The sequence below is a fragment of the Podarcis erhardii genome, assembly GCF_964252035.2.
Source record: "Podarcis erhardii genome assembly, chromosome: 2".
NCBI classification, from domain to species: domain Eukaryota; kingdom Metazoa; phylum Chordata; class Lepidosauria; order Squamata; family Lacertidae; genus Podarcis; species Podarcis erhardii.
The window spans coordinates 17,493,072-18,069,787 of NC_138498.1; the positions used below are offsets into that span (position 1 = coordinate 17,493,072).

Sequence of the window (576,716 nt, forward strand, 5' to 3'; positions counted from 1 at the left end):
GGAAAACTGGGATGGCAAACATGGTATGGGGAGAAAAGGTTAGAAATGCCTCCTTTCCTATTGCCCCAGCTCTGATTAACTCTGAAGCTCCAGCAAATAAAACCAAATAAAACCAAACCAAACCAAACCAAACCAAACCAAACCAAACCAAACCAAACCAAGGGTCTTCTATATTTTGCCCCTTCTGCCCTTCTGTGTGAGCTTTCCAGAAGTGTTGGAGGAGAATGGGTATCCCTTCTGTGACTTCACTTGCTATTTAGGATTCGAATTAGGTTTGGAACTGATCACTGCAATGTAGTACTTGCATCTCCAGAGAAATGTGGACCACACGCTCATAGGTTGAGAATCACTTGTGGTCTTAGTTGCTGTAGAATAACCAGCCTCGTATTACCGCTTAATGCACGAATTAATACCCTAGAGTAAGCTGTCCCACCTGGCTTCTCTTGCCTTGGGAAGAAGTAATCAAGTCTATTGTTCTCCACCAATCTACTTGAGAAGCTCAGCTGTGTCAGGAGGTCTTCATTGATGGTTCCAGTTCAGCTGCATGACTTTCAGAAGCCTCTCTTTTGTGTCCCTAACCTATACCAATAATTTAGGAACTTTCACCACTTTGTAACTGAACTGCCTGTGCAACTTTTCTGAAGAATGTGAGTCTCACCTTTGAAGAGTTTGTAAGTAACCCATTTTTTAAAAAAACTTGCCAAACTTGTGGTCTTTTTCCTAAGCTGGGGGAAAAGGGAAATGTTGGAGGTGGGGACTTTTAAGGGGACATTTTACAACTCACTTGGTGGGGACATACTTTAAAGGTCCAATAGCAAATATTACCATGCTTTGCTGCATATTTTGTGACTTTAAATCTCTGCTGGGGTTCTCACCAAAGAGTACTTGCCCCAAACTTGGATCTTAGCATCCAGAAATTCTCCACATATTGCACCAATAGTTACCAGCAATATTAAAGAGTGAGCACATACAACTCAGTGAACAAAAAGTATTGCAAAACAAATTGAACTCTTTATATATAGGTATACATATTTTTTTAAAGAGCTGAACCGCTCTGTGAACTGCCCTGAGACCTCCAGGTATAGGGCAGTATAAAAATTTACTGCTATCATTTATTGATGCTGAAAGGATCAAGGTGGGAAACCAGAAATCCCCCCTGCGTAGCCAGTATTTAAGCAAATGGCACTAAACCATCAGTTGTGCTATACCAGCTAAACCATTTCTCTGGCTCTGGATTGTTATATGGTATAACCCTGCCCTCATAAGAAACTTTTGTTGCTCTGCTTGGTGATCCTATTAATCCTTGAATCGTCTTTTTGGCGTGGGAGTCAGAGCCCTGAATAGAACAGCAAGAGGGAAATGGGGAAGATGTCTCTGTTCTATGCAACCAGTGTAAATACATTGATATAAATAAAAATAAAAGTGTTGTTTAAAACAGTGTACTCTGTGGGAACATGACTTTAGCAATATTGCTGAGAAATTGGGCTTTATGCAGGTACTCCTTACATCAGACCACACCAGAGCTGGGCTGCCCCCTATTGGCTGGGGGTGATGGGAAATGTAGTCCAAAACATCTTGAGGGACTCAGGCTAGGGTAGGCATAGGCTGTGATGCAGGTGGCACTGTGGTCTAAACCACTGAGCCTCTTGGGCTTGCCGATCAGAAGGTCAGTGGTTCAAATCCCCATGATGGAGTGAGTTCCTGTTGCTCTGTCCAGGCTTCTGCCAACCTAGCAGGTCAAAAGCAGGGCAGTGCAAGTAGATAAATAGGTACCCCTGCGGCAGGAAGGTAAACGGCGTTTCAGTGCGCTCTGGTTTCTGTCACGGTGTCCCGTTGCACCAGAAGCGATTTAGTCCTGCTGGCCACATGACCCGGAAAGCTGTCTGTGGACAAACGCTGGCTCCCTTGGCCTGAAAGCGAGATGAGCGCCGCACCCCATAGTTGCCGTTGACTGGACTTAACCGTCCAGGGGTCCTTTACCTAGGCATAGGCTGCTTTAATATTTCTTCTAGTTAAGGGCAGTGTCTGAGAGGACCTCTCCAGGGTACCTCTGCAATCTTTCCATTTGGCATTGTCATGTGGAGAGCGGCAGCAAGCGACGAGGCACACAATTCAGGGCTGCAAAGAGATAAAATCTCTATAATTAAGCGTGGGAGAACTTTTATTTTTCTCCCCAGGAGCCAAAACACATACTACACCTCAGAGGTACTGCTTCTGGAATGATAAATGGGGGCTAGGATTCTTCACAAATATTGGTTGGCTTAGTAAGTGTATGTCTCTGTGTGTACCAGCGCTCTCTTCCCACCTTGTATCAGCGCTTGAGTGGGAGCTATCATTGGTGTATTGATTTCTACACTCCTGTAAGCTGCTTTCACATTTAGCCTGCACTGAAGCATGTTGTTCGGATTCAAGCACGGCTTCTATCAGCACAAACAGCAGCTGATAGGACTTAGGTCTCTCTATAGATCCCCGTATAAGTGCCACTTAAGCTGTTGGCATAGCCACACCCTCCAAGGGTCTCTATCTTCCAGGGACAGTCCCAGATTTATAGAAGCTGTCCCAGTTTCTGATTTGATCCCAGAGTGTCCTGCTTTTCCTTAAAGGTAAAGGGACCCCTGACCATTAGGTCCAATCGTGCCCGACTCTGGGGTTGGGGCGCTCATCTCACTTTATTGGCCGAGGGAGCCGGCGTACAGCTTCCGGGTCATGTGGCCAGCATGACTAAGCTGCTTCTGGCGAACCAGAACAGCGCACGGAAATGCCGTTTACCTTCCCGCCGGAGCGGTACCTATTTATCTACTTGCACTTTGACATGCTTTCGAACTGCTAGGTTGACAGGAGCAGGGACCAAGCAACGGGAGCTCACCCCGTCACAAGGATTCGAACCGCGGACCCTCTGATGCGGCAAGTCCTAGGCTCTGTGGTTTAACCCACACCTTAGGACATGCCTATTTTCATCAGAAGCTATGGAGTTACGCAACTCCCAAGCCAAGGTCTTTCAGGACCTGTGTCACACGGTCCCAGTGGCCACTCCCAGTCACCAGTCTGGCAGCCGTATTCTGGATTAGTTGTAGTTTAATCAGGCTGACTCACAGGAAAGCCAACATGTTAAATCACAATAAAATGGGAAGAGGGGAAAAGAATGATATCGATAAGAGTTTAAAATGGTGGGAACGTAAACTGCAGCAGCATTAAAATACATTAAAATGCTTTTACCCTCCTTTTCCGCCTCAGCTCAAATGGCTAACGCCTCGTTGTTTTCGGTGACAAAGCTCTTGGGTTTGATCTCGTTGACTCGCTCGTGATGTCTTGCTTGCAGCGTGACCACAGCTTGATTTCAAATGACACCCCAGATGGCCGGGAAGCACTGGTACCTGTGAATCGTGGCTGTAACAGACTGCATTTGTCATGTTCAAGCTGTGAGCCTGGGATGTTTCTCAACACAGGCTGACCTCAGTGAACGGGGGACGGGGGGAGCCGCTCTTGACACATTCCCCATATGTCAGGCATGACTGGTTTTTATTTTAAAATATCTATCTATATCATGGCCAGTAGAGGGGTGTTTGTGATATTTAGGACCAGCTTGAGTAGGAGTTTGTGATATTCTCTTGTGGGTGTCAGTAATCAAATATTGGAATTGGAGTCCTGAAGTGATGGAGCTGGTTTGTTTTCCTTTTGCAAACTCGGGAACCATGCTCAGTCTTAGAGGGCCCTTCAAAGTCAAAGAGGAAGAACACTGCTTGTACATTCTTCTTGAAGTCAGCAGTGGTTTTCAGGTCCTCTACCGTCCAGATTGAGATTGCATTGCTCCTGTCTTGCTGACATCCTTACACAGAAGCCATGGGATCTTTGCACACTGCCAAGGATTTGGGGAAGTCTTTGACAGTGCATTCTTCGTTGGTCCTGGGCAACAACCAGGCTCATGGGTCTCAGAATGTGTATTTCTGAGAGGCCACCCTAAAATGTCCCCCAAATTCTGCTGAACTTTGTAAGGAAAGGCGAGTAATGCAGCCGTTGTTCATTATCAGTCTTAATACTGAGGAAGCTCTGATAAGTTTTCAAAGAACTTCAGGGTTCCTAGGAACATGGTTTGAAAGTGAGCATACCTTTGCCTTGCCTACCTTGCGTTGAGAAGAAAACCTAGTAATGGACCACAGAATGCCTTTGTTGGCTCACTCTTTTTTGAAGCTACCTTACGACTGCTCTGATGCCATGAATAATACGTGCACAGGTTATGTTGACAGTTCCCTCCATTTTCCCTTACGCTGTCATCCATCTGAACTGTTAGCAAAATTATTCCCCCGCCCCAAGGGGGACGTTTAAATATCCCAAAGAGCAACCAAATGTTTCTCTCCTTTAGAGGCTGATAAATATTTATCTTCTTGCCGAAGGCCTGAATTACTTTGCCTTTCATTAAATAGGAAGTGTGTGGAGAGGATGCTTTGTAGATCTACATTCAGGGTGATGAAGGTTGAAAGAGCTGTATCCTGCAAATGCAAAACCGTCTTGCTGAGGGTGTAATATTCCACTGCTTCATTTCTCCCCCTTAGGAAACTGGTGGGGGTGGTTGTTGCTGGGGATAAATGATACATGGCATAGAGAAAGCGAATAAGGAAGAGGTTTTCTTCCTTCTTTCATCATCATGTAGAACCATGAAACTGAACGGTGGGAGATTCAAGATGGACAAAAGGAAGTACAGTGGTACCTCTGGTTGCGGACAGGATCTGTTCCGGAGCTCCGGTTGGATCCCAAGGTTTTCACAACCGGAGGTGCCTGTTCTGCGCATGTGCATGGCGCAGTACAGCACTTCTGCGCATGCGCACGGTGCGGTAGAGCGCGCCTGTGCATGTGTGCACAGCGAAACCCAGAAACATACTTCTGGGTTTGTCGCGTGCTTAACCCGAAGGATACATATCCAGAGGTTTTCAAACATCTCCTTTTATGAACATTTTGGTTTTTGAACACCGTAAACCTGGGAATAAATGCTTTGGTTTTCAAACGCGCCTTGGAAGTCGAACATGCCACACAGCTTCCGTACTGAGTTTTTGGTTTTTGAATGTTTCAGAATACAAACCATCTTCCGGAATGGATTACGTTTGAAAACCGATGTACCACTGTACTTCTTTGCATAGCACATACTTAACCCTCCACCACTCATTTGGGTTTTCCCCCTTTGTGTTCTCTTTTACAACAATGCATACATTATGCAGAGGGTGCCAACACCTTCAGGCCCATGGGCACATGTGGAATTTAGAGAATGCTCTGGGCACCACTTTTGTCTGGTTGCTTTTTCCCTCACCAGGTCTCTCTCTTCTAACAGACTGAAAGAGTCATACTTCCCTCCCCCAATGGGTCTGAGTAAAAGTTGGACTCAAGAGAATTAAAATGGACCATCTTGAATTTGGTTTTTCATGCCCCCCCCCAAACGCCATCAAACGGAAGCTTAAAGTGGTAGACTGCACAGGAAAAAAAATAACATCGCCACAAAGGCATTGATCTGAGGCATAAATTCTCACTGATCTTTGTGAGTTTTATATAAGATGAAAACAAAACCACCAACAAATCAAAGAGTGTACGCAGAGGTGGCTTATGCTTTGATGGTGATTTCTGAGGAGGTCCCTTGGAAAAATTATCAGGATTTGTGCCATAGCCTCTTCCTCTATCACCTTTAGATGCTTTTCAAGACTTGCATCAGCAGCTCAGGACCAGATCTCAACCTTGGAAATCATATAGAGCTGAAATCGAGGATGCTAATAGGATTTCTTGGGTCTGGTACATGGTATGTGGACTGTCCCCTGTCCCCTCCCATTTACTGACAAGAACCACAGCTTATGTACACATATTAACTTAGCTACCTCACAGGGCTTTTGCAGTTATAAAAGGGGGGTGGAGAGTAATATACACAACACTGGGCTCCTGAGAGGAAAAGCAAGATACAGAGATATGTTGCTCATGTAAAGAAAATTGAACATGCACAAAGGCACAAAAGCAGCCCCTTTTCCTTTAACTTTAACGTTTTGGAGTCCCAGTATTTACAGCAAAATACCAAACCCCACAAAAGAGCAGAAGTTTGCCAACCCTAATAAATAAAAGCAAGCAAAAAACACTTCACCACTTGGGTGTTTGTATTACCAGCTCTTAATCGAACTCACCTCGCAGGGCTGGTGTGAAGATTAAAAAAACGGGGAGGGGAAGGAAGCGTCAGTTATGTCAAGGGCATTACTTCTGAGTAAAATATACCAAATCCATCCAATTGTATTTTTTAGTGTAAAGTTAGCAAGCACACTCGGAGAGTGAATGAAATAATGTTGACACAGAGGAAAGTGCTTAAACAGACATACCCCTGTATCCTCCTCCTGTCCAATTTCAGACTAGCAGCAGCAACAAGGAGCTTCTGTTTTTTTCCTGGTACTGTGGGAAGTCCTCCTGTAGGGTCCCAGCCTAATAAAACTCTAGAATGTTTGAATCTAATTAGTGCATGAAGGGGTTAAAACCATAGAGTAAGGTGTCCTGCCAGGCTTAGTCTATGTAATCACTTCCCAACTTGAGGGGAAATGGATCACCAAGCCTTTTTTTCTCCCTTTCCCTGTACGCAAGGAGCTCTGAGCATGGTTTTAACCAGCCTGTTTTGTTTCAGACCATAATGGAGTCTGAAACTAGTCCCCCGCCATACCAATAGTTTAGAAACTTTTGCCTTTCATAGCTAAGCAACGTTTTGCCTGCATTTTTCTGACTGCAGTATGGAAAAGCACAGGAATCTGATCTTTGGAGAGTTTTGTAAGTAAACCATTTTTTGACTTCCAAAACGTGTGGTCTATCTATGCTAGGGAAGTGGGATAGCTTGGAAGGAGCTTTTAGAAAGGGGTATTTTGGGACTCACTAGGAGGGCACATTTTAAAGGTTTCACAGCCTGCATTTCCACATGTTGCTTTGCTGCATGTTTGTGATGTCAAATCTCCACTGGCGTTCTGTCGCCAAATGTTGCTTACCCCAACTTGGGTCTTGACTTCCGGGAATCAACACTCGCTTCTCAGTCCCAAGTGCGGGTGGTCGGTATTCCTTCCTCTGATTGCTTAGCAACCATGACTGACTGAAATTACCAATGTTTCTGCCTTCTGAAGCCCTGGACAGCTGCGTTTGTGTTCGATTTTCTAACTTTATTTGTAGTTGCCTGTTTGACATACTTTTTTTTTTTTAAAAAAATGAAAGCTAAGGGGGTCCTGCTAGTTTAGGGCCCTGTGCATGTGTGACCCCTTGAACCACCTGCCAGTCACACTTGCGAAACAGCAAAGCGAGAAACAGTATCATGCCTGGATAGCTCAGCTGCTTAGAGCGTGGTGCTAATTGTTAGTTTCTGTTTTGCCACTGATCAGCTGCTTTTGGAGTCACAGGACTCTGTTTACATTCCAGGGATTCCAGGCTATTGGAAGTCTCATGGAGACGGGAGATAGGATGTGACGTTAGTGGTTTGCTGTTTCCTTTTTTCCTTTGTTCCTTTGTTTCAGTTGCTCTCTGCTTTCATAGAGAGAGGATGCGTTTTTTGTCTGCGTAGTAAGAAATAAAGCATAGAATGTAGCCCAAACCTCTCGTCTCTTTCCTGTGCTGGAAACTCTGCTGAATGGAATGTGCCTTGGAGCCTTATCAAAGGCTCAGGTCATTAAACACATTATTCCGAAGGACTCTGGGGAAGAAAATGAGCTTTACCAGCTTGGCCGAGCGGAGATTCCGACACTAATAATGCCAAGGTTACAGGTTCAATTCTCATATGGGACAGCTGCATATTCCTGCATTGCAGCAGATTGGACTTGATGATCCTTGAGGTCCCTTTCCAGCTGTACAAGTCTATGATTCTATGTTTGCTTTTATAGCGGGAAATAGGTCTTCTTCTTCTTTGACGATCATTCGTAGCCGAGTAAGATTGACTTCCATAAACACGGTCTTAACAGTGAGTCCATAACTGACTGTGGAGGCCAATTCTGGACCCACACGTCCTTCCACAGTGGGGACATAGGTTTCCAGGTGGGAGTTGATCATGGTGAGGGTTTGCCAAGCGTGCCTTCCTCTTAGCACGTCTCTCCCTTTCATAACCGACTGCCCTCACCACTCTTGACGAAAGGAGAATGCAGGGCTCAGAGACTTTGTGGGACGTCCTCAAGGGCTTTGCTGTGCACATGGGTGCCACTCTGGGGATCCCAGCATTTGGGCCCCGCTTCTCCTAAACCACAAGTATCTTAAATGGCAACTTTTCTTAGCAGTATACTGCTTTATGGGGTTCGCTTTCCGCTTGTACCTTTGCAGTGTGCTTTATTTCCCCAGAGCAGGCAGCAGTTGCAGAGCATATCATTTCAAATGATTTCTTTATGGGGTACATTTTGCCCTCTCACATGCTGAAACAGACGTGTCACTCTGCGGATGTATTTACTGAACCCCTTCAGAAACTGGCAAATGCTTGGCTGCGTTCTGGCGGCGCTACTAATTTGTGTTTATATGTTTTACTGCATTCCAACCCAGTGGTACCTCACACATAATTTTCATGTATCATGCAGCTGAAGAGACTTATTGTACTAATAAAAATATGCCAAAGTTACGGTATGTGTCACATTCTTTTCCCACTAGAACTTCCTCCTTCAGATTGCGAGAATAAATACCCAGCGCTCATACCTTATTTATAACCTGCGTGTAGCTTCGGGTTCTTAATAATTAATTTTCACTAATGTAAACACCTTTTGAATTTATTTTGGAGACATGATGTATCCACTCCCTCTTCTATCAGTGTTGTATGTATTAATAAGGGGGGGGGGGAGATTTAGAATACACAACATGTCCAGGTCTACTGTCCACATTCGTAGTTTGGTAATGAATGGAAGGTGGAACGACTTTCCAGCCTTGCAAGGATCTTCACAATTCCTTCACAATGGCTTTCTAATTAGTCCCCAAAAGATCAGGTTTGGAGGCAGGGTGGTTGTTGCAACAGAATGAGGAGGAGATAGTTCGTATCCCCTACCTGCCCACAGATTGTCCCCTACCTGCCCACAGATTGACCCTAACCTTTGAAGGTGACCCAGAAACTACAACTAATCCAGAATGTGGCAGCTAGACTGGTGACTGGGAGCGGCTGAAGAGACCACATAACACCTACACTGGCTCCCAGTACGTTTCCAAGTACAATTCAAAGTGTTGGCACTGACCTTTAAAGCCTTAAATGGCCTTGGTCCAGTATACCTGAAGGAGCGTCTCCACCCCCATCGTTCTGCCTGGACACTGAGGTCCAGCGCCGAGGGCCTTCTGGTGGTTCCCTCACTGCGAGAAGCCAAGTTACAGGGAACCAGGCAGAGGGCCTTCTCGGTAGTGGCACCCATCCTGTGGAACCAGGGAAAAACAACTACCAGACTTTTAGAAGACATCTGAAGGCAGCCCTGTTTAGGGAAGTTTTTAATGTTTAATAGATTATTGTATTTTAATATACTGTTGGAAGCCGCCCAGAGTGGCTGGGGAAACCCAGCCAGATGAGCGGGGTATAAATAATAAATTATTATAATAAAATAATTATCATCATAGCCAGTCTGGAAGGACAAAACATGTATTTTTTCAAGCAAAACATGAAGCAAAGTTGCTGAAACCCCTTCACTTTAAACCGTAATGTGAAAAGGAAGCTAGTACTTTAGTTGCTAGAAACCTTTATGGAGTGAAGGAGTTAAAATGAATGATGAGTGTTTTCTTTGGCAGGTGCAGGCATGGGTTGAATCCTGTCATTCCTCTGTGCACCAGATGACTTGAAATTTCTGCATGTGAGCAAAATAAATCTCCATACCCAGAAAAGGGGTCCTGGTTCTGACTGTTGCTGACTTAATTAAGCTACCAGTGTCTTTCTCTTCTTTTGGCTAAGTAGGAGGTTGAGTCCCGGTTGAAGAACCAAAGTTGCCACCATTCATTTCCAAATGGAAGCTTTGTTTGGACCGCACTGACTTATCTGTGAAAGCAAATAGTGTGTCCATCCAAATTCATCTGAGCATTATGTTTCCACTTCACTTATTCAGTATTATGTTCTTGGTTGTTGTTGGTTGCTGTGTGTGTGGTTCTCTCCCTCCCCCAAACATCTTGCATTGGGGAGGATGCCATCATCATAAAACATCACCATAGATGGAAAGCCAACACAAAACAAAAGAGAAAGCATTGCTATAAATCAGTTACAACCTAAAGAGAGCATGGTACTAAATGTGAGCTCAGCTGGTGGGTCTCACTCTTAGTTTCCAGCGGGCCTTTCCTTTCACCGGAACTGAAATACTGGTACTTTTTTACTGGCACTGCAAGTAGACGTTAGATTTGTTCTTGGACCAATTTCTTGGGCCGAGGCCCATAAGTGGCAGGCATGGGGTTGCCAACATTCAGATTTACATTCAGGATAATACATCAACTAAGTCCAATCTAGATGCATGGGTGATTCTCAAAAACATGATCTCAGAAACAGCAAACTGCTTGATGTACCCAGAAAAAAATGGGGACAAGTACCTGTGATCTATATAAAGGTTTGTGGGGGCCTGTTATAGGGGCATTTCCATGCTCAAACTCAGACCCTCAAAGTATTCCTGTTTTTCAGGAACTGTCCTGGATTTACAGAAGCCGTCCTGGTTTCTGATTTGATCCCAGAATGTCCCGCTTTTCCTTAGGATGTCCCTATTTTTATTGGAGAAATGTTGGAGGGTATGCATCATCACGGGGCTTGGGTGGTGCTGTGGTTTAAACCACTGTGCCGCTTGGACTTGCCGATCGGAAGGTCAGCTGTTTGAATCCCTGCGACGGGGTGAGCTCCCGTTGCTCGGTCCCTGCTCCTGCCAACCTAGCAGTTCGAAAGCACGCCAAAGTGCAAATAGATAAATAGGTACCACTCCGGCGGCAAGGTAAATGGCATTTCCGTGCGCTGCTCTGGTTTGCCAGAAGCGGCTTAGTCATGCTGGCCACATGACCCGGAAAAACTGTCTGTGGAAGCGGACAAACACCGGCTCCCTCGGCCTGTAAAGAGAGGTGAGTGCCGCAAACCCAGAGTCGTTTGCGACTGGACTCAAATGCAAGGGGTCCTTTTACCTTTACCTTTTATGCATCATCACAATACAATTTGTCTGAGCTCCATACCTTTGTACATGAAAATCTTTTCCTCTAATCCCAAATCATTCTTTCTCAGTTGCTTTGTGGTTACACAGGTATTGTAGTAAACAGTGAAACTTGCTCAAATGGACTCTCTTCTTTCCCGCTTTTTCTTCTTGACTTCATAGAATCATAGAATCATAGAATCATAGAGTTGGAAGAGACCACAAGGGCCATCGAGTCCAACCCCCTGCCAAGCAGGAAACGCCATCAGAGTACTCCTGACATATGGTCGTCAAGCCTCTGCTTAAAGACCTCCAAAGAAGGAGACTCCACCACACTCCTTGGCAGCAAATTCCACTGTCGAACAGCTCTCACTCTCAGGAAGTTCCTCCTAATGTTTAGGTGGAATCTTTTTTCTTGTAGTTTGGAACCATTGCTCCATGTCCGCTTCTCTGGAGCAGCAGAAAACAACCTTTCTCCCTCCTCTATGTGACATCCTTTTATATATTTGAACATGGCTATCATATCACCTCTTAACCTCCTCTTCTCCAGGCTAAACATGAACAGCTCCTTTAGCCGTTCCTCATAAGGCATCGTTTCCAGGCCTTTGACCATTTTGGTTGCCCTCCTCTGGACACGTTCCAGTTTGTCAGTGTCCTTCTTGAACTGTGGTGTCCAGAACTGGACACAGTACTCCAGGTGAGGTCTGACCAGAGCAGAATACAGTGGCACTATTACTTCCCTTGATCTAGATACTATACTCCCTATTGATGCAGCCCAGAATTGCATTGGCTTTTTTAGCTGCCGCGTCACACTGTTGGCTCATGTCAAGTTTGTGGTCAACCAAGACTCCTAGATCCTTTTCACATGTACTGCTCTCAAGCCAGGTGTCACCCATCTTGTATTTGTGCCTCTCATTTTTTTTGCCCAAGTGCAATACTTTACATTTCTCCCTGTTAAAATTCATCTTGTTTGTTTTGGCCCAGTTCTCTAATCTGTCAAGGTCATTTTGAAGTGTGATCCTGTCCTCTGGGGTGTTAGCCACCCCTCCCAGTTTGGTGTCATCTGCAAATTTGATCAGGATGCCCTTGAGTCCATCATCCAAGTCATTGATAAAGATGTTGAATAAGACCGGGCCCAAGACAGAACCCTGGGGCACCCCACTAGTCACTCTTCTCCAGGATGAAGAGGAACCATTGATGAGCACCCTTTGGGTTCGGTCAGTCAGCCAGTTACAAATCCACTGAGTGATAGCATAGTCAAGTCCGCATTTTACCAGCTTCTTTACAAGAATATCATGGGGCACCTTGTCAAATGCCTTACTGAAATCAAGATAGACTACATCCACTGCGTTCCCTTCATCTACCAGGCTTGTAATTCTGTCAAAAAACGAGATCAGGTTAGTCTGACATGACTTATTTTTCAGAAATCCATGCTGACTATTGGTGATCACAGCATTCCTTTCTAGGTGCTCACAGACTGTTTGCTTAATGATCTGCTCCAGAATCTTCCCTGGTATTGATGTCAGACTGACTGGGCGGTAATTATTTGGGTCCTCTCTTTTCCCCTTTTTGAAAATAGGGACAACATTTGCCCTCCTCCAGTCTGCCGGGACTTCGCCTGTTCTCCAGGAATTCTCAAGGATGAGTGCCAGTGGTTCTGAGATCACATCTGCCAGTTCTTTTAATACTCTTGGATGCAGTTCATCTGGCCCTGGAGACTTGAATACATCTAAACTAGCCAAGTATTCTTGTACTATCTCCTTAGTTATTCTGGGCTGTGTTTCCTCTGCTGAATCATTTGCTCCAAATTCTTCAGGTCGGGCATTGTTTTCTTTATTTTCTTTATTTTTCAGTTTCTAAAAATACATATAGAAAACAAGCTCTGCATATCCTCACCACCCAAGAAGCATTCCAAACATATGTAATGTAAATAATGCAATCCAATATTAAGTGAGTTTGTAAATAGTTTAGAATCGATCACTTCAGTTAGGTATCTTCTACTCTCTGTCTTAATAGCCTGTCCCAGAATGAGCTGTGGGTGGTGAGGGACAACCTTGTCCTTTCCAGTTCATCAAATAAACACGTACCATAAAGTTTCAAAATTGTCTTTGTTCTTTGTGTTCCTGAGCACTCAAAGTTGCTATGTTAGTTCTTCATAAGGACTATATTCCATAGGGTATCCTGTCATGACTGTACAGTTAAATTAGTAGCTGTTTTCCAGTGTTTTTATTTCATTTTTAGCTTCAGAAATGAAATAGATTATTAGTGACCTCTATCCACCCAGCTCAGTGTTGTCCATGCTGATTGGCAATGGCCTTCCATATTTTCAGACATGGTCTTTCCAACCAAAACCTGGAGATCTGGGGGTTGACCCTGAGACCTTCTGCATGCAAAGCAGTTGCTCTGTAGATGGGCAGATTCTCCTCATTTTGCCCTACACTGCTGCAGCTTCTAGTCTTGTCAGGATCCAGAATCATACATTTGTACATGCCCTATGCACGCCTAGGTCCCTTCCCAGAAGTTGCAGAACACCTTCTAAAACTTAACCAATTCTCCCATGTTCAAAAAGCAGTTTAGAGATCAGGTGAAACTTACCAAGCACACATTAATTTTGGCCTTGTAGGTCACGATCGGTTTGCAATGCGGCATTTTGAGCTGAGCAACCTGTTCTGTTGGGATGTCAAGGAAGAATGCTCTAGGATTACTTTCATGTGCATGTTTCATGGTTCTTCAGAAATGTGTATAAGGTTCACAGAGTTTGCTGCTTTTAGTGGCTGACCTCTAGTGACCATTTAGAATTACATGGTGATATCCTCTTTTTAACTGTACAGTGGTACCTTGGGTTACAGACGCTTCAGGTTACAGACTCCGCTAACCCAGAAGTAGTACCTTGGGTTAAGAACTTTGCTTCAGGATGAGAATGGAAATTGTGCAGTGGCGACGCGGCGGCAGCAGCAGGAGGGCCCATTAGCTAAAGTGGTGCTTCAGGTTAAGAACAGTTTCAGGTTATTGTTAGATTGGAATTTAGGAGATGAGGAGGTCAAATCAGTGATGATCCGCTGGGCAAAGGATATAGGGCATAGTATACAATTTGAGGACTGGGAAAGATTTTGGAAGGACGGGTTGAATTTCACGGCGTGTACTGTAATAAGGGAGAATGTTATGAAGATGTTCTACAGATGGCACTTGACACCTATGAAACTCTCAAAAATGTATAAGGTGGACAACAAGTGCTGGAGGTGTAAAGACGCAGAGGGCTCCTTTTACCATATGTGGTGGGAGTGTGGAAGGGTTAAACAGTTTTGGGAGAAGGTGTATACGGAACTAAAAAAGATACTAAAATACACGTTCTTAAAGAAATCCGAAATCTTTCTACTAGGAATATTACGACAAGAGATAAAAAAAGAAGATAGCAGATTGGTATACTATGCGGTTGCGGCTGCAAGGGTGGTAATAGCTCAGAGGTGGAAACAGCAAGAAACTCCAACAGTGGAGGAGTGGAGATCTAAATTATCGGAATATGCAGAGCTTGATAAACTAACGGGGAAAATTAGATATAGGAAAGACCAAGTGTTCACCAAAGATTGGGGAAAGTACGTAGATTATCTGGAATATATTAGTGAAGGTCAAATAACGCTAAAGGGATTTAAAGATGCACTGTGAAAGTCTATGGGTTATTGTACAAAGTAAATAGAAAACAAAATCAGATACAATGACAATATAAACGATGGAACGTGTAACTTTATTTATTGCTTCGAATGATTTGCGGCCAAGCTGAAGGAAGTCCTGAAAGAAACAACTATGTTATAGGAGCATTGTAAAAACAGTAATTTTGTGTATTTTTTCTGTTGGTGTTTTGTGTAGGTTTTCTTTATCTATATCTTGTTTGTATTCTTCTCTTTTTCTATGTTGATTTTGGTTTTCTTTATGGAACGAATAATAAAAATTATTCAAAAAAAAAAAAAGAACAGTTTCAGGTTAAGAACGGACCTCCGGAACGAATTAAGTTCTTAACCCGAGGTACCACTGTATAATATGACACACTGCAGTGGAATTTTGTGCCCTGAATGATATAAGCTGGCAGTCCTCCTATTCCTTAACACTGATGCATCCCCAGGTATTATTACTATTGCTGCTGGCTAGTCTCCTCGCTCCTCCTCCCCATTTCTTAGAGGACTTCGGAAAGGTCTTTCCCTCCATAACAAATCACAGGTTCATCTTTCGAATTTGGCAGTGGGGAGGGCAAAACACAGAGAGACAGAGTTAGTTCCTATTGCAGGGAGACAGCTCCTTTGGCTCTGCAAAGGTATAGATAGCAAATTTCCTGGGGAAATTGAGGACATGAACTTTTGCCAAAGCGAATATTTCCAGAATCATGGGGAGAATAGAGATAAAGTGGAGGAAGCAGAGAAAAAGATTGAAGGTCAGACCCATCAAGCTTTCAGAGCATGTTGAGGGAAGAGAGATTAGCAACAGCAATATTGAACTTTTCTGGAGACACAAGATTTAGAAGCTTTAATTGAAACATCGGCCTTTGCCTCGACACTCGGAGCATTGAAATCCTTCTTGTTGAAATGTGTGACAACAATGAGAGGAATGATTCAGGCCACAGCAAGTACGGAGGAGACTCTGATTTTCTTTCTTTCTTAACCTGTCTCTCTTTCAGCTACATTTTCCTTTCCTAGGCTGCAATATACCTATTTAATGGAACTAATTCCATGAGACTTACTTCTAAGTAGGGATGGGCAGATCTGGCCAGTTCAGTTCACTTTCTCATTTTTCCAACCTCTAAAGTTCAGTTCTACACAGTTCAACATCATAAAATGTCCTCATGAAAATTCAGCGGCTTGTTACTGCAGATTTCTCCTAACACACCTAGTTTGTATGCAAGTTTGTCAAATATACATACTTTTGCAAAACAATTTCCCTATCTATAGTATCTACCTTTCAACCCAAGGGGGGGGGGGTCACAACAGTTTAAAGTACAATATTAGAAACAGTTCAACCCCAATTACAATCACAATAATAGTTTGGGCCCTAAAAATAGAAATCTCAAGCAACAACGGTCAGGGCAAAGAGGTGCACCTTCAGCATATGACAAAAGCTGTAGAGTGAGTGTGTCAAACACACTTCTGTGCAGAGCCGGCCCAGCTATGAGACAGATGAGCCTGCTGCTTCAGGTGGTAGAAGTTCCTCATATGGCATGCCTGTGGGTGCCCTGCCTTCTCTGTGAGCAGCAGTGCTGCAACAATTGGTGCCTATTTTGGGCAAGATCATGGTCATTTGGGGCAAGAAATTGCTTAAGATCTTGTGTAGCGTGCAAGATCTAAAACGATTTGGGGTGAGATCTCGCCCAAAATCAGTGCAATCTTGTCCAAAATCGACACCAGTGGCAGTTGAGGCAGGGGTCTCTCCCAGATGCTGGGGATTGAAGGTGGGACCATCTCCATGCAATACAGAGGTTCTACCATTGATCTATGAACCTTCCCCTTGGAGATGAGCATAATCTCTTCCAATCCAAGCTTGGTGGTAGAACATGGGCTTTGTGTGCGTAAATTCTTTGGTCCAATGCTCAGCATTCCCAGGTAGGGTTGGGAGAGATCACTACCCGAAATCCTGCACCACTGATGGAAAGAAAGAATCTCCCACACTAGTTGTGTGGGTTGGACTCTTAAAGCACTCAAGGCTGTAATCCTCTACAGTCATACCTCGGATTGAAGTAGCTTCAGGATAAGTATTTTTGAGTTGCGCACTGCGGCGACCTGGAAGTAATGGAGTGCGTTACTTCCGGGTTTCGCCGCTCGTGCATGCGCAGACGGTCAAAATGACATTACACGCATGTGCAGAACCAGCGAATTGCGACCAGCGCACGCGCAGACGTGGATTGTGTTCGCTTCTGAATGCGAACGGGGCTCCGGAATGGATCCCGTTCGCATCCAGAGGTACTACTGTACCTGTTTACTGATTGTAATCCCTAGTGGACTTTCTGAAGAGCAGGGGCATACGGAGGGGAGTGTGGAGTGTGTGAGCTGCCCTGGGTGTCACCCTGATGGGGGGGGGGTGTCAAAATGGTGGGCAGCATTCGTCACCACAGGGCCTGCAGTGCACACGAGCCATGAGCCACGTGTCTTGGCGCCCGCAGGCTCCGCTCTGCCTGCTGCCTCCCCCCCCCAGCTGTAGGGCGCCTGAGGCCCCGCTGTGCGCCCGTCCCTATGGATGCTGCACACTCCCTGGTGCCCCTAGGAATGGGGCGTGCAGCACCTACAGAGATGGCATGGGATGGCACGGGGCGTGCAGTGTCCATAGGGATGGGGCGTGCTATGGTGCCCATAGGGATGGCCCAGGACATTGTGCGTCACATTCCGTCCCTATGCGCACATTCCATCCCTATGCGCACCGTGCACCTGGGCATGCTGTCCCAGGTGCCCAAGAGCCTTCCTTCGCTGCTGCTGAAGAGGCATGCATGGGAAAGCACTGCACTACTTTGTTACTTTGAGTGGGATGGAGGGAAGAGATACCTTGCCAAGCACATCTTATACAAAGGTGGGGAAAATCCTTCAACTCCAAGAGAGATTTAATTTGTTAGAAATAAAGAGGGCAAAGAGTTAAATATTTCACCAAAGCTTTAGACATCAAATGCTTTTTTTAAAAAATGCTTGGAGCTGTTGAGTATGCAGTGGTGCATAAATCACGAAATATATAAATGCTGTAAAATAGTTTTAGTGGGTGGGTGGCTTTCTTTGGTGCCGGGGTTGGGTGGGGAACCTGCCCAGGGGTTTGGAAGAAAGGTATGATCTGTAAAATGCCAAAGAAAAGCATTGAAGTGAGGAGGAATAATGCCCTGCTCAATACCTAAATTAGCCTTTTTGCATTTTTTTTTTTAAAGCAGAACTACAGCAGTCATTGAGTGGGCAATCTATGTAAGAGGCCTGTGGTCTTCATGTGAGAAAGTTGACTTACTGCCTTTTGGGTGATTGATTAATAGTTCAATTCTCTAGACATCTATTCAGAAGAAACCCCCACTGATTTCAGGTAAGTGGCATAGGATTCCAGCCTCGGAGTCCGAACCAATCCTCCAGTCTCTTTTCTTCCTCAGAAAAGAGGCTTCTGTTTTTGTCTCTCATTTTCAGGGCACTCTAGGATTTATTATTATCAATTTGGGTGTGGAGTTGAGCTTACCTTATAATTGTGAGGTGGCCAAGGGTGGTGGTTGTATTTTTCTCTCTCTTGCTGTTAAGCCTTTCCCCAGGACTTGGCAGCCTCCCTAGCTGCCCACACTTTCTGATCAGAAAAAGACCTTGTAGGTGGGTTGCTGTGACTTACCGGCTGGAAGAGGGTTGAGGCAGCAGGGAGGTTGCCACATTGAAAACCTACTAAAACAAATAGACAAAGGAGAATGTAGATTTCCACAAAATGTCCATATGCTAATTTGCACGTGCAGAGGCAAATGTAGATATATAATAAAATGAAAAATAAAATGAAAATCCACTTAAGACTGGGGGGCGGGGAGGGCTTTCTCAGTGATGGTACCCACCATGTGGAATGATCGCTTCCTGGATACTTGACAGGCGCAGTACTGATGTTTCAATCACTAGTTATACTGATACTTTGCTTGCTAAAACTTTTGTGAGCCTTTCATATGCTATGACAGTTTTTATTGTTTCTTAGATGTGCCTGAAGTTTTTATGTTGTACACTGAATTGCTAACTTCTCCATTTTTTTTTGCCAAATCATATTTATTAGTTTTCAAAGAAATTAATAAATCAGTGCCAAATCATATAAATTTAATACAAGTTTTCCAGAAAAGTGGACTTCCCACTTCGCCCCAGATGTGTCCCTACTCCCCCCCATTGCTGCTTGATATCATATTTATTTCTAATTCACATTTCATTCCTTATATTCAATTTACAATACTTTTTATTCACCTTCCCATTATCCATCAGCTGTTGATTTATCAATTCCTCCTTGTATATTTACATAAATGATGACATATTCCCTTGCTTCTGGGGTGTCATTTATGTGGCTGTGAAGCACCTTTAACAGACCCCCAAATGCAGCAGACTGGCTTATAGCTTACTTCCTGTGAAGCAGGAAGCTGGTCCATTAGGCACTGCCCCACGAAACACAGTCTTGGTTCCCTCAAGCCCGCTTGCCTCCATTACTTCCATTCATTCCAGGACAGTGGTGACTTGGGCTCTCTGTTTCCTCTTCCTTAGCCTCAGTTTTTCCTTTGTCGAACTCAGCAGTGAAAGAGAACGGGGGCAAAATGGGAATTAATTGGCTCTGGCTCCATTGACTTGCCTCCCTTCTGCCTTGTTGTTGTTTAGTGGTTTAGTCGTGTCCAACTCTTCGTGACCCCATGGACCAGAGCAGGCTGAGCCCTCCTGTCTTTCACTGCCTCCCGCAGTTTGGTCAAACTCATGCTTGTATTTTTGACAACACTGTCTCGTCCTCTGTCGTCCCCTTCTCCTTGTGCCCTCCATCTTTCCCAACATCAGAGTCTTTTCCAGGGAGTCTTCTCTTCTCATGAGGTGGCCAAAGTACTGGAGCCTCAGCTTTCAGGATCTGTCCTTCCAGTGAGCACTCAGGGCTGATTTCCTTCAGAATGAATGGGTTTGATCTTCTTGCAGTCCATGGGACTCTCAAGAGTCTTCTCCAGCACCATAATTCAAAAGCATCAATTCTTTGGTGATCAGCCTTCTTTATGATCCAGCTCTCACTTCCATACATCACTACTGGGAAAACCATGGCTTTAACTATACTGACCTTTGGCAAGGTGATGTCTTCTGCCTTACCATTCCCAATGGGCACCAGCCACCACCAAATGGAAATAGTACACAATACCATCTTAAAAATACGCCCCCTCCCTGCTCTGAAGACCATTAAGCCCAGAGTCTAAAATTGCCTAAACTACACCCTTAGGAATATGAAGCAGAGATGAAGATATGTGTCATTATGAGAGTTGTTTGGACCCTTCAGGACCAAGAGATTTGCATACTCTGTAGCTTGATGCTTCAACTCCATTTACAAAGCACAGGGCATCACTTAAACTGCTGCAAGGGAAGCTACTGTGTATGCATTGCCGGGGCGAAAATGGACCCTTAGGACCGGGCTGCCAGAGAATGAGCAGTTATGGCATTCTTGGCGAACTCCAAAGACCATTGACTTTGCTTTGTGATTTCAGGCCGGTCACTTCATCTTCCAAATAGGTCCTTGCTATTTCACCTGCATCGCCTCCATCCTAGAAATAATTGGAGTTAACCAACTGCAGTCCTCCCACTATATTCTCCAGGGGAGAATTTTAGTTATAATAAAGGAAGAGAAAAAAAGGCTTTCATGGCTCAGGAATGCTAATAGGAGGAAGAAATACATGCACATGAAATGTGAGGTCCTCGAGGGAGAGAAGAGTCCACTTCAGTAATTTTCCCTCCTCTCCCTCTGTTCAAGAAATATGCCTGCCTATCTTGCTCTCTTGACCATATACTTATTATGAGTGCATATTCATAGCTGCAGGTACAAGAGTTTTTCATGATACTTTATATTAGGCACAGATTGATAGCCCCAAAAATCTCTCAAGTACTTTGCAAACCTTAAAATTAATGCTAGAATATCTTTAAATATTTATGCCTGTCTTGTACCTGAAAGTACAATATGGCAAAGACGGTGAAGATTTAATGGACTCAGTCTGTACTTTTTTATACATACATATATATATAAAGACAGCCAGGAGTACAAAACGAATTTGAGTCTCTAACAGTTCCTACATTTCTAATTACATGTATATTTGTTCCACCCCAGAATACACGTTTTGCGTGCCTCAAAAGGAGTAAAGGACTGAAACTAACAGAAATCATTTTAAGTTCCATCTAAACCTCTGTTACGCTTTTCCTCTTTCTCTCAAGGTATTTTACTTGATAATGAGCAGCTGCATCATGTTGAATGTTGGAAGAAAATGGCTTTGGCTGATCAAATGATTCATGAAAGGATGGGCACTAAGTCTACTGGGCTTTGGGAAGTGATTAACAGTTTTCTTTGAGAGCTAACCGCTTCACAATACAAACGGATTGTTTGCAGATTCAACTCTGCCAGTGAAGTTGAAAGCTTTCTGCAGCTTCATAGGAAATTTTTTTCCGCAGTGATTAGATTCTGAAGCTGTAGTTTGTTAGGGTAGTGTCCATCAAATATTTCTGGTAGCCCACTGCAAACTGTTCTAGGTCTTGGAAATGTTTGTAGCTAAAACATTACCAATCTGCAGCAAGTTATGAATATGCAAGCAGCTCAAACAAAGGGCACCTGTATCTTCTTTTATATGTAATAAAAAAAACCTTCAGTTTATCAGCAAAACCAGGTAGGCAAGTAGGTCCACTATGACAAATTTACAAGCTTGACAAAGTGTTGCCTCTATTTAAGACTACTGACCAGCGTTTATAAAGCAGTAAGCAAATTTCTGAAGAAGCGGAACTGTCTGAATGAATGTTTGAGTGTATGTTGGGGTTTTTGATCGTCTTCAATCACCTATAAATTTTGCTGGCACTGTGTGCCACACGAGCTTCAGCAAGCTGTTACACTCACCCACAAGAAACAGTTGCCGATTTAAGTGGAGTTGCTTTAGTAGCACACACAATATTTACATTGTATACAGGTCAGGGGTGAGCAAACTTTTTCAGCAGGGAGATGGTCCACTTTCCCTCAGACCTTGTGGGGGGCCAGACTATATTTTGAAGGAAAAAAATGAACAAATTCCTATGCCCCACAAATAACCCAGAGATGCATTTTAAATAAAAGCACACATTCTACTCATGTAAAAACACGCTGATTCCCGAACCGCCCGTGGGCCGGATTTAGAAGGCAATTGGGCAGATCTGGCCCGCGGGCCTTAGTCTGCCTGCCCATGGGTTATTTGAAGGCTTTTCTCCGTCTGGTACCACAGGGGTTTCTGTACTGCAAAGTCCTTGCTGAACAGGGTCCATACACAAGTTCTAAGTCAATTTGCACTGAGTCCTGCGAAAGCTGAGAGTTCTCTGAGACTTGAAGTCTCGCCATTCTCCAATTCCGCAGTGACCCACTTCTTCCGGATATTTACTGGAGGCAAATATCCAGAGTCCCATTGAAAGATGCATTGATTGATTCATTGCATTTTTTTAAATCTTGCCTTTATTTACAGCACATGGGTGGGATTGATGGGAATTGTAGTCCAAAACATCCAAAGGGGGCCAAGTTACCTTTTGCTTCCATTTTCTTTCCATTGAAAGAGAAAAGGGGAAGAATGTTTCTCTCATTTGCTTCGTGTTTTGAATGGCTGGGGTGCATATTTGGCCTATCAGTTGTTGAGGCCATTTAAAGCATTTCAGAATTTGTTTTCTTTCGTTTGTTATTAAAAGAGTGGATTCTTTTGGCAAGAGTAGCAACAGTGAACCAGGCAGAGGGCCTTCTCAGTAGTGGTGCCTGCCCTGTGGAATGCCTTCCCATCAGATGTCAAGGAAATAAACAGCTATCTGACTTTTAGAAGACATCTGAAGGCAGCCTTGCTTAGGGAAGTTTTATCGTGTTTCTAATATTCTGTTATTCTAATATTCTAACAATATTCTAATATTCTGTGGCGCTGTGGGTTAAACCACAGAGCCTAGGGCTTGCCGATCAGAAGGCCGGCGGTTCGAATCCCTGCGATGGGGTGAGCTCCCGTTGCTCAGTCCCTGCTCCTGCCAACCTAGCAGTTCGAAAGCACGTCAAAGTGCAAGTAGATAAATAGGTACTGCTCTGGCGAGAAGGTAAACGGCATTTCTGTGCACTGCTCTGGTTTGCCAGAAGCAGCTTAGTCATCATGGCCACATGACCCAGAAGCTGTATGCCAGCTCCCTCAGTCAATAAAGCGAGATGAGCACTGCAACCCCAGAGTTGGTCACGACTGGACCTAATGGTCAGGGGTCCCTTTACCTTAATATTCTGTTGGAAGCCACCCAGAGTGGCTGGGGGAAACACAGACAGATTGGTGAGGTATAAGTAAACAACAACAACAACAATTTTATTTATTGATAAGGACTGTGCAAAAGATGATCATATATAGAGAAAGAGCTTTACTAGCCCTGTCTCTCTACAGCAGGTAATGAACAGCTTTATAACTTTATATCTCTTCTGTCTAGCCCCTACATTTGAAGAATAAGTGATAGAAAATGGAAGGGTTTTTGTGGGGGTTTTTTGGCAAGTTGCTGCCAAACCCTCACGACTACACAACAAAACTGTTTGCACTGGCAATCCCAAAGCTAAACAATGTGGCTCTTTTACAACTTTTAATTAAGCCTTTTACGACCAACTTGGTTTGAAAATGCATCACCAGCATTCAAAAAAGAGTGATATATGGGAGCCGCCCACATCCGGACCCAAAGGTTGAGTATTAGCCGAGTAACAATGGGCCGTAAAAGCATCTCCTTTGCAGACAACCGCTGCTAATTATGCCATTACATGAATGTAAACGCATTCTCAGCAATGAATCAGTGTGCACCTTAATGGATAAATCATCTTTCTCATTATTTGCAAAGCTGTGGGAGAGAAAATAAATGCATGCAAGGCCACTTCCTGACGTTCTTGTCAATATGCATGTTTGGAAGTGACAGCATGAAAAATTGCAGCCGAGACTTAAAAAATGAAAATCCTCGGGGCTCAGGGAAAACACAAACGAAAAGACTGGTAGCATCTGCATGCAATGGCTGTGATATATGAATTCCTCTGGCTGTTATGGGAAGAGCTGTGGCTGCCACACACATTTTCCCCTTCAACCATCACCAGTCAGAGTAATTAGTGCATAATGAAAAGTATTAGAATAAATTTGGGAGGGGTGGAGAGAGGGAAGTGTTAGCTGTCCGCCTCCCGAACACCAGTTTCTCTGCGAGCAAATCATTGGTTACGTGAGTGTAAGTGATGAGATGGGTTGGAGAGAAATCTGTAGTCAATTTGAGAAGGAAATCTGCATAACGCTGTAAAGTGCAATATAATAATTTAATAAGGCTATTACCAGCGCGCTCCGTTTGTGTGTGTGTGTGTTTTGTTTCAACCACTATATGCAAAGTTATGGAGGAGAATTTTACGAGCCTGCATGTTAATTGGGAAGTGAATTTGAATAAGGAATAAGCCTCTTCTTAGAGATATGTATAAATGCCCAGCTTACAAAATGAACTTTAATTAAATGTGGTTGCTTGGGGTAGCATCTTATATAAATCCCCGATCATAAAGATATTCTGGTGTTTTTATTAATTTTATGCTTTGCTGATTGCTCTCTGTGGCCACATCCCAAGGTACAAGGGAATGATTCTCTGTTACCTTTTCATTGTTAATTGTATATTGATCTTCGGATTAATTTTGTTGTTGTTAGCTGCCTTGGCCATGGTTCAGCCATAACGGCGTGTAAATATTTAGAATTGGAAACATTAAGATGATTTCACTTTCCTCTTTACCTATAGTGGTACTTGTGTCACATGGGGCGGTACCTATAAAAAGATGTTATTAAGATTAGACTCCTTAGTTTTCAATAGTATATAAAGTTGTTGTACATTACCTGCTGACTTAACACTTACTTTGCTCACAGCTATGAGACTATTTTCCAGTCCAGGTATCTCTAAAGAGCAGGCAAAGGCCTTTATCTCCTGATCTTAGCACTAAATTGCTTTGACTTAATTCAGTGATGCAAGTTTGATACTGACACCAAATCACCTTCAGTATCAGCCTTTGTCCACCAGGGAGCAGGATAAGATCCAAGAGAGTTTTCACATTTACAACATACCCTCCAACATTTCTCTGATGAAAATAGGGACGTCCAGGGCTATTTTTCTAGAAAAAGAGGTGCTGGAACTCACCATGGATGCCTCTCTTGTTCTCTTAGAATGGCAATAGCATACCTGAGAGGTGACAGAACAGAGTTCCAGCTGAAAAAAAGCCCTGGGGATGTCCTATTCCATACCCTCCAACATTTCTCTGATGAAAATAGGGACATCCTAAGCAGGGCCGTCTTTACCCGGGGGTGCAAGGAGTGCAGGACGCTGAATTCTGGGGAGTGCCAGGAGCCTGCCGCTGAAGCCAGCTAAGCTCTTAACTATCTACTTTTTATGAAATAATAAATAATTTTGATCAACCTAGAAAAACAAAATACATATATATCTAGGTATTACTGAAATGTATATCAATCAATCAGTTTATTACAGTCATAGACCAGCAGTCAGAGAATAGAATATTAAGTGGATAAAAAACAAAACTGATAATTAAAACAGGTAAAAACTAAAAACAAATAAAAACATTCAGTTAAAACAACTGTAAGAGCGTAAAAACTAAAAGACTCACAGTTAAAACAACTGTAAGAGGCTGCAGAGTAGGAGCCTCTGAAATAGAGGACACACAGTATTAGAAACTGATGTGCAAATATGGTTAAAAGAGACAATTAAAACAATGTACAACAATAAATTTAGACACACTGTGCAACAATAAACTATCCCAGGGAGTTGACTCCGAGTCACCCATGGAACCGGGTTTGGGGATATTCATGCCGGACTATTTTGAGTTGGGCGATGGTCTGCATCTACAGATTTGCACACAGAATCTGGCGACCATCCAGGTCTTCTTCTGGTCTTTGCTTAACAGCAAAAGGTCATTTTTTTTCTTTTGCGGGAGGTCGGCGAGCCTCACCAGTAGGGGATCAATGAACTTACTGCGTGCCTCTTCGTAAAAGGGACATTTAAAGAATAAGTGTTCTGGGCTTCCTATTTCTCCCAATGGACAGGTGCAAAGTCTCAGGGCATAGGGGACTTTTCTAAAGGCTCCATCCAGGACCGGCGAGGGAAGAGCCATGCTTTTGGCAAGTGTAAAGACCCTTCTTGCATTTCTAGATACGAGAAAGGAGAGATATGCTGCCAGTGCGGCTATGTATCTCTTGATTTCTCCAATTTTATAGTCGGGGCACCTTGCGCAGTCCTATTGTCTCTCTAGGTATCTAATATTCTTGGCCTGACCGTGGCTTTTGCCTGGCCCAAGCCCAGACGTAGAAGGGCTTGAGGGGCAAAACCCAGTTTCTGGAGGGTATTCAGAACTGCAGTCTGCCAGCCTGACTGGAATTGGTCGCAGAGGATCAGTGGGGCTATCCCCCGGGGGAGCAGATTCAATGTCAGGCATTTGTAGATTGATGTTAAGCAAATGCTAGCCTCCACTCTCATCATCCCCGTTTCCAATCTCACCCATGTGTTTGAGACACATCTGGGGACTTGGAGGAGAGCTCTAAGAAGTCTAGATTGAACTCTCTCTAGGGGGGAGAAAGCAGAGGAAGGCGGACCCAAAAAGGAACCATACAGGAGTTGTGCCAAAGTTTTGGCCTTTTAGAGCTGCGGGGACAAAGAAGCCCCCTTGTGCTCTGAAGAATTTAAGAATACAATTTGTGTTTTCCCCCGCTGAACTCCCGATAGAGTTTATGTGTAGTTTGTTGGTTCCTGAGGCCTGTCCCACCATTCCTAGATACTTGTAGTTTGTGACTTGTTCTAATTTATGGCCTTGGAGTTCCCAGCTTCTAAGCTTTGGTTTTTCTCCAAAAGCAGGTATCTTGGTCTTTTGATAGTTGATTTTGAGACATTCAGATTTGCAGTATGCTGCGAGCTTTCTTAGTGCTCTTTTGAGTCCAATGGGGGTTCTAGATAGAATTACCGCATCATCAGCATATAGGAGGACCAAAATATGCCGATTTGCAAGCTTCAGCGGGTGGAGTTCTGAGTCATTGAGTGCAGATACTAAGTTATTTAGATAAAAATTAAATAATAGAGGGGCCAATAGGCACCCTTGCCTGACTCCTTTGAAGGTTTTAATTGGGTCCGTTAGGTGTCCTAGGCGGCTGCACCTGACTCTAAGGGCCGTGTTTGCGTGCAGTGCCTGAATTAACAGCAAGAGCCTTCTATTTATATTGGTACCCTGTAGTCTGTCCCAGAGTCTGGTTCTGGAGACTGTATCAAACGCTGCTTTTAGGTCAACGAAGACAGCATATAGTGAGGCCTGCCCTCCTGATTTGTATTTGTCGATGAGATGTTGTAGCGTTAGGCAGTGATCTGTCGTGGACCTTCTGGGTCTGAAGCCTGCTTGTTCTATTGCTAGGATATCTTCATTCTCTAGCCATTCTGTAAACTTATTAAGGAGGTGCTTTGCGTAGAGTTTACTGATCACACTTAATAGGCTAATCGGCCTATAATTCACTGGGTCGCCTCTGTTGCCCTTTTTATAGATTGGAACTATTATGGCTGTTCCCCATTCCCTTGGGATGCGGCCAGTGTCATCTATATAGGTGAAGAGGGTGGCTAAGAAAGGTGCCCACCAATCCACCTGTGCTTTTATCATTACTGAAATGTATACCTACTTCCAGGACCGTCCCTGGAAAATAGGGACACTTGGAGGATCTGTTACAACCTGCACATGTGCAAATAATTTATAGCAGTACCTCGGGTTACAGACGCTTCGGGTTACAGACGTTTCAGGGTACAGACTCCGCTAACCCAGAAATAGTTCCTTGGGTTAGCATTCCTTGGGTTAACTTTGCTTCAGGATGAGAACAGAAATCACGTGGCGGTGGCGTGGCGGCAGTGGGAGGCCCCATTAGCTAAAGTGGTGCCTCAGGTTAAGAAAAGTTTTAAGTTAAGAACAGACCTCCAGAATGAATTAAGTTCTTAACCTGAGGTACCACTGTAATGTAATGCAGCACTGGGGAGGCTCTGGCCTCTGGGGCCAATAAGGCCTAGCAGGGCCCCCAATTTGGCTTGTGAGACCTGCTTTCCAAAACCATATGTGCCTGCCCTATATATGATGACCTGTGTGGGGGAAGGCAAAACTGTGTCTGCCTTAAACTGTGCTCCCAATTGTTCCTTAGAAAACGAGGGTTGCTGTAGGCAAGGCCCACTGGGATTGGTTGCTCTATGACAGGAGTGGGGAACCTTTGGCCCTGCAGTTGCTGCTGAACCTACAACTCCCATCAGCCCTAGCAAGCATGACCAATGGTCAGGAATGATAGGAGTTGTAGTTCAACAACATCTGGAGGACCAAAGGTTCCTAACACCTGCACTATTAAGTTCTTGATCACTCACAAGCCTAACCCACTTCCCCACTCCAGATTACTGTGTTGAGTATATTTTAAAACTCTTCTCGTTTACCTGAACCTCATTTTTCACCTTCCTTTTGGTCCTCATTGGATGTAACACTAAACCATGGTTAAGGGTTACAATAATGAACTTCAGGGAGCCTTGAGTTTGTGTGTCCCTGCACCTCATCCTCTTGCGCAACCATGAGGAGGAGTTCAGAAGTGCCAGCTATCATTTTAGTTTCAGGAGCTTGTTGTGTTGTCCAATTGCAGACCATTGTGTTTTGTTGGAACAAGTCGCCATCAGACTTTGTAGTTCAGATCAACCATAGTTTAGGGTTGAGATGATATGCTAAACTGTGGTTAATGGGCAACAGAAGTTGAAAATTCCCATGTTCTCCTTGTGACCATACTGGAGTAGGAGACGGAAGGAGGAAAAGCAGTAGCAGTTGGGTGGGGTGGCTCAGATGGAGTTGGATTGCTCATGTTCTGAACACTGAGCACCATATCCCGAGAGGGTGAGAGGTAGGGCTGAGGAATGGAGAGCCAGGCAGATTGACTCCACTGTCACATCCACACCATGTCTCACTCCCCATGCCTTGCCCCTCTCCTCCTTAGGAACCGGCAGCAGTGCTCAGTGTTCGGAAGGCAGGTGAGCAACTACATCCTACCTGAGACTTATAAAGGCTTATTCTCATAATGTTAACCATGGTTGCATAGGAATGCAGCACATGTGCTAGAAAGGTAGAAACCAGGAGATGATAAACCAGGATCACTCTTGATTCTACTGTATTTTATATGTCCCTCCACGATTTTAGCCATGGGACTCAATGATTAATAAGGATGAACAGAAAGAACAGAACACAGTCAAGGCTCCTACCTATCTGACTTTGCATATCAGTTGTACCAGAGCCATATATGTCAGTGTATTTTATAATCTCATAGCAAAGTAATGATGATAACTAATAATAATATTTTTTATTATTTGTACCCTGCCCATCTGACAGGGTACTCCAGCCACCCTGGGTGGCTTCCAGCATATAAAAACATAATAAAACATTAAACATTAAGTAATTAGCAAATAATGTACAACCTTGCCATCCATTAGGTTTCCTCTTAAGTTTTGTTTTTTCTTTCTCTATGACTTTGTGTTGCAAATCATTCTTCACGAAACAGAGTTTTCATTGCTGATTTTCATTAAAAGCCTGCATTTCCCCTCAGCGTTAATGGATGTATTCTCTCAGTGATTTAGTTGTGCAGTTGCTATTGTCTTTTAATATTATCTTTTGGCCTTCACCTTTTTGAGCATTTTCCTATACTGTTGCCTGTTTTCTACATTCTATAGTTTTTAATGATAGCTTTTATATCTCTTTGAAACAGATCACCAGCCAACTATTACAACTCTCCCCCCCCCCTTTTTCTTAATTGCCTAAAGAATCCTGGTGGCAAAGACTGAAAGATTAACATTTAAAAAAATGCCCCCTGAATCTCCATTGAGCAGGCCAATGATGACATTGAAGTTTTTGTGTTGATGTAAGTACCAATTTGGGGCACAACCAACAAGGCTCCTATAGATAATCTCAGTGATTGAGCTAGGTTATAAGGGTTCAAGTTGTCCATAAAAGCTACCCAGGACCTAAGTTGTTCAGGGCTTTGTAAAATTAATACAAGAACCTTGAACCTTGTGCACAGGCTCATTTCAAATGAAAAGGATGCTGGTGAGCACTGTCTAGATTAGTAGGTGCACCTGCTAAGATCTTCCTTAATTCCACGTGCATGTTATTTTCCCATGTTATTTCCGTGATAGTCCCCAAGACTGAAAACAGGTTCTGGGGAGCTGATTTAGACACGATCTCTTTCCAAACCAGAGGAGAAGACTCTGCGGTCCTCCAGATTATTGTTGTTATTGGAGTTCCATCAGCTCCAGCCAGTTTGGCCAACAGTTGCACATTGAGGACACAATCAAAGCTACCTTATTGATCTGATGATAGGTGGTTTTGGCATATCCAGGAGCTTCCATATTTCCATATCTCTGCAGGGTGGCATCCCTGTGTCACAAAAAATTAGCTGTAAGGAAAAGGTTATGGAGCAAGTCCTTATGATAAAGGGAGAGAGAGAGCTTTTCCACACAGATTTTACTAAATTGTTGTTGTTGTTTAGTCATGTCCGACTCTTCATGACCCATGGACCAGAGCACGCCAGGCACTCCTGTCTTCCACTGCCTCCCGCAGCTTAGTCAAACTCATGCTGGTAGCTTCGAGAACACTGTTCAACCATCTCATCCTCTGTCGTCCCCTTCTCCTTGTACCCTCCATCTTTCCCAATATCAGGGTCTTTTCCAGGGCGTCTTCTCTTCTCATGAGCTGGCCAAAGCATTGGAGCCTCAGCTTCACGATCTGTCCTTCCAGTGAGCACTCAGGGCTGATTTCCTTCAGAATGAATAGGTTTGATCTTCTTGGAGTCCATGAGACTCTCAAGACTCTCCTCCAGCACCATAATTCAAAAGCATCAATTCTTCGGCGATCAGCCTTCTTTTTGGTCCAGCTCTCACTTCCATACCTCAATCTTACTATAGCTTGTAGTGTTTACTGTGTTTTATAATATTGTGGTGGTGGCGCGGTGGTCTAAACCACTGAGCCTCTCGGGCTTGCCGATCGGAAGGTTGGCGGTTTGAATCCACTCAACGGTGGTGTGCTGCTGTTGCTCTGTGCCAGCTCCTGCCAACCTAGCAGTTCGAAGGCACACCAGTGCAACTAGATAAATAGGTAAGGTAAGGTAAACGGCATTTACATGCGCTCTGGTTTCTGTCACAGTGTCCCGTTGCGCCAGAAGCATTTTAGTCATGCTAGCCCAGAAAGTTGTCTGTGGACAAACGCTGACTCCCTCGTCCTGAAAGCGAGATGAGCGCCACAACCCCATAGTGCTTTTGACTGGACTTAACCGTCCAGGGGTCCCTTACCTTTATAATATTGTGAGTTACCTGGGTGAGCCATGCCACAAAGCATGCTGTATAACAGATAAAATAAGTAAGTAAGTAAGTAAGTAAGTAAGTAAGTAAATAAATAAATAAATAAACAAGAAAGGTTATTATATAGCACTTTTTCTCAGGTGGTGTTTCTAGAAGAGCCAATGTGAGAAACTTCTACTCTATTATAAGAAGTTATTTTTATTTCTTGCTTTGAATTCTTTCTTAAAACCAGTGCTATTTTTCTAGAAACTCACCATGCCAGAACTCACCAGGAACTCACCTCCTTTGTTCTCTTATAATGGCAATGACACCCACATGAGAGGTGCTGGAACTGAGTTCCAGTAAGTTCCAGCTGAAAAAAGCCCTGCTTAAGACTTCTTTTAAATATGCAGTGATGTATATTGATTTCTAAGCCCCCAAGCACACACCATATGTGTGCGTGTGTTAGGTGTGTGCATGGAGGGGTGCAAGAAGAAAGAGAGAATTTTTGTCTTCAGAAGATTGAAAGGGTGAGGCTGAGGGCAACTGAATAAGCCAGTGGAGTCATTGCTTTGCGGTTATATATCAGTGGACAACACAGACAGCTAAAGTATACTTGTAAATAAAGCTAATTGATATTGCTGTTGAGTTCCTTAAAGGAACAGTTTTATGTACTTTGACGCCGTTCATAAAGTCTTGCTGAGCTATCCTGACCTCACTTACTACTAACTTATGTGTTTCCAGAGAAATCCATCTCTGCAAATGCACGGTTTCTGCAGTGGCAGTGCTATATCTGCTTCATTTTCAACCTCTCATTTTGCTCTTTGGCACAGGCTGAATTCCATTTGACAGGGCAGAAGAATTCCTTTCCCCTTCCTGGCAGGTCAACAGTTGTGTGGTGGAGCATTCTGCATCTTCCTGCAACCAATGATAAAAACACATATTTTGAGTGTACTGGATCGGGATTATATTAGATATAATATAATCAAATAATACTATTTTAAAATACCCTATCTTCCGCTTCTAACCGTACAGCCTATATCCACTTCCAAAGCTATTCTAAGGTTTAAATATTAACGTATTTTTTCAAATGTTCCTTAAACTTCTTCCAGTCTTCTTCCACTGTCTCTTCTCTCTGGTCTTGGAGTCTCCCGGTCAGTTCGGCAAGTTTCATATAGTCCATCATCTTCATCTGCCATTCTCCGATAGTTGGTAAATCTTGTTTCTTCCAGTTTGCTAACAATATTCTTGCAGCTGTTTTGGTATACAGAAAAAAAGTAACATCCTTTTTGGGGATTTCACCCCCCACTATACCAAGTAAAAAGGCTTCTGGATTTTAGTAAATGTGTTTTTCAACACTTTTTTCAATTCATTATAAATCCTTTCCCAGAAGTCTTTTACCTTGGGGCATGTCCACCACATGTGGTAAAAGGTTCCTTCTTTTTCTCCACATTTCCAGCATTTATTATATTTTTATATATGTTGGCAGCTGCCCAGAGGGGCTGGGGCAACTCGGTCAGATGGGCGAGATATAAATAATATCATCATCATCGTGGTGTTTGCCCATTCGTTTGAAAATGTCTGTACAGGGGGAGAGAAAGAGTTAATATGTAGACCAATAGAAAAGCCAGAGGTGGAGCCTACCTGTTTATAAAAGGGCTTAGCCCGAGGTTTAGTTGGTCAGTTGGTTGGGAAAAGGCAGTTGGGAAAGCAGTTGGCAGACAGTTGGAATTAGAGAGACAGTTAGTGCAGTTGGTTCTTGTGTGAGGGGAGGTAGAAGACTTAGAGACAGAATAAAATAAGACTAGGAGGGTAAAGGGGAACAGCGTTTCGAATGCATTTAAAGTTTATTTGTGTTTGCAATAAACTACAGTCTTCATTGTTAACTTAAGAACCTGACTGAGACTAAGTGATTTACCGGGGAGGACCTGGTTGGTGGCAGCGGATTAGTGGTGTACGGGTCAATAGTCCGTGAGATGACCGGGAGCTCCGTACGAATGCCACAATCATCATCATCATCATGATTGAATAGGCTGTCCCTGTTTTCATCGTAAAATCGTTGGAGGGTATACATGTGTTCAGGGCCTTGGTGTCCCTGTTGTGGTGGAGACAAGTGACAACGCCACACACTGGAATGCTTCCCTCTTGCAGCAAGAGAGGGGTGTTCTGGTGGCGCCGGAAGCAGTGTAATGGGCGGTGCGCTGCCTCTTGCGCTTCATCGCACCTAACGATGGACTTGTAATACGATGAGCCGTTGTGGCCCCCTCTCCTCAGACAGGATATTGTGGAGCTGTAAAAGCTTCAGGAGGGCAACCAGAACAATCTTAGGGGAGAAAACACCCCTGAGAGCAAATGCTATGGTGTTTGGGTCCTTTTAAGCTTTGAAAAAATGGGGTGAATAAGGCCAGCGGCATGACATTGGTGCGCAAAATTATGAATTAGGTGAGGCAAGTGAAAGAGAAACGCCTCTCAAGAAGCTGGAGGTCATTTCAGTGAAGTTGGATGGCAGGAGATGGAGGTGAGACTAATGGAACATCTCTCCAAAGCATAGTTCAACTATGGAGTAGTAGTAGTAGTAGTAATAATAATAATAATAATAATAATAATAATAATTATTATTATTATTATTATTATTATTTTATTTTGTTTGTTTGCTTGTTCATGCATGCAGGCATGGATACATACATACATACATACATACATACATACATACCCTGGGCAGCTCCCAACAGAATATTAAAACACGATAAAACATCAAACATTGAAAACTTTCCTAAACAGGGCTGCCTTCAAATGTCTTCTAAAAGTCAGATAGTTGTTTATTTCCTTGACATCTGACGGGAGGGCATTCCATAGGGCGGGCGCCTACTGAGAAGGCCCTCTGCCTGGCTCCCTATAACCTCACTACTCACAGGGATGGAACTGCCAGAAGGCCCTCGGAGCTGGACCTCAGCGTCCGGGCTGAAAGATGGGGGTGGAGATGCTCAGGGCTGTCTTAAGCATATGCAGTGCTGGGGTGCAAAGATCCTCCCCCCACCCAGGTTGCCAGTCCCAGGAGTGCAGGAGGACAGAGCCAGCCAGCCGCATCCACGTCTTGCTGACTGGGTCCCCCCCCCCCCGAACTCGTACCACAGAGCTGCCCGCAGCAGAAGACCTGCTGAGGCACTCCAACCAATGGGTGGGCTCTTCCCCAGACTCAACTCTTGGGCTCTGGACTCTTGGCCTGGCGCTCCTGAGAGCCCAGCGCCTGGGTGCCCCACACCCCTAGCACCTATGGGTAAGAGGGCCCTGGAGATGCTCCTTGAGGTATAATTTGTCACCACAAATTGTAGTGACGTTTGTTAAGTTGGTTGGCTTTGGAGGGAAATTATACAAGTTTATGGAGGCTACTAGTCCTGATGGCTGTATTTTACAATCAGTTTCAGAGGCAGCATTTTACAGTGGACAGTGGAGGAAAACACCTTGGATGTGTAGTGGTGACTAGGAAGTGTGCTGTTGAATTCCCAGAATAAATAGCCTGTTCCTGTTCCTGGTTCAAATAGCATTGAGATTTTTAAACTCAAATAACTTTCAGCATTTGAAGCAGAGTTTTTTTAAAAAAATAAAAAATGCAATCTTTTCACGTTTAATAGAACACTAAAAAAAAAAATGTTCCCTTTTATTCAAAGATGTCATAGATAGTCTGCTTCCTATTAGAGCATTATAAAAGTGCTGACACTGTAGCACATTATTTCTGTGGTAAGCTTGCAGACCAAATTCAATTAAAAGGTAAATTGTGAAACTGTAACGCCTTAAAATGTCGATTTTTTTAAGCTTCAGAGGAGGTTCCTTCACTTGCTTTGGGTTTGTTTGTTTTATTGAATATGACCCAAGCTCATTTAATGCATTTTCTTGGTGGAATGCTTGTGTTTCTGCACTACATGAGTTTTATTAAGATGATCTCCACAAGACAGATTCATTCAACACTAAATTTAATCTCTCACGTTCCCTTTTGTTTTTGCAAACAGCTAATGCACAGGCAACTAGCAGTGTCGTAAATACATTTCTAGCTATAGTGAAATTAATGCAGATAAATTAAGAATGGAAGCAAAACAACAATGCTCCATCTCTGGTCTTTGTGAAATTGTGTGCATGAAGGGTGGAATTCGACATTGTAGGCTTCCAGTTGTCCCACCCGCGCAACTACTGCAGCTTGCAGCTCTACCACCTCCGTGTGCTGTTCTGGGGGGGGTTCTCCTGACCCCCTATGGAGCCGATTTTGGGGTGTGTGCAAGGGAGGAGAGGGTGGGAAGTCACATTGCATGACTGGAAATCCTTGCACAGGGCTTCTGCTGATGGGGGTGGTTAGGTGATTCTCGCCCAGTAAAACCAGGACATCTTCTGTAAATCCATGACTGGAAAACAGGGACAATTGGGTGGTCTGGAGTTGCTATTCACAGGAGCTGGCAAATTGTATACCCAAACAGCAATATGCGGGCACCTACTCTTACCTCATTTTGACTTGTATGCTGGTTGTTGTTTTTGTTTTATTTTGTTTATTGGCCTTCTCTGAAGACCATCAGTTTGGTTCTTTTGTAGTTCAGTGCTTGATTTGTTCTCTTGATAGTATGATTCCAGATTGCCCAGACACCTTCTGAGCCTTACTTGGATACAGAATATATGACGGCTGGCAAACATGGTACTCTCCAACGTTGTACTGTACTTCTGTTTCCAGCAGTCCGAGTGAAAATGGCTAATGGCTGGGTATGGGAGTTGTAATGTAACAACACCTGGAGGGCTTTGGTTTCCTCTGGCCTTTTGTTTACCTGTGTTCTTAGCTTTTTATTGTTGTTTTTTACTGATGTTAATGTATGTTGCTTTGAGTTTCTTGGTAAGGAAAGTGACCATCTCTATCTCTGTCTTTGTCTTAACTCTGGATAACACTTAATACATCTTCTGGTAAATTAAATGCACTACAGCCCATGACACACAATGATAATTTTCTAGTCCTTAAGGTGCTACAAGGGATGCAGGTGGCATTGTGGGTTAAACCACAGAGCCTAGGACTTGCCAATCAGAAGGTCGACGGTTCGAATCCCTGCGACGGGGTGAGCTCCCGTTGCTCGGTCCCTGCTCCTGCCAACCTAGCAGTTCAAAAGCACGCCAAAGTGCAAGTAGATAGATAGGTACCGCTCCGAGGAAGGTAAACAGCGTTTCCATGCACTGCTCTGGTTTGACTGAAGCGGCTTAGTCATGCTGGCCACATGACCCAGAAGCTGTACTCCGGCTCCCTCAGCCAATAAAGCGAAATGAGCGCCGCAACCCCATAGTCGGCCACGACTGGACCTTTTTTAAGGTGCTACAAGAACCCTCTGTTGTTTTCCCAGTGTAGCATGGGTTGCTGGCTCCCGGAGTGGGGCAAGTGTTGCGGCTCCTGTTGGACTAGGTAGCTGGAGTGGCGGTGAACCACTTCCAATAGGCTCCTCACCTGCTTCCTCCAGTCACCTACCCAACTGACCAATTGTGGAGGCACCTGATTGTGCCCAGGGCCACCCCCCCCCATGCTACACCTCTGTTACAGACTAGTACGGTGGGCTACTGTTCTGAAATTTCTTTCATTCTGATAATTTTGGCCTTTCAGCCTTTAAACTATCCCCTTCTTTTTCTGTTCAATTACCCACATTTCTGCTCAGCAGTTTTGTTTTAGTGCTGTATACTTCTTCCATTTAAACCATATCCACAATGTTTCAAAGTTGGTTTGCGCCAAACCCAGGTTGGTTGTACATCAACTTTAGAACAATGTGCAAAATCCATTGTGGGATCCATAAAGCAGCCCATGGCAATTACTTGTGCAATCACCCGGCTGCAGTGCACATAGCGTTTGCAATGGCTCTGGCCCCTGGATCTCATGAACTGCACAGTTTCTGGCTAATGAAAAGCTCTGTAAGTTGTCTCTGCTCCAACTGAAAAGGAGGGCAAAGAAGTTCTACCCCGGGCTAAAGAATGCTTTTAACACTTAAAATTCCCCATAGGCAGGAAATCAGTAGAACACATTATGTATTCCAGAGGCACAATTTGTAAATTCATAGTAATTGTTTCAGCAATCTTGTCCATCTGGCATTCTTGGCTAATATCCCAGAATGGACTCTGCCTTCCTTATTCAGCTGGGACCATAGAGTTGATTGTTTGCTCTTCCACAATCAGCAGTAGCATCAGATATGTGACATGAAGTAAATGAAACCGCTCAGATACGTGCCGGCCATTCTGGGTGCAAACGGCCATGGAATGAAATGTAGCAAAACAGAGGCGGGTAAAGGACTTCAAAAATTGTAGCGTCTTTAGTGCCCTCAATAAAACATTTGAGGGGGCTGCACCTCCAAAGTTAATGCACATTGCTATTCAAATGGTACATATGTACCATGTCATGTGATCGATTATGCTGGGTGGGGCTTACCTGGGCCCCCCAATATTTTATTTGAGTTGGCACCCCTGGGTGATTGCATACCCTCCAACATTGCTCTGACGAAAATAAATCTGGGACTGTCCCTGGAAAATAGGGACACGATGGATGGGCATGGACTTGTCTGTGGCTACAACAAGGTCTCCAGGATAGAAGTCCATTACAGTGGTACATCTGGTTACGTACTTAATTCATTCCAGAAGTCTGTTCTTAACCTGAAACTGTTCTTAACCTGAAGCACCACTTTAGCTAATGGGGCCTCCCGCTGCCGCCGTGCTGCCGGAGCACGATTTCTGTTCTCATCCTGAAGCAAAGTTCTTAACCCGAGGTACTATTTCTGGGTTAGCGGAGTCTGTAACCTGAAGCGTATGTAACCTGAAGCGTATGTAACCCGAGGTACCACTGTACTTGCAGATGCCATAGGATTGCACTGTTACATCTGAGTAGACATGTGTATGATTGTGCTGTAAGTCCACCAAGTTCAATAGGATGGCAGCCTCTGATAGAGTAATTTTAGATCTCATCAGAATATGCATATCAGTCTCTTCTTGTTTCTTTATCTGCTCTGTGTTGTTATAGAAAAGTAATGAAACCAATTTAAAACATGATAAGGATCTGAAACCCCACAAAGCTCCTTTATGCTGGCCAAGCTTACTTCTGACTTACCCAGAGGATAAAATAAGATAAACAGCATGCATCTGCAGGGCTTCTGGATTATGCTTGCACAAAACATTGCATTTAGTGTAGCAGCTCCACGATTCCTGAGCAGTAAAATCATTCTAGGTTAGGCCAAGTCAGACACAGTTGGCTAGCCGTGGATGCTGTCCTAGCAATGAGGCTGGATCAACCTCTTGCCTTTGCTGCTGGCTTTGAACTGCAAAAACAAGGGGGTATCAAGTCACCATGCGTAACTGTGCTTCACATATTGGGTCAGATGTGCTGGTCTGTTCCAGATTTGCCCAGTGTACTGAAACTCAGCTTTTGCCAGGTTTCATTCTTGTGACACGCGGGGAATAGGAACAGCAGCGCATCCATCCATCTTAGCTTGATTCGATGTCGTGTTTCTGCAAACGCTGCGGAGACTCTTGTCTGCGAGAGACTTGGCTTTCGTTTAGAGCGGCAGCCTAAGGCAGTAGATAGGAGACTTCTGTGAAATGAAGTGCACACACGGCGATAATACTCTTGTTTCTAGCTCCTGCTGGTAGAGTGCCACTTATTGATAACAACAACAACAACAACAACCCCCAAATCCGTGTGGAATTTGGACTAGACATTGTTAGCCTCAAAGCACACAGAAAAACAGCCTCCTGGATCCCAGTCAGCATTGCCTGATTTCCTTTATACCTCGTTACCCTAACCCAGGCTTTCGGGACAGGTTAAACATAGAGCTGTGGCAAGGGCTCTCTGCTTTCCCTATTTTCCTTGAAATTAGGATACCCAACACAGCCAGACAGTTACAAACATTTGCCTTCTTCCGGAACCCTTTCATTTTCTGACTGTTGCTTCTCTGCACCCGTTTTCTGTTTCGTTGCCTTCTTTTAATCTTCATTCAATATTGCTTAGTTGGCTGGCTCATACAGTTTCATTTTCTGGGAGATGGAAGCCCTCTTTACAACACCCTCCAAGTGCCCTGATTCTCCAGGGACAGTCCCCGATTTACAGAAGCCATCCCGGTTTCTAATTAGATCCCGGAGCATCCTTCTTTTCCTTAAGATGTCCCTATTTTCTTTGGAGAAATGTTGGAGGGTTTGGAGTTATGCGACCTCCGAGCCAAAGATACAATAAAATATGCAACCGTTAGAAGACACTGGAAGGGAGCCCTGTACTTTATGAACTTAATCTGTTCCGGAAGGCTGTTCTTAAACCAAAGCCATTCCTGAACCAAGGCACACTTTCCCTAATGAAGCCTCCCGCCGCCAGTGCCCTTCCACCATTCAGATTCTGTTCTTAGACCGAGGTAAAGTTCACAAACTGGGACACTATTTCTGGTTTTGCAGAGTTTGTAAACTGAATAGTTCTTAAACCGGACTGTTCTTAAACCGAAGTACCACTGTATAGGGCTCTATAATGTTTAATGTTTTTATATATGTTGGAAGCCACCCAGAGTGGCTGGGGCAACCCAGTCAGATTGGTGGTGTAGTAATAATAATAATAATAATAATAATAATAATAATAATAATACATTCCTAATCTCATCAGAAAAATGTTGCAGGGCATATTATGTACTTATAGGTAGGATCTCTCACAAAGGACCTCAAACACTCCTTTTTTTGTGGCCTACTGAAGCCAATCTACATGATTTCATAATCGGGCAGCCATTTGTGGGACAAAATAGAAGAGATGCATTTCGGAAATAATTTGAATATCGTACTTTGCACAAGAATAGCCACTACTTTGTAGCTCTCCTTTGCACATCACATGATGGGAGAATGAAAATAGAAGAAAACAGGCTGTCTCATTTGAACATTTCCTCCAGTGCAGACAGGAAAATGGCATTTGGATGAAATGTTGTCTACCAAATTTCATTTCTGTAGCTTTATCATAGAGCACAGGCACACAGCATAAATGTTTAATGATTGGGGCCCTCAGCCTGGGAAAACTTTGGCATCCAATATCTGAAAATGTCTCTGATTAGTCATTACTGTCACATTTCAAATTATGCCTGAAAGGAGGCAGAAAGCGGAAATCAACCTTGCTTGTTGCTGTATTATTGCCATCATTAAATACGAAATACTCAGGATATTTTTTCGAGTGGTACAGAGAGGAAGGAAAGAGTCTGAGGCTAACACCCTCCCTTCAGTCTTGCAAATATTTTGTAAACATTTGTCTTTACTCATGCCTTGTCTTTTTTTGGATTATGATTTCGGATGGACTATTTCCTAACACACCGTTCCTCTGCTAATGATGGAATATTTTGAGCTAATGATGACAAGGTAATATTAGAAAGCCTTGCTTGCCAACCAGTCTGGGAGCCAGCAGACTTTCAGTTATAATTCAGCTGCCTTGGTGTCTGGATTGTAGACAAATGAGCTGCCTTGTGCAGCTGCAAGACGAGAACTGAAGTCGTAGGGGAGTGAAATCCAAGATCTGGAGACGCCAGAAGACAAGAGTAATGATGGGCTAACCTGCCTAGCTTCCATTAGTGCTGGGACCAGCAATTATAAGAAAAAGTGAAGAATGTTCAGGAAAAACTTATTTATGTTCAGGAAAAAAACCCCCAAATCCTGGAGTTCTAAATTCACTTGTCACTTCTGCTCCCAAACCCCTGCAATTCCCTCCATCGTGAGTTTTCCTTGCTAAGTGATGATGGGAGCGCTCTCTCTCTCTCTCTCTCTCTCTCTCTCTCTCTCTCTCTCTCTCTGCTTAGTTGCTGTGGCCATAGTTGAGCTCTGTGTGTCTTCTCTCTCATTCTCTTTCCTCTTTCTCATTCTGCTTCTGTTCCCACCCACCTGAAAAGGGGCAACAACAGTACTCGGGGTGCCAGAATCCATGGGAAATGTAATTTTCCCTAGCATCGGGGATCTATATGAACATGTCCCAGGGCGCCCTGTGTCTGGGATGCTTCTGTGGCAGTGTTCCAGGAGCGAGGAACTGGAGAAGTTGGGAGGAATAAGAAGAGGAGTGTGGAGAGATACCTCTCTCCCTTTCTGTTAGTACTACAGAAGCTACTGTAGCTGCAGATAGGAAAGTGAAGCGATGAATTGGGGAGGGACAGAATTCTTCTCAGGCTCAGATTAAAATCTGTGCCGGAAAATAACTCAGACGTTGTAAAGTTCACCTTATATTGAAGGCAAACTTTACAGATCACCAACACTAACATCCCAAGTGAATGAATTCATCCGTATGTGACTTCTCCAGGCAAGATTACAGTGCACAGTCAAACATAGCATTGACCAGACATGATCTAAGGCAGCAACCGATTTATGTGCATCCGATTGATGCACAACAGTGCAAGTGTGCCTTGTGGCAACCAGGAAGTGGTTGGAAAGGGGGAAGAATGGAGGGGCATAATGGGGGCAGGCTCATAATGGGGTGTGTGCATGCTCCGATGCAGTGTATGATGACCTGAAACGCAACTGCTGTGTAAATCAGGTGTTGTCTGTGTTAAGAATTAGGAGTCTTTCTACTCCTGCTTTTATTGCTGTTTCTGGAAATCAGTTCTCTAACAAGGGACTAGGAACCTTGCATTTGCAAACCAGGAATAGATGATGCCAAGTACTGATAGAGCTAACGATGGGAATATTAGACTTGTCAGAGTTTCATCTTCTTGCTGAGTAGAATGGGTCTTGCAAACATCTACCAATCTGTAAAGGTTTCTAAACTATGTTAAGTCGTATGATTGGGGTTCAGAAGAAGACTCCACCTGTTGATGCTCCCCCCCCCCGATGACTCTCACAACATCTTGCCTTGCGCTGGGAAAGATGGGATTTTATGAGGATCATATGTGCGGTTTTCTTTGTGGTGCTCTCTCATTCGTATTGGTTTACTGAGAGGTTGAAAGGAAAGAACCCAAGGCTATGGAGTGCATCTGAAAAAGCACTCTTTGCTGCACAAACCAACAATGTTGCTTTAGTAACCTGCTTTTCCTGCATGGCTATTTGCCACGACACACCTTGGCCCCTTTTAAAGTTCTTTGCAGCAAATGGAAACCAGGGCAATCTATTATATCAGCTTGCAAGCAAAGGGGTAAGGTACCCAGCCACCTGATTAGAGATTTATCCCAGGGTCTCCATATGGTATTTAATATGGAATAAGAGCACACTGTGGAGAAAGGGTTCAGACCTTTACTTGTTATGGTTTCCTCTTTGCAAGGAATATCCAGTAATGTGACCCCACATTTGCATTCTGAAGAGGTGCAGTGCATTCTGCAACCCCATAAGTATTCTACCATCTCATTGTACTGCGTGGACTGACCAGGGCATGTGTGGCTTGTAGGGTTTAGATCACTGATCCTATTGCTGGGTGTGGGTAGGGATCTACTCACTGAAACAATGTTGAGCCTTAACAAAAAATATCTTGGGAGAGTGATTTGATGCCTTCCATGTGCAACTTTGATAATGGCAGTAGTTCTTACCACAAGGAAGATCCTCTCCTCTCTCTTGATCTACTGTATTTTCCCCATGTACAAAAGATTGTTTTTCCACGCCAGTTTTTTAGTAAAAAATCAGGGGTCATCTTATACACATTGTCTTGGGTGAGATGGTGGCTCCTGGCAGCTCCCATAGGAATGGCAACAGAAGTCCCTTTCGCTCATTCTCCGTCCCCAGCTGCAATTGCCATCATGGAGAGAGGAAGGTGAATCTCCCACTTCCTGTACATCCCCTCCCTGCAGCCCTCCCTCACATGCTGGAGGCCCAGTGTCTACCAAGGGCAGTGGCGGACAGCGTGCTGGGGCTGTGCCATCCATTCACCTGATCTCACTCCAGCTGAGTCGGGCAAAAGGCTTTGGGTAGTGGTGAGGTTAAGGTAAAGGTAAAGGGACCCCTGACCATTAGGTCAAATCGTGACCGACTCTGGGGTTGCGGCGCTCATCTCGCTTTATTGGCCAAGGGAGCTGGCGTACAACTTCCGGGTCATGTGGCCAGCATGCCTAAGCCGCTTCTGGTGAACCAGAGCAGCGCACGGAAACGCCATTTACCTTCCCGCTGGAGCGCTACCTATTTCTCTACTTGCACTTTGACATGCTTTCGAACTGCTAGGTTGGCAGGAGCAGGGACCGAGCAATGGGAGCTCACCCCGTCGCGCGGATTCGAACCGCCGACCTTCCAATAGGCAAGTCCTAGGCTCTGTGGTTTAACCCACAGCACCACCCGCGTCCCTTCTGGTATCTAAATCTTATTCCTTGTGAATTCTATGGCAGAATTAAAGTCACACCACTGTATTTTAATATATCTCCCAATGCTTTTAGCTTAGACAAACTAGCAATATATTTATAATATGTATGTTTAGGGTTTCTTTAAAATATATATATAGGAGGCATTTCTTTAAAATATATATATAGGAGGACAGAGTAAACCAAAGCAAGTGTAGTAAATTAATTTGTTAAACACATTTATTGAATTGTTAACAGTAACCAAACACAACGTATGACCTTTGTAAAACAAGGAACAGAAAAAAAATGGATTAATCCCAGTCTTGGCAGTTCCTACTACAGATATGTGATGAGGGGAAAATATTTCAATTTCCTTTATATTTCTTCAGTGATCTATTTACAATACTTATCCCGGTATCTGTCCATTATTAAATAAACAGAAGGATCATGACCCAGAAACAAGTTTCCATTAACAATCTTCTAGTTCTGCTTTGCCAGTAACCAGTAATGAGAGTGATATTATGAGAGCTTCCCAAGGATTACTTGGCACACAGAACACAAACCCACTTGGATGCCGTAGTGAACCACCATGTATGGTATTTGTTTTCTTTTTAATGGGGGGGGGGATGATGGGAGGGGGAAGAAGGGAGGAGGGGAACAGAGGAGAAATTTCATATGTACAAAGTCTGAAAAGTCTTTGCTTGGTGAGCTACAGTAGTTTCAGGAAAACAGTATCAAAATTGTAATCATGTTATTGGTAAGATCATTGTCTTTTTGCTTTTGTTAGGACCGATCATCTATGAACAAATTTCATCTAGCTGAATTCCCAACTTGGCATCCGTTTATTTTTTCTCTTTTCGTTGCAGCACGTGTGTGTGCATGCCATCTATGAAGTACAAAGACTGAATGAGGCTGGGGCATTCTGTATTACGACAATTCACAGTAGTAGCATTCAACTGAGGTTAGGAGTTCTTCCTGCTTCTGTCGGAATCACTTGAGGAGCCATTCGTTTACTGGAAAAGGAACACAACAAGAACAACATCATGTAGGTTTTCCACAGTGGTACCTAATTTTTGAGGGCAGGGGAAGCTCCCACATGACTAAAGAAGATCACAGAAAGTGCCCAGGGAATACAGATCTTAGGTGAGTCATTGAGAAAAGAACAAAACTCACCTTTTTCCTGGGAGAAAGAATGCTTGCTCATGGGAAGGCAGCTAAAACAGGCAACTTCTTTAAACGTTGCTGGAGGGGCTTGTGGCTCCTGCACCTCGGTAAAAGCAGTTTAACGAAACCGTCTCCCTACGCCGTACCTCTGTGGTATAAGGGCCAGAGAGCAATGGCGGCTTCACCCAGTGATCAGTCGCAAGTGAAACTGCCACCTGAGTCCCTCTGCCACCAGCGCACCAGTGGCAGAGGGAGTCTGGAGTGGTGGCAGTGGTTTACTTCATGATATACCACTGGGTGGTATATCACACTTCGACCTTCATACGGGTCCTGGCTGATGTATCGATACATCACCCTGGCCTATTGTTGAGGCTGCTCAGCTGAGGCACGGCTTTCGCATGCATCAACTGAGGAGCCCCATTGTGCCTTCGGCTCTAGGGGAGCGGTCTCTCCCCCCCCCCCGCTTCTGAGGACCCAGGTGAGAAGTGTTGGAATGCCATTCTGGTGACTGCTCCCAAGGAAGCATGTACTGGACAGCAGTCTCTTTGTAACGGGTGTCGGAGGGGCCATGGCCTTGTGCATAGAATTTTGAGGGGCACAAAGCATCCCACAGTGAGAGGAGCACCGGGTTGGGGGTGGTGGCAGCAGCCATGCACTCTTAGATCCCAGCCACGTGGAGGCTGGGATCAAGTGGTGCATGGCTACTGGGTCCTCACACTGCCCTTCCCGAGCGGCCTTGCAAGGCTCGGATCCAGGGAAGGCGGCATAAACAGCATGCAACAACTGTGGTACAGTGGTACCTCGGATTAAGAGCTTAATTCTTAACCTGAAACTGTTCTTAACCTGAAGCACCACTTTAGCTAATGGGGCCTCCTGCTGCCGCTGTGCTGCCGGAGCACGATTTATGTTCTCATCCTGAAGCATAGTTCTTAACCCAAGGTAATATTCCTGGGTTAGCGGAGTATGTAACCTGAAGCGTATGTAACCTGAAGCGTCTGTAACCCGAGGTACCACTGTATTTGGTGATGGTATCGCTCCAGCAGTTGCAGTGAGCCCTGTTTGTCCTCTGCCGGGCACCCCCTTGTGGCATGGAGAAACACTCTGCTGATGGTGAGGACCTTTGTCCATTGCAAAGATCAGGTCTCCTACTGCCTCCCCCTCCCCACCATTTGTAGGGCTGCCATATTTCGAAGGGCAAAAAAGAAGACAGGAGAGGGGTAGCTCTGGGGCTGGCTCAGCTGGAGAATCAGGAGCCTTCCCACTCCCCAGCTGCGCAGCACAAAGGGGCCCCCGCTGCTCGCCTGCTACCAAACAAAAAAACCTGGACATTTCCCCAAGTTTAAACCCCCCCACCAAGATTTTAACACCCCCCAACAGAGGATGTATGGTAACCATTTGTGACTTTATTCGTCACTTTGGTGGTGCCAAAGAGTTAAAGCTCCCCCTCCCCACACCTTTGCCCTTCCAGCTCCACTGATGGCAACTGGTGAAAGAAAAAACGAGTCACCAAACTATGTGATGAAAATCACATCAAGTTTGGCCCGTTGTGTCCTCACGTGAGATTGGTGCACAGGAACCAACTCATGACAAGTAAAAAACTGAAAGTAAAACTTTTGTCCTTAGAGTAACACATTGAAGGGAGACAGGGCTTCAGAAAAAGGGAGAACGTGTTGTTCAGTCTGGAAATATGAAGCTGTCTCCCACTGCACTGCTCCATCTAGCTATATTCTTTGACAGTGACCTTCCAGGATCTCATACCCCTTTCTATGTCCTACTTGAAGATGCCAGGGAGTGAATCTCAGGTTCTAATTGTCCTCTCCTGTGAAGCCACTGCTGCTCTGGAAAAAACAACCACCACATGATGCTGGTGAATGTGCTCCCATATACCCCATGTTTGCATGATGTGTATATGGGTATAGCTGCTATTGTTTAGATCAGACATGGGGAACCATATGTTGTTGGACTACAGGTCCCATTATTCTTGACCATCCACTGTAGTCCAATGACATCTAGAAGGCCACAGTACCCCCTGGCCTGGTCTAAATGGATGGGCAGGATCCACATTCACTATTGGTGTGTCAAAACATATACTGCGGTTCAGAAATATCATTTCTGAAGTATCACTATAGTGTGGTATTTACTAGTTGCTCACTGGACTGACACACAGAAGCTCTTCCACGGAAACAACTATTATTTCTCCTACCCATATCAAATCATTTGAAATTAGGGACATAAAGAGAGGGCTGCCTGTGGAAGTGGCTAATTCTGGCCATCTGGAGGCAATGGCATACTTTTCTCTGCTACCTCGCTGTTTCTCCAACCTTTAGGCCTCTGATATTTGCTGTTTACAGCAGAGGCTTGGCATTTCACTCCAATTTGGAGAGAGAATTTCCCACAGTGCGTATTGTGGAGATTCCTCCAGAATAAGTAATTTCCCCTGTGCAGACATTCAGTCGTTCAAGCCCCTTTCGTTTCCAGCTGAAACTCCTTCAGCCCACCACAAGCATCAGACTACAGCCAGTACTGTCTAGAGTCATTTTACTTTCCTAACATATGCTCGATTTTGCTTAATGTTCAGGAGCTTGCTTGAAACGTTGAGGGTGTTTTGGAGAGCGATTGTTGATCAGTGGCAGAGCCACGAACAGCCCATGTGAAGGGGCGTTGGGGACTGGCTGGCTGAAGAAGAGTAGTGGGAGCCTGCCTCTCCAAGAAGGCTCTGAAGATGACACCTTAGGGCCCGGAGCCTGATTGTGGGACAGTGAGGAACAGAAGGGTTGAACTGGGAGCTGATAGAAGCAGGAGACTTGAGTGATCAAGGGGGAGAGGGTCAGGAAAAGGTGAGATCCTGAGTGAGATGCTAGAGAAAGGGGCATGCGTAGAGCTTAGTTTCAGCAACACTTTCATTAAGATGAACCAAGGACATTGCTGTACTGTTGTTTTTCTGCTAATAAAAAGCTGATTGCATTCCATGCCTTCTGTGTGTGTGCTTGCCCTGTGGATGACCTGGCTCCTTGACAAGGGGCCATGCAACTGACCTCCCACCCGCAGAGCCGATGCTGCTTACTGGGAGGAAGAGGGGTGAGGTGGGAAGGGAGGCTGTCTGTGTGCAGATGCAGAGCTAGGAGCACCAGATTGACTCTGCTGGTGCACACGCACAGTGCTGACCTCCCCACCTTTCTCCCTTCCGGTAAACAGCGGCTATTCTGCTGATGGGAGAGCAGTGCTCAGCTATCGCCTTTCTTGCCAGCCGCTACTAGTCTGGCCAGTGTCTTTGCATGTGAAAAGCCCCAGATTCAACCCCAGCATCTCCAAATAAAAGTGGAAAATACCTTTGTCTGAGAGCTGCTGCTGGTTAAGAGTGTTAAACTTCCCTGCGTTACACTGACAAATCATCTCACCTGGTTAAGGCAAGGTCCTGCGCTCCTAAGCCTGGTTGCTGACAAGGGATGCTACAGAATTACGACACTAAGCATTTAAGAAATGAAAATAATATTTGGAGCATACCTCTATACTGTAGTTTCTGTGCTCTATTGTTTGGGCAATCTTTTCCCTGTAAACTAAAGTTGATGTTCGTTCGGATACATCGATTGTTGAGAGGCTGGACTGGTCTGAAGTTGTCGCTCATACTCAGAAAAATCTGTGAAGGCTGATTCTGGCTTAGCAGTCGTAACGAATGCATCTGCACAGACATAAATGGACCCACTTAACACAACAAAATTTACATCTGTTAATATTCAGGAGGAAAAAAATACGAGCAAACTATATAACCCAGGACAGACAATTAGTGATAAGTACCCAGAAAATTTACTGTCTGTGCTCTGTTCCCCTGTCTTCTGTTTTTTTGATTTCTGTTGATTATCTGGTAGTGCAATGCAATTGCAACGAAAGCCTGTATACAGTTGTACCTTGGACCTCAAACGCCTTGGCTCCTGAACAAATGGCTCCCGAATGATCGAAACCTGGAAGCGAGTGTTCCAGTTTCTGAATGATTTTCGGAAGCCAAACATCTGGCGCAGCTTCCGATTGGCTGCAAGACGCTCACATTGGTTTTCAAACAGTTCCAGGAGTTGAATGGACTCCCAGAATGCATTCTGTTCGAGAACCAAGGTACAACTGTATAGGCAAATTCAGTTTATTTTGCCTTTAACGGAAAGCTTCCAATTATGGCTAGGAAATAATTGCTGTAATGCCTCTTAAGGGACCCTCTGTGTAAGCTTTCCCCCTGAGGAGTGTGTTAAATTACTGCGTCTCCCCATATTTCTTTTCTGTCTTTCACTGCGAAAAATTGTTATTGCAAAGAAACAATGGCAAGAAAGCATCAGTTTAATCCCTCACCCCTAGCAGGTGGGGGTGGGGCAGCTGACTTAAGGGGAAAAACATCATTAATCATTATGCAGGAAGAAATAAAATGGTCTGAGCCTACAGTGAGGAAATTGCAATTCAGGAGAGGGGAACCCCTGGCCAAAGGTTGGATCCAGCCTGCAGTCAGATGTAATCTGCCCCCCCTTCCACTCATCAGTGGTTCAGTGGAGAACTGCTCAGCTGGAACAGCTCAGTATCTCTTCTTAACCATTGCAACTGAGAGGAAATGTCACTTGGCAATCTGTTTCTCCAGGTGCGCATTTGTAACTTCTTTTACAAGGAGATCTGCTGTAAGAAAGCAAGGACTCCAGCTGCATGGAGAACTTGCGGTTCAAAGTCATCCATGCATTTTGCAGTTGCATGCATGCAGTTTTTCAGGGTGTGATGGCGTCTGGAAGGTTAAGGCTCTGAATCGCTGTAAGGCTATCGAGAAGCGGACTGAAATTATTCACATTCTTCTGAAATCCTATTGTCTTTTGCGCAGTCAAGGCAGATAAAAGGAGAGCTTTTCCACAGTGTGTTAAAATAAAAAGTCTATGGAGAAAACGGAAGGTGTGAAACTTAAATGGAGTTACTATGAATTCAGTATATGCCCCTGGTTTGCGATGGAAAAGTCACTTGCTGGGAAATGGGGCTCATCGTTCTGCCCCATGTGGCCACTGGAGAATGTCAGTGCCTCCTCCTGTGGCTGCACTGGTTGCTGGAAACCTGCCTGTTTGAATGAGCCTATCACCTGCAAGCTAAGGGGCGGGGCCATGGTGGTGGACTGACTGGGGACTTCAGCCGTTAGTCTTCACTCAAGTCCACCCATTTCCTACCTGAAGGAGTGTCTCCACCCCCATCGTTCAGCCCAGACACTGAGGTCCAGCTCCGAGGGCCTTCTTACAGGGAACCAGGCAGAGGGCCTTCTTGGTAGTGGCACCTGCCCTGTGGAACACCCTCCCATCAGATGTCAAGGAAATAAACAACTATCTGACTTTTATAAGACATCTGAAGGCAGCCCTGCTTAGGGAAGTTTTTAATGTTTGATGTTTTATTGTGTTTTTAATACCCAGCCAGATGGGCAGGGTATAAATAATATATTATTTATTATTATTTATTATTATTTATTATTATTTTATTATTATTATTAAAAAATGGGCCATGACTGAGCCAGCCAGCTCATTCAGAGTTGGAGTCCACACTCTCCCTCTTAGGTCCTGTCTGTAGGTGAGAGTCCAGGTTATATGTGGCTATGAAAATACTTGGTCACCGTATTTGGGGCCAGAGAGGAATTGTTCTGCAGACAAATTGACCCTGTCTGGAGTCAGTTTTGTCTTACTCATGGCAACTGTCACAACTTGATAAAAGAGCATTTATTCTGTCTTTCACATGCACACACACAAAGGAGGCTCCAAAAGCACATCTAAATGACACATGTGAAGCTGATTCAAGTCCTGCTTGCCTGAGGAGACCTTTAGGCAGGAGCCACCGCTAAAAGGTTGCAGTAGGAAGTGACAGCCACATCTTACTAGATTATAGTTTTTAAGACATGGGACTGTCTTGTAAGATTGGTGCCATGAATATCAGAGACTGGCGACTGTGCAGTTCTGTTTCCCAGTACACAAAAGTATGCATTTAAGCAAAACTGCAGAAGCCAGTTCAGATTACTCATGCTCATCTTGGAAAATAGATATGAAGCCTGAGTATTTCTGGGAGTCCCCAAACCAGATAAGACATTTATACAGTGCAAAGAGATCCTGGAGACAGCTGCCCCGGACATCATGGTGATTAAGTCTCTGGCAGTGACTGCTCAGCTCCCTTTTCCTGACACTGAGAATCTGGTTGTTTTCAAGGCCCTCTGGCAGTGCTTGGCTCACCTGCCTGCCTGCCACAGAGAAGCTGAGCAGTGATTGGCTGAGCTGCTCTGATGATAAGGCAGGGCAAGGAGAAAAGCTTAGTGATGTATGGGAGAAGGAAGCAGGGCTCTATCAATGCAAGTCTGGAGGAGAGGGGTGCTTTGGGTGAATGCAGGGAAGAAGGAAAGGGGGCAGAAATCTGAGAGGGAGAGGAAAACTAAGTGAGTGAATGGGCAGAGAGGCGAGATGTATATAGGGCAGGTTGATTCAGCATCCAGGGAAGCTGTCTACCAGCTCCATCTGGTACGCTGGCTGAGACCTTGCCTGCCTGCACACTGTCTCGCCAGAGTGGTATATGCTCTGGTTCTCTCACGTGGACTACTGCAATACGCTCTGTGTGGGGCTACCATAGAAGGTGCCTCAGAAACTTCAACTAATTCACAACGCAGCAGCTAGACTGGTGACTGGGAGCAGCCGCCAGGACCATCTAACCATCTAGCACCGGTTCTAAAGGATCTACACTGGCTCCGAGCACAATTCAAAGTGTTGGTGTTAAACTTTAAAGCCCTAAATGGCCTTGGCCCTGTATACCTGAAGGAGCACCTCCACCTCCATCGTCCAGCCTGGACATCAAGGTCCAGCTCTGAGAGCCTTCTGGCGATTCCCTCACTGCGAGATCTGCAGCTACAGGGAACCAGGCGGAGGGTCTTCTAGGCAGTGAAGCCCTCCATGTGGAACACCCTCCCATCAAATGTCAAACAGATAGACAACTATTTGACTTTTAGAAGACATCTGAAGGCAGCCCTGTTCAGGGAAGTTTTTAATGGCTGATGTTTTATTGCATTACGTTTCATTTGGTAGAGAGGCAAGGAAGTCTGGACTTCACTTTTTTGAACTAACCCACCACATATTTCCCCGCACGCTTCGGTTTATTCTCATATTCCTTTACAAAGACATACCTGAAATTCGTTAGTCTAACCTGGCCTTGTCAATAGCGGTAGCAATGCATACCTGCATCCTTGTAATGTAGACAGGCTTGTTCATTAGTATCCAACTTGCTGTTTCGTAGCAGGGTGGAATTGTCATCGACCCATCATATGTAATGAAACTAGAGGTTTCGGGGTAAAGTTGTTCGATATTAAGTCCCTGCAGTAAGTATGCATCATCTGTGGGATAAATTGGGGCATCGTTATTAACAGGACACAGCTTTCACATTCACGTGACGTCTTGAAAGACCTACATTGGCTCCCAGTACGTTTCCGAGCACAATTCAAAGTGTTGGTGCTGACCTTTAAAGCCTTAAACGGCCTCAGCTCCTCCTGAAGGAGCGTCTCCACCCCCATCATTCTGCCCGGACGCTGAGGTCCAGCGCCGAGGGCCTTCTGGCGGTTCCCTCATTGCAAGAAGCAAAGCTACAGGGAACCAGGCAGAGGGCCTTCTCGGTAGTGGCACCTGCCCTGTGGAACGCCCCCCAGCAGATGTCAAAGCGATAAACAACTACCTGACATTCAGTAATAAATTATTATTATTATTATTATTATTTGCTACGAGTGTTATGGCAAAGGAACCTAACGCAACTGGCGTGGGGAACCTGTGGCCCTCCAGATGTGGTGATAGAAGTTGCATATTACAGCAACATCTGGGTGTGTGTGCGAAAGGGTCCCTACCGCTGTAACACAAGGAACTTGAGGCACTTCTGGTCCAACTGCCCTAAACTTAATATTGATTTCTTAACTGCCCTACATGATCAGGAACAACAACCCAGACAAAACTGCAGTAAACTGTAAGGGAGATTCAGAAGCCTAAATAGGAAAACATTGTCTGCTATGTGGAGTCCCTAATCTACACATGCACCTGCGTTTTATTACCTAGATGGTTCAGGCAGCGGCTCTGCTTTTTAATATATAGTTATAAAGATATTTCTTTTCCTGACAGTGTATAGTTTTGTCATGGGTTTTGGCTAGCACAATACAGTGGTACCTTGGGTTAAGTACTTAATTCGTTCCGGAGGTCCGTACTTAACCTGAAACTGTTCTTAACCTGAAGCACCACTTTAGCTAATGGGGCTTCCTGCTGCTCCCGTGCCGCCAGAGCCCGATTTCTGTTCTCATCCTGATGCAAAGTTCTTAACCTGAAGCACTATTTCTGGGTTAGCAAAGTGTGTAACCTAAAGCATATGTAACCCGAGGACCACTGTAAAGCTTATTTTGATTTGGACTGCCCTACACTGCAAGGTCGGGTTACAACAACACAAAATTAATTATTAGCAATAGTTGAAAAACAAGCTACAGTTACAGAAATAGGATGTGACCTATTGCAAATACAACGTGGGTTTGGGGATAAGCTACACAACCTGGCTCTTCTGAGTGGAAAAGCAAGATGGCAATAAATAATGTCATTCATAGCAGCCCCCTTGCTTCAACCACAACATTTCATTGTCCTGATATTTACAGCAAAATACCTCCCCCCTCAAAAAAAAAGTTTTCCCTGTCAAATAACAAGCAAAGATATTCTAAATGTGTGCCGTTTCACAGCTTTGGTGTCAGAAGTGCAAGTTCTCATTCTTAGCCTGCTTCACAAGGCTGTTGAGAAGCTAATGGGAGGAAGAGGAAGACAATAAACACACCCTGAGTTCCTGGGAGGAAAACCAAGATGCAAATATCCAACAACTAGTGGCAAACATGGGGCAGTTCCACAACTCTCAGCAAAACACCCGCACACCCAAAATAGTTTGCCAACCGTGATAAACAAAAAAAGCATCCTAGCGTCTATAGGAATTTCAGCTCACTGCAGCTGCAGGGTGTTTGCAGATTTATTTTGTGTTTTATGTTTTGTTTTGTGGATGCGCCACATCAGTAAGTACCAGCCTGGTGATGGCAAGCAGTCCAGCAGTAACTGGGTGGGGGCTCTGGGTTTCTGCCCCATTACAGCAGCTGCTACTGATTCCAGTGGCGGATTTTGAGGTCCACTGCCTTCATCTCTACATCATCTCTCTCTTTTTTTAAAAATATATTTTTATTGGTTTTGTAGCAGGAACCCCCCCACCCCAATCATTCTGTTTGTACAAACTTCACACACACTCACACTCACACACTACATACGCCACACTTCTGTTATAAATTCATAAGAAAATCAACCATACATCGGATTTGCACTGTTCCATTTTTATTTTACTCCATGAAGGAAGGACTACAAAATGGGGAAGGTTTGATACAGGGCAGCCATAATCCCTTCACCATCCCAGCACATCTACAGGAGTCCTGCCCAGTTATGGCTATGCCAACCCTGATGATCCCAGACAGAAGACAATCAAGATCACAAAGAACTTGCATATGGGAGTGGATTCAGCATGGACTGAAACAAAGGACACTGATCAGATCTTCCCTCAGGGGGCAGGAAACTGCAAACTCCCCTTTGTCTCCTGGAAGTGACTCATGGGGAGGGGGAGAGAAGGAAACCAGCCAGGTGACAGGACACTCAAGTTACCACTGCAACTCCTCCCTCAACCCCTCCTTTCTGTAATGCATGCATGATGTTTCTGGGGGTGGGCTTGACCTAGAGGAGGGGAATTTCAAAAGTTTTTATAAGGTCTTGCACACCATTTTTCTGGGTCTTTTCTCTCACCTGCAAGTGAGGGGAGCACCCTGTTGCAACAGTTCAATAAAGGCCAAGCCTACAGGCTGCTGATTTGCTCCAATTTACTCTGGTTGGTGTCTTTACTTTTGTCCAAGGGAGGCCTCGGATTTTTCCGGTAACAGTTTTAACATGTAAATTATAAGAACATGCCACACTATTTATTACAAATACAATCTTATTGGACTTCCGACAGCGGCTCTGATGATCTTCCGTCTTAACCACTTCTAATGCATTTCTTTACTTTATATTGTCTTTACCTCCCTTAACATACCATCACCCCTTTTCCATTTTTACAATACTTCAAATTATACTCCTCACAGAACTTCTGGCAAACCTACAAACGTCGTCTGTTCATCATAAATACTTCATCTCTACATCATCTCAGTGCAGCAGCATTAGAAGGTCAGCTGGCGTTATTGCTCTCCCCGCCCCCCTGCAGATGAGGGATGGCGAGGCTGCAAGGCAGTCGCTTGTCTAAGCCCACCTACTGAGGTGCTGGCAGAGGTGAGATTTGAACTGGGAACGTCTTAGCTGAAAGCTCCATCTCTGAGTACTGCAGAACAGCCATGCAACTTCAAGCACAAGCAACTCTTCCTCATTACTGTGGCTTCCATAGCTTTGAGTGCACACAGGGGGGCACCCAGCACTTGAGCCAGAACGCGACTTTAAATTTAGTAAAACTGCATTTTATCGAGCAGCATGCACAATGAAAATGCTGACCCCCTTTTGGTTCGGGAGAGGAGAGAGAGGGAGAGAGAGAGAGAAGGGGTTTGATTAACAATTATTATTTTTTCTGTTCAACATATCCTGGAAAGGCCAAGAGTGTTTAGATTTAATTACCCTTGCACTGCAGAAAAAGATTGTTCTACCTTGTTAAGGTTAACGTATGATAATAAAGCTGCTCAGCGAAGCCTAATGCCCTTTAGTGTGCGCAGTGGGAGTGTGGAGGGCACTGAGAGCTCACTCCAAATGCTCGAGCCAATGAGGAAATATGCTTTTAAGCAAACGGCTGGGCTCCCCACTTTGCTGCTGCTTCATCGCATCCTTCCTTCTTTGCTAATTAATGAGCTGTCCCTTTGTAGAAGATTTCAGGGCGCGCGTGCTATGTGCTCAGCTTATAATTAGAAAGAGTCTGAGCCTTTAAAAGCCTCCTGAGCAGATTGGCACCTGTCATGCTGTCTGTGCTTGTACAGCAAAGTGGTTAATAAACAACCGCAGCATTTTTTTGGGTCTCCCTCACAGCAACCCTGCCAGGTTGGTCTTCTAATTTTGCAGATGGGGAGGGGGGTCTGAGGTTAAGAGAGTTTTGCCCAAGTCCACGGAATTAGTGGCAGAGATCAGACCTGAGTTGGTCTACTGGATAGAAGCAGAGCTGTCTTTCTCATAGGGCTTAGAGGTTCGTTGCACCAGGGCGCCAGCCTCTTAGGGGCGCCCCAGCAAGTGGGGGAGCTGCACGGCTTTGCCAGCGGCCTCCCCTTTCCCTGCATGCCCAGCAGCTGCGCCCTGTCAACCATATGGCTGGCGTGTGTGCAACTTGCCTCCCAAGCCTCCGCGGGAGGAGAGCGATCCCTGCAGAGGTTTGGATGGAACTATATGGCTGGTGGGCATGCAGCTTCCTTCCCAAGCAGTGGTATGGGGGAGAGCTGTGCCCCCCCATGGCTGGCAGTGCGCAGCTTCAACCCCCCATCCATGGTAATTTTGGGGCACTGGGCAGATATTTGCACCCCAGCGCCACATCTGCTAAAGACAGCCCTGGATACAAATGAAGCTCTCCTAGAACGCATTGGCATTTGTGCTGCACCGGCCATAGCCTGACAAAAAGCATATTTCAGGTTTAGCATGATAACCCCCCCCCCAGCTTTTTGTTTCATTGACAGAAGCCAGAGGTCATGGAAAGAGCTGCATTAGGCGTATGTTTCTCTCTGAACAGCACTCCTTCCATTTCAAAAGCATTTGCCCATGTGGCCAAAGGCACTTTGGATGTGAAGTACAGATGGTTCTTTGGATCCCAACCATTGTTGATGGTAGAGGAAGCCCCCCCCCTCTCTGTCTTACTTTTTTTTTTAAAAAATAAAAAAGTCCATTTCCCATTTAGGGGAAGAAAGCACACAGTATTCAGCGAAGTAGAAAGAAAGTACACAGCGGCTATAGAATTAGAAAGAGAATTATGCAAAGGAAGTTCACACAATGACTCAGAGAGTTTATCCCCAATTTGAACCCAAACAAAAAATCCCAACAGTGTATGATACTGGAGTACCACCATTTCGCAGTACAAAACAGGGCACTTCAGACAAATGTGTTGTCCCCGCAGCATAAGTGCGACCTTGAGTTGGGGTATGAAAGCCACAATATGCAATGAACGTGCAATCAACGGATCGCGTTAAAAGCCCAAGGTCTCAAAATCTGCTGCTAGTCCTTTTGTTGAGCATTAATAGCATTCCACTTCCAGAATGACGCTTAAGACTAGTCTAACAAACAAATAGGTGTGTTTTGAACAGGAGTACGTGTGGGTCCTTCCCTGCCCCCTGCTTTTAGAAACTAACAGTGGAAACTTTTTTGGATATTAATGTTCGAGCCAGGGCCAGACCAAGACATTTTAGCCCCTGAGCCAAACCACAAAATGGAGCCCTTATCAGGAACAAGGGGAGGGGGAGGTATAGATCAACATTGGGGGAAAGGGTGAGAGGAGACCTCCTATTTGCCAAGAGGCTACTGCAGAGAGGGCATGGGGGGCGGCTGCTGAGGAGATGGCAGATCCAGCCTCCAAGGAGCAGTGGCAGTAACCAGTGGGCAATGCATTCCCTGCTGCCCCTGCAAATCCTGCCACCTGAGCCAGTTGCCTCACCTTGCCTCATGTGTGGGCTGGCAAATGCAGCAAATGCAGGTTAAAACCACTGGCCAAGACCTCTCCATGCACAGCAGATATAGCCATGTTGGGCAAGCAACACTTAATCAGCACTTCCTGAATTTATCTAACATTCCTATATCCAAGGGCATTGCGACATAGTGAAAGGGCAAGGGCACAGGCCCTTGATACAGATTTGCATATGCTAATACGCAATTAAGATGATGGAGGGCTAGAATCTTGCCAGCAGAGCATCCCGGTGAAAACATAAAGCATGAAGCAGAAAAGAAAAGGGGCATATGATCTGGGGTGCAGCTCAAGAAAGAGACCTGGGGTTTGGGCTCCCCTGGGTCCACCTTTATCAACACTCATGCCTGTATCCTCCTAAAAATGTACAGTACAAAAACATGGCAGTAGGAAAAAACACATATAGATTCCTGTAACTTTCAAAAATGTAAAGCAGAGCAAGGTGAAGACAAGAGAGAAAGTGGTGAAATTTGTAACGAGCGATACAGTTGTCCCCACTCTGAGCTTTTTCCCAGCTCAGGTGGCTTCAACCTTGGCTGTCAAACTCATGTCAGGCGGTTCCTTCATTGGAGCAATGCTTGCACCTTATTGCCCCTCTCGGCCAGCCTGTAATATTCTGCACAGTTTGTGCTCATGCTTCACTTTTATATGCTCCATCATTGTAGCCAATTTCATGGGCTTCTGAGAGGGAGGAGCCAGAAGATACGCTTTGGCTTGGACGCACCAGGCACCATGTGTTGGCTATTGCTCGTGGCGACTTCATGAAGCCCCAAGTACATGCAAAGTGTGACTTGTTCTCGGCTCAGAGGAAACTGCTCACTCTAGGAAAAACTAGATGAGCTTGCCCAGGTTTTGAGATCTTCTGGGAAGGCATTTTCTCGCTCCTGCCACATTTGCAGACATGTTCACCCAGTGCTATACCAGCTGCACTGGCTCCCAGTGGGGTACAGGATCAGGTTTAAGGTGCTGGTTTTAACCTTTAAAGCCCTATACGGCCTAGGACCCTCATACCTACGGGACCGCCTCTCCTGGCATGTCCCACAGAGGAACTTACGGTCTTCAAACAAAAACATCCTGAAGGTCCCAGGCCATAGAGAGGTTAGGCTGGCCTCAACTAGAGCCAGGGCTTTTTCGGCTGTGGCTCCAATCTGGTGGAACGCTCTGTCACAAGAGACTAGGGCCCTGCGGGACTTGACATCTTTCTGCAGGGCCTGCAAGACAGAGCTGTTCCACCAGGCCTTTGGAACAGCTCTGCCTTTGGTCAGGGCACAGCCTGACTCCCTCCTTTGGCAATCTTCACAGAACTTTAGCCTAATGGTTGCCATCAATTTGAGTTGAATTAATTTATAATGAAATGATTTTTAGAATGTTGTACTATTTTATTGTTGTTAGCCGCCCTGAGCCCGGCTGGGGATATAAATAAAATGTTTTTATTATTATTATTATTATTATTATTATTATTATTATTATTATTATTTTCAATGAGGACACGGGAGAGATCAGAACTTCTAAGCGGCTGCTCCCAATTTCTGGAACTCCCTTCCATGACCCACTCTTTCCTTTACTTTCACCAGCAGGCAAAGACTTGTTGTGTTCAGACAGGTCTTTTGGCCACAAGCTGACGTCACACACATGACCCTCTGAACACCGGGGGGTGGGGGGCAAGATTCTTGGCCCCCAGGAGCCGGCACCGATTATTGCCACCGCAACTGCAGCCTACCTCTCAGGTGCAATAATGTCTAAGGTGGTTCCATTCTGCAGATGTCCCCATTGCGTTTTGTACAGGGTGGATAAAAATCAATGATTTAAAAATAAATAAATAAATAAGCAGGATTTTTTTAAAAAATTAAATTGGATTTTTTAAAATTTAAATCACATTTTTAAAATAAAATGCTTTTGGAGGAAAAATCTTTCGAAAGATAGTTTCCTGTTTAAGTTACATTATAGTCCAAAGGCTATTGATCCGGAAATAAGGATTTGTTTTAAGTTTTTCATGTGTGCTAAAACTCAGTCTAAAGTTTTTTTAAAAAATCATTTAATGACATAATAATAATAATAATAATAATAATAATAATAATAATAATAATATATTATTATTATTATTTGTACCCCTCCCATCTGGCTGGGTTTCCCCAACCACTCTGGGTAGCTTCCACAAAGACCAAAAATACACTAATATGCCAGTTAACAAACATGGATACATATGCTATAACATTATTGTTTTAGTTAAATAAATTGTTTAAAGGAAATGATTATTTTTCTCCTTCCAATAAAGTACAACAGAAAAGTTGTCCAAATATAAAGAGTTAACTTAGTAAACATCACGATAATTTCATAATTATCTGTCTATGTATTTCTAATAGTGTAATCAAATCAGTAATTTTTGGATATAAATGTAAAAACTACCCTGAAAATTTATTCTAAAAATGCAACCTTCATCTGGTTGTAAATATTAAGAGTATACCAGCAAGAATGAGTCTTTCTGTAAAAAAAATAAAATGATTTAAATCAAGTCTTACTGACTAGTGATTTAAATCGTGATTTAAATTGATTTGATTTAAATCAAATCCACCCTGGTTTTGTGATCCCAAGGGAAGAGGAAGCCCTGACTCCAAGTCTTGTTTCCTACTTATAGCAGCTGCTATTTCCATGAACCTCATCACTCTGCTTCCGTGACCCACATTATTACCCTGACTCAAGCGAAGGGCTCGGGACGTGAGGCTGCTTTCGTCTCGCAAGTTTAGCTTCCCAAAGATGGAACTCGTGAGGAGGCAGGCATCATGCATGCATGATGCGCCTGAACTGCGGTGGTGGAATGAGTGGGGAAGACAAGGCAAGGCATCCCTGCCAGATGCGAGATATTTGGCAAGGCTTTGGGGGACCCGCAGTTAGTGTGGGTGCCTCCTTTGCTCCCCCACATCTCTTCTCCCACTTCATGGGCTTCATTTTATTTTATTCACATGCTCTGTCTTCATTGCAGAGACCCCCCAGCAGGGCGGTTTCCCCCCCATGCCAGCTGAAAAGCACAAAGTCACTCCAGGAGTGTTACTGGACTGAAAGACGGTCACAATATACCGTATTTTTTGCTCTATAAGACTCACTTTTTCCCTCCCAAAAAGTAAGGGGAAATGTGTGTGCGTCTTATGGAGCGAATGCAGGCTGCGCAGCTATCCCAGAAGCCAGAACAGCAAGAGGGATTGCTGCTTTCACTGCGCAGCGATCCCTCTTGCTGTTCTGGCTTCTGAGATTCAGAATATTTTTTTTCTTGTTTTCCTCCTCCAAAAACTAGGTGCGTCTTGTGGTCTGGTGCGTCTTAAAAGGTAAAAAGGTAAAAGGTACCCCTGCCCGTATGGGCCAGTCGTGACCGACTCTAGGGTTGTGCGCTCATCTCACTTAAGAGGCCGGGGGGCCAGCGCTGTCCAGAGACACTTCCGGGTCACGTGGCCAGCGTGACGAAGCTGCACCTGGCGAGCCAGCACCAGTGCCGCACACGGAAACGCTGTTTACCTTCCCACTATAAAACGGTACCTATTTATCTACTTGCACTTAGGGGTGCTTTCAAACTGCTAGGTGGGCAGGAGGCAGCTGGGACCGAACGACGGGAGCTCAGCCTGCCGCGGGGATTCGAACCTCCGACCATACGATCGGCAAGTCCTAGGCACTGAGGTTTTACCCACAGCACCACCCGCGTCCCCACTGGTGCCTCTTATAGAGCGAAAAATAAGGTAACAGCCAGATATGACCTCAGCCCTATTTGCAATGAAGATTGGAAAGGAAACCATCCTTTTGCAATAGTTACGTGTGGCTCAGGGTGATTTTGGTTTGTTTGTTTTTCAAGCCAGTGACTGGTTTCTGACTCACCCTGGTTTCTTTCTCTCTCTCTCCCTCTCTCTCCCTCTCTCTCTCTTCTCACCTATTCATTATTTATAAAGCACGGAGTGTGATGCACAGCATCAAAGAGTTCAGTCAAAATGAGGCATTTCAAATTCTAAAGGCCAAGTTCTCCTAGTTATCACCCTATTATTTTTTCAGCGAGACTGCTTGGGTGAAAAAAGGAGGTGGTTTCTGCTGGCGGAATGAAAAACCAGGGACACTGAAACACACACACACACACACACACACACACACACACACACACACACACAGAGTTTTATTGTGACAACATTGGTCCATCTGCTCTGCCATATGCCCACTCTTTATTATAAATAAACACCTGTAAACAACGCGGTAGAGTCATTAAATGAAAGGCGCAGCCTCAAAATGAGAGGGAATGAAACCTCTGTTAAATTTTAATACTGGAGATGTCGCCCCTAAAACGCATCAATCTGCCTTGTGCAGAGTCTGTCCATCTAGCCTAGCGTTGTTTGTGCCCAATGGCAGCAGCTGAGCAACATCTTTCACAAGGGGGGCTTAGCCTGAGACCCCTTTAAAGTGAATTAAACCTGCACATAAGACATCTGATGACCTCTTCTCCACTGCAATGAAAACTTATTCTCGATTTTGTTCTTGGTCTCCAGTTTTTGGTCTTAGAAGCCATGAAACACAGAATCACTGAATTGTAGAGTTGGAAGGGGCCTCTATGGCAGTGGCGTAGCGTGGGTTGTCAGCACCCGGGGCAAGACAAGTAATTTGCGCCCCCTAACACGTGGATTTGCGCCCCCTAACCTGTGGATTTGCGCCCCCTAACCCTAACCCCCAGATGTTGCGCCCGGTGCGGCCAGCCCCCCTGCACCCCCCACGCTACGCCACTGCTCTATGGTCAACTATTCCAGCCCCATGCAATGCAGGAATGCAGTGGTACCTTGGGTTACATACGCTTCAGATTACATACGCTTCAGGTTACAGACTCCGCTAACCCAGAAATATTACCTCGGGTTAAGAACTTTGCTTCAGGATGAGAACAGAAATCACGCAGCGGCAGCACAGCGGCAGCAGGAGGCCCCATTAGCTAAAGTGGTGCTTCAGGTTAAGAACAGTTTCAGGTTAAGAACGGACCTCCGGAATGAATTAAGTACTTAACCCAAGGTACCACTGTAGTTTGTCCAATGTGGGGCTCGAACCCATGAACCTGAGATTAATACCCTCATGCTTTACCAACTGAGAGCTATATAAATTTAATACTACTGCTGCCAATAAAAAGTACTAGTGAGAAAAGAGTCTTTACAGTCGAAACATCCTAGCTTGGGAATGTTCTCCCCAGAGAGGTTTGTCCAGTGCTAACTTTCATGTCATTTTGGTGCCTTTATATTTAATCTATTCTTGCTTTAAATTCTTGCTTTAAAATAATTTTACCTGGCCTATGGTTTTAATGCTATATTTTTTGTATATAATTTACATTTTTTGTTAAAAGCTGCATTTAGAAATTTTACGGTTACAGGAGGGCATATAAATATGTAAAGCAAACAGATTTGTTGCATGATGGTGGTCTTGTTCGGTTGTCTACTAAAGACATTTACACTTGGGTCTTGAAAGAACACATTACAGTGGTACCTTGGTCCCCGAACGGCTTGGCTCCTGAACAAACCGGCTCTGAAACACCACAACCCTGGAAGTGAGTGTTCCAGTTTGCAAACATTTTTCAGAAGCCAAACATCCAACACGGCTTCCGATTGAGTGCAGGAAGCTCCTGCACTCAATCGGAAGCCGCGCCTTGTTTTTTGAACAGTTCCGGGTGTCGAACGGACTCCCGGAACGGATTAAGTTCGACAACCAAGTTACAACTGTATTCAAAGCCCAGACTGCAGCAAACTGCACAGGAATTACCATGTTACTTCTGCCTTAGTTTGCTGGCTGAAACTAGTTATCCAAGGTTTGAACATTTGACAGAATGCCCAACATAGATTTGTGCTATGCCACTTGCCACACAGAAAAGAGTGGCTAGCTAACAGATGGCCACATGATAACTGGTCAAAAACCATCGGTATAATCTTCCATCACAATATAATTGTACTGTTAGCTTTGCCATGTCGATAATGAATGGACTTGGCACAAAAATCTTAATTGGTCAAGGAATTGCAGGAGTTCTGCAAGCTCTTATGCTATTCTTGATGTTGCATGCACCCATAAAGACAACAAACATAATCCAAGCCTAAATCATCCACTATTTATTTCCTGGCACTCTCTCGAACCACCGTCAGATCAATTTACTTCCTGTAGCGTAATAGGTAGTCAGTACTTTTTGGTCTGCCAATAACTCCACAGGTATTTAAGTGCAAAATAACCGTGCTTTGTATATTTTAATCCAGAAATCAATGGTGTGGCTTCCAAGGGTTGTTGCAATGTAGGTGTTAAAGTTTTAAAACTGATGGAATTCTGGGTTCTGTCTTTCAAAAACAGGAGCCCCAAAATTAGAATGCCTGCAAAAGGTGCAGAAATGTAGAGTTTCGACACAGATGATGAGCACAAGGGGAGTAAGAAGTTCTTCTGATCTGGAAGAATCCGCAGCCAGAAAGAAAAGGAACATCAAGAAGAGTGGAAGAAATTTAAAGACTACTTGAATAAATATAATATTAAAAATTAGAAATTACTTGAAAGTACTAAATAGGCCTAGGATGAAAGTAAGAATTAGTGAAATAATTGAGATTTAGAACTTTAAGAAAAGTTAAGAAATTTGATTCTAATTGGAATATTGTGTTTTAATAATGATATTAGAAAACTGCTACATTTAAATACAAGGAAATTCAGATGGGAAGGCTCAGAGGAAGTCAAAACCATGTTTATGACGTTAGAAGTTTAAGTAGCCAATTAATTTGTATTGTCTGGGTGTTTGTTGATACGTATTTTTATTTTCTTATTTTCTTTTTTGTTTATATTGGTGATTTTCTTTCTTTCTTTTTTGTTGTAATGTGTGTTATATTTGTAAGAAACTTAATAAAAACTATTTTTAAAAAAAGAAAAGAAGAAAAAAGTTCTTCTGATCTGAGAGAGGACCAGGCTCTCTGAGGCTGCCCTTGGATTGCCTGAGAGTATTCTCCCTGAGCAGGCAGGAGACAGAGCATCTGGGTAAAAATCCAAGCCAATCCATGATCACCACATCCCACCATCCTGTCACCACCACCCAAACAGATCCTCCCCTTTCCCTTAGCGGCAGTAGCAGCAGCAGCGAAGATGCCCTCATTTCTGTTGCTTCATTCATGACGGATAATAGTGTGGCAGGGTGTGGGGGGTTAGGAGAACTATAGTTCTTCCTGGGGCTGGCTGTTCACCTCTCATTTTAAGGTTAGCTTTATGAGACCCCAAGACCTTTTTTGAGTTTGGTAGGACATTTCCGGCCTGCACTTGAAACAGGCAGAGGAGACAAAATGTGATGAAGCTCACGGCGAAGAGGACTCCTCTCAAGGGCACCCAACCTGCTTTGAAACATAAGTTTGATGCAGGAGGGCTATGTAGGCACAAGGAGAAGATGCCCTATCACAAGGACTACATCTGCCAAGGGTGGGAAGCCGAGATGGAAACCAAATGTGCCCATCTTCTTGGGAGATCCATGTGCAAAGGAAAGAGGAAATTGTTCATCACGGTGTGGGTCAGTTTCATAGATCAAGCTGCAGTTGTGCAGTGTGTGTCATGTCGAGTTTAAATTCACTGGCGCTGGCTTTTGAAAGCCCCAAAATGGTGGGATCAGGGCAGTGGCTGGGAACCTTTTTACACCAATGGGCCACATTCCATTGTGAGTCTGAGAACCATGTGTCAGTCTTGGGTGGGGCCCCGAGGGAAAGAATAACGCAGTTAAAAAAAAGGTAAAGGTAAAGGACCCCTGGATGGTTAAGTCTAATCAAAGGTGGCTATGGGGTTGCGGTGCTCATATTGCTTTCAGGCCAAGGGAGCTGGTGTTTGTCCACAGACAGCTTTCCAGGTCATGTGGCCAGTATGACTAAACTGCTTCTGGTGCAATGGAACACCGTGATGGTAACCAGAGTGCACGGAAACGACGTTTACTTTCCCACTGGAGCAGTACCTATTTATCTACTTGCACTGGTATGCTTTCGAACCGCTAGGTTGGCAGGAGCTCGGATAGAGCGACAAGAGCTCATCCCGTCGCGGGGATTTGAACCGTCAACCTGCTGATTGGCAAGCAGCAGTGGTTTAGACCACAGCGCCACCTGCGTTCCGAGTAACTCAGTGGTACATTCCAGCTACACAAAAGTCTGAGAATTTTATACCCACAGCAACAAAACAAAACAAAACAAAACATCACTCCAGCAAAAATCCAGGCAGTTAGAGTTGACCAGCTAATGAAACAACTTGGGGGATCTCCTATGAGCAGGAATCTGAGTGAAAGGAGGGTAGTTCCAGCGTCCAGCAAATAAGGATGCTAGAGAACTGGACCTAGTAGGCTTCTAATGCTAGCAACATATGCTGGATGCACAGCTTCTGTTTGCTTTACTGGACGCAGACTTTTTGATGCGCTATCAGGACATCAAAAATGTGCTTTCACCAGCCCTCTTTACTGCAGGCATACATCATCTGCTCATAATCTTCAAAAGTAATTTGGTACCCTGTCTTCTAGAAGCCTTGTATATCTCCTGACACTGTTGGTCTCTGAGCTTGATACATACTGGAAGTATGTATTCTTTGCCCAACTCTATTCTACTTTAGGACAATTTGTGAACTTCTCACTTAGAGTTGTATCCAATGAAGCCATCCCATTCACAAGGATTTCTGCTTGCTCAATGGAACTTGTCCACTCCCCCCAGCACTTCCCCCAATTCTGTTTCCTTCAATTCTCCAAAGCAGAATTATTATTATTATTATTATTATTATTATTATTATTATTATTATTATTATTTGGATAGCGCATCAGGGAGGAGGAAAGGGAGGGGAAGTTCCATTGTGTAATAATGTATATACTTCTATATGTAGGAATGCACCTAAGACATTAAATATGTGATGGAGAGGCCCTTAAACACTAGTTTTAGATGTTAGTTCCTGTAAGAACAAATGTGTTTCTTCTGGAAGTGCAGCAAAGAGAGTTTAAACCCAGAATCTTGAGTGCCCCAGTTCCTGGCTTTTAAAAAGCTGGAATATTAGAGCAATGATTCTTTAGAACTATCAGTATCGTTCTTATCACACTTACAGTCATTTCCATGAATTCCCATAACTGTATAAAAGAGGGGTGGTTGCTAGTAATCACTAGGAAATTAATGAAGCACTCATCTAAAAATCCCACTTTGAAAATCCAAGGGGCACTTGGCTCTTAGGATGTTCCTGACCCATCTTCTGTAGAGCATCTTTTGTGATGCTTTGAAAACCACAGCTTAAATTATTGCATTAACTTTTCCTCATCTTGAACCTAATTCCGCACTCTTTAGCCTAACCAAAATTAAGTGAATGACACTTCTTATTTTCTTCAAACTGAAACTGAACACTGACTGCACAAAAGAAACTCCTAAGCATGGGTTTTTAAAGAAGCCAGCTGTTTAAAAGCAGCACGGAATTCCTTCTAATATATGAAACAAAATTAGATCTCCCCGCCCCGTGCAATGACACTATAATCCATCATCCAAGACATCTGTGAAATTACGTTCAATAACTTGGGGTTTTTTTTTGCATTTCTTTTTTGTCCTGAAAATGCTTCTAATCAATACTTGTTACTGCAGGAAGTAATTCTTATGTACTGTCTTTGACAACTCTATTCTAACGGCATTCTAATGCTGATGTTCTAATGCTATTAACTGGGCCGCATGCTACCCATCACAGCTCTTGACGCATAATTTTTGCAAATGGGTTTATGGGCTCTCTTCTTGCCTTACTTCCCATGCAGGTCTCCTCCTCACTACCAAGTTTCATCTAAGCATAGCTTATCACAATGTCCAAATTTATTTTATTTTATTTTTATTTTATTGTTTATTTTATTTTATTTATATCTCACCCTTCATCAGTTTTAATGATCCCAGGGTGCTTAGCAATCAGGCATTGTAGCATGATCTTTACCCAACGTGGCATGTGCTCTGATTGGCTGTGTAGTGCTGAGGGAGTTTTCCTCTGTATGTTTGGATGAATGTCTACTTGTTATATACAAGGCCTGACCTAAGAAAGACCACTCTACTTGTTTCTCCGCAAATTATATACTGTTTTTGTTCAATTTGCTCAGTAGAGTGTTATCAAGACTTCTCTCTCTGGACTCAATTTGCATTATTTTATTGACTTTGCTAACAGTTTTTAGGTGGTGTTGAAATATAATTAGGTCCAGATTTAATTAACCCAGTTGATATTTAAGTTCACAGAAACTTTAATATGATAAAGACATGTTTTTGAGAAAGCTTGAAGCAAACACGAATAACTAGAAGTTATATCTCAAGTTAACACCAGCTAAGCAGATTGTTCATATCTTGTGTGGTAACTCCTTTATTTTTTTAAAACACCCCATGGTTACCTTTGACATATTTTTTATTGTGTGCCTTCCGTTTTTGATCCTGGTTTGAATTTTTGGTACCACTTTAAAGGGCTTAGGCTGAAAAGGACGTTTATAAATGTTGAAATAGAAATTCCTTCCTTGCAGGGACCCTCGGGATCCCTTCCAATACTACAATTCGACAATTCTATGAAATATAAATTAAATAAATGTTTCGTTCATCTCTGTTCTCTCCCACACCTGAAAATACCTGTACTTATCTTGAAAATGGTCTCCGACCAAATGCCCCTGAGGAAAACTTGAATAAACTCACAGCCAATTTGGGAAGTACCAAATCTTGGATTAGGTATTCCTCACAATGTGAGGTGCGCCCACTGAATGATTCCCCCAGAACCCTTTATATATTTATTTCAAAAAGAAACTTACTTTTATACGTTATTCTGGTGATGGTGTCTCTGTTAAGCATACGGTTTAGAAATGGATTTGATGATTCAGACACCTGTGAGAGAGATAATCTGTCGTCAAAAACCGGTCACCAAAAACACCTCATTTTGGAAAAGTGCATCTGTTTGGATGGTGGGCATTGGTGGAATAAAGGTGCAACTTGGGAATTGGCAGAAAGTTAACTTCTGAGGAGAAGCGCTCAACTCTGCACCTAACATAATTCTAAAGAAATTCTGTATCACCCTGTGAATGAGGCAGAAGAACAGAAGCCTTTCTTCTGCGGAGGAAGGAGACGTTCAAGAAATTGGCAGGATGGGTTTCGACTAAAAGCAAACATACTCAAACCCTTTAATATATGTGCCTTCCTCATTTCTGGCCTTTGAGGTTGTGTGAGACACTGTGACACGAAACATGCTTTCTTCTTTGCCAGACCTATGAATCTGCTTCTCTTTTGTTTCTTCCACTCCTTTTATTCTCCTCAGGCCTCTGCATCTATTTATTTTGATGCTTGGTTAAATTTTCATGTTGTGGTCATGATTCAAGGCCACACAGTTGTTGAGCAGAGCCTGACTGCAAATTTAATATAGGAGTTAATCAGCACTTGACATTTTGACTTGGGTTTGGATGATACGGGGAAAAGCAATAAGCTTTATCTTTTAGGAATTCTTCAGTACAAAAATCACATTCTCCACTAAGGAAGTCTTCAAAATTCATGAAGCAGCTATTCACACTGCCAACTGCCACCTCCCCCCAGCAGTGCGATTCTCTCTCTTTTCTAGAAACATATTGTTGGTACTGGCAGAAGGGTAGGACTGGAACTGAGCAACCGAGAGACCTATTTTATTGGTCAGTCTTCTGTTGTTATGGAAGAAGCTCCAGTTGTGCCATACAGAGCTTTTCTACATAAATATTATATTTTTATTTTTTTAAAAACAACTTCTCCAAAAGTTAAGAAACAGTTTGCCAAGGACAAACAGATCAAAGCATCACTTGGTCCTGCAGGATGATTTAATGTGATGAGAGAAAAAGGGATTCTACAGAAGAAAAAAATATTTGTGGAAAAAACCTACATGCCTAATCATTGGCAGCATGCAATGTGAGGGCTGAACAATCTGTTTGGCAGCACAATCGGATCTGCCAACCGGAGTGGCTGCGAACCAGCTGAAAAAGCAGTAGGGAGGAGGATTTGCTTAACCCTCCTCCACCCACTGCTTTTCCTGCTAAACCCCTCCCCAAGCCACTGTTTCCCTTGCTATAGCAAACACAAATCTGAGAACCCATATTCGGGAGAGGGGATGGCTGGAGGGAGGGCAATTCAGGGGGAAGCAGTAGGCGAGGAAGGGTTAAACACCTCCCCAACTCACAGCCTCCCCAACCCTCCTCCAGCTGTTTGGACGTGATTCAGAGTCCTACACTTGCTTCTTCTTGCCAAATATCCACGCTCAAATAATGTAAGAGCCAAGTTCATTGGGAGTGGGTAAGTTGGTCCTCAATGGTTAGTGGTCATACACTGCCATACATTCTGGTAAGTTACTTCAGATAAAGTGGCTGAATATGTTTCCAGGACACTGTCCAGCAGGGAATTACAGCGAAGGTGGCAGAGCAGCAAAGAATATTGCATTTAAAGTGGAAAATACTGTTGAATCAATGTATGGGCAGAGATATAAAGATCCTCAGGTTTTATTTTTAAAGGGCAGCCTGCAATTGCCCCTTATGATAATTTCCACAATTTTTTTGCCTGTTACTCATCTGTTTGACACCATTCTCCTCCACCTGTTGGACTTAGTTATATGCAAAGGATTTAAAATCAGAATGTATATTTTCAGACGAATATATACATAACATATTCAAATATATATTCATCCACTTTACTACAGAATATTTTTTAAAGTTGCAAAACTGGGGACTGGGCAGTGGGTTGGTGATGTCATGAGTGCTAACCAATAGGTACCTCGGGCTTCTTCTTTTTTTAAAAAAAAATCAGAATGAAAATGAACAGGACAAGTTTCTCAGAGCTGACCCCAGAACACAAACATGTAGACATACAAATAAATGCTCTTCGAATATTATATCTGCCTTCACCCCAAGTTTATGTACCTTGCCAAGTGAAGCTTTGATTATTTACTGGGGCTTTAAGGACTCAAAGTAGTAATTCTGAATTTAATATGAAATCCCTTTTAGCATATACTGACATCCAGTGTGCATCAAACAAATATGGCCACAGAAACATCCACTCTAATACCATATGTTAAAAAGTGGGAGGGAAAGAGGATCAGATAAGCACAGAGGCAGTAACAGTGCAACCCTATCAATATCTATTTAGAAGTAAGTTCTTTTGAGTTCAATGGGGGTACAGGACTGCAGCCTGAAAGAGGGCCATAGTGGATGTTCTAAAAGCATCTTTGGAATCAAAACATCTCCATATGCTTTTGAAAAAATGGAAATGGGCTGTTGCAATTGAATTTCACACCGAGTAATGAGCCACAGTGATCATTTTTCATCCTAAGGTATGGTGCACAAAGCTACTGAAGCAATCTACCAGCTATTAAAGCAATCTACCAGCAATCTACTTAGGCTGCAACCCTGTAAACACCTGGGCCTTACTTTTGTGTTGATATGTATTGGGAATGCACTGGAAGAAGGTTTAAATACGAGCAGCCACCAATGCTCCTAATTTCTTACAACCGTCTGAAAGGAATGTAACTCAACACAGATGAAATTGTACGATACTTACTTTCATAAATATAGAAACTACCACCAAGCCATTGGGACTTTTTGCAGCTTCTGTAACATTTGTATACAACTCATGGTTATAGTGGATTAGTTGAACCTAAGGATAGAGGGGAAAGCAAATAATAAATACTGGAGAATCAAACCCACTGCTGTCTTTCAAAACGACAAATATCCTTTTTAGAAATTCAGATTTGTTTGCAATGCGATCTCCTACCAAGCTTGTAAATTCATAATAGCACTCCCCCCCCTTCCTCCTTTTATCCTGGAGATTTTGCAGCCCGCATAATTTTAATAATTGCAGTGACCATCTGGCTTGTACTGGCGCTGCACCAGTTGTTCCTCCTCTCTATTGTCAATAAGTGAATTTAACACATTAAGATGCAAAATGCACCACAGAGGTCGGCACTGTTCTGCTGCTTGCCGTAGCGCCGTAGCCCAGGAGTGTGTCTGTTTTTCTGCATCCCAGTCTGCAAAGGATGGAGGGCTGGAGACGGGCCCTTTGCACAAGCATGAGAGGTAGAAGCTGGTGGTTAAGGTTTGCAATAGCAACGCAGGATGAACAACTGAAAACAATGCTCAGAACTTGACCCAGACTTCAAAACTGTGCATAACAACCAGAGCTGTGCCACTTGTCACATGCCATGTGGAATACAACCCGCCAATTGTCTCGCAGGAACTATGCTCTTTACATGGTTGCTGCCTGAGTCCACACACAATCCACATTCCCCCCCCCCCGACCCACCCAAAAACAAATGCTCAGGGGACAGCTACCCTACAGGCCCCAATATACAGTGGTACCTCAGGTTACATACGCTTCAGGTTACATACACTTCAGGCTACAGACTCCGCTAACCCATAAATATTACCTCGGGTTAAGAACTTTGCTTCAGGATGAGAACAGAAATCGTGCTCCGGCGGCACGGCAGCAGTAGGAGGCCCCATTAGCTAAAGTGGTGCTTCAGGTTAAGAACAGTTTCAGGTTAAGTACGGACCTCCAGAATGAATTAAGTACTTAACCTGAGGTACCACTGTATATTGAAACATGCAAAAGACCTCTTTGGTTCTCTGGGACAAAAATTATGCAGCAGTGATGTAAACCATGCAATTATTTTTGAATACAGAGATTCTCCACCATCCTCACCTTGGGGCAGTGACTGCCCATTAAACTAGGCTATGTGAAGATATATTGCATATGATAAACAGTACACTTTGGAGTAGGTTGCCGTATTTCAAAAAGTGAAGATCCAGGCATAAAAGTTACTGAGCTTTTTTTGTTCGTTTTCTGCCAATTTCCAGACCCTGCTTGAGGCTGCAGTATTCTGGATATGTCTGGGAAATTTTGGACATATGGCAACCCAGCTTTAAAATACCTGTAGGTTGCTAAAAGTGTGCAGGATTTTGGCAGAGGGATCTGAATCACTGGAATCCTTTAACTAGAAGTTCCTAGCCATCTACCTTTCAAATTGGTATTCTTCCTGTGCATATCTCCTGCCTTCTGCTTTCCCACCAAGATCTTTCATTTAAAACCACTCTTCATTTTGTAAACCAAATTCTTCATTGCAAAGCCTTTTGGGGGAAAGGGGGTTGCCTTGCTTTCAACACAATAAAATCCATCGTGGTGAGTAACTGCTATCAGCACCACCAAGAAGCAAAGCCAGAACATACGAAGCACACGCTGTCAACCATTTGAGTGGGATTAAATATGTAGATTGTTAAATGGTAATTGCCTGCAACTTGTGGGCACTACAGCAATGGATTCATCACAAAACATTGAGAAAAATGGAAGCTCTGGACGGTACAAAGAGGGAACCATATTTGTTAGGTTTCGAGCAAATGGGGCGAGAAAACAGACCAGGCGTTGTGAGAGGAGGCCTTGTTGACTGGCATTGTTATATCTTCATATATGGAGAAATAGACTGGAGCAGAACCCCCAACATTAAGATTATATACTTAATCTTATAAATCAGGACACAAATGATGCGACTTATCAATGTGGTTGTGGTCAGTGAAGTGGGGAGGCAGGTTGGCGTTGCTCACCAGCCTTCTGGACACAGAGCATTGCTGCCAATTCCTGAGAAAGGCAAAGTGAACGGAGTCGGGTGCAGTCCGGGCATGGCGGCACGAGCATCAGATGGGCTCTGCTGCCAGGTCTGCACCACCCCTTCCACTCCCCCTCTCCAGAAACAGCAGCGGTGAGTGGTGTCCACAAGGCAGGGGAGGAATGCTGCTCTGCCTGTGCCGCCCCCACCAACTGTTGTCATTGGAATCCATCTGGCTTGAGGGACAATGGAGTGCACCTCCAGGGGTGAAGTCAAACTGCTGCATCAGCAGCACCCAAGTGACCTCCCCGGGATGCAAGCCTGGGCAGTGTGTATAATAAATTAAATAATAATAATAATAATAGTAATAATAATAATAATAATAATAATAATAATAATAATAATAATTTATTTGTACCCCACCCATCTGGCTAGGTTTCCCCAGCCACTCTGGGCAGCTTCCAACAAAGATTAAAATACATTAAAATGTCACACATTAAAAACTTCAGATGTCTTCTAAATGTCAGGTAGTTATTTTTGACATCTGATGGGAGAGCATTCCACAGGGCAGGCGCCACTACCGAAAAGGCCTTCTGCCTGGTTCCCTGTAGCTTAGCTTCTCGCAGTGAGGGAACCGCTAGAAGGCCCTCAGAGCTGGACCTCAGCATCCGGGCAGAACGATTGGGGTGGAGACGTTCCTTCAGGTATACTGGGCTGATGCCGTGTGTATGGAAGTCCTGGGTTGCCCAGATGATAAGACCCTCCCCACTTGGCCTCGCTGATGTGGTCCAAAGGAAAACAGAGCAATACGTTTGGCACCAGCTTGGCTGCAGGAGTTGATGGCAGGAGGAGTGCAAGACTCCAACCATCCAACCGTCTTAGCACTTCCACTCTGGAATTGTGTAGGGGCCCTTTATCTTTGGTTGTCTTGGGAAATCTGCAGCCCACCTTGTCATTCAAGGGCTTTCATTTATGCGTTTTTGGGACAGCTGAGATAACACTTTTGGTTCCAACTGGTCCAAGTTCACAAGCAAGAACTCCAAGCTTGAGGAGGCATCATTTGCAGCGTGCAATAAAACCGTGACAACAGCATGCAGTCCTGAAAGGCATCCGTCACTGTCTCTCCCAGTTCTGAGAGTTGATCCCAGCATCTCTGCCACACTGAACTCCTCTTGGACCATGTGTCCTCGTAGCAAAATCACCCCCTGGATCATGTGACTGGGTGGCGAAATGCTTTCTATCTGCTGCTTTTGGCTAGAGAAGTCTGACTGTGGCTTGAGTAGTGAAGAGAGCTATGTAGAACTTCAATTTAATTGCTAGAGAGAGAAAAAGAATGTCTAAAGCAGGCAGATTTTAATAGGAAGGTCAACATGGTTGGTGCACTGTATTAATTTATCTTAGTTTATAACCCATCAGATGAGAAAAAGAATGCTTGACCTTTTTTTTAGCGTTTGACACAGTAGGTTATTTTTTCAAGCAAGCAAACTAAACCGGACAGAAGTAAAAATGTCAAAGGCAATGAAGTCATCTACAGAGTTTTGACAGCCAGCAGAGCTGGAGGAAACATTAGTACAATCCTATTGTGGTCTGTCTTCTAAAGGGCCTTGTAAAGAATTAATGAGATTTCCCACTAAATGGTGACAAGAGGGCACAGGCTCATTAGCCACGGGTTTATGATTTTATTGTACTTTTTTTATTATTAAAACATCTTTAGACTTCGGGATTGTGCCCCTGTTGGCATTTTTTTGGACTTGGTAGCAAAGGGTTTCATCTTTATTTCCTAGCACTCACTCCAGAAGCCAAGGGCAGCCAAGGAGTTCAGGAAGAAAGAGGTGATGACCTTTGGCTTGCTGGATTTTCCTCTCTGCTAACTCTCAGAGATGGAGTTATCCATGTTGCTTCAAGGAAAAGAGCTGCGATTATAAGGCATAATGAGCCCAAAAGGGTTGTGGACAGCGTTCAGGTCCTGATTCTGTAATTGTGAGGCCGTCTGTGTAACAAACAAATGCTGGATGTGCACTCCTGAAAGAAGAGTTTGTGTGATCAACAGAATAAAATAATAATAATAATAATAATAATAATAATAATAATAATAATAATTATACCCTGCCCATCTGGCTGTGTTTCCCCATGGCTACACTGAAGTCTAACAACGCTGATGAGAGAGGTTTTCACTGAGATGCTACTACAGTGGTACCTCGGGTTAAGAACTTAATCCGTTCTGGAGGTCTGTTCTTAACCTGAAACTGTTCTTAACCTGAGGCACCACTTTAGGAAATGGGGCCTCCCGCTGCTGCCGCACAATTTCTGTTCTCATCCTGAAGCAAAGTTCTTAACCCGAGGTACCATTTCTGGGTTAGCAGAGTCTGTAACCTGAAGCGTCTGTAACCCGAGGTACCACTGTACAGCTAATGGGATTGGGGCACACATTATGAGGGAAACACGAGTTCCCAGCCCTGTGGTTTACAGCTCCCAAGAAGAGTATGAAGTAGTGGTCTCGTGGGAGTCATGAGAACTTGACAGAGAGACCTGTAGGACTATATTTGTCCCCTGGGCCTGAGGTTGCCCACCCCTGGTCTAAAGTCTGTACCACCTTTTACTGTTTGATTCAGTGACGATATTGTGCAGCATTTTCTGTGGTTGCTCTGAATCCATTTATTGGGAATCCAGTGTTCTAGGCCCAGCAAATTTGGATATGTGAATAGTTCCCAGGAACTGGGACACTTATATACAATGCAATTTATACAAAATGTTCGACCAATTTTTCAGCCCTTTCAACACCCCTGGGTTTTTCCATGGTCCCCACATTCCCTCCTCTGTAAAGAGTACAACATAAGAATGCATGTTTGGGGCACAACATAACTGCACGTGAATGTCCGAGAAATTTAGTATGACCTACATGTCCTCTAGCCCTTCCTAGCTTGGAAAAGTTAATATAGTGAATGTAGTATTATGCAATCATATTAATGGAGGTATTTATGAGTAGGCAGTAAGTAATTATCCCCACTCCAGAGATGTTCCAAATAATTTATGTGATCAAGGTTTAACTAAATTGTGATCCACTTTGGCTCCCCAGATTGTAGGCTCCCGAATCTCCTACCCTTCTGTGTACTTAACTTCTTGTTGATTTTTGGCTAAATTAATTAAATACATCAGCCATTTTAATAATAAAATTGACTTAAAATCTCATGGCAAGTAGATTTAAACACCATTTATAATGAAAGGCCAACTACTTTAAATCAACTTAGCAGATGGGGATTGTAACAACTCCTATTTCATTACAGCTGGAGTAATTCATGACATTAAAATGGCTGTTTGTAAAATAAATGGGCCACAAGAGATGGGGGCGAAAGGGAGAGAGAGAGGAAAGGAAAAATCAGGATGCTGTGGTAATGGGGAAGTATAGGAACAAAGAGAACCATCTGTCTTTGATCTAATTTCTTCCTACTATCTTGGGTCAGAGAGGAAGACAAAGGATGTTGAAAGAAGAAAGACCAGGAGCAAGAAGAAATGAAGGTTGTGGGAAGAAGAATCACTCAAAACGAAAGGGTGTGCGTTTGAGTACGTGAGAATGAAGGAATAAGGAGGGGCTGGACTATGTGGTAGGTTGCCTACAGCAGAGGAGGAAATTGTCCATAGAACTAGGAGTTTTGGTGCACAGATGATCAATCTGTGTGATGTAATCCATTGGTACAGTCAAATGCAACATTCCTTATTTCCCTAGAGTGGGCACAGGAAGGGGGACATCCAGTCAGTGTAACTTCCTATTCCACTGGTCTGGAGCTTCTCTCCCTGCATGTGACCTGGGAGATGGGCATGGCTCTGGCTGACTCCATAAAAGAACCGAGTCATGCAGCCATTTTTTCACTTGCAGTCTTGTTGTTTTTCCCCTGCAGCCATTTTGTGTTACCTTAATGTAATTTTGCTGTCTGCTGTCTGCTATCTCTCAGCCAGCAGCACATGGGTTCAGTCTCCATATGAGATGAACTCACAGTTTCTTTATAACAATAATATATATTTTTTTTAATTTATACTCCACCCTCCCCAGCCAAGATGGCTAACACCAGGTATAAAAACAATTGACTAAAATACAACTTAAAAACAAGATTAAAATACAACATTAAAATGCAGCCTCATTTCAGTAGAAACTCAAATCAAAAACTTTTTGGGGGATGAAAAGGTCAAATCTTCACCAAGGCCAACTATCCAGACTGGTCCTACGTGGGCCAGAAAAAAGCCAGGGAAGTCCCCAAACAGGAGTTCCATCACAGAAGGAGAAAGGAAAAAGGAGCGTCTCCGCCCCCATCGTTCTGCCCAGACACTGAGGTCCAGCTCCGAGGGCCTTCTGGCGGTTCCCTCACTGCGAGACGCCAAGTTACAGGGAACCAGGCAGAGGGCCTTCTCGGTAGTGGCACCCGCCCTATGGAACGCCCTCCCATCAAATGTCAAAGCGATAAACAACTACCTGACATTCAGAAGACATCTGAAGGCAGCCCTGTTCAGGGAGGTTTTTAATATGTGACATTTTAGTGTATTTTTCATCTTTGTTGGAAGCCGCCCAGAGTGGCTGGGTACAAATAATAAATTATTATTAATTTTTATTTTTATTTTTATTTTTATTTTTATTATTATTATTATATAAAAAGGAAAGAGGGGGAGGGGATCAAGTTGATTCCAAGCCAAAGGCCAGGCGGGACAACTCTGTCTTACAGGCCCTGCGGAAAGAAATCAGATCCTGATTTATGTAACCGCTAAGTAAAGCCTGCCTTTCAGGGATCATATTGTGAACTGAAATGTGAGTAAAATTTTCATTACTTTACTCAGAAAGACTCTTGTGTCTTTATTTTCTTAAGAGGGATCAAAGGGGACACCAGGAAACAATCTTAACTAAGATATTCAAACGAATCTGCAAACTAGCTTCCAGCGATATTAAGGGGAATCTGCTATGCTGCATCACTTACTAGTGTGAGTAAAGGAAGGATAAAACTTATTCAATATATCCTTGCCTACTATCCTTAACATTCCCACACAAGCTACTGGGAAATTATCTAGGACCAGTTGGTATGTGTGGCGAGCCAACCATTGAGAATGGACCCTGAGTTTTTGTTCCATCTCGACGTAAACCCAATATAATTTCACGCAGTGGGCATTTCACCAGATGAAGGTGGAGAAACAAGTCTAAGAGCTCTGAAACGGCAAACCTTTGAGTTCCCAGCCTAAGATGACTTTTAAGAACCCCATAGCAAGGAGGGCCTGCGGTAACTGAAGTGGAATGCATGCTCAGTGCGGGGCAATTCCCTTCTGGAACATCCTGACCAGTCTCGACTACTGGGTCTCAAATGGACTTAATGAGCTGACGAATGGCGATTCACTGAAATTCAAGAATGGCTGCTTCATAAGAAGATTCCTGCTGGATCAAACCAATGACCCATCTCATCCTGTTCTCACAGGGGTCAAGCAGTTGCCTACAGAAAACCCTCAGGCAGCACCTGAGGACAACACCACTCTCCCCATCTGTGCTTTCCAGCAACTGGTATTTAAATGCATTGCTGCCTCTGACCGTGGAGGCAAAGTACAGTGGTACCTCAGGTTAAGTACTTAATTCGTTCCGGAGGTCTGTACTTAACCTGAAACTGTTCTTAACCTGAAGCACCACTTTAGCTAATGGGGCCTCCTGCTGCTGCCGCGCCACCGGAGCACGATTTCTGTTCTCAACCTGAAGCAAAGTTCTTAACCTGAAGCACTATTTCTGGATTAGCAGAGTATGTAACCTGAAGCGTATGTAACCTGAAGCATATGTAACCTGAGGTACCACTGTATAGCCATTGTGTGGCAAGTAGCCAAAGTAGCAAGTCCCACAAACTCCAGCGGGTGCAGAATGCTGCAGCGAGGCTCCTCACGGGGTCTCTGCCATGGGAGCATATTCACCCAGTGCTTTACCAGTTGCACTGGCTCCCGGTGGAGTATATGGTCAGGTTCAAGGTGCTGGTATTGACCTTTAAAGCCCTTTGTGGCTTAGGGCCCTCATATCTACGGGACTGCCTCTCCTTGTATGCCCCGCAGAGACCTTAAAGTCCATGAACAACCATAGTTTAGAGGTCCCGGGCCCCAAGGAAGTCAGACTATCCTCTACCAGGGCCAGGGCCTTTTCAGTGATGGCTCCAACCTGGTGGAATGCTCTGTCCCATGAGACTAGGGCCCTACAGGATTTAACCTCCTTCCATCGGGCCTGTAAGAGAGCTATTCCGCCTGGCCTTTAATTTGAATTCAGCCTGATCTTTTATTTCCCTTCCCTTCCCTCCTCCTCCCCTTTTATGAAGATCACCCACTCTGAGACACTACTGCTAATTCTCCCCTGGCCTCCTTGTTGGCCCAATCCTGGGGATTATCTAATGCTAATTTTCCCTAAATTGATTTTTGAATTTTATTGTTATTCATGTTTTTATACTGTATTTTATGCTGCTTTTATAATTTAAGTGTTTTAAATTTGTTGTTAGCCGCCCTGAGCCCGGTTTTTGAACTGGGAAGGGCGGGGTATAAATAAAAAATTATTATTATTTTATTATTATTGATAACACTTCACTGTAAAGGAAAGATAATAAGAAGATACACAAAAAGAAGGCACCTTTTATCATATGTGGTGGAAATGTAAGGTAGTAAAAGAATTTTGGGAAATGATATATAATGAGTTGAAAAAATATTTAAAACAACTTTTGCTAAAAAAACCTGAAGCCTAGGTGCTGAAAATATTATTTATGTATCCAACCACGGCTGCACAGATGTTATTGGCTCAGAGATGGAAAGAATATACCAGAGAAGAATGGCAGATGAAGTTGATGGATTATGCCAAAATGGCAAAAATGACCGGAAGAATCAGAAATCAGGGAGACCAAAATTTTAATAAGGAATGGGGAAAATTTATAATTTACCTTAAGAAACATTGCAAACACTTAAAATCGTTAGTAGAATTGGAATTTGCACTTGTATTTTAATGGTGAATTTTGGGCACAATGGAGAGGTAAAAGATTCGGATTATCATAAAAGATGCAGGAGGAAATGATTAACAATAGGACCCACAAAGAGAAGGAGGGAAGTACATGGGAATTTATGGAATTCTCTTTTTGTTTTGTTTGACAATTGTTTGTAAATTTGAAAATTAAATTAAAAAATAAATAAAATAAAAGCTGCTCTGCCACCTTCTGGAGAAACAGTAGAGATATTAATGGATTAGTGAAACTTGTGTTAACTACAGATTGGCTTTTAAGTCTTTAATTTTTTTATTCAGTCTGCCGTACATTTTAGCATCGCTCCCTTGCCACTGTGTTTTACTGTCAGGTTCTTGATTTTAAGCACAAAGGCAGAGCGTGTGATGGTGAGTAGTTTCTCCTACCCAGGGGGCACCCTTTCTGTATCTCCTCCTCCTTTTATCTAATTGACATGTAAATTCAGGCCAGGGATGCTGCAGCCAGAGTCCTCTGTGGGCCATGAGGAATCTGACATGTGGCCCTAGGAACCTGTCAGACAAGAGACAGTAAGAAATTACCCTTGTAGCGCCTCAAGTGTTTCGGCCCTTGAGTTGTGGGTACAGGCGAACTAATGCCAGTGTACTTGAAGAAGCAAAGATCACCAGTGTCAAAGCAATGGTTCTTCAACATCAACTTCGTTGGACTGGTCATGTTGTATGGATGCCAGATTATCGTCTTCCAAAGCAACTACTCTATTCCGAACTTAAAAATGGAAAGCGTAATGCTGGTGGTCAACAAAAGAGGTTTAAAGACTCCCAAGGAAAATCTAAAAAAAGGTAGTATAAACACCGACAACTGGGAAACACTGGCCTGCGAGTGCTCCAACTGGAGGACAGCCTCTACCAAAGGTCTCATGGGCTTTGAAGACACTCAAACTCAGGACAAAAGGGAGAAACGTGCTAAGAGGAAGGCACACTTGGCAAATCCACACCGTGATCAACTCCTGCCCAGAATCCTATGTCCCCACTGTGGAAGAATATGTGGATCCAGAATTGGTCACAGTCACTTACGGACTCAATGTTAAGACCGTGTTCATGGAAGACAATCTTACTCGGCTAAGAGTGATCACCAAAGAAGACTGGCTTGAACTCTTCCCACCCCAATTGGGAGAAAATCCATTTATATGTGCCCTTGATGGCTGTTCTGTTTCAAAGCATTTTTATAGTGTGTGTGTGTGTGTGTGTGTGTGTGTGTGAATACAGCTCCATGATTGGTTCCTCAGCTTAGCACAAAAAACCAAACAAACCGGCAATTTGAAAGCTATTTCTGTGTTTTCCTTCTTTTCACAAAACAGGTATTAGCATTTGAAATAAATATCTTTAAAAGATCCTGCGAGGCTGCTTTACTTTGTAGTGTCACCTCAAGAGCTCTGTCTAAATGGCTTGAGACCCAACGCTTGGTTTATCATCAATCTTCCCTGCTGTTCCTAACACAGCTACGATCAGTGGAGACACTCAGCCTGACAAATGCTTGATTTAAAAGAGAAGGCGCTGATGGCAAAGTGTGCTCTGCCTCGAGGTCGCTTGTTTGTCTCAATATAGTTTGTATTAACAGTAAGTGCCTTGACAGGTATGTCTATTATTGGGAGAATGCCTCTGGTTATTAAATTGATGCATGTTAAACTACGTACGGTAGAGTCTGAATCATGCATTTAAACCCGGGTCTCTGCATGTTAACTGCGGGGTGAAGTCTGGGCATTCAAAAATCTTGCACAGGAGTTTGAGGCCTCTGTGCCCCACTCCCTCCCTCTTTTTATTATTATTTATTAAATTTGTATAGCACCCTATACTTGCAGGTCTCAGGGCAGTTACAATATAAAATCACAAAATACATAATAAAAACCAAAACAAAACAACCCCCCTCTCGTTCACCTCTGCGTATTAACTTCTCCTTGTCTCTCTCTGGCTACAAATGGATACACAGTGGTACCTAGGGTTAAGTACTTAATTCGTTCCGGAGGTCCATTTTTAACCTGAAACTGTTCTTAACCTGAAGCACCACTTTAGCTAATGGGGCCTCCTGCTGCCACCGCTGCCACACACGATTTCTGTTCTCATCCTGAAGCAAAGTTCTTAACCTGAAGCACTATTTCTGGGTTAGCAGAGTCTGTAACCTGAGGCGTATGTAACCTGAAGCGTATGTAACCCGAGGTACCACTGTACTTCTATAAATTGGTTGTCAACATAAGTGCAAGAGACTATCCAGGTTGCTTTGTCTGATCACACTGTTCTTCAAGACCTAATGCTGGTTATGGGGTCTCCAGAGCTGGAGGTGGCATTATGTCCCCCGATCCTGCAGATCCCCTGTCTTGGGTGAGGTATCAGGGGCTGAATCTACACATACATATTTAAAAAATGCTGTGAAAATGCTTTTTTAAAACAAGTTTTGAAATATATATGGAATTTGCCATTAGCTCACTAGCACCATCTTGTGTCACATTTATATAATGCACTTAAAACGTTCTATTTGCAGCTGTATAGCTGAGCCCAGGTATTCCATCTGGTTGCCCCTTTATTCCCCATGTCTTGCTCATGTGTGGTCCATGATTTCTCAGGAGGAGTCCTTGTCTACTTCCATCTCTGGAAGCCTTGACAGGTCTTGACAGTTTATTGGGGGTATCCAGACCATAAGGAAGTCTCTGAACCATGATATTGGTTGAGACACAATTCTGACCAGCTGTTTAAATTGCTGAATGAATATTTTATACATTTGTGCCAATGCATTTATGAGTATGAAGTGGAGGTGAGAAAAATCACATGGACACTAGTCTGAAATGTGAACCTCGTCTCCGAACTTGCATCTTATCCCTTACCTAGCTTGGAAGTTTCTGAGATGTACAGAACTGAGAACCTGAAAATATGGATACCTACTGGATAAATAAGTTCCTTCCAGTATGGAATATCTTAGGGAGCGGGAATTAGTCTTTTTTGCTTAGTAAACTCTGAAACACCATATGCATTAATGGTATATTACTATTATAACTAAAAGGGATGCGGATGGCGCTGTGGGTTAAACCACAGAGCCTAGGACTTGCTGATCAGAAGGTCGGTGGTTCGAATCCCCGTGACGGGGTGAGCTCCCATTGCTCGGTCCCTGCTTCTGCTAACCTAGCAGTTCGAAAGCACGTCAAAGTGCAAGTAGATAAATAGGTACCGCTCTGGCTGGAAGGTAAACGGCATTTCTGTGCGCTACTCTGGTTTGCCAGAAGCGGCTTAGTCATGCTGGCCACATGACCCGGAAGCTGTACGCCGGCTCCCTCGGCCAATAAAGCGAGATGAGCGCCACAACCCCAGAGTCGGTCACGACTGGACCTAATGGTCAGGGGTCCCTTTACCTTTACTATTATAACTACAACCATTGTTAGGGCACCAATCATTTTAGCAAGTCATTGCGAATATTAGCTTGAACTTCATTTGTATAACAACTACACATTTTCAGTGGAGAACTAGAAGGAGCAGATTATAGCTACAGAGAGTTTCAACACCCCCCCCCCATAATATAGCACCAAGAGCATTGTTTACAGTGAAGACTGCAGAGAAAAATCCCCTTTCAGTTCTGGTTTTGAGCTTCCAAGCCCTTGTTATAAGCTATTGATTTTCTTCGGAAGATTCCCTTTGTAAGATTAATTTGCCACAGAACTGAGCCTTCTTTGCTTCCCTTGAGGAAAAAAGCCTCTTTTTTGTTCTTTCTTTCAGGGAGAGGGTTAGAATTAAGATTAATTACTCTTATTTTAGCTGACAATTCCCCCCTCCCCCAAATCAGAATGCATCCTGGTTCCATCTCCAAAGACTGCATGTTTGAGACACAGCAGTTTTGAGCAATCCAAATATAGAGGAGTCTTACTAAGAGTAATCTATATTACGGTTTTTCCTATTACTAAAGCAAGAATTCAGCAGGTCAGTAAGGGGAAACTCTCATTCTGTAGCAAAGCAGCATAGTTCTGGCTGGCAACAGAAACAAAATTTGGAAAATGACAGTGGAAAATGGTGCCTAACAGAAGGTGGAAACTGATAGAGGCTTTAAAAGGGGGGGGGATGAAGGTGAATACATGATGTCTCTGATGTCCCTATTCATTTCCTTTGTCTCTGGCCAAACAGCTTTGTAGATGTTTGAACAGCTACAAAAAGCCATGATCGGAGATGATATTATGATGAGTCCAGGGCTCCCCCCCCCCCAGCTGGAACTCACTGGAAGTCAGTTCTGGCACCTCTCAGGTTGATGCCATTGCAAGACAACATGGTGAGTTCCGGCCCCTCTTTTTCTAGAAAAATGCCACTGAATGAATCTAAACACAAAGGGCAATTTTGCTTCCATCTGAAATAACTACATTATCCATCTCTCACTCTACCAGCAAACCAGCTGAACTGAGAATGATTCGCATAATGGACTGGGACCTGGAACACCATGGTTCAAAATCCCACCTGGCAATGAAGCTGATTGGTGACCTCAGAATGGCCATTATCCCTCAGCCTAACCTACCTTACAGGGTGGTTGTGGAAACAAACTACAGAGCGAGAAAGCATGAAGGCCATCTTGTGCTTCTTGAAGAAAAGGTGGGATATAAATGTATACCTGAAGGAGCGTCTCCACCCCCATTGTTCAGCCCGGACACTGAGATCCAGCACTGAGGGCCTTCTGGTGGTTCCCTCATTGCAAGAAGTGGGGTTACAGGGAACTAGGCAAAGGGACTTCTTGGTAGTGGCGCCCGTCCTGTGGAATGCCCTCCCTTCAGATGTGAAGGAAATAAGCAGCTATCTTCTCTTTAAAAGACATCTGAAGGCAGCCCTGTTTAGGGAAATTTTTAATATTTGATGCTGTATTGTTTTTAACACTCGATTGGGAGCCGCCCAGAGTGGCTGGGGAAACTCAGCCAGATGGGTGGGGTATAAATAATAAAATATATTATTATTATTATTATTATTATTATTATTATTAGGCCCTTTCTGTTGTAGTCTTGTCTACTGAGGAACAATGTGCAAAGCTGAGAGGAGTGGGAGGCCGGCCAACCAGAAGAGTCTTTGAGGTGTACTTGCCTCAAGGCAGAATCAGGTCCAGTCCTAGGGTTGGGCAAACAGCAATCCACATGGTCAGTTTGTCCAGGGGTCAGGGAATCCAGTGATCATGGGGTCAAGTGTCACGACGAGCCGGAAACAGCGAGGTAGGATCAGGAACTACAAGCATTCTTACCAGCATCTGACTGCTGCTGGAAGCTCTGCTTAAGAAGGCTGAAGCCAGCTGGTTCTCATCAATGCCTCCTCCTCTGTATCCTTGAAGGCTGATCAGCTGCAGGTGGAGTCACTTTGCCTTCTCCCCCTTCAGGCTGCTGTTCAGCAGGTGAAGCTGACTCCTGGCCCATGACAAAACTCCCCCTTGCAAATTCTCTTCTGTCCCACATCGGTGTTATTAGCAAACCACAGGGTGGGAACTCATGCTTGCCTCATAAGGTGCCTCATAATATATAAACAGAATAAAGTTCCATTGCTGTCAGAGAGCATAGCTGTTGCAAAGCACACAAGGGGTCCTGGCTCAAGTCTTAGTTTCTCCAGCCAGAAGGACCAGGTGGCAGGGATAGGCTACTGCTTCAGACCCCAGAAAGCTGCTGTCCAGAAGGTTATATGTAGGCAGAGTCTCTGTCTGCTTGCTTGCAGCTCGGATGGGGGAGATACATAAGCCTCTCTGTTGTGGCAACTGCCTCACTGGGGACTCTCTCATTGCACACCTAGGGGTAGCTGAGAGATGGACATGCCATCTCCTAACTTGTAAGTGTACTTTTGACAATGAAGAGTAAATTCCTCACTCTGGACATTCTAGCCTGACAGCGATGTGACCAAACAGATGGCCAAATAGTTTGATAAGGCAAAAGGCAGCTTTCACTGCTGTATTTCCCATTGGAAATGAACAGCTAAACAAAAAAAATTCACTGAAAACTGACCATTTCTCTCAGACAGAAAGAAACAAAACCATTGTTTGAAATCTCTCCTTCCCATGCTATTTGGAAAAGTTTCTTTAAAAAGGTTTACCGATCCTTTCAAAAACTGAAAGAAATACTGTCATTTAATGAGAGGGCTCACCACACAACTGTTTCACAAACAGTAAACAGATTATTATTATCATTATTTTAAAAAGAAATGTGTAATAGGTTGCATTAGGACTTCTTCTTTTTTAGTTCTTCAAGGCTGTTTGCTTTCCCCCTTGAGTGCTGGAGCACATATGAACCATGTTTTGTTTTGAAGCAATGACATTCTTGCTGCAGCAAGAATTATAATGCAATTCCCAGGAGATGTAAACAGATGAGCCAAGCCAGTGGGAAAAACACAAAACAGAGAGTTTGATTTAGTTGGAAATCCCTCCCTCCCTTCTAAATACAGCGGTTAGTTAATTCTGGTTCAGATATTAATAATTTCTTTACATGATGCATCCTGACTGTGCCCCTATTTTACACCGCCCCCACTGTCAGTGGGATCCCTCATCAGGACCCAAAGCATTTCATGGATGGAAAGAACCTTTCTGCTGCTAAAAGCCTGGATCCAGCCCAACTTGTTGAAATTGCAAGAGCAAGAATACGATGCTTTTTTAAAAAAAATCATCTTAAAAGTTCAGAGCTGAGATTTGAATCGGGCATTTGTGTGATGCACAAACGTAAGCTATAGGACTTTAGAGGTGTTCAGGTACTAAAGAAACTACCAGCTGGTTATTGTTTCTCAGTGTTTTAATTTAGTAAACCACTCTGCAACCAAGTGTGGTGAAGGCCAGCACACACCTATCACGGCATTCTGCAGAAGGGGGCAACCTGAAGGCACCATCCTATCATGTTTTCTGTGTCAGTTTGCATTTCTTAGCGCAGAAAGCATTGATCTGATGTGTAGAAATCCTTTCTATTCTAATTATTTCAAGAGGGTTCTGGAAGTTTCTGTGCGTGAAAGAAACAAGCAGAAGGTTCATGATGTTTGGGTTATTCCTTCAGAGAAGCTGAGCACAGCTGGCTTAAACTGGTTCTGTTATCTCTTCTGTCAAGGTCATGGTGACTATAAAAGTAAGGCCAGAAGGAGCCTGGGTTTCACTTTTCTCTTTTCCTTCTGGTGTGGTGTTCTGTATATCGTGTTAAGGTTTAGTCTTATTATAAGTTATTGTAAGTTTAATTTAAGTCTGCTGCATCTGGATTTCCTGTGGACAGTGCATAGCTGTCAACTTTTCCCTTTTTTAAAGGGAAATTCCCTTATTCCGAATAGGATTCCTCACAAGAAAAGGGAAAAGTTGACAGCTATGGGACAGTGCCAGTCCTGAATGTATTGGATTTGTGACCATTATGCTCATTTACCTTCAGAAGCAGTAAAACTCTGCTGGATGAAGTATCAATTGCATCTGGTCTATTTTTTTTGGGGGGGGGGGGATCCTGCAACGTGTTTAAGTTTTTACTCTGCTAACTATACATTGGAATCTGCTCTGGATCAATATTGAGTAGAATTCCATGACAGTCTGTTCCACATGATGTTGGAATTGAACCTTTGGTGTGGCAGCCCCTTCCTTTTGGAACTTCCTCCTACTTGCTTTGTTGTTGTTGTTGTTTAGTCATTTAGTCATGTCTGACTCTTCGTGACCCCATGGACCAGAGCACGCCACGCCAGAGCACTTCTGTCTTCCACTGCCTCCCGCAGTTTGGTCAAACTCATGCTGGTAGCTTTGAGAACCCTGTCCAACCATCTCTGTCGTCCCCTTCTCCTTGTGCCCTCGATCTTTCCCAACATCAGGGTCTTTTCCAGGGAGTCTTCTCTTCTTGTGAGGTGGCCAAAGTATTGGAGCCTCAGCTTCAGGATCTGTTCTTCCAGTGAGCACTCAGGGCTGATTTCCTTAAGAATGGAGAGGTTTGATATTCTTGCAGTCCATGGGACTCTCAAGAGTCTCCTCCAGCACCATAATTCAAAAGCATCAATTTTTCGGCGATCAGCCTTCTTTATGGTCCAGCTCTCACTTCCATACATCACTACTGGGAAAACCATAGCTTTTTGTTAAAAATTGTCCACTATGACCTGTCCATCTTGGGTGCCCTGCATGGCATAGTTCATAACTTCTCTGAGTTATTCAAACCCCTTCGCCATGGCAAGGCAGTGATCCATGAAGCGGCCTACTTGCTTTATATACCTTTTTATTATGTTGTAGGTTGCTTTGGGATGCCAAGCTGTAAGCTATTCATAAGTGAAAATAATGCTAACAACAAGAACAATACAGATTGAATAGCAAAAAGTGACACAGATCTCTCTCCACACACTCACATTACAAAGGAGGGTTTAAAAAGTAAATAAAAATTGCGATGGGCAAGGGGGCTTGGCAAGCACTGTGAGAGATGTCTGAAAGTGCTGGGTTCTACTTGTACTTTATTGGCGACAAGTACACTGCACATAATTGGAGCACAGATAGGAAGCCTAAGCAGGTATAAAGCTTATTATCATATTAAAGCCCACTAGGCAGCTTCTGTTTTCTCCATCTGTTCATCACCTACCTCTGCTGAACAGCAGATAAAATGGAGGAGAAGAAACCAGTTGGATCACCATAACCCCTGTTGCGCACATTGGATGCTAAAGCACATTGTTCTGTAGCTTTTCGGAGGTGTGATAGTCACCATTTTGACAGAGATCCTGGCCTTGGTCAGGGTGGGATTAAGTGAATCAGTTCATGGGCTCACAGAAAAAGTTTTTTTTTTTTCCTGAATAAGAGAGGAGTTAAAGCTTGCTACAACTCCCCTCCCCAACTGAAAGACTTCTAATGTATGCTCCCCAGTTATATAACTCTTTGTCTCACTACAACTCATTAGTGAGAAGGAAATAAAAAGGCTTTCCTAAATGCCCAGTGGAGTATACTAGAGAAGCATGAAAGCTCAGCTGGTTTGATGGAAGGATTTGGGAGCGATGCACTTGCTTGGAGGCAGGTTGAAAGTAAACCTTGGTCTCTAAAGCTTCAAATGTTTCTATAGGAATTGGCTTCTGGTTATACCGTTAGACTGTTGAACACCCATGGAAAAAATGGGACCTTGTAGGAGAGGGGTGTACAACCTTCCAAAGCCCAAGAAGCCCAGAACCTTCCAAGGGCCACATGGAAGTGGTGGACAGGCCGAAAGTGGGTGGACCAAAACATGTAAATGTTACTTTTGTACTGTAGCCAAGTTTGCATACACACTTGCACACCCTTCTCCATTCTTCATCCAGGCAAGCAAACAACATTCTCAGAGTTCAAGGACATATTATAGCTAGGGGGGAAATGTCCAAGGAAAGTGTGAAGCAGGACCAGTGAGAGGCATGGCCTGAGGAGAGGGAGATGGGTTGACTTACTTAGAAATCCTAGTAGGCCTCTGTGGGGATGGAGGAGAGCATTTGAGAATGCCCTCTCAGGACTTGACAAGCAAAAGGACATGACCAAGAGAGCGAGGAAGATCCATACTTCAAAATCTGGTGTGCGTGTGCATGCATGTGTGTGTCTGAGGTCACAACATGAGTCAATATCTTAACTGTGTGCTTCTCTAAGATCTTACTTGTGTTTCTCCCACTCTCCCCAACTCAGCAATGCAAAATCTATCTATCATCTATCTATCTATCTATCTATCTATCTATCTATCTATCTATCATCTATCTATCTATCTATCTATCTATCTATCTATCTACCTATCTATCTATCTATCTATCATCTATCATCTATCTATCATCATCTATCATCTATCTATCATCTATCCAAATTCTGTTGGCATAATTTATCTCAGCCAGAAGCCAATGCAAGAGTTAAGTGTATTTAAGCCCCTTAATTGCCAACAATTAAAAGTAAAAGCTATGGTTTCCCCAGTAGTGATGTATGGAAGTGAAAGCTGGACCATAAAGAAGGCTGATCAAATTGATGCTTTTGAATTCTGGTGCTGGAGGAGACTCTTGAGAGTCCCATGGACTGCAAGAATATCAAACCTCTCCATTCTTAAGGAAATCAGCCCTGAGTGCTCACTGGAAGGACAGATTGTGAAGCTGAGACTCCAATACTTTGGCCGCCTCATGAGAAGAGAAGACTCCCTGGAAAAGACCCTGATGTTGGGAAAGATGGAGGGTACAAGGAGAAGGGGACGACAGAGGATGAGATGGTTGGATAGTGTTCTCAAAGCTAGCAGCATGAGTTTGACTAAACTGCGGGAGGCAGTGGAATACAGAAGTGCCTGGCATGCTTTGGTCCATGGGGTCACAAAGAGTCGGACATGACTAAACGACTAAACAAAATTCCACAGGGTGTCAGATTGCAAAACTCTGTCTTGGATGGAGAAAGAAGAGATAAGATAAGGTTTTCAGCAATGTAGAAACGGGAGCTACGTAAAGCCAAGTAGCAAGTGCTTAAGAGTCCAAACTGATTTATTTTCCCACTCGAAGTACCTTCTTACAAAGTTTGTTTGACTTTTGTCATGTAGTTTTGATGGCACGCGCACCATGCAGCCACAGGAGTGAGAGGGTTTCTGCAGGCCACTGAAGGGGATGAAAGCGAGGCCACGAAGTTCTGTGAGGCGTCTAACTTTCACCAAGATGAATAACGATAATGAGGTATTAAAACAATTGGAAATGAAAGTCATGGGGTGATATTAGCATAGAGTCTATGGCTGTGTGCTCGAGCAAAGGCATGTTTGAAGAAGCACAGCATGGTTAAAAATAGCCAACAGCAATCTGGAATAAATGTTTTATTAAAGTGTTGAAATTCCTCAAGGATATTATTATTCAATTTCTGACAACACAAAGGAAGCACATTTCACCTCATGCTTCCTCTCTCCCTTTAAGTAGGAGATTTACAGATTAAGATGACCAATAATAACGGTGAGCTGTTTGTGCCAATGGGGCCGAAAGCAACAGGAAGTTGTGAGCAGTAAATCCAAATGTGAGCAGTAATTATAATAATATTGATAAAAAAGCAGCGGAATTTCCAGGTACAGCTGCCTCTTGTTGTTTTATGTGCATGTCCCAAATATAAAAGAATGATTTTCAGATTGGCAAGATGACAGTAATCTTGGCGAGTTCAATAAATAATGAATGTTGTCGTCAACATTCATTTTGACTTCTGAATTGTTTAAAGCCCAGGGAAATGGAATTGCATACATTATATAAATGTTGACAAAGGCTGGAATGGATATTTGAGCAGTGAAACAAATGGGAAATCAGAGCATAAGAAGAGCATTGCTTTTTGGAGCCAAAGGCCTATCTATCTCAGCATTTTGTTTTCACCATAGCCTACCAGATGCCTGTGGGCAGCCCAGAAGCAGGACCTGAGAACAACAGCACTCTCCTCTCCTGCAGTTCACAGCAACTGGTGTTCAAATGCCTACTGTCTTCCAACAGTGGAGGTAGAACATAACCATGGGGGCTGGGAGCCATTGGAAGCCTCCATGAATCTGTTCAATCCTCCTTCAAAGCCATCCAAGTTGGTGGAAAACGAGCGAGGTCCCAACCAAAGAAGAATGGCAACTTAAATTGATGGAATATGCGCAGCTTGCAGACTTAACAAATAGAATAAGAGAACAAGAAGAATGCACATTTAAAGAAGCCTGGAAAATGTTTACTGAATATATGAAAATTGCATTTACAGTGGTACCTCGGGTTACAGATGCTTCAGGTTACAGACTCCGCTAACCCAGAAATAGTACCTCGGGTTAAGAACCTGGCTTCAGGATGAGAACAGAAATCGCGCAGTGGCGGCATGGCGGCAGCAGTGGAAGGCCCCATTAGCTAAAGTGGTGCTTCAGGTTAAGAACAGTTAAGAATATCGGTAGAATGTGTGCTTTTATTTAAAATGCATCTCTGGGTTATTTGTGGGGCATAGGAATTTGTTCATTTTCCCCCCTCCAAAATATAGTCCGGCCCCCCACAAGGTCTGAGGGACAGTGGACCGGCCCCCTGCTGAAAAAGTTTGCTGACCCCTGGTTTTGGGCACGGTTAGGGAGAAGCTTGTGCACGGACTGATGGCCGCAGGGCTGTGCAAACTGAGGCTACCTGAGGGAGTCCCTTCACCGTTTCTTGAAGGCTTCCAAGTGGCAGGTTGAGGTGCTTGCTTGGTCTGTATATATTGCTTGCTGTTTAGAATAAAATCTTTAATCTTCTCACTCACTTGTGTTTTGTATTATTTCTGAATCTCATTTTAAAAGAACCACCTTGCGTATGGCAAGACACGCTCCCTCTGCAATGACTTGGTCAGGTGGCGCTTAGGTGAGTGGTGAAGCTCCACCAATGCTGCTGCCTAACCAGTGGGTGAAGCCAAAGTCCCTGGCTTATCATCTCTTGCTCTGTTCAAAACATAGCCCCTGCAAAGTCAGGCAACCAGATTTTGTGGCGACAAGGTAACAAGGAAGGCTGGACGTTAGCTGCCCCCGCAATAAACACGTAAAGGTAAAGGGACCCCTGACCATTAGGTCCAGTTGTGACCGACTCTGGGGTTGTGGCACTCATCTCGCTTTACTGGCTGAGGGAGCCGGCGCACAGCATCCGGGTCATGTGGCTAGCATGACTAAGCCGCTTCTGGTGAACCAGAGCAGCGCACGGAAACACTGTTTACTTTCCCTTCGGAGCGGTACCTATTTATCTACTTGCACTTTGATGTGCTTTCGAGCTGCTAGGTTGGCAGGAGCTGGGACTGAGCAATGGGAGCTCACCCCGTCGCGGGGAATCAAACCACCAACCTTCTGATCAGCAAGTCCTAGGCTCTGTGGTTTAACCCACAGCGCCACCCGCGTCCCTTGAATAAACACATATCCAGCACTTAATTAACTAATGGTCAAACCTTGCACCCCACAAGCTCTGAATGCAGAAGAAATTCAGGTGGCTCCACACAGCAGGAATTCGGATGACAATTGCACATCAGTGTTGCAAACTGCTGCTCCGTAAATGCTAGGCTACAGAGAAGGAGAGGTGAGAGTTTTTTTGTGTGTCTCCATTTGTGCAAGGGCAATGGGTGAAAGGGAGACTGTAGCAGGATTAAAGTGACCCAGAGTGAAGCTGTAAGCCTCCTAGACATTAGTGGATGGGTAAAAGGCTTAGCAATCCAATTAAAGAAGCACTGGAGCCAGCAACAGAGAGTCACTTTCCCTTGGAAAATGCAGTCACCAATTGATTCCGAAGCTGTTCTCTCAAAGGAAATGTCGCATCTTTCACAATGGGGGTTATCATAAAGCCTTGGGAGCCATAGATTTTCTCTTAATGGGGCTCAATGCAGGATGCCCCAAGACAGCCAAACTCCCAAGGAATTCACTTAGCGAGTTGGGCACTTAGCCAACACAGCAAGCAAATGTTAACGGCCACCCCATTTCAAGTCCTCCTCCCCTCCGGGTAGCAAAAAGCCCAGTCTCTGTTAAGGTCATTCACACCAATCCTTATCTTTGCTGGCAAGGACCCCAGCCTTCATCATTCATTGATCTTCAAAGTTCACTTAGATGGCATCAGACCCACAAGGTGTTCATTGTACAGTCATACCTTGGTTTTTGAACAGCTTAGTTCTTGAACGTTTTGGCTCCCAGACGCCGCAAACCCGGAAGTGACTGTGAACTATTTTTGGAAGCCGAAGGTCTGATGGGGCTTCCGCGGCTTCCAGTTGGCTGCACGAGCTTCCAGCAGCCAATCAGAAGCCACACTTTGGTTTCCAAATATTATGGAAGTCGAATGGATTTCTGGAATGGATTCCGCTCGACTTCCGAGGTACGACTGTATTCCTCAATAGTACCCTGGACTTTCAAGCACCATAGAGTGGGAGGTTTTGCAGCTAGAAGGGACCACATCCAGCAGAGAACTTAGGTATGCCAAGATCCTGATAGTGATTCTATAGCAAAACAAAATGCATGTTTACTTACAACACCCAGTTCCTCCCCTGCTCCTAAACTCGCTGCAAGCGTATTTGAAAACTTGACATTGTAAGCCTATGTACATATTACAGTGGTACCTCGGGTTAAGTACTTAAATCATTCCGGAGGTCCGTTCTTAACCTGAAACAGTTCTTAACCTGAAGCACCACTTTAGCTAATGGGGCCTCCCGCTGCTGCCGCACCGCCGGAGCACGATTTCTGTTCTCATCCTGAAGCAAAGTTCTTAACCTGAGGTACTATTTCTAGGTTAGCAGAGTCTGTAACCTGAAGCGTATGTAACCTGAAGTGGATGTAACCCGAGGTACCACTGTACTTTGAAGTAAGTAATGAGTTCACTGGGGCTTAGTATACTAAGGCTGTAATACTGCAAATGGGACATGAAGGCCAACAACATTAACCCCAATGTGTGGGAAACCCTAGCAGATGACCGCAGTACTGTTGTGTATCCATAGCAGGGATCAGGGGAGGAATGAGGAGGAGGAACACAAAGAGAAGAAATGTCCATTTTTGCCGTTACAGATGCACAAAGGCATCTTCATTTGCCGCGCCCGCAATAAAACATGTCTGTCCTGTATTGGTCTCTACAGCCACAGCAGGCGCTGTAACTCACCAACTGTTTGACTTTATCCCTGAAGGCACACACTTCCATTGTCTCTTGAGACAGATGGATTATAACAACTACATGCAGCCACACAATGCAAATGCATAGTTTGACCCAACGGATAGAAGCCAATGGGATTTATAAACTTGTAACGGCCACGAATTAAAGGACACTTTGTGATAATGTTATAAAAACAACACGCTTTAGATCCAAAATTAAGGAATATGCTTTATTCCTTGTTCCGTTGGTAATACTCAGAGGGGGCGGGGTATCCTTCAATTACTGCTGCAGGATCCACTGCCTGGAATCAATTGACATCTCCAGAAAGTCAAAACACTGTCAAGTTAATTAAATGGTTCGATACATTTGCAACTGTAGCTGAAACAAAAATTACCAAATATTTAAGGGATGCTTAGAGCCGTTTAAAAGGTAATTACTGTAGCAGCATTCCACGTACCTTAGAGATGTATTGTAAATTATTCTAAATGCTTCAGTGAAGTTAATATTAACACTTAGAGCAGATACATTAAACATTTTATTTATTTATTTATAAATAAGTCATATTTGACTCAGCAAATATACTGAGGCAAATATTCAGAGATTTATTGATGTTTAGATTTGCAGTTTTACTTACTTACTTACTTACTTACTTACTTACTTCTTTTCTGGACTTGGAAATAAAATTCACAGGGGCTCATAATAACGCTTGACTCAAATGCAAGGCAAACATTATGACGGCTGCCACCCTACTTTTTACATAGTTCCCCTTTTCTCCTTTCTGCCAAGCTGACATCCACTGTTGTCCCAGCTGCAGGGCTTTTCTAAAGCAAAATTTAGGACCACTCAGTGTAGGTGTTTATAATTTGAATGTAAAGCAGCAGACCCAATAAGTGTCCCTATTTACCAGGGACACTCCCAGATTTACAGAAGTCATCCCGGTTTCTGATTTGATCCTGGAATGTCCCACTTTTCCTTGGTGTCACCAGATGTCGGGTTCTGAGGTCTCACACGGCCTCGGATAGCATCACAAGGCCTCAGATGTGATTTCCAGTGCTTTCCGAGACACAGGAAGTCGTGTCGGGGGCCCTATGGTGTGGGTGCTGAGCACCCACAACAAACCTTTTGTGGGTTTCAGGAACCCAGAGCCCCCCATAGTTGGCGCCCCTGAACTTTCACATGACTCAAATTTGTGAGCTGCCCATTTACCCCTGTAACTGCCTATTTTGGGATTGACTGCATAATTTGGAAGATTTGCCTGATTTGCTGTTAAGGCATCTCAATGGTGATCCAGAGAAAATGCCACAGAAGACAGAATTGGGATTCATGACCTTAATGGATTGAGGAACTGGGCCAAAGCTAACAAAATGAATTTCAGCAGGGGCAAATGTACGGTTCTACTTCAGTTTAGATTCCTGCATTGCAGGGGGTTGGAACAGATGACCCTTGAATTCCCTTCCAATTCTACAGTTCTGTGATTCTACACCTAGGCAAGAAGCAGCAGCTGTACATATATAAGATGGGGAATGCCCTGATTGCCAGTAGGACATGTGAAATGGATTGAGGGGTCTCAATAGACCACAAGTTTAACATGAGTCAATAGTGCGATATAGCAGCAGAAAAATAGCTAATGCTATTCTAAGCTGCATCAACAGAAGTACAGTGTCCAGATCAAGGGAAGTGACAGTATCACTTTATTCTGCCTTGGTCAGACCACACCTGGAGTCCTGTGTCCAGTTCTGGGTGCCGCAATTTAAGAAGGATATTGGCAAGCTGGAATGTGTGCAGAGGAAGGTGACCAAGATGATCAAGAGTCTGGAAACCAAGCTTTATGAGGAACACTTGAAGGAGCTGGGTATGTTTATCCTGGACAAGAAGAAGAGTTTGGATTTGATATCCCGCTTTATCACTACGCAAAGGAGTCTCAAAGCAGCTAACATTCTCCTTTCCCTTCCTCCCCCACAACAAACACTCTGTGAGGTGAGTGGGGCTGAGAGACTTCAGAGAAGTGGGACTAGCCCAAGGTCACCCAGCAGCTGCATATGGAGGAGCGGTGACGAGAACCCAGTTCACCAGATTACAAGTCCACCGCTCTTAACCACTACACCATGCTGGCTGAGAGGACTGAGAGGAGCTATGATAGCCATCTTCAAATATCACAAGGGCTGTCACATGGAAGATGGAGCAAGTTTGTTTCCTCCTGTTCTGGAGGGTAGGGCTCGAGCCAATGGCCTCCAGTTACAAGAAAGGAAAATCGGACTAAGAACTTTCCGACTCCCTCAGAAAATGGTGGACTTGCCTTGGTAGTTTTGAGGCTGGATGGCCACCTGCCATGGAAGTTTTAGCTGAGATTCCTGTATTGCAGGGGTTTGGACGATAACCCTTTGAAAATGCACGTGGGGATAATCTGTGGAGAATTTGGAAGAGGGAATGCTAGGTGTTTAATTCATTAAGAGACATGCTCTAATCTCCACAAAGTTGAGCCTCTTTTATTAATTCAGGTAATTCCGTGCTGACAAGGAACGAATGCCCACAGGCAGTTTATAAACAATCAAAGTCAGCTCTGAGGGATGATGACACAGCCAAGCCTGGTTGATTTTACGGCCCTTGCGCCAACCTCCCTATTTTCTTCAGAGATTCCGCGAGGAGCCATGTTGAAGCAGCAGCTCTTTATATGGGCCAAGGCAGTAAGCGGCCTTAGCCACCTGCAGTGAAAAGTTTTATTTGTGCATTGTAAACTCATTATAATCTAAGAAGATAGCCCTCGTTTATCTAGCCGCTGAGTGACTTAATAATCTTTCTGACATTGTGCTTGGATGAATTAAGTCATTAAAAGCAGCTTTACTTAGCCAAAGTAAACTCCAATTGCCTTTGGTGCAATCCTTCTGGTATCGCTTGCTTTTTACAGTTGACCTTTATCTATGCTTCCTTAAGGATCAGTTTATTATGAGAGCATCTCAGGGCTCTGTTGTAGTGGCTTTGCTCAGTTCAGCTGAACAGAATGCTTACATACTCTAAATTGCCACTTCTCCCAGATGGAAAGCAAAATGTGCAAAAGCCTCCAACTGAACAGGATGAGGCTCCTAATGGTCATTTGCACCATCTTGTCTCTCTTTTGCTCTTCTGGCAAGCAAAAGAATGGGAAGGAGCCCCAGAGAGCGTCTTTGCTGAGCTCATTAAGGAAAGAGATTGTTGATGGTTTCTTCAAAACTTGTTGCAATCCTAGCACACTTTTGCGTGGTTTAGCACACTCATTTCAGTATCGTCTCTGGCCTAGCTCTCATGGTCTTGATAAATGTGTGTTTCAGCAGTACCATATCAGGCTGTTGTGATGGAATGACCATGAGTATGATGGAGTCTTCAGACATTAAAAAAGAAATCCTACCTATAGAAATCCAGCAAATCATGGGAGAAAGCTATGCTAGACTTCGTCTCTCTCTGCCAACTTGTTTTCTACATGAAAGAGAAGTGTAGGGAAGTTTTTAATGTTTGATGTTTTATCGTGCTTTTAACATTCTGTTGGGAACTTCCCAGTGTGGCTTGAAAAACCCAGCCAGATGGGAAATGTATAAATAAATTATTATTATTATTATTATTATTATTATTATTATTATTAATAATAATAATTTTATTAAGTGGCGTAACTCAGACACAGGTTGATCACCTTAGTGAGAACTAGGCAAAGGTGTTCATTTTTGGGGGGTAACAATGTACTACAAATGAGTAAAATGTAGCAGTGCAATGATAATATTTATGGAAGATAATAATTGCATTTTGTTCAAATAAAAACTATTTTCCCCCAAAAGGAAAACAAGAACTAGGCCTCTCTTCATGGTTTTCTTTAGTGTTTGTCCTGTCATTTTCCATCTAAATAGATGAATGTCAGACTGTGCTAAGGCTGTTTTTCAGTGATTGGAATTTTATCTAAAAGCAGACTGGAGATTTGACATCAACTGTTTTCATATTTGTAGCCCAAATTGTTGAACTTTGCTGTTTGCTGACATTCAGAAAAAATAGAAGTATGTATTAGTATCAAATATATATATTAGTATATTATTATATGTTAGTACAGTATATATTAGTTGAGATAGATTTTCTGCACCCTTTTTTTTACTTTTGGGGAGGGGCTGATTTTGAATGAATTAGCTCAATCCTTTTTTTTGGTTTTTAATGTAGTATTTCATAGCAATTGGTGTGCATTAATGCTCACTGCTTTGCTGAAAGGTAAGAGTACGGGATGATAAAAATTGATGGAACATCTGGTGATAAATAGGGGGAAAGATGAGTTCGGAACAAATTTTGGTTTTCTTACAGAATTGAAACCTATTTCCTTGGTGTTTAAGGTGATCCTAATGCAATTTTTCACAAGGGACAGCTGCTCTGACTGCAATAATTTTGAAAGAAAAACAAATCTCCTTATTAAGTGTTTGCCTACGCTAAATGTTCTTAATTCATAACCCAATTTCATTCTCTCAGAGCTTGCCTGGACAGAAATGAATTGCTTTTTAAAACATTAACTCTCTTTATATCGCAAAAAAGTTATAAAAAATTGGCTATAGAAATAAAAATGTTTTGAAACCAAAGCGCGCGCGCGCTCTCTCTCTCTCTCTGTGTGTGTACTATTCACCAGTGAGCTTAATAGTAGAAATCTGGACATATTTGGGATAGTTACCCCAGTGCTTTCTGCCTGACCCCTTAGGACATTAGCACTGCCTCTGAATGTATTTGCCTGGCTGCAATGTGCTGTTGAGCACTGATAAGGCATATTCCCTGTCTGAATAGAGGGTAGAGAGGGTTATGTGAATGCGGGAAAAGCTAACCTACTGTACAAAGCTGAAATTCACATTTATTGCTCCATTCACCTGTGCAGCTGGATTGGCCTGCCACTGGCATGCAAGCCCCAGAAAGCTGTCCACGTTATTGTGGTTCGAGGATCCGACCCCGCAAAGAGTGAAATGAAGACACAAGGACACGTGATATAAGGTTAATGGGCTAGAAAAGGCCACAACTTTATTGATTACAGCAATGAAAAGGTATTGGCTTAGGCATTGGATCGAAACAAGTGGGTTTATTCACCAGTAGGTGGAGCCTGTTGATGCTGATCCAACTATAGGCTCACCTCCTGCTGTCACCGAGGGTCGTGCCATGGCCTCCCGCCAAGCAGGCATCGGACAGAATACACGACCGCCAGATTCCTTTAACGGAATACCCCTAAACATTGAAGGCATAGGCGATGGCCACACCTAGCACTTCGACACACCACAACACATTATTCCAATGCCTAACCTACCCACCAATACCACAAAAAGTTGTGACGATTGCTACGAGGTAGGCAAAAAAACCAAAAAGCCTAATGCCAAATGGAAAAACTCCTACCAGGCCCCCCGGACAACCAGGGCGACCAACCTAAGGTCCATAGCAAGGCCAATGACCTAGGCCCTAACTAAAAGGGAGTGGAGGGTGGGTGACTCGCAACGGGACGACGAGGAATGAGGCCAGGGAGAGGCTGGCGCTGCAGCAAAAGGCTGCCGGACACGCCCCCTCCATGGCACCTGGTTGGATGGCCACGGGGGGGGGGGCGTGAGCGCCAGCCAGGTGAGCTGGAGGCAGGGGGCAAATGCCCCCTGCTGGGTGGTGCTCGGGCTCCCGCCCACAACCACTCCCCTCTCTTTCAGGGAGGAGAGTCTTTCTCTGAAGGAGAACTACTTGAAAATGATTTACAGGTAGTATTTAACTCTGAGTAGGCTTGCTAAGATGTATAAGAATGAATCATATAAGTGCTGGAGATGCAAAGAGGTGGAGGGAACGTTCTTTCATATGTGGTGGACTTGTAAAAGAGTATTGGGAAATGATCCATAACGAATTGAAAAAAATGCTTAAAAGTACTCCCCCCCACCCCCCCAACCCAGAGTCCTTTCTGTTGGGGATAATTCAGACTGAAATTCTCAAGTGTCAAAAAAGGTTATTTATGTATGCTACTACTGCGGCTTGTGTTTTTTTGCCCCCAAATGGAAAACGAGTGAGGTCCCAACCAAAGAAGAATGACAACTTAAGTTGACAGAATATGCGCAGCTTGAAGACTTAAGATAGAATAAGAGAACAAGAAGAACATACGTTTAGAGAAGACTGGAAAACATTTATTGAATATATGGGAAATAATTGGCAGCATTAAGATAAATTCAACAGTGTAAATAAGCTTTGATGGATGCAATAATGGACAACTGAATGGTATAGTTTTTTTTTGTAAAATATGCAGGGATTTATGATACGTAAGGTGAACCATGGAAAGAGAAGACTGGAAATCATTGATATCTTAAGGATGTAAAAATGGGTATTTTAAATTGTAAAACAGAAAATTTAATAAAAATTACAGTGGTGCCTCGCAAGACGGAAATAATTCATTCCGCGAGTCTCTTCGTCTAGCGGTTTTTTCGTCTTGCGAAGCACGGCCATTAGCGGCTTAGCGCTATTAGCGGCTTAGCAGCTATTAGCAGCTTAGAAAAAGGGGAAAAAAGGGGGAAAAACTCGCAAGACTCGCAAGACGTTTTCGTCTTGCGAAGCAAGCCCATAGGGAAATTCGTCTTGCGAAGCACCTCGAAAAACGGAAAACCCTTTCGTCTAGCGAGTTTTTCGTCTTGCGAGGCATTCGTCTTGCGGGGCACCACTGTATATGCGAAAGAAAAAAAGAAGTTGTCCAAAATGGAATGCTGCCCCCAGGCTGGAGAGGGTTCCCCAGCCATGACATCCATTCATCCTCCGAATAGTAAAGAACACTGCGTTCCGTAGACTGTTTGGACGCAGAGGAATGGTGGGAGGAACCATCTGGGGAACCCCCAAGGGAAGAAGGCTCAAAGCCAGGGGATTGGTGGTGGGATGGTGATGAGTGGTCAGAGGGAGAAGACTGGGAGGAGGTGTCAGAAGCTGAAGAGGTAACAGGACTTAGTGAGCGGGGGAAGTCTATGACAGAAAGAAGTGCTGAATCAGAGGCAGAGGCAGAGGCAGGAGAGGTGGGGGTAGATATGGGCCACAGATTAGCCACCCCAGATTTAATCAGACATACACAATGATGCCTTGATGCATCAGTGACATTGCTTGACTCTCAAACCTGAGTCATAATACGACGACACCTCAGCCCTAAATATCCGCACCCACATTTATTCTGAAATAACGTGCCCCCAAGAGTCATCCCTACCCTCTCTCCTTGCCTGCTAGGTTTGAGTGTTCAAGGTGTTTTGTGTTGGTTTCTTAACACGAGGGGGCATTCTGATCCTTGATTTTCTACCTGCAATCTGAAGCATTAACAGTCGAGCAACAAATTCTTCTTTTCTTCCTCTCTGGCAATCAGTCATAGCCGAGTAAGATTGCCTTCCATGAACACGGTTTTAACAGTGAGTCTGTAAGTGACTGTGGAGGCCAATTCTGGATCCACACGTCCTTCCACAGTGGGGACATAGGTTTCTAGGCGGGAGTTGATCATGGTGAGGGTTTGCCAAACATGCCTTCCTCTTAGCACGTTTCTCCTCTTAGCAACAAATACAGCAGATGAGTTTGCTTTTCATACAGTCTGCAACTCTCTGGGTTTCTGCCCTGTAGTATTTGTTTGTTACACTTGTATCCTGACCTTCTTCCAAGGTGCTGAAGGGAGCTCTCCTCTTGCCTAATGGTTTTATCTTCACAACAACCCTTTGCAGGCAAAGAGAGATGGTGGCTGAGCTTCATGCCTGAATGAGGAAACGAACCTGAACGCCAAAGAATTGATGCTTTTGAATTATGGTGCTGGAGGAGACTCTTGAGAGTCCCATGGACTGCAAGAAGATCAAACCTCTCCATTCTTAAGGAAATCAGCCCTGAGTGCTCACTGGAAGGACAGATCCTGAAGCTGAGGCTCCAATACTCCTCATGAGAAGAGAAGACTCCCTGGAAAAGACCCTGATGTTGGGAAAGATGGAGGGCACAAGGAGAAGGGGATGGCAGAGGATGAGATGGTTGGACAGTGTTCTCGAAGCTACCAACATGAGTTTGACCAAACTGCAGGAGGCAGTGGAAGACAGGAGTGCCTGGCATGCTCTGGTCCATGGGGTCACAAAGAGTCGGACACAACTAAACAACTAAAGAACAACAAAGTCCTCATACGGATTCCCCAGTTATGGCACAGAATTTGGATCTGATTGGCACATAGTTTTGAACACAGACACTCTGATAGTGAGGCCAATCAGATTCAAAGTTCACCATCTTGTCCCTGATCCTGCAACGGTTTCTTGTTATCAAAGCCTGGCTCGATCACCCTGTGGTGCGCTGCCGGCACAGCAAATATAAGAACAGGCCTTGGAGGACCAATGTTAAAATAAAAATTGAAAAGTTGTAATGGTGAATTCATTAAATTACCCCTGAATTATTGTAAAACTGAAAGCTTCTGCCTCTGGGAGTAACATCCTCTTTAATTAAAGACACGTCATCCCTTAAGCAAGTAATAGCAATCCTTTAGCAACTGAAAACAATTCAGGGAAAATGCATATTTTATAAGCGACACTGGAAGTTTAGAGTTTTCAGTATCTTAATGGCCCAAAGGGAGAAAATCCGGGAACTTCTTTTTGAACGGGCGGGTGTGTGGGGGAACAGGGGGAGAGAAATATCCCTTTCTGTTTTGTGCTGGCAAAGTTTAAAATTCTGATCCCTAAAGGGAACTGGAATCTGTTATGTGACAGACTGTTCTTGCATCCCTGGAATAAACAGAACAGTTGGTAGCTGAACAAATAAATAAGGGGAACAAAACAGGAAATTACCCAATTGGACTAATTTAATCAACACTTAAAGCAACAATACATTGGGTAGTTATAGTTCTTTTCTTAGGGGCAAACTCTGGATGATACATGCAAATGCATGTAAGAAAACTGACCGTCACTTTTGTTTTTTAACCCTTTCCACACCAATTGCATTTCTTCTCTAAATCTTTTTACCCGTCCAGCTGTCCGTCCCCCCTGCCACCTCTTGGGGGTTTCACTTGGTGAGGAAATAATTAAGGACCCCATCCCTTCTCTTTTCTCTCTTCAAAAAAGAGGCAATTCATTAAAACAAAACAAAAATGCGCATGTGACCTGCATTTGGCTCTTTTAAATGCCATTCTAATAGCAACTTATAAAATGTTACTGGGCAGAGTTGTAGTTATTTGGTGAAATGCTGGAAATCTGACTACTACCTCTCACTTTAGTTTCTTAATCAAAATAGGCTCCCCCCCCCCCGATTAGTCATTTATTTTTCTACTGGAGATGCTGCCGAAGTCTAGACTTGCAATATGAACTCCCAACAGTTCATAGTGCTGGCCTAATGCCCCTGAGTTCTTTTGTGGTTCAGAGTTTAATCTGAGCTGGAGAAGAACTCCTCCCTTCCAACCCTGCCCTCACTTACCTCACTGTGGTGATGGCTTCAGCAGATGAGGTGAAGTGGGAGGTCTTAGTCCAGGGGTCAACAAACTTTTTCAGGAGGCGGCCGGTCCACTGCCTCTCAGACCTTGTGGGGGGCCAGACCCACCCTCTCCTGAAAGCACCCCCTTCCTGAAAGGATGCCCCATCCGCCACTCATGCCGCTGCTGCCGCTGCCTCGCCTTCGGCAATGTCGGTGTCATCTTCTGGCCTTCAGCAATGTCGGTGTCATCCTCTGGCCAGGACGAAGCGGACGAGCAGGAAGAGCTCAGCAGGAGGAAGCAGCGGCAGTGGTGTGGAGGCCGCATCAGTGTCACCGTCCACCCAGAGGCGTCCACGGCTTCTGCTTGGCTGCAGGAGCTTCCTGCAGCCAATTAGAAGCAGTGTCACATCAGGGAAGTCACTCCCCTTGTGGCAAGGTCTCCACACCGTGCCGGTTTAGCGTGGGGACTGACTGAGTGGGCAGCAGGGTCCGCAAGGTTCGTGGGCCGGATTGGCGAGCCCGGTGGGCCACATCTGGCCCTCGGGCCTTAGTATGCCGATCCCTGTCTTAGTCCTTTCCTCCCAACCTTCCTGGCATATGAAGCATTGCTAGAATGCCTGCATGAAGCCCTGAGAAATGTGGTTTTCCTAAGGCTTTCTGCACATGCTGCTTCACACACTAGGGAAAAGGGGACAAGCAGTGACAGCAAGCGCAAGAGATCAAGGTCTCCTTCACCACTGGAATATCCACAAGCGAGGCATTAGGAGGAAGGAGTGAGAAGACAGTATGAAGCTGCAGCCACCAGGAAATTGCTCCCATGGGGGCTCATTTAAAGTGAATTTGTAACACTCTGAGGAAAGGGGTCCCTCTATCCACTTTTTAAACTAACTGCTGGGCCCAGTCCTAATTGGGCTGATGGAGCTTACTCATCTCTTATTTACCCTGTGTGTTCTACAACCAGGAGATAAAGAAGCATGGTAATAGCAAATGCTTTGGTGGTAGCCCTCAGTGCTGCATAGAATTCTTTCACACAGAAGCCTCATCCCTCTTGGAATCCTTGCCCACATAAGGCAAACTAATCTCATGGCAGCCATCCGTTACTGTAAATTTGCAAAAGGGACATGGATTGCCCCTTGTTCCCTTTATTGCAACTTAAACCAGGAAAGGATTACTAAGATAATGTGTCTGAAACTTTTGGCTAACTTAGGGAAATTCCATCTAAGTATTATGTTCTGCCTTCTTAGAATCTGAGTTTCATGGTGTCATGTGGAACTTCCTAGTTCCCTCAGGTTTGGGCTCGAGGGTGGTTAGGCATTGGGTAAGCCTTTGTTTAAAGGAGGGTAGGTTGTAGCCTCTGCCTGCCCCTCCTCAAAAAGGGTATCCTGTTAAAGGGATCCAGGGGTGTGGATCCTGTCTGATGCCTGGACATGGGCTAGGGCCATGCCATGACCCCAACGGGGACTCCTTGGGTGCCCCTATTTGATGTAAGTCATAGGGCACCCCTATTGGTGGTTTGCGCTTAGTTGGACTCCCCGCAGATGAGCGGGAATTGAGATATAGCCTGGTTTCACCCAGCGCCTAAGCCAAACCAATAAAGTTGTGGCCTATTTTATCCCATAAACCTAAATAGGTTTATAAACCTAAATAGGGAGCCAGTGTGGTGTAGTGGTTAAGAGCAGTGGACTCGTAATCTGGTGAACTGGGCTTGATTCCCTGCTCTTCCACATGCAGCTGCTGGGTCACCTTGGGCCAGTCACACTTCTCTGAAGTCTCTCAGCCTCACTCACCTCACAGAGTGGTTGTTGTGGGGGAGGAGGGGAAAGGAGATTGTTGGCCGCTTTGAGACTCCTTAGGGTAGTTGGATATCAACTCCAAACTCTTCTCTTCCAAATATTTGTGTCTGTGTGTTTATTATCAAAGGGAACTGCAGGCCCAGGGCCTTGGCACACCATGTATATAAAGCTTTTGGCCAACTTAGGGACATCTAAATGCTAAGTATTCTGCCTTCTTAGAATTTTAATTTCATGGCGTCATGTGGCACTTCCTGGTCCCCTCATGACACTTGCAATGTCAAGACAGGGGCTCAGAGAAGTTTACTGCTGGTACATCACAGTGAGAAGTGACAGATAAATGTGCTGAGAATGAAAGGCAACTGACCCCACAGGTCACCTATATACAATTCTGGATCTTCTCCAGTCTGAACAATTTATTGTGAGGACTTGTTCTGGAACCACTCTGCTGAACTATACAATGAGATGCCGCACACTCCCTGATCTGGCTTTCCAACACTGTGTCACTGCCTGTTACTGAATGACAGAGGGGAAAGACAGTGGAGAGTTTGGCGTGGTGCAGGTGCAATGGCGGAACCAATCTGAAACACCTCAAACTGTACCTGTACCCTGCCAATTACAGTGGTACCTTGGGTTACAAACACTTCGGGTTACAGACTCCACTAACCCGGAAGTAGTACCTCGGGTTAAGAACTTTGCTCCAGGATGAGAACAGAAATCGCGTGGTGGTGTGGCGGCAGCAGCGGGAGGCCCCATTAGCTAAAGTGGTACCTCAGGTTAAGAATGGTTTCAGGTTAAGAACGGACCTCCAGAACGAATAAGTTCGCAACCCGAGGTACCACTGTAGTATTATTATTATTATTATTATTATTATTATTATTATTATTATTATTATTATTATTATTTTGCCCAATATACATTCTCTTCACAAAGCAATTTTCCCTAATATAATACATTTTTCTATATATTATTTCTTAATATATGCACACTTTAACCCAACACATGCATTTGTGTACACGTCACTTGGCTGAAGAACTGCATTAAAAAATTAGAGGAAAGTGTGAATTCTGAAGAAGGGCCATGTTTCGGTTTACTTATTATTTCAGAACGTGCAAATTAGGTAGATGCATGTTTAAACATCTTCCTTCATCCCTAGCAGGCTTTGGGATAAATATCTGGCAGGCTAGTGCTCTACTAGATGTTAACAACAGGATGCTCATGCTTGGGAATATTTCCTGAAGCTTGGAAAACCTAATCACGGAAGACATTTGTAGGAAGAATCAAGTGAAACTTGCCTTTTCATTTTGCTACAACTGAAAGTGTGAGCCTTTCCCAGTTTCATCTGCTTTCCCATAAAATGCATGCTTAGCCCCACAATATGAAACATAAATCTTTCCCCGAAAGGCACTCACTTCGAATTTTTTACTTGCTATTTCAAGTGAGTAGAAATAAGGATGTCTGTGTCATGAATCCTGAATGTACAGAATTGATTCGTGTCCACAGGAGCTCGGATATCCTATAACTCGATTTGCATAATGAAATCTACGTCGGGAATCCAATGTTTTTTCTTCTCAACTAGCACTGTGACAAGAGCAATATTACAGGGAAGACCCTGGGCTCTACGATGACACTCATCACATAACTGTAAAACCAGTGCTAATAAAGAAGATGTACAACTGCAGTCTAAAGGAAAAGGGGAAGGCAGATGAGAACTCAGTCAGTGAGGTGGTGGAGAACTACTTTTGTGCCTGAAGGGGTTCAGAAAACCCTCGATGCCACATGATGGACCCAATGACTTGAATGGGGCCAATTTCTGAAAAGGTAACAGTAAAGGGACCCCTGACCATTAGGTCCAGTCGTGACTGACTCTGGGGTTGCAGTGCTCATCTCGCTTTATTGGCCGAGGGAGCTGGCCAATAGTATAGCTTCCGGGTCATGTGGCCAGCATGACTAAGCCGCTTCTGGCGAACCAGAGCAGCACATGGAAACGGCGTTTACCTTCCCACCAGAGCGGTACCTATTTATCTACTTGCACTGTGACATGCTTTTGAACTGCTAAGTTGGCAGGAGCAGGGACTGAGCAATGGGAGCTCACCCTGTTGCGGGGATTCGAACTGCCGACCTTCTGATTGGCAAGTTCTAGGCTCTGTGGTTTAACCCACAGCGCCACCCACGTCCCTTTTAATTTCTGAAAAGGGCACGCCAAAATGTGAGCCCTGCTGCCTCAGATGATCAAAATCCATGTGAAGACCAATCCTCAAAATACCTTGCAAATGCAAGCATACCTCTCTCCATGGGATGCGGGTGGCACTGTGGTCTAAACCACTGAGCCTCTTGGGCTTGCTGATCAGAAGGTCGGAGGTTCGAATCCCCATGACAGAGTGAGCTCCCATTGCTCTGTCCCAGCTCCTGCCAACATAGCAGTTCGAAAGCATGCCAGCGGAAGTAGATAAATAGGTACCCCTGCGGCAGGAAGGTAAATGCTCTGTCCAGGGGTACTTTACCTTTTTTAAAAAAAACTTTTTCTTCTCTCCACTGTTGGTTATCCTGCCCCCACCACCCAACTTTAAAGGGCGAGGGGAAAAAAAAAAGAAAAAGCTTACTACAGTGGTACCTCAGGTTAAGAACTTAATTCGTTCTGGAGGTCTGTTCTTAACCTGAAACTGTTCTTAACCTGAAGCACCACTTTGGCTAATGGGGCCTCCTGCTGCCGCCGTGCCGCTGGAGCACGATTTCTGTTCTCACCCTGAAGCAAAGTTCTTAACCCGAGGTAATATTTCTGGGTCAGCGGAGTCTGTAACCTGAAGCGTCTGTAACCTGAAGCATATGTAACCCGAGGTACCACTGTATTGTGAAAGAAGGGAAAGCAGTGGGAAGGAGTCAAGTGGGCAAATGGGGTGATGACAAGGAACCCTAACCACACTGCGGATTACACAATTCGAAATGAGAGTTCTGAGCGTCCTTCAGACCAAAACAGCCCCCCCCCCCATTTGCCAATCCCTTTGCTGGTGGTAAATTGGGAGGCAGTTGTTTCAGGGGCTCTGATTCAATACCCTCCCCCCCCATGTTGCAGGGGAGGGGCTTGGGTGCAAGTGTCTAAACAAGGATTATATCAGTAGGTCACAGAGATTTGTAAATAGAGGTGCATTTGTCTTTTAAGCTGATATTACGAAACTCAGTACAGTACTACAGCTCGGTCTAAGAAGGAAGTACGAAGAGCAACAGTTACAGTGTCCAACAGTCTGCTCTAACCAGTGATATTTTGGTTGGCATTTTGAAACTGCTATCACTTTCCATTCTCCTAGACTTTGGGCTGGTTCATTAACTGCGGTGTGTTCCACCCATTTTTAACCTTCTAAAACTGACGGGTCATTGTTCTGTCCCTGCACACTTTACATAAATATTCGCACTTGCCATAACTGACAATAACTCTTAATGGAAGATAAAAATCAAGTAAATTGAGTTCAACACAGTAATTAGTTCATATTTGCATCTGCAGCCTTTTTTTAATTACCTGTCAACAGATTAACAATTAAAGTTGTATAATATGGAGATTGGCTTTGTTTTAGACAAAGGAGTTTATAGAGATGTCAAGGCAAAGATTCTGCAGAAACTAATCTGCTGTTGCTTGCACATTTCTTCTTCTTCTTCTTCTTCTTCTTCTTCTTCTTCTTCTTCTTCTTCTTCTTCTTCTTCCTCCTCCTCCTCTTCCTCTTCCTCTTCCTCTTCCTCTTCCTCTTCCTCTTCCTCTTCCTCTTCTTCTAAACCTATGTTGCTCCCTTCACTGGAAACAGTTGCCCCAACCCATTTCCCCCCCTCCTTTCTTTCAAATCCTACCTCCGAACCCATGAGTGGAGTATTTGCAGGAACAAGCTTCCATTCTTTACCTATTCCCACAGGCATCCAGCTTTCCCTAAGCTTATACACATTCTGCATTTGTCCATTGCTGACTCCAGCTTGTTAATTTGGGCAGATTCAGAGCTGAATGCTCTCTAAAGTCAAGTCCTTCTAAGATGAATGTATACAAAATGGATTCAGGTTTTTCATTTATATAAAAGATTCCCGTAATTGAGGACTGCTTTATGAACTGAGATATCCTCTACACAAGTAATTTTCTCAAGCAATCAAATACTTCAGATATCTTTTCCCAAGATCATATTCATTCACCTTTTCTCTCTTTGAATTTTTTCATCTTGTAGATTCAAAAGATGGGTGCACAGGAAGCAGTTTGTTAGCACTGCAACAGAGATGAATGCTCTTATCGCACAGATACATATTCCATTTGGACACCCAACTACTCTGCTTAAGCAAGGATACTTTTAGGGGCAAAAGAAGAGGTTGATCGACAGGTAAACTAGCATGATTTCAAATGTTCAATTAAGGTTAACTCAGTTCACTGTGCTTATAAATTAATTCACTTGCTAATTTATATAAATGTCTTCAAATGTAGCTATCTACTACATTTATTGTGCAACCCCAGGAGTGTCCATTCAGAAGTAAGTCCCACAGAGCACCATGGGGCTTATTCCATGTGCATGTGTACAGCATTGCAGTCTTAAATGCATTGTACATGAACAGATGTATGTTGTTGTTGTTTGTTGTTGTTTAGTTGTTTAGTCGTGTCCGACTCTTCATGACCCCATGGACCAGAGCACGCCACGCACTTCTGTCTTCCACTGCCTCCCGCAGTTTGGTTAAACTCATGCTGGTAGCTTCGAGAACACTGTCCAACCATCTCGTCCTCTGTCGTCCCCTTCTCCTTCTGCCCTCCATCTTTCCCAACATCAGGGTGTCTTCTCATGAGGTGACCAAAGTATTGGAACCTCAGCTTCAGGATCTGTCCTTCCAGTGAGCACTCAGGGCTGGCTGATTTCCTTCAGAATGGAGAGGTTTGATCTTCTTGCAGTCCACGGGACTCTCAAGAGTCTCCTCCAGCACCATAAGTCAAAAGCATCCATTCTTCGGCGATCAGCCTTCTTTATGGTCCAGCTCTCACTTCCATGTATCACTGCTGGGAAAACCATAGCTTTAACTATACGGACCTTTGTTGGCAAGGTGATGTCTCTGCTTTTTAAGATGCTGTCTAGGTTTGTCATTGCTTTTCTCTGAAGAAGCAGGCGTCTTTTAATTTCATGGCTGCTGTCACCATCTGCAGTGATCATGGACCCCAAGAAATCTCTCACTGCCTCCATTTCTTCCCCTTCTATTTGACAGGAGATGATGGGCCCAGTGGCCATGATCACAGATGTATGTAAATAGATGCTAATTTAAGCTCACCTATTGCCTGATGCTGAAGTTACAGTCAACATGAAAGCCATGGATGGGAATCAGCTAGCCAAGAAATGCATTTCCTGCACTTCACAATCAATCTATGCTGATGGAGCACAAGAACTTCCATGGTCCACCTTGGTTAGCATGTTGACTAGGACTCTTAGACTTTGGGTCAGTCCTGATCCTGTGTCATGGAGCTGTCAAGGAGCCAGGTCATCCACAGGCACACACACAGAAGGCATGGAATACAATTAGTTTTGTTTTGTTTTTTAGCAGAAATAAAAAGCACAGCAATGTCCCCTGGTTAGTCTTAACTCAACGGAGGCATTGCTGAAACTAAGCTCTAGGCATACCCTCTGGACCTGTCTGGTGCACTGCTCAGCAACGTGCAGGGCCCTTCTGGAGCAAGGGGTAAGAGGGGAAGGAGAGTCAGCAGGACTGAGGCTGTATGCATGCATGCTGTGACTCACAGCTTCTAATCCTGTCCTGGATGACCCTCCTTCTCCTGATCCCCCTTGATCATTCAAGTCTCCTGCTTCTTTTGGCTCCCAGCTCTTCCCTTCTGCTGATTACTCCTCAGTGTCCCATCACCAGGCTCCGGGCCCTAAGACGTCATCTTCAGAGCCCTCCCTGGGGGCCTCTTGGGCTGGTGGCTCCCAGTTCTCCTCCTTATCCAACCAGGCCCTGATATCCTCTCCAATGGTTGTGTGTGCATCTTAAACACATGGTAAACATCATGCCCTGCTATTGCAGAGTTTGAAGACCAGATGCCAGGATGAATGAGAAGGAAGGATAGGGATGCCGGCAAAATGGTTTGGTTGGCCATTGCTTGTATCTGTTATTTGATGCATTTGAGCCATACATTTAATACATACAGCACCATCTTGGAAGCATCACTGCAACCACCAAAGCAGTAGATATAAGAGACAGATTTAAAGGTTAACACATTTTGGACAGCTTTACTGTCCCATAAAGTCATCTATTTTATTTTTTTTTGGCCATCCTTCATTTGCTTCCTAAAATATCACAGCTACCTCTTGATTTGCATTTTATCGCTCTAGCTATTTAATACATTGCCATGTTGACTTACATTGCTGAATTTGAACATTCATTTGTAGTCCACAGAGGTTTTGCTATACTGCCCTTACATTAGGCATATGTTCCCTCTTCTGGCTCTTTCCTCCAAGGCTCAATTTTCTATGTTAATAAGCTTATCTTTGAGCTCAAATACTTAAGACTGACCTGTGTCATTTCCCATTGAAAAGCTCCAGAATGTAATGCAGATAGCCTGTGGCAAATTGCAGTTCCGAAATTCAGCAGGAAGAATGCTGAAATCCATTCAACGCCCCCCTTCCAAATGCAAGGCATCAATTGTAGGATGGGAAAAACAAACTCCAAGAGTTTATGATATAGTTTCCTTCTTGGTTACGGTACTTAGTGTTAACTACAGTGTTGAATTCTAGGTACCGTATTTTTTGCTCTATAAGACTCACTTTTTCCCTCCTAAAAAGTATGGGGCAATGTGTGTGCGTCTTATGGAGCGAATGCAGGCTGCGCAGCTATCCCAGAAGCCAGAACAGCAAGAGGGATTGCTGCTTTCACTGCGCATAGATCCCTCTTGCTGTTCTGGCTTCTGAGATTCAGAATATTTTTTTTCTTGTTTTCCTCCTCCAAAAACTAGGTGCGTCTTGTGGTCTGGTGCGTCTTATGGAGCAAAAAATACGGTAGCTAGAAGCCTATCTCTTAAGCACTTAAAAACAAGCAGGAATTTACCCACAATTAAGAGAGCATTAATTAGGATTTTTCCCCCAGACCAATGTTGTGGTTGAATTAATTGTGACCCCCCCCTCACCTCCCTGAAAGGATGACTTCTTTTATTCATACTCAGCAATATATTCCTGGCAAAGTACACCAGGCTTTTTACCCAGGAGCGGGTGGTATTTGAATATGCAACACAGACTTAAAGCACATGAGTCCCCATCTCTCCTTTAAAAAGATGAATGCTAAATTCAGCAAATATGTTCACTGAGTTGTATCCATCAAACACATCCTGTCAAACACATCCTCCCTCTCCTCCTCCATTTGTTCTAGCCCTCCCTCCACTGAGCAGATCAGGGCATGGGGGGGTTGTTGGGTGCATGGGGAGAGCAAGCCCGTTGTGCAACCACAAGTCCTTGCACTAATGGTAGGGCTTTTTTTGGGGGGGGGGGGGTTCGACCATAGTGTGTGAAATCAGCGCATGGGTGTCAGAAGTTTGAGTTGTACGTAATTTCATGAAAATACTGTTTCTTGACTTTGTCAGGCAGTCACCTACTTTTGGAAAACAAAGACAATGATTGCCATCCATTTTAATAACACAATTTGACAAGGCTGCAATTAATCTACTGCTCTTTACATATCTGTTGTTCTGCGATGCCAATGAAAACGGCAGGCGTTAATTGACTTATCACTACTTGGTGATAGATGGCATAGGCTGCAGAGCGGCTATTCATCTTCAGCCGAATAAACTCCTGCATTGCTAGAACCTTTTGGTGCGTCAGAAAGAATAACAACAGGATATTGAAAGAGCCTTTTGTACATATTTGTAAGAGGATGTATGTCTCTTATTACCATATTTGTTTGTGCTCTCAGGCACATCCTATTGGGAACGGCTCATGATCATATACTAGGGTCCAGCAGACCTTAAACCAGGAACTGACTGCTTTATATTTTTTCCTGAGGAACTTCCTGCTCACCAAAGCATTCCCTGACCACTGATATTGGCTGAGGTATTTTGCTGGTCACTGTGGGGGTTCAGGAAACTGGAATACTGCATTTTTAAAATATTGTTTTATGCTGTTTATGATCCATTGCATTCCTCTGAACCCTTCTTTGAAATTCTTCTAGATCATGGTATATGAATGAATGAGTGAATGAACAAATACATCCCTGGCTTCTCCTGATGCATGAAACCAACATCCTAAAAGCATTAGAAACAGGCTTTGGTCTCTCATCTAAATGATACATTTGACCTCACCCACTGATTTCTGCTAGCTCCTGATGACTCCTGGCTGGCTGTAAAATCTCATAAAGATCTCCACCTTCCTGCTTATTGGAACCATCTTGATTGTCTCAGCAGACTTCCCCCTCCAAGGTCATCTGACTCACTGCTTCTTCTCTGGACTCAATCCACTAAAGTCCATATTGAGTCTGGGACTTGACCACTGCCCTGAACTGCCCCATGTGGCGATCACACAGAGTCCCCGGACGTTTCACCGTCTATTGATCCCTGTGCCACCACTTTATTTCTCGCTGCCACCACCCAGGCCCTACCTGGTACAAAACTGTGTCCAGTCAGGGTTAAATGGGAACATAAACTTCTGTTTATTTATTGCAGATTAACAAGCATGTCGTTTCATAAATGGCATCGGTCAGTTACAATCATGGGGTGCCTATCCAGACCTATAACTCCCACTACCTGCTCTCACTCACTAAACCACCTCTCAGATATTGACTTGTCTTCCTAGCCCCTAACTGTTCCTGACGCAGCTTATTTCGCTACACTAACTCAACCTACCCACAGACTTTATCCCAATTCACTCCCACTCCAACCAACCACCCAACTCCCAAAGAACTCCCCCTTCGCCCCTCCCAGAGCTGGTTTTATAGTCCCTCTGACTCCACCTCTGGGCAACCTGTTTAACTATTTCACCTCCAGCACTCTCATATGTTAACGTCACACTCCACTAAGCAGCAATGCTACTGTTGTTGGGAGGGCAGCACCACATCCCTCTCTTGACTATGCCTGATGTATGCTCCTCCAATCCCTCTGAGGACAGATCTTCCAGCATTATGATAGGCCTGTTTGACTTAATGGCTGGCTGGACTTCTGTTCTAGCATGGCCCTCCATCTGATGGTTTCCTCGGTCCCTTACTAAATATGGGAAGATGCCAGCCTCCTCTCCTGTTGCTCTTTGGGTGGACCGGATTCCTGACAAGACTGCCCAGAGCTCTGATGCAGACTGAAAGCTTCACTGAAACAAGTAAGATAAGCATACAAATCCCACTCATTTCTCTGAGGCAAGAGATTATCTTGATTGATTTCATTACGGGTCCTTTGCTTGAAGAACAAACAAACAAAAACCACCCTGAGAGTCTATGGATAGACCTATTAAAACGCCTAGAAACTACTGTGTTTCCCGCTGTAAAATGGTAAGACCTCTGAAATTAGAAAGGCACTTGACTCTACAGCAGTGACTCTTTGCCTTCCACCCCAGTGTCCTGTCTTTAGTCTTCCACATCAACATGTCTGCTCAGGAATGCTCTGCTGTGTCCTGCAGAGGAATCTTGGGTATATTCAAGGGCACAGCTGAAGCCTATTGGGTGCATTCTCAACTAACACTGGGTGATGGGGAGAACCAGTAGCTGTGGATTGCAGAGCATTGGGGCAGAGGAAGGGGAATTGGTGGAGGCAGTCCACCCTGGGTGTCATCACTGAGGGGGGTGACATTCAACTCACTGCCTACCCGAGCCATCGGGGGAAGGGGCGGAGCTGCGCCGCTTTGCCGGCGGCCTTCCCCCCTTCCCCCTTTGTTTTGACAGCTCAGGGGAGGCTTGAGAGTCGTGGGCAGGTGGCGTGCCATTGTCCCCCATTCCCAGGCTGCTTCCTGGGGAGGGGGGAAGAAGAAGAAGAAGAATAGTTTGGATTTGATATCCCGCCTTTCACTCCCTTTAAGGAGTCTCAAAGCGGCTAACATTCTCCTTTCCCTTCCTCCCCCACAACAAACACTCTGTGAGGTGAGTGGGGCTGAGAGATTTCAGAGAAGTGTGACTAGTCCAAGGTCACCCAGCAGCTGCATGTGGAAGAGCGGGGAAGTGAACCTGGTTCACCAGATTACGAGTCCACCACTCTTAACCACTATACCACACTGGAAACCTCCCTCGAGCTGTCAAAAGGAAGAGGGAAGGGAGACAGGCTGCTGGCAAAGCAGCATGGCTCCCTCCTCCCCGCCCAGGAAGCAGCCCACCATGGGTGGCTCGCTCCACCCCCAATGGGTGGCTTGCTCTGCCCCCATGGGCAGCTTGCCCCTGAGACGTTCGCCCTGCCCCATGGCCCCTGCCCCCGGGTGCACAGCATATGTGCCGGAGCAGGTAACTCTGCTTCTGTAGAGAGATATTGGTTGTGGTTGGCAAGCTGTCTTGCTGGGGAGTTGGCCCACCACACCCCCATTGCTGATCTTCTCTTTGAGTAACCCCTGATAAGCTTCCAGGGAACACAAAAGGCCCGCCTCTGTACACCCTTTAACTATTTCTTTCCATGGTTTTGAAATGCAACAAGGACATCCTTGTCACCAGGGGCAAAGCGACGGATTCCAGAAAGAAAACCAAGCAAACTGCATTAAAAATAGAACAATAAGCAAGCGTAGCTAAAAGAGCATAGTGTATTCTAGTTGCAGAATTTCTATGTTCTCGTTACATAGCTGATGTTTTTTGTATTTCGCAAAGTGCAGAAATCCTGTGCTGAGGACAGAAACATGAGCAAGTCAGCTCTCCAGGGATCTTAAAAAAAATAAATAAAATAAAACTCTCTGCAGAGCTTAAAGCATATTGACATACCTCTCCAGAGAAAGCTTGTCCATTCAGAAGGTGTTCTGATCCCTGACTGTCTTCGCTTCCAAAGTGTAACCGGATCTCTTCCAATCGGTGGCTGTATGTCATGGGTCCTCCAGAGATGTTGACCAAATGTTCTTTGTCCAGTCGCAGAGAAACATGCCTCCCTGTGTTATACATTGTCCCACTGACCTAAACAAAATGGAAGTGGGGAAGAAAAAGCATGAACTTTGCAAGTCTTGGCTTGCTTCGAGGTTGAAATTTATTTAGTTTTGGTTTTTGTTTGGTTTTACTTTTAACTGTCTCCTGTTGATCTAGATTTTTTAAAAAAAGGCTATGAGGAAATTCACAAACCCATAAGGGCTTCATTTCCCTGCTTTGAGCATTACATTATATATTGAATTATTTTAATAAGTATACATATTTCATGCAAAATATGTAAGATATATACACACACTTTAGCCGGAAATGTGTGAGGAACACAATAAATGCGATTAGTGTGCTTCTAAATAAGTAGGAGTTTGAAAGTATATTTTATACGAGACTTGAATAATGACTTCATTACCAGATTTTGGGCCCGAGAAAGGGGAATATTTCATTGGAAGGATTAATTATTTACATTGCATTTAAACATATCAAAGATTCAACTCATTTATTCTCACTGAAAAATTTATTTTAAAAAATTGGCTAAAAGCAGAGTAGACTAGCTTTGCAAATATACAGATTCAAAAACATGTGGTAACCTTACATCCTCCTTGCCATCGCTGAGGGCAACACTTCTGTCCCTAGAAGTCAGTTGCTAGTGGGCGGGCAAAGTCACTACACTAACTTCCTGGAAGTACACTAGCTTTCCAGGAGTGGGAGGGAGATCACTATGGTGAAAACACATTGTTTTGGCCAGTGCATTTTCTGCCTTGTCCCTTTTTACCCTCCCAGTAAGCAAAAGTGACCCATCTGACCGGAAGCTACTGAAGTAGCTGGGCTCCTTCTGGCAAGCCACACCTATCTGTTCCACAACAGTTGCTACAACATGGATGGTTCACATCTCTTCCTCCGACTCATCTAATTCAGAGACAAATCTCTACTAACTATTACAATCCCCATCTTGGTTGGAAGTTCTGCATTTAAAGGAAATACTCAGCAATGTCTAGGCAACACTATGACCATGTACATATGCAATAGACAATTTTTTTATAGAATTCCTTCAAACCATAACAAGTCCAAAATGAAATCTTTAGTCTCAAAGACTCTGAAAATCTTTAAATGACTACATGAGCACTGTTCCACAGCACTTGATATTTTCATTTACATATATTCATTCGAAATAAGATGGGTTTATGAAGCAATTCTATATCTTCCCACCACACTGACAAAGAATTCTATGAAACAGTAGTCAATATTCGGAATCACTGTTCAGTGTTGGACAGTATTGGTTGAATATACAAAGCTTCACATCTTGTCTTTCATCATGCAAAGTCTGGTACCTCGCTTCATTTAAAGATTTTCAGAGACTTGAGACTAAAGATTTCATTTTGGACTTGTTATTGTTTGAAAGAATTCTATAAAAGATTGTCTATTGCATATGTACATGGTCATCGTGTTGCCTGGGCATTGCTGACGTTCTCTTTGCAACACAGGGGTTTGTTTGTTTACTTATTTAAAGAAAATATGCCAGTTCCTTTCTTCATGTTTCTGTTTGTGGTTCATAGCCACTGGGTTTCACTGTCGGATCACTGACACCTGGGCATTTTGCACTATATTATTTCCATCCATTCACTATTACATTTATATCGCACCATTCCTCCAAAGAACCCCAGCCTCCCAGTTCCATCCTCGCAGTTCCTTCTCTTCCACCTCCCAGTTCCATCCTCGCAACAACCATGTGAGACAGGTGAGGCTGAGAGTGTATTGCTCAGAGAGTTACATAGCAGTGAGGGATTTGAACCCTAGTCTCCCAGGTCCCAATCGGACACTCCAACTGCTCTGACAGACTCAGAATTATGTTCACACCCGGATAATATTAGCAGAGCAGGGAAGAAACACAATTTCCTGGCTTTCACAAGCTTGAGTTACAAAACACACTGGTAGCAGTGGGAGGCTAAAGTAACAAACAGTGTGGAGTGTCGTGATCGAGACCACCAGTGCATAAATAGATTTATTGTTCAACTATGAAGAAAACCAATGCATTTTTAAAAATAAAATAAAAAGTTGCATGTTTTTACTGATGCCACTGTAAAGGCAAAGAAGGACAATCTGCCCTTCCCATCACCTTGCTCAAGCTTCACTGGGATGAATGGGGCCTGCCCAAGAAGACAACAGTACTCCTAAAATTGAAATGACTGCTCCAGCAAGTCATCCTCCCTTGGGCCTCAAATTCAGCTTATTGTGATTTCTTGCTGGCTACCTGAAAAAGTTGATGGTAGGAAGAGCACAAAAACTAAAAACTCACCGATCCACTCTACATCTACGTTATTTTTGGAAGAACTCGCTGTCATTAGTCCCTTCCTTTATGGAAATATAAAATTTTGCAGAAGATCTTTTATGACCCATCCCGTCCCTGCTGATTTCCCAGTCAATAAAACCAGGGTGTTGCCAGTATGTTTGTTTGCTGACAATCAGACCAAAGACTCTGAGTCTGAAAGGAAAAAATGAAATTGCATCTAAGGAGTATAATAAAAACAGTGCTCCTGTATAGCACCCATTCATGCCACTAAGACGCATGGTGGAGACTTTTCTTCCTAGTGCATTGTACAATTCCTTCTTGCTCAAGTTCAAGGTAATAATCATTTTTCTTCTCAGCAGTTGTTAGGAAAATAAAAATAATAAATCACCAAGCTGGATACAAACAGTACATTTAAATTATGCTAATTTGTATTAAATAGCAGGAACTATAGCATGGCATGCTTTGTTGAGCTTTAATTTGAAAGGAGTGTCTTGACAATTACATATGATACCCTATAGTTAGTACATCACGCACCATAATCATTAACCGTGCTGCTGTGTCATTTTACCCGTAATAGCAATTACTGTGCTCAAAGGTCTTGTTGCTCATTCCCTTGTAAGGAAAAAAAAAGTTGATGTCAGGGGTTCAGGGAGAGAGACGCAGAGTGAGGGGGAAGGATTCCAGACTGACGAGGAAGAGGATGACAATGACCCAAGATTGTCCATGAGTCCGTCCAGTGAATCGGAGGACTCCCAAAAGGGAGCCCCTCTGGTCAAGCCAAGGGGAGCTAGAGGGGGAAGCAGTCAGGAGCAGGGAAACGAAGGGGGAACCCCCAGTGGGAGTTGGAGAGCGAGACCGGCTGCTCCGCTGGAACGGAGTGAGGGGGGAGGAGTGACCAGTGTGTCAGAAGGAGCAGAACAGGAAGCAGAGAGGGGAAGGAGATCAGGGCAAAACGTCCTGCCGGAAGGGGAGGAAAGTAGTATCGAGGGCAGTGTAACTGTCGAAGGGAAGGTCAGGAGCAACGTACGCGCGCCAAGTTCAAAATGGGAGGCGCGCGGAAATGAAGAGAGTCCTGGGGAGGAGCCTGGTCCCAAAGCCCGAAGGAGGGGGGAGGAGGCGGCAGAGGATTCAGCCTCTGGAGAGTCCCGAAGGGAGAGAACACAGGGGGGCAGAAAGACCCTGCGGAAAAGGAAAGAGAGAAAGAGGTGGACCAGTACAAGCCTCTTAAACTGGTGTCGGGGCGGGAGTGACTCAGAGGGGACTTTGGCGGTCTAAGGGTAACAGACGTAGAGTCACAGACCTCGGATGTAAAGCTAATAATGTTCTTCAATAAAAGCTTTTGTACATAAGCTGCAGTGGACTTTGGTCTCTTGTGAGCTGGGACCACGGGTGACTCTGACAGTTGCATTATAGAGATGCTGTGATAGAAGTTAAGGTTGGCCATCCAGAGTTCTGCGTCATCATATCAACACAGGTACTTTACATCCTGTTTCTAATTTCAAAGGAAGAGTGTGAAAAGTTTCTATTGTCACATAAAGTCATTTATTAATGCCTGGAGAGGGGGGGGGAACCCACAAGTCGAGGAGCTTTGTGCTTGCCCTCTAGTTTATTACCTTGATATTTGCATGTGTAGTAAACAAATATCAGATTTGCTTTAATATTTCAATGAGGGCTCGCTTCACTGAATCTGAGCTCTAAAACGCTGAGCAACTGAGCACCCCTCATTGGTTGAAAAGGCAGTTTGCTATTCTGAAACGGCACATTGCTAAATGTTTAATTCACTTTTGAACGCTCTTGAAATATATTCAAAAACCCATTACTTACTCTGCTGGGTGCAAAACTTAAATTAGGCTACCCTTGCTTTCTTTTTAAAAAAATGGTTCAATCAGAGTACTAACACAAACCTAATATCTCTCTATGGATTATAAGGGAGAGCTAGCAAAATACACAAAAGAGTACTCTAAGTGTAGCTCTCTTGACCAGCTACACTCTGGGGCAATTTAGGAAGTATTCCTAAGACATCCAGGCAGCAATCTGCATCAGTACTCTTTTCCACTTGCCCCATGGAAACTTGCTTTTGCCTGATCAGTCTGCTTGGCTTGCTAGCCTGTCCTACAGAGCTACAACTCTGTTCGACTGACTGCTGATCTCAGCTTGCTTCGCTAGATTCCCTGGAACATCATACTGCAAGGACTGACAGGTGTGTTTCATAAGTTTCAGTTTACATGGGTTTTCTCTGGACTTTGTTCCTGGGACAAAGTTCTCAGCACCAGCTGTAGGTTCTGGAGGGCCCTTGAGCAAGATGACCTCAGTGGGTTCCACTCCCTGAACTGCCCTTCCTGATGCAGGAGGTATGGAAAGGTAGACCTGGGTGTGTCATCCACATGCTGAAGACACCTCACCCCAAAACTCCTAATCACATCTCCCAGTGGCTTCATACAGATGTTAAGCAGCACTGATGGGAGGCAGGACAGAATGCACTTGTGCAAAATGCAACAGGATAATTCTCATAGTGCCAGGAAATAGCTGTCTCTATCTGCTACTATCTGAAAGTAGGAATGGAACCACCATGAAACAGTGGTGCCACCCTACGTCTTGGAGTCAGCCCAGGAGACTACTGTGTCAATGGCATCAACAACAACAGAAGTCAAGGAGAATGAGCAGAGTTGCCCTCCTGCTATCTCTTTAACAACAAATGTCATCAATCATGGCAACCAAGGCAGTTTTTGTACCATGAAAGCACAGTGAGATCAGTCCAAATGCTCAGTTTCCTCCAAGCATGCTTAAAAATGGACTGCAACTGCAAGGATAGAGCAGCATTCTCCAACTTGGTGCCCCCCAGATGTTTTCGATTATAGCTCCCATCAGCTTCAGCCAACATGGGCAATAGTCAGGGATGGTGGAAACTTTAGCCCACCATCTTCTACTAAGTTGGAAAAAGCTAGTGTACCAGCTTCCATTGTGGTCCAGCCTTGACCAATTTGCTCCCCTTCTTTTGATTGCCAAGGCAGCTGCCACTAACTTGCAGGCTTCAAACAGTACATATGCAGTTGAACTGGAGGGTGAGCCTGGTAACAGCCTCAAAATTATAAGTACCCATTGAGGAAGATGGAAAGTACTGGTACATATATAACGTACCATTATCGCATTTTCATTGGCCATGGTAAGCCTTCACAAGGTTGACTTAGGCTGCAAAATATATGGAGATGTAACACAATGAAGCAAACGCTGATATTACGTTGCGGTCTATTTTAGTGTAGGATGATGATGATGAAGAAGAAGAGTTGGGATTTGATATCCCACTTTATCACTACCCGAAGGAGTCTCAAAGCAGCTAACATTCTCCTTTCCCTTCCTCCCCCACAACAAACACTCTGTGAGGTGAGTGGGGCTGAGAAACCTCAAAGAAGTGTGACTAGCCCAAGGTCACCCAGCAGCTGCATGTGGAGGAACGGAGACGCGAACCCAGTTCCCCAGATTACAAGACTACTGCTCTTAACCACTACATCACACTGGGTACACACTACACCACACTGGATGATTTCTGGGCAAAGGCCTAGAGTAGCCTTTCCCAGCCTTGGATCCCCAGATGTTGTTGGACTACAACTCCCGTTGTCTCTGACCATTGGCCTTGCTGGCTAGGAATGATGGGAGTTGGAGTCCAGTAATATCTGGGAACTCAAGGTTGCAAAAAGCTGGCCAACAGTAAATCATGTGGGGTTTTAAATCATACAGGGAGTGTCCACAAGTAGAGAAGCTTGCTCTTCTACTCATGGAGGACTGTAAAGACAGGAGAAGTGATGTGCTGGACTTGGCCGACCAGTGTCCCCCACCCTGAAATGAACACCTGAATAGAACTTCTAAATATTCTTAAAACATTGACTCCCAAGCTATATTTTTTAGGTCTTGAGCCTCCAATCACCAGCCATACATGGAAATCCACCTGATACAACTGCCTGTTTGGATTCTTGTTGAGTTTTATTCAGCATTCCGTGTTGCTCAAATGAGTCTCTAACACAAATGTCAAGGTCTACCACTGCTGTGCATACAATAGAGTTCTTCATTCACAATAACATCCTTTGTCTACGGATAAAAATTGCGCAGGGAACAAACTAGGGTACAAAATAAATCTGCGTCCTTTAGAAGGCTAAGCTCTTTCTGCATTTCAAGACACAGAACATGGCTCTCAAGGCAGTGGCATGACAAAAGGGAACAAATACAGGACAAATGTAGGTTGTGCAATCTGCATGGCATGGATTATGCTTTTGGCTCAGGATAAAAAGGTACTTGCTTTTTTGTGTGTGCCCAACTTGGTGCATTTCCAGTTTCAGCCAACCAGAGAGCACAGGGAGCTGCCAAATGGATGTACCCCAATTTTCATTATGAAGAACCTTTCTCTTCCCCTCCAATGTACACTTGTGTTCTTTCAGAAGATGACACACATACCATCATTGATGTACTGCCACTATCTCTTATGCAATGGCCAATGCAGTTGGTTGAGTGACTGTTAAGATCATCCTGTGGCATGGGCATGTTGTGTAGCGCTGACTAAAGTTGTGGCCTTTTCATCTGACTGGAGTAAAAAAAGGATCCCTGGATGGTTAAGTCCAGTCAAAGGCGACTATGGGTCGAGGGAGCCAGTGTTTGTCTGCAGACAGGTTTCTGGGTCATGTGATCAGCATGACTAAACTGCTTCTGGTGCAACGGGAAACCATGATGGAAACCAGACCACACAGAAACACTGTTTACCTTCCCACCGAAGTGGTACCTATTTATCTATTTACACTGGTGTGCTTTCGAACTGCTAGGTTGGCAGGAGCTGGGACAGAGCAACGGGAGCTCACCCCATTGTGCGGATTCGAACTGCCAACCTTCTGATCAGCAAGCCCAGTAGGCTCAGTGGTTTAGACCACAGTGCCACCCATGCCCCATCTGGAGTAGTACAGTATCAGCAGAAGTATAGATAATCCAGTATACTTATGTTGCTGCTGAGCCACACAATGCTCCCATTGTGACTCTCTTATGCTCTGTTTCTTATTAAAAGAAAACAAAAGAGTGGCATGGCCAAATTGGAAAGGTGGAAAAACGCTCAACATCTGAAATCACTTGATGTGCAGAACTGCTTATTCAAGTTGGCATCTGTCGTGACCACGTATGCAGTGCTGAGTTTGTTTTTATTGACATGGCACGAAGTAGCCAAGTTAATCATGACCCAAGCTATGAAATGTTGGATTTCAAATGTAAGTTTAGAGAGGATTTGGAGAACCTAGCTCCTCAAATGGCTCTGTCAGCCTTGGTGAAATAATCTGAGGACTAGGCAAAAGTGATAAATATATGTATTACTCTTCATTGGATAATGTCATAAGCGATTATAATTTTGGAGAGAAAATCCTGAGAAGAGGAAGGCAAGGCCTGAAATGACTGGAGAAAAGTGCACAACATTTTATTTTATTTTTTAAAAAAGGATTCCAGGCAAGCAGTCTTCCTGCTAATAAAAACTGCATCCTGAAAGCATCTGGTTGGGAACAGAGCAATAATGTCCACCAGTGCTTTTTTTCTACTCTCAGTTTGACTCAAGAAAATCACCATTTTATAGTTCAAATCGGGAAAAATAAATACAGTAAATGGACAAAAGTACATGCATTACACTGGGAAAGGAAATGAAACCGCTAGCGGAGGTGGTAACAACGAAACTGACCAATCACTGTGCTGGATTCCAACTCCTACTTCACACATTAAACGCTCGCTTCCGCCTGAGACTCAGGAAACACCATGACGGGAAATGAGGCCACCGTTGGGGGTAGCAACGGAACTGACAATTCACCGTGCTAGAGAAGGAACTATTTTTTTAAAAAATTCTAGTTTATTCTCTTGTTAGATTCACAAAATGTTTAGGCATATGCATCTCCCTGCATCCCCCCCCCCAGAAAAAAGCACTGTTATCCACATTGGAGCATGTAGGGCATGCCTGTTCACTCAGAATGATGCAGTGAGTTCATCAGGCATACATCTGATGTATGTGGAATGTGTTGCGGTGAACAGATGCGGACCTGCAACCTCTCAAGTACAGCATTTCCAGTTCTCCAACAGATCAGCAGCAAAGAGGGAGATCCCTGTCTGCAACCTGCTTTAAATAGGGCAGGCCACGCCCCCAGAGCCAGCCGATTGGCTGGGCAGGAGGTGACACAGCCAGGAATCCCCTCAATTGTGTGGGGGCTGGGTTCCAGCCGCCGCGCGCGTGGTGGGGCCGTGAAGCCCACAACACCTCCTCCAAAGGGCGGAAGTGGCTTTATAATTCCTTGGGAAGCTGCTCATTTAAGAACACAACACAGCACAACACAGCACAACACAGCACAACACAACACAACACAACACTTCTTGGGACAAAGAACTATGTTAACCCATCTTCGAAGAGTTTCCCACTTCAAACACTGCAGCCACGTGGAATTTCTCATGCTACCTATATTTACGTAATTGCTCTCTATTTACCACATGCACAGAGTGAGTGCATGTCGTTCATATAACAGTCCTGTCCAGTTAAATGCTATCTGAGAAATGTTCTTATTTTAAAAAAAAGAAAAGAAAAGGGGGGGGGAGGGAAAGCGAGCTACTGAATGCCATTAACTGCTGCTCTTTGGTTCCTATTAAAAGCCAGACTGTAGATTAAAGGAGGAATTACTCAACAGCAACCATTAGCAAAAATGAGGTATCGTTTTTCACTATTTGGATTTCGTACCTGATTTAGTTCAGCACTGCATTGTGTAAATGGATATTGGGATGTTCTTCTGGTGCCAGCCCCAGAGTCTGGGAGCTCTCTTTAGGTTTGCCGGTAATGAACCTCATAGACAGAAGGAAGATGTTCGGAATTCTTGTTATCCTCTTAGACTTGCCCCTCTAATATGGAAGGAGTTTCCCATAAAAGCTGGGACATTTGTTTGTTAACAATATTGCTTCAGTAGTATGAAGCACAAATGACAAAGCCATAGGAAACCACCCTGTGATACTTGGATGAAGGGCAGTATAGAAATGTAATAAATAATGATGATGATGTTAATAATGATAATAATGATAATAATGATAATAATAATAATAATAATAATAATAATAATAATAATAATAATAATATTGTCTACTGATTAAGCAATGTCCAGTACTAAGGGCTGGAACAAATGATCTCCTAAGATCAAGCAAATCTGTTGTTTCCACTGTCAATTTGACCGAGACTCTTACTCAAGACTTGTAAATCCAGCATTTTACTCGTCTCTTGTTCTTTCCTCCTACTGTTTTTAGTGTATAATGGTTCAGTTTATTTTTCATGCCACTTTTGCATTTTTTCCAGAGGCCATTCTGTCGTTTCTATTTTCACATGTGATTGTTTTTTTCCAAATTAGAAAAAAAAGGTCTGCTCATATACAAACTGCCTTGCTGTCCTATGAGACGGACTGAGAGGGCAGAAAACGAGATCTGAGCAATAAAGAACTCCAGCCGCAAGCACAAATGTTCCAAATGGGACCACAAAAGCTCTTGGGAATGATGGGACATGATGACAATTGCTTCACAGGGGAAGCCATCTTTCTCCCCCCTACATTGCAAAGGCAAAAATGAGGGTCATTTTTGGCCTGGGAGTCAGATCTTTCTCTGTCCCCACGCCTGTAGGCCAACTGTGACAGATGAGCATTGCAATCCACCATTATGATGTCGGATGATTTTCCTGGAAAAGATGTTAAGCTAACCCACCCATAAGTCCCGCAATTCCCTTTGCATCACTTCCTTAAAATTGCTTCTTCCAGTCCACAGGGACAAAGATTGATCTTAGGGATAAGTTATGCGGGTGGCGTGAGGGTTAAACCACAGAGCCTAGGACTCGCCAATCAGAAGGTCGGCGGTTCGAATCCCCGCGACGGGGTGAGCTCCCGTTGTTCGGTCCCTGCTCCTGCCAACCTAGCAGTTCGAAAGCACGTCAAAGTGCAAGTAGATAAATACTGGTAGGTACCACTCCAGCAGGAAGGTAAACAGTGTTTCCATGTGCTGCTCTGGTTCGCCAGAAGCGGCTTAGTCCTGCTGGCCACATGACCCGGAAGCTGTACGCCGGCTCCCTCGGCCAATAAAGCGAGATGAGCGCCGCAACCCCAGAGTCGGTCACGACTGGACCTAATGGTCAGGGGTCCCTTTCCCTTTACTATGCATTCTTGTTAGAATATCGGAAAGGTCCCATTTGACTTCTTTAAGAACTCTCAGGTGGATCTGTTTATTTTAGATATGTGAACTCCATCTCTTGTCATCACTGCTTACCCTAGTTCCTCAGACTCCTTTCCTGAGATAGTTAGTTCAGGTGCTGACATTTTCCCAACAAATACATTTAGAATATTGCCAAATTACAGTCTGGTTGCCCAGAATCTGCTTCATGGTTACATATGGGCACAGAGCTCATACACTACAGCGCGTCAAGATTTCTTTAAAAATTACTAATAGGATCTTGCCAACGGCACCTAAATGCCAACCCAACAGCCTGCAAAACTGTTTTTCAGGTATGTTCCCTGCAGTGTTTCATCACACCCAGCAGAGAGCACTGTGAGCCCATTACATACTAGTTATTAAATGCATACTATGTTTACTTCCCTGTGCCGAGAAGGAAAGAAAGAAACATAATCTTTTGGGTAAGTGATACCACTATAATCTGTGACTTACAGTTGCAAAGGCATTGGTATCAGCCATCTGAAACAATTGTGAATATGGTCCCAAGACTCCAGTATACTTCCAGCCTACAGCTTTGAGTTTTCAGGGTGCAGTCTCAGCAGATTGCTTGAAGGTCATGAGATAAATTATATTTCTAGTAGATATGCTTTCCTGGCAAAAATCCAATGATTTGCCCCGAGTTTCACAGAAAAAAAAAAGAGGACTTAAAGCTAAGCAACGGAGTTATCGATAATGTGTCACTTACTGAGTGAGAGACGCCATGTAAGTGCTTAGCTTTGAAGAACAACAGAGAATGGATCCAATGTTTGATTGGGGTGGGGGGGAGTTTGCGTGAAAACGATCAAATATGAAAGATGAATGGAATGATTTAAATAATGTTTTCATCTCATGGAGAATGAAGGATTTGAAAGGGGAACCATGCTAATTAGTCGAAAGAAAGCTCCACCTAAGGTGCCCTAGTTTCATAAGCATCATGGATTTTAAAAGGAGGGGAGGGGAAAATTCAGATTGAAATGGGCGGGGGAGGTTTCAGTTAAAGTCCTATTTGTTGCTGTTCATCATTACCTCTGCAATAAGAGTTTGGGTGTTTACTTTGCTAAATTGCTCATCTCCGAGATACCTGGAGAAAACCACAGAAACGATGAAGTCCAATTTTAGTGGCTAATGAGCACAATATGTCAATTCCCTGTGATCAAGACAATGGGCTTCAATAATGGATGTGCCATTCTGTATGGAAGAGAGAAAGAGAGAAACAGAATTCTAATACAAGCACCACAGGGTGATGCCAGTCATAAGATAATTATGTACCATGAGCAATTAAAGGCATGGAACGTGTCCTGATGCACTGTAACACCCCATGGGGTTTATATGCCACATGCTGTCTTTCAGGGACAATAAAGTTCCTTATTATGGTCACATTACCATATTCATTCAGCAGTCTGGGCATGTTAGTTACTATGAAGACTACTGCAGATCTAGTGGAGCTTGCAGTGTTTAGTGCTAACGGCTGGACGATAGAATGGCCCCTTATTTTCTCCAGCCAGATAACATTAAGATTTTACACTACAAGGGGCTATGGTTCCATGAACAGGTGATTTATAATAGTTTTTCCCCCCTGGATACAGTCTTGAGATTTCACAACTGCAACAAACATGGAGTAACAAAGAAGATGGGGCATTCTGACGATTGTTGAGGCATCACAAAGCTAGTACATGATGCTTTGCAACTGCTGCAAGAATATCCCTCTGGGATTCTTGGCAGATGTGCTGATGCAAATGTTAGAATCTGGGTCCTCTTGTATTTCCAGCTCTTATTCCCATGTTACGTCCTGTTCTTGCAAACCTTTCCTGAATACTAAATACAGATGAATAGCATCGTATTTAGAGATTGTGGGGTTTGCCAGAAAAATACACACAAGTAGCATTCTGGTCCACACCAGCTCTAGAATCCACAACCTCAAGCCAATGCTATTGATTCTCAGGTCTCACGTAAATGCAGAAAACTGTGCCTTTAAAAAATGAACAAATAACAAAAGCATTTTGGTTACAATACAACAATATCTAAAAGCATTTTATTTTCGATAAACACAGGGGCAGCATTCGAGTCCTGGATGGATTTTGCCTATAAAATACGGACAGACTTCTCAAGATGAATCAGGTGTGAGTTCATTTTGAGGAGCACGGACTTTCAGACAAAAAAATATATCAGCCTGGAACCTGCTTGCCAGCTTTGGATTTGGCATGCTATGTAACAACCTGGTCCCTCACTACTTCAGCAGAGCAAAACAAGAGCACAAGGACTTTCTGTGGCTGGGGAATTGGAAGTACTTAGTCACAGTGGGTCAAGAGAAGTGTGACCAAAACTCCATTTGTGCAGTGGGGTTTTTCTTAATGTAACCTCCTGCCCCCACCGCCTAGCTGTCTCTGATGATCAAGGTACAAGGCATGGGGAAATATGGTGGGATGCAAGCATGGGGGCTGCCTCAAAAGAACATGAGAATCGAAGAGAAGAGCTGGTCTGGTCTTGTCCCAGATGAGGGAGAAGTTGGCAGGTGGTGAGGATGCCGGCAAGTTAAGTGCCAACTCCACTAGTGTATTTCTCTCCCCTGCCAGATTGACATAATGGGAGGGCTTTGTATCCAACCTCTTTTCATATCTCATTTCTCCCTCTCTACTATTGGAGGAGGAAGGGAAGCTGTGTAGATTACCGCAGCTGGATTCAGAAGTTGACCTCAATAAAATTCATTTTGCCTTGAGGCAGACCCTTTGTGGAATGCAACGATCGCAAAGGTTGAGAGGCTGCAGTAAAAATGTGCTCATTTCAGGCCCTACCCCTATTAACAGCCAGTGTGGCGTAATGGTTAGAGTGTTGGACTAGGACCTGGGAGAATAGGGTTTGAATCCCCACTCAGCCATGAAGCTCACTGGGTAACCTTGGGCCAGTCACTGTCTCTTAGCCTGACTTACCTCACCTTGTGAGGATGAATGGGGGGGAGGGGGGAGAGAACCATGTAAACAACCTTGAGGTCCTCAGAAGATACAGGTGGCATATAAATAATAATAATAATAATAATAATAATAATAATAATAATAATGGTGTGCTTTTGGGTGTGGGTGTGCAGACTGAGCTTAATAATTCCAGCCCTTACAGAACAGCATCTCTTCCCATATCTGTCTAATCAATGAAAGTCGAGCTCAACTACACTCCCAGTTTTTACAATGAGACTATGAGAGGAATGTCGACATTTCTAACTTTAAAGAATGAAAGTATTTTCTCTCCCCGTTCTGAAAATACCAGAGCCAGCAGAAACAGAACCTTGGAGAGCTCCCTCATGCTTTGCTTGCTGCAAGTCAAGCTTTAAACTGTTGTAAAACAACACTTTGAAAAGATGCAAATCAGTTTTCTAAAAGGGTTTCTTCCCTTCTTAAATAATAAGAAAAAAATCAATTGGAAATAATATAATGTGGTCTGATCTTATGCACAATCCCTCGGAGAGAGGGATGCCTGACAAGAGTACAACACATTTGACCGATACGGAAAATATGTCTGTGTTCTTCCTTTTTCACTTCTTGCTCCCTCTTCTCCTTTACATCTGCACCATGAATTCAGTCCCTTTATGCTGCTGTTGCCCAAAAAAATAATTAAAAGGTGCTGCATTGCCTTGGACACAAATGTCTCACCTGAACATTTTGCCCAGAAGAGAGTAGAAGGCATTTTATAGGCAAGTACAAGGTCTTCTGGGACACGGGTGGCGCTGTGGGTTAAACCACAGAGCCTAGGACTTACCGATCAGAAGGTTGGCAGTTCGAATCCCCGCGACGGGGTGAGCTCCCGTTGCTCAGTCCCTGCTCCTGCCAACCTAGCAGTTCGAAAGCACATCAAAGTGCAAGTAGATAAATAGGTACCGCAACGGCGGGAAGGTAAACGGTGTTTCCGTGTCCTGCTCTGGTTCACCAGAAGCGGCTTAGTCATGCTGGCCACATGACCTGGAAGCCGTACGCCGGCTCCCTCGGCCAATAAAGCGAGATGAGTGCCGCAACCCCAGAGTTGTCCGTGACTGGACATGATGCTCAGGGGTCCCTTTACCTTTACCTTACAAGGTCTTCTGAGCCTAGTCAAAGGCTGGTTAAAACTGATCGCATGCACTGCTCTGCCAAAATGCAGTAAGTTTGCCTCAACCTGGGGCAAGAGGTTTTCTGACAGATTTACTACGTGAAATAGTTGATTTGTTATGCTCAAAGAGGTCTTAAGGCCTCTTTGAAACTCACTGGGACTATTTTCAATACTGGTGGAACGACCGACAAGTTTTATTTTGTTAAACTTGTTTATTGATTTCTCAAAAATTAATAAAAACATTTATCTATCTATCTATATAACCTGGGTGTAAGGGGATGGTTTGCAGAAGCAGCTGACTACCTGTAGCAGCTGGTGCTCATTGGGACTGGTGAGGTGGTAGCCAGGATGACCAACAGTAGATGGCGCTACAGCTAATTATAGTTTTGTCCTCCTCCTCCTCCCTGCTGAGTTGTACAAGCACAAGACTGGGATTAAGGAGGAGGGAGCTGACAGACAGAGCCACCCTGTCGATCACTTGTAGCCACAAACAATACCAGGTCAGCTGCCAAAGAGATATGCCTCTGTTGATTTTATTAAAAGGCTTGCTTCTTTGGCAGTGGGTACTGTGAACAGTAACATCTAGCACCAGTGTGTGCAGAGGTCCCTGCCACATGAACAACTCCTTTCCTTGGATCCTGGCCACAATCTCTAGGACTCTTTACTTCTGCCGAAATGGTGTCATTAGCAAGGACAGAACTCTGTGTAGCAGAAAAAATAATATTTCAGAACATGGCACTGTATTCCCCTGATTCCCCCAGAAACAAATATCAACAGCTAAAAAAAACAATGGATTACACAGTGGTATAAATTAACTGCATGAAGTCAGTTGCTTGCTGCAGCAGTTTGTGCCCTACTTTCCAAGACTTTCATAGCAAGCAATTCTGTATCGTCTCTGCTTATTAAAAACAGAGTGGCAAGATCAATACAGCAATATTTTGTAGAAGAAAATTGAATTTATTAAACTAGTTTGGCATTTTAAAGACGATTAAATCCTTTGTTTATTGGAAATCAGAGGGACTGCAGGAATATTTGGCATGGAAAAGAAAGAACACAGACTATAATAAACTCCTAAGACTTTTAAGTAAAATTATCAAATTGATTTTCCAGCTTCTGAAATCACAAAAATTGCAAACATATAGCAGATCTTTATTATTGAACTATTTTATGAAAGACTTGATATTGAGGCGCAATTCTGCAAACGGCAGTCCAGGGCAAGTTTAGGTTTGAACCACTGGAGAAATCAGTCTGAACATAGGAAGGAATGAGGAGGATGAACTCGGGCCAAGATGAGCAAAGATGAGATGCAAGGAAAAAGCAGGAAAAAAGCAAAGACTCTGTATGTTTTATTATGGGGATGTAGGAATGAGAGTCCCTCTTCACTAGCCCTTAACACAGCCTTGCTGACCTGGTGCCTTCTAGAATCATTGGCCTACAACTTCCATCATTCCTGACCACCAGCTATGTTGGCTGGGACTAATGGATGTTGTAGCCCTAAACACAGAGGGCACACAAAAGCATTTTCCACATCATTCGGGACCTGCTATGGCATGTTAAACTACAAAAAATGTACAAAATTATTTTTGTGATGTAGCCTTGAGAAAACCAATGTCTGTCATCTTCCGTTCCCAGAATAAAAATGTAAATAAGTTCACACGGTTGTTTAGGAACAAACAAATTAAGGGGCTTTTAAAGTACGTTGCACACTGAAAGAGCTATATTCATGATGATGATTTCTCTTTCTCTCTCTCCAAATATAGAAGAGATTTATGTGTTTTTGTTATAAATGCTAAAGCATCTTCATACACCATCTGCTGTAGATGTGACTCAAAAGGAAACAGAGAGCTTGAAAGTCACACTTCAGATCACTGTGTGCCTAATTAAAGAGGGAGGAATTCGTTTTAATTTTTTGCAATGATAAACATGTGTGTGCTTTCCAAACAGTCAACAAAGCTGTGGACAATAACATACATGATCATATACAAATAACAGCATTCACGTAGAGGACTGGTGATTTGCCTGTCTCTCATCATGGCCATTAAAGGGGAAGAAGAGATGTTCTAGGAAATGGGGTTGAAACCTAAAATGAGATTGGAGAGTCATAGCTCAGTAGCAGAGCATGTGCTTTGCATGCAGACGGTCTAAAGGAGGAATGCTTCTGGAACTTAAATCCATCCAAGTTTCTCATCCAATTCTGAAGCTCCCAGTCCCCTAGCCGTGGACAAAGAACAGCACCAGTATGTGAGTTATCCTCCATTCATTCAGCTAGGATTCCTGGACTTTGTAAAGACAGCTGTGCATGGACTTTCCACATCTTTGACTTGACTACGTGATTCTTGAATAGCTGTCAACTTTCCCCTTTTCTTGCGAGGAATCCTATTCGGAATAAGGGAATTTCCCTTAAAAAAAGGGAAACGTTGACAGCTGTGGATTCATGTAAGCCACGAACCACAACAATCATGCACGTTTCTTTTAAATAAAAAAGCAGTCGTCGTCCCAGCCCTCCCCAGCATGTGATTGTGCACACAGTCACATCAATATTCCTCTAAGCTAACGGAAAATGCAAATGTGCATGAGTGCAGAAGTCAAATTTAAAGCTCCTATGCCATCTCGAAATGTCAAACACAGACTTTTGTGAGATTTTCATGCACACCAATAAGAAATGGTAAAGGAGCTTTCAGTAACTGGGGCATTTGATCAGAAACTGTACAAGTTTATGCAAATGACTGAAGGACAAACAGGGACGAGCAACTTGGACTTCACTCATCTATGCAAGACATGGAGTGGAAGAAGGCAAGGCAAGGAGGGCGGTGGATCGAACGGGGCCCCTAGCAAAAATATAGGAATGTCATCATACTGCAGTTGAAAGGATCAGCATAGTGCAGCTTAGACCTTCCCCTTTCCAGGCAACTTGCCCTCTCACTTGCCTTCATCCACCTGCGGTTCCTGCCTCCTTGTCCATCGGCTCCCTCTCCTGCCTCCTCACCAGCCTCAGCCACCCGCCTGCCTGCCTCTGTCCCCATCTCCTTCCTCATCACGACACCTCCTGTTCACAGCTTCCAATGTCTGAGGCTAAAAGGATCGCGGTGGGGCAGGCTTTCCTGAGCTCCCTTTGTGGTCACTGCCCTACAAAGGAGGGTGGGGAGAAAAAGCTTCACCCCCTACTGCTGTCACAGGTGTAAAAGAAAGAGTAGTTTGGGTGAGGGATGAGGGATGGGAAATTTGGGTGAGTTGTAAGGGAAGAGGGGTTGGGAAGGTTCAGGGAATGTGTTGGTTTGGGGAAGGTATAAAAGAGGGGAAGGGGGTTGGTTAGGCAGAGGGGGCAGAGAAGCAGTTTGGGGCAATAGTCAGAAGTTGGGTATGTGCAGTTGGCTAGCAAATCAAGAAGCAGAGGCAGCCCCTATTGTATTTATATTTGTGTTATGATTTTTTTTTTTACATCAGTGTTACAGTACAGTGGTACCTCAGGTTAAGAACTTAATTTGTTCTGGATGTCTGTTCTTAACCTGAAACTGTTCTTAACCTGAAGCACCACTTTATGGGGCCTCCTGCTGCCACTGCGCCACCACAGCATGATTTCTGTTCTCTTCCTGAAGCAAAGTTCTTAACCCGAGGTACTATTTCTGGGTTAGTGGAGTCTGTAACCTGAAGCATATGTAACCTGAAGCATATGTAACCAGAGGTACCACTGTACTGTATTACATTTCATTTTTTTCTGATCCCGAATTCTTTGCTATCACACTTAGAAAGACCCATTTAAATTATTGGGCACAACTAGCCCAAGTCTACTACTTTTTAAATAGGTTTATTGGCTTCAACCCACAGAATTAATACTTTGGTCAATGGGTAGTCCAGAAATGTCATGAACGAATGAATTATGTTGGCTGGCAGAGCTATGAGTCTTCTAAAAAATATTTTTTTAAATGTTCAAGGTAAGTATGCCATAAAACAGCAGACTCTGTTGTAATGAATAGTAAAAATAGTAAAAAATAAAACTCTGCTGATAGGCTTTCTGGATATGTATGGATTGAAATATATATATTTTGAACTCACTAAAATACTGCTGCTGCTACTTTCCTCCAGATTTTTCGTTTAAAAATAAACATAAAGCCAAACAATGTTATCAAATGCTGCAGAATGAATTCTGTCCATCGCAAAGGCTGCAGGCAAATAAAAATATTTCTACATGTGCTTTACCGACACAGTTGATTAAATAAGTAAATAAATAAATAAATAAATAAGCCATATGTATTTATTTTTTTTTTTAAAAAATAAATCACGGATGAAATAAAAACAACCACACACAGAATTGAATGGCCCACATCTAAATTTACATTCCCTCCCCTCTCAAATTTCTTTTTTTGGGGGGCATGTTTGCGATTAACATGTAGGTTTGACATTTCATTTTGCACTCTGCCTAAAATACTTCAGCATGAGCCCGGGATAAACAGCTGACCCACTGACACATTGCTTCAAACAAATCACAAATCTAAGAACGCAGCACACACGCCGCCTACGAAAACATGTGCACAAGGAATATATAAGGCCAGATCTTCCTGTGAGAACAGAGATTAAGGCAGGGGAAGGATTAGAAATTAATTAAGAAGCTCCATCATGTTTCTCAATATCCTCTTTGATCTGCTACAAGACTCTCCCCAGGGGCTTTGCTGCTGCTGTGTCAGGGACCTTTTGAGCTGCAAGTCTAGGCAGGCTTATTCGTCTTTGCGCTTCTCCCCATCGCTAGTCCCAAACTTTGAGCCAGGATGAAAAACAACAACGACAGGCAGCTCCTGGGAAGGAGGAATGAAGTGGGTGACTGGAAGCACAGACTGACCTACTGTCCAGGTCTCTCTAAGATCAGTGGTTTCCAAGCTGTATTCCCCATGGCTTCCCACAGATGCTTATCAGGCATTCCTCAAGGAGAAGATCAGTTGTGGCACACAACTTAAAAGAGAGCCTGCACACAATTGCCAATCTCTCCCAGCAACCCACAACTGGAGTGTTGAGTGTGTTTGGGTTTTCACTGTCAGTCATGCAAGGGAAAGGGCAAAGGCATAATGCTCTAATTCAGGCATGTCCAACTTCCAAGAAACTGTGATCTACTCCCACTATAAAAAAAAACTGGCAGTGATCTACCCATTGGATTGACCAAAGTGGTTGAGTTTTTTTTTTTTGGGGGGGGAGATCGATCAGGGTCACGCGATCGACAAGGATTGACCAGAAATGCTCCATGATCAACTGGTAGATCGCAATCGACCTGCCTGTCGTTGTTTTTTATCCTGGAGAAGAGGAGGTTAAGGAGTGATATGATAGCCATGTTCAAATATATAAAAGGATGTCACATAGAGGAGGGAGAAAGGTTGTTTTCTGCTGCTCCAGAGAAGCGGACATGGAGCAATAGATCCAAACTACAAGAAAGAAGATTCCACCTAAACATTAGGAAGAACTTCCTGACAGTAAGAGCTGTTCGACAGTGGAATTTGCTGCCAAGGAGTGTGGTGGAGTCTCCTTCTTTGGAGGTCTTTAAGCAGAGGCTTGACAACCATATGTCAGGAGTGCTCTTATGGTGTTTCCTGCTTGGCAGGGGGTTGGACTCGATGGCCCTTGTGGTCTCTTCCAACTCTATGATTCTATGATTCTATGACCTGTTGGACATGCCTTCTCTAATGGGTCCAAGAGCCCTCTCACCACCTTCCCAAAGCCCACCTGGTTTTGGGAAGGAGTCAGGAGGATTTCAGCATCCTGTAAGAGCCCTGGCACCCTCTTCCCAAAGCCCAGGAAGTTGCTGCCCAACTTAGAGAGGGAGGTGCGATGCTGAAGAGGACAATGCCATGCATGCAACATCGGCCCCAATCGCCCTTGCAAACTGGTGCCTCTGGCCCTAACTGTTCCCCTGCAAAAAATAAATAAATCACCGTATACCACTGGGCAATGGGTATAATAATAATAATAATTTATTATTTATACCCCGCCCATCTGGCTGGGTTTCTCCAGCCACTCTGGGCGGCTTCCAACTGAATATTAAAAACAGTACAGCATCAGACATTAAAAACTTCCCTAAACAAGGCTGCCTTCAGTTGTCTTTTAAAAGTAAAATAGTTGTTTATTGCTTTGACATCTGCTGGGAGGGCGTTCCACAGGGCAGGCGCCATTACCAAGAAGGCCCTCTGCCTGGTTCCCTGTAACCTTACTTCTCGCAATGAGGGAACCGCCAAAAGACCCTCGGTGCTGGATCTCAGTGTCCGGGCTGAATGATGGGGGTGGAGACGCTCCTTCAGGTATACAGGACCGAGGCCGTTTAGGGCTTTAAAGGTCAGCACCAACACTTTGAATTGTGCTCGGAAATGTACTGGGAGCCAACATGCATGGTGAGGGTCCCCCAGGAACTGAGTATGCACCCCAGAACCCACCCCAGAGTCCTTTGCAATTAAATGGGCATCTATGGCAATTGTTCACAAATTTATTGGCCAGATAAACTGATTGCGGGAAGCAATTTCCTGGAAACGCCCATGCCAACTATTACAACGGCACGAGAGGCACTTCTGTGTGCCAAGAGCTACGCGGGCAATTTTGTAATGACTTAGATGTGCCTTCGCACACTGATGATACTGCCATTGGAGATAGTACTGCCATTCGTTGACTCACTGTGGTTGTTCTTTACAGATACATGAAGAACTGTATCCAGTGCTGCCAATTCCACTCTCGCAACAGATTTCCACTGTTGAAATGGAACTGTTGTACCCTCCAACATTTCCCTGATAACAATAGGGAAGCCTAGTGCTATTTTTTCTAGAAAAAGAGATGCTAGAACTCCCCACGAACACCTCCCTCGTTCTCTTAGCACCCACCTGAGAGGGGCAGAATTGAATTATGGTGAGTTCCAGCTGAATAAAAGCCCTGGGGACCCTCCAACATTTCTCTGATGAAAATAGGGATGTCCTAAGGAAAAGCGGGACATTCCAGGGTCAGTCAGAAACTGGGATGGCTTCTGTAAATTTGGGACTGTCTCTGGGAAATAGAGACACTTTGAGGGTCTGCCCTCTGGAGAAGGTTTTGGTTTTTGGGAGGGGGAAGGGGGCACAACTAGAGGAAGTCCTGTTGCACTTGAGGAATGACAGCATTCCATATAACCCTTCATGTCTTGGTAGGAAAGGGCCAACTCACTTTGCTACCCAACTTTAAGCCCCCCACGAAACCTTGCTTTGCTCACACAAGTCCTCTGAAACTAAATGGGTGGAATCCTGAGTGTACTGCTGCTGCCATTCTGGTATTTTATTTTTAATTGCTTTCCCCAAACTCTTCTTTCGTAAAACGCCAGTTGGCTCTATTCGTAAACCTTCTTCTAATGGGTGACCTAGGGTGGGGGTGGTGAGAAGGGTAGCTGGGTTACGTGTCCTCCTCTATTGCTATTTTGATTGTGCCTGGTTTGAAAAAAGCCGATAAAAATCTTAATAAGAAATAAAACAAAGGTGGCCAATCAATGTTTGCTGAATCAATACACTATTTTCTGAAGCTGATTTCACAGCTATCATTCTACTTTATTATATGTACTAGCAGGGCTAGAGTATTTGACCCAGATCTTTCTTGGGATGGGATGAAAATAACTTCCCTCCCTGAAGTGGGGAGCACAGAAGAATTGTCATGTGTGCATGAGCTGACTAGATCAGATGGCGGAGGGCCTCTCCTTTCTAAACAAAAAAAGTGATGTCACCACTTCAGACAGTAGCTTTACTGCCCCCAACAGGCTGGTGGTGTTCCTTAAACTAGTGATGCTTCATGGGAATAATGCAGGTATTTCCCTGCCCCATTTTCTCAGGGGCAGAATGGTCTCCTGAAAGGGTGGAGGGAGATAATTGGTCCAACCATAATTACCATAATCCTGCTTTGTGCAAGGTGTGTCTGGCATTTGCAGGATAACCTGTGAACAAAGAGAATTCATGCTGCCTCACTGTGAAAGGATATTTACAAACAAGGCCCTCAGGTGCTTTGCAGGGAAAAATAAATGCGGTTTAGCCTCTTCACAGGCTTACAGCTGTGAGAAGACTTTGAGAATGCCAAGGGTACAGCAATGCAGTGGTGGTAAACAGCAAGAAATCAGCAATACACATGCTTTGAGAGGAAGTCAAAGCAAAGAAATACATAAACATAAGACCCATCTCTACTGGCTTCCAATGCGAACAAGGATGGTTTGCGTTCCAGGTGGACATGTAAGAATTTCTGGAAGCCCAATAGCTCTACTGCAGGTGTAGGGAACTACAGTCATACCTCATGTTGCATCTGCTTCAGGTTACATCTTTTCAAGTTGCGTCCTGCAGCAACCTGGAAGTACCGGAATGGTTACTTCCGGGTTTCACCGCTCGCATATGCGTAGAAGCGCTAAATTGCGCCGCACACAGACGTGGTGCTTCTGGATGTGAACGCTTCGAGTTGCAGACTTGCCTCTGGGACAGATTATGTCCGCAACTCGCGGTTCCACTGTACAACTCCCATCAGCCTCAGCAATATAGTCAGTGGTCTGGAATGATGGGAGTGGTAGTTCAGCAACAGGGCCAAAGATTCCCCAAACCTGCTTTATTGGGAAGAACTATAGGACGCGGGTGGCGCTGTGGGTTAAACCACAGAGCCTAGGACTTGCCGATCAGAAGGTTGGCGGTTCGAATCCCCACAACGGGGTGAGCTCCCGTTGCTCGGTCCCTGCTCCTGCCAACCTAGCAGTTCGAAAGCACGTCAAAGTGCAAGTAGATAAATAGGTTCCGCTCTGGCAGGAAGGTAAACAGTGTTTCCGTGCGCTGCTCTGGTTCGTCAGAAGCAGCTTAGTCATGCTGGAAGCTATACGCCAGCTCCCTTGGCCAATAAAGTGAGATGAGTGCCGCAACCCCAGAGTTGGTCACGACTGGACCTAATGGTCAGGGGTCCCTTTACCTTTTTATAGGAACTTAGTAGTGCTGCAATGCTTCGTGAATTTTACAATATGACTTTTCTTGTGGTTGTGCTGCTTATAGCCTTTTTAAAAAGTTGTTTCGTTAACAGTGTTTTGTAGAAGGTGTTTGCTTTCCTGGTGATTTGTTAATTATTTTATATGATTTATGTTGTGGTTGTGATGTTCTGCTATTTATGGTGTATAAGCCGCTTTGTGACTCAAGAGAGTGAAAAGCAGAATAACAACAACAACATCAACAACAACCATTTAGTGTGTTGTAGAGCATAATGAAGGGTTCATACAGTGGCGAAGGAAAGTATGGCACAAGGAAAAGGGGAGAAACTCCCTCGAATGAACAACAACAAAAGGAGAGCAGGCTCCTGTGCTCAGTGATGAAAAACTATTGTAGCTCAATAAAGCTACAATAAAGACTTTCCCAGCAGTAAGCATTGGAATTGCTTTCTTTTTGTTCTGTTCTGATAAAGCATGGATAAGCTACCCTCAGTGGGTAAAATCTAGCAGCATTCCTTATGGTTTGAGACATGATCCACTCCCATTTCCATGCTGGAGAAAAAATGCTTAGCGACATAAAGGGACATGTTATATAATAACGAAGTATCTCAGAAAATAATATGGATTAAGAATGGCATAAGAAGAACGTAGATAAGCGGTTTCACGGTGTTATTTGCTTAAAGGTAAATGCTTGGCATAGACGACCCAACATGGGATCATTCACCAGAGAAGGATGGCTGCTTCTACAAAACATGGTTGAGAATATCCATAGGATTTTACGTTTCTCTGATATTTGCATATTTTGGGATTTAACACATTTAGAAACGTGTGTTTTGATAGAAATTACACTCAGAGTTTAAATTGAAAGCAATCAAATTGAGTTTAAATTGAAAGCAATCTTTTGTGCGAATTAAATAATAATATAATAATAATAATAATAATAATAATAATAATAATAATGCAGAAGTCCCATGGACCATCTGCTTTGGATGCAGAAAGTCCCAAGTTCAATCCCTGGTATCTCCAGTTACAGCGGGGAGAGACTCCACAGCGCAGCAACCCAGCAAAGGGGATGCAGCAAGGAAAACCACCGTCACCTCTCTGCTGGGAAGCACTGAGCAAAGGCGAGTCCCCAGGCAACACAGCCGATTTGATCGGCACAAGGCATGCAAGCTCCATCCCCCAGTCGTTCTTAGACTCCATATTGGGTGAGCAACACAGCCAAGCAACACAGTTGGAGCCTCCCTCCTCCCTGGCCGGCAGGGAGGGAGGGAGGGAGGGAGGGAGGGAGGGAGGGGAGCTGCTTCCTTTGAAACCTGGGAAATTTAAGGGACATCATCAATAAGGGACAGCAGTGGGAAACGGTGCTGGGATAAGGGAGTTTCCCGCCAAATAAGGGGCGGTTGACAGCTATGTGTTCGCTATTCAGTCTGTTGGAGCAAATAGTTCCTTGCTCTAGCTCAAGAACTAGTTAGGTTTGTGAAATTGCTTCCAACAACGGGGGTTGGTGGGGGTTGAGTAGCACACCACTGAGGTACACACAACTAAACTCATGGTATATTTAAGCTCACCTGTGAAAATCTCCAACTGTGCTCCCCACTCCCTGTACAACTCACCTTCTGTTTTATTGACGTCTGCAGTTCATGTTTCTTGAACTAAACCAGTTTCCAGTAATTGCCTCATAAACATAAGGTGAAAAATTACACATCTGGAAAAGGGCTCATTATATAGTCATTTGTCAAGTAACTTCTGCCAAATGGAGCAAACACTGAAGAGATTTGTGCCATTTATTTGTACACAGGCTGGAAGCGAGGGAAATGGGAATCTTAATTCACCAGCTGGGAGTGGCAGAACGCATGCCAACAGAGCACCTCTGGTGCTTGTCTGTTACAACAATACTGGTTGCATAAGAATAATGTAAGACAAGACTGTAAGATATTTAAGACATGTAAGGAAATGACCAAGTAACAACAAAGTCTGGTGTGGTTTAAGCTGAAGTGCACAAGTGCCTTAAGGACACTGGCCTACAGGAAGCTGCACTAGGCTACTAATTGGGTTTCCTGACACATTTCAAAATGGAAGCGTTATCCTAAATAGCTATCTATGGAATTCACTTTCACTCAAATGGGTAGCGACCAACTTGGATGGCTTTAAGAAGCGATGAGACAAACTCACGGAGAGCAAGGCTATCAATGGTCACGAGCCACAATGTCTATGTTCTACCTCCATGGTCTGCCAAGGATTAGATGAGGAAGAGTGGTGGAGACTGCCTGGCCAAGAGGCCTCCTGGGAAAATGCAGGAGAGGACAATTTGGACCTGGGTTCGTGGTGGTGGGAGACAGGATACACCCCAGAGAGCTGGGAATTACTGGAAGCTGGGAATCTGGAGGGTGAGGAACAAGGGCAAAGAAGCAGAAGCCATAGCCCTGGGCAAGGGCAGGAGTCAGACTTAATAGAGGGAACACCAGACCAGCTGATTGAGTGTCTGTTGAAAGTCTGCCAGCTCCACTTTCCACCCCTAAAACAAGATGATTGCTCCATGTAACAGAACAGAAAGCCAGGGAGAAACAGAGAGCGTCCCTTGGGACTTGCCTCAGGCAGAAGGAGGGATCTGAGACATAGAAAATAGACTCGATGGGAGGAACAAGACACTCTGGGAAACAGTTCATGATGAGGGAGTATACTTCATGAATCTTGCTGTCAGCTGTTGACCTCAGATCCTGTATGTGGGCTTCTCCTAAGCATTTGCATGGAGTAATCCATCAGTAAACTTCTTAAGTTCCCATGAGAGTCTTCTCTCATGTGCACCCAGATCCTTAGAAGAAGATCACTACCTGATGTCCAGCAGATGGCAAACCCTTTTGTTGGAAGCCCTCAAAGGCTTTAAAAACTCCTAGGTCTGGCCCAGGAGCTGGGAGGATAAGAGTCCATTGATTTATTACTTTCCAAACAATAGGTTACAGTGGGATAGCTCCGCAGAAGCCTGCAACCGCGACTTCGCAGCCTGGGAGAGTGGTGATATTTATAAGTTTTTACACAAACATTTCAATTTTCTCCAATCATATGCATAGAAACATTTCCCCATTACCTCATCCTGGTTGTAGGGTACATTTCATGTCAGTTGCGCAAGCTTAGCATAAGCACCAGCTGTTTTGCTGTCGTCTATATGGTCTCCATGGGACGCGGGTGGCGCTGTGGGTTAAACCACAGAGCCTAGGACTTGCCGATCGGAAGGTTGGCGGTTCGAATCCCTGTGATGGGGTGAGTTCCCGTTGCTCGGTCCCTGCTCCTGCCTACCTAGCAGTTCGAAAGCACGTCAAAGTGCAAGTAGATAAATAGGTACTGCTCCGGCGGGAAGGTAAACGGTGTTTCCGTGCGCTGCTCTGGTTCGCCAGAAGCAGCTTAGTCATGCTGGCCACATGACCCGGAAGCTGTACGCCGGCTCCCTCGGCCAGTAAAGCGAGATGAGCGCTGCAACCCCAGAGTCAGTCATGACTGGACCTAATGGTCAGGGGTCCCTTTACCTTTACCTGCATAGCCTCCATACAGAAATATTGTGTTACATTTTTATAGCAAAATCTATTGAACTTTGTTGAACCTACATGTATAGTTGCGTATGTTCTGCGATAAAACACATTAGCTTCTTCTCTTCCCTTTGGAAAGGGTGTTTGCATAACAAAAGCTTTCTTGGCAGTTTCAAAGCTTTTATTAAAAGGATAGGTTATCCCACAGTTTTACATACCCCACAACTGTTATCCTGTCCCCGTCTCCCGCCAGAGCACTGTAGCTCCCCACTTCTCAAGGGCATGTAGGTTTGGTGTTGGGCAAGTCTAAATCTCACTCACCTCACATTCCCCATGGTTTTACTCATTACTGGGTTGCTTTAAAAACCTGCAAATCATTGCCTAAATTTGGGCAAATCTTTCCTCTCCTACAAATCAGGTGGATAAAAAAATCAATGATTTAAAAAATAATAATAATTAAAAAATGGATTTTTTATTTAAATCATTTTTTTAAAAAAAAATTAAATTGGATTTTTAAAATAAAATGCTTTTGTAGGGAAAATATTTCTAAAGATAGTTTTCTGTTTAAGTTACATTATAGTCCAAAGGCTATTCATCAGGAAATAAGGATTTGTTTTAAGTTTTCCATGTGTGCTAAAACTCAGTCCAAGTTGTGTTTTTTTTTAAAAAAACTGTTCAACCACATCAGTTAACAAACATGGATAAATATGTCATAATGTTACTGTTTTAGTTAAACAAATTGTTTAAATTGTTATTAAGGAAATGATTATTTTTCTCCTTCCAATAAAGTACAGCAGAAAAGTTGTCCAAATATAAAGAGTTAACTTATTAAACCTCACAATAATTTCATAATTATCTGTCAATGTATTTCTAATAGTATAACCAAATCAGTAATTTTTGATATAACTGTAAAAACTACTCTGAAATTTTATTATTCCAAAAATGAAGCCTTCATCTGGTTGTAAATATTAAGATTATGCCAGGAAGAATGAGTCTTTCTGTAAAAAATGATTTAAGTCTTACTGACTAGTGATTTAAATCATGTTTTAAATCGATTTGATTTAAATCAAATCCACCCTGCTACAAATGAGTAGGCTTTTTAAATTTTTAATAAGCAATCTTTACTGAAATCTTCAGCAGGAAGACGACAGTTGAAGTAGCAAAACGATAATTCAACACTTACTGAAAAGTTTTAATAGCTGGAGTTGTGTGTGTGTGTGTGTGTGTGTGTGTGTGTGTGTGCGCATGGGCGCCACACTCTGTGCCCCAGAGTTCCTCGGAAGTGAAGTGACTGATCCCATCACAAGTCAGAAATCCTAGCAAAATGTGCACACACGGTGTGCGATTAAAGGATTATTCCCAAAAGAGTGAGCTCTGTAGTTCTGTATGGTGTTTGCATACTAGCAGCAAGCTAATTAATGTGTAGTTCATCCTTTGGCAACCATTGCTGGGCTCTGAAACTGAGCGAGATTAGCTGGCATCCAGCCATTTCAATCACTGCTGCTAAAACAGGCTCTAAAAATGTAGAGGGGGAGGGGGAGAGTCAGAACACAACCCTTGGAACTGGTCATTGTCTAGAAATGGCTTTAACAAAGGCCTGGGTCAGATGGTTCAGCAAGCTACATGTATTCAGGCTGTGCAGGGCTTCCAGCAGACTCACGACCTGCCAACTGCATTAACCGGCACATCCACATGAGACCAATTCGCATGGCCGCTGTGGTTTAGATTATTGTGGTAGTCCTTCTGATGTAATGAACATCGCCACACATATTAAACAACAAAGTATGTAGTGATACCAGGAGGTATATTAAACAACAAGACTGTCAGCTTGTCTTCAGGGGGGCTGCAAGAGGCCTTGCTGTTTCTGCTGCAACATATTAATAATGTGGCTGTCATTCGCATCACTGCCAGCACCACGGACAGTTCCTTGCTTCTCTGCCTGCTGAGAGACAACTTTTTCTTCTTGTAGGCATTGGCCATAAGGAATTGACCACAGCTGTACTGCATAGAACACATATATTCAAGCATAAATACAACCACACACCATAAACGTTAGCTATTTGTGATTAAAAAATCCGCCTCACACAAATAGTTGGAAATAAATCTTTTTACTTGTCAGGCTGGCAACACCAAGTATTATTTAGAAACTCCTCCAGACGACGTCAAGATAGAACTAACGGGATAACCAGCCCACTTCGAACTCCCAACTGCCAATTGCCAACGGCCACCTCCTGTCCACAACCCCATCTATTCTTCGTGAAATACATTCCCAATGAAATTACACTGCAAAGGCCAACAATAAAGCTCAAAGGAACAAGGTCACAGGACACCTTGTTAATTCAGAAAGCTGTAAACCACCCAGAGTGGCTGGGGAAACCCAGCCAGATGAGTGGGGTATACAGTGGTGCCCCGCAAGACGAATACCTTGCAAGACGGAAAACTTGCTAGATGAAAGAGTTTTCCGTTTTGGAGGTGCTTCGCAAAACAAATTTCCTATGGGCTTGCTTCGCAAGATGAAAATGTCTTGCGAGTTCCTGCGGGGTTTTTTTCCTTTCCCCCCCTTTTTCTAAGCCGCTAAGCCGCTTATCCGCTAAGCCGCTAAAAGCCGCTAAAAGCCGCTAAACCGCTAATATCGCTAATCCGCTAAGCCGTCAATGGGCTTGCTTTGCAAGACAAAAAAACCGCTAGGTGAAGAGACTCGCAGAACAGATTCTTTTCGTCTTGTGAGGCACAACTGTATTATTATTATTATTATAATCATCATCATAATCATCATTGTCATCATCTCTCTCTCTCTCTCTCTCTCTCTCTCTCTCTCTCTCTCTCTCACACATACACACACACACTTTTAAAAATAATGTATATTATAACTGGGGGGGGAGCAACTCAGAGACCAGCTGCCCAGAGGACTCCCAAGGAGAGAGGAGATGAGAGGAGGCTGAGGGAACACTCCACAAGGGAGGGTGTTTGAAAAAGAGTGAGAGACTGCCAGCTCTGAAAGCAAGGGATGGCATAACTGGACTCCCGAGCCCTACAGGGGTGCCGCAGAAAGAATGTAGTGGACTCAAAAAGGTCGGAAACCTCTGTCATAGACTCATCATGAGGTGGGAGGGGGAAGAGAGGGGGGAGAGATGGGGAGAGGGAATAATGATCTTTCATTCTCAGCATGCTGCAGAGGCTGCACCTCCATAGGCACATAACTCCATATGTGGTGGGGTGGGAATGCCCTGTGTTCAATCCTTTTGGATCTCAGTGCTGCAGGAAATCTCCAAAATAACAAAACAGGTAATAGAAGAAGTCCAGAACTAGCCCTATTAAATATCTGCCAGAGTTGAAGTAAGATTCAGCTGCCAGTACAGCCAACTTCTGCATGTGGAAAAGTAGGGGCATCATCTTGTCATTTGCCTCAGGCGGCAAAGCATAGTGGTCCTGCTCAGTGCTTGGAGGATAGATCACCGGAGAACCTGTATACATGCAGCTTTCAATTTCATGAAAGGATGTTGGGCTACAAATGTAATAAATAAATATACCCGCCCCCCACCACCAACACTAAATGAAATGGTGTGGCTTTGTTTTCGACAGAGTGGATTTCCCCTGACATGTTTAATGGGTGTTATTGTAAGGTAACACAATTCTAGCTATATTCTAGTTACAGAGGTACCTCAGGTTACATACACTTCAGGTTACAGACTCCGCTAACCCAGAAATAGTACCTCGGGTTAAGAACTTTGCTTCAGGATGAGAACAGAAATCATGCTCCAGCAGTGTGGCAGCAGCAAGAGACCCCATTAGCTAAAGCGGTGCTTCAGGTTAAGAACAGTTTCAGGTTAAGAATGGACCTCCAGAATGAACTAAGTACTTAACCCGAGGTACCACTGTATTTTGTTTCTTATCCTCCACAAAATAGTCCATGGCCACTGAAACACCACCGCTTGCTGCCACTTTACCTATATCAATATACTGATTCCTTCTACCTGCTATTTCTGGGCCTTATTTTGGTCTTCTCTTCCCAGCCCTTCTTCTTTAGCAACCTTCTTGCACCTGGTTTCCTCCTACAGCATATGCTTGCTTTGTCTCTTTGCCCCTTTGTTCTGTTTCCCTTTCTGTTAGAAATTCAAGAGTCACTTGCGGTGCTGAACAAATCAAAGGGATCCCTGTGATAAGTGCAAAGGTATCTATCCTTTTGGCTGCCTTTACAGCCCAGGGATATTTTAGACAGCAGCTCAGGGAATACATGACATGACTTGGTCATCGCTGAAATAACCTTGAAACGTCAGAGCAGTCTCTTTCTCTTAAGGCAACCTTCCTTTCTCTTTTCAGGGATCATTCATTTCAGGTCAGATTAACATCGTGGCAATCCCTGCTCAAGATATCCTACTTTTCCTTTTCTCAGATGGGTAGGTTTTTTTTGCGCGAAAATCTTTAAGGCTGGGAGGTGAACCAGTGTACTGATTCTACTGCTCGTTATCAAAAAGTATCAAAAAAGGCTTTGCACCATTCCCCACACTTATCCTCGTGAATACAAACTGCAAGCTTGAGGATTAGAGGAAGTCAGCCAAGGTGGCACTGATAAAGTCATGAGATTCCTGGGGGACTTTGGAGCAAACCCCAGGTTAGTTCTGTAGCTCTTCTGTAAAGGTAAAGGGACTTGTGACCATTAGGTCCAGTCGCGGACAACTCTGGGGTTGCGGCACTCATCTCGCTTTATTGGCTGAGGGAGCCGGCGTACAGCTTCTGGGTCAAATTTTTTTATTATTATTTGGGCACAGCCTGACCCCCTCCTTTGGTAATCCTCACAGAACTCTAGCCCAATGGTTGCCATTAATTTGAGTTGAACTGATTTTATAATGAATTGATTTTGGAATGTAGTATTATTTTACTGTTGTTAGCCGCTGTGAGTCCGGCTTCGGCTGGGGAGGGCGGGATATAAATAAAATTTTATTATTATTTATTATATTATTATGTGGCCAGCATGACTAAGCGACTTCTGGTGAACCAGAGCAGCGCAGGGAAACACAGTTTACCTTCCCACCACAGCGGTACCTATTTATCTACTTACAGTTTGACGTGCTTTCGAACTGCTAGGTTGGCAGGAGCAGGGACCGAGCAACAGGAGCTCACCCCATCGCGGGGATTCGAACCACCGACCTTCTGATCGGCAAGCCCTAGGCTCTGTGGTTCAACCCACAGCACCACCCGTGTCTCTTCTGTTGTTGTTGTTGTTGTTTAGTCGTTTAGTCGTGTCCGACTCTTTGTGACCCCATGGACCAGAGCACGCCAGGCCCTCCTGTCTTCCACTGCCTCCTGCAGCTTGGTCAAACTCATGCTGGTAGCTTCGAGAACACTGTCCAACCATCTCGTCCTCTGTCGTTCCCTTCTCCTTGTGCCCTCAATCTTTCCCAACATCAGGCTCTGTCTCTTCTGTAGAGGGCACCAATTCCTGAAGTTCCAGTTATAGCAATTAGGAGTGGGGGCAGCTGCTATCTGATTGTCCTTTAGGACTTTCATATTTAATATTCTGCTACAGTCTTCACCAACCTGGTGCTCTACTCCTGACAGTGATGGCTCTTATAGCAATAATAATAATAATAATAATAATAATAATAATAATAATAATAATAAAATTATTTATACCCTGCCCATCTGGCTGGGTCCCCCCAGCCACTCTGGGTGGCTTCCAACAAAACACTAAAATACAATAACCTATTAAACATTAAAAGATTCCCTAAACAGGGTTGCCTTTAGATGTCTTCTAAAAGTTTGGTAGTTATTTTTCTTTTTGACATCTGGTGGGAGGGCGTTCCACAGGGTGGGCACCACTACTGAGAAGGCCCTCTGCCTGGTTCCCTGTAACTTGGCTTCTCGCAGCGAGAAGCAATGGGAGTTATAGACCAAAACATCTGGAGAGCAATCAGTCTGGTGATTACTACGCTGCGTGTCCCATGGAGATGTCTTGGGCTGGTTGGAGGGGGAGGAAGACTGAGACAAGAGTGGAGAATTGGGTCCTGGGGAGGGGCCCAGTAGCCTGGCAGTGTTGCTCCAGAGATTGGGGAGGAGATGAGTGGGTTGTCAGGGAAGAGGCCCTCCTCAGTGGCATTGGATGCCCTGACCACAACAGAAGAGAGGCCTGAAGACTCCAGGACTGCCTGCTGTGAATCAAGCACTCCTTGCCCCTGGGAGGTGCCTGAGATTAGACAGGACAGTGAGCTGGTCATGTCAACCCTGCCTCTGTGTTAGGGACTGGACTGAAGAGGAGGGCTGGGAATCAGCCTCTCTTTCTCCTCTGCTTCCCTCAGAGGAGGAGGGGGATTGGGGGGGATCCAGTAGTTTCAAGGGAAGAGGGAGACAGGATTGAATTGCAGCAGAGCTGCCAAATTATGAGCCGATAGGAGAAGGAGGGGGGAGGCAGAGAATTGTCAGGAGAGACATCCTTGGAAAGCATAGAAGCACCACCATCCCCACGTACTCACCACTCACTTAGAATTCAATAAAAAAGGGCTCAAAGACGTTTGACTCCTGAGGCCACAGACTGTTGCTGGAGAAAGAAGGTGAGGAGCTCAGAGTGAGCAACGTCTTGTGTTGGTGCTGACCTTTAAAGCCCTAAATGGCCCCGGTCCTGTATACCTGAAGGAGCGTCTCCACCCCCATCGTTCAGCCCGGACACTGAGGTCCAGCTCTGAGGGCCTTCTGGCGGTTCCCTCCCTGCGAGAAGTGAGGTTACAGGGAACCAGAAAGAGGGCCTTCTTGGTAGTGGCGTCCGCCCTGTGGAATGTCCTCTCATCAGATGTGAAGGAAATAACCAGCTATCTTATCTTTAAAAGACATCTGAAGGCAGCCCTGTTTAGGGAAGTTTTTAATATTTAATGCTGTATTGTTTTTAACACTTGATTGGGAGCCGCCCAGAGTGGCTGGGGAAACTCAGCCAGATGAGTGGGGTATAAATAAATTATTATTATTATTATTGCACCACGAGAACTGAATAAAACCATAAATACAAACTTTCTTGCTTATTTCTTGATGGTACCGGGGGTGGAGAGAATCCCCAAGCCTGATGCTTTGCTGCAAAAGATGTATTAATGGTTGCGTCAGTGTAGCTAGACCTAGCAGATGAAGCCTGCTCAAAGCAGTGCCTGATTATTTACCTAATCCCATTCCTTGGAAAGACAAAAGCACAACTATTATTATTATTTTCTGGATATTATTATTATTATTATTATTATTATTATTATTATTATTATTACAACGAAGTGTAAACTCAAAGTGACTTACAACATAATATTAAACAAATATTAAAATCAATCTAAAGCTAAAACAAAACAAAAGCTAAAAGCCATTATGCACATTTAAAGCAGCCTAACAAATCCTACCTGCTAAGAGAGGCCACAGTGTCCAGAACTCTCCGAGTTAAAGGCTAAAAAGAAATGTTTTTGCCTGGTGCCTAAAAGTCTCCAGTGATGGCGTCACACATCCCTCTCTGGGGACAGCATTCCATAAATGGGGAGCCACCACTAAAATGACCCATTCTTGTGCTGGCACCTTCTGGACCTCCCTTGGTGTCAGACAGCACACAGAGAACCTCAGTTGATTAGCACAGGGTCTGTGTTGGCTCATGTGCCTAGGAATGCTCCACTCTTCAAAAGGGGAGCTTAGGGTGTGTGTCAAGTGTTGGACAATGTCTTAGCTTATGCCTAGTCATGTATACAGTGGTACCTTGGGTTACAGACGCTTCAGGTTACAGACGCTTCAGGTTACAGACTCCACTAACCCAGAAATAGTACCTCGGGTTAAGAACTTTGCTTCAGGATGAGAACAGAAATCATGCTCTGGCGGCGCAGCGGCAGCGGGAGGCCCCATTAGCTAAGGTGGTGCTTCAGGTTAAGAACAGTTTTAGGTTAAGAATGGATCTCCGGAACGAATTAAGTTCTTAACCCGAGGTACCACTGTACTAGGAGCTGCATTGTGACTTCTGTACAACGTAGCCTGAAACCTGATCTATGGTGGGTGCACTGTAGTGAATTATGGAATAAAGCCTTTAATAAGAATCGAGCCAAGAGTCCACGTACTGAGTCTACAGGGCAGAGCTGGGACACCATATTGGTACTGCTCAATTTCTGCAGAGATGTCCCACATGCTGCCTTCCTCTCGCAACAGTTTTGGGACAATTTCCATGTGCCCCGAGCAGACTTTTCAATAGCAGGTTTGGCTGCAGTTCTCACAGGGCTGCGTCAGCCTTCCTGATTTATTTATTATATATCTCCAAAAACACGTCTCTGCTGCCTTTTGGCTCCAGAGAATTATTGATATTCGCTCTGGGGTGTTTCGTGGGAAGTGATTCATAAATGAATTGAATAAATAAATAGAAAAAAGATTCCCCCGAAGCGGTTTGCAACAATAAAACTTCAAAAAAAAAAAAAAAAAGAAAAGAAAAGAAAAGAAAAGAAAAGCATTCAAGCCACAATAAAACAGATAAAAGGAAAGTATAATGAGATCAAATCAAAGCACATGAAAAGCCTGACATAAAAGAAAAATGTCTTAACTACTTGCCTAAAGGACAATAGAGAAGGGACCTGTCTAATCTCCCTTGGGAAGTAGTGCCTCCATTTGGGGTTCTGTGACTGCAAAGATCTTATTCTACATCCCTACCCATTGCTCCTGCCATGGTAGAACTCAGGATCTTATCCAACACTGCTGTTCTCGTCACAAAACAGTCATCTGCTTGTGCAATAGAGCTTCCCTCTCTACTTTCCTACAGCTCCTTGCACACCCTCAAAATCTGCTCAAGAGGGTTGGGGGACCCTCTGGAAGCATATTTGGTGAGGTGCATAAGGAGAGGAGAGGAAGCTGAAGTCCCACTGCATGAATACAATGTTGCTCACCCAGCACTGGATATGAGCCACCCGACACAGCCTCCAGAAATGATCTCAGCCAATGTCAGGGGCTGGACTGAGAAGGAAGGATGGGGGCCGCCTCCCTTCTCCTGAACCTTCCCAAGAACAGGAGGACAGTACAGTATAGATTTAGAACAGTGGTTTGCAGAAGGGCATAGTTCAGAGGCTGCAGAAGGGAGAAGCTGGGAAATATTGGGAGAGGAACAGCAGGAAGAATAAGAAGCACCAGGGGAGAGACAGATGACAGACTCAGTGTCCTTGGAAAGCATTCCTGACCACCCTCCCTCCCAGGACCAGGCAAGCATTGAGGGTATTAGAACAGAGAGCTCAGAAGCAGAAAGCTCAGATTAGCTGATGCAGGAGTGACGTCTAATAGGAGAGACGTAGTGGGGTGGGACTTGACTTGGAGAAACGCCATTACAGTGGCACCTCGGGTTAAGAACTTAATTCATTCGGGAGGTCCGTTCTTAACCTGAAACCATTCTTAACCTGATGTACCACTTTAGCTAATGGGGCATCCCGCTGCTGCCGCATGATTTCTGTTCTCATCCTGAAGCAAAGTTCTTAACCCGAGGTACTATTACTGGGTTAGTGGAGTTTGTAACCTGAAGCGTCTGTAACCCAAGGTACCACTGTAGTTGCTCTCTGTGAATTATTGAATAAATTGCTTGGTAAGAACTTTGATCGTTTCTCTGATTCTTGACTGCCACTGTGAGAGGGATCGGATTCCCCGAAGCCTGACAGCTGATGTGGAGGTTCATGAACCCTTCAAAAAACCCCAAGTTGCAGGAATGTGTTTGTAGGGGAGGTGTAGCCGGCAAAAGTTACTCTATGCCCACAGAAAGGCACCCTGCTTTTGCACAGAGACATTCCTACTCAACCAGCTGGAATGGGTGCAGGAGAACAGTCATTCACGTGAGTGATTATAGTGGGTGTTATCCAACCAACTTGTTCCAACAGTGCAAGGATTTCTGCTTGTGCAGTGAAATTTCTCCACTCTCTTCCCATGCAACCCCCCCATAGCTGTCAACTATCCCTTATTTGGCGGGAAAGTCCCTTATCCCAGCGCCATGTCCCGCTGCTGTCCCTTATTGATGATGCCCCTTAAATTTCCCGGGTTTCAAAGGAAGCAGCTCCCCTCCCTCCCTCCCTCCCTGCCGGGCAGGGAGGAGGGAGGCTCCAACTGTGTTGCTTGGCTGTGTTGCTCACCCAATAAGGAGTCTAAGAACGACTGGGGGGGGTGGAGCTTGCATGCCTTGTGCCGATCAAATCGGCCGCGTTGCCTGGGGACTCGCCTTTGCTCAGCGCTTCCCAGCAGACAGGTGACGGTAGTTTTCCTTGCTGCATCCCCTTTGCTGTGTTGCTGCACTGTGGGAACCACCGCTTGAGGTTTCGTTTGGCTGCTGGCTGGGCTTTCTGCCTTTGGCTCGGAGGGGCTCAGAAGTTGAACATACCTGTGTCCGGAAAATCCCTTATTTTGGCTGCTGATCCCTTATTTTCGAGGCTGCTGGTCCCTTATTTTCAAATCTGTAAGTTGACAGCTATGCCCCCCCCCCCGGTTCTGGGTTTATGAGTTAGCTGGATGCCACCCTACATTTCCCTTTATTGCCAATACAATATTTCAGAAGGACAAAGTTTTGTGCAAGAAAAATATTTAAGCATTGCTATTATTGTTTGCCCCCCCCCAAACTCCAAAGTGTGGGGGTCTGTTGGTGAAATGATGTTATACAAATGATAATTAAAGTGGGAATTGTGCATCCGTTACACACTCCCTAGGCAACAAATTATTGTAGCGTGCAACAAATCCCACTAAGCAGAAATGTTCAGGTGCCAGAAAGGGGGGGGGGGGACAGCAGCAGCATATGTCTGCAGAACTAACTAAATCAGAGGAATATAATTTTCTTAAATAAAGAGGAAACACGGAATTAATGGAAGCAATAGTTTGACAATTTTGGCTGCAGTTATTAGTGATGCGCAAGATTGTTATTATAAAGCAAGCTGCTAATTACGATCAGATTCAGAACAAATCGACTGATAGCTGTTAATTATGCCTGAGTGTATAGGAATAAAAGAAAGGAAACAGAATTATTACTGCCTACATATATGCAAGTGCTCATGAATTTCTGCTGGATACATCAGAGTGAGATGCAATGGGGGAACAAGTACCAGTGCTATTTTTTCTAGAAAAGGAGGTGCTGGAACTCACTGCTCTCTTGTTGTCTTGTAATGGCAATGGCGCCCAGCTGAGAGGTGCCAGAACTGAGTTCCAGTGATTTCCAGCTGAAGAAAAAGCCCTCACTAAGATTCTCAGCAAAGCGTTCTGATTTTGTCTGGGAACTATTTTAATGCTAACATGTTTTCAATTTCAATTCTACTTTGAATTCTAACGTGGCTTTTTGGGGGGGCGGAGGGGGGCAAAGGAAAGTCAACTTTCAGTTTCAAGTAGGACACAGCTAAGTTACAGCTTGTGGTTGGTCTGGAGAGAGCTAAACCATGAGCCCAGATTTTGGACGAGATGCTAAGCCAAACCATGACTTAGCTTGAGCACAGCACAGAGACAGAACCATCAGGAAGAGCAAAGGGACTGCCACCTGGTCCCTGGAAGCCTGCAGTCTTGCACTAAGCCATGGTTTGGCTTAGCATGATGTGTGAAGCAGTAGATGCGGGTGCCTTTCAACATTCCTAGTCTTTGATGATGTGTATCCTTTTCCCATGGAACAACTGATTGGTTCAAAATTGGGAAAGGAGTACGACAAGGCTGTATATTGTCTCCCTGCTTATTTAACTTATATGCAGAATTCATCATGCGAAAGGCTGGGCTGGATGAATCCCAAGCCGGAATTAAGATTGCCAGAAGAAATATCAACAAACTCAGATATGCAGATGACACAACATTGATGGCAGAAAGTGAGGAGGAATTAAAGAACCTTTTAATGAGGGTGAAAGAGGAGAGCGCAAAATATGGTTTGAAGCTCAACATCAAAAACAACAAAGATTATGGCCACTGGTCCCATCACCTCCTGGCAAATAGAAGGGGAAGAAATGGAGGCAGTGAGAGATTTTACTTTCTTGGGCTCCATGATCACTGCAGATGGTGACAGCAGCCATGGAATTAAAAGACGCCTGCTTCTTGGGAGAAAAGCAATGACAAACCTAGACAGCATCTTAAAAAGCAGAGACATCACCTTGCCAACAGAGGTCCATATAGTTAAAGCTATGGTTTTCCCAGTAGTGATGTATGGAAGTGAGAGCTGGACCATAAAGAAGGCTGATCGCCGAAGAATTGATGCTTTTGAATTATGGTGCTGGAGGAGACTCTTGAGAGTCCCATGGACTGCAAGAAGATCAAACCTATCCATTCTGAAGGAAATCAGCCCTGAGTGCTCACTGGAAGGACAGATCTTGAAGCTGGGGCTCCAATACTTTGGCCACCTCATGAGAAGAGAAAACTCCCTGGAAAAGACCCTGATGTTGGGAAAGATGGAGGGCCCAAGGAGAAGGGGACAACAGAGGACGAGATGGTTGGACAGTGTTCTCAAAGCTACCAGCATGAGTTTGACCAAACTGCGGGAGGCAGTGGAAGACAGAAGTGCCTGGCGTGCTCTGGTTCATGGGGTCACGAAGAGTCGGACACGACTAAATGACTAAACAACAACAACATCCTTTCCCCATGCATGGTGCTGATTACTGGGAATGCCTTGTTGTGTGCCAGCTTCTATGTTATCAAGCACACAGCCAGACAGAGTTGGGAGAAAACAGCAGCATAAGGCAGTAGCTCAGAAGGTCACGCAAAAGGCAAGGACCTGGCCTGTCTCAATTGTGCTCAGAAAGAATACATTATAATTCCTTTCTTGATGATGTGTGTGTGTCTCCGCACACATACATTCCCTGTTCTCTATTAGGCCTTCACTGTATTGGGTGAACTGATTAACAGATTGATTTTATTAACGAGGCTGAAATATATGTTGTGAGATGTGCAGACACGGACATTTCCATTCAGCACTTTTGTTAAATGGATGGCAATGCACATGCAAGCTCATTAAGATGCAAGTCCAATGAGCAATTACAGCATCGTCAGCACAATCAGTCAGACATCAGGCGACCCGGATCTGTAATGTAGCATTACTGTGTTTACAGCAGAAAGAATAGGACAGCTTGTACTCTTTTTTAAGTAAGTAAGTAAGCACACACACCAGGTTTACCAAGGTCCTGCCTTTAATGCTAAAATGCTGACAGCCAAAGGTTGCATTCACCCGGCAGTTTATTCCATTTCTTCAGCCTTTCCTAAATTGTTAATTTCCATGTTATATTTGAGCTTTCGCATGACATCAAAGCTAATTCTAGAAAACTAATGGAATATAGCACATGTTTCTGTGTTATTTGATCCCTTATGCCAGGAAATCACCAGAGTAAAGGGACAAAATTTGGGGGCAGTATGTTTTCATGGTAGAGTGATGTTGGAACAGAAGCACACCTGTGTGGAAAGGGTGCGGGGGGAGGCAATGAGATTGTCCAAAGACGTTGGTTGTTGTGTCACACCATGCCCAGTTGGTGGGAATAAAATTTAGTGTGAAATGCTGGTATGTCAGTCAAAAAGCCACGGTTCATAACACAGCAGGTGCTACAGTGTGCTACAGAAAGGTACATCAGAAAATGGGACAGAAATGTTAGCTCTATAATCAGGAAAACTAACCTCTCCATTCTGAAGGAAATCAGCCCTGAGTGCTCACTGGAAGGACAGATCGTGAAGCTGAGGCTCCAATACTTTGGCCACCTCATGAGAAGAGAAGACTCCCTGGAAAAGACCCTGATGCTGGGAAAGATGGAGGGCACAAGGAGAAGGGCACGACAGAGGATGAGATGGTTGGACAGTGTTCTCGAAGTTACTAACATGAATTTGACCAAACTGCGGGAGGCAGTAGAAGACAGGAGTGCCCGGCTTGCTCTGATTCATGGGGTCATGAAGAGTCAGACACGACTCAACGACTAAACAACAACAACAACAAACACAATATTCCATGCATCATCTTCATCATTATTAAATGTCTATATCACCCTTCATCAGAAGATCACAGGGCGGTTTACAATATGAAGGCACCCAAAGCCTGTAATAAAATATAGTTCCAACAAACTGGCAGAGGATTCAGAACATAACACATTGGTCCGAACAATTGTCAAATGCTTGCCTAATCACATTCACACATCTTCCCCAAATTCTGAAAGATGAATGAGGCTGAGGACCACATTAAAAAAAGCTAAAACTCTGGTAAAACCAGACACTGACTTAAATGGCATCTAAATTTTGCAACTTTCAATTTACTTGCTCAGAGTCTGAGACATGCCTCAGTGGCTTGCAGCTTGGAAATGTGACTTATATTTGTGGCACCAACTATGCGGCACGCTAATTTCAGGACTGACAGCTGACCTAGCTTTAGTCAGGCCAATTCAGACATTGCTTTAAATGCAGGAATAACAGAAGTGAAAAATTAGTTGTGCTTCTGAATCTTCATTTGAAGCATTGCATAATAATAATAATAATAATTTTATTTATATCCCGCCCTCCCCAGCCAAAGCTGGGCTCAGAGCGGCTAACAACAGTAGAAATAGCACAGTTTGCATAAAATCACAGTCAATTAATTGAAATACATTCTAAAATCAATTCAGAATCAAATTAATGGCAACCATTGGGCTAGAGTTACATGAGGATTACAGAAGGAGAGAGGGGGTCAGACTGTGCCTTGGCCAAAGGCCTGATGGAACAGCTCTGTCTTGCAGGCCCTGCGGAAAGATGTCAAGTCCCGCAGGGCCCAAGCCTCTTGTGACAGAGCGTTCCACCAGATTGGGGCCACGGCCAAAAAAGCCCTGGCTCTGATTGAGGCCAGCCTAACCTCCCCATGGCCCGAAGTCTCCAATATGTTTTTATTTGAAGACCGTAAGGTCCTCTGTGGGACACACCAGGAGCAGAGACTCTCACTGCGAGATGGATGAAATGGAAGATACAAGAACACACCAGAGCTCAAAAATACCGTGTTGCTCAAGGAAAGCTCAGCTGGGAAAGAAAACCTTTTATACTCTTTGCTCCCTAGATGAATTGAATGGTCAGTCTGGGTGGGTGTTAATCTGTCTGGTAGGCTCTGTACTGAGAGTGGCCACCATTTAGATGGCACTCTAGCCATCCTTTGAGGTTTATAGGGTCTGGCCAACCAGTGACACCATCAGCACGGCAGAAGCTATTCTGAATTAATCTGGATGTCAATCAGAGCTAAAGTGAATTAAGGACTGGAAAGATAATAAATATAGCTTAAATGAATTAACTATGGAGCAAAACCAGAGGTCCCGCCCATCCTTAATATGTGCACACACAGCTCAGTCGAAAGGGTGAGCTGCTCCTTTCAATGAATGTCAAAGCTTAATACTTTTAGATTAAAATACTTCCATGATAAATAGAATGATATTGAAAAGAAAAGAAGTCAGATATATGATGTTGCTATATTATCGTCTAGAAACACATGCTATTTGTGAAATACAACTCCCCCCCCCCTCTCCAAGGCATCGCCCATCATCATAATAAAATCTTGAGATATTTTCAGTTTCCTGAAAGTCCCATCCCTCACCTTCTCTTGTCAAGAGGTGATACAAAGCATTTATCTTCCTGCTGTGCAACCATCTGCTTGAAAAATACACAAATATTCTGCGCTGATAGACTTTTCAGCCATTACAATAGTGGAGGAAACATGGAATGTTGCTTTATATCGACAAGGTGGGTGCAATGTTCACCAGCATGGGCACTATTATGACAATAGGGGACCGCAACAAAATATTATGGTACAGGACACAAGCCTCCTGATACCTCCCCATCTTCTGCACGGGTGGCACAATTTTGGCTACGCATGGATTTAAGCTCAACAAATGAGTTTGACGTTAGTAGGTAGCATTCTTTATTACTGGCCATGTTCAGCACATTAGAAAAGCAACATTCACCATCTAGGCCAGCTTGGGAACTATGGATGTCTTAAAATTTACATTGGTGTGTTGCTATTTTTCCATCTTACTGTTTGTTGTTTGTTTGCTTGCTTTGTATAAGGTATGACGCAAGACCCTGCTACTGTATCTTTGGGGTGCTGGTAATGGTCATTATGCTGTAATTGGGGGAAAAACTGACAAAAGAAAAGCAATAATAATAATAATAATAATAATAATAATAATAATAATTTATTTGTACCCCACCCATCTGGCAACAAATACATGGATTCTTCATACATAACCTTCTGTTAGCGTTAGTAATTTTTATGGTAATAAAGAAGAACTTTATTATTTCAACCATCTTTATAAGGAGGGGTCAACCGCTGTGGGCAGGAATGCCCAAGTGCAGCCGCTGAGTTTATTCTCAGCACCAATGAGCTCATGGGTGCTGAAAGAAAGCCCGTTTGCAGTCATGGTATGGATTCAAGCCACACAGACAAATGAGTATTTTCCCTCTGAATGGCTGCTTCGAAGTGCAGCTTAAGTTCAAACCGTGCATCCGCAGGCCACCGTTTACCCTCTGCAAACTGGGAGAGGAAAAATGTCCGGTTGCAAGCTTAGCTTGGATCTGTACCATGCCTGCAAACAGACTTAAGGGGCTCCCACTCAGTGCTCACCAGCTGATTGCCAGTGAGAGCAAACACCTTTGAAGTAGGTGATTGGCACTGACAGTGCACCTTCAAAGGGACTTGTTCTCCTTTGATCAGTTAATCGGTGCTGCGAGACCCTTTGAGGTCACCACTTGATGTCTTGTGTTTGGCTGGTTGGCAGTGGCACCCACTAATAATAATAATAATAATAATAATAATAATAATAATAATAATTTATTTATACCCCGCCCATCTGGCTGGGTTTCCCCAACTACTCTGGGCGGCTCCCAACAGAATAATGAAAACATGATAAAACATGAAACATTAAAAACTTCCCTAAACAGGGCTGCCTTCAGATGTCTTCTAAAAGTCAGGTAGTGGTTTATTTCCTTGACATCTGATGGGATGGCGCTCCACAGGGTGGGCACCATGACTGAGAAGGCCCTCTGCCTGGTTCCTGTAACCTCACTTTTTGCAGTGAGGGTACCGCCAGAAGACCCTCAGAGATGGACCTCAGTGTCCAGGCTGAACAATGGGGGTGGAGACGCTCCTTCAGGTATAGTGATCCGATACTGTTCAGGGCTTTAAAGGTAAACCAACACTTTGAATTGTGCTCGGAAACATACTGGGAGTCAATGTAGGTCTTTCAAGACCGGTGTTATATGGTCTTGGCGGCCACTCCCAGTCGCCAGTCTAGCTGCCACATTCTGGATTAATTGTAGTTTCTGGGTCACCTTCACAGGTAGTCCCACATATAGCACATTGCAGTAGTCCAGCAGGAGCTAAGTAGAGCATGCACCACTCTGGCGTGACAGTCTGAGGGCAGATAGGTTCTCAGCCTGCATACCAGATGGAGCTGGTAGACAGCTGCCCTGGGCAAAGAATTGATCTGTGCCTCCATGGACAGCTGTGAGTCCAAAATGACTCACCTACCAGAGTTGGTGTTCAGGGTAGGGGATGTAAGGATCTGGCCTTCCAGTTGGGATCCACTTCTGCAACCCTGCACTAAGCCAAACAATAGTTTAGCACAAACATGCAAGCTCCTGGGGAGGAAGGACATCCTAGTCACTTCTTCCCAACAGTTTTGGTGCTGCACCACACGGAACAAAGGTTTAGTGTATTGCCTTACCCAAGATGTGGTTTCACTCTCTTGAACAAACCATGAACCATAAACCATGAACAAACTCATGGTTAGCTTGGAGAGAGCTGAACCGTGAGTCTACTCAGTGCAACACAGCAGCAGAATGACCAGGGAGAATGGAAGAGGTCCTGATGCAGACAACCATAAAAATCAGACAAGATTTCTGTGGAAAACTGGACCCCAATTCTGGATGGACCAAAAACAGACTTGTACAATGGATGCTGTAACCTTCTTGCTCTTGGCTTGGAGAATTGCTTAGGAGTTTTTGTTGGGGGAGGAGTTGTTGCTGTTATTGAAACTATTTTTGTATATTTATTTTATATCTTATGATATATGTGGAAATTGTTCAATTTGGTTGTGTACTTTTTGATATTTTATTTATTGTTCAGGATTGCTTTCATAATTTTTTTTTTAAAAAAAATCATGTTGTAAGCTGCCTTGAACATGGTTTGAACCATGGAAAGGTGGCATTCAAATAAAATTATGTACGTACGTATGTATGTATAAGGTAAAAAGGTAAAGGATCCTTGGATGGTTAAGTCCAGTCAAAGGCGAATATGGGGTTGCGGCACTCATCTTACTTCAGGCCAAGGGAGCCGGCGTTTGTCCACAGACATCTTTCTGGGTCATGTGGCCCGCATGACTAAACCACTTCTGGTGCAATGGAACACTGTCACAGAAACCAGAGTGCACGGAAATGCTGTTAACCTTCCCGTCACAGCGGTACCTATTTATCTGCTTGCACTGGTGTGCTTTCAAACTGCTAGGTTGGCAGGAGCCGGGACAGAGCAGTAGGAGCTCACTCTGTGGCGGGGATTAGAACCGCCGACCTTCTGATCTGCAAGCCCAAGAGGCTCAGTGGTTTAGACCAGAGTGCCACCCGTATGAATATATGTATGTGGGTGTGCTGCCAATGCAGGTGTTCAGTAAGTCAGCAGTCTGGATCGGAGACCACTGATAAGTCCATGTGAAGGTAGAATATGTATTAACAGAGCACTCTTAAAACTTGTCAAAGTCCAGCTGGGAGGCCATTGGAAATGGTGTCAAGTGCCACTGTGTGGGTGACTACCACTGGCAGACTGACAATTAGGCCCTTGGAGGAGTTCCCCATATGCTCCAGCAGTTTCACTGATGGTGGTGGGGCATAGTATTGGTTTTTTTGTGGGCATGTTGGGAGATAGACAGAGGTGACCTTGAATACAAAGCCACTCTTCTTTACTCTCACATCCACAGATCAGGTCTGAAACTACATCAGCTGGTAAAGCTGATTTTCCTTCCACTGTGGACAAAAAGAGGGGATTGTTATTATTTTTTAAGAGAGCAAGTAGCAAAGAAGACAAAGCTTCCCATACCTCCTGTCCTAGCTGCAGTGAACTAGCAGGGCTTGGATGTGGTGAAGCGACTGCTACAGAATGGACCTACCAGCTCCATAGGATTGCAACCTGGGAAAGTCCCAGCGTACAGATAATACTGAACTAAACAGACTAATCGTTTGGCTTGCCACAAAGCAGCTTGCTGTATTTCCTGATACATTTACTGTGGGAGATACGCAGTCAAATCTAACTACATATTCTTGCTAGTTAGCATGTGAAGGGGTTAAGACCATAGACCTGTATTGCTGATAGGTCGACTCAAACCATACAAATGTAATTGGTAGAGAAGGTTTTGTGTGATGTCATTTCCCCTCCTCTCCTGGGAAGGAAGTATTTCCTGATCCTTCTCTTTTCCTCTTCCTCTTCAACCAGTCAAGGAAGCAGATGCCTGCCTGCCTGCTTGCTCCAGCATCAGACACATACCTGAAACTGTTTTCGCTGTAAGTGAAAGTATCTTACCTACATTAGTTTTTGCTGCTGTCGCTGCTAAGCATGAATAAGGACTGTGAGTAAACTATGTTTTAAAATTACTTTTCAGTCTGTAGCTTGTTTCTTTGATAAACAGGGAAACAAAAGAGATCAGCCTAATGGCTAATTCCTACGCTTTCATTTAAATTGCTTAAGATGGGATTTAAACTCTGCTGAGAGGGCTTTCTCTTGTGGGAGAGTCTGCAAAAGCCCTGCACTTTGAAAAAGGCTTGCAACCACATTTTTTTTATTTGCATCAACCTACACACATTGGCCTGTAGAGGGACAGAATCTAGTTAATCTATTCCTCACCTACCTAATAAAACCCATCATTTACTACCCAACGAGACTATATGAACTCTGTGGAATTGAGGGTTTTGCATGGGCATAAGCAGCCTGATATTTATTTTTCTCTGCAACCACGATTGCCCAGTTAATCATGTTCTGAGCCACAGGAGTTAATTCCTACAAGCAATCTTCAAAACTCCAGTTTCAATGTGCTCTTCTCACTCTCTCTCTCTATGTATATGGATGCAGGGGGCGGTTCGGGCAGCTGTAAAATCTGTCAGATCGCTCTGGCTTTGTTCCTCCCACATAGAGGGCCATTGATTTTGTACCTAACTATGCTGCTGATGGCAGGCAACACATGGTGCACAAGGTCATGCATGTAGGACGTGTTTGGGAGCTCACTTCTCTGTTTGTCTCGCAGCTTTGTTTCAGCAAACTGTCACTACTCCGTGAAGAGCGGAGAAAACATCTGCTAGCTTTAGCACCACTGGGGGAGGCCTTTCCGCCCGCAACAGCTGCCTGCGCTGTCTGAGCGGGGATGTTAAGAGAGCTCACACAGCAGCCAGCGCAAGAGGAGATTCCAGGAGCACCAAAACAAGGCTTCCATGGGCTGCTGGTGAGGGTTGATGCACCCTTTCTTGCAGAAAAGAGAGCTGCTGAGGAGGGAACGGGCAGAACTGAATTTTGCATGAGCCTGTCAACAGAGCACGTGGAGCAATATGGTTTCTCAGCACACCTTGGAGGCTAAGGCAGGGCACTCATCACATCTGGATTTATTGCAAAGAAGCCCTTTTTCTCGTATTGGGTTTTTCTTACAGCATTCAAAAGCACTTTGTACGAAACTCAGAGCGGCGTATGACTTGGCAGCTATGTGTGAATTCATAACACTGATTTAAGTGGCATTTGCTTTGTGGATATGACAGCTCCCAAATCTCATATGCACATTGATTTTTTTTTTAAAGGCATCATATCAAGCTCACTAGCTGAAGGAGGCTCTTGTCTATGAAAGTTCATGACACGATGCAGGCTGCCATGAGATATTTCAGTTGTTATAGTTTTGCCAAGAGACAGACCAGACAGAGGGCCTTCTCGGTAGTGGCACCCGCCCTGTGGAACGCCATCCCATCAGATGTGAAGGAAATAAGGAGTTATCTTATCTTTAAAAGACATCTGAAGGCAGCCCTGTTTAAGGAAGTTTTTAATATTTAATGCTGCATTGTTTTTAACACTCGATTGGGAGCCGCCCAGAGTGACTGGGGAAACTCAGCCTGATAGGCAGGGTATAAATAATAAGTTATTGTTATTGTTATTGTTATTGTTATTGTTATTGTTATTGTTATTGTTATTGTTATTGTTATTGTTATTGTTATTGTTATTGTTATTGTTCCCGAGGAGTGGATGGAGGGGGAAGCTTTGAGAATGATAAGCAGTCATGCCTCCCAGTAAGGTGCTCATTTCAGAGATCTTCCTATGTCACTGTTTGCTATCCCATCTTGTCAGCCTCCCAGTTCCCTCTTAGGATTGCCAGCCTCCTCTGGCAGAGTTTGTGTTCCTTTAACAACCGGCCAACACCAGGAAATTCAATAGGTGGTGAATTGTTATTTCTTAAAATGAATATCCTGTTTCTCTTCAAAGAATCCATAGCTGCTTTCAACAAACAAACAAAAAAAAACCTCAGAAACAGTTTAGCAGCAACAAATGCTTTTTTAAAAAATTGACAAAAAAGGGCTGCACCCTCAAACACGGCAGCAGGAAAAAGGAGGGCATGTGGGTTTGGACCAGAGTTCCTGTGAGCAGAAGCCTGTTCAGAGGACATTCCTGCTGGAGGGATTGTGGAGTTGCTTGTGCTTTGGAGGGTGGAGAGACCCTATGGAAAAATATGGCTGGCTGCCATAACTGGGTTGATTACTCTATAGTGTCCTCCAAAACCACCCTGAAGAACCACGTAATAAAAGTACAAGGTAAAGGTAAAGGACCCCTGGATGGTTAAGTCCAGTCAGACTTGGTTGCAGTGCTCATCTTGCCTTCAGGCCTAGGGAGCCAGTGTTTGTCAACAAACAGCTTTCCATGTCATGTGAGCAGCATGACTAAACCGCTTCTGGCGCAATGGGACACCATGACGGAAGCCAGAGCGCGTGGAAACACTGTTTACCTTCCCACTGCAGTTGTACCTATTTATCTACTTGCACTGGCGTGCTTTCGAACTGCTAGGTTGACAGGAGCTGGAACAGAGCAACGGGAGCTCACCCTGTCGTGGGGATTCGAACTGCCAACCTTCTTGGGCAAGCCCAAGAGGCTCAGTGGTTTAGACCACAGCACCACCCACATCCCTTACCACATCATAAGCAGGTGATGAAACAAATAAAAAAATGGCTTGCAGGAAATAGTTTCAATGGAAATTTATAGTGGAATTAATTAGAATTGACAAAAAAGAAAGAAAATCAGGCATGTGTGTGGAGCAGAAGGGGGAAAGCCTTGTTGTGCAAGCGAAGTCCTTGTGCAGGGCTTCTATTGATGGGACTCAGAATGTGAATCCTGCACTATATCTGGATGCCATTACAGGCATAGGAGAAGGGTCAGGGGGAATTGGGGTGGGTGAGCAGCAATCCTCCTTTAAAATGTGTGCATAATTGGTAGCAATATTAAGAATGAGATTGTCTGGTAACCTAATGTTAAGATTTCAACAAACTGATCTAGGAATGAGTTGACTCTCAGATGCTTAAGGTAAAGGGACCCCTGACCGTTAGGTGCAGTCGCGGTCAACTCTGGGGTTGTGGTGCTCATCTTGCTTTATTGGCTGAGGGAGCTGGCATACAGCTTCCAGGTCATGTGGCCAGAATGACTAAGCTGCTTCTGGTGAACCAGAGTAGTGCACGGAAACACCGTTTACCTTCCCGCTGGAGTGGTACCTATTTATCTACTTGCACTTGGACGTGCCTTCGAACTGCTAGGTTGGAAGGAGCTGGGACCAAGTAATGGAAGCTTACCCTGTCGTGGGGATTCAAACTGCCAGATGCTTCCTAGTTCCTAATTTCTTTTTAACAAAGGAATACCAATATGTTTTCACTTCAGATGAGTAACGACGAAAGTCCCAGAGAACCCTATGCAAATCAATATGCCAAAGTACTGCAAATTAGCAAGCAGAGAGCATTTCATTGACAGTGAACGCTATCTGTCAATCTAAAGTGGCCTTTATAACCAGGAGGGATGGCACGGCTCTTTGCTAGTCAACCAAAGTACAGCAATGACAGTGGGAAGCCTGATCTGAAGCAAGCCCCCTCTGCGGTGAGGCCAGATCACTTATTTTCTCTCTCTCCGATGGGTATCATTAGCCCTCTCTCTGGGGAGAAACGCTGCACATTCAAGCTCTGCTTCTTCCCTACCAAACTTCCCTTTCACAGATAATTCCCATAGCCCTTTTGCATGTGTAGAGTGCTTTAACCTTTTTAAAACTAAAAATGAATAGAAATAAATGTGTGTGCAACTTATAGGCCAGCTTCCAACATCATGACACTCTCTAAGTCCAAGCTGCCTTAGAGTTGCTACTCGTGTGAAGAGGGGAAGGGGCTATGAAGCTGTGCTTTCAGGTTTTCCTCTGTCCTCTTGCTGAGGTGTTGGCCGCTCATGAGTTCAGCTGTAAGTTCGGCAGTGGGAAGCAGAGGAGGCTGCTTGCTTAAGGCAAATGGGGCACAGCCCCAGCACCCTCAAGTCTGCTCTTGGACAGCCCCCCAGCTGGCTGCCTTCTTATTACAGCCATTGCTGTCTGTCAGCTTGCTCTTCCATAAGTCTCAGTGTTAGCTAGGAGGAGGGTGGGGAGAAAACCAAAATGTCAGGGATGGGACTGAAGAGGAGGAGGAATGGTGGAGGTCGTACCCCCCCTTCTCCTGTAGCTCTCAAAGAAGAAGAAGAAGGCCGTCTCAAATTACAGCAGGGCTTTGAGGAAGATAACAGCTCAGAGACAGGTGAACAGCAGAGTTATGAGGTGGAGGCAGAGCAGCTAGCTGACACGTCACTGGACAGCACAACTGAACCCCCTTCTCCCAAAACGTGGCGTTTGTTACGTGTGCAAGAAGAAAGGGCACAGAGGCAGTAGACCACAGAGAGACGCCATAGAGGGAGAGGGGAGGAGCTCAGTGCGAACAATGCCATCATTGAGGAATGACTGGATTCTTTCACTGTGATGACTGAAATAAATCATAAGAACTTTCTTGTTTCTTCCCTGCTTCTTGGTGCCATCGGGGGAGGGAGAGCATCCCTCATGCTGGCACAGAATAAGTTGGTTCTGCTGGGAGCACGGGATCTAATGTATTATTTGGCAGCATGTAGAACTGATCTGGGATTGTTCAGCTGGTAGAGCACGCGACTCTTAATCTCAGGGTCGTGGGTTTGAGCCCCATGTTGGGCAAAAGATCCCTGCATTGCAGGGAGTTGGACTAAATGACCTGGTGACCCCTTCGAATTCTACAATTCTATGATTCTAACTAGCCCACCCCACAGATATAATGATCTGGGTCCTAAGGAGCATGGACAAAGTTCCTCTTGTGCAGCAGAGCTTTCCCATTTTCTTCTCCCCATTGTTGCTCCTTGCAACTCCTGAAAATCTGGTGGTTGGAGACTCACTGGAATGGCGTGGAATGGGATGACTGCAGTTGGGTGTGGGTGGGTGGGAGAAATCAGTAACTGCTCCCATGTGAGTAGACATGCCTTCACCTTCAGCAAAAAGCTGCTTGGATCTGAGCCATGGGTATTGCATAGAAATCACTCAATGTGATCACAGCGACACAGTTCCCACCCACCCAGTTCCTAGCCCTATCTAAATGGCATTGCTTCTGAGAAAAAAATGTTAAATGAGAACTGGCTCTCTCTTCTGAGCCCTCGACTCTGCCAATCTGAATCGGCCTTCATCGTGAAGCTGTAGTTAAAACAGCCTCAAAACACAACATTTGTGTAAGGCGGCAGGGGTGGGCGGGAGATAAAACGTTGTAAGGTTTTATATAGTGGGGATGAGCCAGCTCTATTTATAGGGGCTATTCAACAAATTTTAACATACCCTTATATGTTGTGTGTGAAGAGCCATGAAACACAAGCATGCATTATACCCTAAAGCTCTCTGGATAGTGTACTGATGGCTATCTGCCCAGTTCCTACGATTAAAAAATGGCATGGCAGTAAATCACAGAGAGTTTAAATCTCTTGGATTATCATTATTAAATGTGGTTTTAATACTTTCTGTTCAGTACAGCACTGGCCTCCCTCTATGCAGAAATATCTAATCACAAACCATTTAAAACTCTACGAGAGAACCTCGTTGCTAAATTAAATGTTTGTCAGCTGCAGAGAGAACAGCAGTTCCAGGTTTCGCCCCACTAGGCTGGAGCGTGGCCACAACGTAATCATCCGAAACGATTTCTGAGAACCGTGTATCCATCAGATTGTCACTGATGATAACAACGGTCTTACCCTTAATGCGATGACACACCTGGGAGCAAAATTACAGACCTGAGCATTGCTATAGAGGGGTGGTGAACTGTGGTGTTGATGACCCCGTTAGAGGCACACGGGGATGATTTGGGATTAATACGTTGGGAACGCCTGTAGTTCAGCAGTAATTCACATGCTTTGCATGCAGAAAGTTTCATGTTTAATTCTTGGTATCTTCAGGTATTGTTGGGAGAGATTCCTATCTGAAACCCCGGAGAGCTGATGATAGTTTGTGTAGGAACTGAATTAGACCGACCAATGGTGTGACTTGGTCAAATGCAGTTTGACTCTTAATCATCGTACCTAAAATAAAAATACAGTGGTACCTCTAGTTAAGTACTTAATTCGTTCCAGAGGTCCGTTCTTAACCTGAAACTGTTCTTAACCTGAAACACCACTTTAGCTAATGGGGCTTCCTGCTGCTGCCGCACTGCCGGAGCACAATTTCTGTTCTCATCCTGAAGCAAAGTTCTTAACCTGAAGCACTATTTCTGGGTTAGCAGAGTCTGTAACCTGAAGCGTATGTAACTTGAGGTACCACTGTACAAATACTGTATTCCCAGACTGAACCTCTTCATACAGATTTGGCCATCAAATTACCTGCTTCCTATCATAGATGCCAACTCCCTGGGGTCATGGGTGCTCAAGCACCCACAAAATTTCCCGTGAAGGGCCCGGGCACCCACAAATTTCAGTGCCAGGGCCATGCACACTGCATGGCACCCACACCCATGGTTGCAGGGCCAAGCTGGCACTCCTGCTTCCTAAGTTAGCTTCTGCCCATTGGCAATGCCATTCATACCATTTATGGGGGAGGGACGAATTTGCCACACCCCTCCTCCCCTGTAAGAAGCAGAGAAGTGATATCTCCCTACTGTAGGCTGTTCTGAATTATCATTTATAGGGCTACAAAATAGTGTCCCGCCCAACTGTTTAAAAAGCCAAATATAGACGTGGAAGTGGTGGACTGGCTGTCCTCTTGTGACATACAAATGGATATAGAGGATCTGACATTAACCAGTAATGGTTATATCCAAGCAGTATTAGTAAACCACCGCAGAATGAATTAATTTATTTGTCTAAATGTATAAAGGTAAAGATACCCCAGACCGTTAGGTCCAGTTGCGGATGACTCTGGGGTAGCTCATCTCGCTCTATAGGTCGAGGGAGATGCTGTTTGTCCACAGACAGCTTCTGGGTCATGTGGCCAGCATGACTAAGCCACTTCTGGCAAACCAGAGCAGCACACGGAAATGCCATTTAGCTTCCTGCCTATTTATCTACTTGTACTTTTACGTGCTTTCGAACTGCTAGGTGGGCAGGAGTTGGGACCGAGCAACGGGAGCTCACCCCGTCGCGGGGATTCGAACCGCTGACCTTCTAATCAGCAAGCCATAGGCTCAGTGGTTTAGACCACAGTGCCACCCACATCCCTCCTAAACATACAAACCACGATGCAAAACAAGCTCGGTAGTATCTAGAACAAGGGCTGCAATGTACTGAAGAAACATTCCTAATGACAGAGATTCTGCTATGTGGGGGATTTCAATGCGAAAACTCGGGGGGGGGGGATGACAAAATAAGGAAAGCTACTGCCCTGGATGAGGACAACATCAACACTGCAGATAGAGCCTCACAAGATAAGACTATTAATAAATATGGGTTAAAACTATATTCCTTTGTATATAAGCACTGCTTGCAATGTCTAAATGGTAGGCCCCTCAATAAGACAATAAGTCACTACACTCATATATCCCAGCATGGGGTCAGTGTAGTGGATTACATCTTTGTGCCACATGCTATTTATTAAAAAAAATTAATAAAAATGGAAGGCAGAGCAGATAGCGATGATCTTTCAGTGGTGGCCCAGGTAGGCCACCCAAAGAACAACAAAGACCCCATTACCACACAATCAATGCAGGGAGAGCACATTGGGGATAGGCGCATAAGATGGACATATCAGTCAGATATTCTCAAACTTAACACCTTCCTGGGAGGTGTGATGTGCAGAGGGAGTTTCACGTATGCATAGTGAACACTCTTCCCTGTTAATGCAACCATTGGAAGAGGTCCACCAGCCCCTAGGTAGAACATAGCTACTTTGTGCATCTGAAACACAAGCAGGACCAGTCGAAACACCTGGGCGTCTGCCAATCAAGCCTGGCCGTCATCACCGGAATTGAGCTGCATGACATCTAAGTACTCTGGATGAATGGGTTTGCGGAGTTGGCTTCCCGATTCAATACATGGCAACTCTCTCGCAGCATTGGAAAACAAGAGACTGTGGTGCAGATATGTTTATATCTCCCATGTGTGGCATCTATTTTATGGCAGCAGGCCAGATTACACTTTTTAGCTGTTTGGGAATTCACCTGAAGTACAGAGCAGCTTCCGTCCAAAGCACAGCTTTTATCTTTAGATTTTATGTCAGCAATATTTCGTTCCGAGAGGTAGGCTTGCAAAATAAATAAATAATGCTGACAACCTTTCCATTAGAGGAAAGCAGGGCTATTCAGAGTGGAGAGCAGCTGAATTTCTTTCCCTCCCATCTAACCTATAGTTTTCTACGGGCATGAAGTTACAGAAAATATGTGTGCACACTTTCAGGGATATGATGTTCTTTCTATACCGGCTCTAATTCCAATAGAGATTCAACACACATCCACAAGCTGGTTTGAGCACACAGTACAGTCGTACCTTGCTTCTTGAACGACTTCATAGAATCATAGAATCATAGAGTTGGAAGAGACCACAAGGGCCATCGAGTCCAACCCCCTGCCAAGCAGGAAACACCATCAGAGCACTCCTGACATATGGTTGTCAAGCCTCTGCTTAAAGACCTCCAAAGAAGGAGACTCCACCACACTCCTTGGCAGTAAATTCCACTGTCAAACAGCTCTTACTGTCAGGAAGTTCTTCCTAATGTTTAGGTGGAATCTTCTTTCTTGTAGTTTGGATCCATTGCTCCGTGTCCGCTTCTCTGGAGCAGCAGAAAACAACCTTTCTCCCTCCTCTATGTGACATCCTTTTATATATTTGAACATGGCTATCATATCACCCCTTAACTTAGCTAGCCGAACAAATCGGCTCCTGAACACCGCAAACCCGGAAGTGAGTGTTCTGGTTTGCAAATGTTTTTCGGAAGTCGAAAGTCCGACGCGGCTTCCACTTGAGTGATGGAAGCTCCTGCAGCCAATTGGAAGCCATGCCTTGGTTTTCGAACTGTTTTGGGAGTCGAACAGACTCCCAGAATGGATTAAGTTTGAGAACCAAGGTACCACTGTAGTCAAATTATTCACAAAATAAAACACAAAACAAAACCCTGATCTCCTCTGAGCAGTTTTGTGGAATGCCTTCAGTACATTTCCTGCAGCAGTGACTTGCTCAGATTCGATCACACTAGTCTACACACTCATTTCAGATACACGAGCACTCATACAAGTTGTTTCTCTAGTGTGGACTCTCTAGAAATCAACTTGAATGCTCCCCTGAGTAATCATGCCTCCATTGCAAGTCGTGATGCAGGTTGTCATATACGGACAGAAAGTATCAGTATTTGAGCAGTAGCAGCAGCAGCGTCCATGAAATGAGGACATCCTGAGAGCATTCAAGTTTCTCCCTAGAGAGTCCATTTGGTGGGTACTGTCTTCCCGAATGCTCTGTAGTTGTTGGCTTTCATATGCTGACAGAAATAATGCAAGATGGAAGAACTCATGGTGTTAACCTGATTGTTCCCTGGAAACTGTGGTATTCTACCATGGATGAAATAGACAAAAAGGGATGGGGGGCGGGGGAATCAGGCCATTTTTTATTTTTATTTTTTGCAATCCAAGTTAAAATGATACTGGGGGGGAAAGGGTCAAATTTTTTGGATGTGTTTTAAATTCTACACTACAAAGAGAACCTCTCTCTTTCCAAAATTTGGAGTAGGAAAACGTGTTCTCCTTCATGGAGAGCTGTGTTGCAGTGGGGTCTGCTGAGCCACCCCTCTGTTACCAGGCAGGGTCTCTAAAGATGGCCTGGGGCAGTGAATGGTTCACTGGGTTGCTGGGGTAAAAGTTATGTTGCAATTTTGGTGGGAGGGGTAAAATGTTTAAATACTCTGCACGCAGCCTGGAGCTTTCTCTTTGCTGCGTGCAACGGATCACCCGCCCACCCGCCCTTGAGTAAGGGGTTGTTGCATTGACCTTGCTATGCCTGTCATGGGGTCGTCTGCCGTTGGGGCAGGGCCCTGGTAGGAATTTTGTCCATCTGGCTGATTGGCTGGGTCATTTGGTTTTTGCCTACTACGTAGCAAATCGTCACAACTTGTAAGGTTGCAGTTAGGCATTGGTTATAAATTGGTGGAGGAGGGGTTAGGATAGGCTGGGCCTGCCCCTCCATGGTTGCTGCAGAAAGGGAATTCCGTTAAAGGAATCCTGGGGCTTGCCATCTTTTCGTCCAATCCCTGGAATGGGACTAGGGCCGGCAAGCCCTTCGGGGAGCATGCGGATGAGAGTTGAGGGTCTGTGACTCAGCTCCATTTCTCCCCGACTTGCTTTCCCCCGCACTGTCTTTCGGTGGTGCCCGGAAGTCAGTTCTGTCCCCAGGCGGGGGGACAGATAGTCTTAACCAATGCCTAAACAACCACTCACGGTTTTGTATTTAAATAAAGTTGTGGCCAAAATTATGCCAAAAACCTTAAACAAAAATTAAGTGTGCCTTGTGGCTTGGGGACCTCGACACGCAAAACAGATGTTTCTCTCATACCCCATGCCCTGTCAATTTTTGTAACTGCTGTGGAACTTAAATCCTTGAGGAACTAACAGAACAGTCGAAATAAAATAAAACAATTCCTTCCAGTAGCACCTTAGAGACACGAAATGCATGCACACGAAAGCTCATACCAATAGCAAACTTAGTTGGTCTCTAAGGTGCTACTGGAAAGAAGTCTTTTATTTTGTTTCAACTACGGCAGACCAACAAGACCAACACGGCTACCCACCTGTAACAGAACAGTGTCACTCGAATGCATTCAGTAATGTTAATGGAACACTTTTAGTGTTAAGGAAGTCCTTAGTTTGCTGGAAGACCTATGCAGATTTTATTACCAGCTTCGTCTTTCACCTGTATTTTGACAAAATCTGAATACTATTGAATAATGCCACCCCAAAGCAAATTGTACTGCTTTAGAGCACAAATCTGTAGTGCCTTGTGGTATTCCCAATCATTAACAATATATATATATATTTCAACTATTTGCCTGATTTAAGAAAGCTTTGTTGATTAACAGTAAGTTTTAATCATTTCATCAAATCTGCATAAATCTGCATATGAATAAAACAAAGGGTCTGAAAGGGAACATATGTTAATTACTTTTATATAATGCATGGGTATACTTGCAACAAACATAATCTTAGAAAATAGAAAGGGGGAAAAACCCTTTTCTAAAATGGCGCCTGCTGTTTTAGATGTACTTTTACTAAAGAAAGAAACTCTTAAAAATGTGTTGCTCGGTTAATTTGCAGGGTTTTTTTTAGTCAACCACAAGCCTTTTAATGAATTTAGCAATTTAATTCATTAAATACTGCAGCCATTATTTCTTTGCACAACTATCATAGTTACAAGATTTGGGGCTTTTTCAGTTTTGAGTAAGAGAGGATGTGAAATAAATGTATAGAATTAAGTGTGGTGTGAAGGAAGTCGATAAAGGGAAGGTATTCTCCCTCCTTCACGATAATATAACTCGTGGGGCATCCAATGAAATGGAATGTTGACAGATTCAGGAGCTTGTTCACCCAGACCACCGCTAAGCTACTGAATTTGCTCTCACAAAAAGCAGCAAAAGCCACCAATTTGGATGGTTTTAAAAGGGGGCACTGTGGTCTAAACCACTGAGCCTCTTGAGCTTGCCGATCAGAAGGTCGGCGGTTCAAATCCACGCAATGGGGTGAGCTCCCGTTGCTCAGTCCCAGCTCCTGCCAACCAAGCAGTTTGAAAGCACGCCAGTGCAAGCAGATAAATAGGTACCACTGCGGAGGGAAGGTAAACAGCGTTTCTGCGCTGTGCTCTGGTTTCGGTGTTCCGTTGCACCAGAAGTAGCTTAGTCATGCTGGCGACATGACCTGGAAAAACTGTCTGCGGACAAACGTCGGCTCCCTCAGGCAGTAAAGCAAGATGAGCACCGCAACCCCAGAGTCGTTCGCGACTGGACCTAACTGTCAGGGGTCCTTTACCTTTTTTCTTTCTTTTTAAAATGTGGTGTGTACTGTGTTTTACATACAGTGAAGATTAACCTTCTATAAATATATCCATTCATTTAAAAATCAGTAAATTTTATGTCAGTTGGCTAGGGGAGGCAAAAAATCCCACACACAACGAAAGCGAAGTGTACAACCACAGTTCCTGCAAATTTCTGACTGATTCTTTATGATAAATATCTCCTGACTATTATCATTACAGCATTGTCAATGCTACATCTATTTTAACAGTTTATAAAATATTACACTTTCTTGACATTAATTTATCATGATTATTTTGGTAATGATTTTAAATGCTTATTGATGCGCTGGATTGCAGAAAGTGTAGTATAATTTAATTTTTGCCGCCATGCATGTAGAAATCACTGTAGGCATTCTAATGATGAAAGAGGAGCTATGCTAATACAACAGAAAAAATGATGCAAAAAAATGATTTATGCTACTTTCTTCTTCTATTTGCAGTTCATTAAGTCACTGTCTTCTTGTAATGACCAAGTGAAAATTAAAGTACTTCAGAGGAGAACTTTAGGTTCAGCATCATTAGAAGAAGAGAAATGTGTTCTTTGATGAACTTGACTGGAGAAATCTATAGAGCACAATTTAATCAGACGACACATTGATCTCTGATGCTGGAAGGCAGGCTTAAGATTGAACAAATCTTTTAAATGCATATTTCTGCCTTTTAAAAGTAGCATATGATCCATGAGTGATTTATTTTTAATATGCTTCAGTTTCATAAGGTACAAGCAGTACACACGGCTTCACTTTGTACACCACATAAATGGAAGAAAAATATTCCAGCCTGGGGAATCATAATTCATTGGCTTTGTGCAGTTCTGGTTTTTTAAAGACAGGCACTCCAATCCAAAGAATTCAATCTGGGCTGTGCAAATAGGTTTTTCACACATGCCACTAAAAGATTCTTTGAGCCTCTCTGGCACTATTTGGAGGCATGCGTTGATGCTCTGGGTGTTGTACAGAGGGACGAAGGGAGCCATAATGAATGTATGTTTTAGTTCAATGGTTATCCGATAAGGGAACTCTTTCCACGCCGATTGGCCAGTTGAGCCCATCCACTTTGTGGAGAAGTCTGGGACATTCTATTCAGCATTATTACAGTGGTACCTTCGTTCTCAAACACCTCGGTACTCAAACAACTTGGAACCCAAATACTGCAAACCCAGAAGCAAGTTTTTTCGGAAGCCGAATGTGCTCCATTTTGAGTGTTATGCTTCCATTTTGAGTGTACGCTGAGGTCTGTCTGTTTTAGCTGTTTATTTTGCATTTTTGTGGCTGTTTTGTTTTGTTTTTTGTGGCTGTGTGGAACCCAGTTCAGCTACTGCTTGTTTGTTTATGGATCAATCTTCTCGTTAGATAGTAAAATTCATGTTAAATTGCTGTTTTAGGGGTTGTTTTTAAAAGTCTGGAATGGATTAATCCATTTTGCATTACTTTCTATGGGAACGCATGCCTTGGTTTTGGAACGGACTTCCGGAACGGATTAAGTTTGAGAACCAAGGTACCACTGTACTCAGTGCGCACAGGGCACTGAGAGGGAAATGGAAATGGAAAATGGCCTGTCTTTCAGGAAAGTGTGTTTCCCATTGCAGGTTTTCTAATTGATGATCTCCTGGTAACCTTCTGGGGAATCCCAAGGTTGTTAGGATCAGAACACTATTCTGGCCAACACAGAATAATTTCTGCTTGAATTATGTACTAATTTAAGCATCCCTTGCGGTATTAAGTGAGATTGCTACATGGCACTTAATCCCAGCAATCTAGGTTGCTCAGTCAGGAAGGTCTCATAGGGCTTTTTAATTATTGGCCCTTGGTGAGAATCCAGAGAAAAGGTGCTTCCCATGGGGCAGCTACCACAAATGTCTCCCCACCCCACCCTCGGGGGCTGCGAAATTTAATTACTTTCAATGGCAGATGAATCAACTAAAGTGCTCATTGATTAGGCCAACTTCAATCAGTAAGGGCAAATTTTTAATCGCCTAGACAGAGAATTAAGGAGACGCTCATTCATATTTAAAGCTATTATGCAGGAATGAAAGACAATGTTACAGGCAGCCTTTCTGAGCAGTGGCTCATAAATTGCACGTTAAGGCACTGACTCTGAGGTTTTGGTACTTTGCTAATTCATTTCATTTAATTAATTGGTCAATCACTTAAAGAAAGTTGTGAGCAGGGCAAGAGAGGGCACAAAGATGCATTCATTGACAAATGCAATACTTGTGATTGGTTAAAAAAAAAAAAAAAAACTATCTGAACGTTTTTCTCGTCATCAAGCTTATGTTGAAAGTTGTTGGGTCTAATTTTGACTCTGCTTCAGTCTAGGATTGTTTAAAACAGAAAACTGAAGGTTTGGGGTGACAATAGTGCCACACGTCGATAACACAGGTAAAATTTTACATTAACTTCACATGCAAATAAGAATAACATATGTCAAGACGGCAGTGCACAGAACTTTTCCTTCATTTGCACAAAGAATGGGTCAATGGAAAAGAAAATCAAGGTCTTCCATACTACATAGGTATATCTCAGACAAACACACGAAATATATTTGCTATGTAAATTGCTTATAAAGTCAACAAACAGCAGGTACTGACAAAAAGGTTTTGCTAATGACAACACAGGCTTGAGAAAATGGTGACCTACTCATTTCCATTGCACCCAGCTTGCTTTCAGCATCACCTGATTTCATTTGTCACCACACAGCCAAATTTGATTACCTACAGAGTTTGATTAAAACATCATGTCCACTACATGATTTCTTACTGGTTGGGGGTGGTGGTGGTCATGTGATTAACCCAGGAAGGAGTGAGGGGAAACAGCAGCCATTGGGGTGGGGTGGGATGAGAAATAGCGCCAAAGCAGATAGAGGAAATAATTACACCTAACAGGCTAACATATTCACACAATCAAAAAAGCTTTAAGGGACTTCCGGGATAGCGCGAACGGGTAATGGCGGATTCCCTCCGAGCTCCGGAGGGAATCGGCTCCGCTAAGGACGGGTCTTGCCGTGCCGGCGACACGGGGACCCTTAGAAACCGCAGGCGCTGAAGCCTGCGGACATGGTGACTCGGTGGGCACCTTAAGCGCCCTCCCTGACCCGCGAAGAGCCTTTTTAAAGGCTACGGAGTGGACCGGAGAGTGGCGTGGTGCTGAGAGTCGATCGCTGCCTTGGCGGAGCGAAGCCGCGAGCCATGACCGGAGAGCGCTGTCTTTCTTCTTGAAATTTGGATTGAAAATGTAACCCGTGAGTAAAAGGAAATTTCGGCACTAAAAGCTTGTTTTTTATGAATTCGAGTATGATCGGGGGGACGTGTTAAAAAGGAAGTCCGCACTCCCCCCTCCCCACCAAAAGATTTAAAGCAAAGAGAGAGCACCAGGTCGGAAAGACTTTGGTGTTTAAACTGAGAACTTTCATAAACTGAATTAAGAAGTAACCTGTGCAGGAGTGAAAGAGAGAGGAATTCCAGAGGTTTTGCTTTTTAAGTTGACCCCCCCCCCCAGACCCGGGTAGCGCTCTGTGTGGGAGCCCGAGAAACAGAACAAGGAGTTTGACAGCTGTCAAAAGAGCCGTCAAACGGCTAGCCGAAACGCGGAACTGTATTACAACTGTTTTTTTGGATTAAATGCTACATTGAAACTGAATTGATTGAACTGATTGGAAACAAAATAATCTTTAACAACAAAGTAACTGACTGTTAGATGAGATCCATGATGGAAATCCCCCTGGAGGGAACTGATGACATTGCAATGGCTGCTGAAGGAAAATTACTGGCAGAGATACAAAAAATGTTCTGTCTGGTGGGAACCTTGCAAGAACAGAGCTTAATTATGACTGAACAGTTGGTGACCTTCAGTCTCAAACTTAGCGACTCTGTCGATGGAACTAAACAAGTGGAAAAAAAATCTGCAGCTGCAGAAGGAGAGATAACCCTATTGGGGGAAGGAGAAAAAGAAAGAGTTCAACAAGAATGCAAACAGAAACCTGCAACTTTTGGGAATCAAAGAAACAAGGAAGATAACCATGGGATTACAAATCTGCAGGGCCAGAGGAAGAGAGAAGCCCCTGGAATAATTATAACATTGAGTCAACAAAGAATGAACAAGTTTGATGGGGACTTCTTTCTTGGGTTGGATTTTGGGAGATTTGTTGCTTTTGGACAGAAACTGCCTTTGTTTGATTTGGAAGAAAGAAAATACGAGGAGCAGGTGACAGAACTTCATGGAGAAGGGAAGACCAACAAAGAGGACTATAAACAAAATCGGTGGAGAGAGGCTAACTGGGGCCAGAGGGCCTCGGATGTGAGAAATCCGGGCTAAAATTGTTGTTTATTTTCTGAGGACACTTATTTGGGTAGGGGCAAAACGGGGGCAGGGGGGAGGGGAATGCAAGGTGGCAAAAACCTGGGATTTGGAACTGAAACATTATGATTTTTGAATTAATATAAAGAAGGATGAGTTTGTGGGAGAGAAATTAGGCCGACCTTGGAGAATAGATCCAATATGGGAAAGGGAATATGTAAAAGTATGACAAGTTAAAAATGGGAAAAAGACAAATTGGAAGGAAAGAATTGAATAATCTTTAAGAGATCTAATAAATAATTTGCTGAGTTATGTGGTGAAAATGGAAGGTGGACAGGGGAGTGCGGGGAAGTCATTGAAAGAAGGGGATGAAAATTTGATTGTGTTTTGTTTTGTGTTTGTTCTACTTTTGTTTTGATTTCTTTTATGTAAGTTTGTTTTGTTTAAAAATTGAAAATTGAATAAAAATTATTTCTAAAAAAAAAAACAAAACAAAAAAGCTTTAAGGAAGTGTTTCCGTTTCACCAAAACAGTTATTTTTGACCCAGAAATTAAAAGTGGCTATCATTTGGTGTAGGTTCATCTGAAAGGGACTTTCCTCTACTCCTGAGTTGGCTTCTTTTGGAGCCAGTGGACACACTGGGAATTTTGAGAAAGTTCTGGGCTTCCATGGGGGCATGTAAACGGCCTTGGCCCAGTATACCTGAAGGAGCGTCTCCACCCCCATCATTCAGCCCGGACACTAAGGTCCAGTGCTGAGGGCCTTCTGGCAGTTCCCTCACCACAAGAAGTGAGGTTACAGGGAACCAGGCAGAGGGCCTTCTCGGTAGTGGGGCCCGTTCTGTGGAACACCCTCCCATCAGATGTCAAGGAAATAAACAACTATCTGACTTTTAGAAGACATCTGAAGGCAGCCCTGTTCAGGGAAGCTTTTTATGTCTGATGTTTTATTGCATCATCATTATTATTATTATTATTATTATTATTATTATTATTATTATTATTATTATTTCTGTTGGGAGCCGCCAACAGATATAATAATAATAATAATAATAATAATAATAATAATAATAATAATAATAAATTGTTGTTGTTTAGTCGTTTAGTCGTGTCCGACTCTTCGTGACCCCATGGACCAGAGCACGCCAGGCACTCCTGTCTTCCACTGCCTCCCGCAGCTTGGTCAGACTCATGCTGGTAGCTTCGAGAACACTGTCCAACCATCTTGTCCTCTGTTGTCCCCTTCTCCTTGTGCCCTCCATCTTTCCCAGCATCAGGGTCTTTTCCAGGGAGTCTTCTCTTCTCATGAGGTGGCCAAAGTATTGGAGCCTCAACTTCACGATCTGTCCTTCCAGTGAGCACTCAGGTCTGATTTCCTTAAGAATGGATATGTTTGATCTTCTTGCAGTCCATGGGACTCTCAAGAGTCTCCTCCAGCACCATAATTCAAAAGCATCAATTCTTCGGCGAATAAAAAATAGGAAGGGCCAATTTCAGGCATTGTGGATTTTTGAGGGGATGTCTTCAAATATCTTTTGTAGATCATAAGAAATATTGGCAGGCACAGTAATGTCCAGGGGTACCACTCCTGCATTACATGACAGCTTGTGAAGATGACCTTCTGTGTAGGCTTGGATGGTCCCTTGCACCCAATGATACACTAATGCAATGCTTCTCAAACTGGGGTCTCCAGCTGTTATTGGACTGCAACTCCCATCATCCCTAGTGAGCAGGAGCAGTAGTCAGGGATGATGGGAGTTGTAGTCCAAGAGCAGCTGGAGACCCAAGTTTGAGAAACACCGCATTAATGGGATGGTGGCATTGGGGGTTATTCAGGTATGCAACAAGCCAATGCAAAGGTTGTTGTTAAGTGTCCAGGCCAGGTTCATATGAAATATTTCACCTCCTCCAACAGCGGAAATATGAGGGAGAGGGAGTGTTTGCTCTACTCAATGGAAGAAAACAGTACAAATCCAAATGTTAAATACCAGGGACAGAGAATTCATGCAACGAAAGCCAGCTCGAACCATTTTTGCTACACTTTAATGCCAATATGCTCATAATCAGCTGAAAAGGTTTCATATCTAGATAATACCAAATCTTTATTTGTCTGGAGCTAGACTGCTCCAGCTAAAGCAAATGTAAGCCTGGGTTTATGTTTTATGCCTTATTTTGTATTGCAAATAAAAACCACAGATAAAAGGGCCCTAAAACTATATAGAAAGAGAATGTGTCGGCAGTCTTCTACACTAGCTAGCATTTTTTACTGTGTTTTTTAAAAAGGAGGATATTGGAAAAGGGTTAGAAAGTGTAGGATTTACAATCAACCACATGTTTCTTTGAGGTAAGCAGAATACAGTACGTTTCATATTATCCAAACATCTGTTATTCAGCACTCATAATTGTCCAAACCACATGTTGATTCTGGTTCTAATTTTATCTGACTCACAGGGAGCAGAACGAGCTGTTGGGTGGAAAATGCCATATTCCCAACCCCATGTGTTGCTTCTGAAATTAAAAGCAATGGGGATATTTAAAAGAAGCAGTGTCAAGAGTGCATAACTCTTTCTCATCCACTGTTTTTCCATGGCAACCTCTCATCCTGGCCACTCTCCCTGTAGCCTCACTCTGAGAACAGGTACCCTGGCATTAGCAGCCAGTGCAGTGGGGTAATAATAATAATAATAATAATAATAATAATAATAATAATGTATTATTTGTACCCCACCCATTTGGCTGGGTTTCCCCAGCCACTCGGGGCGGCTTCCAACAAAGATTAAGAATATATTAAAATGTCACACATTAAAAACTTCCCTGAACAGGGCTGCCTTCAGATGTCTTCTAAATGTCAGATAGTTGTTTATTTCCTTGACATCTGATGGGAGGGCATTCCACAGGGTGGGCGCCACTACCGAGAAGGCCCTCTGTCTGGTTCCCTGTAGCTTTGCTTCTTGCAGTGAGGGAACCGCCAGAAGGTCCTTGGCACTGGACCTCAGCGTCCGGGCTGAACGATGGGGGTGGAGACGCTCCTTCAGGTATACTGGGCCAAAGCCGTTTAAGGCCATTTAGAGCTTTAAAGGTCAACACCAACACTTTTAATTGTGCTCAGAAATGTACTGGGAGCCAATGTAGGTCTTTTAAGACCGGTGTTATGTGGTCTCGGCGGCTGCCCCCAGTCACCAGCCTAGCTGCTGCATTCTGGATTAGTTGTAGTTTCCAGGTCACCTTCAACGGTAGCTCCACATAGAGCGCATTGCAGTAGTCCAAGCAGGAGATAACTAGAGCATGCACCACTCTGGCGAGACAGTCCACAGGCAGGTAGGGTCTCAGCCTGCATACCAGATGGAGCTGGTAGACAGCTGCCCTGGATACAGAATTGACCTGCGCCTCCATGGACAGCTGTGAGTCCAAAATGACTCACAGGCTGCACACCTGGTCCTTCAGGGGCACAGTTACCCCATTCAGGACCAGGGAGTCCTCCACACCAGCCCACCCCTGTCCCCCAAGAACGGTACTTCTGTCTTGTCAGGATTCAACCTCAATCTGTTAGCCGCCATCCAACCTCCAACCGCCTCCAGGCACTCACAATGCTATGAAGCCATCACCCCACCACTGCTTTTGATGCTGCTTACATGGCCGTAGTGGCCAAGTCTCAGGAGTAGGAAAATATGGCTTTGCAGCACCTTCCACTTGCTTCGTTTTCCTCCTCTCGTCATATTTTGCTCCTCAGAGATTCAGATAAAACAGAGGAGTTGAATGTTGCCTTGCGAGATGGCATTGAAACATCGCAGCTGTGATTACAAAGACCAAATAATGAGCAGGTGTGTTTGTGTGAGAGAGTAATTTATGTGACTATTTAGAATAATAAAACAGGTAGCAACCCCCATCATTCAGCCCGGACACTGAGGTCCAGCTCCAAGGGCCTTCTGGCGGTTCCCTCACTGCGAGGTTACAGGGAACCAGGCAGAGGGCCTTCTCAGTGGTGGTGCCCACCCTGTGGAACATCCTCCTATCAGATATCAAGGAAATAAACAACTATCTGACTTTTAGAAGACACCTGAAGGGAAGTTTTTAATGTTCGACATTTTATTGTGGTTTTAATTCTGCTGGGAGTCGCCCAGAGTGGCTGGGGAAACCCAGCCAGATGGGCGGGGTATAACAAACAAACAAACAAACAAAAACAAGCAAACAATCTGTAGCATGTAGATTGTAGGCACCTCACCTTACCTGATTGCAACGAGAAGCTAAGCCATGGTTTGGCTTAGTGTTATATCCAAACTTGGGATCATGGTTTGTCTCTAATAACAGTAACAAACCTGGGTTACAGCTCGTGGTTTGCTTGGAGTGAGATAAGCCATAAACCCAGGATTACTAATAATCCTAAAACAAATTATTGCTCAGGTTTTGGTAGCACTGCAGCACCAGGAGTGGGGGAAGAATGAAGCAGCCATGACTTTTCCACTGTTCACCAGCATGCTAGCTTCTTCATGCTAAGCCATAGTTTGCCTCAATGTCATATTTAAACGAGAACAATGAGTGACGAGCCTCGATGAGGTAAATTAAGGATGTCCCTCTTTGTACGCAGCCCTGCCTTAAATGTCCTGAAGCTATGATTAATACATTCAACGCAGTACATTGTTGTCAAACAACCGCAGATACTTTTAATTGAATTTTTCAATAGCCGTTTGAAGTTCTACGCAGTTTGGAAATTTCTGCCTTGCATCTTTTATGCCTTACCAGATTGCATCTGCTCCCCTTCCCTAGAGAGGCTGATCTCTACAAGCAAGTACTGAGACGTAACTAAGCTCCACACACTTTGTCATGGACTTCCCTGCTTTGTGAGCTGGAGGAAGAAGGAGGGGGGGAAAGCACCAAACACAACCCATCAATTTTTCATAAGCAAACTCCGTCTTTGATTATAAATCTCTTGTCAAAATGAATTCTTGACATGAATCCCTGCCAGGATATTAAGAGGACATGTGAAATGACAATCTTAAGACTCAATTCAATAACAGCGGTTTATTGGAAGAATGACGGCTTCTCTCCCATCTTCACAATCCCTTTGTTTTTTTATACTCGGGAGGAAGAATGTATAATGTGTAAGTAAACAATACAAAAAGCAAAACTAGAGGCTTGAGATGAAATCCAGCTCAATTAAAATCAACGGGAATTTTGTCACCGACACGATGCAGATCACACCCAGCCAGGTGCATATGAAGACAGTGGCGGAGGGAGGGGTGTGTGGTGGGGGTGGCTCGCCCCGGGTGTCATCCCTGGGGTGGGGGTGATATTCGGCATGCTCCCTCAGGCTCCCTCCTTTGGGAGTCATGGGCAGGCGATGCGCCATTGCCCCACACTCCTGGCTGGAGGAGGTAGGCAGGCAGGCAGGGGAGAGGATGAGGGGAGAGGACGATGGCTCGGGGTACGCTTGGAGTTGCGGGTGGGCGGTGTGCCGAATGTCAGCCATCAGTGGCTCGCTCCTGCCCCATGGGTGGCTTGCTCTACCCCTGGCTGCAGGGCACGCGCCACACCTGGGAGGGCACCCTCCGCCCCCCCTTGGGAACACGCCCGTCCTGGACAGCGCGCGCATATGCTTTGCCGCTGTATGGAGAGCAGTATGCCCTTAAGTTTTAACTTCTGCTACTTCTCCTGCATTCAGGAGCAGAGGGTGAGCTGTTGGCCTGGCCTCCTGGCCCCCACTTCGTTGCTGCTTACCAGGATGGTGTACAATGGGGTGGCGGTGAGGTCAGTGCTGGTGCAATGGCTCAGATCATCAGGCACTCCAGAAGAAACAACATAATACAAATTTAATGGTTCTTCCCAGCTCCTTAATGCAAGCGTTCAGGGAATAACTTGAAAGCTCTCGCTCTACTGTTCACAAACGGTCTGCCTGGAAACTCAAGGGCAACTTTTGCTTAGGATTTCTACAGGTGAGATTTCCTGCAGCAAGTTGTTTTATACTGTGGCTAGCGGGCAACCCTGGAGAATAAGAAGGAGACTCCACCACACTCCTTGGCAGCAAATTCCACTGTCGAACTTCCTGACAGTAAGAGGTGTTCGACAGTGGAATTTGCTGCCAAGGAGTGTGGTGGAGTCTCCTTCTTTGGAGGTCTTTAAGCAGAGGCTTGACAACCATATGTCAGGAGTGCTCTGATGGTGTTTCCTGCTTGGCAGGGGGTTGGACTCGATGGCCCTTGTGGTCTCTTCCAACTCTATGATTCTATGATTCTATGATTCTATGAATACAGGAAATTGAGTGCTTTTAGACCCCCTTCTGTACGGGACCAGGATGCAATATATTTAGAACTTTCAGTACTGGAGGAGGCAAATCCTGAGATATGATCTGCTGCTGACCACTTACCAACACATCCTGAATAGGGCTGGCGACTGATCCCTTAAGAGGTTGTGGACTCTCCTTCCTTGGAGGTTTTTAAGCCGAGATCGGATGACCATCTGTCATGGATGCTTTAGCTGAGATTCCTGCATAGCAGGGGGTTGGACTAGATGACCCTTGGGGTCCCTTCTGACTCTACAATTCTATTATTCTCCTTTCTTCCCCACTAAATATTTTCTGCCATTTCCCTAACCCTCCAAGCAGATTTGAGGACGGTATACAGGGAGGAGAGAGAGGAAGTCCTGTTGTCGAAGCAGCTCTCATTCTGCTTGTGCAATTTGTAGCTGAACAAATTTCAACTGGTTAAATCTGCATAGATTTACATATGGAAAACAACAGTTCTGAAAAAAAGTTTTTAGATGATACGTGCATGAATCACAGCAAGCACTGTTGCAGAAGAGTTCCCTACTATGAATTAAAGCAGAAATACCTCTTCTGCAACGGTGTTCATCACTGGGAGAGCTTTTAAAAAGTGTTTATAGAATTAAAAACAGCTGACAATTCTTTTCAATTATCGGCTTAATGAATCTGTTCGTCACCCAAGTGATATGTACCAAAATGCATGAAATTGGGTAAAGTGCACATTAAAGAAATTGTGTATTAATGAAAATAACATAAGAAAATGCATTATATGTGTTAGGAGAAAATACGTACATACATGTCTGTAACAGATGAAATGTGCACAAAAATGCTGGTGAATTTTCACGACTTTTTAAAAAATGAAGAAAATGAAAATAAATCATATTTTGATGTGGAAACGCAGAGGACTGAAGACAGGGAAAATGAGAAAATGAAACGTGCATTTGCTCAATTTTAGGTGAGACCCATGTTGAAACAGTAATACTGAAATCCTATACAAACTTGCTTAGGGGAGTAAGGCCCACTGAAATAAATGGACCTCACCTCTTGAGTAGATATACTCAGTGGGGCGTATCTGGTACTGCCTTGGAATTCGAAGAAATATATATATATATATTTTAAAAAGTGTATAGTGTAATTAGTGAGTTTGGATCTATTACACCCAAAATCAGGTAAAGTCATGCTGAAGTTACATTTTGATCTGCCATCTTGTTTCAAAACAAGATGGCACCTGAACATCAACAAAGATGGGCTACCCCACCTCAGGAAACCTTTGTGTCACCTTTGGCAACAATATCTGAAGAGGTGGCCAAACCTGTGGCAAAAAAATGGGCAAAGGAACACCAAAGTCATATTTTGGCCAACCATCTTGAATCACAATGAAGTTTGGCATATAAAGGTTGGCATAGACCCCCCCCCCCCACTTCAGGAAACTTCATGCTGAGAGGCAGCTGAACCCAATAGACAGCAAACAAACTGACAGACAGGCAAATCACCTTCCACAATATTTAGTAGATTGTTCCGTTAATCTGGCTGACAAAAAGTTCAGTCATTTCCTTGACACATGTCTGTGGCAGGTATATTTCTTTCATGTCAAAGAATTAATAAAGCCTGCCTTTAACAGTAATACTGCTAAATTGGTTATTTTTCAAAAGGAAGAGGAAAACGCAGCCGACGTGTTTTGTTCCGTGGGGGATATAAAGTTGTTCTGAGTTGCGGAATAGGGTGCATATTTTATGTGCTAGGGAGCAGCGATGTCCTAGAATAATGATACTCCTGCGAAAGAAGAGATAGCAAAAGGCATGCAGTGGACTGTGAAGCAATTCAGAGCTTTTAAAGTGCAGAGTGAAAAATCGCCAGCACATGCTGTGTCAGACATCTTTAAATAGCAAGCCTTTGGGCCAAGATCAAATATTTCATTTGATACATCCTACTTGCAAAGGGAGGGGCCCAGCCATTCTCTCGGTTGCCTTCCATCTTTGACTTCAAGGCACTATTATCCTATTTCATCGCTCAGGAAAGTGATGATGAAACACTGCAGCCAACTCATTGTCCCTCCCTCCCCCTCTCTTCCTTTAGTTCAGGGGTGGACTCTTTTTGGAGATAAGAGAAATCACCTTGCTCTGTCCGCAGATTCAACACACGTCCTGGTGCGATCAATCAGATGTAGCTAACAAAAAAAATTATTCCCTGTTGCATAATAAAAGAGAAGCCCATTTTCATAGGTTTTATATGTTAGGTAATCAGCTTCGCAGATGATCAAAGATTAACTTTTAAATGGATGCTGCTAAGGAAGATTCTCAGTCTTAAATCAGCTTTCCTGCATTAAACCTTCCTCTTTAATCCTCAGCTCCAAGTAATTTTATAAATAGATAAAATTGGAAAATCTCTTAAACCACACAAGTATAATATAATCAGATGGAACCTGCCACAATCCCTGCTTTTACTTGGGGGATACCCTTGGGGAAAAAACAAACAAATGATTGGGAGTCTTCTTTGTGTTTGATTGTTCTTCAAGGAATGACATGACATGAATGTTAAAGAAGAAACGCCAGTTGTTGGCTGAATAAATAATTAATAACTGATAGCAAGACACAGAAGACCACCCCCCCAACTCCCAGTTACATAATGCCACTGTAGTTGTTCTTTTCAGGATTTAAAAATAGATGCATAGTAATGGAAGCAGCTACCTAGCATGTAGACACAGCTCTGAAAAGCACCATGCCCTGTGCAACATTTCAGCTAAATTGACCATATGTTGCGGCAATGTCTGCCCTCCACTGCATTGCACTGCATTACCCCCATGCCTGGCAGATTGGGATTATATATTCAAATGACAGAATAATGTAACACAGATGTTAAATACATGATATGATCGAACGGCAAGAACTGATGCTCGCTTGGGAAAAACTAAAGTTTAAGCTGAACCCACACAAGTGCTCCTTGTTCTCTGCATTTGGTTATATCTATACCTATAGATGAGCGGGGAAGAAATGGAGGCAGTGAGAGATTTTACTTTCTTGGGCTCCATGATCACTGCAGATGGTGACAGCAGCCACGAAATTAAAAGACACCTGCTTCTTGGGAGAAAGGCGATGACAAACCTAGACAGCATCTTAAAAAGCAGAGACATCACCTTGCCAACAAAGGTCCGTATAGTTAAAGCCATGGTTTTCCCAGTAGTAATGTATGGAAGTGAGAGCTGGACCATAAAGAAGGCTGATCGCCGAAGAATTGATGCTTTTGAATTATGGTGCTGGAGGAGACTCTTGAGAGTCCCATGGACTGCAAGAAGATCAAACCTCTCCATTCTGAAGGAAATCAGCCCTGAGTGCTCACTGGAAGGACAGATCGTGAAGCTGAGGCTCCAATACTTTGGCCACCTCATGAGAAGAGAAGTCTCCCTGGAAAAGACCTTGATGTTGGGAAAGATGGAGGGCCCAAGGAGAAGGGGACAACAGAGGACGAGATTGTTGGACAGTGTTCTCGAAGCTATAAACCTGAGTTTGACCAAGCTGCGGGAGGCAGTGGAAGACAGGAGTGCCTGGCGTGCTCTGGTCCATGGGGTCACAAAGAGTCGGACACGACTAAACAACAACAAATAGATAAACAGGAAAAATGACAGGAAATTATTATCTTTGATAAGGCCATATCCCCCATTTTAGAAACCATTTTCTTCTGGATAATGTGATATGTTGCCCATCCTTTCCGTTTTCTTAACAGTGAAACAGCTTCGTCTCAAGTGTTAGAGCTTCTGCTTTTTTCCTTCGGGAACTCTTTCATGGACTTACAGATTTTCATGTTGGAGATTTCCCCCAGATAATCGTTTTCTTCTTCAAATTCCAGGTTTGATTACAGCAAACAGAATGCAATATTTCAGGAAGTGGCCTCTCCGTACCATAATCTTACTCCAGTGCCATGCAATCTGTAGCTTCTTTTCAAGAGCTTATTGCCTTCCCATGACACAATCCTATTTACTGCGCTGGCCCAATCTTCTTTCTCTCACTTATTGTGTGACGATAAATGACAGAGGTTGCAACCCTCTGCCATTGCACCTCTATAGTTCTGCCTTGGGTAACATGCCACTTCCTCTAAACTCGTTAAGTTAGTGCAAGTTTCTCTCTCTCTCTCTTTTTTTAATGAAAAAAATCTTTATTGAAATTCATTAATGTCATTACAGATTTAACTTCACACATACGCATACATATATTCTTAAATTAGTTTAACTTAGAATGTTAATTTGACCTTCTAATTCCACTTAGATATCAGCTAAGCTAAAATCATATAATGGTACATAAAATAAAACAAAACAACAACAACAAACTAAAGTAAAATAAATATAGACTTCCCATCATCTCCCGATATAGTTGACATTTGTGATTTTGAATGTACAATGGTACCTCAGGTTAAGTACTTAATTGGTTCCGGAGGTCCGTTCTTAACCTGAAACTGTTCTTAACCTGAAGCACCACTTTAGCTAATGGGGCCTCCTGCTGCTGCTGCGCCGTTGGAGCACGATTTCTGTTCTCATCCTGAAGCAAAGTTCTTAACCTGAAGCTCTATTTCTGGGTTAGCGGAGTCTGTAACCTGAAGCGTATGTAACCTGAAGCGTATGTAACCCGAAGTACCACTGTACTTATAATTATTACCTTACATTTAATATACTTTCTTATAACCTAGCGTACCAGATTTCTTTTATTTCTTAATATTTAGTTAGTGCAAGTTTCTCAATTAAACTCAAATAATCTTTCTGAAGTTTACAACTACAGTGGTACCTCAGGTTGCATACGCTTCAGGTTACAGACTCCGCTACAGACTCTCTTTCTTTGGCAAGAATCACGTCTCTCTTGTGAGATCTCCTTTCAGCCCAAGGATCAACTATAGCATATAAAAGAATTGTAAACTTTTGTTGTTGTTGCTGCTGTTAAATTCTTGTTTGACTTAGCTTCTCAATTTATAAAACACCAGGGAGAAATATCGCATAATTTATTTGGAAGTAATTCATTTATATTTACCCTCCACTGACAGCACAATTATTGATTTTGTTCTCAAGTGAAAACAAAGCTAAGGGCTGCTGAAAGCCTGTGCTGCAGCTTATATTAAAGATCCTGGAAAGGTATTTAATTTATGTCAACTTACCCTTGTGCATATTGGAGCAAAAAGAGGCAGTTCAGTGAGTGTACAACAGTGCGTCAGGGCCTTGCTGAATACATAGCTGCATTTTCTACACATTCTTTACATGCTCTTCAGGCTCACATCCTGCTTTTTCTACCTACAGACACCAGAAATGATGCAAACCGCTATGGAGAGCATTCTGTTCACTTCAGATTAACTTTGGATCCTATGTTGATTGCAAGCAATTAGCACAGCACTCTCAGGTGACACCAGTATCTTTGCCACAACTTCTTTAACAAAAAAAATTATTTATACTTTTCAGATTTATACATTTCACTGATTTTACAATCATTTTGACATTTCAGAACTTGACTTCCTTCCCCCCCTTTCTGCTTTTCCTTAAATTTATTTTTGATATCTTTGCATATCCAAATTAACTTAATTTCCTCATTTAATCATCTTCTTTGAATATACACTCTTATGAAACTGCAGGTTATTACAATAATCCTGTCAATGTTCTTATCTGTTTGCAATTTATCTGTAAGTATTCAATGAACCTGTTGTCTTTGTCCATGGAGTTTTCTTGGCAGGGATACCGGAGTGGCTTTCCGGTTCCTGCTCCAGGTGGATCAAGTTTAGTCAAAACTCTCCACTATGAGCTGTCCGTCTTGGGTGGACCTGCACGGCATAGCTCATAGCTTCTCTGAGTTCAAGCCCCTTCGCCATGACAAGGCAGTGATCCATGAAATGCAAGAAGATCAAACCTATCCAATCTTAAGGAAATTATCCCTGAGTGCTCACTGGAAGGACAGATCCTGAAGCTGATGCTCCAATACTTTCGCCAGCTCATGAGAAGAGAAGACTCCCTGGAAAAGACCCTGTTGTTGGAAAAGATTGAGGGCACAAGGAGAAGGGGACAACAGAGGATGAGATGGTTGGACAGTGTTCTCGAAGCTACCAGCATGAGTTTGATCAAGCTGCGGGAGGCAGTGGAAGACAGGAGTGCCTGGCGTGCTCTGGTCCATGGGGTCACAAAGAGTCGGACATGACTAAATGCCTAAACAACAACAAAATTGAGTATTTGAAATTGTAAAACAGAAAATGAGTCCCATGGACTGCAAGAAGATCAAACCTATTCATTCTGAAGGAAATAAGCCCTGAGCGTTCATTGGAAGGACAGATCCTGAAGCTGAGGCTCCAATACTTTGTCCACCTCATGAGAAGAGAAGACTCCCCATAAAAGAATGTTGGGAAAGATTGAGGGCACAAGGAGAAGGGGACAACAGAGGATGAGATGGTTGGATAGTGTTCTTGAAGCTACCAACATGAGTTTGAACAAACTGCAGGAAGCAGTGGAAGACAGGAGTGCCTGGTCCACAGGGTCACGAAGAGTTGGACATGACTAAACGACTAAACAAATTGAATAAACCATTTCCATTCTTCTACAAAATTCTCATCATCTTGATTTCTTATTCTTCTGGTAAGTTTTGCCATTTCTGCATATTCCATAAGTTTTTGTATCCATTCTTCCTTTTCTGGGACTCTTTCTTTCCATTTTTGGCAAGCAACATTCTTGTCACATCTTTGCCACAATATCACTTGGCACAGAGCGCAACCCAGGTTAAGATACAGAAGCCATGTAGGTTCCAAAGTGACATGAGTGCACTTCTGACATATTTCCTGCGCGTGCACCATGAACCCCCAAGCCTGCCTAAGAAGATGTAATCGCCAATGGTAAGTATGGCTGAATCTGATCAGAGTTAGATTGCCTCACTGCCAGAGCTTCTTCACCCTGAACGATGAATTCTGTCAGAAATCCCAAGGCATTGAAAAATGAGAATCCTGTGAAAGAAGGTTCTTTCATATGTGGTTGACCTGAAAAGGTGTAAAAAGGTATTGAGAAATAATTTATAATGAATTGAAAAAAATGTTTAAAAGTACCTTTCCAAAAAATAAAAATAAAAAATCACATGGAAATTTCCAGGTACCAATAAAGGTTATTTATGTATGCCACAACTGCGGCCCGTGTTTTGTTAGCCCCCAAATGGAAAACGAGCGAGGTCCCAACCAAAGAAGAATGGCAATTTAAACTGATGGAACATGCACAGCTTGCGAATCTAACTTATACAATAAGACAACAAGAAGAACATACATTGAAAGAATATTGGAAAATGTTTATTGAATACATGGGGGGGGGGAACTCTGTACACTTGAAAACGCTAGCAGCGTTAAGATAAATTCAACAGTGTAAATAAGTTTTGATGGAAGTAATAATGGAATACTGAATGGTTTAGTTTATATAAATTATGCAGCGATTTATGCTATGCAGAATGAATCATGGAAAGAGAAGGGAAGTCATTGATATTTTAAGGTTGTCTGAATGAATATTCTAAATTGTAAAACAGAATGTGTGTGTGTGTGTGTGTGTGTGTGTGTGTATGTGTGTGTGTGTGTGTGTGTGTGTGTGTGTGTGTGTGTGTATATATATATATATGCTTTCGTAGATTTTCACGGGTACAGGAATGCAGGTTTTGGTGTCCTCGGGTGTCTTCCCGTGTAAAAGTTGGGGTGTCTAGGCGACGTTTCGACGAGGTCTCACTCGTCATCTTCAGGCTGGTGCTTTCGGCTTCTTGTTACTGGAACAGAGCAGGATCTCAGTGTTTGAGTTCCTATAAATACTGTAGAGGGGGTGTGGTGTATAGCCTCCAATGTTCTGGGCAGAGAGGAAGTTCCCAGGCTAGTGTGCCTTTTCTTCTTTTGTTCCTTAATTACTTGAGAGATATCTTGAGTGATTTCTTGAGTGATATCCTGAGTACCACTTAGGTGGGTCATTAGGTGTGGATTAGTTGTTAAAGTCTTTGTGTCTTGACCTCTTGAACTTTGTGAAGAGTTTTCCTGAGAAGATGGCTGTACTGTACTTAGTTGTGCTCTGGCTTGGCTTCGTGTATAGGGGCGAGCTGTGGTTTTGTGGCTTGTGTCAGCCAGATCTGTGTAGGGATTGCAGGGGGGTGCAGCATCCGGAGGTGCCACCATGGATTGGCTACTGGATGGTGTCTGTAATTCATCTGTGGAGAGGGTCTGGGTTTGGGTCTGGTGTGGTTGATTGGTGTTGGCGTTCTGTGTGCCTCTGGATCTGGTGTCAGTTTTTGTGGGGAGGGCTAATTTCCAGATGTCTGGCAAGCGGGATGTGTCGTCACGCTTGTTCATGTTGTGAGGGTGTTTCTCTATCTCGATGGCTTCCATGATTATTCTCTTGTGGTGATGTTCCGTGTTAAAGAGCAATTTGGAATCTGCAAAATTAATTTCGTGTCCTGTTTCTTTCATGTGTTGGAAAAGAGAGGAAGTTTTTTCTTCTTTTTTGACGGCATTCTTGTGTTCTGCGATACGTGCATTTATTCGTCTGTTTGTTTGTCCAATGTACGTGGCTGGGCAGACTTTGCAGGGTATTTCATAGATCCCTTGGTTTTCCAACTGGATTTTATCCTTGGGGTTTCTGAGGATATTGGCTATTTTTTGGTTGGTGCAAAAGGCTGTTTTGATATTGTGTTTATGGAGGATTTTGCTAATTTTATCTGTAGTGCCCTTGATATAAGGAAGGAGGGCCATGCCATTGTTTTCTTCTGTGTCTTGGTTTTTGGGGGGTGTTTCCTTTTGGATTAGCTTCGTAATCCTGTTTTGCTGGTATCCATTGGCAATTAACACGTTTGAGAGATTCTGTAACTCAGTTGTCAAGTGGTCTTTGTCAGCCAGGCGTTTGGTTCTGGAGATGAGAGTCTTGGCTACGGAGTTTATTTGTGCAGGGTGGTGGTGTGATTGTGCATGTAAGTAGCGGTTGGTGTGTGTTTTTTTCCGGTAGATAGTGTGTCCTAGGGAGCCATCAGGTTTTTTGTAGATTAGGACGTCAAGGAAGGGAAGTTGGTTGTTGGCTTCTATTTCCATAGTGAATTGTATTTTGGGGTGTAAGTTGTTGAGATGTGTGAGGAAGCTATCCAGTTTTTCCTTCCCGTGTGGCCAAATTACAAAGGTGTCGTCAACATATCTGAGCCAAAGTTTGGGTTTGTGTTCTGACTTGTCTAAAGCATTGGTTTCAAAGTGTTCCATGTACAGGTTTGCGATGACCGGTGAGAGGGGTGATCCCATAGGTGCTCCTTCTATCTGTTTGTATCTTTGTCCATTGTGGATGAAGTACGTGTTGGTTAGGCAGTGGTTGGTCAGGTCCAAGATGTATTCGGGGGGATTGTATTTGTTTTGAATAGCTGTCAAGGCTTCATTAATGGGCACTTGTGTGAAGAGAGATACAACATCGAAGCTCACAAGTAGGTCATTAGGATGTAGGTTTTGCTTCTTTATTGTTTCTATGAACTGGAAGGAGTTTGGTACGTGTGAAGAGATGGATTCTGCATAGGGCTGAAGTTGCTTGGCGAGAAATTTAGCGAGATTTTGTAGAGGTGAGCCTATGGAGCTGACTATTGGTCTGAGTGGTGTTCCTTCTTTGAGAAGAGAAACACCCTCACAACATGAACAAGCGTGACGACACATCCCGCTTGCCAGACATCTGGAAATTAGCCCTCCCCACAAAAACTGACACCAGATCCAGAGGCACACAGAACGCCAACACCAATCAACCACACCAGACCCAAACCCAGACCCTCTCCACAGATGAATTACAGACACCATCCAGTAGCCAATCCATGGTGGCACCTCCGGATGCTGCACCCCCCTGCAATCCCTACACAGATCTGGCTGACACAAGCCACAAAACCACAGCTCGCCCCTATACACGAAGCCAAGCCAGAGCACAACTAAGTACAGTACAGCCATCTTCTCAGGAAAACTCTTCACAAAGTTCAAGAGGTCAAGACACAAAGACTTTAACAACTAATCCACACCTAATGACCCACCTAAGTGGTACTCAGGATATCACTCAAGAAATCACTCAAGATATCTCTCAAGTAATTAAGGAACAAAAGAAGAAAAGGCACACTAGCCTGGGAACTTCCTCTCTGCCCAGAACATTGGAGGCTATACACCACACCCCCTCTACAGTATTTATAGGAACTCAAACACTGAGATCCTGCTCTGTTCCAGTAACAAGAAGCCGAAAGCACCAGCCTGAAGATGACGAGTGAGACCTCGTCGAAACGTCGCCTAGACACCCCAACTTTTACACGGGAAGACACCCGAGGACACCAAAACCTGCATATATATATATATATATATATATATATATATGAAAAGAAAAATGAGAATCCTGTAGAAATCCAGAAGCATGATGCACAACAAGTACTGCTGTCTAGCTAGTTTGAGATGAATAAAATTATACATAAATGTAAAATAAATAGATAGAAGAAGAAGAAGAGTTTGTATTTGATATCCCACCTTTCACTCCCTTTAAGGAGTCTCAAAGCGACTAGCATTCTCCTTTCCCTTCCTCCCCCACAGCAAACACTCTGTGAGGTGAGTGGGGCTGAGAGACTTCAAAGAAGTGTGACTGGCCCAAGGTCACCCAGCAGCTGCATGTGGAGGAGTGGAGACGCGAACCCGGTTCACCAGATTATGAGTCCACCACTCTTAACCACTACACCACACTGGCTCTCAAATAGCAAATACAAAGACAAAACCTTCCTTATGCAGCACGCTACTACTTCAAAGTCACCCTCAGTTTGAACAATGAATTAGTCCGGAATTTGAATGAAAAGAAATAATTTTCTACTGCTCTTCAATGGAACTTTAATTCTTCTGAAAGTGTTTTAATGAGCTTCATAAACAACCTTCTTGGCAGAAAGTTATGTGGATTTTTTTTAAAAAATAAAGCCCAATCTTCATAAAAATAATTAACTCTATGCAAATAATGTACCAAATGCACATACAAACTATACTTCAAAAGTTCTTTTCTGTTACTATGGAAACTTCTGAAGTCATTAGTTTTACAACTGTGCAGCAGTTCCTTTGTCCACTCAAGACTAACAGATAGCTGGGCTTGGAATCTTGTACTGAAGGCTCATAGGAACTCCAGGAAAGCCTCCATTTGCTCAGGCACTTTAAAGTTTTAGCACCTAGTTTAATCTGTTGTTGTCTAACTGCCTTTATTGCTCTCATTTATGATGACGCTGTTTTATTATTAATTATTATATTTTGATTTGGCTGTTTCTTATCTACGCTCTTATGCCACCCTGATATCTTTGATGATGGACGGTTTACTATTAATTTATGAAAGCCATCTTTAATAAACCAAGTATCTTGATGTATTTGTAGCTGGCTTTTGTAGGAAGCCGTAAGGTTTTTCTTTTCTTTTCCTGCATATGTTACCTGTGTAATGTTGCTCTCCCGGAACTGTTTTATAATCCTTGAGAAATGAGGCCTCAACACAACCAATAACCAATCACGACCCTTTAGGAATTTCTGTCCCTTCTAAGAAGTCCTCAAATTCCACTAAAAGGGGGAAAGAAAAATATTTTCTAGACTAGGGAAAGGATAGCGCTGAAGAGAGGCTTTCTGCGGAAATGCCCTATCTAACCTCTCTCTCTTTCCCTTCACAACAAGAGCAATGACATCATCTGACAGAGCAGTATTTGCCTGTGATGCAAACTTGGAGGATAGGTCTGGCCTTGCACATGTCCCCTTTGTTAAGCAAGCTAGGCTCCAACAGTGACTGGTAGGCTTGGGCGATATAGCGATATATAGTCCAAAACCGGTTTGAAGTTCATATTGTGATATCGTTTTCATAATTTCTGACCTGGCAATATGTGTTGAATCATGGTCCGTGTGCGTGTGTGTGTTACGCATAAATCACAATGTGGGAAAAACCGTGAAGCCAACCAATGAATCTCTCTATTCCTGCAGCCTCTGTTAATTCTTTTTTTTTTTTAAAAAAATAATTTTTATTAGTTTTACATAAGGTTGTACACAATGAACATAACCATTCCAAAAATAAAAAAGAGTTTCTTTCGAACCTTCAGACCTCCTTTGCTCCCTCCATGGGTTCCATTTATAAATATTATTCCTGCATCTCTTACTGCAGGGATGTCCAACCGGTAGATCCCAGCTGATCGTGTGATCCTGTGGGACTGCACCCCCCCCAAAAAAGCTCTGTCTTCCCAAAAGAAGCTCAACAACTTTGGTCAATCCAATGGGTGGATCACTGCCAGTGTTTTTATAGTGTGGGAGTAGATAACAGTTTGTTGGAAGTTGGACATTCCTGTACTGTAATCCATTATATAATAACGGTAACCAAACGGTAACCAAAGTTCAAGTGTTGTTGTATGACAACAACTACAACAGCCTCTGCTAATTCAGCCTGCTCAGCTCTCCCTGCCTCATGCAGTGGCCAATGAATCCCTAGAGCAGAGGCCGGCAAAAATATTGATGCAGGGAAAACCGTGAAGCCAGCCAACGCCTCTACATAGCTCCATCCTTATTTCAGACATTGTGATATATCGGTATATCACAATGTTTAGCTGGTGATATATCATTATGTTGGAAACCAGATATCGCCCAGCCCTACTGACTGACTGTGAACTTCCTGGATGAGCAGGGATGTCAAATAAGGCCTCCCTAGCCAAAGTCTAACATGTTAATCACTACACAACGCTCTCAAAGTTCATTATTCAGAAACTGCGAGGGATAGCTATATAACAGGGGGTGTGGGCTCCTGTGCTTCAGATTTCACCACTGGACCAGATTGAGGAGCAATGTGGACTGAGTTTCCTTTTACACTTTGATGGCTATTGAATAATTGGTGTCTATTGAACACAAGGGATTGTAGAACAGGTAAAATAAAAGACATGATGAAGCCATGAAGTCTGTCCTATCCAGTGATGAGGAACAAGATGCTCTGAGAGGAGGGAATATATAACTACAGAATAGAAAAAAGAACATGGAGAAAATATTTGGGACAGTAAGGGCCGAGTTTAAAGTTTGTGAAAGGAAAGAAAAGTGGTTGGTTCAGACACAGCTGAGCAGCAGTGATATGCTTAATTCCTGCTGCCTTCTATTGTTTTGTTGATTAATATCATGCCTATACCTCAAGTCTCCTTCAATAATTATAATAGTTGGTATTATTAGATAAGGTTGTCCCATGTGGTGGCTTGGAGACCACTGTGGTTCTTATTTCTTGTCGTAAGCAACTGAGATGTGAAAAAGCAGCAAGAATATCAAGCCACATAGCGGAAAAAGAACTGACCCTCAAATTAAGATTGATTTTTTTCACCTCCACATTTATAGTTTTGTTTTGAATTCTTTCAAGAAGAACAATTTCTAATTATTAAGGTGAGAGTCGGGGAGGGGGAAGGAACAAAAGAAAAGCTCAGCGGAGAGAAGATCATAACAGCACGAATGTCTGATTTCAGTATATAGATGACTTTCACGTGCTTAAGAAGAAAATAGCTATCTGCAATGAGGTTGCATTGCACAATCTATAATAAGGAGCCTCTCTTTAATTAAATTTAACTTGGGATTACTGGGTCGCGGTCAATATTGTACTGCAGGCTTTTGCTTGAGCAATGGAACTTCCACCTCCTCTCTCCCTAGAGCAGGCATAGGAAAACTCGGCCCTCCAGATGTTTTGGGACTACAACTCCCATCATCCCTAGCTAACAGGACCAGTGGAGGGATGATGGGAATAGTAGTCCCCAAACACCTGGAGGGCTGAGTTTGCCTATGCCTGCCCTAGAGTATCTCTCACCAGGTATAACCTCAGAATCTGTTCCAGTGGGTTGGAGAGATGGCTGCAGCTGATTTTCAGGGTGTGCAGGGAGAGAAAATCAAAATTGCCTGAGTGGAATTCAGCACACGCACTGCTGGATGCAACCCAGCGGCTGTTTTGTTTCCCCCCCAGCCCAAACTCCATTCCGGCACCTCTCAGGTGGGCGCCATTGTCGTTCTAAGAGAATGAAGGAGGTGTTCTAGAAGAACAGCGGTGATGCAACCCATTATTCCGGATACAAGCATATCCTGGAGAGAAAACAGTAAAGACCTGATGAAGAGAGCACAGCAGAGGTTACATTTTCTGAGACTCCTCCAGAAAAATAATCTCTCAAAGGACCTGTTGATGACATTTTACCATTGTACTGTTGAGAGTATATTGACTTATGGTCTCTGTGTGTGGTTTGGGAGCTGCACGGTCAGGGAAAAAACAATGCTGTCCAGGGTTGTAAAGACTGCGGAGAGAATAACTGGGTGCACTCTTCCCACCTTGGATCAAATCTATGTTTCCAGGTGTCATAAGAAAGCTGCAGAGATAGCGCAGGATAGTGCGCACCCTGGAAATGATCTCTTTCAGCTTCTGCCTTCTGGAAGAAGGTACAGGGTTATAAAGACTAGGACTAGCCGCCTGAGAAACAGTTTTTATCCAAATGCAATTTTGGTTCTAAACGCAGTGTAAGGTAGTCTCTGTGGGAGTATATTGTATTTAATTATGGGGTACCAGAGTTTTTAGGGGGTTAACTAGGCTGGGATAGCTGGGATAGCAGGCTTGTTGGTTTTGAATGTCTGATGTAGATTTTTTTCAATTTCATTGTTCTGTATGGGACAATGACAATAAAGATTATTGTATCGTATCGTATATGAATTTATAAAGGTGAACTGGGAAAAGGGCAGACATGGGGAATGGCCCACATTCCACTAACTGCAAAGGGAGTCAGAAACAACCCTCTGATGATTATAGGCTTGTAGCATGGCGGTGGGCTTTTTCAACATTGTGGAGGACATTCCCGGCTGAAATATGAGGGGCCCCATTGGTATTCCAATGGCTTTTGAAGACAAGCCTCTTTAGATGTTCTTCTCATTTCCTGACTTGAAACTCCTGTCTGGTTTTTATCACAGTTTTAATGTTTCAAAATGGCTGAGCTGCTTTAATGGTCCTGTTTTATTATATACTCTGTGGATATTTATTGTGATGTTTACGCGGAATTGCTTATTGTGTATTTTAATGTGTTTGCTTGTCTCTTGTTGCTGGTTTTATACTTGTGAAACACGTGGAAGTCAGCCTGGCACTTAAGCGATATATAAATTAATATAACAACAGCAGTAATAGAAGTAGAAGCAGCAGAATACTGTCTCCGGGTACTTCTTGCTTTTAGGCCTAGCATACAGAATTGCTCCATCTATGTGTGGAAGTAGGATTCTAAACACAGCTCAGTCTGCTGAATGCAAACCTGTGTGAAGTAACAGACCCTCCAAGCACCCCTATTTTGCAGGAATAGACCCCAATTGACAGAAGCTGACCCAGTTTCTGATCTGATCCTGGTATGTCCCATTTGTCCTTATGATGTCCTGTTTTCATCAGATAAATGTACGGTATGTGACCCCTCAGCCAAGGAGATAAATAACTATACAAATGAAAACCACCCAGAAGGTTTTTTAAAAAGGTTTAATGCTTTGTTATGTTTTTATATTTGTTGGAAGCAGCCCAGCGTGGCTGGGGCAACCCAGTCAGATGGGTGGGGTAATAATAATAATAATAATAGAATTGGATGCTCTTATTTCCATTGGAGAAATGTTGGAGGGTATGGAATAAACATCACTATATCCAAAGTGACAGAGTGGCCTTGGTTGCTGACTTTCAGGTACACATAGGTATGCAGACAAGGGAAGTGTTCTGTTAAGTACCAAGGTCACAAACCACATAGGGCTTGATAAATCAAAAATACCAGAAACAAATCAGAAGCCAGTGCCAGTGATAAAGGACTGACATCATGGGTTCATAGTAAAAGGCTTAACAAGAGTTAAGAATAGGATGGAAACAAGAATCTTAGAAGGAGCAGAAATACAGATGAGGCTCAAATGCTGTCTGGGACCAAGTAGTTTGTAAATCGAAGCTATTTACCCTATTTTTCCGTGTATAAGACTAGTCTCCCCCCCCCAAAAAAATTAGGGGCGTCTTATACACAGATACATCTCCCCCCATTTTCTTAAATCAGAGTTCCCCAAATTAGGGGGTGTCTTATACATGGGGTGTCTTATAGACGGAAAAATATGGGTATTTGTTTATTTTTTACTTTCTTTAACATTCCTCTGATGTTTCATCCAAGCAGGAACTTCCAAATTTGCCTTAAAAACACCTTTAGGCAAAATTTGGTGGCAATTCTAGTTTTCTGTGCGTATTTTCTGATAGTCCTCTAAAATAGTGTAAGACTGTGTTGCTCAGCCTTGAGGTGTGTTAAATGCTACTCAAACTGCAGTGTTAATTATTTTTCTTGTAGTTTGCTGCTTCTTTTTGGCTCACTACTATATCACAGTGCAGCAGACAAATAATAATATTAAAGAACATGAGGGCTCATGAGTGGAAATAGTATCAAAACAAGCAAGAAAAACTGGAAGATACCCTCTCATATACTGAATAGGGATGGAGGGAAACTGTTGTGAATTTTTTAATTTTTTTTTTTTGCAATAATCTTTGGAACTGCACATCCATTGCCATGCAAATGGAAGACAAGGGCAAACGTGCACAAACGACTTTTTAAAAATCTAGGATAAAGTGCTGCGGCTTGCTTTTTTCTGTTAGGCCCATGAATTTCAGTATGTCTGCTCTGAGTAAAACTTAAAGTTGACTACCACCCGATCATAAATGGAGTTTACAGGTTTCAGATTCAAGAAGCCATGAATTTAATTTAATTTACTGACCCCCATCAGTCACTTGGTGGGGCCAGTTAGCTAAATCCAGCCCCGTGATATTATAGAGTCCTGTATATACAGATTGGAGCGTCCTGCAGCCAATCAGAAGCTGTGGAAGCCGTGCTGAACATTCGGCTTCTGAAAATTGTTCGGAAACCGGAACACTCATTTCCGGGTTTCGATCGTTCGGGTGCCAATTTGTTCTGGAGCCAAGGCATTTGAGATCCAAGGTACGACTGTATGTTATATAGCCCATGCCTTCAAAAACTTCATTTTAAACTGACAAATTTGTAAGTTGTGCATAGGTAAAGGTAAAGGGACCCTTGACTATTAGGTCCAATCGTGGCCGACTCTGGGGTTGCGGCGCTCATCTCGCTTTATTGGCCGAGGGAGCCGGCGTACAGCTTCTGGGTCATGTGACCAGCATGACTAAGCTGCTTCTGGCAAACCAGAGCAGCGCACGGAAATGCCGTTTATCTTCCCGCTGGAGCGGTACCTATTTATCTACTTGCACTTTGACGTGCTTTCGAACTGCTAGGTTGGCAGGAGGAGGGACTGAGCAACGGGAGCTCACCCCGTTGCGGGGATTCGAACTGCTGACCTTCTGATCGGCAAGTCCTAGGCTCTGTGGTTTAACCCACAGCTCCACAGTTGCGCATACTGCTACACAAAAATGAGAGTCCTGTTTCATTCAATCAATACTTGATGTCTACGCTGATCTTAGTGCAGCAAACTCTTCCATGCAGTTCTAATAAAGCGTAACCCTAGGAAAATCAACACCTTCTATGGAAGAACTAGCTAATAATTTACAGTCGTAAATTGATACATTTTGAAAATAACACAGTTTTTTATTTATAGCTTTAAAAGCACTATCTTGCTTTAATCATTACGACAATCATGTTGTAGGTCAGAATTATTACCCCCACAAATTACAAGAAAGTGCCCTTTCTAAGGCAATATTCAAACCATGGATTTGCTGATTTATACGTCACTCCATGAGCTCTCTACAACACCTTCACTTTGGTGAAAGAGGAACCTGTTGAATTTCTGCCTGTCTAGCTGTCCTTAAAGACACATACACAGTTTCAGAAACGGTATGGCAGCCCTGTGCTAATTATGCTTTACTTGCAAGTACCCTTCAAAGACGGGACGCGGGTGACGCTGTGGGTTAAACCACAGAGCCTAGGACTTGCTGATCAGAAGGTTGGTGGTTCAAATCCCTGCAACGGAGTGAGCTCCCATTGCTCGGTCCCTGCTCCTGCCAACCTAGCAGTTCGAAAGCACGTCAAAGTACAAGTAGATAAATAGGTACTGCTCCAGTGGGAAGGTAAACAGCGTTTCCGCGCGCTGCTCTGGTTCGCCAGAAGCGGCTTAGTCATGCTGGGCACATGACCCAGAAGTTGTACACCGACTCCCTCGGCCAATAAAGCGAGATGAGTGCCGTGACCCCAGAGTCGGCCACGACCGGACCTAATGGTCAGGGGTCCCTTTACCCTTTACCTTTATCCTTAAAAGACAAAGGCTCTTTCCCCTGAGTCCTCCTCTTCTAATTGGGTGGCACTGGCAATGTTTCCAAGGATGCCATGGGAATATCTGCTGTTTTCATGCCATTGTTTTTTCTTTTTGCATTTTCTGACTCACCATCAATCCTGGGCTAAGCGTGCATAGGATTTAGGGGCAGGCCTGCTTGCATAGTGACAGTGTACAGTGGTAGCTTGGCTTACAACCATAATCCGTTCCAGAGGTCTGTTTGTAAACCAAAACAGGTTGCAACCCAAGGCATGCTTTCGCCAATGGGGCCTCCCCCCAAAAATTGTTCATAATCCAAAAAAAGAAGAAGGTTGTAATCCAAAACAAGGCTGCAAACCGGGACACACATTTCAAAGTTTGATGTGTTTGTAATCCAAAACGTATGCAAACCAAGATGTATGCAAACCAAGGTGCCACTGTATCTCCCCACACCCCACAATTGGAGTAAAGGATTGCTCGGCCCAGCCTTCATCTGCACTGAAAAGTGGCACAGAGTCACACCTGTGTGGTCTAGTGATTAAGAGCGGTAGACTCGTAATCTGGTGAACCGGGTTCGTGTCTCCGCTCCTCCACATGCAGCTGCTTGGTGACCTTGGGCTAGTCACACTTCTTTGAAGTCTCTCAGCCCCACTCACCTCACAGTGTTTGTTGTGGGGGAGGAAGGGAAAGGAGAATGTTAGCTGCTTTCAGACTCATTCAGGTAGTGATAAAGCGGGATATCAAGTCCAAATCCAAATCCAAACTGATACTTCACATGTGTTGATGACTGTGTGCATTCTATCTCTGAGACTAAACAGCAGCATAATCCCAAGGCTCAAGGTCACTCTAGACACGACCTTCTTCTTTTTCAGCGGCCCCCCAATAAACAATCAAAATTATGATCACATTTCCCGGCAGGCTTGGAAAAACCCATTAATTCTAGTGCTGAATCCCAGCCCCGGCAGTCACTGCCAACAATTTGCTTCTTTTTTTGGGTGCGTGAGTGTTTTCGTGCCCAGAATGCCACGCTGTATTCCCTTTGTTCCCCACCGCACACGAGCCTAATGTAATTTGATAATTGCGACACGGTAGGACATTGCGGAGACATGGGTTTGATTAAAAAATTAATTTCAATACACAAGGATGCTGCCTCCCTTGGAATGGTTATGAAAGGCTAATCAAGGAGAAGCGAACCAGAAGACTGGCATTTCCTGGTATGTGGTTACACCTGCCACCCACTCTCTCCTCCCAGTATCGCAGATCGACAGCATGATGGAGCGAAGAAACTTTGACAGAAGAGGCACGCACAGCCCATCGGAAACCGAAAGTAAGTTTAGCCGCCTCGCAAACAGAACCCCCGTTGTTAATTCTGTCGCAAGCCACAAAGACTGATGGGCTGGAAAGATCTTTTAAATGTAATAATATGTATCTGGATGAAGCCTGGGCCTTAAACAACAACAACACGCACACTGATGTGATTAAACGGAACAGGTGTAAGATGCAGAAGGCAGGGGAAGATATTTTGTGTTTTGGATGTGTTTCTATCCCGCCCCCCCCCCAAAAAAAATCTCAAAAGCCAGCTCTCATCTGTTGCACTCACTCTCTTTTAGTCAACATTAATCTGCACAGATGGCAAAACATCCTAATCTCTGCTGCCAGCTGCAGAGGGGGAATTTTTTTAATGAAATGGGAATTTGAAGGTTTATATAGAAAGCACTAGAATCTCTATTAATTCCCCCCTCCTCCTGATGCCCAAATTACGTTATTTGGCAGGTACTGTGGTGTGTGGACAATTAGTAGCGTCCACAAAACCCAGCGTCAGTTACCATATGGCTTTGCTGCCATTAAACTTTGGCCTTGGTAACAAGGAGAATTCAGCGGTCCAAGCTGCCCGATAAAAATACATCCCACCGTGATTGTGAACAATTTCAGCCACCCATAAATAATCCCTTACGTCCAAGTAGTCTGATTCTGTGGTTAGGCTTTGTGGCACGTTAGAGCAATGACCACTGGACAGAATGTAAAAATAAATAAATCTTTCTTCAGCATGAACCTGAACTGAAACCAGGTTTCCTCTGGTCTCCATCCAGGGCTTTTTTTTTTCTTACAGCAGGAACTCACTGGAACTCAGTTCCAGCATGTCTCAGGTGGGCACCATTGCCATTACAGTGGTAAGGTAAAGGTGAAGGGACCCCTGACCATTAGGTACAGTTGTGACCAACTCTGGGGTTGCAGCGCTCACCTCACTTTATTGGCCGAGGGAGCCTGCGTTCAGCTTCCGGGTCATGTGGCCAGCATGACCAAGCTGCTTCTGGCGAACCAGAGCAGCGCACGGAAACACCGTTTACCTTCCCGCTGGAGCGGTACCTATTTATCTACTTGCACTTTGATGTGCTTTCGAACTGCTAGGTTGGCAGGAGCAGGGACCGAGCAACGGGAGCTCACCCCGTTACGGGGATTCGAACCGCCAACCTTCTGATCAGCAAGTCCTAGGCTCTGTGGTTTAACCCACAGCACCACCCCCGTCCCTCCACAGTGCCACCCGCATCCCTATTTCAGTGGTACCTCAGGTTAAGTACTTAATTCGTTCCAGAGGTCTGTACTTAACCTGAAACTGTTCTTAACCTGAAGCACCACTTTAGCTAATGGGGCCTCCTGCTGCTGCCGCGCCGCTGGAGCACGATTTCTGTTCTCATCCTAAAGCAAAGTTCTTAATCTTAAGCACTATTTCTGGGTTAGCAGAGTCTGTAACCTGAAGCGTATGTAACCTGAAGCGTAAGTAACCTGAGGTACCACTGTATAAGAGAACAAGGGAGGTTTATGGTGAGTTCTGGCACCTCTTTTCTGGGAAAATAACACTGTCTCTAACCAAAGGTTCTGGATCCCAAATCAGCAATGATAAGCTGAACCTGGCACATTCACCCATTCTTATTTGGAACATATGGAGAATGTTTTCCCCTCACTAATGAAAGCTGGTTAATGCATCAGCTGGACCCAACAGTCTTACCACAACAGAGAATGGAGCCACCAGCAGGCTAGGTTCATACAGATACATTGTTTCTGTGAATTGGGCCCTCCATGTAGGACATCAATATGGAGTCACCCTAATTCCCATAATCCTGATGGAAAAATAAAATAAAATAAATCACCACTATCATGGGGAAGGAGGTAAAAGGTAAAGGTAAAGGACCCCTGACAGTTAAGTCGAGTCGCGAACAAGTCTGGGGTTGTGGTGCTCATCTCGCTTTACTGGCCGAGGGAGCCGACATTTGTCCACAGACAGTTTTTCCAGGTCACGTGGCCAGCATGACTAAGCCGCTTCTGGTGAAACCAGAGAAGCGCACAGAAACACTGTTTACTTTCCCGCCAGAGTGGTACCTATTTATCTACTTGCACTTTGATGTGCTTTCTAACTGCTAGGTTGGCAGGAGCTGGGACAGAGCAACGGGAGCTCAGCCTGTCGCAGAGATTCGAACCTCCAACCTTCCAATTGGCAAGCCCTAGGCTCAGTGGTTTAGATGCATATAAATCTATATAATCTATCTATCTATCTGTCATATCTCTCTCTCTCTCTCTCTCTCTCTCTCTCTCTCTCTCTCTCTCTCTCTCATCCACCTACATACCCACCCACCCTATGAGACAGTTTCACATTACTGGCACCTCCATGTAAAACTTTCTCAAGGCTGCTGGTGGCCCTATAGTTTTTTAAGAGATCCTAAGGGGGGGGGGGTTGTCTTATTCATGAACCATCCTTGAGTAACCACAGACATCTGGGATTAGAACATGAGGCTTTCAGGTCAGTGTGACAACACTCCTTGTTTAGAAATTAACCACTTCTGCTACCTTTTAAAAGCCAAGGAACCCTGCTTTCCAGGAGCCTATGAAAAAGCAACCTGTTTGCCAACTGCACTAAGAAGCTGATGCCTCAACCTCTTTCAGCAAAGTGTTTTTTCAAAACTATTACAGCCACCATGCGGGATAACGCAGAAAAACAGCTCCAAATGGATGCTATTGTCCTCCATCAAGAGAAAAGTGAGGCAGGAGATCCTCAGACATTGGGATGGTTACACCACAAGTACTCTTACTACCAATATTGCAGTTGTAAAGTTAACACACTTTCTTTCCTTTTACTGTGACTGGATCACTCTTGGGATTGCCAATGGATGGATTTGCCTAGAACAGAAGAGAAGGGCTGGCACAGTTTTACATGTTGTATATACTTGCTATGAAATATTTTGAGCTGGATTCCTTGGCTGGTCTGGGAATTTGTTCTCCTGTGTTTATGGCATAACATATGTTCCACGTTCTGTAATGATAGTGAGCCATTATGCAAAAGCTGGCGACTGTTTCCATGACTGAAGAAATGATGGCTGAACTCCAGAAGGTGCTCAGAAAAAGGGGACTTCCTTTACATTTCACACTGCCCCATTAGGCATAATTCATTTTAGCCGTGTTGCCATTATTTCCCTTCTGGCTGATCATCAGTAATAACGGATTTTGGTGCCTAATCGGCTAGTGGCTGGGTGCATAATGGCACGGCTATTCACAACCATCCATTAAGACTGAGCCGCAAGAAGCTCAGCAACAATTTTGCATGAACAGGGATAGGACTGCTTGGCACCATTGCTGTGGCACTTCACAATCACATCACCCTGCTTTTCGGATATATAAAAGCTCCAGCTGTTGATAGGCCAATGAAGTTCTTGCAGACATCTAAGGGCCAACCCAAACCCACTGGAACAGCATGACGGTATGTATACAACACTTCTTGGATTGCACCACTTCAGACAGCAGATGGGGCATCATATATGATTGGTTCCTTGAAGGAAGAAGAAGACTAAGCTAAAAACCTTTTCCTAACCCACCAGCTTTCTGGACTCCCGGGGGTGCAGCAATAAGACTGTTAGCACATTCACAAAACTAAGCAGGGTCTAGTTTCAAATTGGATGGGGGAACCACAGGTTGAGATTTCCTATATTGCTGGGGATTGGACTTGATGACCCCTTCCAACTCTAGTTCTATGATGCTATGATTCCATGTGCAGGGAAAAAAAAGAAATGGACCACCACCAGCAGTCTTAAAGCAGTCCAGTCCGGTTGTTCCATGTACATTTTCTACACATTTTATTTGGCACTAAGGAACTTGTGGTTGGTGGCGTTTGAATTCTTCCCTTGCTTTCCCCCCTTCTATCCTTTGCTATGCTCTTTACTTGACCCACTGGGTGATTGTCCCCATGATGATAATATTAGGATGTAGGTGTAGCTGATTAAAGCTGTTAACTTTCAAATTTATTTATGAATTCATTTATACCTACATTGGCTCTCCTGAATAAGTATTAATGGGAAGCTGTTTATTAGCATAGCTGATTGCTGGAACATTTACCTAATGATTAAAGAGAGTTCTGAAAAATTATGTTTCCACTGTGTTGCCTTGTGACAGCAAGCACAGTTTCCCTACCAAATTGCTCACCAGTACAAAGCGGCGGCGGCGGCGGCGGCGGCGGCGGCGGGGAGAGATAGAATAATACAAGAACCTCATTTTCATTTAAATTCGGGGAAAACGAATCTAAGGTAAGCCAACGGGGATAGCCTACAAGAGTAAAATAAAGCAGTAATTACAGTTTTAATATCACTCCCGCTCATTATAATCAACGGGAACTTTGCCATTTCCTGTTAGGTACAGAATCAGCAAAGACCCACAGGAGTGATTTTCTGTGGCAAGTGAGCCACTGACTCAAGTACTCTAGCCATTAAAAACCCAACATCTGAAGAAGAGAGAACACACACACAATAACTTTTAAAATCTTTTAACATTCCATAAGCGGCAAGAGGCAACTTTAATCAGATAAATTCTACTGCAAAACAAATGTAAAAATATCGTTTCTGTTTAAAAGGTGCTTTGTTATGTGTATGCAAACTACTTTGTATGTAATAGATCAATAAACAATCTTGAAGGGTACGGTTGTCCCCCCTATTGCTACGGATGAAAGACAGTTTTCCAAAGACCAGCTAGTGGCCAAGGTGACATTTGAACTATAGTGCAGCACAATTCTTTGCCTCCCAAATTCAGTGGGGTTTATTCCCAAATAAATGTGCACAGTTTACAATGCACACCCAGGATTACAATACACTCCCTGACCAGTAATAATCATTGCAACAGATTTATAGTACTTTGCCCCTCCTATTAGTTAATATTAAACTTATGAGAGGTTCATTTTATTCAAGCGTTCCTCTCTCTAGTGGATTATGGGAAGCACCCAGTGGTATAACATTTATCCTGCCACAACCATTTAGTTTTAATAATATGGCAGCATCAGGCAGACCTAGATGATTCGCTAGACTCTATAACCTTTCCCAAAAGGAATTATAGATCACATTAATCTTGCTCACGCACACACACACACAAAAAAACCATTGCAAGAAACCCTCCACATATTCAATGAATACTGACTGGCCACACCCCAATATGAAAGGTACAGTGGTACCTCAGGTTAAGTACATAATTCGTTCCGGAGGTCTGTTCTTAACCTGAAACTGTTCTTAACCTGAAGCACCACTTTAGCTAATGGGGCCTCCTGCTGCTGCCGCGCCGCCGGAGCACGATTTCTGTTCTCATCCTGAAGCAAAGTTCTTAACCTGAAGCACTATTTCTGGGTTAGCGGAGTCTGTAACCTGAAGCGTATGTAACCCGAGGTAACACTGTATTGCTAACTGACACAGTTCTGCTTCCTGCCACAAGTCTGATAAAAGTACGAAAGGTTTCTGACAGTTTCCCCTCCCTTGCTCTAGTTACTCAGGAATGAAATCTATCTTCCTATAGCAAAATTCATTGTTGTCCACTCAGCTGAGGAACCCCTCTGTCTGTTTGACCAAAAGTGTCTTGGCACAACTCTGTGCAGGTTCTGTGCAGAGAGTAAGTTCAAGAAACAGAACCACAAGGAGCTAAAGATGGAGAACAAACCGCCCGAAAGGCTACCGGAATAAATGGTGCATCAGCAAATCTGTCAGGAGTGGTAATATCCTTTGAACGGCATCAACAATTAAAGACACCTTCTCGGTGCATGCCGTACTCCCAGAGCAGCCATTAGTGGTGCCAAGAATAACAACAAAGACAAGCACCTCAGCAGTGTCACAGCTATTTAACATCAACTAAAAACAACAACAAAGCCAAGCCAAAATCACTTCACCGTCTTGTTGGGTTCTCTACAAGTGTCAATCAAAGCAGGGGGAAAGAAGGGAGGGAAATGCACACAAAGGCACATAATGCCAGCATTGCGTACTAAAGGGTTGGCAATATATGGCCTACACACTTTTCAAGGCTGCAATTGCTCCCTTCAAATTTCCAACGGGAGGGGTAACAAAAGGTGGGATGAGCACGGGGGCCTCACTGACACTGGGGGAGGTCAGTGTAGGTGCCATTACTCTGGGATAGCTCGGTTGGTGGAGCATGACATCACCACAAAGCCGTGGGCTCGAGCCCCACATGGGGCAAAACATTCCTGCATTGCAAGTGGTTGGACTCATTTACCCCTCTGGTCCCTTCCAACGCTACAGTTCTATGATTCTAACCTGCAGGCACCATTTTTTGTGATACTAGCCCTACATACAGGAGACGACAACACTCCTACAACTATGAAACACTGCTGCTTTAGTGCTGTGACCAGTGCTATTTTTCAAGAAAAAGAGGGGCCGGAATTCCCTATGAATGCCTCCCTTGTTCTCTTAATAACGACAATGGCGCCCACCTGAGAGGTGCCAGAACTGAGCTCTGGCGAGTTCCAGCTGGAAAAAAGCTCTGGCTGTGACCAACTTTATTCTGTTGTGCATGCAGAACATCACAAGCTGTGTATACCTGGCAAAGTTTCTATACAGGAAACAGAGAGATGAACTATGACCTCCAGTGATCATGGAACCTCTGTATACTCTATCCCTTCCCTGCATGCAACTATTAGGAGAAACTTTATGTTTAGAAGGAATTATATTTTTTACCCATTTTTGGGGGGGAATATTCAGTCATACCTCATGTTACGTTTGCTTCAGGTTGTGCGTTTTCAGGTTGCGTCCCACGGCGACCCGGAAGTACCAGAAAGGCATGCTCACGCATGCGTGGACGCGCAAAAGGACATCACGCACATGCGCAGAAGTGGTGAATTGTGACCCGTGCGTGCGCAGACACCAGTTGCGTTCCTTTCAGGTTGTGAATGGGGCTCTGGAACGGATCCCATTTGCAACCAGAGGTACCACTGAGTGTCACTGCTTGTAGTTTAGAAATGCAATAAGCTATGATTGGGGGGAAATGCCTGACACCTATATCCTGGCAACATTCAGCATGTATCCTGCCAACTATTTTCATGGGCTGAGCCAGATAACAGGATTCACAACTGCATTTTTTTTTGGGGGGGGGGGGTTAGAGGTGCATAAGGACCTAACAGTAGAAAATAGCCAAAATAAAAGCACTTTTAAGTTCTGTTGATTCCAGGTGTTTGCATGTGTCGTGAATTTAGGACGGTTGTATAAATGATGACAGCCCCTGCATAAGAGGTTTGGATGCATATGCCTAAGTGTAAGTTCTGTGTTATTGTGTACGCTGTTGCATTTATGGAGCATACATATGAACATCCAGATTAGCAAATTCATCTCTATTTCAATTTTCGTAGACGGCCAATTAAAAATGGAAGCATCAGAAAAGTAACATCTGAAGCAGCTCTTATCCTCTCCAAAAGCAGATGGCCATACAAGATGGATAGTTCTTCTCTTACGGTAACAGCTACCCATACTGATAGCTATCAATCTGTGGGGAGGAATCAAATAAGAAACACCATGGCAAGTCAAAGCTTCTCTTTGGCACTCACAACAACTTCAGACCCTCCAAGTGTCCCTCTTTTCCATGGACAGACCTGGATTTACAGAAGCCGTCCTGGTTTCTGAACCGATCCTGGAATGTCCTGCTTTTCTTCGGACATTCCCTATTTAGGGAAGTTTTTAATGTTTGATGCATTACTGTATTTTAATATTTTGTTGGAGGCCGCCCAGAGTGGCTGGGGAAGCCCAGCTAGATGGGTGGGGTATATTATTATTATTATTATTATTATTATTATTATTATTATTATTATTTTCATCAGAGAAATGTTGGAGGCTATGCAGCTCCAACACTTCCAGATTATTCATCTTACACTCTGATTCTCCTTCAAGCCCCAGTATCCTCCTTTAGACAGACCCTTTGAAGTGGAATAGAAAAGGAGATGCTATAAGGAATAGCACAAGGCATGGAAATAACTCTTCATAGGAGAAGAACTGCAGGCGTGAGACAAAGGAAAAAACCCCTGAAACAACAGCTGCAAGGACCCTCTGCATCAATTTGAACAAGGGATTCCTATCCCTTTCATCCCGAGCAATTACACTGGAAAGTTTCTTTGATAAGTGAGACACCCGCTCCATTAAAAACAACAAAAAACAACAACACTTGATTCCATGAAGTCTGTGGGCCGGACTACACATTATATCAAATGTGTAGTATGAAGCACTGGCCTTCAAAACTGAGAGTGAGTAGGGGTTATCATTAGGACTGCAGCAAGTGAGGAAGCATGGCAAAATTTCTTTTTTCTCTAAGGTTAATTTTAAGGCTTCAGGGAATCGGCTTCCTCCCCTCTTTGGCAGTAGATAAGCAGAACAAAGGAAAAGGAGTCTTCTTGCCAGTTAGAAACTTTAATGATCACCGCGAGAGAACAAAGAATCCATTTCTAGGAATGAAGGTGCTCCCAATTAAGGGTTCCACCCACTTCATCCCTAGTCACCTATGTCACAAGGTAACCTGATCTCACAACCACTGTGCTTTGTCTGCTGCCACCATATCTGCTCTTCTTGACCTTAGGCTGAGCAGATGAACACTTTCAAGCGACAGTGAGTCTGTTAACACACTCTCTCCTAGTTCTCCTCCTCCTAGCTGTTCTCCATCCAGGACTTTCCAGCTTCTGCCTTCTGAACTATGTTCCTCTGCAAACCACTGTTCCAAATCTATACTGTCCTCTTGCTCCTGGGAAGATTCAGGGGGAGGCTCCCACCATTCCTCCTCAGTGCAGCTCTCCTCAGCACGGTCCCTGACAGGCATTGCCACATTGGGGAATGGTTTTTTTTGGGGGGGGGGAGGGTCACAGCTGGAGACAGAAAGGTTAAACCTCCCAACCCTGTGTATTGTGGTCCTGATGAAAACCTCTCTTCCCCTGTCCTCAGCATTGACGTTAAAAGATCAGGGGCCAGTGTCTTGCTCCATGTTCTCCACACCAACAGTACTGATCTAAGTAAACGGATTATCTATTTTCCTTACCTCCTTCAAGGACAAAGGTAGGAAAGGGCAGCCTCTCATTGAAGGTGTGGGATGGAGCATGGCCATTGTATCTGTATTTATTTAAAAAGCAATAAAGATTTGTTGAAAAGAAAAAGATCAGCAGGTGCTCACGGCAAATTTGACATTACCTGTTGTCTTGGCCAAACAACTGCATCCCTTTCTGGGCAACCTTCTGTGGGTCATGCGCCAGTGGTGAGCAGCATCAGAGGAAAAAGTTTGTGAGGCAATGAATGTTATCTTAAATGCTAGGTTAATTTCTACGTACGCTTGCACACCCCTATTTTTGTTCTGTGAACAGCTCTGAGACCTTTGGGTATAGGGTGGTATGTAAATTCAAATAATAATAATAATAATAATAATAATAATAATAATAATAATATCCTCTATGCAGGCAAGCAAGAGGCACTATCAGAGTTCAAGGACACATTCCAGCTAGGCCAGAAGTCTCAAGAAGGGTATGAAAAACATGACCTGAGGAGAATTCTGAGGGCCTGATAGAGGCCTGCATTTGGCCCTCAGGCCTGAGGTTCTTCCCACTTCTGTTGAGAATATCATAAAGCTTTTTGAAAGTCCAACTGCACAATGTCAACTGGATCATCCCATTGAATCTGATAGGAATGGATTATATAGGTGGAGAAGGTAGGGATAGCAGGATGAGTGGGACCTGAATAGGAATGGGGGGAGAAATTACAATTCAGTTCACATTTATTTTGCACTTTCCAGAACAATATGCAAACCGAAATACAGACATTTTCACAATTTACACTTCTCTGAATTTCGCAGCGGCCATGCAATGTGTGCAAAAATGTATATTCTAAGGTAAAGTGCACATACAAATGCATATATTTGGGGAAAATGACATACGGAAAATGCAGTACATTGTGGAAAATCTGCTTTGAAAAAGTGTGCCTGTCACGGCCATAGCTGTCAACCTTCCCTTTTTTTGCGGGAAATTCCCTTATTCCAGCGCTGTTTCCCACTGCTATCCCGGATTGTTAGATATCCCGTAGACTGTCCCCGGGACAGGTGAGGTTGCTGATCTCTTATTTTTGAGGCTGCTGATCCCTTATTTTCAAATCTGAAAGTTGACAGCTATGGTCAAGGCACCCCAGGGCACATACCATGATGAGGAAGCGAGCCAAAGCAGTCTCTCTCTCTGCCACCTGGTAAAAGTATTATTTACTCCTGGCTGTTTTCCATCAGCCTAAAACTTCTTCTGTGTGTCCTTGAGAGCCCTCAAGGTAGTATAGAACTTGGCACTTTAGACCTGGAGTGGTACGTTAAAGGAGACCACAAAAGTTTTATAAAACAAGATTAAAAGTTTACTGAAAGGATGAAGAAAAAGCTCTTAGGGGAAAACAACAGCAGCGTCGGAATGGTTACATGCACATAAAGCATTCTTCCCAACTGGAGCAAAAACACAGCCAAATAAATGTAGGTTAAATGCAATCCAGTTTTCCCTAGCTAGACACAGTCCTGAGAGCTAAGACATATGCCTGATTTGCCATATCTTGCACCCTTTAGCGGGCATGTGTTCCTTTATCTGTATCCTGAGACACGCCTTGATCCGTTCATCCATTTACCTGGTTCCCCAATTTACCCTCCGGCTGCATGACTCCCAAACACAGGGAAGCTAAATAGTCTCCCCCACCCCCATCTCTCAACAGCAAACACAGCCTAAGTGCAATCTGGATCTTTCTCAACGATTAACCAGATTTCAAGTTGATCTCCAGACCCAGCAAGTTTTAGTAAGTTAAGTCCATAGCATCCAAACTAGACCTAAATACAACCCATTTTTTCACAGCACATATTCGGCAAAACTCTACACACAAATGTGTGTGCTCGGATAAATTCACACTGACGCGCTGATGGATCATGGCAGCTTTTAAAAAAAGATATTTGCAAACTGATGTGGAAATGCAGAGAATTGACCTTCAGACGGAAAAGAGGAGGAACGGAAATGGACAGATTTGCCCATCGCTAGACTTGAAGCACCTTCACGTTTTTGGAGACACCAGCCACTCTGCCTCCTTTATTTAAGCTTAATCTTGTGATTTGGCAAGCAAGGCTTCTTGGGTAATGCTGAGATGTATTTAACAGTAAACAGCTTTTGTGTTTCTCAGCTTTGCTTCGCTGGCTTTAATCACTGGCAAAAGCTCTTTATTGCCATGTATACTCCCCCACTATGAACAATCTCCCTTAAGCACACCAGCCTTATGCCACATACAGGAAAGCAGAACACTCCAAACAGCACACAAGACACAGTTATATTGCCAGCACCCGTGCAACAAAGGCCATTCTTCCAGTGCAGACCACAAGATTCAATACCCATTTCTCATGGAACTAGAAGCACAAGCAATCCTAATGCAACGGGGTGTCATTCCAGAGACAGAGCTTTTGCATTCTCCAGGCCATCAAAACAAACAACATCGACTCACAAACGTGTACTGCCAAGCTCTATCGAATCAAGAGAGGAACGGCATCTTTGAATAATAAGGGAATCTGAAAGAAGCGGGGGACATTATCAGACAAACAGAATCTTTTTGCAAATGTTAGCTATGCATGTAGTTGAAAACAGCCAGAGAGAAATTGTGACAGCCTGTCTTCTGATGCTGGTGGGTTGCCAGGAACACGTCAGCAAGAGCGTTCCTGGATTTGCAAATGATTCCTTTTTGGTTTCGGGCAATCACTCCAGATGTTGCGTTTTAACCTCCAGTACCTAAGACCGGAATCCCATGTAAACTTCCATGGGAACAAGTGCCACTGAACTTGGTGGGATTTGTGTCCCAGAAGTAGCAAATGCAACAGCTGGGATGGCCTACGGAGCATGTGGACCATTTGTTCCACTTTGGCCCCATTCTGCACTTGCTGCCATGCTGTTCCCTTTGCTGTGCCCAGGACTTTGCTGTTGACATCACTAGCCAGAGGCTGCCTCCAAGCTGGCTGAGAACATGAGCCAACCGAGCCCTAATTCTGGGAGTAGGCTTTTATCTGCCAGTCTCAACACAAGTGGCAGTGCCCTCAGCAGCAGTGACACCAAAGAAAGGGGGGGGGGTGATGTAAGGCCATGGGTCCCCCTTCTAACATTGTTGCTGGGGTTGAATATTTATGGTGTAGTGTTCTGGTGACAATTACTGGAGGTGAGCTTCAGTGGTCTCTTCTTCTGCTGGTTTTGAAGGGGCTTTGTCTTATGCCTGGAAGGAGGATATGGGACTCCATTGTGGGGGGGGGGGAGTTGCGTGGCGAGCTCCCGCCCCCCACCAGGGAGAAATAAAGACACAGGACACCAAGTATTAAGGTTAATGGGCGAATTAGGCCACAACTTTCTTGATTTCAGGAATGAGAGGTATTGGCTTAGGCATTGGTCCTATCGACTAGCCGGCTCCAGCCCGATTGCATGAAGACTGGCATGGGTTAACACCACAAGGGGGAGTCCTGCTGAGGCACGTCAACTAGGAGCTCCCCCGGGTCACCGCTTGGGGGCGTGCCTTAGGCCCACACCTCCATGCCCCCCAGAATCCTTTATCGGACTACCCTTAGCTTTTGGGGGGAGGTGATGGCATTTCCTCCCCCCCACATCCTCTTAACCCTTCCTTACCAATGCCTAACCACCAATACCGAGGAGTTGTGATGAGTTGCTATGAGGTAGGTGAAAAACTGATTGGCTGAAATTGCCAATAGGGAAAAATTCCTACCAGGCCCCTTGCGGCGACCGACCGAAGTCTATAGCAAAGTCAGGAGCCTACCTAAAGGGAGGGAGGGTGGAACAAAACGTGATGGCTGGCGTGGCGAAAAGAGGTCAAGCTCTGGCCACGCCGGCCCTAAATAGGGCAGGCCACGCCCCCCAGCCACCTGATTGGCTGGCTGGGAAGGCGACGCAGCCGGGTTTCCCTTGGTGGAAGCAGCCCCCGTGCAGGTTCGGAAGTGGCTTTGTGGGGGCCCCAAACCATGTAGTCACTGGTAGTGAGAGGATGATAGGCCAGGTAAGGGGATCAAGGAACAAACAGTGGTCTGATCTTCATCTCACCAAGTCTGGTGGCTGTCCTATTAGTCAGTCTTCAAGTCTCTTGGTTGTTACTTATGAATGCTTCATTGGTATACAATGAGATCCACTTTAACCAAAATTAAATAGTGGATGTGGGCTGACCGATACCTAAGTAGAGTAAGGCTGAGCTAGTCTCTTCCTGCTAAATGCACCTGGATATTTGGTTCAGAACCAATAGACTTGAGAGCCAGGCTTTTTGAGGGTTTTGCTGAGATCTATGGGAAAACCATCTCTCTCCCTTTTCAGGCTCCCTGTCTGTTGATAATCCAGAATGTCTACATCTAGTTCAGGGCCAACAGGAAAGATGGGGAATTCTGCTGGTGTACCAACCCCACTCTCCCGCTGCTCAGCTTTCTCCCTATGTGAGCTGACGGAGGGGTTCTCAAACATAGTGTTGAAGAGCTCCCAGCTACTAGCTGTTTTCCTTTGGGGGTGTCAACATTCACATCAAGGCTGCCTTACCTGGAGTAACCCCCATGACTTCATGGGTACCATGAAAACCATGAGCTTGTCCCCAAATGCCTTCAAACCAGAGTACAGCAGGGCATGTGATTTTCTCAGCAAACAAATCATGGATGTGATTTTCTCAGCAAACAGACAACAACCTGAAACACTTTGCATTGCTTCCTTTGTTGTGGTGAGATCACTTCCTGGATGAGCGGTGTCCAACCTGCTCTTAATGGGTTCAGTCTGAAGGAGGAGGTTTGGAGCTTGTATGTTTTAAATGCCTTTAAATTGCCTTGAGACTGATTATTATTTGAATGGTAATGATAATGATGGTGCTAATAGGCAAAAATATATGGGACCAGGCTGTAAATGCTTCTAGATACCTTACAGATTTTTTGCTCCTTTGCTATCTCTAAGCCCGACAGGAATAATCCCTTTTGTCGATACTATCCATGTAACATACAGAGAAACCTTCTTGGTGGCAACTCTTCAACTGTGGGAATCAGACTATACATTACTCTTACAGCATGAGAAACAGTCTGGCTCTACCTTTGAAGGTTCCCTCTCGAGACACAGAAAACTAAAGGAGGTTGACACAAAGGGGAACTGCCAGCTAAAGCTCTATCCTTCAGTTGTTTATCTCCTGTTATCACTATTTCCCCACTGACACCACTTAAAAGTTCTGAACTGGCAGAGCTGGAGTGCTTTTCACGTGGCAAACATAAAGTTTAACCTGGTGAGTGAAGGTGTGCTGATCAGGTGGGAAATAATAATAATAATGATAATAATAATAATGATGATAATAATAATAATAATAATAATAATAATAATTTATTATTTATACCCCGCCCATCTGACTGGGTTTCCCCAGCCACTCTGGGTGGCTTCCAACAAAAGATTAAAAATACATTAAAAACTGCAAACGTAATGGCAACCCATGGAGTGGGTTCACACATAATCCACACTGACGCAGAAAAGCAGCTCCCGCAAAGCCATGTCTGCACGAAGTGAGCCTATGAAGTTGTTTAAGACTGCCTGCTCCTCTAAGTATAAAGCATTGTAGCAAAATGCACCGGAGCAAAGTGTTTTCAATATGAGGGGTAATAATAATAATAATAATAATAATAATAATAATAATACTACATTGGCTCCTAGATGGGGAGGGCTGTCACTAAATATTAGACCCAAAACTGACATATGGCAGTCCTGATAAGGGTCCAATTGCAAATGAATGGAACAGATACTTGAGAGCTGTTTTTTCAGAAAGAGGGAAACAAAACTTTGGGAGGAAATAATTTGGAGGAGTGGCATGGAAAGGGGTGTGTCAAATCTTTTCTTACATCATCAATCATCATCATCATCATCATTATCATCATCATTTATTATTTATACCCCATCCATCTGGCTGGGTTTCCCCAGCCACATGCCATTTAACCACTCCAGATCATTCATCCCCAAGTAACTTCCCTCTGCAACTTTCCAAATGCTTGCTGTGTTTTTAGGGGGATATGGGTGGCGCTGTGGTCTAAGCCACTGAGCCTCTTGGGCTTGCCAATCAGAAGGTAAGCAGTTCGAATCCCCGTGATGGGGTGAGCTGTTCTGTCCCAGCTCCTGCCAACCTAGCAGTTCAAAAGCACGCCAGTGCAAGTAGATATATAGATACCACTGTGGTGGGAAGATAAAGGGCGTTTCTGTGCACTCTGACTTCCATCATGGTGTCCCATTGTGCCAGAAGCGGTTTAGCTGTGCTGGCCCCATGACTCGGAAAGCTGTCTGTGGACAAATGCCAGCTTCCTTGGCCTGAAAGCGATATGAGCGCCACAACCCCATAGTTGCCTTTCACTGGACTTAACCATCCAGGGGTCTTTTACCTTTGAGTTTTTAGGTCATGTATTTCTGTGTAATGGGGCTTAGAAAGCTGAGATTTCCATAGTATATTATTGTGCTATTATTGTGCACTAGTTCTTCACCCCCACCCACACCCCTTAATTGAGCTCTGAGATGTTCCAGCAGCAGCATTACCTAGGCTTGATTTACTTTGGGTGAGAAAGCATTGGAAGCTTAAAGTATCTGTAGCATTTCAGGAAGCTCCACAGCTCAATGGCATAAGGTCTCAAGTTCAATCCCAAGCATCTCCAGCTAGGAGAGACTCTGTGTCTGAAACTCTGGGGACCTGCTGTGAATCAGTATAGACAATACTGAGCTGGATGGACCAGAGTTCTGATTTGGTATAAGGCAGCTTTCTAGGCATAGCTGTCAACTTACAAATTTGAAAATAAGGGACCAGCAGCCTCAAAAATAAGGGATCAGCAGCCAAAATAAGGGATTTTAGTCAACCAGCAGCCAAATGAAGCCTCAAGCGGTGGTTCCCACAGCGCAGCAACCCGGCAAAGGGGATGCAGCAAGGAAAACCACCGTCACATCTCCACTGGGAAGCGCTGAGCAAAGGTGAGTCCCCAGGAAATGCGGCCAATTTGATCAGCACAAAGCATGCAAGCTCCACCCCCCAGTCGTTCTTAGACTCCTTATTGGGTGAGCAACACAGCCAAGCAACACAGTTGTAGCCTCCCTCCTCCCTGGCCAGCAGGGAGGGAGGTAGAGGAGCTGCTTCCTTTGAAACCCAGGAAATTTAAGGGACATCATCAATAAGGGACTTGGCGCTGGGATAAGGGACTTTCCTGCCAAATAAGGGACGGTTGACAGCTATGTTTCTAGGTTCCTATGTTTTTGCTTCATTTGCAAATATAGTAGTAAGAGGCGAAGAGAATATGCCCTAAGAGGACAGTTGGTTTGCTAGCCCACATCAGATCCCAAGAGAAATGCCATAGAGGCCCATAAACTTTAGCCAACTCTCAGCATCCTGCCTCTGTCCATTTGCTGTTCCTGCACAACCATACGGACTACATTTACCCAGTTTCCTCATCAAGCGCTGATGGGTATCTTATTCAAAAACTCAAGGTTTCCAGCAATCGGCCTACAACTCTGGGCTCTTAACCAGCAACATGTCTAGCAAAGAAATGATCAGATATTAGCTGGAACAGTGTGCACTTAAAATTCAATCCAGCAGCTTTTTGAAGAAAAAAATATGTCTAGACTTATTTATTGGATTATTCAAAAGGTAAGCAGGGAAGCAGAATGGAATCCCCTGATGTAATGTATTGTGCATCATTGTTAGCATCTTCGATTTGATCTCTTAATGGCATAATCTCGAGCCAGAGGATATAGGCATCCTGCTGCAAATCGGAAATAGAAGCCTATAGCCTTCCAGAAATAAGGGGGTGGGGATTCCAAAAGCTTTTTCATTAACAGCTGCAAAGATCTGGGACAAGTACAGATGTAAATTGACCGCAAGCATTTCACTATTTGCGTGTTGAGGTCCCGAAGACACCCCCAAATAAAACACAATTGACACATAATTTTTGTTTAAGGTTTTTGGCCACAACTTTATTAAAATACAAGCAATGGGAGTGGTTGCTTAGGCATTGGTTGCGACTATCTGACACCGCACGGGGACAGACTGACATTTGCACGCCCGCAAAGTCAGAAGGGGAAAACATTTCGGGGAGAGATGGAGCTGGGTACCATGCCCTCGCCTCTCCCCAAATGCTCCCAGGGGCTCTTGTGCAGCCCTAGCCCCTTGACAGGGGTTGGGACAAAAGCATGGCGAGCACCTGGATTCCTTTAATGGAATACCCTTGCAGCAGCAGCATTTGGAGGGGCAGGCACAGCCAATCCATACCCCTCCACCAACCAAATCATAAAACCAATGCCTAACTGCAACCTTACAAGTTGTGATGATTTGCTACGCAGTAGGCAAAAACCAAATGGCACTAGACCATCAGCCAAATGGGCAAAATTCCTACCGGGCCCCTGCCCCAAAAGCAGACGACCCCATGACAGGCATAGCAAGGTCAAGCGAACAACCCTGAATATAGGGAGGGAGGGCGGGTGATCCGAATGTGCACGCAGTGAAAAGAGGAAGCTTAACGCTGTGCGCAGGACATATATAGGCTACGGATGTCAATCACAAAATGACAACATATAAATCTCCCCAGCAACAGGTAGAACCCAATTGTAATGGTGGCCAACATTCTTTCCCGCCCAGCAACAGTGGGGCGTCTTGTTAGCCCCCACCACAACACGTGCTCTCCAAGAAGGAGAACACACTTTACCTGAGTTTAGACAACAGACCAGGGCTAGGCTGGGCTGTTTTGCTGTTTGAGGAAAAACACAAAATGGCACCCCCTGCCTCCAGCTCCTCCTCTGCCACTGAAGTCCTCTCCCTTTGTCCCCAATTGTCCCCCAGCCTGCTGCCTGAGCTGGCTGCTCCACCAAGCCCTGTAACAGACATTTTAACTGCAACGGGGAAGGGGAACTTGGCAATTTCCAAATAAGACTTGTCAATAGGACTAAGGTAGTTCCTCAAAAACATGCCACTTTATCAGCCAAAATAATCTTTTATGAGGCTGCGGTTCAGGTGCAAAGTATGTTTCTATTTTTTCTTTCATTTTTAAAAGTCAGGGCATTTATTATTATTATTACTACAGGCAGGGATAAATTGTGACTTTTTTTAAAACATTAAGCTAAAGACTGAGAAAGGATCCTGGCCTTTTTAAAAAAGCTTATAAAATAATCTATAACCTTCCTCTGATACCTTGTAAGGGGAATAATTTAAAAGAGCCAGGGAATAAGATTTGAGGAATCTCCACTGCAGGAGGAGTGTATATCTTCCAACTTTAAGAGTAATCATTAAAATATTATGTGTAAGTGGTATCTGACACCTACGAAACCTTATTATGTTTCACACTGTTGCATGAAGCGTGGTCAGCAGAGGAAATTTTCATTTATTTTTTTTTAAAAAAATAATTTTTATTAATTTTCATAAAACAAATAACACACAAATAAACAATACATGACTTCCCCATGCCTCCCCTTCACTGCACCCCTGTTTCAGAAGTTTTTAGCAATCCTTCATTCCTTTTCAATAATTAATTTCCCTCAAAATTTTCTTAACTTAAATATTTACAGCTATAGTTCTCTATTTCTTAACCCTTAACATTTTATCAGTCTGAAATTTTGCAACAGTTCTTAAGATATAGTTTAAATTTTTTCCAGTCCTCTTCCACTGTCTCTCTCCTCTGATCACGGATTCTGCCGGTCATCTCTGCCAGTCCCATAAATTCAGTCACCTTCGTCTGCCATTCTTCCAGAGTAGGTAATTCTTGCATCTTCCAATACTTTGCCATTGAGTATGACGTGCACATGTTCTGGAATTAAGTTATACAAATGAGACCAAAGAGCTGTGTGCTTTCAATTGCCTGTGGGTCCATTGTTAATACTTCTTGGATATTATAAATAAGATGTTAGAAAATGAAAGGCGGAAATGGTTTCTAATCTAATTATCGCTGCAAAGACTAAAATAACTAAGATACAGAAAACCCAGAATATGGTGTCTTTAGAGGACTGGACTTTAAGAGTTGGGAATCAGTTAATTAAACTACAAACCCAGGATGAAGCTGGGAAGATTTACAATATGTTTCAATACAGATGGAACAACTTTATACAGTTTCTACACCCCCCCCCCCGGCTGCCTTGAATACTATGTGATTTCTATGAAATGAACTTTAGTTGTACACAATGTCACTTTACTAGTACTGTATGTTTCACCGTTTCAGCAATAAAGGTCATGATCCAGCAAATGGAAATCACTTCTAAGATCTGTTGTTTTAGTGGGAGAAATAAGAATACCCTTAACTGTCTCCCATGGGATTCAAGGGTTATGCAACCTACTCAGGTTTGGCTGGATCATTACCAAAGTGTATAATTAAACAAATAACAATTGCAGCATTATCTCAAACATGACAAGTGAAAGGTCAGATTTGTAGCAAAATAAAAACATACTAATTTACCTTTGATTGTTAGCTGTTCTTGCTTTTTTTTGTTGCCTTACAATTAACACTGTTAAAGTCAGATTTGTTACTTTGTCTCACTAGCAAATGAATTAGATTTACCACTTAACCAAGCATGAAATGATCTTTTCAATACTAATTCAATAAGCGCTGAATAAGCTGGAAGCAATTACGCCACACATAGGAAGGACGGGCTTTCAAACGATTTTATGTTTTCAGTCACTAAATACGGCATAATTGCCCAAGCGTAGCGTGCAGAGACAAGAGAGTTGATGGCTAAGTCATCTGCAGCCGACCACCAGAGAACTGGGGGTCATAAAACTTATTGATTAAGGGTAAAATTAATACTCTCAGAAGTTAATGAAATGGATATGCATCTCAGAATGCTCAACTACTAAATACAATAACTTATGCCACTCCCTTCATACCCTTGTTAGAATGACAAATCATGATGGAAAGGTCATTAAAACCCCATGAGTCTCTTGTATGGAGAAGTATGTTTGTTCAAGGAGAAACGATGTCTTTCAGAGAATTTTGCACAATTGCATGATTGGAGCGGGACACAATGGCTTAATTGGCTTGAAGTGGTGTAGCATGTGGTTGCCACAGGGGCAGTTGCCCCGGGCGCAAAATTGTTAGGAGGAGCAAACTTTCAGTACCCAGGGCTGCTCCATGCAAACCAGGAAGACAACAGAATGACTCCTCTTATCTCTGTGGCTGTGGTCTCCTGGGTGACACAAACACTGTTAGGCAGTTGAATGTGCATGTGTACTCTGTCCATTTCCATTCCTCCCACTCACCCATCTGCACAGCCCTGGACACTGGCAACCCATGCTACACCACTGCTGGCTTGCCTCTCTGCACTTGCACTAGCAGAGAGGAGCATGGAAGCAACCACTCTATTCTGAACTTTAAAATGGAAAGCGTAATGCTGGTGGTCAACAAAAGAGGTCTAAAGACTCTCTCAAGGCAAATCTAAAAAAAAATGTAGTATAAAGTCCAACAACTGGGAAACACTGGTCTGCGAGCGCTCCAGTTGCAGAACAGCCTTTACCAAAGTGTCATGGAATTTGAAGATGCTCGAACTCAGGATGAAAGGGAGAAACATGCTGAAAGAAAGGCACACTTGGCAAACCCTCACCGTGATCAACTCCCATCTGGCAACCTATGTTCCCACTGTGGAAGGACGTGTGGATCCAGAATTGGCTTCCACTATCACTTACGAACTCACAGTTAAGACCGTGTTCATGGAAGGCAATCTTACTAGGCTATGAGTGATCGCCAGAGGAGGAGGAGGAGGAGGAGGAAGAGGAGGAGGAGGAGGAGAAGAAGGAGGAGGAGGAGGAGGAGGAGGTTCAGATCTTGGTATCTTTCAATGATGGTTGGCCACAATGCTGAATGCTATTGACATATTATTTGCATGCACAAGCATTTCTCTCTTAAGATCATCACCTACCTCCCCACCTTCTCTTTGAAGAACATAAAAGAGCCTGCTGGATCAGGCCAGGGGCCCATTTAGTCCACCATCCTGTTCTAAAAGTGGGAATCTCTCAGGTAGAACCATAGCCCAAGAGTGGTCTCCCTTCCTGTGGTACCCAGCAACTTGTTTTTCAAAAGCATTGCTACCTCCAACCTGCCCCACCACTGGCAGTTCACACTGCTTCTGCGCTGGGAGGGTAGAAAGAGAAGCATGGAAGCCCAGTGATCTGGCAGTGAGCTTCAGCTCCAGCAGGAAAAGGAAGAGGGTGGGATAAGGAAGGAGAGGAAGGGGACAAAAGGAGAGGGCCCAGGCTGGCATTTCCCTAGTTTAGCACCACATGCAAACTCAGCCACAATACACAAACATATTAACAGATTCCTTCTTTCTATAGCACCTACATGTGATGCCAAATATTCTCTGACAAGTGGCAGGAAGGACATCAATTATACCTCATGAAGCTAAGTGGCTCTTTTTGTCTAATGAAGGACCCATGTACTGTAAACATTTTCACCATTATCAAGCCCTTGAGCGTAATTGAAAAAGAATCAGACAGAACAAGCAACTGATTTTTGCTGATGCCAAAAAGACAAAGGCATGGACTTCTAATGAGATCCCCCCCACCTGCCACATCCCCCTGGGGCAGGACAGAATTGCAATGGGCGAGATTTGCAGAAGAATGGGCTGTTTCATTTCTCTCATTTAAATAATGTGATAGTATACCACCATGCAACCTTTTTTTATTGTGTTTTTCTATTGCATCTTTAGCATGCCTTAGATCAATGCCGCTAACGTCAATGCAGTTAACAAGTAAAATCAAATATAAGAGTCCACCTAAATGAATAATAAAATGTATTAAAAATTAAAATATCATTGCCAGTCCCATAAGAGCCAGTGCACTGCAATGGATATATGGCTGTGTTTAGAACAGAGAGAAGTGGTTTCAAAACAATGAAGGTCATTTGGTCACCTTGGGCCAGTCACTATCTCCCAGACGAATCTACCTTTGACAATGCTCTAGGATGCTATGTTGAACTCTGTCCCTCAGCTAGTCACAGACGCCATGAAAAAAATCCCAAACAAGGTAATGTGAAATTCAGTGAGAAAACTATCTCAACACCACAAAATGGTACACTGAGAGATAAGAGCTTCAAGTAGTAAACCGTTGGTTAACCAGACATCTGACTAGTAACTCTTAAGACAAACGACAGAATTGACCCAGGGGCTTTACAACAGGTATTGATTTTCCGACAATGTTATCTGTGATCCTGGATAAAGTTTCGTCTTAGCTTCTGGACAGACCGCTTTACTTTTGTCATCTTAGGAGTCGGAAAGCATTATGCCTACAGATTTTGCAGTGTGAAATATTGTTTGTTTCTCTCCCCACCCCCCTCTGCCCCGGTATGTAAACTGATATTAAAGACTAGTCTATTTGTCATTCTGACAGCTCCTGGCTGCTAGAAGAGATTTCGTTATGAAATTTCTGGTCTCCTCCGAGGCTGTTAAACTTCAGAGGTCTTTATCCTTGATTTGTATTTCAGGCATTTTTCAATATTCTCCACTACATGGAACTGGCTCCTACTCACCCAACTGCTCTATTCCTATTCCGTATTTATAGCTCAAATATGCACAGGGAAGGCAAAGAATGTGGCATGCCACAGGAACTCATGAGGAGAAAGAATTAGAACTGGGAAAGGTTCAAAAATGAGCAGAACAACAAGTATTAGACATCACCCCAGAATTGGCCCTACTAAACATCTTCCAAGACAACAATGCCAATTTACACCACAAAGAACTCATAACCCACCTACTTTCAGCAGCCAGAAACACCATAACCAGACACTGGAGAGACCTGTCAGGAGTAAGCATGGACCAATGGTACCAAATAGTATGGGAAACAGACCTGCTAGAAAAATTAACCAATAAACTGAAACTAACACGGGGACAAACAGAAGAAGACGCCTTTACCCTGGTATGGTTCCCCTTTATCACATACACAACCCAGCAAGACAACGACAATAATCCACCAATAGCATACAAATCAATATGGCTAACCTGATCCAAAACACCCACCCACCCCACTCACATACGAAAACAAAGATCACCACAGCCAATCACAAACAAACAACCACACCCTAGGCCAACCCCAACCTCTCTCACCACCAAAGGAACACAAGTGAACAGTACAAGCAATGCTGACACCAAACCCTACAACACCAAACCCTACATACATTAAGCATAACAGAAACATCGCCACCCAACCCCAACCCCACCCATCTTCCCTCCCTCCACCCCCTTTTTTTCCCCTTCTCCCCCTAATGTCTCAACAAATGAAAAGGATTTGTGAAAATGTTACATGGAAAAAATATGAGAGACATTTCACTTCTGTAAAACAAAAAAATCTTTAATTAAAAAAAATAGAAGCAAAAAAAAAAAAAGCAGAACATCTGTGGTTGCATGCTGCAGTCCCACAAGAAGAGGACTTTCTGACCATCTCTGGACATTCTGTTTGTTGTTGTTGTTGTTGTTGTTGTTGTTGTTGTTGTTGTTGTTGTTGTTGTTGTTATCTGTGAAGGCTTCTCTGTTAGGGCAAATGGGGCACTTTCCCACCAACCTCATCCAGCCCCCACCTTCCTGCCTTCTTACAATCAGCCTGTTCCTCTTCCTTAAATCCCAGTGTTGCCCCTTGTAGAGCTCAGCAAGAAGCAGTAAGATGGGTAATGGGTGGGTGGAATAGAATGAGTTGGCCCTGCCTTACATTGGCTTGGGTTTCACATACTGGTGGTCTACTTAACCTTCTGCCCAGCCGGTTGTTAAGTGCCAATTTTGCTGCAGAAAGAAATATTGCCATGGTAACTTGAGATATGGATGAAGGCCTCCTGACTGACTGGAAGCAAGCTTTGAGGGTCTTGCTTCAAATCAGAGACCATCAAGTTAAAACTGCAATGACAGATTATTGTTCAAGACCCTGGTTAATAAGCCAACATTAAGCCATAGAGACTTTCTGGCCAACTGAATTCTTTATGGACAAAGATATGTAGGGAAGATTGTTATAACGAAGCCACGTGATAGGCAGGAGGACTGACATATTTCTTTTTAACCCTATCTTTATCAGAAGCTTCTTTTTCCCAAAAGTAACAGAGGAGCTGTGAAGTCTCCCACACAAAAATTCAGCACTGTGTATAGTATTAAGTATTAATTAGACACTGGAAGGAATCAAATGTTAATTTCACAGAACCACAGCTTTCCAGCGGAATAGAACATTTTAAATTGGATACTATTCCACAGCTTCCCAAAAGCACACACACATCTTGGCGTCCCTTCCAAAGTTTATGTTCTGTGACAGCTTTGGCTTCGTTTCATGCAGCGTTGCTGGCGGAACATGATGCTTTTACATATCCAACACCACACAATACAGACATCAATATGCACTATGGGTAAGCAGTCGCGGTGTTAACATTCAGCTAGGTTATCTTGTGGGTACACATAAGATGTAGCTATGCGCAAGCTATGTCAAATCTTGGATTGCTAGCTCCCTCGACACGGGGCTATGTCTGAAGATGATCTACAAGCTTCAGCTAATGTAGAGTCCCACAGCTCAACTCTAGCTCATTTGCCCTGGTTTCCTGTGAGCTTCAGTAATCATATTATTGTCATTATTATGAGGAGAGGTTGAAGGAGCTAGGTATGTTGAGCTTGGAAAAGGGGAGATTGAAAGGAAGTATGACAACCGTCTTCAAAAATCTCAAGGGCTGTCACATGGGAGCAAGCTTGTTTTCTCCTGCTCTGGAGGACCGAAACCAATGGCTTCAAATTTCAAGAAAGGGGATTCTGATTAAACATCAGGGAGGACTTTCTGACAGTAAGAGCTGTTCAACAGTGCAATGGTTTCCCTCAGGAGGTTGTGGACTCTCCATCAGAGGTTTTAAGCAGAGGTTGGATGGCTGTCTATCATGGGTGCTTTAGTTGAGATTCCTGCATTGCAAGGGGGAGACCTAGATGACTCCATCATTTTATGACTCTATGTCTGTCCTAGAGTCTGTGCTGATGTGCTCTCCTGAAGCTATGCTTTGATATAACCTGGTGAAGTAACCAAGATGAATTAAAGTGATTTAAAAAGACTTCCGGGTTGGCGCCATCACCGAATGGCGGACTCCCTCCGAGCTCCGGAGGGAGCCTGCTCGGCAGGGGTTGGGTCCCACCGCGCCGGCGACGCGGGGACCCTCAAAAACCATGGGCGCAGAAGCCCATGGACCTGGTGACTCGGCGGGCACCGTTTGCGCCCCCTGACCTGCGAAGGAGCCTTTTTAAAGGCTGCGGAGCGGGGGATGGGGGGTGGTGTGGTGCTATGAGTCCTCCGCTTCCCCTGCCGAGCGAAGCTGCATGCCATTTGACGGAGAGCGCTGACTTCTTCTATTGAAAATTTGGACTAAAAACAACAACCCGTGAGTAATTGGAAAATCGGATTTAAAAGGAAAAAAATAAATAAATTTGGAACGAGTGGGGGAGGTGCAAAAAGGAAGTCTGCCTCCCCCCTGTTGTAGAGGATTTAAAGCAAGGATCTGACAATTAAAGATCGAGAGAAGAGTTCGTTTTTTATCGATAAAAGCTATTAATTTCACGATGGAAAATTATAAGATTGTGCCGGAGGAGAAAAGTGGATTGTGTGGACTAAATTGTAACCCCCCCGGGAACCGGGAGTGATCCGTGAGAGCGCCTGGTGGGGAGACATAGAGATTTTGACAGCTGTCAAAGTAGCTGTCAAAGTTGGAGAATAAAAAGAGAACTTTGTTACGATGACTTTGCCGGTTAGATTCGTTACAATTTGGATATAAATTGTTGAAAACAAGGGACAACAAGTTACTTTGACTTTTGGGTGTGATCTGGAAGGAAACTGAGTTACTATAATCCCTCTAGAGGGGGCTTTGGGACACTACAAGAACCGATGTAAGTGGAAAAATACTCATGGAATTGAATAGGATTTTTTATCTCCTGGGAAAGCTGGAAAAATGAAACATTGTTTTGTCTACAGAGGTCTCTACACTAAAGGAGGCAATAGATATATCTATTGAAGAACGGAAGGGACTTGACGCAAGTTTTGTTCCTGAACAAATAAAGCCTCTGTAGAGGAACTAGAAGCTTTGGAATTAGAACGTTTTTGCAGTGGAACAGGAAAAGAAACCAGAGGAAAGTGAGGAAAGAGAACAACAAGAATTGGACAAAGCTGGAAGTGGGAACATTTGGGACATTCAGACTTAAAAGGACTAAGAAACAAAATTTGAGTTTTATTCTTAAACATAGAGATTTGGATGGAAAAAATGGACCTTCTTGAGATAGAGTTTTCCCAAGATTGGGTGTTTGAAACTAATGACTATCAAAAAGATGGCAAAGACTATCAAAAAGACGGCAAAGTGGAGTTGAGAGAGATTTGGACATGGACGTGGGGTCTCCAGGCTGACAGCAGATTTGATGGACATTGGGGATCGAATCCGGGAAAGGGGGGAGGGAAATTCGGAATCCAAAGGGTGTAAAATTATATTTTGTTCTTTATTCTTTATTCTGTTCTGTGTATTAAAGAGGGGAACTCGTGGAAGGGAACAGGGGTCGATCTTAGGGGGAAAAATTGTTTTTAAGTTGAAGGACGGTATGAACATTGGATCAATGATAATAAGCTTAAAATTTGGGTAAGAACTTGTTGAATTAATTTAACGGAAATGGAATACAAGAGGGGGCGGGGTGGGGAAGTCCTGGAAGGATGTTAATGAAAGTAAGGCCTAAATGCAAATGTCTCTCTTTTTCTTTTCTTTTTTTTCTTTTTCTTTTTCTTTTTTCTTTTGGATTTTTCTGGAAACTTCAATAAATATTATTTTTTAAAAAAAATAAAGTGATTTAAAAAGAAAACTCGATTTAGAATTATTGAAACTCGATTTAGAATTATTAGAAAGATTTAGATTATTGGAATGGCATAATGAAGATGAAAAGGTAAAATCGGTAATGATACACTGGGCTAAAGACGTTGGTTATAATATACAGTTAGAAGAATGGGAGAAGTTATGGAAGGAAGGTATCAATTTTACTGCACGCAGTCTGCTTAAAGAAAATGTCATGAAAATGATGTATAGGCGGTATTTAAAACCATTTAAGCTGGCCAAAATGTATAGAACAAAAAATGACTGTTGGAAATGTAAGGAAAAGGAGGGTACTTTTTGCCACATATGGTGAACATGTAAAGAGGTAAAAGCTTTCTGGGAGATGATATATAACGAGTTAAAGAAAATGTTTAAAACACTTTTGTTAAAAAAACCAGAAGCTTTTCTTACTGGATATACTGTAGCGGGGAAAGAGATACTGAGACAAGATAAAAAATTGTTCTTATATGCAACGTCTGCAGCAAGAATGTTATTAGCTTAGAAATGGAAACAGCATGAAGTACCAACAAAAGAAGACTGGCAGATGAAAATGATGGACTTTGCAGAACTGGCGAAACTGACGGGGAGAATCCAGAACCAGCAAGATCAAGTACTGTCTTCCAAAAAGACTGGAACAAATTTATACAGTGGTGCCTCACAAGACGAAATTAATCCGTTCCGTGAGGCTCTTCGTATAGCGGTTTTTTCGTCTTGTGAAGCAAGCCCATTGACAGCTTAGCGGATTAGCACTATTAGCGGTTTAGCGGCTTTTAGCGGATCAGCTGATAAGCGTCTTAGCGGCTTAGGAAAAGGGGGGAAAAGGGGGGGGAACCCGCAGGAACTCGCAAGACATTTCGTCTTGCGAAGCAAGCCCATAGGGAAATTCGTTTTGGGAAGCGCCTCCAAAACGGAAAACCCTTTCGTCTAGCGGGTTTTCCGTCTTGCGAGGCGTTCGTCTTGCGGGGCACCACTGTATTATATTTGAAAGACAACTGTAAGCAATTAACACCATTAGCAGGGTTATCTGAAGATTTGTAAGATGAATTAGTTACCTATTCTGTTTGAGTAATTTAATATTTTAAGTAATGATACAACAAGAATAGGAAAGGAAGTGAAATGCAAAAATGGAAAATTTAATTTTGTAAACCATTAGGCGGGAAGGAGGGAAGTCGTTTAGACTTGGTTGAGCCAAGAGATTTAATAGGAGGATACAATGTTAGATATCGTGATTATATGTAAAATTAATAAAAATCATTAAAAAAGAAGATTTAGACTGCACAATGAAAGAGATCTGTCTATTGTTTATATCTGTCCTCATTGCAAACCATTACAAACAAGAGGGATTTTACAAAATCTACAGTATTGCTGTTTGTTAAACAAAGTGACAAAGAAAACAAAGCAGCAAAGCAGACAGTGGTACACATACAGGGATGAATAAATGATAGGCACTCATGCACTTGACAAACCACTGGCAAATTTCAGATTGCAAAGGATGCCATCTAGATTACGCACCCATCCCACTGGAAGAAAAAGGGGCTTGAGTGCTTTTCTGTACGCTCCTCCCATTGATCTCAATAGAATTTAAGCAGGCGTGACTTTCTCTGGATTATGTCAAAGATGGGAGGAAGCCTTATTAGGGAACATCTGTTCTCTCCCTGCAGTTATTCACATCTTGTTAGGCCTACCAAGAAGCTACCATGGTTTGGCAAGAAAATCTTCTAACATCACAGTGCTATGCAGGACCTGCTCAGAATGTTTACTCCGAAATTAGACCCATTGCACTAAGTGATTCTTATGTCCAAATAGGATTGCAGCTCAAGATTATTTCAGCGTCAATTGAAAGTCACTTGAGTGATAAGCAATCATTATTGCACATACCACTTTGGTGTTCCCCAAAGACTAGATTAGGAGTATAAGACTTAAGTTTTAAAAAGTACTGTATTTTTCCGTGTATAAGACTATATTCCCCCCCCCCCAAAAAAATTAAAGTTTAAAATTGGGGGTTGTCTTATACATGGAACGTTGCCATTATTTATTTCTTAATTTTGGGCTCAAAAAAGAGGGGCCATCTTATACATGGGGGCGTCTTATACAAAGAAAAATGTGGTAATTATTAAAACATGTTCACTTCCTGTGTCTGTAGATGGAATATTTGGAGAAAGAGAAGTCACAGTACTGTATAAAATTATACTGACCTGTTGGGTGCTGAGTTATAGTTATTAGTGATGTTCTAGTTCAGGGTTTCCCAAACTTGGATCTCCAGCTGTTTTTGCACTACAACTCCCATCATCCCTAGTTAGCAGGACCAATGGTCAAGGATGATAAGAATTGTAGTCCAAAACCAGCTATAGATCAAAGTTTGGTTTGGGAAACGCTGTTTTAGCTGAAGAAGAAGAAGAAGAAGAAGAAGAAGAAGAAGAAGAAGAAGAAGAAGGGCGGCAGCAGGAGGAGGAGTTTGGATTTGATATCCCACTTTATCACTACCCAAAAGAGTCTCAAAGCGGCTAACAATCTCCTTTCCCTTCCTCCCCCACAACAAACACTCTGTGAGGTGAGTGGGGCTGAGAGACTTCAAAGAAGTGTGACTAGCCCAAGGTCACCCAGCAGCTGCATGTGGAGGAGCTGGGAATCGAACCCGATTCACCAGATTACGAGACTACCGCTGTTAACCACTACACCACACTGGCTCTCAACCAGCTTTCCCCAAGCTCTAACCAACTGAGCTGGTACCTTCCAGATGTTTTGGATTACAACTCCCATCATTCCTAGCTGGGGTTGATGGGAACTGTAGTCCAAAATATCTGGAAGGCATCAGGTTGGGGAAGACCAACTTAAAAATAATAAATTAAACAAAACTTTATTTTCCAATAGACATGCTATTAGCAAAAGGTTGATTGCCTAGAGCCCCTATGAATAATAGTTAAGTTGCAGCATGAATTTATTATTTGCATCTTTATTTGTTAAACTTTCAGACGTTTGTATCAAACTTAATAACTTTCCAAACACTATACATCAAAGCTTCAGATTATTAAGCCCTCTGAAAATCAATCACAAATCAGTTTTCAGATGACACTGATGTCTTATTGCTATTCATTCCTCCTGGACCATTTCTAGCAGTTCATTTTATATTCCCGCAGTGTTGAAATATGGCTCGTGCCAGTATCTGTCCTTTTAGTAATCACCAAAGCATAGCTTGGCAGTTGTCATAAATTACACTCTTGAAGGAAAAAAAAAAAATGCCAGTAATACTCTGAATTGATTGAACAGCATGGAATCAAAACTAGCTGTCAGAGAATCCATTTGACCGATCTCTCCCTCTATCCTTATCCCTTCTTTTAAGTCAGAAGACTTCTAGTATTGCAATTATTTTGTGCCAACATATGCTGGATGAACCAATTATTTATAAAAGCATTATTTTAAATGACTCTGCAATTGCAATTTTTTGAATGTGCTCTTTCAAAAGAAAGCTATAAAGGATACAATTGAATAATTTTCATTTACCCACACAGCATTAGAGAGTTTAAATAATAGCCTGTGGCCAGTGCAAACTGATTTATTCAGCCTCAAAACATCCACATCAGGTGGAATGGCTCTTTGTGATGGCAGAAAAAGAAGACACCATTTCAATCAAACTGCAGGTGCCGTCCAAACATACGTGAAGCCAAAGGCTGGGTTATTCATTATGCTAAGAAAGGCTCACAGCAATGGCTGGGAGCTTAGGCCCATTTGGCTCCTTGGGTCTCATTAAAATAGTCTCTACTCAAGACTGTTCTCTTGTCCCACGAATGGGAAGCAGTGGTCATTTTCCCAGCTGGAGGGGGAAATAATGGTATGGTTAGTAGAATGGGCAGCAGAACTAGTAAAGACTGTTCTGTAGAGCAGAAGGTTTTGGAAACAGGGCAGACTGTGGCAAGAAGAGTGAGAATAAAAGCAACATGCAGGTGCAGCCAAGCCCACTCTCATATAAGGATACTAGCGAATGAGACAGCAATCCTTGAGGGACAGAAACATGGGGTCCAAAGGTGAAGATGGGGACCTAAAGCCCTAGTGGGTGATGTTGGCATGGGCATCCTAGAATAAGCTCATACTCCTCTGCTGTAAACTCAGGTCCATGAAATGCCCAAGTTCCACGACAGACAGGCTGATGTATAAATAATTCCCTGAGCAGGGATGAGGAAATGTGACTGCACTGCGCCATCATTGCTTATTGGCTCTGATAACTGGGGCTATTAAGAGAAAGTACTCCTTATAGTAAGTACTCCTTATAATAGGGATGCGGGTGGCGCTGTGGGTTAAACCACAGAGCCTAGGACTTGCTGATCAGAAGGTCAGCGGTTCAAATCTCTGCAACGGGGTAAGCTCCCGTTGCTTCGTCCCTGCTCCTGCCAACCTAGCAGTTCGAAAGCACGTCAATGTGCAAGTAGATAAATAGGTACCGCTCCGGCGGGAAGGTAAACGGCGTTTCCGTGCACTGCTCTGGTTTGCCAAAAGCGGCTTAGTCATGCTGGCCACATGACCCGGAAGCTGTACGCCGGCTCCCTTGGCCAGTAAAGCGAGATGAGTGCCGCAACCCCAGAATCGGCCATGACTGGACCTGATGGTCAGGGGTCCCTTTACCTTTACCCTTTACTCCTTATAATGAGGGACGTGGGTGGCGCTGTGGGTTAAACCACAGAGGCTAGGACTTGACGATCAGAAGGTCGGCAGTTCGAATCCCCGCAATGGGGTGAGCTCCCGTTGCTCAGTCCCTGCTCCTGCCAACCTAGCAGTTCGAAAGCACCTCAAAGTGCAAGTAGATAAATAGGTACCACTCCAGTGGGAAGGTAAACGGCATTTCCGTGCACTGCTCTGGTTCGCCAGAAGCGGCTTAGTCATGCTGGTCACATGACCTGCAAGCTGTATGCTGGGTACCTTGGCCAATAAAGCGAGATGAGCACCGCAACCCTAGAGTTGGCCATGACTGGACCTAATGGTCAGGGGCCCCTTTACCTTTACATTTTACCTTATAATTAAATGGGGGAAAAATGTTTAAGATAACTTTTGTAAAAGAACCAGAAGCCTTTTCTATTAGGAATTATAGGTATTGACATTCCAAAGGAACGGAAAAGACTTTTTATATGTGTGACAACAGCAGCAAGGATGCTACTAGCCCAGAGATGGAAAGAAGAAAGAGTCCTGACCAGAGAAGAATGGCAAACTAAGCTGTTAAACTACACTGAAACAGCAAAAGTGACTTTTATTCCCATTGCCACATTGTGCTATCCCTTCCACTGGAAGTGTATTGGTGCAGTTCCAACTCCAGGAAAACTTATAGGTTAAATATTATGTGATAGAAGGCATTTTGAAAAAGTGGATAATGCTAAATTACCCAGAAATATGACTTCGGGAATCAGTTAGGAACATTGATCCATCTAGTTCGATATTATCTGTGCTGACTAGCCAAGGCTCTCCAGGGTTTCAGGAAGTCTTTCTCAGTTATACCTGGAGTTGTCGGGGTATGAATTGGAGATATTTTGCATGCAATGTGCTCAGACCAATGATCTGACTTGCTATACAGCATGTTTCTAAGTCTAATGCACAATTAAAGCATATAATAAACACACCTAATGCTATAGTAAAGTAGAGACACCACCTTGCCAACAAAGGTCTGTATAGTAAAAGCTATGGTTTTCCCAGTAGTGATGTATGGAAGTGAGAGCTGGACCATAAAGAAGGCTGATCGCTGAAGAATTGATGCCTTTGAATTATGGTGCTGGAGGAGATTCTTGCGAATCCCATGGACTGCAAGAAGATCAAACCTATCCATTCTGAAGGAAATCAGCCCTGAGTGATCATTGGAAGGACAGATTCTGAAGCTGAGGGTTCAATACTTGGCCACCTCATGAGAAGAGAAGACTCCCTGGAAAAGACCCTGATGTTGGGAAAGATGGAGGGCACAAGGAGAAGGGGACGACAGAGGACGAGATGGTTGGATTGTGTTCTCAAAGCTACCAGCATGAGTTTGACCAAACTGTGGGAGGCAGTGGAAGACAGGAGTGCCTGGCGTGCTCTGGTCCAGGGGGTCACAGAGAGTCGGACACAACTAAACAACTAAACAACAACAAACAACAATACTATAGGTACTATCCCTGAGCAAGGGCCCAGCAATATGAGCAATAGGATTCAAATTGCAAAGGGCATATCTAGTAATCCAGGTGTAGGCTTTGTGTCTTCTATAGGACACCAGGCTGACAACTTTTCCTTAATGCAATTTTCACTCCCGATGAGCAAATTGGCAGCAATTTTAGTGTTTTTAAAAGAAAGTGCTATCTCAGGCACTTAAGTCATTTTGGGCATAAGGAGCTGTGGTGTTCGTTGTCTGATTGACATGGGCCTGTACTCGCCTCTTAATAAATTCTTTTGTTTTGCTCCAGTGGTGCTTGTGTGTTGTGAGCATCAAGGGAAAAATGCAAAAAGCAGGATTATTTTTCTTTTGCTTGTTTGTGAAGAACAAGAGGATGCACTGCGTAAATTAATGAGAGCCTGAATTTTCGATTAGAAGGGAGAGTTTATCTGCAAATGGGCTTCTTGTTGATTTCTTTTTAAATACATATAATCAAAAGACAAAGGCAGCCTTATTATGAGAAAATTGCAGCATGTGGGGTTTCTTCCGATACTTGCATTCCTTCTGGGGCAATTCATCTGCATGTAAACTCATTAAGTATCTCAAGCTGATATTTCAGGTCTTGGAATCCAATTAGGTGTTCTAGTGACACACTGTCTCGAGGAGCTGGAGAGGCTCTTTGTAATAAAAAGGAAGCTATAGAGTAAATAATGGAGGAATGATTCCATGACATCATCTGAAATGCTTGCAGGCTAATGGCACAAGGGGGAAAATCCCAAACGCTGCACCTGTTTTCTCATTCCCCACTCCCTATTGTTGTGTATTAAAGCATTTCACCAGCTCAGAGACTGGGGACCTTGCCCATGGACATTGTGGTGCCTGTGGGCACTGGGTGGTAACTCCTACTATAAGTTAGATCAGTGGTTTTCAACTAGTGCACCACGGCAGCCTGTGGCATCTTGAATGACAATCAGGTAAGCTTCAGGAAGCACCAGCTTCCTTCCTTCCTTCCTTCCTTCCTTCCTTCCTTCCTTCCTTCCTTCCTTCCTTCCTTCCCTCCTCTCTTGCCCTCTTGCATCTCTGCCTATTGGAGGCTTGCAAGCCTATTTGTTGCAGCGGCCCTGGCTACAAGCTCCCCAGGTGAATGGTGCCTCTGCGGTTGGCCAGGGGCATAAGAGCCAACTCCTAGGTGCCAAGGGGTTTTTGCCCCCCAATAATGTATTTGAGGGGGCGCCCCCAAGTTGATGGGCATTGCCATTCCAATGGTGTGTGTGCACCTCATCACGCGATCAATTATGTGGGTGGGACTTACCTGCTCCCCCTATTTTATTCAGGTAGGCACCCCTGGCCAAGGGGCTCTGATTGCCAGGAGCTAAGGTGGCCTCAGAGAAAGCAAGCAAGCAAGCAAGCGGCTGAGGGAGCCCAGCCCTTGCTGTTGGGAACAGGCAGACAAGTGGGAGGCCGGGCAGTGAGCTGTCTTGTGCTCACTGCATACAAGGCCTGCCTGGGAGCTGAGCGCCTGACACCAAAGGGGAGTCTCTCTGCCATGCAGGCCCAGCAGCGCCCTCTGCTGCTGCCTCCAGAGGCGAGTAAGCTGACGGCCTCATGTTCAGCCCCCTTTGTCTGTTTCTGTTGGGCCACTAAGACCAGAGGCATCATCTTCCTAGGCCCCTGTGGGACAGCATGAGGAGGCAACTCTCTTTGGGGCAGAGGGTGGCGGCTCAGAGACTACCAGATTCTGCAGTGTCCACCTCGATGAGAGGGGAGAAGAGGCTGGGGGAACCCTCCACAAGGGAGGTTATCCAAAAAGGGGTGAGGAGATGATGGCTTGGGCAGGCAAGGAGAGACATAACTGGGCTCCTGAGACACTGTAGCCTTTCAGACCTTTCCCATTGGTTGGGCGCGTGTTGCTCCCGGGAGGGAGGAAGGAGTCAATAGACACTGAGGGTTGGTTCAGAGAAAGAGTTTATTTATGCTTTCCGGATAGCAGAAAGGCACTGTGTGATCAGTCACAGCAAGCACACTTAAAGAGCAGTTACATACAGCTTATATCCCCTTCAGGTCCCCTTTCCCCCTCCCCAGGAATCCAGCCTCATGAGTTTGTACACGTAAGTTTACATCCTTGAGCATGAACAGAAATTCCTGTTTCTGTACTATTACCTTGGGGTAAAAAGGTCACCCAACTATAGGAGTACTCCTGGCGCCATCCCCGGGCGCGGGGGCTGACAGGCCTGTCTTGCAAGGTCTGTGTGTCAGCGTGGTCAGGATAGTTACAACTGATAAGATAAAACCCAGATCCGCCATCCCATCTTCACTTGGAATTGACAAGGCCATCCATTAAGCCTTCATGGACTGATAAAGGAGAAGGCTTTGTTTATACAGCTGGGTTTGTGTTATACAGCTCAAGCTAATGGATTTTAGCCAATGGATTCTTGAAGAAAGAATTTGGGAATTTTGGGGCCTGGTTCGGGTGACTGCACAGTCAGGTTTGGGTAACCTGTTCCTTCAACACAAAGCACATTTCCCATAGGGGAGCTGCAGAAACAATGAAGTTGGTCAAGAGAGCCATGGACTCAAAAATGTTGAAAACCTCCAGGCTATAGCTTTTGCTAAGACACTGCATTAAGCCTCTCTTGATGTTAAACAGAAAAGCCATTTCTTCTAATCAGCAAGTTGTAAATGGGCACATGATCCATTCACCTGGAGGTATGAAATGGGGTAGTTGATGATGCAGAATAAAGCAGAGGTGTGTCCTACCCATAGAGTTCGGACAACGCTTAAAGAGGCACATCAGCTTGGCCATTAACTTTCCTACAATATGCGAAAGACGTGCTCGACTTGCTTCTAAGAGTGGAAGAAGTGACCTTCCACGTGACCTTAGCTACCTCATCTTAAGCACGCAGCAGCAGCAAAGTGAAAACCCCTTCCACAACATGAGGAATTCAAGTCTCCTTTGGGTGCCCCATTATAGGACGCAACAAAGCCAATGCTTAAAAACTGATCCACGCAGAGACATTCATTGCTCTGGGTCTAACCACTCAATGACTTGCCACCAAACGGAATACATGAAGTGCTTTAATTGAAAAGCATGGGGCAAAAGGTGTTGTCAGGCGATGTGAGAGTGACTCATGGTGCTGTTTGTTGGATCTGTGGTGATCGTTGCACACGTAGAAGTTATTACCGGTACTTGATGATACAGCAATGATGTGTTGAACATGCATGTAAAAGCTTCCCTTAAGTCAGTGATGGCCAAACTTGGCCCTCCAGCTGATTTGGGACTACAATTCCCACCATCCCTGACCACTGGTCCTGTTAGCTAGGGATGGTGGGAGTTGTAGTCCCAAAACAGCTGGAGGGCCAAGTTTGGCCATCACTGACTTAAGTTGTTCTTAAATGGGATGAACTGAATTTTCAAAGCAGAAATGGGGAACTTCCCTCAGTCCTCCCCAACATACTGGTGTGTTTTTGCTTTTTTATGGCTATCCATAGGCACAATGAGATACTAGCTAATCAGGGATCATATAACGAACAAAAGCAGGCCACACCACTATAAAGGCAGTCAGACTGGCTGCACACTTGTGGGGGAGAGGGAATGTTGCCTGTTGTCAAGTGAATGCAGGGGTTCCTACCCCTCTGAGAGTAAGCAATGAAACCAACATAGTATGATTCAGAGAGGGAGAGGATGCACCCCCAAGGTAACTGAACACATACCAGCTATCTTTCTGCAATTGCTGCAAAGCCCACCCTTTTAGCTCAGCAAATGAAAAGAGAGATCACCTGGTGGCCTAGGCAATACGGGAAGTGCTTCCTCTCACGCCACACACACACACACACACACACACACACACACACACACAAATACAATGTCTATTGCACTTTGCTCTTCTTTGCTGTCCCTGTGTGCAACCATCACTGGTAGTGGAGCTCCTTTGGCCACAAAGAGGCAACAAACTCCGTGAGGGGACTTCACTTCAGAGATATCCCCAATTCATTAAAGATTTTAGAGCGTGGAGAAAAATGCAAGGGACAGAATTCTCTGCTAGTAGCCTACACTGTTAAAACTTTATGAAGCATACCAACAAGACCAGGCATCTCTGAGTACAACACTTAAACAACATTAATAAGACTAAAGTTAGAACTCATCTTATGCAGAAGTCTCCAAATATTAAGAACAATTTTCCTGTATTAAGAATAGTACACAAGGCACATTAAAGCACGTAATCAGAAAGATATATGCAGCACAACATAAGTGTGCGTGGTTTTGAAAATGGGAAGGATAAAATATACAGTAGCTACAAGAGTGTTCTTCCAGGCTTGCCATTGCTCTGCTGCTTCCCTCTGGGAAAACTCAATACAGTGGTGCCCCGCAAGACGAATGCCTCGCAAGACGAAAAACCTGCTAGACGAAAGGGTTTTCCGTTTTTCGAGGCACTTCGCAAGATGAATTTCTCTATGGGCTTGCTTCGCAAGACGAAAACGTCTTGCGATTTTTTTCGCTCCCCCCCTTTTTCTAAGCCGCTAAGCCGCTAAGCCGCTAACAGCGCTAATCCGCTAAGCCACTAATAGGGTTGCTTCGCAAGACGAAAAAACCGCAAGACGAAGAGACTCGCGGAACGGATTCTTTTCATCTTGCGAGGCACCACTGTATTAACCACTGAATCAGCGCAAATGTCAACCGGGTTTTCTCTGGAATGACGTTTGCTCCAATTTATCACTAAAGAGCAGGATTTCTTGGGGAAAGCAGCGGGGCAAAGGCAAACTGCTTGGTCCCATGCTTTCTAGGTATGGGACAAGCGCAGGTCTGGCTGAGCCCTGAGTTCGAGATCCCATCTGATGCTGAAAGCATTGTCATACATATGGAAAGATGCCAATGTGAAACAGCTGTTGCAATATTTTTCAAGCGCGGAAGCCATGGCTAGAATCTTACCTTTCTGCCCCCTGTGTTTATGCGAAGAGGGGTGAGGAAGGGGTCGAATATCATATGGCTGGTTTCTATGTTGACCGGTGATTGCCTTTTCCCAACAGAACAAAGATTCCAGGCGGAATTCACCAGGCCCCAAAATGAAGGAACTGTAACGAAAGAAAAGGGAAGGAAGTTTAAAGAAATGGTTCTGGGAACAGGGCAGAGGAAGTCAATGCAAGCACTACTGATATTGTGCATCCCATATGAACAATCACTGTGAAAAGTTAAAATAAGGAAGGATCAAAAATTAATACAGTGGTACCTCGGGTTACAGACGCTTCAGGTTACAGACGCTTCAGGTTTCAGACTCTGCTAACCCAGAAATAGTACCTCAGGTTAAGAACTTTGCTTCAGGATGAGAACAGAAAGGGGTTGGACTAGATGATCCTAAGGATCCCTTCCAACCCTACAATTCTATGATTCTGTGTTCAGAAAGAGGTCTCCTAATGACTGTGGCTGTAGCAATCAGCCCTGACAGGTAACATGCGCACGTATTCATCATTGTCAATGTTGCCATGATGTCACTGAGGGGGCTGGAAGGGTGCTGGTCGCTATTATTTATTTCATAGATTTCTCTCTCTTTTCCAACTATAGTCCTCATAGGGCAGGCTTCCTCAGCCTCGGCCCTCCCAATGTGTTGAGACTACAACTCCCAGCTTCCCTGACCACTGGTCCTGCTAGCTAGGGATCATGGGAGTTGTAGGCCAAAAAAATATCTGGAGGGCCGAGGCTGAGGAAGCCTGTCATAGGGGCTCACATTGATAAGCATTCAATGATACACCTTTAAAAACACAAAAATGGGGGAAAGCTGGGGCAGGGAGATCAGTAGGACTTGTGTAAGAACTTGCAGTTGATGCTTATTTCTACTGGACAATTGGTCTTACAAAGGTCCTGGTGGAAGAAGAGACTGTCTGGCTGAAATTTTCATTTATTAGATTTGACAGCTGCCCTGACAGTCACCCTGAAGCTGTGTATAAGGTGGTTCCTGGTTTACCGGACCTATTATGCCCAGTCTCTGCAATAACCTCTTGAAGCTGCCATGCTGATTATTTGTATCTCCTCCTCAACTGTCATCTATGTGATCAGTGCCTGTGGTTGTAGAAGGGGCCTGAAGCTAACATTTCAGCTACGGAAGGCTACTTTCAAGCAAGAGCTTTGGCATAGTAGGCACAAACAACTTAGGACACGTTATGTCAAGCTAACCTTTGACATAGTCAAACGATAAATCCAACAGGGGGATTTTCAAAGGACAAGGGGCGGGAGGAAGGGTATTCTGCTGAGCCTTCAGTTTGCTGTGTGCATCTCCCCCACAGATAAATTCATCTGCTCCGTTCTTCCACTTGCACTCATAATGCCTGAAAATTTAATTTCCAGCTTCACTTCCTTTCCCTTGTGTTGCTGCGCTGAGCCTTCTGTCTCTCTCTCTTCCCTCCCGATGACAGAAGCAGCAGGTGAGCAGAGGGATTGTTGCGGTGTTTGCTGAAGCAGCAGAGATCCAACAAAGGTGGCTGTGTCACTAGCGCTGAACATCAGTCTGTGGCTTAAAGGATATCATTGATCTCACGGAAAAAGCTGGAGGTGTTAAAAATGACCGCGCAGATTTGCCACTCCCATGTCCTCAGACAGGCTTCAAAGTGTTCATAAACTAATCTGAAAACATGTCTGATTATCATAGCTCAGGTCCAGTCCCTATCATCTTCAGTTAGAACGATTTCAAGCTGGCTTCTTAGATTTATGGGTTATCATAGTTTTCTAATTATGTGTTGGAAGCTGCACTAATTTTACAAATGGAGGCAGAATATGCATTTTTAGACAAAGAGATGGCTTGCTCTACCAGGTGCTTTATTTATATTCACACAGTTAAACTTTTGCAATCCTAAGCAGGTAAGCAAAACAGGAAGTTGAATGGTGGCTGGGGATAGAGAAATCTGTCAGTTTCTATTTTTTTCCAAGCTCAAGTTGAGTTCTCCACATTTCCACATCAGTTTGCAACTTTTTTTTTAAGAAGTCTGCATAAAAAAATGCATTTTAGTGTGAAGTATTCCTAATATAGGCATTTTTGCATAGCAATTTCCCCTAATATAATGCATTCTCAGTAACATGCACATTTCCCCCCTCACACTTTAGGCAGCATATGCATTTTTTGGTACACTTTGCTTGGTTGGAAAACGGCCCTGCAATATTTGGGGAGTTTGGCAGGTGTGGTGGCAGCGCCAATCTGAGCTTTGCCCCTCCCACACTACCCATTACTGGTTAGATTCTCTCCCCCCCCCCTTCCTCCCTGAGCAGGAAGTAGAATGGGCAAGAAACTGGAAGATTGTTTATTTAGTTTATCATGCTAATGTTCAACACAGGAAATGGTAGCCCAGCAAATAATGTGACTGGATGGCAGTTCATACATTATTACAATGATACCTTGGTTCTCAAATGCCATGGTACTCAAACAACTTGGAACCCAAACACTGCAAACCCGGAAGTAAGTGTTCCGGTTTGCGAACCTTTTTCAGAAGCCGAACGTGCTCCGTTTTGAGTGGTACACTTAGGATTTGAGTGCCACACTTCTGTTTTGAGTGTTATGCTGAGGTCTGTTTTTGCTATTTATGTTATGTTTTTGTTTTTGCGGCTCTTTTGTTTTTGTTTTTGTGACTGTGTGGAACCCAGTTCAGCTACTGCTTGCTTGATTGTGTGACTGCAGTACATTGTTTATTGCTTTCATTTTATGGCTCAATGGTCTTGTCAGATAGTAAAATTCATGTTAGATTGCAGTTCTGGGGGTTGTTTTTAAAAGTCTGAAACGGATCAATCCATTTTGTATTACTTTCTATGGGAAAGCATGCCTTGGTTTTGGAATGCTTTGGTTTTGGAACGGACTTCCAGAACGGATTAAGTTTGAGAACCAAGGTGCCACTGTAAAGGTAAAAGGTAAAGGACCACTGGATGGTTAAGTCCAGTGAAAGGTGATTATGGGCTGCAACGCTCATCTCGCTTTCAGGCCAAGGGAGCTGGCGTTTGTCCACAGACAGTTTTTGGGTCACGTGGTCAGCATGACTGAACTGCTTCTGGCACAACAGAACACCGTGATGTAAGACAGAGCACACGGAAACACCGTTTATCTTCCTGTCGCATTGGTACCTATTTATCTACTTGTACTGGCGTGCTTTCAAACTGCTAGGTTGGCAGGAGCTGGGACAGAACAACAGGAGCTCACCCCAGCGCTGGGATTCGAACCGCCAACCTTCTGATTCGCAAGCCCAAGAGGCTCAGTGGTTTAGACCACAGCGCCACATATAAAGACAAATTTTCTTCCACATGAATGTGAATCTTCCACACAAAATACCAGCTGCATGCCATCAGGCTAGATATTACTTATTCTACATGGCTTCAATCCCAGGCCCTCTCAATGCTTCTCATGCACTAACAAGCATATTCAGTCTAGACAGAGGCCCTCTGTAGACTATGAGTGGTTGGGATGCATTATGGATGCTTAGTATGATCTAGGCAGTCCGATTAAAAGCAATGTGACTCACGTTAGGTGCAATGAACTTCTTTCATCAGCTCCAATGGGCTGTGAAGTTCTTGTTTACTCATAAATAACTCTTACTGATTTCGTTGGGTTTTCCTCCCAAGTAGCTGTTCAGAGGCTTGCAGCTGAGGCCACAACTAGCCTTCAGCTGCATTTCAGTCAGCAAATTCCACCCAATGCTTTCAACACGCAGGTGACAGAGACAGGACCTTTCCCACTATATAGCACTAATGCAAAACACATTAGCGTCAATAGCTGGCAAATGGGATGTGTAACATCAAAGAGGTGAGTGAAGCATTCACATTTGAAAGGCCTTCACTGTTTCCATCTCTCTACAAACACCGGAGAAATGCGTATAGTAGTAAGATTAAAGAACAGGAAATTTGACATTTTGTACAGTCCACTCGCCAACAGAAGATATTCAGTTCTGATCACTATTAATACAAGAAAGAGGTGAAGGAGGAAAAGAAAACCTTTCAAGAATACTCGGATTGGCACAGAATAACCAAACCACACACCTCAGCTCATTACAAACTTGCACCAATCATGTGGTGGTTGCTTCTTCACTGGGCATTCAAACTGTAATCCTCCAGACCTCCTGGATAAAATTCAGAATGGGTCTTGATAACATCAGAGGGAGTATGGCAAAGATCAAGTCATCTCCAACCCTGCACTTAGCAGAGGACAGTACAGTGTAGAAAGTTCACTCATGCCCTAAAGAGCCAGGCCTCAGAAGAAACTGTTGTGCAAGTCTCATTATGCCTTAGTATCTTGGGTGCATCATGAACTTTGAGCAGCGTATATGGCCTCCAAACAAGAGACACTCACCACTCTCCTACTCCTGCCCCCATCAGCTGGAGGTAGTGGGAATGGCTGGGAGCATCCTTTTTCCATGTCTAAGGTCTCCTTTCTGGTCATTGACCGTATTAAAGATATTTGATTTGTCTAAGGTCTCAGGCGCTACAGTTGCTAAGCCAAATTGTATGGTGCATCCGAGGGACCTGGACATTATAGCCGCTATATTCTGTATGTTCTTGAAGAAGCTGCTAGAATCTCTGTGTATATGTGTGCACATTCTCATACGTATATATGTATGTAGGTATATATATATATATATATATATATATATATGCAGGTTTTGGTGTCCTCGGGTGTCAAGACACCCGAGGACACCAAAACCTGCATTCCTGTACCCGTGAAAATCTACGAAAGCATATATATATATATATATATATATATATATATATATATATGTGTGTGTGTGTGTGTGTGTGTGTGTGCACACGCAGTGGGTTTTTTCTAAAAAATGTTTAGGGCTACTTTCATTTTGACTCAAGAAAATGACCATTTTATACTTCAAATTGGGAAAAATAAATACAGTAAATGGACAAAAATACAAAGATTCACAAAATGTTTAGGGGTATGCGTACCCCTATGTACCCCCAGAAAAAAGCACTGTATATATGTATATATGTGTGTGTATGAGAATGTGCACTCTCTCTCTCTCTCTTACTGATAAAAACCATTTTATTAGATGACAACTACTGAAAAATTGTGAGTTTAGCCACCTCAGGTAATCCATTTGCTCTTTGTCAATTTATAAAGGCAAATTATTGCTTTAAGACTTTATATTCCCCCCCCCCCTCTGCTCTTAAATACAATGAGGGGGTGTTTTGTTTGAAGTGCCATCTTCTGCAGTTATTCCTATGTTTTTAAAACATATTTATTTTCTTTCTATATTTCCCTCCTGTTCCAAATGGCAAGCAGAGTTCCAAATGGCAAGCAGAGTACAAAACAAACTTTTACCAGAACCCATTTTGTTGTCCTTCCTCATTATTGCATTCTGAGGAATTAATGATTTCTTAGAGAGATCGGAACAGCATTTATCCAATTTGGATTTAGCGCGCGCGCGCGCGCGCACACACACACACACACACACACACTTACCAATAACAAACAGGAGTGGGGGCATTACAAGCCAATTAAACAATGAGTGCCGTTAATGAAAAAAATTGTTCACAGTGCATAACAACGCAAAAGAAAAGAAGAAAACTTTAGTGAAACCAAGAAGGTTTCTCCTCTAAGAAATTAAAAGCTGAAATCTTATACACATACGAGCTTGGGTGTGACTGAATGCAGTGGGGCTTACTTCTGAGTAGGAAGGCATAGGATTGTGCTATAATAGTACTTTAAGAATATTTTAAGCCTATTCATCATTTTACTTACAAGGGCATAGTACAAGAAGCATTTAACTACTCTGTAGAGAATAGTATGCATATAACTTTCAGATATGTATTTGAATCTTAAAAGAAATAATAATAAAAAATAGGCAGGGATGTCAGCAGTATTTCCTGGAACCATATGCAAATTGTATCCTTTTTGTGGGTGGGGTGGAGGGCTCAGCAATAAATCGGGTACCACACGCAAGTAATAAAACTGCCTGGCAGACAGAATGTCAACTGGTGAAGCTTTCCCATATCTGTATTTCCATAGTAGGGAAGGCTTGGCCTATTGACTTCTCCTGCACATTCCCTCCCTGGCAGGCCTGATGCTAGGCAGTGCCATCATTGGGCACATTCTGGGGTCCACAACTCTGCAGAGGGGGAGGCACACTGGTGATTCAAAGAACCTCCTGGTCCTGCTGTCTTCTTGGAAAGGCAAAGGTAAAGGGACCCCTGACCGTTACGTCCAGTTGCGGATGACTCTGGGGTTGTGGCGCTCATCTCGCTTTACTGGCCGAGGGAGCCGGCGTACAGCTTCCGGGTCGTGTGGCCAGCATGACTAAGCCACTTCTGGCGAATGAGAGCAGCGTACGGAAACGCCGTTTACCTTCCCGCTGGAGTGGTACCTATTTATCTACTTGCATTTGATGTGCTTTCGAACTGCTAGGTTGGCAGGAGCAGGGACCGAGCAACGGGAGCTCACCCCATCGCGGGGATTCCAACTGCTGACCTTCTGATCAGCAAGCCCTAGGCTCAGTGGTTTAGATCACAGCGCCACCTGTGTCCCTAGTTGCTGCTTATTCATGGCCCCTCTCCAAGTGTGCAAACATGACTATGGCAAGAGATAGTTGACTGATCTCAGAGGAAGAGAAGGAGTACATGTGCAGAGATGAGTCCATTTATGCAAGGAAGAGCTTCCTGAGACAATAATGACTCAGAGCCCCCTCAAAATGTAGAGTTGGCATCGCTTCCCATCCCTGTCATTCATCTTCCCCTCTGGCTTGCTGCCTGGCATATCTGGGCCCTGATCGGTTGCCCACAGTTGCTGGCTAGAGCAGAACTGGCACAGGAACAGCCGTGCAGCCGGAAGGAAATCTGAATGCTACAGGGAGACCACAAAACCTGCTGGCTGCTGCTGATGGCTGGCGAGCCTTCTTTTAAAACGTTCAAAAACAAAATGAGGGGGGCAGGCAACCTGACCCCGACCACCTCACCTGCAAGTAAGGTAAGCCCAACCTCACCACCTTGAAACCCTCGAGAAATTTCTACTGGCCTATCTTCAGCATGTTTTCTTTTAACGAAAAGAAACGATTGGTAAAATTGAGCATCCAGTGAAATTTTGGCCCGGTATATTGTCCCCCTGCTTATCTAACTTATATGCAGAATTCATCATGAGAAAGGCTGGGCTGGATGAATCCCTAGCTAGAATTAAGATTGCTGGAAGAAATATCAACAACCTCAGATATGCAGATGACACAACCTTGATGGCAGAAAGTGAGGAGGAATTAAAGAACCTTTAAATGAGGGTGAAAGAGGAGAGTGCAAAATATGGTCTGAAGCTCAACATCAAAAAAACGAAGATCATGGCCACTGGTCCCATCACCTCCTGGCAAATAGAAGGGGAAGAAGTGGAGGCAGTGAGAGATTTTACTTTTTGGGCTCCATGATCACTGCAGATGGTGACAGCAGCCACGAAATTAAAAGACACCTGCTTCTTGGGAGAAAAGCAATGACAAACATAGACAGCATCTTAAAAAGCAGAGACATCACCTTACCAACAAAGGTCCGTATAGTTAAAGCTATGGTTTTCCCAGTAGTGATGTATGGAAGTGAGAGCTGGACCATAAAGAAGGCTGATCGCCAAAGAATTGATGCCTTTGAATTATGGTGCTAGAGGAGACTATTGAGAGTCCCATGGACTGCAAGAAGATCAAACCTATCCATTCTGAAGAAAATCAGCCCTGAGTGCTCACTGGAAGGACAGATCGTGAAGCTGAGGCTCCAATACTTTGGCCACCTCATGAGAAGAAAAGACTCCCTGGAAAAGACCCTGATGTTGGGAAAGACGGAGGGCACAAGGAGAAGGGGACGACAGAGGACGAGATGGTTGGACAGTGTTCTCGAAGCTACCAGCATGAGTTTGACCAAACTGCGGGAGGCAGTGGAAGACCGGAGTGCGTCGCGTGCTCTGGTCCATGGGGTCATGAAGAGTCGGACACGACTAAACGACTAAACAACAACAACATTGCTTCAGAATAGCCCACAGAAAGATACATGGGCAAATGCATCCAATCTCTTGTTTAAAGAGATGGTTTAATATATTTGTTTGCTTATTATTAGCTACCACAATAGACTGCTGGTATGATATTGAGGGGGGTGGGATCAGGGTGCCATCTCGTTCTCAGCATTGTGGGTGCCCACCGCCACAACACAGATGTGCAACGTCACACCCACACACCTGCACATATGTGTGTTGATATCACATGCACTAGGTGCAGGTGTGTATGTGATGGCCTGGGACTCGGGCTCAGACTCGGAATCAGAGGTGTCTCAGTCTGCACCGGATCCTTTGCCTCAGGCATCATCTGAACCAAGTCTGGGGCCTGATCCTGAAGAGTCCCAGTCTGCACAGGTTTCCCTGCAACAAACACCAGCTGGGCCGAGTCAGGGGCATGAGCCTGCCCTGGCTCCAGAAGCGAGGATTACCTCACTGCCTTCAGCTGGGCCATCACTCACAGCTGCTCCACTACCGGTTGGGTCAGGGGAGGCTGAGGCGGCCCTTGGGTCTAGTAACCCACTGATGTCTCCTGAGATGCAGAGACTAAGGTCTGAGAGAAGGAGAGGCCTGAATACTCACAGGAGGAGTGCTCGCCTTCCGGCAATACAGGGAGGTGAGTCGCTGGGAGATCAGGACCGGCCGTTACCCCGACAAAGATAAACGGCTGTTGGACGCCGCCCCAGGTTGCGGGAGCAACATTGCTGTATGCCAGATCCTGCCTGAGATCCTCTACCTGTCCTTGCCTGGTTTCCTGCCTTGACCCTGTCGGACTGACTCCTAGCTGAACCTTTAGATTTTGGACTGGTCTTGTACTGTGTTTCATGGGTTACCTCCGGGCCCAGCACAGTGTGCTTATAATGTCACACATCTGTGTTGTGGTGGGTGGCGGTGGCGACTCCTCTTCCTCCTCCTATCCAGAGCCAGAGAAGCACCCTTTTCGGTGGGGATGGTCTTGCACCAGGAGGCAGAGAGACTGCCTCTGCATCAAAGCCACAATCCCGGAAAAGAATGGCTCGCTGGCTCGCTATGGAGGATGAAGCTTTTTTCATTGACTTTGTGGGTGCCTGGCTCCCACAATTTTATTATTGATGGTGCCCAAGCACCTACGGCCTCCTGGAATTGGCTCCTAAAGGTAAAGGGACTCCTGACCATTAGGTCCAGTCATGGCTGACTCTGGGGTTGCAGCACTCATCTCGCTTTATTGGTCAAGGGAGCCGGAGTACAGCTTCTGGGTCATGTGGCCAGCATGACCAAGCTGCTTCTGGCAAAAACCAGAGCAGCGCACGGAAACACTGTTTACCTTCCTGCCAGAGCGGTACCTATTGATCTACTTGCACTTTGACGTGCTTTCAAACTGCTAGGTGGGCAGGAGCAGGGACCGAGCAACGGAAGCTCACCCTGTTGTGGGGATTCGAACCGCCGACCTTCTGATCGGCAAGTCCTAGGCTCTGTGGTTTAACCCACAGCACCACCCGCATCCCACCTATGGGGGGAGGGGGATATAAATAATATTGATAAGGAATATAGAACTAAAAGGGACTGGGCTAATAGAAATCCTCCTCCTCCTCCTCCTTTTAAAAGAAGCCTTTATGAAGAGTTTCACCATGAGTAAACAAACCTCTCTATCTCACTTCAAAATCTCTCTGGTGGTCAGATGAGATCTGCAATACATTCTCCTTCATTCCACACGATGTTATTATGATATTTATCCTCTCTCTTTTTTTTTTAAGAAGAAGACAGCTTTTCGCCGTGTCTACTGATAATAGCAGAAGCAGCAATATTGCAGGATGGCAGATGTAGATTTAAGTACTTAGAAGGGAGGGGGACTTCTTAAATATGAGAGCTGCTCAACAATGGAATTGCCAGGGGAAGCTGCTGAATATTTTCTTGGAGATTTTGAAGAAAAGGTTAAGATCGCGATAACCCCGCCTTATGATAGGGATTTAAGTCTGTGCGGTCTGCTGGGCTTGATTTGATTTTATGATTCATGGGAAGACACAAGGATGCAAAGGAAACTAGTAACTTTTTGCTGTGATAAGCCCATGGGTCTCAGCTGTAAAGGCAACACAATATTCAAATTGATGGAAAGAAACTTTAGCATGCTACCCTAATACTCAAGCTACGCCAGTTGAGGGGCTATCAGTGTTTCCCAAACACGGGTCTGCCACATAACCATAGTTGGTTGCACAGTCCTGACTGGTGAGTTTTGGTGGTGCGTCCATGGATGCTGGAAACATGCATGCCATTTCTCCTTCAGTTTGAGTTTTCCGGATCACTCTGCTTTCCCCTTCCCTTCTGAGTTGAGAAGGTATAGGATACAATGGCCATTTTGCCAGTCTACTAGCAGTGTATCAAACTTCTCATTTTTTAATTCCTGTGATGCTGGCTCATATCCACCCCAGATCAGGAGTGTTCCTTGCCCTGTGGCCAGTTGCACAGCTGAACGCCATTCTGTCATGTCTTTTGGTGTCCAAGATTTATGCCTCTCAAGCATTTATGGCATTACATTTAGCTTTTATGTAGAAGTCGAGAAGGTCATGTGGTTATCTGGAGGCATTAGCATCATGGTTTCCTTCAAGCAGAGTAGGTGGAAGTAATGAATGGACTGCTTTTAATGATGTACATTGAGCTCTTTTCTCTCTCTGTGGTTTCAATTCCCAATTTCAATAAACTAGCTTGAGATTTTATCTTTGGCACCAGTAATTATATAAGCCAAGAATAATTGCTGGGTAAATACAACCTGATTGGCTTTTATTTTACGACTGGGCTTCATTTCAAGCTTAAATTATGAAAATAATGAACTCAATGAATAAACTGAAGTAGAGATCTTATCAACTCTTACCTCCAACTTTAGAACTTGGACTGATTTTTAGAACTAATTTACATAATCCTTTTAGCCTGGAAAAAAAGGTGGGGCATTTTGAACTACCATGCATTTTGTGGCAGAGTACAGGCTACTTGGTCCCTGTGCCACCATGACAGTTTGAAAGCCATGGGATCCTAGGACTGGATTATGCAGTGCTTTTTTTCTAAAAAAATGTTTAGGGGTACTCTCATTTTTCTACTCATATTGATACACAGTCATACCTCATGTTATGTCCGCTTCAGGTTGCGTGTTTTCGTCTTGCGTCCCGTGGCAACCCGGAAGTACTGGGTTACTTCTGGGTTTTGCCGCTTGCGCCTGCGCGGATGCAGCACTTTGAGTTGCGAGCTTTTCACGTTATGGGCGGGCCTCCAGAACAGATCCCGTCCGTAACACGAGATACCACTGTACTGCCCCTCAATGAGGCCAAACTTATACTCACAAAATGTTTAGGGGTATGCGTACCACTGCGTCCCCCCTGAAAAAAAGCACTGGGATTATTGCAGGTGGCCAAAGGGTATACTGCACCCAATCCATTTGTGACCATGTGACACAAGCAGCCCCTGGCCCAATAAACTGATCTAGTTCCTCAAAAGCAGTTTTGCTCAGGCGCTGCCTATGCTGTTCACAGGCTACCTTTCTATGCTAGAGTATGTCTCTCCCCCACATAGCACCTGCCCTTCAACTAGGTGAATCGCATGCTGCTGGGGAGTCTGTGAATCCATAAATCTTAGAGGCAGGGCCAATTGTGCAAGGATTTCCAGGAAGAAGGGTAGCAAATAGATAGATATGGCTCACTCCATTGGCCACACCCACACTATGCATGGGGTCATACCACATGTGTGTGTGTGCGCGCGTGTGGGCACATACATATGAGGGAAGGAGGGGAATGAAAGAAGGGGAGTAGTAAAATATTGTGTATCCACAGTAAGTGCCTTGTTGGATAAGAACAGATGCCCATCTATTGAAGCATTCTGTTCTTATAAAGGCCAATCAGTTGCCAATGGGAAATCTGCCAACAGGACCTGAGTACAAGAGCACTCTCCTCATTTGTGATACCCAGCAATGGATATCTATAGGCATAATTCCTCCGGGAGTGGAAATAGAACATACCCATCTAAAGTAGCACTCAGTGATAGCCTTATCTTCTTCCATAAGTTATGAATTTCTCTAATTCTTTAGAGCCAAGTTAGTGGCCATCGCTACATCTTGTGTGTGTAGATTCCATAATTCAACTATGCACTGTGTGAAGTCATAACTTCTTTTGCCTGCCCAGAATCTTCCATTACTCAGCTTCAATGGATGGCCCCAGGTACCAGCATTATGAGACACAAAGAAAACAAAAACTCTACATCTCCTGTCACCACACCATGCATAGACATCCTACCCTAAACAAACCTTGCCATCAAACACCAGTGCTCCCACATGCTGAGCAATGAGTAGCTTAGTGAGATGGATGCTAGAGTAGGGTTACCAGACGTCCCCGTTTCCCGGAGACAGTTCCCAAATTTGCAAATCTGTCCCCAGACAAATTCCATCCCCAGAATGTCCTTATCCTGCTCTCCTGCAGCTAGAGGGGTAGGAAGATAGTTTTTGCACAGACAGAGGCAGAGGTGGGTGGGGGAATCAAAGAGTGTGAAAGAATGGCTTTGCACCTTGCCTGGCAGAGAAACCGTGCACCTTGCACCCCTCCTGGGCAACGGCAGCTGCCCGCTCATGACTGCCGAGCCTCCCTCAATCTCCTGCCCCCTTCCCCCTACATTTTGAGAGATCACAGGTTATCCAGGAGGGGTGCAAGGTTCACGGTTTCTCTGCTGGGCAAGGCACGGAGGGGTGAGATGACTTTGATCCCCTCAGCCAACTGGAGCAGTGGCAGAGCTGGAGCAGAGCTGGGCAGCTGAGCTTGAGAGAAAGGGTGAACAAGAGCGTGTCCCCGATGGCTCGGAACTGCAGAAGTCAAACTGGAGCAGGGAAGACTTATGTTCTGTGAAGTTGAGGCTGCTTGAGTTGAGGTACCTCCATTGCAGGGGGTTGGCCTAGGTTCCTTTCCAAATCTGTGATTCTGTGATCATCCCACAGTTGTATTCTCAAACTCTGCTTCCAACTCCACCCCCCAGGTTTCTCTTTTCCTCCTCGAGACAGCAAAACAGTTGATGTATAGATGTAATTAGGGATAATAAAGCATGTAATTTTTTTTTAAAAAAAGTGTTCCCAGATTCATTGAAAAAAATCAGGTAACCATATGCTAGAGCCCTCAAAAGTTGACCCAACCATTCAGCCTGATGACTCCATCCACTTCTACCCAACCACTAGACAGAGAACAGGCTGAGAGATGCCAAGGGCAGTGAACTTTCAGGGGCTTCTAAAATACCTCCAAAGAGATGCATTTACACCTTTCACCTGTACTATATACAGTGTTTTAATTCCTGAAATAGTATTTATTATATTTGGAATTTCAGGTTGCTTGTAGGCAACCTGAAAAGATGTAGTGATATGTAGACTAGAATACACAAAAGGGTATGTTATTAATGAAGGAATACAATGGAAAAATACAAGATAGCCTCATAGCTGGTCTGGAACACTAAACCCAGTTGAGACATTTGACAAGAAACATTTTTTTAAAAAACCAACCACAAATACTAACCAACTGCTGCAACGACAGGAAAAAAATGCAATAAATACAAATGAAAGAAAAATAATGTTCAAAGGAGAAATCTACTTATAATCTCTGCTAAAATCCTGAGTGGGTAAGGATCTTGGTTTTTTTGTTGTACACTCTTTGGTTTTTAAACAGCTGCAGACATAAAATACAGACAAAAGTCTATCTAGTCTAGCATCCCTGGTGAGATTCCCCTAGCCATTTTCCAGTAGGCTATTGTCATACTCTCTTCTTCATCGCCGGCATCTGATATCAGAGGTATGGAACCTTTGCACCCGAGGGATTCCATTTAGACAGTTTTTAAAAATGCTTTTATAGCCCCACACACATTAACGCATCAATCACTTACCTCTCATATACCATACTGGGGTTAGGATGTTTCAGTCATGTATATAATATGCTATGACAACCCACTTGCCTGAAGTCCATATACAACTCTTACATACTGATTCAGCAAGGAAGCATGTGTGCACAGGAGATTCCCACATAGACATCCCTAGCTGGATGGGGACTTGGATATGTGAACCCCCAGCCTGTGCTGTGTGTTTGTAGTCCTTTTGTTGTTTAGTTGTTTAGTCATGTCCGACTCTTCGTGACCCCATGGACCAGAGCACGCCAGGCTCTCCTGTCTTCCACTGCCTCCCGCAGTTTGATCAAACTCATGTTCATAGCTTCGAGAACACTGTCCAACCATCTCATCCTCTGTCATGCCCTTCTCCTTGTGCCCTCCATCTTTCCCAACATCAGGGTCTTTTCCAGGGAGTCTTCTCTTCTCATGAGGTGGCCAAAGTATTGGAGCCTCAGCTTCACGATCTGTCCTTCCAGTGAGCACTCAGGGCTGATTTTCTTCAGAATGGATTGGCTTGATCTTCTTGCAGTCCATGGGACTCTCAAGAGTCTCCTCCAGCACCATAATTCAAAGGCATCAATTCTTCGGCAATCAGCCTTCTTTATGGTCCAGCTCTCACTTCCATACATCACTACTGGGAAAACCATAGCTTTAACTATATGGACCTTTGTCGGCAAGGTGAAGTCTCTGCTTTTTAAGATGCTGTCTAGGTTTGTCATCGCTTTTCTCCCAAGAAGCAGGCGTCTTTTAATTTCGTGACTGCTGTCACCACCTGCAGTGATCACAGAGCCCAAGAAAGTAAATTCTTTCACTGCCTCCATTTCTTCTCCTTCTATTTGTCCTAGTTAGCTACTTTGAATATGACCCAAAAGCATCTCAGGATGAGGAGGACAGAGGATGGAGGTATGTGGCTTCTCCCTGTTTTTCTCTTCTCAGCAAACTGCTACCAAAACATTCAAACAGGTCACACATGCATTGGATTTGGGCCCTACCCTATTATTTGTCTATGCCATCTGCTTCTGGTAACCTTTCTGATCTCTGTCTTTTGTAGTTCTGAACTAGGTAATAGTTAATGTAACAACTGTCACATCAACAGCTGCAGATCGGCCTCCATCATGTTCCTGCACTAAAATTATTTTGCATGCCGCTGAGCTTGAACTGTAATTAATTGCAGCCAAATGGAGACTATTTGCACCTCCTCCATAGTGATTTTTTTTTGGGGGGGGGTGTTATTTATTACTTTTCTATTTACTTGCAAGTGTTAGGAAGAAAGCAGGTAAGAAAGTAATATTAGCAAACCAAATCAGTCAGATGATGGTAGCCTCAGGACAAGACATTCTTCAGTTATAAGCCGGGTAATTACGGCTATCCATTTAATTACAAGTATCCAAATACTGGGGCAGTGATATGCAAGAGGAAATAAATTTTCTGTTCATGGATCTCCTTGGTTGCCAGTTCCTGCACTTAATGTACTCCTCAGCCTGATCTCTGACACGTCAGTTCATGACAGCAGGATGGTTCCCTGCACACAAACAGCTGTGGTTGTTTAGTGGTTAGAGTACTGGACTAGCACTCAGCTATACAACTGCAAATATAACATTTTAAATGTGTTTTAAGTGCAACATACAATGTGACACTAGATGGCCATGGTGAGCTCTATGGAAAATTTAAAAAGAAAGCATTTTCAGAGCAGTTTTTATGTGTGTCTAGATTCCATCAAAGTGTGTCTAGATATACCAACAAAGGTCCGTATAGTTAAAGCCATGGTTTTCCCAGTAGTGATGTATGGAAGTGAGAGCTGGACCATAAAGAAGGCTGATCGCCGAATAATTGATGCTTTTGAATTATGGTGCTGGAGGAGACTCTTGAGAGTCCCATGGACTGCAAGAAGATCAAACCAATCCATTCTGAAGAAAATCAGCCCTGAGTGCTCACTGGAAGGACAGATCGTGAAGCTGAGGCTCCAATACTTTGGCCACCTCATGAGAAGAGAAGACTCCCTGGAAAAGACCCTGATGCTGGGAAAGATGGAGGGCACAAGGAGAAGGGGACGACAGCAGATGAGATGGTTGAACAGTGTTCTTGAAGCTACAAACATGAGTTTGACCAAGCTGCAGGAGGCAGTGGAAGACAGGAGTGCCTGGCGTGCTCTGGTCCATGGGGTCACGAAGAGTCGGACACGACTAAACGACTAAACAACAACAACAACAGATTCCATCTAGGACTGGTAAGATCCCAGATCCCACTTCACATCCCTGCTTAGTCCTGAAGCTTACTGAGTGACCTTGGGTGATTTACACTCTTTCAGCCTTTACTACCTCACTGGGCTGTTGTGAAGAAAAAGGGGATAGAGAAAACCATTTATCTCATATTTGGTAGGATATGAATTCAATAATATTAATACTCTGCCACTGCTGCTGAGGCAGATGATGTTTATGAGATGACAAGAATGAGTTTGTGATGCAGAAGGAGCATATTCAATTTTAAGTGGCACCTCAGTCAACCTAGAGATTGATGGAGAATGTGAACAGGTATTTTTTTAACCTTGCCATTTCTTAAGTTGGCTGCTACGAATTCTCAAGTTGTGTGAAAGTGGAGTTTATGCAGATGTGTAGATAACTCCAGGCAAAGGGAGGATTTCTGAGTCAGCCCCTCACGCTGGCATCAAGCAAGGCAGAAAACGAGTGAAGAAGCAGATGGCTCTGCAATTAATTTTCTCCTCAGTTGTACTTTAAATTTTTCAAAGTGAAAACCAGCCATTTTTGTACATTCTCGACTGAGTGGAGAATAAGCTTCCTGGGACATTGTTGGCCACTGTGTCAAGCATATGGATTTTCCTACAACCTTATGGTTTCAGCAACTTCATTCCCTTCATTTTTCTCACTGGAAGGTTTCCACAGCGAATGCTTTGTTTGTGAACGGATGAAAAAAGGCCCCTTCCTACCTTCTAAGACGCTGTAACCCAACTGCATGGATGTTTTCTCAGAAGCCAAGAGAGTGAGCTCAGTGGTGTTTACTCTCAAGTAAGCTGCCTTTAATATCCTAGATTTTATGGACATGGCAACAGATGGGAATATTTCACCAGGAGCTCATAGGTTATTAGGAAAACAGCAGAGAGCAAAAGCATACTTTATCATAATAGAATTGCCCCTCAATATTTGTGGTGACGCTCTTACTGCAGTATGGCCTAGTGTTATTTCCCATCACAAAAGATCAACAGGAAAGAGGTTACAACAGCCAATATTGATTTTTGGCTTGTATATTTGCTTGGTTTTGGCGTTTTTTTAAAAACAGGCTGTATCTCGGTCTTTGTGTAGAGAGTGCAACATTGATATAGCAGCCTAGCATGTTTTAGATTTCTGTTCCCAACTTTGTCCAATATTAGATTTATTAAAACACACACGCAACAACAGACAATCTCTCATCATGCCACACACTTCTGTATCTTTTAAGCTCCCTTTTACCATCTCTTAGAATACAGGTAACTCGCCTCTTATAAGAGGGTTTGATACTTGTATCTATTTTAGAGATTATTCCAATTGGTTGGTTTTACTGATTTTACATCATATACCCAGAGTGGAGCAGGTGGTTCTGTGGTCTAAACCACTGAGCCTCTTGGGCTTGCCGATCAGAAGGTCGGCGGTTCAAATCCCCGTGACGGGGTGAACTCCCATTGCTCTGTCCCAGCTCCTGTCAACCTAGCAGTTCGAAATCACACCAGCATAAGTAGATAAATAGGCATTGTTGCGGCAGGAAGGTAAACGGTGTTTCCATGCGCTCTGGTTTCCGTCACAGTGTCCCGTTGTGCCAGTTTAATCATGCTGGCCACATGACCCAGAAAGCTGTCTGTGGACAAACACCGGCTCCCTTGGCCTGAAGCAAGATGAGCACCACAACCCCATAGGCACCTTTGACTGGACTTAACCATACCTTTACCTTTTTTTACTCTATACCCAGGGCTGGTGCAAGTCATTTTGGCACCTGAAGCAAACCACAAAATGATGCTCTCCCCCACCAACGGAGAAGGTATGAGTGAAGATCTATGTCAAGAATAACCTGGGAAATAAAGAAGTACTCTGGGAACAAGGTGGGGTGAAACAAATCAACCTTACCCAACATAGTTGCACAAGATGGTTCTGCATTGTGCATCCTCTGTAGGTCTGCACTATATATTGTGCTTCACATCAATATCTTTACTGCAAGGCTACCTGCTGCTGCTGCTTCTTTAGCTACTATTATTCTTCCCCTCTATGGCTATTTCCCTCATACATTCTTTCTTTCTTTTTTCCTTCCAGAAAATGAGGAAGCAGCCCTGTGTGGCAAACACGATTTTTATAGAAAATACAATTGCCAATTTTCTAGAAGCAATTTTAGCTGCAGCTGCATAATTGTGTTGTGTTTGGTAATAACAGCCGCAGTAATTATAACCTTCATTACTATGCATTGCTGCATCACTTTTTTGCCGACCAAAGTGGTAAAGATGGCTGTCGGCTTAGTATCTGCAATGTCTAGATGTTTCATTACATTTGAGATATGCTGATAAAATGGACAGCCTCATAAATCGTAACTGCACTTAAGTACAGTTGTTTCAAAGTGGCGTACAAGTAACTCAACACAATAAAGAGGGAAAAAATAAGATGAAACGATAAAATCTGAATTAACCTTGTTTTATTCACACAACAATCCTGTAACTTAGGTCAGTGTTCCCGTTTTACAGGTAAGAAAACAGAGGTTCCGATAAAAAAAAATCAAATCTATTCCCTCTCTGCAATGCATTTGCATTTCTAAGAGCAGTTTACATCAACAATTAAAACAGAAGCTATAAGAAAACAGTGTAAAAATTAGCATCATGTCTCCTACAATATGAGGTTTCCTTAGCTAGGGCTGGTGGAGGTCTTACACATCTGTACTGTGTGACGCGGCAGCTAAAAAAGCCAATGCAATTCTGGGCTGCATCAATAGGAGTATAGCATCTAGATCAAGGGAAGTAATAGTGCCACTGTATTCTGCTCTGGTCAGACCTCACCTGGAGTACTGTGTCCAGTTCTGGGCACCACAGTTCAAGAAGGACACTGACAAACTGGAACGTGTCCAGAGGAGGGCAACCAAAATGGTCAAAGGCCTGGAAACGATGCCTTATGAGGAACGGCTAAGGGAGCTGGGCATGTTTAGCCTGGAGAAGAGGAGGTTAAGGGGTGATATGATAGCCATGTTCAAATATATAAAAGGATGTCACATAGAGGAGGGAGAAAGGTTGTTTTCTGCTGCTCCAGAGAAGCGGACACGGAGCAATGGTTCCAAACTACAAGAAAGAAGATTCCACCTAAACATTAGGAAGAACTTCCTGACAGTAAGAGCTGTTCGACAGTGGAATTTGCTGCCAAGGAGTGTGGTGGAGTCTCCTTCTTTGGAGGTCTTTAAGCAGAGGCTTGACAACCATATGTCAGGAGTGCTCTGATGGTGTTTCCTGCTTGGCAGGGGGTTGGACTCGATGGCCCTTGTGGTCTCTTCCAACTCTATAATTCTATGATTCTATGATTCTATGAAATGTCCCCCTCTAGAGGCAATATTCCATGCTGGAACATGGTTATTAAAAGGAGGAATGCACAAGTGTTTTTCAACCTTAAAGCTATTAAGATTTCAGTGATGAAATTAAGCAGCCTTCTCTAAACAATGGAGCTGTAGATCAGCAGCTGAAAAGGGTACACAAAGATAGATGGGATTTTTATTTTGAATAAATATGGTTTATGGCTCCATACATTAAGAGCCTAGAGCAAGGATTACGTTGCTAGCATCTTGCAAGAAAAAGCACACTCCTGACTTTTTGGTTTCTCAGTTTGCCAGCCTCAGGGAACCCTTTGCACACTGACTTGTTCGCCAACAAACAAGGATTCTGGACCTGCAACAGCCTAATGTTGCCCACTGCCAGGTTTATTGGGTCTTTCTCTTGCCCAAGCAAACAGTCTCTGTCTGTCCTATACATTCAAAGCAACATTATATAATTTTAAACTGTTGAAGCTTTCTTCAAAGAATCCTGGGAACTGTAGTTAGTTAAGGGTGCTGAGAGTTGTTAGGTAAAGGGACCCCTGACCGTTAGGTCCAGTTGAGGACGACTGGGGTTGCGGCGCTCATCTCACTTTATTGGCTGAGGGAGCGGGCGTACAGCTTCTGGGTCATGTGGCCAGCATGACTAAGCCGATTCTGGTGAACCAGAGCAGTGCACAGAAATGCCATTTACTTTCCCACCAGTGTGGTACCTATTTATCTACTTGCACTTTGACGTGTATTCGAACTTCTAGGTTGGCAAGAGCTGGGGCAGAGCAACCGGAGCTCACCCCGTCGCAGGGATTTGAACCGCCGACCTTCCGATCTGCAAGCACTAGGCTCTGTGGTTTAGACCACAGCGCCACCTGTGTCCTTGCTGAGAGTTGTTAGGAGACTCCTATTCCCCTCAAACTGCCACAATTCCCAAAGTTCCCAGAGAAGAGAAGCTGTTTGTTTGTTGAAAGAAAAACATGCTCCTTTTCCTTTATGGGGTATCCAAGAGCCCATATAGAGTCCTTAAGTGGGTTCCCTATCGGTAGGAGAAAATAACAGAGACTAACCAGAGTATATTGAGAAGCAAAGAGGATAGTAAGCCTGATCTTTATTAACTGTTGCAGCAGGGTCCCACACTCACCACACGCAGGAGGGAGGAGAACCCTGAACAATGGTGCACAAGCCCTTATATAGACTTTTGAAATTGCCCACCCTGTAGCCCAAGACCACCCCCCAAAAAACATCATACAGAAGGACATACATCAAGCATCACAGAAGGAGGGATTCTACAGCAGAGGAGGCAGTCTACAGCAGAAATCCTGTTTGCCAGGATACCTGAAATGACTATGCTACAAGATCTGGACTCCCTCCATGCAGACTGAAGGTGTAAATAGGTGAATAAACCATATTTCTTAAAGCTACAGCAGTCTCTGCCATGTCTCAATTCTCCAAAGGAACACGGAGCCTGGTGAGTGTCCGAAACACCCTAGAATCTTGCAGAGAGTGGGGGTGGGACCCAACATTTCTAACAGTATTTTCAAGCCAATTTCTAACAGTTCTGCAGCATGTGGTGTCCTGGCTCTTTTTATCCAAACACCCAGAGATACTTGTTCCACAAGTGCCTTTACACTGGTAGCATAATGTGGTCTGGATTAAGTTATGGAGCAATGGAGGAGAAATCCAATTCAGTTCACATTAATAATAATAATAATAATAATAATAATAATAATAATTTATTTATACCCCACCCGTCTGGCTGGGTTTCCCCACATCTGGTGGGAGAGTGTTCCACAGGGCGGGTGCCACTACCGAGAAGGCCCTCTGCCTAGTTCCCTGTAACTTGGCTTCTCGCAGCGAGGGAACTGACAGAAGGCCCTCAGCACTGGACCTCAGTGTCCAGGCAGAACGATGGGGCTGGAGACGCTCCTTCAGGTGTTACTTAATATGGTATTACTTAATTTGCACTTTCCAAGATAATACACAAACTGAAATATAAGTCATCCTTCAAAATGTGAACATCTCCAGATTTTGCAAAGCATCTGCAAGCCTGGTGATGTTTGCGAAAATTAATGTATTAGAGTGAAGTGTGTATAAGAATGTATACAATACTGAAAATAACATGCAAGAATGCATGTTGGGGAAAACTGCTTTGCAGAAATATTAACCAAAATTGCATACAAAAATGTGCATAATAAGATAAATTTGCACTAAAAGGCTAATAAACTTTCTTGAGTACTTGAGAAAAGATTGCAGTCTGATGCGGAAAGGTGGAAAACTGAACTAAAGACTGGAAAAATGAGAACTGAACGAAACTGAAATTGCATATTCTACCATCTCTCAGCATATGTTAACCTGGTGGAAGAGGAGTAGCAGATGGTCCAATATTTCATGAGATGGTTATACTGTGTGGCTTTTCAGTACCTTCCAATTATGATCTTGTGCATGGAAAACAAAACGCTGCAAAACGAGACTATTCAGCATGTACAAAGTCTCTCCACCCCCTACCTCACCAATTCTGCTGTGTTTGGCAAACAAGAATCCCTTCAGAATGCCATTTCAACATTAACATTTAATTATGCAAAAACTGGTAGCTATAATTTTAAAGCATTTTTTTTCCAATTAAGATTATTACCTGGGGAAAATGTGAGGAGCAATCACAATTAGCAACCTTTGGCCCTTTGCTGATCATTTGGTTATTTTCATCTAGACTACAGATATGGCGGTAGGAAACAAAAGGAAGCATATTCTTCCATTACGCTGATTGGAGCCCTCTTAATTCCACTTTGTAAATTGTGCTACCCATAGGGAGGGGGTAAGGATTTTGAGGAAGAAGCATTTGTATAGTTTTATGTAATTAGATTGTCCTTGTCTCGGTGCAATTAGAATTAGTGTGAAACTAAACGAAGCACTAAGAATGATTTACAACAACTTTGTGAGACTGACTACAAACTACTTCTGTTTAACTTTCATGATGATAACTTGGACCACACATATATCACATCTGTCTTCTATGCATTGTAGAATTTCTTCAGCTGATTATGGTGTTTACAGTTAGAAGAGATTTCTTGTACAGTTACATGCAGCAGAGGGACAAGGAACAGCACAACACAAGTGTTTATGCATTTTATCTTTTCTGTAGATCCAACCGGACAAAGTCAAAACAATTTTATTGCAAACTGCAGTCCTTTTGGGGGATTCTGTCAAAAGAACTCAGGCCTGCCTAAGATACAGAGTGGCTTTGTGTTTTAAAAAAAGTTTTTTTTTAAAAAAAAATAGTAATACTGAATTGTTTGGTTTTTTCTTAGCTCTTTCTGCTCTTATTGTTCATTCTTTTATTAACTGTCACAAAGCATTGTGATACAATCAAGAAATTTGAGGTGTTGTGATTTTGGGTTTCATTTATAAAACTTTATCTTCTTGATTATATTCTTTAGGGTGTGTATATGTAATTTTATGTGCATATGTGTGTATGTGTATATATATGTGTGTATTTGATTTCAATCTGTTTTAGTATTTTAACTTTATGTTTTAAAGTACGGTTGCAAATTTTATCGTTTTATCTTCTGGTAAATCACTTTCAAGATTATTGTTCCAGTAAACCACTTTGAGGTGTTTTTTTTAATCAATGAGTATATAAAATTTATGAAACAAATAAAGATCTATAAGCTTACTTTCAATTTTAAAAAGCTATAAGGATATGGAGATACACACAGCACTGACAATAATTACAGCACTGGCAGTAAAAAATCTTCAGTAAGTTTTGCTTCCCACATTACAAATTTGGTTGAGAGAACTAAGTTTATATGCACAACATCCTCTTGTGGTTTGTCTGTAAAGTTCACTTAAGTTCATTTTTACAGCAGACCGAAGTTCAACATTTGGAGCTATTGTTTGCAGTAGAAAGAGAAACTGATCAATTTGAAATACTTCCAATATGTGGTTTAGTGGCCAAAATGTGAGGTGCAATGTGTGAGATGGTTCATACTAGGAGTAAAGCATTTCTGTCTTGATGGTAATAATAATAATAATAATAATAATAATAATAATAATAATAATAATTTATTTTTTATACCGTAATTTATTTCTTATACCACTCTGGGTGGCTCCCAACAGAATATTAAAAACCCAATAAAACATCAAACTTTAAAAACTACCCTAAACAGGGTTGCCTTCAGTTGTCTTCAAAAAGTCAGATAGTTGTTTATTTCCTTGACATCTGAAGGGAGGATGTTCCACAGGGCAGGCGCCACTACTGAGAAGGCCCTCTGCCTGGTTCCCTGCAACCTCACATCTTGCAGTGAGGGAACCACCAGAGGACCCTCAGAGCTGGACCTCAATGCCCGGGCTGAACGATGGGGGTGGAGACACTCCTTCAGGTTTACTGGACCAAGGTCATGGGCTTTGAAGATCAGCACCAATACTTTGAATTATGTTCAGAAACGTACTGGGAGCCAATGAAGGTCTGTCAGGACATGTGTTATATGGTCTCAGCTGCCACTCCCAGTCACCAGTTTAGCTGCTGCATTCTGGATTAATTGTAGTTTCCGGGTCACCTTCAAAGGTAGCCCCATGTAGAGTGCATTGCAGTAGTCCAAGCGGGAGATAACCAGAGCATGCAGCACTCTGGCGAGACAGTCTGCATGCAGGGAGGGTCTTAGCCTGCGTACCAGATGGAGCTGGTAGACAGCTGCCCTGGACACATTGACCTGTGCCTCCATGGACAGCTGTGAGTTCAAAATGACTCCCAGGCTGCGCACCTGGTCCTTCAGGGACACAGTTACCCCATTCAGGACCAGGGAGTCCTCCACACCTGCCAGCCCCTGGTCCCCACAAAACAGTACCATCAAATGCCAACATTGTGTATGCCATCAAATGCCAACAGTGTCCTTCAGCTCTCTATATTGGACAAACAGGCCAAACCTTACGCCAAAGAATAAATGGACATAAATCTGACATCAGGAATCACAAGACAGAGAAACCAGTAGGAGAACACTTCAATCTCCCAGGACATTCTATACAAGATCTCAAAGTAGCTGTTCTATTACAAAGGAATTTCAGAAATAGACTGGAAAGAGAAGCTGCTGAATTGCAACTTATTACCAAACTTAAAACCATGGAGAGACCTGGTCTGAACAAAGACATTGGATTCTTATCTCATTATACATGACAAAGCCATTTTTCACCTTCTCACCCCTTGCTTTTTCCTGTAAGACCTATTGCAGTCGTTAAGAGTCGTCAACAGGCTCATCACAGCTATCTGCCAATCACCCAATCCCACCACTCTTCTGAGTAATACCTCTCCCCACCTTCTCACTATATAGAAGGGTCTGGTGACTTCTGTTTCAGTGTATCTGAAGAAGTGTGCATGCACACGAAAGCTCATACCAAGAACTAACTTAGTTGGTCTTTAAGGTGCTACTGGAAGGAATTTTTTAATTTTGTTTTGACTATGGCAGACCAACACGGCTACCTATCTGTAACTGGTTTGTTCTGAAGTAAGATTTCCAAGTTAAACAGACAGGATTCCACTGTGCAGCTGGGGTTTTATGTTGCCATGGTAGTGCGGTAGCCACCGCAACACTGGTGAGATAATGTGAGAAGTTCAGACTGCATGGGTTCCCCATGTCAATCCCATGTCACCTTGTCAGTGTGGGCAGGAGTAACACTGCTGTAACTCCCATACAATTGAGGTAATAATAACCTGTGCCACATGTCTCCACTGAAATCTTCAACTGAGGTTCTTCTTTGGGTGCCATATGAAGTGTGATGGGCTGGGACTCGGGCTCGGACTCGGAACCAGAGCAGTCTCAGTCTGCACTGGATCCTTTGCCTCAGGCATCATCTGAACCAAGTCTGGGACCTGATCCTGAAGAGTCCCAGTCTGCACAGATTCCCCTGCAACATACACCAGCTGGGCTGAGTCAGGTGCCTAAGCCTGCCCTGGCTCCAGAAGCGAGGATTACCTCGTTGCCTTCAGCTGGGCCATCACTTACAGCTGCTCCACTACCAGTTGGGTCAGGGGAAGCTGAGGCGGCCCCTGGGTCTAGTAACCCACAGACTTCTCCCGAGATGCAGAGACTCAGGTCTGAGAGAAGGAGAGAACTGAGTACTCACAGGAGGAGTGCTTGCCTTCGGGCGAAACAGGGAGGTGAGTCGCTGGGAGATCAGGACCGGCCGTTACCCCGACAAAGATAAAAGGCTGTTGAACCCCGCCCCAGGTTGCGGGAGCAACATTGCTGTATGCCAGATCCTGCCTGAGATCCTGTACCTGTCCTTGCCTGGTTTCCTGCCTTGACCCTGTCGGACTGACTCCTAGCGGAACCTTCGGATTCTGGACCAGACCTGGACCGTGGTTCTCAGGTTACCCCCGGGCCCAGCACAGCTATGAATAAAGAAGTGTATATATTTAAGAGCTAGAAAAGGGTATCATATTGGCAGCTCCCATCCCTTTGCTGTTATTTTTGGTCAAATAACATTTTGCTGATGCACTGTTTAGAGTTTCTTGGCCTGATGTGTAGTTTCATCATAATTTTAATGCATTTAACATACTGCTGGCCTTTAGCTGACAGATGTTAATGAAAGAGTGAACATATAATCAATGAAAGAATGAGCATATAAAACCAAAAACAATGCTAGGCTTAATTCAGGTAAAATGTTGATAAATGAAATAGGCTTTCTGGGAATTTCTCAGCAGTAGGATGCTTGAGAGGCAGATATGATTCCACTCCATTGGTTTTTGGAACATATTGGGCTTTTAAAAGTATGTTGAATTAGGCTCCATAAAGCAAGGCCACCTAGCAAGTTTCTAGAAGAGGCAAGATTAAAACACCGGAGTCTCCCGATTCATAGCTCTCTCTCCTCAGCGCAATGCTATTTGCTGCCTACATATGCAGTTGGTGAGATTATTAGGATGAGTACAAACCTGGACCAGGTAAATTTAAGATGTGAATTAGTGTGACCAATTTATGCAACAGGTATTTGGGCGCCAAATGTTAGTGAAGATGCTAACTGACCATTCAAAGTGGTCTTTTGTTGGAATTATTCAGTTGTGCCGTATGTGTGGGGACACAGCCCTGTGACACAACAGAGACAACAATGGCCTATTTGCCATGAAACATTAATGCATACTATGTTGAAGCAAGAATTGTGAAATTGCAGCTAAGAAGCTCAAATCACATATATGCCTGACACCCTTCTTTGGAAATTAAACCAATGTCTAGACTTGAACATTCAAAAGTTTTACTTGCAGAAACTTATAGTTGTAGATGAATTAAAACATAATATTTACAGTCACATGCTTATCCAAGCATGGGTTTACAGTCTCTTCTAACTTCCAAACAACTGTATTTTACTCTCTTTCCAGAGCTCAGCACTTTCACCCTTTAGTATCTCACTGAGGCCATGCCTTGCAGCTCTGATGAAAGATTTCCACTTTCACCTTCTTCTACAGCTTTGCTCTTTCTTTCATCTGCTGCAACTGGCAATGGCTCTGAAGCTTTCGGACAGGAATCTTTCCCAAGCCCTACCTGGAGATGCCAGGGATTCAACTGGGAGCCTTTGCATGCATAGTTCATGTTCTACCACTAAGCCATGTTCATTTTCTATTATAAAGGGACTATATCATTTTCTGTGACGTGTTAACATTAACAGTGCTGATGAAGGCTTAGGAATCACAAAGAGGAGGAAGCTGTTGGGAGGAGTCACGGTATGCTGGCTGTTACTGGATTATGGAAGAGGGAACAACTTGGTTTGAACCTCTGTGCTCAAGCCGGGAGGAAGCTGATTAAAAACCTGGCTTTTCACATGCAGTATCAGAGAAAGATGGCCCAGTGGAACTCCACTGAGCATTCAGTAATATTGTTATCTTCTGAATCACTTCTCCAGGTGACCTTCCCAAGTGAGGTGGATGAGCAAAGGAACATTTTCAGTGGTGGTACCCTAGTTATGGAATGTCCTCCCCACAGAGGCTCAACTGGTCCTTTCTTGGTGCTCATTTCAGTTCCACATGAAGGCCTTTTTATTTCACCAGACTTCTTAAAAAAGTTTTGTTGTAATGGGTCAAGAGAACATTGTATGCCAAGTGGAATACAAGTACTATAATTAAATAAATACCTAACTATTCTATTGGCATGTTATCATGCCTAAGCCAATTAAACTGAACTGAACAACTCCACTAGATGCAACCAAGAAATTGTGGCTGGAACTCCATGGCTTTACTGTTTTAAAAAGGAGACGGGTAAGATTAATTAAATGAACAGATGTAAGGAGTTGTAAGACATTGTATTTGAAAGAGATTGGCCTGGGAGATAAAAGATGTCACTCACAACAACCTCAATTGGTCTGTCTGCATAACATGCGGTCAGAATGACACTATAAGAGTTAACACAACCTGAATAAAACTCTCCTCCCAGCAAAATTTATAAGCAGGCAAAAGAAAAATGAATTTGTCTATTCCACCATATGTCAAGAGATTTTTGCATTACACATCCATCCATCAAACAAACTATTTATGTAGGCTTTGACTTTGTACAATAACAAAAATTAATGTGCACTCTCTAATGAACGTAACACTCTTACACACCATGGATAGAATGACAATATGATGTGATAGGTTCAAAGACTAAATCTTGATGAACTCAATTACATTTTGATTAAAATGTAAAAGGTATCAATGATTATGAAAACAGCATCTCACACTTAAGTGACAACTGTCATGACAGTGATGCTATACTGTAGTGCAAAAGGTAAACAACCTAGTGTGTGCACACTCAGAGGATGACCTCCAAACCATCCTAAATATCTTTGCAGAAGCTTACAAAAACCTTGGCCTATCGCTCAACATCCAAAAACAAAATTGCTGCACAACAAGCACAAAACAATAGCTCTGCAGCGCTACTAATCCAACTCAATGGTGTAATGTTGGAAAGTGTTGATTACTTCTCCTACCTGGGCAGTTATTTTCACAAGGGCCAACATTGATGCCAAAATCCAGTATTGCCTGATCTCGGCAAGTGCAGCTTTCTCTCGCTTGAAGTGCAAAGTGTTTAAGGACCAGGACATTCACGGGGAAACCAAAATTCTTGTTTACAAAGCTATTGTACTACCACTCTTACTGCATGCTTTTGAAATATGGACAGCTTATAAATGCCATCTCCAACTCCTTGAAAGATTCCATCAACTGTGTCTCCGAAAAATTCTACATATCACTTGGGAAGACAGATGAACTAATGCCAGTGTACTGGAAGAATCAAAGATCATCACTGTCAAACCAATGATTCTTCAACATCAACTTCGTTGGACTGGTCATGTTTGGATGCCAGATTATTGTCTTCCAAAACAACTACTCTATTCCAAACTTAAAAATGGAAAGCGTAATGCTGGTGGTCAACAAAAGAGGTTTGAAGACTCTCTCAAGGCAAATCAGTGGCCTGCGAGTGCTCCAACTGGAGAACAGTCTTTACCAAAGGTTTCATGAACCTTGAAGACATTCAAACTCAGGACAAAAGGGAGAAACATGCTAAGAGGAAGGCACACTTGGCAAACCCTCACCGTGAAACCTATGTCCCCACTGTGGAAGGATGTGTGGATCCAGATTGGACTGTTTGGAAGACAATCTCACTCAGCTACAAGTGATCGCCAAAGAAAGAAGAAGACTGCAGTGCAATTATAGTGAAGTAATCATGGTAAAGCACATAGCTCATCACGGAAAGGTGGTTGACAGGATAGAGTAGAACCTAATAGCACTTGATGCCATCATAAGTATTGAATGCTGCATGCATTCTTAACATGCTTAACTTGCTGGAAGGGATCTCCAGGGTCATGTGGTCCAACACCCTGCAATGCAGGAATCTTGCCCACAACCATTCTTGGGTGGGCTCGAACCACCAATCTTCTGATTATGTCTGTCCATCTAACTTAGTACTATGTCCACTCCAGGGTTTCAAGCAGAATTCTCTCCTAGCCCTATATTTGGGGATACTGGGGATTAAACCTTCTGCAGGCAAGGCATATATTTTCCCACCGAGCTATGGATCTTCCCATACAGGAAGAAGTGATCTCTACAATACCACCTGTCAGCAACAAAAGACATTCATGGGTGAGCAATTAAAACTGAAATGATTCAGCACCCTCACATCTACCACAGCATCTGAGAACCTCCAGCCCACAGGTGTAAATAGGCCCATCAGGGGTCCTAATTTGGTCCACAAGGCCCGTTTCCCCAAGTGATGCCCAAGTACACTGCATGTCTGATATCAGGTGTGATGCAGGAAAAAAGATGTGCCTCCCTGCTGAAAGCAGGGCTTGCAGGGGCCACCAATCAACAGGCTGGTGGTGCTTGCAATACCCTGTGCCTTGGCCCACATCAGAATACTGTTGAGAATTCCGTTCCACCTTAAGGAACAGGCATGTGGAATTGTTTCATGTCACGTGTCAGTTTACATTCCAGCACAACTTGCTGGGAACTTCCCTTTTGTGTATAGCTTTTGCTTTTGCTGTTTTGCTTTGGACACAAAGGAGATCAGACATGTTTCCTTTTGTCCTGATCTACACTGAATAAAACCTGCTTGGAAATATGCTCACACAACCTCTCGTGCCACTTCTGTTTGCGCAGCGTTTTCTCTGCTGAATAGCGAGCACAGTCTTCTAAAGCCAGTGTCGCAGATTTATGCTGCACCAAGGACCAGAGTTCGCCCCGCACAACGGCCAGTGGCCTGCAAATTGCCCCCGTTTCCTTGGGAGCATGCCAACAAATACATGGGGGAAAGGAAAATGCTTCACCTGATATCATCAGGTGATTGGCAAGTAGGTGGCCCTGCCGAACTGTCAAAATGGTCCATGGGGATTGGGGGAGGTTATCATTATCATCATCACCATCACCATCATATCATCATTTTATTGGTATGACGCCTTTCCATAGATAAAACAATGCTCAAGGCGGGTTACAACATGGCAAGATTTACATAATTAATTTACATAATTATCAACATAACAAAAGTCATAAACAATAAACAAAACACATCCAAAGGTGCATAAACAAATGGAAAACAATTTCCACATAAATCATAAAATCTAAAACTAAAAAAATACAACATTAATATCAGTAACAATTTAAAATGACATAGGTAAAAAATAAAAACAGTATCAAAAAAGAGCCCTCTCTGTCAAACAGCAGCAGCAGTCCTTTATGGCAGTGTTTCCTAACCTTGGGCCTCCAGCTGTTTTTGGACTACAACTCCCATCATCCCTAGCTAGCAAGACCAGTGGTCAGGGATGATGGGAATTGTAGTTCAAAAACAGCTGGAGGCCCAAGGTTGGGAAACACTGCTTTATGGAGCCTGTCAGGCCCTGCCCCAAGCCAGGTGGAGAGAGGCAGGGCAAGGCCCTTCAGGCTCCCAGCAGGTCAGCCAGGTTAGGATCTGCCCTGTCACCTGGATCCAGTTTCACACTCCTGATCTAATGGGTCTCACAGTTCTCATCCAGGATGACACCTTTCTAAGAATTCTCCCTAACTTACAAAAGCTATAGAAAACTTCATAACAAAGAGAAGATGAGCATTATTTTTTTTAAGGCTGGATATAGGAACACTGCATATGGTGTCTTTCCAAAAATGCGGAGGAGAACTACATACCCTCGAGTTTTGTTCTCAATGATAATTTGTAGGCAAAGTTAGTGGAGATCTCCTGAGAGTGCATGCTGTTTCAATTTCCCCATCAGAGCTCTAAAAAACCTGACAGCAAGCCATGCATCAATTGCCTGACTCTGCAGACCTGCCATTTGCCTCTCAGGGGGAATTGACGGCAATAATATAGAAATGTTAGTTCATCACTTCATCCTGTATGAAGTTAACTTTTCAACTGTCGGAAGAGAAAAGTTCAGGCAAATAGGATAAAAGGTTCCGCACGAAGATTCAGATTTCCTTGGCTCTTTTCTGCTCAGTTTTAGACTTGGGTAAAAACAAACAAAACAAATACGGCTATGGCATTGCCTGCTCTCGTTTGTCCACATATCAAACTTGCAACATTAGAAGGGAAAACAGAGGACCCTAATGTCTTGATCCCACTTGCTATGTTACAAGCAACACTGTTATTTATTACACAAGTGCCTCCCCCTACTCTCAAGCCTCTAGATGACAAAATGAGTAATAAATTCAAAATCCATAAATCCAGTTACAGGAGGCAACCCTTTATCAGCAACCCTTTATACAAAGCTATATTCATTAGATGTCTTACCCATCCTTCGCTATAAGGTCACGGGGTGGGCTACCTCGTGTAAAATAACAAAAAGCACAATCTCAATAGACAAAATGAAAAGCAGGAGGAGGATTTTAACTGTAAACCCCCTAAAAACTGGGCCATGGTTAAAACAACACGGTTAATTGCCTCCCCCTTCTTCTATTAGCAAGGGCATTCATGAGATCAAAAGCCATTTCCATAAGCGCAAGGGCAGCAATTAGATTCTATGGTATGCTTTCAATAAGATTACAGATGTGGTTCTTGCTGAGAATTGGCTGCTATACTCAACAAGATGGAAAGATACAATCCTACCCACTATAGAAGAATGGCTGATAAAATTATCGGATCTGGCTGAGATGGCCATAGTCAAGCAATAAATCAATCTTTATTGTGGTCAAAGACCAGAGAGATGAGATGGCAAAGTTAACATGTTTAATTAGAGAAAAATCATTACTGACATTTGTTAAGGGTTGGAAATTTCTTATGGGCAGTCGGCATGAAAGAGAAATATATTGGGATATGAAGATTGATATAATACTGCTTTATAGAAAATAGAATGGTTGGATTTTAAGGAATGAATATTTTATGTAGCTGCAGAAAAGAGAGCTGGAAGTCCTTTTACACTTCAAATTTTCTTTAGCTTTTCCTTTCTTTTCTCTCCCTTTCTCTCTTTTCATTTGGCCTCTCTTCTTCTTGCCTTTTATTCTAACTTTTTTTTTTTAGATTAAATAGTTATGTTATCTTAGTATATTATAAAAATATATACACTTTGTAATGGGTTTGTGTTTTTGTATAGCTATGAATAAGGTGGTTTTTTTTTTCAAAAAAAGAGAATTGTCAATACTGGAGTGAGGGCTCAGTAAAGTACTGCAGAATAAGGAAGATTCCCAAGAAAATAATTTTGTTCAACCGTAACATCTCAGGTAGAGTAAGACTTGGTTTACAGTGCTGGCCCACTGATGCCTGGAGCAAACACACATCCTGGTGTTCTCTTATGCAAGAAATATGGGCCCATGTTGAGAATGGTGCTGTTGAAGGCAGGAGAAACTCCACCATACGCACTTTTCTGTACACGACCCTCAGGCAGAACACTAAATTAACCCAGAAGCACAACATGTGCCCTAATCTGCTGGCTTGCTCTGCTGTTGCAATGCTGCTATGCAGCTCCCAAACTCTTAAGCTGTCTCTTTTTCTTTTCTCCAAGACTGCTGTAGCTCATACAGAATAAGCACCAACACTTTGCGGGGGGAGGGGGGGACTTGTAAAATATAATGCATATTTTCTTTTTGGCAGCCAAGATTCGCCAGGAGATAGCACCTCTGAGGCTTTATTACTCGTGACCTTCAAACAAAACAGAATGCGTCTTATTTTTGGAATTATTCTACCCCATTGCTACACCGTTTGATGGCCTCCCTCTTGTTACCCAAAATAAAATTGTTCCCTCTTGGGTTTAAAAGGATTAGGAAGAGAGAGGGGGGGGGGAGGGAATGGAATGATCTGGTTCAAATTGAGCAGGAAATGTATTGCAGCACATAGGGAAATAAAGTTCCACAATGTACCTATTGTGAGACGAGTCAATAAAGCTCTATCAACAATCTGCATACATGTCATCAAAATGACAAGAATCTGGGCTTAGCCAATGCAAAGATCTATCAGTGATTGTAATATTCACGAGCTTTTTCTCATGAAACCTGCTTTAAGAGCATCCATACTGAATGGCCCATAGTAAACCTGAAGGAGCATGTCCACCTCCATCATTCAGCCTGGACACTGAAGTCCAGCTCCAAAGGCCTTTTGGCAGTTCCCACACTGTGAGAAGTGAGGCTACAGGGAACCAGGCTAAGGGCCTTCTCGGTAGTGGCGCCCGCCCTGTGGAACGCCCTCCCGTCAGATGTCAGGGAAATAAACAACTATCTGACTTTTAGAAGACATCTGAAGGCAGACCTGTTTAGGGAAATTTGGAATGTTTGATGTTTTATTGTGTTTCTAATATTCTGTTGGGAGCCGCCAAGAGTGTCTGGGGAAACCAGGCCAGATAGGCAGGGTATAAATAATAAATAATAATAATTAATTATTGTAGTTGCCATAAACTGATACCGTTATTAAGCAAACTAAGATATAACCCATGGACTGCAAGAAGATCAAACCTATCAGCCCTGAGTGCTCACTGGAAGGACAGATCGTGAAGCTGAGGCTCCAATACTTTGGCCACCTCGTGAGAAGAGAAGACTCCCTGGAAAAGACCCTGATGCTGGGAAAGATTGAGGGCACAAGGAGAAGGGGACGACAGAGGGCGAGATGGTTGGGCAGTGTTCTCGAAGCTACCAGCATGAGTTTGACCAAACTGCGGGAGGCAGTGGAAGACAGGAGTGCTTGGCATGCTCTGGTCCATGGGGTCCACTATGGTAGTGCTGAAGAAAAAAGGAGACTGGTCCTTCACATGTGAATTCACTGGCATCAGAACCCACATCTCGTTCCTGAACCCCAAGGTGACACCTCTGTCACCTGACTGTGATGACTAGATCACAGACTCCTCAGCGGCTCATGAAAGACCCCCAAGAAGCTTTCCTCAAAGAAGTCCACTCACCCCTCTTGGTGTGGCGTGGCAGTCCCTGTGGGGGTCACCCTATTTGATGTAAGTCTTAGGAAACCCCGCCTGGATTAACCGCACATCACTTCCGGCGGGCGGGCCGGAAGTATTTTGATTGCCCCATGCCCAAGCCAAACCTCTTACATCTGTTTTCAATAAAGTTGTGGCCTGTTTTGACCCCAAACTAGTCTTGTTGGTCTCTTATTTATATGGGTTGGGGTATGGGGAGCCCGACGCCTGGTCCTGCAAGTCTCTGCAAATTGAGAAGAAGCCAATGACTGAGGAGAAGAAGACAGAAACTGGCAAGATGAAGAACTTAGGGATAGGGCTTTCATCCTGACTACCTAAGCCCATTGTATCAGGTTCTGCCAGTTAATCCAAAGTGGAATGTTAAAGTGAAAAAGCAAGCGGCAGTCCAAGAAAAACTGCAAAATGTGATTCTAAGCAACCCGCTGTACAGACATGTACCTTGAACAATTACAGACTATTAGGTTTACTACAACCTACAGGTCTCCCAGAAAAGCCTCCAATTGATCTCAATTACAAAATTGATCTCTATTATATAAAAGAAACACACACTATCAACAGAGCATTTTATAGAAATGCTGATAGCTGTGTGGTGCCAGAATCAAGCTGGAGTCTAATAAACAATAATGCTCTGGTGCTTTTACAGCATTATTTCATGTGCAAAGCTCTTTGCAAACATTAGAGTAATTAGTTTAATTGAACTTAATCCTGGCCTATTCAGAGCTGAACAAGTTTTGTTCCCGTTTGATAAGGATTCTGCAGAGGTGGCTAGTAAACACCGGATGTTATCAAGTATAGTGTTACAAAACTGTGGCTTGAGTGCTGTTGTTTCTCATTGTCCCAGCATCCCCTACAAGCCACAGACCTGCAGAGACTATCAACCTTCCTTTAATTAAGTGAACAAAATTGATTGGAGCAAACAAAGGATTTGAATGAGAGTTGAATTATTGTGGATTTGGAGCTGGTTTTTCTCCAGGCTCAGGGCCACATTAAAAAGGTAAAGGGACCCCTGACCATTAGGTCCAGTCGTGGCCGACTCTGGGGTTGCGGCGCTCATCTCGCTTTAATGGCCGGGGGAGCCGGCGTACAGGTTCCGAGTAATGTGGCCAGCATGACTAAGCCGCTTCTGGCGAACCAGAGCAGCACACAGAAACGCCATTTACCTTCCCGTCGGAGTGGTACCTTTCGAACTGCTAGGTTGGCAGGAGCAGGGACCGAGCAACGGGAGCTCACACATTACCCCCATATAAAAGTGCACCCCCTCCAAGTGTCCCTATTTTCCAGAAACAGTCCTGGATTTACAGAAACCATCCCTGTTTCTGATTTGATCTCCGAATGTCCCACTTTTCCTTAGGACGTCCCTATTTTCATTGGAAAAATGTTGGCTCAGGAATCACATAACTCCATACCCTCCAACATTTCTCCGATGAAAATAGGGACGTCCTAAGGAACAGTGTTCCTTTATTGTAACCATACAACCTTTAGAAGACATCTGAAGGAAGCCTTGTATATGGAAGTTTTTTTTTTAATTTTTAAAATGTTTTTTAATGGGGCCACCCAGTCAGATGGGTGGGGTATAAAGAATAAAATGATTATGGAATAGGACACCCCTATTTTCATCAGAGAAATGTTGGGGGGTATGAAAGTGTTGGTGGGCACATTCCAAGAGTGGGCAGGGCCAGAGCCACACACAACCGCAGAGCCATTTCCTATGGAAACAGAGACATATATCTGATAGAATGGTAGGGTTCCTGGAAGAGACCCCAAGAGCCATCTAATTAAGTCTACTCAAGTTTCATCTTGCAGTTTCTTTATTAGACGTTTCAAAAGTTTTTTTTTATTATTACAAAGCTCTCCTTTATCTTTCCTGACTGTGCAAAAGGCAACTAGACCCAAGTTATACCCACAGTAGAGGCAAAATGAGGCCAATTCTCTGCTGCAATACAAGCTCAATTTCCCCCCAATATTTAAACTTCAAAATGGCATTGCATTCCCAAAATGGCATGCAAGAAATTTAAAAATCTATTGACACCCCCACCCCACTTATACACACATACAGTGGTACCTCGGGTTACAGACGCTTCAGGTTACAGACGCTTCAGGTTACAGACTCCGCTAACCCAGAAATATTACCTCGGGTTAAGAACTTTGCTTCAGGATAAGAACAGAAATTCTGCTGCGGCGGCAGCAGGAGGCCCCATTAGCTAAAATGGTACCTCAGGTTAAGAACAGTTTCAGGTTAAGAACGGACCTCCAGAACGAATTAAGTTCTTAACCTGAGGTACCACTGTACTTTTGAATTAAATGGTAGGGGAAGAGAGAAAGATATGATAGTGTAACTCAAGTTGTGCATATTGAACCTGGGTTTTGTCATGGATAAGAAAAGCTGGAAACCAGTGCGGTCCCTATGTTTGTGGAGTGGTAATGTCACAATGTTGAACAACTCTAAGATAGGTGGGGGCCCAGAGCTTGAATGGTCACAGGCCAATGCTAACCACCCCAGTAATTGAATGGTTAAATGTGCTCCCTCAAACAGCAAGAAGCACCATTCCTGCCCTGTCAGAAGCCCTGAGTGAGTGAGGATTCCATACCACAGGTCTGCCCCACACAAGCATTGCCTCCATGGGGCAGAACTGATGTGGGGATCCTCTCATATCCCTCAGGGCTTCTAACATGACATTTGCTTCAATTTTCTGCAGTAGCCACTCGCATACCTCCAAACTAGTGTTATAAGCTCATATCCTTCAACATTTCTCCAGTGAAAATAGGGACACCTTATTCCATGGGCAGGCAAACTAAGGCCCAGGGGCCGGATCCGGCCCAAAAGCCTTCTCAATCTGGCCCACAGACGGTCCAGGAATCAGCGTGTTTTTACATGAGTAGAATGTGTCCTTTTATTTAAAATGCATCTCTGGGTTATTTGTGGGGCATAGGAATTTGTTCATTCCCCCCCTCCATATAGTCCGGCCCCCCACAAGGTCTGAGGGACAGTGGACTGGCCCCCTGCTGAAAAAGTCTGCTGACCCCTGCTATTCCATCACCATCACCATCATTTTATTACATTATTTATAGCCCACCCATCTGACTGGATTGCCCCAGCCACTTTGGGCAGCTTCCAACATATATAAAAACTTAATAAAACAAACATTAAACAACTTCCCTACACAGGTCTGACTTCAGATGTCTTCTATAGCTTGCTTAGTTACTTAGCTTCTCAGCTTGTGGGGGGGGGGGGTCACAGAACTCCATACCCTCCAACATTTCTCTGATGAAAATAAGGATGTCCTAAGGAAAAGTGGTACATTCAGGGATGAAATCAGAAACCGGGACGGCTTCTGTAAATCTGGAACTGTTGCTGGAAAACAGGGACACTTGAAGGGTCTGTAAGCTGCCTCAAATCCTTCTGATTAAATGTGGGGGGGCTGGGGGAAGAATTTTAAAAACCCAAAGGTGTCTGAGCATGTATGCTTAGTATCCTGAGACACAGCCAAACAAACAAAACAAAACACCAGATGTGTACATCACCTGCATATATGAATATCTTTATTCAATATGAGTGTGAAATGCCTTTTATCTGGTACCCAATAGCTTATACTCTTACTTTCGAATTCTCATTCTATATTCAGTATGCCTTTAAGCTTGATTAAAAAGAATGGTGTAATTATCATTGGCTTTAATGGTGCAATTTTATTGTCCTTTGAGTTTGTGGACTCTGTTCTACAGACCTATCTGTGACACCCAGAATTAGCCCATCAATGCACATTTGATTCTTCCACTTACAGACACATATACCCATTACCCATTTTCACTCAGCGGTGAAAACACACTTAAAAATAATGGTCACGTCAATGCCAAGAGCAACGGTCTAGATTTTATTTCTTTTCCCACCATCGTTTAGATCAGGACTGGGTGTGTTATAAACTGTGTGCAGCAGCAGTTGAAAGAACATATTCCAAATACATAGTGATTTGCCTCAATTATGGAGTGTTTTGTAAGGGTAGTTTGAAGAAGATTTATTCAGTAAAGATTAACTATCTTTAGTGCTCTTTTCTCTGTTTAAACATCCTCTAATGCAAAGCTACCAAAAGCCAAGTCAGCAATCATATTAAGGCCACAAATTCCTCTTCAACATATCTAGAGTGTTTCCCCACCCCCAACCCCAATTGGATTTGACAGTATTCGAGAGGACTAAATATGGAAAAGGCAATGCCAGTTTTACAATCACTTTTATTCCTCCCTACTTTTCTCTACAGAAAGAGGATTGACCCCCCCCCCCCGCACTCCAATACACACCGAACGGAATGAACTTTTATGACTCAGCAGGGAAAATACAAAGCTTTTTAGGTGGGGTGGGGTGGAGAGAATAAAAAGTTTTCTCTTGAGTTATCACAATACACCCAATGACTTTGTATCTGGCTTTAAGAAAGGCAATTCAGCAATCAAAACAATTCAGTCTTTTAGCCTGGCCTGTGAAAGCACCGTGGAAAATTGTTTGTACTTAAGCTGTGTGCTGTGAATGGAAAACCCCACTAGTTTCTTAAAATCACTTTTTCATTTAACTTCAGAGAAAGTGCCAGGAACAGCTTAGTAATATAAGCCGTGGGCAAAAGGCTACATTCACCTTAAGTATGTATGGCTTTAAAAAGAAAAAAAGAAAAAGAATAAAGTATTAAAAAGGAAAGCAATATCTCATTTTTAAACCACTTAAATGTAAAAAAATAATAATAATTCATTGGCACAGGGTAGCATGGGCATCCTTTGGCTACTTCCACAAGCTATGGGTATCACCCTCATTTTAAATTATACTCTCTAGGGTCATAAGACCCAATACTCTTAAGTCCAACAGCTCTTGATTAGACCGCTGGATTGTGTTCCGAAAGAGAAAGCCCTGTCTCTGCATTCCCAAGGCATTTTGACAAGTAATGGCATTGAAATTTGTAATTATGTGGTTCAATATACCAATCTCTCCAGCTCACAGTGCTTAGCTATATTATGATTTGAGCAACAATACTCCCCAGAAGTTATTTCCCGGCTCTCAGCTACGGAGGTGGGCCGACAATGTCTCCTGAGGAGATTCCTCTATTTGAAGAGGACAGTTTCCTATATGAAGGAGTCTTCTATTCCAAGAGTCATCTGATCTATGTCTGACCCCTGCAAGATTCAGAACCATAAGAAAGTAGGAAGGGGCCTTGAAGTGGGGCTACCTTTGAAGGTGACCCAGAAACTACAACTAATCCAGAATGCTGCAGCTAGACTGGTGACTGTGAGTGGCCACCCAGACCATATACGTTTCTGAGCACAATTCAAAGTGTTAGTGCTGACATTTAAAGCCCTAAATGGCCTCGGCCCAGTATACCTGAAGGAGCGTCTCCACCCCCATCGTCCAGCCCGGACACTGAGGTCCAGCACCGAGGGCCTTCTGGCGGTTCCCTCCCTGTGAGAAGTGAGGTTACACGGAACCAGGCAGAGGGCCTTCTCGGTAGTGGCGCCCTCCCTGTGGAATGCCCTCTCATCAGATGTCAAGGAAATAAACCACTATCTGACTTTTAGAAGACATCTGAAGGCAGCCCTGTTTAGGGAAGTTTTTAATGTTGGATGTTTTATTGTGTTTTAATATTCTGTTGGGAGCTGCCCAGAGTGGCTGGGGAGGCCTGGCCAGATGGGCGGGGTATACGTTATTTATTATTATTATTATTATTATTATTATTATTATTACCCGGCCACAATCAGCATTATCCCAGAGCAGGTCACCTGGTCACACTCATGCCCACTGTGGTGAAATGTATTCCATTTACATTTAAACTGCAGCAAGTATTTCTAATTTTGCATCTATACATATAAATTAGCAAATGCTAATTTGGTGAGGGGGGAAATAATGTGAAAATGGCCACCCAAAACAAGGGAGGATGCTTGTGCAATCGTTGCACATCAGCCTCACTTTTCCAAGTCTTCATGAGATTGGTGGTAAAGTTGGTGAGTCAATGTCCAGGAAAAACCCAACCCAACAACCCAAAAAGTGCCTTAGGTTTTCCGAGCTGGGATGAGAGGCAGGCGGCCTTGAGGGGGGGATTTTTTTCATGTCACTGGCCCCTATAAGCTGCTAGTTTGTGGGGAAAAGAGAAAGGGAGAAAGAAGACCTTGTAAGGAGTGATGGTCATTCAATGTCAAAGGAGCTTCTCCCTCAAAATCTTCTTTTGGTACATGCTCCCAACCTGAAGGCCTTTCCCAGGCTACAGTGAATGAAAATATAGCAAGTAAAACAAAAAAAGATCTACTGAAAATAAGAGTTCGGAAGAAACTTATTTTCTGCCCAAATGAGAGGGAGGAAAGCTCAAAAGATTGATCCTGCCTTCCAATCCAGGGATATCAATCCCTGATATGAAGGTTAAGGCCCTTTTGTGCAGCTGAGCTATGTTCAGTGAAAACACTATTATTGCTTTTTATGCATTGTTAAGTTGTGGGTGAACCTATCAGATGAAACAGTGATTCTTCAAACAGCTCTTGTTTATTCACAGGCCAAAACAGAACTGAACTGAAGGGTTCAGCCAGCCTGCTTATATAGAGCTCTACTACAACGCAACTGTAACACTTTCTGTAACTATCCAATCACTGAATGTCATTTTCAATCCCTTATTTGCATATGTGGACCTGAGTGAAAACTATCTACAGTATCCCCCTGCTGGCCCAGGGTGAGAACTTCAGTACATAACATGCATCAACAACCAAAGCACCCCAGAATATTCTCTGGGGACAAAGTGCAGGAAGAGCCCTAAAGTTTTCTAAAGTACAGTGGGAGCTCGGGTTGCAAACGTGAGCCAAGCAGGATGCACGTTCACAACCCGCAGCGTTCACAACCTGTGTCTGTGCACGCACGGGTTGCAATGCAGCGCTTCTGAATATGTGTGACTGCCAAAACCTGGAAGTAACACATTCCGGTATATAATTTGACTGTATAATTTCCCCCTTATAAGAGAAGGACTCCTGGAAGCTCTTCAGTGAGTGAAAATGAAAATGGCAATGCAGAATGTAACACTAGTGCATGTTCAAGATTCACCAACAACACTGCATTCTGCTTTCTAAAAAAATTAAAGGGGGGGGGGTGTTTCAGCTCATTTGCCGCCATATTAGAACATAATTGTGACAGCGCATCAGTTCAGCCATTTTGTGGTGTTAGGTTCCAGGAAACTAACGCCAATAAACAGCTTATAAACTTCATGACTATTCTTGGTGGTTCGATGCCCATCTCTGACCTTTCCCAGAGCAGTTTTGTATAAGGCGTCTCAGAATAAATAAACCAAACCGTTATGTTTCCACTGAAAGATAGAGGAACAGCGGAAAATGTGCAGCTTTTCTTCTGGTACGGTTTAATTCATGAAACACACACACACACACACACACTATATATATATATATATATATATATATATATATATATATATATATGCAGGTTTTGGTGTCCTCGGGTGTCTTCCCGTGTAAAAGTTGGGGTGTCTAGGCGACGTTTCGACGAGGTCTCACTCGTCATCTTCAGGCTGGTGCTTTCGGCTTCTTGTTACTGGAACAGAGCAGGATCTCAGTGTTTGAGTTCCTATAAATACTGTAGAGGGGGTGTGGTGTATAGCCTCCAATGTTCTGGGCAGAGAGGAAGTTCCCAGGTTAGTGTGCCTTTTCTTCTTTTGTTCCTTAATTACTTGAGAGATATCTTGAGTGATTTCTTGAGTGATATCCTGAGTACCACTTAGGTGGGTCATTAGGTGTGGATTAGTTGTTAAAGTCTTTGTGTCTTGACCTCTTGAACTTTGTGAAGAGTTTTCCTGAGAAGATGGCTGTACTGTACTTAGTTGTGCTCTGGCTTGGCTTCGTGTATAGGGGCGAGCTGTGGTTTTGTGGCTTGTGTCAGCCAGATCTGTGTAGGGATTGCAGGGGGGTGCAGCATCCGGAGGTGCCACCATGGATTGGCTACTGGATGGTGTCTGTAATTCATCTGTGGAGAGGGTCTGGGTTTGGGTCTGGTGTGGTTGATTGGTGTTGGCGTTCTGTGTGCCTCTGGATCTGGTGTCAGTTTTTGTGGGGAGGGCTAATTTCCAGATGTCTGGCAAGCGGGATGTGTCGTCACGCTTGTTCATGTTGTGAGGGTGTTTCTCTATCTCGATGGCTTCCATGATTATTCTCTTGTGGTGATGTTCCGTGTTAAAGAGCAATTTGGAATCTGCAAAATTAATTTCGTGTCCTGTTTCTTTCATGTGTTGGAAAAGAGAGGAAGTTTTTTCTTCTTTTTTGACGGCATTCTTGTGTTCTGCGATACGTGCATTTATTCGTCTGTTTGTTTGTCCAATGTACGTGGCTGGGCAGACTTTGCAGGGTATTTCATAGATCCCTTGGTTTTCCAACTGGATTTTATCCTTGGGGTTTCTGAGGATATTGGCTATTTTTTGGTTGGTGCAAAAGGCTGTTTTGATATTGTGTTTATGGAGGATTTTGCTAATTTTATCTGTGACACAAGCCACAAAACCACAGCTCGCCCCTATACACGAAGCCAAGCCAGAGCACAACTAAGTACAGTACAGCCATCTTCTCAGGAAAACTCTTCACAAAGTTCAAGAGGTCAAGACACAAAGACTTTAACAACTAATCCACACCTAATGACCCACCTAAGTGGTACTCAGGATATCACTCAAGAAATCACTCAAGATATCTCTCAAGTAATTAAGGAACAAAAGAAGAAAAGGCACACTAACCTGGGAACTTCCTCTCTGCCCAGAACATTGGAGGCTATACACCACACCCCCTCTACAGTATTTATAGGAACTCAAACACTGAGATCCTGCTCTGTTCCAGTAACAAGAAGCCGAAAGCACCAGCCTGAAGATGACGAGTGAGACCTCGTCGAAACGTCGCCTAGACACCCCAACTTTTACACGGGAAGACACCCGAGGACACCAAAACCTGCATTCCTGTACCCGTGAAAATCTACGAAAGCATATATATATATATATATACACACACACACACACAAACCCGAGAGGGAAGTCATCATTTGTTAATGCATTTTTTTTTGCCTTTTTCTCAGTCCTTGTTCTATTTCACTGAACAGTCCCAGCCAGGCACAGAACTGATGGGAGCAGGTGGCAATGGGTATAATAACTGGGACCAGAATTTTGCAGTCTCCATTTAATGTGTGTGTTATATGAGAATATTAACACTTCTGTTTTAGACTGGAAATTTTACTCCACAGAATGCAAGATACCTTCTGTTTGACTGCTGAACTGCATTATTTCAATTGTAGCAAAATATTTTGTTGGCTAAAAGGGGCTACCTAGAATTTGTTTTCGTTTCAGATATTAACATATTTTGACATCCCTAGTTCAGAAGGAAAGTTCTCTGAGGTCTTATCATAAAATATGTATTTGTATATTTATTCTACCTCAATGCACACGTTTCTAAATGTATTTTACCTTAAGATATACAGCTGTATCTATTTTGGATTTTTTTTGAGGTGGGAATTAAAAGCCCCCACACAAAAGTAGGAAAACTGTGAAATCCAAAGGAAATATAAATTCCAATCCATGTATGAATCCAGGTGGTGTGAGTTAGATCAGCTCACTTCCAAATGCACCAGGCAAGATTATGGTTTAATGTTATGTCTTTACCAGGTCACCAAGCCACTGATTGCTTTCTTATGTAAAATACAAACATACCAGATGCAAAATATATCTGGCGTTTGAGGTCTGAAGTTGTAAATATGACACATCAGATGCACTTTGTTAATAATCATGCAAATTATGAATATTTAGACGATTGTATTGCTTTTTTCTAGTAACTACAGTCCTTGCAAGTTGAAAATCCTGGCCAATTAAACTTTACGTAAGTGAATTTGCTCTGTGTCCTTGCATGTGTTCAGAGACAGTCAACAGAAATAATTAATTTCACAAAAGCCCTTTCTGGCTAAGCAGATATGACTTTTGCAGTAGAAAAGCCCATGAACTTCATGTCCAGACATTTTGGGTTATGTTCCCAGATAGCTGCGAGTCAAATTTAGTTGCAGGCCTAATTGCAACTGCAACTAAACATGCATGCTTCCTTATATATTGGGAATTTGATTCAAATCCACTTGGTTTAAATCAATCCAACAAGCTGTGAGTGTACTAACAATCTGATTTGCAAAATCAAAGAACAGCGAGTTTTGGCCTCTCCAAGGAGCAATGGATCGACCATAGTTCCCAAGCAAATCCCAATATGGGCTTCCTACCTTCCAATCTGATTGCTTCAGATGGTGACAGCAGTCACAAAATTAAAAGACGCCTGCTTCTTGGGAGAAAAGCAAAGATAAACCTAGACAGCAACTTAAAAAGCAGAGACATCACCTTGCCAACAAAGGTCCGTATAGTTAAAGCAATGGTTTTCCCAGTAGTGATGTATGGAAGTGAGAGCTGGACCGTAAAGAAGGCTGATCGCCGAATATTTGATGCACTTGAATTATGGTGCTGGAGGAGACTCTTGAGAGTCCCATGAACTGCAAGAAGATCAAACCTATCCATTCTTAAGGAAATCAGCCCTGAGTGCTCACTGGAAGAACAGATCCTGAAGCTGAGGCTCCAGTACTTTGGCCACCTCATGAGAAGAGAAGACTCCTTGGAAAAGACCCTGATGTTGGGAAAGACTGAGGGCCCAAGGAGAAGGGGACAACAGAGGACGAGATGGTTGGACAGTGTCCTCGAAGCTACCAGCATGAGTTTGACCACTCTGGTCCATGGGGTCACGAAGAGTCGGCTAAATGACTAAACAAGAACACCACCACCTTCCAACTGAAAGAGCGGCCATTAATAGGATGCTGTACGTTTCACATGAAGATGTGCACCCCAACATACCCCATTCCATTTTTAGGCAAGATGTGATCCTTGCACATCATTTGCTTCTTCAACCTTTACCTTATTGGTTAGAAAGCATCCAATCTGAAGTATAAATATTATGTGCCTTATCAGAACGCATTGCACAAAATTAAAAAAGCAACTGACTCTTTGGCATGCTTGCTCCATTTCCCAGATTCCCAAGTGTCCCTGTATTCCAGGGACAGTCTTGAATTTACAGAAGCCGTTTGAGTTTCCGATTTGATCCCAGAATGTCCCGCTTTTCCTTACAATGCCTCTATTTTCACCAGAGAAATGTTGGAGGATATGGAGTTATGCATCCCCTGAGCCAAGGAGATGAGTAACCACACAACCTTTAGAAGACATCTGAAGACAACCCTGTGTAGGGAAGTTCTTTGAATGTTTAATTACCGTATTTTTCCATGTATAAGACTAGGTTTTTCCCCTAAAAAATAATGTCAAAAATTAGGGGGCGTCTTATACACAGATACATCTCCCCCCATTTTCTTAAATCTGAGTCCCCAAAAATAGGGGGCGTCTTATAGACGGAAAAATACGATATGTTTTTATATATGTCGGAAGCCGCCCAGAGTGGGTGGGGCAACCCAGTCAGATGGGCAGGCTATAAATAAACAAATTATTATTATTATGGAATAGGAGGCCCCTATTTTCATTTGAGAAAATGTTGGAGGGTATGCATTTCCTACCAACCAGACCTTTAAAGCCCTAAATGGCCTTGGTCCTGTATACCTGAAAGAGTGTCTCCACCCCCATCGTTCAGCCCAGACACTGCGAGAAGTGAGGTTACAAGGAACCAGACAGAGGGCCTTCTCGGTAGTGGCGCCCGCCCTGTGGAACGCCCTCCCATCAGATGTGAAGTAAATAAGCAGCTGTCTTCTCTTTAAAAGACATCTGAAGGCAGCCCTGTTTAGGGAAGTTTTTAATATTTGATGCTGTATTGTTTTTAACACTCGATTGGGAGCCACCCAGAGTGTCTGGGGAAGCTCAGCCAGATGGGCGGGGTATAAATAATAAATTATTATTATTATAACTACAATTAAAGCTCTTCCTGAGTAACATGGATGGGCAACCCATGCGGTTCTTCAAACTTCAGAGGTGCTTCCAAGCAAAAACAGTTGACATCGATTCCACCATTGTATACATTTCCTCCCTTTTGCTATTTCTCGAAACCACTATCTTTTTGGGGGGAAAGGGGGGCATAGCTGAGTGGTAGACCTTGCATGCAGAAGGTCCCCAGCTTCAGTCCCTGGCATTTCCTGGTAGAGCTGGGAGAATATCCTACCACAAATCCTGGGGGAGCTGCTGCCAGTCTGTGTAAATATCATTGATCTAGATCAGGCATAGGCAAACTCCAGCCCTCCAGATGTTTGGGACTACAATTCCCATCATCCCTGACCACTGTTCCTGTTAGCTAGGGATGATGGGAATTGTAGTCCCAAACATCTGGAGGGCCGGAGTTTGCCTATGCCTGAGCTGGAGGGATTAATGGGGTGACTCAGTAGAAGGCAGCTTCCAGTATTCTTATGTTTGCTCCTGCTCTCATCCATTCCTAGATTGACAGAATCCTACTACATATGTTCTCCAATATTTTTGGTGCTCAATTTCTTTGCAAGCACCACTTTCCATTCTGTTACTCAGTTGGAAGATCCTTTTTATCAACTGCCCATAACTAAATATATCTCGATTGTTTGTAACTTGAGCTAAATTGCTCTTGAGCTTCCTGTGTTGCCAGCACATTTTAAAAATGTGCCAGTGAGCAGTGTAGTCAAAAAAAAAATTCTTCTTGTTCTACTCCTTCCTCACTCTCATCTTACACCACATTGCAGTGACAGCTTCACTTTTGCCTTTTACAGAAATTTTGAATTAAACATGCCATGCTCATATTTCCGGACTATACTTTTAGATAATGGTGATTGATCTTTTACAGCATTGCATCGTTACATCATTTCCGAAGCTCAACCAACTTAGAATGACTGGGAAGCATTGCTGCGTATTGAATTTGTAAATGCATGCACACCTTAAATAACTCAAAAATGAATTTGAAAGGTGCTTTTGCACAGAACGGCAGCCCTGCAGATTAGTATACCATACATTTTCTTCCATCTATTTACATTCAATCTATTTTAAACCTCAAGGCAAAATATTCAAAGATAGGATTAATCATCCAGTTATAAATCACAACGGAGAAATGAGGGTCTGGGTTTCTGAGCAAGAGTGCCGAACAGCAAAACTTTGCCTATGTATGTTGACTAATTCAAAGGCAGTTATCACCCAAGTGCAACAGAAAGAATATAAGTGACTTATTCCCCAACATATTCATCATGATCCAAAGCTTCATGGATGAACTAACACACATAAATAGCTCCTGAAAAGTCTATTCACTACAGTAGGGATGGGGAGACACGAGCTTTATTCATTTACGCAAGGGACAGGAAACTTTGCCTCTCAATTCGGTGGGACTACAATTCCCATCATTCCTGACCATTGGCCATGTTGGCTGGGGCCGCTAGAAGACAGAGTCCAACAACATCTGCAAGGTCAAAGGTTATGCCAGATTTATGTAGTATCATTTAGGGTCGCTGGTAGTGGTGAGGAGTCATTTTGTCGCTGCTACTGTGAAACGTTTAAACCAGCTCCAAGTGCTCTTGGAGGAAACTGATTTTCTAGACCCATTTCAATCAGGGCTTAGGCCTGGTTTTGGCACAGAAACTGCTTTGGTTGCCCTGGATGAAGACGTCTGTTGGGAGAGAAACAGGGGGAAATGTGTCTGTGTTAATTCTCCTTGACTATTCAGTGGCTTTCGATACCATCAACCATGATATCCTTCTGGAGCGCCTGTCGAAGTTGTGGGTGGTACTGCTTTGTAGTGGTTCTGATCCTACCCGGATAGTCATTTCCAGAGGGTGATGTTTGGCCCCTGGCTGCTGTTCTAGGGAAGGAGCATGGGGCAGCTTTGGACTTGTTGGAAACATGGCTCCTTCAGAGGCTCCAGAATGGTTGCAGCCTGACACTGCAATAACCGACCCCAACTAGTGTAGAATTCAGCGGCCAGGTTGCTCACCGGAGCAAGGCGGTTTGAGCATATTACACCGATCCTGGTCTGACTGCACTGGCTACCAGTGAGTTTCCAGGCCCAATTCAAAGTGCTGGTTTTGACCTATAAAGCCTTAAATGGCTCAGGACCGCAATACCTCAAGGACTGCCTCTTTCCATATGAACCTACCCAGACCCTGAGATCACCTTCTGAGGCCCTCCTTCATGTGCCGCCTCCTCCTCCTCGAGAGGTCCAGAGGGTGGTAACACGAGAACAGGGTCTTCTCTGCAGTGGCTCCCCGTCTGTGGAATGCTCTCCCCAGGGAAGTTTGCCTGGTGCCTTCATTATACACCTTTAGGCGCAGGCAAAAATGTTCCTTTTTAACCAGGCCTTTGGTTGACCTGACGGACATCCTATACCCTTTTAAAATGTGACTCCTTTTGGAGGCGGGTGTTACTGGGTTATTGTTCTTATTTTGATTTTATATATTGTGATTTTTTTTCTATACCTGAGACCTCCATGAATGAATGAATAAAAAAAAATCCATGCATTAAAAAATAAGGAGATAAATTTGACCACACAGGCACACACACACCTCTCACCCTAGCAGACATCACCCTGCAAGGGCTTTAGGAGTTCTTGTGAATCCACAACTTTGCATCTCCCCCATGCACTGCTTAGAATTGTACTCTAAATACTGCCCTGAGTAAAGTGCTGGAAGATAGCTAAGATATAAAGCAATAAAATAAAAATAAAAAGCTCTTATTTTGCCACAGAACTCCTATTCAACATTAAAACAGTTTCAGCATTAAGTTTCATCAAGCTTCTCTGTCCTCTTTAATGGGGGCGGGGAGTAACACTCATGTTTTTATTGGTTTTCATTATTACAACAATAAACAACAGAAAGTGGGAGGGAAAGGAACAAACTCTTTTTTCGCAGAAACAAATTAAACAATAATCCCAGCCAAGTCCCCCTGCCTCTGTGCTACAGCACTCTGCAGCAACAGATTAATAAACAAATGACAAAGCGGAAAGCCTCCGGAAATAGTTAAAAAAACAGAGAGGGAGGCAGAAGAAAGAGTGAGCAGCAAGGGACAGAATTGGCGGCAGAGAAGATCCATCATGCAGAATTATAGATTAGTGTGTGCCTTTTCTTCGAGTAAATGCCAAATGCCTTGCCAAGTGGATGCAAAGGTCTCTGGAGTGCCATGTCTGTTAACAGGCACAGTTCTGGGTCGTTTTTACACCCTTTGGTTTCCCATTTGTTCTGAAGTTCAGCATATCCACTGTTCTGCTGAGCGATGGCACGGTCTTCCAGTGCTTCAGAACAACCCCTTTAACCAAGGGAGCAGCTGCTCTATATATCCAAAGGGATTGCCCAAAGATCAGGCTCCATTTATTTGATTATTTGTGTGATATTTTTAGGCTGCCCTACAATGAACATCCCCTGAAATGCAAAAGCAAATGGAATGCATAGTACAAATAATAACAGATTACAACCAACCCAAAATCAATCAGAAGTGAAAAGGATACCAGCTCCTAAAAAGGAACATGGAAGCAATAAGCAGGATGAATTTTTTTTTGGACTAGAAGCCTAGAAACAGGCACACACAGAGAGGGAGCGTGGACCTAAGCCTCAGGAACCAAGACTTAAGGCAGGAAGTAGTCTGTGCTGGATGGCAAACTTCTGGGAAAATCCTAGAGAGAACCGTACGCCATGTTCTCCTCGATGAATATTCTCTAATAGGGGCAGAAGGATCTATCAATTTTGATTCTCTCCGTCTTTCTATTTTCTAGCCTTAAGTTCAGTTCTCCATGTTTCTGCTGCAATTTGCGAATTTTCATTTAGAAAATCCTCCTGAGAATTCTTCAGCATTTTAGTATGCCTTTTTTTTCTGGTAACAAGCACATTTTTGTATGCAGCTTTGATGAACATACACTTTCCCACAAGCATTTCCTACATTTTGCATGTCACTTTCAATAAGGTGTTCATTTGGGGGCACACTTTCACGTAATATATGCATTTTTTGTAACCATTCCTTGGTTGGGGGAACTGCATGGGGAATTTCAGATAAGTGTGAATTTCAAGGGATGGTTGTTTGTCACTTCTCATATTGTTTCAGAAAGTGCAAACACAATCAGGTTTATCCCCGTTTCCTATTCATCAATGCCCTTGGCTCTCGTTTCACTTCATGCTTGCTCACAGTTATTACATTCCCACCCTCTTATCACTTTAAGATAAGATAAGGTTCTCAACCTGTGGGTCCCCAGATGTCATTGGACTACAACTCCCATCATCCCTGAGCTCTGGCCTTGCTAGCTAGGGGTGATGGCAGTTGTAGTTCAATAACATCCGGGGACCCACAGGTTGAGAAAGGCTGCTTTAAGAGATCATCCTTACCAAGTAAATGGGAGATGCCCACTCACGAATTCCCAGCCCCAGAGACACACTAAGTGCAACGAGAGAAAAGGAGTTTTGCCCCTTGAGCTGAATAGATAAGTGGATAAGCCAGTGAGTACCATTTAACTTGACATGATGATTCTAGTCTGGGGTAGGCAACCTAAGGCCCAGGGGCCGGATGCAGCCCAATCGCCTTCTCAATCCGGCCCGTGTACGGTCTGGGAACCAGCGTGATTTTACATGAGTAGAATGTGTGCTTTTATTTAAAATGCATCTCTGGGTTATTTGTGGGGCCTGCCTGGTGTTTTTACATGAGTAGATAGAATGTGTGCTTTTATTTAAAATCATCCCTGGGTTATTTGTGGGCATAGGAATTCGTTCATCCCTCCCCCCCCCAAAAAAAAATATATAGTCTGGCCCACCATATGGTCTGAGGGACAGTGGACCGGTCCATGGCTGAAAAAGGTTGCTGACCCCTGTTCTAGTCCCTGATGAGTAAGGTCTACAACCAGCTGTGTGTACTGATTTGAAGAGTGGCTGCCATGCGCAATCAACGTGTGCCAGAGAACCAGTAGCATTATCTCTGGCAGAAGCCTAGCAGTGGATGATTTTTGCTCGTCTCCTCTTTGAAAGTCAAGCCAGTACTCCTTTGGACAAGCAAAAACAAAACAAAACAAAACAAAAACCAAAGGAGGTGTTTGTCTGTTGCCCTATCCCTGGTTCTCTTGCTTGAAGCAGCTGGAGTCTTCTGCTCTGGAGAAAGTTGACCACTATGCACTAATTAGTTTTTACTGCAGAGAGTGGCATAATTAGAGAATTAGCAAACAATGATGAGAGCATAGGATGATTTGTGGTATCGGGGTGTAAAAGCACTGGATGCAGACTGGAATTTGATTGGCACTACTTTATTAAGTTTTGGCAGAATTTAGGGAGGCTGGGAGCCCTTTTATGAAGCTCTTGCACATTAATCCAAGCTCCAGATCTCGTTAATACTGATGAGTGAAAGCAGTTAATTGAATTATGTATGAAGTACTGCTGATTAAATAATATTTCACTCCCTGCTGTAGAATTAGCTCTGGTATATTAATGGCTACTGTTGTCTCTAACTCTGAATGTCAGAGGGACCTTTTTCTTCAACCATGTCCTTTAATTTTTTAACCATCTGTTCTACCTTGCTGGTTGCACTCAAACCACTGGCAGTGCTTTTATAGCATACTGGTCCTCTCAGGTCCTCATTAGCTGTCTCATGTTAGGCAATTAAAAACACTCTCCACAAAATACACTGCGACACACGTTCTCAAACTTTGAACCTCCAGGGCCCACTTGAGATGTCTGAAAGTTGTTGACAAAATGCAATTTCAGGGGCACAGACAGTGGCAAAATGGTGGTATATAGAGACATAATCTGCTGGAAGCAGATTTTTTTAACCCAGATGGAAGTTCACTCAGATTCAAGACGAGTGATTCATACTACCCATATAGGCCATGATCTCATAATTGTCCCAATGATTGTTGTCAGTTTTCGTATTTCAATTTCATTCTTCAATATTTTGCAGTTATTATTTTTGTAGCACTATTCTGAAGTAGAAGGTAATAGGTTGAAAGGAGGTAAACTAGACTTGGATGTGTATGATTTTCCCCATGATCACTGCAGATGGTGACAGCAGTCACGAAATTAAAAGATGACTGCTTCTTGGGAGAAAAGCCAACAAAGGTCCGTATAGCTAAAGCTATGGTTTTCCCAGTAGTGATGTATGGAAGTGAGAGCTGGACCATAAAGAAGGCTGATCACCGAAGAACTGATGCTTTTGAATTATGGTGCTGGAGGAGACTCTTGAGAGTCCCATGGACTGCAAGAAGATCAAACCTATCCATTCTTAAGGAAATCAGCCCTGAGTGCTCACTGGAAGGACAGATCCTGAAGCTGAGGCTCCAATAATTTGGCCACCTCATGAGAAGAGAAGACTCCCTGGAAAAGATCCTGATGTTGGGAAGGATTGAGGGCACAAGGAGAAGGGGACGACAGAGGACGAGATGGTTGGACAGTGGTCTCGAAGCTACTAACGTGAGTTTGACCAAACTGCAGGAGGCAGTGGAAGACAGGAGTGCCTGGCATGCTCTGGTCCATGGGGTCACGAAGAGTCGGACATGACTAAATGACTAAACAACAACAAAAAGACTTAAAGTAAACACCTAGGGTGGAAGAACACATTTGGGATTCAGCCTGCAACCTCCATAGGGCTGTGATCCCATCTGGAAGAAAGTCCAACTGAATAAAGAAGAGCTTACTTCTGAGTATACCTGAACAGGATTGCACTGTAGGTCATGTAGTGACTTGTCGGTGGTTTCCATCAAATGTATCATGTCCATAAAAAGATCATTCATTCCAACTGATCAATAGGTGCAGGGTATAAGAGGGAATTTAATTCTGTGACATACTGAATGCCCTCAAGAATTACCGAATTCGACTAAACATCAAGATGGTCAGCATTACGTGGAACCGGGCTGCAATTAACACATACTCTAAAAATATACCATACTTTGTTTCCACTGGCAGGTTGTCTAGTTGACCTCATGATCCTATTTCCCACAGATTTATCTAGAATCCATGTAGCATCCTTATAATTAGTTTTAAAGTCTTTTATTGGCATGCTTAATGAAGAAAAGGGCACAGGTTCCTCTCCTCCAAAGCAGCTCATAAAAAAAAAATCATAACATTTGGGCAAATGATTCCAATGTTCCTCACTAATGAGAAAAGTCAGAATATGGATAGCAAATGTACAGCAAAATGAAAACAAGCAGAAAATGTCTCGCCATCCCCACATTTTGTTGAGGAAAAGGAATCGCCCTGGAATTAAAAGGGGGGCAGTGAATATGGGGTGCTTCATCTAGTGCAAAACCATACCCTCCAACATTTCTGCAATGAAAATATACCCAATTATGCCCATACAGTGTGTGGGGGTGGGATGGGTGGAGGGAGGGAGGCAGGGAGGAAGTGAGAAAAGAAGCAATACACACATAAAGGTAAAGGTAAAGGACCCCTGACAGTTAAGTCCAGTCACAAACAGCACTGGGGTTGCAGCGCTCATCTCACTTTACTGGCCGAGAAAGCCAACGTTTGTCTGCAAACTGCTTTTCTGGGTCATGTGGCCAGCATGATTAAGCCGCTTCTGGCAAAACCAGAGCAGCACACGAAAACACTGTTTACCTTCTCACCAAAGTGGTACCTATTTATCTACTTGTGCTTAGACATGCTTTCAAACTGATAGGTAGGCAGGAACTGAGACCAAGCAACGGGAGCTCACTCCATTGCAGGGATTCGAACCACCGACCTTCCGATCAGCAAGCCCTAGGCTCTGTGTTTTACACCACAGCGCCACATATATACCTGTAAAAAGGTGGGTGGGTGGAGGGGAAGTAATGCCAAAATCTGTGCAAAAATGAAAACAATTGGAAGATCCTGCAGTTGCAAAAAAATAAATAAAAAATGTGCACCTGGTTTTGTGGACAAACAACCTGACCACCGAGAGCCATTTTTTCAACAAAGTGGAAGCATTTGCACTGTCAATACAGAATCAATTGGACATCTCGGCTTAAAATACTGGCACAGCTTTTATCTGCAGCAAACACTTTACCGTAAAAAGTGATCCATGTCGTGTAATAACTTCACAGTTCTGCCATGACTTTATATAGAAAATAGAAATCAATTTCCACAACCACATACATTCATAACAATGCAACAAAGCAAATGTCTATTATTGTTGGCATGCTACTTTAGAAACCTTGCAACTCTAGCTAAACTAATGCTAGCGATTCCCCCCCCCCCCATGCTGTATGCGTCCAGGAAGAAGATGCACCAATGGCATGCGCTTTTTCCAGCCTCCTTTGACTTAATGAAGTGCATTTTCAGAAGCTCTGACAAAGGATATCGATGCAAATGCCAAATTATGCTAACAACACAGAAGGAACAGGAGGTGTGCATTCTCTGGTTTCTGCCCCAAGGACTACAAAATGTCTCTTATGGCATCTAGAACAGATTGCAAACGAAATGCAGGCACCCTCTGAATGTTCTGATAGATTGGCTGTGGTTTCAATCAGGCAGAACATGCAGAGGTCCTACAGTAAAGCAATAGACTGGGGTGATGGGGTCCAAATTCCTGGCTGCACAGCTCGGCTGGCTTTCTGTGATCTGAACACTACGCTTCCAGGCCATCCAAGAGTCCCTATTTTCCATGGATATTTCCTGACTTAGATAAGCCATCCCGGTTTCTGATTTGATCCTGGAATGTCAAGCTTTTCCTTAGGACGTGCCTATTTGATTTCCATTCTGAAGGAAATCAGCCCTGAGTGCTCACTGGATGGACAGATCCTGAAGCTGAGGCACCAATATTTTGGCCACCTCATGAGAAGACTCCCTGGAAAAGACTCTGATGTTGGGAAAGATGGAGGGCACAAGGAGAAGCGGGCGACAGAGGACGAGAGGGTTGGACAGTGTTCTCGAAGCTACCAGCATGAGTTTGACCAAACTGCGGGAGGCAGTGGAAGACAGGAGGGCCTGGAGTGCCCATGGGTCCATGGGGTCACGAAGAGTCAGACACAATTAAATGACTAAACAACAACAACAAAATTTGCATCAGAGAAATATTGGAGGGTATTGAGTTATGCGACCCCTGAACCAATGAGATAAGTAACTTTCCAGCCTTTAGAAGACATCTGAAGGCAGCCCTGTATACATGGAAGCCATTGGGAAGAAGAATTGAGTAGTAGTTCTGTAAAGAGAGACCTGGAGTGCTGGGAAGACTTTATTTTTCAAATTAGCTATGGCTAAGAAGATGTCCTCTTGGGGATAATTGGGGATCCATGGCCAAAAAGAAATGTATTTATGGCAAGAATAGGCTTTGCTTTGGGTGAAATAAATGGATAATTCATTCATTTCATCATCATCATCATTTTTTAAAAAAACACACATCAAGAAGCAGAAGATATTTTGAACGGCGAGGAATCCTGGCAGAGGAATCTGCAAGCCATATGCCAGATATGCGTGGGCACGACATTTCCACACACTTCTAATAATATCTCTGCTTTGTGTATGTTTGCAGAAGGTGGATGCAGCCTTCTGGAGAGGTCCAAACAGTTGGAGAGAGCACCCTGAAACAGGAAGCCAGATGGTTCCAGGGTCCTATAAGGAGTCTGCCAGTAAAATTTGGCCTATATGAACTTGTTTTGCTAGGAAGATTGGATTCCTTTCCTTAGTTTTACAAAGGACCCTGCAATGAAGCTTCAGAAGAGAAAGCAGTTTTTGTAGAGAAATTCTTGGGGCAGGGCGTGGGCAGGTGTGGGGGACTCCCTGGTCCTGAATGGAGTAACTTTGCTCTTGGAGGACCAGGTGCGCAGCCTGGGAGTCATTTTGGGCTCACAGCTGTCCATGGAGGCACAGGGAAGAGGATGGAGACAAACTCTGAATACAAAAAGCCCATTTTACAGATGGGGAGCTAAAGCATGAAGAGTATAACCTCCAACATTTTTCTGATGAAAATAGGGACCTACTATATGATGATGATGATGACCCACCCACCTTCTAGGCAGCTTCCAACATATATAAAAACATAATAAAACATTAAACATTTAAAATCTTCCCTATACAGGGCTGCCTTCAGATGTCTTCTAAAGGTTGAAAAGTTACTAAACACCTTGGTTTGGGGATCACATAACTCTGTGCTCTCCAATATTTCTCTGATATTTCTCTGATATCCTACCATAGCCTCCAAGATTTATCTAATAGAAATAGGGACATCCTAAGGAAAAGCGGGTCATTCTGGGATCAAGTCAGAAACCGGGATGGCTTCTGTAAATCTGGGACTGTCATTGGAAAATAAGAACACTTGGAGGGTCTGCAAAATGCAAATGAAGGGGACATTTTGCCTCACTTTCTTCCCTGAAATATGGGTCAAAGGTTCAGCTCACACTTAATGACAACACCCTAGCAAGATCTGTGCAGTTGAAGGGTTATCACTGATGGAAGAGGTGCACCATTCTATAGAATGACCCAAGCTTTTGGGTGAAACATGCCCTCTATCGTAGATGAAGGATTAAGTTTGCACATAGCTTCAGGGTGCTCCTGAATCTGGCATTGTCCCTGGATGTTCAAATGACCCCAATAGCTGGAAGCATCTTTTAGCATCTTTTGCAGGTTTGCCACTTATGGTCTTTCTGGTCTGGAGAAATGCTCTCTATGTGAAAGATGCCATTAAAGACAGTTTGTAAATTGTTGTTGTTTAGTCGTTTAGTCGTGTCCGACTCTTCGTGACCCCATGGACCAGAGCACGCCAGGCACTTCTGTCTTCCACTGCCTCCCGCAGTTTAGTCAAACTCATGCTGGTAGCTTTGAGAACACAATCCAACCATCTCGTCCTCTGTCGTCCCCTTCTCCTTGTGCTCTCCATCTTTCCCAACATCAGGGTCTTTTCCAGGGAGTCTTCTCTTCTCATGAGGTAGCCAAAGTATTGGAGTCTCAGCTTCAGGATCTGTCCTTCCAGTGAGCACTCAGGGCTGATTTCCTTCAGAATGGATAGGTTTGATCTTCTTGCAGTCCATGGGACTCTCAAGAGTCTCCTCCAGCACCATAATTCAAAAGCATCAATTCTTCGGCGATCAGCCTTCTTTATGGTCCAGCTCTCACTTCCATACATCACTACTGGGAAAACCATAGCTTTAACTATACGGACCTTTGTTGGCAAGGTGATGTCTCTGCTTTTTAAGATGCTGTCTAGTTTTGTAAATTACAATCTGTATAAAATATGGCTGCCAAAAAGCTAGTAGGACCACAGTGATCAGAGAGCATGCCATCACAGGGACATGAGTCAACTTCTCATGTTATAAACATGACTATTCACGCATGAAAAGGTTGGCTTCTGCATTCTGAAACCCAGGCCAGATGTTACATATTGCCTCTGTTCTTTCCAAGTCTTTTCTTCTCTGCTGTGATGCTGTGGAGTGCCAGCTTGGTTAAAAGTGAAATATGTGAACAGCTTTTGATCCTAAGATTCTTCCTCCCCACCCCCACCACCACCCCTGAATTATCCTCTGTAAAGTGAACACCAAGTTGATTATTTGAACAGCTCCTCTGAGAATTCCTCCCACCACAAAGCCCCAAATAAACTAACTTTCAAAATTTAAAGGATCCCCCCAGTTCTTCCCTTCCTACCGCCCAATCTTCCTCCTCAACATTTATTTCTAGAAATTGTAAAGGCAAGGCAAGACATCTTTTCTCTGGCATTTTCCTCTCTCCTTGGAAACCCAGTCAGATGGGAAGGGTACACATAAAATATTATTATTATTATTATTATTATTATTATTATTATTATTATTCCTTCGATAGCATCTCTCCCATCCTTTTCACAACAAATGCTATGAAATTGTGCCCTTTGGTTTTGACACAATCTTGTAAAGGTTAGTCCCACTAAAATCCTCTTCAATATTCTCAAAGGGCCTTCGCTGCAGCTAACATTTACTGATTTCTGTCCTCTATATTTACTTACAAAAATAATTCCTAGCTGTTTCTTATTTAAAGCATTCCCCCCTCCCATGATCAGAAACATGGCACTTTCATTTCAGAATGATATTTTGAGCAACTTTCTTCAATTAGTGAAAGGAATTATTAAGTTTTATTATTCATGACTTGTGAGCCAGTCTAGCAATAGATAGCAACAGTGAATCGTGCTCTTTGATCTCTCCCCTCTTGGCAGAAACTTATAAAATATTTCTTCAGACTACAGACATCAAGACTTGCAAGCGTCAGATTCCTAAGGGAGCTTGCATGAACATTTCCTTTGGTTCTGATCCAAAGGGATTCAAGCTTTGCTTTGGATTTCTATTTCAAATGTGCCCCAAACTTCCTTTTTTTATTTTTTTGCTTTACTCCAAAGGTCTTACTTATACAGTTTCAGATTATGCTCCGAGCAAGAACATTTAGGTGCACAGCTCTACTTTGCACTAAGGTTGCCTCCCTGAACTGTGGTTTTGGTTTATTAGATTATACCTGCAAATTGTTTCTGCATCTAAAAACAACATAAAGGAGCAGTTTTGAAAACTGCCTGCATGGCTTGTCAAACTGTTATGAGTGGATATGCCAAGAAGTGAAGAACATGCATTTCTTCAGCTTACTGGAGTTTAACAACAATCTCAAATTGACATATAAACAGATCCCTACTGTGATATTAAGTTATAAAACCATTATCTCCAAATACCATTAAATGCTCCAGTTACCACAGTTGTATTCAGAGTTGTACTCTGAAGCCCAAACTCTTTGTTTTCCTGACAGCTCTTCCAAATTCAGAAAAGACATTCCTGACATGACGCAGTTGTGTGTGTTCATCCTGTTGCTTCCCTCACTCCAATTCACCCTACCCATGAAATGCACTTGAAAACCCGGGTAAGGGTGATCACTTGTACAGTGGTACCTCGGGTTACAAACACTTCGGGTTACAGATTCCGCTAACCCGGAAGCAGTACCTCGGGTTAAGAACTTAACCTCAGGATGAGAACAGAAATTGTGCGCTGGTGGTGCGGCGGTAGCAGGAGGCCCCATTAGCTAAAGTGGTACCTCAGGTTAAGAATGGTTTCGGGTTAAGAACAGACCTCCGGAACGAATTCAGTTTGTAACCAGAGGTACCACTGTATATGAATTAGAATGAGAGAATGGCAGTTAGAGAACAGGTTAAACACCACCTATGCTGTCACCCTACTGCTCCTGTTAAGAGCACGTGAGCACAGCTTTCCTATTTTAAAATGGCTATTGGGCTACTATCATTACATGTTCCTGCATAAAGAATGTAGTTTGAACCCTATATAGACCCTCCAAGTGTCCCCATTTCTCAGGGACAGTCCCAGATTTACAGAAGCCACCCCGGTTTCTGATTTAATTCTGGAATGTCCCACTTTTCCTTAGGGAGAAATGTTAGAGGGTATGGCAGGACATCCCAGTTTTCGTGGGAGAAATGTTGGAGGGTATGGAGTTCTTGTGTGTGTGTGTGTGTGTGTGTGTGAAAGATAGAGAGAGAGAGAGAGAGAGAGAGAGAGAAGGAAGGAAGGAGGAGGAGAGAGAGAACCTTAAAAAGATTGATTTTAAATTCAGTACATATCAATTACAGGGAAGGCAACTAATTCATTTAAATTAATGTTCAAATGTGGGGTAATAATAACTAAAGATCATTATAACTAAGCACTAGTAAATCATTTAAATTCATTGTTTGTCTTGTAGAAATCATTAATCTATTAATGTTTTAAAAATTAATTTGAGTTATTCGCATGCATTCAAAAGATTCTCTATGTGAGTCTGGCTTCAGCCATGCTCACATTGGCACCTCCCCAAGGGTTTGCAAAAGTCCAATCCTTTGGTCCCCAAAATTAGCCACCTTTAAAGTAGAGGAACCGAGTGCGGCTCTGCAAGAGAGTCCCTGTGACTTTTCAAAAGCCCCATTTAGACAACTAGTTTTGTATGGCTCCTGCTGTGTACTAAATGCCTAAGTCTCAGGACAGGATTAGGTAGCACATGCAAGAAAATGACCCATTCTGCCAAGGACCTGGCATCTCCCAACTGCAAGCTATGAGATGACCTGAAGTGTGTTTTGAAAAATTAAGTCCCCATGCGCCCACTTCTTTATGCCCATTTGAGTGGGAAGAACTGGCATACACCCATCCCAATTAAAAATGTGCGGTCACCTCGTCCCAAGGGAGTAAGGTAGGCTGCACCTTCAGGAAGTATGGTTCCGTCTCAGAATGACTGAGAAAAATGGAACAGAACATCCGCTGCCCTGCAATTTTCAAGGAAAATAACCTCTGCAAGTTAGTATAAGACTGAAGAGTCAGAGGCACATGTTGTGCACCCGGGGGTGGGGTTGGCCACCTGTGGGGGTGGGGCTAGCCAGTGTCCCAGGCGGCAGGACAAGCATCCCAGGGGGGTGCTGCCTGCGGCGAGCCATGAGCGTTCCAGGGGGCGGGGCGGCGATGTCACCCCCCCTCAGGGATCACACCTGGGGTGGACCGCACTCACCGCACACCCCCTTCCTCTGCCAGTGTGAAGAGTGCCTCCAATAATCCCCAAAGGTGTGGCGGCGAAGAGAGAGGATGTGGTTGGGCACCATGTAGCATTTATCACAAAGCTTGGGAGATGCTTCTATACGGACAGCATGAAGAGTGTTCTGTGGGAACAGAAAAGCACTTCTGAACATGTGACTTCCCAGGATTACCCTTCCCACTGTGGTCCCCTGGTATACATCTCATGGGTAGACTGGTGATTGGGAAAGGCCACTGGGACCATATAACACGGGTCATGAAAGACCTACATTGGCTCCCAGTGCATTGGCTCCGAGGTTGTTTATGTGGGAATGTTCAGGGAGGCAGGAGAGGATATATTGTTTAATAATGTCCTTCCTAACTTGAGCTAGCAAGTTCTATAACTTAGCAGAGTTTTAACATTCCCCGTTTAAATTCACAGCGGTTAGCTTGTTGCAGGCTAGTTTTAGCCTCTCGATATAAGATTCCTGGTAATCCCCTTTACTCCCCCTTAAAAAGAATAGACACGACACTGTCTTGTGCAAAAAGCATAAAAGAAGTTTACTCACATTCAGTTAGTTCACAAATAGATCCCTGAAGGCAGACTTAGGTTACAAAAGTATATACACGTGGAATATATCCCATAAGGAGATAGTTCTTTTGTCCTCTGTTGGCTGAAAGCCAACAGGGCATCTCTAACTAAAAATATATTGCTTCTTCAAGGAATGGAGTCTGGGGTGTGTGTGTGTTGCTGGTCCTTTTGTCAACTGTACAGGTAAGGTCACACCCATTTCTAATCACATGCAGAGGAAGTTTGTCCCAGCCCTGGAGGAAAGAGGAAGTTTTCTACTGGCTGCATCAAGCATGAAGAATGAAGAATTTGGAGCAAATGATTCAGCAGAGGAAACACAGCCCAGAATAACTAAGGAGATAGTACAAGAATACTTGGCTAGTCTAGATGTATTCAAGTCTCCAGGGCCAGATGAACTGCATCCAAGAGTATTAAAAGAACTGGCAGATGTGATCTCAGAACCACTGGCAGTCAACTTTGAGAATTCCTGGAGAACAGGCGAAGTCCCGGCAGACTGGAGGAGGGCAAATGTTGTCCCTATTTTCAAAAAGGGGAAAAGAGAGGACCCAAATAATTACCGCCCAGTCAGTCTGACATCAATACCAGGGAAGATTCTGGAGCAGATCATTAAGCAAACACTCTGTGAGCACCTAGAAAGGAATGCTGTGATCACCAATAGTCAGCATGGATTTCTGAAAAATAAGTCATGTCAGACTAACCTGATCTCGTTTTTTGACAGAATTACAAGCCTGGTAGATGAAGGGAACACAGTGGATGTAGCCTACCTTGATTTCAGCAAGGCATTTGACAAGGTGCCCCATGATATTCTTGTAAAGAAGCTGGTAAAATGCGGTCTTGACTATGCTACCACTCAGTGGATTTGTAACTGGCTGACTGACCGAACCCAAAGGGTGCTCATCAATGGTTCCTCTTCATCCTGGAGAAGAGTGACTAGTGGGGTGCCACAGGGTTCTGTCTTGGGGCCGGTCTTATTCAACATCTTTATCAACGACTTGGATGATGGACTCAAGGGCATCCTGATCAAATTTGCAGATGACACCAAACTGGGAGGGGTGGCTAACACCCCAGAGGACAGGATGACACTTCAAAACGACCTTGACAGATTAGAGAACTGGGCCAAAACAAACAAGATGAATTTTAATAGGGAGAAATGTAAAGTATTGCACTTGGGCAAAAAAAATGAGAGGCACAAATACAAGATGGGTGACACCTGGCTTGAGAGCAGTACATGTGAAAAGGATCTAGGAGTCTTGGTTGACCACAAACTTGACATGAGCCAACAGTGTGACGCGGCAGCTAAAAAAGCCAATGCAATTCTGGGCTGCATCAATAGGAGTATTGCATCTAGATCAAGGGAAGTAATAGTGCCACTGTATTCTGCTCTGGTCAGACCTCACCTGGAGTACTGTGTCCAGTTCTGGACACCACAGTTCAAGAAGGACACTGACAAACTGGAACGTGTCCAGAGGAGGGCAACCAAAATGGTCAAAGGCCTGGAAACGATGCCTTATGAAGAACGGCTAAAGGAGCTGGGCATGTTTAGCCTGGAGAAGAGGAGGTTAAGGGGTGATATGATAGCCATGTTCAAATATATAAAAGGATGTCACATAGAGGAGGGAGAAAGGTTGTTTTCTGGTGCTCCAGAGAAGCGGACACGGAGCAATGGTTCCAAACTACAAGAAAAAAGATTCCACCTAAACATTAGGAAGAACTTCCTGACAGTAAGAGCTGTTCGACAGTGGAATTTGCTGCCAAGGAGTGTGGTGGAGTCTCCTTCTTTGGAGGTCTTTAAGCAGAGGCTTGACAACCATATGTCAGGAGTGCTCTGATGGTGTTTCCTGCTTGGCAGGGGGTTGGACTCAGTGGCCCTTGTGGTCTCTTCCAACTCTATGATTCTATGATTCTATGATTCTATGATTCTAAGCATCCCCTTGCATGTCCACTCTAGGAATGTTGAACTTGACTGCTATGTGTTTCACATCCCACAGTTTAGGTCTTTAAAGGTTAACACCAACACTTTGAATTGTGCCGGGAAATGTACTGGGAGCCAATATAGGTCTTTTCATTTGGATAGTCACAAGTTTCCTTTCTTTCTTCTCCTAGGTTAATCCCATTATTTTAAAATACATTTCACCAGACAGGACACTTCAAAAGAGTTCTGGAAGAGGAATGAAAGTACACATGCTAAACTCCACCCTCAAAATAGCACAGGATTCTGGCCATTTTGCAGCTAATCTTTTGTTTTTCAGTATATGCCATGCCGCTTAAATTCTTTGACTTCGATCCACAAGACTCCAATGCACAGATGGAGCTCAGTGTCAGCCCGTCTTGCTCCATTCCCTTCAGGGCTAGGGAATATTCCTCACATGCATTCTAAGTTTCATGACACTTTTTCCTACATGAAAGAGGACCTGGCCTACAAAGACCTCCCCACGTGCGTTAGTTCTACCCAAGAGTGTGTCGTTTTCCTGTGTCTTTCTTCTATAGTAACTGCACTGCTATAAATCTACATCCTTTCAAGGGTACAAAAAGAAAAAAGGAAAAAACAACATTCACAATAGTTGCTCATGGAAAAAAAAAACGTTAAAAAAATATTCCAAACATAAATAAGGAAGCTGCCTCCTGCCAGAACAACAAGATGCATATCTTGAGGGTTCTTCTTCTGTCACATAAATAAATCATAACTCCTCGTGTTGATTTATTTCCACATCTTCACGGAGAAACCACCTTTATCATTCACAATGCAGGTTCCCGATCTTCTTGCATCATAAAAAGTAACTGAGTTATGCTTTCACATAAAGTGTAATTTATCTGTCTTACTTCCTCCTCCGAAAACAACAACAGAACAACTACGGTACCATGGGTACCTGATGTCCCTTGCATTTTCATTGCACCGCACGGCTGAGATAATTAACATTACTGATGAATACATTTTTTATGTATTTAGGAAGCCTGAGCGACTAAGCTGCAGAATAGCACTGGTAACATCCTTTAAGGAGAAAGTGTAGTGTATTGGATGAAAGTTGTGGACTAGCACCAGGGAGATCTGGGTTAAAATCCTTACTCAGTCAAGTCCCACTCACTGAGTAACCCTCTCTAACCTAAGGGTTGGGGTGAAGGATAAAAGGGGCAGGACTCATTGTGTTACTCTAAGTCAGGCATGGCCAAACTTGGCCCTCCAGCTGTTTTGGGACTACAACTCCCATCATCCTTAGCTAACAGGACCAGTGGTTAGGGATGATGGGAATTGTAGTCCCAAAACAAGTTTGGCCATGCCTGCTCTAAGTTCTTTGAAGAAAATGCAGGTTGGAAATATATGTTGTTATCATAATTGCTGTGGTCAACTTTCAACAAAAGTCGTCAGGGCAGTGAACAATTGACAATCAAATACAAAAAAATAAGCAATAAAACAACAACAACAAAGGCTTAAAGGCATTTTGTCTTAATATTACAAACCTCCCAGCCTTTTCATTTTAAAAAAAATCAACAAAAGAAGGTGGACTATTTGCTCCAGTGCGTAAGACTTAATAGCTGTATCTGAACTTTCATACACAAAGCACGATTGTATTGTATACAACTATTGGCCTGGTCTTAGAAATAATAATCTAGATACAGTGTTCTTAGTAGATACAACTAAGTAGATCTAGGTATCACTGTTTCCCACAAGCACAGAGGTTTTTTTTAAAAAAGAAAGAAATGCAAGATGTTAGGGGTTTTGAGACGTGTGTATGTGTATGTGTATAAATAAAAGTTGTTGTTGTTGTTGTTGTTGTTGTTGTTGTTGTTGTTATCTATACAAGTATAAAAAGGTAAGGGACCCCTGGATGGTTAAGTCCAGTCAAAGGCGACCATGGGGTTGCGGCGCTCATCTTGCTTTCAGGCCGAGGGAGCCGTCGTTTGTCCACAGACAGCTTTCTGGGTCATATGGTCACCATGACTAAACCGCTTCTGGCACAACGGAACACCGTGACGGAAGCCAGAGTGCATGGAAACGCCATTTACCTTCCCACCACAGTGGTACCTATTTATCTACTTGCACTGGTATGCTTTCAAACTGCTAAGTTGGCAGGAGCTGGTACAGAGCAACGAGAGCTCACCCCGCCGCAGGGATTCGAACCGCCAAACTTCCAATCAGCAAGCCCAAGAGGCTCAGTGGTTTAGACCACAGTGCCACCCACATATAGATACATGTGTACACACACACAGAGTAATGCTCAGCAAATTGCCCAGCGATGTGCTAATGACACACACATATAGAGAGGGTTTCTATCTCCCTGGAAACGAAAAGCTCAGCAGGCTAGATTTTTAAAATTTCTTTAATGTGCACTATGCATTAAGGTCTGTGAAAATTCACAAATGTGGTTATTTTTATTTGCAACCCCTTCTCTACACCAATTCCTTATCAGTCTCACACAGCCATCCATGCTCTTCACACATCCCATTCATGTACACTCTTACACTGACACACATATTCACACTAAAACTAAACCAAAAACATCAACCCACCCTACATGTACAGGGTCTTTGTCCCCTCCCCCCATAAATGTGGAGGGCGAATTTCTGTAGTGGGGGGGGGGGAGTGTGATTTAGAGCAATTTCAGTTGTGAGGGATTGTTTTTCAGAAGGCAGCAACACATTTTAATTTTTTATTTCTCACTTAAATGAAAGCCCAATCACCACTGCATATGACAGCTTGGCACGGAGACCTCTGTAGCTGGAGTTCCATCCTTCTAAAAGTGAGCCAGAATGTTTCATGGGACTGGAAAGAACGCTAAGCACCCTTTTATGTTACTGGTTTTCCAAACTCTGTAGCAGAACTCTTTCCATATGTCAGGGACTGAAACCATGCAAAACACCACCATCCAACAAATTTGCTGCCTCCGCCATCTTCATTTAGAAATAGCCTCTGTATTTTCCATATTGTGCAACATCTCAGTGCCGTAAGAGAAAACCAGGTGGGGATATGTCTGGCCTGGGGTTAAGCCTTGCAAATGATACAATAGGTCATAGGAGCCAACTCCTAGGGGCCAAGGTCCCTTCGCTCCCCCAAAAAATATTTGAGGGGGCCATCCCCCCCCAAAAAAGTTCATGGGCATTGCCATTCAAATGGTGTATGTGCATCACATCATGTGATAGATTACCTGCCCCACCCACCCAATATTTTATTTAAGTAGGCACCCCTGCAATAAGTCAAGTATTACAATTAATCCAGGAACTGGCAAGTGATCGGTCATGAGAAATAAGGATAGGCCATTCTGCATCAGACCAGGATCATCCACTGAGCCTACATACCTGAACTTTCACAATCACTTTATGTCCTCTGACGACTTGCGTCCTAAAATGCACTGGTCTTTTAGGGATGTGGGTGGCGCTGTGGGTAAAACCTCAGTGCCTAGGACTTGCCGATCGCATGGTCGGCGGTTCGAATCCCCGCGGCGGGGTGAGCTCCCGTCGTTCGGTCCCAGCTCCTGCCCACCTAGCAGTTTGAAAGCACCGCTAAGTGCAAGTAGATAAATAGGTACCGCTTTATAGTGGGAAGGTAAACAGCGTTTCCGTGTGCTGCGCTGGTGCAGGCTCGCCAGAGCAGCTTCGTCACGCCCTTTGGTTAGTAATTAAAATGGTTTTAATCAAAGATTTAAATCATATTGATCATATTCATCCTGATTTAAGATATCTGCCAAATCCACTTGGTATCTGTGGATAAAAGTCCATTTGATTGCAGCCATCCTTTGATTAAGCCCTTTATCCCAACCAAACTTTCCAGATTTACTGGTTTCAGCTTCCTCTGCCCACCAAAGCCATCATAAAACAGGAAAGTTAGAAGCAAAAATTCTCTTCAAAAACTCTCTCCAGGGAGTCCATTTCCTCTATTACTTTATTTTAATGTATCTCCCAGTTAACCAACTTGAAGAGCAAATTAAAACACCTGGAAGCTTGACTTTCCCCTGAATTCTTAACCCTAGATGCTTCTATTGTCCAGTAGCCTGCCTGAGAGCAGACACGCTGCAGTGTTACGGGGTTCAGCCCAACTGAATTAAAAATTAAAGAGCAAAATGACAAGTGCAATGCTAAAATTTAAAAAAAGGCTCAGAGTGGTATCTGAGTCTTCTATTTCTCACAGCCGATATTTGCAAATCAGACTTCTTTCTCCCCCTCCTCAAGAGCTGATGGAGAGGAGGAGAAGGAAGGCTTCACTCATCCTATGTTGCAAATTTTGGGAACCAATGGGGATAGGGCTGGCAACACTCCCTGTGCTGTGTTTCATAAGCACCTAACAGCCAGATGGCTGTCAAGCACTTGGGAAACCTGCACAAGGGATTTTGACAGGTGGGAACTCACCTGTCATCCATGTGATGGCATAGTCCTATCATGTGATTGACAGGTGGGTTTGCCCTGCCTACCTGTCAAAGTTGATTCGTGGGTTCCCCACCCCTGACCTAGAGTGTGAGGTACATGATGGATCACTTTGGAAATTTCCAGTAATTTGTGCTGATCAGCACTTGGGCTCTCTAAAGGCATGGCTCTGTGAATCTATAATGAACTCCTATAGGGAAGCATTGTATCAGGAAGAGATTTTTTTTTTTTTTAAGGGATTGCAGTTGAATTCTGCCTTGTCTTCATCCCATAAAATGAGCAACAGCATGCAATAACAATTCACTAAATCTTACATCTGATAAAACATAATTAAGGAAACACAGAGCTTTGGGCAAACAATAAACACTATATGCCATAAAAATCCTATTATTCTGTATTTAAGTAATGAAACCATAACAGCTTCTCAAAAGTGCCTTAGCATATAGTGACTAACATTTATTTGGAGTGCACAGTGATGTGTGGGTCTCTTCATGTTATTGTCAACACACTATTCATTCCTCCACCCAAGAGAGGTACTATGCAACAACCAGTTAAGTGGGGTGCTTATAATTAGTTCCCTTTGCTAGGTTGGCATTTGTGAAAACATCCCTAAAAATAAATAAATCACACAGTGCAAAAGAAAAATTTGTGTGGCTGTGCTGAAAAATAAGAAGAAAATGTATCAATGAATTAACTCCCCCTCCCCCACTATACCTGGGTGAAAGAATTGGAAACTGGAAGAATTTCAATGCATGGTAGTTACACCCAGGGGTCTTTAAGAGCAGCCTTGTGACTACCTCCTTTAAGGATGCCCACACACAAAAATACATTAAAATGCAACCTCAACAGAGCTGGCCGATCCCCTTGTCATGATGGACAAGGGTCAAGTTAGCAAGTGGAAGGCTACACCATTCAATCAACATTCAGTTATTCTAATTTATTACCTGTCCTTCACCCTAATGTCCCAGGGAGAGTTACAATATTAGAACTCAATATTAAAAACAGTTCAAAACAATTTACAAGCACAGAAACAAGGTGAGTCCTAAAAATATACACCTTAATCTGTCTTGCATATGAAGAAATAAGCTGTTGCCCAAGATAGCCAGTCCATTGTGGAATCTGCTAAGCTCCTGAACAGGGTTTTGTCTTTCTTAGAAGTGGGGATGGAGGGAAGGAAAGCAAAATGAACCAGTTACTGACCTATCCTAGGCACTGATATCATATGTATGAGCCTTGCAGGAGGCTGTTAGAACGTCAATTAACATTCTAACTAAAAATACTGGTTTGCATTTTCTCAGAGTCCCTTTCGTTGGGTGGTGTTCATGCCCTGTGGCTCTGACTTTTGCAAGTAATGCAAAATTCACTATGCAAAACGGTAGATCACAGCACTGAAGGAGCAATTACTGCTACCACTGTCCATCTTGTGCGAGCCTCCAAATTGTAAGGCAAGATGTCACAGCAGCCAAGCACTGATCTGAGATAATTAATTCCAATAAAATTCCCATCCCACATGCTGAATGATGGCAGATGCCCTGATTGAAGTTCATTTTGGGGATATTAGCATAGAAAAGCTTGCTGGGGCCTCTGAGACAAGACAGCTGAATCAAAGCAAGGAGTGCTGATCCATATAGCAACCCCCTGTGAGCAGCCTGTCTACGCAAGAATGCAGGCAACAGAAGGCAAAGCCGCATGTCTCACTCAACAGCCTCCAAATTCCAGTGAAGAATGACTTCAGACAAGTTTTAAAACCGCACTCTCCATTTGCGTTTTTGGAAGAAAACACTTTATGCACAGTGGTGCTATAAATTATGCTTATCAGTTCATAGTATGGGACTGTTATAATGATACTAATATATATGTGGCTTGCACTTGATTTATGCACCCTTTGTAATTGAGATCAGGGTGCAAGAAGTGGCCTTAATGTTGTGTAATGTTTTGGCTGCATTTCTAAAACCACTTTATAGCAAATCTATCTAATTGGGGTGAAGTGCTACAAGTAATGACTTCTGGGCAGCAACCTTTGTTTTCAAGCAAATATATCTTTAAAGTACTCAATTCCTCTTGAATATTCCTCCCTTTTTATATGTAGGATGACCATTTGAAACACAAAGCTGCTAGCAGTCTTTTCTACTGCAACCCTTGCAGAACCATATGCTTTCAGCACCTTGGACAGCTCTAAAGCAGCAAAGAATGGGTTTAACATACCGTATTTTTCGCCCCATAGGACGCACCTAGTTGTTGTTTTTTTGGGGGGGGAATAAAGAAATTTATTTTATTCCCCCCCCCAGGTGCGGGGCTGGCACGGGGGAAGCCCGAGCTTCCCCCAACTCCAGCCCCGAGAACAGTCTGCTATCCGCAAGCCTAGGGAGCCCGGCGGGAAGTCGCGCCGGTCTCCCCAGGCTTGCAGAGAGCTGCGCGAAGCCCGGGCATGCTCTTTAGTGTGCCCCAGACTTCGGAATGCAGGCAGCTCTGCACAACCCTCGGGAGACCAACGCAACTTCGCGCCGGTCTCCCTAGAGCTGCGCAGAGCTGCGCGAAGCCCGGAACTGCAGGCAGCTCTGCGCAACTCTTGGGAGACCGGCGCGAAGTTGCGCCAGTCTCCTGAGGGTTGCGCAGAGCTTCCTGAAGCCTGGAGAGCGAGAGGGGTCGGTGCGCACCGACCCCTCTCGCTCTCCAGACTTCCATGAAAGCCTGCATTCGCCCCATAGGATGCACACACATTTCCCCTTCATTTTTGGAGGGGGAAAAGTGTGTCCTATAGGGCAAAAATACGATAGATTATTGCAGCCTTCCCCCACCGGATGAAGGCCGGGTCTTAGGGGTGGCAACTCCCTTAATCTCTTAACACCACCTATGTCAGCTGTAGATGTAGCTGATGGGAAATGCAATCCAACAACATTTGGTTTGGGAAGGGTCAATTATTGTAATATAATATTTATTTGTTTTGGTCAATAACCAGTTAAGAAGCGAATAAAGCAAAATACATAAAACACAGTATGATACATTAAGTACAGTATTAAATATAGAATTTAAATACAATGTAAAATATAAAAATATGAGGAAACGGAACTGAAGGAGAAGCACAAGTGATACAGGAATCATAGGTATCCTCTCAGAAAGTTAGAAGAGGCGAATACCCACACTACCTTTTCTCCATATGCAAAGCTGCTACCCTAATAACTTGGTTATAACCCATTCACCCAGCACAGCCTTGTAGAATTCTGCAAAACACCTGATTCCTGAATGTCCACATGACTAACAGTGATTAGCATGAGCTGCCCATGAGCTACACACACACACACACACACACACACAACCTCTCCATTCTCTAGCCAGGCAACCATGTTCAATGACACATTCCATCCATGCAACTGAAGAATGCGTGGGTCAAGGGTTGTGCGATGTGTAACTGGGGAGAGGGGTACGATATATGGAGGATCCCAAAAGCCAGGTAGAGATGCCAAGAGGACCACATCCAGCCTGCTTGCCAGAGTTTTACCATCCCTGCCTCAGCTTTTAATATTTAGGTTCCTTAAAAATATGTGCATTTCAAAAATGCTCTCAAACTATTATTCACCTTACTAATTAACAATAAACATAAATACAACAATCATGACTAAAATAAAAGTACAGCCAGCAAGGCTCCAAATACTTTGGTCATTAACATGCTTACGTATATTTTCCCTGGGCATGGTCTAAGGCAGCGGTTCTCAACCTGTGGGTCCCCAGATGTTGTTGGACTACAACTCCCATCATCCCTGAGCTCTGGCCTTGCTAGCTAGGGGTGATGGCAGTTGTAGTTCAACAACATCTGGGGACCCACAGGTTGAGAAAGGCTGGTCTAAGGCATGGTAGGCAAACTAAGGCCCAGGGCCAGATCCAGCCCAATCGCCTTCTAAATCTGGCCTGCGGACGTTCCGGGAATCAGTTTGTTTTTACATGAGTAGAATGTGTCCTTTTATTTAAAATGCCTCTCTGGGTTATTTGTGGGGCATAGGAATTCGTTCATTTCCCCCCCTTCAAAATATATTCCGGCCCCCCACAAGGTCTGAGGGACAGTGGACTGGCCCCCTGCTGAAAAAGTTTGCTGACCCCTGGAAGGGACCACATTGCTGAAGCTAAGCAGTTCTGGCTCCCTGGGTCTGGGCAGTGCCTGGATGGGCGACTGCTTGGGAACCTAAAATATGCCACCTTGGGTACCATGAGGGAGGAAAATGTTTCAAAGCATCCTTGGGATGTCCCCTTTTGCTTCTTGCAATCCCCTCAACAGCAATATTGGCTAGAGCCAACGGAACTGGCATGAAGAATTGTCATAGACTCCAGACATGTGGCTTGCACATGTCAAATGCTACCAGACTGGTGTGGGACCTGATCATGTAAAAACCATGCCACTTGTGAAATGTACAAATTGGCTGTATATCAATGGCCCAGAGACAGTGGTGAACTCAGATCAGGTAAACCTGGATTTGAACCCCTGCGCGGGCATGAAGCTCACTAAGTGGTTTTAGGGCCAATGGCTATCACTCACAGGGTGGCTGTTGGGATATCCCCTATAAGCTACCCTGAGATCCTATGGAAAAAGAGAGGAAGCAAATGTGATAAATAAGAAAACTCAGTGATTTGCAAATTATCTTTCTCTCTATTCCAGCAGTTATCAGAGAAGGCAGAACTGATTACAAGGATTTCAAAAATACGGTGAGACTGGTTCATGATCTCCAAAGAATTATCATGCAGGGGGTCACATTCTGGTATGTTTGTTTTCTGCTCAAGACTGCCAAAAATTCACTCTGCTACCTGGGTTCCATTGCAAATGCAGAATCTTTTCTCCCAAATTGTCAATGAGTGGCATTTACTTCTAGAAGGCATTTTGATACACTTCACAAAAGCGCTTTTCAGGTCAGCTACAAGCTTTTCACAAAGAAAAGGCCAGAAGGCCAGACTTTGTGAGGCAGTGTCTTGAACAATCTCAAAACTGACTATCAGGCAAGTTACAAATAATGGGCCTCCTACGACTTCTTTTGGCCCGGGGTTATATAAACAACCTGTGTGAGGAGATGCAGTACAGGGAAAAGAAAGCAATACAACACTGTACTTGCACAGAGTTCAGTATCTGCATTTCCCCCACACACTTGGAAGAAAAAAGCAATTCTTGCTTCCATATTGGAGTCTCTCGGGTGAATGCTATTCCTAAAAACAACCATGCTATGCCAACACGTATTATCGTGAGAGAAATAAAAACGCAACTGTGGAGGTACCGGTATATGTCTGAACCAACGATATGGAAGGTATAACAAAACAATAAACAGGGACTGAAATCCATCCAATGTACAAAATGGCTGTGGCCCTTCATTTTTAATAATAACTGCACTGCGTATAACAAGTATGGAGAATCTGTGGCCTTCCAAATGCTGTTTGATTACAGTTTTCATCCCCTAGACATTGGCCATCTTTGCTGGGGCTGAGGCTGTAAAGTCCCAACCCCATGGACTGGCCTCAATTGAAAACTGGGACTGGCAGAAACTCCTGACCGCCTTAGTGGCCAACACAGGGATTTCCCAACTGTCAGTCGCCCAGCCCAGTATTGCTCCTGGGGGGTCAGGACCAGTTGTGATGGGCCACAACCGCCACACACCCCAGGACTGGGTAAGCGGCCATTCTCATCATCCCAGACATTGGCCATGCTGATTGGCGCTGATGTGAGTTAGGGGTCAAACAACATCTGGAAGGTCCTAGGTTCCGCACCCCTAGCACTGATGCTTTTTAGATGCCTTTTTAATTGAATCAAATACAAATGTTGTTGTTGTTTAGTTGTTTAGTCGTGTCCGACTCTTCGTGACCCCATGGACCAGAGCACGCCAGGCACTCCTGTCTTCCACTGCCTCCCGCAGCTTGGTCAGACTCATGCTGGTAGCTTCGAGAACACTGTCCAACCATCTCATCCTCTGTCGTCCCCTTCTCCTTGTGCCCTCCATCTTTCCCAACATCAGGGTCTTTTCCAGGGAGTCTTCTCTTCTCATGAGGTGGCCAAAGTACTGGAGCCTCAGCTTCAGGATCTGTCCTTCCAGTGAGCACTCAGGGCTGATTTCCTTAAGAATGGAGAGGTTTGATCTTCTTGCAGTCCATGGGACTCTCAAGAGTCTCCTCCAGCACCATAATTCAAAAACATCAATTCTTCGGCGATCAGCCTTCTTTATGGTCTAGCTCTCACTTCCAAATACAAATACCTAAATATATATCAACTGATTATTAATTCCTTAATGGAAGCATGCTCACTCTCAATTGTTTCAAAGCTGCCCAAATCAAGTGATATTAGACCAAGAGAAACATCTCCTTTGGATACATTACTGCAAATCTCTACATGTTCTTGGGATTTAGGAAAAGGATAAACAAAAACTAAAAGGCAGTCACTGAACACATCGCTAACATGGCCTGTCAGCCTCTGGAGCAAATAACGAAAACAGAATGGAACATATGATTGCATTTTATGAAGTGCTCACCAAAGACAAATCTCTGCAGGACCTGGAGAATGAATCTGGAACTGCTTAGCATGTTCTACTTAATATTCTAGTTATACACTTGGACATTTAGGGAGTAGCTTTGAGTTTACTGGGCATTCCAGGCAGAGGCTGACAAAATGGATTTGCAGTTGCTTTGCACTCCTGAGAAACAGTTGCGGTTCTTTTTTATTGTTTGTTAATTCGAGTGTTTCTAAGATGCATTCAGAAAGCCAATATTATGCACTGACATTTGAAAATGTGAACTAGTTAATACCATACACACATTCTGTATAATACAGGGAAGAAGCCATAGCTCAGTGATAGAACATATGCTTTGTTTGCATGAGGTCCCTCATTTAATCCCTGTAACTCTGTAGTTGAAAGAAGAATAAGATAGCAGGAAGGAATATACATTTTTCCAGGATGTTCAAACATATGCCCTCAGTGAGAATAGTAGGCTACTTCAACTACTAATGAGTATCGAAGGCCATTCACAAATCACTTTGTTTTTCTACAAAATTCATATACCAGAGATATACAGTCTGCTACTATTTACATGATCACCAATTCCAGGATGAAAGAGCCTTTAATCTTGCTAGTCATAGTGGGCTCTCTTGCAACCCACTTCTATCTTGTTTAGATGTTCAGGGGCTGAAGCAAAATCAGAGGATTATATCAAGTTGTGAGTTGTTATCCTAGAATAGTTGGATACACAAGCCCTTAGTCACTGTGGGAAGAAGACATTTTTGTTTGGCATTTTTAATAATATGTGGCAAAGGTATGTGCTGTGTAATAAGCTCTCTGATCTAATGGTCAGCATGCAATCGACGTAAATGTGTCATATGTAAACTGGTGTGGCAGCGCTAAGGACTGAGTATGTCCAAATCAGTTGGGGACTCATAATGGACATGCATAAAGAAATACTGGGCTTATCACAACTCTCTGACATGTGCCCACATATCCCAGACAGAAGGGAAAACTGCATCTTCCCTCTAGGTTTTATAGTACTTAGCATATACCAGTATCCATATTTCCAATTATCTCATTCCAAAATATCTAAATGTCCTGAGAAATTCCTCTTGCCTGCAGAATCCTTACTAAATATATTCACCTTTCTGGGAATTTTTATTCATTTGGGTCTGAATAGAGACAATGGTTTCCTATCCCATTCAACACTGCCGAGATGATTGTGTTATCACTGTGCACTGCTTCAGTGAAAGTTCATTTTGCACGCTTTCAAATACTAATAGAATTGTCAGACTGTACTTTTGTGTTCCATTTTCACTTAATGCCAACCTTTACATCTTTCCCCCTTTGCACCCATGTATATATGTGTACACACACACACACAACCTGGCAACTGGTTGTCACATTCCACGCATCCAACAAGGAGTTCTAGTTCACAAAAGCATATGCCCAAAGAAAATCTCCTAGTCTTGGAAGGTGCCTGTTGTTTGAGCGAAAGAAAACACTCCTAGACTTTGAATCATCAACATAGCCAAGTGGAAGATAGACCAGCATTCTATTCTTTGCAGAATCACTCTCTCCCTACAATTACAATGCAGTCTCCCCTATTGTTTCATTATTTAGGATCATTTCTTTCTACACTTGCGGCTGTCGTTCTCTGGAAAATGCTCAGAAAAAAATTAAAAGAGTCTGCCTTTCTAAGATCTCTTGAAACGAAGGGCCCCACAGATTTCAGTGAGGACTGAATGCACACAACTGCAGCCGAAGGCAGCGGCAAGCTTTGTTGTTCCTCCCCTGACTTCACATAAAAGAAGCTTAAGATGTACGGTTTGGGGGGAGGGAATCAAGGAAGTTAGAAAGCCACAAGGCCTTCCAAATATGTAACAATGCATCTTTGGCTGAAGTGAAAAATATAGTGCTGATCTGATGTGTTCTTCAGATTTTTGTTACAATACACAGGTGCACAGGTATCAGTACTTCTCAATCTGTTAAATATGATATCAAATAGTACATGCTGGTAAATATGCCAGAAAAGAGCAGCAACCCACACAACCACTGGATTGGAAACTTAGCACCTACCTGGAACAAAACTTCCCTGGACCACCTCTTTATAAGCCCACCAGCCTTCATGGATTTTTGGTGAATTTTGCTGAGCTGTAGGGGGGAAAAATGAAAACAATAAAAATAGGGCAAAAGGTTTTCAAAATTTTGATAACTACAGTCTTCCATATTGCTTTCACAACATCCTGAAAATACAGAAACGATTACGACTGCCTTGTGCAGAACCAACAAGAATTGGTAGTGGAGACCGTGCTTCAATTCTAAAATTGGATAGCAGCTCCTATTTGTGTCAATGAGGCTTACATGCAAGCATAAGCTGAGAATTGGTCTAAAAGGATGTCTTGCACAGTTTGCTTGCATGTGAAAGGCCCTCCAAGTACCTTGCAATGCATTTGTGAAAGCACAGCAGACCTTGAACCCCCAAGACAAACACTGAGTTGCCAAACATAGAAAAATGTGTAGCTTATCTAGGAACAAGTACTGAGGAAGCCAATCAAATATTGAGATTAAGTGTGTTATGTGTAGATGGCAAGCATGGCGAAAGGGTCTGTAGGGGGATGAGTTCTGAGCTGCCACCACCAAAGGTGCACTGCTGCCCATGCCTTTGCCATCACCATTGTCACTTTAAGCATAATAAAGTATAATGGGACGCTGGTGGCACTGTGGTCTAAACCACTGAGCCTCTTGAGATTGCTGATCAGAAGGTTGGCTGTTCGAATCCCCACAGAGCTCCCGTTGCTCTGTCCCAGCTCCTGCCAACCTAGCAGTTCAAAAGCACACCAGTGCAAGTAGATAAATAGGTACCGGCAGTGCTGTTTTTCTAAAGCATTGGGTACCGCTGCAGTGGGAAGGTAAATGGCATTTTCCATGCATTCTGGTTTCCATCACGGTGTTCCGTTGTGCCAGTTGCGGTTTAGTCATGCTGGCCACATGACCCAGAAAGCTATCTGTGGACAAACACCAGCTCCTTCAGCCTGAAAAGTGAGATGAGTGCTGCACCCCATAGTCGTCTTTGACTGGACTTAACTGTCCAGCGGTCCTTTACCTTTACCTACCTGCAGCAGGAAATGAAGAGGTTTCTGAACTGCATAGAGAACCTCCATGTACAGAGAAGGCTGGGCACTGCATAAGCCATGCTTACTGTGCAGGGAAAGTTGAGGGGAAAGTTGAAAATACTTTCTCCCCCCCCCCCCCCGCTCCAGATGAACAAGAAAGCCAGATTATCATGGTTTTGTGCTAAATTTCTGGTTGACAGTGCAACTGTATAGAAGGGAGCCAACAACCTAGCAAACACTGTGCCAGTACTCTATATTTATAAAATCCTTATCAGGTCAAGAAGCATCAAGTTAAACATACTAAACAGAAAGTCCCAGAGAAAAACACTAACATCCCAATCCTAAATCATGCTGTACCAGCAACTACATGTTACAGAAAGGCTTACGATGACTGCTAATATTCTGTTGGGCTGCAAAGAGGTGAGATGTGTTAGAGAACATGCCCAAGATTAGGGAGCCAGTGATACCATCTGAAGGTCACTTAAAATAATGGAGGGGTGATAGAAAGCACTGTCAGAACCAATCCTGAATTACAGGGACTGACAGGAAAACTAAGGCAACATCTATGCTATCAAGCAGGCAAATTGGGGAGTTCATTTCCAAAGGGATGTTCTTCTTTGAACCGCGACATCTCTACATTTGACACCAGTCCAGGGAAAACACACTGGAGAAAATTGTGCATGAAGCAAATGGCTGACATGAATTTGCACTCTGCCATGCCATGCACTGAAGCAGATTATGATGCCACCAAAGCAGGACTCGACATTCTCCATGGAATGAAAGAAGGCTCAATTTTGCAGGCACGCATTGAAAGGAAGGAGGGGGGTGGGAGAGGCATGTGGTTTCCCTCATTCCTCCAATCAGTCTGATGCAAAAGGCCATGAGGCCTTGAAAGATGAGTAAGGAAGGCGGGTATTTGCTTCAAACCTTAATCCACACCAAAGCTGGATTAGTAACAAAAGTCGCCAAAACACAGGGCTGAGAAATCAAAATGAGATAGCCACATGAATACCCCTTGCTGAGCATCCTGCCTGGTGTACACATTTCACAGTGGGCCTCAGCTATTTAATCTCATGCCCATCTGACAGGATGGCAGGATGTCTGCCTCTCTCCAAAGCAAGGCTGACCTTGCAATTGGGCTACTGGTGCCAACTACAAAGTAGAGCTTTAAAAATAGAAAACCAAAACAACACTGCCCATATCTTAATTCCCTTACGTGCCTGTCTTACGGATTTTTTTGGCTCTGACAAAGCCACAAAGAATCATCTGTTTCGACGGAGAGAGCAAGCCCATCCTATGTTGTGCTATAATAGCTACAATCCCATTATAACTCCTTGGAGAAATGTATCAATCAAGTGGAGTTACACCAAGCTGATGACTCCATGACTCTAGACAAATTAATGTCAGTTGCGCTACCTGTTACAGTATGGCTTTGCCTACAGGTAGTGCTATGAATCTGACTATTGCCAAAGCAGTAGCATTGATGCCTGCTAACCCAACCAACATCTTGAGTTTTCTTGCATTACAATTGTAATGTTACAGGTTGTGATAACTGACAACACAGTAGTTTTATAGCTCTTGTGCCTGATCATACACAGTTGTTTACTGGCACATCATCTCAGCAGACTTGAGTCATTCCTAGTATTCTCATTTAAATGTTATCACTGTGGAAATTGGAACAAAACAATGTCTGGCCCTAGCTCCAGTAACTGTGTCCAACTACCTTCCTGTCATTACATTTAAATCAATGTTATGTTGATGGTCTTAAGCACTGCTTTTTTCTGGAAAAAACTGGGGGAACTCACCAAAAAGTTTATTTGTTTGTTTGTTGCAAGGTCCAGTTGCAGTGCTGCCACTCCCTCCCCCCGGGGAGTAGCTAAATGTAAGATTTGATGAATAAACTCAATAAGACAATGATGATGATGATGATGATGATGATGATGATGATAATAATAATAATTTATTTATACCCCGCTCTCCCCAGCCAAGGCCAGGCTCAGGGCAGCTAACAAGCAAATAAAAACAAGTTGAATGATTACAACTTAAAAACAAAATTAAAATACAACATTAAAATATTGAGACATTAAAATTGGCTCCAAGCCAAAAGCCAGGCGGAACAACTCTGTCTTACAGGACCTGCGGAAAGAAATGCAGGGCCCTGGTCTCATGAGGTAGAGCATTCCACCAGGCTGGAACCAGAGTTGAAAAGGCCCTGGGCTCTGGTTGAAGCTAATCTAACTTCCTTAGGGCCCGGGACCACTAGGGTGTTGTTATTTATGGACCTTGAGGCTCTCTGTGGGGCATACCGGGAGAGGCGGTCCCGTAGGTACAAGGGTCCTAGACCGTGAAGGGCTTTAAAGGTCAAAAGCAGCACCTTAAATCTGACCCTGTACTCCACAGGGAGCCAGTGCAGCTGGAAAAGCACTGGGTGAATATGCTCCCATGGCAGAGACCCCGTGAGGAGTCTCGCTGCAGCATTCTGCACCCGCTGGAGTTTCTGGGACAGCTTCAAGGGCAGCCCCATGTAGAGCGAATTACAATAGTCAAGGCTGGAGGTGACTGTCACATGGATCACTGTGGCCAGGTCGGGGCAGGAAAGGTAATGATCTGGATTAGAAATGGCCACAACTTTGTTGATTACCGATATAGGTGGATTTTTGGCTCAAGTATTGGGTGTATATCCGTTCCAGCCCCCGCCCCCCGCCCCCCAAAACCCAATTATTTAATTTTTAAAAGGTAAGGGAACTCAGTGTTTCCAAGTTCCTGCTAAAAAAACAACCCCTGGTCTTAAGAAGAGAACAAACAGCACATCAAATTCTTAAAAATAATTGTTAAACTGGTGATTTACAACACAAAATCTTCCACATAAATAGTCATGAACTTGTTGTGTCTAGACTGCAGAAACCCTGTGGCATTTCATTACCCACTGAAGATGAAGTCGTACAGTTAACTATAGTCAGCTCAGACTACTTAGGTGCCCCAGATGAAATATCATTTTCATCAACCCATTTGTTGTATGGCTAGGATCTCCAATGTGGCACCTGTGAGAGCAATTGCCCCCCTGGCACTCTCAAAGGCTCTGAGTCCCAGGGGAAGGCGGTTACCTTTTTTTCACTCCTGAGAGTACAGTGGTGCCTCGCAAGATGAAATTAATCCATTCCGTGAGGCTCTTCGTATAGCGGTTTTTTCGTCTTGCGAAGCAAGCCCATTGACAGCTTAGCGGATTAGCGCTATTAGCGGTTTAGCGGCTTTTAGCGGATCAGCTGATAAGCGGCTTAGCGGCTTAGGAAAAGGGGGGAAAAACCCGCAGGAACTCGCAAGACATTTCGTCTTGCGAAGCAAGCCCATAGGGAAATTCGTTTTGCGAAGCGCCTCCAAAACGGAAAACCCTTTCGTCTAGCGGGTTTTCCGTCTTGCGAGGCGTTCGTCTTGCGGGGCACCACTGTACATAGAGATTAAGAGGAAATGGGAAGAGTGACACATTGACACTCTTTCCCACTTCCTCCTTTTAAGGCTTAGGTCTATGCTCAAGCAGTGGAGCAGAAATTGTGAGTGAGAGAGGGTAGGAGGAACAGGGGAGAAATCTGGGAGACTGGGGGCAGGTGCCACAGGAGTAGGGAGAAAGGGGGGGTAACAGAGACAAGAAATGCTTGCTTGTCATAAGACAAAAAAGTAAGCTTCTCTTTTCAAACTCTGAATCTTCCAAGTTCATGGTAGTGCATTCTTCACAGTTTCTATGACCATTCAAATGTGTTTCAATAAGTAATCAGAGTGGAGTGAGGCAAAATATATGACATAAAAATAGTCCTGCAAAACAAGAAGCCCTTTCTCTGACTTTTGCAAACTTTGAATCAGACCTATTTCATGAAGTTCGATAAAATAATTACTTCTGCTTAAGAAGCTGTTCCAACTCTATGGCATTTTCTACATCTGCAAGGTTATTTATTTGCTATGTCGGGCTTTCCTCTCTCCTCCTGCTCTTTGGCTGTCAGTGGAAGATGGAGTATGTTATTGATCGGAGGGACCATCAGTCAAGCAGCTCTTTTATATATGCAAATCAGCAAATAAAAGTGAAACAGCTCCTCCTGTGATGAATTTTGCAATTGTCCTATATTACTTTCTTAAAGTGAAGACAGTTCATGGCAATGTAGCCTTTGACGGGCGCCACCAGATGAGAAGTTTATTCTTTAGTATACAGAAATGTGATATGAGGCAATCTGCCTAATAATAATAATAATAATAATAATAATAATTTAATATTTATATCCCGCCCATCTGGCTGGGCTTCCCCAGCCACTCTGGGCAGCTTCCAAAAAAATATTAAAATACTGTAATACACCAAACATTAAAAGCTTCCCTAAACAGGGCTGCCTTCAGATGTCTTCTGAAAGTCTGGTAGTTGTTCTCTTTGACATCTGGTAGGAAGGCGTTCCACAGGGTGGGTGCCACTACCGAGAAGGCCCTCTGCCCGGTTCCCTGTAACTTGGCTTCTCACAGTGAGGGAACCACCGGAAGGCCCTCGGTGCTGGACCTCAGTGTCCGTGTAGAATGATGGGGGTGGAGATGCTCCTTCAGATATACTGGACCGAGGCCATTTAGGGCTTTAAAGGTCAGCACCAACACTTTGAATTGTGCTCGGAAACATACTGGGAGCCAATGTAGGTCTTTCAAGACTGGTGCTATGTGGTCTTGGGGGCCGCTCCCAGTCACCAATCTAGCTGCCGCATTCTGGATTAGTTGTAGTTTCCGGGTCACCTTCAAAGGTAGCCCCACGGAGAGCGCATTGCAGTAGTCCAAGCAGGAGATAACCAGAGCATGCACCACTCTGGCGAGACAGTCCGCAGGCAGATAGGGTCTCAGCCTACATACCAGATGGAGCTGGTAAACAGCTGCCCTGGACACAGATGCCCAAATTATGGAATCTGATTAATGTGATGATGACGATTTATATACCACCCTTTATCCAAAGATCCTGGATAGTGTGCAACATGAAGAACATAATTTACACATCATCATAAAAAACATAATACAAAGCCGAATAATAAAATAATCATAATAACAGTCCCCTCTCCCATTTAACAGGCCATAGATTATATAATGGCCAAAGGCCTGGGTAAAGAGGAATATTTTCACCTGGTGCCTAAAGATATGTAATGGTAGCACCAGGCAAGCATCTCTGGGGAAAGTATTCCATAGATGGGAAGCCACCACAGAAAAGGCCCATGCTCATGTTGAACTGGATGTTCCTTTTGGATATCCGGTCTAAGAAAAGTTATTTACTACTTCTGCAGCAGAGCACTACTTATACAGTGGTACCTCCAGTTGCGGACGGGATCCGTTCCGGAGCTGCACTCAGATTCTGAGGCTTCCGCAACTGGAGGTGCCTGTTCTGCACATGCGTGCAGCACGATAGAGCGCTTCTGCACATGCGCAAGTGGCGAAAGCCAGAAAAATACTTCCGGGTTTGCCGCTTTCGCAACCCGAACTTTACATTACCCGAGGTTCTACTGTACTGAGATATAGAGAGTTTAAACTTATTTAACCTGCCACTCTTCATTTAAAATCACAGAGTGGTTTGCAGAATAAAAGAATAATAAAAATAAAAACAACTAAACAATATACTAAAACCCAATAAACCTGCCAATAATCTCCAAAACAGCAGCGAGCATCGTAACTGCCACAATCACTTTAGAACAAGTGGATTGGGCGTGATATAAGTAATAAATCATCATCATCATCATCATCATCATTATTATTACTTAGAGGGAAAATTGCCACGGTTTAAACAGGGGGATGAACTGTTCCTCTAAATAAAATAAAATAAAATAAAATGTATATTGTTCCATGCTTATCTATAGTCACTGGTGGGGAAACAGGAATTGATAATTAGCTTGGTATTTAGATAAAAGGTTGTGACTTGGAAAGGGTTGAATAAATATGTAGATGGTTGTATCCTATAAGGAAAACAAAACAAAAGAATTATTTTTTTTATTGCTATTATTTTTTACCTATGGCATTTTAAACTGTGATATTAATGCTGCATTCTTAGTTTTAGATTTTGATTTATGTGGAAATTGTTTTCCATTTGGTTGTGTATTTTTTTGATGTGGTTTATTGTTTATGACTTTTGTAATTATGTAAATCTTGTCATGTTGTAAGCTGCCTTGAGCAATGTTTTTAACTGTGGAAAGGCGCATACAAATAAAATGATGATGAAGAAGAAGGTTGCAGCAGGGATAGTAGCTTTCTTTATCGGCCTAACCAACCCATGCTGAGAAGGACTGATTTTCAAGTTCTCACATTACCTGAAGAAAAATGTGTCTTCGCAGCTCAATGAAGCACAAGAGAACAGAGGCTGGATCAGAGGTAAAGTAAGGTAAAGGGACCCCTGACCATTAGGTCCAGTCATGGCTGACTCTGGGGTTGCAGCGCTCATCTCGCTTTATTGGCCGAGGGAGCCGGCGTACAGCTTCCGGGTCATGTGGCTGGCATGACTAAGCCACTTCTGGCGAACGAGAGCAGCGTACAGAAGCGCCGTTTACCTTCCCGCCGGAGTGGTACCTATTTATCTACTTGCATTTTGATGTGCTTTCGAACTGCTAGGTTGGCAGGAGCAGGGACCAAGCAACGGGAGCTCACCCCGTCGCGGGGATTCGAACCGCCGACCTTCTGATCGGCAAGCCCTAGGCTCTGTGGTTTAACCCACGTGCCTGCTGCCAATCCAGGCTTCTGGGCTCAAATGCAACAATTGAAACACTTTACATTATTTAGCATCTTAAATCAGAAAACAACTTGATGAACATGATCTCTTATTCACTTGCCTTCCCCTTGAACATTCAAATGTGAATGATAGATCAACAGTTTTACAACAAATGTAATCATGTACACCCTATTTGGCATGTTGAAAGAAATAAGATGTTCTACTCCAGAAATTAAAAACATATTGCCACTCTGCCAGGCAGAAACTCTTGCTCTCACAAGAGAAGGAAAATATTCTGACCACTTTGACCTACAAGGAGCTAGAACGTTTGCACACCAGCGCAGCCAAACAGTGCCAGAGACTTCATAGATGCTAGTACAAGACAATGCAAGCTAGCACTGACTCCAACTGAACACAAGGCCATCTAAATACAGTGGTACCTCGGGTTACATATGTTTCAGGTTACAGATGCTTCAAGTTACAGACTCTGCTAACCCAGAAATAGTACCTCGGGTTAAGACCTTTGCTTCAGGATGAGAACAGAAATCGTGCTCCTGTGGCTTGGCGGTAGCAGGAGGCCCCATTAGCTAAAGTGGTGTTTCCGGTTAAGAATGGACCTCCGGAATGAATTAAGTACTTAACCCGAGGTACCACTATAGTCATCTGTCCCACAAAAAAAGCAGGGGCACATCATGTCCCCTCAGCTATGGACCTTTCAGATGGGAACCAGAAGTGTTAACTGTGTTTCTTTCATGTGTTTGTTTAGCCCCACAGATCACACAGTGAGAATGAGCTACAAATCACCCCACCCTGTACTGCCTACTCCCAGAACTGCACTTCGAAGTCTCACTGCATGATTCCATTGAATATGGACCTAGCCACAGGCACACAACCATAACTATGATGCTGTGAAAAAGCTAGCTTCTTCAGATTCCTCTGTTGTGCCTCCAAACCTTCCACCACCAACCATTAGGCTTTCAGCCATTTGCACTTCAGGAAACCAAGTTACTGTTTTGAAAATATAAAACCAGTTGTGCAGCATCCTAAATAAGACTGTCAAGTGCTGTGTGCTCATAATGCCAAGGTTTGCATCCAATATTAGCTCTACTGAAGAGTAGACCATTGAAATTAATGGAAAATACTGTCTTGGATCCAATTATTTAAATGCCTCTACTTTCAGTAAAAGGAACGCGGGTGGCGCTGTGGGTAAAACCTCAGTGCCTAGGACTTGCTGATCGCAAGGTTGGTGGTTCGAATCCCCGCGGTGGGGTGAGCTCCCGTCATTCAGTCCCAGCTCCTGCCCACCTAGCAGTTCGAAAGCACCCCTAAGTGCAAGTAGATTAATAGGTACCGCTTTATAGCGGGAAGGTAAACGGCGTTTCCGTGTGCGGCGCTGGTGCTGGCTCGCCAGATGCCGCTTAGTCACACTGGCCACGTGACCCGGAAGTGTCTCCGGACAGCGCTGGCTCCCGGCCTCTTAAGCGAGATGAGCGCGCAACCCTAGAGTCGGACACGACTGGCCCGTACAGGCAGGGGTACCTTTACCTTTACCTTACTTTGAGTAAAACTTAGCTGGAGACAACCCCAAGCCTCTGCCAGATTGAGATTCCCTAGGCAAAGTCAGATAATGCTTTTTCCTGACACAGAATTTATATCTTGTCTTTGTAAACAAAACACCCAGTCTTTATCTCTTTAATAAAAACCCAATGTATTATTTAGAATAAAGCCGAATCTGATACACGGAAAGAAGCAGGGGATAGGAAAAGATAAGAATCATCTGCCTTCAGTAAGTGTGATTCATCTGGTTATTTTCTTTGAGATTCTAAAGTGGTGCCATACATCAAAACTATATAATTAGTTTTGCTCCTTTAAAATGTCTTCAAACAAAAATGTATTATTTTGTTAAGCAATATATTTCAGGCTTTCCTGATAGTAAAAACAAAGGGCCCACCTAGAGCCCAGCAAATAAAGGCCTGGTTCTCAGTGAAGAGCTACATTTAATAAATAAGAGGCAACAATTCAGGCTTCGGGTGAGAGTTGGAACATCTTATGACTTGGGGTGCAGAGAAGCATCTGCTAATCCCTTTGGTCCCACAGGGTTTCCTGAATCTCTCACCAGAAACAGAAGCTGTCAGCAGCAGCAGCAGCCTAGTGAGGAAGCCTGAGGCTTTGAGCAACTACTATCTGGTTGCTTTAAAAGCCAGTTACAGGTCAGCAGAGTCAACTGGGCCATGGGAGGGAAGACTTACGCATATTAGTGCTGCCCTAGTAACCGTTATCTATTTTATTGTATTTTAAAGCTGCCTAAAGAACTCTGGTTAGTAAGCAGAGTAACACTCACAAATTTAAACCAAGCAAGCATCTGAAAAATCGGAAAGCAAGATAAACAGAACAGTGTTGTTAAGTGAAGGCAGAGCCATAACTCAGAAGGCCTACTGCATGTTGGTGCAGACACATCTACCACAGAATAATAGAATTGTAGAGATGGAAGGAACCATGAGGGTCATCTAGTCCAACCCCCTGCAATGCAGGAATCTTTTGCCTAACATGAGGCTTGAACCCACAATCCCGAGATTAAGAGTCTCATGCTCTACCAACTGACAGTTTCATTTGTGGATCTGTCCCTCATATGTTTCAAAAGCTACCACAATCAACAATGGACTTGTCCATAAGCTATCTTGAGTTACTGTGGAACTGTTTTCCATTGCTATGGCACAATATAAATGTATATTGCATCCAAGGTTATGCTGCCATGAAACCTTATTAAATTTTGCATTAGAGGAGGGAAGAGACGAGAAGAGAAGAATAAAAAAAACAGCAAGGCATTATCAAGGGTTCACTAAATAAAATGCTTCCATAGACAGACCAGGTTTCTTCTTGTTGTTTTGCTCAAAATACATTCAACCACCATTTCATCATCATGCCCAATTTCATAAATCCAATACTTTCTCCATCTCAGAATGCAAATGACTAAATTCCTGTAGGCTTACTAATTTTTAAAGTGCTGTGTTGAACCCCACCCCCTATTTTGCAAAAGTCTTTGCTCCCCATGAAAGAGGCATCATTTTTTTGTCTGTCTGGCAAAGTGACAGAAAAATATATGGAGGTTTTCCATTGTGGGGTCAGGGTGTTGTGCTTACTTAAATATATATATATAAAACCCGGAAGTGTTTCATTTTTCGAACGTTTTCTGAAAGTCGAACATCTGATGCGGTTGTCGGCTATTGTTTCCAGGGCGCCTGCACTAATCAGAAGCTGCGCCTTGGTTTTCAAACATTTTGGAGGTCAAAAGGACTTCTGGAATGGATTAAGTTTGGCGTTTTTGTTTTTGCTATTATTTTGCGCTTTTGTTTTTGAGGCTCTTTTTAGTTAATTTGTTTTTGTGACTGTGTGGAATTCAGTTCAGCTACTGATTTATTGACTGTGTGACTGCGGAAATGGATAAAAGCCCCCCCCCCTCCAAACAATGACTATCATCAGTGCAGGTAAGAATAAAAAAAAAATAAAAAAAATTATCATCTACAATACTGTCTTATTTATTTTATAGTACAGTACATTGATTATTGCTTTCATTTTATGGATCAATAGTCTTGTTAGATAGTAAAATTCATGTTTTAGTGGCTGTTTTTAAAAGTCTGGAATGGATTAATCCATTTTGCATTACTTTCTATGGGAAAGTGTGCCTTGGTTTTGAAACGCTTTGGTTTTGGTACGGACTTCCGGAACGGATTAAGTTTGAGAACCAAGATACCACTGTACTTCTAAAAAGTGAGAGTGTCTGCAATCCTAACTCCACTAACTTGGGAGTGAGCCCCACTAAACTGAGGGGAACTTACTTTCAAGAAGTCATTGTTAGGGCTGCAATGCAAGTTACTTAAATGGGCACCGGAGGAACAAAAACTGGACCAGGAGAAATCTTTCCAATATTTGGAAACTGGGAGTTCTCTCCACTAGTTCTCCTTTAGCCAAGCGTAGGCAGCACAAGGAGTAAAAGGCAGCGGGCAACACAAGTTAGATCAAGGGAAGTAATAGTGCCACTGTATTCTGCTCTGGTCAGACCTCACCTGGAGTACTGTGTCCAGTTCTGGGCACCACAGTTCAAGAAGGACACTGACAAACTGGAACGTGTCCAGAGGAGGGCAACCAAAATGGTCAAAGGCCTGGAAACGATGCCTTATGAGGAACGGCTAAGGGAGCTGGGCATGATTAGCCTGGAGAAGAGGAGGTTAAGGGGTGATATGATAGCCATGTTCAAATATATAAAAGGATGTCACATAGAGGAGGGAGAAAGGTTGTTTTCTGTGGCTCCAGAGAAGCGGACACGGAGCAATGGCTCCAAACTACAAGAAAGAAGATTCCACCTAAACATTAGGAAGAACTTCCTGACAGTAAGAGCTGTTCGACAGTGGAATTTGCTGCCAAGGAGTGTGGTGGAGTCTCTTTCTTTGGAGGTCTTTAAGCAGAGGCTTGACAACCATATGTCAGGAGTGCTCTGATGGTGTTTCCTGCTTGGCAGGGGGTTGGACTCGATGGCCCTTGTGGTCTCTTCCAACTCTATGATTCTATGATTCTAAGTTACACTGCAATTTCTCTACAAAGTTTTCCAGCTCTGCCTGTCTTTGAGAATTAAAAGTTCTTTCCCATAGTCTACGAAGCCAAATGCTGGGTATGGAATATGGCACAGAAGCTTGAGGCTATACAAAAGAAACTCAAGAACTCTGTATCTCTTGCCTTTCATCTACTCCTGCAAACAGAAGTTAGGAAAGCTCCTCTGTGCCTTTGAAGGTACAGAAACAGGCCACTGTATAATGGCTTTAAAAAGGAGTACAGGTATCAAGACAGACTGCTATCCTTCTGTTGCGGTGATCAATATAAGTAACCCTGACTTCCCAAGAAAATCCAGGGTCTCAAAGGCTGATACTCTAATCTCGCTGTGTGGCTTTTCACAAGTTGAAATGAAAACCAAAAGACCTATCACAGGCAAGAACACTAATTAACCTAAACTCAATGATATTGTTGCACAGCAAGCATGCAGTTCTGAATCTTTGTTAGGTCCCCCTCCCATGGACATGTTAAAAAGGAACAGTTACATTATAAAGTTACTTTTGTGGTCTATTCTGTGCCTTTCTTTGAAGTCTCCAAAACAATTGTATCTAAGATGATAGAAAGATGCTATTCAAACTGACTGTGGGTTGCATCAATGTAGATGAGGAAAAACTTGAAAAACCTACCCACTGATGTTTGTTCCACTGCATTCTAAGGGTTCCATCCAACTATTTCCCACTCAGAGTAGACCCACTGAAATTAATGGGCCTAAGTTAGACATGTCCATTAATTTAAATGAGACTTCTCCTAATATGACTGTTAGAGACAACCCTAAATATTCGGAAATCAGGCCCAAGCTGTTAAAAGTCTACTCTGGAAAAGCTAGCCTTCATATTATCAATAATTCTTTTTTGTTATTCTTCAACAGATAAGGGTAAAAAAGGTAAAGGACGCCTGGACGGTTAAGTCCAGTCAAAGGCGACTCTGGGGTTGCGGTGCTCATCTTGCTTTCAGGACGAGGGAGTTGGTGTTTGTCCACAGACAGGTTTCCGGGTCATGTGGCCAGCAGGACTAAACTTCTTCTGACACAACGGAACACCAGAGCACACAGAAACATTCTATCTACATAGAAAATCAGTATGTAGACCATACATTTTAACAAACCAAATACAAGCCCTCTATCACGATATGTATGCATAGTTGGAAGCTGTAACTCACTGTGTACATGCTGCAAAATGCCCAGCTAAAATGGCAACCAGGGAAACCAGATGGAAAAGGGGGAAGTATCCTGCACACTTAAACATTTCTATAATATACAGTGGTACCTTGGGTTACAGACGCTTCAGGTTACAGACGCTTCAGGTTACAGACTCTGCTAACCCAGAAATAGTACCTTGGGTTAAGAACTTTACTTCAGGATGAAAACAGAAATCGCGTGCCGGCAGCACAGCGGCAGCAGGAGGCCCCATTAGCTAAAGTGGTGCTTCAGGTTAAGAACAGTTTCAGGTTAAGAACGGACCTCCAGAATGAATTAAGTTCTTAACCTGAGGCACCACTGTAGTATCAATAGTTATGGCTCCCTGAAGCAAAACCGATTCACCAAAATAGATATTGTAGAGAAAAGCAAAGAACCACACATCAGGCGTCATGATAAAAACCACAATGATATTGTCCCAGGAATAATCCACAATACTTGGGCCTTTTCTTCTTCCAGCAAAGCCACAAGGAGAAAAGAAGCTTCCTGCTTCCAATTTTGATTAAACACAACAAATCACTTTGAAAACCCCCAGAAAATGTGGTAGAGTTCAGACCATGGACGATGAAGCTGGTTTGTTTCAAGCAAACCATAGTTGATATTAACTACTATTAAGAGTTTGGACATTACTGAGATTAATCAAAAGAAGAACCAGAAGGCTCACAGCTACTTGTTCTGATTGCAATAAACCATGGAGGGCTAGTTAACTATTGTGGACTTTTTGCAAGGCTGGAGAGAGAATGAGAGCAATGAATACCCTCCCCGCCACCCTGCACCTCCTTATTCCATTCAGACTCGACGGGCCTTTACCTAGGATTAAAATCACAACCACCATCTAGTGCACAGCTACACATTATCAAATACTGCAGAAATAGAGACTCCTGATTTCATTGATACTAACCAAAAACATTTTAAGTTCCTCATAAAATGATATAGCATCTTAGTGGAAGCTTTGTTAAAGATCCTATTTCAGAACATCCTATTTTCAGTGTATAGTCTAAGCTAGGGGTGGAGTTCAGACACAAATATAAAAGCAGAAAAGTAGGCCATAAAAAAGTGGCAAAGCTGATAGAGCTATTTCTCCTTCCAGCTGTACAGTTTCTTAACGCCAGTCAGTTTCTTACGGCAAAGCCTCACAGACATACCTTTAATGGAGCAGAAAAGATAGCTTGCTGCTAAGATCTCTTTTCTTAAGACCAGACTGCAATATCCACAATTGTACTGAGTAGCAGATTATACCATGAGCAGTTTTCCTGAAATCACAGAAATTCTTTGCAGAGTAAGGAGGTGGTCCACACCAGGTCATTTTAACTCCCCTTCAAGAGCACCCATCTAGCATTTCCCTCAACTAACGTAGTTTTTTAAAAAAACAAAAAGGGAAAAAATGAATTACTAGCTCTGTTGACCCTGTTTCCATAAAAAGATTAGATTCAGGTCTTTAAGAACGTATTGGTAGACGTAGGATGTATTCTGGTGGTATACACCAACCGCAAGATTTGGTTCAGATACCAGTTTGGTGTTTGGAAAACAGTCCATTTCGGTCCAAAGCATTTCATAACTTTGTAGACTGGGGGTCAATTTAGCTCGGGGTCCAAAAGAGTCTGTTTTGTCTGTCCAAAGCAGTTTGGGCCCATAAGTGTCCCCTTAGTTTCCAACCATTACCCTGTCACTGTTGGGAAATCATAAAATGGTTGTAACCTTTCTCTCCTTTTGACAGAAGTGAATGAAATTTCTAGGCACTTTAGATCTACTGGAGCTGATAAAGCCTGACAAATTACAGGCAAGGGGTTTTTGTGTACACATCTCATATTTTCAGATCAGACACCCACAAAACCCTAGGGAAGATAAAGTCATTTCTTTCTAACTGTTGTTAACTGACCGGGGGGGGGGGGAGGGACCAGGGACCAGGAACCACTACAACTATCCTGAAATTTGGCAAGATGAATTCCCTCTGAAATTATGAACTTGCCTGTAAATCTACTGCAGTTCTGGCCAAAAATGGGGGTGAGGGAATCACCTTTAAAGGTGTCCAGCTGCCATTTAGCATGCACACGCACGCACACACACACACACACACACACACACACACGGCCCTGGGGAATGATCCATGAGTAATAATAATAATAATATATTATTTATAGCCCACCCATCTGGCTAGGTTTCCCCAGCCATTCTGGGCGGCTTCCAACAAAATATTAAAATACAGTGGTACCTTGGGCTAAGTACTTAATTCGTTCCGGAGGTCCGTTCTTAACCTGAAACTGAGGAAATATAAGGAATTAAAAGCGGAGGTGCCTGAAACGGGAGTTGCAGAGGGGGACCCACCAGGTGAATCAGGATCAGGGGAGGAAGGGGGGGAGGAGGGAAGCAGACCGGATGAGGAGGTAGAGGAGGAGGTGGAGGACCCAGGGAACTCATAAAGGGGGAAGGAAAGAGGAAAAGGAAAAAAAAAAGGGAAAAAAGAGTATAAGGATAATTTAAATAGAAGTTAAACACTATGGGATTAAAAATTTGGAACTGGAATATCAATGGGATGAATGGGGCCTCCTGCTGCCGCCGCACCGCCGGAGCATGATTTCTGTTCTCATCCTGAAGCAAAGTTCTTAATCCGAGGTAATATTTCTGGGTTAGCGGAGTCTGTAACCTGAAGCGTATGTAACCTGAAGCGTATGTAACCCAAGGTACCACTGTACAATAATTCATCAAATATTAAAAGCTTCCCTAGACAGGGCTTCCTTCAGATATCTTCTAGAAGTCAGATAGTTTATTTCCTTAACATCTGATGGGAGGGATTCCACAGGGTGGGTGCCACTACTGACAAGGCTCTCTGCCTGGTTTCCTGGCTTCACTTCTTGCAGTGAGGGAACTGCCAGAAGGCCCTCGGTGCTGGACCTCAGTGTCCGGGTGGAGCCTCTCCTTCAGTATACAGGGCTGAGGCCGTTTAAGGCTTTAAAGGCCAGCACCAACACTCTGAATTGCGCTCGGAAACGTACTGGGAACCAATGTAGGTCTTTCAGGAGCGGTGTTATATGATCTCGGCGGCCACTCCCAGTCACCAGTCTGGCTGCCGCATTCTGGATTAGGCATCAGGCAGAACACAAAATGGTGGCCAGGCTGTATGTACATATGTTGCTGCAGCCTCTTGCAGCAAGTGGCAGGGGAGGGGGGCTGTGCTAACGAGGAAGTGTCAAATAATTTCTTCTCCCCCAGGAAAAAATGAGTGAAAGGGTCCTCCTAATTTCTCAGCAAACAAAAAAACCGTGGAGAATTTTGAAAGGCCATTTGCACACAGCTCTTGGTGATGTCCCAAAGCAGGGAGGTAGGATGACTTGGAGTGGAGTAACTCCCCACTTAAATCAAAATTTAACACACCAAGGGTTGGAGGGCCAATTTAAATCACTGATTTAAAGGAAACTTCTCCCTGGTAATTTGTAATTCCTAGACAGTGAAGCATAAAAATTTGCTACAGTAAAAACATGCACATTTACAAACAAATAGATTTTTTTACCCTACCTACAAGGAGATACTTTGGATAATTTTACGCATTATGTAACTTGATATGTTTACTAAGTCCAGGAAATGTTACATGGCACACAGCTTGCTTAGTAGATAACTTTGCTCATTATGTTTTTCCTGAGTTACTTAACTTTGCTCATTATGCGTGCAAAGCATTAGAAATGTTGGCTAAAAGGAAATTGCACACAAAATGGCAAATGTGTTTATTAAACTAAACAAACCAAACAGTTAAATAATCTTTTTACTCACCCCCAAGTCCCCATGTCTGTTCTTAAAATGTCCAAAAGGCGACGGTCATAATCTCTTGAGCAAATTGCAAATAACAGCACCCATCAACAGTCACCCATGTGAACAGTTAAATCTCCTCCAGTTGCTATGCACTGGGGTGGACGGAAGGTAGATCTCAATCTACTGATAGATTTCTGGTGATATGCAATAAATCAGCAAGGATTTCTGACCCACAGTTGTCTCTAGCAACAGCAGCAGAAAGGAGGTTTTCTTCCTCTTCCTACTTCCCAAACCTAAATTCTACGATTGAAATTAAAAATGCTTGGAGGAACAAGAAGTGGATTTTGTGTGGAAGGACCCTGGGCTCCATTCAGTTTGGGGACCAAAAGCAAATTCCTGGGCCCAGAATTATATGTTGTAAAGCTCTACTCTACTTATTTTTTACTTGTGTGTAAGTAAAGTTACTTGTGTGTAAGTAAAGGATGTGGGTGGCGCTGTGGGTTAAACCACTGAGCCTAGGACTTGCCGATCAGAAGATCGGTGGTTTGAATCCCCACGACGGGGTGAGTTCCTCTTGCTCGGTCCCTGCTCCTGCCAACCTAGCAGTTCGAAAGCACATCAAGGTGCAAGTAGATAAATAGGTACTGCTCCGGTGGGAAGGTAAATGGTGTTTCCGTTTGCTGCTCTGGTTCGCCAGAAGCGGCTTAGTCATGCTGGCCACATGACCCGGAAGCTGTACGCCAGCTCCCTCGGCCAATAAAGCGAGATGAGCGCCACAACCCCAGAGTCAGTCACGAATGGACCTAATGGTCAGGGGTCCCTTTACCTTTACCCAAGTAAAGTTATCATGTGAGAGTGAGCTGTCCAAGCCTGCCAACCCCAGCATGGTCAGCTTCATCCCAGTTTGCCATCCCTTCCACAAGTTTTGGGGCAAAAAACCTAAAACAGGGAGCCTACTCTACTCAGTGGCGCACACCCTTCTGACTTTCACTCTTTATGAAGACTTGAGGAATGAGATTATCACTCCTCTTTTATTGCCCATTCCAGGTCATCCAACCACTGCCACAGTGTCCTTTCTCTTGGCAGATCAAGATGAGCAAGTGACAGCAAAGGTTGCAAGGTTTTTAGCTGGGGCAATCAGAACAAGATCCACTATTTGACTATTGATTCAAACCCCTAAAATGTATTTTATATAATTGACTTTTTATTTCTATTCTTTGTATATCACACTGTTGTTTTATTGCTATGGCCAATGGCTGATGCAAATATTCTTTCATTCATTCATGAAGGCTCTCTCCGTGGCTTCAAATTCATGGAGGACTCTAAACTAAAACCCTCCAACATTTCTCCCATGAAAATGGAGACGCCCTATTTAATAACTAATAATAATAATAAATTCATTAATTATACCTTGACCATCTGGCTGGGTGTCCCCAGCCACTCTGGGCAGCTTACAGCATATATAAAAACACAACAAACATCAAACATAAAGAAACAGAATATAACTTATACAAGCAACAAACAAACCAATAAATCAATAGAAACCAATAATAACAATAAACAGTTTACCATTATACCCAAATTAAAATAACCTCCAACCCCAACTAAACATTTAACCAACACCAACCTGACAAAAACAACACAGAGGAACCAAAATTAGCATAGTTTAAAACATTTTAGCCGGTTGCCCCAACCCATGAGTTGTTCCAGCTTAATAAAACATTAAGAAACTTCCCAATACAGGGCTGCCTTCAGATGTCTTCTAAAGGCTGTATAGGTACTTATCTCCTTGACTTGGAAATCGCCTAACTCCATACTCTCCAACAATTCTCGATGAAAATAGGGATGTCCTAAGGAAAAGCGGGACATTCTAGGATCAAATCAGAAACTGGAGTGGCTTCAGTAAATCCAGGACTGTCCCTGGAAAATAGGGACACTTGGAGGGTCGGAACAAAGTAGAGCTGGAAAGCTGGAGGAAGCAGGGCTTGGCAGAGTGTCCCTGCTCACCATCATGGGACACAAGAAGCTGATGGGCAGCAACTTTCCAGGGTTTTGGACCAAATCCTACCTAGAGATGCCAGGAATCAAACCTGGGACTTTCTGCATGCATAGTAGTCTATCACTGAGCCCTTCCTCCAAAGAAGGGTGTTTACTTAACCACGGAGTAAAGAATTACAGTGGTACCTCAGGTTACAGACGCTTCAGGTTACATACGCTTCAGGTTACAGACTCCGCTAACCCAGAAATAGTGCTTCAAGTTAAGAACTTTGCTTCAGGATGAGAACAGAAATCGTGCTCCGGCGGCATGGCGGCAGCAGGAGGCCCCATTAGCTAAAGTGGTGCTTCAGGTTAAGAACAGACGTCTGGAACGAATTAAGTACTTAACCCGAGGTACCCTAACAGGGCTTAAGTGCATGTCTTTTTGTAGCTGATGCTGACTGACAGGTGTTAGGGTTCAAGAATTAAAGCAGATTCTACACAGCCTGAAGTCTGCTCATCTCACCTGCCAGTTCATGTCTCTCTATATCAATCCCATGACAGCAAATGTAATATATGACCTTGTGATATATGTCTGTCTGTCTCTCTCCCTCCCTCCCTCCCTCTCCCTCTCTGTGTGTGTTTGTCCAACCCCATAGATTTTATTTACATATCACAGAGGCCTTTAATTTAATGTGTTTGAAAGAGGGCCACTGATCCAGTTTTAAATGATCTTTAAGTGTAGGTTTAACATGCTTGCATTCAGATTCATTCAAAACAAATAAACAAACGAACACCATGATGTTCGAAATGCATTTTTTTAAAAAAATAAAAAATTGTCCATCTTTATCCACCCTGGATAGAGGTCACAGAGAGAGAAGCCAAGAGATCATTCTGTTGCCTCATATTCTCCCTCAATTTCTCCCCAGTAATTTTGTTAACTCTTCCTTAGAGATTATTTCTCGCACCCATCTGTCCATAGTGGTGTTTATCCACTGAGCTTGGAAAATACTCATTCCTCCTCACCCACCCCCCCACCGCCCCCTGTGTATTTGCTGCCTGAAACAGTAATGTTCCTCTGTCACTGTGATGCTATACTGTTATTTGAGGAGAATGCATTTTCCATGACAAAACAATCCCATTTCTGACTGACGATGTCCCTGGCTAAGAGACTCCCTTTGTCTGCTTTGAAAAGAGAGCGCAGTGAGGAAGGAAATTCATTCAAAGTTGGCTTGTTTTCCAAGCAGTTTCCCACACATGTGAAGAAGTGCTCTGAATTCTGAGACCATTACAAAAATAAGTGTGATAAGCAGGGCCGGATTTAGGTTTGATGAGGCCCTAAGCTACTGGAGGTAATGGGGCCCTTTATATGTCCAGCTGTCCTTTGTCAACAATAAATTGTCACTGTTTTTTGTGTTGAATATATGCTATATGGTAATTTATGGACCTAATAGGTATCTAAAGCCATTTGCACATGTTGCCAGGCAACTAGTCCATGCAGAATGTAGGAACCCTATATATAGAAATAAGCAGACTTGACATATTTTAGGGAGCAGGCTAGCAGACGGGGTCCATTATTTACATCATAGGAGCCTACACAACACAAAACACTGTTGCTGTATGTAGGTTTTATTTTATTTGTTTTTTATCTTATATTTTGGAAATGTACATCCAGGGTTTTTTCCTTTAATTTTTTTGTGGGCCCCCAAGAGAGTGGGGCCCTAAGCTATAGCTTGTTTAGCTTATACATAAATCCGGCACTGGTGATGTCCAACTCAAACATGGCTGGTTTGGACTGTACTAGGAAGCACTTGGGACGTGGGTGGTGCTGTGGTCTAAACCACTGAGCCTAGGGCTTGCTAATTGGAAGGTCAGTGGTTCGAATCCCCCCGACGGGGTGAGCTCCTGTTGCCCGGTCCCTGCTCCTTCCAACCTAGCAGTTCGAAAGCATGTCCAAGTGCAAGTAGATAAATAGGTACCGCTCTGGTGGGAAGGTAAACAGCGTTTCTGTGCACTGCTCTGGTTTTGCCAGAAGTGGCTTAGTTATGCTGGCCACATGACCTGGAAAAACTGTCTGCGGAAAAATGTCGGCTCCCTTGGCCAGTAAAGTGAGATGAGCGCCACAACCCCAGAGTTGTTCGCGACTGGACTTAACTCTCAGGGGTCCTTTACCATTACTTTTTTAGGAAGCACTTATCAAATTGTACCTCAGTTTCTTGATAATCCATTCAAAGACATGGAAGAAACTTATCCTGTACCAAAGAAGATAATTTGAAGGCATCTTCTTTGGTACAGGATAAGTTTCTTCCAAGTCTTTGAATGGATTATCAAGAAAAGGAAGGTCCAGCTGACTCAGTACTTTGTACAATGTCTAGTAGCAGCTCCCCAGATTTTCTATCAACTCCACCTAGAGATACAGGGGGTTGAACCTGGAAGCCTTTGCAGGCAAAGCATATGAACTGCTAGGGAGCCAAGTGTTTCCGCTCTCCAGTAAAGAGACATGCTTACAGTAGCTTTTCAGTTTAAGCATTGTGGCAGTAGCAGTTGATGAGGTGGGGCATCACTGCTGCATATTGTGATCATTGTTTGAAATTAGCCAGGCACCGGATGCATTTTGCACCTGGATTTCAACCCCTTGGGATCAAGTGAAGATGCCCAGGTGCCTGACATCTCCACCATCTGGAGGTGTGTGCTTGGGGATCATTGGATCTAGACTGTTTTCACATGCTAATACCCCATCCTGTAGAATTCTATCAATTACAGTGGTACCTTGGGTTAAGTACTTAATTTGTTCTGGAGGTCCATTTTTTACCCAAAACTGTTCTTAACCTGAAGCACCACTTTAACTAATGGGGCCTCCTGCTGCCACTGCGCGATTTCTGTTCTCATCCTGAAGCAAAGTTCTTAACCTGAGGTACTATTTCTGGGTTTGCGGAGTCTGTAACCTGAAGCATATGTAACCTGAAGCGTATGTAACCCGAGGTACCACTGTATATCTTATCTGCACAATTGGAATGAATTTCTGAGGCCAAAATGCTTTTTTCTGTGAAGCCTGAGCAAAGAGCAGTCACCGTTAAGAAAGAGAGGTCGGAATAGACCAATATATGTGGATCAAGCAACTTTTCTTGTTTAGGTTCTCTGAGCTCTTAACCTATAGCTCAAGGTTGCCATCTGAACTAGCGAGATGTTTAACTGAGAATCAATCAGGGTCAGTCCATCCTTTGAAAAATAAGACTTTGTAGAGCCATCTTGTCCCACAAAGGCAACTGGACATTCCATTTTGGTGACTGTTGTTGTTGTTGTTGTTTAGTCATTTAGTCATGTCCGACTCTTCGTGACCCCATGGACCAGAGCACGCCAGGCACTTCTGTCTTCCACTGCCTCCCGCAGTTTGGTCCAACTCACCAGATCTGATTATCAGGGTTGCATCCAGACTGCCGCTAAATTATATATATATATATACACACACACGCACACACACACACACACACACACAGTGGTACCTCGGGTTACAGATGCATCAGGTTACAGATGCTTCAGGTTACAGATGCTTCAGGTTATAGACTCCGCTAACCCAGAAATAGTACCTCGGGTTAAGAACTTTGCTTCAGGATGAGAACAGAAATCACATGGCGGCGGCGCGGCAGCAGCGGGAGGCCCCTTTAGCTAAAGTGGTACCTCAGGTTAAGAACAGTTTCAGGTTAAGAATGGACCTCCAGAACGAATGAAGTTCTTAACCTGAGGTACCACTGTAACTGTGTCATGAAAACTTGAGTTTCATGTTCAAGAAAAAAAATTTAGAAGCTCAATTGACTTCAATGGAACATATTTCTGAGTAGACATGGTTAGGAATGGGCTGTTAAGTCCTTTGGAAAAACCCTCCATCAATCATTTCTGCGTAAAATTACATCAATACAAAATATTCAAATGAATATAAAATATTCAAATCAAAACAAAGTTTTGAGGACGGACACAATTAGTTCTATACTTCCAATTCTAGAATTCCACAGATCATTGCAATTTCCCTCAGAAACATTTCAATGGCCTTTTTTCCCTCCCCAAATGCACATTGTATAATAGCAGTAATTTTTGACAAAGCACTACAATACCAAGATTTCTAGAGCCAATCCTCTATTGATGACTCATTCATTCTTTTCCAGCTATAATCATTTCTGCAGCTGTTAACAAATTGCCAACTATATCTCCATTATTTCCTTCCACACAGAATTTAGTGTCATTAAAGAGGACCACTTTGGGTGTTAAATTAAATTTGTCGCTTAGTTAAAATTACCAGAAAGGGGATTTCGACTAAGAGGAAGAACTTCTTGACAGTATGAGCTATTTCAGTTGAACAGACATCCTTGGAAGGTGGTAGAAGTTTTTAAGCAGTGGCTAGATGTCTACCTGTCAAAGATACAGATTGCCTGAATTGCAGGAGGTTGGAATGAATAACCCTCGAGGTCCCCCCTCCAACACTAGGATTCTGTGATTCTATCTTTATCTAATAAGACTCTGAAATGCTGTCACATGTATAAGAAATATGTGTACGAAGTTGGTCTGCTTTGCCACTTAGCTCCAACATTTACCTGAACCTGACTCTGCTCCTTTGTTTAGTCGTTTGGTCGTGTCCGACTCTTCGTGACCCCATGGACCAGAGCACGCCAGGCACTCCTGTCTTCCACTGCCTCCCACAGTTTGGTCAAACTCATGCTGGTAGCTTCGAGAACACTATCCAACCATCTTGTCCTCTGTCGTCCCCTTCTCCTTGTGCCCTCCATCTTTCTCAACATCAGGGTCTTTTCCAGGGAGTCTTCTCTTCTCATGAGGTGGCCAAAGTATTGGAGACTCAGCTTCAGGATCTGTCCTAGTGAGTACTCAGGGCTGATTTCCTTCAGAATGGATAAGTTTGATCTTCTTGCAGTCCATGGGACTCTCAAGAGTCTCCTCCAGCATCATAATTCAAAAGCATCAATTCTTCGGCGATCAGCCTTCTTTATGGTCCAGCTCTCACTTCCATACATCAGTACTGGGAAAACCATAACTTTAACTGTACAGACCTTACTATACTGCTTACTGTACTGCTCCTTTATTAAACACTAACTATGCGGGACTGACCCTCAGAAAAAAATAGATGTCTTGGAAGAGCATTCATTTGCGTGTTCAGACCCAGAAACCTCCCCCCTAAATAAATTCACACATGACTCAAATTTTGGTTTGGTTTTTGGCAGAATTTAGACCACAACTTTGACTACAGTAAGTGACTGGTTGCATAGGCTCTGATTCAACATAGGTAGCGCTGACCCAGGGTTCCAGCATAGGTCAGCCAAGGGTGAACACCTGAATAAGTGGAAAGCTGGGAACAGGCTTTCTCCGCCACCCTAGTCCCCACCCCTGGACTCAGGCACGGGCCAACCCCCTCTCAGGGGTTGAGCAAACCATTGAGTCCCTGGATTCCTTTAATGGAATACCCTTCACATAGGGATGGCGAGAGCGTTCTCCCATCCCAATCACCTGAACCAGAGCCTATCTGCAACCTTGCAAGTTGTGACGATTTGCTACAGGCGAAACCCAAATGGCAACAGCCAATCAGCCAAGTGGGGAAAATTCCTGCCATGCCCCTGTCCCAACGACAGACAACACACGATGGCATAGCAAGGTCAAGCGCAAGCCCTAAAAGTATAGAGAAGTGGGTAGGTGTTCTGAATGCACGCGCCGAAAGAGGAAGCTCTGGGTCACGTACATGGGCATAAATAGGTTCCTCAAACCGTTTGGACTGCATCCCATTGGTCAGATTGCACCCAGCTTCAAGGGACCTACCAATCGGGTGTTGTGGCTGACCAATCGTACCCACCCACAACACAGGGTGTCGGTTTTCCAGGCCTCGCCGCAATACTCTTTAAGGGAGGACCCAATTTTTGTAACAGGGTTTCAAAATTTTGTACTTTCCTTTTTGACTTCCAGTTCAGCTCCTGCCCTAATTTGAATAGCAATGCTTCTAGAGCTAACTAATAAGTTCTTTACATAATTAACTAATTTCACACCAGGATACTAATGCCCTTATCTTTCCATTTAGCCTTGCAAACCTTTGAAAATTACATCCTTATCCACAATATCAATATTAATTCCAAGTAATTTGGATTTAGACTGATTTAAAAGTCCTAGCGATTTCAACGGGAGAGCTAAGTATTTGCTTAAACGCTCTTATTGCAGTCAATGGGACATTTGAAGTGCTTACTTTGCCATTCCAGATTACTCTGGTTAAACAATTCATTATCTGAAAACTTGTAGAATTCAGCAGAGCCTGATCCCATGAAGAAAAATATCCCCGTGTTCAATGGGACTTATTCCCATGTAAAACAAGTGCTGGCTTGCTGTTGCGGCGAGAAAATTCCCCCAACAAATTAGAGCTAACTTCTTGAATATAAAAGAAAAAAACACTTTAGAAGAAATACGCAGGCTTCTTGAAGTAATCAAGATGATAAGTCTTGGAACCACAGCACATTAAAAACCGAAGGGGAGAAAACAAACTAAGAAACATCTCTTTTTGAAGTCAAGATGGCAAACACTAGAAACTGATTAAATACTGCTCTCTTTTTTGTGCCTCCCCCAGCTTGCTTTCATGAAGATCCATCTGTTTCCCTCTCGAGAACTTCTACGCCACGATATGAGTGAAGCACGGAAAATGTTCCTGAATAACAAATAAGAATCTAAGTTCATTATCTCTGCCTGGGTGCCATTACAATTATACCATCAGCAATGGCCACTCGCTCCATAAACTTAATTTTGATCACTGATCCTATTACAGTGTTCAGGGTCAAAACGGAACACAGAGAAAGCCTGTGAAAGTGGCCAGGGGAAGGGTAGCCTTCAGATTCTAATTTCAAATGAGAACATGGACACACACACACACACACACACTGGTTGAATGCCATCTTGATACAGAAAAAGACACTGTTAGAGGGGAAATTTAAGGCAGATTAATAATAATAATAATTTATTATTTATACCCAGGGCTGCCTTCAGATGTCTTTTAAAGATAGGACAGCTACTTATTTCCTTCACATCTGAAGGGAGGGTGTTCCACAGGGCGGGTACCACTACCGAGAAGGCCCTCTGTCTGGTTCCCTGAGGGAACTGCCAGAAGGCCCTCAGCGCTGGATCTCAGTGTCCGGACTGAACGATGGAGGTGGAGACGCTCCTTCAGGTATACAGGACCAAGGCCGTTTAGGGCTTTAAAGGTCAGCACCAACACTTTGAATTGTACTTGGAAACGTACTGGGAGCCAATGCAGATCTCTCAGAACTGGTGTTATGTGGTCCCGGCGGCCACACCACTCTGTTATCTGAAGGGGACTGCTAGCTACGGATGATGGGAGTTGTAGTCCAACAACAGCTCAGAGACCCAAGTTTGGGAAACTCTGATTTAGATAACATGGAGCTTTTGATAACATGGAGGTGGGCTTTTATCACGGGTGGCCCTAGTGTTTTGAACATCTGAAGAAGACATCTGATGTCTGTTTAGGGAAGTTTTTAATGTTTAGTGTTTTATTGCTTTGTTATTAATGATAATATTCTGTTGGGAGCTGCCCAGAGTGGCTGGGGTATAAATAAATTATTATTATTATTATTATTATTATTATTATTATTATTATTATTATGGGATGCCCTTCCTGCTGAAATAATAGAGGTCCCCCTCGATACCGACAGTCCCTCGGCCTTTGAAGACACACTTGTTTAGTTTTAATTGTTGTTTTGACTGTGTTCATTGTGGCGCTGTTTATTTCACATTTCAATGGCTTGTTTTAATGTTTTGATTGAATTCTTTTTGTCATCTGAGAAGAAAACAGCAATTTCCATTGTCTTCCGACATTTTCGCTTTCAGCGAAAGTGAAATTTTACAGTCATCCTTGCTTGTATATTTATTGCAATAAACAGTTAGAATAAAAAAACGAAGCTCAGCAAAGAACATAGCAAAATCACACTTGAGAACATTATTCTTTTAAAATGTGGAGAAAGTCTTTCCCCCAGCCCCACATAACGGCCAAATAGTATCCATCCAAATTTAGGAACAAATTATGAAAATGAATGATGAAAGACGGGGGGGGGGGGTGTATGCGCAATCCAGCTTGGACTCTGGAAAAGTTTGTCTTGCACCATTTCCAAATTCATCATGTCCTTGATATATAATGGATTTTACTTCTCAGCCATAAGACCTTCAGAACGGACAGAACTGTGAAAGGGAAAGCCAGATTGACTTTTTGGCAGGCAAGCACAGTGTAAACACTAATGGAATAATCTTGGAAAACAGCAAGAATTTCCCCAGAGGCCAACCACTGTGTGTGTGGTTAGATACTTCTGAGCAATTTAGACCTTAAAATATTTGTCTCATAAGCTTCGCAAGAAAGCTATTTCAATCAGAATCTTCTTGCGAAGGATGAGAGACTTGGTGCTGGTAGCCATACCGTTATTAAGGGAAATTCACGGCGGCAAAACTGATTCAAAGGCAATTGGTTATCGCTCAAGAGATTGCCATCCCTATATGCTTAATCCAAAAATCTGAATGCCCGGATCTGCCTGCATGTGAGTAAGGGGTTGCTCTGAGCTCCTGCAAAGGCACTTGTAGAAAGGGACCAACTAACAATGGGAGAAGAATTACGATGACAAGTATACTTCTGTTATTTGATTTAAAGACTGAAGCCCACATATATGATGGAACTGGTTTCTGATACACAGCTGAACTACCAAAGCCCAATTGCCAATTTAGGTCTCATGCAGCATTTAAAAACTTAAATTGTACAGTTGGAAGGGACCTCAAGGTCCCTCAATGCAGGAATCTAAACTAAAGCATACATGACAGATGCCCACCTAACTTCTGCTTAAAAACCTCCAAGGAAGGAGAGTCCACCACCTTCCAAGGAAGACTGTTCCACTGTCAAACAGCTCTTACTGTCAGAAAGTCCTTCCTGATGTTTAGTCGGAATATCCTTTCTTTTAACTTGAAGCCACTGCCCTCTGGAGCACGAGACAACAATCTTGCTCCATCTTTCATCATCATCATCATCATCATTTATTATTTGTACCCCACCCATCCAGCTGGGTTTCCCCAGCCACTCTGGGCGGCTTCCAACAAATATTAAAAATACATTAAAATGTTACACATTGAAAACTTCCCTGAACAGGGCTGCCTTCAGATGTTTTTCTAAATGTCAGGTAGTTGTTTATCTCTTTGACATCTGATGGGAGGACATTCCACAGGGCGGGCGCCACTCCGAGAAGACCCTCTTCATTGCTTCTCACAATGAGGGAACCGCCAGAAGGTCCTCGGCGCTGGACCTCAGCGTCCGGGCAGAATGATGGGGGTGGAGACGCTTCTTCAGGTATACTAGGCCAAGGCAGTGACAGCTTTTTCAATATGTGATGATGGCTATCATATCTCTCTTCTGTCTCCTCTTCACAAGGCTAAACAAACTCAACACCTTCAAATGTTCCTCATAAGGCCTGGTTTCCAAGCCCTTGATATTCTTGGTCACCCAGCTCTGCACACACTCCAGCTTGTCAATAGCCTTCTTAGACTGTGGCACCCAAAACTGGACTTCTGGTGTGGTTTGACCAAGGCAGAATAGAGTGGATCTATTACTTCCCTTGATTTGGACACTATACTTCTGTTGATTAGGGCTGGATGATATATGGCTTTCAACATGGCGACATATCACCAGATAAACATCTTGATATACTTCTATATCACGATGTCTGAAACAAGGATTGAACTGTGTAAAGGCAAACAATAGGGCTGGGTGATATCTGGTTTTTAACTTCGTGATGTATCGCCAGCTAAACTTTGTAATATGTAGAGGCATTGGCTGACTTCATAGTTTTTCCAACATTGTGATTTTTGCATAACACACATCCACACACACACCATGATTCACAATATATTACCAGGTCAAAAACTATGAAACTGATACTATGATATGGACTTGAAACTGGTTTTGGACAATATATTGCCCAGTCCTAACACACATCATGATTTGTGATATATTGCCAGGTCAAAAACTATGAAACCAATATTTTGCTGCTGCTGTTAACTTCTGTTAAGCCTGTTGTCTACTAAGACCCCTAGATCCCTTTCACATGTACTATTAGCAAGCCAGGTGACTCCAATCTTATTTTTGTGCAGCTGGTTCTTCTTGCCTAAGCGAAGAACCTTACATTTATCCCAACTGAAATTCATTTTGTTAGTTCTGAACTGGTTCTCCAATCTGTTGAAGTCATCTAGAATCCTGATTCTGTCCTCTAAGGCGTTAGCTACCCCTCCCAGTTTGGTGCCATCTGCAAATTTGAAGAGCATCCCCTCAATTCCTTCATCCAAGTCGTTTAGAAAGACGTTGAACAACAATGGGCTCAGGACAGAATCCTGCGGCACCACACTTGTCACTTTTCCCAGAATGATGAGGAACCATTCACTTGTGTCAATTTTCTGCATACAAAGCTTCTCTAAGCAGCTACTAACTCTTTCCATTCATTATTTCTATTAGTCAGGGGTCAGCAAACTTTGTCAGCAGGGGGTGAGTCCACTGTCCCTCAGACCTTGTGGGGGGCCGCACTATATTTTTGGGGAAAAAAATAATGAATGAATTCCTATGCCCCACAAATAACCCAGAGAGGCATTTTAAATAAAAGCACACATTCTACTCATGTAAAAACACACCGATTCCTGGACCATCCGTGGGCCGGATTGAGAAGGCGATTGGGCCGGATCTGGCCACTGGGCCTTGGTTTGCCTATCCATGCCATTAGTTCGTCACAAGGGTGGTCAAATCAGAACCCAAGAGTCGCATGCAATTTTCAAGCCACGTGAACTGAAACGAATGAGGAAATCTGCGAAAGTGTCCTCATCATCCTGATCTCAGGACAGGTAACATTTCATAAAAAGAAAAGTGCAATTTATAAAACCATAATTACTCTGCAATCAACAAATTCCAGTTGACCTGGGGCCTGAGGAAAGTCTCAGCTTGGCACGAGAATGAAGTCACCATTGGTACCACCTCTGTCTGTGAGAGGATGGCATTTCATATATGGCACACTACAGCAAGGAAAAACATCTGCCATATCCCAATATAATCACTAGCTCCCAGAAAGGGAATGCAAAGGAGACTCTCCCTAGCAAATCTTAATACTCAGGTCAGGAAATATATGAAGAAACACTCCACTCAAGTAATTAGGTTACAGGCCATTTAGAGCTTTGTTAAGTCATTGCTTTTTAAATATGGAAGCCAATATCAGCATTTCTAAATTGGTAGTAATTTAGCACAGTAACCACTATGGTGCTCTATTGTCTCAAGATTAAAGACCCCCAAAGTGACATAGTGGTACCTGAGTTCTCAAACTTAATCCGTTCTGGAAGTCAGTTCAATAACCAAGGTGCGCTTTCCCATAGAAAGTAATGCAAAATGGATTAATCCCTTCCAGACTTTAAAAAAACAACCCCTAAAACAGCAATTTAACATGAATTTTACTATCTAACAAGAGCATTGATCCATAAAATGAAAGCAATAAACAATGTACTGCAGTCATGCAATTGATCAATCAGTAGGCGAACTGGGTTCCACACAGTCACAAAAATGAAACAAAAAAGCCACAAAAATGCAAAATAAATAAAAAACAGACAGACCTCAGTGCAACACTCAAAACGGAAGTGTGGCACTCAAAACGGAAGCGTAACACTCAAAACGGAGCATGTTTGGCTTCCGAAAAAAGTTCGCAAACAGGAAAACTTACTCCCAGGTTTGCAGTGTTTGGGTTCCAAGTTGTTTGAGTACCAAGGCGTTTGAGAACCAAGGTACCACTGTACATTCATGAACACACGTGTAAGATTTTGCTTTTCATATATAGGTGTGCTGTTAACACTCCCTGAAATAACTTAATCTTATGAAACTTTACAATGCAGGAAATGTTAAAACAGCTCCATGATTCATCTTTAAATGTGAGATCTCGACTTTGGCCAAAACTACTTGTTACTCACTCTTAAGTGCAAATAGACAATAGCTACTCCCAGAGTCATTGGAGAGGATGTATTTTCCGGAATAGTTATTGCTGCCTTTCTGTATGTGAACTCTCTGAAACACGCTGGTGACTTAAACAGCTCTTCAAACCCTAATCTGAAATATTTAGATATGAAACATAATGGGACCTGCTTACGGCTCCATTTGTTTCAAAAGAGCATTTTAGCAAATGCTATATGTGATTGCTGCTCTGGCTGTCCTAGTCTAAAGAAAGAAGTTACTTACTGTATATTCAACATGGGAGATGTAATTTCCTTAGCAAGTGCTAGTACATAATATCACTAATCTGTGCTTGATTCAGCTCTTAAATATCCTTGAACTCTGGGCAATGCGATAAATTCCTCAAAATACCCCGTAATTCACAGGAAAATACATTATTTCACTTATCTGCCACTTAAACCTAAGCACATGCAGAAACAGGAACAGTGACAGAGTCCACACAGTTGACAAACTCATGCAACTCGACCGGGTTGCGAGGAGTCCTCTTTTGCCAGCCTTAACTCAAACGTTCAGCCTCCTATGAGCCCCTTGTTACAAGGCAAGTTACCCCTCTACTCTGAGGAGCTGCAGCTAATTCAATGCAGAAAGTCACAGGTTCAGTCACTGGCATCCGAAGTTTGTGGTGCTTGCCTTGAAAGTGAAGCATGTTTTCCTTTCTTATCTTTTGTGTGTCGAGACCCCACAGCCACCCCCTCATTGGGAAATAACTCACACCAGGACACAGATATTAGGTTTATGTTATCGGGCAAATTTTGGCCACAACTTTATTGAATTACAGAATGTGAGCGGTATTGGCTTAGGCATTGATTGGACCTGGCTATATCTGACTCCTGCCAGAAGTCCAGAAAAAGGTAAGCCACCAGTAGGGGGAGCCCTGTCAATGCGAAGCAACTCAAGCTCCCCCTGGTGTTCCTGTCGGGGTCGTGTCAAGGCCTTAGCCCCCCAGCCGGGCTTCGGACAAGATCAACACCCCCGGATTCCTTTAACGGAATACCCTTAAGCATGGAGGGGCAGGTGATGGCCACACCTCCCCTCCCCCCCACAAGGTCAAACAATGCCTAACCGCAACCCTAACAAAGTTGTGATGATTGCTACGAGGTAGGCGGAAACCAAGTGGCCATTGCCAATTTGCCAAATGGAAAAAATTCCTACCAGGCCCCTCGGACAACCAAGGCGACCAACCAAAGTCCATAGCAAGGCCAGTGCCTAACCTGCAAATAGAAAGGGAGGGCGGGTGATTGAGGAAGCGAGCCAAAGAGGAAGTCCTCTGGTTCGCTCCTCGGTTTAAACTGCTCTGGCCACACCCCTCCGGCCAGCAGATTGGCTGGCCGGGTTCTGACATGGCCAGGATCCCCCAGGCAAAGGGGAACAAAGTCCCCCGCCCCTGGTGGGGAGTGGGTGGCCATGCAGTCCACCGCAACTCCTCCCCACTGGGAAGTGGAGCGGATTTGTGCTTGCAATGAATGGCAACTGTGTTTGCTGATCTACTAACTAAGGCACCCTTATACCCAAGCCCGTATGTGGGCAATAGGGCTTGGCAATGTATCAATATATCATTGAAAACTGGTTCGAAGTCCATATTGTGATATCAGTTTCATAATTTTTGACCTGGCAATATATTGCAAATATGATGTGTGTGTGTGCGTGCGCATGTGCTGTGAAAAAAATCACAATGTGGGAAAAACCATGAAGCCAGCCAAAGCCTCTACATAGCTCCATCCTTATTTCAGACATTGTGATTTATCAGTATATCATGAAGTTTAGCTAGTGATATATCGTAATGTCAAAAACCAGGTGTCGCCCAGCCCTAGCAGATAACGGGATGACTTGCATGTTTTTTTCTTGTTTGCTTACTTCATTGAAAACTCTCATCTTTAAATCCTGAGCTTTTCTTTTGTGCCTTTTCAATGTCTGAATTATGCTAGCAATTCACTGTGATGATCACATAGCAAATGCAGCCTAAAATCCTGTTGTACAGTGGTACCTCGGGTTACAGACACTTCAGGTTACAGACACTTCAGGTTACAGACTCCACTAACCCGGAAATAGTACCTCAGGTTAAGAACTTTGATTCAGGATGAGAACAGAAATTGCGCAGCAGCGGGAGGCCCCATTAGCTAAACAGGTAGCTCAGGTTAAGAACAGTTTCAGGTTAAGAACGGACCTCCAGAACGAATTAAGTTCTTAACCTGAGGTACCACTGTACCTAAGAACATTATCAAATCGACCAATTTACTAACCTTGCTTTCATCTCTACACGTTTCACTCCTTTCACTCCCAAGCAGGTGATGTGATGGTGCAAGAGAACCATATTGGAAATATATTCCAGCTCAGCTCCCACATCTGCAACCACCATACCTTCAAGTTTATTGTCAGGCACATGGACCCCACCCCCAAGAAGGATAACAGGATTCTCCCCGCCCCCAATTCCTCTGCTTCTGTGACCTTGCAGAAATTTAAGATGACATTTTCCCCCCAGCAAAAAGTGGAAATTGTCAGGTGAGCAAACACTTTTGCCATGGGTAGAAATGTCAACGGAGTGATCTGCAAGGCAACGTTATTCTAAAACACTGAAGTTCCAGGATGAACAAATGCAGACATGTTATTAACCACAAGTCAGCAAAGCTACGTAGAACCTGCGTACACACTGATCAGACCCACTTTGGATTATAGAACATTAAAGTTCCTTAAGGTCTGCAGTGGGCGATTTGCCATTTCACAGAGTAGCAACAAGGACATTGTACAGTATATCCCTTTTAACATCATGTTCAGATTAGTCATGCTGCTAAATAAATTAATACTCCCGGCACCTGATGTCAGCATAAATTCAGCTGACATATTTATGTCTAGTGCAATCCCCTTAAACTGAACCCAGGTGACAGAAGGAAAAAAGAAGGGAAAAAATCATAAAATTGCGGCCCTCTTCACACTTACCCAAGTGTAAGCCCCTGTGAAAATATTCAGACTTTCTTCTCCACAGACACTTAGGAATTCATTGTAAAACTATTCAATGTGCTCCTTATATTATTATTGTTACTATTATTAGTAGTAGTAGTAGTACCCCGCCCATCTGACTGGGTTGCCCAAGCAACTCTGGGCAGCTTCTAAAATATATAAAAAATATAATGAAGCATTAAACATTAAAAAACTTCCCTACCTTCAGCTGTCTTCTAAAGGTTGTATAGTTACTTATCTCCAGAAACTTTACAACAACCAATTCAGGAAACGGACTTAAGGCAAATCCAAGGGCAATGGAAGATGGAGGAGATTGTTATTATACCTCAAAAGTTACAAAATGAGAGATCTAACATCAGTGAACTTAAAGGGTGTCTGCAAACTTTTGGAGTTAAGGAAATCCTTAGCTCTAGTGGGACTGTGAAACAAGAGGACAAGTGCTTTTGGAGCAACTATTGTTTGGATTACAAAATTAGCAATGGGGAGTGGAGCTGGGGGGAACGGAGCAACCTGACAAATGAAAATGGAGATTATGACTGTATGGAACTCCCCAGAGATCCACTCCCCAAGGAGAAAGGGAAGAGACCACGAAAGACTTCAACAAGGGACAAGGAAGTGTCGTATTATAACCAGGATCAAGAAAGTCAGCAGAGGGGGCATGGAAGTGACTTGAGAGCCTCAGACATCAGAACACCGGATTGAAGGTCAAGATTTAAAGGGAAGAAAGGACGGACACAACCCGAAACCAGGAAGAAAGGGACGATGGATAAAACTAGAAGAGAACTTTCTTTTATGTATCTTGTTATTTCTGAGTAATATTAACGAAATAACAGATTGTGCCGGAAAAGAAATAATTGGCTTTAGCAGAAAGACTTGATTAAGTATAAAGTATAAATATAAATTTGAATTCTAAATTTTAAAGTTTATGGTTTGGAAGGTAAAGATAAAGTTAAAGATAATATTCTTAAATTGAGATAGATTGTTAAGATAAATTATCATTGACAAATATGGGAAGAATTTGCTGAAATAATGATTAAACTGGAATACAAAAAGGGAGGTATGAGGAGGTCTAAGACACAAGATAATGAAATGAAGTAATTTTGAATTTATATACTTTTTTCTCTTTTTCTTTTTGCCTTTTTTCTTTTTCTTTTTGTTTATTCTGTTGATGTTTTTAAATGTTTTTGTATTTTTGAAAATTTGAATAAATATCATTTTTAAAAAAATATAGTTACTTATCTCCTTGACATCTGATGGGAGAGCATTCCACAGGTTGGGTGCCACTACCGAGAAGGCCCTGAGCACTGGCTGCAAGGACGATGCAGAAGTTAGAGAAATTGCCTGGTCTCTTCTACATACACCTGACTCTGAAGTCTTTGATTCTACAGACACACTTTTAATCCTAGCCTAGGTAATGCAGTATTTTCCATTTGTGTTCTTTTAAATCACCCCTTCATCAAAACACCCCATAATGCATGGACCAAAAAACCTAAACACTTCCTTAGGGAGGAAACAGAAAAATGTCACCGATTTTTTTAGAGAAAGAGAGAGAAAGAAAAACAAAACAAAACAGCAGCACATCACTGAATAATCTTGAAATCAATATATAGGCAGAGAAGACAAGTGGCAGCAAAAGAAGAAAGATTTTACTCTTTAAAAAACAAACAAACCCTGAAGATGGAAAAGCAGGATACAAGAGTCAGGTAAGAGAAGATTTGAGATATAACTTGTTTGATTTGAGTCATCTGGTTGTACTAAATTACTATCTCTCTGAAAATGCAAGGGCTTTAAACGTGAGGGCACCTTGTTCCCTTGCATTCTCCGCCTGCAGGAAACTTTAGAGTGATGCTATCACTTTCAGCTATTTTATTTTCCTGCTTTGAGTGGAGGTTTATTACAACTGGGGGAGGCAGGGGGACATTGTGAGAGAAGTCTTAAATGAAGCGGCCCTTGATTTGGAAATGCAATCTGCAGGCTGTAGCCAGCAGTGCCAGAGGTCGAGTTAGCTGCTCTGGTACCTGGAGTGGCACACATGCTGTGCACCCAGGGACGGATCCATGGGGGCAGAGCTAACCACCCCCATGGGGGGGGGGTGGAGCGAGCAGCCCATGGCAGGCTGCTTCCTGGGCGGGGGGGGGGGGGGAGGGAGTCGCGCCGCTTTGCCAGCAGCGTTCCTCCCTTCCCTCTTCCTTTTGACAGCTCGGGGGAGGCTCCCCCCCCCAGGAAGCAGCCCAGGAGTGGGCATGCTGCTCACCCACGACTTTCAAGCCTCCCCCGAGCTATCAAAATGAAGGGGGAAGGCCGCTGGCAAAGTGGTGCAGCTCTGCCCCATCCCCCAACAGCTCGGGGTAGGCTTGGGAGTCGTGGGCGGGTGGCACGCCGAATGTCACCCCCCTCAGTGATGACACCCGGGGCAGACCGCCCCCCTGCCCCCCTTCATCCACCCCTGAGCGGTGCTGTTCCAGTCATGCTGCAGCATAGCTGTCAACTTACAGATTTGAAAATAAGGGACCAGCAGCCTTGGAAATAAGGGACCAGCAGCCAAAATAAGGGATTTTCAGAGCACAGGTATGTTCGACTTCTGAGCGCTTCCGAGCCAAAGGCAGAAAGCCCAGCCAGCAGCGAAACGAAGCCTCAAGCAGTGGTTCCCACAGCGCAGCAACCCGGCAAAGGGGATGCAGCAAGGAAAACCACCGTCACCTCTCCACTGGGAAGCACTGAGCAAAGGCAAGTCCCCAGGCAACGCGGCCAATTTGATCGGCACAAGGCATGCAAGCTCCACCTCCCCAGTCGTTCTTAGACTCCTTATTGGGTGAGCAATGCAGCCAAGCAACACAGTTGGAGCCTCCCTCCTCCCTGGCCGGCAGGGAGGGAGGGAGAGGAGCTGCTTCCTTTGAAACCCGGGAAATTTAAGGGACATCATCAATAAGGGACAGCAGCAGGACACGGCGCTGGGATAAGGGACTTTCCCTCCAAAAATGAAGGATAAGGTGCGAGACTGGTTACATTATGCTCAGATTAAAGAAGTTTTTAAAAATGATAAAAAGTTAGGGTTCCAGGTGGAGAAATCGAAGTTAGAAACAGAATTGTTAGAACCAAAGACCAAGGTACTATCTAGAATGTATAACTTGCTGCTAAAATGGAATACACAAGACGAAATGGTTAAATCGGCTATGATAAAATGGGCACAGGACATTGGGCATAACATTATGTTTGAGGACTGGGAAAGGTTGTGGACCACTGGGCTGAACTTCACCGCATGTAATGCTCTGAAGGAAAATGTAATGAAAATGATATATAGATGGTACATGACCCCAGTTAAACTTGCCAAAATATACCATTCGTCTGATAATAAATGTTGGAAATGCAGAGAAAATGAAGGAACATTCTTTCACCTCTGGTGGACATGCCCTAAGGTGAAGGCCTTCTGGGAAATGATATATAATGAGCTGAAAAAGGTATTTAAGTATACCTTCACAAAGAAACCAGAGGCCTTCCTTCTGGGTATTGTCGGCCAGAAGGTGTTAAAGAAGGATCGAACATTTTTTATGTATGCAACAACGGCAGCAAGGATTCTCATTGCAAAAAACTGGAAAACTCAAGATCTACCCACACTGGAAGAGTGGCAGATGCAGCTGATGGACTATATGCAACTGGCCGAGATGACCGGCAGAATCCGTGATCTGGGAGAAGAGAAGATGGAGGAAGACTGGGAGAAATTTAAGATGTATCTACAAAAACATTGTAATTTGGTTGAATGTTAAGAAGGATGCTAGATTATAAAAAATTGGCCACCACTAAACTAGATTTAAATTTGATGATAAGTGAGACTAAAGAAAATATAAAAATTTTTTGGAAGAAGTGCTAGATTATATTTGAATGAGTGGACATGAGATTGTAAACAAGTTGATAATTTGTTTGGAAAAAATTTTTAACGATGTAAATGGGAGCGGGAGACGTGAGGGAGTCCAAAGAAGTGTTGAAATTGTTGTAAAAGAAGTAAGATTGTTTATTATGTATGCATTTATATTTAAAAATCTTAATAAATATTTATATATATAAAAAAAGGGACTTTCCCTCCAAATAAGGGACGGTTGACAGCTATGTGCTGCAGACTTGCCCTTGTGGAAGAAAACTTCTTTCTCCTCTCCCCTTCAACTCCCTAGGCACTCTGGTTCAGATTTTGGGGGTACACAGGGAGAAGAGACAAAGGGAAAGCCACGTTGTACAAGCAGAACAACTCTCACACGGAACAAGATACAGCAGGGAAACTGGGGAAAGCATTCACCTGACCTCCCTGCTGCATAATAGGATGAGGAGGGGACAAGGCAACGGGATGGCTGTTGCGGTGCAAATGCACTGGCGAGAGCAGTGAATTGGTTCTGCTGGTGCATTTGCACCACACTGACTTTGCCGTTGCGTCACCCCTCCCCATCCCAATCAATGGTAGAAGCTGATTAAGGTGCCAAATGGCTACTTAAACAAAAGTTGAAGTCACCAAAATGGAATGCCGAGTTGCCATTTGGGGGGCAAGACGGCTCTCAAAGTCTTATTTTTCAAACGAAGGACTGCGATTGATTCTCAGTTAGACATCTGGCTAGTTCAGATGACAACCCTGAGCTAGGTTACGAGCTTTGAGAACTTAAAGGAGAAAAGTCACTTGGTCCAGGGAAAGTTGACATACATAATTGGCCTATTCTGACCTCTTTTTCTTAATGGTGACTGCTCCTGCAGAGGCTGCACAGAAAAAGCATTTTGGTCTCGGAAATTCATTCCAATTGTGAAGATAAAGTATAACTGATAGAATTCTACAGGGTGGGATATTAGTGTGTGAAAACAGTCCAGAACTAATGACATGAAGATGGCAGAGATGCTGTGTTTCCAGGCGAAGGTTGCAACAGGCCTAGCAGCTGCCGAAAACAATCAAAACCCGGACCTTTTGCAAAGCATTGGAAATCTGCCTGGATGGGGATTTCTCCTTTGGAAAAGAGGACAAGTCTATGAAAACCCAAATGTACAACAACCCTGCTCAAACCTGCAACTTTGTCAGCACCACACTTTTTTTACTTTTTTTTTTTTTACTTTTCACGGTTATTCATTTCACTAATTTTACAATTAATTTTACACTGCGGGAGGCAGTGGAAGACAGAAGTGCCTGGCGTGCTCTGGTCCATGGGGTCACGAAGAGTCGGACACGACTAAACGACCAAACAACAACAACAATTTTACAATCATTCTGACATTTCAAAACTTGACTTCCTTGCCCCTCTTTCTGGGGTTCCTTAAATTTATTTTTCGTATCTTCTGCATATATCAGCACCACACTGTAACCCACTGAGCTCCGTACCATCTATTCAATTTTTGCAACTTTTCCAGCAGCCCGCCTTCAGAACCACACGTTTCAAAAACAGTTATAGCAAAAACATTAGCTGACTGTTAGCAAGCCATCTAGGAGCAACTTAGCAGTGGGCTGTCTGCTCCAGAAATAGCTATGTTTTATATTTGAAACTTACCTGAGAGAAAAAAAGACAAGTGCATGAGTGTAACGCTAGGAGCTGAAGACACTTGTTACAGGTTGTAGTTTACCAAGTCTTGTTCCCCTAACATTTCTGCAGTCTTCCAAGAGCACAGGTATAATGAGCAAAGCACACCATCTGTTATTAATGCACTTAAGAATAGCTGAACACAACACACCTGATCTGCATGAGCCTTTTAAAAACAACCCCTCTGGAGGAAGTGTTTGCAGACAGCAGAATGTGCAATGCAGATTGAGGTGAAAAGGAACCTAAGGGATTGCACAGTCTTAAAATTTTCAGAGATATCAAAGCTTTCTCAACTCTAAGGCCAGAAGTCAAACTGCTGCACCTATTTAACAGTGATTTGTAGACAAGCAGAGGCACAGCTGAAAGCATTTACTAATCTGTTGCCTAGCCTTGCAAGGTAGCACCTCACATTTCTACAGAAAGTAAATTAACTGAACTCTCCAGAAAAATTAGTGAATCTAATTAGTATTATGGGCAGTCTCTGAGTCAATTCACATGTGTAAATCACTCAATAAGCACCACAGCAAAATATAACACGCATGTATGAATTAGACCCCCGTCAGGAGGTATCCTGACCCCAAAGGAACCTTTTTGAAGGACAAAGATTTATTATGGTTAACAAAATGTTTTTGCTAAACTACTTGAGAAAGTTTATGTTGAAAGACAGTATACAAATATCAGGGAGGGGGTTGTGTGTGTGTGTGTGTTCATAAATTTAATAAATTTAAATTATGAGGTAATGATGATAAATAAAGTCAGGCTCCCATCACCAACAGCTCATTGGAGGCAATCCTGCAATCACTAACCCAGAATAAAAACTCAGGCACTTCCATCATGGTACCTAGGAGTTCCAAATGCCTGCCTCAAAAGGTTTCTGTTCCCATAATGCAATGGGAATCACATCTGACAAATAAGGGCTAAAGCTGTTCACAGAAGGAACAGCTTTAACTGGGTGCTGTGGTGTCTCACAATGCAGTGTTCCAGCAGAACTGACACTGACACACCCACACACACCTGCTGGATTCAAGAGTTGCAGACAGTGTTTGAAATTAGCCAGGCGCCAGGCGCATTTTTACACCTGACTATAGGTCACTTTTGACCAAGTGAAGATGCCTGGATACCAGCATGACGCCTGATGTATCCACCATCTGAAGCTGCATGCCTGGGGATCCTTGGATCGGGACTGTTTTCACACACTAATACCACATCCTGTAGAATTCTATCAGTTATATTTTATCTGCACAAGCAAAATGCTTTTTCTGTGCAGCCTGAGCAGTGAACAATGTTATAGTTAATTGTTGTAGCTTGTCTTCATTTACCCCACCCCACTGCCCTGCTCCCAGGTGTGAAGAATATTCGTAGGTTATGAGTGGTCTGTGTCATCATTTGAAAAATAAGACTTTAGAGCTGTCTTGACATTCTGTTTTGGAGACTGTAATAATAATAATAATAAATAATAATAATAATAATAATAATAATAATAATAATAATAATAATTTTATTATTTATACCCCGCCCATCTGGCTGGGTTTCCCCAGCCACTCTGGGCGGCTCCCAATTGAATATTAAAAACACAATACAGCATTAAACATTAAAAACTTCCCTAAACAGGGCTGCCTTCAGATGTCTTTTAAAAGTAGGATAGCTGCTTATTTCCTTGACATCTGATGGGAGGGTGTTCCACAGGGCAGGTGCCACTACCGAGAAGGCCCTCTGCCTGGTTCCCTGTAACCCCACTTCTTGCAATGAGGGAACTGCAATGAGGGTAACCTTGTTTTAAGGAGCTACTGGGTGCCTAGTTTATATATCTGAGTTTCTAACACTGGACTGGCAGAGTTTCTAAATGCAGAGTGCAGGTGGCAGCTGCTGGTGAAACTGACTCAGCATCCTAGGAACCCAGAAAGCTGATAAACGTAGGCCATCATTCCAGCTTGTTCAGAGTTTTGCATGCTCTACCATCAACCTACGGCCCTTTCTCATTTTAACTCTTACTGGGTTTCTTTTCAGATCTCTTGATCCAGGCGACTTCCACTGAAAACGCCTCAGAAGGGACTCTTCACACACGGCCTCCCATTATTCAACAAAGGTTTCTTTGTCAGTTGATTAAACCAATGAAAGTTCACAGCCATAGCAAGTAGCAATGCATGGACACTGAAGAACGAGAACACCTACTGGTGAATTGTCGAAGAGGAATGGTATTAGAATAAAATGCCTTCTGGCTGTTCCATGGTACAGTGCTCCCCACTTGGTCAATTACAGTTATAATCACATTTCTGGTTTCCTCGACCAGCTGAAGTTTCCTTTATCCTTCTTCAAAAATGACTCCAGGACCATACAGCAACATTAATTTCACCCCAGCCCAAATGTAGTATTTCTGAAAAACTGGCAGGAGAAACTGACAGGAAAACCTCTTGCATATTTATGCCACAGTGGTCAATGGACTGAGTGCTCTTAATAACTCTCCTTTCCCTTGCCCTCGCTTGGAAAAGCTGCCAAAGCTTTGCTCTTAATTCTGACTTTACCTCAAAGGGATATTGCTGGAAACCCACGTATTGCTAGAATGCACCATTAAATCCCTTGATGAGTCTGTAATTGGACGCCACAGCATGTGCAGGAGATCCAAGTTTAAATTTATTAGGCAACAGTCAATCCCAGATGTCTCACAAGGAGAGCTCTCCTTGGGCTATTTGGATTGTTTCTCAGAGGCACGCTTGTTGAAAGAATGAGTGGAAAATGTAGCCGCCCAGTTTACTCTTCCAAAACGCAGAAAGCTACATGAAAGGCATGCGAGCTCTGGTAGTGTATGTCACTGGAACAGATTGAAACATTACCGTATGTCACCATGTTCTAGTCTAGGCAGAAGCACAAACGTTCATGAAAGCCGGTTTGCAGAAATCACACTTAAATTCCAAGCCAGATTTGGGCATACTTTCAAATCTTCCATTCGCCATTTAGAAATATATATACAGTGGTACCTCGGGTTATATACGCTTCAGGTTACAGTCTCCGCTAACCCAGAAATAGTGCTTCAGGTTAAGAACTTTGTTTCAGGATGAGAACAGAAATCGTGCTCTGGCGGCATGGCAGCAGTAGGAGGCCCCATTAGCTAAAGTGGTGCTTCAGGTTAAGAACAGTTTCAGGTTAAGAACGGACCTCCAGACCAAAGGTAATTAACCCAAGGTACCACTGTATATATTTCACACAGGCAATGACTTCCAGATTGCCAAACAGCTGAAAGCAAAAAAAAAGGACTTCTAAGACTCAAGTCCACCAGCTTTGTTTACACAGAGGACCTGTTGATCAATGTATCAGTGGGTGATTTGGAAAGAAACAGTTACCTGGGTCAGGGACCTGGTTTTGGGGGTGTTTATGCTGTTATTTTGTAAAAAAAAAAAATGGCTTCTTTGTTTACACAAATTGGATTTTTTGCTGTGCTGCATTTTCTCTCTGTCTGGTTCTAAGTCCTTCTGATTTTCCAGGTACCACCACATTTGGTACTCCTGCTCTTTGGTAAAGATAAGTGCTTGATGCACACCTCTCTTGATATTCTTATTTCTATTCAGGCATTACAGAGAGCCATTGGCATAGAGAGAAAAAAATAGTTTTTACTCTGATCTGCAAGGGGGCAACTTGCCACACTCAGTAAGTCCTCCATCATCCTTTACCAAGAGCAAAAAGATGTTGGTGGTCACCAAAGCATGCAAGATGGAGCTTCATTCCATTAAGACCTGCTACTAATAATATCAACAAGTTGTTCTGCAGCTTTTCCTCATGTGCTGTTACCGCCTTGCCATAAAAGTGCCCTGCTGTCCACTTCGTTGCAAACTTTTCCTCCAGGAAGGACAAATCAAATTAGCTCTGCATGCCACGAAGAGATGTGCCTGCTCTCAGGTGTGCCAGCTTTGCAAATGCAAGGGGGCTTGATGCTACTGGAGAAAAATGTGGAGGCTCATCTTGCCTCTCCAAATGTACCTCCACGCCCTCTCCAACATGTACAATGAAGTGACAGAACAAGCCCTCTTCCTGGATGTTAGGTTTGTTCCTTAACCAACAGCCAATAGTTTGGCCACATCCAGAGAATCTCAGTTCTAAAACAGATTACTCTGCTTCCTTCTTTGCCACTATCTTCCCTCCTCTCCCCGCCGATTCTCATCATCCTATATCGTATTTTTTTTAATTATTATTGTAAGTTGCTTTTGCATTGCTGTGACGCACTACTGGAAATTAATAAAACTCTCAGCTCTCAACTCTCCCACTCTCCCCTCCAGTATGGATCAATCTAGTTAAGTTTGCCAAAAACTAATCTGTGATTTTGGTGGTTACCATTCTTCAGGTCTATCAGTAAAGTATTATATAAAAGCAGTGCTTTTTTTCTGGAGGGACTCAGGGGTATGCATACCCCTAAACATTTTGTGAATCTATGTACTTTTGTCCATTTACTGTATTTATTTCCCCCGATTTGAACTATAAAATGGTAATTTTCCTTGATTCAAAATGAGAGTACCCCTAAATTTTTTTTTTTTAGGAAAAAGCACTGTATAAAAGTATGCCATAGTTCAACAAAATTGTGTACATCAGGGCTGTCCAACAGGTTCATGGTGATCTACCAGTCGATGGTGGGGTGCCCCTGGTCAATCCTGATCGATCACATGATCCTGATCGATTGCCCCTCCCCCCAAAAAAACCCAACTTCGGTCAATCCATGGGTAGATCACTTCCAGTTTTTTTATATAGTGGGAGTAGATCACAGTTTCTTGAAAGTTGGACATCCCTGGTCTACATCATTTGTATTATTCAATGCATGTAACCTCTGTTATTTTTTCTGATACAGCAACAGACCATACATTCTGTTTCCAACAAGAGACACACAGATGTTGCAATCCTTTCCAATTCTGTGCCATTCCTCTGCTCCACTTGCAACAAAACATGTCTCTCCCGCATGAGTCTCTACACCTACAGTGAGCGCTGCAACCTTCCAAAAGCTGGACTTCACCCCCTTGGACATGCCCAAAGATTAAGACCTTCTGGGAGATGATCTATAATGAAATGAAAAAGGTATTTAAATATACCTTCCAGAAGAAACCAGAGGCCTTTCTCTTGGGCATGGTCGGCCAATTGGTGCGAAAGGAGGATAGAACTTTTTTTATGTACGCCACAACAGCAGCAAGAATACTCATTGCAAAGTATTGGAAAACACAAGATCTACCCACCCGGGAAGAATGGCATATGAAGGTGATGAAATACATGGAACTGGCTGAGATGACTGGCAGAATCCGGGACCAAGGAGAAGAGTCGGTGGAAGAAGATTGGAAAAAAAATAAAGTTTATCTTCAAAAATATTGTAAAATTAAGGATTGCTAGAAAGATGTTGTGAAAAGAAAATTATGTGGTTTTAGTAGAAATGACATAAAGGATTAAGTAAAAATGAATTGGTGAAAGAGAATGTAAAATTATAGTATATTATGACAAATTATTAAGATAAAAACAAGGTTGGAAGGATTTGCTGAAATAACAAATTGAATTAGAATACAAAAATGGGAGGTATGAGGAGGTCAAGGAAATAAGCAAAGGAAAGAAAGCTATGTAAAGGTTCGATTTGTTCTTTTTTAATTGATTGTATTTTTTCTGTCTTTTTTATTTTTCTTTTTTCTCTTTTTTCTTTTTTTGTAACCTTTAAAATTTGAATAAACATTATTTAAAAAAACAAAAAACAAAAGCTGGACTTCACCCCCAAAGGCGTACTCTTCCATTGTCTCCTGAGAAGAGATGGTTGCCAGCAATGAATAAGAAATGCTGCTGTTATGAGAACTGCTCTGTTGCAGAACCAAGCCTCCCTCCCATAGGCTGGAACTACAGAAAAGCCCTGTGTCCGTGTTTTAGCCTTCCCACAATCCATGTTTACTTTCTACATTGCAGCTGCCATTTCTAACACCAGACTATTATATACCATGCTGTAAGAAGCTACAAAGCGCTTAAGCGAGCGGAATCAGCAAATCTGTTGAATTATGGAATTGTGACATCAACTTGCCTGGTGCTTCTTAGCCATCTCAAGGCTCTGTCAATCTAAAGGAGGACTGGGAAAGAAGACTTAGTGGATTAGTCACAACAGGCCATTAATCTCTGCATCCCCTATTTTAATCCTGCCATGACCAATGCGATTGAAAAAAAGAAATTCATTGTGAGCACATGACCACAAAAGCTCCTGCGCTGGGGTTCAAAGATACCTCGAAACCAGCTGAGGTCACAGTTTCTTTATTCAGTAATACTATTTCATAAAAATCCAGTAATTCCCCCAACTCTTCCTGCCTGTTATTTTAGAAGGGAGCCCCATTTCTGTGCTGCAGCAAATTTTCCATTACAGCCAAAGCACTTTATGCTAGTTTCATTTGATACTTCCATTGTAATTGACACATCACAGAAGTTTCATTTGGGGAAAGTGAATCCAATTATTCTTCTTTTTAGGTACCATGTTGTGAGTACAGCAACATATAAATAGTTTTTTACACTAGACAAAAAACAAAGGTGGGTAATTGTTTTCTGTACAAGCCAGTGACTAAGTTGTGATTCACACACCTTCTGTTTATCACAAGACTGCTGTTAAGTATTGATTGTTGGGTGGGTGAAAATTTTCTTTCTCCCAAATGAATATGTTAAAAAGAATATAAGTTGTAGAACTTATTGTGAATATATTTTCTGGGAGTACTTGAGACTGGTTTTTAAAAGGGGATGTTAGCAAATGATTACCAACTTTTGTCACACAGGTATTATTATTATTTTAAAATGTCTATACTGCCCTTCATGCAAAGATCACAGGGTGGCTTACAATATAAAAACACAAAAATGTGTAAAATAGTAACAAACCTGAGAGGTGCCAAAACTGAGTTCCAGTGAGTTCGGGCTGAAAAATTGCCCTGACTGAAGCCATCACAAAGCAATGCCACCCACCCTTAACTCAGACAGTCTCTCCAGAAGGATACAATGTTTGATGGTATTGAAAGTGGCTGAGAGGTTGAGGAGAATTAACAAGGACACACTCCCCTGGTCATCTTTCCAGGTGACCAAAGCAGTTTCTGTTCCACAACTGGGTCTAAACGCCCAGTGGAAAAGGATCTAGAAGATCCATTTCTTGCCACAACAGCAGCAAGAATACTCATCGCAAAGTATTGGAAGACACAAGATCTACCCACCCGGGAAGAATGGCAGATGAAGGTGATGGAGTACATGGAATTGGCGGAAATGACTGGCAGAATCCGAGACCTGGGAGAAGAGTCGGTAGAGGAAGATTGGAAAAAAATTTAAAGACTATCTACAGAAACATTGTAAAATTAAGGAATGTTAGAAGGATGCTGGAATGAAGGTATGTGGCTTTAGCAGTAATGTTACAAAGGGGTATGTAAAAATGGATTGTTAATAGGTGAGAATGTAAAGTTATAATATATTAAGATAAATTATTAAGATAAAAGTAAAATTGGAAAGGATTTGCTGAAATAACTAATTGAACTAGAATACAAAAAAGGGAGGTGTGAGGAGGTCAGGGAAACAAGTAAATGAAAGACAAGATATGGAAAGGGTGATTTGTTTTTAATTGTTTTTACTTTTCTGTATTTTGTATTTTTTGTATTATTTTTTTCTTATTCTTGTAACTTTTTTGAAACTTTAATAAATATTATTTTTTAAAAAAATAGAAGATCCATTTCTTCCAACAGTGCCTGGATCTGGTCTGCAACCACCTGCTCAAGAACCTTGCCCAAGAAGGGGAGATTGGCAACTGGCTGGTAATTACTTAGATTTTCTGAACCCAGGGAAGGTTTCTTGAGGAGTGGTTTTACCACCGCTTCCTCAAAGTTTGCAGGGATCACTCCTACTCACAGGGAAGCATTCATCACCTCCCTGGACCAGCCAGCTGTCCCCTGCCTACTAGTTTTTATTAGCCAAGAACAGAGGGGCCCTAGCTGATCCAAGCACATTGTCCACATAAGTAAAACACACACACACACACACAACTTAAAAAATTAAAATACCCCCATCTCTAACCTTTATAGGATCCAATTTTGTTCAGCTGAATGTAAGGATTAACTAGCAGAAAAAATGCTTTTCATTTCTCTTACAAACTTCGTATCACAGTGTCTTACATTTGGCTCCATTGCTTCATGGACTGCAAGAAATTGTGGCCATATTATGAATGCTCTCTCTCACAATACAGTGGTACCTTGGGTTACAAACGCTTCGGGTTACAAACTCCGCTAACCCGGAAGTAGTAGCTTGGGTTGAGAACTTTGCTCAGGATGAGATTGGAAATTGCACATTGGCAGCATAGCGGCGGCGGCAGGAGGCCCCATTAGCGAAAGCGTGCCTCAGGTTAAGAACAGCTTCGGGTTAAGAATGGACATCTTAAGTTCATAACCTGAGGTACCACTGTACCACTAACAATAATAAATACATTTCTATCTGAGAGTTTTCTACTAGTTCTTACTCATGTTGTCTCACTTTCATTGTCACACCTTAATGTGGGTGGGGTTTTTTTTGCAGGGTTTGTGTGTGTTTTCAACAAAAGCTGCAACCGGCAATTTATGACTACTGTGCTTTTGACATTGAGAAGGTTCTGCAAGGAGGCACAGTGGCGCAGAAACAAAAGAAGGAGTTCCATTCAGAGGAATGTACAGCTGAATACACCTGAAAATGCAGCCTGTGAATAAGATACAGAGTGAAGCATTTTAGCAGACACAATGGACTAGGTTCTAATCCATGAACCAGACCTCTCAATACTTTTCAGTCATAGTTTTATGTTCCATCTCAGCCTCCCAACCCTCCATCACAGTCTAGCTCAATTATTCTTAACTAGAGCCATGGGCTGCCATACACCCCCCAGGGAAAAATCAGGAGGGGATTCAGAACTTTGGGGGGGGGCAATCTGAATTTCAGGAAGCCCTTTCTCCTCTTTTGCGGTGGATTGTGATAGCTTGAAGGGAAGAGTTGTCGTTCATTTCTACCCCAGCAATTAAATTACTAGAACAAACAGGGATGCCTCCTTCTCCTCCTCACTTGGGGGGTGGTGATGGGGGGAAGCATCGCAAACTAATACTCTACCTATTTACAATGAGACTAAGTATGCTGTGATGAGCTTGGCTTGAGCAGCTTGAGTTTCGTGGCCCAAGCTGTCTGCAAATATCAAACCTAACATTAGGGAGTTGGCAAATGGCCATCAGCTGCAAAGGTTTCCTTGAATGCGTGCCTGAGATTTGTGTGTTCTACGATTATATCATGGGATGCAAGTGGCACTGTGGGTTAAACCACAGAGCCTAGGGCTTGCCGATCAGAAGGTCGGCGGTTCGAATCCCTGCAATGGGATCCCGTTGCTCGGTCCCTGCTCCTGCCAACCTAGCAGTTCAAAAGCATGTCAAAGTGCAAGCAGATAAATAGGTATCGCTCCGGTGGGAAGGTAAACGGTGTTTCCGTGTGCTGCTCTGGTTCGCCAGAAGCGGCTTAGTCATGCTGGCCACATGACTGTACGCCGGCTCCCTTGGCCAGTAAAGTGAGATGAGCGAGGCAACCCCCGAGTCATCCATGACTGGACCTAACAGTCAGGGGTCCCTTTACCTTTATGCATATATTATAAATATAGCCACATATCACAGACCATCCAAGTGTCCCTATTTTCCAGGCACGGTCCCAGATTTAAAGAAGCCATTCTGGTTTCTGATTCGATCCTGGGATGTCCCACTTTACCTTAGGACATCCCGATTTTCATCAGAGAAATGTTGGAGGGTATGCATATCAGAATAAAGTTTCCTTGCCCAAAATGCTATTTTTATGTTCTGTTTGTTTGTTTGTTGTTGTTGTTGTTTGTTTACTAAACAAATGAGGCTGGCTTGGCTCTAGAGTGGTTTTCATAGGGCTTCATGGGATGAAGTGTGGGACAAATTAAAGGGGAGGCTATTGAAGACGGCGCAGAGTGCTGTTGGGAAAAGAACTGGCATTCTCCACCCCCATCAAATCTGACCGGCCTTTACCCAATAGCAGCATCAATTACCATTGTCCAAAATGTAAAATAACTGGCTCGAACATTGCAGTAGCTGTTAAGGTCATTTCTAATAAAACTATTAGCATGTGATCCCCTGGGCCTAGCAGAGTACAGCTCTGATTACTGAGCAAAAGTACCAAGGCGACTTAGTGTGCAATAGCCAGAGCAGAGAATTTAGCCTCTAATGATCCTGCTGATCCCTATCAACAGAAGGATACACAGCAGATTTATTTTTTCCTCTCTGAGAAGCACTTAAAACTCTCGGGCCCACTATCTCCTTCTGAGCCATGCAAAAGACAGATCAAGGCCAAAGTCAGAGGCTGTCAAGAACTGCTCCCCACCCAAAGGTATGAAAAGGTAACCATCAGTATGATACGTTTTCAGACCCGCCAAGTGTCCCTGTTTTCCATAGACAGTCCTGGATTTACAGAAGCTGCCCCAGTTTCTGATTTGATCACAAAATGTCCCACTTTTTCTTAGGGTGTCCCTATTTTCACCAGAGAAATGTTGGAGGGTATGGAGTTATGTGACCCCCTGAGCCAAGGAGGTAAGTAACTTTCCAAGCTTTGGAAGACATCTGAAGGCAGCCCTGTATAAGGAAGTTTTTACAATGTTTAATATTTTATTATATTTTGATATACTGTATGTTGGAAGCCTCTAATGTGGCTGGGGCAACCCAGTCAGATGGGTGGGGTAATAATAATAATAATAATAATAATAATAATAATAATAATAGTCCCTATTTCCATTGGAGAAATGTTGGAGGGTATGGGTTTTGAAGTTCTGACTTAGAAATAAGTCATACCATCTAGCTTTGGTAGCAACCGGGCACCCAGCATATTCTACAGGACGAGCACAAGCTCATCTGCTGCTAACCTTCCAAACATGGACAAGGAAGAATAAAGATGGACTTTTCCCAGTAGTGATGTACGGAAGTGAGAGCTGGACCATAAAGAAGGCTGATCGCCAAAGAATTGATGCTTTTGAATTATGGTGCTGGAGGAGACTCTTGAGAGTCCCATGGACTGCAAGAAGATCAAACCTATCCATTCTGAAGGAAATCAGCTCTGAGTGCTCACTGGAAGGACAGATCCTGAAGCTGAGGCTCCAATACTTTGGCCACCTCATGAGAAGAGAAGACTCCCTGGAAAAGACCCTGATGTTGAGAAAGATTGAGGGCCCAAGGAGAAGGAGACGACAGAGGACGAGATGGTTGGACAGTGTTCTCGAAGCTACCAGCGTGAGTTTGACCAAACTGCAGGAGGCAGTGGAAGACAGGAGTGCCTGGCGTGCTCTGGTCCATGGGGTCACGAAGAGTTGGACATGACTAAACGACAACAACAAAGGGACTAGCAGTAAGCACAGAGGAAATACATTAGGACAGCAATAAAAAGCCTTACATGTAAGAATCAGGAGCAAGACACTGATGCAAAAAGCAAGGGTGTTTTGTTTTTCTTTGCACATACGGTCATGGTATTTCTTTTATGCATCTGTTACATTTGTCCCTGGCATCCCATCCACACAGTTCACACATGCAAAAGGTTTCTGCTTGCACTGGTCTCTCAGATGTTCACAGTGCTGGTGGAAATGGATAGGGGCCCAGCAGCCTGCATGAATATCAGAATCCCCACTACTGATATGGGGAATGTCTAAGGAACTGTCAGGCAGCGGAGGAACCAATCCCCTCAGCAGGTTGCCAGGAACGGACGAGACAAGGAAAAGTCCCATCTGCTTTTATTCAATATTCACAGAGAGAGGCTCGGGAATGCAGCCTGTCGGAATAATGGTGTTGTCCTGAGTGACTCTCCATCCCCCTTTTCTCCCACTTCCTCATTCATCATCTCTTTTATGGGTTTTGCTGAGGGCCCTTTGCTTCTCAGCCCTTTGCTCTCCTACTTTCAAGGTCCGCCATGTTCAGGGAGAGAAGGGGGGATGGTCTGGAATGCTTTCTAAAGACATTGTGTCCATCAGCTGTTGCCCTCCTGGTGGTTCCTGTTCTTCCTCCTCCTCTCCCATTATTTCCCAGCTTTCCCCCTCATCTGCCTCTGAGCTGTGACCTCCCTCAAACCCCTGTTGTAATTCTGAACTGTCATCTTCTTCTCTGGAAGGGTCAGGCCGGAGAGGCGGTCTCCACCATTCTTCCTCTGCCCAGTCCCTGACAGGAACACATGAACTTGCCAGTTTCAGGAAAGCCACTACCCTTCCAAATAACAACTGCCAAATTCACTGTGGACATGCCCTGTGGGAGGGCAGAAAAGCTTTTAGCAATTTTTTTTAAAAAAAAAATGTTGAAGGATGGAAATCCTGCAAGCCGAAATCCTGTGCAAGAAAAAAACGTCCACTTGCCGAATGGGGCTTGATCCCCTCTCCTCCCTCCACCCCACAAGCACCCCCCAAATTCGCTTGTGGGGGGCAAGAGAATCCCCAGAACAGTGCACAGAGGGAGGGGAGGGGAGTGGGGATAATTCCATCTGGCAAGCTGATATGTTTGTGCAGGCAAAACAATAGTTGCAATAGTGTGACATTGAATTCCACTCTAAGAGTTATTTATTATCAGCAGCTTGCAGAAAGCCACATCTGACCATGTGTGGTAAGCATTGCATTCAGACAGCTAGGCAAAGATGTGTTCAAAATTCTTCTTTGGGTTCATGGTTGACACAGGCAGACAGGCAAGCTCAGACAGACAGACAGACAGACAGACAGAACTAGCTAGTAATTCCTGAAGACCCTAATGGCTCTGAGCTGTACTGTAGAATATTGAGAACCTGCTGCCCTCCCCAAGGTTGCTGGACTCCAACCCCCATAAGTCCCAGCCAACATAAACACTATCCAGGGATGATGGGAGTTACAGTCCAACAATATCCAGAGGACCATGGGTTAGCCATCCCTAATCTGGGGCAAAACTAGGAATAAATCATTTTCATTTTATTTTACTGAAAATACAAGTATTCTTCTCATTAGCTGACTAAGAGAACTCTGCCACCAAGTAGTCGTCAAACCCGACTAAGGCTCTTGTAAGATAGTGTTCTTAAAATAAATTTGTCTTTAAGGTCTGAAGTGGTAATTTAATTAAGAGTATGATTATAAGACGAAACTCAAAAATAGTTAACAAGAGAAAGATCTTGTCATCTTGCGAGACACCAGCTGAGATAGCCTTTAGCCTCTGGTTTAGCCATCTGATAAAAATAATTCCAATAGAGAATGCACACCATAATTAAACTATCCTTCTGTGACATATCCCCAACAGCTAAAAATATGGAGATTTCGGCGATTAAAGGACTCGTTCCGCAGATGCTATCCAGACAATGTGATACATGGATACCCAGGTGACATGGGCGGTGCAGCTCTGAGAAACTCCCAAGCATACTTATAAGAAGCAGGATTTTGTCCGGTTACAACCCACTTTTAATACTTAGAACCCTAAAGTGCAGCAGTCTTCTTCAGCCCCACTTCCCCCTAGCCTTGCTGTGTTGAGCAGCAAGGTCTGAAGGGGGCTTGTAAGTATGTTTGCCTAAATGTACCTTCATGCTTCCCCACAATGCAGAATCTTAACCACACAGGTTCCCAGTCATGGGAAGAACTGCCAGAAAAAAGAAGGTAAAGGCAGTGTTTTTTCCTAAATAATAATAAAAAATGCTTAGGGGTACTCCATTTCCCTACTCATATTGAAATACCTCAATGAGGCCAAACGTAGATTCATAATATGTTTATGGGTATGCGTACCCCTGCATCCCCCCTGAAAAAAGCACTGGGTAAAGGACCCCTGGACAGTTAAGTCCAGTCAAAGGCGACTATGGGGTTGTGACGCTCATCTCGCTTTCAGGTAGTGGGAGCCAGTGTTTTCCCACAGACAGTTTTCCGGGTCATGTGGCCAGCATGACTAAACCGCTTCTGGCACAACGGGACACCGTGACGGAAACCAGAGCGCATGGAAACACCGTTTACTTTCCCGCTGCAGCAGTACCTAATTATCTACTTGCACTAGTGTGCTTTCGATCTGCTAGGTTGGCAGGAGCTGGGACAGAGCAACGGGAGCTCACCCCATCATAGGGATTCATACCACCGACCTTCTGATCGGCAAGCCTAAGAGGTTCAGTGGTTTAGACCACAGCGCCACCCATGTCCCAGTTCCTGTCATGGGAAGAACTGCAAGTATGTTGAGGCAAACACACCCACAATACCCTTTTTGATTTTACGACTCAATGTGGTGAGGTCAAAGGAGCAACGTGGCAAACAGGGCCCTGCACCTCCTACTTGCTTATAACTTTAACACCCTTAGACAACTGGTGAGACGGAGCCCTTCAGCACAGGCAACAAGCATTTTAAGCACATCCAATTGACCTGCAAGCAGGCGCATTATGTTGCCCCCAGAATTGGCTGGGAAAGGGGGCGAGGCAGGGGGCCGGGCCGGGATGAAGCAGGCTTAAACATGCTCGGGCCAGGAATGCAAGCCCCATACAAAATGGTTGTTGCTTGTTATCTGGTTTTGGTAGAATGCCCCTCTCTATCTGCTCTACTGAAAGCAATGGAAGATGCAATAATTAAAGGGATCCCCCCCCCAAGGAATGGGTTTAGAGCAGGCATCCCCAACCTGCGGCCCTCCAGATGTTTTGGCCTACAACTCCCATGATCCCTAGCTAACAGTACCAGTGGTCAGGGGTGATGGGAATTGTAGTCCAAAACATCTGGAGGGTCGAAGGTTGGGGGTACCTGGTTTAGAGCTAGAGTACTAGGCACATCAAGTTGATGGATTATGCCAAAATGGCCATAATGACCAGAAGAATCAGAAATCAGGAAGACCAAAATTTTAATATGGAATGGCGAAATTTTATAACTTGTCTTAAAAACCATTGTAAAATTGTTAGTAGGATTGGAATAACACTTGCAGTTTAATGGTGGATTTTGGACACAATGGAGAGGTAAAAGATTTGGATTCTCATAAAAGATGCAGGAGGAAGTGATTAACAATAGGACCCACAAAGGAGAGGAGGGAAGTCTAAGAGATTCCTTGGAATCTTGTTTTTATGTTGTAAATTGGATATGTGATTGTAAAATTTTAATGTGAAAAACCAAATAATATTTTTTAAGTGTTGGTGTACTATGCACTTTCTGAGATGTTATTGTTATGAAGAACACTTGATTTGCTGCTTTTTATTATTCTTATTGCACAAAGAGGAAGTGAAAATTATTATAATTTTAAAATGAAGTGAATGAATAGAGGTAGTCAAACGAAACCTATTCATTTTGTTGTTGTCTTTTTGCTATCGTCATCGCAATTATCAATCTCATTTTTATCCTGCCCTTCCTCTAACCAGTGATCCCAGGGTAGGTTATGTAACACAGAGAAACAAAACAATATGGCCCATCAATAAAACATTAAAAATGTAAGATTCATAAATATTTCATCCATCCCATCTCTGTAAATCCCAGTGACCTAGATATATTGAACTCCTACACCATTAAAAAGCTTGGAAGAAGAGATTCTGCAATCATAGATGCTTTCTTGATTGCCACTATAAATGCCTTATTCCCCATCCAAGGCGAATCCAAGGATTGCTGGAATGTGTAACATGAAAACTTTGCCAAGTGTGTGAAGAGGAAAGTTTCGTATGTTTGGCTTGTAGTGTGTGCATGGAAGAAATAAACATGGGTTGGCCACACACTGCACATATCGAAAAGCAGAATGTGGTATATACTATACCTGTCAACAGTCCCAATTTGACCAGGACACCCGGGAATTACAGAAGCCATCCCGGAATCTGAATGGATCCTGGAATGCCCCGTTTTTGGTAACACAGGAGTTTTGTGCTGTATTTTCCTAGCTGTTTTCATGGATTGTGCCACCACTGCTCAGGGGACATAATCTGGGGCGGTGTTCTAGCCTCATGTAGGAACAGAAGCCTGAATGTGCATAAAAGGTGTGTCCTGTCCTGCTGTGTCACATGACACCCACTGGCGTGAAGGAAATTTAGTGTGACATGGAAGTACAGTGGTGCCTCGCAAGACGAAATTAATCCATTCCGTGAGGCTCTTCGTCTAGCGCTTTTTTCGTCTTGCGAAGCAAGCCCATTGACAGCTTAGCGGATTAGCGCTATTAGCGGTTTAGCGGCTTTTAGCGTTCAGCTGTTAAGCGGCTTAGCGGCTTAGGAAAAGGGGGGGAAAGGGGAAAAAACCCGCAGGAACTCGCAAGATTTTTTCGTCTTGCGAAGCAAGCCCATAGGGAAATTCGTTTTGCGAAGCGCCTCCAAAACGGAAAACCCTTTCGTCTAGCGGGTTTTCCGTCTTGCGAGGCGTTCGTCTTGCGGGGCACCACTGTATATCGATCAAAAAGTCACAATTCTATGACACAAGAGGTAATAGAGCAAAAGGAATATTTAAGTCTTCAACAGGAAAGCCAATACAATAGACCCCATGTCTGAATACACCCTAGGCCTCTACCGCAACCACACCATATTTCCAACACCTCTCATCACTTATGATATGACCAGTGCTTTTTTTCCCCTCGGGGTACGCAGGGGTACACATACCCATAAACATTTTGTGAATTTACGGGAGAAAAAACTATTATTATTTTTTTAAAAAAATAGTTTCTTCTCTAGCACGGTGAATCATCAGTTCCGTTGCTACTCCCGATGGCGGCCTCATTTCCTGTCACACTGTTTCCTGAGTCTCAGACAGAAGTGAGCGTTTAATGTGTGAAGCAGTGTGGAATGTGGACGTGTGGTGTTTTACTGATGAAACTTTGGCCTCACTGAGAGGCAGCATTTCAATATGAGTAATGCATGTTCTTTGTACCTTTTTCTATTTACTGTATTTATTTTTCTCAATTTGAACTATAAAATGGTGGTTTTATTGAGTCAAAATGAGAGTACCCCTAAACATTTTTTAAGGGGAAAAAAGCACTGGATATGACAACAATTAAAAATCTGCTTTGGTCGTCCACAAAGACCTTCCAGTGACTAGTTTTGTTTTGTTTGTTTTTCTTTGGTATGTCTAGTGTTGTTGTATTATGATATACTAGTGTTGCTGTTCTTTCTACATTTTAACAATAAAAAGTATTAATCAAAACAAACAAACAAACAAACAAACAAACAAACAGAACATACGAGTTCTAATTAGAAAGGAAAGAATCCCTACCTCCACCTTTCTCTATTGTAGTACGAAACCAAGTACAGTATAACATGAGTTTGAGTAGGTTGCGCATAATTTTGCTCCAAGAATGATCTTGCCGTTGTGTAAACAAACTCTGCATTTTGGTACTACAATCCACAAAGCCATTTTACTATATGACCACCATTTTGACTCAGTACATAAAAATGTATCATTTTGCTTCTAATCCAGGAATCCAGCAATTTTTAATAACTACCCTGTACAAGTGAGTAGTAGAGATCCAGCATTATTTCCCCTATGGAGTGCAATGATCTGCAAAACAAAGATCCCAAATACCACACATCTGTGGATACAGGTGTAACATGAACATTTATATAAAGCATGATTAGGGACACATCCAGGCTTAATAACAGAGCACTACCCATGTGTCAGCAATTTCTGATTTTACTTTAATAGTCAAAAATAAATTTACCACTAGGAGGGTGACCAGGCTTCAGATAGTGCCACAGTGTTTCTCAAACTTGGGCTTGCAGCTGTTGTTGGACTACAACTCCCATCATCCCTGAACACTCATCCTGTTAGCTGGGGATGATGGGAGTTGTTGTAGTCCAACAACAGCTAGAGACCCAACACTAAATCACCATTTAGTGCAGCATGAATGAGCCAGGATGGGCTTCAGGCATGCATTCCATTCCCTTCCCTAATATAATTAGGAGGAGGAGACTTGAAGCATCTGCTTCTGGATTTAAACTAACCAACAAGGATAAATTGAAATTAATAATTATGGAAGCAAGCCATGGTGATAAGTTCATGGTTTCCAGTCCTGTATTCAACTGCACATCACTTTGAATTCCACTTTGGTAGACTTAATTGGTAGAATTAATGAATGTGATTAATGAATGTGGTAAGTCAATCGTGAAGCATATAGTCTTCTGACCTGGAAGCTTCCATTTCTGAATCTCAGATATGAGTAACATCACTGTGGTTATTCAGTGGTGATAAAATACTCTGCACATGGCCAGAGCCACTCTCTCCTATATTCACAACAAGCACTCTAGCAAGGCATGGCTTTGCAAATGAGGGCCCCAAAGAATGGCTTGTGGTCAGACAGAAGTTTTTTTAGATGTGCAGAGACACAAACATGACCGCAATGAAGTAACACCTTAATGTTCTGGAGCATTACTGAGATGTATTTCATTCTTGTATGCTTCCATCTCATGAATTTATCAACACCTCATCAACAAATTTAGTGCACTGCTAATGATCCTTAAGACCAACTGGTTTTCACACTTAATGGTGTTAGGTACATAACAGTGTACCTAATTGTAGCAGTAAGCTATGTGGCAAATATTAGGTACTCTAGCCAGGAACTGCTTTTTACTGAGACACCATTGTCCAAAACAAAACATCTCACCAGAATGTCTGCCGCTCTGGTATGTTCGTAGTGCCTATCGCCAATGTTTAAAGCAGAGACTCTGTTGTTTTCCATCGCACCTGGCTGACTCCTTCCTAACGTTATGCAAACATTACCCAAGGCTTGTGCAAAATAAATGACAGCGCAGAGAAATGTGTCAGCCATTATGTGATCGGGAGCATCCCACCTACAGCTGCAAATGTTGCTGCTAATTAATCTGTCGTGGCATTACACGGAAAAAGGGATTTGGGCCAAAGGAGCACAGAACACGTAATCCATATGCCTTTTACTCAGTGTCACGATTATCTGAAGGTCCCTGGGAGCTGCAGCCGGGTGGGAACTCATTTTAGCATCCTTGTTTTGACATCGTTTCCTTGGCACAACACTCAATTAATAATGCTTTACTGTAGCATCATTAGGGGGGCTGGAGACCGTGACAGCATCCGACTTCCTGGGAGGATTGGGTTTTCCACAGCACTCAGATGCCACATTTCAGATTATGGTGGTTTTTTTAAAAATTGCCTATTCTGATAATCACTCAGGTCTTAGAAAATGACAGCTATGAGATGCAAAAAACCAGCCACCACCCCTCCTGCCTTTTACCAGAAATAGAAAACATCCAGTTTCCACATAGATGAAAAGTACACATTATTTCATGAGCAAAAAATAAACACTGCCAAGCTTCTAATATAATGCAGAGATGAAGAACACCACAATTTATCCACTTCTCTCTATCAAAACCACTTCTGTCTAATGTAAACCGTGCCAACACTTCAGTAACTAAAACCCTGGCGTTAACTGAATTACCTGTGTGACTCGATGAGGAATGTTAAGCAGCTAGGGATTGGCAAAATGATAATGAACACATTTTGTTCCCCCATATGGAGCACCCTTAACACACCTTCTGAATTTAAGTGGTCTGCCACAACGCTTCAGGTATCACTAATTTCCATTGCAGAGCCCTGCCCGCCCCCCCTTTGCCAGGTAGGCTGTTAGCAGAAAACTGCTACAATGCTAATTTCAATTATGTAAAGGAAAAAAGAATGTTTACCCAGATTACTTGCAGTGTAATGGTCATGATTAAATGGCTATTACATTGTAGCCAAAGGTTCTCCAAGCCTATTCCTAGGTTCTTAAAACATTTTTTACAACAAACATGGTCAAAAAGCCCAGACTGCTATGTTTAGCTGATTTGCCACAATATCATTCCAACGGGACCTTCCCCTTGCATGGAAACATGCCTACATGCCTATGAAGGTAAAAGCACAAATCCTGTCACTAATGCTGAATCCTATCCACCAACAGAACAAGCAAGCAGCCAAAAACAAGCAACAGACTCTACCTTTCTAACCTACCAAAGGAGGGGGGGGGGGTTGATTTCAATGTTTCAGCTGGCAAATGTACATTTCCCCTCATTTTAGACATTGCTACAGATATTTAAACCTTTAGAAATATATTCATTTCCTTCCAGTTACCTATACTGAACACCTGATATATAGAGAGGGGGGGGGGGAGAGAGAGGATTTCGTTCGTTAAGTTGTCATTGGTGAAAAAATTCATAGCAGGATTCATTCTATGCTCTAACACTTCTCCTGTTACCCAGCCGTGTCAATAAAGCTACCAACACACACACAATTTGAGTCAAGTAGAAAAGACGGCTATCAAGGATGCTCTCATACCCTGGACCATATGACAAAACAGGTAAAAGCATCCCATGCACAAAATATCAGTTTGATATTTGGACTTCCAAAGAAAGCTTTTAGTATGGTGTTGTTTTTACTTTTTCTTTCCTTCTTTGCCACACTGGCATTTGGGGGTATTTCATTTCCACCAGGCCTATCCAGACTTCTTCTTCTTAATTTATTTTTTAATGCAAGCCCCTATTTGAAAAAGAAGCATAGGATGAACGAGTTGTTCACCCCTCCCACCCTAGTCACCACCACCAAATCCCTGGGGTCGAAACCTTCAGGATAAGATTTATGTTGGCTTTGATGCAACTTAATAAAGCCCTCCAGATGGAAGACTTGGGCACAGGTGGCATGAGCCACAAGCGGGAGACAGCAGCATTGGCAGACCTAGGAGAATGCTCTTGAATAGACAGGGCTCCCAGTGGGTATGCAACTCCTTGCCCTCTCACGTGTGGGAAAGAAAGAGAAAAATCAAGCTTGCTCACTGCAGCATTCGTTTTTGCACCAACTATTACATCAGGTAGCTTTTGAAAAATAGTGAGAGTGTGGATGGTTGCAGAGCTTTTTCTCCCTATAGCAGTTCTTGGCCCAGCCAGTAGGGGGTGGTATTGCAGTGTGCCCCCCCCCACCTCCCCTTGCAACAGCACCTTGACTTATAGCAACAACAGCAGAAGATGGTGGAGAGGGTTTCCGACCTGATGTCGCACAAAATGGAAAGGGCTGGGGGTCTTCGACAGAAAAGAAACTGAGAAGCAAAAGCCCTGCACCTCTCCAAACGAGGCCGGGGGGGGGGGGAGGGGACAGCACTGGTGCATGAGGTGAGAAATTGCCAAGGAGCACAGAGCAGCTGCTGTTGCGAGGCGATTTCCTGAGGGGGCTTTGGACGCTTCTGCAGAATAAAGAGGAGGGGAAAGCAAGAGCAAGCGAGGGCTGGGAATTTATCTTCCTACCTCCTCCACCATGCAAAAGTTATTAGAACTGAGAATTCCGAGAGGCTCTGAACACAAGCGTTCCAAACTGAGAACATGGCAACTCTGCAACGTTGGCCAGCGAGGCAATGGATCAGTGTGTGAGATCAGCCTTAGATGACACCACTCTGGAGGAGGGCTGCCAGGGCAAGGCAAGAGCCAAGCGTAGCTGATCAGATTATAAGGGGGGGGGGGAGTGGAGGAAAACCAAATAAGATGGAAGTTGAAAGGCTCGCAGTTTCCAGAGCACAGCGGGTGGCTAACTTCAAAAAAAATGGGGGCTGCCAAATCCTAGCCCTGCCAAACAGCAATGAGAAGCAGATATCTGGTTCAAGCCAACAAGCATGAGACAGTGGGGAGTGGTATGTTTTCACTGGCTTGGCAGAAGAGGGCCTCCCCCAGGGGCTTTCATGCCTGCTCCAGTGGCTGCTCCACCTCTGCTTACAAGCCCGAGGGCAAAGGCATCTGCCTTCAGAGAAGGGAATCAGAAGCCAAGATGCCCCGCAGGGGAGCAGGGGGGTGTTTGAAGTGCCCCAAACACCAAATCCGAGGGTCCCATCCTCCTCCCCTATTGCTCTCTCTGGCTGGGGCGTTAATTATTCCAGTGCGAGTGACGTGACAAATTAAACGAGGCGGCCAAGGCTTCTGAAGTAGAAAGAGCATGTCTTCTACCAATAATAAATTGCTGTAATCCTAAACGCCAGGCGCCAGGCCGTGGCTGGTCATTAATTGGGCAGGATCTTTTTGACAACTGGAATTACCTGGAAAAACAGAACAAAACAAAACAAAAAACAGAGGAGGGGAGAATGACGGAAGGCCATGGAGCACAGCGTTAGATGCCCAGCCAAAAGGAGGCGAGGTGTCAAGAACAGATACCCCCACCCCTGGAGGAATAATTTGGGCTGTAGAGGGGTGGGGGTGGGGGGAGAGAGAGAGGTGTACAGCATCTCCAATCAGAAACCAATGCTATGGAAACCCTGAAATGTCCCAGAAAACAGAGCTGCCCTCCCACAGCAAGAAGTTGAGCAACTTTCAAAAGCCACAACGCATTCAAGATTAATGAAGCAGAGCAGTGCATTTATTTCAGCCAACACACAAGCCTAGTAGATAAGAGGGATTGGGGGTGGGAGCTCAAACACCGCTGCGTTTCTTTATTACAACCCATGCACAGAGACCCAAATAAAACAACAGGGACAGACGCTCTTGGGAGGGCGGGGGTGCGCGATTCCGCACACTTTTAAAATCAAGGCAACGCTGTTAATTTCAAAATGTATACTGCTTTGCACGTAATTGGGAGGGGAGGGGAAAGGGAACCCGCTCGTTCTGTTTTGCTGCGTACCTGAAATGCAGATGATGAAATTGGCTTGCAGAAGAAAGAGCACCTCCCAAACAATTTCCATCCTCCGATTCTCATGCCAAGTGCATCCCTCGGCGAAGAAAAACAAGGATCAATATCGCAGTTTGGACGGACCCAGAAAACCCCCTTTCGGACTCGCAGCCTGTATTCCCCAGATGTGCTGACACATGTCCGAGCTCTCCCTCCACACAGCTCAAGCGAGATCCCTTCTCTTCCTTCGCCCTCCAGCAAAGACCAAGGAGCCAACCGCCGGCACCAGCTTCTTCTTCTCCTCCTTCCTCCAGGAGAGCGAGAAAAATCCACCAGATCTCCCAACAAGACATAGACGGGGGGGAAAGCCCGACCGCTGCTCCCCGCTCCGGAAAGTCTCTCTCAATTCCAGGGGACCCGAACTGCCAAGTTGTCCCCGAACTCTGCACGCCTCACTGCACGCCTCACCACGGCAATCACACCATCCCGGCGCCTTCCTCTCCAGCTCTCTGCTCACTACAAAATGATCACATGGAGATTAATATACACATTGCAACGGATTTTAAGCTTTTCGCATGGTTATTTCACCTACATCTAAACCAAGGAGAGAGGGCGAGGGAGAGAGGGAGGGAGGGAGGGAGGACAAAATACCAAGCGCAGGTTTCCTTGCCAAAAGAAAAAAAAAACCCAAAAACCCCCACAGCTCAAGCTCCCGTTAATTCTCCAGCAAAGCAACGGAGATTTTCCGCAATGCAACTGCAGGGGTCGTTCTTCCCTCGCCTACAGATATTTCTCCCTCCCTTCTCTCCATTTCTCCCCCTTCCTTTCTTGCAAAGCTATTGGGGAGAATTCATAGTGGAAGCAAGCAAATAAATAAATAAATAAATAAATAACTGCGGAGCCAAGCCTCTCTTCTCTTCCTCTCCCCCCCCCCCCCGCAAACGCAAACGCACGCGCGCACACACACATTCATTCCCAGTCTTTACTTGGCACTTTTAACCACTTGATTAGTTTATTGGGGTTAATGAAATCAGCAAAGCGTCCAAAAATTAAGGAGGGGGAGAGGGGGCGCGCGCGCGGAGGAATGGCTGTTTTTCTTGTATTTAATTTAAACATCAACTGTACACACAAGAGAGGCTCCCTGCTTCTTTAACTGGCTTAAGTGCACACTGGTTTCCCTCCTCCCGGACCCAAGCCCCCTGTTTACAAGAGCGAACCTCGATAACCCAGAAAATATACAACGCCCTTTTTCTCTCTTTCTCCCCTTCCGAAATCTGCATGCAGATAAATAAATAAATAAAACGATTACCCATTGCGCGAAAACCGAAGAGAAACTGCTAAGAGAGTTCGCAAAAGTAGCAGTTGCCTGAGCGGACCCCCGCGGTAACACAGTGCAATCCCAATGCGTGTCTTACTCGGGAGTAAGCCCCATCGAGTTCAGTGTGGGACTCAACACTCCAAGGTAAGGGAGTACAAGCTTGCAGCCCTTTAAGGCTTAAACGCACTTACCTCGGAGTAAATCCCACTGAACTCAACGGGGCTTGCTCCTGAGTAGACCTGTGTCGCGTTACGCCGCCATTCATTTAATATCTCCGCGGCGCGCGGTTGCATACTTACCCCTCCCCAAAACTCCCGTTTCCCCTTCACCTCATATGGGACGCGGGCATCATTCCTCTTTCAGTTTTCCTGCAGTGCCCTCACCACGCATACGAAAAATAGCGAGGACCCAGCGGCTGCCAGACAGCCCCTTCGCTTTGGGTACAAAAATAAAATGAAACCACACTTTCACGGCGATTTTCTCATGGGGATTCTCGCTGCCTTTCCCCTCCGAGTCCAGGGAACCGCGCGCTCCGGGCTCCAAAGCGCCCGAGCCAGCCTCCGACACTCCGCCAGCTCAATGCGCAGCCAAGGCAGGGACCGGGGCGCAAGGCAGAGGCGCGCGGGGACGCGAGCGCTCCGCTACGGGAGGCGGCGCGTGTGGCTCAAAAACCAAGCGGCAGCAGCGGCGGCGGCGGCTGCAGCGGCCATCCCAGGTAGCCTTGGCTCTTGACTGCAGCCCAAGCTGCAATCCCGGCTCCTTCTGGGGACCTGGGATTGAGGGCGAGCCGGGGAAAGCGCAGCGGAGGAGCAAGCAATCCCTAGCTGCAAAGGAAGGAGGCGGCTAGTTCCGTGCGCAAAGCATCCAGGCGTTGTTCTCGGGGCACGCTTTCTTTCTCAGTTCTTTGGGCCATTGCAGGTTTGTTTTTTTGTTTTGTTTTTACACACTACATTAAAGCGGAGGCAGGTTAATGGCGGAGGGGTGTCAGAGCCCCAGGAAGAAGCTGGAGGGGACCAGAAAAGCAGGGTAACTTTCAAAGCGCACAGACGGCCCCAGGCGGTTTAAGGGCGCATCCAGGCGATGCTCTCCCTCTCTTGGGTAGGTAACCGGAAGTAGCGGAAGTGCTGCTGGCTACCTCGAAAAGTAGGGTTGGGTGTGTGGAAGACCACCAGCGCTCAAAGGCTGCCTGCGTTTAATTCAAATGCTTAAGGGGGGGGGGGGACGGAACGCCCAGTTCCAGGTAACAGTTATGCGCACGGATGCTTGGCACGTAGCCGCTCAGGAGCGAGCTTCACTAGGTTGCAGAAAGCTGTTCTAGAGCATGCATGACTTGTCTGTGGTGTGGGTAGTATTATTTAGTTCCTGGAACTCCCTGGACAAGAAGAGAAGAGTCTACAGACTTGGCATTGATTTTCCTATGTATTGAGTATTTGTTTTATTGGGTCGGTGAACATTCTTTGCTTGGTTGAAGCATTGTGTAGATGGCCTCCATTGGAGACAAAATATTCTCATTCTCTAGGCCGGTGGTTTTTCAACCAGTGTGCCATGGCACCCTGAGGTGCCTTGAATGATGGTCAAGGGTGCCATGGGCAACACCAGCCTCTGTCCCTCTTTCCTTCTCTCCCTCCTCCAATGCCCTCTGGTATCTCTCCTCCCAAAGGCTTGCACATCTTTTTGTTGCAGCAGCCCTGGCTACAACCTCCGCAGGCGAATGGTGCCTCTGGGGCTGGCCAGGGGGTGCTTCCCAGGGCCCTGTGGGGCAGTGTGAAGAGACACCTCTCTTTAAGGCAGCTCAGAGACCAGGGACAGCAGCAGCAGCCACCCGGAGGACTCCCAAGGAGAGTGGAGAAGAGAGGAAGCTGAAGGAACACTCCACAAGGGAGGGTGTTTGAAAAGGGGTGAGGGGCTGCCAGCTGTGTGGGCGAGGGGCCATGGGGTGCCACAGAAAGAATGTAGTTGGTCAAGGGAGCCGTGGACCCCAAAGGGTGAAACCCTCTGCTCTAGGCTGTTCATGCTTTGTCCATCTGCTACTAGCAATATGCTTCTTGGAGACCAGATTTCACATATTGTGGTAACGGCTTCCTCACTCCAAATGTCAGCTGGGGAGAAGGCACTAATGGTTCTGATAGGGGAGAAGTGAAGTCCCTTCCCCTACTTCTTCCCCACCTGGCGTGACCTCCAGTTACTTTAAGGAACGGAAACACTTTCTTCCCCTGGCTCCACACTGGATCTCAGCGGCCCAGAGAACAAAAGAACCTGTGACTCGCGCACGTAATTCCCTACAATTTAGCCCTTTCAACGAGACATATTACGATGGGCCTAGGGAAAGATGGTTTCACTTCTTAGAAAAGTACACAAAATTGTCCGCAGAAAGCATTTGTCGTCATTCCACTTAATCAAAACGTAAGGATTAAATTCCACTCTGGCTTAGACCAGCAGAATCCCACTGACTTCAACAAGTATCCAAGATTGCCCTTGAGCTAATCTGAGTCAAATTCAGTGTTGGTATAAGCAATTCTGCTCCACCGGCCTAAGATTAATTTTACCTTTGCATTGGCATAGCCTTTCACATAATGCGAGCAGTGGAAGGCATCTGATACAATTAACGTTAATCAAACTTAAACTCAAAATGAAGTCACTTTTCTTCACACATTTCCAAATTGATCATTAAAACTTGCCGTCTCAAGATCCGGTAATGAGCAACTGCGTAGCTCACTTTGGTTCCCTTTTTAAACAGAGAGATTCCCAATCATTCAAAGTTGAGATGCTTGGGGCATGCATAATCTTCCGCAGTTTGTCCCAAGATAAAACAACTTGGAAGTGATTTACTATGTGGGAGGTAGAATTCTTTATTATTTTGCTCTTACAGCTGCATCAAATGTTTGCTGTCCAAAATTGCTTTTAAATCATGGTCCTGCCAAAAAAAAAGCTTACAAGGTGATGTGTAACACAATATAACAACAAGAGAATAAAAGGGAAATAGAAAACAAATTGGGAAAGAGACAGACTGACAGCAGAAAAAATCTAGAAGTATACATTTGCTAACTAATCCATCCTGATTTGTAGGGGCGATGGATATTCCAGCTCACCAGGATTGTAGACGAGTCTAAACAGATAAAAACATTGGCAGGATTATTGTAATAACCTGCAGTGTCATTTGTTGTTGTTGTTGTTTAGTCGTTTAGTCATGTCTGACTCTTCGTAACCCCATGGACCAGAGCACGCCAGGCACTCCTGTCCTCCACTGCCCCCCGCAGTCCGGTCAAACTCATGCTGGTAACCTCGAGAACACTATATTCTTGCTATCTCATTTTTTACCACATCCAAGGTTCATGGTTCTTATATTCCAGGTTCCTATGCAATATTTTTCTTTACAGCATTGGACTTTCCTTTCACTTCCAGGCATATCCACAACTGAGCGACTTTTCGGCTTTGGCCCAGCCGCTTCATCAGCTCTGAATCAACTTGTACTTGTCCTCCGCTCTTCCTCAGTCGCATGTTGGACGCCTTCCGACCTGCGGGTCTCATCTTCCAGCGTCATAACTTTTATATGCCTGTTGTCTTTGTCCATGGAGTTTCATAAGAGTATATATTTAAAGAAGAGGAATAAATGAACAAATTAAGTTAATTTGGATATGCAGAAGATATTAAAAATAAATTTTAGGAATTGCAGCAAGCGGGGGAAGGAAGTCAAGTTTTGAAATGTCAAAATGATTGTAAAATCAGTGAAATGTATAAATTTGAAAAGTAGAAATAATTTCAAAAAATAAAAATAAATAAAAATAAAAATCCCTACAAACCAGGTATTCTTTCTAAACTGGAAATGCTGGCTATTAGACTTAAGGCCTGTTACATATTAAGTATCCATGGTTCCAGTTTCTCCTAAGCATAGGAAATTCTCAGAGAAGATGCAGTTTCTCCCCATGTCCAGTACAGTGGTACCTCTGGTTAAGTACTTAATTCATTCTGGAGGTCCGTTCTTAACCTGAAACTGTTCTTAACCTGAAGCACCACTTTAGCTAATGGGGCCTCCCGCTGTCGCCACACCGCCGGAGCACGATTTCTGTTCTCATCCTCAAGCAAAGTTCTTAACCTGAAGCACTATTTCTGGGTTAGCGGAGTCTTTAACCTGAATCGTATGTAACCTGAAGCATATGTAACCTGAGGTACCACTGTATTGCTATTTCTTTGCCAGCCTCTTCACATTGCATGGTGTTCAACTAAATAAATGTACAAGTGGAATGACTTCTGCTTTTGCAGCTATATTCCTCCTTCCACTCCCCCCTAAACACACCTCACCAGTCCCAAATCTACTCTGGAAGTTTGTGTTGGAGGGAACCCAGAACAGATTTAGGGGGCATGCAATGGGAGCAGAGGGATTGAAAGTCCTGATGTGCTAACAGAAGTCATTCTGCTCCTGCAAAGTGATGTTTAGCGCTATGTTGAGTGCAACTCATTGTCTTAAAGAGCTGACGTGATGATGTTCAAGGCCGGGCACAGGTAGAAAAGAAGGCAGATGTAACTTCTGTTGGATCTCTGGGTGAGAGTAAGGGACCTCAGGTACAGAAGCTAAATACAGTTTTGCAAGCCTTTCTGCCTAGCCCTCAAGACTATCCCCATATCACACCCCTTTTTCACAGGCTACAGCCTTCACAGGTCTGCTTCTCCCTTGAGTGTTTTTGCCTGGAAAGAGTGTGCCTTTGAACTCTGGTAATGCCTCTTCTTTGACTGGGAGGAGGGTCAAGTGAGTGTGCACTATACAGTGGTACCTCGGGTTAAGTACTTAATTCGTTCCGGAGGTCTGTTCTTAACCTGAAACTGTTCTTAACCTGAAGCACCACTTTAGCTAATGGGGCCTCCTGCTGCCGCCACACCGCCGGAGCACGGTTTCTGTTCTTAACCTGAAGCACTATTTCCGGGTTAGTGGAGTCTGTAATCTGAAGCGTATGTAACCCGAGGTACCACTGTACAAAGATAAAAGTTGTATGATAACTCCCTCTTCCATTTTTGCCTTGCCCTCACCTCTTTGTGACTCCCCTGCCCCAGAAGTTTCCACCAAAAGGGAAAACATCCCTTGGGCTGAAAAAAGTCCCACCATCACAAGCAGTAGTTCATCAGCAAGTTTTTCCAACTCCCAATTGTTTACCAGTAGCAATTTTTGGTCTCGACCGGTGTTTCTCAAACCTGGGTCTCCAGCTGTTTTTAGACTACCATTCCCATCATCCATGACCATTGATCCTGCTAGCTAGGGATGATGGGAGCTGTAGTCCGAAAGCAGCTGGAGACCCAAGTTTGGGAACCCCTGGTAAACAGTTGGAATCTCTGATCTATAGTCAAGACGTGGATTAGTATTTGTTTATGCAGCTCATCCCAGTGTATGGCTCCTAGAGAGCAGGAGATCCTTGGCACCATTTTGAATCTGACCTTAGTTGGTGGACCTCAGGATTCTAGTGGAAACAAGAGAAATCCTGTGAGTCTTCCCTCACCTGTACAAGGCTGACAATTTGGGCATTCATTTATCTTAGCAAAGTTATCTGTGACTATTTTATAATTGCAACAAGTGGGATCCTTCAACTATGGCAGCCTTCTCTAACATGGAGCCCTCCAGATTTTTTGGAATACAACTCCCATTAGCCATGCTGCTGGGAGTTTTCTGGAGCATACCAAATAGAGGAAAGTGATCCGATAGCTAACACCTGGGGCCAATGGTATGCCTGTTGTTAGATTCCAAGCAAGGTACTTGACCAGTGGAATGGAGCTCATATCAGATGTGGTATCGTATGTGCTAAGTACTGCTGTCTGAAGATAAGAAGCACTCTGTAAGTACTAGTAATTACAACCATTGCTGCTTCATCTCTGGCACTGTAATTTTATATACCATTACAGGCATAAATTGTTAAGTTTTCTGAGAATAAAGTCAATGTTTGTATAAATAGTTCTATCCTTCCACAAAGGGAATTGATAAAAAATTAACATAATCACCGTAGAGAGCTTCTAAGGATCCGTCAATACAATGGATGTTAAGGTAATTATTTTTCTTTATTGATTGCGACATCAAAATCTTGCTAGTATTTGCATTTTTTTCTTCCTGGTAAATATATTAGAAACGTATACTGATACCTTTTTGGTTAGTGTTTTTTTCTTTTTTCTTTTTTAAAAGCAACAACAACACCCAGAAATATGAGAACAAATATGATGATTAATTTTCTTAGTAGTTGGTTGTCTGTCAGTGTTTGTTTGTGCAAGCTAATATCACAAAGCCTTATTGTCACTCTAGTTTGTTCCTGTATGTCTAAAGACTAAAAAACAGTGTGAATATATCAAGTGTGTGTTGCTTATGAAGTAGGATTAAGTAATAATATTTGAATATTTTACCATTTCATTTCTCACCTAGAGGGAGTCTAAGGCTCTGTCCTAATTTCTTAACAGAATTTGAAAGAAATTAGGACAGAGCCTTAGATTCTCTCTAGGTGAGAAATCAAATAGTAAAATATTCAAATATTATTACTTAATCCTACTTCATAAGCAACACTGGCACTTGGGTTCAACTGAGGTCAGAATTCAAGTCATCACTCATCCATAAAACTCACTGAGGTGACCTTGGGGCTGCCACTTACAAGCCTATCCTACATCATGGGGCCACTGTGAGGATAAAATGGGGTAACACTCCTCATGCTACAGTGATATCTTTGGAAGAGCAGTTGTGCTCATTCCTTTACTTTTATCCTGTCCCTTCAGTTGCTTCTTTCAATGGCTTCTTGGTCCATCTAGCACAGTATTATCTATGCTGACTGACAGGGGCTCTCCTGGGTTTCAGGTAGGAGACATTCCCAGCCCAATCTCAATATACCAAGGATTGAGCCTGGGGCATTTTTCATGCAGCGTATGTTCCCTCCTAATGAGCGACACCCCTGTGCTGTATTCAATGACAAGGTAACAGGAAAAGGTTAAACAAAACTACAAAAAAACAGAAGTACTGTTCTTGGGAGACAGGGGGCGGGCTGGTGTGGAGGACTCCCTGGTTCTGAATGGGGCAACTGTGCCCCTGAAGGAGCAGGTGCGCAGCCTGGGAGTGATTTTGGACTCACAGTTGTCCATGGAGTCACAGGTTAATTCTGTGCCCAGGGCAGCTGTCTACCAGCTCCATCTGGTATGCAGGGTGAGACCCTATCTGCCCGCGGACTTTCTCGCCAGAGTGGTGCTTGCTCTAGTTATCTCCTGCTTGGACTACTGCAACACACTCTACATGGGGCTACCTTTGAAGGTGACCCAGAAACTACAAGTAATCCAGAATGCGGCAGCCAGACTGGTGACTGGGAGTGGCCGCCGAGACCACATTACACTGGTCTTGAAAGACCTACATTGGCTCCCAGCACATTTTGGAGTGCACTTCAAAGTGTTGGTGTTGACCTTTAAAGCCCTAAATGGCCTCGGCCCAGTATACCTGAAGGAGTGTCTCCACCCCCCATCGTTCAGCCCGGACACTGAGGTCCAGCTCCGAGGGCCTTCTGGCGGTTCCCTCACTGTGAGAAGTGAGGTTACAGGGAACCAGGCAGACGGCCTTCTCAGTAGTGGCACCCGCCCTGTGGAACGCCCTCCCATGAGATGTCAAGGAAATAAACCACTATCTGACTTTTAGAAGACATCTGAAGGCAGTCCTGTTTAGGGAAGTTTTTATTGTTTGATGTTTTATTATGTTTTTTATATATGCTGGGAGCCACCCAAAGTGGCTGGGGAAACCCAGATGGGAGGGGTACTAATAATGATAATTATAATAAATTTATTTGAGAGAAACATGTATGCTTATAAATCTCAGCGCTCTTAATGAACTGCATGAATGTTTGGTGTGGATGTGACGTCTCTGTTTTTTACTGGGGTAGTGTTGCAGCATCCCCAAGTCATCATATTCCAGTGCCACCCGTGCTCCTCTGACCCTGGTAAGCAGGAAATTTGGGTCCCTACAGATGGTGTATAGATGTGAGAAATAAACACAATGGCAGCAGCAGCAGCAACAACCAAACAATTTACAGACTGTAGAAAACTTGCAAAAGGTTTGTGTATCTTATGGCAAACGCCTAGAATTTGACAAATATGGACATTCCAGTGTCAAAGTTGACAGCAACAAATATCAGCATTCACTGGTATAAGCCTTTCATGTCAGACGTATGCATTGAATGTCAACAATTTCACTTCAGTTCCCGCCATTGTTCACTGGATGGAACTCTTTGAGTTTCTGGCTATTCACATTTGCTTGCATACACAAATTGTGTATTAAAAAAACTTGCATGTGATGCACTGGGCATTTAATTTTTTCTACTCAGAATAAACTTCTCCAGTTGCCAATCCTGATGTTGTCAGAGCAGCAAAATCCACAACAGGATTGGTGGGTGGGCATGCTAATCCATTGGGATGTCTTCATTGCCTCCATGTAGTTCTGAATTCCTTGCCCTGATCTTGGACTCTGTGAACTTGAAGCACTGCTTCCAGCCTGAGTAGCCTCACCTTTCCTGTCACCTACCCTGAGTATAAAGGCTGCTGTGACTCCACCTGTTGCTAAGCCTGTACCTCTACTAGAGTAGAGTTCAGTAAATATATCTACCTTACTTATGAGTAAGAGCCTGAGTTGTTGTGGTCTGAGTGGGAGTCAGGACAGCTTCCTAAATTTACCATGGTTTTCCAGTGTATTTCATATTCACATGTCTTTTGTATTTGTATTTATACTTGTCCCCTGACATCTTTGTCTACTATAATTGTAACTGTTGTTTTTCCCCTGATTGTTACTGTTTTTATTGTTGTGTTTTGTTGTATGTTGTGTTTTTATTGTCCTGCAAACCTCACGGTATTTCTCTGAAACGAAAGGCAGTGCACAAGGAATTTAAATAAACAAGTCTACAGTAAGAGCTATAGCATAAGACTTGCAGACTTTGTATGTTTAGTTTTGAGTTCATTGCAATATTGGCGTGCCCCGTTATCGATAGACCCTTAAATCAAATTTATGTTTTAAAAGAAGTAGCAAGTTGGGTCACACAAAGTAAGGCACAGTGAATTAATAAACAGACTAACATCTTCCAAATGTCAGTGGTAAGGAAACCACAACTGTGAATTTTTTGGAACAGCAATGACCATTTCTTCAATACTGGAATAGGGCAATGCCATAGGAAAATAAATAAATAAACAAGGACATTTGTGATGCTGTTTGTTTCTTATTTCATGTATTGTTCAAATACATTATTTTATACTCATTACATAAAAAGAAAAAGAAAAACCAGCCCTCTTGTTCTTGATGATTGGTGGACATATTGCTTCTTCAGAGGAAACAGGTTAAGTCTCGTGCTTTTTTCTTACATTCTTTTTCACTAAAGTGAGGAAATAAAATAGATGGGAGAAATTTCTCAAACGGATGCAAGGCTACGTCCCTTGGTGTTTGCAAACTGTTCTGAAAGTACAAAGAGCTGTTTTGTTGCTGAAAATTGCTGCTATTTAAATTTTTTCCCATGTATCAAAGTGTCAGTAGCACCTGCGGAAACATAGATGTGCTGTGTTCGATCCCCCACCTGTGCTGAAAAAAAGAAAATGAGAGAGTTAGTGTGACTTGAAAAGTAAGGAGAAAGCCCTCAGACTGAAAGCAAGGCTCTATTATTACTTTTTGAAATCTTTTCTATACGTCATTTAGTGGGTATAGTTTTGAAATGCCTAGAAGGGAACATAAAACCTTACTCTTCTCTCATCATTGTACCACTTAGAAAGTGGAAGGTACGAATGGCCGTAACCCTGGAACATTGTTAACACAGCTTGGGACCAAAGGGGCTTGTAAGATGGAAGCTTTGATAACCGAAACATAAAGATGTCACTGTCAACTTTCTCCAAATATACACGTTTGTTGTAAATGTCACATAAACCTGCAGCTAAGTGATGGATCACAATTGTCTGCATTTTCCAAGGATGGCTCTGGATAGAACTTTTAACTCCTTCGTGAATGGTGCCTCTCTTACAGTGACCATGAAGCCATTACAAAAGGAATTTTGTTCCAGTTTGACAGGCATGATTCTGGTTTTGTTCTGGTTCAGAAAAAGTTCAGAGTTTTGCACAGATTTGTATAGCCATTGGTAGAGTCCTGGCAGGGGGAGATATGGTGGTGGAAGTCGAGTGGGCCAAGTGAGGAGAAGACATCTTTGTGCTATCTCACCTGAGCCTTTGCCCAGTTGAATGTCAGGACAAGTGAATAGCAAAATCAGTGTCATCCCGGATTTAATCATGGATGAGGATGTTGACCTGGAAGAGAGAGGGATAAGCCTTTCCCAAATTTGTTTACCAGGTTTCCTGGTGAAGCATCAGCATCAGCTTGGTGGATGGATAGAGGATATTGCTTTGATTCATAGATATTGCAGCTCACCGAGCTCACTGAGCAAAAGCCCTTTCAAGTAGTTCTTTAGAAATGAGTCCCTGAAATATTGTTGGGTTATTGAGACAGGGTGCTGCCTGACTGCCTTCATTCTTCAGAAGATGGAAGTGGGTGTTGGAGATGCTGTTGAAAAGCCCACATGTAATACTGAGCAGCCTTAATATCAAAGCTAAGGCCTCCTTGTTGGAAGGACTCAGAAGTTCACAACTCCTATGGCAACCACAATAATGTTTTACATCATATATCTGTCTGGTATATAGCTGAGCTTATACTTGATTTGGTGTTCTGTTCAGAATGATGATGATCTGTGATGTCCTGGGCATATCATTACCTGCTCAGGTTTGGGCTGCTGTTGACGTCTGATACCTTCTACAGGGGTAGGAAGCCAGTTACAGGTGAGCACCCCTGAAGGTTTATGGATTCAAATAAATTCCTCTTGGGGATCTTCCTACTGGCAATTCTATTATAGCCCCGGTTGATCTTTGGAGGAGAGAAACTACGCAGACTATTAGCACAATTGCTTCAAAATGCCCTCTCCCACCACACAAAGTTCAGCTGCCTCCTTGGTTTTGTGAGGAACGATCAAATGGCAAGGAAGGTGACTACAGGGGAAAGCACATGGAAAATGGGTTCAGTTTGCATCTACAGATGAAACTACCCAATTCACACTTCCTAAAACAAGATGAGAACTGAAACACTCTTTCAAAATTCACATTTCTTCAAATTTTGCAACGCAGTTGCAAAACCTTTGATCCCCTGCAGAAAATCACAGAAATGGCAGACACTCCTTTTCCAGAAGAGTCGCCATTTCATCTCAGCACTAATACTGTACCAATGTGCTCAGTAAGCCGACAGTGTGCATGCCTTCTATTTATATGCTAACTTCATTTTATAAAATACTGCAAGCTGCTCTGCTTGTAAATCTCTCAATAATTATCTGTTTCAGTTCCTTCTTCTTGGAAGCGAGTCCTTTGATCAACAAAATAAGCTTGGGGGCATGATAAATATACAGCATTCTCCCTCCGGTCTTCATGGCCTAGAGGGCCTGAAGAACAAACATTTGTGAGTTTGTGTGTGTGTGAAGAAAGAGAAGGTAACATTCTGACCTAAGGTGAACCAAATTCACATCCAGGAAAGTCCGTTCCCGCAATGTGTTGCCATATCATGTAAATATGAATATTTTTTCTTATTTTGCATCATTGTGTTTCCATGTCAGGTTTAGCACTTCTCTCACATAAGACACAACACACTGCCAGTTTAACTAGTTGAGGTTTATTAGCAATAACAGGCTTCCAGCAATCCAAGCTTCCCACAACTCATTTATCACTATCGGAGTCAGTTGACTTGACTGGCTTCCTGCCCATCCCAAGGCTAGATATACCAAAGCCCGCCCCCACTTCCTGCTGCCCCTCCTTTGTTCTAATCGCTTGCTCCGCCTCCTACTTCTTGGAGACTCAGGTGCAGCCAATTCCTCCTCCTCGGGAGTTGAATCCAACTCCCTCCTACCACCTGCATCCTGCTCTTCATCTCTGTGCTGCTGCGAAAACTTACAGGCAGCGTTCTAGAGCGAAGGGCTTCTCTCACTTTTGTTGTGTGAAAGAATCAAGTTTCTATTTTCCTCTGCCCACTGGTGGAGGAAGAGGAGTGAGGGGTAGGGTGCCATTGCGGCTGCCCCCTCTCCCGCGCTGGGCGCCACGCCCCTGCGGGCAGTGCGCCATGCCCCCTGGATGCGCATCAGCCCCACCCCCGCCTGCTCTCTGCCCCCTGGTGTCGGAGCATGAAGCTCCGCCATTGCCTCTGCCTCTTCCTCTGCAGATTCCTCTCTGCTGGCCATGTCTCTGACATTCCACAAGTCAAGAAGGAGTGTGCAGCCATAGATGGCACAGAGCCCCTACCGAACACGTAGGGAACTTTTAGCCTTCCAGATATTGCTGGACTACAACTCCCATCATCTCTGAACATTGGTCATCCTCATGGGGGATGTAGTCCACATCTGTAGGAACACAGCTTCCCCATCCCTGTCCTGTCTACTAACCACTGACCTCCTCTATCGCACTCTCCAACTTTTGGGATTCTACTAGTTATTGCATTCAATTTCAAGTGACCTATAGCAACAGAAAGTGGAAAGAACAGAGATAGCGATGAGGAAGAGGATGAGGAAGATCCCCCCCCCCAAAAAAAGTTGCTCTTACAGGATCTACACACACATTCCTAAAGATAACACATTTCTTTCATTAAGGCTCCAGAGTCCTCATCTTTTCTTCCTCATTCAGCAGCCCTGTCTTCATTCTTCACTCTTTGCATGAAGTGCTGGGCAGATGCATTTGCCACGAAATCCTATGAGTTATCCTTATAGATTATCCTCAGGTTTGATGAAAGGAGATAGCCAGAGGCACATTTCCACTGATAAATTGTTTTTAAAGCACTGGCTCACTTAGAAGGACTCTTACACACTATGATTTATGCACACTGTTAAAATGACATTCTTCCCTTCTCTCTCTCTCTCTCCCCCCCCTAAAAATAAAGAAAATATCTGGGAAGCACAGTTCATGATTTCATGAATCATAGGAAATATAACTAGAAGGGAATCCAAATTGGAGGGGTTAATTTTCTGTACGCTTCCTCGCTATGCACCCTCTTTTGTCATTCCACCCCAAGGTGGTGAGAAGGAGCAATGATATTCCTGCAGGGGGAGATAGAAGGCTGACATCATGGCTCCACATAGCCAATCTGATTTGTCTGTGTTGCCAACGGCAAGCAAAGCCCTCCCATTGCCCTCACTCTCAACAGAGGTAGGAGGTGCTGGAGACAGAGAACATACCAACCTACAAATGAAATTTACCCCATAGTTCCTGATTAGCGGGACATGGATGGCGCTGTGGGTTAAACCACAGAGCCCATGACTTGCCAATCAGAAGGTCGGCAGTTCGAATCCCCATGACGGGGTGAGCTCCTGTTGCTCAGTCCCTGCTCCTGCCAACCTAGCAGTTTGAAAGCACGTCAAAGTGCAAGTAGATAAATAGGTACCACTCTGGCGGGAAGGTAAATGGCGTTTCTGTGTGCTGCTCTGGTTCGCCAGAAGCGGCTTAGTCATGCTGGCCACATGACCTGGAAGCTGTACGCTGGCTCCCTCGGCCAGTAAAGCGAGATGAGCGCCACAACCCCAGAGTCGGTCACGACTGGACCTAATGGTCAGGGGTCCCTTTACCTTTACCTCCTGATTGGCAGGGATGGGTGTAGTGGCAAACTCAGAAGTGCAGGGGCCATTCATGATATCCACACCCCACTCCCTCACAACCACACACCCTTCTGAGATTACACAACCTTCTAAGATTATACAATGAAGTTATATAACAATGCTTAGGGATCCATATGTTGCCTTACAGGGAGATCTACTGTCTACATGGGCGAATGCTTTGGCGTGCTCCACTATGCTCTTTCACAATGACTTAAATACTGTTTTCCTTGATGTTAACATGGTAATAATAATAATAATAATAATAATAATAATAATAATAATAATAATATATTATTTATACCCCACCCATCTGGCTGGGTTTTCCCAGCCACTCTGGGCAGCTTCTAACTGAATATTAAAAACAATACAGTGTCAGACATTAAAAACTTCTGTTGTCTTTTAAAAGTAAAATAGTTGTTTGTTCTGAAAATGTTTCAGAACAGAATGCGCACACCACTCTCTTGAAACTAAAGCTGGGTGCATCTTCGGCATTCCAAAATGCTTAGCTCTAAAGCGTACAGAAAACTCATCTTTGGTGCTCTTCCTGTGAGCCTTCTGCAGAGGGACTCTAGGAGTCAATCCTTAGTGGCTGGCTTACCCCCTTTCCTTCTGATTGACTCCAATAGGCACAAAGGCTGAAAAACTTCTCAATGGCAAAAAAGGGCTCCCCTTTCATGCTGGTTGGGTGGCTGTAGGACACTGGAGACAATGATCCTGCTGCAGAAATAGTCATGACCCTCCAATGACCCTGGACCACTACATTTCCGTCTGAGATCATATAATAGTGATTCAGGGAGCAATCCTAGCCTCACCTGTAAAACAGCAGAGTAGCCTTAGGATGTTTCCCAAGTGCTGCTCTACCAGCAGAGATGGAGGTATGCTGGCAGGTGTATCTCTGTTACACACTTTCCCAGTCTTCCAACCCATTCATGGAAATATCTGCAAAGGTGTCCCACCAGCAAAGTTCTGCCAGTGTTCTGGGACTTCTTCTTCTTCTTCTTCTTCTTCTTCTTCTTCTTCTTCTTCTTCTTCCTGATTTGTCTGTGTTGCCAACGGCAAGCAAAGCCCTCCCATTGCCCTCACTCTCAACAGAGGTAGGAGGTGCTGGAGACAGAGAACATACCAACCTACAAATGAAATTTACCCCATAGTTCCTGATTAGCGGGAGGTTTCTGGATGAAACATCAGCTCTGGATCCATTCCAGTCCGGCTTCCGCGCTGGTCATGGGACCGAGACGGCTCTGGTCGCCCTAACAGATGATCTCCGCAGGCAGCTGGATCGAGGCGGGTCGGGGCTGCTGATTCTTCTAGACCTGTCAGCAGCCTTCGACATGGTCGATCACGAACTCCTAGACCACCGCCTTGCCGACGTGGGGATCCAGGGCACAGTCCTTCAATGGCTGCGCTCGTTTCTCTCTGGTCGGGGACAGAGGGTGGCGCTTGGGGGGGAATTGTCATCCCGCCACTCCTTGGTGTGTGGTGTGCCCCAGGGTGCAATACTCTCCCCGATGCTTTTTAACATCTTTATGCGCCCCCTCGCCCAGCTTGTCCGGAGTTTTGGGCTGGGCTGCCATCAGTATGCTGATGACACCCAACTCTATCTGTTGATGGACGGCCACCCGGACTCGGCCCCAGACACACTGATCAGATGCTTGGAGGCTGTGGCTGGATGGTTTCGTGGGAGCCGGTTGAAGTTAAATCCTTCGAAGACAGAGGTCCTCTGGCTGGGACGGGACGACTTGGGACTGAGGGGGCAACTCCCATCTCTTGCGGGGGTGCAATTAGTGCCAGCACCATCCGTTAAGAGTTTGGGTGTAATCTTCGATACCTCCCTCTCTATGGAGGCGCAGATTGCAGCTATAACAAAGGCAGCATTTTTTCATCTCCGCCAAGCTAAGCAGTTGGCTCCTTACCTCTCTCGCCCTGACCTAGCCACTGTGATCCACGCGACGGTCACCTCCAGACTGGATTATTGTAACTCGCTCTACGTGGGGCTGCCCTTGAGACTGACCCAGAAACTCCAACGGGTGCAGAATGCCGCAGCGAGACTCCTTACGGGGTCTTCGCTTAGAGATCACATTCATCCGGTGCTATACAAGCTGCACTGGCTCCCGGTGGAGTACAGGATCAGGTTTAAGGTGCTGGTTTTAACCTTCAAAGCCCTATACGGCCTAGGGCCCTCGTACCTACGGGACCGCCTCTCCTGGTATGCCCCACAGAGGAACTTACGGTCTTCAAATAAAAACACCTTGAAGGTCCCAAGCCACAGAGAGGTTAGGCTGGCCTCAACCAGAGCCAGGGCTTTTTCGGCTGCGGCTCCAACCTGGTGGAACGCTCTGTCACAAGAGACAAGGGCCCTGCAGGACTTGACATCTTTCCGCAGGGCCTGCAAGACAGAGCTGTTCCACCTGGCCTTTTGTTAGGGCGCAGCCTGACTCCCTCCTTTGGCAATCTTTTCAAGACTTTAGCTTATGGTTGCCATTAATTTTGTTTTTAACTCATTTTTATAATGTTTTATAATGTTGTATTGTTTTAGTGTTGTTAGCCGCCCTGAGCCCGGCTTCGGCTGGGGAGGGCGGGATATAAATAAAATTTATTATTATTATTATTATTATTTCCTCTTCCTCTTCCTCTTCCTCTTCCTCTTCCTCTTCCTCTTCTTCTTAAGTTGTGTGCCTTTGTTTACCATTTGGACCCTTTTACATAGCTTTGTATGTGTTGCGGTATTTTATGCAATGTGATTTGCTGGGTTTTTTTATTGCTAATAGTTCAGTAATTAGTTATTGTAATTGTGAATTTCTGTTTAACTGTTGTTCACTGATATTTAATTTCATTGTATAACATTATATTCTAATGGATTATTGAACGTTACTTTATTTGAAATAAGCCGTTTGTGTCAAAGTTATTTTTTTATCATTGTACATATTGGATCAGACTGTTACAAGGTGTGCTCTTTGGCAGGCTTTAAATAACTCTTGCAATGATACAGAGACTTTGGATATAATGGAGGATGGTAAATTAGATGGACTTACAATATGCAGTTTAAAAAGTTATTTAAAGAACCCACAGAGGGGAGGAGGGAAGTTTGGAGATTCAGAAGAATCTTGTGCAAATTTTAATATTTGTAATAATATTATTAGTGTGGATCAATTTGTAAAATCAAATAAATATAAGGTGTGTTATAAGGTGTGTGTGATCTTTGTTGTTTATTGAAGTTGTAAAGCTAATGGCATATAGTAATATAGAAAGGGGGTATACAAATTAAAAGTGAAGTGAAATAATTTAAGTGGGGGAAATGGGGCATGATGGGGTGGGGTGCAAGACCTCCCACATCCTAAGCCCCTTTGTTTCTCTGACATGTCTAAGGAAATGATCAAGCCCTGAGACTGGCATAGTTAATCCCCTCTTATTATGGTCTGGGGAAGGATGCAAAAACAAAAACAAAAACCACACACAAAGAAAACAGCAGGTCCCTGGTTGTGCTGGTTTCTCTACCCTTTCCTTCTGCTGTCAGTGCAAGCAAGGATAACTCTGTCCAGGGGAAACCTGAACCCAAAGGAGTGCGTTTTGCCTTGCAAGGATATGTCTTTGAACTCTGATGATGCGTCTTCCTTGCCTGGATGGAGAATAGAGAGGGATGTGTGAGTGTGAAGAAATAGCCTAATGTGCAAAAGCAAAGTCCATGTTAGTTGTTTTCCCTGCGGTTTAACCCACAGCGCCATCCGTGTCCCGCCAATCAGGAACTATGGGGTAAATTTCATTTGTAGGTTGGTATGTTCTCTGTCTCCAGCACCTCCTACCTCTGTTGAGAGTGAGGGCAATGGGAGGGCTTTGCTTGCCGTTTGCAACACAGACAAATCAGATTGGCTATGTGGAGCCATGATGTCAGCCTTCTATCTCCCCCTGCAGGAATATCATTGCTCCTTCTCACATGCTTGGCTCTGCCAAGGGTCTCAATCTGATAAACGAGGGTATTGCTCACAAACCACACCCACTTGCCCAACACTGACGCCATATGTGAAGCAGGCACAAATGTAGTTACAAAGGAACCGTCAGAAGCTTAAAGCCGATTGGTTCTGACAGCGAGCCCCAAAGGGATTGGCTGTACTAGGGAGTTTCCAACAGGGAATTCCTTTGGTGCAGTGTTTCCCAAACTTGGGTTTCCAGATGTTTTTGGACTACAAATCCCATCATCCCTAGCTAGCAAGATCAGTAGTCAGGGACGATGGGAACTGTAGCCCGAGAACAGCTGGGGACACAAGTTTGGGAAACACTGTCCTCATGCATCCGGGAGGGCTCTGTTTTGAAGTGCTTTGCACTGAAACAGTTACATCAATACCCTTTTCTAATTTTATACTGAATATGTGTACATTTCCTAAAAGGTAAAGGTAAAGGACCCCTGACAGTTAAATCCAGTTGTGAACAACTTTGGGGTTGCGACACTCACCTCGCTTTGCAGGCTGAGGGAGCCAACGTTTGTCTGCAGACAGTTTTTTCCGGGTCATGTGGTCAGCATGACTAAGCCACATCTGGCAAAACCAGAGCTGCACATGGAAACGCCATTTGCCTTCCCGCCAGAGTGGTACCTATTTATCTACTTGCACTTTGACGTGCTTTCGAACTGCTAGGTTGGTAGGAGCTGGGACAGAGCAAAGGGAGCTCACCCTGTCACGGGGATTCAAACCGCCGACCTTCTGATCTGCAAGCTCTAGGCTCAATGGTTTAGACCACAGTGCCACCCACGTCCCTAATCCCCAATACTACCTTTTCTCTTTGCAAAGGAGTGTCCAGGAATCCTTGCTGGAAGCATGCCTGCTCAAGCGAGGGTGCAGCAGGATGAAGAAGTCCACCTTCTGCTTGCCCTCAGCTAACCTCTAATTTCTTGGCCTTCATCATACCCTTGCTTCTTTGCATGTGTGCAGCAGTGCTTGGAGATCCTCAGCCACATGCATCCTCACCCCGAGATGAGTGATAAAAGCCTCCTTTTCTCTCTGTGAAACAACCCCTAATTCGCACCTTTAGGCTAGGGCAAATGGAATCCAATCAGGAAAAGGTTAATTCTGCCCAGAATTTGACATCACTGCCTCATTTATTTTCCCTCTCACTGCTTTGCAAGCAGAACATGCTTCTCGGAGGGTGTAATGGAGTCACACAGGCATCGTTGAAAATGCACAGCGTGTCACAAGACCGATTAGGAGAGACACCATAGACACCTGAGAAATGGAGATAGATCTATAATCCTGCATACCCAGAGGCCTGGGTGTTGTTTTTCTCCTAGGCATGAAATGGCATGAATAGTTCATCATCATCATCTCTCTATCTTATTAGTTTCTGGGTAATCTCCTTGCTAAGAGCACTGTCTTTTTACTTACAGTTATTTCACAGATTGAAATAAATAAAAAAAAGGTAATAAAAATCTGAAGAGTTGAGACCTTTCCTAGCTATTGAAAATGTATGCATTGGGGGGAAAGCACACACACACTTCAGTATGCTCCTCTACGGCAAGGGAATTTGCTTTCTGTCTGTCTTTAGGAGCAAGACTACATATTCCCAAAGTAAATTACTTATTTCAAGGTTTTAATACATGAATGCAAAGTGTGCCTAATTATTTCTCCAGCTGGGAGTTTCAACAGGAACAGATCTATTATGCAACAACACTTGGCAGATTTTTGTGGGCATTGGATAATGTTGGGCGCCGTGAAAAGAAATATAAGCCATAAACTTTCCCTTGAAAGTTCATCTTCTCTTGAAGACTTGTGGAATCCCGAATGCTGGTGAGATGGAGGAACCATTTCACTGTTCCCACTCTTTTAATTTAAACATTCAAACATCATTGTTATCGGAGAAAGATATTTCATAATGCTAAATCCCACCTAAAGGCAGCTCCTTGATTTGAAAAAGGGAAGAACCATTTGGATTTCTTAAAAATTCCCAGAATGAAAAAGAAGCTTATATCATCCTTCTTCAGAATGGTCAGATATTAGCCCTTGAGTGCCATACAGAAGGTTAGTTTCATTGCTCCAAGTTACAGAGGTCTTGTTAATGTGGCTCTCTTTTCCTCCTTTTAATTCAGGCATCTCATTATCTATATACATTTTCCTCACCTTGCTCTGGACACCCTCTACTAGGGACATATTTCATGCTTCCTTAAGGTATCTGTATATGCTGCATGTGGTGCTGAATGTAAATGGGCACAGCCAGGGACAGAGTACCAGAATAAGGTTTAGTGATGCTACAATAGTACTGCCACAGGCTATAAGCTTGAAAAGACTTCTAATATTTTTTTGCCTGTATAATTTATTATAGGAATCACCATTTCCCCCATTTAGCTGACACCATCTTGGAATCCCTCCCTTCTTACTTCTCAATGTTTCGGCACAGCCTGCAGTTGCTATGGGATGAAGTGAAGGCATTCTGCACATGCTCAGAGGCACTGATATTATGCATATTAAAAACACATTCCAGGCCTGAACCTTGGTAGTGATGTCCTGTAGGATACCGCAGGACAACTCCCATGGTGCACAACACTAGCCTCCAATGACTACCGTATATACTCGAGTATAAGCCGACTTTTTCAGCTCACCTTTTTACGCTGAAAATCCCCCTTGGCTTATACTTGAGTGAGGGTCTTTTTGGGCTGCTCCTTTCTCCTCATCCACCTTTGCTGCTGTCAGCGGAGGAGAAACGAGCAGCCCGAAAGCAGCCCTTTTGGGCTGCTTGTTCTTCCTCCGCTGCTGCCGCCACCAGCCTGTGCCTCTTGGCAGCACCCTAGGTAGGCAGGGAGAAGGGAGGGGTGAGAGAAGTCCCATCTGCTGTGTGTGCACGCACGTGCACACACACGCATTCCGGCCCACCAGGAGGTTTGTGATGTGGTGAAACCACAGCACAATGAGTTTCCCCAGTTTTTTGTGGTAAAATTAGGTGCCTCAGCTTATATTCGGGTCAGCTTATACTCGAGTATATACGGTACTTTCTGGAAATGGCCCTGGAAGTAGGAGCAGAAACACTAAAGTACAGTGCCCCCCAACCCCTACCTTCCTGTGATTCTGTCAACTGGCAGAGGAACCAACACCCCCGGCAGGTTGCTAGGAATGGATAAGACATCTGCTTCTATTCAATATTTACAGAGAGAGGCTTGGGAATGCAGCCTCTTGGAATAATGGTATCCTGAGTAAATCTCCACCCCCCCTTCTCTCCCACTTCCTCATTCATCAACAGCAGCATCACCCATACTGTGGCTGCTTAGGGCCATCTGCCTCCAAGCTCTTTGCTCTCCTACTTTTAGGGCTCGCCGGGTTCTGGGAGATGGAGGCTCTGCCTCCTCCTCCTCCTCCTCTCCCACTGTTTCCCAACTTTCCCCCTCATCTTCCTCTGAGCTGTGACCTCCCTCAAACCCCTGTTGTAATTCTGAACTGTCCTCTTCTTCTCTGGAAGCGTCAGGCTGGGGAGATGGTCTCCACCATTCCTCTTCTGCCCAGTCCCTGACAGGTGCCTCTGAAGGATACTGTGGTCAACTGTATCGAAAGCCACTGAGAGACTGAGGAGAACGAGCAGGGTTGTACTTGCCAACATCTCTCTCCTGATAACTGGGTGGCCAATGCATTTTCAGTGCCATGACCATGGGCATAGCCAGGATTTATATTGGGGGTGGGTGCAGGGCACCCACCTGTCATCATCCTCTGTTTGGCTCTGCCTAGCAGAGTTGGAATGAAATAACTCTTTTAACCTAAAGTGCTCAGAAAAATCTCCAGTCATTTGAAAACGAGGCAGTCAAATAAAAAATTAACATCGGGGAGTACCTTTCACATGGTTAATGAGTATATTTTGGAAAATTACAAACTGAAAGAATGGGTTTCTGTGCAGTCAGTTTAAAGCTGACTCGACCCCCCCCCCCCCGCTTTTCTTCTTAGCATTTCTAAAATGCATAAACTTGAGCTCTTGAGCCAAAAGGCTCAGCTGTATAAACAAATGCTCAGAGCCCTCTCCTTTATCTGTTTGTGATGGCAAGCAAAGCCTTGACTGTACCAGTAGAACAGAGAAGACACATCTGTGCTTTATCTTATGTCCTGACCACAAAAAACACACAAACCCAGTCTGGGAACAGTGCCAGAGTGTGTTCTCAGAGATATGCTCCAAGATAAAAGTAGGAACAGGAAGATCCTTTTATGGTCAGAAGTACAGGAAGGAATACCCTTTTATGGTTAAGAATACCAGAGCAGGAACATATGTGATGTCAAACTGCATACATAGGCTGACGTGGTTGAATTCCAAGGGAAGGAGGGAGAGGGTGTCTGGAGGATATATATACTGCATGAAATTTCTTAGTTCTTTGGACTTGCTGTGGACTGACCACACAAGTGCCTTTTGCTATCCAGAGAGCAGAATAAACTCTTTCTTTGAACCAACCTCGGTGTCATTTGACTTCCTTCCTCCTGTCCAGGAGCAACGCAGACCCAATCAATGAACTCCAATAAGGCTACAAAACAACACGCCTTCTTTCATCTTATTTCTTAAAAAACTAAAACAGGTTTTCTTGGATTTGCTGGAAACCTTTTCAGAACTTCCTTCTCCATTTCCTCCCCCCCTCATGCAGTTTTTCTGTGCACACTCAATAAGGGTGTGCTATGGCCCATCGAGATGCCCTCCTGTCATCAACCTGAGCCAGGTCTGTTCTCCGCAAGGTGCTGAATGACCGCTCTATGATACAAGTGGTGCATAGCTGAGCAAAACAGATGAGCCGAGCTTTTGTTGTGGTTGAGCATTTCAATTTCAAATATTCTGATTATTTCTGCTTTAAATTAAGTATTTTTATTTACTTGAATTTATTTTTTTTACTTGACTGGGGAGGTAGCTGTCTCCCTGTCCCCTGCTTGGCTACACCCATGGCCATGAACAGGCCTACATCTCCCCATCATCCTTGAACACTGGGCGTGCTGACTGGGGTTGACGACAGCTGGCATCTAATAGCATTTGGTCCCCCATCTCTGGTGTAAGCAAACACTTCTGTGTTTCATAATCAGTTCCAACAAAAGATGTTTCCCACTTTGCTTATGTATTTCAAGGCTGAGCATGACTCAAGGCCACTCCTGCTGCTTTGTGTAGATGAATTCCAGCACCATCACATTTGAAACACCTTTGCTGTTCCTAAGAAGAACTTCCAATAGATTTATAAACCCTTAAAACAAAACAAAACAAAACGCCAGCATCAGGTTGGCTAGTGCACAGCTGTGAATAGAGCGTGCTTAGTTTGGTGATCTAGGGGAAAATTCAATGTTTTCCTTGCATTTTCAAACACCTAAAGAGCTGCACTCTCCCAACAGCTCTTAGCCATTTCTACCCGCAGCCTTCTCCTGCCTCTTCTCCTTTTGCTACCTTCTCAACCAGTAGTTGTTTCCTTCACAAATTCCATGGGCAAGTTGAGGATCCCTTTCAGATTCAAAGGATTCCTTGGCCTGGTTCAGACATCATGATCTCAGTCTACTAAATCATTACTAAGAACAAGCCTTGAGCCTGTTGTCCCCAAGATTGGGGGGCAGGGCAGCAAGCATTGCACACATGTGACGTTATGTGCACATCGTGCAACGTCACACACATCTCTTGGTGCTGTGTGTCAGGAGTGCGTGCAGGAGCCAGGCCCTGTGACTGGTAGGGCCCCGCAGGACTGGGGCCTTCCTGAGTTTGGCCTGGAAGGGCAAGGCGTGGCCGCACAGGTGAGGCTTGACAGAAGACTCGTAGCACCTGGTGGCAAGGGCCGGGAGGGGTATATAAGACCAGCATTTCCCTCTGGCTCTTTGCCACAGCAACACACTACCCACCTAGCTGTGCTTCAGCTTCCTGACTTGTGGACTCTTGGCTTGCTGACCCTGGACTGCTGATTCCTGCTTCCCAACCTCTACTCCGGTCCTGACGTACCAAGCTGGGACTCTGACTGCCTGTAACCTGGACTGTGACACTGTGCAGACCGGAGCAACCTTAATTATTTTATTTTTTTAAATGATTTTCAGGTTTATAAAGGTAAAGGTACCCCTGACCTTAAGGTCCAGTTGCAGATGACTCTGGGATTGTGCACTCATCTCGCTTTACTGGCCAAGGGAGCTGACGTTTGTCTGCAGACAGTTCTTCCGGGTCATGTGGCCAGCATGACTAAGCCGCTTCTGGCGAACCAGAGCAGCGCTCGGAAATGCCGTTTACCTTCCCGCCGCAGCGGTACCTATTTATCTACTTGCACTTTGATGTGCTTTCAAACTGCTAGGTTGGCAGAAGCAGGGACCAAACAACGGGAGCTCACCCCGTTGCAGGATTCGAACCGCCGACCTTCTGATCAGCAAGCCCTAGGCTCAGTGGTTTAGACCACAGCGCCACCTGCGTCCCATTTTCAGGTTTATACATTTCAATAATTTTTCTGACTAGTCATTGGGACAGGCTGCTGGAACTGTATCTGCAGCCATCACCAAGAGAGTTCATTAAGTGTACCAGCCTTTACCAGCACTGCTCCTGGTTTACTTTACTTTCTCCTACTTTCCATCCCTCCTTTCTTCTTTATGCCTGCTGTACAGAAGTATTAGCCCTACTGATCCTAGGCTGCTTCCCCATTCCACACCCCCACTGCCTATTCATCACAAGCTGTATGGCTTTCAACACGACGGTTTCAGCACCATCATTCTTTTCTCTGACTTTGCCTTTTGGCTTTTGGCTTCTGCTGCACACACGGTCTTTCTCCCTTGGAAGCCACCAGTGATTGCTTGCCCTTATGAAAAATGTGTTGGTGCCTAAAAGGGGAGCAGCGAGTTCCTTGGGGTCCCCCTTATCTGTTCTCTACATCCTTTGAAACACCAGTCCTGATATTGCATCGTAGGGTCCTGAAAGAACAGACCAAACTCTGCATTGCTAGTTTGCTAGCAAAATGCTTCTCATTATTATGGTGAGAATGCATGCAAGGATTGAACACTGCAAAGTTGCAAGGACCATTGGGAGTGAGTGTGTGCACTTTTTGCACACACAAACCCTCCCAACTCAATGTCAAATCCTGGACGGGGGGTGGGGGGTGGCAAAGCCAGCCATTGTCAATCTCAGAAGGAAGGAGACAGGTTTCACTTCCTCTGCAATAGTGCCCGCAAGAATATATTGTTTTCTGCATAGGAACTAATTACTGCTGCTCATTTGTTTAGGAGACAATAAAGACTTATACTATCAGAGATATTGTTAGAATGAGGGCTAAAATGGCACCTGGACCGAGAGAAGCCAGTTTTATCCTTTCTCAACTGTGTGTTAAATTGCAGCCTGTATATTTTGTTTCAAAGAAGGTACGAAAAACCAAAATAGCCTCCATCTGCAGAGGTTTGCCCTGGATTCTTTGGTCATGCCAGAGCAGACTTTGCCAACAGATATTCTGAACTATAACTCCCATCAGCTGGTTGGGGAAATGGGATAGGATGATGGGAACTGCGTTCTCTCTCTTTCTCTCTCTCATTGCCCAATTTACCAAAATACAGCTTTCTTCCTCTTAGAGTAAGCTATTCTGCAGTTTTCTTGTTAGGCACTCCACTTCTAACAGCATTTCCCACTTGTTCCTTGGTGAATTCTTCTTACTTCTACTCTTAAGGGACTATGCTCCTTCATTCCCCCACAACCAAGCACATCTTTTTCAACTGCACTCTGGTCTCTAGCTCCTGATACTTTTAAATAACTGAAATGAAATTGGGCTGAGCCCAAACTTCAGAGTTCTCCAAAATATATGCCTTTCTCCAGATCCTGGCTTTGTATTTCGAGTACAAAAGAAAACCTGGATTTGAACTTCAGGATTCAGATTGAATGTTAAGACAGGCTTTATATCCAGTACTCTTCAGAAATGTCCCAGCCTGTCAAATTCCTTGTCCCTACTGTACAGCTGACTGAAAGATTCAGAAAGCGATTGTCACCAAGCATCAGAGTTGTTGCTCTGCTGTGAAATCATCACAATTCACAGATCATGTGACTCCCACACTGCGTTTAAGGAAGTTTTAAATATCTAAGCCATGACTGTCTGAAGGCATTTGCATTCTGGGTGAATCAGAGAGATTTTGCAGCACCTGGTACCATATCCCATGGATATGGGTTACTTACAATGGGGCTCAGAGAGAGTAATTGCAGGTGATATCCTGGGGCCAAGTCCTAATGTGATCTTTCTATTCACAGTAGTCACTGTGAATTGGGAGCCATGAACTCTCACAACTTCTCACCATCCTTTCTGCAAATAGAAAAATGGCAAGTTCAGTTGCTGCTTTTTTGTGGAAAGCAGAAATCAGCCAGAAGAGTGGTCTGCAATACGTATACACTTTGGAACTGATTACAGTAGTAGTACCTTGGGTTACATATGCTTCAGGTTACAGACTCCACTAACCCAGAAATAGTACCTCAGGTTAAGAACTTTGCTTCAGGATGAGAACAGAAATCGTGCTCCGGCGGCGCGGCGGCAGGAGGAGGCACCATTAGTTAAAGTGGTGCTTCAGGTTAAGAACAGTTTCAGGTTAAGAATGGATCTCCGGAACGAATTAAGTACTTAACCTGAGGTACCACTGTATCTTAGAAAGGAAATTGCTATCAAAGTCCTCATTTCTGTAGTTAGAGCAAAGCGAGAAGAAAGGATTTCTCTGTCTTGCTGTTGCTTTGACCACAGTCTCCATTCTAAAGGCCACAGGGGTGCAAAACATTTGCCATATTTCTTGTTGATTTCTTTAACATATATATTTGCAGCAGGATGGACGTCAGCCGTGTTTTAGATGGAAGACAAAACAAAACAAAAAACCGAACAATTTCAATTTTCCAATATTTCCAGGAACTCCTCTGATCCTTCATTTATCTTGCCTTTGCCTGTGAATGTGTGCTGCAGCTGGTAGGAAGATCGATGAGAGCAATACAGGAAAAATAAATGCACAACTTGGAGATTAAACTGTGGCTAAGAGTATAGATCCCTGAGCAAATGGCTATATTGAAAGATATACATCGCTTTTAGAAGTCTATAGATGCAGTAGGAAATGTAATAGTGCCTAGTATTAGGTAATGTTCTTCTCCATCAACCTAAACTGAATCTGAATGGCCTAAGTGATTGCCTTCTCTTTAAAATGAAAGGTTTTGAACAACAACAACAACAAAAATAGTATCTCCATAGCAGTGTGGGTGCATGTGTGAGAATTAGATTAGAAGTCCTTATTGTATACCCCTTCTTATCTCCTCCATAAGCAACACTTACTTTTATGGTGGCATCAGAAACCCCTTATTTGTCTCTCCAGGCAGCTGTCCTGACCCACAACCCGAGGACCTTGCAGTGTGTGGCAAAGGACCCCACACTCCATATCTTGTCAGCTGACGTTAAGGCTTCAATTAGCTCCAGCTTCCTGCAGATGCAATATCTCCCTGTTGTTGACTTCGGAGGGGAATGCTTCAGCCAGCAGGACTCCCACTTGAAGTTCTCTGAGATCCTGTTTTTGTCTGATCTGACTTTGCTTTGGCCTACCTACATTAGACACTACCTGTGGGCCATAGACCCGCACATTAGTTGATGCTTCTACAGTATAGACAAAATGATTCTAGGCTTCTAGGCTTCTAATAGAAGCTGCTTTCTATCTGGAGGTGTAGTGTTTACTTCTCTCACTCTGTTTAGTCATTGTATGCTGTGGAGTCACCACGGCCCTTGGAACACAATGTACTTTCAGAGTAGGCACTCAGTTCTGATGCGGAGAGAACAACAGCTAATAGATAGTTAGCTGTCCCTGTTGAGAGTACATTTCAGGAACAACAACCAGTCCACCACTCTGTATAATGGCCTCACCCTGCATAGATATGCACTTTTTAAGGTGTGTCTATGCACACTAAAAGGAATGCAGGTGGCGCTGTGGTCTAAACCACTGAGCCTCTTGGGCTTGTCGATCAGAAGGTCGGCGGTTCAAATCCCCATGATGGGATGAGCTCCCGTTGCTTCGTCCCAGCTCCTGCCAACGTAGCAGTTCAAAAACATGCCCCCCCAATTTTAAAAAGTGCAAGTAGATAAATAGGTACCGCTCTGGAGGGAAGGTAAACGGTGTTTCCATGCACTGCTCTGGTTTGGGTGTTCCATTGCGCCAGAAGCGGCTTAGTCATGACCTGGAAAAACTGTCTGCGGACAAATGCCAGCTCCCTTAGCCTATAAAGTGAGATGAGCACCGCAACTCCAGAGTCGTCTGCGACTGGTCTTAACTGTCAGGGGTCCTTTACCTTTACCTTTTTTTATGCACCATGGATATAGGCAACAGTGCAAGGCTGGATAGATCTGCAAGTTCTGGATAGAGCGTTCTTTCTGTTCACTTATTATCCTATTAGTAATTTGAGCCATGCAAATTCTTCACACAGGGTCTGGCTTCCCCTTTGTCGATTTAATAGCTAAGTGCTCTGTCCTGGGGAACACTATGCCCAGGGCTTCTTCTGCCTTCCTTCTGCCTTCGCAAACGGGGAGGGTGCAGAAATCAATGGGAAGCAAAGAGGCCAAACCTTAAGGCAAATTCATCACCCGAGGGAAGGCTATCCATGCCCCTCTTGCTTCCATGCTGATGTTATCGATCCTTTCAAATGGCTTTTAAAACCCTTAATATGATTCTCATAATTTTAAACGTTGCTTTCAAGATCTCCTTCCACTAGCCAAAGGAGGTCTTGGCAGGGAAGTACGGTATGATGAAGAGAATAGCCAGTCGAGCCTAAAAGATAAACTAATAATATAAAGAAAATGTATGCGGTAAGGAGAAAGAAGGCTCAGAAATTGATTCAGCGGTGGGTTGGAATGCTTCTGGGGTCAATGTGAAATGTACAGTGCAGTGGTGGGTAGGGACAGGGGTGGGGAACCTGTGGACTTCTAGATATTGCTTGACTCCAACTCTCCCCACCCCAAAGAACCTTGTTGGCTCAAAGGGACTGGCCCAAGGTCACTCAGTGAGTTTTATGACTGAGCAGTGATTTGAAATTGGGCCTGTCCTAGTCTGATGTATAACCACTTTGACACACTGTTGCACCCATCTTCCTGCACACTGATACCACTGTAACACTGTAAAGTTAAAAACTAAAAAAAATTACAATGTATGAACAAAAGTGGGGGTTGTCAGATGTATTCAGACCACCTATCCAGTGCTGCACGTTCGCTGCAGACCTGATAGAGAAGCTCATTGTCATCTGAAGGCTACATCTGAGAAAGGAATGCCTCCAATGAAACTGGCAGCAGTCTTCTTCAAGCTTTTGGGAAGTGGTATTTGTCACTTCTTAGTGCACTGGCACAACACACAATGCGGCGCCTTGACGATGTGGTCAATGGACTGCCACGTTCTAGACACTGCTTTAAATCACTAGCTTCCGTTGATGGATCTACCAGTTAAACTGATTGACAGTGCAATTCTCTGCAAGTTTACTTGGAAGCACATGCCACTGTATTCAGTGAGGCTGTAGAGAGGATTGCATCCGTGCAACAAACCCTTTATACAGCACAAGGGATGCATGATGTCCCCCTGGAAGAAGGAGAGAAATGCATATCACTGCCAGCAGCTCTGGTGAGTTGAGGGTAGTTAGCATAATTCCTTTCTTCCTTCTCTTCCACCTCTGTGCGTCTACATTGGTCTTCAACTGATAGGTAGCTCAAGACCCCCTCTTGGGTCATGGCTTCATCTCACATGGGTCACAGTAACAGCACTATTGGCATTCAAACATACGGGGTGGGGGGTGGGATTACTTGGCCACCTGGACAACATAACACCAGTCCTAAAGGCAGCTGCAGAGGACGCCGCTTGGGCATCTGGGGTGGCATGCCCAGGGGCAGGGCAAGCAGCCCATAGGGGTGGGGCAAGCTGCCCATAGGGGTGCGGCGCACCACAATGCCTCTGGAGTCTGCTTGCCTCCTCCCAAGCAGCCTCCCTACAGCTGGGGGGGGGAGGCAGCAGGCAGACCACTTGGGCAGCGCAGAGCCTGCGCATGCCCAAGCCACCGCGTCACTCCCAGGAGAGAAGTGTGGCTTGGGCGCACTGCAGGCCCCGCAGTGAGCGCTGCCCGGCATTTTGTCACCCCCCCCCTCAGTGGTGACACCCAGGGCGACCCTCACCCACTGCACCCCCTTCCTCCGCCCCTGCCTAAAGGATCTGCACTGACTCCCACTACATTTCCAAGTACAATTCAAAGTGTTGGTGCTGACATTTAAAGCCCTAAATGGCCTTGGTCCTGGATATCTGAAGGAGCATCACCACCTTCACTGTCCAGCTCAGACACTGAGGTCCAGCTCCGAGAACTTTCTGGTGGTTCCCTCACTGCAAGAAGGGAAGCTACAGGGAACCAGGCAGAGGGCCTTCTTGGTAGTGGCACCTGCCCTGCAGAATGCCCTCCCATCAGATGTCAAACAGATAAACAACTATCTGACTTTTAGAAGACATCTGAAGGCAGCCCTGTTTGGGGAAGTCTTTAATGGTTCATGTTTTGTTGTGTTTTTAATATTTTGTTTGGAGCCACCCAGAGTGGTTGGGGCAACCCAGTCAGGAGGGCAGCATATAAATAATAAAAATATTATTAATAATATTAATATAAGAAAGAAAAGGAAATGGGTTGTCAATTGCATGTTTGGTTTAGCAGGTTGGAAAGACTGCTGCTCCACAGAATCCTCTGCAGGAAACATGCATAAGGCATAGACCCATCTCTCCAATCCTTTAGCTCATATTTTATTGAAAAGGCAATCTTATTAGGAGGCAAGATCTGCTCCAGCATCGTCAAGCAGCAGAAATAATACACAGCTGCACCAGGGATGATCTGAGACACGTCAACTTTGAATGGGAGATGAAATAAAAACCAGAGCAAAGTTGCTGTCACAGAAATGAAATCAGTGTGTCTGATGTCCTCGTTTACACAAAAGCTTTCTTGGGGATTTAAGGGGCTGCCTGAGTCAGGCCAATGATCCATGCAACCCGGTACTGTCTGCTTTTGATTGGCAGGAGTTCTCTTGGGTCTTGTCCAGAGAGGTATTTCGAAATCCTACTACCTGAGAGCTTTTAATTGGACATGGTTGGGATGGAAGCTTGGACTTTGTGCTTTCAAAGTATCTGTTTCAGCAGAGGCTCTAGGATCAGGGGTGAGCTTTTTGTTTTGTTTTAGGTGGTGGTGGGGACCGTGAATGAGAACCACAAGCTTTCCTGTTTGATGCATATATCTTCAATCCCTTGGGTGGGGGAAGGAAGTTACCACCTTACAATTGTCATGGCTCAAGTGTCTTAACAGCAACCCTCCCACCCTCAATGTTCTGATTTAATGCTTCCAGGCCCTGGCTGTAATCTACCAGGCTCTAGTTCAAGAAGACTTCTCAAATGTTATCATAGTGAGCTTCTTTAACTGAAAGTTAAAACTCTCTGAAGCTTCCCAAGTATATAAAAAGAGGGCTTATCTGCACGTACACTGTAAAAGGGAAAGTTGAATGTGATTTTTTTCCCCTCTGCAAAGAAAAAGAGGCCCAGAAACTAAGCTATGTTTGGAGTGGATGTGAAACTGTCTGTGCTAGTCAGAGAGCAGCAGGGCTGCCCCAGTTCTGAGCCTCCTTCCCTTCATAGAAGCATAGAATTGTAGAGTTGGAAAAGACCCCAAAGGTCCTCTAGTCCAACCCCCTGCAATGCAGGAATCTCAGCTAAATCATCAATGATAACAACAACAACAACAACAACAATAATAATATTTTTTATTTATACCCCACCCTCCCCGGCCAAAGCTGGGCTCAGGGCAGCTAACACCAATAAAATCGCAGTAAAAACATAATGGGGGGGGGGACCAATTTAAAATACAGGTTAAAATGCAATTTAAAATACAGCCTCAATTTTAAAAGTAGCTGATAGATCAAGACCATAAGGGGAGGGAAACATAAGGGTCAGACTGAGTCCAAACCAAAGGCCAGGCAGAACAGCTCTGTCTTGCAGGCCCTGTGGAAAGATGTCAAGTCCCGCAGGGCCCTAGTCACTTGTGATGGTCATCCAACCTCTGCTTAAAAACCACAAGGGAAGAAGAGTCTACAGCCTCCCTAGTTTGCTTCCTGGCTGCATGGAATGGCAAGTTGTTGCATGGAATGGCAAGTTGCTGCTCTCTCCTTTGAGTGGATCTGTTCAAGAGGATTGACTCTGTTTAAGGCCTTCTATGTTATGGGACAAGCTGGAGATCTGCCCATCAGTGGATGTTTGACATGGAAGGCATGGGTATTTACTCACAAGGAGTTCAACTCTATGGCTGCTTTGTTATTGACTTGCTTTGGTTATTGCTTCTAACCCCATTAGACTCCGGAGGAGTTTTAGCTGATTGAGTCTGAAGCATAGTTAACACTTCATTGTGTCAAGAAGTGGTCCCTGTTGCCTTGAAAGAGGTGGTGATATGACCACTCTTAAAGAAGCTGGCATTGGACCTGTTGGTCTGGACTAACCACCAAGTGGTTGCAAATAGCCCCTTTTTAGGGAAGGTGGCAGAAAGGGTTGTGTGACAAGACAACTGCAGGCCTTTGTGAATGCTAACAATAATCTAGATGTATTCCATTCTAGGTTCAGGGCTGGCCATGGGGCTGAATTGGTCTTGATCACCCTGACGGATGACCTTAATAATAATAATAATAATAATAATAATAATAATAATAATAATTTATCATTTATACCCTGCCCATCTGGCTGGGTTTCCCCAGCCACTCTGGGTGGCTTCCAACTGAATATTAAAAACAACAGAGCATCAAACATTAAAAACCTCCCTAAACAGGGCTGCCTTCATATGTCTTCAAAAAGTCAGATAGTTGTTTATTTCCTTGATATCTGAAGGGAGGGTGTTCCACAGGGTGGGTGCCACTACCGAGAAGGCCCTCTGTCTAGTTCCCTGCAACCTCACTTCTCGCAGTGAGGGAACCGCCAGAAGGCCCTCGGCGCTGGACCTCAGTGTCCAGGCTGGATGATGGGGTGGAGACACTCCTTCAGGTATACAGGGCTGAGGTCATTTAGGGCTTGAAAGGTCAGCACCAACACTTTGAATTGTGCTCAGAAACTTATTTATTAATAACAGGACAAAGTGTGATCTTGCTCTTTCTTCTCAATCTCCCTCCAGCTTTTGAAACCATAGACCAAGTATGGGGAAACTTTGATCCTCCAGATGTTGTTGAATTGCAACTCCCATTGGGTACAGCAAACAGGGACAACGGCCAGGGGTGATGTATGCAAAAGGTTATTAGAGAAATAGGACTCTTACATTTTTTTGCAAATCATGGGGTCCTGTAGTTCTTGTATGCCTGATGTGACCCCAGCCTGAAGGTATTTTGCCACCCGTCTCAAGTTTTATCCAGGAAGTTGTGGGGTGAATAGGGGAGACATGGAGAACAAAGGCTAATTCAGTGGTGACCTCTAAGTAAGATACGGCAGAGAAACAAAAGAGAAGAGGAGACTCTTCGGAGTTCAAGTCTTGCACCAGGAACAAGGGAAGAAGACAGAATCAGATGTGGTTTCTATCTCTATTGGAGAAACAGTGTGATAGTCTGACCTCTGACTTCTTTTTAAACAACTTAGTCATATCCTAAGGACAGTGATTCATTGCAGGCAACGTTATCAGCATTTGAACAGACTCTCCCACAAGGCATGCCTGCATTGCACACTGTTAAGTACAGATGCAATACATCTGTTCCTCCCTATACTTTTCAGAAATAGGTTTACAAAATTGAAGTGCTATTTTCTCCAGTGGAAAATATTATAAAGCATGCAACCGATAATGAGATTTAGACAACTGGAGCCAAGTTGGCATTGGCTATTGCAATTGAGATCACGTACTCTTCCAGCTGGCTAATTCCTGTCGTTGAAAGGAATGTCTCAAATAGATTAAGTCTGCACTCCTGTATAAACACATCTAGGAGCAAACTGCATTGAACACAGAAAACCTGTGGCTTTCCAGATATTATTGGACTATTATCCTTGACTACTGGCCAGGCTGGCTAGGACTGACAGAAGTTGACAAGTTCCTCATGCCAGTAGTAGGACTTGGGGGAGACATGCATTGTAGTGAAGATGGGTGTAAGAATGCAGTCTTAATCCTGCCAAATTATATGGGAAGTCTTAAGGTGCAGAGCTTGTTTTGTTCTCTAAGTTGGTTATTGTCCTACTGATTTAATTATGGTTACGATGGCCATGGGACCAGCTCTCTAGGAAATGCATCTATTATTGTTTCCTTAGACATTAACACTTTTATGTTAGAAGATTTTTTTTTAAAAAAAATCCTGTTCATAGCAACACTGTTTGGGGAAGAATACATTTTTTCTTCATCTGTTCACTATAAATTGCTGGTTCTGTGAAATGACCTTTTTTGCATTAACAATTTGATATGATGATCAGTGGTTATGAATTTTGAGGTTTCCTTTTTATTATAAAGCATTTCATTGTTAGTTGTTGATACTGTGGTTTTGATTTTTAAAACAAATATGTAAGCCCCCTTGTAGGTGTATCACCAGAAGGCAGCACAGAACTATTTTAAAATAAATAGATATCACTGAAAACAGTCTATTTATTTATTAATAAATTTAATAAAATATACATACCACTTGGTGATTAAAAAAACAAACAACACCAAACCTCAAAGTGGTTTACAAAAAAAGAAACCAGTTAAATTATCAGCAAAAAGAATGAACGAAAAGCAGCTGTTTAAAAATCTGAGAATATAATTAGAATTAGTGATAAGCTAAAAAGATATGAAAAGACATGTCAACATGGGGTTTACAAGGAACACTATCTTGAGCTCCTCATAGGAAAGGTGGGAAAAAATGTAATCTGTATGGGCTGCCTGATTTTGGTTGCAGACCCTCCTAATTTGCAGTAGTGTTTAAAGTTCTGGAAATGTCTAACTTTGGGGTTCAAGTTTTATGTGATGCATACAGGATACAGAGGGACACGGGTGGCGCTGTGAGTTAAACCACAGAGCCTAGGACTTGCTGATCAGAAGGTCGACGGTTTGAATCCCCGCAACGGGGTGAGCTCCCATTGCTCAGTCCCTGCTCCTGCCAACCTAGCAGTTCGAAAGCACGTCAAAGTGCAAGTAGATAAATAGGTACCACTCTGGCGGGAAGGTAAACGGCGTTTCCATGCACTGCTCTGGTTTGCCAGAAGTGGCTTAGTCATGCTGGCCACATGTCCCAGAAGCTGTATGCCGGCTCCCTCGGCCAATAAAGTGAGATGAGCACCGCAACCCCAGAGTCGGTCACGACTGGACCTAATGGTCAGGGGTCCCTTTACCTTTACAGGATACAGAAGTATGGAGTCTCCATTGAAAACAACACTTTCCGGTTAATAATGAAATGCTTATTGCAAAGTCCACTATTTCAAAACATTTCTGGACTGCTGAAGGTGATGGAAACAATGAATTTACTTTGCTTACTGACTACTTTCATCTGAGGCCTTGACTTAGCATAAGCCATTGCCTTCGTTTTTGTGTGTCAAATGGTGGAAGCCACACTGTTGTGGGCATAGCACCAGTAAAGAACAAGACTCAAAGACCCTGAGTTATGTGAACATTGTCTTTACTATCCTTAACTCTGGTGTCTATGGCAACTTGAAGTGACATGATAAATGCAGGAACTGTTACTGTTAGCAGCCTATGGCTTTTCACTTACATGGGAAAAAACAGAGGAACTGATTCTCAGTTCTTGATGATGAGAGCCTGGACACTTCTTCTCTACAGTTAATACAGAGATGGGGAATCTCAGGTGCTGGGAGCCAAATGTCTTATTCTCATATATATATGAGAATATGAAGCTTTGCTTCTGCTGCCAGGATGACCAGCTGCCTGCAGCTTCCATGTGCTGTTCACATGTTATAGTCAACAAGTGTAAAAACTTTTTATTCAAGCCCATAAACGCTTGAGTTGTACACTGAGTTATTCACATGTAACAATCTGTGAGTGCAGTTACCTGTATGTGCAGACAGTTGAGATGTATGGCTCAACAAGTGTACATTCTTTCACACAAACACTTGTATGTATGTGAAGAGTGAGACAGCTCATACCTGGGTTCAGTGTAATGTGTGAACGAGCCTATAGAGTCAGCCTGTGTTGGTTAGCTTATAACCATGGACTGAAGGACAAACCTTGAGGCTGGATGGAGGAGCATGAGATATTTCAGGACTGAAGGACAACCAAAGGCATTATGAAAACTGTAGAGCTCAGGAGAGCTTTGTTGATCAAGCAAAGCATGGACAGGAAACCTGATTTTAGTGCTTCCTGTCTAGAAGGATCCAATAACCAGCTTGAGTAGGTGGGGTCAGTGCCGGGACGTGAGATACTAAGCTGCCCATGCAGATACAATGGAAGATACTTTTGGATGGTTCACCACCCAACTCTGTGAGACTCCCAAATTGAGCCCCAGCAGCTCCTGAAACTTAGCTTGCTCCTTCCCTAAGGGCAGTTGAAAAAACCACAAACCAAGTTGTGTCTAGACGGATACCAAAAGCAGAATATGCAGAAAGATGATGATGTATGGACCAAAGGTTGTCATTCTTGTTTCTGGATTTGCTGCTGCTGCTCCTTTTAATTTGCAAGATAGCACCCTTCTCTGAAATGGGCTGCCACCGAAAAGCTTGTTGGTGTTTCTTTGCTTTCTGTGTGTGTTTTGTTCCTGGATTATTGTCTTTGCCATGGTGCTCTCTCATTTTGGACTATGCTCCAGGTAAGCGGAAGTGATAAATAGTTGTGTGTGTGTGTGTGTGTGTGTGTGTGTGTGTGTGAATAGAAGCACCAAAGTTGTTAAGGGAGATACTTCTTCTGTATCTGCCATGGCTGGAACTGAGGCATGGGCTCTTCTTGCAGTATGTTTTTAACTTCTGAGAATTCCCTTCTCCACTTTTTTAAAAGAACAAAACACCAAAGGGTGGCACTGGTAATGATGTAGAAGTTGGTGCCTTACGCTGTTTGTAATGCTCAGAACAGATAATGATCCATTGCTAAAAGTAAAATAATTTGATTGAACATATCTACAATAACATATACAAATGAGAAGTTATTCTCTCCTCCTTCTCCTTCTCCAATGCCATTCGTAATCCTTAGGGTTGCAAAAAGGTACAGAATCCATAAGCATCTGGGTATTCAAGTTTTTTGATTAAAAAGCCCTCATTATCGTTTATATTCAGGGGAGCCAAATGATCTAAAACAGGGATTGGTGAACCTGTGGCCCTCATAATGTCATTGGACTTCAACTCCCATCATCCAGTAGCAAGCAGATTGAGATGCTTGCCTGAGCTCCTAACAGGTGAGCCACTGCTGTTTACTGGAAGTGGCAAAGTCAGTATGGTGTGAACGCATCAGCAGACTCATTCCTGGTGGCGCATTCACACTATGCTTCTCTCTCTTCCCACACCTCCATTCTCTCCCGCCCAGTAAGCAGTAGGGACTGACCTACCAGGCGATCAGGTAAGTGTCTGAGGACCACCGCATTGTCCGATGCTGTCATCGTTCCTAAATACAGTATTGGCCATGTTGGAGTCCAACAGCCCTTGGAGAGCTACAGGTTCCTCATGTCTGGTCTGAAGGCATGTGGTGCAGCAAAACCTAAAGCAGGTTTGTGTGCATTCAGTGCATGGATGGGCAGTTGACTAGAATAGAAGCCTCATGTCTGCTGTCTTGTACCCTACCATGAATAAAAGTGGATATAAACAGAGTAGCTGCAGGGAGGGAATGTCATGTTTCAGTGCTCACTGGCAAGGAAAAATAAACACTGTATGTAAAAATCTATCATCTCAGGGATAAGGGTTCAGCCTCACTTTTTCTATGGCATGCTATTTTTCTTTATTTAGATTTGAAGTATTCAAAATTAATGATGATGATGATGATGATGATGATGATGATGATACTGCCCTTCATCAAAAGATCTCAGGGCAGTTTGTACGTAGAATCAAATACAAGATAAAATGAAAGTAAATAATTAAACCAAAACAAAACAATATATACCACCCAATTGTGCCTGAGATGATACAGTTCAGCACTCATTTCTGTTGAAAGTGTAAACTAGGCCTCCGGGTGAGGGAATAGAACTAATCAATTAATTCATAGAATAGAATCATAGAGTTGGAAGAGACCACAAGGGCCATCGAGTCCAACCCAGTGGCGTAGCGTGGGTTGTCAGCACCCGGGGCAAGGCAAGTAATTTGCGCCCCCTAACCCGTGGATTTGAGCCCCCTAACCCTAACCCCCAGATGTTGCGCCCGGTGCGGCCGGCCCCCACCTGCACCCCCCACGCTACGCCACTGGTCCAACCCCCTGCCAAGCACTTCAGCTTATATGTTCTTTCCTTCTCTGACCAATGATGGGAGTTAGAGTTGCATGATGGGAGTTAGAGTCCTGCACCCCAGCATAAGACATCTCTTTATATATCCCACCAGCTTAATTTGACAGACATATATAAATATACCACTGCCTTGCACAGAAATCAACTGTGCCTGTTAAGGCATAGCAGTTCTTTTGCAGGTGAGCGGTGCGATTCTCCTGCCGCATCGCGTTTCCTGGAGCTAGAGGTGCAGCCTCTAAATGCGCAGGGAATTCTAGTTGCAAAATGTAATTATCCGAGCTGGAGCTTGGCCAGGACACCAGGGTTAGCAGCACCTCCGTAATATTAATAACACAAGGCACACCATTAGTTTATTTACTCTGTGCCGCGCATAATAATGGACACCTGCAGCAGTTTTCCTCTGATTATTTTTCATTCTTTTCCTTAAAATAATTAGCAGCAGGCTTGGTATTAGCTGAAGTGGGTCAGATAGTAAGGAGGGGAAAACATACCTCCTGTTTCTCAGTCTAAAGCAAGCATCCCTTAATTATTATGAAAAATGTGTGATCTGCAGGGATTTTTTAAAAAATAAATTAATTGCTAACAGTATATTAATCGGGGTGGATGTACTCAATGGGCTGGAGTCAACAAAACAGTTGCACTAGTGAGAGCTGGTGCAAGGATTTCTACTAGTGTGATAGGGAATATTCTCCTCTCCTCCACCTGGCATGCCTGTGAACCCCTCAAATGGCTCAGGGTGTGTGTCAAGAAAACCCCTAGAATAGCTCTCAGGGAGAGGAGAGGGGAGATGGTTCTATTGAGCAAGCATAAGTGCTTGTGCTGGTGAACGGTGAGACTAGTGTGGTGTTGAATGCCACACAATATGTTTAGCTGGTGCCAAGTTATATGCAGCTTGTGTAACAGGACTGAGTCACAGTTTTTGCTGTATTATATTGGAGTATCTTACTGTGCCAGGAACCGGTGCCCTAATTTAATAATGCTAATGGCAGTAATGGCTCTGTGTTACTAAAAAGTCATGAAGAGTGGACCTGCGAACTGGCGCTCGGGTTTCTATAATAAATGGCAAACGTGCACCTTTCACAGTCTGATGTACTTTGCTGGTAATATGGCTAGCAAGATGGTTCAAGCTGTTATAGTGCAGCCCAGGCTCCAGGCTTCTAGGATTTTCTTTGTCTTTTACTTGAACCTTGAGGTCCACCAGTGGGTAGAGCCAGTTGCCTAGCGTATCAGGGTTTCCCCAAACTTGGGTCTCCAGCTGTTTTTGGACTGCAGTTCCCATCCCTTTGAAGGTGACCTGGAAACTGCAATAATCCAGAATGCGGCAGCTAGACTGGTGACTGGGACTGGCCGCCAGGACCACATAACACTGGTCCTGAGAGATCTGCATTCACATAACACTGGTCCTGAGAGATCTGCATTCACATAACACTGGTCCTGAGAGATCTGGCTCCCAGTACATTTCCGAGCACAATTCAAAGTGTTGGTGCTGACCTTTAAAGCCCTAAACGGCCTCGGTCCTGTATACCCGAAGGAGCGTCTCCACCCCTATTGTTCAGCCTGGACACTGAGATCCAGCGCCGAGGGCCTTCTGGCAGTTCCCTCATTGCGAGAAGTGAGGTTACAGGGAACCTGACAGAGGGCCTTCTCGGTAGTGGCGCCCACCCTGTGGAACACCCTCCCTTCGGATGTGAAGGAAATAAGCAGCTATCCTATCTTTAAAAGACATCTGAAGGCTTTTCAGGGAAGTGTTTAATATTTAATGCTGTACTGTTTTTAACATTTGATTGGGAGCTGCCCAGAGTGGCTGGGGAAACTCAGCCAGATGGGCGGGGTATAAATAATAAATTATTATTATTATTATTATTATTATTATTATTATTATTATTATCATCATCCCTGACCACTGGTCCTGCTAGCTAGGGATGATGGGAGTTGCAGTCCAAAAACAGCTAGAGATCCAAGTTTGTGAAACCCTGGTGACCTGCATCATAAAGTACAAAATCTACATCCAAAACCAGGACCCTTCAATGTTTTTTTTTATGCAACAAGTATGCAGTTGCAACTCATGTCATGTGCAGTTGAGATACCTTTCTCAGAAGCTGTGCTTCTGTTCCAAGCTGTTTCATTGCTGTTCTTGTAAAATAATTGGACTGCAAAACAATTGGGCTACAAAACACCCCCTGGGTAATCTGCTAAGAATCACCAAGATATCTACCACATATTGGAAATGCAGGGAGGGGAAAGCCAAAGTTTAAAAAGTCACCGGACAAAATGACCTCTCTCTATATAAATATATTTAAATCTTGTAACATAAATAATCCGCTATACCCACATCTTCAAGGTGGTCTGGACTTTTCTCCCTCACCCATCTTCAAAACAAGAGTAACCCTTTAAGGAAGATAAAGCTGGGAGAGAGGGCTTGGTGCAAGCTCATCAAAAGAGCTTTATGGCTGAGTCGGGAATCTGAGGACCTAAAATTATGGCGGCTTAAAGCTAGTTTTTTATATGCCTGTTGTCTTTGTCCATGGAGTTTTCTTGGCAGGGATACTGGAGTGGCTTGCCGGTTTTGAATTATGGTGCTGGAGGAGACTCTTGAGAGTCCCATGGACTGCAAGAAGATCAAACCTATCCATTCTGAAGGAGATCAGCCTTGAGTGCTCACTGGAAGGAGAGATCCTGAAGCTGAGGTTCCAGTACTTTGGCCACCTCATGAGAAGAGAAGACTCCTTGGAAAAGACCCTGATGTTGGGAAAGATTGAGGGCCCAAGGAGAAGGGGACGACAGAGGATGAGATGGTTGGATAGTGTTCTCGAAGCTGGGAAAGATGGAGGGCACAAGGAGAAGGGGACGACAGAGGACGAGATGGTTGGACAGTGTTCTCAAAGCTACCAGCATGAGATTGACCAAACTGCGGGAGGCAGTGGAAGACGAGTGCCTGGCGTGCTCTGGTCCATGGGGTCACAAAGAGTCGGACATGACTAAATGACTAAACAACAACAACAAGGCTAGTTTTATTAGCCCAATAGTTAATCCATCCCTGCTTGACTATAGGCAACTGCTGTGTGATGGCTGCAACATATAATTTAATCCAACCCTTGTTATCTCCCTCCTGCATCTAACCAAGGGGGAAGGCAAATTGAGTGTTATAGTTCCTTGTAGCTATGTTTCCTGATTCACTGTCTCTCCAGAGTGCCAAAATAGCCGAGCTGAGACCTCCAGAAGCAGGGAGCAGAGATACGATTTATTTACAAAATGTTTAGACCACAGGGTGGTTCAAGCAACATATTAAACACAACAACAAGAAGGATGCAATGGCAATTAAAGCAAGTTATAAGTCATCACTACGGAGCATGTCCTTTCTCACTTTGACACATAGCAAGCTATGCTCTTGCTGGTGGGACAGCAAGAAGAAACCTCCACCAATCTCATGGTCCTGGCTGGCTGGTCTGGAGAGAGGCGCTCCAACAGATAACTGTGTCTGAGGTCATTCAGGGCTTGGTATGTAAACATACGAAACTACAATTAATCCAGAATGCGGCAGCTAGACTGGTGACTGGGAGTGGCCGCCGAGACCATATAACACTGGTACTGAAAGACCTACTTTTGCTCCCAGTATGTTTCCGAGCACAGTTCAAAGTGTTGGTGCTGACTTTTAAAGCCCTAAACAACCTCAGCCCAATATACCTAAAAGAGCATCTTCACCCCCCATCGTTCAGCCTGGACACTGAGGTCCAGTGCCGAGGGCCTTCTGGCAGTTCCCTCACTGTGAGAAGTGAGGTTACAGGGAACTACTGTAGGCAGAGGGCCTTCTTGGCAGTGGCGTCCGCCCTGTGGAACACCCTCCCATCAGATGTCAAGGAAATAAACCACTATCTGACTTTTAGAAGACATCTGAAGGCAGTCCTGTTTAGGGAAGTTTTTAATGTTTGATGTTTTATCATGTTTTTTATATTCTGTTGGGAGCTGGCCAGAGTGGCTGGGGAAATCCAGCCAGATGGGTGAGGTATGAATAAAGTATTATTATTATTAACTCCAAAACCATAAATTAGGTCTGGTGACATGTAGGCATCTAGTGTGGATTCCACAAGATGGGCGTTATGTGACTTAATGCACCTGTCAACACTCTAATAGGTACATTTTGCACTAGCTGAAGTTTCTGCACCATCTTCAAGGGAAGCACAATGTAAAGCACATCACAGTAATCTAGACACAAGCATACTATTGCATGTACAATTGTGTCAAGATGTCCTGGTCCAGCAATGACTGTAGTTGGTGACTGTAGTGGGCCTCCAGTCATCCAACATTATTCCCAGTTTATGAATTCCCAGGTGGAGTATGATTCCATGAAAACAGGGTGTCCACCCAGTTTCTGGACATGAGAATGCCCACCAACAGTACCACCATCTTGTTGGGATTCAGCTTCAGTTTATTGACCTGCATCCAACCCATTACTACTGTTCAACAGCAACTCAGCTTCATCTGGACCAGCGGCTATGGAGAAACAGAGCTGGGTATCATCTACATATTGGTGATGGTGATGAGGTAGGATGGGGGAAAGAGAGCTATTCTGGTTTACAGGATTTCTGGGTCAGCCTCATTCATTTTTGACAGTGTGTGGTTTTGCTACAGCTTTTTTTTTTTTTAAATGTTCACTGCTACTGTCCCCCTGTGATTACTGACCCTGATAGGTTGGGGGCATGCATGCATGCATACATAAAGAGATGTGGGTCACATTTCTGCACACGGCCTGTAATTCTTAAGTCCCTGTGAGAGCCCTCCTTCTGCTGAGTCACCAGCTGCATTTTTCAAGATGAATTCTTAGCAGTATTGTTTGACCCAGAATGAGACTGCATTCCCTTCACACATATACCATGGATCAAACTATTGCACTGAGCAGGGAAACCTAGGAGTGGAGCAGAGACTTCTGCCCAACTAGAATCCAGACTGGAATCATGGCATTGCCAGAGTGGAATCAACACCCATGTCTTTCTGGTAGGTTCAGAGCTATTTCTGGGAATACATGAAACATGGAATAACATGGCCGGGGATATTCTATGGGTGTCCTACACCTATATCTTATATCTGAAGGTCTCCAGTTTGCCAAGGGGTAGCACTGTTCTTGCTCTATCAGCATAGTAGGGTCCTTAGAGCAGATGATGTGAGTCCTTGTGGAAATTAGGGGACATCTGTGTGTCTATCGGGGCTGGATTGCAGAATCCTTTCTGAATTTGAAATTCAAATTTTGGTCTCCACCAAAATGTTTTGGAGCAGGATATAACAGAGTTCTGAGGAATCTGTTGTCTTTTGGATATTTTTGGACAACAGTTGCCATCACCCTGGACCACTGACCTTGCTGACCGGAAAAGATGGGAGTTGGAGACCAACAGCATCTTGAAGACCTCAGCTTTCTTGTTCTGCTGATTAATCACACCAGCCAAGGGTGCCTTGGGGACCTACATAAGCAAAAGGAACCAATGTAGAATATGCTGGATATTTTTCCAAAGCCAACTTCTACCAGGACAAATATGTAAGACTTTATGTCATGGAAAATATATTTCCCCTCACATGTATTGGACTGCTTTTTTGCATTAGTACCTGTGTAACCGCATTTGGATTTTTTAAGGCATATATTTGTGCTGCCAAGCACTCCATCTGTCCCCAGGAGGGAAGCAGCACTTTCTTGCTGCTGTCAGCAGTACCATTTGTGTGAGCTGCCGGGATGCTGGTAATTCACCAAATTTGCCTGCTAGAGATGGTTTTAGAAACCTGTTTCACCGGAGACAATTGGAGATGGTACACCTCTCTCTCCCGCCCCCGGTTAATTGTTGGCAGGCTTGTGACATCCTTTCCGTATCCATTGTGAATGAGATTAGAAAGAATACGGGAGTTAAGCATTTAATCAGTCACAACTGTCAGGAACAGTTAGGCTGACCTTGGCTATTCAGCTTGCGGGCTCTGCCACTACACATTTTGCCATTGCAGGTCTTGTTGATGCACATACAACTTGCTCTTCTGACTGGTGCTTTTCTTATTGATGGAAGGATTCTTTAGCTGTGGAAGCCATCATGATCTCTCTCTATAACAAGCCAGTTCATGGGACTGCATCACACGTTAGTGGAATGTCAAAAAAACAGAACCCAGGGTGGGTATAATCCAATTGTATTTAAAAATGGGGTTTCAGAGTTTTTAGGGGTTTTTGAATAGTTTATGTAGATTTTCACTTTCATTGTTCTATATGGGACAATGACAATAAAGATATTGTATATATGAAGGAGTTAGCCTATGCAGATAGCAACCTCAGTCTCAACTCCCATTAAACTCTATGGGACAAAGGAAACAAGCGGCAGTCTGAGAAACAGCTGAGGACAAAAACCTGATCCTCAGCATTGTTGTTGTTTATTCGTTTAGTCATGTCCAACTCTTCGTGACCCCATGGACCAGAGCACGCCAGGCACTCCTGTCTTCCACAGCCTCCTGCAGTTTGGTCAAACTCATGCTGGTAGCTTTGAGAACACTGTCCAACCATCTCATCCTCTGTCGTTCCCTTCTCCTTGTGCCCTCCATCTTTCCCAACATCAGGGTCTTTTCCAGGGAGTCTTCTCTTCTCATGAGGTGGCCAAAGTATTGGAGTCTCAGCTTCAGGATCTGTCCTTCCAGTGAGCACTCAGGGCTGATTTCCTTCAGAATGGATAGGTTTGATCTTCTTGCAGTCCATGGGACTCTCAAGAGTCTCCTCCAGCACCAGAATTCAAAAGCATCAATTCTTCAGCGATCAGCCTTCTTTATGGTCCAGCTCTCACTTCCATGCATCACTACTGGGAAAACCATAGCTTTAAATATACGGACCTTTGTTGGCAAGATGATGTCTCTGCTTTTTAAGATGCTGTCTAGGTTTGACCCTCAACATAGACACCAGGAAAAGGAGACAGGTTGAGGCCCCCATCTGGATGGGATTTCAAAAGGCAGCCTTTATTTTCCTCCCACTTCAGTGAATCGTTGCCACTAACTGTCAATATACTGTGGCTTTTGCTGGTGTAGTACATAACCACATGGCTGGAGGCTGCAGTAAAGTGGAAATAGAGACTTTGTGATGCTTCAAGTATTGTTGGACTCCACGTCCCATCATCATTGACAATTGGCCACGCAGGCTGGGGCTGATGGGAGCAGGAGTCCAATAACTATGTTGATGGCTGCCGCTTCCCCAACCCTGCGGTAAAGTGAATACATTTTGCAAGTAAAGTGAGCGGAATGAGTAGGCAAATAAACAAGTCCATGAGCTACTGAATAAGCCAGCAAAGTGAGTCACTAAGATGCCTCTTTATTTACTTGCTCACTTTTTTTTATTCCCTTGCTCATTACTCAGTTATATTCCACACATCATAAAGACAGGCATTTTGTTACACCAGTAATAATTGCAAAATCCCTTGGGAAGAAATAATGGGAACCAGCAACTGTGTTTTCCATGTGTGCTCGCTGCAAAGAGGGGAGACCATGTATTACAGTGTGTGCATTGCACCTGAAAAATAAAGCCTTATTTGATCTCAAGGATAGCAGCAGAAAAGTCTATGCAATCCCTGTTCTTCTGCACTGACCTTTGGGGATTTGCTGGTAGATTGCAAAGGGCAAACATAAGACAATGTTCATCTTATAGCGTTTAGCCTTATTTGTCCAGGCTGATGATGTACAAACAGTGTTTGCACCACTGGGAATATGCTGTGAGTGCTCCCCGCCCCCATTTTCATATTTATATATTTGGAATCAGGGAGTGAGCAGGTCTCGCATGATAAGACAGGGAATTAAACAAGTTGACATGGAATTAAACAGGCACCTGGTGCGCCACTGTGAGATCAAGATGCTGGCCAGGATAGACTGCTGGTCTGATCCATCAGAGCTCCTTTTATGTTCTTAAGTAGTACCATGTTGGGCTGGATGAGGGGGGGGGACCACACCAATATCCAAAACTCAAGTAAGGTAAGGGCAGTTAGGAGAAGAAGAGCCATAAAAAGCCATCAATGTTGACTTAAGCAAGTGTGTCCTAGAATTCAATGGCCATTCACTTTTCTTCTTCTTCTTCTTTGGCAATCACTTGTAGCTGAGGAAGATTGTCATCCATAAACACTGTTTTGACAGTGAGTCCTTAAGTGACTGTGGAGGGCAGTTCTGGATCCACACGTCCTTCCACAGTAGGGACATAGGTTTCCGGGTGGGAGCTGATCACGGTGAGGGTTTGCCAAGTGTGCCTTCCTCTTAGTATGATTCTCCCTTGCGTCCTGAGTTTGAGCGTCTTCAAAGCCCATGACATCTTTAGTAAAGGCTGTTCTCCAATTGGAGTGCTCGCAGGCCAGTGTTTCCCAGTTCTTGGTGCTTATACTACTTTTTTTTTTAAGATTTGCCTTGAGACAATATTTAAACCTCTTTTGTTGTCCATCAGCATTATGCTTTCCATTTTTAAGTTTGGACTGAGTTGTTGCTTTGGAAGACAATAATCAGGCATCCACACAACATGACCAGTCCAACGAAGTTGATGTTGAAGAATCATCGCTTCGACCCTGGTGATCTTTGCTTCTTCCAGCACACTGGCATTAGTTCACCTGTCTTCTCAAGTGATGTGTAATTTTTTTCGGAGACATCTTTCGAGAAGTTGGAGATGGCGTTTATAAGTGGTCCACATTTTGCAAGCATACAGTAAAGCTAGTAGTACAATAGCTTTGTAAACAAGCATGTTGGTTTCCCTGTGAATGTCCTAAGGAGATCAGGGAAGGTGTGAAAGGTTTCTCAGAACTGCCCCTCCAGATATAGATATAGCTATATAGAGATAGATAGCTTTTTTTTGCTACCACTGCCATTTATTTCCAGATCCTGGCAGCAAACAACATTTCCTAAAATTGTGGTAGTGAATTTTTCTAGAGTGAATCATAGAAGAATAGAATTGTAGAGATGGATGGGACCCCAAAGATGGGGGAGCTTTACTCTTATTTTGGATAGGCTTGATATCAGCACTATCTGATGACAAAGCATCATGTTGCAGCAATACTATTTGCTATTGTAAAACCAAACATAATTAGGGGAATGTTTCCTGCCAATGGGATCATGGGAAGGAAAGAGATGGCAATTGCCAGCCCATGAGACTTTGGGAAGCACCATAATCCCAAAGTTGCTCAAAGTTGCCTACTTTGCGGTCAGGATATATGCAAGGATTTAATTATTAATTTTTAAATGTTAATTTTAAACCGCACAAATCATCAAAGTCCCAGTAAAATCTTCCCTTAATTTTACCTCTCAGAAGACAGAGAAACAGATTAACATTTAATAAAGAGACATTAACTTAAACTGCACTGGAAGCAAAATTAACTTCAAGAGGCTGTATAATAGCAAATCACTTAACATGTCTAAACATACTTCTTATTTTCAGAAAATTTATTTGTAGTTCATTAGGTGGTAAATGCCCTCTCATTCCTCGAAGGCACTAATAGGACAAAATCTCATAAAACTAATATTAGAAACTTAATCCTTTTGCTTGTTCTAAACAGATTCCTGACTACTGAGCTAAATGAACACGGTCTGAATACTTAACACAGATCTTCTTTTAAAGAAGGGGGCTATATTTCCCTTCTAACAACAGGATGTTGTTGAATAAATTTGCATACTATTATGCTTTAAATTATGTATTTGCAGATTTTGTGTGCAATCAACTAGTTGGGGCGAAGATATTTATTTTAGTAACATTCCAAAACTAGGGATGGAAGAGAATTTTGTCCAGCCTGCATTTTTAAGCGAACCAACCTAATTCTCACTTTTTGGAATAATACAAGGATTGGATTAAAGTTATGCATTTCCCCTGAATTTTGGGATACAGTTCTTGGCTCAAAAACCACACCGACATGTGCAAAAATGCACATTTTAGAATAAAAGGAATTTATAAATGTGCACATTGAGATAATATATCTATTTAAATCCACATTGTCACACTTATTAAAACCACACACAGATTCATGCAGAAACAGGATTGAACAGATTTATGAATGAACACATGTGAATGTGATATGGATTGGGAAATGTCTGATTCATCCATCCATATGCAAAGTATTTTTTTCTTATGGCAAGAATGTAGACATGTGACTAGGGATGCTGGAGGAATCCATTGAAAATTGACTATCAAGTAGTTTTTCTTCTGTCCATCTGTTCATTCTCTGTTGCAGCACAGACTCTTGCTATGAATACTTTTTGCCTTAATTCTCTACAATGAAAGTTTGTTTTCTTTTAAAAATACACACATCTCCCAGAAATGAATTCATAAATTGCTTTGCAGTGAAAGTTATTTACATATTTACTGTCCAATAATTGCCACTACCACTGCCCAATAATTGTCACTACCACTGTTGTTTGCTTCCAGGGGAAGCCTAAATGCACTAAGATTGCTCTCCTCACCTAGGGTTGCCATATTCCAAACAGTGAAAACCCAGACAGAAAAAAATGTTGACCCATATGATTGGGACATTCCGGATATATGGCAATCCTAACCATGCCTTCTCAGAAGGAAATTCCCACTTAATTCAATGAGACTGACTCTCAGCTAACTTGTTTCCTTTTATGAAACTTAAAACCAAATGGGATGCATTGCTCATTATTGTTCTTTTCACATAGAAATAAGTTACCTCTTTTATCTCTACTCCTGAATTAAAATTCGAGCCTCTTTGTCAAAGTGGGGAGAACCATTGGGATTTGACTGTTCATTTTTTAACCCATATAACAATACTGTAGCAAACTTATTCTCCAAGTGCTGATCTTTGGGAAGGTTTGAGCAGGCTTAGGAGTTCACAGTTCGTGAGCTATTTATGTATTAGGCAATGCTGTGCTGACATATGAGTGAAGTCATGCTTTTAGTCCCACTCCGTATGTAACCTCTGCTTCCTAGAACAACCACATGTTCTGCACTACTGCTGGTAAGGAAAGTTCAGAAAGTGCAAACTCTTGATAGCACAGGGGTTCAATTTGATTGGGATTCCTAGCTGTGCTGATCAGAGCTTGACTTCATCAACATCAGGAAATCTAAAAAATAAACAGAAAAAAATGTAATACAATATTGTTTATATTCGCATATTTTTTCCTTTCTACACATTTTTGTGCCTTTTTCTTTTCTTTTTCTCTTTTTCTTTGCATCACTTTCTTTATAATTAAAACCTTTTCAATAAAAATATTAATACCAGATGAAAAGAAAAGCCAGAAAAGGCCAAAACAAAGCCACCAGGAAATCTCCAAGCTCCCCAAGAAGTGATAATGTCACAATAATTTGATAGAAGGATAATTTCAGAGGGTCATTTTCAACATTGTCAACTGTGTGTCGTGAACTGGCAGGACAATGGGAAGGAGGAAGAGGATCCTGGCAAGGGGTGTGGTCGGGACTGGGACACACTGGAGTGAGCTGGGCATGGAGAAGGAGAGGTTGGTGTAGGAATTACTCACGGAGTGACGGAGGATGGCAAGAGGGTGGGGGTCAGCACACAGGAACCAGAGCAGCAAGACCCATCACCGCAGCCAAAGGGGCCCCTGTCTCCACCAACACGGCGGACTCTGAGGTGTAGGAAGCAGTGTGTGGGTTGCTCCAGGAGGCTGATGCAGGCAAGGGACCACAGCCCACAGCTCAGCTCACTAGCTAGCCACCTGGAAGTGTGCCAGGTGGAAGTTGCTAGCTCTGGGAGGAAGTGTGAAATGGAACAGTTGAGGGTCACCTGCCTCATCAAGTCCAGATGCTGCAATCCGCAGGCACAGTATAAAAGGACAGCAAGCTGAGGCGCTGGGTCTGCTCAACTGCCCATGTTGAAGGACCTCAGCTTGGATGTTCCAGGATCTCAACGGGACTGTGCTTCACTTTGGACTTGTGCATTGACCCTGGACTGGGGACTTGACATACTTACTTGCCACCAGGTAGTACAGGGATTTAGGACATTGAGAAAAATGGCATCCGTTACAGATATTGGAGAACATTCTGCCATCCCATTTCCCCCCAGAAGCTTTCTTTCTTTTTCTTTTTTTAAAAGGCTTCTAAAATAAATGAACTTGGGCTTGGCTCCAGTCTCAGGAGAGCTGACCTGACTATGAGCTTTTTGGCCATTGGCAACCTGGTTGTAATACAGCCTTACAGTCTTCTGTTGATTCCATTTGAGGCTTGAAAGACAAGATCTGCTTTCCACTACATAATTTTGACTCCCTCCAGCTCTCCCTCAGGGCATTTTCTATACATTAAAATATATTACATGCTTTCTGTAAACAGTATGTGAGCACTATCCTTTCCCCCTTGTATTCCCCCCTCCCCATTCATACATAATGCACAGATCCTTTGATTTGGGCACAATCCCAAATGTGCAATATTTCACTTGTCAGGAGCCTCTTTACACTGCCTCTCTATGGCAGGTAATTCTTTCCTCGCGGCACATGTCCTCCATCTCTTTGGCCGTGATGTGCAGAGTGGCGTTAAAACAGTGTTCATAACTCATTCATCATTGCTTCAAGGAAGCAGATACCATCAGAGCGGAATCAAAAATGAACATTAAAATGGAGGCGAGGAGGGAAAATATATATAACTCTGGTGACATGTACAGCATCGCAGCGGAGGTACAGAGAAGCGCAAAAATGAGGTCTTGCCTTTTTCCTTAGGATTTTAGTAAGCCATTCTTCTTCACTTTGGTGCCTGCAATGAACATTGATCAGCTTGATTTTAAAAGGTGGTAGAATGCTAAAATTATACAGTATTGCTGGCAATGTCAGTGTTATTCATGCTCTCAATGGCCCATTACCTATATATTGTTCTTCAGAGGGAAAGTAATACATTAATGGCTTTCTTCCTTGCCTAAAGCTTGTCAACAATTGGTCTTTAAAGACTAGAGCAATTACCATTTGCATAGGAAACACCCCCCCTCCTCCCAATTTAAACCTAGCAGGAGTGGGAATATTTTTTTGCCAGAGGCCTGCCTGACTTTTGAGCAATGAGCAAAATGCTTGTTTCTGACATGTTGCCTGCTGTTGCCCGATTATAAGAATTGTAGGGAAACGTACATAAGAAATTATCAACATTTAGCGAAGGGGTGTGTGTTTATCCGGCAGTTAATCCCATTAGGTGCTAGTGCTTTGGGGCTTATTCCTAAATCTGTGTGCGTAGAGCAGAAATCAAAATAGGCTGTCTCTGCTTCAGGAAAGCATGAATAAGCGGTATATTAAGTGGGATAGGTAGGGCCTGATGGCTTCCAGGCTGGCATGGACTGGTGATCAATGCAGGGGCAGAGAAAGAGGGAGAGCTGCTCGGGTGTCACCACTGAGGTTGTGTGTGTGTGACAAAATAGTGGGTGGCACTCACACTGGGGCCTGCAGTGTGCCCGAGCCATGTGTCTCTCCTGGGAGTGATGTGGTGGCTTGGGCACCTGCAGGCTCTGTTCTGCTCCAAACGGTCCACCCGCAACCTCCCCCTCAGCTGTAGGGCGGCTGAGTGGGAGCAGGCAGGCAGACTCCTCGGAGGCCCCGTGGAGCGTCCTGCCCCATGGGCGGCTGGCCCCACCCCCGGGCACAGGGGATGTGCGCTGCTCCAGGCACCTGATCGGCTTGCTGTTGGAGCATTGCACCACGTTTCTTGTGGGGAACATCACCCAAATTTGCTTAGCTGGCTTTTAGAGGGATGGACAGTGGCTCCGCCACCCAGCAGCACCCGTGCAGCCCAGTAACCCCTGTGCCACCCTGCAGCTCCTCTGCCACCCTGCAGTCACCCAGGACACCAAGCAATCCATGGGCTGAACTGCAGACCCCACTGATGCCCAGCAGTCCCTGTGCTGCCCTACAGACCCCCCTGCCACTCTGTGGTCCCACACAATGCCCAGTGAACCCAGTCCCCCCACTCCTTCCTTCCTTCCTACGCTACTGGGAAATGTTACAATTTTTGGGGGGGGAAACCTGTTGTCCTCCAGATATTGCTCAGCTTCCACCATCCCTGGTAAGCATTGCAGGGGATGATGGGAGTTGTAGTTCAGCAACAACTGGAGGGCCAAAAGTTCTCCACATCTGTGTTACATAGTTCATTGCAATGATCTGTTTCATCATGTCAAGAGCCATATTGTAGAAAAGAAGGGGCAAATTTAATGGATTCTTCTTAATTCCTGTAATTCACTAGTAATCATAAGACTAAGGGTTGAATCCAATGAAGTCTTCCCATTAGTGCTTGTGTATCAGAACTTCTTCCTCTGCTCGCACCATGTGCCCCCCCAAATCTCTTCTGGGTTTTCCCCCAAACCTCCCCAGTATATTGGGTGTGGGGTGGAGAAGGAGTGGAAGTTCTGTTGTTCCAGTGGGACTTTTTGTGTTAATGGGACAATTCCATTTGTTATCACGTTGAGGGTCAAAGTCAGTGTTCATTTAAATGCATGAAAGCGATCAATGTGCTTATTTAATTATGGATGTTTATTTTAATGTTTTGATGAATTCGTTTTCTTGGGTATTTCTGAATGGCCATATTTTTCAAATGGGCTTTATACCTGTAAGTGGCTTAGAAACCGTTTTGTCAACGTATATAAATTACAAAATTCTAATCAAATTTCCCTTAGCAAATGACACAGTTTGTGCAAATCAACTTCCCAATGACTGTTGGGCTCATGAGGCAGGTAGGGTGACACGCCACGACTTGACGATTCACAAAACTAAGAACTGGGAGACTGCATGGTTTATCTCCTGACATCCCAGTCAAGGGCTTTGTGTGGGGGTGGGAGGTGGGGTGGGCTGCGAGACATTTGTAAGTCATGCTCACTTCCCATGTGTTTCCTACAGGCTCGTGGTTCTAATCATGCTTAGGACATTACCTGCTCCCTGGAAATTGTTTTTCTCCCGGTCTTTTCAGCATTTTCATCTCACCAACAGTGCCATTGGTTTCCCCCTCCTGCTTCGTGTCAGATAAGGTTTCAATTCCACACATCTCAGGTGGCCTAATAGCTGTTTCGTAGGTGGCAGTTTTTTGATTTAGGAGACAACAAAGTTCACCTGGGTACCCTGGTCTGCACTTCAATTTGAGTTTCTGCGGTTTACGCAAGTTGTTTTCCCCCCTCCCCTTATTGACTATTATTTTTATACAGATCACTCTATTCTTACAGTTACATTGCAGTTTCAACTGGGCTTCAGTTGGTTGGAGGGGAAAAAACAGATTACTCTTCTGAACCAAACTGAATTCAGCAACACAAAGTGGAATTCTTTAATGTCATCAGCCTAATATAAGGGGGGTTGCAATGGAGAGGAAAGCAGGGGGTTGGGTCAGTAATAATAATAATAATAATAATAATAATAATAATAATAATAATATATTACTTATACCCCACCCATCTGGCAGGGCCTCCCCAGCCACTCAGGGCAGCTTCCAACTGAATAAATATCCCTTCTCTCCAGATATTTTGGGGTGACATAATACATAACCATTGGCTATGCTGGGAGTTAAATAGCTCAATGTTCCCCAGCCCTGCATTTGTGCAACCCTGAGAGTGTAGGGAATGGTTTAGCAAGAAACTGACCCTGTAGAATTATTTAACCGAAAGTGAGTGTGTGGACCTGCTCGTTCCCCTGGAGAGGAAACCACTGGGATATTCCCTTTATTATTATTATTTATTAAATTTGTTTACCGTCCTATACCCACAGGTTACAACATAAAAATCACAATATAAAAACACAAAATACATGATAAAAATAAAACAACCCAATAGCCCACACACTCCCAACACATTTTAAAAGGGCATTGGATGTCAATCAGCCAAAGGCCTGGTTGAAGAGGAATGTTTTTGCCTGGCACCTCAAGGTGTATAATGAAGGCGCCAGGCGGACTTCCCTGGGGAGACTATTCCACAAATGGGGAGCCTTAACCTGATATGTGAAGGAAGATCAGGGCATAAGTGTCATATGGTCCAACACCCACCATTTCAAAACTTTGAGCACAATCCAGAGAAAGGAACAGGATTCATGAGATCTAATTGCTTAACTATGCAATGTATGGCTAACTGGATTGCATCCCATGTCTTCGGTGCAGCAGGGGCTAAATATTGATGGCATCTCTTATGTCCTCTCCCCAAGTGCCCACATGGCTGAACACACATTAACCCAGAGTGAAATGAGCAGGGACTAGCGCTGTTAACTGCTCTGCAGTAAATAACATTTTGGACCTGCTTCTAGAGAACCAGAGATTAGGAAGGGATTAGGAGGCCACCTCATCAAGGTAGATCATTCATCCAATAGCCCTTCCGTTGACCTGCCAAGACAATCTGGACCACAACAAGAGACAAGCTAAAACAAAACCTGTAAAAGAAATTGTATTGCTTCTCCTGAAGAGTGCTTCAGCCATCCTGAAGAGTGTTACAGTTACAGCCATTTTGTTCCTCCTGAACATGAGTAATGACAATCACTCGTCTTCATCTCTGCTTAGAGACCATCTCAGCTGTGAGTTCTGGAAGATCTGCTCCCTGCCAGGCAAAGACACTCAAGGAACCTGCAAAGTGGGGCTTTTAAGGGCTGTGGGTCAGGAGTGTTTGTGGCTTGTGGTGAGTTGCATAGGAAGGCCTGTGCTCAAGGTTTCCCATTCATGCTCTATATTAAGTAGCAATCATTTTATGCAAATTTTATTCAAATCTCTGTCTAAGCAGTATGTGGACTGAGAGTTCCCAGAAGTGCAAACTGGATTTCGAAGGGGCAGAGGAACCAGAGACCAAATTGCAAACATACACTGGATTATGGAGAAATCTAGAGAGTTCCAGAAAAACATCTACTTCTGCTTCATTGACTATGCAAAAGCCTTTGACTGTGTCGACCACAGCAAACTATGGCAAGTTCTTAAAGAAAAGGGAGTGCATGATCACCTCATTTGTCTTCGGAGAAATCTCTATGTGGGATAAGAAGCTACAGTTAGAACTGGATATGGAACAACAGATTGGTTCAAAATTGGGAAAGGAGTATGACAAGGCAGTTTATTGTCTCCCTGCTTATTTAACATATGCAGAATTCATCATGCAAAAGGCTGGACTGGATGAATCCCAAACTGGAATTAAGATTGCCGGAAGAAATATCAACAACCTCAGATATGCAGATGACACAACTTTGATGGCAGAAAGTGAGGAGGAATTAAAGAACCTCTTAATGAGGATGAAAGAGGAGAGCGCAAAATATGGTCTGAAGCTCAGCATCTAAAAAAACTAAGATCATGGCCACTGGTCCCATCACCTCCTGGAAAATAGAAGGGGAAGAAATGGACCGCCGAAGAATTGATGCTTTTGGATTATGGTGCTGGAGGCGACTCTTGAGAGTCCCATGGGCTGCAAGAAGATCAAACCTATCCATTCTGAAGGAATCAGCCCTGAGTGCTCACTGGAAGGACAGATCGTGAAGCTGAGTCTCCAATACTTTGGCCACCTCGTGAGAAGAGAAGACTCCCTGGAAAAGACCCTGATGTTGGGAAAGATTGAGGGCACAAGGAGAAGGGGATGACAGAGGACAAGATGGTTGGACAGTGTTCTCGAAGCTACCAGCATGAGTTTGACCAAGGTGCGGGAGGCAATGGAAGACAGGAGTGCCTGGTGTGCTCTGGTCCATGGGGTCATGACGAGTCAGACACGACTAAATGACTAAACAACAACAACGTGGCTGACCATAGTGGCAACTCAGGCTGCCGTGGCCTTAAGAGCTGTCTATGTCATTATATGTTCATTCTGAGGCTGCGAAAATGTAGCTTATAGCTGTTTCTTCCCATAATTTTAAAAAGAAAAAGTAGCATTAATTCCAACATCATTTAGGTATACTGAACTTACTCCTAACTTTTCAACTAACATTTTATGTGCTTTTTTTGACCTTGGAAACTCTTTCATTATGAGATAATGATTTCTAAAGAAATGTACCAAACTGACAAAGAAATAAGATTTATACTGAGCGGTTAATTATTGCGGGTAAAGGATCCCAGCGCTCTCATATCACAAAGCCGACTAGTGAGCCATCTTTATTTTTAACAGTAAATGTCCTAATGCAGCAGTAGATTGATAGCTTTACAGTTGTAAATTCGTCATTCTAACTTGCCCCAGTTGGATAGGACCAACTTATGATAGGGGCCAGGCAGTCTTCTTGAACCTAATGCACATTAAGTATCGTTTATAGTCTCTTGGTGCTTAGAAGAGGATAAACAGGGTGGACTTTTCCTGCTCTTTTGAGGCATATGCACAAATGTTTGGGGGAAAAGATTCTGATTGTGGACAGCATTCACAGACATTTAAAAAATAACCAAATGACAGCATGAAATCCTTTGTTTAACAATAAAGGTCCTTAGAACAAGTTTACAAGGTGGTCTGCCTTTTAATTTCTTTTAAACAGTTTTTTTTTTTTTTTTTTAGCACCATGAAGCAATAGGGGAGTGGCCATTGCTGTGATTATCATATATTACGCCTCAGAGGGATTTCCAATCCCATTTGTTCTTGTTTTTTATTATGTATTTTGTGTTTTTATCTTGTATTTTTATGTTGTGATCTGTTGTTGTTGTTGTTGTTGTTGTTGTTGTTGTTGTTGTTGTTGTTGTTGTTGTTGTATTTCAGCCTGTGTAGGCAAAAGCTGTGGTTTCCAGGAGCCCAAAGCTGACAGAAATTGCTGAAGAAAGAACAAAAGAACAAAATAAAGCAAGAGTAATACAGTGGTACCTCAGGTTACATACGCTTCAGGTTACAGATTCCGCTAACCCAGAAATAGTGCTTCAGGTTAAGAACTTTGCTTCAGGATGAGAAGAGAAATCGTGCTCTGGCGGCATGGCAGCAGCAGGAAGCCCCATTGGCTAAAGTGGTGCTTCAGGTTAAGAACAGTTTCAGGTTAAGAACGGACCTCCGGAATGAATTAAGTACTTAACCCGAGGTACCACTGTAATTACAAAACTTAAAAGGCAACTGTGGGAACACCTTATAGAATTTGGCATAGGTGTGGACCACATTCCAATTCCCAAATTAGTTCAGTGGCTGTGGATCAGACGAGTTGTTCTACAATACGAACTCTACATTTCACCAACACCCCTAGTTCTCTAATATTATCTGTTTGCCACTCACCCTATGGCTCCAAATCATAGTTTATGGGATCAGGAATCAGCATAATGTCTGCTCACCACCTTTTCCTCTTTTCCTTGCCTTGTGGTCTTGTCTTCATGGGAGACTCCCTGGTTTGTCAAACCACAGTTTGCTGTGACATCCAACTCATCTAACTGTGAAACTGAGCATATGGCTTGTTCTTGGTTTTCTCGAGTGCTATGATCCACTGAATTCTTATTCGCTGAACTTCCAAACCAATGGGGAATATGACATCTGAATGCAACATGTGAATTCAAATCTATGACATAACTTCTGTTTTCTTAATACAGTTGCAACTCCTTAGAGGCCCACTAGGTGGTGCATGAGATGTAAGGAAGTTAAGTTGGGTAAATATTTGTTAGAAACCATTTACTGGTGGCATTTCTGAATATAGATAGATGCTGAAGTTTATGCTCCCATTGAACGAGGTTGTCTTGTAGTTTCTGTGGTCGTTCATTCTTTAGTGGCCATTCTATTAAATAGTGTTTTTGAAATCCCCCCCCCCCCAAACATCAGAAGTCAATTTCTGAAATAATCTGTTTGCTCTAATGACCCAAGTCACATTAATGTTATAGTTACATTAATCAATGTGCCTAGTTTCTATGCTAAGAAATTGAATCATTTGCAAGTAAAGGAATTTGGCTCTCTATCTGACCTTCAAATGCTATAGTGCGAGTAGCAAACAGATAATATGGAAAGAAGGAACTAAGGGTGGGGGATATATTCATTTTGCATTTTGATGTGAACCTACCTAATTCACAATTCTGGAAACAAAATGTTGCTGCCCTTCAAAATCCACAGTTCTCCAAATTCTGCATTGCAGACCTCAAAAGAAAGGGCTACAAAATGTGTGGGAAAATGTGTATATTAGGAAAAAGTGCCCCTAAAAAGGTATATATTAGTGAAAATTTCAAATAAGTATGTATTTTGTTCTGGGGAAGTGCTTGCAATAAATGTGTATATGGGGGGGAGACTGCATGCGGATGTACCTATTGGAAGAAATGCACATTAAAACTGTGACTTTTTAATTTAAAAAAACACAGAATGATATGGAAATGTGGCAAATGGAGAAATGAGAAACTAGGTTTTTCAAGAAACATGGTGGTTTTGGGGGGGGAGGGGAGGGGGAGCCTGAAAGGCTTTCGGAAATGGGAACTTGGGAACCGGTCAGATCACTGGTCCTTCTCCCTACAGTACCTTGTTTTCCATGAATTTGGACGAAGATCGTTCCCAGCTCTGTCTGCAGATGCCTGCATAGAATGTTTTTTTGCATTCAAATATAGGATCATGTATTACTTCTAGGCTTTAACCTGCGATCCTCCATGCATGCATTTATATGCATATCCTATTAAAGTTCATAGACTTTGTCTACAAATTGCTGGTGGCAAGATTGAACCCAGTAGTGATGGCATGGTGGGGCAGAGCCACCCTAGAAAAATCAGCCCTGCTGTGGTTTAGCTGGGATGGAGTCCAGGGTGCACAGCCCCAGTCTTGCTGCCCCCCTGCCCCCCTGCCCCATTGCCGCAACATCCAAGCAAGCTGCAACTATGCTGGTCTTAGGGATGGAGGAATCTCTCCATTCTGGTTTCTCATTTTCCTAATATTAAATTCAGGTTTTCCACACTTTATCAGCAATTTTCTCTCTTTTTTCCCTCTTAAGAAAAAAAAAAATCCTCATGAAAATTCATCAGCACTGTAGTGTGAATTTCTCTGAATAAACAGATTTTTGTATTCAGTTTAGGCTAATATTCACCTTTTTTTTTTTTTGCAAAGCCATTTCCCCTAATGCAACGTGTTCTTGTATCTTGTTTCCACTAAGACGTGCATTTTCATTTACACATCCCACTGATATATATGTCTTTGTTTGGCTGGAGATCTGCATCGCAAAATTCGGAAAAGGGCAGACTTCAAAGGAGAGCTGTGTTTCGGTTTGCAGGCTGGTTTGAGAATGCAAATCAGGTAGTTTCCTCTTAAAAGGCAAACGAAACCGAATTCCTCCACCCATACACTGCTGTCTGGAAGGCTGCTCTGTGGCTCTGTCCTAATACATTGTTCTATGGAATGCGCCATCAGCATTTTTGCCAGTAAACCAAAAGTGCTAAGAATTATAGTGCTAAATAAACAAGCCTTACAAGGTGTGAGGGACATACTTTGAATCTAAATTCAAGATATGTTTCAGTCCTGTGCCCCATGATATAGTTTTACATTTTAGGAAGGTTACCTTGGGTATGAAGATGAGTGAGGGAAAACACACACAAAAAGCTTAGGTGAGTACTTTTCATAATCCAGTTGTTCATCATGCAATTCCCCCTCCTAGCTGCTTAGAAAGGATTTGAGAGCGTAATTGTGCCATGGGACTCCTTTCTGGTTGACTCTGCTAAGTGGAATGATTTTATAGGGAAATTCTACTTTCCTTTTTTTTTTGCTCAATTTCCACAAAACAAATTATCAAACCATATAATCACCAACATAATTCCCCCCATATTCCCCCCCCCCAAGACTTCCCTCAGCTCCTCTCCCTAATTTCGCTACACATATTTTCTCTGGATATTATAAAATTGTATATATCCTCTGTCCATCATGTTATCAACAATAAATTAGTGTATGTTTATTCAAAACCTGCCAAGGAGTCCAGTTCATTTTGTTGCATTTTTAAATCATTTGTGAAAAGTTCCCATTCTGCCTTAAAGTCACAGTTGTCCTTGTCTCGCAATTTTTATGTCAATTTAGCCATTTCTGCATAGTTCATCAATTTCTCTTGCCACTTTTCTTTTGTTGGGGTTTCCTCATTCTTCCATCCTTGGGCTATCAAAACTCTTGCTGCTGTTGTAGCATACATAAATAGGTTCTTTATTTTCCTTGGCAGGTCTTGTCCTACAATCCCTAACAAAAATGCTTCTGTGTTTTTTTTTTTTTTGCAAATGTCATTTTAAACATTTTCTTCAATTCATTATATATCATTTCCCAAAATTTTTTAACTTCTCTACATTCCCACCACACACTGTATGATAAAAAGTCCCTTCTTTTTCTTTACATTTCCAACAAATGTTAGAGCCAGTTTTATACATTTTTGCTATCTTTACTGGTGTTATATACCATCTATACATAATTTTCATATAATTTTCTTTCAGAAGGGAACAATCTGTGAATTTTAAATCTGTTTTCCACAATTTTCCCCAGTCTTCAAATTGTATAGGGAAATTCTATTTTCCTAGGAGAGACTTGTGAGGCAACTTTCTCCCAGTGGAATGGAAGGATCTGGAAGGAAACCTTGCATAAAATTCTGAGAGAGGTGTGGTGGTCTGTGGTGAAACTAAACCACTCCAGAAAGATGGGTCGTCATTTCACACCAGTGGTAGTTTTGTTACTGACTTACGTTGCTTCCAGATGACTTCTTTCTGGAGTGTATTCAAGCTGTTCCATTTGCAGGGAGGTTAAACAATGCTGGCCATTCAATAAGCTTTCATTCTGATTTGTTTGTGGAGAGGTCAGATGACGTTGATAGGGTTGCCATATTTATAGAAGAAAAATTCAGGACACAAAAGTTGTTGAACTTTTTGGGGAAATGAAACTCAAAGCTGTTTTTAGGCCATCAACCTATAAATCCCAGAAATCCCCCCTGGACTCTATTATGGTCAGTTAAATCCTGGACATGTCTGGGAAATTCCAGACCTATGGCAACCCTAGTTGTTTCATTGAAACAACATTTATACCACACTTCCCGGTGCATTTTCCTGTCACTTTCCTCATTTCAAAAAAAAGTCCAGTCTTTTGGAGAATTGGGTTTTTGCACAACGCCTTTCCATCAATAGCAATTGCACAACCTGAATTTGCCAGTATGTGATAAAATCCCGCCTGAAAATAGCAACAGTCTATGGCACAAGCAGTAGTATATTTTGCTTTTTAGAAAGGTAGTTGTGTTTACATTTCATCTATATATGCAATCAAGGAGAACAATAATTCTGTTAATCCATGCAGTGTTTATCAAAGGAGAATGAATTATATAATCAATTCAACTCGGTGTTAAAAAAACTTGGCATGCCTATTAGTTACCATTCCTTCTTCATAGTTCCTTAGATTAATCCTAAATTAGTACATATTGAAAATAACAACAACAACAATTTATTATTTCTAACCCACCCATCTGGCTGGGTTTCCCCAGCCACTCTGGGCGGCTTCCAACAAAATATTTAAAATACATTAAAACATCTGTCATTAAAAACTTCCCAAAACAGGGTTGCCTTGAGATGTCTTCAAAATGTCAAACACAGTGGTACCTCAGGTTATGAACTTAATTTGTTCCAGAGGTCTGTTCTTAACCTGAAACTGTTCTAAACCTGAGGTACCACTTTAGCTAATGGAGCCTCCCGCTGCGCCGCCAACATTCAATTTCCGTTCTCATCCTAGGGCAAAGTTCGCAGCCGGGAGCAACTACTTCCAGGTTAGTGGAGTTTGTAACCCGAAGTGTTTGTAACCAGAAGTACCACTGTAGTTGTTTATTTCTTTGACATCTGATGGGAGGACATCTGATGGGAAGTACATTTGCAGAACAAGCCTAATTGTCTACTCAGAAGTAAGGAGAGACTGAATTCTCCCAGGTAAGTAGGGTTAGGATTACAGAAAAAAATGGCAGTATAATAAAGTACAACACCCTATAAGATTATAAAATACAAGCAATTAACCATAATAAAAAAATCATTCAAGAATGTTATTTTAAATTGGTTTGAATGACTTAGAGCAGTTAATGTCTAACTCATATTGATTTCTCATAAAGTTTATAAATACAACCCCTGGTTGTTATAAAATCTTTCTTTCCTTTCATCATACCATAGGTACCTTTGACATTTTCATGGTATTCCAGAGTTTAACAAGCCACACTGTCAATGGACTGACCCTCCATTTTGTGTCAATTGCTTATTTTCCAGCTCACAATAGGTTCCATGCTTGCTTATAATGTTCTTACTCTATTGAGTCTTTCAAATAACTCAGTAATGTTGTGGGCAATGGTGGTTTAATATATATAACTTAATATGAGATATAATGATTGATAGATTCTTTCCCAAAATATATTCATTTTGGGTTTCCCCCTCTGATGTGATACAAATTAGCCATATTTTGAGTGCAACTCTAACACTGACCTGTTCTTTTTTTACGTATTATAAACAGACTGTCTGGAGTCAAAGTCCACTAATACAGAAGCTTATAATTATTCTCTTTTATGTTTTGACAGATTGTTTGAGCTGGGCCTTTTATAAATATAAAATGCTGCATCTGATGTGACATGTTTGAACTAGTCATTTTCCCCACATGCTTCTTAAAAACAAACAAACAGTGGCCTGTTCTCCCCCTCCCCTCCAGGAGCAGGGGAAATCCCTGCACAACCCTGTAGGAGAGGCTGATTTTTTTATTATTATGCCCATCCTGTGTGGGGCAGGTGGAGGCAGAGACTGAGCTTGCTAAAGGCTGTAAAACCTTTAAAATGTACCCTTCCAGTGAGTCCCCAAAATGGCCGCCTTTAAAAGATCTTTCTAAGCTATCCCACTTCCCTAGAATAGAGACAGACAACACATTTGGTAAGTCATAAAATTGGTTTACTTACAACGTTTTCCAAAGGTCAGATTCATGTGATTTTCCATACAGAAGTCAGAAAAATGCAAAGGCAATTTAAAATGTTGCCTATTTTTTCTTAGTATTATTATTATTAAAGATTTTCTTGTTTTACAGAAGTATGTGTAATGTCTCTTGTATTTTTTCTGTGTAACATTTTTACAAATCAGTTTCATTTGTTGAGACATTGGGGGGGGAAGGTGGTGGAGGGGGGAAGATGGGGGTGGCGATGTTTCTATTTTGCTTAATGTATGTAGGGTTTGGTGTCAATGTTGCTTGTGCTGTTCATTTGTGTTTCTTTGGTGATGAGAGAGGTTGGGGTTGGCCTAGGGTGTGATTGTTTGTTTGTGATTGGCTGTGGTGATCTTCCAAGACAACAATGCCCATTTACACCACAAAGCACTCATAACCCACCTACTTTCAGCAGCCAGAAACACCATAACCAGACACTGGAGAGACCTGTCAGGAGTAAACATGGACCAATGGTACCAAATAGTATGGGAAACAGCCCTGCTAGAAAAATTAACCAATAAACTGAAACTGACACGGGGGCAAACAGAAGAAGATGCCTTTACCCCAGTATGGCTCCCCTTTATCACATATACAGCCCAACAAAATGTTGCCTAGTTATAAAAGAACTTCCGATCAGCCCTGTGGGCTTGGCAGCCCTAGCCCTATGTTCTCCTTAGAAGCAATGTCATTCATTTATTCTGGGCAGACAGGGAAGTGGATGCCCCCGCCTATGGCTTCTTTGTTAATGACCCCAGCTATCTGGCTGCCGGTTGTCCATTGAGAAATTTCTTCCTTTTGGTGCTATTCTTTTATTTAATTAGACTGCATTACTGCATTGAAGATAGAGGATGGCCATTTCCATGTTTCTTTTTATCTCCCTTCACCTGTGAGTGATGCATGTGTTTCAGCTGAGCAGATAGCTGTAAAGCTTATGTTCTCTTTGTTGCAAGGATTTTTAAGCAGTGGTATGGCTATCAGACTCCAAATAGTGGACAGAAAGAGAGTCAAGATGATGCTGGGATCTACTATGGGCCAGGGCCAAATTTGACCCTACTATGGGAAGCGTTTTACACTCTCCACTTGCCCATTTGGTGGTGGTGAGAGTTGGGCAGAGTAGTAGTAGTAGTAATAATAATAATAATAATAATAATAATAATAATAATAATAATATATTATTTGTACCCCGCCCATCTGACTGGGTCCCCCCAGCCACTCTGGGCGGCTTCCAACAAAACACTAAAATACAATAACCTATTAAACATTAAAAGCTTCCCTAAACAGGGCTGCCTTTAGATGTCTTCTAAAAGTTTGGTAGTTATTTTTCTCTTTGACATCTGGTGGGAGGGTGTTCCACAGGGCGGGCGCCACTACTGAGAAAGTCATCTGTCTGGTTCCCTGTAACCTCATTTCTCGCAGTGAGGGACCCGCCAGAAGGCCCTCGGTGCTGGACCTCAGTGTCTGGGCTGAATGATGGGGGTGGAGATGCTCCTTCAGGTATACTGGGCCGAGGCCGTTTAGGGCTTTACAGGTCAGCACCAACACTTTAATTGTGCTCAGAAACGTACTGGGAGCCAGTGTAGGTCTTTCAAGACCGGTGTTATAGCATTGGCGGCAATAATTCTGGGCATTTGGGGAAGAGGATTTTTTTTACATGTGACCCAACACATTCTGAAAGTGGCTGTCTGACAACTATAGCTGCTGACCCTGGTAGCAGAGATATCAGGCCAGAATGGTAACCACTTTGGTCCTCAGGATTTCTCCCTCTCCATTTCATTCTCTCTCCTACCAGTCTTAGGACTAATTCTCACTGAAATGGCAAAGAAGAAGAAGAGGAGAAGTTTGGATTTGATATCCCACTTTAAACCTCTCCATGGGCTGTACCACTTCACTGCAGATGGGTGTCTGTATGTATGACCTGGTTAAATGTCTCCAAATTTGGTTGGGGTGGGGTGGGATGAACGCACATGGAGAGGTAGCATGTCAGGAAAAAAACTAAGCTAGAGCCCTCCCCCCATCTAGTTTTCCTTGTGAATGTGTTGTTGTTTTTTGGATGGGGGCATGTTAAGTCTGTAAATTAGGCAGAAAGTGATGGTGGGGGGCTGGATGGGGAGGCACAAAGCCTCTCAAAGAGAATTCATATAAGCAGCCCCCAAGCTGTTTGTGTATTCTGGATTACTCCTAGTGGGAGAATAACAGAACAAGCCTAAGCAAGAACCATAAGTGTCTTTCCTCACAAGTAAGATGTGATAATGAAGCTCTCTAGGAGAACACAGCTTCAGGCTGGAATGGAGAATGGAATGGGGGGAGAGACAGAGTTTTTACTTCAATCCTGTTTAAAGTTATTTCCAAGAAGTTCAGCCCCTGCTGGACAGGCACATGATATTGTATGGAATTATCTGGATCTCTCTTTGATCATTTTTGTTCTGTTTTGAAGAAAGTTCTGCAACTAAAGTTTTGAAACATGATTATGGGTCTGGACAATGGTTAATTCCAGAAGGAGCCAGTTTTTATGCATCCAGCTGCCTCAAGCTGCGCAATATTAATATCTGAAATAAGAACAATCCAAGTCATTAGCCAAGTAAATCACACTACGTTCAACAGAACTGACTCTAGAGAAGTGCTCCTCAACTTTGGGTCTCCAGATGTTGGACTACAACACCTTGACCATTGGCTAAGCTGGCCAGGGAGGATGTTAATTGCAGCCCAACAACATCTGGGGAACCAAGGTTGACAGCACATTGCTCTACAGACCTGGCACAGGCAAGCCACATCCTCAGGCATGAGGAACCACTGCTGCTGGCCAGGGTTCTATTTTCTGGTGTTCCCCTGAAGAACGTCAGGCAGCCACCAATGTCATTGCTCACAAGGTCCTATATCACTTTAGGGAAGAGTGATAAGTTTTAATGTCAGCTTCTGGGCATGCACTGAAGCACCACTGCCTCTGCTGCTCTCTCTTCCTCCTCTGCTAAACCTGTCCTTCCTCCCCACATGCATGGAGGAAATAATAGCAGCAGAAGGAGAAGGGCTGAACTATCATGCCACGAGCCTCCTCAAACCTTAAGTAGGCCCTATATTTTTAGGACGGTAATTTAGAAGAGCATATGGATCAACAAAACAATATAATGCTTGGTTAGTTTCACATTTATCACCCAATATTCCAATTAAGACTAAATTTAGGGTTATCGTAGTGCTCCTAGTTGTCATTTTTTAAAAAATAATAATTGATGGTGTGACTGTGATATAATTAAGTCCTGTTAGCTGGAATGAATGTGTCACACTGCTATTTACGGGCTCTGATCACATGGCAATACGATGTGTTGACTAATAGACTGATGCCGGAGTCTGAAACCGATGCGTGATTTTATTAAAATGAGTTGTTTTTGCCTGTTAACAAAATGTAGATGATAGCAAAACAATCTCCCGCTAATCACTATTAATGCCTCTGGCATTCATGGTACAGTATTAATCATGAATGGGCTCATTTGGAATACACTTAATATGATCTAAAATTGTCTAGCAATTTGCAAGTCGTCAATGAAATCCTTCTACAAAAATGATCTGGGCATTGATGGGCGGGGGGGGGGGGGCATTTCATGCATAAAGCTTATATCAAGCTAGTCTTTTAAAGAGAACAACCAGAGCAAACAGCTTGGTGTGTTGATGGAGCGATGGCCCTTGTGCTTCCTGTTTCAGACTCTATTACTACGAATTGTCAATAGTGCCGCACCAACAGTTTCACAGGCACTGTGTAGAAATTGGCAGTATGCTGACTTTACCCACCTGTGATTTGCATCCACGGAAGTCATTGGCAGGGGAGGAGAAACTTGTGATGCAGTGATTCCAACTCACACAGTGCATGGTCCCAAACTACTTGAATGGTGAGTAGGAAACTCACCATAGAGATATCACTTTCTATGCTGATTGTAAAGTCTTATCCCATAACAGTCACCGTTTAGATCAGATGGGTATGGCAAGGCTTTGGCGGGGAATGTCAGGCTGTGGGCAGCACTCTGGGAAGAGCCAGGAGCTGGGGAACAGTTGTCAGGACCAGAAGGCAAGTCACAACCAAAGACATCCCAGAAGCAAGGCAGCAGTCAGGACTGAAGGCTATACCAGGAGGCAAATATGTCAGGACCAAAGACTAGTCAATGATGCAGGAACATGCCAGAATGCAGGAAAACCTTGAACTAGAACAAGAAGTCCTCTTCTTTGTTTCCTGTCCAGGAGAATCCAATAGCCATCTGGAGTCAATTTGTTGTTGTTGTTGTTGTTTAGTCGTTTAGTCGTGTCCAACTCTTCGTGACCCCATGGACCAGAGCACGCCAGGCACGCCTGTCTTCCACTGCCTCGCACAGTTTGGTCAAACTCATGCTGGTAGCTTCGAGAACACTATCCAACCATCTCGTCTTGCCATCTCATTTTTGACCACATCCAACTTACCCAGGTTCATGGTTCTTACATTCCAGGTTCCTATGCAATATTTTTCTTTACAGCATTGGACTTTCCTTTCGCTTCCAGGCATATCCTCAACTGAGCGACCTTTCGGCTTTGGCCCAGCCGCTTCATCAGCTCTGAATCTACTTGCACTTGTCCTCCACTCTTCCTCAGTAGCATGTTGGATGCCTTCCAACCTGAGGTGTTCATCTTCCAGCGTCATAACTTTTATATGCCTGTTGTCTTTGTCCATAGAGCTTTCTTGGCAGGGATACTGGAGTGGCTTGCTGGTTCCTGCTCCAGGTAGATCACGTTTGGTCAAAACTCTCCACTATGACCTGTCCATCTTGGGTGCTCCAGGTAGATCACGTTTGGTCAAAACTCTCCACTATGACCTGTCCATCTTGGGTGCCCTGCTCGGCATAGTTCATAGCTTCTCTGAGTTATTCAAGCCGCTTCCCCACGGAAAGGCAGTGATCCATGAAGGGGTCTGGAGTCAATAGAGTTGCAAATGGAACAGGAAGTCCTTTTATATGCCTTCCTGCCCAGGAGGAACCAATGGACAGCCTGGGTTGGTGGATTCATTCTCCAAGCCACCTGGTTCCCTCTTTGCCTTTTATGTGGCAGAGGGGAGATGGTCCTCCATCAGAAATGCAAAATCAAGGTAGCCAAATTTCCCATGTCTCCTGCACCCTGTTTCCTGTCTTGACTCCCATGAGTCACATCCTAAAGAAACAGACAAACAAACAAACAAACAAACAAACAAACAAACAAACAAACAAGTAAGTGTCAGTTTAATCACAACTGGGTTTGGGGGATTTTCTGAAAGGCAGTTTTGACATTTTCCGCACTGTAATGTTTAATTAAAACATTCTTCAAAACAAATAAAGAATCAGGGCTGACATTTCCCATGCAAGCCTACCTGAGAACAAATTGGGAAGGTAGACTTTATGAAGCAGTCGTGTTAGGCGTGGATGAAGTGTTAGACTGTTTTATGACTGAAGGACACCTGTGGGAATAAGTCACAGCCAGTCTTGACTAAATAAATCAATATTTGAAGTGGGGGCGGAGGGAGGGGGAGGGAACGTGGACGGCCTGATATAAATTTTTAGAAATGACAGGTATTGCTAAAACATTTTGAAAAGGATTTCATTTAATCTTCCATAGCCTGACAGTCTGCCCAATTGACACTATTAAATTAATATGCAAAAGTCATGCCAGGAGCGAAGAGAAGTAATTCTAAAAGCTGACCACTCAAAGGAAAAGAGAGGGGACACTCTAAGGCAGGGGAATAAAGGCCACTTTTTGCAAGTCCCAGGCAAGGTCTTGGGGACCAGGAGATACCAGTTCCATAATAAACTCTTATTACATCACTTAGCAATAATAAGCTCACAGCTTTGCAGCACATAGGCTCAGGTATTGCACCACACACAAATACTGCATACACAATCCTTAAAAAAAACACCTTTGCATTTATTTAAGCAAGAACACACACTTTAATAACATACAATAAAAAACAAAATTGAAACATACACATGCACATGAAGTATAAATTTAGGCCACTTCATTCACTTTTCCTGGGAAAAGTAATATCTGGCATTTTGGGGTAGTAATATTTTTAAAAAATATTTATTTTACTTATATGTCTTCCTTCTTTTTTGGCAATGGCTCATAGCCGGGTAAGATTGTCTTCCATAAACACATTTTTAAAAGTGAGTCCGTAAGTGACTGTGGAGGCCAATTCTGGATCCACACGTCCTTCCACAGTGGGGACATTAGTTTCTTGGTTGGAGTTGATCACGCTGAGGGTTTGCCAAGCGTGCCTTCCTCTGAGCACATTTCTCCCTTTTGTCCTGAGTTTGAGCATCTTCAAAGCCCATGACACCTTTGGTAAAGGCTGTCCTCCAACTGGACCACTCCCAGACCAGTGTTTCCTAGTTGTCATTGTTTATACTACATTTTTTAAGATTTGCCTTGAAAAAGTCTATTGGCCTCAAGGTCTTATGATATTCTCACTTAAAGCTGAAAAGTTACTAAGAATCCACTTGGTAGCATATTTCATAGGAGGCTTTGGAACACTGTTATCTTGGGTATAAAAATGTATATATTTGCCACAAAGTTGAAAATGAATCTTTTTGTTTGTTTGTGAAATCATGCTTGGCAGGACCAAGAGAAGCAATATGAATTTGTGTGTGTGTGTGTGTGTGTGTGTGTGTGTGAGAGAGAGAGAGAGAGAGAGAGAGAGAGAGAGAGAGAGAGGGAGCACATTCTCATCTAGTTGGCCATCCCTAATCTAGAGAATAGACCATAAAGAGCTGGACCATAAAGAAGGCTGATCACCGAAGAATTGATGCTTTTGAATTATGGTGCTGGAGGAGACTCTTGAGAGTCCCATGGACTGTAAGAAGATCAAACCTATCCATTTTGAAGGAAATCAGCCCTGAGTGCTCACTGGAAGGACAGATCCTGAAGCTGAGGCTCCAATACTTTGGCCACCTCATGAGAAGAGAAGACTCCCTGGGAAAGACCCTGAGGTTGGTAAAGACTGAGAAGGAGAAGGGGATGACAGAGAATGAGATGGTTGGACAGTGTTCTCAAAGCTACTAGCATGAGTTTGACCAGACTGCGGGAGGCAGTGGAAGACAGGAGTGCCTGCCATGCTCTGGTCCATGGGGTCATGAAGAGTCGGAGACGACTAAATGACTAAACAACAAATCTAGAGAAAATAGTTCTTCCAAAAAGGAAGGACCCAGTTTTACTGCCACAGAAATCTGGGTTTTGTAACTCAGGAGAAATGCTGTTGCACTCAGGTCTTGCAGGATTCTGGTTGGTCACTGTGAGACTGGGATGCTGGACTAGATGGACCACTGACTGGATCCAGCAAGCTTTACTTATGGGGATGCGGGTGGTGCTGTACTCTATACCACTGAGCCTCTTGGGCTTGCCGATCAAAAGGTCAGCAGTTCGAATCTCTGCGACGGGGTGAGCTCCCATTCCTCTGTCCCAGATCCTCCCAACCTAGCAGTTCAAAAGCACACCAGTGCAAGTAGATAAATAGGTACCACTGCAGCGAGAAGGTAAACGGCATTTCCGTGTGCTCTGGTTTCCGTCACGGTGTCCTGTTGCGCCAGAAGCAGTTTAGTCATGCTGGCCACATGACCAGGAAAGTTGTCTGCGGACAAACGCCGGCTCCCTCAGCCTGAATGCGAGATGAGCGTCGCACCCTGTAGTCGCCTTTGACTGGACTTAACTGTCCAGGGGTCCTGTGATGGCCTGGGATTCCGATTCAGAGGCTGAACCAGAGGAATCCCAGCCTGCACAGAAGTCCCCGCCTCCAGGGCCAGCTGATCTGGGGCAGGGCCTTGATTCTGAAGCACCTGCACCTGTGCCGGATCCTCAGGAGCAGGCACCAGGTGATTCCACTCTGGCTCCAGAGGTGGTTGAGGACTCAGTGACTGCAGGTGAGTCTCCCCCTGGGCCCAGTAACCCTTCAGCCTCCCCTGTACTGCAGAGGCTCATTGCAGAGACGTGAAGGGAACTGGTTTCTCCCAGGAGGAGTGCTCGCCTTAAGGCCAAGAGAGGCGGATCTCCTGGGGGCCGGGACCGCCCCTAGCCTCAGAGCAGATAAAGGCCAGTCGGCCCGGTCCCGGGTTGTGGGAGCAACGTTGTTGTTGAGTGCCTGTTCCTGCCCGGACCCAGACCTGACTCTCCAGTGTTCCTGTTCCCGCCCGGCTTCCTGCTTCGGACCTCGCCCCGCTCCTTGTGGACTGTTTCCAGGCTATTGACCCAGGACCGGACTTTGACTACGCCAACGGTAACCCTTCCCCTGGGACCAGCACAAGTCCTTTAGCTTTTTAGCTTTTAGTGTTGAAAAGTGGGAAATGGCAAATTGGGAAGGGGTAATGGAATAGACCAGTGGTTCCCAAACTTGCGTCTTTAGCTGTTTTTGAGCTACAACACCCATCTTCCGTAGCTAGCAGGACCAGTGACCCAAGTTTGGGAAACCTTGGAATGGACTATCCTGGAAGAATGGACTGTTCCAAAGTGGAGCATGCAGTTGTGTAGTATTTTGTTTCAATTCCCACTTTTAGTCACATTGCTGCTGCTGGTGATGACAACGATCAGTAAAGTCCCATTGACCAATACTGTGATATGAGAAGCTATAACAGCTCTGAAGCAGGCATCACTTACAGTCCCCCCCCCTCATTCCTCCTTCTCTTGTCCCTATTTACTCTTTCCTTTCATAAAGAGCCTGTCACTTTCAGTCGTTTGTCAACAGCTATGGCGTCTGACAATGGCACTATATAGGTAACAATGTTATGAGCTGCCACCAGTTATCTTCTGTTACCATAGGGAGTTTTCTGCCTCATTCAGCTTGTTCTAAAATAGCATGCTGGGCTGGATCACCCTTTTGAGCATCATCTGTTTTAGATTTATTACTGCAAGGAACTTCTCATTTTCCGTAGCTCCTTTGTAGCTCACAGAAGGGGATGCTAGAAATTCCGTGCATTTTTTTTAATATTATGAAAAAAACCCACACTTTCAAACTGTCCTTCTGTCTACTTCACAAGGATTAAAAATTGCCACACTGCAGTCAATCACATTGAAAGGCAGCCTGGCTCTGTGGTGGATCAGTTGTCATAGAAACAGGTAAGGAAACCATATATGGTTAGGAAAGTCTCCTTTCCATTCTTGTTAAAAGCAAAAACTTCTCCTTTCTGAGAGCACCTTCAGAACCAGGGGGGGGGGGGTATTTCTGGACCCACAGCTCTCAGGATAACACATTTTAAAGATGTGGTTGTGTAAAGGTAAAGGGACCCCTGTCTGTTAGGTCCAGTCGTGGATGACTCTGGGGTTGCTGCGCTCATCTCGCTTTATTGGCCAAGGGAGCCGGCGTACAGCTTCCGGGTCATGTGGCCAGCATGACTAAGCTGCTTCTGGCAAACCAGAGCAGCGCACGTAAACTCTGTCTACCCTCCCGCCAGAGCAGTACCTATTTGTCTACTTGCAACCTGCTAGGTTGGCAGGAGCAGGGACTGAGCAACGGGAGCTCACTCCGTCGCAGGGATTCAAACCACCAACCTTCTGATCGGCATCACCCCCAAACAGGGAGGAAAGAGACAGATTTGCATAAAATGTGCATACATGCTAATATGCATATATATGATGTTCAGGTTTATGCATTCCAATAATTTTACAGTCATTGTAACATTTCAAATCTTGACTTCCTTCCCCCTCTTTCTGCGGTTCCTTAAATTTATTGTTAATATTTTCTGCATATCCAAATTAACATAATTTGTTCATTTATCATCTACTTTAGATATATACTCTTATGAAGCTTCAGGTTATTACAATAGTCCTGCCAATGTTCTTATCTGTTTATTCAATAAACCATTTCCATTCTTTTATAAAAAGTTTGTCATCTTGATTTCTTATTTTTCTGAGAAGTTTTGCCATTTCTGCATATCCCATATGTTTTCCTATCCATTCTTCTTTTGCTGGGACTTTTGCTTCTTTCCATTTTGGGGCAAGTAACATTCTTGCCGCTATAGTCACATACATGAATAAATTTCTGTACAGTTTGGGTAGTTCTGTCCCTATAATTCCCAAAAGTAAAGCTTTTGGTTTCTTTCTTTTTACAAACATTATTTTAAACATATTTTTCCATTCATTATATATCATTCCCTAGCAAGCTTTAACCTTACTAGAGGACAACATGATTCCTATAATTTCGACAGAAGTACAATATAGCTCATCATAGTGGGGAAGAGGATGACAAGGGTGTCTTCTCCACTTGCAGTCCAGGCGCTACTAAGTGTTGATGGCAACTTCAAACTTGTCCCCTTCTTGGAGCCAGCGTGGTGTAGTGGTTAAGAGTGGTGGACTCGTAATCTGGCAAACCGGGTTCGCTTCCCCGCTTCTCCACGTGCAGCTGCTGGGTGACCTTGGGCTAGTCATGCTTCTCTGAAGTCTCTCAGCCTCACTCACCTCACAGCATGTTTGTTGTGGAAGAGGAAGGGAAAGGAGATTGTTAGCTGCTTTGAGACTCCTTTGGGTAGTGATAAAGCGAGATATCAAATCCAAACTCCTCTTCTTCTTTGGGATCACCATCTTTGAACTGAACGTGGACTGGCCAGCCTGTCAAATAGAGGACTGTCAAGTAGGAGGGCTTGGGCAGCCTAGTGGTAGCTGTTCTCTCACATCTGTTTCAAGTTTTCCAAGAAACATTGATGTGGCATATGGAGCTGGTTGGTAATAGCAAGTGACGTTGGTGGCATTCGGGATGAGGTGTGGCTCTACCAGCATTCTGAGTGCCAGAAGGGAGATGAAGTTCCATATCTGCCTTTGCTCATGTCCCATGAGGCGCAAAGTGCTCTCCTTCACTACTTCATGCAAGATCCTTAGGTAGTCGTATTTGCTTCTGTCCTCTTCAGGAAAGTGGTTCAGGAGGTATGACTCCAACTCTATGAAGAACCTAGAACACATGTTCTAGGTTTTTAAAAAAAATATCTCCTCTTTGTCCATGGGCTTGAAGTCCCTCCCAAGCAGATCGCTGTACTTCAGGAGGCCTGTGACCATAATAAATCATTCATTCATTCATTCATTGATGTGGAAGCATGCACTTTTAAAATGAAGATTGTTAAGCAAGTGCAAGATGTGTGACAATGTGTCCCCCCTACCCTTGAGACCTCCCTTCACTGTGGTGAGTTAGGCTACCAAAGTCACAGGTGGGAGCCATTTGTCTCTCCAGATCAGGGGTCAGCAACCTTTTTCATCCGTGGGCCAGTCCACCGTCCCTCAGACCATGTGGTGGGCCAGACTATATTTTGAAGAAAAAAATTGAACCAATTCTTATGCCCCACAAACAACCCAGAGATGCATTTTAAATAAAAGGACACATTCTACTCATGTAAAAACATGCTGATTCCTGGACTGTCTGTGGGCCGGATTGAGAAGGTGATTGGGCCCCATCTGGCCCATGGGCCTTAGGTTGCCTACCCACTCTAGATGTTCTTGGACTCCAACTCCCATCAGCCTCAATCAACATGTGCAGCTGTCAGAGACAATGGGAAATGTAGTTCGACAACATCTGGAAGGCCACAAGTTCCCCACCCTTATTCTTCAGTGTTTGTGTCCAATTCCTGTAGAATGTCATTTGAACAGCCCAAAGGCTGAATTTCTGTTGGAACTTCTGTGTCTTGCACCAGTTGAGCAGAGAATCTTTAGATGGGCTTCACTGTATGTGATAGGAATACGGATGTCTAATTACAGCTGTAATTAAGCTGTCATTAGCTGCTATTTGGTAGACCCTCTGGCAAACTTCATTTAAAGCTTGAATTACTAGGACAGCTCAAACTAGACATCAAGTGTAATTTTTATCATAAAAATTAAATGAAACAACAAGCCAAAGGCATGACAGATGTTGCCCATGCATAATAGTGCGTGAGGTGTTGATAATGGCTGAACAAAGCTATATTTGTAGCCCTTTGTCCTTGAAAGTTACATTATTGTTATTATTGCTCATTTTGTTTACTCGTTTCTCCTCCGCTTTTGCCCTGGCTGCTCTTTTCGCTATTGCCCGAAAGGCTGACTGAAAGACTCAAAGGAAATCTCAAGAAACAAACTCATCAAAAATAAAGAAAGAATAAAGATTTGGCGGTGTTTAATCATTAACATGTTACTAATGTAAGTGATCTTTAGCCCTATTCAGGAATTTTTCGTTCCTTATGAGCAACGTTACCTTGGAAAGGTGCTAGTTCCCCTTTGCTAAGACACCCCCTGCCAACTCTGCCTCCATATTGTCCACTTGTTGAGAGAAGGTGTGAAGAGGAGAAGCCTGCTGAATGCTTGTAGGCCAGGGGTTGCCCAGGTTCCTTGGTCCAGAGGGCACATTTAGAATTTTGAGGAAGTGTCATGGGCACCAGTCACAAAATGGATGCTATGGGCACTTGACAAAACACAAAATGGACCATAGGCAGTTCTGGCACATGGGTGCCATACTTGGGTCCATTGTGTAGGCTGCACCCATGAGCTTGTACAAGGTGGAAGCTCATGGGGGCTGCCTATGCATATTCAGGAGGCTTCCTCACTTCAGACTTTGCCACACCCCAGTAATGCCTGAATAGGCTGTCAGTTCCTTTAATGGGCTCCACCCTTTCGCTCTTGTTGGCACTTATGCCTCAGACACATTTGCACAACACATACATTTGTTGCTGCTGCTGTTTAGTCGTTTAGTTGTGTTCAACTCTCCGTGACCCCATGGACCAGAGCACACCAGGTACTCCTGTCTTCCACTGCCTCTCACAGTTTGGTCAAACTCATGCTGGTAGCTTTGAGAACACTATCCAACCATCTTGTCCTCTGTCGTCCCCTTCTCCTTGTGCCCTCCATCGTTCCCAACATCAGGGTCTTTTCCAGGGAGTCTTCTCTTCTCATGAGGTGGCCAATGTATTGGAGCCTTGCTTCACGATTTGTCCTTCCCGTGAGCACTCAGGGCTGATTTCCTTAAGAATGGATAGGTTTGATCTTCTTGAAGTCCATGGGACTCTCAAGAGTCTCCTCCAGCACCAGAATTCAAAAGCATCAATTCTTTGGCGATCAGCCTTTTTTATGGTCCAACTCTCACTTCCATACATCACTACTGGGAAAACCATAGCTTTAACTATATGGACCTTTGTTGGCAAGGTGATGTCTCTGCTTTTTAAAATGCTGTCTAGGTTTGTCATTGCTTTTCTCCCAAGAAGCAGGTGTCTTTTAATTTTGTTACTGCTGTCATCATCTGCAGTGATCATGGAGCCCAAGAAAGTAAAATCTCTCACTGCCTCAATTTCTCCCCCTTCTATTTGCCAGGAGGTGATGGGACCAGTAGCCATGATCTTCGTTTTTTTGATGTTGAGCTTCAGACCATATTTTGCGCTCTCCTTCTCACATCGCTTCACAAGACCACGACTCCTTTCACACAACTCCCGAGTCTTTACCCTGAACTAAAACCAAACATTTGTGCATATTATTTTCCTCTAACAATGCCTCACCTTTTCTATTTTCTGTTGGTTGCCTCCTCTTCAGTTGAAATTTAGGGCGTAAGCTGCTTCCAGGCAGGATTTTATATTACACTATTGTCATTCTACCTTTTTATAGCAGCCTGATCAAATTGTGCTATACATAAATAGCGATAATTTTGTGAAAGGATAGGGGGTTGGCTTGGATGATGCCCATGCATACCAGCTAAGCCTGTGATTTCACATCTGCAAGATTGTAGTCTGTGGTAGACAGTGTCTCATGAACGGGTCAAACCAGTTTCTTTAGTTATGCACCCTTCATTTATATGTCAGAAGAAGGTGATGGAGAACAGATGTGTTGCCATAGAGACAACTGACTAGTGATGCTCTTTCAGGAGGGGTAGGCCTTCCCCACTCCCTTTCCTGGCTAGAGGCCATGTCAATCTGCAGGTAGGAGAACAATAGGAAGAGCTAGTTTTTGTTATGAGTCTGAGCTGCAGTTGGAAGCTGGAAGACACAGAGGCCTGACTTCCTCTGTGTTCTGAATCCAAAATGATGGCTTTGAGTTCTCTGCCTTCAACAAACAAAACCTAGTGTTGAAACAAGATCTATTGGAATGATAATGGTATGAGCCATTCCATTCTGTGCTCAGGTTGTTTATACTGTATGTGTTAATAAAACCATATAACCTACAGACACCACAGTTTCATTCCAAGGAAACCAAACTCTGGGCAAGTCCTGGAATCCCTGGATTCTCCTGCTGCTCGGAAATCAGAACGAATGCAACACTATGCTTATTTATTTCTTAAAACACACCCACACTAATTTTCAGAGAAGCTTGAGTCATCTTACAACACAAAACACAAAACAAGGATGAAACGATACATAGAATTGCATTCTTAGTCACACTGAGCAACTCTTTTGCACAGAACACATCAATTGATTCAGCCCATGGGACAATCAGCACAAGGACTGAAGCTTGTGAGGATTTAAGATTGTACAATAGAATTGCCCCCCTTTTTCTCCTCCTGTGCACCCCCTAAATCTGTGCTTTCTCCTGACCCTCTGCAGCAGATTTTGTGAGGGTGTGGTGGTTGTTGTTTTTTGCACACTCATGGCAGGCACAGAATGCAACCAGCTCTTTATTAACAGAAAACAACATCACAGCAGAGTCCTCTGGTTCACCTTAATCCAGCTAAGACATTGCTGAAACTGACCACTAGCTCCACCGTTCCCCCTCTAACCATTCACTCTGGATCCCTCCCAAGCAGATGAAGGTTGCATCAAGGGGGTGGGCTCCTCTGGGCCTGTCTGGCCCATTGCTCAGCAATGTGCAGGGACTCTCCTCAATCAGGGTGTCAAAGGGGAAGGCGAGCCAGCAGGACTGGGACTGTCCTGCTGTTGTGTAGCAGAGCCAACCTCTAAATATCTGAGTCTGCACTCATACTGTGACTCTCAGCCTCTAACCCCGTCTTGGAAGGCCCTCCTCCTTCAGTCCCTCCTTGATTCCTCAACAGCCCCTGCTTCTGGCACCTCCCAGATCATCCCTTCTGCAGACTGCACTTAGATCCCACCACCAGGATCCGGGATCTAAGTTGTCATCTTCTGTGCCCTTCCTGGGTGTGAAGCTCTTGGGCAGGTGGTTTCCACCACTCTTCCTCATCCAGCCAGTCCCTGACATGGAATGTGTTAGGTGGATACCACCCATAACAATAAGCATGTCCTACACAGTGCTTGGTTTTGCATGGCAAGGCCCTGAGCCCTCCATCATTTCTTGGATAATAAAACACAGAGACACCAATATTTTGGGTGAATGGGATAATTATGTCAGGATACGCTGTGGGGCCCACACAGCCCCTGGGATGAGACAAACCTCTCTGGGAGTCTTCCTGGTGTTGCGCAGCTCTGGGACATTCAGAAATTACCAGTCCCAGCATGCTCCAGTGACATGGAGCAGATACCTACATGCACACTCACTTAGCAGAGATTTAGCAGAAACGAAGTGGAAAATTGTGGGCTCACTCTAAGCTTTTGTTCAGCAATATTTACAGGACAAACGATCATGGCATTCTCTCACTTCCGCTCCGAGAGAGAACCGAAAGTAAAAAGTACAAAAACACAGAAAGCGGAAGAGGTAAGGCTAACTTCTATTCTCAGGCTTTTCCAAGCCTAGAAAATAAACACAGGTATGTGATGTAACAATCACACACCCAGCAACGGAGGACTGGTATACTAACAAATCCAGGCCACAACTTTATTGGTTACAGATGTGAGTGGTATTGGCACAGGCATTGGAACTGAGCCAACTATATCTGACTCCTGCCCACCATGCAGGTAGTCTCATAAGGGTCAACCACCAGTAAGGGGAGCCCTGTTGATGTACATCAACTGCGAGCTCTCCCAGGGTTCCCAGTGGGGTCGTGGCATGGCCCTAGTCCATACCCGGGCTTCGGACAGGATCCTCACCGCCGGATCCCTTTAATGGAATATGCTTAAAGAGGAGGAGCAGGTGAAGGTGAAGGTGAAGGCCACACCTCCCCTCCAATCAACCAGGTTTTACCAATGCCTAACCGAAATCAGCTCTGAGTGCTCACTGGAAGGACAGATCGTGAAGCTGAGGCTCCAATACTTTGGCCACCTCATGAGAAGAGAAGACTCCCTGGAAAAGACCCTGATGTTGGGAAAGATGGAGGGCACAAGGAGAAGGGGACAACAGAGGATGAGATGGTTGGGCAGTGTTCTCGAAGCTACCAGCATGAGTTTGACCAAACTGCAGGAGGCAGTGGAAGACAGGAGTGCCTGGCGTGCTCTGGTCCATGGGGTCACGAAGAGTCGGACATGACTAAACAACAACCACCACTCAAGCCAAACAGCTCACCACCAACACCCTCAAACCTGTAACCAACACCTAATGCCATCAATGACATTGGCTAAGCTCCCTGGCCGCATGGTGGTTTAAATAGGGTAAGCCATGCCCACAGTCGACCGGATTGGTTGGCTTGGGGGCATGATGCAGTCAGGACTCCCAGTGACGCGGGCGGCTTTGCTATGCCCCCTGCTGTTTGCGGGGAGTGCACGAAGGCTGCCTGCAACCCTGCCCCCTTGGGAAGGGGAGCGGCCTTAGCAGACCACTTGTTTACGGACATGGTATTGTACAGAGTGTGATCAACAAGCCACCTGGGTTGGAATCTGCTTTTGACTGATGGCAAAAGGGAATAAGGGAGGGGAAGAAATGTGAGACGAGAATTTGGGAAGATATTAGCTATTAAATTTCATGTGCAGTTTAACACAGCACACAGCACTGCTTGCAGGGGAAGTCTTTTTGACCCCTTTTGTCCTTTGACCATTCCACATTGCCGAAAAAGCCCACAACTCCTCAGAGGGATGAGTGACAATAGTAGCAAAGGCCTGCATTCATTCATAATATAATCCCATAACCCTAAATAGAACTCTCCTAAAGCTGTCATGAAGAAGAAAGAGGGAGGCGAGAAGACAACATGGAAGGGAACAGCAGACTTTAGGGCTAGCATAATTTATCATATCAGATAGCTCGCAACTATCATTTCAAAGAGGCCTCTTGCATTCCTGCACATCTTTTTTCATCTTTACGTACTTGGAGATTCTCGCTAAGAGAACTTGCATATTTATGAGCCACTTGGATTTAAAATATTGCATTGCTTTCAAAGATAACTGCACTGTGGTATTTTCTTTCAAGAGAGTTCTGTCAGAAGCCTGCAATTGCACGTTGCGTGTGTATGTGTGTGTAAACTAAAATGATTCTGCTCTAAATTTAATACACGGCCTATCATTTGCTACTGCTGCCTGCATTCAAAAGATGAACAATATTTAAGGGACACTTTCACGCATGTCCTTAAATTGCACCCATAAACCGATTCACAGGAAATATAGGGTGGGATTTTGTTTGTGCGTGGAACTAGGTCTGTTCATTCAACAGCACTCCCCCCCTCTGCCCCCAGGGCTTTTAAATCCACTATGAATGGTTGGGGGAACCCCTAAAGCAGGTTTATAGAGGGGGGAGGAGGGGGGACCTTGTTGTGTGAGTGAAACAACAGCAGCAGCAGCAGCAGCAGCAGCAGCAGCAGCAACAACAACAACAACAACTACTTTATTATTTTTACCCTGCCCATCTGACTGGGTTGCCCCAGCCACTCTGGGCAGCTTCCAACATACAGTGGTACCTCGGGTTAAGAACTTAATTCGTTCTGGAGGTCCGTTCTTAACCTGAAACTGTTCTTAATCTGAGGTACCACTTTAGCTAATAGGGCTTCCCGCTGCCGCTGCGCCGCCGCAGCATGATTTCTGTTCTCGTCCTGAAGCAAAGTTCTTAACCCGAGGTACTACTTCCAAGTTAGCGGAGTCTGTAACCTGAAGTGTCTGTAACCTGAAACGTCTGTAACCTGAGGTACCACTTCTATTTGAAAACATAATAAAACGTTATACATTAAAAATTCTCCCTATATAGGATTGGCTTCAGATGTCTGCTAAAGGTTATATAGTTACTCATCTCCTTGACATCTGATGGGAGGGTATTCCACAGGGTGGGCACCACTACTGAGAAGACCCTTTGTTTGGTTCTCCATAGCTTCACTTCTCACAATGAGGGAACTTCCAGAAGGCCCTCAGAGCTGGGTCTCACTGTCCATGCACTCATTGCATGCACACATATGTACATACCAAACACATGTTCACCAACATATGTATTATTTATATACACTAGCCAGCAAATTGGGATTGTTTGCACTTCCCTTACTTTTGTACATTTGGGTGCAAAAAAAATGGGTTTGTCACAACTTAAACATCTCTAAAATGCACACCGAGGGGCAGAAATAAGGGGAAAGCAAATGTATCTCTCTATCCACATGGAAAGATGGCATATGATAGGTGTACATAGCCCACCAGTCCCATGTTGTAGACAGCTAAATCTTTGAGAAGCTCTTGTTTTTACAGATGGGAATGGGGGGAAAAAACCCAGGAGCTTTATGGAACCCCTGGTGGGCTGCCATACATGTCTAGTGGGTCCCTGTAACAGGTAAGAAACCTATGGACAGAATGAATAAAATGGTAAATTATTTTAATGATTGATTGGATAGATTTAGATCCCACCCTCCAAAACGGAGCACAGAGTAGCCTACAACAACAATAAAAAAATGCCACAATCATAATAAAACCATATTTAAAGCCAGGAAATGGGATGAAATACAATGAACAGACGTTATAGAACTGTCTGTAGAGGAACTCTGCTTAATATGCGACTTCATTCTACACCATGCATCTGCTGTCCACTTGCTTGAAAAATCAAAAGTTTCATTCTAGAGTAATTAATTATGGTTGCTATATGTCCAGAATTTCCCTGACATGTTCAGGATTTAAGCGGTGGAAATAGCGCCTGGGGGAATATTTCGGAAAATCTGCAAAATGTCTGTGATTCTGCCAACAGAACCAGGAAGTGCCTTTTGCAGGGCAATTTCCAAAAAAAGTTCAACAACTTTTGTTTGTGTTTGGAATTTTACTCCTAGAAATATGGCAACCCTAAATTAATGTAAGAAGAAGAAGAGTTTGGATTTGATATCCCGCCTTTCACTCCCTTTAAGGAGTCTCAAAGCGGCTAACATTCTCCTTTCCCTTCCTCCCCCACAACAAACACTCTGTGAGGTGAGTGGGGCTGAGACACTTCAGAGAAGTGTGACTAGCCCAAGGTCACCCAGCAGCCACATGTGGAGGAACGGGGACGTGAACCCGGTTCCCCAGATTACAAGACTACCCCTCTTAACCACTATACCACACTGGCTCTGGTGTTAATGTAAGTAATTAACACCTCTTAATGGGGCACAGCACAGCCTGAATTTCATAGGTCAATCTAGGAGAAGCTGATAGGTGGGTGACTTTTTTGGGAGGTAAGCTGCTTTCTTAAATGGCTTCCAGTTATAAACCTATAAAGTGTCTCTTTCATTGCCACAAACACCCTAGAGTCCTCTTCATCTGTGGCTGTTCCTCAGCCATTTCATCAACTCCCCTTTAATCACCAATGGTGGCTTGATGACTGCATTTTGGTCTGCTTGCTTAGCCAACACAGAATGGCTTCTTTGATTCTTGTAAGACCCTGATCAGTCTGTTTTTGTTTGGCCGATCAGGAAGTCAGGCATGTTTCTAACACAGCTTGTAATTATTCTCTCCAAACTCTCAGAGCATCTCCTGGTGTTGTGGGTTTCCTTGAGGTATCTGGCCTCCTGCTACTGCAGACAGAATGCTGACTCAACAAGACATTCCTTATATCCCGTTTTCCAGACACTGGGCAGCTTTGAACTCCTTCCTTATTTGGTTGGTTTCTTGTCTCAACCATGGGGAACCTTCCGACTCCCAAATTTCATCACCCCCAGTCAGCATGGCCAGTGGTTGTCAATGATGGAAGTCCAACAAAATCTGAAGAGTCGCAGATTTCCTATCCTTTCTTTGTAGTCTGATCCTAATCAGGTTGAGAAATAAATCCCAGTGAAATCATGGGATTAATTTATAGATAGGTAAGCTTTCTTTGGACCAAAGTCTAGTGTAATACCCTTGCCTTACTATAGTTGGGGAGATAAATGGGGAGATGTTCCTTTGGGTGGAATCATTCTTTCTTGTGGATGTTAGTTTCACTGCAGACCCTTGTTGTGTCCTTGTCTTATCAGCTGTTCCTACTGCACAGGAATGCTCTTACAGCAGGTTTTCTTGCCATGTAGATATGCATGCCCTCCATTTGTCCTTTCCTGTATCTATTCTAATACAAAAAAACCAACCCTAAACTAAAGTAAAAAGAGGGCCAGATGGGCCTTGGAGGAAGAGATCTGGAGCTACCCCAGATATACAGGTGCTTGCTAAGCGATTTCCCTCTAAGCTCTCCTGAAGGGGTTGTGTTAATTCAATAAGTGCAAATTATAAAATACCTGGAAGGGGGAGGGGGTCCATTGGAGGATAAAGGGATCTGAAGCAACCCAAAGACAAACAGTCACTCTTGATAAATACCAGGTGGAATGTAATTGATTGCAATGCTGAAGCATTACATAGCCATTAGCCACGAGGGTCTCTCACTAATTCGGCCTCGCGTCTAGCCAAAAATAAAACCAGATCTTTCTTAATAAGATCAATCAAGGCTGTTTAAAGATAATGAAGTCATTTTTCAACTATTGCTTTGTGAAATGGCTTATTCCATACATGACCTGGATAGTAAAAGCAGTGGCTGGAGACAGATGCTCCCACTTCACTGCACCCCCCCCCCCCCATGTAGAAAAACAGAAAAACAAAGAGCAGCCTGGCTCTTTTGCTGGTCCAGTAAGGGATCTGCCTACCAGTTCTGAGTTGGTTGGGTATGAAGGCTGCCCGAACTGTGACTCTCTGGATACCTTTGGGAGAATTGCTATCTCAGTGATTCAATTTAAAATAAGAAGTGTCCATTTTCCTAGTACCGTATTTTTCCGTGTATAAGACTAGGGTTTTTTCTTTAAAAAATGAGCTTTAAAATTTGCCCTCGTCTTATACATTGGTAGTACAGAGGAGGATTGGGCAATTGGTTGCAGCTGCAAGCAGGAGATTTTCTGCTGCGACAGGGCAGATGATCCGTGGCTTTGTGAAGGGCTGTTTGTGATTGGCTACCTCTGTGGCAGTAGCGTGGTTGATTGGTGGCAATAGTTAGTGGCTGGTGAGTGATTTCCAGCAATTCCACCCCCAAAGAAGCTCAGCCACTGTTGGCATTCCACTACCCCCCTCAAAAACTGTGGGCAATTCACTCGAAAGAAAGCTCAACAACTCTGCCGACAGTGGGACAGATGGGAGGCAGATCTAGCGACGCATGTGGGCGAGCAATTATCAGCCATCCCCCCCTAAGAAGAGCTTAGCAACCCTGGCCAATCCTCCACAAAAAAAGCTCAACAACTCTGTGCCATCTGCCCCCATTTTCTGAAATTGGAGTCCCCCAAAATAGGGGTCGTCCTATAGACCGAAAACTACTGTAGTTACAGCATCATAAACAGATAGAGATTGGCGACATTTATGCACTGATAGCTAAAAATACCTTTGTGCACGAACAGAACACATTATCTATTATTATTACACCACATGTTTCAGGTAGGGTTGTAAGAAGAAAAACATTAAAATGACCTGGCTCATTCTGGTACATATCATCATCATCATCATTAATCAACTTTCACATTATGTGTCAAGGAAAGGCAATTTACATGTTAGCAGCAACTTGCATCACCCCTGACTATTGACCATGCTGCATGGGGAAGATGGGAGTTTGAGTCTGACAACATCTGGAGGGTTACAGGTTCCCAATCTCTAATTTGCAACAAACAGCATCATGCGTTAATAGATTAATTGTGTCACCTAGGCTGCAACACAATGTGCCACATACCTGTGTTTACATAAGGCTTGATGGCATCTGCATCTGGTTGATGCAAAATGGACTTTGGTCAACTGCTGTCACTGGGCTACACTGCATATCACTTTCTCCTTCCCTTTTTCATTTGATTTTTCGGCACATGCTGATTGTCAGCTCAGTGTGCGAAATGAGCATTATCGGAAAGAACTAGGTTTGAGATTGGATATGAGCCTATAATTTTACAGAAGAAATATTCAGGAAAATAAACTTTATGGGAGGCAGGAAACCCTCTTCCCCAGACAACACAGTGAGGATTGAACTTCTTCTTCTTCTTCTTCTTCTTCTTCTTCTTCTTCTTCTTCTTCTTCTTCTCCTCCTCCTCCTCCTCCTCCTCCTCCTCCTCCTCCTCCTCCTCCTCCTCCTCCTCCTTCTTCCTCCCTGCTTCCAGCACATATAAAAACACCATAAGAAGTCAAACATTAAAAACTTCCCTAAACAGGGCTGCCTTCAGAATTCTTCTAAATGTTTTGTAGTTCTTTATCTTTTATCTGATGCGAGGGCATTCCACAGGGAGGACACAACTGCTGAGAAGTCCCTCCACTTGGTTCCTGTAATTTCACTTCTTGCAGTGAGGGAACCGCCAGAAGGCCCTCGGAGCTGGACCTCAGGGTCCTGGCTGAACAATGGAGGTGGAGATGTTCCTTCAGGTATACTGGGCTGAGTGGGTATGGGATGCTCACTGATGATTGAGGGGACAGGGCACTGGGGTGGCATAATGGAAGAGAATACAGTGGTACCTTGGTTTAAGAACAGCCCTGTTTATGAACTATTTGGTTTAAGAACTCCGCAAAACCGGAAGTAGTATTCTGGTTAGTGAACTTTTCCTCAGTCTACAAATGGAAGCCGAACGGTGGAAGGGCATCGGCGGTGGGAGACCTCATTAGGGAAAGCGCACCTTGGTTTAAGGATGGCTTTGGTTAAAGAACGGACTTCTGGAATGGATTAATTTCATAAACCAATGTACCACTGTATCCTGAAAGCAAGCATGCCTGTAGGCTTGCTATCATTTGTTGCTGTACCTCCTAGGGATCTTTCTTCCCCCTTACATAAAAGGTACAGACATTTGAGGCCTTCATCCTAGAGAAAGTGCCCCAAGCCCTTTGATCCTTGAACCCGCTGGTAGAACAGGGGGTTAAGGAAGGAGAACAGCTAGTTCTGCCACTTGGGTTGCAGATCAGCTGGTCAAGAAAAAAAATATCACTCCTCAGGCATCACAATGTCTGTTTCTGATGTCCACATTCTGGGGTGTCAAAGCAATTACAGTTAATGTGGAATTTGACACCCAGTGGATGATCTTCTAACTGCTTTCCCCTGGGTGAGATGTGTGTTTTTCCTGTTTGCACCGTTTCCACAGTCCCGTTGCCATTTCCAGTGGGTGCAGCTCTCTGAAATCCTTCTTACCATTTATTGCTATTATCCATCAATACGGCAGAGCACAGTTCTACTGATTTTAATATAATTGAAGCAGATTAATTTTAATAACTAAAATGCGAACATAACCATTAGATGAAATAGGAATAAAATTGCTGCCATTGCAAGATAGATTACGGCTTCTTCTTTTTTTAATAAATTTTAAAACAGCTGATTCTGAATTCCTACCTTTGTTAAAAAATAAAAAGTAAAAAGGGTAAGAGGAGGCAGACTTGCTGTTTCAATTACCCTAAAAGTGGGTTTTATGCAGAACTCAACGAAGTAGTATAAAGATAAAAAATGCAGCACAAAGGCAGGGAGAAACATCCAACACATTCATTTTCTGATCACATCCCCTCCCTCCACCCTGGTTTTGTATGGAGGGAAACAATCTGAGCTTTAAATTCCCAAATCAAAAGGTGGAAATGTGGTAGTGCTGCTCCACAAACTCTTGTGGAAGTGTTAGTGGAAGTCTTCTAACAGCACCACACTCTGTTACGAGGTGCATTAAAGCAGAGATTGGGGACCTGTGACTCCCAGATGTTATTAGACTCCAACTCCAACCATCACTCATCACTGACCATGGTTGCTGGGCTGATGGGAGTTCAACAACACCTGGAGGGTTATGGGTTCCCCATCTCTGCCTTATAGTATGAGGAACACAATGAATTATAAAGTAGTGGCAGTACAGTGGTACCTCGGGTTACAGATGCTTCAGGTTACATACGCTTCAGGTTACAGACTCCACCAACCCAGAAATAGTACCTCGGGTTAAGAACTTTGCTTCAGGATGAGAACAGAAATCGTGCAGCGGCGGCGTGGCAGCAGCAGGAGGCCCCATTAGCTAAAGTGGTGCTTCAGGTTAAGAACAGTTTGAGGTTAAGAACAGACATCCAGAACGAATTAAATTCTTAACCCGAGGTACCACTGTAGTAGGGAAGAATTGTGGACTGCCACTTTAGATTTCACACACTGACCTGTAGAGGTATCGAAGGAAACTGATTGATTGTGTGTGACATATTTATTGGTAAAACCTATTTGGTGTTTCACAACTTTCTGACTAGTTGCAGGACCTTAGCCAGACCTAGCAGAGTACACGCAGAATCCACGGAAGCAATTGGCAACTTGGCTGCAGACAGGAAAGACGAAGCAGGTCCAGGAGCTTGTAGTTAGGTGTTTATTATATACAGTGGACTATTTACAGGAAAAGAACACGGATCCTTTGCTAGCTCTCTCTGACACGACTCACAACTCCTACACTGACACAGAACTCTGAACCTCTGAACTCTGAACTAACACATTCCAGTTAGTAGGCCATTAATTATCACTCCCTTGAGAGAGCTTGACCAATCAGGGAGCTGTCTCCATGTCTCTGTTATCACCAGGCAGACTTACTCCTTCAGATTGCCTTCTGGCTGTCTGCCAAACCTTAATTGACTCTGTGTGAGTAGCTGCACGTACACAGTTTCCCAACAATATTCACATACCTTTTAGTCCTTTCCTCCTTCTTCTTCCTTGGTACGGGCCATACGGGAAATGAAGGTTGGCAACAGCAACGCTGCCATGTGGGAATCCCTTGCAGACGGCCGCAGTGCCTGAAGACAACCAGCCAGTTCGTGTATCCACACCAGTGACTAGAGTGGGAATGACCACTGGGAGGAGTGCAGAAAGAAAAACATCAACAACCATGGTGCACCTGCAGCAGTACGACTAGACACCGTCATCTGCCCCAGCTGCAACAAAACATGTCTCCTGTATCAGTCTCTACAGCCACAGCAGGCACCGCAACTCTCCAATGGTTGAACTCCATCTCCAAAGGTGCACTCTTCCATTGTCTCATGAGACAGACCAGTGCCAGCAGTATGCAGAAGGTCCCAGGCTCAATCCCACAGGATCTCCTGGTAGGGCTGAAGCTGGGGGTGGGAACCCAGGCTAAGAGAACCCTAGAGAACTGATGCCAGTCAATGCAAGCTACAGTGTGCTGGTTGGATCAATGTACTCAGGCTATGCTCCTGTCTTTGCTAACCAGCCCGTATCCTTGTATATTTCATTTAGAGGGGGAAGGGATTGCCTTCAAGGTACCCAGTTTACATTGTGTCAGTCCACGAGTTCCTGGAAGGGTTTCATACCTGTTGCTCCCACTGTTAGCAGGAGTTTAATAAGAACACACACACACACACACACACACACACACACACACACACACACCCTACAGATTCACACTTTCCATTAGCCATGAAATCTTTAAGGACAACATCTGAGCCAACTGGTAAAACAGCCAAAGCTTGTCATCTCGTCTCCGGATAGTTGGACAGCTTCTGCAAATTGCCCAGATGCTGCCTAATTCTGCCGCTAAATCAGATTCTTCCTTTAGGCATGGAGATTTGTGACAAAGCTACTGCAGGTGCTACAGGAAACGTCTCTGTCTTAGAGATGCTGACCCTCCATTTGATGGCATCATGAGGTCCAGGCTATTCACATATTCTATTGCTTTCATAAATTGAGGACTAAGCACTTTTATTATTCCTGTCACTGTTGCTATTTCCTTGGACCTTTTGGGTAATTGATTTCTCTTTCCATTTACTGTGCACAGCCCAAATATATTTCTCTTTAGGCTCAAGCTGCATCTCTCTTTTTAAAGTCTGAGTATATTGGCATGCCTATAGTGTGTGTGTATCTATATATCTATAACTATATCGATATCTATCTATATCTATCAGCTAATAGAAGAAAATATGCTTTGGCATGTATGTGTTTCTTAAATGAGCATCCAGCAAAATGCATTATATTTTTCTTTCTTTCTAATTTTTAAAGAAATTATAATACCCATCATAACATCTTAGAGCTTTCTTCATACAAAGGGAGCTACAGTGGTACCTCGGGTTACATATGCTTCAGGTTACAGACTCTGCTAACCCAGAAATATTACCTCGGGTTAAGAACTTTGCTTCAGGATGAGAATAGAAATCGTGCAGTGGTGGTGCAGCGGCAGCAGGAGGCCCCATTAGCTAAAGTGGTGCTTCAGGTTAAGAACAGTTGCAGGTTAAGAACAGACCTCCAGAACGAATTAAGTTCTTAACATGAGGTACCACTGTATTATATTATAAAGATATCACCCCTCTTCCTTCATACAATATACACCAAAGAGCATTATTTCAAACAGTTCACCTAGACCCTGTCTTCACATGATTACTTATCCATTATCTCAGGGGAGTACATTTTTATCTCAAAAACTTGAAAACTCAGCTTCTGATTGAGGAAACAGTAGGTTCTTTATACAATAGATAATGCAATGGAGATTTATCACATGTTACGAGATTTGTCACATGTCACATGTCTCAGATTTTTTATAACCTGTGTACCCATGTTTTGCTCAAGCTCCAAGATGAGAATCGAATAGAGTGAGTGAGACATCTCTGATCCTGATGTTCCATGTTCCATTTTACAATGTTTTGAGAACTCTGGATGAACTTGAGTTTGAATTCACTAGGGCTGCAGTCTTATGCTAACCCTGAATCTATGCCATCACCTCAAGGACAAAGAAAGGCTACTAGCCATAATGACTATGTCCTACCTTAGGCAAAATGGTATAGGACCCCTGTGTGCTGGTCCCGGGGGGAAGGTTACCATTGGCATAGTCAAAGTCCGGTCCTGGGTCAATAGCCTGGAAACAGTTCGGAAGGGGCGGGGCAAGGTCCGAAGCAGGAAGCCGGGCGGGGACAGGAACATTGGAGGAACAGGACTGGATGCTGCCCGAAACAGCTCTTCATCGACGTTGCTCCCGCAACCTGGGACCGGGCTGACTGGCCTTTATCTTCTCTGAGGCCAGGGGTGGTCCCGGCTCCCAGGAGACCCGCCTCTCCTGGCCTTAAGGCGAGCACTCCTCCTGGGAGAAACCAGTTCCCTTCGCCTCTCTGCCCTGAGCCTCTGCAGCTCAGGAGAGGCTGAAGGGTTACTGGGCCCAGGGGGAGACTCACCTGCAGGCACTGAGTCCTCAACCACCTCTGGAGCCAGAGTGGAATCACCTGGTGCCTGCTCCTGAGGATCCGGCACAGGTGCAGGTACTTCAGAATCAAGGCCCTGCCCCAGTTCAGCTGGCCCTGGAGGCAGGGACTCCTGTGCAGGCTGGGATTCCTCTGGTTCAGCCTCTGAATCGGAATCCCAGGTCATCACACCCTGGATGGTTAAGTCCCGTCAAAGGTGACTATGGTATTGCGATGCTCATCTCGCTTTCAGGCCAAGGGAGCCAACGTTTGTCCACAGACAGCTTTCCGGGTCATGTGGCCAGAATGACTAAACCACTTCTGGTGCAATGGAACACTGTGACGGAAACCAGAGCGCACAGAAATGCTGTTTACCTTCCCGCCACATTGGTACCTATTTATCTACTTGCACTGGTGTGCTTTTGAACTGCTAGGTTGGCAGGAGCTAGGACACAGCAATGGGAGCTCACTCCGTTGTGGGGATTCAAACCACTGACCTTCTGATCTGCAAGCCCAAGAGGCTCAGTGGTTTAGACCACAGTGCCACCTACATCCCTATGTCCTACCACCATTGACAGAGGCATTATGCCTCTGAATACCAGTTGTTGGGAATCACTGGTGGACAGAGCACTGTTGCATGTAAGTCCAGCTTGCTGGCATCCCACAGGCACCCGATCATCTACTGTGAGAACAATCTGTTTTGACAGATTGACATAAGAATGTAAGATGAGCCTGCTGGAACAAGCCAGTGCCCCATCTAGTTCAACACCCTGTTGCATGGTGAGTTCCCCCCCCCCAGTGGAAATAAAGACACATGACACAATTATTAAGGTTAATGGGTTAAATAAGGCCACAACATTATTGGTTACAGGTAATGAGCGGTATTGGATAAGGCATTGGTCCTAACCGAAAAAATCCAACTTCAGCCCGTCTGCTTGAAGTCCGGGAAGGGTTAACTACAAGTAGGGGGAGTCCTGCTGATGCACATCAACTAGGAACTCCCCCGGGGTCACCGCTCGAGGGCGTGCCTTAGGCCCTCACCTCCCCAGGCTTTGGACAGGGCCACCCCCCCCCCAGAATCCTTTATCGGACTACCCTTCAATATGCGGGGCAGGTGATGGCGCTTCCTCCCTTCTTCCATCTACAGAACGATACCAATTCCTAACAGCCAATACCAAGAAAGTTGTGACGATTTGCTATGAGGTAGGCGAAAACCAAGTGGCTGGTGCCAATTTGCCAAGTGGAAAAGTTCCTACCAGGCCCCTCAACAGCGACCAACCAAGGTCCATAGCAAGGTCAAGGAACAAAAACCTTAAAGGGTGGGAGGGTGGGAAACAGGAGCAGCTGGAGGTGGCAAAAGAGGGAGATTCCCGGCCACGCCTGCCTTAAATAGGGCAGGCAACGCCCCCAGAGCCAGCTGATTGGCTGGCCAGGAGGTGATGCGGCTGGGGATTCCCCCAATCACGCAGGGGCTGGGCTCCAGCCGTCGCACACGTTGTGGGGCCGTGAAGCCTGTGACCACACCTCCTCTGTAGGGCGGAAGTGGCTTTATCCCAGTGACTGACCAGATGCCTGTGGGAAGCTTGCAAACTCACCCTGAGCACAACAGCACTCTCCCCACTTTCGATTCCTAGCAACTTATTGTCTCTAATCGTGGAGGCAGAACATAGCCATCTTGTCTAGTAGACATAGGTAGGCTTGTCCTCCATGATTTTATCGAATCCTCTTTTAAAGCAATCCAAGTTGGTGGCCATCAATGCTTCCTGGGCGAGCGAGTCCCATAGTTTAACTCTGTGCTCTGTGAATATTTTCCAAACCTTTGTCCAGTGCCCAAAGCTTGGGTAGTGCCACCCAAGTGGGGAGTAGGCATGAGGTTCTCCCAGCTTCCTGCTTGAGTTAGATGCTCTTAGCTAGTAATTAATTTACCATGCAGTTGTTTGTTATCAATAATACAGCTGAGATCTCTTTAACCCCAAGATTTCTCTCACTTCTCCATTGGGGAAACTGAGATTGTGTATAGTTCCACCCTAATTGCCCCTTCCAGAAGAAACAGCCCTTCCAATATGTACCAATCCATACTGATGGCTCAAGTAAATGATTGAGTTTTGCCAGAATCCAGAAGATAACAAGGATCCCTAAAGGCATCCTATTACGTATGACCTTTTATGTTTCAAAAAATGTAAACAATAATGTGCGGTATGTGTACAGTCCTACCTCAGGTTGAATATGCTTCATGTTGAGCGTGTTCGAGTTGCGCTTTGGGGCAACCTGGAAGTAACGGAGTGCGTTACTTCTGGGTTTCGCCGCTTGCGCATGCACAGATGCTCAAAATGATGTCACGTGCATGCGCAGAAGCAGTGGAAAGCAACATGCACATGCGCAGACGTGCCGTCGCTAGTTATGTTTGCTTCTGGATGCGAACTGGGCTCCGGAACGGGATCCCGTTCGCATCCCGAGGTACCACTGTATAAGAATCCAGCTGCAAGTGACCGTGGTTGATGCTTGCCAATACATCTAAAGGCCACGTTTTTCTCTAATTGCTGGAGAATTCTTCCTTTTCTTCACATTCCCTGCATGCTATATAGGAAAAAGTCGCAGATCCAGTTCAATATAATCCCCATTATTAGCAATGCTATCAGGCTACTTTATCTAAAATCCAATTAATTATTCTATCCTCTCTTTTACTCAACCTTGTGGGAACATCTACTACTTGATAAAGATTAATAACCCTAAGAAAAGTACCGTAATTCAGCTTTTCCAGTTAATATGTGAAGCTCCCAGAATTACTAATGACATTCCGGCACCTGATATCCTACCAGGAAGCTTAATAATAATTTTAAAAAGTCTTTTGACCTGCTCAAGCACTTTTTATACTATTTCTATTATTTATGATAATTTTTTTAAGATGCCGGCTGCAAATAAATGTTGGTATTGATTCCCTTTGTTTTTTAAAAGACGGCAAATGGCAATAATTGAAATAGTCATTTGCATCTAAGTCCGGTGAGCTCTTCTCGAAAGTATGTGCCTGAAATTTCTGAACACTGATGTCACTATTAATTATTTAGGCTATGTCGCCATCAACTCCTCTTGTAGGATTCCTTTGGCTCATTACAGACATAGCATTCCACCAAACCAGAGTCAGGAAGTCAAGAGAATGCTTAAGACTTGCACAATGCTTCCACTTCCCCCTTCCTTTCCCTTTCAGAACTACCCATAGTATGACATTGTGCCTGGACTGATTTGCAAGCCAGTTTCTAACCCTGATTTTATACTCTCATCTCGCCATGGTCAGGGCTTGGGATGAACGAGTTTGGTGTAAAAAGACTACTGAATTAGTTCAGAAATCTCTGAAGCACCCCAGAAAACAGTTCCCCTAATGGCCAGGTGAACGGAACGGTAATTAAATTGCTTTGGGGTAGAACTTTGAATCCAACAAAGTCACTGTGTGAGCGCAACAACTTCTACTTGTGCAACAACTTCCACTATTTGTACTTGTGGGATGGGGGAGGTTACTGTTTTTTTGTTTGGGCTTAATTATTTACTTGTGTTTTATCTTGTATTTTATTCTGTGAAACACCCTGGGGTATCTTTATGAAGGGCGGTATAATCATCATCATCATCGCAGGGGGCCCAATGCAATACCCTGACATGTCACACGCAATGTCACAAGGAGGCAGGGGAGAGAACTGAGTGCCCTCTGAACATTGGGAAGGGGGCTGGCCCCCACAGTGCTTTGGTCCCCAGGAGGTGGGGCCTATGATGTTTAATAAGCATATTTGGCAGTAAATCTCATTTAGATTGCTTTCCTATGCACATTAACTTCAGAGTAAGTTTGGATAGAATTACACTGTTACTGTTAGTTACAGATAGGTAGCCGTGTTGGTCTGCCATGGTCAAAACAAAATAAAAAAATTCCTTCCAGTAGCACCTTAAAGACCAACTGAGTTAGTTCTAGGTATGAGCTTTCGTGTGCATGCACACTTCTTCAGATACACTGAAACAGAAGTCACCGGACCTTTCTATATAGTGAGAAGGTGGGGAGGGGTATTACTCAGAAGGGTGGTGGGAATGGGTGATTGGCAGATAGCTGCGATGAGCCTGTTGACGACTCTTAACGACTGCAATAGGTCTAACAGGAAAAAGCAAGGGGTGAGAAGGTGAAAAATGTTACTGTTAATTACATAGGATGGGCTAGTAAGTACATTAACCACACTTTAAGGAGCACAAGTACAAAGTAACAATCCTATACACATCTACTCAGAAGTAAGTTCCACTGAGTTAAAAGGGACTAACTGAGGTAGGTTTATATAAGGATTATAGGATCTCCACTCAAACCTACTTTTAAAGCTCTACATGAATGTACGCGAGCAGGAGAGAATCCTAGATAATATTTGTACATGTCTCCTTTTCACTCCTCTTGCTAAATTAGTATTATTAGTCCTGTCACATTTGTCCTTTTGAGATATGCGGAGGAGACTTGCCTCCCCATTCTGCTGGAATTACAACATAATCAACCACAGAAAGTCTGAGGTCTTGGAACAAGCCTGCCTTTCCTGACAACACTTTATATCTCAGCACAACGAGGCGCACAGATGGCAAAGCGTTTTAGAGGGCAAAAGACTATAGATCTTTTGGGGTGTCAGTGACATAATGAAGGCAACACCTGTGGTTAAATAAGATAGATAACAGATCAGAAGATCTCTCCCCTTGGCATTGAGTTAGTGCTTAACAATCCTGCAAAGCCAGAGTTGTTTATTAATATGAACTTCCTGGCTGGAAACCTTGTGAAGCTGGTGAGAGTCAGCAAAACTTTGCAGGACTGAGATGCTGAGAATTACCCCAGGCGGTAACAAGGAAGTTTTGTATAGCAGCAATGATGCCCCAAAGCAATTTGTTGCTCAAAGCAGAACATCCAAATGGTGCCCCACCAAAGTGATAAAAATCTAAAAATAAATGAAAGAATAGGCAGTATACTGTCTTTTAATGGCACCCTGAAATCCTTCACCTACACCTAATGTTAGGCACAAGACAGGAGGAAGTTAAGAAGCTGTGCTGGCTGGGACTCATGGAAGGTGAAGTCCAAAACATTTGGAGGGCATCACATTATACCTGCCAACATTTCTCTGATGAAAATAAAAAGTAAAGGTACCCCTGACTGTTAGGTCCAGTCGTGACCAACTCTGGAGTTGCGGCGCTCATCTCGCTCTATAGGCCAAGGGAGCCGGTGTTTGTCTACAGACAGCTTCCTGGTCATGTGGCCAGCATGACTAAGCTGCTTCTGGTGAACCAGAGCAGTGCATGGTAGCGCCATTTACCTTCCCACCGGAGCAGTACCTATTTATCTACTTTCATTTTGACGTGCTTTTCGAACTGCTAGGTTGGCAGGAGCAGGGACTGAACAATGGGAGCTCATCCCGTCGTGGGGATTCGAACCACCAACCTTCTGATCAGCAAGCCCTAGGCTCTGTGGTTTAGACCACAGCGCCGCCCGCGTGAAAATAGGGATGTCATCATCATCATCATTTTATTATTTATACCCCACTCATCTGACTAGGTTGCCCCAGTCACTCTGGGCAGCTTCCAACATCTATAAAAACATAATAAAACATTGTAAACCTTCTCTATGCAGGGCTGCCTCCAGATGTCTTCTAAAGGTTGCCTAGTTACGTATCTCCTTATGGGTCATATAACTCTATACCCTCCAACATTTCTCCAATGAAAATAGGGACATTCTAAGGAAAAGCGGGACATTCTGGGATCAAATCAGAAACCAGGACAGCTTCTGTAAGTCCGGCACTGTCCCTGGAAAATAGGGACACTGGGACGGTCTGCCAGACTGGTGAAGGCTGATCTAATGTAATAGGCTGTTTTTTCTTTGTTTATACAGCTGGGATTTGGGGCTGTGCACAGATGATAATGAACAATGTGTTTGTGTGCAGTCTCACCCAACTACTGGGTGCCACAGTAGGTTCAATCAGAGTTCCTGTTCCCTTTATTGGAAACCCTATATAGTTTGCCTCCTTTAGAGTAACACCAATCATGCATTGGTCAAAGAGTGTGCCTAGCATGCACAGTGTTAATGAAGAAGCGATGCTTCCCTTGCATGTTCTCACTTGCCCATTTGTGCATTGAAACTGAATACCAGAAGAAGGCTATTGTTTATATTTTCATGGTACAGATTCCCACTCTTCCATTGTACATTTATTAGGGGTGCACACTGCCCAAAAGTTTCAGTTCAGAAGTATATTTGGGGCTGGGGAAAATGGATGAATTCAGTCTCAAGCACACTGTAGGCTATCTAATTCAGTTTGGATCCAAATCCTGATTTGGAAAAATGAAGCTTTGTCTGCACCCTCTCCCCTGATTCATTATTAGAGGAAAAAACAACAACAGCCATAGCTCCCTACTTAACAGAATTGGATGAAATTTGCAGGCACAGTACCCTCTTCTGGGTGGACACAGCACACCAGATTACAGGCAGATAACTCTAAGGGGGTTTATTCTGGACACCTTTAATTTTATTTTTTAAAGGAATCATATAAATTTTAAACTGTCAACTTTCAGAAGACTATCTACAGAGATTTTCCTACAAGGGCAATCCTTACAGATTTATGGCAGTTGGAAAGGATTCATTTAACCACCCCTATAGTTTTGTGGGAAATTTGTTAAGAAACAGCATGTATTTTGAAATTGTGAAAGCAAGCCTGCCCTTAACATTCGTCAACTTTTTTGCCTGGGGTGGAGCCCCCTCCCCCCAAAAAACTGCCTGAAGCACATTGGCTGTTCTGGTGCTTTCCATCACAACCCCTGACAAGAAAACTTTGCTGAGGGTTTTGCGGGTGTAAATGTAGCTAGCGGGTTTTTTGTTTTACAGCATACAACTCTCAGTCCCTTTATGAGTTTACTGATCCCCCCCCCCTTCTTTGGAGGAGAAAAATACCATATTGGCCTTGTCAAACCTAGAGTGCAGATGGATGACTAAACATCTCAAGAGCTATGGCAGTAACATCGCGAAGGCTGTCTTCTCCACAGTGGCAGCTCCACAGATTCCTTATTTATTTAGTAGCCAGAAGCTTTTGAGTTTGATCAGAGAGCACACGATGCACAATATTGTCTGTTCTATATACTTGCTTGGTCTCCTGTCAAAGATGTGCTCCTCTTATTGAGCTAGTCAGTAGCTGAATCATACTTCTTGTTGCTGGAACTTTGCCTCTAGGTATGTTTTGTTACCTGTGAGACCAGAGGAAACTTTGTTAAGCCCATAACTTTTGAATTGCTCAAGCTGCCAGCTGCCCAGTTGTCATACTATTTATTGTAACCTACTTTCCTGTTTTCTGGTACATGATGGCACTCCTGGTACTTCATACAGTATCTGCTGCTTGAAAACAAGTCCCCTTGATGTGTGAAACTTGCAGGACTCTGTTGATTCTGGTGGGTTTAAGCATACTTAATTCTGAATTGGATTGTGACCATTGATAGTGACTTCAGCAGCTACCATTTTCCATTACAGTATCTGGAATTCTTGGACAATAATAAGCTTGATAGATGAAAACTGCTTATGGAATTTCATCTAGATCAGGGATGGGTGACCTCCAGATGTTACTCACTACAAGTCTCATCATCCCCAACCACTGATCTAGATGGAACTAGCTAGCTACTACCCTAGTCTCTACTAAAATGAGTGAAAATTGGAATTGATAACTCCTTTGATACTTGGTCTTCTCTGATAGGAGTGGAGGCTCTCAGCAGTAGAACATATGTTTTGGAGGCAGGTTCATTGGCTAGTGCAGACATGGGGAACTTGTGACCTTCCAGATGTTGGAGTATAATTTCCATCATCCAGGACCATTGTCCCCTCTGTCTGCAGCTGATGGGAGTTCAACAATACATGTAGAGCTTCTAATTGGTTGGGAGTGTGAACCTCTTCGGATTGGTGTAAATACTAGGAGCCTGGCTTTCTGCCCTTGCCTGTCTGATCAGTAGGGCAATACCTTTTACATGCTTCACTTCTGACTTTGATATCCATCTAAGGGACCCTGGCATAAAGAACACATACCCCAAGTTTAGATTTGGATATGGTCACATTGGTGCAAGCTGCTTGATGTGACTTCCCACACCTGCAGCAACTTAAACATGCAGCTTTTATTTTAGTTCATCAAATCAGATATTTTCTGGGCTCTGACACTCATAATGAATGCCAATGCAGCCTATTTTTTTATATTTAATGAAACATTAGCACACCACAGTGGTTCCTTATTGTTCACTGGTGAGAAAAAAGTGTCTTCCCTTTACGCCGGTACAAGAGAGGAGTCATTTAAAGCATCATTGTGTCATTCCTAAGACAATTAATTATCAATGAGGGGAATTCAATAATTTGATGGAACCCAGCAAACAGTACTTGGAACTACTAATACAATAATTAATGATGATCAATTGGATCATTATTTGAATTCTTCTTGAAAAATGGATCAAGTCTATAGTAATCGTTGGCGTGGTAAATTGCATGTTTTATTTTAATGGATGGTACATGAATGGAAATCTGGAAAAAACAGACTAGATGGCAAAGTGAGTTGAAATTTCAGTGTGTGCTAGAGGACTTCTCTTAAGTGGCTGATGGTTCCATTACAGCAAGTGGGGAGGGGGAGGGAGAGAACAAAAAACACCCAGCCTGAATGGTAATAAGAAGATAATATTGCTAAGTGGTACCTAAAATGTAGCAAGCAACCCTAATGAAATTTTTTTAAGGCAGCGCTAAATTAAGGGTTTGAATTGATTTTCCAAATAAGTCCACAAAAATGATTAGTCCTTAAAAAGTGTTGACTTCCTCACCTGGCCACACATATACAGTATGTTTGTGGTCTACACAACAGGGGTGGGGAACTAACTAGATTTCCTAAAATCTAGACTATATGGAGTTGGCAGAAATGACTGGCAGAATTCGAGACCTGGGAGAAGAGTCGGTGGAAGAGGACTGGAAGAAGTTCAAAGAATATCTCCAAAAACATTGTAAAATGTTTGAATGTTAAAGTGATGTTGGATAGAAAGATAATATGGCATCAGTGACATAGTAAAAAGAAATATGTAAAAAATGTTTTAAGGGAAAAAAAGGGTAAGACCAGAGTAAAATTATGTCGAAACCAAATAAAGGATATAAGGGATTAAGCTATAAAGAATTTGCAAGATTGTACTAAAGAGAAAGGGGAAATAGAAGACATAATAGGTTGGACTGTATAATATTGATTAAGATTTGAAAAAGGGTAAGGAGCTGCTAAATCTGATTGAATAAAGGGGAACGCAGGAAAGGGAGATGTGAGGAAGTCAGGAAAGAGAGTTATGAAGACAAGAATTAAAAAACTAATTTTTCTTTAACTTTTGTTCTTTTTTATTTTTATTGTTATACATTGTGTTTGTTACGTTGATGTTTTTTATTGTGTTCTTTTTCTTTTTCTGTTGTTTCTTTTTTGATTGTAATACTTGTTTTATTATACAAAACTATAATAAATATTTATTAAAAAAATAAATAACTAGATTTCCTAAAATCTCTCTGTCTTTTTGCCCCAAGCTGGTTCCTATTTCACACAAGTGCCCCAGGAGAGTAGCTACTTACTATGTTGGTTATATGTTAGAAAACGGCACACTACCTTTGTCATCATTAAAAAATTCAAAGAGGCATTTGAACAATACAATTTGTGAACATCTTCATCTGCTATAATTAAGGGATGGGGAACCTTCCAGGTCCAACAATGATGACCATTCAGAATAAGTGCCCACAACATTTGGGGAGACTATGGCTTCATACACACTGTACATTTAAAGCACATTCCGTACCACTACCAAATAATGATGGGAACTGTAGCTTACCCCTTACAAAGTTACAATTCCAAACAAACTACAGTTCCCATGATTCTTTGCAAGGGGAGTTGCAATGTGCTTTAAATGTGTTTAAAACATATTAGTGTGTACAGTGGTACCTCTGGTTAAGTACTTAATTCATTCCGGAGGTCTGTTCTTAACCTGAAACTGTTCTTAACCTGAAGCACCACTTTAGCTAATGGGGCCTCCTGCTGCCGCCGCGCCGTGGGAGCCCGATTTCTGTTCTTATCCTGAAGCAAAGTTCTTAACCTGAAGCACTATTTCTGGGTTAGTGGAGTGTATAACCTGAAGCGTATGTAACCTGAAACGTATGTAACCCGAGGTACCACTGTGCACAGCCACAGGTCAGCCACTTCGTGTAGTGATTCAATATCTTTAGAACCTCATGGCATTAGAACACACATTATTATTCTAATTTTTATGTCACCTGCTCTGGGATCACTATTTGTGATGAATAAGTGAGTGATACAAATTTTAAATAAATTTTAAAATGTATGTGCCCAATACTCCACCTGTATTCATTCACCAGGAAAATGGGCTATAAGGAGTATCTGCTTGGCACACATGCACTGCCTAATCAACACTGGCCCTCCAGATGCTTTTGGCCTACAACTCCCACGATCCCTAGCTAGCAGGACCAGTGGTCAGGGATGATGGGAATTGTAGTCTCAAAACTTCTGGAGGGCTGAGGTTGAGGAAGCCTGGTCTAATCTTTTCTTCCTTGGCTCAGATGGGATACTTCCTCCTTGGCTTTTGTTCTGCCATTCCTCCCTTGTCAAAGATATGGCTCTTCTGTTCTCCATCCCCTTGGTTCATCTGTTGAAGTGGTCACTGCTGAAATAACAAAGGCTGACATAGTCATACTGATGCCACTCTGGTGGGTTCCAGTGGGATGACACCTTTGAATCTTCAGATGAAGCTGCCTGCTTCTTTGGCTTGCTTGTGTTTAAAAGGGAGCGGAGTTTGCTTGCTCTTGGGAGAAGACCTTCATGCTTCATCAGGCAGAGGGTTCAGCTTGAGTTTGTGACCCAGGGATGCCCATTTTCTTCTGCACTCCAGCTCAAGCGTAGCATCAGGTACCTGCATTTTTAAATCCCCCGTGCTCCATTTTCTCAGGTTCACTTACAATGTTGGGTAATGCAAGGCACACTCTGGAATGTTCTTTCCACGTTGGAAGCCATTTAAGTAAAAGTAAAGTTTGATTTTGGTGTGTTGTGGTATGAACTGAACTGGCCCAACTCTGCATTGTCCAAACGAACATTTGGATTGGAATTTTAGTTATCTGCTGTTTCTTGCATTTCCTGCATGTTCAGATGCAGTCCTTGGCTCAGATAATGTGTCTTTTGAGAGAAAATGCTTTCAGGGCTAGTATCAAGGGTTGGCTTGGTGATGCATTTGTTTGGGCTGTCGAGAGAGAGGTGGGTGGGTGAACAAGCAAGCAGATTGTCAGAGTTGTTGCTCATTTAGGCACATGAACTGTACCTTGTGCAACCTGGTCACTTTAAATCTAATGTACCTCACAGGGTTGTCGTGAAGGCAAAAGTTAGGTGCATTAATTTCAGTGGGTTTACGCTTAGGAAATTTCAGCTGAACACCACACCTCATGGTGCATGCATGTAGAACCACACACATCACCTTAAAGTCCTCGAAAGAAAAGTGGGATATAAAAAGAATAAATAACTAAACAATGGCTTCTGCATCATCTGAATTTAAGACCCTTATTTTGGCCATCTCACCTGGCTAGATGCCACAATATCCTAGGATGGAGAACAATAGGCCAACGAGGGCTGTGTATGTTTGAGAGAGTTTTGGCTGGTGCTGGCAGCTGGAGACACAGAGGTTTGGCTTGCTCAGTACCAGACTCAAAGCTATGTATTGGGGTTCTCCCTTGGAACCTAATGCGGAGGCAAGATCTGTGGGGTGTTAATGCTCCATCATATGCTCAGGTTGCATATATTTGTAAACAAAACCATACGAGAGGTGACAGTCTCCACGGGCCTTCTTTCCAAGGAAACTGGACCCTAAGTGAGCACTGGACCTCCTAAAGTCTCTTGGTCCCTGGAGGTTGGGTTGCACACAATACAGTGGTACCTCAGGTTACAGACGCTTCAGGTTACAGGCTCCGCTAACCCAGAAATAGTACCTCAGGTTAAGAACTTTGCTTCAGGATGAGGACAGAAATTGCGCAGCAGCAGGAGGCCCTGTTAGCTAAAGTGGTACCTCAGGTTAAGAACAGTTTCAGGTTAAGAACGGACCTCCAGAAGGAATTAAGTTCTTAACCTGAGGTACCACTGTAGTACGTAAAATGTACAAGGTTGGTATTCACACCCTAGGGTGGCCCCTGAGGCATGCAAGAGAACATGCTTTTTTTTTAAAGCAACATTTTAAGAGGTGGCAGTTGAGCAACCAGAGGCTTGCACTGAATTTTTTTTAATAGGAAAGCAGTGCCAGAGACTTTAGCTTGTGAGGGCTGGGGAGGGCTGGGGATGTTGTGTGTGTGATGTTGTGACTTCCTGACATCATGTGCGTGAGCATCGCACCTCCCTCCCTAAGCTGGGCAGAAGCATCCCAGGCTTTGGGAGGGAGGCACCAGGACTATGACAGGATGTGGGAGCCCTCCTGCCTCCTTCCCAAAGCTGGGCAGGCTATGTGTCAGGGATCGGACTCAAGAGGGTGAGATGAAGGAGGAGGAATGGTGGAGAAGAGGGAGACAGCCTTGACAGGGCTTTGAGAGGTTTGAGGAAAGTCACAGCTCAGAGAGAGACGAACAGAAAAGTTGGGAAGTGTTAGAAGAAGGGGACTGTGGCAGGGCAGCCAGATGACACATTGTCACTGGAGAGTATTTCTGATTCCCCTTCTCCCAGAACGTGGCATTCGTTAAGAGTACAGGAACAAAGGACTCCAAGACATTTGACCATGAGTGGCCACTGTAAGGGAAGATGCTGTTGCTAGGGAGGAGGGAGGAGGAGCTCAGTGTGGAGCAACACCATTGTTAAGGCTTGTTGCATTCTTCTCTCTCTCACTATTAGGATTGAATAAAACTCATTAAAGAAGATTCTACCTTGTTTTCCCTGTTCTTGCTGCAACCAGGGGAGGAATAGGTTTCCTGAAGTCTTGTCAAAAGAAGGGCTCTTGGACCCATTGAAGCATCACACCTCCCTCTCTAAGCCAGGTAGAAGTTTCCCAAAGAATAACAAGAATAACAAGCAGTTCTTCTTGTATGGTACTTTTTATTCAGTTATTTAGTTGCAAGACAAGAATCCATGTCTCCACACAAAGAGAGATGTTGGCTACTCTGAGTCGTGACTCTCTCACCCCAACGAGTCCTACGATTTGGTGCCTTTTTTGAGCGAATTGGACAGCGTCAGGGCCCCGAGGGCTGATTTTTTGGGGGTTACATGGAAACACGGCATTTGCACTGCCCAACACTGCATAGGGCGTTTTGCAGGTATTTGGTGCCCTTTTCAAGTGAATGTAATGACATCAGCTTTTTGGCAAAAACTGTGACCCGTGGGTCAGGGCGTCGAGGGCTCATTTTTTTGCCTATCTGGAAACAGAGCGTTTGCACCGCCAAACTCTTCAGGGGACAATTTGCATGTGTTTGGCACTGTTTTTGGTTGCATCGGACGACGTCGAAATTTTGGCGAAAACCATGACCCTAACCCACGGGGTCACGGTTTTTGCCAAAAACCTGACGTCCAATTCACTCAAAGAAAATGGCACTAAACACCTGCAAAATGTCCCCTGCAATGTTTGGCGGTGAAAGTACCGCGTTTCCAGGTAAGGCAAAAATGAGCCCTCAGTGCCCTGACTAGTCCCCCTTGTCCACTGACCGCACACCACTGTCAGCAACCCTTGAATGGTGCTGCCTTTTCCCTTTGACGACGTTGTCTTCCCTGCACAGTTCTATTCTATCCTGTTCTCTTTTTTTAACTTTCATTCTCACCTAGCTAATCCAATGCCTCCCCTGTCCTGTGCCAATGCTGCTACTGCTGCTGCTAATATTTACTCTAATCCTAACAAGCCTGTTCTTGGAGCTGGCGCTGAGGAGAACCTGGACTCCTTGGGACTGATTGTTGATGCAGCTCATAAGTCAGCAGTCAATATTATCGATTTTGCTGGGTGAATTGTGCACTCCTTGCAAAGCAGTGGCACAGGCTGCAAACTAATAGGCCAATGAAGTTGCTTGACAGCCGGCGGTGTTCCTGCGAAATACTCCAGCAAAACGTGTCTACTGCTTGGAAAGAAGGGAGGTGATTAGCTCCTGCCACAGTTGGGAGATACTTACGAGAAAACAAAGGGAAGTGCAGAGATGTTCCTCCCCTTCACCCTCACATGCAGGGAGAGTGCTGTGGGCTGTGGTGTGCCACTAGGGGAGTGCAAAAACATCCCAGGGAATGGAAGGTGCTTTCAGCCAATGATATCCTCATGGCTTCACTATGTTGGGATTTGGACAATCTAGGAAAATTTCAGCTTACTTACCTCATTTCACCTACCTTCGTTCTCAAGTTTAATATTTTGTTGTAGGTTTGGGGTATGTTAAGTATAGATGACATCTTTGGGCCCCTTCAAGGCCTGTGGTCCTGTATCTGTGAGCTTAGAATCTATGAGAGGAAACACGCTGAACCAGTCAAACCAGTTCCTTTGTTGGTGTATTGGCTTTAGTTGCTCAGCCACCGGCATCTAAAAGAATGAGCCCTGTTGCCACACCAGCAAACGGGTGGGCCTTTTCCCATTCCACCTGGCTAGATGCCACACCATCCTAGGATGGAGAACAATAGGCCGACAATGGTTATGCATGTTTGAGAGAGTTTTGGCTGGAAACTATGCATGTAACCTGCACAATTTGTGACCTGTCAAACCAAAGGCAGTCATTGGCTATGCAAGGCAGCCCCTCAGGGGCTCAGGAAGACTACGGGTGCTTCCTACTGCAGAAAGATGGATTGGCAACAAAGCCCCAATAGACAGCTTATGTAGGCCCACAAGCTGGGTGCCATTTAAATTGCAGTCTGCCCTGAAAGCATTCATGAGCTAAAGGGCAGGAGCAGGCAGAAATTTGATTTAAATGGCCTGATTTCATGCAGCGTTTGGGTCATGCAGGTGGCAAGGAGGGTGAGGGACGTGGAGAAAGAGAAAGAGAGGAAAGGGAGGGCGCTCACACACCTTTTACTCCAGCCCCACCCACTATTGGCATGGAAGATTATCCTCCAGAGCCATCCAGGGCTGCCAGGGGGTGGGGCATCAGACTGAAAGGCGGGGCAAGTTTGAGTAGGAAGGAGGAGAAATGACAAAAATGATGGACCTACTAGGTAAGGCTGTGTGTGGGTGGATGTCTTTGCTATATTTCAGTTGGCGGTATCATTCCACACAAATGTCTGGTGTGTGCTGTAATCTTGTCATTCATCACCTGTGTTTTAACCCATCAGGATAATCGGTTTGGTCTCATCAGTGAAACTCTTCCACACTGAAAACGGAAACAGAATGGCACCTCCCCTCCTTGTGACAGCATCATTCTGACCATCCCCTCACTGCTAAATGCAGAGGGATGTCGACATCACATAGCATTTACTTTTCCCATTGAGATTCATATAATTTATTTCACTTTGTCCTAAATCACTTGTGACAGTTGGTGGTAGTGCATAGAAAAATTACAGGGTCCAGCAACACTTGCCATGGCTTTCCCTCAGCAACTGATTTTTTGACAGATTTATCTTAATTAGGGGCATCAGGAGGAAGAGCACAGGGGAAATGGAGACAGAGAAATTTAACTGAGTTTGAGCGAGATCTTAGTTAAGAGCTTTCGGTTCACAATTCATATTTGACAGGAAAAAGAGTGATGCAGTTCCAGTTCATAAGTTCAGCAGATTCCAATGGCATTTCCCTCCTAGACTCTAATGCAGTCTTCTCCAATTCGGCACTACCAGATGTTGCCCAAGCACATCATCCCTGACCATTGGCAGTGTTGGCTGTGGCTTATGTGTATTGCAGTCTAAAATATCTGGAGGCAGGCCCCCACAACAGAGGGTGCCCAGGGCTTGCTGACATCACTCATGCATGTCGTGGGGGTGTGCATGTCCCACAATGTATATGTGGAACCGCATAGCCTGGGGAGCCAGCCTCCTCATTGAAAATTTGTGGGTTCCTGGGCCCCTGTGGCCCTGCATAAATGGCACCTATGTCTGTCTGGAGGCCACCAAGTGGGGAAAGCAGCAGTAATAATTGAGGTTACAGGAGTGGGGTTCCATGAAATTCCTCCAAAAACAAACAAGCCCACACATGGAAAGTCAGACCATTGAACTTCTGAACTGGTGTCTAGTGATAGTACTGGAGTAGATGAGGGTGAAACAGTTTTACATGCATTTTCCCTAAAATACATGTTTTCACTTGTTTGCTTGTTTTGAGATAAGACTGCACTGAAAAATTCAGAGAAGTGTACCATCCTAACTGTAGTCTGATCCCTGTATTAGCCCAGAAAACACAAGTTAGGCTGACTCCCTTAGAAACTTGGACTGAACAAAATTCTCAGTTCTTCCATTTCTCTCATACACTGAGCTTTGCTACGCTCCATAATGAATAGCCTTCTCCCTTTCTGCAAGACATTCTTGTCTTTGAAATTCCAATTAAAAAGAGAAAAGGGAAGATGCTTTCTCCACATGAACTGCACCAAGTGGCCGTAAGCATCAGATATCTCAAGTGGGGTGGGAGTGTAGCCAACGGCATTAATACCTTTCTTTTTTATGATGCCTCATGCAGTTATACAACTTCTTTTTGAATTTATTCGCCTTCATTAAACATCTCATAATCTCAAACCTTTTCTTGTAGTGCCACCAAAATCAAAAAGGGCAAGTCATAACAGGGCCAGCTGGTTAGATCAGGGGTGACGTCAAGCCAAGCCAAGAGCCAAGAGGCTCAAAATGGACAGTATTGAGCCAACAATTAAATATCTTGACACTCTGAAGATGAGTTGTAAACTTTTTGTTAGTTATGCAACGTCTTGGGATCAAAAACGTTTGTGTTCCTCTTTGGACAGCCCTTAAATCAAATTATATTGTGGCCTGAGTACTGGAGTGTTTTTAGATTTCTGCAAACATCTGCAAATGTTCCAACGAGGCCTGAGAACATCACTTTGCTGCTGTTTACCACAATACACCTTCTACTTTTGGTTTAGGAACGTGGGATTTGAATTGTGCTCTTTCTTGTTTTGGCTAAAGGCCACCAGCTGCTTTTCAGGAGGTAGAATGATTAATGCTACAGTTTGCAGTGAGGTTCCTAGACTCCATCATCTCGACCGTAGAGAAGTGTTGAAAATCAGTTGAAACTGCTGGGTCCACCTAGTTGCTAAACTCCATCTTAAATCACTCTGTAGGTTTTTATACCCTTGGGGTTGACCAAGTGGAGCAAACAGCAACTTTGATATGTTATGGGGTGATTTGGACTAGGATAATAGCATGGAGATAATGGTTAAGGGACGTCCTGCCTCTCCTACCCCATATGCCCTCAATATCTGTTCTAGGGGTTCATATAACCCTCCAGGGCAGATTTAAGGATGGCATGGATGACCACTGAAACAGGTGACAGCAGTCACGAAATTAAAAGACACCTGCTTCTTGGGAGAAAAGTGATGGCAAACCTAGACATCATCTTAAAAAGCAGAGACATCACCTTGCCGACAAAGGTCCATATAGTTAAAGCTATGGTTTTCCCAGTAGTGATGTATGGAAGTGAGAGCTGGACCATAAAAAGGCTGATTACTGAAGAATTGATGCTTTTGAATTCTGGTGCTGGAGGAGACTCTTGAGAGTCCCATGGACTGCAAGAAGATCAAACCTATCCATTCTGAAGGAGATCAGCCTTGAGTGCTCACTGGAAGGAGAGATCCTGAAGCTGAGGTTCCAGTACTTTGGCCACCTCATGAGAAGAGAAGACTCCCTGGAATAGACCCTGATGTTGGGAAAGATTGAGGGCACAAGGAGAATGGGACAGCAGAGGACGAGATGGTTGGACAGTGTTCTGGAAGCTACCAACATGAGTTTGACCAAACTGTGGGAGGCAGTGGAAGGCAGGAGTGCCGGGCGTGCTCTGGTCCATGGGGTCACGAAGAATCAGACATGACTAAATGGCTAAACAACAACAACAACAACAACAACAACAACATGGATGACACAAGGAGAAGGGGTACAAGTGTTTATCCTTCTGTTGACAGGGCAAGTGAATAGAATACCACCCTTTGTTTCTCAGACTCTCTAGAATTTACCCCAGAACCACTCAGAGCCCATGAGGGATCTCCCCCACCCCACTCAACTGGGAGTTTTTCAGTCTACATAATACAGACATTAAATTCCCCACTCATATTTCCTCTGTGGAGGCAGAGCTTCGTGGCAGGTCTATATAAACCATCAGTTGGCTCCAAATCATTGCTGGAGCAACATTTCAGGTACTCTGTTGGTCAGTGGTGAAATAGATTGCTCACCCCTTCTTCCCTTTGGCAAATAGTTTCATAGAATCGTGGAGTTGGAAGGGACCCTGAGGATCATCTAGTCCAACCCAAATATGCAGCTGTCCCATATGGGGATCGAACCTGCAGCCTTGGCGTTATCAGCACCATGCCCTCACTGTACTGTTGAAATGGTGACGAGACTGCATTGGCCTATTTATTCTGAATGTTTGTAAGTGATGCCAATTAAAGTTTGATGATGATTTACATGTTCAGCTGAAAACATGAGAGATGAATTATGTAGCGGGTTCAGGACCATAAATATAAATGTCTCCCTGCCCCTTCCCACTCAACTTTTGAGCGTTCAGCATGGAAGGGAGCTGTCTGTGGTGCTGATCTGCATCTTGCCACAGCTGGCCAAAATATCGCCCTGGGGTCCAGCCTAGAAGAGTAGAAATATTTTACTCACAAGGCATAAAATAGATTCTCAAGAATATAGTTTCAAGAGCAACAATCAAATCCCTCTAAAGAGCCCACTTAGCCACAGAAAACCATCCCACCGAAAAGAATAATAATACTGTTTCTCCCACAATTTTTTTTTTAAAGAGGTTAGAAAATATCTGTTGCTAAATTGGAATTTAAAACCAGGTTGAAAGAGATCTTTGTTCAGAATGATTTAGCCTTAATGGCTAATCATAAAACAGCACCCTCCCATTCAATGATAAGATTTCATCATAGCCTGGAACATTATTTAACTGATTTATCCAGGTTTGAAACTCTCACGCTGCTGATACAGTGGTGCCCAGCAAGACGAATGCCTCGCAAGACGAAAAACCCGCTAGACGAAAGGGTTTTCCGTTTTTCGAGGTGTTTCGCAAGACGAATTTCCCTATGGGCTTGCTTCGCAAGACGAAAACGTCTTGCGAGTCTTGCGATTTTTTCAGGGTAGGTGCCCCTTCAGCTAAGCCGGAGTGCCCCTTCAGCTAAGTGGGAGAAGAAATGGAAGGGGCTCCGTTTCTCCTGCCGCTTCACTGAAGGGGTGCTGCGCAGAGAGGGGAATATTTTTTTTTTCTTGTTCTCCCCCTCTAAAACAAGGTGTGTCCTATAGGGTGAAAAATATGGTAGATCTTTAATAAAATTATTAAAATAAAATTGCTGTCAGAGAAGCTTGAAAAGATTCACAATACCTACATTCCTCTCTTCTCCCTCTACTCTTTGCCACTGGTCTATGGCCCAACCTTTGCTTTGAAGACTGGAAGATTCCAGGAAAAAAGGGTGCTGTAAATGTAGTTCATGACAAGTTGGATATTTGATTAGGGTGAAGCCTTTGCATTTCTGTAGGGTGGGATTTTTTCTTTTCCTGGATATTCTGCTTCTAAGTGGGTTTGGATATTGTTGCGGCTTTCCCCCTGTAATTATACCAATGATTCCTGTGGCCCATGGCTGAAACCCAAGAAGCCTAAATAAATAAGAAAAGCACGACATTCTGCAAAACATATGGTGGAACACCATAGAGATATGCCGAGTCAAAAGAGAATGAGAAAACTATTGAAATGGAACACAGAGCGAAGGAATTAATATGTGTGTAGCTGCCTGCAAAGAAGCTATGCATGAAATAGAGGGGCAAGCTATATGTCTGTCACTCCTGAAATGCAAATGAAGGGAGTTAATCCAAGCTGAGAAGGAATCCCCAGAGATGCACCATTGCTGCTAAAATGCAGTGTGTAGTTAATGTGAAATCTGGCGCACTTCCTAGCACACACCTGCCTAGATCACAGGAAGCTCGCCTTATTAACCTCTAAATAAATTTAAGGTATTTTCAGATGATGTATTTAAACCTGCATCAAAAAGATAGGGTGGGCAAAGCCATCATGCTGACAGGATATTTTGTTGTTTAGTCGTGTCTGACTCTTCGTGACCCCATGGACCAGAGCACGCCAGGCATTCCTGTCTTCCACTGCCTCCCAGTTTGGTCAAACTCATGTTAGTTGCTTCAAGAACACTATCCAACCATCTTGTCGTCTGTCGTTCCTTTCTCGTTGTGCCCTCAACCTTTCCCAGCATCAGGGTCTTTTCCAGGGAGTCTTCTCTTCTCATGAGGTGGCCAAAATATTGGAGCCTCAGCTTCACAATCTATCCTTCCAGTGAGTACTCAGGGCTGATTTCCTCAGGGCTGATCAATCTATTTCATCACTGACCAACAGAATACCTGAAATGTTGCTCCAGCAATGATTTGGAGCCAACTGATGTTTTATATAGACCTGCCACGAAGCTCTGCCTCCACAGAGGAAATATGAGTGGGGAATTTAATGTCTGTATTATGTAGACTGAAAAACTCCCAGTTGAGTGGGGTGGGGGAGATCCCTCATGGGCTCTGAGTGGTTCTGGGGTAAATTCTAGAGAGTCTGAGAAACAAAGGGTGGTATTCTATTCACTTGCCCTGTCAACAGAAGGATAAACACTTGTACCCCTTCTCCTTGTGTCATCCATGTTGTTGTTGTTGTTGTTATTGTTGTTGTTTAATCATTTAGTCATGTCTGATTCTTCGTGACCCCATGGACCAGAGCACGCCAGGCACTCCTGCCTTCCACTGCCTCCCACAGTTTGGTCAAACTCATGTTGGTAGCTTCCAGAACACTGTCCAACCATCTCGTCCTCTGCTGTCCCCTTCTCCTTGTGCCCTCCATCTTTCCCAGCATCAGGGTCTTTTCCAGGGAGTCTTCTCTTCTCATGAGGTGGCCAAAGTATTGGAGCCTCAGCTTCACGATCTATCCTTCCAGTGAGCACTCAAGGCTGATTTCCTTAAGAATGGATAGGTTTGATCTTCTTGCAGTCCATGGGACTCTCAAGAGTCTCCTCCAGCACCATAATTCAAAAGCATCAATTCTTCGGCGATCAGCCTTCTTTATGGTCCAGCTCTCACTTCCATGCATCACTACTGGGGAAACCATAGCTTTAACTATATGGACCTTTGTCGGCAAGGTGATGTCTCTACTTTTTAAGCTGCTGTCTAGGTTTGTCATTGTTTTTCTCCCAAGAAGCAGGTATCTTTTAATTTCGTGACTGCTGTCACCATCTGCAGTGATCATGGAGCCCAAGAAAGTAAAATCTCTCACTGCCTCCATTTCTTCCCCTTCTATTTGCCAGGAGGTCATGGGACCAGTGGCCATGATCCAGTGCAGTGAATAATGTTTTTGGAGCTGATATCTCAAAGTCTCATGAAGAGCTTTTGATGCACCCACCCACAGGAACATAGGAACCTGCCTTATACCGAGCCAGACCAACTGGTCCATCTGTCTCAGTACTGCTCAAATGGACAGCAACAGCTCTCTGGGGTTTCAGGCTCAGTCTTGTATACCTGAAGGAGCGTCTCCACCACCACTGTTCAGCTCAGACACTGAAATTCAGCTCTGAGGGCCTTCTGGTGCTTCTTCCTTGAGAGAAGTCAGGTTACAGGGAACCAGGCAGAGGAACTTCTTGATAGTTGTGCCCATTCTGTGGAATGCCCTCCTGTCATACATCAACTATGCAACTTTTAGAAGACATCTGAAGGCAGGCCAGTATTGGGATGTTTTTTATGCTTGATGCTTTACTGTGTTCAGTGTTTTAATTTGCTGGAAGCCACCCAAAGTGGTTGAGGCAACCCAGTCAGATGGGCGGAATAATAATAATAATAATAATAATAATAATAATAATAATAATAATGCATTCCCAGTTCCACCTGGAGAGTCTGTGAAGCCTTGGCCCGTCCTCTTTCCATCCATGCTTTCAAGAGACCCTGAAATACCATGATGAAATCCATTTGAACCATCCAGTTGAAGACTAAACCCACTCTTGATGCATCAATGACATGTTGCTGCACACACCCACATTAAAACAGCAGTCCTGATGGACTTTGTGTGTCCATCCTACCATGTTCTCTCTGCCATGCCAGTAGGAATGATACAGCTGCTGTGGCTGGTACCATTCAAAGCTCAGTGCATGGTGACTATAACCCAGGCTTCCTCAAACTCAGCCCTCCAGATGTTTTGAGACTACAGTTCCCATCATCCCTGACCACTGGTCCTGCTAGCTAAGGATCATGGGAGTTGTAGGCCAAAAACATTTGGAGGGCCGAGTTTGAGGAAGCCTGCTATAACCCCTCTGGGGGTGCCATTTTGCGACCCCAATTGTTTTATTTTTAATCCCCATACTTACTTGATGCTGACTTATTAGTCACTCACTACAAAAGAGCATCTGATAATTGGCTTACGAATAATTAAAAGGCCAAAGCACTTAAATCAAGCCTTTAATTGTTGGTCTCAGAAAAGACAGAGGAAAGCAAATAAACACAGGATGGAAATGACTGAATGGCCACGTTGTGTTGGTGCTGATATAAAGTGAGTGAGCAAAGCATGACAATTCCACATTTGATGCCTAATGCGAAAGCGTCCTCTGTGTCCACCAGGTCTATTTCTGTTCCTTCTGTTTTCTCACTGCAGATCTTGGCGTGCTGTGTCAGACATTTCACCAAAGTCTCCACGTTTTGCTGTGTTGTGTGGAGAGCAGCAGATGGAAAGTGGGGAGCTCTGGATGCCACCCACAGACTGTGGTCCTGTGTTCAATTAGCTGGCTCAGATAACTAGCTAGAGCCCATGCAACCATATTTTTCACTGAACCACTCCCATCCATCAGCTTTTGCTGAAACTGCTTAATTCTTAGATTGGAACAAAGCATGCAAGCTATTGCATTGAAATTCCCTGCAAAACAGGCGAGGGCCATTAACTATCTTGCAATGTAAAGTTAAAAGATAGTCAAAGAGAATCCAGTGCAGTGAATAATGTGATTGTTCACTCTGATACTTCTGTTCCCTGGCTAACTGGATTGTTTTCAGGAAGCGAGCAATATTAAAGCCATCTTTTCCCCCTCCTGTCAGCTGCATCAGGTGCATCCCTCCCTTATTGACATGCACTTAATAAGCTCAGATCTTCTCACTTTCATCTTCCTGAGGTACTGCAGTTAAACTGAAGGCCTTTTGGTTTTGCAGGGAGATTTCCCTCTGCTGTCACCTACCCAGGAAAGATAATGCTCAGACCGTTCCCCGCACCTTCTGGGGCTGAGTCGGGGTGGGTAGGAGGGAGAGAGATTCATTATTACCACTCATCTGACATAAAGGCAGATGCTCACAGCAGAAACCTGTCTCCAACTGATATGTGTGCAATAATAAGCCTTATGACAAGCAGGCTTCCCACAGGAGGAAATGAGCACATGTGAGAATTAAACACATAACAATGTAAATTAACAGTGATGGAAAGAGAATGGAAGGAAGCCTTTGGATAAATAACCTCATATTGATAATGATTAAGTTTGTGTGCATGGACTAGTTCAGGATACCGTGACTATCAACACAACACAAGTTATATACCAATACTCCAGCTACTGAACCATATCATTATATTGCCACCACGGCTAATTAGCAACTTATCTGGATATCATTCTTATTTTGACCTAATGGATGTCATAAAAGGTAAAGGTAAAGGGACCCCTGACCTTTAGGTCCAGTCGTGACTGACTCTGGGGTTGCGGCGCTCATCTCATTTTATTGGCCAAGGGAGCCAGCGTACAGCTTCCGGGTCATGTGGCCAGCATGACTAAGCTGCTTCTGGTGAACCAAAGCAGCACATGGAAACGCCTATTTATCTACTTGCACTTCGTGCTTTCGAATTGCTAGGCACCCTCCAACATTTCTCTGATGAAAATAGGGACGTGTCAGGGACTGCGCAGAGGAGGAATGGTGGCGACCACCTCCCCAGGCTGACCCTTCCAGTTAAGAAGAAGACAGTTTGGAATTACAACTGGGGTTTGAGGGAGGTCACAGCTCAGAGGAAGATGAGGGGGAAAGTTGGGAAATAATGGGAGAGGAGGAGGAGGCAGAGCCGGAGCAGATGGCTGATACAATATCACTAGAAAGCATTCCAGACCCACCCAGGGGCGTAGGAAGGGGGTGGGGGGTGGTTCGCCCTGGGTGTCACCCTGAGGGGGGGGTGACAAAATGGCAGCCAGCTGAGGGCTATACTCATAGACAGCACTCGAGTGGCACCTTCGGTATCGGCGGCGTATGTAGTGGGGCTGCACATGCACCGCTGGGCACTTTGCCCCACTCCTCAACACCCCGTACCGGGTGTTGGAGAGCCTTCCTTCACCCCTGGACCCACCATCTCCCAGAACCCAGAGAGCCTTAAAAGCAGGAGACCAATGGGCTCAGAAGTGAAGGGCCCTCAGTTAAGTGCTTGACAGAATACCTGAGATGATGCATTTGATTTGTTGGCCTGTAACTAAAGCCAGTGCTGCTGGTAACAAAAATGCCCTGTGTGCATGCACAAAATTATTTCTGCAAAACTGACCTTCTCTCTGCTTTAGTAATCCAATCTCACCATTGTAAATAAGGAGCCTTGGACTTATGCTAACTGACAATTCTATTCTTTGTATATTGTGCAGTGGTACCTAGGTTTAAGGAACTTAATCCACTCCAGAAGTCCGTTCTTAAACTGCAATTTCACTAATGGTGCCACACGTCTGGTGTGAGCTGTCAGACCACATGCTGCTTGCTCCCTGGACCACTGCAGGAGCTAGACGTTTGGGAGGGAAGCAGAAAGAGTCAGGACTATTCTCCTTTGAGTTGTAGGCTGAGATCATCCTGCTAGTGATCTCTTTGCAAAACAGATTGGTTTGATTTCCCACCATATGCAATGTTCAGAAAGAGATATGAAAAGTTTGTGTCTCCAAACATTTTAATGCTGGTGATGGAGCACAGATTTTCACAGAACCGAAAGGGGCTTGGGAGAGTCTTTGGTTCCCAAGGGGCAAATACTCCCATATCATCATCATCATCATCATCATCATCAAATATTATTTACACCCCGCCCATCTGGATGGGTTTCCCCAGCCACTCTAAACAGGGCTTCCCTAAACAGGGCTGCCTTACGATGTCTTCTAGAAGTCAGATACAGTGGTTCCTAGTTTTACAAACGTAATCCATTCCAGAAGTCTGTTATTAAACCGAAACCGCTCTTAAACCGAGGCACACTTTCCCTAATGAGACCTCCCACCACCGGTGCCCTTCCACCGTTTGGATTCCGTTCTTAGACCAAGGTAAAGATCTCAAACCGGGACACTATTTCCGGTTTTGTGGAGTTCGTAAACCGAATCATTCTTAAAAAGGACTCTTCTTAAACTGTGTAATGGTTCTAGGGGTTGCTCGTGCATAAAATCGGCGCCACACCTGGCTGGGTTGCCTGAGTGAACCCTTTCTGTCCGGACAGCCACTCACCCGTGGGTGTCTCAATCGCTGGCAGAATCTGTCAGTGGGCGTTTCTTGAACTTCTTCCAGCAAAGAAGCTCTTTGACGCCTAGTCTTTGCCTACTCTCCCTGCGTGGAAGCCTTCTGCGCAGGGAGCGTGTGTGCAACGGAGGACCCGTGCTCTCCCCGCTGGTCTCCGGCAAGGAGTCATGGAGCCACCTCGCCGATACCCCCATCTGCCCCCCTTCTCCACTAGTGTTACGCTGATTTCCTTCCCCAGAAGATGGGCTGCTTCTCTCCCTCCCAGTACACTCTCCAGAATCCCTCTGGAGCCCTCCCTCCTCCTCTGGCTCCAATGGCAGTTCCCTGACAGACTGAGATACCACTGTATATGGTATGTGTGAGAGAGGGAGGGGGAGAGAGAACCACCACTCTGGGCAGCTTCCAACATATATATATAAACATAATAAAATGTTTAAAAACTTCCCTATACAGGGTTGCCTTCAGATGGCTCTAGGTTCGCATAGCTCCATACTCTCCAACATTTCTCTGATGAAGTTAGGGACATGCTAAGAAAAAGTGGGACATTCCGGGAGCAAATCAGGAACTGGGATGGCTTCAGTAAATTCGGGACTGTCCCTGGAAAATAGGGACACTTGGAGGGACTGTCTTTGTGTTGTTTGGGGGCAAGGTACAGTACATCATCCTTCTGTTGGGATACTGCCAGGGAGACATAGGCCATCACTGCCTCCACGCCGACTCCGGACTCCGGACGTCCATCGACCTCCCGTAGATACAGTATCAGCAATTAGCGACACGAGCTCCAGAAATAGGTTGCCACATTCCTGGGCTGATGCACACTCTATCAGCAGAGTTCACATAGCGAAAGTTGCACAGCAGGAGAGCATATTTACAAGTTTATTCAGCGTTGGTCAGAACAAAGAAAAACATGTCTGCCTGCTAGCGTGTTCAGCGCAGAGAGAGAGAGACACACAACAGCTCTATCAAAACATAAACATCCTGTGAACAGGAAATACGCAGACTCTGTGACGCACAAAAGCCTGCTCCCTTTTAAGGTGGAACGGAAATATCCTAACACCTTCCACGAGCATCCATGAAGCTATCAGTATTCTTGGAGGGTGCCTTTGCTCACTCCCCCCCCCCGTGTTAATCACTGTTGTTTACATGGCATCTTTCATCCAATGATGTGGCAGCAGTTCACAAACAATCGCTTATTAATGGGGCTGGCATCTCACCACCACTTTGCAGCACACATCTCATTAATCAAGGGCCGACAGGTAAATGGAAGAGCTGAGACAAGACAGAGTGGGAAATGGTTTTCAGATGCAGGACTTTGACCAGCTTGCCTTTTTGCTTTGCTAGCGTGTCGGTGGCATCCCCTCTGCTCATCTGGTATTCCGGCGTGCCCTTCCCCCTCCCTTTCTCCTGCTAAATAGGAAGGTGGTATTCATAAAAGATTAAGGTAATGATAGAGGACCAGTTTAAATGGAACGCAGAATGAAAAGTAGGTGGAACAAGATGCAGAACTGGGTGAGAGCCAGAAATATACCTAAAAATCTGTTAAAATAACAATGGTACAGATCTTATCTGCATCAAGTGGATGTCAACATAGCTGACATCTAAGAAAAATATAACATATGGAGGATACTCTAAAATTTATATTATATTTATAGATGATAGATAGATAGAAATAGACATTATATATATAATTACACAGTAACCATATGATGTGATTGGTCAGCTCACCTCATCTATATGGATCAGCAATGTGGCTAATGTTTGGTGACAAAATGTCTGTTACAAATTCCTTGGGTCATTCCTCTATGGGTCAAAATTAGGGCTGATTTGCCCTGGTGCTACCCTGGTAGCACCTGCCCCAGATCCAATCCTGCATGGTGCTTTGTCTATTAAAAATGAGCCCTTATGACCAATAACTTGTCATAACAGGAAGTAGTAAGATATTGGTTTATTACACGGAAATGAAAGGGAGAATAGATCAAGTGGTCTAACAGCAGGCTGTTTGTTTTCAACACTGGAACTGGAAGCTGATATAGAACAACAGATTTATTTATTTTAAGGTAACTGTTTTCGTACAATCCTCTTGCTCAGCAATATCTGCAATTTTCTGCTTGGTTTTCATAATTACATTTAGAAGCAGATAAAACTGCTTCTATAAAACCCAATAGAAAGATAGACCTATTACACTAAGTCAGGCCTATTCCATCTGCTCTGTATTGCCTACACTGAGGGCTCATTCACACTTCCACTTGTCCACTAGAAAGCACAGGTCCAAGCAGTTTTCTGTTTGACCCATGCTAGGCAAGGATCTGAGTGGTTTTGCCTTTTGCCCTGCTTCTTTCCCAGGGAAAGCCTGCTCTTTAGTGCTAAATCGGAACAAACGTCAATCTGGAGATAACCTAATTGCTGTTTGCTCCGATTGAGCACTAAAGAGTGGTTTTCCCCAGGGGAAAGTAGGGGGAAAACAGAAAGTGTGGATAAGCCCTGATTGGCATCAACTCTGCAGGCTTTCAGATAAGGAAGCTCTCCCAGCCCTACCGGGAGATTCTGGGGATTAAATTTGCAAAGCAGATACTCAATCACTGAGCCGCAACACTTCAAAATTATGTAATTGAATAATACGCAGATAAAGTCTAAGTTGAAGCAAAAGTAAGAATAGAGATAGGGCTTATCCCTTGGCGACAATAGAAAGAGCCTTGTTCTGTAAACATTGCCACCGTGAGAAAAAGGACAGGCAGAAAACATCCCTGGAGGAAACTTTTTTTAATACTTTACTCAACACGAAGAGGCAGAACTGCATTCTGTTGTGTATCAACAATATGTTTGCCAGCAGACTTTATTAACCTATTAAATCAGCAAGATCGAATAACCACTTTGCTCTATTTAATTTAAAACAATAAAACTAAATAATAAAAATTGTAGCTTCATAATAAAGCCTTATGCTGGATGAGAAAAGTGTTTCATTACAATCTTATGATTCCTCCTGGTATTAATATAAGATTGTTTACACCCCTGTGTTTAAGTCGATGCTCTACTTTGGGGTTGTTTGCGCACACGATATAATTACACATGTGGAAGTCTGTGCCATTCACGTTGCTGAAATCGAGGATGGAAGAATGTGCAGAAGCTAGAACACATGGGGGAATAAGGCACTGCAAGGAAATTGCATTGTATTGCTTAACCTTTGAAACTCATTGCCACAAGTCAGATCCATTTGTCTATCAAGCTCATTATCGTCTACACTGCCTGGCAGGGACAATCCAGGGCTTTAGATAGCAGACCCTCCAAGTGTCCCTATTTTTCCAGCAACAGTCCCAAATTTACAGAAGCCTTTCCAGTTTCTTGTTTGATCCTGGAATGTCCTGCTTTCCCTTAGGATTTCCCTATTGTCATCAGAGAATTGTTGGTTATATGACCCTCTCCCCCCCCCCCCAAGCCAAGGAGATAAGTAACTATACAACCATTAGAAGACGTCTGAAGGCAGCCTTGCATAGGGAAGGTTTTTTTAAAAAAATGTTTAATGTTTTATTGTGTTTTTATACATGTTGAAAGCCTCCCAGAGTAGCTGGAGCAACCCAGTCCGATGGGTGAGGTATTATTATTATTATTATTATTATTATTATTATTATTATTATTATTATATAAAGGTAAAGGTAAAAGTACCCCTGCCCATACGGGCCAGTCGTGACCGACTCTGGGGTTGCATGCTCATCTCGCTTAAGAGGCCGAGAGCCAGCACTGTCCGGAGACACTTCCGGGTCACGTGGCCAGCGTGACGAAGCTGCTCTGGCGAGCCAGCACCAGCGCAGCGCACGGAAACGCTGTTTACCTTCCTGCTATAAAGTGGTACCTATTTATCTATTTGCACTTAGGGGTGCTTTCGAACTGCTAGGTGGGCAGGAGCTGGGACCGAACGACGGGAGCTCACCCCGCTGCGGGGATTCGAACCGCCGACCATACGATCAGCAAGTCCTAGGCACTGAGGTTTTACCCACAGCGCCACCCGCGTCCCTAGATTATTATATAGGACATCCCTATTTTCATCAAGGGATGTGGGTGGCATTGTGGACTAAACCACAGAGCCTGGGGCTTGCTGATCAGAAGGTCAGCGGTTCAAATCCCTGCGACGGGGTGAGCTCCCGTTGCTTGGTCCCTGCTCCTGCCAACCTAGCAGTTTGAAAGCACGCTAGTGCAAGTAGATAAATAGGTACTGCTCCAGTGGGAAGGTAAACAGCATTTCTGTGCGCTGCTCTTGTTCGCCAGAAGCATCTTAGTCATGCTGGCCACATGACCCAGAATCTGTCTGTGGACAAATGCCAGCTCCCTCGACCAGTAAAGTGAGATGAGCGCAGTAACCCCAGAGTCATTCGCGACTGGACCTAACGGTCAGGGGTCCCTTTACCCTTTACCTATTTTCATCAGAGAAATGTTGGAGGGTATAAAATAGGCAACATTCCAAGCGCTATCTGAACATGCTGAGAATGGAGCCTGGGACATGCTTTATGTAAAACAAATACTTTACCCTTCTTGTTTCTTCTTCTTTTTTTTTAACCGCTTCCAAAATTACTGCATCTCATAAAGTCCCATATGTTGAATTCCTGCCTGCTGTTCATCTGTTAGATTTATAGAGCCTTGCCAGAAAGGAGGCAAGCCTAGTCACCACTGATCTGGCTTATTCTCTGCAGATGCAATCCTATGCACACATATTTAAGCATAAGCCTCACTGAACGCAGAGAGGGACTTCCGATTAAACAGTCTGGCTGTGCATACTTTCTACACAGCACTGCAGTGAATAAGCCCATTGTTTCAATGCAACGGGACTAAGTAAACATGCTTAGGCTTGAACTGTACTTACTCCTCTCAAAGTGAAGCTTGTAGCCACCTTGGTACTGAGCAATATATAATGACAACAGGCACATATTTAAAAGGGCATTTTAGAAATGGCCAATAAAGAATTTGCTTTGAGTCCCAGTGGTCATTTTCACAGGGGAATCAACTTATACAGGTATTCAGGGTCAGATTGGGGTAGCAGTTTCTTGGGCTTGGAAAACCCCCACATTTTCTCTTCAAGCCTAAGAGGGAACTGCTTTGCAAATGGCGTAGGAGTTCTATTTACAATTAAGAGGTAGGCAGATGTTGTTAAATAAGCAATAAAATTGATACAATCGCAAAAGGTCTTCAGCTGGTAGTACTACGAGTGGCTGTTGGGGAGGGGAAGGGGGGAGGTCAGCATCATGTGAGTGCACTGGTAGAGCCAATCTGGGGCTCCCACTAGTCTCCCCCCAACAGTAAAAAAAAGGGTAAAGGACCCCTGGATGGTTAAGTCCAGTCAAAGGCGATTATGGGGTTGTGGTGCTCATCTCGCTTTCAGGCCAAGGGAGCCAGCGTTTGTCCACAGACAGCTTTCTGTGTCATGTGGCCAGCATGACTAAACCACTTCTGGTGCAACGAGACACTATGACAATAGCCAGAGAGCATGGAAATGCTGTTTACCTTCCCACCACAGTGGTGCCTATTTATCTACTTGCACTGGTGTGCTTTCGAACTGCTGATTGGCAGGAGCTGGGACAGAGCAATGGGCGCTCACTCTGTCGCAGGGATTCGAACCACTGACCTTCTGACTGGCAAGCCCAAGTGGCTCAGTTTTGGATCACAGTGCCATCTGTGCCCTTTTTACCCCAACAGTGACCTCTCCACTGCCTCACCCCTCCCTCTTTATAAGTGGCAGTAATGTTGTAGTGGGACGTGGGTGGCGCTGTGGTCTAATCCACGGAGCCTTGGGTTTGCTGATCAGAAGGTTGGCAGTTCGAATCCCCGTGACGGGGTGAGCTCCTGTTGTTCAATCCCAGCTCCTGCCCACCTAGCAGTTCGAAAGCACATCAAGTGCAAGTAGATAAATAGGTACTGCTCCGGCGGGAAAGTGAATGGCATTTCCTTGCACTGCTCTGGTTTGCCAGAAGTGGTTTAGTCATTCTGGTCACATGACCCAGAAGCTGTCTGCGGACAAACGCCGGCTCCGTTGGCCTATAGAGCGAGATGAGCGCTGCAACCCCAGAGTAGTCCGTGACTGGACCTAACGGTCTGGGGTACCTTTACCTTTTTAATGTTGTAGCTGGTAAGCCCAGATGCACAATGCTGCCCCTTGTTACCGCTCATTTCTGGGTAGTACAGTGGTACCTCGGGTTACATACGCTTCAGGTTACATACGCTTCAGGTTACACACTCTGCTAACCCAGAAATAGTGCTTCAGGTTAAGAACTTTGCTTCAGGATGAGAACAGAAATCGGACTCCGGTGGCGCGGCAGCAGCAGGAGGCCCCATTAGCTAAAGTGGTGCTTCAGGTTAAGAACAGTTTCAGGTTAAGAACAGACCTCCAGAACGAATTAAGTACTTAACCAGAGGTACCACTGTACTGTATTCACAAGATGGCTTCTAATAAAATTTAATTGAAACGAGCCTAATAAATGCAAGTTTTCTTCCTTGCAGAATATATAGGTACTTCATTCCCCCCCCCCTTTACTGGTTGCAACTGGTGCTGAAAGGGCAGGGAAGGACTTTTGCTAAGAGTGCACTGCTAATCAAAACACAAATTCAGAATACTGAAAAGGTCACAATGCATGTAGCACTATGCCATATCTCATGGAATGCATTAAGCATTTCATTTCTGATAACTCATTTGAAGATTTAATGAAGCTGGCAAAGAGCTAAACACTTCCCTTAAAAAAACACACACAGCTGGGTGGGGAGAGAATGCAGATTGCAGCAATAAAACAAACCCCCACTTGATTATTGTTTCGTATTAGGATTTCTGTTGGTGCATCCTGGCTTGCAAAAGTTCACTCTTCTTCACGATGGATGGATTATAGAGATGTCTGTACTCAGTTACAACTGGGTCGTCCTAATTGTCAGGGCTGGTTCTTGGTATAAAGTTTTATGGTGATCTTCATGATACAATGAAAGAAAAACAATCTTGTTAAGTTGTGGATGAACATATCAGAGGACACAGGGATTCTTCAAACAGCTCTTGTTTATTCACAGGTCAGAACTGAACTGAACTGAAGGGTTCAGCCAGCCTGCTTATACAGAGCTCCAGTACAACGTAACTGTAACAACTTTCTGTAACTATCCAATCACTGAATGTCACTTTCGATCCCTTATTTGCATATGTGAACCTGAACTATCTACAGTATCCCCCTGCTGGCCCAGGGTGAGAACTACAGTACATAACAAATCTGACCTACAAGAAATAATAAAAAAGGAGCTAAAAAGGAAGAGAAGAGAACTATGTTGTCCTCTCTCACTGCCATATCTTAACTTTTATCCCATACAGAAAGAGCTCTCAGCTGAGATTGTTCCTCTCTTCTCAAAGCCTCTTATCCTGTGAGGCCTCTCCTTCCCTCCCTCTCACACAGGGTCCTTCAACCTATTCTTCACCGTCATCTGCTTGCAATTCTTACTGTTTTTGGGTAAGAGAGAATAATGAAAAGATGATAATAATAAACTTCCAAATGGAAAAGAAGTTGGAAAAAAGATAAAAGATAAAAGGGACCTCCAGCTATCCCTTGGTTACCTATAAAATTATTCAGGGTAGACAAATGCAATAATAATAATAATAATAATAATAATAATAATAATAATAATAATAAATTATTTATACCCTGCCCATCTGTCTGGGTTTCCCCAGCCTCTCTAGATGGCTCCCAACAGAATATTAATAATTATAATAAAAAGTAATAAAATATCAAACGTCAAAAACTTCCCTAAACAGGGCTGCCTTCAGATGTCTTCTAAATGCCAAGTAGTTGTTTATTTCCTTCACATCTGATGGGAGGGCATTCCACAGGGCGGGCGGCACCACCGAGAAGGCCCTCAGCCTGGTTCCCTGTAACTTCACTTCTCACAGTGATGGAACCGCCAGAAGGCCCCCGGTGCTGAACGATGGGGGTGGAGACACTCCTTCAGGTATACTGGGCCGAGGCTGTTTAGGGCTTTAAAGGTCAGCACCAGCACTTTGAATTGTGCTCGGAAACGTACTGGGAGCCAATGTAGGTCTTTCAGGACTGGTCTTATATGGTCTTGGCAGCCACTCCCAGCTGTCCCTATGCTGGTTGCTGCCCTTCCAGAGCTCTCCTGTACATTCTGGGCTGGTTCTGATCATTACAAAGCACAGAATACGGAGGAGGCTGAGCACCCGTGTCAAAGGCACAGCCATGCATAGACTATGACACAGGGACACTGGGAACCGTCTTATATGTTGTTCCACTTAGATCAGAACTGTGTACATGGAAGGGCAGCAGCTCTGTTACAGGCCACACAGAAGTTGGTCCAAGCCAAAGTACAGTGGTACCTCAGGTTACATACGCTTCAGGTTACAGATTCCACTAACCCAGAAATAGTGCTTCAGGTTAAGAACTTTGCTTCAGGATGAGAACAGAAATCGTGCTCCGGTGGCGCGGCAGCAGCAGGAGGCCCCATTAGCTAAAGTGGTGCTTCAGGTTAAGAACAGTTTCAGGTTAAGTACGGACCTCCGGAACGAATTAAGTACTTAACCCGAGGTGCCACTGTACTGGTGATGGGCTGACTGATTCTTGGTATAACAGAGTACAGCCAATATTATTGCCTGAGAAACCAACATGCCAGGTGAGAGCAGCAAAGGGCAAGTACAATCCATATTCCTTTTATAACATATGGCGAATGTTTATTGAATACATAAATTGTTCAGACTGTGGCAGGAATCCACCCAGCACTCACAGGAAAATGTGGCGTGATCTCTTAGAGTAATCAAATGAAACTTTTAACACGTGGCATGATAAAAGTCTGTAATTTTATCAGGACAAGTTATTTGTTGTTTCCTTCTGTAACAACTGCCTTCTCGAAGTGTATCTTCTGTACATGAAAATAAATAAAAAGATTACAAGGGGGGGGGGCAGAAAAAGTTGTCCTTTTCTCTCCCCCCCATGTTTCAATTTATGCCCAACAAGTTATAAGCTTCTGCTGCAGCTTCTTATCTGTAAATACTGAAAAGAGGAAAACACAAACCTTCATTTTTCTGTATTATTTGATCACATGACATGGCCTTCCATGAATCAAAAAATATTTAAAAATCATCATTTGCTTTAAATGTCATCATATTTCTCCTGGCAACAGGGAGAGTTCTTGCTCCTCTGAATGTATTACTATTAACTCCCGGAGGCAAAGCTGAGGCTCCCAGGGATAATGTTTCTTCAGTGTTTGTACCATATTTTATTTTAATATTTCCATTCTGATTCTCATTGTTTTCAGATTTCTCTTTCTTGTTTGCTTAACCACATGCAAACTATAATCCTGTAGTCAATTCCCCATGACTCACACATCTATGTAGACACAGCCAGGCTGAAGCATTTAACATTATTGCCTGATAACTGCAATGTTTGCTATGGAATGTTTTTCTTTCAAATTAGGAATATGCATTATTATACATTTCACTCTTGATGCCTTCTAGATCCACATGCACTTATTTATTTATTTATTTATTTATTTAGCATTGCATTGCATTGCATTCAAAATTACTCATGGAATGTCAAAGAGAAGTGTTTGAAATATCTATATCTATCATCTATCTATCTATCTATCTATCTATCTATCTATCTACAGTCATACAGACGCTTCGGGCATCACGATTTCGGGTTGCGCACCGCGCCGAACCTGGAAGTACCGGAATGGGTTACTTCTGGGTTGCGGTGCTGTGTACATACACAGAAGCACCAAATCGCAACCCGCACATGCTCAGATGCGGCGCTGCAGGTTGCGAACGTGCTTCCCGCACGAATCACGTTTGCAACCCGAGCGTCCACTGTATCATCTATCTATCTAGGCAATAATTCTTTCTTCACCACATCTGCTCTCATCATCTATGAAATTGACAGTTTAGCTCACGTTCTCATATGTGATCTTACTTTACCATATAAACAGGAGCGTCTTACCCATAGAGGCTAGTGGCGTGGGACGCCAGGGCGCCAAGTTCTGGAGGGTGCCAGGGAAGAGGCAGAGGCTGGACACAACACCTCTCAGCATCAGCTTGCCACCCTCGCCCACCTCTGCCATGCCACACCGAAGCAGTGCCGCGCCTGGAGCCTCTGTCTGCCATGGCCACCGTGGCATGAAGTGTCCAGCTGAGCTGGGAGGCGCCATGTCCAGTCTCCGCCTCTTCCCTGCTGGAGGAGCAGCCCTCCAGCTGCTGCCCGCCTCCTCCAGCCCTGCAGGGACAGGGGCGGAGGGAGCTTTGCACCACGGCGCCGGGTATGCTTAAGATGGCCCTGCATATAAAAAAAGAATATTCTCTGTTACAGTGGTACCTTGGGTTACATACGCTTCAGGTTACAGACGCTTCAGGTTACAGACTCCGCTAACCCAGAAATAGTGCTTCAGGTTAAGAACTTTGCTTCAGGATGAGAACAGAAATCGTGTTCCAGCAGTGCAGCGGCAGCAGGAGGCCCCATTAGCTAAAGTGGTGCTTCAGGTTAAATACGGACCTTCGGAGAGAATTAAGTACTTAACCTGAGGTACCACTGTATTTATATAATCTATTACCTTTCAGTTCACACCTAGAACATGTCACCCATTTAATAGTCTTTCTATATTTCATAAAGCGTGTTCTCCTTCATGGAGAGCTGTGTTGCAGTGGGGTCTGCTGAGCCATCCCTCTGTTACCAGGCAGGGTCTCTAAAGATGGCCTGGGGCAGTGATTGGTTCACTGGGTTGCTGGGGTAAAAGTTATGTTGCAATTTTGGTGGGAGGGGTAAAATGTTTAAATACTCTGCACGCAGCCTGGAGCTTTCTCTTTGCTGCGTGCAACGGATCACCCGCCCACCCGCCCTTGAGTAAGGGGTTGTTGCATTGACCTTGCTATGCCTGTCATGGGGTCGTCTGCCGTTGGGGCAGGGGCCTGGTAGGAATTTTGTCCATCTGGCTGATTGGCTGGGCCATTTGGTTTTTGCCTACTGCATAGCAAATCGTCACAACTTGTAAGGTTGCGGTTAGGCATTGGTTATAAATTGGTGGAGGAGGGGTTAGGATAGGCTGGGCCTGCCCCTCCATGGTTGCTGCGGAAAGGGAATTCCATTAAAGGAATCCTGGGGCTTGCCATCTTTTCGTCCAATCCCTGGAATGGGACTAGGGCTGGCAAGCCTTCGGGGAGCATGCGGATGAGAGTTGAGGGTCTGTGACCCAGCTCCATTTCTCCCCGACTTGCTTTCCCCCGCACTGTCTTTCGGTGGTGCCCGGAAGTCAGTTCTGACCCCAGGCGGGGGGACAGATAGTCTTAACCAATGCCTAAACTAACGGTTTTGTATTTAAATAAAGTTGTGGCCAAAATTATGCCAAAAACCTTAAACAAAAATTAAGTGCGCGTTGTGAGTTATTTGGGGGGTGGCTTGGGGACCTCGACATGCAACCCCTATTCCCAGGCCACACCCCCTCAAGCTCCTTTGCTTGCCTAGAGTTTGTTCTTGAATGTGACAATACTTGTTTGGCTGGCTGGAGTGTGTGTGTAGAATTCTCTGACTTCTGTGTGGCTAGAATGTAGCCCACAGTCCAAGGGAAAGAGTCACATCCACTTTTCTGCCGACTTTTGCCACTGGCCCTGCCACACCCACCCTTGCCCACCTTCTGTTGTTCTGATATATCTGTGCTTGCGTGTCAAGGCCCCCAAGCCAGCCCCCCAGAAGAAATAAATTCACACAGTCACAGATTTTGGTTTAAGGTTAATGGGCAAAATTTAGGCCACAACTTTATTGGTTACAACAAATGTGAACTGTATTGGCTTAGGCATTGGCAATAAACTCTGACTCCTGCCCACCTTGCAGGAAGTCAGGAAGGGTAAACCACCAATGAGGGACTCACATTGGGGGAACCCGCCTGCAGCTCTCCTCAGTGTTCCCTGAGGCCTGGCATGGCCCTAGCCCCTCAAGCGAACTTCGGACAGCATCCAGGCCCCATGTGCTGATCCCGAGGGTTAACCGTGCAGCGAGGTCCGAGTCCAGTACGAGGTCGAGGGTGCGGTATGGAGGCTATCTGTCAAAGCTGAAGCTGGGTTCAAGGCAGGGAGTCGGGTGAGGCCAGGAACTCTGGCAGAAGAGCAGGACAGGGTGCAGGCAGGAACAGGCTACCAACACTGTTGCTCCCGCAACCTGGGACTGGGGCTGGCTGGCTTTTATCTGCCCCGAGGCATAGGGCGGCCCCGGTCCACAGGTGACTCGCCTCTCCTGGCCTGGAGGCGAGCACTCCTTCTGCAGGAACTTAGTTCCCTCCGCCTCTCTGCCCTGAGCCTCTGCAGCTCAGGAGAGGCTGGAGGGTTACCGGACCCAGAGGCAACCTCAGCTTCCCCTGACGGGGCTGAGAGTGGAGCACCTGCAGGCAATGGGTCCTCCATCACCTCAGGAGCCAGAGCAGACTCAGCAGGTGCCTGCATCTGTGGATCCAGCACAGGTGAGGACCCTTCAGGTTCAAATCCCAGCCCCAGCTCAGCGGGTTCTGGAGGCGGGGACTCCTGTGCAGGCTGGGATTCCTCAGGTTCAGCCTCCGAGTCTGAATCCCAGGCCATCACACCCCGGATTCCTTTAATGGAATACCCTTGTGTTGTGATGTGTCTAACCATTTGGAATATGCATCGACGATAACCAAAAAGACCTTCCCCTGGAATGGCCCAGCAAAATCTAAGTGCAGCCGGCTCCAGGGAGATCTGGACTGCTCCCACCAGTGAACTGGTGCTCTGGCCACTTCTGGCCGCACCTCTTGGCATGCCTTGCATGTTCGTACCCATTGCTCTATGTTCTGGTCCATTCCAGGCCACCACACATAACATCGGGCTAGCGACTTCATCCTGACTATTCCCGGGTGTCCCATGTGAAGCATCTCAAGAACCCTGTTTCTCAGTGGTGCTGGGATGATCACCCTATCTCCCCACAGGAGACAACCCTTATGCATGGATAACTCGTGCTGCCTTGTCGCATAAGGCCTGAATTTGTCTTCATGCGGACCACCTGGCCACCCCCTCCCTACCCAAGTGAGCACACGGGAGAGAACAGCATCTTTCCTCGTTTTCTCAGCAATATCAGTAGCCGTTACAGGAGCCCCCAGAAGTGTTTCCAGCATCATTATGTGCTCCGCTGGAGCAGGATCCTCATTGCTCCCGCCAGGAAGGGGCAATCGACTCAGCGCATCAGCGTGGCACAACCGTTTCCCCGGCACATGGGTCAAGGTGTACTGGAACCCGTTCAGGAATATAGACCAACGCAACATTCTGGGGGAGAGAATTTGTGGCATTTGTTTGTTCGGGTTGAACAACCCCAACAGTGGTTTGTGGTCCGTTTCAATGGAGAAATGACGACCGTACACATAATCATGGAACTTTTTGATTCCTGCCACAATTGCAAGCGCCTCTTTGTCAATTTGAGCATAGTTGCGCTCCGTGGGCGACAATGTACGGGAATAGAAAGAGATGGGCTTTTCCGACCCATCCAGTTCCCTATGACTCAGCACCGCCCCCAGGCCGTATTGAGAGGCATCACATGCCAAGACCAGCGGCTTCGATTCATCATAATGAGCAAGGACGCTCTTGCTACTCAGCATTCCTCGCAAGGAGTCAAAAGCCTTCTGCTGCTCCTGCCCCCATCGCCACACATTCTTTTTCTGCAACAGTCTATGTAATGGTTCAGTTACTGAAGCTTTCTGGGATAAGAACGAATGATAAAAGTTAATAAGTCCCAGGAATGACTGCAACTCCGTCTTGTTCTGTGGTCGTGGTGCCTCGATGATGGCCTTAACCTTAGCATCTGTGGGGTGGATGCCTGATGCATCAATTTTAAACCCCAAGAATTCCACAGTTGGCACCCCCAAACTGCATTTTTCCTTTTTTAGTTGCAACCCCACCTCCTTGAACTTGAGCAACACTGCACGGACACGCGCAACCAGTTCCTGTGGGTCTTTTCCAGCAATCAAAACGTCATCAAAAAATGGCAAGACCCCCGGCAGACCTCTTAACAGGCGTTCCATGAGCCCTTGAAAAATCCCTGGGGCCACACAAACTCCAAATTGTAATCTGTTAACTCTGAACGCCCCTTTATGTGTGACAATAGTCTGTGCTTCCGCTGATTGTGGGGTTACTGGCAGCTGTTGGTAAGCTTGTGCCAGGTCAAGTTTGGCGAACACCTTGCCCCCAGCCAGTTTAGTCAACAGATGTGATACGACTGGAATGGGGTATGAATTTCCCCTGAGTGCCTTATTGATAGTACATTTGTAATCAGCACAGATCCTAACTTCCCCATTTGCTTTAAGGGGCGTGACGATTGGAGTCTCCCACTTAGCGGAGTCCACGGGTGAGAGAACTCCCTGCTTGACCAATTTATCCAGCTCTGCTTCGATCTTGGGTTGCAGTGCAAATGGCACTCGCCTTGGTTTGAGTCGGATTGGGGCCACCCCAGGGTCCAATTCGAAGTCAACTGGGGGCCCTTTATAACAACCCAGTTTTCCATTAAAGAGACCAGCAAATTCTTGGTATAATGCCTCGCTCATCTCGGGGCAGGTTTGGATTGAATTAAGCCCTGATATACTCAGTCCCAGGGCGGGAAACCAGTCAGTGCCCAAGAGACTGGGGCGACTGCCCTTCGCAATCACCAGTTTGAGTACTGCCTGTTTGTCCCGGAACTGTACTCTCACGGCACACATTCCCATGACATGGATGCGGCCCGCTGAGTATGACTGCAAAGTTGCCGGGAAGGGCTCCAGAGGGGGCAACTTACCCCTGGGGAAGAATGTCCTCGCGGTCTGGTCCGACACGATAGTGAATCCAGATCCGGAGTCCACCTCCATGTCGCACAGCTGACCCTCAATCTTCACCTTGACGTGTGCCTTGCCTTGCGCTGGAAACTGCACGACCCTCCCGTTGATCTCTGTTACATAGTTGCAGTCCTTTAGAACATGGTTTGCTGTGGCCGATCTGCGATGCTCCAGTCTAGGTGCTCCTGTTGCTTCCAACGCCGCCGATCTACAGACCCTGGCGATGTGACCTGTCTTTCCGCACGTCCGGCACATAGCATCCCGGAAACGACAACTCTTCCGCTCATGGTTTCCGCCACAACCAGGGCACGTGCCTCGGTGATCTTTGTGCACTGTGCAGGCCTGACGCACTGACTCGACCCCACGAACTGGGCTCTGGCTCGGAGTAGCCTCTAGCTCGTCCATGGCATGCGCAACTTCTATCAGTGGCGTAGCGTGGGGGGTGCAGGGGGGGCCGGCCGCACCGGGCGCAACATCTGGGGTTAGGGCAAATCCACAGGTTAGGGGGCGCAAATCCATGGGTTAGGGGGCGCAAATCCACAGGTTAGGGGGCGCAAATTACTTGCCTTGCCCCGGGTGCTGACAACCCATGCTACGCCACTGACTTCTATCTGTGGCTTAGGGGCCCTGCAACTGGCATCAAGCTCCTCTCTTTCATAATTCTCCGTGGCGGTGGCCTCCTTCAAGGCTGAAGCAAGGGTAACCTCTTCTTTAGCCACAATGCGTCTTCTGGCTTTCTTGCTGCTCAGACCACTGACAAACAGATCCAGGAGAGTCTCTTCCAGATCTTGGAAGTCGCAGTGCTGAGCGAGCTTCCGCAGTTCAGCTAGAAATGCAGATACAGACTCCCCAGCACGCTGCTGCCTCTTATGAAACTCCATCCGTCGGGCCATCTTGGTCTCAGTAGGCGCTAAATGGCTTGTTAGGCAGGCAAGAATATCTTTGAGAGATGTCTCACTTAGCTTCGCTGGGGCAAGCAATGCCTTGGCCAGCTTGAAGGTCTCAGGCCCACAGTAGCTCAGGAATGTGGCCCTTCTTTTGCTGGCATCGGTGATCCCTTGAGCCACTGCAAAGAACTCGAAGCGTTCGACGTAGTCTTCCCACGTGTGGGGCTCTGATGGCTGGAAGGGCTCCAATACCCTTGGACTCTCCATTGTCCTGTGGGAAGGGTCGTCTTCTCAGCCGGCCAGTGAGTCTTGTTCTTAGCTACAATCCGGACTCTGAGGCAGGGCTGCGTTTAACAGCTTCTCAGCATTCCGGATCCCATCCTCGTCGCCAGTTGTTGTGATGTGGGGTTTGTGATTTCAGCTCTCTTGACATAATATGCTGGAGACAGTTCTCTAGTAACACTTCTTTATTAACGCAACAAGACTGAAACTTGAGGAGGGGAGAGCTACATTTATAGGGACAGGGAACAAGCTAGAAAGGATACATTTTGGAGGGAACAATATCAGGCAATCACAGTCCTGCCTTTTGGAGGCAACCAATAAGACAGAGGATCCAAATACAGCAGCTTAAAAGAACCAATAGTAGCTGTACCCTCTGGAACCAAAAGGCAGTTACTTTACCCTAATGCAAATACAGACAATAATAATACAGATATAAAATCCTTTGACTCAATACACAACACCTTGAACATGGAGGGGCAGGCGATGGCCGACCTCCCCTCCCCCCTCACATCAATAAGCCAATGCCTAACCGCCAAACCTTACAAAGTTGTGACGATTGCTAAGAGGTAGGCAAAAACCAAGTGGCCAGTGCCAATCTGCCAAATGGAAAAATTCCTACCCGTCCCCCAGCCCAAGGCAGGTGGCCAACCAAAGTCCAAAGCAAGGCCAGAGGCACCTAAAACCAAAGGGAGGGTGGGTGGGTGTTCGGCAGCGCGAAGTAGGTGCTCAGCAAACATTGCGCTGCTGCTTTTATATCCCCCATGATCACCCCACTCAATCGCAGTTCGCCAAAAGAGGTCTGGGTTGATGGTGGTGCCACCCTGGCGTAAAGGGCATCACTCCCCCCACACTGGGGGGGGGGCGACTGAGTTGTGTGCCCACCCACAACCAGGACCATCCTTTAAGATGATCCAACTTGCCACCAAATGGAAGTATGCGAGGCAGCAGTGCAGCTCCTCTAGAACATGTTGACAACAGTGCTCGTTTGGGATTGCTATGCATCCGAAATTTCCTGCAGATACCCGGATTACTGTGCCCGCAAGCGTCACGTGGGCGGGAATCCATGTAAAGGCTGTCAGAAATAGTTTTAAAATGTCTAAATTCTTTTCGATCTTGCTAAAAAAAAAGCTCAACAACTTTGGCAAAAATCTGTCCGGATTTTCACTTTTTGAAACACGGCAACCCTAGCTCGTGAGAAGTATGTTCTGAGGGTATTTGGGATGTCCTGATGAAAATAGGAATGTTTATTTCCTTTTTGTACATCATGTGCCTTCTTTTCTGATACAAACATATACCAGAACTTTGGGAGAGGACCAAATTTGGACTGATTATTCATGCAGAAAAAGAAGAGGCAGACACTTGATGTGACAATGGAATTATCTTGTGAGTTTTGTAGTGGGGCGCATATATATATATATATATATATATATATATATATATCTCCTTTCCATCTCTACTTTTGTCAGATTCTTAATTGGATAATTTGCTGCTGTGCAGGGAATTTTGATGAGTGCTCTTGCGTGCCGGTACATTAAGTCCCTGGAAGAACCCACCTTTAATTATGTAAGACACTTGGATTTGTTTTGATTAAGAGTTGAGTCTGTGGTGGCTATGGATTATTCATGGCACACCTTCTCTTTTGATACTTTGAGGGGGAATTATACTGCCATCTCAGCTCTTACAGAGAACATTTCACTCTTTCAAACCTCTGGCGACTGCAGAAGGAAGCAAACATTTGTTTTCCAATGCAACATTTGGAACGCAAGGGCAAACGTGGAGGACAGGAGCTAATGAAACAAATCCCCTGCTCTCTGTCCTTTCCAACACGGCAGAGAGCCGGCTTCTGTGTTTGCTAGGCCAAAAAATGAATCCTGCTTGGGATTCACCTGTGACTATCAACAAGACCAAAACGTGAAGTCATGTCATGCTTTCTTGGCTGCAGTCCCAACAACTAGAAACAGACAGAAGATGGGTTTGGAATAATTGTCTGCCCCAGCAGAACGATAATGTTCGTGCCAGAAAGAGAACCTGCCAAACTGCCGTGGTATCCCTCATTTGGATTCTTTCAGCGTATGGACCACAGTTATCTAAAATATAAAAAAATCCAGGGCACACTAGCATACCTTGCACTTTCAGAAAGACAAATCGAGAATAATATTTCATTTCATTTCACTTTTAATTCATATACCAACTTTCTATATTGCAATACACCAGGCAGTTTTACAGCAACAAAATATACAGCAAAGGACGCACACCTTATAATAATCCGCTCCAGTACAGAAGGTCATAATAAAACATGAATTTAAAATGGAATGACTTTATTTGATATAAGTAATATTCCATAATCAATTAGAATACAAGAGTCCACAATAAAATCAACTCTGAAAATATCAGCAAATAATAAGTAGAAATTCACTCTTAACAATAAATAATTACTAAACCATGATCGATAAAATAATGGCAAGCCACAAGGCAGAAAATACCGCAATACACACAAACCCATGTAAAAGGATCAAATTGGGAAACAAAACACACAACTTATAAAATCATTATTTTTAAAACCCCCGAATTCCTCTTCTCCCTTCCCAGCTGCTTCTGCTGTTCTTACAGCCATGGCCCCGGAGAGGCTCATTGCTCAGCTAGGCTTGATTAAAGGTGGGTGGCTGCAGCAGGTCTATAGGAGCTAATGTGTTTATTTTATTTGTAGCCGCTCTTTCTTTCTGAATAGAGTGGAATTAAAAGCCATGCACACAGGGATTCCCAGGTGGTTTCGCATCCAGGCACTGATCAGACCTAGACCTGTTTGGTTTAAACCAGGGGCCAGCAAACTAAGGTCTGTGGGCCAGATATGGCCCAAGGGGGTCATTAAATCGGCCCCTGGCCCTTGCCACCCGCTCGGTCAGTCCCCGCATGGAGCTAAACCGTCGTGGCGCAGTGACTGGCTTCCGGGACGCAGCCATGGCTTCCCAGGCATCCAGCTAAACTATCACAATTAACCAGGTGGCAAACTTTTATTATACTAGCTTTAATAAACAAGAGGACCTAGCTTCCCCGGGTTGGAAATGTCGGTAAATATAGCAATATATTTTTTTAAAAGCAGCCATTTTGGATAAAGTATCGATAGAAAGTCTCCCCCCTCCCCCAGATTGCATTCAAATGAAAAGCGAATTGCAAATATGCTTACACTCTTTCCCAACATAACATTTGTGGCACAATAGTAGCATAGCTGGTCAACCTCTGTCTCCCACCTTGCCAAAAGTTGAAATGAAGTATCTCCTGAGCCAGAGCTAAGTGTCCTTTAAAAATCACATTGCGGTGAAGCCTAGCTATGAATGGTTTGCAAAAATGGAAGGAAGTCTCAAAATGACTTATAAGTAAAATACAAAAATACAATACAGAGTAAACATGACTATTGCAACAATGCTACACACTAAAATGTTCACCATCAATTGTTATACAACTAGTACCTTTCGCAAACAAGTACCTTTAGGATGAACATCTAAAATAGACCCACAAAACCAGAAGTGTAATAGTGCCCAAATAACGTATAGAACTAAGTCAAGTATGTATTGGAAGTGCAAAATGACAGAAGGAATGTTTTTGGTTTTTTTTCATATGTGGTGGACTTGTTAAAAAGCTAGAGGTTCACATATTGTTATAAGAAGTTGATTTAGGTAGATTTGCATGAAAACATGACCTGAACTGGCAGCAGCAACAAAAAGACAGAAAGACAGAAAGACAGAAAGAAAGAAAGAAAGAAAGAAAGAAAGAAAGAAAGAAAGAAAGAAAGAAAGAAAGAAAGCTTCTGCTGAGAACCACAAAAGATTATTCTCCCGCCTTCCCAAATTAAAAAAAATTCTCCAGCCCACTGAAGATTATGTTTCTTGCCAAATTCTTCTTCTTCTTTTTTCTTTTTGGGCCCAAGCTAGTTCTCATGAATGTGCAAGAAAAGTTTCAGGGGGAAGTTTTTCTGTAGCACTAGCTGTTTCAGCACAGGACAGACTCCGAACAGTTTAGCACAAACTGGAATCTCAGGAAGCAGCGCATGAAAAATGTCGCCACACCGAACATAATTTGGAGAGTCCTTTCTCCATGCGGCTCTCTCTGCTTCCATTACTTCGATGCTTCCTTTGCCCCAATCTTGCACAGGTTGTGTTTCAGTAATGCATTATTTTGTAAAGGTCACACATACTGACTGAAAACATCCACCACCCAATCCAAACCCCCAAAGACTTGCTTTGGGTTGCTGGAGGTGACGTTTCCAGTGTCATAGATGGAGGAGAAAGAGAGAGCACTTGCTTTTATGAAGGACGAATTGGCGAATTAGATCTGAAATGTAATGCATCATATCCTGACATATTTTTTAATTTTTTTTTAAAAAACAGCATTAGATGCTTAACTTTGGTGCACTGGCCAAAGGCTTAACAGGCAAATTAGATACAGACTTTATACATAGGGAAACTGAGGCAAGATCAGTGTTCTGAACTGCTGGGTGCAATGGATTGTGAAGTGTACTTACCAACTGAAAACCAGTGATTCTTTTAGGAACTAGAACTCATTTAGCTTTGGCAAAACAGTGTCTTGGGAGTGACTAGGGAAACCCAGCCAGATGGGCGGGTTATAAATAATAAAATTATTATTATTATTGGGATGAAATTGGGGCTTAAGAAGGTTTGGGGTGTTGGTAGTAGGAACTGGCATCTAAAAAAACAACTAATAAAGTTTAGCTTCAATATTTTTTTGGGGGGGGGTGAGGACTGAGAGAAACAGTGATTGACATGTCCGTCCCTGCCTAGCCTTGCTACAATCTGGGGGCATTTTGTATAATCCTATGCTCGCCTTCATCTAGATAAGGGCTTGTTGTGTTCCACTTAACTCTCACAATCATATTAAGACCATGTGACCTTTGCAGAAGTCCATAGATGCAAGTAACATACTGTTATGTCTGGAGCTTTAATAATAGGCGGGTAGGCTTTTAAAATGTAGTAATCTGATTGGCTGTTGGAGCCGTCCAATCTGGCTCCAGAAGGGAAGTTTGAACCAGCCTATCAGGTGTCACCTGGGGTCTGGGAGGCACAACAAGCCAGAAAGCACTGAAAAAGTGCGTCCTATAGAGCGAAAAATATGGTATTTGGATGGCAAAGATAATTCAACTGCTCCATCCTGTCTTGTGGCTTACAAGGAGAATTTCACCCAAAGGCTGCTGAGGGTGCTACATTTGTTTGTGTGTGTGCACATGCCTAGTCTTCAGAACCTGAACCTCAAATGAATGACAGCGCAAATGAAGCGTTTGGGACTATGTAAATGCTGAGTAATTGTAACAGGCAGGGAAATGCTGGTGACTGTGTAATCAATAACTGAGTTTCTGTCAAGCTGTTTGGGCCCCTGCAGTTTCATCCACGCTGTTAATTAGGCAGATCAGAGATGTTGCAGAGTGCAACAAGAAAACAGAGCAAAAAGCAGTTCTTTGTTCTGTGGGAGCACGAATAAGATGGCGAACCAAAAGGAAGCGATGAAAACTGAGAAGCTTTTTTATTTTCCTTTTACAGAGGCATGATCCCTGTTTCCTCTGATCCAAGGGTTCTTATAATAATAATTGAAGAAGTGCCTAGATGACTAAGCTTCTACTTAGATCAGCCTGTGTGGAACTTGGCTCTTTTGGTGTCAAAAGACTGGAGATACTCATTTGCTTGACTGTCAGTTGTGAATTAATAAGGCTAGATCTTTGTACAAGAGTTGGTAGTGCAGCATGCTGAATCCTGGATAAAACTTTGCTCTCAGTGCTGAAATAGAATTTTGCCCTCAGGAAAAAACGCATATGATTTGAAAAATGAGTCAATATGGGCACCCATTCAACCTTGTGCAATGATTTTGCCAGATCTCCTAAGATAAACAGCTCCACGATGGCCTGAAAGATTGCCAAGGGGGAACCAGAGTGTGGCAAAGCATGAGCCACAATGGTGGCATGAAGAGCACAGAGATGGGGAAACCTGTGGCTCTCTCAATGTTGTAGGACTCCAACATAAATAATCTCCATTTAGGAATCATGGGAGATATGCCTCAGCCCTTATATACCCAATCAATCAATGCGTTCTGTAGGAGAGGGCCTCCTGCAGATACTATCTTACAAGTAGGTCCATTTCATATGATGTGGGAATCAGGTCTTTAGTATGGTGGCACTGACCCTTTGGAAACAAGGACCACTTATAAACGCCATCTTCAGCTCCTCGAAAGATTCCATCAATGGCGTCTCTGGAAATTTTTACACATCACTTGAGAAGACAGGCAAAATAATGCCAGTGTACTGGAAGAAGCAAAGATCACCAGTGTCAAAGCGATGATTCTTCAACATCAACTTTGTTCGACTGGTCATGTTGTGCGGATGCCTGATTATTGTCTTCCAAAGCAATGACTCTATTCTGAACTTAAAATTGGAAAGCATAATGCTGGTGGTCAACAAAAGAGGTGTAAAGACCCTCTCTAGGCAAATCTTTAAAAATGTAGTATAAACTATGACAACTGGGAAACACTGGCCTGTGAGTGCTCCAACTGGAGAACAGCCTTTACCAAAGGTGTCATGGACTTCAAAGACGCTCAAACTCAGGACGAAAGGGAGAAATGTGCTAAGAGGAAGGCACACTTGGCAAACCCTGACCGTGATCAACTCCCACCAGAAACCTATGTCCCCACTGTGGATGGATGTGTGGATCCAGAATTGGCCTCCACAGTCACTTACGGACTCACTGTTCAAACCGTGTTTATGGAAGACAAGAATCTTCAGGTCACTCCCATAGAATATATAATACAGGTGATCCACAGAGATTATAGTAGATCAATCCTGCTGGGTTCTGCAGCACACTGCCATTGTGACATTAGATGATAGACTGGTGGGTCACTCCACCCACCTGTCAAAGTTGGGCCAGAGGGCGGGGGAAGTTAAAGATCTAGCCCACTGGGCCAAAATGGTGCTCTACCTCAGGCTTCTCAAAATCACTCTGAAAAGCATATAACTCCTTTTGCAAATGCTGAAAAGAATATAATTGTGAATGGATTGCAGTAACTCCTGGCTAAAGTCACATTTGAAACTGCAATCTAGAGGTGAAAATCTCAATATCCCCTTACCATTCTCCCGGGCCACCTGGTCAAGTTGATGGATTTACTTCCATGCTTCTCAGAAATTAACTATATTCACAAGAGAGGAGGGAACAAAACAAACCTGCTTTTTTTATTCTCTTTCTTTCCCCACAAGCAATAGCATTTCTAGCCTTTTTCCTGCTTTGACAAAAGAGAAAAGAGCATTAGCTGTCGTTAACATTTCTTAATAATCATGGTAACCTCACAATCATAACTGGCAACAGAGACACAAATATTTTCTCCAAATAATCTGCAAAATATTATCAGAGAAGAGATTCTACAGGAAGGAAATGTCCTTTGGGGAAAGCGACTGAAAAATAATAATCAGTGGCTATTTCAGTTTGTCATTTTCTGTATGAGGATATCAGATCAAAGAGAATTTAAAGATAGATGCAGCTTGCCTTGTTGCAAGATCACTCATGCTTTGCTAATTTGTCCCATGACATAGAGTGCAGTACCTTTAGAAACATCTTAAACAGATTAAAATTGTATTTTGGAATGAGTTCATCTTGAGCTTTATGAGCTGCAAAAGTGGAAGTTAATTGGAAGTGTAGTATTAACTGGAGACATAAAGAAATAAGCATTCTGAAAGCCCAAAAAGAGATAACCTTAAGCACCAATTCATATACAATGTAATCACTTTTCTCTTTGATTCATTACATATGCTGCCTTTGGATCTCAGACATCAATAATAGTTGGGCATCATCCCCCCCCCTTGCATAAACTTTCCTCTAAAAATATCAAAGCACCTTGATGTTAGCTGAGTATCTGGGTGAAATTTTAAAGCATCTTGTTGATGCTAGAAAGCAAAGTTTGTTTTGAAATTGGGACAAGGAGAATCTCAATTAGAATCAGAACAAGTGCCATTATGCTCCATGGGGGTCAGGCATAACCGAGCGCTAAGATAGCAATGCTATTCACCATTGCTTTAGAGTAAAACCCATTAAACTGAGAGTGACTAGCTATATGGGTAAATAAGCATCAGGCTGCCAGAGGATTAGGGTTCAACTCACCTACAGAAGGTTGTGATTTTGGGAAAGAGTCACTAGTTTACTGCAGGCAGGGGTTAGACAGGAACAACAATTAAGAAAAGCATGGCAAAAATGGGGAATTGCCATAGAACGGGGAGATCTGTGAGCCAACACCTGCTGCCAGCAAAACAACAACAACAACAACAACAACAACAACAACAACAACAACAACAACAACAAGTTATTACTTATACCCCACCCATCTGGCTGGGCCTCCCCAGCATCTCTGGGCAGCTCCCAACAGAATATTTAAAACATCAAACATTAAAACAGGGCTGCCTTCTGATTTTTTCTACAAGTCAAATAGTTGTTTATTTCCTTGACATCTGATGGGAGGGTGTTCCACTACCGAGAAGGCCCTCTGTGAGGGAACCGCCAGAAGGCCTTCGGATCTGGACCTCAGGGTCTGGGCTGGACGATGGGGGTGGAGACGGTCCTTCAGGTATACTGGATCAAGGCCATTTAGGGCTTTAAAGGTCAGTACCATGACTTTGAATTGTGTTCGGAAACGTATTGGGATCCAATGTAGGTCTTTCAGGACCAGTGTTATATGGTCTCAGCAGCCACTCCCAGTCACCAGTCTAGCTGCTGCATTCTGGATTAATTGTAGTTTCCGGGTCACCTTCAAAGGTAGCCCCATGTAGAACGCATTGCAGTAGTCCAAGCAGGGGATAACTAGAGCATGTACCACTCTGGCGAGACAGTCCATGGGCAGGTAGGGTCTCAGCCTCCGTACCAGATGGAGCTGGTAGATAGCTGCCCTGGACACAGAATTGACCTGCGCCTCCATGGACAGCTGTGAGTCTAAAAAGACTCCCAGGCTGCACACCTGGTCCTTCAGGGGCACACTTACCCCATTCAGGACCAGGGTTATACAATGTAAAATTGACCTGAGTGTGTATTGAGCAACTCATTAGAAATGTTAGCAGACTAATCGCCTCCTTGTTTGCATTCTCTCCAGCACTTCACTGTGATACCTAACTCCCCAAAGTTTTCAAAATTTGTGCTTATGGAAAGCACAAATGTCAGATTCAGTGCACAGCCCCGCGGGGTGCTTGATCTAATGTAGGCATGCCTCATTCATTGGTCACGAGCAGTTAGCAAAGCAGCAATTTTAGGAAATGAATTTACCCTACTGCAGTTGCAAGAGGTTGGGGAAACTTTTAAACTCAATCTCCCCATTTATAGAAACCATATTTCTAGGCTCCAGGGGAAATGTTTTCTCCCCTCCCCATCCTTGCCAAGGCCTTTTCTGAAAGAAGATGAAACAATAAATTGTTAAAGTTATTGTGGGCATAGTTATAAATATTTTATGGTAACGACACAAGATTCGTCTGCTCTGAATGCTTCACCTTTCCGCAGCACAAAAGGCTTATGAATCATCTTTATTTCCAGCTGTAAACTGGGGTGATTCTTATGGACTTCCCATATGGCTGAGCAGAACTCTGCTGAGCTGTGTCAAATTGCCCCAGATTGTATGTTCCAGAAAACACCTTTTTCTTCTTTGAAGTTATTAGGCAGCTACAAAATGCTATAAACTCCCTTCCATTTACAAATGATACAGTTTTCTTCATAGACAACCCGGAAATAAATGGTAGACTTCAACAATCAGGAAGTAGCAGGTGAAGTTTGACTAATCTTTGAGTGCAGAAACTTCTAAATAGGGATGGGGGTGGGAAATTTGGTTCGGTTCTAATTTTAAGGTAAGTCTACCCCATTCAAAATTTCCAGAATAATACACAAACCACCCTGCAAAATTCATACTTCTCCGGATTTTGTAATGTGATTCTCCAGTCAAGTAATCTGTGCAAAAAAAATCCATATGCTTGGGTAAAGTGTACATAAAAATGCATGTATCAGTGAAAAATAGCATTTTTTAAAATGCAATATATTCTGGGAAATTGCTTTACAAATGTGTATGCATGTCTCTAGTAGGAAAAATTCACTGATGAACTCTCATGAAAACTTAATAATAATAATAATAATTACAAACAGATGTGGAAAGCTGGAAAAATTTATTTAAGAGTATCCTAGCCCAACATTCTAACCACTACACCACACTGTTTTTCTTCTCAACCTTTATACACTAAAGGATTTGTATATTGCACTGTATATTTCACTGAAGCATGTTTTTTATTTTCTTTCTTTCTTTCTTTCTTTCTTTCGTTGTGATTCCTGGGGTGTGTTTTGTGTATCCTTGTATCCTTCCTTCCTTCCTTCCTTCCTTCCTTCCTTCCTTCCTTCCTTCCTTCCATCCTTGATGTTTTCATGTTCAAGTATCTATTTTAAACTGCTCCAAAGATTTCCTCTAGTTAGATTTAATCCATGACATCGTCCTTGTCCTACTTTTGTGGCGTGTGACTCAGCAATTCAGTCTTTTCAGGGAGAATTATAACACAGTGGGACAAGAAGAGGTGGCAAATAAAGGACTGATGTAGTTTTTCTGGCTGCAGAAATTGACTTCCCTCAGTAATGGAAAGAGCTGTCAGCTTGTAACTCCTCCTGTTTATGTGTGTGGGCTTCAGTTTTTCTCTACCAGGATACAATTTTCTTCTCCTTTTTGCTAGACTTGGGAAGAAGCATTTTGGCACACCTCAAACTAATCAACTGAGGAGGACCTCATCAGATTGCACAGAGAAATTAAAATTATGCATACCACAGGGTTATTTACAACATCAGAAATATTATTATTATTGTTCAACTATGCCTAGGCTGAAATCCTGTCAACTCAGGATTCTTGACAGTGCAATTCTTGTTCAGATCAAGGGAAGTAATAGTACCGCTCTATTCTGCTTTGGTTAGACCCCACCTGGAGTATTGTGTCCAGTTCTGGGCCCCACAGTTTAAGAAGCATATTGACAAGATGGAACGTGTCAGAGGGTGACCAAATTGATAAAAAGTCTGAAAATCAAGCCGCGTGAGGAATGGTTGAGGGAATTAGGTATGCTTAACATTGCAATAACCATTATTTCTGTTGCACCCTTCCTCCCTCAAGAAAGGGTGCACAAATGTGGGCTTTTCTAGGTCCCCATTGCAGGAGCTGAGTGGTAATTTTTTGGGTGTGGATACTTTGAATGGTCCTTAGGTTTCCTCTTTTCCACCTACTCTACACTGCTGGGGAAAATTCTAATTGGCTCTCTGGAAATTGTGTTGTTGGTGTTTTTCATTTGACATTTAGTGTTGCAGATATTAATATTGCACAGTTTTAAGTGACTAGTTGTGTGTCGACGTCCCCAAGCCACCCCCCAAATAACTCACAACGCACACTTAATTTTTGTTTAAGGTTTTTGGCATAATTTTGGCCACAACTTTATTTAAATACAAAACCGTGAGTGGTTGTTTAGGCATTGGTTAAGACTATCTGTCCCCCCGCCTGGGGACAGAACTGACTTCTGGGCACCACCGAAAGACAGTGCGGGGGAAAGCAAGTCGGGGAGAAATGGAGCTGGGTCACAGACCCTCAATTCTCATCTGCATGCTCCCCGAAGGCTTGCCGGCCCTAGTCCCATTCCAGGGATTGGACGAAAAGATGGCAAGCCCCAGGATTCCTTTAACGGAATTCCCTTTCCGCAGCAACCATGGAGGGGCAGGCCCAGCCTATCCTAACCCCTCCTCCACCAATTTATAATCAATGCCTAACCGCAACCTTACAAGTTGTGACGATTTGCTACGCAGTAGGCAAAAACCAAATGGCCCAGCCAATCAGCCAGATGGACAAAATTCCTACCAGGCCCCTGCCCCAACGGCAGACAACCCCATGACAGGCATAGCAAGGTCAATGCAACAACCCCTTACTCAAGGGCAGGTGGGCGGGTGATCCGTTGCACACAGCAAAGAGAAAGCTCCAGGCTGCGTGCAGAGTATTTAAACATTTTGCTCCTCTCACCAAAATTGCAACATAACTTTTACCCCAGCAACCCAGTGAACCAATCACTGCCCCAGGCCATCTTTAGAGACCCTGCCTGGTAACAGAGGGGTGGCTCAGCAGACCCCACCGCAACACGTGCTCTCCATGAAGGAGAACACGCTATGCATGAAAACTGACTCCGTTTGGATTTGAAGCATTGCCCAGCCCCATTCAAAATATTATTCAAATTTTACTAGCAGAACTCTTCGAAATGAACAGAAAATGATTAATTTTTGCAAACCACAATATGGATTATTGGTATACTATGTGGAAAATAGTAGAAATGGATAAAACGAGTAGTTTAACAAATAGAAACAATAGAGACGCTTAGAGGAAAATGGAAGTCTAATTAAGAAGAAAAGGAATTAGGATTAGCGGATATGGTGACATAAGTCTGTATGCAATAATTTATGGATTTATGGTTGTATGTATGTTTTTGGTATATTTTTTCTTACCCCCCCTTTGTTTTCTTAATTAATTAATTTATCTTCTTTTGTTTGTCATTGTCATTTTATTATTTGGGTGACTTTACTGCGTATGTTGGTCTATTAAGAAAATTAATAAAAGAAAATTAATAAAAAGTAATTTTTTAAAAAAAGTTACCAGACCCAAGACTCAATTAGGAAGGATGGAGTAATTTGCTCCTAATCCTTGGCTGGTGAGTCACAGACCATGACTATTAACACACCCAGGGGACTGGAGGGAGCCACCTCTAGTAGATTTATACACAACCTCACCTGCCTGTACTTTTCTGAATTCAGTTAATTTGGCTCGCAGATCTTCCACTTGTTATTTTGATAAATATAACATGTTAGCCATCAGGTTGCCTCAGGCACCTTCATCATGGGCATGGGGGCAGTATGGATTTTATGATGATATCACAGCCACTGCTGGGCAAGGCTTGGCAGACACACTGGTAGCGATTGTGTTTTGAAGAGTGTGGCTGAGATAAATATGAATAGTAAGGTAGCGCTGGGACCTTGGCTTGCAGTAGGATTATAATAATGTTGGCTCCAACGTATTCTCTGTTTTTCCTATATGGGCTTAGCATGACATGTAACCTATCTTGAAACTCCCCACCCAAATGCAGCCATGATTTATTTAGCTCAGATCAAAGACATGCAGCTGCAAAGAACCTAATTAAAATTGGATGGTGCAGCAGGCAGACTACATCTATTATTTAATTTCTGAGGTTGTGATCTTATTCAGAATTAGGTTTTTTTTTCAGAATTCACTTACATGGCTGGCTCCCTTTTCCCCTCTGCACCAGGCTTGTATTTCGATCATGTTTCATATGGAATTGGAATGCCAGCTCTTTACAACAGATCTTCTGCTTGAATGAATGGCAATATGCAGAACTTTCCTTCCTTCCTTCCTTCCTTCCTTCCTTCCTTCCTTCCTTCCTTCCTTTTCATGCATATTTCTGGCAGCATGCATATTTATCAGAAACATCTTACATCATAAACACCCTTGTGGATCAGACTAAGTGTCCATGTAGTTCAGATTTGAAATCTGTGGCCTTTCCAGATGTTACGGAACTACAACTCCCATCAGTTCTGACTGTTGGCCATGCAGGTTGGGACTGATGTTGTTGGACTCCGGTTCCCAAGAGGAGGGACACAGGTTCCCCAACTCTGATCTAGTCCACCTTCCTGTTTCCCTCACTGCCAGGTAATTTTGGGAAGCCCACTAAGGAGAATAAGACAGTCCTCTCCCCTCTTCAACAACAGGCTTTCCTCTGCTCATAGATGCTCTATTTAGCGTACATCTTGGTTTTTGAGTGAACAAATGATAGTCAAATCATACTATTATACAGAATTATAATAACCAGTGCTTTTTTTCTAAAAACATGTTTAGGGGTAGTCTCATTTTGACTCAAGAAAATCACAGGGAAAGGAAATGAAGCTGCCATCAGAGGTGGTGTCAGGGGTTCAGGGAGAGAGGCGCAGAGGAGGGAGGAGACCGAGAGTGAGGGAGAAGGATTCCAGGCTGACGAGGAAGAGGACGACAATGACCCGAGATGGTCCATGAGTCCGTCCAGTGAATCGGAGGATTCCCAAAAGGGAGCCCCCCTGGTCAAGCCAAGGGGAGCCCAAGGGGGAAACAGTCAGGAGCAGGGGAACGTAGGGGGAACCGCCAGTGGGAGTTGGAGATCGGGACCGACTTCTCCACCGGAACGGAGTGAAGAGGGTGGAGTTACCAGTGTGTCGGGAGGAACAGAACAAGGAGCAGAGGGGGGAAGGAGATCGGGGCAAGACGTCCTGCCGGAAGGGGCGGAAAGCAGTACCGGGAGCAGTGTGGCTGTTGAAAGGAAGGTCAGGAGCAACGTACGCGCGCCAAGTTCAAATGTGGAGGCGCGCGGAAGTGGGGAGAGCTCTGGGGAGGAGCCTGGTGCCAAAGCACGAAGGAGGGGGGAGCAGGCAGGAGAAGACTCAGCCTCTGGGGAGTCCCGGAAGGAGGGAACACAGGGGGGCAGGAAGACCCTGCGGAAAAGGAAAGAGAGGAAAAGGTGGAGCAGCACAAGCCTCTTAAATTGGTGCAGGGGAGGGACGGACTCAGAGGGGACTTCTAACATCTAAGGGTAACAGGTGCGGAGCCACGGAGTTTGGATGTAATGACGACAATGATCTTCAATAAAACCTTTTGTATATAGCTTGGACTGGACTTTGGTCTCTTGTGAGCTGGGACCCAGGGTGGCTCTGACAGAAAGTCCCCTCCAAAGAACGCAAAATTTTTTTTTTTTTGCAAAGCTCACGAACGGTGACAGCCATGAGTGCGGAGGAGCAGTTGACAGCGCTGCGAACTACAGTTTCCGAACTCACTGCTGCAGTCCTTGCGTCTCAGAAGAAGCATGACGAAATGGAGAAGCGCTGCCAGGACCTGCAAACAAGGTGGGAACATGCAAGCAGGGAAGGGTTCCCAGGGTCCAGATCAGAGGGGATTGGACTTGGACGGAGGGGGGGCAGCCTAGTCACCCACTTCGATGGGAACCTGAAGCACTACCCCAGTTTCAGAGCAGACGCTTTGTATGCATTGCACTTGCTTCGTCATGACTTTAAAGATGAGGAGGAGAAAGTGGGGTTTATTGTTTCTCACTTGCATGGGCCGGCCAGAGACTGGTTGCGCAATTTGTGGCGTGAAGATGGCCCTGCCCGCCGCGATGCAGATGAATTCATTAAAGCGATGGATGCCTGCTTCCAGTCAACTGTAGATGTGGATCTTGCACGCAGGGAAATTTTTGGATTGCGGCAAGGCAAAGCCACTGTGCGTCAGTACCATTCTAGATTTTTTGCTTTACTGACTGCGCTAAGCTGGGAGAAGGATTGTGCACCTGTGAGGGATTTGTTCTGGGAGGGGCTCAGCGGTCCCATTAAGGATGAACTTGCCAGGGGAGACAGACCCCAGACCCTGGAGGAGCTTGTGCAGAGGGCTTTGGCGATTGGGATACGGCACGAGGGACGTCCTTGGCACACTGAGGAAGAACGTCAGGTGCGTCCACCAGCGAGGACGTCTTCTTTCATCCCCAGGGAGTTCAGTCAGTCACATCCTTCGCCACTGGGAAGGCAGGGGGAGGAGCCCATGGAACTTGGTGGTGCTAAGGCTCAAGCAACAGCCAGAGCCCCAGCTTCCGGTGCAGTAAAGGCAAAGCCTCCTAGAGGGACCAGGAAGTGTTACATTTGCGACAGTGCACAGCACATGGCGAAAGAGTGTCCCCAGAGGCTGCAGAAACACACTGCAGCTTTAGCAACTGTTGCAGCAGAAATGATGCAAGCAGAGCAACCTCAGGGAAACGACAGTGCCTGGCTGGAAGCAGAGCTGCTGGGGCTCAGCCAGGCGAATCTGTAGAGCAGTCCCCAGCGCTTTTGCAACGCACAGACCCTTTACCACCCATGCCAGCCGAGTACTTCGATGACTGGCTCTTTACCCCCACATGTTCAGGCAGCACTTTCCACGGCTTTTCTTCAGCCGAGGAAAGAACGCCGGACTCAAACTCGCCCAGGGGATCGTGTTCGGGGGTGGACACAGAGCCCTCTTATTGGTGGGATGAGCAACCAGAGGAAGCCTGGCGCAAGAAATGGCTGAAGGGGCCTTGGCCGGCAGCACCAGACGAAGTAGCAATGGAAGAGGGAACTGCGAACATTTTGGGTGAAGAACCCGAATTCGAACACACGTACACCGAGCTGCCAGCAGAGGACATGGACGTAGCCGAACTGTATCCTGCATCTACCTCCGAGGAGCTGCAGTTCCCACAACCCGCACCCGATGGGGGGGAGGGGGGAAGGGGGGGCTTCGAGGGGGGGATGGATGTCAGGGGTTCAGGGAGAGAGGCGCAGAGGAGGGAGGAGACCGAGAGTGAGGGAGAAGGATTCCAGGCTGACGAGGAAGAGGACGACAATGACCCGAGATGGTCCATGAGTCCGTCCAGTGAATCGGAGGATTCCCAAAAGGGAGCCCCCCTGGTCAAGCCAAGGGGAGCCCAAGGGGGAAACAGTCAGGAGCAGGGGAACGTAGGGGGAACCGCCAGTGGGAGTTGGAGATCGGGACCGACTTCTCCACCGGAACGGAGTGAAGAGGGTGGAGTTACCAGTGTGTCGGGAGGAACAGAACAAGGAGCAGAGGGGGGAAGGAGATCGGGGCAAGACGTCCTGCCGGAAGGGGCGGAAAGCAGTACCGGGAGCAGTGTGGCTGTTGAAAGGAAGGTCAGGAGCAACGTACGCGCGCCAAGTTCAAATGTGGAGGCGCGCGGAAGTGGGGAGAGCTCTGGGGAGGAGCCTGGTGCCAAAGCACGAAGGAGGGGGGAGCAGGCAGGAGAAGACTCAGCCTCTGGGGAGTCCCGGAAGGAGGGAACACAGGGGGGCAGGAAGACCCTGCGGAAAAGGAAAGAGAGGAAAAGGTGGAGCAGCACAAGCCTCTTAAATTGGTGCAGGGGAGGGACGGACTCAGAGGGGACTTCTAACATCTAAGGGTAACAGATGCGGAGCCACGGAGTTTGGATGTAATGACGACAATGATCTTCAATAAAACCTTTTGTATATAGCTTGGACTGGACTTTGGTCTCTTGTGAGCTGGGACCCAGGGTGGCTCTGACAGGTGGTAACAACGAAACTGACCAATCACTGTGTTAGATTCCAACTCCTACTTCACACATTAAACGCTCGCTTCCATCTGTGACTCAGGAAACACCATGACAGGAAATGAGGCCATGATTGGGGGGTAGCAACAGAACTGACAATTCAACATGCTAAAGAAGAAACTAATTGTTGTTGTTTTTTTACTTTCTTCTCCCATTAGATTCACAAAATGTTTAGGGGTATGCATACCCCTGAGTACCCCAGAAAAAACACTGATACTAGCATACAGCAGGGGTTGCAAGACTTTTTCAGATAGAGAAAGGAACATGGACGCTAGGCACGAAATGGCTGCTGTGTGTGGGTGAAACATGACATAAAATGGCTACCACAGGGGCATGGTATAAAACAAAACAGGTGCTATATCCAAAATAGCAGAAAAGGGAGAGAAAATGGTGCCCCCTTAACTCCACCCCACCTCCATTAGGAGTCCCATAAATGTGGAAACGGGGCCTATATCTGTCTCTGTGGAACTCACTCAAAGAGAGAAGCTGTTTTCACCTCTTCTCTGTTCAGAATGAATGGGAGGGTGGATGCTCAATAATGGCATTCATGTGGACATATTTAGGGGTGCTCAATGTAGGAGAGGCTGAATGCAAATAGGAGCTGAGCAGGAGATTAGACATGGACACACAAAGCATTTTGTTTTTCAAAAAAACGAAGACTCGTTGCATTCCACTCTGCTCTCTATTTCTTTCTGCCTAGGGTGGTTCTGTCCTATGCTTGCCCCCCTCAGAGCTTGTTTGTCATGTGCGGCTGGGCCTCAGTGGTGGATAATAATAATAATAATAATAATAATAATAATAATAATAATAATAATTTATTTATACCTCCCCCCATCTGGCTGGGTTTCCCCAGCAACTCTGGGTGGCTTCCAACCGAATATTTAAAACAATACAGTGTCAAACATTAAAAACTTCCCTAAACAGGGCTGCCTTTAGTTGTCTTTTAAAAGTAAAATAGTTGTTTATTGCCTTGACATTTGCTGGGAGGGCGTTCCACAGGGCAGGCGCCACTACCAAGAAGGCCCTCTGCCTGGTTCCCTGTATCCTCACTTCTCGCAGCAAGGGAACCGCCAGAAGGCCCTCGGCGCTGGACCTCAGTGTCCGGGCTGGATGATAGGGGTGGAGGCACTCTGGGCCGAGGCCGTTTAGGGCTTTAAAGGTCAGCGCCAACACTTTGAATTGTTCTCGGAAATGTACTGGGAGCCAATGAAGATCTTTCAGGACCAGTGTTATATGGTCTCGGCGGCCACTCCCAGTCAACAGTCTAACTGCCACATTCTGGATTAATTGCAGTTTCCGAGTCACCTTCAAAGGTAGCCCCACGTAGAGTGCATTGCAGTAGTCCAAGTCTTTGCTCCTCTTCCCTCACTCCCCAGAAGCTGCTATGAGCTGTCCAGCAGAATGCTCACTCACTGCCGCTCAGGGCAAGTGCCGGCTCATCCTGCTCCCTGAGCTCAGCAGCAGTGGCACTGGCGGTGGTGGCACTGGTGAAGGAAATAGGGACATTTCAGGATCAATGTGCAAAAGGGATGGTTTTCGTAATTCCAGGACTGTCCCTGGAAAATGGGGGCACTTGGAGGGTATGGAGCAGTCTCTTATGCATTGTGGATTTGTGAGGAATTATTTACTGAGACCTTTCACAGGTGCCATAGGGGTTACTGGACGGCACTAAATCACTGAGCCTCTTGGCTCTAAGGACCTAAGATGGGAAGATATAAAACTGGAGAAATTAGAAACTGAGAAAAATGAAAACTGACAGGTTCGTCTAACTCTAAATACTAATGCTATGGAAGGGAACAATATCTGTTCCAATCTTTTTGGCAGCACCTGGAAAGAATTGATCCAGCCTCTGCAAGTCCTCACCTATTTGTAAGACAAACATCTTTAATTTTCCCTCTTGTTAGAGATTAAGGGCCATTGACTTCAAGATAACATAGCATAGAATTTGCTTGAATGCTGAGAGCAATGAGGTGAAAGGAAATCCTAACTACAAACACTCCACTCTTCTCTTTGCAGTGCCTGTCATCCCTCCCTATGCCGTATGGGCTTTGTTAGAATGTGGGAGGAAAAAGATGAACCCCTATAACCCACGTATGTGGGGTAAAAAAACACAAAACTAAACTCACTCCCCAGTAGCTGAGTTTAAACTCACAAAATTCAAGTGGTAGTATAGTATGGGAATGTAGGCTATTTTAAACCCTTTCCATATCCTGTTTAGTTGCATACAGCACTCCCCATTTTCTACCCTTCTTAGCATTGAACGGACCATGCCAGTTTAGTAAGTTTAAAATGCTTTACTTACAAAATGTTCCAAAGGTCAGATTAATGCATCTATCCAAGCAGCAAGGACTACTCCTGCCTACAAAGACAGGCTCTGGCAGATTGAGAGGATGAGACCAATAGTGGGTCCAATGGTCAAGAAGACAGTTTCTGCATGTGTTCTATATGTTTGGTCATTTAAAATGCTGGCCGTAGCTCTAGTTCTTTTGATTTTAGACAAGGTGACACTGTGGCATGATTGTGTGGGCAAATGGAGGGAATTGCTGATTTTTGGTTCAAGGGGCATTTGGCAGGTGAAATAATTTAATAAACTATTAATTAAACACCTGAGAGGTTATTGGATTATGGGGACGCCTTTGTCACCTCCCATTAGCTTTTCCTTACCCGGGGGATGCTTTTGTTGATGGCCTTTAGACTTGGCATGCTCACCAAGATGAATGCTAGCCAGAGAGGCCATGATGTGCATGCCAGTTTCACATACCTAAAGCTTTGATGAATGACCATGGAATGTGGCTGTAAACATGCCCAGGGAAAGGAGAATTTCCCCCCTACTCATTGGTTAGGTCACTTGGCCAGAGTACACTCTTTTGACTAATCTGGTTTCTGCAGATCCTCTAATATGATATATTTTAACTTGTTTATACCATCCTTGATGACCACTGAGTATTGTTTGTTGTGTGTGATGGCAAAGTTTTGATCTTACAGTCTGTTGGAACCTTGCCTATCACAATGGGCCTAGGCAACCAAACATCCCAGACATGATCCAGCCAAATATAAACACCCTTTGGGCCCATAGTTTCCAGTAGGATAAAATTCAGCAAGCCCTTAGCTTTCCCACTGAAACCAAAGGGAATGAAATGTATTTAATTTTTGACTAGATTGTATCCTGCTTCCCACATTTAGCCACTGCAATTGCAAAGAGATTTCAGTAACTTGAAATTAGTTCCAAAACGTATTGTTTTGATTACCAGGTTTCTTTCAATACACATAAAAAAGAGATGTAAAACTTAATCAAAGAAATTATATATATATATATATATATATATATATATATATATATATATATATGAGAGAGTATATAAAGGAAAAAGAAATTCAAAATCATTTGGGAGGCATAACAGTTAATTGAATTTCAAATGCTGCAAATATGTTCTCCATAATGGTTCAATTTTCTTTTTTTCTGGATTACTGTTGCTCATTCCATTAGCCTAAACATACATGGTTAGCTTTTAGATTACAGTGCATTAGTCTAGCTGTTTCTTTTGCTGCTTACCCGGCTTCTATCTACCCTTTTCCATCCCTCCCACTCTCACTTCCCCACCCACCCCCATAAAGCCACTAAGTTGCCCTAGCAAGCTTGCTTAAAACAGCTACAGGAGAGGCCTGCAGCCACAGCTGGACAATCCAGTGCTTAATTATTTCTGTTTTCCATCATTGCCTCCAGAGGGTCATTAAGAAGGACGATCCCTTCCTTCCGACTCCATCTACAGTGTTGAGTCCCGACTTGAGCAAAGCATCGAAGACATCACTTTGCTTGTTAAAAACCACTGCTTTATATTTCCAGCAGCAACAGTGAAACAGTCTCTGTGGATTTTGCTCTGCTTTGTATATGAGATAATGTTCTCTTTTGGGGGGCCCAAAGGGGGAAATAGTTCTCATTCCACAGTGTTACAAGTATTGTAATATACCCAGGAAATGAGTTTTTAAAGCCACTAAACCTATTATGAATGCAACTCCCCCGCTCCTTTGAAGGCATTTGGATATTGATTGGTGTTGGCCTCATGATGAGCTACAAAGAAGGAGGGTACGGTACTAAAATGAGAGAGAAAATGTGCTATTGAAAAATGCCAAATGCTTCTTCCATCAAGGGTGAATGGAAAGCCTATGCTTCTTGGCTCTTAGGTTTGAATCAGGAAATCTAGTGCATGTATGGAGAAACCTGTGGCCTTTCATCATCTCCCATCATCTCTGACCATGTTGGATGGAGTTGGATGGACCACCTCTCTCTCCACTGCCATCTTGTGTGGCCAGTGTAGTGTAGTGGTTAAGAGAGGTGGACTCATCATCTGGTGAACCGGGTTCGTGTCTCCGCTCCTCCACATGCAGCTGCTGGGTGACCTTGGGCTAGTCACACTTCTCTGAGGTCTCTCAGCCCCACTCACCTCACAGAGTATTTGTTGTGGGGGAAGAAGGGAAAGGAGATTGTTAGCTGCTTTGAGACTCCTTAGGGTAGTGATAAAGTGGGATATCAAATCCAAACTCCTCCCCTCCTCCTCCTCCTCCTCCTTCTTGTGACATTACCAGATAAGGAAATAACTCCCTCTCTACATTAAATTGCATTGTGGTGGATCCATTTTTTTTAAAAAAGTAAGCATCTTTACTGAAAGTTCAAAAAGAACATAATTATATGTGCACTAAACATAGTGAGACATAAATAAAAGAGAGAAAAAGAAAGAGAGACAGAAACTGTGTAAAAGGGAAAAAGGGAAAATAAGGGGGGGGGACACACCCAAAACTATATACTTTACAAGGTAGGTATTGCACTTCACCAGATCTTAGCCTATTTGTAAGAATGGATTCCAAATATCATTGCATTTGTCAATGGCAAGTCTGTGTTTATATGCAAGTTGTTCACACAGTGCGAGTTTGTGTAAATTTTCAATCCAATTGTAGAAGGGAGCGGCATTTTTTTTTTTCCAATTCATCAGTACCAGTCTTTTTGCTGTGGTAAGGGCATGGAGAGTCCAGAGTGGACCCATTTGTTCCACCAGCTTGGAAGCTCCCTTATTGGTCCACCTCACTCAGTATTATCTACACTGATTGACAGAAGCTATTGAGGGTTTCATACTGGCGCCCGCGCCAGCCCTATCTGGAGATAACAGGGGTTGAATCTGAGCTGTGTCCTGATTGTTCTGCAGCATAAACTGTTGGTTCAACCTTGTGAACCATTTCATTGACTGCCATATTGTTAAGCAGGCCTCATTGAGATTAGGGTCTCATTCAAGTGCAAGCCATGTTTCATTGCAAATATGAAATATATTGCAACCACAATCTGATATATATATTAAACAACATGCATAGAAAGTATGCTTCAGTTAAGGACTGCATGTCACAAAAAAGTGTGTGGAGCATTTATGCAAGCATCAAATGTATGCCTCTAAGCTTAAGGGACACGGGTGGCGCTGTGGGTTAAACCACAGAGCCTAGGACTTGCCGATCAGAAGGTCGGCGGTTTGAATCCCCGCAACGGGGTGAGCTCCTGTTGCTCGGTCCCTGTTCCTGCCAACCTAGCAGTTCGAAAGCACATCAAAGTGCAAGTAGATAAATAGGTACCGCTCCAGCGGGAAGGTAAACAGCGTTTCCGTGCGCTGCTCTGGTTCGCCAGAGGTGGCTTAGTCATGCTGGCCACATGACCCTGAAGCTGTATGCCAGCTCCCTCGGCCAATAAAGCGAGATGAGCGCCGCAACCCCAGAGTCGGCCACGACTGGACCTAATGGCCAGGGGTCCCTTTACCTTTATCTTTAAGCTGTCCATGTCTTTGCCTTTGTACCGCATTCTTTTGCCCATTTTATCTGCCTTACCCTACCACCTGGATTAGTCAATATGGCCTTACATTTGCCCTGGCAAAGTAGGCAAAGTCGCAGTTACTTTATCTCCCACCTTATCACCTTTTAAAGACAACTAAACTCTTCCGACCTGACAATTCCAACACTTTTGGACTGATTTCAGCCCCATAAATGTATGGTTCGCTTTGAATGATGGGCATATTTCAAATCTAAGATAATATTATAGAACAGTTTTCAGAAATCTGAAGCACTTCCCACTTATTATCTCAGTAATCCTTAACAACAACTATGAAAGAATGGTTAGTAATATTATCTCAAAATTTTCAGATTGGGCATGGTAGTGGTTCTGAGGCTGAAAGAGAATGGTTTCCTTAAAAACATCTAGTGCATGGCTGAAGTGAATTTTATTGGGGAACTGCCAGACTATAATCTTATTCAGCAGTTCCATGAGAATAGGACTCAGCTTCAAGGAAATGTTATAGGAGTTATGGGCTTTATATCAATGTAGCGCACCAGCATTCATATCTTGTGACATCTCAAATCATTGAAACATCTCAAAAATGTAAGAACTTGGATATTAGGCTACCGGTTTCAATTGCTGTGTATTTTTTGCTAACAACTTTTTAAATGTTGGGTTTGCATGTTTTCTAAGTCAGTTTGTGCTAAAGAAACCTGTGGATGAGCATCGACCACATATTCAGTTTGGACTCTGATTTGGCACTGTGAAATAGCCTAATTAGGCTTAGGGGTCTGAGTCTGCATCATTCTCCCTCACCTCCATTCACCTCCCTCACTGGGAAATAAAAAGGGCTTTTTGACAGATGTGGAAGAAATTTGCAAGCAAGCTCATGCCTTCTGACGACACAAATCCCACCAAATTTCAGAGGGATAGCTGCAATGCTTCTACCACAAGGGCAGCTATAGCAGTTTGGGGATCTGATACATCTCCCCACTCAATCATTATTGGGAAATCAAAAAGAACAACTGATTTTCCCCTTTCGATAGAAATGGATGAAATATAGGGCAGAGTAGCCCTCCAATAAGGCTCAAGCATTTCTAATTACATACAAATATGTCCAGGGGCATTTGTGCTAGAAGCCTCCTAAATTCATGGGGCAGAATTGGATGAAATTTGCAGGCAACATGGCTTCTTCTGAAGGCATTAATCGTGCCAAATTTAAGAAATTTAGCTGCAATGGTAGCCATTGCAGTTTGAAGGTGCTGGAAATGACTTAATTTTCCCAAGGGTTTTGTGAGCAATCGGTGTGAAACTTGTAGATATGTGGACCATGCCCCAAAGTATAGACAAATAGGTCCAGGGACTTCTATGTTAGACAGTTGATTTGGGGTGGGAAGGATTGAAGGGCTTTTGCCATTCTCTCTGCTTACAGGTGAGATGTTAGTCCTGAAGAAACTCCCCCTTCCTGATCCTGGTATTTTCCTTAAGTTAACGTATGTGTTGAATTTGCAAAGCTGCTCTGTCTCCGGCTCCCACTGCATCACTGGAGCACTATGAAAGAAGGAGGAGGAGGAGGAGGAAGAGTCTCAAAGCAGCTAACATTCTCCTTTCCCTTCCTTCCCCACAACAAACACTCTGTGAGGTGAGTGAGGCTGAGAGACTTCAAAGAAGTCTGAGTAGCCCAAAGTCACCCAGCAGGTGCATGTGGAGGAGTGGGGACGCGAACCAGATTACGAGACTACCACTCTTAACCACTACACCACACTGGCTCTCAGGAGGTCTGTTTAGATGTATGCAACTTGTACACATCCCAATTTGCCTCTGGATTCATGTGAATCCAACACATCCCCCTAGTATTAGCATTTTTTTATTTTTTTACTACTACTAAGTGGAAGCAAATATATTATAAAATGATGCAATTAAAAATTAGAACCTTTTTAATAAAAAAAAACTATACCCCCACCTCAAATAATGTTTATAGGAAATGCCACATTTACTTTATGTTCTTTTTCTTCATCCTGACATAATGCTGCTGTGTGATTATGCGCGTGAACAAGTTGAGTTCTGAAATGGTTATAAAGATGCCATGAAATCTCTAGTTTTCTTCGGGGGAAATGTTCTGCATACCTTCAGGTTGTTGTTGTTTTTAAAAAATATTGTTTTGTTTTGTTATTTTTGCATGTTTGTTGTGGGAAGGATGAAATGGTTCAATGAAGCTGACATCTACCGGCGCTGACCTTAATCAACTATTTTTTTAATGCTTCCTATAGACTGTACATCCTATAGGGATTTGTTGAAGATCAAGCATATCAGCATCAAGGGTATTGAGTTTTCCTGAAAACTTATTTATGCAAGGCATCATGCACATGCATAGCAATGCTGAGTGTATCAGACAGACAGACTATATCTAAGGCTAAGAATGAGTGCTGTATCCCGGGGAGGATTACGGTTAGAGGATTAATAAAACATGTTGTAAATGTCAAACCTGTTCATTACAAAATTGCAGGAAGTATGCTGTACGTAGTAACCAGTTCTGAGATATGCAAATAGTATATTTATGGTTAACAGACTGGTCCTAAGAGAAAAAGCAGATTCATAAGAACATATGAGACCCCACCTACCCGCAGACTGTCTTGCTAGAGTTGTGCATGCTCTGGTTATCTCCCACTTGGAATACTGCAATGTGCTCTATGTGGGGCTACCTTTGAAGGTGACCCAGAAACTACAACTAATCCAGAATACGGCAGCTAGACTGGTGACTGGAAGTGGCCACCAAGACCATATAACACCAGTCCTGAAAGTCCTTCATTGGCTCCCAGTACGTTTCTGAGCACAATTTAAAGTCTTGGTACTGACCTTTAAAGCCCTAAACGGCCTTGGCCCAATATACTTGAAGAAGTGTCTCCACCCCCATCCTTTAGCCCAGACACTGAGGTCCAGCTCTGAGGGCCTTCTGGTCCTTCCTTCCTTCCTTCCTTCCTTCCTTCCTTCCTTCCTTCCTTCCTTCCTTCCTTCCTTCTTAAATTTATATCATGCTCTTTCCTCCCAAATAACTTTTGGGCAGCAAACACTCAAGCAATAAGAGAACTGAAACATAAAAATATTATCTAAAAGCACCTGAAAACAATTCCAATACAGATGCAGACTGTATTCCTGTAGGGAACTGTATTGTTCAATTCAGAGAGGGATGTTTGTTTGCTTTTTACACATATTGTTCCAGGAGATTTACGTTAAAAAGTGAACAAATTTCTTTCCCATCTCTAATTACAAGACACACCAGAATTCTTTAACTGTAGGATCAGCTGTTTATTAGGGCCACCAAAACATCAATTTTGTGCTGGTTGCAACCGTGCATGTCAGCTTTTAAAGATTTCACCCTCCATTTCCTAATAAAAAATGGTGGATCCCAACATGCTGTGCACATTCAAGGAGAAGCTGCAACCAGCAGTGTCATTGAATTAGCTGAACTGTAACTCTTACAACTAATTATGTGTTGCTCTTTAGCCACCTCATTGCCGAAGAGAAAAGATGACAGTTCAAATGCGCTAGAAGAGAAGTTATGCAAAGCTGGGCTCCTTTCAGAGCCTCAGTGAATTAACTGGAGTAAAGCTAAGTAAAGATTAATCCCTCTGTTGTATGCATGTGTACATTTTAATGAGACCTGCAGGGTAGCAGGGCATTGTATTAGGTGATTGAGCTAATGCTGCCAAAACTGTTGCCTTTTTTTTCATTTTCTTTTTAAAGTGAAGATAAACTGTACAGAGCTGGAAGAATGACAAAATTTGCATGTTCTCCACGTGCATTTGAACATGGTTTTCTTTTTGTGATGGCCCCATCTAGTGCTACAGTTTCCAGAAATATTTAATGGAAATATAGGACCGATTCACAGGTCAGTGTGTGTGTGTGTGTGTGTGTGTGTGTGTGTGTGCAGCCCCCTGCAACATTCTGTTGCAAGCCTCACTTATATCTATCCTATAGCACAATCCTATAGCAGTAGGGGACAGAGAATCCGCCCTGAAATAACTACCAGATCCAGAGTTCTGCTGGTCTCTTCTTTATCTCTCTGATAGGAACAGAGTTACAGCCATAATCTTGTTGTAATGTGTGCTCTGCAAACTTTCTAAAATGAGGTTGTGGGAGATGGCAGCAACAAATATTCTATGGGCTGTGATTTTCATGTTTCAGTATTGAAGCTGAAATTAAACCCAGTTTTGAAGGCAAACCCCATACTCAAATATTCATTGTGGAATCAAATCACATCTATTATTATTTTTTAAATAGTGTAAATAGAGACAAGGTAGTTCTCAACCATACTAAATGCTGCATTCATTGGGTTTCCCCAGAACCTGTGATTCTTAATCCACCTTCTGCACTGTTCTCCTCAGTATCAGGAAGAGTAGATTGAAGATTATGGGGATCTGGCTTGATGGACCCTACAGCAATCCGTTGGTCTCATGAGAGAGCTGTCCAACCTCACCAGGTGCTGATTTGCTAGTCATGAGTAGGTGAGTTTTTTTTTAATCAGGAGAAAATCTGTTTCAGCTTTGCTCTTTTAAAAAAACACAATTCTTTCTCTTCTACTCTACATTATTGAGTTAGCATTTAGATGCAAAGTAATGTTAATGCTCTCCAACAATAGGTAACTGGAAATAAATGCAGTGCTGGAGGGTTCCTTATGAAGAGTTTTAATGCATTTACTCCATTTATTGCAAGCAAAGTTAAGGGACTGGAGTCCCCCCCTAATATTCTGTGAATTGTACAACTGTTACTATGATTCATATGCAGCCTTTAGAGTGTGTATTTATTCCCCCTGGGCTGGGGGTTGGGGAGAGTGGTATTATTATTCCTATGAATATGTATGGTTCAAACACCATGGCATCTGCAAAGAGTAGCTAAGTTGAAGTGTCTCAAATTAGTTTTGACTTCTATTTTTTCCCCTCGCTCCCTCTCTCTCTCACCTTCTGTTAACCAAGCGCATGAATACATGATAGGGGGGGAAAGATCCTGTCTATGGGGGAAAGCCATGGGAATGAACTAATTCTCCCGTCACTCAAGTAGTTACAAAACAAGACAGGCATAGATTGAAGGTGAATGTTAATGATGAAGGAAGCAGCCAGATGGCTCAACGTTTCTTGAGGTAGTTCATCACACTTTATTATTCAGAGAAAATTGTCTTTGATAAATGGATATGGCGTTAAACACTTATTCAAGCAACATGTGGTCACCTTTAATTATGGTCAGAGAGGATATCTTTGTCTGATTTCTGTCACGTTGTTGAACATGGTGAGGGCAACGGTGACAGAAAATGAGACTATTAATGTGTGTGAGAGAGGGAGAGGGAGAGGGAGAGAGAGAGAAGAAAAATCAATGGTATGTAGCATTGATTTTCTCCTAAATGTCAAAGAAAGAGTGACAAGGTACTTGATTACTGTTGAACTAATCTCCATTTGAAATATGTTAGCTCAAGACAATAGGATAATTAATGTATTTTTATTATTGCCCTGCAGTGTTCTTAAGACTCTTCTTATCTGTGAAAGCTGTTGTGGTACAGTGGCTAAAAAACTGAGTGATGAAGCAGAAAGTCCCACGTTGAACTCTTGTCTTTTTTCCATGGATTCATCAAGGATCCTTTAGGTGGTCCACCGTGAATTAGCTTCAGCCATTCATTGGCAAGACACATATTCCTATTCCATGGGCTGTACTCAACTCAGAGTAGACCTATTCATCAGTAATAAATGAGGTTTTATGCAGAGAAGACTTACTGAGTGGAATCCAGTGTTGGGCTGGTAACATAGTTCCATCAATGCAGGCATTCCTGCTTGCCAGATAGAAAAATCTCCCCTCTCTTCCCCCTGAACACTCTTCTGGGGATTCTCCCCACCCTCCCAAGCAGATTTGGAGAGGTGGTGGGGGAAAGGGAGGAGTAGGAAGCCCTGCTGCACTAGCAGAATCCTTGTGCTGGCTTCTACTAGTGCTAGTTGAATCCGGCCCTTTGAAATTAAAAAGGTAAAGCGACCCCTGACTGTTAAGTCCAGTTGCGGACGACTCTGGGGTTGCGGCGCTCATCTTGCTTTACTGGCCGAGGGAGCTGGCGTTTGTCCACAAACAGCTTCCAGGTCATGTGGCCACTCAGTTTTAAAATTATCAACAGAGCATGGAATTTTCAACGAAAATTTCATGTGTGAGATGTGACAGTTTTGTTGCACTTATTTTGCTTTTGAGGCGGCTGAGAAAGATATTTGTGAATGGTCTTTCTTTCCTTTCACAAATAAGCTCTCAGGGGGTGGGGTGTCTTCTCAGCCACCTACACTTTCTGAAAACTCAACATCATCCTTGTCTGGGCTTTGCCTTTAGCACTGAAAGATGGGGAGGTTGCCTGCTATGTGTCTGACAGCTGTTGATCATTATTTTTAAAAAGTGTTCTTACTTTTAAAAAATCATTGTGAAAAGATTTTTTTTATTTTGAAGGTAAATAAACTTTCATTTAAAACAAAATTGGTAAACTTGCCAATCTCACACCCTCAGTAGCCAGCCTCCTTGGCTTCCTAAAAAGTAAAGGGTAAAGGGACCCCTGACCATTAGGTCCAGTCGTGACCGACTCTGGGGTTGCGCGCTCATCTCGCTCTATAGGCCGAGGGAGCCAGCGTTTGTCCCGGAAGCTGTCTGTGGACAAATGCTGGCTCCCTCAGCCTTGGCTTCCTACACCTCAGTTAAAGTTACCTAAAAGATTGTCTCACTCACTTCATACCCAACTAATGTGGACATGGGTGGTGCTGTGGTCTAAACCACTGAGCCTCTTCGGCTTGCCTATCAGAAAGTCAGTGGTTCAATTCACTGTGGGGGGGTGAGCTCCTGTTGCTCTGACCCAGCTCCTGCCAACCTAGACGTTCAAAAGCTAGATAGATAGGTGCCACTGTGGCAGGAAGGTAAACGGCATTTCCGTGCACTCTGGTTTCTGTCACGGTCTTCCGTTGCACCAGAAGCAGTATAGTCATGCTGGCCACATGACCTGGAAAGCTGTCTGTGGTCAAATGTCAGCTCCCTCAGCCTGAAAGCAAGATGAGCGCCACAACCCCATAGTTGCCTTTGACTGGACTTAACCATCCAGGGGTCCTTTTTCTGTACTTGTACCTGTATCTTTACACAACCAATAACTGTGCTCTATCACTGCAGATTCCAGCCTATCAGGAGGTCCAATCCACACAATGTCAGAAATGAGCCTTTAGTGTGATAATGCATACTTTTTCAAATTTCCTCCCATTAGATATCAGACAGTCAGTTTTTCAATGCCTACTAAGGACATTCCTCTTTCCAGGAGTCCCCTAAATGGAGAACTTTAATCCAATTGGTAACTGTCATGGGCTTAATTAATTTTATGTATGTTACATTGTTTTAAACTATATGTATGGTTTAAGCACCAGGATGAATAGAACATATTACATCAGACACCTGTGGCTCCTGCAATACAATTCATATCACTGAATGCAAAAACACGCAACAACTATGGGATGTCATATTCAGCATATAGGTGAAAGCTACAAGCAGCCTATGTTGTAGGCAGTCTTGACCAAAAGAAAAAGTGGAGCAATGTGCAGCTGGACACTTTAATCCTGAGAACCACAGCCGGTCAGTCTTACCAATAATTGCTACAGAGATGCCAACAATGTGAGCAAAAGGAAAAACATTTGGCTGTACCCACTGGATACATTAATACCTCATGGCCTCAACCTATAGTACCAGCATCACTTAGCTCCAGCAAATGAAAGCATCCCCTCCTCAAAGCTCTATAACTGCCACCATGGAAACAGCATCATTTTTATCAGAGCAACTGATGAAGCCAGCAGCCCAAACATTTTGCTGGAATAATTTAAAATTATTTATAATTTTAAATTATTCCACACACACATATTTATGTAGATGTTCTGCATTTGTTTGAACTGTATAGCTGTTTTACATAGATGCATTTATTACATTGTAGATCGCTTTGGGATGCCTCACAGGAAATGAAATATAAAACAGTAATACTGACGATGATGATGCTTTGACTGACGTTTTGGCAGATCAGGGAGCATGGGGAGCCATAGAGGGTGCAGGATGCTGTAGAGATGATTAATGGAAAGAAAGAAAAAACGTGCACCATGCTCAGCTACCTCACAGCAATAAGCTAAACCCCACAGCCACCAGAATTAAAAAGACATTTTAACAGTGCCTTGTGAATGGTACTTCCAGCAATGCCAAAGGACCAATGTATGGAAGATATTGCTGACCTACCTTACTGTGTTATTGCTGGGACTACAGTGGTACCTCAGGTTACATACGCTTCAGGTTACAGACTCCGCTAACCCAGAAATAGTGCTTCAGGTTAAGAACTTTGCTTCAGGATGTGAACAGAAATCATGCTCCAGCGGTGCAGCAGGAGCAGGAGGCCCCATTAGCTAAAGTGGTGCTTCAGGTTAAGAACAGTTTCAGGTTAAGTACGTACCTCCGGCAATAATTAAGTACTTAACCTGAGGTACCACTGTACTGAGAAATGTGATATGCTTGTGCAAGCTAAAGCACAGAGTAAATACGGTTTCTATTGTTTATTGATTCAGAATAAATATGGTTTCTATTGTTCATTGATTCAAATAGCACTTGACTGCAAGAAATGCTTCCACATGGCAACTGTTCTGTTTGTGTTGTGTTAATCCGCAGGCGGAAAATCTCTGCACCAATCCTGTGCCTCTTTTACATCTTCTGGCAGCGGTTTGGAGTTAATGTTTAGTCATCAAATAAAGTTGGGGTTATTACTCGCAATTTGGTGGGCTTATGTTTAACCCGCCCCATGCCTATAACGTCCTTTTGACATGTTTCCATTGGCATCCTGATCAAGCTCTTAATCTGCAGCTCTCAAAATGAACACTCATCCCTATACATATATAAAAAAGATGCTGTCATCAAGTTCTCTGGGGCCCGATGAGTGTCATGAAACACACTGAGATGCACCTTCTTTGTTCTGTGCACAGTTACCCATACAGATGGGAATCCCTTAATATTACTCATTCTTAATATTACAAACTAAATTTGAAGAACTGGATGGGAACTGATGGGTGTTACAGTTCATTCCCTTGCTGAGAGCCAGTGTGGTGTAGTGGTTAAGAGCGGTGGACTCATAATCTGGGGAACCGGGTTCACGTCTCCGCTGCTCCACATGCAGCTGCTGGGTGACCTTGGCTGAAGTCTCTCAGCCCCACTCACCTCACAAAGTGTTTGTTGTGGGGGAGGAAGGGAAAAGAGAATGTTAGCCGCTTTGAGACTCCTTAAAGGGAGTGAAAAGCGGGATATCAAATCCAAACTCTTCTTCTTCTTCTTCTTCTTTGGATGCAGAAGTTGATCTGGCTGATGGGACCTTTGGCTGAGAGGCAGGCGTTTCCTGTTTGTTGAGACCTAGTAAAACATCACCAAGCTTTCTCCATATGTCTCTCAGTTATTGCCAATTATAGAGACCTGACATGAAAGATCAGGGTGTTTCTCCTCAATAATGCCATAAGATAAAAGCTGAGGCCTCTTGGATCAGTGTCCTATACTTCCTTGCTCTCTTGTGTAACCATGCCCTTCCTGGGAGAAGAATAAACACTTAGAATAAACGCTGCCATGTTACCCCACCACCCACAGCACCAAACTCCTCTTTGTGCTACCTGTCAGTGTTCCATTGCTGATGGCTTCTTGCCATGAGAAGTCAGGAAGCTCACAAAAAGTCCAGACCAACAGAGCAGCTCAGCCAAACACAGGGAGCAGGGAGAAAGCAAGCAATAGCCCCAAATAATACCGTCAAACACACATCTCATCCAGCTTTTGGGTCTGAGCCAGCGCTGACTGAGCTGCATGGTGTTCATACGCTGAGGTTTGCCTGAAGACTTGTCATACATAACCAGGTAATGTGCGTACATTATTGCACTGGGTGGAAATGAGACTTCGGCTCTACTGAAGCAAGAAAATAATGCGCTTCCCTATCTTCCCGAAACAATTTCATTATTTCCAGAGCAGCTTTCCTTCAGCCTTTGCTCTCTCCACCCGCATCACAACCCCTCCTGACAGTCACAATTAGAATTTAGCTCATGCTTCCTGGGCTGCTCTAAATCAATGAGACATTCTGACTTATGATTTCTCATTTCTCTTGGACCCTGTTTGTGTCAGCCTGGAGTACATTCTGTGTTTGTGCTACCTCTTGTCTCTCCTTTCTCTTTTCTTCCTAACTGCCCATTAAAATAAAAACTAGCTTTAACTTGTTGCATTCCTGTGGCAGAAAGGGCACCGTGCAGTAGTAATAGTGACCCGAGTGAGATGTGGGGTTTACTTTTACTTTTTAATTTTTTCCCCTCGTTTTTCACTCTTTCTCCCCACCTCCCTGCTTTAACCAACTGCGTCAGCTGGCACTCGGCTTCAAAGAGCGATATGTCTGAAGGCAATTTTCACAACTCTTCCAACACCTCTTATTCAAGGTACTCAATTCTGGCTCCATCAGGCAATTCCATGTCCAGAGTTGCCGTGAAATGTAATGAGAAACCTATACTGGCTGTAAGAACCCATCAGCGTAATGGGAAATGCCGAGCCATTTTCAAGGAGAGGAGTCTCTGTTTGAGGGAGTGCGTTATATACCCTCACACACAAACTGAGGAAATGTGCTTGAATACAACAGAATCACCTTTATCTAGGCAACCCACAGTCCTTTTAAAAAAGATAAATAGCAATAATTTAAATGAACTGCTACCTTATTCTACACTGGTAAAAAGTCAAAGTGAAATGATATATAAGGAAATGAAAAGGATGTTTAAAATAGGTAAAGGTAAAGGAACCCGTGACTCTGGGGTTGCGGCGCTCATCTCGCTCTATAGGCCAAGGGAATCGGTGTTTGTCTGCAGACAGCTTCCGGGTCATGTGGCCAGCATGACTAAGTCGCTTCTGAGCAGTGCACGGAAACGCCGTTTACCTTCCCGCCGGAGCGGTACCTATTTATCTACTTGCACTTTGACGCGCTTTCGAACCGCTAGGTTGGCAGGAGCAGAGACCGAGCAACGGGAGCTCACCCCGTCGCGGGGATTCGAACCACCAACCTTCTGATCGGCAAGCCCTAGGCTTAGTGGTTTAGACCACAGCGCCACCCTTTGTAAAACAACAACAACAACAACAACAACAACAAAAACAAACACACAGAGAAGCTTTTCTTTTGCGAATTTTAGGGACAGAACTACCTAAACTGTATGACAACTTATTCATTTTTGCTACTGCAGCAGCAAGAATGTTACTTGTCCCAAAATGGAAAGAAGCAGAAGTCCCAGCAAGAGAAGAATGGATACAAAAACTTAGGGAATATGCAGATATGGTGAAACTTACCGGAAGAATAAGAAATCGAGATAACATTTTTAAAAAAATAAAATAATGGAAATGGTTTCTCGTATTTTTATAGATAAATTGTAAACAGATAAAAACATTGGCAGGATTATTGCAATGACCTGCAGTTTCATAAGAGTATATATTTAAATGAGAGGAATAAATGAGCAAATTAAGTCAATTCAGATATGCGGCAGATATTAAAAATAAATTTAAGGAACCGCAGAAAGAAGGGGGGAAGAAGTCAAGTTTTGAAATGTTAAAATGTTATACTTGAAAAGTATAAAAAATAAAATAAAATAAAAAGTCAAAGCGACCCAACCTAGACCAGCCTATGAATTATTGCATGAAAACTCACCCTTGTGAGGAAGGGCTGTGGCTGAGTGGTTCAGCATCTGCTTTGTATGTGGAAGTTACTAGATTCTATCATCTTCAGATAGGACTAGACATATCCTCTGCCACAGAACACAGGAGACCAGGTGCCAACCAGGGTGGGCAACATGGAACTAGCATGCTCCATACTGAGAGTTTGATGTTTGCACATGAGCTGCAGTTTCAAAAACAATCTAGAAAGCTTAGTGTAGATCTCTCTCCTCCCCCCCCTCCATATTTATATCAATTTAGCAGGGGTTGGGAACGTATGTAGGACTCCCCATTTAGCCTGTAAGCCATGCCCACTTGTCCTGACATCATATAGGCAGGTAAAGATGTAGCTCAGGCTTCCTCAACCTCAGCCCTCCAGATGTTATTGGCCTACAACTCCCATGATCCCTAGCTAGCAGGACCAGTGGTCAGGGATGATGGGAATTGTAGTCAGAAACATCTGGAGGGCCGGAGTTTGCCTGTGCCTGGTTTACTCCTTAGCCTTTTCTTCTCCTGAAGATGTAGAACCCTCTGAATATTGTGGACTACAACTCCCCTATCACAGTCAATAGCTATGGATGATAGGAGCTGTAGTTCAAAAAGATCGGGAAGGCGCTACATTGGTCACCCTTGGTGTAGGGTTTCCAATATGAGGATGGGAGCCCTGATCAATCAGAAATCCCAGTGCCTATACAAACAACCCACTTTAGTCTAACAGCTGGGGACAGAACTAGTCTCAGACATTCCTGCAAGCCCCTTTATGTGTTCAGTATACCCTCAGGGATCAAACATTCAAACAGAGCTATTACATCAAAAAAAGTGTTCATGCCATGAAATGTGATGTGATGTTATGAGTTTCAAGCCCCTACCCAGAATTCTCTTACAAGCTCTGACCTGCACCAGTAATTATAGCTAATGGGAATTGTAGTCTCAAAACTTCTGGAGGGCCAAGATTGAGGAAGCCTGATGTAGCTGAATCAGAGGGGTTTGTTAGGCACCATCAATCATACGATTGCGTGGACTCAAGTAGCTCTGTATGTGGTGCTTTGCACACCCCACCAATCAGCTGATGGTCCGCCTGAGCAAAAACAGCTCACCTGATGTCACAATGACACCAGGTGATTGATGGGTGAGGACATGTTTGTTCTGGATCTCAGCTGATGCACTCAATCACTACAACCATGTGCTTATTACAGTGACAATGCAAACAGAGATATTAAGGCTGCAGTCTTAAAGTGGTAGTCAAAAACTGAAAGTGGTTCAGCCATCACACTGGGCTGACTCTAGCATGGAAGAAGTTTTGCATTCCTCCATCGGTTTTGCAGTTTTGCAAAACAACAAGAAGAAAATCAGAGGTTGAGATTTTGACCAGCCCCTCAGCTGGTTTATATCTTTGCCTGGTTTAGGAGCATGTCAGGCAGCCAAGGTTCCAAAGATCCATACAATCTGTTTTCTTCCCCTCCTCCGAACACAGTAGCACCCTTTGAAGCGCCCTGCCACACCTACCTTTTGAACCTATCAATTTCAGAAAGCTGGAGCTTTCTGTGGTGGTTGAGAGGAGAAATTCAACACTGGATCTCTCTATCTGATGCCAGAGCACTCTCTCTCTCTGATGTTGGAGAGGGAGATCTAATATATCTTAGGAACCCTTCCAGGGGCCATAGGATTGCAGCCTAAATTCTTAAAGCAAAAGGTTTTTTGGCTTCCATCCTTTCAGCTGCTTTGATGCGCTTCAAAACATTGCTGTAACAATGGAAGATTTAGAAGGGTAGCATTTGTTGCAGCTGAGTGATGTCAGGTATTATGTTCCAGTTTGAGCCTATGTGATATAAAGGTGTCTTATACCTCTATATCCATAAATGGTTTTATATATATATATATATATATATATATATATATATATATATATATAATCTCATTTCCAAAGTTTGAGGATCATATCTCATCTCTATTGCAATTATTAATTCTTCAGAATATGTCTTTTGGATATTTGCAGCTTGATTTCAAAATAAATCTCGATGGATTATATCCAATGAAGCTGTTCCCTTGGAGCAAGGACTTTTGCCTGTGCAGTAGCACTTCCACTCCCTGTGTGCCCTTCAAATCTGTTCTGGGGCTTTCCCTGACTCTCCAGACCAGATGGGGGGACATGGGGAGAGGAGTTGGAGAGCACGTCCCATTGCACAGGTGGAAGTCCTTGTGCTAATGGAACAACCTTGTTGGATACTACCCAGTTCTTATACAAAGCGTATTCTCATTACAAGAGAGCACGTGTTGCGGATGGGTCCAGGCAAGACATCCCGCAGTTGCCAGGCAGTGTGGGATGGTGGGGCCTGGCAAGGATTGGTTGATTGAGTTGCTGGGGCAAAATTGATGTTACCAATTTGGGGGTGGGATCAGAGTTTACTTAAGCAGTGTTCACAGCGATCTGCTTTCTCTTTCACTGTGGGCACCGGATCACCCGCCTTCCCTCCCTTGTTTGGGCTTGTGCTTTGACCTTGCTATGCCTGTCATGGGGTCGTCTGCCTTGGGGCAGGGGCCTGGTAGGAATTTTGTCCATCTGGCTGATTGGCTGGTGCCAGTTGGTAGCAAATTGTCACAACTTGTAAGGTTGGCAGTTAGGCATTGGTTAAAAATTGGTTGGAGGAGGGGTAAGGATTGGCTGGGCCTGCCCCTCCAATGCTGCTGCTGCACGGGAATTCCATTAAAGGAATTCAGGGGCTTACCATCCTTTCGTGCAAACCCCTGGAATCGGGTTTGGGCCGCATAAGGCCCTGGGAGCATGTGGGGAGAAGCTGAGGGCCTGTGTCGCAGCTCCAGTTATCCCCAATATTGTTTCCCCTCACTGATTTTCGCTGGAATACAGGAGTCAGTTCTGTCCTCAAGGCGGGGGGACAGATAGTCATAACCAATGCCTAAGCAACCACTCACATTTATGTATGTTTAATAAAGTTGTGGCCAAAAAATTATGCCAAAAACCTTAAACAAAAATTCCGTGTGATGTGTGAGTTATTGGGGTAGGGGTGTTTTGGGGGACCTCAGCAGCAATCCATCTTCTAGAGCAAATATTGCAACGTCTGTTATTTTACAATTATGTGGTGTTTATGGCACAGTTACCTACCTGTTGCACTTCTCCAATTAATGCATAATCTTGATTTTTACATATTGCCATTTGTCGTTCTAGCTATTTACCTAAATAATTGAGTATTCTCCCTGGGTTTAGGTATTTGGAGTTCAGACAAGCTGAACTGCTGCACAGCAGACAGGTAGATAGTTCTGGTCAATTGAATTATGTAAATAGCAATTCAGGTTCTTGGGAATTCATTTGCCAAAGCAGTTCCAAGTACTGTTCAAAGTTTATATCATCTTTCAGTGTGTGTATGTGTATGTGTTTGCCCCCCTTCTGTTATGCAAATGAAAATGTAGCATTGATCAAAAATGGTAAGAAAACCAAGTAACCATGAAACTTTTTCTATTTTCTTATTTTTATCCAGGTCAGGCAATCTGAGTTTCAGTTCTCTGCTCTTACAGAAAGCATTACTATTTAAAATCCTGATTAAGCATGTTTTTGGGCAGGGGGAGATGGACTGATAGAGTCAGAATTGTGACCCACCAAGCTCACTTCAGCCCCACAAGCCTTGCATACCATATTGACTTGTATTGCATTATTGACATCCTGTGGTGGGATAGTGTGCTGCTTGTGCGTAAAAGCTTGATCCCTCTGGGGTTTGGCTGGTCATCCAAACCGATGCACTAACGGAGCCCCCAAAGCATGACTCCGTCAGTCGCTGGTAGAATCTGACAGTGGGCGTCTACGGAATTTACGCCAACATAAAAGCTCTTTGACAGACATGCGCTTTCGAGACTCTCTGCGTGACAGTTTCCGGCGAAGGGTGGGCGTTCCCAACGGGGGTCCCGTTACCTCTCCACTACTCTCACTGGAAGCATCCCAGAGCCTCCCCTCCGCTGTGACTCCTGCACTCCCCCTGCTGGTTCCCTCTTCTACTGCAGATTCTCTCCTATTCTCCTGTAGCCTGTCCACTACCTGTCTCTCCGATGGCAGTTCCCTGACATCCACCTCCCCCCCAGGGCCCCCTTCACCCCCTCCCGCCTCCTCTCCCACTGGCGGTGAGGGCGGAAAGCCCCTGAAGGAACTCTCCTCGTCGTCCGAGGATTCTAACACTTCCAGCCACGGCGTACCGTCTCTCTCCCCGTCTTCCTCTTCTTCGTCGGAGTCGGCTTCTTCACCCACCCCTGACTCTGGGAACCCTTCAAACTCTCCTTCCTCATCGGTGGTCCCAAAGTGTTCCCTTCTAAATCGAGCCACGGGTTGCGGTTTTCTTGGGAAACGCTGATGAAATGTTTCTATTAAAACCTCGTCATTGACTACCTCTGCTGGTACCCAAGTGTTTTCCGACTCTGCTTCCCCCTCCCATTCTACCAGATATTCCACCTGATTCCCCTTCCACCTGGAATCAATGATTCCTGCCACGTTCATGTCGCGCTCTCTCTCTTCTATCACGGGCGTTTGGGTGGCCTCTCTCTCACGCTCCCCCCACTCGCGTCCCTCTCGGTACGGCGACAGTAATGACCTGTGAAATACTGGGTGTAATTTCATGTGACTGGGCAGCCTGAGTTTGAATGCCACTGGGTTGACCTGCTGTATGACCTCAAAGGGTCCCAATCTTTTGGGCCTCAATTTCTTACTCCCGCCCTTGAACGGTAGCCCTTGGGTGGACAACCACACCCGGTCCCCCACCCTTATAGTTTCACCTTCCCTCCTATTTCTGTCTGCTTGCTTCTTATATTCTTCCTTGGCTTTCTCTAAGTTAAGTTGAAGCTGACGGTGGATCGCCTCCATCTCTTCAAAAAAATATTCCGCCGCCGGCACGCTCCACCTCTCCCCTCCCTCTCCTGGGAATGCCCGGGGGTGACACCCATAATTTGCCAGGAAGGGACTCATCCCTGTGGACACGTTCTCCGCGTTGTTGTAGGCAAATTCTGCTAGAGGTAACTTATCCACCCAATCATTTTCTCTGTCTTTTACATAACACCTCAGGTATTGTTGTAAAACCCCATTTGCCCTTTCCGCTTGCCCATTGGTTTCTGGGTGCCGGGCAGTTGAGAAATTGAGTTCTACGTGCAGTAAGCTCATAAGTTTCCTCCAGAACCTGGAAGTAAATTGTTTCCCTCTGTCGCTGACCACCCTCAAGGGGGCGCCATGCAACTTGAAAATATGTTCTACAAACAACTTGGCGGTTTCCTCCGCTGTGACTGCATGTGAACAAGCTATAAAATGACACATCTTGGTTAATTGATCTACCACCACCATGACAGCTGTTTTGCCTTTGGATTTTGGCAGGTCCGTCATAAAATCTATGGATACTGCCTCCCATGGCCTTTCGGGCGTGGGTAAGGGTTGTAATAGCCCCGCTGGCGCCACCCTCTCTCCTTTCGCTCGCTGGCACCTGTCGCAACCCCTGACATATTCCCGTACGTCCTCCCTCACCTTGGGCCACCAAAACTCCCTGGTAACCAACCACATGGTTTTGTGCTGTCCAAAATGTCCCGCTGTGGGGCTGTCATGCAACTGCTTGAGTACTCTGCCCCTCAGTTCCCCGTCGGGTATGTACAGTGCCCCTTTGTAATACAACGCCCCGTTCTTTTCTTCGAACCCCCCTGTGTTCTCCTCTGTCCTCCGGAGCTCTCTGAGTTTCTCTTGGGCGTATTCATCGTTCTCCGTACCCTCTATCAGTTCCCTCTGCCCCACCAATGCCGCCCCACACACCCAGCGGTCTTCAGGGATTACATGCCTTGCCTCAGGCGCTCCCTCCCCCTCTAAGTACTCAGGTTTCCTGGAAAGAGCGTCCGCCCTCACGTTCTCGGAGCCGGGCACGTAACGAATCTCAAAGTGGAATTTGGAGAACTCCTGGGCCCATCTCACTTGTCTCTGGTTCAGCACTCGGGCTGTTCTCCAGTATTCCAGATTTTTGTGGTCAGTTCGGACTTGAACCTTGTGCTGCGCCCCAATCAGCAAGTGCCGCCATTTCCGGAATGCTTCATGAATGGCGAGCAGTTCTCGGTCGTACACTGTGTAGTTCCTCTCTGATTTGTTCAACTTCCGCGAGAAGAATGCACACGGTCTCCATTCAGACGTATCTTTTCCCGGCTGGAGAAGAACGGCCCCCACCGCTCGGTCTGACGCGTCAGTCTCCACTCTCATTGGTTGTTGTAGATCCACGTGCAAGAGTTGCTCTTCCGACGCAAACGCCTGCTTTAAGCGTTCGAACGCTTGTTGCGCTTCTCCCGTCCAAACAAATTTCTTTTTGCTACTAAGACAATCCGTGATGGGCGCTGTTAAATGGGCAAAGTTTTTGATGAACTTCCTATAGAAGTTTCCGAAGCCCAGGAACCTTTGCACGTCCTTCTTGGTCTTTGGTGTTTTCCATTCCAGTACCGCTTGAACCTTGCTGGGATCCATGGCCAATCCCTTGTCAGACAACCGGTACCCCAGGAATTCCACCTCCTTGGTATGAAACTGACACTTCTCCAGTTTCACCCACAGCCGGTTTTCTCGCAGCTTGCTCAGTACCTCTCTTACATCTCGCACATGCTGCTCCTCATTGTCTGAGTACACCAGAACGTCATCTAAGAACGCTACGCAGTTCTTGTAGAGCAGTGGCCCCAGGACGTGATTCATGAATGATTGAAAACAGGCGGAGCCCCCTTGTAATCCGAAAGGCATAACGGTGTACTCAAAGGCCCCCAAGGGGGTGAACATAGTGGTCTTCCACTCATCCCCCTTTCTCACACGTATCAAGTTATATGCCCCCCTAAGGTCCAGCTTGGTAAAAATTTTCCCTTTTCTCACCCGTGTTAGAATGTCATCAATTCTGGGCATAGGGAAAGTCACTGGTTCTGACACTGCATTTAGGGCCCTGAAATCACATACAAGCCTGGGCTTGCCTGTGTTTTTTTTGTCCACAAAGAACACTGGGCTGCCCCCCACCGCTCGTGACTCTCTGATGAAACCTCGCTTGAGATTCTTGTCAATGAACTCCCTTAACTCCTGCATCTCACTGTCTGACATTGCATACAGCTTGCCCACTGGCAATTGTGCTCCTGGGAGTAAGGTAATTTGACAATCAAAGGGTCTGTGCGGGGGCAGTTTATCTGCTTCTTTTTCGCTGAATACGTCAATCAAGTCAGCGTATTGTGGTGGCACCCTCCCTTTGTCCATCACTTCCATCCCTGCTAGAGTGCCCCTGGCGCCTGCCTGAGCCTCTCCCTCCTTGCAGTGTTCTAGGCAATGTGCTGATCCAAAGGAAACCACTCTCTGATGCCAGCCTACTAGCGGATCGTGTAGCGCCAGCCAGCTCATACCCAAGATAATAGGAGCTCCTCCCAAGGTGGCTACGTTAAACGCTATCAGTTCGGTGTGTCGTGCCACCCTCATTATCATTGGTACAGTCTGTTGGCTCACTTCTCCTCCCAACAGCTCCCTCCCATCAATCGTGGTAACCTGCAAAGGCTTACTCAATGGGATAGTCTGTATTTGGTGTGCAGCTGCAAACTCTTTGCTCATGAAATTACATGAGCTACCTGAATCCAATAGCGCCTTTATCTTCAGTGGGTGTCCGTTTGCCAGTTCCAGCAACACCTCTATCACAAGCGCTGGTCTTGGAGGTTCCGGCGTGGGCACATTCATTACTCCCTGGCCTGGCTGCTGTGCCCTGATGTTGGCAACCAGGCGTTGGCTTTTACTGGCTCCGTGATTTCTTCTTCCTCCTTCCCCCCAACAGTTCCCGCCATCCCTTGCCATTCCTTCCTTTGCGGACAGACTCTGGCAAAGTGACCTGGCTGTTGGCAGAGATAGCATCTCTTGCCACTCTTTCCCTCCTTCTTCCGCCCTTCACTGGTGTTTGAAACTGCGCGCGCGCGCGCTGTTCCAAGTTCCATCGGCTCTGCTGGCGGGAAAGGCTGCTCCGGAATCTCTGGAATGCGGAAGTCCTTCCAACGTTCCCCCTTTCCTTCCCGCTTTTCCATAGCTCTAGCTTCCTGGCGTGCCCCAATGGACAGCGCTGATTTAGTCAGCTGATCCATAGACTCCGCCCTAGGCGCCCGGGAAAGTTCATCTTTCACTGCCGGAGAGAGACCTTCTTCAAACAGCATTTGAATAGGTTCACTAGCAAGGTCCCACCCAAGTCTATGAATCAGCATGGTGAACTCAGTCCAGTACTCACGTACAGATCGGCTCCCCTGTTTACACGCCATTAACTGCCTGCGCACCACTCCCTGCTCGATCTCGCTGGAAAACATCAAGTCCATGGCGCGGAAAAACTTCATTGTGTCCTTTAAGATTTCATTATTGGCTGCCATCAGGGGCCGAACCCAGTCCCTCGCCCCTCCCTCTAGATGGCCAATCACGTACGCCACTCTAGAGTTCTCGTCGGGGAAGTCATCAAACAGTAGATTGAGTGCATATTGCATCTCTGTCCTAAAGGCTTGATAGTTCCGGGGATCCCCCCCAAATTTCTGCACCAGTCCAGGCACCCGTCTGGCAAGTGGGGTGGTCTTCCCCTTATCTGCATCTTGAGCCCTCCTCTCCTCGAGCCTCGCCGTTTGCAGTGCCAGCTGGACCTCCAACGCCCTGTACCTTTGTTCCAGGCTTGGATCTGCGCCAGCTCCCGCTCCTGCTCCTCCGGTTCCGGATGGTTCGCTCATGATGCCTTCTGCTTGCACAAGCTGCTTTCAAAGACTGTCAGATTGCTGTGGTGGGATAGTGTGCTGCTTGTGCGTAAAAGCTTGATCCCTCTGGGGTTTGGCTGGTCATCCAAACCGATGCACTAACGGAGCCCCCAAAGCATGACTCCGTCAGTCGCTGGTAGAATCTGACAGTGGGCGTCTACGGAATTTACGCCAACATAAAAGCTCTTTGACAGACATGCGCTTTCGAGACTCTCTGCGTGACAGTTTCCGGCGAAGGGTGGGCGTTCCCAACGGGGGTCCCGTTACCTCTCCACTACTCTCACTGGAAGCATCCCAGAGCCTCCCCTCCGCTGTGACTCCTGCACTCCCCCTGCTGGTTCCCTCTTCTACTGCAGATTCTCTCCTATTCTCCTGTAGCCTGTCCACTACCTGTCTCTCCGATGGCAGTTCCCTGACACATCCCATCTGTTTTTAAATATATTTATGATTTACAGTTTTATACATTTCAATAATTTAATCATCACTGTAACATTTCAAAACTTGACTTCCTGCCCCCTCTTTCATGCTGTTCCTTATTTTTTAAAAAATATTTTCTGCATATTCCAAATTAACTTAATTTACTCATTTATTTATCTACTTTAAATATATACTCTTATAAAACTGCAGGTTATTACAATAATCCTGCCAATGTTCCTATCTGTTTACAGTTTATTTGTAAATATTCAATAAACTATTTCCATTCTTTTATAAAAACTTTGTTGTATCGATTTCTTATTTTTCCAGTAAGTTTCGCCTTTTCTGCATATTCCGTAAGTTTTTGTATCCATTCTTTTTTTATTATTATTATTTTATTATTTTTTAAAATTTATTTATTTATTTATACAAAAAAAAACACAAATACCAAATTACGCACAAATTACAAAAATAACCACAGCCACATAATTTTCTTGGCAAACAATAAAACATCTATTGGTCTTAACACTAAAGACCCAACTTCCCGTCTATTCCATATTTCAAATTCATGTTACTTACTGCCAATACACATTTTTTTTCATAAGTAAACTTATTCTCAATAAATCTAATTTCTTCTATCTACCTAGCAGCTATTACTGAAGTTCCTCGAATGCTGCAACAGAATTTAAACTACTATATTTGTTTTTCAGATATTCTTTGAAAACCTCCCATTTAGAAACAAATTCCTGTTTTGATTTATTCTTTATCTTTTCTGATAAACCATCTAATTCGGCATATTCTGTCAGCTTTTGGATCCAATCTTGTATAGAGGGGATTTCATTACTCTTCCATTTTGCTGCGATCAAAACTCTTGCTGCCGCCGTCGCATATAAAAAGATACCCTTCCTCTTTTGTGGAATATCCAAATCTGTTATTCCCAGGAGGTAGGCCTCTGGTTTTTTACTGAAAGAGATTTTTAGCATTTTTTGCAGTTCTGCATGTATACTGTCCCAGAATACCTGTATTTTCCTACATGTCCACCACATATGGTAGAATGTTCCTGAGTCTTCACATCTCCAACAATTACCTGACACATTTTTATACATTTTTGAAAGTTTCCATGGTGTTAGATACCATCGATGTTGCATTTTTTGAAAGTTCTCTCTAATCGTGTAACAGTTTGTGAATTTCCAATTGATCTTCCATAAATTTTCCCATTGGGCCATGGTTATTGAATGGCCAAAATCCTGGGACCATCTCACCATTGCCACTGTTACCTCCTCCTCCTTGACTGTCCAGTCAAGGAGAAGTCGGTAAGTTTTGGAAAGAGTTTTTCTTTTAGAATTTACAAGATCTGATTCGAATCGGGAAATATCTACTGAGAACCCCTTTTGTTTGTCAGATTTAAATTTTTCAAATAACTGATGGTATTGGAACCAGTCTGAAATGTGTTCTCTTATTTCCTCAAATTTTTTTAATTTTATTTGGTTATCTTCATTTTTTAGAAGTATTTTATATGTTGGCCAGCTTTCCCGAGTATTTTTCCGTTTTACTGCTATGGCTTCTACTGGAGAAGTCCACCACGGGACTTTAGGCACCATCAGGTCTTTATATTTTTCCCATACAGCAAAGAGTGACTTTCTTATTATATGGTTGGTAAAATTTTTATGAATTTTCGCTTTTCCATATATTAGGTAGGCGTGCCATCCCCAACGGTTGTCAAAACCTTCCAGGTCCAGGAGGTCCGGATCCTGCATCGTGCACCAATCTTTTAGCCAGGTGAAACAGGCTGCCTCGTAATAAAGTTTTAAATCGGGTAGGGAAAAGCCTCCTCTCTCTTTTATGTCTATTAAGATCAGGTGTTTAATCCTAGGTTTCTTCCCTTCCCACAGAAATTTGGAAATTTCTCTTTGCCATATCTTGAGACAACCTGCTTCACCCAGTATCGGAATCATTTGAAATAAAAAAATTAATTTTGGAAGCACATTCATCTGTATAATGGAAATCCTACCCAGAAATGTTAATTTTAGTTTACTCCAGGTTACCAAGTTTTTTCTAATCTCTAGCCAAGTTTTGGTGTAATTATCCTGAAATAAGTTTATGTTCTTGGGGGTGATCCAAATACCCAAGTATTTTGCTTTTGAAGAGATTTTCAGGCCCAATATTTTTTCTAAGTCGTCCTGTCCTTTTCTTCTGTGGTTACATTTTTTACAAGCATTTTTGTTTTTGTTATATTCAGCTTAAAGCCTGCCACTTCTCCAAATTCTTTAATCAGTTCCAGCACTCTTTTCAGACTTTCTTTAGGGTTTTCAGTCATAACAAGTAGATCGTCCGCGAAAGCTTTAATTTTATATGTTTTGTGTCCCAGAGTGATGCCTTTAACAAGCTGATCCCTTCTTATCTGATTGTTCAAGACTTCCATCACCAAGATAAATATCAGTGGAGACAGTGGGCAGCCCTGTCTGGTTCCCTTGTTTATTTTGCACTCCTCAGTAATTCTTCCGTTGATGATCAATTTTGCATATTGTTCAGAATAGATGGCGTTTATTCCTTTACAAATATTTTCTCCCAGTCCGATTTCTTCCATTAATTTTTTCATGAACTTCCAGGACACGTTATCAAAAGCTTTTTCAGCGTCTACCAACATAATGGCTGCTGGTTTCTCAATTTTAATATCCAAATATTCTAATACATTAATCACACATCTAATATTGGTTGTATCCATTCTTCTTTGTCTGAGACTTTTTGGGCAAATAACATTCTTGCCGCTGTAGTCGCATACATGAATAAATTTCTATACAATTTAGGTAGTTCTTGTTGGGACTTTCCATTCCACCTTTAGCTGCAGACATGGGATTGTTATGTGTCACAAGTCTGTTTACATTCCAGCACAGTTTGCTGGCGTAAGCGGAACTTCCACTGTATTGCTTTTGTTTTGACTCTCTCTCCGAGAAGACGGCAAGGAGAGACGACATGTTTCTTTGTCCTGATTTATGCATAATAAATCCGTAGTTCTTAGTATGTATTCACAAGCCTCAGGCTCTTCTGTTGTGCAGTTTACACTGCTACATATAGTATGCTCAAGTCTGGGAGGCCTGAGTCACTGATTTATGTCAGAACCAGAGGTCGATGGATCTTCACAGCAGCACGGCTGAGGAGACAATCCAGCTGGAGGCTAGCCAGGATGCCTACAGTTCTGTCCCTATAATTCCCAAAAGGAAAGCTTCTTTACAAATGTTATTTTAAACCTCTTTATCAATTTATTATTTATCATTTCCCAGTAAGTTTTAACCTTACTATAAGACCACAACATATGATAAAAAGAACTTTCTTTCTCTTGTTTTTGAAGTGCCAAGTAGGTCGGGTGGGGGGCAGTTTTCAACACTCTACCGAAGAACCCTACATATATGGATGGTGGAACATATTTAGACTTGGTGGGTTGTCTAGTTGCTCAAACGTAAGCTGTCAGGGCAGAATCAGTATGCTCAGAATCCCCTGACATGAAAGAGAGTGTTCGGTTAGGAATGGCACTGTGGATTAAACCACAGAGCCTAGGGCTTGCCAATCAGAAGGTCGGCGGTTTGAATCCCTGTGACAGGGTGAGCTCCCGTTGCTCGGTCCCTGCTCCTGCCAACCTAGCAGTTCGAAAGCATGGCAAAGTGCAAGTAGATAAATAGGTACCCCTCTGGCGGGAAGGTAAACAGCATTTCCATGCGCTGCTCTGGTTTACCAGAAGTGGCTTAGTCATGCTGGCCACATGACCCGGAAGCTGTACGCCGGCTCCCTCAGCCAATAAAGCGAGATAAGCGCCGCAACCCCAGAGTCATCTGTGACTGGACCTAATGGTCAGGGGTCCCTTTAACTTTACCTTTAACCTGTCAGGGCAGAATCAGTATGCTCAGAATCCCCTGACATGAAAGAGAGTGTTCGGTTAGGAATGGAGGAAGCAGAAGAATGCATGTCTGCAGAGGAGGGGGTAGGAGAGCCCAGTGGGGAAACATGAGCTCCTGTAGATGCAGGGAATCAGGAAGAGGTGGAAAGGGAGCAGGCAGCCTCACAGGCACTGCAAGGGTTGAGCTCTGAATCGGAAGGAGGAGGTAGATTTAACACAGCGCGCGCCAGACACGAGGACAAAAGACAGGGTCAAATGAGAGTCAAAGTTCCCACACTTTAGATGCTGGAAAGAGAGGAAGAGGTCATTGGTGGTATCTGATTCAACAGAGTCGGACTAATGGTGATTATCTAATAATAAGAATACCATTAGTGTCAATGTGTACAATGAAATTAATTGATGACTTGTAAATAAAGACCATAAAAACATCAACGGTGTGAAGTGGCAATTACTGTGAAGAGAGAAACATAGCTCCCTGACGTAACCTGAGAATACAATCCAGTATCCCTGTAATTCTCATTGATTTGAATGAGGGAATTGGGCACATGTTGAAATGTCTCCCACGGAAGCCAAACCAACAAGACCTGGAGGACTTCATTTAGTGCAGGATCATGTCTATCCCATGCTGCTGCTTTGGGATGAGAGAGAACATGTTCCAGTGGCATTGGCAGATTTGCAGAGCACCGATTTTATGTGCTTGGAGCTTTTGTGAGCACAGAGACCTCACCGTATGCAGAATGTGGAATCCATACAACTTTGGTTTGGAATTTGCCACTGTTGCCAACAAGGGTGCCAACTGGAATAAAATATTGAGGGGGGGGGGCAGGTAAACGCTGCCTTGCATAATCCATCACATTGTGATGGCCTGGGATTCGGACTCGGAGGCTGAACCTGAGGAATCCCAGCCTGCACAGGATTCCCCGCCTCCAGAACCAGCTGAGGCTTGAGCCTGAAGGGTCCTCACCTGTGCTGGATCCTCAGGTGCAGGCACCTGCTGAGTCTGCTCTGGCTCCTGTGGTGATGGAGGACCCATTGCCTGCAGGTGCTCCACTCTCAGCCCCGTCAGGGGAAGCTGAGGTTGCCTCTGGGTCCAGTAACCTTCTAGCCTCTCCTGAGCTGCAGAGGCTCAGGGCAGAGAGGCGGAGGGAACAAAGTTCCTGCAGGAGGAGTGCTCGCCTCCAGGCCAGGAGAGGCGAGTCACCTGTGGACCGGGGCCGCCCTATGCCTCAGGGCAGATAAAAGCCAGCCAGCCCCAGTCCCAAGTTGCGGGAGCAATGTTGTTGGTAGCCTGTTCCTGCCTGAACCCTGTCCTGCTTCTCTGCCGGAGCTCCTGACCTCACCTGACTCCCTGCCTTGGACCCAGCTTCAGCTTCGATGAACTGTCTCCCTACTGCACCCTTGACCTCGGACTGGACTCGGACCTCACCTCACGGTTAACCCTCGGGACCAGCACACACATTGTGCGATGCACACAATTTGAATGGCAATGTCCATCAACTTGGGGAGGGCTGACTCCCTCAAATATTTCATTGGGGGGCAAAGGCACCTCATCCCCTAGGAGTTGGCTCCTTTGATTGTTGAAAGCGCTGCTTCCACTTGGTAATAAAAGCTCTGGGTTTCCCCCCTTCTATATATTAAACTTAAACAATGTCAATAATTCCACATATTAATAATATATTTGCTATTCAATGCAGCGAGTCCTTTCCGCGAGAAGAGCCTCCGGCAAGATGCTGTCTCCAAAGCTCTGTGAAGAAGATAATTATATTTTCCCCCACCCCAATTCCTCTGGTTCATAATGTTCTGAGATTTATGAATGAAAAATTATATGGGACAAATGCAAATGACAGGTTGCATCCTTTTCAGAACTGGCATCATGTTCTTCATGTCTGGGAATATTAGCTTAATGAGGAGACAAAAACGACACGGAGACAATTATCTCCCTTTCTTTTTAAAAAATAGGAAAGAGAAAGAGCTACTGAAAGCCTGTAATTGTGCGGGATAATCCAGAGTTGATACCAAACCTTATTCTTGAGCTTTTATAAACCTATAACAGTCCAATTGATTTGACTGAAGCAACAAGGATTGTCATTTTAGAGGCTGGAACTTAATTTTTGTTAATTTCTTCAGTGGAGGGGTCTTAAATATAAGTTTTTGGGTGTGAAGAATTCAAATCTGCTATTATTATTGTGATTGGACAACATTTAGCTTGGTAGGTCTACATTTGATGAAGAAGCACATAAACTGCTTTCCGAAAACCAAATACCGTATTTTTTGCTCTATAAGACTCACCTTTTCCCTCCCAAAAAGTAAGGGGAAATGTGTGTGCGTCTTATGGAGCGAATGCAGGCTGCGCGGCTATCCCAGAAGCCAGAACAGCAAGAGGGATTGCTGCTTTCACTGCGCATAGATCCCTCTTGCTGTTCTGGCTTCTGAGATTCAGAATATTTTTTTCCTTGTTTTCCTCCTCCAAAAACTAGGTGCGTTTTGTGGTCTGGTGCATCTTATAGAGGAAAAAATATGGTACTTTCAGTTTTACCTTATGAAAATGTCAGGTACTTCTAAATAAAAATAAATAATATTAATATATGATACATAATGTAACTGCAAGCACTTGGCAATCATTTTTAATGATTCCTGTGCAATTTTACACACATTTTACTTACGAAGCAAAACTAAATCATATTAATTGAGTCAAAATATATTTTGCATTCCCAAGTCATGTTCCAACTTTTTAGCATCCCTCATTTTTTGGGAATTTGAAAGCTCAGAAATTCACCATTCCCCAATGAGGTAACACATCTGGAAGGTATGCCTAAGCCTTGCGGATAGTTGCAGACTGAATAAGAGCCTGCTTTGGGAAAGATGGATGCAGATGAGATAGATAAGAGATACTGTATTTTTTGCTCTATAAGACTCACTTTCCCCCTCCTAAAAAGTAAGGGGAAATGTGTGTGCGTCTTATGGAGCGAATGCAGGCTGTGCAGCTATCCCAGGAGCCAGAACAGCAAGAGGGATTGCTGCTTTCACTGCACAGCGATCCCTCTTGCTGTTCTGGCTTCTGAGATTCAGAATATTTTTTTTCTTGTTTTCCTCCTCCCAAAACTAGGTGCGTCTGGTGGTCTGGTGCGTCTTATAGAGCGAAAAATACGGTATTTCTCTTTGGTTTGTTTCCTGGCTGCAGGTTAGTATTAGGACTGTACTGAATGGTAGCCACTTTTCATTTTGCAGTAGGAATGACCCCTTTTGGTAGGGTGTAATTTCAAAATACACTTAGATTGCAAATAATAATAATAATAATAATAATAATAATAATAATAATAATAATAAAATTATCTTGATCCTTTAGCACTCCCCCCCCCCAGCTTCTGTGCTACTCCTAACCCCAACTGCTGCTGCTGCTGTCTCCTTTCTAGATAAGTCACCAAGGATTAGTTTTCCCCCGTCAGAGATAATGCCATGAACACAAGATGGTGTCATAATATGGGGAAAGCCAATGAGATTTGGCTGGGTGATATAAGGATGGTACTGTACTTTGGTGTGCAGAGGATGGTGGACTACTTAGAACTACCATGGAAGAAGCCCTTAATTGGTTTCTATATTTGATTGTTTGGTTCTATTAAGTGTGCTTGTTAGGCAATGAGAAAGTGAAATGTCACTGTGTTTTGAAAAGGCGGAGTAACTGACCGACAGCTTTCCTTTTGGGAATTATAAGGACAGAATTACCTAAATTGTATGGACATTTATTTATGTATGCTACTACAGCGGCAAGAATGTTACTTGCCCCGAAGTGGAAAGAAGCAGAAGTCCCAGCAAAGGAAGAATGGATACAAAAACTTATGGAATATGCAGAAATGGCAAAACTTACCGGAAGAATAAGAAATCAAGGTAACAAACTTTTTTATATAAAAGAATGGAAATGGTTTATTGAATATATACAGATAAATTGCAAACAGATAAAACCATTAGCAGGATTATTGTAATAACCTGCAGTTTCATAAGAGTATATATTTAAAGTAGATAATTAAATGAGCAAATTAAATGAATTTGGATATGCAGAATGTATTAAAAAATAAATTTAAGGAACCGCAGGAAGAGAGGGAAGGAAGTCAAACTTTGAAATGTTAAACTGATTGTAAAACTAATGAAATGTATAAACTTGAAAAGTATAAATAAAAACTTTTAAAAAAGAAAACTGAAAAGGGGGAGTAATTCTGAATAAAAATAAATGAAACACATAAAACTATTTTTAGTGATAGGCCACGAACGCACCTTTGAGGTGAGGTCTTAAAGGTGTGTTGAAAGCTTAAAAGCTAGTTACACATTTCAGGAAGAAATAATGAAATGAAGGTGTTTTTCCTGGCTCCTGATTGGCTGTGTTCTATTTCACCATAGTAACGCCATATCGACGCAAGAAACTTTATGCCCAAAGCTGTTATCAATGCTGCAACATGATTCTTTTTAAAATTGGAAATGTTTATTTAATTAGCATGACATAATTTCTCTTCTAAAAGGCATTTCATTTCTTTTTTCAATAATTTCAGCTAAGCAATTTCCAGAGTCTAAGAGAAGCTGGCCTATATTTATGATTCCATGTCGCTGTCTAGAAAAACCGTGACAGCTATAATTACTGGTGCAGGTCAGAGCTTGTAAGAGATCTCTGGGTAGGGGCTTGAAACTCATAACATCACATCACATTTCATGGCATGAACACTTTTTTGATGTAATAGCTCTGTTTGAATGTTTGGTCCCTGAGGGTACTGAACACATAAAGGGGCTTGCAGCAATATGTGAGACTAGCTCTGTCCCCAGCTGTTAGTCTAAAGTGGATTGTTTGTACAGGCACTGGGATTTCTGATTGATCAGGGCTCCCATCCTCATATTGGAAACCCTACACCAAGGGTGACCAATGTAGCGCCTTCCCAATCTTTTTGAACTACAACTCCTATCAACCATAGTTATTGACTGTGGTAGGTGGGATTGTTGGGAGTTGTAGTCCACAATATTCAGAGGGTTCTACATCTTCAGGAGAAGAAAAGGCTAAGGAGTAAACCAGGCATAGGCAAACTCCAGCCCTCCAGATGTTTGGGACTACAATTCCCATCATCCCTGACCACTGGTCCTGTTAGCTAGGGATGATGGGAATTGTAGTCCCAAACATGTGGAGGGCTGGAGTCTGCCTATGCCTGGAGTAAATACTACACAAATCCTTGGTGAAGTCCCTAAGACAGTTGGATGGCAACTTGTATGCCTCCTCCTGGCAAATTCTGCAGCCAAGCTGGTTCCAAATGTATTGCTCTGCTTTCCTTTGAACCACACCAGTGGGGCTTGTTGTCTGGACAGCTCAGGGCCTTCTGCCCAGGAGAAGTAATTTTGGTGCTGCTAACATAGGAAAAACAACGCAGGAGGCAGCAGTTATGAGTTGTTGGTCTCTGCAGCCACTGTGATTCTCCAGTGGTTTGACTTAACCCCTGGATATGTATTCCACTGTCTCTTGAGACAGACAGATGCCAACAACTGCATTGGTTATGCTGGCCTTAAGTTCATAAACTAGCGTTAATACACCCTGGGACCTCATCAAAATGCTGGAGAGGGTGCACCTCCACAGGCACATACCTCCACATGTGGTGGGAATGTCCTAAAATCCAACTCTTCTGGACATCAATTATACAAGAAATATACAAACTAACTAAGCAAGTATTAGATGTCACCCCAGAACTGGCCATACTAAACATCTTGTAAGGTAATAATGCCCACTCACATAAAGAGCTCATAAACCATTTACTCTTAGCAGCCAGAAACTGGAGAGACCTGTCAGGAGTAAACATGAACCAATAGTATTAAATAGTATGGGAAACAGCCTTATTCAAAAAATCAACCAATAAATTGAAACTGACACAGGGACAAATAGAAGAAGGCGCCTTCACCCTGGTATGGTTCCCCTTTATCACAGACACAGCCCAACAAGACAACAAGAAACCGCCAACAACATATGGATCAATCTGGCTAACCTGATCCAAAAACACACATACACCGCACTCAAACATAAGAACAAATCTCACGACAGCCAACCTAAGACAACCAACCACACCCAACCTCTCTCACCACCAAAGAAATACAACAAGCCAATAGTAAGAGAACCCACAGAAGTGATGCTGACACAAAACTCCACACATACACTAAGTAGAAGAATAGAAGCATTACCACTCCACCCCACTCACCATTCCCCTTCTCCCTCTTTTCTTCCTAACCTAATACTAATGTCTCACAACAAATGAAACTGATCTGTAGAAAACACAACTTGAAAAAAGAGACAATGCACATCTTTTTGTAAACTAAGAAATCTCATTATATTTTTATATATATATATATATATATATATATATATATATATATATATACACACACACACACACACACACACATACATACATACATACATACATACAGTGGTACCTTGGGTTAAGTACTTAATTCATTCTGGAGGTCCGTTCTTAACCTGAAACTGTTCTTAACCTGAAACACCACTTTAGCTAATGGGGCCTCCTGCTGCTGCCACGCTGCCGGAGCATGATTTCTGTTCTCATCCTGAAGCAAAGTTCTTAACCCGAGGTACTATTTCTGGGTTAGCGGAGTCTGTATCCTGAAGCGTATGTAACCTGAAGCGTATGTAACCCGAGGTACCACTGTGTGTGTGTGTGTGTGTGTGTGTGTGTGTGTGTATACACACACACACATATATAGCATAAAAGTAGCACCCTTGAGACTAGATTTGCTCACACATTGGCTGGGGGTGAAGGTATCAATGGGGTGTGACTAGGTCCACAGGTCCTTGATACATGCAATACCCAAGACACTGAGTGCCTGAATATGATTAAAGTTTGAGACTGCCCTGTGGTTCTCAATCAGTAAGAATGGATTGCCTCAAGGAATGGTGGCTTCCAAATCCGACTGGACAGTTTACAGTTAAGTCGAGTCAACGGTGACTATGGGGGTTGCAGCGCTCATCTCAATTTCAGTCCGTGGGAGTCGGCGTTTGTCCACAGACAGCTTTCTGGGTCATGTGGCCAGCAGGACTAAACCACTTCTGGTGCAACGGAACACTGTGACAGAAACCAGAGTACATGGAAACACTGTTTACTTTCCTGTTGCAGCGGTATCTATTTATCTACTTGCACTGATGTGCTTTCGAACTGCTAGGTTGGCAGAAGCTGGGACAGAGCAATGGGAGCTCACTCAGTTGCGGGGATTCTAACCGCTGACCTTCTGATCAGCAAGCCCAAGAGGCTCAATGGGTTAGACCACAGTGCCACCCGAATCCCCTACACCATATGTATAAAAGACTATTTAAAACAATCACGGTTTTCCCCAAAAAGGGAGGCCCCTATTCTTCTCACAGAGCTACAGCTTGGCTGCTAAACCACTCTGGGATTGGCTATTAAACCACTCTGGAAAGTGTATCTATGGGAGGGGAGCTGGCTCTCCTCAATCTTTTCATGGGAGATAATATTAACTTGCAGCTTAAATCTTTAATAGCCTTTAATAAGTTCTCTTCTACTAGCAGCCAGGCTCATAATAATGAGAGACCGGAAGGGCTTGGTGCTTTTCTGACAATCTGATACAACAAAGTATTGCAAATAGCACTTGTGGGAGAATTAAATAATAAAATAAAATTGACAGACTTGAATCAGACTTGAATCAGAAAGGATCTTTTGTTATGGAATGGCACAGCTTTATTATGTACAAGGCTGAAAATGGAAATAGAGGAAAACACTCACATTAGAAAACTTATTACCTAAACATTAGCTTCTTGGTTAGGGTAGGATATTTCATTATTTAGCTGCATGATATTGCTGTATGTTGAAAGAAAATATAATAATAATAATAATAATAATAATAATAATAATAATAATAATAATAATATAATTGCACTTTTAGTGTTAAGATGGAAGGTGGTATTCAATGAAATACTTGTGCTAATGCAAGGATTAGTGCTAGCACAATGGGTTTTCCCCTCCTAGCTCCCCCCACCCCACTGCAAAATCTCCTTTGAAGGGATGGGGTAAAACTCATAAATATGTTTTAGGGTGCAGTTGGTAGAAAGGGAGAGAATACTCCATTCCACATGGGGGCACTCTTACACTTGTTAGCGCTATTTTGAATACAATTCTGAAATGCTAGAGAGACCAACTAGGATTGAATCCTCATATAATGAACCCCTCTCAAATCTCTCCAATATGGTCCTGCAAAGTATTTTGGGCTGCAAAGTACCATAGCTAAATCAACGTTTCCTGTTTCCTGATCCTTCTTTTCAATTTCACACCAATAAGCCGCACAAAACTGAAAGGCAAAGACATGGACAGCTTAAAGATAAAGGTAAAGGGACCCCTGACCATTAGGTCCAGTTGTGACCGACTCTGGGGTTGCGGCGCTCATCTCACTTTATTGGCCGAGGGAGCCGGCGTACAGCTTCCGGGTCATGTGGCCAGCATGACGAAGCCGCTTCTGGCGAACCAGAGCAGCGCATGGAAACACTGTTTACCTTCCCGCCAGAGCGGTACCTATTTATCTACTTGCACTTTGATGTGCTTTCGAACTGCTAGGTTGGCAGGAGCAGGGATCGAGCAACGGGAGCTCACCCCGTCGTGGGGATTCGAACCACCAACCTTCTGATCGGCAAGTCCTAGGCTCTGTAGTTTAACCCACAGCGCCACCCACGTCCCCTTACATTTCATTAAATTGTATAAACACCAGAAAATGGTTTTTTTAATATAGAAAAAATCTGAAGTCCACATAATCCTCAGCTTCTCTCTATCTCTCTCTCTCTCTGGTCTGTGTGTGTGTGTGTGGGGGGGTCTTTTACTCATGACATACAAAAACATAAGATGATTTTAAAATAACTCTAAAAACAATTGGCAGAAATATCATCCCCTTGGCGTGCTTCTCCCCAAACAGTGTGTGTATGTGTATGAGAGTTAAGGAAACTATAATTTCAAAGTAGTTTTTGATACCAGAAATAGACGTGTCATTCCTCAGTAAACTAAACAAAATGCACAGCAGTGGAGTAGTTGTACCATCAATTTCAGAAAATATTCCTATCAGTTTAATATATCCTATGTAGACTTTTATCATGTATTAGTCTCTCTCCTTGCTAAGGAAAAATACCCACGGAAATTTATTCCTCTGGGACAAGTGCGTCTCATCCTGGCAACCAACCTGCACTTACCCAAGGTGATCCAGTGCTCTTTTCCCACCTATTTGTAACTGATGTTTACATTTTGTGCTGGGTATTGTGAGGCTGTCCCCATGTTCCTTGGCAGTAAAAGATGCCTCTGCTATCATGTAAACGACTATTTGTTAACTTAAAAAGTGGGGTAGAAATTTTAACATAAATGTACGCAACAGTGCAATCTCAGGCATGCCTACTTGGAAGTGAGTCCCATTTGTTTCAATGGGTAAAAAAAAAGGAAAGGTAAAGGACCCCTGGACGGTTAAGTCCAGTCAAAAGCGACTATGGGGTTGTGGTGCTCATCTTGCTTTAAGGCGGAGGGAGCCGGCGTTTGTCCACAGACAGCTTTCTGGGTCATGTGGCCAGCATGACTAAACCGCTTCTGGCACAATGGGACACTGTGATGGAAACCAGAGTGCACGGAAATGCCATTTACCTTCCCGCTGCAGTGATATCTATTTATCTACTTGCACTGGTGTGCTTTCGAACTGCTAGGTTGGCAGGATCTGGGACAGAGCAACGGGAGCTCACCCTATCGCGTGGATTCGAACCGCCGATCTTCTGATCGGCATCATCACCATTTTTAATTTGTATACCGTCTTTCGATCTTACTCAAGACAGTTTACAAGCTGAAGAAACAAAAAATGTACATCTTATAACAATCTAATGCAATACAAAAATGTGATGATGAAATAAAACTTGAAAATAAGGAAAATAAACCAAGAGTCCCAGTGGTTTAGACCACAGTGCCAACCACTCCTGTTTTCTTCTCCAATATGCATAGAATGCCAGCCTAAATAAGCAAGCAGTTTTTTTGTGTTTTTTATTTTAACAGAGATCCCACAAAGTTTCCACTTATTCCCCCTCCAGCAGAACCTAGCACTGCAAAATCTGCTTTGAATATCCTATCAGGAATATTGCATTATACAAATGGGCAAGAAATACTGACCAGTATCATGCTGTGATGGAGAAAGGCGAGAGGATTGACTACAAGTAGCATGTCATGAAAATGTTTAAGGGTGGCTTCATATATTTATTACAGGAGACTTGTTATAAATCTCTCCAGACCAGACTATTGTTCCAAAAGCACCATTTGCATGCTCATGGGAATGTGAACTTTAAGACTATGAAGGGCAAAAACATACAGCACTCTGTGTGAGGCAATTAACAGTCTGTTTTTGTCCTGCTTAATTTAATGCTTTAGCTAAGCTTAGCATACAAATATCCACTGGAACAAGGGGTTGCATCTATGACAAAATAATCAATCTTTTGACAGTTAGCTCATGTAACAGAGTCATTTAGAATTATGACTCGAAGGAGGAAAAAACATTCGGATATCCTCTTGTAATTACTGTGAACAATGTAACGCTTTGAAGGCACTCTGTATGCTCTGTAAGAATTAGAGCTATTTTTTAAAAGCCCTTGCATAGCTTCTGATCACCTCTGAGTCACTGTTAACTTCAAGCTGTCTACTGATACTGACACTGGTACTATGACAATATAATTCTTTACAGATAATGTCTGTCAAAGATGCTGTTAAGAATTAACAGGATTTACAGTTGCATTTGGGAGAGAACCTTGCGATTTAGAAGGGTTGCCAAGGGAATTGAACTCAGGAGCTGCCTTCCCCGATTGCAGACATACTCGGGATAATTCTGCTAATGAGTTTTGCTCATATTTAGGGTCTGTAAAGATGTCTATACTACAGGCAGCATGACTGTGATAATACCCTGCTCTCCATACCTAAAATAGAACCTGGGTAGAGATGCCAAGAACCATATCCAAGCTCAGACGTGGAGAAGAACTTTAGGAGCTCATAAAAACTCAAAGGAGAAACAAGAATTGCAAGTTACTGATTTTTTATCGGGCTCAGTTTAAAATCTGATCCAGAGAAGAATTCCTGATGTCCCTCCTCACATCACCAGGATTCTCTTTCTGTCGTCACCAGCATCCCTGCTAGCCCCCATCCCTAAAGCATACTGCTTCTTCCCTGGCAAGTGGCAGTAAAAGTGGGAGCAGCAGTGATGGGCACACAGAACAGAGAGGGTGATTTCTTCCTTCATTCTTCATACCTTGCATACTGGGGTAACATGCTAGAGTAACAGTGAATCGTGGAGCAAGTCTATCAAGGACCACCTTTTCCCATATGGACCTACCTAGATCCTGAGATTATCTTCTGAGGTCCTTCCTCGTGTGCCCCTTCTTCAAGAGGTTCAGAGGGTCACAACACGAGAACGGGCCTTCCCGTCTGTGGAATGCTCTCCGCAGGGAAGTTTGCCTGACGCCTTCATTATACACCTTTAGGCGCCAGGCAAAAACATTCCTTTTTAACCAGGCCTTTGGTTGATCCTATTTACATCCTATGCCCTCTTAAAATGTGTTGTTTTTTAATGGGGGGGGCTATTTTTATTAGGTATTTTGTGGTTTTATATCTTGATTTTATTCTGTGAACTGCCCTGAGACCCCTGGGTATAGACTGGTATATAAATTCTAATTCTAATTCTAATAATAATAATAATAATAATAATAACAACAACAACAACAACAACAACAACCACCACCACCACCACCATGCATCCATCCATCATCTCTGATATTGCTACACCACTCTTCACCCTGTAGGATCTTAGGGTGACATACAAAGATGGTCCAAACCTATCCAATGGCTACTGCAGTTTCCTATGGGCTTCCCAGAAGTACCTGGCTGGTGACTGTGGAAAACAGAAGGCAAGGTAAAGGTAAAGGGACCCCTGACTGTCAGGTCCAGTCGTGGACGACTCTGGGGTTACGGTGCTCATCTCACTTTACTGTCTGAGGGAGCCGAGGAGTACAGCTTCCGGGTCATGTGGCCAGCGTATGACTAAGCTGCTTCTGGCGAACCAGAGCAGCGCATGGAAATGCCGTTTACCTTCCTGCCAGAGCGGTACCTATTTATCTACTTGCACTTTGACATGCTTTTGAACTGCTAGGTTGGCAGCAGCTGGGACAGAGCAACGGGAGCTCACCCCGTCGTGGGGATTTGAACCGCTGACCTTCCGATCGGCAAGCCCAAGAGGCTCAGTGGTTTAGACCACAGCGCCACCCGTGTCCCTTAGAAGTCAAGGTAGATGAACCTTTACTTTGATACAGCAAGGCTGGTCTAACAGTGCAATCCTAACCATGTCAACTCAGAAGTAACTCCTTCTACACTCAGTGGGGCTCACTCCCAGGTCAGTGGGTTTAGGATTACAGCACTTTGTTTTTATGTCTCTTGAGCCTATTGCCAAAATGTGGGATCGTGCAGTGGCAGATTTGGACATCTCGAATTCCAGTGGCATCCTGTACGACGCCAAAATCTGGCGTCCTCACCTCTCTCCTGTTGGACTCCATAGTTGAGGCACTTGCTGCAGCAACCCCAGAAGCTCTGCTCTGGGTGCGACCAAACTGGTTACACTCCCCAGATCCACCTTTGGATTATGACTTGGGACATAGGGTGGGGTTGGATAATCTGACGGTACCCATTTTTGCTGTGTGATTCCATGAGCAGCAAGCCAGTGTTAACTGCAAAGTTCTATTTTTGTCACTTAAATTCAAGTGAAGGTCAATTTTCAGTTAGGGTTCACAGCCCAAATATACTGCCTCCCCTCCCCTCATAAAATCAACAATAGCAAAATCCTCCATCCCAGTCTCTTTGACAAAAGAGGTTAGGTCAGGAGAGTTTATAGCATCTCTCTTGCTTTCCTGTGTCTTGCATCTTCCTTGTATCTCTGCCATGTGCCTCATGGAAAAACAGGGGTTGACACTGTCAGCAAATTGACGCATGTTTTTGTATTTATATCTCCTTGCTTTCCTGCATCTGTTGTCTGTTATGTCGGGTGGAAGGGTCTTAACGAAATAATAAATGACATTGCACACATCCATGCTTTTGACAGAAGCATCTGATGTTCTTTTCTTCCCTTCCTTTTTTTAAAGATGATTTTCTTGCAGAAGCTGTAAAAGTGAAGCAGAAATATTACCAAATTAAAAATGCTGTAATGCTCTAAAATGCTTATAGAAATGGCAAAGCTAACTGCATACAAAAGATGAAAGACAAACCAAAAACTCAGACCAGAATGGCAATGTTTCGAAGAACTCATGGACAAACATTGTTCAAGAAAGAATATGTTGATATGCTTAGATTAAAGAAGTAAAGTAGAAAATATTAATTAGGAATGTCCTAATGAGATCAAAATTTAAAATTTAAAAATTGCCATGATAGTATCAAATCTATAAGATAAGGAAGTTGAGATGTTGTGGAGGGGGGGGGGTCAAAGGGTGTGGTGGTGGGAAGATATGGGTGTGGGAAGGATTTATGTGTATGTAAATAGTAGCCTTAATTTTGTATGTTTTTGCACTGTTAGGGTGCATTTCTTTTTCTTTTTCTGTATTATTAAAATTTAATAAAAAATAAAAATGCTAAATAACATATTAATAGAAGTATGACAAATATTTAAAACCAAATAAATACTGAAATGCATAAATTTATTGGATAGAATGCTATCCACTGGGTCCTTTTGATTCTGCAAAAGGGTATAGGTATGGAAGAAATAGACAACTTTTAAACTGGACTGTTTTTTGACCCTGTGCTATGGCAGGGAGGGTGAGGGTCTGTAGCAGGGGTGAGGAACATTTATCCTACCTGACCACATTCTGTTCTGAGCAACCTTCCAGGGTCCATGTGCCACGGGCTGGGGTGGAGGCAAAAGAGAGCAGAGCAATGAAAGCAAATAGGAACTTTGTGATAAAACTTAGTGATAAAGAGGGTTACAGATTCCTCTTTACCGTCCATCTAGGAAAACAAAAAGTATTATCAGAAATCAAGGACACATGCCATGGAGGCAAAAATACTCCAGTAAGGTATATTGGAAATAAATGGGGAGATAGCAGACCCTCCAAGTGTCCCTATTTTCCAGGCAGTGCTTTAGGCAAGTCAGTTGGAAAAATTGTGGTCTTTTGGGATTTTGCCAGGAAAAGCTCAACAACTTTAGGGGTGTCCTGGTAGTTACTTTTTGAAAGATGGCAACCCTAAATTATCTGACCCTGAGCCATTTGAAGGCAGCAACGTACAGGGAAGTCTTTTATGTTTAATGTTTTTATTTATGTTGAAAGCTGCCCAGAGTGGCTGGGGCAACCAGCCAGACGGGTGGGGTATAAATAATAAAATTATTATTATTATTGAATAGGACATCCTTATTTTCATCAGAGAAATTTTGAAGGGTATGAGATACGCGGAATTCAACAATTATCTCATTGAAGCCTTATTTAGGTCCAGTGTAGGGGCTTGAA

At 43.9% G+C, this 576,716-nt stretch overlaps 1 protein-coding gene and 3 long non-coding RNA genes across 5 annotated transcripts in view; 1 reads left to right on the forward strand and 3 right to left on the reverse strand.

The window, feature by feature from the left end:
- Positions 1-22,762: 22,762 nt before the first annotated feature.
- LOC309335165 lies at positions 22,763-340,603 on the forward strand. Its single transcript, XR_014153414.1, has 3 exons — positions 22,763-22,841; positions 203,652-203,670; positions 340,449-340,603. It is a non-coding gene; the product is annotated as an uncharacterized lncRNA (long non-coding RNA).
- LOC309335430 lies at positions 31,768-33,211 on the reverse strand. Its single transcript, XR_014153497.1, has 2 exons — positions 32,768-33,211; positions 31,768-32,041 (listed from the first exon to the last, which is right to left on the reverse strand). It is a non-coding gene; the product is annotated as an uncharacterized lncRNA (long non-coding RNA).
- On the reverse strand, positions 43,593-383,065 carry CA10 (carbonic anhydrase 10). Of its 2 annotated transcripts, XM_081849907.1 has the most exons (10): positions 383,047-383,065; positions 381,554-382,050; positions 319,197-319,271; positions 243,014-243,156; positions 116,353-116,538; positions 70,776-70,871; positions 68,024-68,096; positions 51,750-51,904; positions 48,043-48,217; positions 43,593-44,387 (listed from the first exon to the last, which is right to left on the reverse strand). In XM_081849907.1, exons 2-10 carry the CDS (start codon positions 381,612-381,614, stop codon positions 44,365-44,367), a joined length of 987 nt encoding a protein of 328 aa, XP_081706033.1. In that variant the 5' UTR covers positions 381,615-382,050; positions 383,047-383,065; the 3' UTR covers positions 43,593-44,364. The 2 variants fall into 2 exon arrangements, with proteins under 2 accessions (XP_081706033.1, XP_081706032.1); XM_081849906.1 differs by lacking the exon at positions 383,047-383,065 and having other exon boundaries at positions 381,554-382,346.
- A 191,522-nt stretch (positions 383,066-574,587) lies between these two features.
- LOC309335150 overlaps positions 574,588-576,716 on the reverse strand; it is a 16,045-nt gene continuing 13,916 nt past the window's right edge. The window contains exon 4 of the long non-coding RNA XR_014153398.1: positions 574,588-575,371. This is a non-coding gene — a long non-coding RNA (uncharacterized lncRNA). The remainder of the gene's footprint in view (positions 575,372-576,716) is intronic.

Coding starts and splice junctions, on each gene's coding strand:
- CA10 (XM_081849907.1), bottom strand. CDS start 381,614: ATGGAAATTGTTTGGGAGGTGCTCTTTCTTCTGCAAGCCAATTTCATC. Junction 51,905..68,023: donor CACCAGAATAACGTATAAAA/GTAAGTTTCTTT, acceptor TTTATCCCACAG/ATGATGCATACTTACTGCAG. Junction 44,388..48,042: donor ACAGAAACTACAGTATAGAG/GTATGCTCCAAA, acceptor TTCCTTTTCCAG/TAAACGAATGGCTCCTCAAG.